Genomic DNA, 576,716 nt, shown 5'->3' with positions numbered 1-576,716 from the left:
AGCCACTGCTGGTACCCACTACTCCCTGTGATGTGTGCCCCTGGGAGATAACGTGCATTTCATAAGGGGACCCCATAATGCATTTTTAAAAAGTCAGAAAAGGCTTTATATGTACCATTCTAAATCAGAGATACTGCAGCACTTGCTGATTAAATGGTTGTGCAGTCTGAAAGCATGTGCATCCCTGGCTCATGCTGCTCACGAGGTTTTGAAATTGTTGGCTTGTGTAAAAAGTGCCCTTGAGGAAGTACAGCATGTCCCACACAGCTGTAGTCCAATCTGATGGGATAAACTAGGGAATGCATATTGCCAAAGCACTTTGTGAAAGCTGGTGCCTCTTCTATCTGGGTTTCTAAGAAAAGTAAAGTGCAAATGTATTTTCAGTTTTATTAAGGTTAGCAATTAATGATGACACTCACAAACTGACGACGATGGCCAGAGTCCAGTGCAGGAAACCCTCCCACTGGCAGAGCACCTAGGGGAAGGAATTCAGGGTCACATCCTTTGAGCTGGTAGAGTTTCTGTCATGCTTTGATCAGAGCTTATAAAGGCAAAGCTTCCCTTGCTGTACAGCTCACAGCAAATTGCATCCTCCAAAAAAGCCCTTGGACCCTCCTAAAAAGCCGTAAATCTCAGTTCATTATTTTCTGAATTCACAGTGGATAGAACTACAACACATATCCATATCAGCCCCTGTAACTTGCACTGGTGAGGCCACATCTTAAATCCTGTGTCCAGTTCTGAACCCTTCAGAACAGACAATGAGGTGCTGGGGCAAGTCTAAGAGAAGGACAATGGAGCTGGCGAAGTGTCTGGAGCACAAGTTCAGTGAGGAGCAGTTAAGGGAGCTGAGGGTGTTTAACCTAAGAAAAGGAGGGTCAAAGGTTACCTTATCACTCTCTACAAGTGCCTGAAAAGAGGGTGTAGACAGGTGGGGTTCAGCCTCATCTCCCCAGTAACAAGTGACAGGCCTCAAGGTGTGCCAGGGGAGCAGAACAAACCAGCATGGTGTATTCAATAGCTGCATTTGTACTTCTCCTTTGAAGGCCACTTTCTGATGTCACCCAGACCCCTAACACTCCTGTTCTCTTAACCAGCTGTCCCACAACTTCTCCTTTTTCTGCTTTACTTTTTTGGATATCTGCACATCTCAGCTCAGCCACTTTAAGGCCAGCTGTAAAACACAGGGGCAGCATTTAAACTACACAGTAGATGCTCCTGCCTAAAACCAGATTTCTAGTTAGACAGAAATATTAGATTTTCTTTAAAAGTCAGTATCATTCCCCAAATATGCACAGATTTTTTTGAAAAATTAAGAGACTGCAGCCCCCATTTGCATTTCTGAGTTGACAGCAGTGTGACCTACAGTAGGTCCCAAGGCCCCTGTCTGGGGGACGGAGCTCAGAAAGCAATCATACACCAATACACCAGGAGAAGAAAAGAACCTACTGGAGCTCTTACATAAATCTGTTCCTGCAGCAGATTTATAAAATCAATTTACAAAATACAGTTTTAAAATAAATGTGTTTTTTCAGGCCCTGGTTTCTGAAAAGCACTTTCCAAAAGGGAATTTCAATGGATACTGAACAGCAACAATAACTTAGAGATGCCATTTTTTCACCTTATTCCACCTCAGTTTATGGAGTGTGCAGTTTATGTTCTGCAACAAACTGCAATGTTGTCATTGAGTGTGTCAGCAAAGCTGACCCATCCAACCTTATGAGAAGTCTGAAAGCTTCACCTCATATCTGCCATCTGTGTGCTGGCTGCTCAACTCTGCACTGTTTAAATCTTAATGGCCAGTCCTCTCCTGCAGGTGATCCCATTTCAGGGAAATCTGTAAGAAATAAAATATACACACAGTTTTTCTCCCAGTGGAATGTATGGGCCAGGACAGATCTTGCCCCACAAGTGTGATGCTCTGCAGAACTTAATGTTGCAATTTGTAGTGGATGGGGTTTGCAATCACTGCTTTAACCCAGCCTTTGGTAAATGGCAAAGTAAATAGTGGCAGATTCTGACAGTTTGTGTACAAAATACTCTCATTAAACATTGGGGAAATAAAATTCCTCTCCTGATCCACAGACAGGGGGAATTTTACAGATTTGCCAATTCATGAGATCTGAGAAAGAATAATCCAAAGGACTCAAAAGAAATAATGAGTGCAATAATAGATTACTATCTGAAAGTATATAGGAGACACTGACTGGGTAAATCTGCTCACTTCAGGTTAGGACCTGCTTTTCTAATTTGTTACCATTGTAGAAGCATCCGGGCTTGGAAGAATACAAAATCTAAATTCCAACTATGAAGGACATTTTCACACAGAACACACAGCATAATGGGTTTTGGGGGTTTCTTTAAGGGATGGACAAAATATTGAACCAAAAAATCCAGCAGGGAAGATTGAATACTGCAAAAAAGTCTGTAATAATTCACTGACACTAGTTCTGTAATAATTTCTATTACAAACTAAATTTATATTTGTGTCCCTTTTTTTTTTTTATGTGATCCATGAACATTGAAGTGAAGATGAAGTGGTTTAAACTTTCATCGAGAACAAAATATTGCATTAAATGTCCTAGTGCTGACAGCTGTTGGGTTTACAATCACAGAGCGCAATACTGTTTACAATAAATCATTTTTATACTTAACCTGTTTGAAAGTGACAATGAATCCATATGACATCTGACATTGACAATGAAATAACACACTGAAATAAATGCCAAATGCTCACATAAAAAGTAGAGTTCAATTGTATCACAGAATGTTTGAATACTTCCAAAAAACAATTGAGGAAGGTGGGATATGTTTTGGTTATCCTGTGAAGAGAAAAAGGACTAACATTCAAATTATTCAAAATGTATTATTAACTTAGGTGTAAATTCAAGACTAACAACCTGAACAGTATATTTGACCTGAAACCTCCAAGGAAATACTTTTAGCATACTTAATAGCTCTGTTCAAACTAATGGCATTTTTGATGAAACAAATAATCTTTCATCATTTTGATGAAACAGATCATATTGCACACCTACTGCCCACACAAACGTCTCACAAGGTTTATCCAAGCAATCAGTGCTCAGAACAAATAGCAACTTTGACTGAGAACATTTCAGATGATGTCATATACTGTCTAGCAGCTGCTGTACGACTAATACCACAAAATAAATGCCAACATCTTTTATAGTGATCTTCTTCCATGGATTTGAATGCATTTTGCAATGAAAGACAAGCACTAGCTGCCACATTTGCCCCCTGCTCATGTGCACATGTACTTCAGTGGTGGCTTATCTTGTCACTGCAGGAGACAATGCAAACAGCAGGTGGAGAGAGCCAGTGCTGCAAGCAACCAGGCTCTAGAATTCTGCTTAGCAATTTCAGGCATCAATATGAACTGAATGCCTGAACCACCCTCACCCAGCTACACTGTTGCAGCACTGACTGGGAAAGGCATGTGAACTGTAAAGCTTGTCTGTTTTTCTCAGCTATCCAAGGAAACTACGTGTCTTCCTGTATTAGCTTGGCCTCTCACATATCACTGCACCTTCATGGCCTCTGCAGTGCTGGTAGTATGACATCTTTGAGTCTAATAATAAAGAGCTTTAACTTTGCCTCTTTAGGTTTGCTAACCTAAAAATTCAGTGGGATAGGTGTCAGTAATTTCAAAGTAAATTGGTCAGAGTTGATGGTAGCAAAAGCAGCAAGTATTAAAATTTAGCTTGATTATCACATCTTCCTCTGAGACAGTTTTAGGGCAGCTTCGCTATTCTTGTTAAATCTAAATCTTCCTCAGATTTCAATATTAATTTTTATAATAAGTTGGGGTGTCTTTTTTTAAACACTCACCACTTTGTTATTCTTTTAGTCACCTGAAAGGTAGTCCTTCCTCTTTCTTGAAAAGTTATTCACATCTGCTTCTTGTATAGTAGGGAACCATCACGTAGTTCCTCCTATTCAACCATAATGTCTTTTATGCAGTGTCTTCCTGGGTTTGTTTCCTTAGACAGACTAGGGCTAGTCTCTGATGTATTCTGCCCCTTTACTGAAGAAGGCCTTATAATCTTCCCTTTCATCTTCCACTGCAGGCAGCTCTCCATTTTCCATTCCTTTTCCAACCCCTGTGGTTTATCTTTCCTCAAGGTTATAGCATTCTCCAGAGATTTAGTCAGGCAGTGGTAATGAAGACCAGTCTGATGAAATTAGGTCAGATATCTGTAACTTTTAGGATTAGCACAACAGATGCCATCAAGTGAGTTCATGCATAGGTACATGGCAGCTGATGATCTGCAAACCAGTATTGGGTTTCTTGATATTAATATTCTCTTCTTGTTCCCTAGTGCCCAGGGAATGCTAGTCCATGTATAGTCCTTCCCTGAACCCTTGTGTCCTTGAGCAACTTGATAACCAGGGAGATGGATAAGCAGCACGTCCCCAGCAACTTCCTCAAGTTTCTGGAGGGTGAGGGCTGGCATCAGATTAATTCTGAAACTGCCCTGAATTCAGAGACTTGATCACAGGGTATGATCACCAGCACGACATACTCAAAGTAGAACTTCCCCAAAGATTATGTGGTGACTCCCTTTATGAAAGAAATATTGCTTAGAAAGACCTTAAAAATGTAATGTATAAAGCCAGCTCATGGGTAGAACACATCCAGCTCTTGGACTTTTCAGATTTTTCCTGTATCTGCCTTTCAAAAGAGTGGGCTACTGTCAAACCCAATTTACAAAGCAATGAACTCTCTGAATACCTGCTACACTCTTCCTGCTCATCTAGCCCCTTTTACAGCCTTTTAAAGTACTTTCTAACTTCTCCAAAATGCTCCTATTAATGTTGTTATGTTCCCATAGCATTGTCATCAAACCTGCTGCTGTCCTAGGTCAACATCTCCTAACAGCTAATCTAATTCCAGTTGCTCTGAGTAAATAATTTTGCTACACTGTCTCTCTCTCTTGGCTCATTCCCTACCTCACTACGAAAGTTAAGAGCTGAATAAATTGAAGCCCGGTGGCTTTTAAATTGATGGATAAGCCTTTGTTCTCATTCCTAAATAAATCTCACTTCCAATTTGTGACCATGACTGAAGTAGAACCGCAAATTATAAAGAATGGCTCCTCAGGTGTCCAGGCTGTGGATTATGAATTTGCCAGGTAATATTAGCTGAAACATGGATAGACCCAGGAAAGTGCACTTGAGATGTGTGCAGCACATACTCAAGAGTGATAACTTAAACAGATGTGTCATAAACATTTTTCTATGTTAAAGTCCCAATATATACAGAACTTAGTTTTTGGGGGGCAGAGGACATAAAGGTAAGGAGTAAGATAAAGGAGGATGAACCTTTAAGATTTGGACTTGGGTACAGGTACATTGTTTTTCTGATAATAAAACTTTCTAATCTTAAGAGGTTATGTGCTGTTGTTATCCCAGATATGGTTTGGGCATTACTGTGGCAGTGCTGGGCTGGCAATTGAACATGATCATCTTACAGGTTTTTTCCTAACTCGATGCTTCTATGATTTGTTAATGTTCATAAACTTCATCATGAAAATGGTTAAAAATACCTTCGCCCACCTGTTGCCACTCTTAACCGGGTAGATCTTGCCTTGCCATTTACCTTAGGAGATATGGATTTGTTGGCAAAGTTTTGCAGTTCCTGTCAGCCAGCTCAGTTCCACTATCAGGAGCTAAATTGAAGAGATAGTATTTGGGGTTGTTGACCAGATTCTACCCTATCTCTGCTTCTACTAAACTATTTTGACATAATTCCCATCAGTACCCTCTTTGTTAATAAGAAAGGAAGAAAAATAATTTCCTTCTTTACGTACAGGCTCAGTAACAATCCAGTGCTGCACATATGATTCAGATGAAGCTGGCAAAATCAAAATGAAAAACACTGTATTAGTAATGCACATCTGGCCATTGGCATGACGTGCCAGCAACATAAGTGAAAAGTACAAAGGAAAGAGGTTTGCTAAATTAAGTCATCCTTAAACTACATGAACTAAGTATTCAGTTTGGCTAACCACAGGGAGACAAGAGCCTATTCTGAGAAAAGGCAGGAAAGATGCTCAGCATGTACTCAGCAAATAAATGTTTTCCTAGAATATATAAACTGAGAGATTTGCTTATCCTTCTGTATATAAAAAGAATTCCAACTGATACCACGTATGTTTACATCAAGCACAGACTAATTTTGTGCATTGGCCATATCAAACCTTCCTTGCTTTTAATAACACACACTATAAAAGAATTCTGAAAGCAACATAAATCTCTAATTATTTTTCTAGTTCTTTAGCTAATATGCTTGTTAGTATTTGTGGAAAAAAAAAACTTCAGCCAAAGAAAATCAGACTGCCCTTTCTTCCTTCCACTCCTTCCTCCAGATGAAAAATCAAATACTGAATTACGCAGGTGAAGGCTTTAGCCAACAGTTTCAACATCATGAAAACAAGAGTCATCACAGTTAGCATGGCTGTGAGGTATTCTATCCAAAATATCAAGGGTGGAACAAATAATCAGCATTTTCCCCTTAGAAGGAACCCTTCTGTTGTCAGATTTCAAATCCCTGAAACAATGGATAGCCCCGCGACTTCAAAAGGATTACATGAAAAACAGAGTATTTGTCAAGAAAAGGACAACAGATCCTAAGTAGACTGTAAGTATGTCATTATGAAACATTTTGATCTCTTGCTGCCCTTGACGCATTTGTGCTGGGAGTAAACCTCTTTAGTTCTCTGGAGATCAAACAGGCATATTTCCTGAATGCTGTACTAATACAAACATTTTTTGAGGAAAAATAAATAATTGAAACAAAAAAAACTCTATTAAATCTTGGTATTATTGATATAACTGAAAAAAATATACAGTGGTTTGACTCAGTATTCCATTCTCTTACTATATATTTAACCCAGCATTTGCCTCCCCCTAAATTCACTCTCCTCCTTCTATTGTCCAAACCTGTAAACTATTATTCTTGTTTGGAGGGAGTTGCCCACTATTAACATAGTTCTGAGTTGCTTTGAAGGTGAATTATCTGAGACTGTTTGAGTTGCAGCATCCCTTGGTTCTTTCCAAGAGCCTATATTGATTTTCCTTTGATGTAATTGTCTGCATTTCAGCAGTTAGTAACGCAAAACTGAAGAAGGGCAGAAACTCAGGCAGCACAAGGATGGGCTTTGCACTGGTGAGAGCTCAGTGGTCCCATCTCTGTCAGGACATTCATTCTTCCCTTTTGCTTTGAAGGTTGCTCTCTCTGTTTGAGAACCACTTATCTGGGATGCACTGGGTCAACATTATGTGGCCAGCTTTGTCTCCTGGTCCTTTCCTTGCCTCTCTGAAATACCTCAGGTGTACAAAGTGAGAATTCACACTTGCAGAGAGCATACCCTGGGTTGTACAACCAGGACAGGATACCTGCACTGCTGTGAACACATGGCCAACTAAATAGGAGACTGGTCCAAACACTGAAGCTCTACTCAGGCTTAGACTAATTAGTGAAGCTATGATGGCATTGCAACTGAAGATTTCAAAGCTACCAAAATAGAGGGGATTTCTACAATGTTGATAAATAAAAACCTTTCCTTTTAAATCAAGTGACATAAACCAAACATTAAATACAGCAATTTCACGACTATAAGGCGCACCCTTTTGACTAAAATTTTCCCTTGAACCCGGAAGTGTGGCTTATAGTCCAGTGCGCCTTATCTGATGGACAAAGTTGCAAAATTTGCCGAACCGGAAGTGTGAGCTGTGAGCCGTGGGGGGAGCTGGCAGTGCCACGGCAGCCGGCTGGAGGCGGGCCCAGGGGCCCGCGGCACCGCCTCTCTTGGGCCCAGGCAGTACCGGGGGCCCATGGCTGCCGGGTCCAGGGTGGCCCGATGGCTCGTGGCACCACCCCTGCCGGGTGAAGGTGGGCCCGGGGTCCAATGGTTGCCGGGTTGAGGCGGGGCCTCGACCAGCAACCACAAGGGGGGAACCGGGGTTGGAGCCTCGATGCAAAAAAAAAAAAGTGCGCCTTATAGTCTGGTGCACCTTATGGTTGTGAAATTACTGTACTTGCACTGCTAGTGCAAAACAAGCAACAATCTTTTACATCATAAAAACCCAAAAAAAAAGTGCAGCTTTGGCATACATAGCTAACTGCTTAACTTAAAGTTTACTTCCCAGTTGTGGTGTGGGGAATGGAATATGAATGAAACAATTAGCAAGAACATGCAATCAGTCTGGGACTCATGCCATGAAGTATGATTTAGGTCAAGAGTCCAGAAGAACTCAAAAAAATCTTGGACATGTGTGGGTAGGAAGAACATCCAAAATAAGCATTTCTAAATGCCCAAAGGAGTTTGTGGAGGGAGTGAGGCTTCGAGGCAGATCAACATCTAACAAACATGGGTCAAGAAGAACATTACTGTGGCCAGTTGATTCTGTAACATTTTCTGAGGCAGCTGATAGACGTCCCTGTCAGAAACAGCATGCTGAACTACAAGTTATTGGCATGATAGCCAAGATATGCCACTCTCAGATTTCTTGCTGCAGAAGGGAGATCTGTTCTCAAATGTGCCAAAATCCAAAGTCAACATTTCTGATGGTATTGAAGCTAGGAAAAGTATTTCTAAAGGGCCACTTGGTGCCTGTTTGTGTTTCTCTTTGAAAATTGACTGTTCTCTCGGTTTTCCTCTGTTATATCACGTGAAGAAAAATACTAAAATTCACGAGATCTTTCCCATGTAAAGAAATCATTCCTTCCAAAGGAATGTTGTATGATGACAGGGTATGTGAAATGGTCTTAGTGATCATGTGGTGAGATTGTGAGACGCTGTCTGCATTGGAGTTGAATGCAGTCTACTCAAATGCTTTTGGGATCCCCGTGACAGAACATTGGTGGAGGGCAAAACCACAGGCATTGGGCAAATCCGACCTCCTCCACCTCCTGATGTCTTCAGGGCCTACAGCTTTGGTATAAAAAGTATACAAAATTGTTGTGATTAAAACTAATTTATCAGATAATTAAATAGAGTTTAAATGGAATAAGAATGGCATAATTTTGGTAGTATGGTAGTTTTTCTACAGTTCTGAAATATTATCCTGGGATGAAAACAAATTCCCTACAGCTGTGAGGAATCTTAGCCACTATTTACACTCTTCAGGGATTGTTTCTGCCCGGTAGTTCATGGAGGGAGGTGACACAGGAAATGTCAATACTGAGCTATAGCAGCTGATTTTCCAACCATTTTTCACAGACAGAAAATGTTCCTACAGAGTTTAGAAAATCTTTTACTTGGGCTGTTTGTTTCATTAACAAATGAAGCAGACTGGTGTTTAAAATTCAGTATCTTTGTTTCGTTTATCAAAAAAAGTAATGTAACCACCATATCTACAGATGACCGTTCTACAAGAAAAAAAAGTCCCAAAAGGACAAAAAGAAACAAAAATTAATCCCATTCGGTACTTTTGAGGTATCAACTGTGCTAAGGCAAGACAAAAATGGTATGGTTCTCATCTTAAAGAGTGTGAATATCCTGTAAACTCTGAAGAAGCAATTCATTTACATTTGGATGCTCTTATTTAATTGCATTAGTACATGTTGTGAGCAAATTATAATTTCCCATATCCATGAGTTTCTCAAATAAAATAATTTTTAAAAGAAACTTAGACCAGAACCTGATTTTCTTTTTCTTGGAAATAATTGGTGGGGGGAGGGGGGAGGGGAGGATAATGACAGGGGGAATGCGTTAAAATTATTATTTTTTTAACTTTAGAATAAAAATTACAGTAATTTCACGATTACAAGCTGCACCATTTTGACTAAAATTTTACTCCCACACCAGAAATGCGGCTTACACTCAGGAGCGGCTAATATGTGAATAATTTTCTGACATTTCCAACCCCGGAAGTGGAAACCGAGCTGCTTCGTCGAGTACCTGGCAGTAAAACCCGGCATTGTACGATTGTTACACATTGGTTACTGTGTTGCACCGTGGGTGGAGCTGGCTCCCTGCAGGCAGCACGGGGCGGGGAGAGGCGGAGGAGCTCCCTCCTTCAGGCAGGGCAGCCCGGGGGAGAGACAGGGGGCCGCGTTCTGCCATCCCCACGGCCCGGGGGGAGGCGGTGGGTTCCGTCCCTGCCTGCCGCCACTGCCGCGGGTGCCAGCGGGCTCCGTACCTGCCTGTCGCTGTGGCGCAGTGCCGGGCCGGGGCGAGCGAGCCCAGCGGTGGCAGCGGCCGGCCCAAGCGGCCCTGCCGAGCGGCAGTGCTGGGCTGGGCCACCTGGCCCTGTCGGCAGCCCCGAGTGGGCTGAGCCCTCACAGCCTGAGCTGAGTCGGTAAACCCCGCCATGCCGCGATTCTGTTACTATTTGGCAACTTTGTTGCACGCGGGTACTCCCTGCGAACGACAGAGCGGCTTATACTCAGGTGCGGTTTATTTATGGACAAAGAACGAAATGTTTGCCAACACCCAGAGATGCGGCTTATAGTCAGTGCGACTTGTATTCGTGAAATTACTGTAGTCTTTTGGAGCTTTTGGAAAGAACCATTCAAAAGGTGTTCAAAGTCCGAGAAATCTGAAGTTAGGCAGCAGTAGCTGCAGAGCTGTGACTTTTAACATGGGCAATAGTAAGTTTAAACTTAGTAGTTTAAACAGCAGTGACCAGTTCCATTGATCTTACTGGCATTTAACCCTTCATGCCATGTCTTAGGCCAAAGGATGCCTGAAAACCCCAGTCCCACAGATATGAATCTGTTCAAGATAATTATCAGTGTGCATAGGATGTCTTCTCATTGGTGACCTTCGGTGACAGCAACAGCAGGCAATTTTCTCCGCCTATGCCCTTTACTTCATCACCTTAACACGCTAACTATGCACATGAACAGTAAAAGGTTCAGTTCACGTATACATTCAAGACATATCGATCCCATGGGTTATCAAAGCATAGGAATAGTGCTGGGCTTCTTACAGAGAGCCAGAAGACCAAAGCACAGGCTGTGTTTTAGCACCTATATTTAGTCACTATTACCTGTGATAGAGCTGCTGCCTAGGTTATTGTGTCTGCAGTCAATTGTGAAGGAAAATGGATGCATTTGATTAACACCTTGGGAACTGTAAAGTAATGGTTTTAATATATACTTCAAAGCCAAAGATAATAGTCAAACCTATTTCGATTACCCGACACCTCCCATTTAATGGCTCTTTTTTCCATGTACTGGTATCATTACCAAGCTTCAAAGATTTTAGATACAATTTTCCATCTTAGCTGTCTTCTTTGGATGAGGTTTAAATTTTTTGTTTGTTTATTTTGGGTATGTTACAGCAAAAATACCTTGACTGCTTTCAAGGACAAGGTTATGGAAAAATAAGTTTTGTCCATGTGAACTGATTCCAGTGACCTTAAACTGAGTGTTTCACATTTCATATTAAAACCTGGGACAGAGGGAGGAGCAAACACACTTCGTATCAAGGATGTGCCTTTTGGCATCCCTCTGAAATCTGACCCTAGTTGATTAAATGTCATACTGTTGGGGGGTGGGGTGCTTGTGTGTGTGTGTATCTGTGTGTGTGGAGAAGGAAGTTCACACCTGTTCAACAGAATAAGATTTTAACAATTTAGTCCCCCAGAGGGGCCATCTGTAAGGGACTGTGCATGATGTTATCACGACTTGTGCTCCAAGTACGAAGTCTGAGTACCTAAACTGAGGTCTGCAAACACTTCTTTAGGTCTCCCAGTAATAACTCTTCATTTAGGGAGTTAAAAGTAGAGGGAGAAAACACTTGTCAAGAGAGGGGAGTAAATTGTGATAGGAGTAAGTCATAGGGCACTACTGAATAGAGTGGAATGAGAGATGAGAGGCTATGAAAACAGGGTTCAGAGGACAAGAATAAGGATTGTCAATATAACTGCAATTGATGCAGTGAAGACTGTCTTGGACAAGAGGGCTAGGAAATTTAAGATAAGAATACCTACAATCTTCAATTTTAACATTTCATAGCCTCATGTCATAGTTTTATTTTTAAAAATATATCTTTGTTGTATGCAATTGCTTGTAGAGGTGCGAAAATATTTCACATCGCTCTGTTTCACCAACCTCAATTTATTTTTCTGCTGAAGCAAGTTTTGATAAGAAAACATGAATAGTTTTCAGTTAACATCTAAGAAAAACTTCTGTCTCTCAACAATGACAAGAAATGTTGTTTTACAAACAAATGTTCAAACACTCTGAATCATTGTAAATTACTTTATTTCAATCATTGAAAATGGGAAAGTGCTGCGAATGATATAAATAAGTTTTAAACTTGAGAATTTCAGGTTTAAGGAACAGAAATACTTCAATGCTTTGCAAGCAATTTCAGAACCAGAGGTCTAGGACAGCACAATTCAAATAGACTCAAGTTCAGACAGTGACTTTACCAAGAAATGCCCCATACTTCAAAAGAGAGAAAGTGCACGGCCCTGATATAAAATCTCGATTGCTGTTTGGCCCTCAGTTACTCACCATGGAGAAGTCTGTGCCAGAACTGGTTCAAGTGTTCAAATTGGCACCAGCACAAGGATAAAGTTACTTATAGGTCAGCCCAGTGTCAATCACCACTTCTGCTCCCAGAGTTATCTTTAAATATTATCTTTCTAAGAGTTTCTCTCTTCTGATCTTGATCTCAGGAAGATCAATTTTTGGACTCTGAGGGAGATGTGACAAGCAATTTGGACATGATTATACCTCCCCAGATACAGCTTCAGCAACTGCTATTGGACATGTTTGGTGTTTCATTAAATGATGGGCAGTATCATTTTTATCTTTCACAAGACTGTCCAAAAAACCACAATATCACTGAGTATTTTGATATTATTAAATGTCATTAATAAAGTGGCTGCTAGAACTCCAGAAGAACATAGATGCCGTTTTTCTTTTATTGATATCCCTGTTCTCTGAATATCTCATGGAGAACATGTCCTTTGAAGAACATCATATCATGATGCTAACTGAAGAGTTAAAGTAGTATTGGACCATATCTTCCCCTTTAAGACCCCCCTAAGGTGTAACAATTATCTGGTGTCTTATGCCGTTGGAATACTGCTCATCATCACCTATGCCTTACTGGTAGATGTTTCTGGGTTTTCTTTTCTCCTAAGTCACCCCACTGCCCGTATTGCAGAAATACAGAGCACTGCAACTGGAATTCATATTTCTTCCCCACTGCTTAAGTCTTATATTGTTAAATACTGCAGAGTAAAACATCTGTGTCAGATAAAATGCAACCAAATAAAATAGACACTACACTCAGATAAAGTGATTGTAATGGAAAATTAATGGCTATGAAAGTGTTTGTATAATCTAGATTTTTAAAAGGTTGACTGCTATGTTTTTGTCTGTGACCTGTTTTTTACAAGCAAGAGAGCAAAAACATTGAACACCGCAACTTCTAGTTTAAAAACTATTCATAGTACCAACTTATCTCTTTCCTTTTTTCCCTGGAAAAAGCTAAAAAGGGCTCCCCAATAGAAGCATTAGATAACTTGAAATTTGTAGCATTTTCTGTATGCTTTGTTGACCGTAGTGATGAAAAGAATAACAGTAAAGGCAAAGATAATGGTAAAAAATATCTTCAAATACAAAACACGAGAAGTCTACTGAAAGAAGAAAAGAACAAAAAACAAAACAAAACAAAAACCAAAATTAATAAACAAAAAAAACCCAAACCGAAATAACCCCAAATCAAACAAAAAACCCCAAACCCAAATCCCTAACTTTTAAAATGAATATATTGAAGTTAACAAGAAATGCAGAGCAATATAGTAAATTATCTACCTTAAGACTGCCAAAAATCAATGTAGTTCTACTGCTCTTTAAAAGTAAGTAAGTCAAGATGCATTGTTATGATGACTTACACCAACCAATATAGAGTCCAAGACTGGTCAGAAAATAAAGAAAAGGAGACAGATTTAAGATGCAGGAAATGACTTTCAAGCAGCCTCTGAAGGCACTGCATATAATTCAGAGGATAATCATTCCAGAAGAGGAAGGCTTTAAGGCTATCAACTTGTCTGGCGCTTTTCATAAGCATTAAATTACCTTAAACAATCAGTAAAATCCTTTTTTTTCCCTGAGGTGATATGTGAGTGATAAAACCCTGACTGATCCAAGTCCAGTAATACATCCTAAGATACATTTACGAAAGAAAACGGAAACAAGAATCAGGAATATCTAAACATTTAAACCCTCTAATCCTCTTTGTTTTGGGACCGTGGATATGGTTTTAGTCATGCAATTAATTATACTCAGGAACAACGATTGCCTTCCAGCAGGATGACACAAAGCCTCACTCTGAGAGGTCACCAAATCCTGTCTCACTTTGTACATTTGCTTTTATTGGCTCTCCACGCCACCTCCAGTACCAGGAAGCAGATGGGACTTCCTTTCCATCCGGCTGCCAAGCAGGAAACATTTGACTCTTGGGCAGCCATGAGCAGATAGCCAAGAGCCGTGGTGGAAGAGCACGGCAGGAACTGCCAGGCGCTCAGACGCCGCAGTCACTTCCGAGCGGCTGTCAGGACTGCGTGTGTGCTCTGCGTCCTACCCGGACCGAGCGTTCCTGGAGACTGGAGGTGTCAGCCTCAGGTACAAATGGTGGAAATGGGACTAATCAGTCTGGGAATGTATCTTGAGAAAAATCACTTGCTCGTAATATCCAGATACCTGCAGCGCCAAGATCATACATGCTCTAGACTACATCCTTCCTGTCTCCTTTGTTCTACTGCATTTTTTGATGCAAGTCCATACCACACTTTCATTGTGTAGCCCTCACTAGTTACATTTGAAATTTGATTTTGTTTTCTTGCTACATCAATACAAAAAAAATCCAAACAAACAACAACAAAAACCAAACCAAAACAAAAAACAAACAAACAAGCAAACAAACCCCCTGGCCCTCATAAATGAATAATTCTGCAAAGCATTCAAATTCAGAATGACCTATTGTGAGTACTGCAATAAAGGGTATTTCTGGAGTCTAACATGAAATTGCATGTTCATTCTTTTCTGCCCTTCTTACTATTAATTCTACACAGATCTATAAATACAAATACAAATCTCCCATAATATTAATATTAATATCAACTAAACATCAAAAGCATCTCTAGAGAACATAAAGTACGAGCCCCCTACTCAAGGCAAGGACAACTAGACCAAGTTGCTCAGAGGCATGTCCAGTTGGGATTTGAACAGTCTCTCTGGGTAACTTCTTTTAGTGTTTGATCACACTTACTGTAAAAAGGTTTTTTCTTAGGAGTAGATAGAATTTCTTGCCTTTTAATTTGTGCCCACTGCCATTTGTGCATTCACTGGATACCACTAAAATGACAATAATAAATATGCATAATGCTGATAAAAATACTTAAATATTAAGATTTAAAGGCCTAAAGAAACAAAACATGAGTCCAACAAAACAGGATATATTATACATAAAGGTATTACACTTTTAGATTTAGGATGGAAGAAATTATCAGATCAGTTAATGTGGTCCTAGAAATCACAGGCTAGGTAGTTTCATCTGGGGATTCCTTTATTCAGGCTTAATTTTATGTTGTTGAAAAGGATATCTGATCTTGATAGCACAGAACGCAAAAATAGTTGCATATTGAATTAATTAGTAATTAGAAAACATTTTGCGCTCCAAATTTCCTCCTCTTTACCCTATATTGATGGACAAAAGTTCACCTGGTTTAGATACATAATCTATTTATTCATGCATTTATTTGCTATTATATATTCTTTGTTTTAGGGTTTTTTTTTCAAATTCCCAGTCTCTGCACTGCATATTACAAATGAGAGAAAAGTCCTACATGAGCATCCACCTTGTCCAGTTCTTTGTTAGGGCATTTGGAAGTCTGAGCACTGTATACCTGATGAAATCCTGTTTGAAAACTGATTTTTCTACTTCTGGTTCTGTAACCTTTTTTTACATTCATATTGTCTCTTTACATTTCTTTGTGATGGATTCTTCCTTACTTTCAGCCTTCATGACTATTGGTGAGGTCATATAAAATCTGTTTTGCCTCAAGTAGCTGGTCTCTTAGCCTTGTGTAGGCTCACAAAAAAGTTGTTATCCATTCTCCTCTTATTTTGGGTGTATATTGAAGCAGTCTTTGCAAATGAAGCACTTAATTGTCTCTACAGTCAGGAAAGAAAGTGTTTTTCAGCATCAGTGGAAGCAATTCTGTTAGCCAAAGCCTGCATGTGATTTTAGCTAACTGGATCTCACCATGTGTCTTTTAGGGAAACTATGATTAGTTTGTGCCTCTGCATTATTTCTGCTCTATTTCCAGACCACTGATTTACACTTCTGTATTATGTAGCTTTGTGACAACATGGATTTTATGATAAAATTTTTTTGCCTGAAAGGTGCTCTGGGAACATTAAAATCAGTTATGTTGTACCACCACTCTACGTCTTTGCATGCACCTTCCTTTTAATTGCTGAAGACTAAACAGCAGAGACTCATCAACATAATGGAAACCATGGAAGAGCAAAAAATGAACTTTAGAGGGATTTTTTCCCCCCTTAATTAAAATAAAATACCTTAAATCAACTTACTGACCATATAAGAGTTGAAATGAAAGTACTGGGAAATAAATTTAGCCTCTATTTAGTCATATCACAGTTACTTTTTCTGTTCGTGTTGCTAAAATATTCTCAACAGAACTGACAGCCCTTAACAAAAACAGATCAGTGATTAGTGTCAATTAATTCCTTGGCATCTGGTAAAAATTAAATCATATCATGACTGCTAAGGAGTCAAGTAGTTACACCTGACATTTAGGTCTATCATTGAATGAAGCGCTCAGAAAGTATGGTTTACACAGATTCTCTAAGGTGACATATAACCAGGTTAACATATCAACAATTATAAGCCCTGAGGTGCTAACAAAGAGTAGCTATTGATTTTATGTGAATTATAGTTTCTCTCCTTATAAATCTCAGATAAATATCTGAGATGTTTCAAGCTGTCCACTACTAGAGAACAGAATAATGAGATATTAATTACCTATTAATATTTCAATTTCCCTTTACACTACATAAATATAGCTAGTTGCCAAATAAATGTCTTAACAGTGTGTGACAATAACTCTGTGGTTATTTGCAAAGAATGTGTAAAAGAATGTAATACTGCCCAGCAAGATAACAATTCTGAGGTCTTATGACTCCAGTTCTGCCATGTTTTTCTTGCTTTAAATGTGATAGCTCTTTGTAATGTGGACTCACACCTACCAATAATTCACTTGCAGAAAAGTGTTTGATCTGATTGCATAGCATTATTAGGTGTCCTGTAGTATTACTTTGAAGAAATCTTAGGGAGGTAATGATAGAAACCAGCAGGTAGAGTGAAGAGTTTACACATGTAAAATCTGTGCTACTGATTGGATTGGATTCTGGCAAGTTGAGATGAAAGAATTTTCTTGATGTAGTCATAGAAAAAAACAATTTAAGTATATTCCATCAAATTCCTTATCAAATGATAAGGACTATATCTAAGATATTTTTACCTGCATCTAATGTGATAGTAGAACACTAAGAGCACTTTGAATATCTCTGCTGCAAGAGTACCTAAATTAAAAGTACCTAAATTAAAAGGTATACTAACCAACTCGCAGAAACTCTACATTGAGCTAAATTCTTAATTTCTAGTGCTGCAAGATTCAGTCACATCTGAAGAAGCAGAGGTTCTCCCATGAAACCTAGACTGAAACTTCACCAGTCACTTACTGTCAACATTTTAATGTGTGAGGCAGATGTGCTTTACAGAAACAGAACATTAAGAAGCTCTTCAGTTTTTCAGTGAAAATGCTTCAGAAAACTGCAGTAGATTAGTTCTGTCTCAAAGGTGAAGAGAAGTGTCCAAATTAATAGCCTTTCCATACTTAATAAAAAGTAAAATCTTTCCAGATCATTTGGTCATTAATGAGTTGACGAAGATAAATTTTAACTCTTGCGGAGACTAATACTGGTAAGGAAGGGATACACAAGACTTTAAATGGTTTCATAGCTCAGTCTTCCTAAGGAAGTCATAAAATATAGAAAATTGTTGGGGTGTGGTTATATTTTCTCTATAGGGAAGGTAGAAAAGGATTTACAGTTTTCTTGCTTATGTGAGAATCCTTTCTGTTTCCATTGGCAATGGTTGATTATGAACAATTTATATTCCATTATATTCTAATGGAAGTACTTGTAACATTAGGAGATTGAAAAACAGACTTCAGGCCACTTAACTGTCTTTTAGTATTCACTATAATGAAGATTTCATTTTCCTTGAGTTAGTTCAAAATGCTGAACAGTTACAGTAGATCTCTATTTCTTCTCTCTGGTAAAGATATTTAATAATATGATTTTGTGATTTAAGTGACATTATTTCTAAAAAGTTTCCATTTTAATTACTTATTCTAAGTTGCCAACAGCTCACAAGAACATTAAGCATTCTGGAATTTCATCTTGTTTTTCTGTTATAGAAACACCATACAATCAAGTGTATATATATCAATAAAAAAGTGAAAGCCTCTTGAGTGATATAATTAGCTTGTCTCCTCATTCTTGGTCACAAATTAATTCAATTTACACTTAAAAATTAATTTAGTCTGTATATGTGCATAAAAATAATCCTCAGCATTCTGTGTTCCCTTTTCCCTGATGTAGTGCTGTCTCTCCTGATTGTTTATTCATCAGAAAGAAGGCATCATGAAGAATGAATAACAAAGTCAATATTTTTGGAACAAAATGTTATGTTATTATCCTACATCGATGAATTTTATGCTAATTTTAAAAGCCAACATTCAACAAATTAGAGAAATTTACACAATACTTAGGGCATAATGGAGGTAGTGGGCAGTGTGTGGTAGAGGGTGCTGAAGAAATACATTGAACTCATTGAACCACTGAACATAGCTCTAGCTACTGAAGTGTTACTGACAGATATAACTAAGGCAGAGAAAGTGTTTTCATTTAAAATTCATTCTGTCAGTCATTCTCTGAAGATCACTCTGAAAATTTCAGTTCTTTAGTTGAGATAATGCAAATGTGATTTCTCCTTGTAGGACAAATAGAAATATTCGCAAATGGTTCATCTTTTTCTTTTCTTGTAGGCAAGCATCTAGTTACATATAAAGCAATTATTTTAATTTTAAGAATTAAATCCCTGTGGTAGCAGACTGAAAAATTCCATTTTGCACACAGGTGTACCTTTAAATACTCAAGAGAACACTTCATCCATTTCATCTAGCTGAAAATTTTCGAAAATTGATGTGAGACTTCATGACAGATACTGCAGCAATAATTACACTCCTAACAAATTTGGGACACATTTTGAAGAAGAAAAAGTTAGATTGTTCAGTATGTACGTTCAGTATGTATGTTGGTAATATTTACTAAACTATTTAGGTTTATTCACAAACTTCAGTTGAGACACAAATCACTCCCTCTTGCTCAGAAATCAACATTTATTACAGTAAGGTGTCAGCTCACTGGAGAGCACTTCCTTGGGTCTCTGCAAACCATAGAATGATAGAATATTCTGGATTGGAGGGGATCCACCAGGATAATTGAGTGGCAACTTCTGTGTTTCATTTCAGGCAGTCTTTGGGTGTTACCCAAAGAAATCCCTACTCCATGTTTTTTAGTATTTACTGATAAGAAAAAATAATAAAGCATATAATGGTGGATATGCTGCATTACTTCTGCTTTTGGGCATATATTTATATTGCATAATCTGTTTTGTGATCATGTATCTGATTCTATACAACACAGCTAAGATCAGAAAAGGGTCCCTCCAGGGGTTCCTGAGTGCAGACTGTAAAACTCTGACCAGCAGCCACAGACCAAGCCCTGCATGATTCAGACAAACAAAGCCTTTCTCAAGGAGGGTTTGCAGAGCTACATCAAGTGGCATAAGGTACGGAGTGCTAAACATACCAGTGCCTAAGAGCTTTCTACAAACCCCTATGTCCAACCTGGTATATCTGACTTTGCATAAAATTTTGGAAATACTACATGATAGTATATTAGTTGCTGTGGACATCTTAATTTCAGAATTTTTTGCATGGTATGTTAACCATGACTTCATAAAGTTCTTTCTGGGCATTTTTTTCTGTGCTTCGTTGTGCACAAAAAAGTGATAAGATACTGAAAACTTTACAAGTTCTGTTGCAAAACATCTTGCCTTCTGCTTCTTGCCACATAAACATCATGTTCAAGGAAACATGAAACAATAATGCTGAAAAAACTTTCATCAAGTGTACTAGCAATTTGTTCCGATTAATAAGTGTGCATCTGAATGTAAAAGCTTGAGTTGTCTTTTATAGTTGGTATACACGTAGAAAAGGAAAAAAACAGACTAGAAGGTTTCAAAAATACTGATTTAGTGTCCAAATACTATTTTGGGCAGTATACAAAAACCTTTTGGAAATAACAAAAGTGGGACATGGCTTGTCTTTAATTCACTGCACCCATATACACCCTCAACTTGAAAACGAGAAACCTTGAATGGGTTACTGTGAACCTCTCCATCCTGCATAAGGTCACTAAAGTATAAACATGTCCAACTTTCATGTGTTCTGGCACTCTTCACTGTGAAGTTAAAGCCTCAGCCTCAGACAGATTCAAAATCAGATAAAAGCCTCAATACTACTGATCTCATGATCAGCTGTGAATTCTGCCACTGACAGGATACGGAAGTCTGTAGTTACAGGACACAGGAGCATATTTAATTATTTTTTCTCAATTATTTAGATGTAAGAGAACATCTTCAAAACTCTTGTGACATGGAAGGTCATCTACAGGTATTGCCCAACACAGAAGTACAAAGAAAATCACATAATATTTCCACAGATAGCAATAGATCCATTTTTTTCATAACATCCGCTTTTAGCATTATGTGATGACTATACAGCTTGGTATGGAAGTATAAAATAATGATTTTCATGCAATTGATTTTTAATAAACAAGGCAGTGTCTTTGAGCTCTTCTTTGATATTTCCAAGAATGAGTTTTTCTGAGCTTTGGCCAAATTATCTATAATAAATAGTTATTAAAATAAAAGACCAATTTCTTTAATTGCTGCAAATTGCAGTGTTGCATATATAACTACTCTGAGTTACTTATTATCCCAGCCTTATCTTGCTTCTATGACATCAATGGGAAGCCAGCTAACAGAGACTAAAATCTATTTAATGGGAGCCTTATTTAAGAATTTAAGAAAGTTTAACTATTGCCTGTGATCCATACCAGGTATACCTGTCAAAATTCAGCAGTCTTTTTCTTCAACGTGATTCTGTGAGAGGTGAATAACTTTGCTATTTTGGAAGGTGTATTTTTCATTCCTGCACCATTCTTTTAAGTAGGAAATAAGAACATACCTCAGTCTGTGAGGCTTTCTGGGTTGGTATCCTGAATGCCTTGAAGTAAAATCCTTGGGGAAATCAAGGTGACCTTTCAAGGTAGTGCACTTGGGTACAAGGAATAATCCTTGATCTGGCCAAATTAGGATTATTTATGTAAAAACACAGCTGTCTTGATAAAGGAAGCCGTATAGTTTTGTCAGACTACAATATTTAGAGCATGCTTGAGATATCTCATCCTGTTGCTTCAACCCTATCACCCTAGGAAAGGAAAAAAATCCAAATACAAAAGAATGGAGCTCAACATAAGCAAAGTAAAGTGTCTTTTGCATAATAATGCTGTTAAGAGAGTTGCCCAGCTACATAGGTGTGAACCCTTCCATTCTTGCATTAGAAACAGGTAAAAATACTCCCCTTACTGTCTTTGCAAAAGTTAAAAAGCTTTTGAGCCTGGGAAAGAATTTTGTAGTTCTTTTTGTGTTTGTTTTCTCTAACCAGTTTAACCACTTCTTGTCTGTGAGAACATGCAAAGCTTTTGAAGACTGATTCTCCTCAAAACTATTCTTAAATAAATAAACCACTAAACCACCTGTTAAAATGTTTTTCCTCTTCAATTGCATATCCGTAGGTGTTATCCAGGGTAAGGTTTGCTAAACTCAGACCCAAAATAAGTATTGTTTGTTCCTACAAAACTCTATATATGCACATGAACTTCACTGACATTCCAAACGGACAAAATCCTTATAACGGGCATTAAATGCTGCCATATAGAAATTCTCAGTATCGAGAGGAGTGGTTTCATATTTGTGGTAGCATTTTTTATCTTGCAATACCCTGTGGCAAATAATGAAATACCAAAAGTACTACTGAATAGGTATTTTGTGATTTTAGATACCAAAGTGTTTCTGAACATTGTACCTTGGTTATTCTATTTCAACCATTTGAAACAAGCTTAATTGATGATGTAGCAGTCTATACTCCACAAGTTCATGTTTACATTATCAACTAAAAGGCTAGCTCTAATCAGAAGCTGTAGTAACTTTTTGGTAGCCCGGCAGTTGCATGTCTGGAACACTCTGATAACACTTACCTATATTTTGGTAACAAACAATAATTACCTCTATCAGTAATGTTTTTTAATTGCTGTGGTATGAAATGACATAAAAATGCAGATTACCACTTTACATAAAGCACTTGATACTTAAATATGTATATATTTATGCGGGTTTAATCGACAATATTTAAAAGCAAACATGCTTCAAAATCAACCTGGGTAAGGTTCTAAAAAGCAACTTCCCATCAGTTTCCTGAAGCCATAATAAACCCCATATGATCTGTATTCCATTTACAGTATTGTGGCATAAATCCCCCAAAAGAGGACATTCTAACATGATGATGTATCGATGTATAGTAATGGCAAATCAAATTTAAGAAGGCCATAAGAGCAATATTAATTGCAAGTATGAAGAATGTGAAAATTGTGTAAAAACAACAATAGCCAATATCTCCACAAAAAAAAAAAAAAAAAAAAAAAAAAAAGAAGGAAATAAAATGAAATCTGAGAGAACTGATTACTGTAATAGATAGGCAAACAAGCCAAAAATTATCCAGGAGAACAATTCAACCTGACATAGTTGCAGCAAAATAGCTAAAATTTGCCAAGATGTTTTTGAAGAACTCAGTTCTCAGATATCCTGTATCTCAAACTGAATAAATTGACTGACCCAGAACATGATCTGCTTTCAATACTATTATCTCAGTAATGAATTCTGGAATATATATGTAATAGGGGTAGCAGTTAATGAATACATTGAATGCAATAGGAGTAGATGAAGATAATTTTAGTAGATAAGAACATGAAAATAAAGCTTCCTGTCTAGAGCAACAAACCTCCAAGATTAAAGTAATTTCACTATTATAAGCCGCACCTGAATATAAAGCTTCCTGTCTAGAGCAACAAACCTCCAAGATTAAAGTAATTTCACTATTATAAGCCGCACCTGATTATAAGACGCATGTCTGTGTGTTGGTAACTTTTGGGTTACAATACAGAGTGTGATAAAAGGTATCTATTCTATCACCATCTGTTAAGGGTGGGGGCAGTGATCCTTATCTCAACGGCAGATATTCTGCTAATGGGCCATCCATTGAAACCAGGTGGGGCATTGTTCTTTATCTTTTCACAACCCATCCTTCCTCCAGCCAGTCATTTTCTGCTAATGGCCCATTGAGTCCCACTGTGTGACTGATAAAATTACTTCATCCCATTGGAAGCTGCTCCAGCCAGGGGAAGAGCCCAGCATTTCTTACCAAGATAAAAACAGAGGTTTTGGGACACTAAGGTAGCCCCTTTCTCCACTGGACTCCAGAGGAAAACCGGATTTCTCCACATCACCACTGGACCTCCGGAGGCAAACTGCACCTTCTAGAGGAGCACTGCTCCAACTGAATCACATCTGTCACTGCAGGAGGATGCAGCCACCATTTAATGGGACTGCTACCAACACCCTGCCTGACAGGGTGTCTGGTTAGACTCTGACTTTGTCAGGGTTTGGAGTTTGTTTCCTTGTAGTACTGTATTTCTATTTTAATTTCCCTAGTAAAGAACTGTTATTCCTAATTCCCATATCTTTGCCTGAAAGCCCCTTGACTTCAAAATTGTAATAATTTGGAGGGAGGGGATTTACATTCTCCATTTCAAAGAGAAGCTCCTGCCTTTCTCAGCAGACACCTGTCCTCCAAACAAAAAGAGCAACTTTTTGTTCTTTGTCCATATATAAGGCGCACCTGATTATAAGCAGCACTTCCGGGTTCGGACCAAAATTTTAGTCAAAATGGTGCAGCTTATAATCGTGAAATTACTGTACTTGTCATTCCATGAAACAAACAAAGCCCAAATAGTGCAAGCTAAAGCACTAAAGATATTAGGTCTATTACATGCCTACAAGTGGCAAATATTAAAAATATGTTAAACATAGTATTTTCCAATAAAATGGAAAATAGAAGTGTATGAGAAAATCATTCCTCATCTCATATCAGGAGACAAAAGAGGATTCTAGAAATCTGCAGTGGAAGAATAGCACTATTGCTGTTATTATCTGTGACTGCTAATTTAGTGCTGTTAGCATCAAATAGTGTGGCTACTTGTTTCTGACAGTAAGACACATTCTGAAGGCATTTTCAGGTATACTTTCAATTTCTGGTATATGAGCACAAATATCTCCTTTGTGCCATTAAGAGGCGAGGAAATTAATCTTAGCTTTCCAAACCAAAGTAGTCTGTGTTTTGAAACTTGCAACCCCCTCAGAGAAAGCAGCAAGCAAAAGACAAAGGCATTTCAGTGTATGTACAGAACTGCAGCTACTAATTAATGAAGATACTATCAGAATTTTTAAACTCCCAGAGCCTTTCAGTAATAAAAAAAAAAACTAATATGCAACAGTGTTTGCATAAGTTAAATGCTTAAGCATTATGTTCAAGGAAAAAGAGATCATTAGTGATTCATGACCATTGAGATTACTGAGAGCTGCACACAAACTCTGAGGCACTCTGATCTTAATACCAAAACTACACAAATACAGTTTAAGCAAATCACTAGTGTGTGCACAGCTGCATTTTAGGCAAAGTCAGTCTTTAAGCATGAAAATATGTCAGAATAACAGGATTCTCAACTCATTTTGAAGCATCAGCCAAGTTACTTATGAACCCAAATTAAAAAAGACCTGGGAAGAACTGCAAAACAATTATACTCTGAAAGAAATTGACAGCTGCATAGTCCCAGTTGAGGCAGTCAGGAAACAGTAAAGGTATTGCACAGATGCCACAAGAATGCTGGAATTACTAAGATGAGATAAAAAAGCCAGAAGCAGAAAGACTGAACACCCAGAGCATTGCAAACAAGATTATCTCTGATGTAGAAGCCTGCAGTCAGAATACAAGGAGTGATAAAATGCCCCCAAATTATATCTGAGATGTCCAAGTAGATGAAAAACTGTTATATATACGCAGACATACATCTAGCTAGAAGGAGAGTGAAAATTTCCTACAAATTTTTTACAAATCTGTCAGCAAACTAAGAATGGACTTCTCAGTCTACAATTCAATTACAATTTCACTTCAGAGCACTTTCCACACTCGTGAACACTAGCCAACGTATAAAATACTGCTACAGTCCACATTCTAGCAAAAACAATTAAATATTTCAATAAACACAAACATTATCTAATTTCAGCTGATGAAATCTGAGAAAGACAGATCATTTTCTATTTTCTATTTTGCCAAAGAGCAAGTCACTACTGAACATAAATAAATTGGTTATTCAAGTGTGAGGTAATTTCATCTGGCTTTGACTCAATTCTTTTTAATCAAAATGGAGTCAGAATTGATCCATTCCTGCAAAGAGATGCAATCATAACTAAATAGTGTTTATGGTGAAACATCACCTAGTGGAAGTATTTTCAAATGATTCTGAAAAATGACTGTTGTGTATACATTCTGCCGTATAAGTACATCTTACTCTACAGTGGTAATAACTCAGAGAAAATAAGACAAACAAAGGTCAAAGCCTATTCTGGCAGCCAAGCTAATGACTGCCCAGACACTGGTTGTGTCAAGCCAGACACAACCAGACATTTCCTGAGCATAAACTAAACACCTGCCATCAGGCTTTATAACTCCTAGTGATAAGTACTGAAGTTGAGCTAGTTCCCAAAAAGAGAGGCTTCGCTTTTTCACATATTTTGATGGCATTGACTGATTTGGGCCCTTACAGTATCCTACAATGATATCTGATATAATGGTGCCCATCACAAATGCATTGTAGCTATCCAACTGGGGATGCATGGTGTGACATGACCCTGGAATGTGATGCACGTGTCCTGGATATTGAATAAGGATAAGCATGAAACAAAGGGGAGGAGAGATGGCCATTCAGATGGACTGGGCAATACTGAACTACTAAGCCACTGAGCTATGACTCATAATCTGCAGCATGTTGGGAGTGAGATATGTGGTGTTGGCAAAGATTGCAATGCCAGATCAGAACAATCAGGATTCACTCCTAAAACCCTCAGCTATTCCCTGAGTCTCAGAGGGCCATGCAGTTATGGGATTGCATCTCCTATAACTGATGAGATGGTGTCCCGCTGGGTTTGCAAAGAACCTCAGAGTTTTCCACTCCAGAGAGGCAGGTTAGTCTTTCATGTTTCTTATGCTACCTCTTGCTCTTCCTGGCACTCACTAATGTGTTACAACACACAGCTTCACACTACTGGCACACACAGGCTTTCCCTTCAGATGGTGATAGAGCTGAAAGAAGCAGATTTGTTTATACTCTCAAAAAGAAATGCCCAGAAATAGGTCTGAAATCGATTTGGAAACAGGCAATACTCTGTGTGGGAGTCTATAGAGAGGAGTAGCATCAAGCAGTATTGTTTAAATTAATTTACCTATTTTGGTTTCTAGATAATAAATGCTCCAGGGAAACAATCATGAGATGCTGTACTAAAAATGGCCCTAAGAAAAAGAGGAAAAGGGTATATCAGCAGAAAACATCCAAGAAAGTAGCTTAATGGAAGACTAAATACAGAGAGACTTATAGTTTAAAGAACTGTCACATTAATGAGGTTGCAAACTGTAGGGAATGGTGAAAGGCCAGCGGACTCCTAAGACATGGAAATTTTCCATTTTGAAGACTGTGATACAGAGAAGTTATTTAGAAATCCTGGCCCCTCACTCCTTCACACACCCTTCAAGGTCAAGTATTCCCTATGAGCCCCTCATAACATAAACACAAGTTAGAGAGCTGTATTTTGATTGAAACAGCTGCTTTAGAAGGATGAGTTAAAAATGTAAAGAGTCAGAAAGCTTTCTGTAATTTGAAAAGGAGGGGATGGGCCTCTAAAGGTGGAGGAAACATGGATTAAGTATATCTCATAACAGGGATAAACATGGATTCACCTTTCTTTCACCACAGCTTTGTGGTCCTTACAAATAAGATATGGATATAATATAGAAAAATACATCTCACAAAATCAAGATTATGTAAGACAGCAAGCTAAAGAAGATAAACAACTGTTTTTTCTGTTCAGATTCATGCTTAACTAACAGATGTAGCTTTTTTGAAGTCAGTGGAAGTGGTAGAAATGAATGATACTAGAGTCACAAAGAAATTTCAAACTAGTAATTCACTTATTACATACAACTTTATAAAAGATTTTAACAAAAATTACTGCCTCAGTATATTAAAGGCAATTAGCAATCCTAATAATTTTTAATAGAGTGGATGGTCAGTTTTCACTGCACTCTCTCATAATGAATTGCTTGTTTGAAATGTCCAGTAAGACTAATTAGTTAGAAAAGTTAGAAAGGGAGATGCTGAAAAAAACATGACACAAAAACATACACCTCCAATTACCATTAAGTATCAAAACAGAGAGCCTAAAAAAATTCACATTGCAAAAAAATATGTAGCTTTATAAAAACAAGTCACACATTTACACATTTTTATTCTTATCTCTCTTGCTCTAATAATTTATGCTTCAGTATAAAGCTATAAATGTGACACCTTAAAAAGACAGCATTAAAATCATTAAGGTTGGAAAAAACCTCCAAGATTATCAAGTCAAATAAGTAATAAAAGTAATAAAATTAGCCCAGAAGAAAGCTCAAATACAGAAGCACTTGTAGTAGTTTTTGCATAACTAGCAGTGAGTATCCTCATTCAAAAGTGTATATTAGTCTGGTGTTAGTTTTCAGATGTGTGACATAGAATTGGTACCCCTGTGTCAGTTGTTCATGGAAAAAAGGGGGATGTTATTTTGGCCTCTTGTCTCAATAGTGGCAGATATTTGATACAATACTGACAGTGCCCCTACAGAGACCCTGATATAGAATAAGTCCTTGAAAAATAATAACAGTTATTATCAATCCCTCCAGAGTTTTCTTGACTGTGTGGAAAAGCATACATCAGAAATTCACATGAAAAAATTATTCTGAGCATCATATACCCTAAGGATGTATCATTAAATTTGAACGAATTTTCATTTCATAGGCCAAAGAGGAAAATATTCTAATCACTTTGTTTCAGTGAATGATGTTACGGGTTGTCTGAACTATCAAATAAATATCTCAAAAAACACCCTAAAAAATTATCCAGGCTGGTCTAGTAGCTATTGGTTTGTTGGAAAAACAGATACAGAAATAAAGCATACATCAACACAGTACTTATGCCTCTGGATGACTGTGGAAATCAATTACTGTATGCAAAGAACCTACTGATATTTTTATTTCTTCTGCAATCATATGCAATATTAAAAATCACTTTAATCATTCTGCAGATTAAAGTATTTCCACAACTTATCTGCAGATCAGAAGAGGAAGCTGACACAGATAAGCAATGGATAAGGTAAGATGCTTCACCGTGTTTTAGGCTTGTATATTTTCTTTCTAATTCTAAAAAAAACCCAAGCAGATCCCAGCATATAAAGAAAAGCAAATTCCAAAAGAGAAATTTTCACATCACCATAATTATGTCCCATACAAATACATTTTTTTTCTTTCTAGAATATAGGAAAGAAAGCATTCACAGACTAATAATGCAAACAGTTGTTGAAAAGATCTCCAAGTCTAATCTCTAATTGAGACATAGAGATACGATCTTATCGACCATATTGCCCTTAGTCACCTGTAAATGATAATCCCCTTCAGGCCCTTGTTAGCCTATAAAACTTTTCAATCAACTTCCCTGAGATACACCATAGCAAGAGGACTTGGCTGAAAAACCAATAGCACTGAGTGACCTTAAAATAGGAGACCATCAGCTGCTGGCCAGATTATTCCACTGGTAACAGCCCAGCACCTGTTAGGATTTGTAACCATCCACTGGCCACGTGCATGTCTCTATTAACTCTGCCTTTTTTCCTGCTGCCTCACAGGGATGATATCATATAATACTCAGCAATTTTAACTCCAGCGGGGAGGGCATTTGGTGGTCAATACACTGTGATATAAAACAACTGTTATCAGTAGTACTGATGCTACCAGACTAATTATTTTCCTGGCCTTCAGGGTTTCCTTCAGATGATACATATTTCCCTATCAAAAGTATAAAAACTATCAATAGCATAAACTGTAGAAGCGACAACCACATGGAATATAAAGGGAATCCACTCATAAAAACCGTAACATAAAAACTATTGCTGTAGTCCATCAGGTAACCAATTATGAGGACTGATAACCGCTGTTAAGGCTTAAAGTTTCTCATGTAAGACCAGGCACTCTTACCATATTTTTTTAAATTTATACTATCATTTAAAGTAGTGTTTGCTATCATCCTATCAGCCTGTAACCACAGCAGTGCAGTTCAGTGTTTAAATACGATTGTTCAGTGCAAGGGAGTTTTGGTCATCCAGAGACATGTCAGATGCCTTCCAGGTTGAAAGGGACAGGACAGTAGAATCTGTATGTTACATAAGGTTTGCTCAGTGACACAGCAATTGCAAAAGGATTAAAAGTATATCTCCACCATGTGACAGCGCCCTTTCAACACCAGTGTAAGCCTGATCTAAATCATCCACATAACCTAGAGTCAGGCAGAGCTAAGGTCTTGAAACAATCTGGTACTGCTAAACTGTGTTCCAGAATCTGGGCATTCATGAGAAGGTAGAAGTATCTGTGCTGTGCTGCACTGTGCTGGAGAGATACACTCCCAAATCTGACAAGCACTCAGAATTAAATCGTCTCACTAAAATTCTTAACATTCAGTTTGGACAAAATTCATCTGCTAACAAAAGTCAAAGTCACACTCATCCTTAGAATGATGTATTTGAGGCCTATGTCCCCAAGATTATTTGTCCTTAATTTGCAAAGCAAAAATGCTCTTTATTAGCAAAAGAATCTCTGAATCCCACACTACAAATTCAGAAATAAGTTCTGCAGCTATTTCTACAATTGAATAGATTAAACCTTAGTTAGATAAACCTGAAGATGACAGTGATAAGTAAATTGGTTATGTGAAGACAGTGAATTTAGAAAGCCCTTCTGTTAAATGAGAGTGCATGTAAGTACATCCATTTATCATAATTACTAACTTCTACTAGGGGAAAGGATGTTCTCTGAAGTTGAGAGAAGCTACACTGTTTAAACTTTTTTGGGCAGAAGAAATGTGGGTGCATCAAAAATCTTGAAGTTAATGCTAACAGGGGCGAGAAAACTTTGCCTTCAGACTCAAGCAAAATTGTTAAGTGAACGTATCCTTAAGTTATGGCAAACAGTTTTATATTGTGGAGGTGATGAAGTCATATGCTGTCCTTGAATCCAGCTGCCACTAATAAAACAAAATACATTTTCTGCAAGCCAAACCATCACACATCATACATCACACATCAATAAAATTTCTGCTTGATCTTCAGATGAAGTATAAATTTTTTTCCAATAATAGGGAAGATCATGGCAAGATGGGGAAAAGTCTATGTCTAAAACAACAGATGGCAATTTATGAAGTGACTAAAAAAGACTAATAAAAACTATTAATTAAATTATTGGTTACTACATGCAGCTGGGTTACTTGAAAAGCAGAGAAAGTCCACGATGATTTAGATACAAAACCTACTGAGTAGTGTAGATAATAAAGTCCATTTCATCTCTGAGTACCAACTGACATGATGCTCTTGTGACACTGACTTTTATCATATTTATGGACATTGAAATAATTTCGGGAAGAGTGAGATATGGCTCCTATAGTAAATATAGTAAATACATATCAGATCTTCCTTCCTTCACACTCTCATAGTGTTAAGAGACACTACAGTGAACTGCAGCTAATGTAAATATTTAAATAACAAGGCATTTTCTTTTTCACTACTGACGTACAAAGCTCATTTGTCTCTATACAGGATGATGTAACACAGATGTGATCTCTGTTGTTACAGATCCTAAAAATTAAATTCTGTATTAACAAGATCTGACATGATATTATTCATTATTAAAAACAAAGACTATACATTACAGAAAGCTGAGCTTACTAAATACCAACAAAGCATTTATTTGTAAAACCGTTTAAAGAAAATAACAAGCTAAAAAAGCAAGACAAAACTTATTTACACATTTCCAGAGAGAGAACTCATTAAAACACTAGTTTGCTGCTTAAATGTTACTCTGATAAGTGTTTAGGAGAAACCCCACATCTAAACTCCCCTGTGCTTTTTAATTCTTTCCACATAAAAATTTATTTTATAATGTATAACTTCAAGTACTTTGAGGAAAGAGATTATGTTCAACTTAGTTTTACATTAGCATGGGTGTAGATATTAAAAGCAATTAGCAAGAAGGCACTGAGACTTCCTGGGTAAGACAAAGGTTTATTGCTTCAGAGATTAAGATTCTGTTCTCTTCTCTTTCTCTGACTTCTTTTGAAATGCTGAGACTCAGTTATTAACCTTTCAAACTTTTTACAAAGCTTCATTTCTTGAACAATTACATGCTCATTATGTGCAAAGAAAATATGTAACAATTAAACAGAGCTTTTCTCCTTAGGGCTTCTCCACCTTTAAGTTCAAATTCAGATTCTGTTAATTTAAAGTGGTTTTTCTTTTAGAAATAACTTTAGTGGCACACAACTGGTGGATTTTTTCATGTGATTGACTTCAGCCTTCAAAACACGAGAGTCCTTTTGAAACCAACATTTTACCAAGGTGTGACATTTACCTGGGTGGTTAGAAACCCGCATTTTGAAGATGTGAGATCAAGGAGTAGTCTTTGCCTGAGAATTTGTATGACTTATCATTACAGAGACATTACTTTGCTCTACACCCGTTTCTAATCCATGCTAATTAGAGTTTAAATCCTATTATAAATAAGAATAAGATAAATCCTATTGTAAAGTTGAAGTTTAATCTTGCCTTAAGACATCAATTTGACTATTCAATACTCAGAAGTTTGTGAAATTTTGAGAAAAGCTCATGAAAAAGATGATTTTCAAGGACAAGAACAGTAGGATTTTAAAGAATTAAACCTGTGAGAAAAGTTCAAGATCCAACTTTTTTATCAGTTAGGAATGAGAAGGGGGAAAAACTGGACCTGGTTCATGTTCATTGTTGATTTTCTTTACCTTCTTTCCCTACTAATACATCCCTTGAATAATTTCATACTATTTTCCAGATGTGGTATTATTTAACCGGAGACCTATAGGTACTGGAAAATTTTGGACCTGTTGCTAAAAATCAAAAATGTTTTTCAAGAACATGGTTTTCGTTCTTGCAGGAAATCCTGTAATTCAAACATAAATAAGCCCTAAGCATAATAACAGGATCAGTATTGTCAGATTTAAAATTACTTTAAAAATCAGATTTAATTGAAAGAAAAAAATAGTCTGAGTCAGAAAAATATGCACATTGCTTTTATTAACTGATCCATCCTGTGAAAAAATAACACACTGTATCCCAAACTACAATTTTAGGATTTGATATCTCTTTTTTTCAAAGTAAGTATACTCTATACAGTAGGAGACAGATGTTTCCATGTTTTTGTATAATTTAGTTTACTAATTTAGATCTCAGTTTATTATTCAGATATCTGATGTTGTAACTGTGCTATATTTAACTACTGATCATTAGAAGGAAGGAAAGAATGTAGTATATTTTAACAACTACATTGTTAAAAAACTGGTTTAAAAAATAGTTTTTAACAAACAGGCTTGAAGATGTTAATCTATTTATGACTTTGCATGAGACAGCTAAATTAATTAGAAATACATTCTGTTATGCACAGTATAAACCATGAATTAAAAAATTGAAAGTAAAATGTGTTAATACAGGATTGAAAAAGAAAACTCCCACAAAACTTTTGCAGTGAAACAGAAGGGGGTTCTGTTTCGTGCTATCTCCAAAATTTTGTTGATTGTACTTTTTATTCTTTTTTTACTAGAAATCTGTCAAACAATCAAAGTAATCTATTTTCTCATAATGCGGCCTACAACTAAAGCTCTAAGACTTCAGTTGATGGAACACAGAGGAATTATAGCTTATGATAAATCTTGGTGGTCATGGGAAATACTTTTTAGAGGAGGGAAGAGCTACTGCTCTTCAAGACTCTTTTTCCACATTTAGTAATTAATCTTCCAAAGATATCCAACCCTCATCTTCCAGCACTCTTCCTCAGATCCTTTTCTGCAAGATGATTGGGGAATCCTGGGTATTCAGGATTCCTCCTCAAATTCCCCAATGGACCCAGCCTCAGATTCTCCATAATAAATAAGCCAACCTCTTGGAATCGCTTCTAAAAAGGCTTTCAGGAGTTCATTACATAAGTTATCATCTAGCTCACATTACTCTAACCTCGTGATACAAATGTCAGCATGCTAATGAATAGGTCACGTCCAACCTTTTCCTTCATCATATGGCTGAGCAAGAGGGGGCTTACACAATCATTCACTGTAAATGTTTCTGCTACAGCTGAAGTAACCAGAAGACTAACATGTCTATTTATAGCATTTCTAATTATGTGTGTATTAAATAGCAGTGGCACTTAATATGTGTTTTAGAATAACTTCCTTTTCCACTGAGAGTTTTTTTTCCAAGCTGACTCCAATTATCTCAAGAAGTCAGGCTCAGCATACTAGCATACCACTCACACATTTGCTTGGGACAGTCTTGGAATAGTAATGTCACTCTGCCTAGAGACTGGCAGCTTTGGAAGAGATGTTCAGATACCACTTCAGGTAACCTAGAGAAGTCACGAACACAGGCAATGTAAATCCAGCATGACTGTCTTTCTGTTCCTCTTTTTTCCTACAGTGCTTTGCCTACTGTTACTACTTCTGTTAGCAGTCCTTCAATCATACAAAATACAATTTTGTATTTTGTAAATACAAAATACAAAAATTTAGCAATTTTTTTTTTTTTTTACATGGTTCCATTCAGAGTGCCACAAAATTCTGTGGTATTCTGTGGATCAGTTTTTGATAATTTAAACATCACCTTGCAGACTAATATGATTTTTTTTTTAACATAAAGATTAAAATCCAAACTGAGTTTTGGTAAGAGATCAAGGAAATGTGGGGAAAAAATGGAAGTAGGAGGAGATTAAAAACAAAAATCTCCTTTGCAGAGACAATATTTAAAAGAAATTACATGGCCAGAATAAACTGGTAATTGCACAAAGTGTGTCAAATTTTGTCATATTATGTAACAATTATATCCATTGATTTAAATTGGGTTATAAAACACCACTGATTAACAACTGAAAATTTAATCCTCTGAATGTAATATTCCTTTGTACATATTTTGAAAATCTTTCAGTATCAACAGTGGTGCTCTTGTTGCCATTTGACCTCTTCCAGAAAGAAGTTACAGGAAGATATTTTTGCTCTGAAAAACTGAGAATGTAAAGGGAAGAAAGCAGAGAAGGAAGGTGTAACCTTCCACTCACAGTCAGCACTAGCAAAAATAATTTAGTTCATATTTAACTACTTGGTAACTGTACCTTTAAACATCACCATCACCTTGTACAGAGAATTCCTTTCAGAGCACTGAAGTGGAAAAAGGTGCATTTACATTTTGAACCCTAAGGAAGAGTCTCAATGTTTTCCTAAGGAAACACTTTTTGATGGCATCCTTCTTCATGTTGTTCCACTATTTCAGATAGACTTGCTCACACTGTGCAAAAGACTCCGCAGCATCTGGTAAAGTTATTTTCCTATTTTTGTGGAAACAGGCCAAGATGTGCAGTAATAGCCAGTAATTCTGTAATAATGAAGTAACTCTTTCCTGGAAAGTTAGAAGTTTAAAATAATTTTAAAATAAATAAATATCTAAAAAGGAATATAACAATGTAGAAAACAGAGTTTGTTGCATTATTGCCTTAAAAGAAAATATTAGAAATGTGTGTACAGAAGGAAATGTTATTATGCAGCATACCATTATTTAGTAGATAGAAAGTCATACTAAACACTTATCCCTGTTCTGCTAGTCCATATGGCTGCACCACAAGTAAAGGTCTGGGTCCATGATCATATACAGGCCTGCCTTGCACATTTTTTTAGCATGAACAGCTGAGAAAACTTGCTGTTGTCTCAAGGATCACATCCAAAGAAGGCAAATCACGTTTATGCCACCCCTTCCTGAGGACCTTGGCTCACAATTTTAGGTGTGGATGGGGCCGTGCCATGCTATGCCCTGCCGCCTCTCTGGATTTCACAGGGACACCACACCATTGTAGGGTCTCTCCTGCGAAGCCCCTGTTGTGGGAGGCAAGCAGAGCCCCTGGTCAGCCTGAAGCAAGGCTGCTTGTGGGGCTGCACCCATCCCTGCAGCTGAGCAGGGTCAGGGCAGCACATGCTTGCTGGCCACTGTGGTTTATATCAGCAAGGAGATGCGACCAGAACACATGCAGGGAAAGTGGGAATATGGGAAAACCTCCTTACTTCTCCATCATAAGCTAACAGGAGACAGAGGACCAACAAAAATCAGGTCTCCCATATCTCTGCTCCATGCTAGACGTCCCCTCGTTTCTCTCTCTTGTATTTTCATCTCATTGAGGGCAGACTTGTTGACTTAGAAATATCTTTAGGACTACTGCACATAAGCTGAGGCTAACAGACAACACTCAAGTATTTTGCTTGAACTCTAGACCTTACTCAGGCACATCTTCCTTTTATTGTATTACTGTCTCCTCTCTTACCATAAAAAGAATGAAAATGTACACTAACCATTTTAATTAGTTTACAGGGTGCATGATGACTTTGACAACTGATGTATGTTTGATAACTACATGGCACTCTTTTATTAATGTTTTGGTCAACATTTCTCCACATTTCATTCCAGGAAATCCTTCTATTCAATCCCAGTCTCCAGAGGTGGATGAGCTGGGTGTGGGTACAGCTTGCTGATACTACCGAGATTTTGCTTATGCTGCAAACTGATACTATGGGAGAAAACTCTTCTAAGAATACTAAAAATAACACTTATTTCATTCTTTTTATTTTCTTGATATTCTTGTTTCTCTCTTTGCTTTGGTCTTTTCCCCTTATATCCCCTCTACATACAGACATAAATGAGCTAACATCACTACCTCCACCTGGAGCATTGTCTCATCTCATATCTGATCTCATCGCATCACATTTCTCCTTCCTTCTGCCTTCAGCAATCCAGTATTTTACTCCTGTAATCTTTTTTTTTGTTTTGTTTGGGGCTTTTTTTTCACCTATTCGCACTCACAGTTCTAGCCAGGAACAGAAAACTTGGTCTGAAAGAATAAAACAAACTAGGAAGTTTTAATTTTCCCATAGGTTATGGCTTGCTTTTTCACAACAAAGGAATCTCATTTCTCTCCCACTTCAGGAAATCACTGATTTACAAATGCTCACCATGGGACTGGTGGGAACACAGAGCACAGGGATCTGTACTTCCATAGAGAAAGCAGACCTCTTTTTGGACTCTACTGAGTAAGCAGTGTTCTGCTGACATAGCCAAACAACCTAACCTTCTGCCATACTCTGCCCTGGCTAAAAGTTCGTTCCAAGGCTCATGTCTATGTAACTCTTAGAGCTGGTTTAAGAATACTGGGGAAGGGGGGAATTGTTGTTTGGGGAGCAGCGGGGAGGGTGATAAAAGTATATACAATTCATAAACGTTTAAAGTCCTTTGTGTTGCTGAACAGTTGCCAGATATGAAATCTTTAATTCTGCTGAAAATTTCATGTGGCAACATCTTAAGAGTAATTAAGAACTATAAGAATCATGCATAACTGAGGGCAAAGAGAATTTTCTGCGAAAAGGTTGATATTTGCAAGATTCATTTTTATTGCCAAACTTTGAGTAAAGAATGACAATCTAACAGTTTAGTAAAGAAAGAAATCTTGAACCATATAGAGATTAATACAGATTGTCCTTACATATAGCTTACCTGTTGCATCTTCCTTCTGCACCACAATTGAGACACTTTGCTAAACTAGGTTATATTGTGCCTCTTAAAGAAGGCACCAAAGACAGCACTGCTGAGTTTAGAGCTAAAAGTCTGCAAAGGATTACCAGGTAAGCAGCAACCTATTATCTGGTTTGGAGTACCTTGAGTCACTCGAGAAAACTTAAAGAGAATTATGAACATTAGTTTGGTTAGATGTCTGGTTACGACTTCAACCTGCTGGGATTTCCCCCTCTAAAAGCCTCACATTCCTGTAATATTGCAACAAATGAAGCCATCTTAAAAACACTGAGCGTGAAAGTACTGTCCAGCAGTACACTCATGATAAAGCAATTTAAGCTACAGCACATGCACTCTGTCTAATAAATTTGAATTGAAGTGAAATCCATAGAATCCAGTGTAACGATGTTCTGCAGGAATGCACAATGACTTAATGGGTGCACATGTGTGCAGATCTGAGGATTTTCCTAAGTCCTTGCATTATTCCATCACAAGTGAAAGAAACAGACATATAGCAGAACAGACTGAAGAATAAAAAGAAACAAAGCAACAAGTAAAAACAGCTTTGTAGGTCAGGTGCAACAGACAACTTAGGTCCCTAGCATGGACCTAGAATTTAGATGGTGATTATGTATTTAAATCTAATTCCCAAACCCAGGCACACTCCGCTCTTCATGCTTTCCCTTAGAATCTTCTGCATTCTTCTAAGGATGATGAGAATTTTCCAAGTCACAATGAACTGGATAATTTGATGCCTAAATGAATTTCAGGATCCAGAAGGCATGTACTTCTGCTGAAATATGTGAGGTGACCAGTCTGGTTGGTATTCTTAAAGCATTCATTAAACTCTCCTGGAGTACTGGGGTCTCTATAAATGTGGTAGCAAAGTTGCATTCTGCTCAGAGAGGGCACCTGCAGAGGAGCTCCTGCCTGTGCTCTCTCTTCACATTATACCCTAAAGGTCAGCAGACTTACATGCTGTCTTCTATTCAGGACCACCCTAACCACCACCTGAGACTGCTGTAGTATTTTGTCAAATAATTCTTCCATGTGAAACACACAAGTGATACTCAGAACAGATCTTAGATACGAGCTTTTGCTCTTAGAGAAACACAAGTAGTAAACTACAAAATATTCCTGATTCCTCATAGATTTTCTTCCTGACTCAATGATTCTTGAATTTCTTCCTGCACACTTTCAATAAATGTGATTAAAAATATTCTGCTTTACTTTTCTTTAGTCTCTGAATCAAATTTTATTACAAGTAATGAAAGTATGTAATTGGTATAAAAGCCTTTAAGCAGAGCAAATCACTGACCAAAGCCTTTTTGTTCCCATACAAAGGCTCTAAGCAGTAACCTATAGTACAAAAGATGGGCATCACCAGGTGTGCCTCTGGCCATATTTTTAAAAATACCCACGTCCTGCCCACATGTTTTTTTAATGCATGTTTGGAGTTGTTCTCTGAGAATTGCACCTCCACAGAATAAGGAGATACTTCTGAAAGCCCAGAGCAGATTGTGTCTGGGCTCCAGAAAGGGGAAACAGTCAAAAAGCTGTCTACTCTTAGCAGTTCTTTTTCTAGCATTCCAACTGCTTTGCTAGTTTCAGGCAGCTGCCTCTTGATTTGAGGCAATCACATTCTTAAAATGAGGCAGGTTTTGAATTTTGTTTTGGTGCACTCCATTGCCAAAAACACCACAGAGGCAGACACGATGCCAGCTCAGTGTTCTGAATTCACCAAGAGAAATGGACTAAAAAATGACAAAGTAACAAACAGATCTAACTCTGGCCAGTGCAGATTCCAACCCCACCCGGGAAGCAGCTTCAAGCATGGGAGGGCCCACCTCCAGATGGTGAAGAACCTTCATCTTCTCTAGATTCACTAGTCATTTCCTGCAATTACTGAATTTAATTACCTTCTTCAAGCAAAATAAGTTTTATCATTGAGGCAAACAAAAGTAACTGCACAGTATAGCAAACATTTGCTATCTGAATTTTGATTAAGAACAATGTCTTTCACCCAAATTTAAAAGTCTTTCCAATATTAATTGTAGGAGGAAACTTTATTTCTGATCTTGTAAAACTAGTGAAAAAGAAAATCAAGAATCTGACTATGTATATATGATTAATGTTTTTAAGAAAATATCTTTCTAAAATGTCTCAATTTAGCAGTAGCAGAACAAATTTGCTTCTGTTACTGATTTATTCACAGGAAATGGCTTTAAAGCATAGCAACACACCACAGATAGGATAATTAGGTACCATATTTTGGACTCTCACAGTCGGTTTTCCTCTAATACACCAAAAGAAGAATTTTTTTTTTTTTAAAATTTCAGAAACCTTCTACATCTCTTAACATCCGGAATAATAAACTTGCTACCTTTGCACAATCTGTAGCTCCCCAGTATCTGCAGGAAACCCACAAGAAAAACCTCACTTACGCACATATTCACCGCAGAAAAAATCATGTGGTCGACAAGGTGAAAATAACAACTGAAGCCTGATGCAGCTGGAATACATTTGAAATATAAAAAGACAAAACAACCTACTCCTCAGCATTATTTTTTCTAGAAAAAAAAAAAAATCTTTTTTTTTGCATTTTGCTTTTTATATTTTATTGCATTTTATTATAAATATATCTGTACACACAAACATACCATTAAAAGAAATAACTGCTAAAAGGCCCAGAATTTTACAATTATTTTACTGTGAATTTTAAAAATCATTGTAATGTAAAATGTGTATGTTCTGGAAGTACTCAAATGTAATTTAGTCATTCTGTGATACTATAATCCTTTATGTCCACAGAAATCTTCTGTGCTTGTTCAAATTTGTCTCTCTCAAACTGCCTGAAATTGATGTTTGACCTTTTGGGTTTGAAATCTACACGTACATCAATTTATATCCGTAACTGCACATTTTATAAAAACATGGCTAGACAGCTATCATGAAAATAAATCACACCCTATTTTATTTCAATGCATAACTTATTAGGTGATATCTTTAGACAAATATTTTTAGTCATACAAGGAAATTTTACATTATGTCTAGTTTGTTGAGTGCCACTGTACAATACCTGTGTCTTTACAACATAAAATACTTCTGTCAGAGCTTTATAGCCACCATATGTACAAAACGCACAGTTAACTTCAGAAACAAACTTCAGGCACCTTAGTTCTTAAATGTGAACAAAAGAGTAGGGAGGGGTGAACCACTGCTGTCCAAACAATCCAAATAAGAATGTTTTGTCGGGTTTGAAAAGGTTACACTAAATTTGCTTGTTTGTTTTCTTTCAACATATGCACTATGGCACTTCCTAGATTCAGGCAGAAGCTCAAATACAGTGCTAAGAGAAGAGTTCTTCCTCTGCTACTGTATTTCTGCTCTGATGAGAAACAGGAAATACCAGCAGTCTCATGAGAGTTCCTGTTCTCTGCAGATCCCCAGCTCAAATGGGGAATATTACACAAACCCAGATGAGCCTGAAAACTTTTTGAAATTGTGGGACACAAAAAATCCCAGCAGAATTCAGTAGTTTACCATTTGAAGACATTCATAAATACATAGTGAAATAATACTATTTTTCTGACATGGCTACAACAAGCCTTAACTTATAACATTGAATTGGATTAATTCCAGGTCTATATACACATATTTAAAATATGCTTTAACAAATTAATAGAAATTAAAAATTTAAAACAGGAGTTCATGTCTAATCTTTGTAATAGCTTCAAAGGACTAAATTTTTCACAGGTGTCCTTTCGTCCCTTTTCTGGTAAGCAGAATCCTTCACATTTTACCATTAAGTATACGGAACCTTGGCCTCTGTGAACTCCAGTTTTCAAATCCTTGATTAAAAGTTTCAAAATTCAAAAGGTATTCAACTTCAATTAACAACAAGAGAATTCATGAGCAGAGTGGCCACACTGGTGCCAAAAGTAATGCTGGCAACAACCAAGAGCAGTTGCTTAGAGGATAAAAAAGACAAACAGAGTGATCCTTTCTCTAGAAAGGATTTTGGCAATCTAGTAAGGGACCTTCTGAGACAGAAGGAATATTTGGGTCATTATGTTTACTGGCAATATGAATCTTAAATTTCATTTTGAAAACAATCATATTTTTGGCCTCAGGATCTTGAGGCGATGAATCCAACAACTTAACTACGCATTGTGTGAAAGAGTGCTTCCTTTGTTTTGCTTTCAGAGTTCCTGTGTTACAAAGTGCATAACGATTCCTTACGCGCCTTCTCCGTGATTTTATTATGCTTTTTCCTCTCAACTCACCTCTGGTCTTTTTCCACACCCGAGGGATCTCTCCTAACCTATTAACTCCCTGTATTCCATACTCCTTACCATGCTTCATACCCCTTACTTTTCTACTTTATATCCTCAGATCTTTCTGAAATGCAGTACTGTGCAAGTAATGTTCAAGATGTGAGCATATCCTGGATTTATTTAGTGGTGTAATGACTCTGTTTATTTTATTCTCCACTGCTTTCCTCTTTCTTTACTTGGCTTTGGCTAGTAATAGGTGAGCTGATGTTTTCAGAGGCCTGCCCAAGGAGCCCAAGATGTCTTTCCTTCAAAGTATGCTCACTTACAATTGATTGATTTGCAAACATAACTGAGGTTTCTCCTCACCCTCATATATTACAGATATTAAGACTTACGAGTAATCTTTCTACCCACTGCTAAGGATCACAAAGTCCTCTGGCAACTAGTCCTAGTTCTGGCCATCCTGAACGATATTTGATTATTGGAAAATTTCTTCATATCCTTGTTCCTCCACTTTTTTGACTCTTCTTATGAATAGCTGGACAGTTTTCCAGCACATACTCTTGTGAAACTTCAATGGAAAGCTCCCAACACCATGAAAACTTGCTCATATTTTGACCATTATCCTTCAAAGGATCTATTTTGAGAAAGTTTTGCCTTTTCACAAACCATTGTGAAGGACTTTGTGAACACTTATTTTTACATACAAGTATGCTTGACTCATTAGACCACCACCATCCACATGTTCTTGATTCTTTCTAAGAAGTTCAACACATAGGCAGGAATAGCTTCCCTCTACAAAAGGGTTTTGGGTATTAGTTCTGTTCATTATCATGATTTATAAAGATTTGGCTGGTAATGCCAGTAATGAAGATAGAGTCTGTAAGTTGCCAGAGCACTCAAGGACTTCTAAAATGTGCTGTCGCATTTTCCACCTTAACCTTCTCAGATAGGGGTAACTGCTACAAGAGTCATGTTACACACAATTCTTGGCTGACTGTTTTTGATATCTGAGGTCTTTTAAAACTCCAGGATGGCTCTGCTAAGCTGATTACTCACACTTACAATTAAAAGAAAAATAATAATTTATTTTAAATACAGTGATAGACAGGCATTAAAAAAAACAAACCAAAATTAAAAAAACTCTAACCAACAAAACAACCCTACAGGTTTCCTATCCATGTAATCTAATAGACAGCTTTGCTATTCTCCTACAGAGTTGCATCTCCCCATGGTTTCTTGATGGCACCTGTACTAGAGACCAGATTTGTTATGGATAGCTTAGTAAAACCATTTCCTATGACTGTTAAAACATGAAGATGCAAACTCACACAAAAGCACTAGACTAGGTCTTAAGAGAATTTTATGCCTTTGAGAAAATGACTAATCTGGGCTTAGTCACTGACAGAAGAAGCTAACACAGTCTGTGGAGAGCTTCAGTGAAGCAGCAAGTACAGGGAAAACTTCCATCCTGTCCTCATCCCACTGAAAGAACCACTCAAGATAAACAGCACTGGCAGATCAATACATTTTTTTAAAGGAAGTTCCTAAAATTCTTAAGAGCTTTGTAATCACGACTGATGTTCAAATAATTTGATACAAAGATTTTCAGCCATAAAGAGGTTCTGGAGGAAGAACACAGGAACCTACTTACCAAATCAGAAGAGGTGGTCAGAGTATGAGCTGTGATTACTACTCTATTTGCAGTAGCACTCAGCGGATCCACTGCAGATGTAGAATAAAAGATTATAGAAAAGTGCAAAACTTGAATATCTTCTTAACTTTCTAAATCTCGTTTAGAAAGTTTTTGTACTCTTAGTTTAGACTATCTTGAATCCTCATTAATTCTAGACTATTCTGCCTTGCGGAAATCCATTCTACATAGTAAATTTCAAATCTGTTATTATTTTAAAATTTATTTAAAATGTACTACCTTAAAAAGCCATTAGTATACCCTGGGGTTTATATTCTGAGAGAAGATATACAAACATGCAACTATCTCACTTATCACTTTTATCTAAAATGTCTTAAATTTAATGAGTTTACATGCTAAATTTCAATCAATCATTATTTAATGATTTTAATTTCACTGCATTTAGTTTTTAGCTTGGTTTTTAGAACAAGATATATTAATACAACATGTTCTATGACAATTTGTATTCCCCAGAAATACTAATGAGTACGAGTTTGCATAGATTACAAAAAAGCCTCTGAACACTTCTGCCCCAGGGTTTTAAAGGTCCACTGCTTCAGATATTTTTGACCAGATTTAGAAAAACATAGAATCCGGATGATTGCTTCCAAATCAGACTTTGGAAATGTTCTGCTTTCTCTAAGTTTCTACAGAGCACCTTTCCCTGTTCTGTACTCTCCTATTGGTCCATTTCCTTCATTTTTCTCCTGTATATGTTCATGTTTGACACTGTTCCCACTCTACAAGCGCACAGAATTTTATAATGTACTGTTTTTCTGTCACTTTATATGAGCCCTGCACAAAAACACAACTCTAAAGATCCTCTTCTAAAGCTGTTACAGATTGTTATTTTAACAGCATCACTTGTCATCTGAATAAGGTCCCTGGTGCAGGACGGTGTTAGTGCATATCCCAGCCTGTAACTGATCCTGTCAGGCAGGGTTGATAAGGTCCTTGCAGCTGCAGACTGTTCAGGCTGTATTAGACACGGCCACAACAGGCCAGCAGACTGTCAGTATGCCTGATCCTTGCAGGCTGTGGAACTGTGCTCTGGCTTCACCCTGCCTGCCCTAGAATATTTCCTGTACTTAGTTTTTCTGCAGGTCCCCCAGGCCAGACCTCCAGGCAAGGGCTGCCAGTGTACATGTCCTCCCGTCAGCCTCTGGGGACTCTGCTGTTAGGATTCATCCTTCAAGAACATGTGAGGCTGAGCCATTATGTGCATGTGCTTCCTTGTTGGAGATGGTTTTCATATTAATATTGGGCATTTTTTCAGGTGAGATCATAGCACACTTGGGACACAAGAAATCCAGTCCAAACCCATCCCTAATACTGCCAAGAGTTTCTCCTCCGTATCATGGGATCTGCCTTCCATGCAGCATACTTTCCTCTTTCCTGGCTGACTCCACAGAGTCCTTATTACAATACAAATATTATCTCTGTTTTTCTGCCTTTCCTAAGCTTCCTGCCTGTGAGCTTCCCTGGATAAATCAACACAGGGTGTGACAGGTTTCTGCAATTCCGGCCCTGAGCACAGCACCCTGTGCAGCGCATCACCTACTTGCACAGCTGCTTGCAGGTGGCCTCTTGGCTTGGCCAGCTCACACAGGGAGTAGTCGACATCCTGCTGCACCTCTGCTGGCTCCAGTACTGCATTTGTGCTGGCCTAAATGACCAAACATTCTACACTGAGGGCAACTGCCAAAAGATTGCCCAGATGAAAGGTTTTAGCTGCCCCTCCACCCATCCACTGGAGCTTGCCAGCAGTTAAGTTTTTAAGACTCTGAATTAGATTGTCATTTCTTTGTCTTCCTTTCTGGGGGATTTCCACATTCAAACCACTGTCCCCAGCAGAGCTTTTGGAGAAGACTGACTTCATGAAGGATGTGGCTACCTCATTGTTGTAAGTCAGGACAATTCAAGTTTTTCATCACTGTAGGCAAAACTGAACACAGAGGAGGCAGGGTAACTGCCCTCAGATCCATAGCCCATCCTGCCACCCCTCTCTTAGTCCACTGCAACACAGTCTCTCCTTTAGCTGCAAGAGGTGGAGATGAGGACCATGCAGAATGGGGCTGAGCACCCACACTGCAGGGCTAGCAGTACCCGTTAATGTAGATTTTCTTTGGGCTGCTTGGTAAGAAATTTGTCTAGGAGAACTGCTGTGCTGCTGTTATGGTTGCAGAGTTGAACTGCAACAACTTCAGCTTAAGATCCCTCTCAGTCCTTTCTTTAAGGACATGATTTAGCCACTCCTCTGAGTCTGTCTCTGCAGACCCCAGCTCTAGTCTGACTGTGCTTGTACCCAGACACAGTTTCTGTGTCCTCCCTTCTGTATCTGAGGGACTGAAGCTCGATAATCCTGCACTGTCTCTGACAAAGGAGCCTGACAGCATCCAGCTGAGTCCACACATAAAAACATTCTTGACTCACAAGAAGCAGTTCCCTCCAAATTGCACGAGTACTTCGTACAATGGATAAAATGTAAAATCCAGAGCTAAAAGCAACAACACAGTGAGAATAATGTTACTATTTTATTCAATAAATAGATGAGACTGTACTGAGTATTACAATACGACAATGAACTGAGCAGTAGGGAAACAGGTGCTTAAGAAGAAAAGTGCAAATTTTGGAATTTAAATACATAATCTGTAAACCTGAATTTTACTCCCTGGAGCCCTTTCCCAAAGCGTAACAGAGCTAATGACAGTGTCTTGGTGTCTTCAAGTTTCTTGTCTTTTTGTTGTTGTTGTTGTTGTTGTTGTTGGGGATTTTTTTAAAATTGATAATAAAACCATAAAAGTTGGATGGCAAAGAAAAAAAAAATATCAGTTGTGGTCTACAGACCCTCTCAAGATTTCACATTTTTGCCTCTAAAGATACCTATTTATCATCATCTTCTGTGTTACATTATGATCAAGGGACAATAATGACAGAAGAGGAAAAAATGCAGGCACTATTATCTGTAATTTATTTAGTCATAAGATACAAGTCATAAGAAAGAAGACATATGAACTGCTATTTCTTTTCTTTTGTACATCAACCCACTTTCTGTCAGAAGCCTAAATTTTATGGGAAAGCATTAAAAGCAGTCTTGCAAAAGGTCATAATTCAACAACAGCCAGCATTTCCTAACTAACCTTGGGAACTCTTTAGTAAGATGTAATATCCAGTAGATGACATCTCTCTATTAATAGATACAAAAAATGTCCTGCTTTTCCTAACATGTGTGTGCCACACATGGAAGCAATTTCCTGTTACAACATTATCTAGACTATGAGAAAGAAGACATTCACTTCCAGGAAGCCTGACTGACAACTTTTCTTGTATTTTTCAGCAGGCCTGGATACATGATACAGAAGCTCTGAGTAACAGACCTTTTACATCCTATTTATTATCCCTTTAATAGGAACAGATCTGTAGCATGATGAGACACATTAGCAAGGTCATATATGCATTTCCCTAGCAGGAGACAAGCGCAGTTTTCCACCACAACTTATATGTTAACAGATATCATTTTCATACGTGAAAGGAAGTTTTGGTAATGAATGCTAACTATTTAATATATGCACAGTATTTAAGTTTTGTAAATGCAATTATTCCAGTTTGAAAACAAAGGCTAATCAATTAAACTGATGTCTTTTAAAACAAGAATTTCAGTCAGAAATAAATTGGGGAATTCTGATACATCTCATGCTGCCATGACTTTAAATATTGTCAGCCTGTAGGAACCGGTTGCATCTTCTGTTTTGTTTGCCCCATACTCTTTGAAAGAAACCAAAACTTGAAGATTAATAAAATAGGTTCAGAGTGTTGCACCTTCAGAAAAAAAAAAAAATATGTAGAATGAAACTTCAGCTTTCCAGGAGGAAATTTACGTATTGCAAGTCACAAAATGGTGGAAAACAGGGTTATAATCACATTTTAAAATGATTTATTTATACAGAATAAGATGTGTGGATGACTTTACAAAAACACAGCAGAATAAACAGTAATTATTCTGGGAAAAGAAAGGAGGTGGATAGTTCCCCTGTGCTCCTGCCAGCTTGGCTGTGGCTGCCAGGTGAGGTGCTTGCAGCTGCAGATGCAGTTACACAGACAAACCTGTACCTGGGCTGGACGACCCTTCTTGCCTGGATGGAGGAGGAAAGCAGGACAAGGTGCCTCATGGAACAAAGCACTTCTGCGACTCAAAGCTGTATTCACACATAATGCTACTAATACAACATGTAGCCACAATAAACACAGTGGCAAAGCATGCCTGGTGCAAATACAGATGAAATGATGCTTGTGCTTAGGAGCGAGAAGTAAAGAGTAACACTAAAGCACTAAATATAACCTTAAAGGAAAGATACACTTTGGAAAGAATGAGAGAGATGTTTCTAACTATGAAGAATGGGATTTTATGCACTTAATAGCTTACAATAAAGAGGTGAAAAACTTATAGGACTTGAATAAAGGACTATTGTCTCTTTTGTGAGTATTATTATGAATTACTAAATTGAATATAAATTGGAAAAGATTGAGGTGCTTTTAAAAATCACCAAACATACTAAGTCTAGGACACACAGTCTGTCTATAAACTAATTACAAGCAGGTTGCATCACATTCTTTCTCATAAACTTGCACATTACAGAGCCAAATTTAGGTTAGTTGTGAAGCTGGAGACAAACGCAAAAGGACTTCAGTTGCTGAGAAATGTTTCGCTTTACTAAAAAAAACTCAGAAAAAACAGAAGAAAAAAAAATAAAAGAAGAGAAGGGAAAAAAGAAGCATCTCCGGAGGTTTACTGCTAGCTTAGTTTCTGGTTTGTGTCAACTTGTTTATATCAGCTGCTGATTTGCGTCACTGGCTTGGCTTTGTGGTTGTATCTGGGGCCTGATGGACACCCTGGTGCATTAAGAAATTCACCACAACAGTACAGCATGTTAAGATCAGATAGCACAGCCTAATGTTGTTTTCTTAAGCACACACACCACACACAACACTACTAAGAAGTTACTGCAGGCAGCTAAGAGAGGTGAACTCTAGGTTTGATGCAAACCAGCTTTAAATTCAGATAATAGGAGGATGTCCGTGTAGCACTAAAAAATGTGCTACATTTTTAGCAGCACATTCGTAGCCCAAAAAATATGGGCCACATTGGTAGCTCTAAAAATAGGACTACATTGGTAGCCCTAAAAATATGGGCTACCAAAAGCTGTACATATATTTTTTAAAGGTTTGCATTTCCAGGAATCAAAGTGCCTTGTGTATCTTCATTTCCTCTAAGTTTTCAGTAGAGGCACCTTGAGCCTCTGCATGCTGACTGAATTGTGAAAGGAAAAATTGTATTTTGAGATGTAAAATAATATTTTAGCTGTGGCTTTAATTGGCTCATCAGAAATTTTAAAAAGTAAATCCTGAATATTTAAGCCTAAACTTCTGACCATTTGGAATACTGACCACAATATAACTCAGATGCTCTGCCAACACCACACAGGGTGCCCAGAAGTCAAAGTTACACCTTAAGCTTTATGCCCAGGATTAGATGGCACATGTTCACATATACAGAACTGCCTAATTAAAATACCTGTCTAACTGAAAGCTGCAGGAATGATACTTCCCTGCTATTCCAGATGCATAAAATTTAAAACACCAATCAAGGAGTACTGGAATTCAGAGGGCAGACTTCAATAAAGCTTTTACTTCAGCTCAGGTTCAGCTTTGCATTTTCTGTTTAAGCTTCCAGAAAAAAGCCTTACAATTCTTTCTATTTTTGTCATAGTTCATAGAAGATCTAGTGAACAAACAAAGAGAATATATCTTAACAGACACATTTCATAAAACAAAATAAAATTTTTCAAACCCATGTTTGCTTTATGCAAACTTCCTATAATAAACAGCAGCTCCGAGAGCCTCGAAATATTCCACAAGCATGCTCCTGAAATAAAACATGGGTTTTCTGTTTAAAAATTACAAATTTTATCAAATTTATGTTATTATATTAAAATTACTTCCAATAGAAATACTACCATTGAAATCTTTTAACCAATATGTTTTACTTCTCATTTTCTTTCTGAAAATTTCAAAATACTTGGCTTTTGCCCAATTTGAGATGAAGTCAGATTTTGAACTCTTGAGTTCTTGAGTGAAGCAGAATGATTATACCCTAGGCTGCACTGATAATATACCATATTTTAGATTGAGGACCTGCCATTCTAGACATTACCCAGTAAATCCAGGAGACTCACCAAAGCAAAAAAAACTTGTAAAGAACAATAGTCCAATTTTTAAGCAATGGGTCCAGGAACAATCCAGGAAAAAGCACATCCTAGTCTGTAGAGACTAGAGGTATTTTTCAGAAGCATATGGTTCACTACAGCAGAATGTGCACAGAAACGGTGCTGCTGCCTGCATGGAAATGGAAGTGGCTATCACAAGAGATGCTACAGCACCTCTACGCTCCCCAAAATATTCTACAATTCATGAGTAACTCATTTAGTAGTGAATATTATTTCCTGAAAGGATGTGCAGTATTGCCCCTATGAAGTAAGAAAGCTGACCTCCCTATCTGTCCAAGCACAAAAAGCCCATTCTCATCCCAAGGAATTTCTCCCTTCTCCCCCTCTCCTGTGTGTTGACACAAAGCACCATATTGCATCCTGACTGACAAGGTATTCACCTACAGTCACCACTTTTGATTGATACTTTTTTCAAGAGGAGCTGGAACATATGGTGTCAAAGAGAAATTCATCACTTGGCAGCTTGGTTTGCTGAGTTTGACCTGCATTTTGAAGTAAATAGCAGATTCTGTACAGAATTGCTATGATTTACTCTTACAGAAGTATAATAAAACAGCAAATACTACAGACAGTTTTCACTGATTTTTTATTTGTAATCCCTGTTAAAACATGGTTGAGAGAAGCAAGGGAGTTTTGATTTCATTCGACAGCTTTTATAAATATTTCCTCATCTTCCTCTATATCAGCACTCCTCTGTTCTGGAACTGGGAGCTTCCAGAAACACTGTGAAGTGTTAACAGAGCTGGAGAAATCTGCCGCACCAGCTGGAAGAGGCACACTGAGGATCTGGTGAGTAGGAATGAGCCAGAAATTTAGCCAGAATAGGTCTGTGGTTTCAGGGCTGTGCCACAGACTTTGGGCTTTAAGGAATTCTGGCCCTTCTGGCTCCAGCATAGGATGGAAGAACAACGAGGAACAATAAGGAGCAATTTTGCCATGGTTGGGTGTATGAAGACTGTGCTGAAGATAGCAGAACTCCCTGGATGCCCAGCTCCAGCACAGGGAGGATGGGAAGAACACAAAAGGGATGAGCAGTGGTCTGCAGAGGATTTGTGCACTAGAGCACTGACACCTCATCCACACGGGAGCTACTCCTTTGGGAGCCCTTCTGCTCTTTACCACTACAACAAATCAGGAGTTTTGCTTCCCCATGTTTTCAAGTCTCTTTTGATTCAGCCATCCCAGAGAGTTTTTGTTGTTCTCAAATTCCTTTCAGGCCTCCTTAAAAATAGCAGAAGGGCCCCAAAGTATGCCACTAAGACAGTCAGAGAAATTTGGAAATGAGGTTTTGCAAAAATATTTACTATGTGAACACCCTTCTGCTGGTCTTCATAGGAACTGAACTAAGTGACCAAGGGGGAAATCTGAAACCAAAGCTTCTAACTGAACCCGTAATTAAATTGAAAATCAACATGCCCTGCCTGTAATGACAACTGGAAAACTATGTCAAAAGCACAAGCCTTTAGTGTCTTTATAGCTTTACAATAATTTTTTCCAATTCGTTTATGTGTATACTAGTTGAATAAGATACACAGAAAGATGTGTCCTCTTTGGTGCTCTGCTTGCAGCTTAAACTACTTCTGTTTAGTTCAGAGGTTTTACTAACTGCTTATTTTCAATTCTGGCTATTAGTCATTTACTTTGATGTAGCAAAGTTGGAAAATAAGAAGTTAAGTCAGTTCTTTAGTCCAACAATTCTCTCTAGTTGAGAGCATAAGAAAATTAAAATTTGGCTGCAATACTTACACTTTATTTCTTCAGACATTTCAACATTGGGAAACAATTATTGTAGGAAAAAGGTGTGTATGTTTTACTTTTTGTTTTAATAGACAAGAAACAACTGTAAATTGCAGTGTGCATAATGTTGTCCGAGTCTTATCACTTAGTTTTTCACCCTCCTTGTTTTGTGTAACTGACATGGTAAGAACGAGTGAGGCAGAGTTAGCACAGTTACATAATGTGATAGAGAAGCTACTGTGGAGCTTCACTATACCATGACAGAGATAGCTACAGCAAAGTAGGGGAAAGTCATTCTTGGCCTGAGAAAGCCACTGCTTGTCACCAGTGAAAGCTGCTCTGATGGTAGGTGAAAACCCACTTCAGTGGTTGCAGGTACATGGACTGTCCATAAAAATACTGAATATTGATTTTGTTCCAAAGAGACCCCTGAGAATAACACTGCAAAGAGACTTTGAGAACTTCAAAAGGAACTAACAGAATTCATGAATGTCACAGATTTAAGTGTCCAGATTAAAAAAGGTGGAGGACAGTAAAAAATATGGAATATCCCCTGCTTCATTCCGAAGGATTGAAAGTGAGGGAGGGCTTGTGGACATGGCATATCTAACAAAAATTTTCCCCATGGGAAATGTCTAGCCATATGTACAGAGGCAGTATGACTGTAGATGAGTGAGAATATGAAAGAAAATACTGTTTTGCTAAACATCCTGTCAAAGACTTGGCATCCTTTGGGATATTTGTCCAAATTTTCAAGGTGTTAAGCTGTTTCAGAGAGAGTATTTTTGTGAGAAATATGTAAACAGGTCTGTATGGCACTCATCAGATGAATGGATAACTCATTTTAAGACAGTTTCAAATGCTGTAATGCAGTTATTGCTCAACTTCCATATTTAACTGGTGCCAGAATCACTGAATAAAAACACAATGTAATATATTACAATATCCAACTACTGGCTTGGTGACCACTTCAGGTCAAAGATTCAATCTGTTTTCTACTTACAGTTTAACAGAATGCAGGTTTGAGGTTCAGAAAATCCTGTGCCAAGACACCTTCAACAAATCACTTCAGTGTGCTACAATTTCTCTACAAATTAAACAAAGCACAATATTTTTAATTCTTAGCAAAGTGCTTTCAAATCAACTGATCAAACTTTAGAAACTGTACAAGTGCCATTACTTGTGTGTTTATTTGAATGCACCACTTGGCATGATAATATTAATGAGGCATATTAATATTTCACTGTAAACATATACATGTTTTTACCCAAATTCTTAATTTAATGAATACATTCATCTAAGTTATCACAGTTGTATTTCTGGCACCTTTATATAATTCATGAATGATGCAGAGTATGCTGCTCTCCTCCACTATTTTTCAAGCTGTCTCAATTTAATCTTCATTTAAACTAGTTTCCTGTACACGGGGGGAAGGGTTTCAGCAGAGAAATACTGATGCAGATACAACAGACATTTAAAATGCTAACCCTTTCACCCATCCCTCTCTCATCCCTGATGGAAGCCTCGCAGAGTTGGTAAGTTGGAAAACACATGCACTTTTCAACTATTGCTGTGCATAATCCATCAAATCAGAGTGAATTCCCCTTCCCTGCTGTTAAAGCCAAGCCTCCAGTCTGAATCTGAAAGCCAATACCTTCTTTTCCTGTGAACTCTGTGATGAGATGTTAAGGGAAAGCTAAGGCACAATGTGTAAATACTCTGGTGTTCATCAGTGAGTTTACTGGCTTATTATTTTTAATTTCCATTGGTTCATAGCATATTCATATTATGACAAGATAACCCAGGTTGGCATGGAGCTCAGGAGATTTCTACTCCAGTCTTCTGCTCAAAGCAGGATCAACCATAAGGTCAGACAAGGTTCCTCAGGGTTTTAACAATCCAGGCCATGGAGAAGACACAGCTCCACTGGGCAAATTATTCCAGTGTTTGATTGTCCTCATAGTAAAAAAGTTTTTTTCTTGTATCCATTCTGAACTTCTGTTGCTCCATCTAATACCTCATGACTTTGGTCACCCACCATGCAGTGCTGTGAAAGGATCAGTCTGCTTTTCCATAATAATTTGATCATGGCTAGTGGGAGGCTGTTTGGTCTCCACAGAGCTTTTTTATCTTGCTGACTTGAACAAGCCCAGCTTCTTCAGCCACTCTGCAAAGCAAGTGCTTCAGCCTCCTGACCACTTGGGTTGCCTTCTGCCTGAACTTGCTCAAGTTCATTAATATCTTTCCTAAAATGGACGGGCCTGAAACTGGACACAGCCTTACAAATTTCATTTCATGACTAGAGATGTCATGAGTACCGAGCAAAGAAGGCTACTTACTTCTCTTGATCCTGTTAGCATAGCTCAGGAGCTGCTTCTTTTCTTTATTGCTAGGGCATGCTGCTGGCTCATGTTCAGCTGACAATACTCTCATTGCCTTTTTTACTTTCACTATCTCTGTCTAATAGTTCCTACTGTCCAAAGCAGGTCTTATGCTCATAAAATCCAAATTCCTGTCAATGACATCAGCTTTTCAACCAGACATTGGCCCATGGGATGCATCTGCCCCTTCAAGCCTTTCCTCTGTGCTGGCAAGGCTCAAGATAACATCACCTAGGTCTCCATAACTTTGGCCCTCATTCCCATAGCTGTCTGATCACTCCTGATATGTTCAAGGTTCCTGCTCCAGATGTATCAGCACTACCAATGTACTTAAGCAGCAAGAGAAACAGCACATGGGTCAGACAAGCTTTGGCAGTTTCTTTGCATGCTGGATCTGAGATCCCAGCAAGTTTCAGACTTCTCAGACAGCAAGTTGGATGAAGATATCAAGCCTTCTGTATCCCTGGAGGTGAGTCCTACACTACTATCGATTGTGGCTTCCTCCTGGTGCTAATGCATGGCTCACCAGGAGGCTGTGTTTATTCCCCAGGGATGGCTGTCTCTAACCTAGCCTGCTACCAGAACATAGTCCTGCAACTGCAGATCCGCCTTCCTCTCCTCATTGGGAGTCACCAGATTCCTGCCTTTCCCAGGCTGGGGCTTTCCACTTGATGCTCACAGACTGTGTTCTCTGGCTGCCATCCCTCTGTGAAGGTTCAGGTTTGCATCTGCAGGATGTCTGTGAAGATGCCATTGATCCTCCCTGCTGCTGTGCAGTTTGATCCCTTGCTCCCCACAGCTCCTTGTCTTGGCAAAATATTTCCCTGTTTAGTACACACTTTGGGCAGGCAAGGACACTTTTCTCCTGCTCCAGCCTTGGGAAGACACACCAGCTGTGCTCTGCAGTCTGAGATCTGAAAAGCTTTATCCTCCCACTGGAGCTGTGACTCAAGAGGCTTCTGCTGTGTTGGGACAGTTACTCTGTTTGGTGCTGGGACCAGTGCTCTGTGGTGCAACACTGCTGCTGATGAGTCCCACATGGTTTTCTGCAGATTTCTGATCCCCTTCCAAAAGCAGTTTGCCTTTCTGAGTAAACTGCTTCTTCTGAGAGCTTTGCCCTGGGACCTGTGCTCTAGGACTGCTAACATGAGCTGAATGGATACTTGAATCTTTAACCAGGATCAGTCTTTCCCAGCAGTAGAGTCTGGAACTGATGACACCAGAAAAAACACCCAGAAGATCTAGAAGTGAAGTCCAAAGCAGCTCACCAAGTTGCAAGCACTGGAAGAGGCCAAGAAGTACCCCAGCTCCATGGCATGTTCCCAATCCCATGAACTGCCACTCTGAATGCCAAGTCTCTCTTTGCAGCTCCTAGTTACTGTGCTCCCAAAAGAACCTTGCTGTTACAGGATTAGCCTGGCTCCAGTGTGGAGTACCTCTTCATGAACATGTCCTGACAGCAGTGTGCTCATGACTTTAGTCCTCCCCTCTGCACTGCCCTCACAGCAGCTGGAAGCCAAGCACAGGCAATTGTCTGTCACACAATTAAACTGTGCCATCACCCTCACTGGTTTTGTCCCTTCTTGCAAAGCAAGCCTGGCAAAGCACCCCTGAAGCATTGATCAGTTGTGGAGGCGATCACCAGGCACCCACATCACATCCGCAGTAACTGGAAACCCACCACAGGTGTAGAAGCATAGAATCCTTGGTTTGGAAAGGACCTCTAAAATCATCAAGTCCAACCATTAACCCAACACTACCAATTCCATCACTAACCATGTCCCTAAACTTCTCATCTACAGGTGTCTTAAATACCTCTGGGGATTCCCCAGGCAACCTGCTCCAATGCTGGATAGTCCTTCTGGTGAAAAAATCTTCTGCACTTCACCAAGGTCCTACACCAAGAGCCTCTGCTAGTGAGACCACAAAACTGCTCAAACACCCTCTGAGAAGGTCTCACTTAGATCATGGCTGCAGCAGCCCTTGTAACATCCAAAAACCGACAGGATTTCTGTAGAAGTCATCACCTGATGTTTATGAGAGATTCATATTTTCTGCTTTCCAGCAGCAGTTGGTATTAAGGAGCCTATATGGTATTGTTCACACCTCAGGTGTGTCACTCTTAATTTCCTAATACGCCTTTGGTGGAGAGTATAAGGATCTAGATATTGCTAATTTTTAATAATTATCCTATTACTCTAAAGAAAAGTTTCATAAAGGCAGTAAGTTTCTTAAAATATCACTTTTCCTTTCTTTGGACTTAAAAATTATCTCAGTCACCTAAAAAAAGAAGCTATGTTATAAAATAAGATAGTTTATGAATATATGGTTATGCCATGTCCTTTCAATATGCATATACTTCTCCTACTGTAATTAAAAGGTTGCCTGCACACTGATGGGTAGACTTTGGCTTAAAATCCTGACACCCTGTTTGAACTAAGACAGATATCGTCAGAAGAGATAGGGTAAAAATGTGACCAAATATTTTTCTTGTATCTTTTTACAGTGTTCACGTAATTCTCCGGGCAAAAGGGTCAAAACAAAATAAAGCTCAACAGTTCAAAGCTCTGCTCATAAGATAAAATAAACTTCAAAACTCGTAGATTGTAACAAACTACTATGTGATGGAGAAAATATTGTAAGAAAAATATTTCTAATCCAGAATGCCAAATAGACTCTCACATATGATAAGGAGGAAAAAATACTTTAAATACAAGAAGAGTCTGGTTTAAAATGAAGTAGAATAATAAACTGAACATTCAATAATAAAGAAAGGTCTAAAATTAACTAAATTATGCCACGTGAAAGGTTATGAAAAGACAGCGAAAGAGAAACAATGTTTGACAGGGGAATGTGCAGTTCTCATTGCTATTGATAGAATTTGTACACATATCAGAGACAATGTGTTTAATTGTATATAACAGAATTCATAAATAACGAGACTAGATCCAGAAAAATGAGGAGCAAGGATTCACCATTACCATACTTTCAGCCTTCTGACTTCACAGGTAGGCATTGCCTTGTCTAGTTTACATGAGATTAAAAATCTGTGTGATGAGACTGACTAATATTCTTTGCTTACCATCAGGAAGCACATCTGAAGTCATGAATTGCCCATGACAGATAAAACCATTGCCACAACATCCTCTCAGATTTAATTTCAGAATTCAGAATAAACTGGAACTTCAATTTCCAAGAAAACTACTTTCCTAAAACAAGGGGATTGTCCCAGACAATAGAAGTAGTGAAGATCTGCTATCTGTGTTGCGTCACTGAAGATTTAAAAACTTGAATTTAAGCATCCAACAGTTTTGAATATAATATTCTTACATACGGTCTCAAAAGCAAAATATTTGGGGATTTTAGTGGGGTTTTAGTTCTTCACACATGAGTACCATCTAGATATTTTGTCACAATGTGGGATGAAAAATATTTCCAAATCTTGTAATTTTTCATGGAACTGAAATTAGGTTTGCCAGCATGTACTAGTTAGCACAAAAGCCATTTCAAAAGAAAATACAAGTATTTGATGTAAGTAGGGACAAGAACACATATTTTAGAACACAAAGGGCTAAAGTAAACTTCAGCTGTTGTTTTCAACAACAAACAAATATTTCCGTAGTCACAGAGAGTGAGCCCAAGAGGCCAGGACACTGCACGTACTGAGCTCAGAAGTGCATTGGGATGCAGTGCTTGAAATCACTTCTGTTATAGGTTCATTACATAGCAGAATGTAGGAAGGAAGAAGCTTTATGAAGGCCCATTCTACATCTCTTGCTCTCTTTCTCCAGGCAGCACTGACAGAACCAGAGGACACAGTCTCAAGCTGGGCCAAAGGAGATGCAGGTTGGATATTAGGAAAAAGTTTTTATGGAAAGAGTGATAAAGTACTGGAATGGTCTGCCCAGGGAGATGGTGGAGTCACCATCTCCAGATGTGTTTAAAAAAAGACTGGATGTGACACTTGGTGCCATGGTCTAGTCAAAATGTTAGGGCATGGGTTGGACTTGATGAGCTTGAAAGTCTCTCCCAAAGCAGTCATTCTGTGAATTCTGTGAATTCCAATGTCACCATTATATAAAGGGAAAAATATTGATGTTTCTCGAACTCTGGGTGTGTAAAAGATATTTACCTATGGAACCTGAGCCACTTGATGGATTTAAGGAGGTTCTTGAGGAAATGCTGCACACAACTGGGATGTTGGAAACACCTGTATTTAGCAAGAGCATTGGCTGCTAACCTGTGAGCACTACAGCAGCTTTACACTTTGTGTCTTCTGCAGCAACCTGAGCCAAACTCACATGCTAACACACAGCTTTGGCTCAGGAGAAGGAGATGATGCCTTTGCCAGCACCTTAAGGGCTCTGAGAGGGCCTAATAGCTGTAACTGGCCTCACCTGGGGACTTCTCACACATCCCCGTCCATTGGCTTGGGAGCTCTATCTAAGCTTAGGCTCTGCTGTGTGATCCGGACTGGCTCTGGCTGATCCTCCTCCCTGCCTGGAGCTGCCAGATGGCAAGTGGTTTTAACCACACAGCCCCCTTATATTTTGTATATACCTGAAAGAATTCACTGTAAAACTTGAAAATGGAAGTCTTGTAATGCATCACACCATGAGCCTATTAGGATGATTTTGTCAAGAAGTGACTTATTGACATTTTTATGTTCATACAGGTCAGTATGTAAAGAGCAACATTAATTGAATGACACAGCACCATGAGACTTCATTAAAACCTGACATGTTTTCTTAGTTTGAGGGCTATAAATTTTATCAGTAAGTCAGAGTATTAGCATCAATACTATCAAGGGTCAGTTGATATTGCTACTGTATGCGGTTATCAAAGCACATTACAAAATACTAATGATCAGCTTTTCCTTTCACCTAGTGAAACTGTAACTGCACATAGTGCTACTTAGAAGAAGACAAAAACTTTTTTTTTAAAAAAAGCAACCTTAGTTAATAGTTTAAAAGTTACTCTTGCTTTCTGAGCACCTGAGAATGGAACAAAACTGCTTATCTGCTGAAGAAAAAATATGAAGCAAAATACTTGATACTTTCATTTTCCTCCCCAATATCATTGAAAATGAGAACTACTAGTACAGTAATTTCATTATTATAAGCCGCACCATTTTGACTAAAATTTTGGTCCAAACCCGAAGTGCGGCTTATAATCACGTGCGGCTTATATATGGACAAAGAACAAAAAGTTGCTGTTTTAGTTTGGAGGACAGGTGTCTGCTGAGAAAGGCAGGAGCTTCTCTTTGAAATGCAGAATGTAAACCCCCTCCCTCCAAATTATTATAATTTTGAAATCAAGGGGCTTTCAGGCAAAAATATGGGAATTAGGAATAACAGTTCTTTTCTAGGGAAATTAAAATAGAAATACAGTACTACAAAGAAACAAACTCCAAACCCTGACAAAGTCAGAGTACAACCTGACACCCCATCAGGCAGGGTGTTGGTAGCAGTCCCATTAAATGGTGGCTGCATTCTCCTGCAGTGACAGATGTGATTCAGTTGGAGCAGTGCTCCTCTAGAAGGTGCAGTTTGCCTCCGGAGGTCCAGTGGTGATGTGGAGAAATCCGGTTTTCCTCTGGAGTCCAGTGAAGAAAGGGGCTACCTTAGTGTCCCAAAACCTCTGTTTTTATCTTGGTAAGAAATGTTGGGCTCTTCCCCCTGGCTGGAGCAACTTCCAATGTGATGCAGTAATTTTATCAGTCCCACAGTGGGACTCAATGGGCCATTAGCAGAAAATGACTCGCTGGAGGAAGGATGGGGTGTGAAAAGATAAAGTACAATGCCCTGCCTGGTTTCAATGGATGGCCCATTAGCAGAACATCTCCCATAGAGATAAGGATCACTGCCCCCACCCTCAACAGATGGTGATAGAATAGATACCTTTTATCACACTCTGTATTGTAACCCAAGACAGACGCTGACACCTGGAAGTGCGGTTTATAATCAGGTGCATCTTATAATCGTGAAATTAGTGCAATTTAAAATCACAATTGAAGCACTATTGTACCTGGTTATTTTTTAGTTCCTAGGTGCAATTGTATAATCACTACAAAGACATGACTAATCTTGTGGTTCTGAAACTATTTTCAGGTACCAGTGGGCATAAAGGATGATCTTCAATTTTTCTTCTGCACCAGTTATTCTGCCCATGAGCCTTATAGCTTCAAGCTATAACATCTAGTTCTAGATATCCATAGCCAAAATTTAGCATCTGCTTATCAAATTTGAGAATGAAATTTTGCAGAGAAGCAACTTGTTGACTTAAGACAATAAAATACGGGGTAAGTATTAACAAAATGTATCCTCTGCTGTTTCTGTTTACTTTTAATGAACAACACTGGAGTTCAGTTAGTACAAATATACTCCAGCTAACCCATGGTGGTAGGAAATAATTCTGCTTTACTGGCACTATTTAAAATGAGAGTTCAATTGCATTATGGAAATTTAGAGAGATAGTCTAACTTTGCTCAGCTAAATCCACATACAGTTCCTCGAGGACAAAGAACTCCAAACACTACATGAAATTTTCTCTGAAAGTCAGATTTAGGATGCAGCTGGAGACATTGTTCCCAGTGAAGCACAGGACTGAAAAGATTGTTGGGTTGTGGGCCTGTAGTTAAAGCCAAGATTCAGGTCTGATTGTGTCAGGTTTTGAATTAATGACAGCAAGGTTTGAAGACCTATGTTTATCCTGGGAATTGCAAGGAACCTGGTGCTGATGCAAGCAGAAACAAGGAGAGATTCATGGTAGATTATTTGGTATCTGGTGGTCACCAGGCTGTAAAGAGCTAATGTGAGTGTTATGCTTAGGATGTAGGGCAGAGAAGCTATAAGAGTTTGCTTTGCTTCTTTGTTCAAGGTATAAGTCTCTGTAGCAGTTTTCCCATTTCCTTTTAATAAAATACTTGGGAGTTGGTCTTTTTATTTCACCTAGTAGGACAGCAATGTTCTCCAAATATGAAGATCATGGGTACAAATGCATCACTACTGCACCTTAGGAAACAGATAAGAAAGCTTTATAAACCTGATTTACGAATCTTTTGCAAAATCAAATAATGGATGAATTTACACCTGTAACCCATTTTAAAAAAAGTTCAAGGTGACAAAACTAATACGAAAAATTTAACAAATAACTGCAGCAAGCAGATTAGTATTGGATTGATTCACCACTGCTCATTGGTCTTCAGTGTCAATGAAGTCCCACTTCATACTAAATATTTGCAGAAAAAAAAGTCATTATGACTATTTTTAAGCCGAAAATATTTCATCTCTGCATTAAATCTTCAACATTTTCCCCAAGGTGCTAGTATCCCTTGGTTTGTCCCAGAACAAGAAAGGAGGTGTAAAAAAAACAACACAAAACAAACCTAAACCAAGAGAAAACAAACAGGAAAATCAGACCACTTTCATCACCTTATAGAATATCTGCTAATTTCTCTCTACAGTATAGTATAGATGTCTGTCATAAGACACTATAAAAGAACAAAGTTTCACTTAAACTTTTTTCAACTTTTCCATTTAGTGCATTTTGAAAGTAATAAGTGAAAATTAATATGATAATCACAAGGAAACAGGACACAAATTTATTCAGGAACTTGATCAACACACTTTTGTTCAGAAAATAATGCAGCACTTGAGGAGAAGGTTTGGCATTTAAACAAAAGCTGGATGCATATGAAACAATGTTTTAAATTTGTAAAAAGGTGACAATCCTTTTTGCTTGACTGCCACACATAAAAGTTGGAAATAAATTGCTTCTTGAAACAAAAAGACATTGTCTTTTTTAATTATTGCTCATACAGAACTCTAGGTACACAAGAGCAACAATATTGTTTCCTTAACTTAGACCATTTCCTACTTCTTTTGAAAAGGATCATTGCTTTTATGATTTTTATCTTCCATTCAGAATATAACAGATTTTTTTTTTTTTTGCTTTAAAAGATGTATTAGCTTGCTTTTGGGTTTGATTCTTCTGGGGAGGGGAGTGAGTTTTTTGTTGTTTGTTTGTTGTTTGCTTGTTTGGGGGGGCTGTGAGGTTTTTTGTTTGTTGTTTTTGTTTGGTTGGTTTGTTTCCCATCATCCATTTTAGTGCTGGATAGAGCAGTACAAAATTGTCATAAAGTAAAAAAAATCCATGTCTCATTCCCTTGAGAAAAGGAATTTGTAGAGAACCCAAGATGACAATGCTCTACAAACAGTAAATTTAAGCATATTGTATTCAGTTTCTGTTAAAAACTTTGGCAATTCTGAACAGAAATCACATAAGAAATGCTGGCTTAGCATTCTTGCTCAAAGGAAAATTGGTTCTTTATGGATTTTTGTGACTTCAGTTTACATCCCCATGTATGTATTATGCACCACATGTGAAAGGCAAGACTGCTGCAAAACTGCTGAAAGGGACAGAGTTAAAAGCCTTTGTGTGATCCTCATATGAGAAGAGTGAACTAGGACCACCAAAATGTCCTCTCACTGCTCTGAAGGACATTTTTACTAAGGAGTTGTTATAACGGCTCAAGTCAGACCTCCCTTCATCTCCCCAGTGCCATGTGAACACCAAAACCAGGACCAACTGCAAATTACTCTTCCTCATGTTAGTCCATTCTTGGACCTTTTCACTCCTCAGGGAGTTCCTGAGGTTCTCATAAACAATTTTCACATAGTTAAAACACCCACCTGGGTCACTTCTAGACCTTTCCTAGCCTCAGAGAAACCTACATGAGTACTCTGATTTCTCTTTTCAGAAAACAATCACTCCTTTTCTGTTTTCTGAAGAAAGCTTGTGTTTTAGAGTCTCCACAATACCATTCTTCACAAAGTGAGAGAACATGTATGAGTATTTATGGACAATAGAAGTGGTCCAACTTTTTTTTTTTTTAATAGCCACTTTTCTTCAGCTTCCTTTCTCTGAAAAGATGTATTAACTTGTCAGTCTTATGCAGAGTATGAACAGGACAATCTAAGACAATGCCAGAATATCAGACCCTCTCTCCCCAGAGATAGACATTTACAGTAATTTCACCACAATACGGTGCACCCTTTTGACTAAAATTTTTACCTGAACCCAGACGTGCGCCTTATAGTCCGGTGCGCCTTATATATGGGCAAAAGTTCAGAAATTTGCCAACCCGGCAGTGTGAGCCGCGAGCCGTGGGGGGAGCCGGAAGGGCCACAGCTGCCGGGTGGAGGCGGGGCCGCGGGGTAACGGCAGCCGGATGGAGGCAGGGCCGTGGGGCCGGGGCTGCGGGGTGCAGGGGGGCCCAGGGGCCTGCAGCACCCCTTCTGCCAGGTACAGGCAGGCCTGGGGACCCGCGGCGCCCCGGCAGGCATGCCCCAGCCCCGGGGAGGCGGGGCTGAGCAGCGGTAGGCATAGCCTGGCCCCGCCGGGTACAGGCGGGCCCGGGGGCCAATGGCTGCCGGGTTGAGGTGGGGCCTCAGCCAGCAACCGCGGGGGGGGAGCTGAGGGCGGAGCCTCACTGCAAAAAAAGTACGCCTTATAGTCCAGTGCGCCTTATTTGATCTACAAAGTTGTGAAATTTGCCAACTCCCAGGGGGTGCGCCTTATAGTCTGGTGCGCCTTATGGTCGTGAAATTACTGTACCCATATTCATTAAGAAGCTTCTTTCTCCAAATCTGGCACTCAAGCTGCCAGTAGTGACAAAGCCATTTCAGTTCACTTGAGATGTTTCCACCAGATTCTCTATGACTTCCCAACCTCTATAACAGCTTGATGCTCTAAGAAGAGTCAAGATTTGCTAATGTTCCCACCCGTGGGGGAATGCAACATCTACTGTTTCTCACCAGGTAATCAAACCAGAGACCAGAAAAGATGTGAGAGAAAAGTAAGAATGAATTTATTTCAATACATTACAAAGATTATGTTATGAAGAATACATTAGTACATTTAGACAAAAACATAGAGAGAAATTACAGAAATACACCTAGTGACTTTTGGATGCTCTGGAATGTCTCTTCTCTGGTTAGTTAGCAGAACCAAGACTTAAAACTGATGGAATATTTTTGGCATGATAGAAATTTTGACCCAGTTCTTGAAAGAGCTGCACTCTCAGGAACAGCCTTCTTGAGTAAGAATTACTAAGTGAAGAAATAGTAAGAAAACCCACCTGAGTGTAAATACACCCTTGCATCTTTCCTGTAATCTTTAATCTCAGTAGTTATTTTAAAAGAGAAAAATTTCAACTTCTCTGCAAATGAAATATAGTTTGTTCCCTAAGAAGAAGCCTGTTGCTGAATTGTTCTAGAGAGGTTTAATACTTCAGTTATCAACAAAGAAACACATGATTACACTGGTTTTTCTATGTAAACTGAGCATGACAAGTAATCTTTTAGTATTTGTACACATAATTTTCATATTGCTCATAATTTTTCTGAGTTGTATACACTTGAGCTATTTATTCTACTTGAGCTATAGTATAATTACATAATATTTCTATTGGCTCTTTCTAACAATTACCTGTGATCATGAATTAGAAAATGATCGTGGTAAGGCACACCTTTATTAGCTGTATCTTAATCACAGCTAGTCTTACTCCAAATATGACCATAGCAAAAAAGAAAATTTTTGTTTTTGTAACAAGAGTTTGTTATTCTGTACCTGTCAAGTACATGGACTCAAACCAAACTTGCCCCCAAGTTCATTCTACTCTTAGTTTCACCTCTGCTTTCTCTAAGCCACCATATAGAACACTTCATCTTTTATACCATGTCGAAAAAGAAAGATGAAGAAAATCATTCCATCAGTCACAGGTTCAGAGAAAAACAACTCCCTCAGGCAGATGGGCTCCTTTACTTATCCCTTTCTGGCTTTGAGACCAATCCAGGCTCCCAAAGTGGTAAGCAGCAAGCATGGCCAGTCTCCTGAGACATTGTAAGCACCACAGAGATGAGCAGGGTAAGCCTGGTCTGAGGCTAAGGATGCTCCTTCAAGCGCTTGGGAAGACATTGGAACAGGCTGAAAACCAGTAATTCATTTAAAACATTGTGACAGTCAGCAGTGCAGAAAAGAGCAGGTTAAACTCCTATCCCTCTCTAGTCTTGGACCAGCATGAGATTTGTATGATTGAGCACAAAGCTGACAAAATGTCTGACTAAGTGTATTACCGATAAAACCAATCTGACACAAAGGCTCCATGCATCCATGCTTCTGTCATTCCAGCCCCATACCACAGCTGAGTAAAACAGGGCAGGAAAACATAAGAAAACCAGAAATTTTTTTAAGTCTCTTAAGCGCAAAGAGATAAATGTGGAAAGACACAACTAAAGCAAAGTTAAAAAGAGCAAGGTTTTTCCAGTGAACAATCCCCCCCTTCCCTTATTTCTAATATAATTTTACATCTCTGTGTTACTAAAAGAAAATAAGCAGTGCTTTTATTGAAAAAGTCTGGGGGGTTGGTTTCTGAAAAGACTATTTTTATCAGAGAGAGAAACTTAAGTCTGAAGTGAGCAAATGCTATCAGCTGCAAGCCACTTAAAAGATTATGAAGCTCCACAGCGTGTGTGAGTCACTGGAACAATGGTGCATACTAGGGGACAATTTAGTACTCTTCTGGCTAAGAAACAGTTATATTTTGAGTATACAGTAGTTTTGGGGGTTTTTAAGAGCAAAGAGGACCGTGAAATTTGAGTATCTTCTCTTTAGCCATTCCATGTCAGCAGCTAATTCACTAAAACTACAAAATTAGATACATTTTTCCATTTTTATGTATGCAATCTGACAAATTTTCCTTTTCAAGGTGCGTCTAAGAGATGAGGCCAACTCTCTTACTCCACAAAAAGGGCTTTGTGGAACTACTGTGCAGTGGTTACATGAAGGCAAAGTATGCCTTTGGAGTTCTTCTCCCAGAATTCTTTAGACTGTCTGTGAATTAGTAAAAAAGACAATAGTATTCAGCAACCTTAAAAATATCTCAGCATTCATACTTTTTTTTGCATAAAAGAAATATTAGCATTTAATATTACAATTAACTTAAGACTCTCTGATTCAGCTTTATGTTAAAATCCATGCTTTTAAAGAAGTTAACGTGTAAAAGACTAATTCTGTAAAGCAAGCAAGAAAGTTTCTCTGTTTACTTGAACCAGCAGAATTTGACCCAAATTATTATTTGCCTCTAACATGGATCTTGTGTTGCTGAAGTGTATGAAAAGAATTTCCAAATCAGCAACCCACAACTATAATTTGCCAGTATGTGGCTTCATATCAAGGGTAGCAAAGAAATGTTTATTTTACTCTGTGAAATATGGATGTCTCCCACAAAACTCATAACTGCACATTAATATAAACTTGGAGTAAAATAATTGAAAGGGCCATACTTGGTAGTACCAGGAAATGAAACAAAACAGAAAATCTGAAGAAATTTTCTAAGATATATTACTCTTAAATGTCATAATATTTAATAGCTGGAAGCCATTAAAATAGCATGAAATCACCTAATTTGATCTTACCATTAGATTTTACCCAGGTACCTGTACATAAATCTGCTCATAAAAATATTTCCATTCTCAGATAACTAAGCTGTATGTCCCAAGCACAGAGAAGGGTTTGGCTCTCAGTAATGACAGATGCTAGCTCAGCAGGCAAACTATACCAGTAACTGCTGAAGGAAGCAAAAGTTCTTGTCACCCAGAGACAAAACTCTTTCCCCGTTCTGAAAGTGTTAGTATGAGCCTAGTAAGCATCTCAGCCTTGAAAGCACCTCAGCACAAGTCCCTCAGCACAACTTTCCTTCTAAAAAAGAGAATTAGTCCTACCTTGTAACTTTTCTGCAGTTCTGCTTTTGTGATCCTCCTTTGAACCATCTCAAGGAACTTCAAGGCTGAGCAAGGACAAATATAGAAGCATAGGGGAAAGATTAAAAGTGCTGTTTTGAAATTACCTAACCATCAGTTTAGCAGCAACTCCTATTAAAAAAGAAAAACAAATCATGGAATGAATAATCAAACCACTGCATGACTGAAGTAGCACTCATCATAGTTGTGTTGAAAATAAATTGGGTCAGATCATAGTTTCTTTCTGTGGAAAGAGTAACATGCTTTGAAGGAGGAGGCAGCAGATGCTATATATCCATCTTTTGTAGAGTTTTTGACACTTTTTCACATATCCCTAGTTTGCCTATGCAAACATTACCTTCTAGAGGAAATATGCACATTAAAGATACAAAACTGGTAGAAAACCTATTTAGAAGTAGCTATCATTAATTCACTAACAATGTGACATCTGCAGGAGTCTGCCCTGGGGCTGATACAGTTTGATGCATGAGTTCTTGAAGTGGGTTGTAAAGAAAAGAGGAAGCTTTTTAAACTGGCAGTTACACCAGCCTGTGAGGAACTGCAAGCATTTTGGGCAGGAGGGCTATAATTCAAAGTGATCTTGACAAACAGGAAATAAACCTGAAAAAGGAAACTGCAGTTCAGTAAGGACATGTGCAAGATGTAGCTGCAGAGCAACAAGCATACATACAAGATGGGGAATGTTTATGTGCTGAAAAGGATCTGAAACTCCAGGACTGACATACTGTATGTGAGTCAACAGTATCATTGCCATTGGTTAAAAGCACACGACTATCATGCAGGAGATGGATGAAGTTGTTATTCTACCCTTTTCAACTCTAAGGGCTTACCTGCAATACTGTGCTTAATTCAGGTACTTTTTAAGAGAGATTTGGACCAATTCCAGAGCCTGACAAAAAGTGACAGGCATGGCAGAAATCTCTAATGCATCATCTCTAAGGATGGACCAAAAGCACCGAGATTGTTCAGGCTGAAGAGATCAAGGAGAAAAATCGTTTTAGTGTTAAAGTTCTGAAGAATACACCTCCTGACTGATGCATAGAGGAAGGCAATAATCTACTCTACTTGCAGGCAATAGGAGCACTATGCCTATGCATGGCAGCAAAAAAGGCATTATTAGCTGTTGCAATTGTCCCAATCTACTCAGCACTTGACAGGCCACAGGTGCAGGACAGTTCTGACCCCAACAAAGAAAGATGCAGACAGCCTAGAGAGGGTCCAAAGAAGGGACACAAAGATGATCAAAGACTGAAGGAGTGAGGTCTTTTCTCCCTGGAGAAAAGAGAGCTCAGAGATACTTCACCACAGTACTGTACTGTAGTACCTAAAGGGTATCTAAAGGAGACAAAGAGCCATAGGGAAAAAGACAAAGGGCAATTGGTACAGGTTGCACTGGGAGAGGTTTCATCTCTATGTAAAACAGAAATTGTGAAAGCAGTCAATCACTGGAACAGCTTCCCCAGGGACATGATAGAGGCCCCACTACTGGAGGTTTTCAAGATGTGATTAGACAGGCTGCTAGATAAGCCCACCTAGGTAGGCTCCCTTTCTCCTTTTCTCAGATTATCTTTTGAGGTCTTTTCCAACTCATGCTGTTCCATGAGCTTCTTCAGACCACAAATGAAAGCGCAGCAGTAAACAGTGGGTGAGGAGGATGTGTAAACTCCAACTCTGGAAGATTTTTAAGAACATCCTGTGATGATATGTACATTATTTGCCTTGCCTTAGAGAGGCCAAAGAGACTGAAGGTCCCTTTAGAGTCCTAGGTTCTTTGATTCTGGGGCGAGTGTATCAAATAGACTTTTCTCTCAACAGCTCATTTGACTAGTACCAACTACTGCAGCTACTAAAAGAGGTAAGTAGAATTAATACAGTGAGGCTGAGAAAGGCAGGCTCCACCAACTTATTAAAAAAAAAAGTTTGGATAGTGCAAACAAAAGATGAGAGCTATGAAACATAAAAATTACATAATAATTCCAAGTACAGTAAAAAGCATAGTGAGAACTATAAGTAATTTCATAACCATTCACTAGTAATTTCATAACCATTCACTAGTTTTATATAAGACATATATGTATATAAGAATGAAGATTCAAGTGTATTCCAGCTTTATCTAATAATACAGAAAAGTGAGCTACAGTGGGGAAATAGAAAACCAAAACCATTTAGAGAAGGTGATTCAATAAGCTATACATGAAAGCCTGGGAGAGTTAGGGTAATGCAAAAATAATCTTTAGTTCTTTGAGGATCTGCAGGCTTAAGTAACAGAAATGACCAAGAGACCAGAGACCTACCATGTAAAAGTAGAATAATTGAATCAAGAGCTGAAATTGAGAACGATAAAATATTACTGCATTTGATAGGTAGAACCAGACTACCTATGATCTTAGGAAAAGACAGCTAGTAATATGACCTTAGCCATGAAACAGTTTTCAAAATCATAAAAACACCTTGCAAGAAACCTTGCTCATCAAAATACCAAAAGTGTAAGTATCTACAAAGCATTTCAGGAGTAAATTAATTAAGCTTGATCCTGCTATTTTCTAATACATTCGTATTATGTAATAGGTTTACTGTTTGAGTGATTTATGTACCTGCACCTGAGATCTTTGTCCCTGATGTGGTCAGGTTGCTATGCCCTTGCTTTAAAAAACCTTTTTGCAGTGACAAGAAACCAGTAGCAAAACATATAGGTATTAAATTCTGCATCCTGAAGTGAAAAACTTAAGCAATGAGAAGGAGTAGCTGCCTTTTGAGATCCTGGCTAAACAGCAGGAAGACATAGAAAAGCTAAAAAAAGTTGTATCAGGAAAGAAAAAAATGTTACAAACACAGAAAAAAGAGGCAATACTATGTTAAATACAAATTATTTCTCTGTTCAAAGAGTAGACAGAGAATCCCGACAGAAAAACATCCCACAGAAGGACAAGAAGAAGAATCAAGGACAATTATTAGATTTCTGCTTTCAGAAACAAAATAACTGAGTTAATAAATGTACAATGAAACTAGAAACAGAGAAAAGAAAGGCTTTTTGCCAATAATTTTTTAATAAGTGAAGTCATGCCTGTACTCAGAAGGTAACAGAATCTAGACAGGCATGTAAGTAGGATTTAGAAAATGTACAGTTGATAAAATGTACATAGAAAAATAGCTAAAATAGATACTTATTATGAATCATGACAAGGTAAAGATATATTAAAACGTCTTGACAATATGGGATTCTTAAAGATCTCTAGGGATGGCAATAGAAGGTTGTAAGGTTATTCAACGCAGAAAACTGAATATTAGAAAAGTATCTCCAGTCAATTCCTCACCTTTTGCTCAATAGAACAGGCAGAAGAGTCTTAGATGTTGTCTATGTTGAGCATCTGAATTGCAGGAATTTTTTTTAAACGACAAGAATCTTTACAAGTAATTTATGTTCTTGCTGTGCACAGTAGTTAAGGAGAAACATTTTACGAAAAATAAGGCTCTGTTCATTTTGGTTTCAATCATCAAATCATTTAGATGTTTAATTAGTAATTCACTAAGTTTCATTTTGAGTTCGTATTATTCAGAAATTACTCTGAATGTCAACTTACACTGACTTCTAAAGCATCTTGATAAACCTCATATGTAACTTTGACAGAGCAGTACATTTGAGTAAGAGAAATTAAAGCTGAAGTTTTTACTTTTGTTAGGTAGATAGCAAAGCTGACTATAGCACAGCACCAGCACATCACCCGAGCAGAGGCAGAATTACCACATAACTCAGTGTCCATCACTGCAGAAATAAACTGCATGTTAGGTTGAATGCAGAATTTTAGTACAAAACTAAGATGAGATTTTTCAGGTTATTTGGTCCCACTCAAAACTTATTCCATCTTTCTTGGAGACTGAACAAATTTTAAAAGTTTCTGCAAGCTGTCTTTCCTTTGACTGCTATTTAGACATGCTCAAGCACAAAGTGCTCTCTACAAACACTCTACATAAGCCCTATCTTATGCATTGGAAAAGCGCAACACATTCAAGTGGATCACCTAGAGGTCACCTAGAAAGAACTTGGATTTCAGTACAAGTCCAAAATTGTGTTACCCCTTGGCTAATCACAAAAGGATGGAAAATTTTAATGGCTTTGATATAAAAACAAATTGCACAAAATAGTAATGCTTTTGATAAATATGGCTTGAAAAATTTGTCATGAGGGCAAACAAATTTATGTTGGTTCATTTACCTCTCAGATATCTTCACTGAAGGTCTAGCCAAACTCCACAACAGATTGATTAGAAACAGATAACAGCAAGGATTCACAACACTCTATTTGCAATAGAACTATTAAAGTATTAAAAAATGGCCACACTTTTGCTGACAATATTAATTCTTACTCAAGTAAGAGTAAGATTCCAAAGCAATTGAAGCATGGAAAGAACATTAATAAAATACTGAAGAGTGAAAAAACCCAGAGAGATAAGCAATAAGGTTTAAAAAGATAGGCTTAAAGACTGAAAAAGAAGAGCTATGAGAACCTACCAAAGGACTACAAACTAAAGTCTCCAAACTGATTTCATAAAAAAATCCAACCCTTCAAAAAAAAATCAACAAAAGATACCAGATGAACCACATCAACAATTACATTCTGAAACAAAACAAGTACATTTAAAAAAATAAATTACTTTTCTGAAAAAAAAAGATGGTGGGAAACAGTGTACGAATAAAATACTATTTACCATAGGATACAATAGGGATATTCAGGAGATTCATTACTCTTTATTAAAGCTTATTGTACAGCTAATAAACAGTGCAAAAGGAAAACAATTTAATTAAAACATACGCAAAGATGCACTAACCATACAAGGGGAACAATGGTATTTTGAAAAGTTAAAAAGCAACACTGCTGCACTTAGTTACGGGCAAATTCTATCTTCAATATCCAGTGTTTCGAGAACACTTCAGAAAAATTAAAATTAACATCATGTGCTGTTACACTGCCATCCTGTGGCAAAGTACCCAAAATTTTCTGTGAACATAAGAGTTTTCCAAATGACAACCTCTTTTCAAAAAGACTTAACATTGTACTCCTGAAGACAGGAAAACATCAGTAGAGATTTAGCTATACTTCAGGAAATGCTACTCAAGAAGCAATAACTTTAGTGAAAACACAATAAAATTTTTCTTCGGAGGGTTTAAGACCTCGTTGTCTTTGACACAAAATTTAAACCTATGGCTTCTGAAACCTAGTTTTCTGTCAGTGAAGTAAAATGAGTTTACCTTCTTTTCCTCATGTGGCAAAATAAATATGTATTCTAGTACATTGGTACACAATCTGAGATACAAGGGAGTGCCCATGTGACTCTCCTAATAACTTCAGCCCATTTAAAATTAAGAGTCTTACATTTCTTGTTAATATCAGATCCTAGAATTGTGCCACTTCATAGTTCCAGCCTTGCTTCAAGTTTCTGCATAAATAAAATGACTAAGACCTGATTTCCTTAAAACATTTTAAAACTTTAAACTGGAAATATGTTAAAATAGGGGGGAAAATAGTAGGTTTGTTTAAATGTTTGGCTGAATTTTAATATAAGAATTTTTTGCATTTGGCCTATAAGTAAAAACTGCAGTAGACTGTGAAATAAATTTCCTGCATTACAGAATTTGTTTTGTGAGAAAAATCATTCACAAGGTGGTGATAAAACACAAGAAAAAGAAGACCCATGGTCATAATTGGTCATGTACACACTCAGGGAAACACTTTGAGATGGTAACATAGCTCAACGAAGTCAATGGGGATAAAGACATTCCTAAACATAAGCAAAATTCATTTCTGAGGAAGGACTGCTTATGTGCCCGCTTGAACCGAGAACACTTGCTTCAGGACTAGGAAACAAGTCAAGGATTGAACTAACATGGAAATCTTCTCAGTTCAAAGACTTTCAAATCTCTGAGAAGCTGCTACAGACATTTAGATTTCAAAAAAACCCCATATATTTCTATTGCCAATATCCACATATTTGGGGCACACCAGCTTTCTAGCATAGTTAGTCCTTATGACTTGCTTTCAAAGCATAGAAATCTAGAACACAAGATGCAATAATCTCAGGATGCAGAATATCTTGCACAACTGGTCTCTCATTATTAAAGAAATTGGTGATTAACTTTTTGACACTTCTTTTTCTTATCAATATCATATATTTAAAATTCTTCTTAGGGTAGCCCCATGAATTACTCAAGTTTCAACTTATGTCAGACAATCAGATCGTTTGATCAGAATGCCAAATACCAGAAACTTGATTATATTTTGCTGTCATGAGAAAATAACCCACTAATCAGTTAAACAATTCACTTCTCCCAAAACAGCACTGTATCTTGAAAGCTCTTAGGCTATCCAATCCCAAACCTTGTTTCTACTTTGTATACTCAAGTGACCCCTAGAGGCTGCCCCTGCATGTGACAGATGAATGTTAGGCTATGACAAAAACCTTGCTCTGTTGTTCACCGTTTTAGAATTCCTGCAATATTTTCAGAATACATCTGAATTTACAAACTTTCTACATGTACACTACAATATGCCATCTTTGTTTGTGTCCCTTTCTACTTCCCATACATACCAAATGTAAGATTATGGGAAGCCCCTACAACTGAAAAATCAGGTGAACACAGTGAAAACTTACTTTTGAATCCATTGAAATACTCCATGCATCCATAATTACTGTTCTCTCTTTCAAAAATCTTGCTTATCTCCCTCTAGCAGAATAGGAACTGCAAACTCATTTCTGCTTTTGGGCAGGATGTGTTGTGTTTGGACTATGATTTCTTTTCTTTGGTCTATTTCACAGCCATCAAAGTACAGACAAAACTCATCCTATTATTTTGGGGCTGTACAGGTTCCCAGGCTGGATTCCTTAGCTGCTCCTGACTTCCATTGCCTTTGCAATAATGAGTAAAGTCCAAATATTGTAAAAAAAATTACTGTCAGGAAAAAGAAAAAAAATAGATTTGTGACACTGAGACTGGAATACATATTGCCACATCTTCAACTGTAATGAAAGTGTGATTATCAAACTCAGGAACAGCTTAATGTCAGCAGATCATATTATGCACTATGGGAAATGCATATTGCATCAGAAGAGCTGTAAGACCTAGGACCTCATAAGAAGTAACATGGGGCAAAAACGTCTTCTTTACATCAGCATATCAAAACTTGGCTTATAGCAGCTTTCTATATGGAATATTCTCAACTCCAGAATAGTGATTTTTAACTGTCCCTTTATCTGAGCAATTTCCATGATACACCTAAAGTATCATGCAATTGAAGGTTGGTACTTTTTGTAAACTATCTCTTAGTCCCGGGTGTCAGGCATGGCTGTTACTAAGAAAGTAGCGAATGCATCATATTAAAATCCAAAAAAATTGTCATCAGTAAAAGCAGGTAAAAGAGAAAGCATGATAAAGTTCATTGGCAAGGTTCGCTCTACTGGTTACCAGATGGTAAAAGCACATAGAGGAAAAGTAAACTGAAATCTGAATCTCCACAAAAGTGAACTCAACCCAAAAAGTATCTATGCAGAGACAGGAGGTAAGGTAAGGATAAGAAAGGGTGAGGATTAAAAGGAATAAGGAAAACCCTCCTCTTGACCCTCACAGGGTTCAAAATGGACTCTCTTGCCAAACTTTGCCCCAGACTCAACCAAAGATGTAAAAGGTATCTACATGTGAATGCAATGAAAAATAAATCAAAGCAAAGCAAAGCAAATTCCCTGTCCAAGCCCAGACTCCTGGGGGCTTGGCCTAGCCCAGTCCAGGCACAGGGGATTTTGGAATGGGATGGGTGGGGACAGGGCAGCTGTGCCCAGGACAGAGACCCTGAAGTCTCACTGCTCACCTGAGCAGGAGCGAGCCTCCCTCCTGGCCTCACCTGAGCTCTGCTTCCCTTGCATTGCCAGGCAGTGCTCAGGACTAAAGGCAAAAACAAACTCACTGGCCTGCTGTCCCTCAAAATTAGAAAAGCAAAAACTTAGGTGCTTGACTGTAGTGAAATAACACAACTCTAACAATCCCCAACATGACTGAGGACTGTCATGTATTATACAAATTAATAATGTCTTCAGTCCTAGGTCTTTGTCATGACTTTATTCTGAGAGCATAGAAAATGGATGCACAAATTTTCTGGCTGAACTAGGAACAAAATCTTTTTCTGAGGCAAAGGAGAACATGCATGTACTCAGGATGGGAGCTTGTGCTCCTATTCCTATATTTTAAAGGTACAAGTAAAGCAAACAAGTAATGAAGATCAGTTCCAGAAATCCACTGAGAGGAATTATATATAAAAAATCCAGCCTAGAGTTTACTCATTGCTGAACTATATTTGGGTGCAAAACCATCTTGACAGCTGAAGTAAAAGTTGGATGTTGTCTTTGCTATCCTAAGAGGGAAGCCCAGAAACCCTGAATGCTTTTCCTTCATGAATATGCTGTGTCCTGTCTTGTAAATACCTAAGTGCTAGGGTATTTCCAGAACAAAACTTGAGATTGTGCCATTTTCAAACTTCAGAGTAAAATTTTCTCCAACTGACTGAGCATACTTATATTTCATCCTCCTCAAGCACCTGAAACAGTTCTTCTATCTGGAATGTATGCATTTCCTATAAGGGGCAAAAGAACTTCTCTTACCATCATGTGATTTTGAGTTGGAGTTAACACATTAAAAGGAAGAAAGCTGTCCAGAAGATACAAGAGGTTTCCCTTGGCAGTAGATCTTTCCATTTAACCTTTTCAGTTTTACACAGTGCTTCTGTTTCCCTCAGATGCAGGGAGACCCACAGATGGTCACGGTGCTGTTGGAATACACCCTGCTGCCTTGGCTGCCATCCCCTGTGCTTTAGGACTCAGTCACAGGGCTCTGGTAAATTCCCTGCAGCCCTTTTCCCTTTGCAGTCTGTCGAGGCACTTCTTCCCTTCCACAAAAGAGACTGAGCCAGAGTTACTGCAACTGATTCCCTTAATGGCTCATGCCAACGGCATGGAAGTTACAGCCAAGGAACTCAGGGCTGGAACTTGCAGCACACTATTTACCTACTTTGGGGAAACTGCCTGAGGAATTTTTTTTCTGCCCTGTCTTTTGGCTTATAGTGCCTCAGTGATGCAAGGAAAGTTCCTCCAAGAAAGAGGCAGAAGATACCTTATTTGACCCTAAAGAAAGGATGTGCAATGGCCACCAGCTACAGGTGGCAGGTATACCCTCATTGTTAGTTTACCACAAGTAACTTGTTCTTGAGCCCTTCTCTTCATTTTAAGTTATCTTTATTGCAGGAAAAGAGCATCCCCACAGAGTGATAGCCAGGAATAGGCGTTTTACTTCCTCCCTTATTTTCTGTTTTTAGACAACACCTGAAGCTCCCTGCTCAGCTTTGCCAAGAAAAATGCTTTGTTCCTGATTCATGACATTAGCTTTTCTAGTAATGTCCTTGGAGAAGTAGGGAAGTAGATAAGCTTTCAGAAAAAGGCTTACAGCTAACTGCCATAAGGACAGCATGAAGGATAAAATCTCTTCCTCTAAGAATTATTAAGCACTGTGATCCCTCAACACTGCCGCCTCGTTTCCTAGAAAACATACATCATGTGCAACAGTTAACACAGTTCTTGTACTTCAGCCCACCTTTCTGCTGGCGCTGGCAGTGTCACCAGTGCATGTGTTAGGAATGTTGCTTCAATTTGTTTTCAGTGTTTTAAATTTGGCTTTTCACTGTTTCATCATCACCATGCTTCATATTCTGAGAGCCAAGCAGCAGCTGAGAGTGATACCCTTGGAAGGATGAGGCCTGTGCTCTGCAGCTCACAGCCACAAAACTTTAGTATGAGGTTCATGCAGCTAGAAGGAGATGTAACTGGACATTATCTCATCAGCTTCCCTAGGGATCCTCTTTTCCACTGGGCTTCACATACACATTTCTTCTGACTAGATTTCAGGCCCTAGAGGGTACAAGCCTTCATTGCCAGAGAAATCACCTAAAAGCCTGACCCAGAGAGACACCGAGTGGTTAAACACCATGATTCAATGAGAATCTCCAGATGAGATGGTGAAAGTTGGATAAGATCCAGGCCTGGGTGACAAACAGACTGAATGTTCAAGTGCCCTGCTCAGCAGGTTGGTAATTCCCAGCCTGCAGGGGAGCAAAGCCATAGGGTCAGCCCATGGGCCAGCACTGCCCTGCTAAGTCTTCACTTTCCACCCAGTCATCCTGCTGCTGAGATCCTATAGGACTGCTTGCTTCCTGTGACTTGTTTGATGAGCATATGGATAGTCTCTTTCCTTCAAAGCCACATCATAAACCAGCAATCAAAATGCTGGGAATAAAATCACAAAGTGGAGCATTGGGGGACGTGTTTGCCAAAGCCTTCACTCACTGCAACACCCCAGGCTCATCCCAGGCCAGCTGCAGTGCTCACAGATTGGTTTGCAAATAGCTGATCCAGAATCAGTGACTTAGAAGGGAAACATTTTGACAAGCAATGAAAAACAGGATATAGCTCTTTAAACAACACTTGTATGAAGCTTAGAGCACCTCCTGAGCAAAGTCCCGAAGCTCTGGTGTGGGCACAGGCCACTTTCCCAGCCTGTGGATGGGTCAGCCACTCTCTCAGGATAGCCCAAGGAAGCCCTGCTCAGCCAAGTCTGATCCAGGGATACCTTGCAGAGTCAGTCCCATAAGTAGAAAGTTGCCCCAAAAAGGCACTGGGGAGCAGTTGCAGGTGAAACAGTGAGTTTAGCTGTCCCAATTATTGCCACCACTTAAACCATCACAAACAGTGGTCTGATAATGACAAAGTCACTCTTAGGCTTTTCAGATATGAAGTACTGAATCTGCATGCCTGTCACTCAAGATGTCCAAGTGGGAAGTGAGTTATGCTAATCAACATTTATACCCTGTCATCAGTAAGCAGAAACACAAGCATTTATTATTCTCCATTCATCAGCATCATATATTTGTGGGTTTTTCAAATACTTATATAATGAAATACATTAAAATAAGTATTTAATATTTATTTACTTACGTCCAATATGACATAAAATACATAAAATACAAATGCTGCAAATTTCGGAAAATTGCTGCACCAGTCTCAGCTCAGCCTCATCTGTAATCATCAGTGTGTCAGAAAATCACAGTATCATGCTAACATAGTAGAAAAGAGCTTATTTTGGTTTTCACCAGACTGTTGCTTTACAGACATACCAGAAAGATTAAAGGAATTCAAAAGAAACATGTTTCCTTCGAGTTCTCATTAGGTTTGCTACTCCATAGATTGAACATGAACTTTCTGAGTCTTCTAATATGAAGATGCTCTCCACAAAAGAGGTAAGGAGGGGTAGGTGTCACATATTTCTTCATCCTCAGTCTTTTTTAACTTGTGTTATTAGTTTCACGCTATGGCTGTTCTGTGAAACGGACATCAGAGAAATAACAGCTAAAGGCCTGAATGTTTCGAATGCAATGTTGCCTTGACAGTGATCTAGTAGAAGGACATTTGAAAAAAAGCTGTACCCTTCAGCACAACGACATGAAAGCCTGTGGGTTTTACAGTTGAAAAGTAACATTGTCACATGCCCTGCAGTGGAAAGACATGAGAGAGCTACTGAGAGCACTTCCACAACCTTAGCAACAGCTTTGATCCTTTCCAGAGCAAAACAAAGTACTCTTTATTTTGCTCAGCTTGAAAGGTACTGACTATGACACTTTGATAGACAAGGTTTTTCCCACTCATACTAGAATCACAGAATCAAAAAGCGCTTTGGGTTGGAAGTGACCTTTAAAGGTCATCTAGTCCAACCCTCCTACAATGAGCAGGGAAATGTTCACCTGCACCCAGCAGCTCAGAGCCCAGCCTGGCCTGGAACCCTTCTAGGATGGAGCATTTACAATTCCTCTGAGAAACCTGGTCCAGTGTTTTGCCATTCTCATAGTAAAAAAATCCTTCCTTAAACCTGGTCTGAATCTACCTCCTTTCAGTTTAAAACCATTGTTCTATCACAACAGACCCTGATTTTCAGTCCATCCCTGTTTTTCTTATAAGTCCCCTTTAGTTTCTCTTTCCCCACCAATATGGACTGGCACAGGATGAAACAGGCTGCTTTATTTTCTTCTTGACTTTTCATTACAATGTTATTAGGATAGTAACTGTTCAACTCACCAGTTTCCTAATGTTTCTTGTTCCTCCAGGAAATCTTACCAGAACAGTAAGGTTAAGATGCGTTCTTGAACACTGGGGCCATTGGGGCCACCACTGGAAAGGACAGTAAGTGAAGAAATATGCTTCAAATTTACCTACAGTAAATTCACGAATACAAGCCGCACTGACTATAAGCCGCATCTCTGGGTGTTGGCAAATATTTCGGTTTTTGTCCATAGATAAGCCGCACCCGAATATAAGCCGCTCTGTCGTTCGCAGTGAGGACCCGCGTGCAATTAGTAACAGAACCGCGGGAGGGCGGGGTTTACTGGCTGAGCTAAGGCTGTGCAGGCTCGGCCCACTAGGGGCCGCTGACGGGGCCAGGTGGCCCAGCCCGGTGCTGCCGCTCGGGGCCGGCCGCCGCTGCCACTGGGCTCGGTCACCCCGGGTCGGCGCTGCCCCGCGGTGGCAGGCAGGGACGGAGCTTCCCCTGCTCCTACGGCAGCGGCGGCGGGCGGGGACGGAGCTTTCCTGCGCCCGTGGCGCCGGCGGCAGGCGCGGACAAAGCACCCTGCCTCTTCCCCGAGCCGCGGCAATGGCGGCGCGCACTTCCCCCCCCCCTCCCCGAGCCGCAGCAATGGCTGCGCAGGGCTCCCGTCAGCTCCCGGAGCCGCGGCAATGGCGGCGTAAGGCCCCCGTCGGCTTCCCGGGCCGCAGCAATGGCGGCGCGGCCCCCCTCCGTCCTCCCCGAACCGCGGCAATGGCGGCGCCCCCCCCCGTTGGCTCCCCGAGCCGCGGCAATGGCGGCGCCCCCCCCCGTCGGCTCCCCGGGCCGCGGCAATGGCGGCACCCCCCCCCCCCCCCTCCCCTGGTCAGTGGCAGAGGAGGGAAGAAGAGAGCTCTCCCGCCTCTCTCCCCGCCCCCCGTGCTGCCTGCAGGGAGCCAGGGCAACACAGTAACACTGTAACAATTGCGAAATGCCGGCTTTTAGTGGCCGGTGCTTGGCTCGGCACTCTGGCTGGCACGTCTGGGGTTGTAAATGTCAGAAAATTATTAATATATTAGCCGCACCCGACTATTAGCCGCACTTCCGGGTTTCCACCAAAATTTTTGTCAAATTGCTGCGGCTTGTATTCGTGAAATTACTGTAATTTTATCTTCATCTTGTACATGACATTGGAAGGTCACTGCTTGTTTTTGGAAAACTACATTTAACAAAAATGTTCTACCTCCTCTGAATATCCTTGGCTTCTCCATTAATTCTATAGCTCAGACAGCAATGAAAATTATAAATTTTCAGTCTGTGACGCATACTAAAAATCTGAGGATTGAGTGTAGCTGATGATACATGATGGGAAAATTGCTAGGCTAGTAACTATTAGAATTTCCCTTTTAAAAAAAACTAGAAAGCAGATTCAATTTCTTTTAATACTGCATGAAAAGAGCATTGCTTACATGCTACTCAAGCATGAGGAAATGCAAAACTTGTTCGCCTATGCCAGCTGATGTCTGCTCAGTTGTGCGCTGTGATCATGTTTAATTCCTACTCTGGGCTTTACACATGTGCTCAGCTGTGCAGGCAGCAAATCACGCAGCAGCCTGCAGGTTATTACCCCATAGTTTCTGCAGATTGTAATGACTTCTGACTCGGAATATAAAACATACAGGTTTCTGGGCAAAGGTAACTTAAGACATTTTCACATCCTGTTGTTTATTCCCAGTCTGTCCACAGCAGCTCACTGCTCAATTATGCCAGTGCCACCTACAGTCAAGCTATAGCTCGACCTGATAGGAGAAGAGAAACATTAAATGTCACCACGGGGCTTTGTAGGATGTTTAAAAACCTTGACTTTGCAAGTTTAATCTTAACTCCATTTCAGCAATGAGATTTACACTGCAGCCCTGCAAGCACCACTATCAGCATTACCTGTGAGGCACTGGACGCTCAGAGTTTCTAAGCCAGCTGTCGAGCAGAAAAAAACAATCATGCCTCTCTTCAATCTGTGTAAATGCTGCTGTTAGTTACCTGCTTAAGAATTCTAATTTCACATGTATCACCGCAAAACTGAGGGGTTTTTCGTTTTGGTTTGGTTTTTGCAACATATAAGAAGCCTGAACTGCTTTTCAGCTGTTGTCAATTATTTGGACTAAATTTCTTTTTCACAAAAACCACTGAGTCTAAGTAAAGGTATATGAGGTGGACTATTCCAGCCATTTGATGGAGATTTCAAAGTAAATTCCGGTTGTGAACTATTTGTGTGAGACACTATTCTGATATGTGTTAAAAGGGGAAGTCCAACATACTTTGTGATTTTTTGCAATAGAAAGTAATTACCAGTTTGGTATGAAAATGAGAATGAAAAATGATGAAGTTCTGAGCTCAGGAAAAAAATGTTATTCTAGTTCTATTTTTAGAGCAGTCAGAAGCTTACAGGTACGTCAGCATCCTTAGACATTTCTTCATGATAGCACAGAATTATGGCCCACTTTCTAAAGGCAACAAAGAATACACTGAACTGTATTACATTCCCAAGGGGTTTTCTTTCAAATGAAGTATGATTGAAATTAAGAGATGAATATAGAAGGAAAATGGCAAATAGACAAGGAATAAAGGAACATTAACAGGATTGTCAAACAAGATTATCTAACTTGCAGCAATGTGCCACAGTTTAATCCATTTTAAAAGTAATGAAGTTATTTGGGGCAACTAGCGCCAGGGCAGTAGGGCATGCATTTATGGATGCATTATAACAACAGTGCTAAAATGAAATAACACATGATTAAATTTTAATAACCAAGAAACAACCTCTTTGTGTACCACAAAACCAAATGGGTCTTTTGAGGAGAAGGATGATGTTCGTGGGTTTTTTATTTTATGACAAAAAAATCTATGGAGTTGGTAGTACAACATCACAGAACCAACAGATCTCCCGTGAAGATTCAGAAACCAGTTATGCTGGTTTTGCATTAATTGATTGTGGTGAAGAGAGAAAAAGTGTTGCTTAAAATAGCTCAGTTTTATAAAGGAATTATCTCACATGCTGAAGTAAAATCCTGATGCTAAAACAGACTACAAATGTTATCATCTATGGAAGTTTAATATATACAAATGAACAACACTAAAATGAAAAAATTGGCCCAAATTTTACAGTTTGCAGAAAACAGCTCACTAGTGCAATTGCTGCACTGTGCAAATGTTAACTACTGTACTATCATTCCGATAAATCAGAAAACAAAAAAAGATCAAGGTATTCTGAGCAACAGTGATGGTATTGTGCTAGGATTCCCAGTGTTCTAGTCACCCATTGTGAAAAGAAGGTGTAATACACACTTGGAACCTTAGAATTACCTCACCGAAAAAAGGTAATTACTTTTTTTTATTGGAAAGCTTTATCAGTGTTTTAAGTATCCACCTGTCTTTTCATTAAAAGCCATATTGCTTGGATGTAAAAAGAATATAATGCAAATATCAAGTCAATTTATAAACATTATTTGTCATCTTTCATTCAGGATAGATCAATCAGATGCATCCCAATATGGCATGTTATTAGCTCAGTTTTTTGTATGTTTTACCCTTTCCAGTAATAAAATGTAAAAGAATTCACTACCTTTGTTGGTTTTTAAAATGCTCTGGGATTTAGGAAAAATACCATAGTCCAGAAATACCATAGTTCAGTGTCCCCCAATTCAAGTTTACCTAGAATTCTTAGGAATCATAGCTTCTCTTTGGTCTTCTCAAGTTCTTAAGGAACTGTTTATAATGTTTCATAATCACTACTTAGTACAGATACTCTAAAAACATCTTCCAACCATGCTAAAACAGATGTATGTGCCTAACTGGGATCCAAGCAAGTATAGCCAGAAGAACCAGCAAGTTCATTCACCACGTGAAGCTTGACTTGTCCCTGAGGGTTGTCTGGCCTTCATAGTGAAGAGTTAACCTGCAAAGGAGCATTAATCTTTACTTATGTGTCACATATTTGTTGCTCACATTTTAAAATGTACTGATAATACCCACAGATAGAGCTAGTTATTAAGTTTATCCTAAGATAAATCTCCTGTGAGATAGTTTTAATTTATGTAAGAGTGATTAAATTGCATGGTTTCTGTTTATCCTTATTGTAGGAGATTCAAGACTTCACAAAAGGTTGCAAATTGAGCCTACAAGTTCAGCTTTACAAAAGCACCTGTTATCCTCAGTCTAGCTTTTCCAGTTGCCAAGGCTCAAGCCCTTGTGCCACCCTCTGTTGCACACACCAACTGCCTGCTGGCTGCCAGCAGAGGAGACACCTCATGGAAGGCAAATTTCTAAGGTTTGGTACTCGAGCAGACCTTTAGCAGGAACTGTTAAACTGAACAGGAAACCTGTTTTATTTAGATGCAAATTTTGCCCAATTTTTTGCAGGACTAATTTGCATACTTATGCTTAAGTGCTTGAACTCAACGTACGAAAAACTTTCAACCCTGTTCCCCAGTATGTGAGGAACAAATGTTCATCAAATTAGCTGCACCAGCTTGCAGGCAAACTGAAAACCGATTTTCTATACATTCCCCTTATTTATTGTAAATTGAAGTAGTTCCCCACAAGACTTGCAGGCAAAATGTCTTTCTGACCACTTCACCCATGCCCTGATCTTAACATGCGCAACAAAGTTTGAAAAATGCCATCTTTGAATTCTTCAGAAGATGGATGCACTGACTTGAGATCGCCGATTTTGGAAAATAATCATCGATAAGCTTGCATAGTGTCTTAATAGGACCACAAAACATTTCCCCTCAAATGCTAATACAAACAAACATGTCAGAAATGAGAGCACTTTATTTCCCCAAGCAATGTATCTCACTGTTTTGGTCTGAGGTCTTCCCACCTTTTAGAACTCAACATTTATTTGTACTGTATGTGAATAGAAAGCCTATTTTAAGCGACAAATCGGAATCAATCAGTATGCAGTGTGATCTAACAGTCTGTCACCTCGAAGCATTTTACTTCCAAGTAGTAGTGAGTAACCCTTATATTCTTATTCCACATCAACAGAGCTCAACCCAATATTAGTATGCTTGTTTGATGTAAGGTGGAAAACCCTGAATGCTAGGTTACTAGAAAGCGACTTTCCCAACCCCCCCACCTTAAGTCAATTCGTATCAGAAAGAATCGAGGTTTGAAAAAACTCAAAGGTACAGGAAAGAGAAAGATGAGGCAAGAAAATAGTGTTTAAAGAAAAACCACTTTGGAATTTTTCAGTATTAGAGGAACTGACTTATGCTATACCAAAAACCACCCCACATAATATTGCTACCAAGAAATCAAACCCTTTGAGTACCAACAAACTTCCACCCCCTCCCCCCAAAACTGAGTTTCGTAAGCAAGTATCAATGCGCCCGGTCGGGAAAACGCTGTCTGGGAGTATCCGAGACTTTCACCTCGGATGGTTGCACTGAAACGCTCAATACCGAGTACCAGCACTCCTCTGGGAACAAAAACCTCGTACTAGGAAACTACCAAACCAAACATCAGGAATGCCCAGGAAGCTTTATTATATTCCACTTGAAAAAAAAAAGACGAACGACTGCACAGTCAGAGTCCAGAAGCAGGCATTTCGCGAGGCTTCTCCCGGTCAGTCCTTCGCGGAACCACACAGGAGGGAGGGCCGGGACCAGGAGGCCGGAGGTTCAGGACTCGTCGGGCTTGTCGGCGGGCGGCCCGCAGGGCTGCAGCATCTTCTCCATCAGGTTGAAGCGGACGCGCGCCTTGCTCTCGTTCTCAGCGATGGCGAAGTAGTTGAGCAGGTCGAAGTGGCCCATGTAGGAGCAGTACGAGTCGCGGTGCTGGTTCACCAGCCACTCCCACTTGGTGGTGTCGGCGTGCCCTGTGCCGATGTACTTGGACTGCAGGTGCTCCAGCTGGCTGTGGATGGTGTAGCGGTCCGTCATGGCGCGGCGGGATGGCGGGCGGAGCGCGGGATGGCGGGCGGCGCGGACGGGCCGGGGCGGCGCGGAACCGAGCGGAAGGGCCCGAGCGGCGCGGACGAGTCTCGGCGCCGGGAGCTTTTCCGGCGGGCGCAGCAGCACTTCCCGCCGCTTTTCCTGCCGCAGTGCCCGACGGGAGCGCGCCGGGAAGCGCCTGCCGGGAGCTGTAGTTTCCTCTCCGCCTCGCCCAAGGGGCGAGCCCTCGCATAAATGAATATTGAGATAGTAATACAGTAGTTTACTCCCGGTCCGATCACATCGTTGGCTAATCCATAGTAAGGCAGATGGTATTACAAGGCCGGGCCGGCATCTGTCACACAGCGTTATTTTAAAGCGCGTTCGTGAGGGCTGATCTGGCTCCAGATCCGGTTTCGTACTCTGAGCACGGGTACTCTCACACCGAGGCAGATGCTCGACTGAGCCTCGGTGTAAAGCCTCGAGCCTCCCGTCAATCTGTAAAGCAAAGATGCGGCTTTGATACCGATCAATTCACCTGGAAGCCAAGGGGTGTGCGCTGTCAAACCCGGCTAGGAAATACCCACGTAGTGGATCATGGGGAACAACGTCAGATATCTCTTGTGCCAGGAGGTGTCAGAAAACAGGAAAGCAAAGCCCCGAGGCTCACGCTTCAGGCTCAGCTTAATCCCAGTTCCTGACACTGGCTCTGTATATCAGTCGTGCTCCCCAAATAAGCCTGGCTCTGGAGGAAAAAAAAGCTGCCAAAAATCATCCAGGAGGTGCCAAGAGCAGCACAACACCTTTTTCTTAACCTTTAGCTTGGTGAGAGAGCAATACAACACTTTCTGTGGTCACTCTCACGCAAGTCCACATAGAGAAGGGCTGAAGAGGGCACAGCATTTGCAGGTCCTCCCAAAAGAAGCAGTTTGATGAGGTTACTTCTGCTGCATACAGCTGAGGAAAGTCCTGTACGTCCCATCCCTGTTCCTTTCTAAGTTGAAAAGCTCTGAGTTACTCTTCCCCAGGCAGGCTGTGAGCAGGGTCAGGAGATTTAAGTCAAAATTAAATATTAATGTTGAAAACATTTTTTTTAACAGTGCAGCTAGTATATTTTCTGAATGTTAAACTCACAAACAGATATAAACTCACAGAAAATACAACTTCTGTTGCCTATCTTCTTTTGGTCAAAGTCAAGCTTGAAATAACTAATATCAGCCACCAAAACAGAAGTTTTTTCCAGTTCTGTTCGAGAGCTTACATAATGTTAAGTTTAAAATGCATTAGATGATTCATGCTTTCTTATGCTAGTAACGGTTTTAAGTATTTGTTTAAAAATAGGAAAGACACATTCCCAGAAATTTTTCAATAAGACACTGAATTATTTCTTCCTGTCCTTGTAAATGCCCTGTAGTCAAGAAGAAATCCACAGAGATGTTGTGTGAAAACACAGATGATTCTATGCCCCTTGTTGAAAAGCGAGCATCTTATAAAACCAAGGCCATATAAAGCAATGTAAAAACAACGTTCTGAAGTCTCCTTACCCTTCAGTGCAAAGAGCTAAATGAGGACTATAAATTTTTATTTTTGTTATTTTTATGAGGTTCTGTTGAGTCATTGCTACCAAGGCTTACTTAGCTGGAAGCAGATTACACAGCTGGATACAACAGTTGCATTCTGTGGTTGCTTGCAGGGAGACGAGAAGAGGAAAAATAAACAAACATGATACTTTAGGAGTTTCTATGTATGCTGGCATAGAGAAAGACAAAAAAAGACATACAGTAGTTTCACGAATACAAGCCGCACGGATTATAAGCCGCACCCCCGGTGCCTCGACAATGTTGCTGTCTTTGTCAATAGATAAGCCGCACCCCGAATATTAGCCGCACTTTCGTTCGTCGCGAGAATCCGTGCGCAGCTTTCACAAATTGGCCAATTAGTAAGAGGATCGCGGCATAGCGGGCTTTACTGGCTCGGGGCGGGGCCAGGCAGGCTCGGCCCGCTCATGGTTGCCGACGGGGCCGGGTGGCCCAGCTCAGCGCCACGGCTCGGCGGGGCTGGCCGGGTGGTGCTGCCGCCGCCGCCGGGCTCGCTGGCCCCCCTCTCCCGTCAGCACCGCCCCGCTGCCGTGTTCGCTCGCCCGGCTGGCAGGGCTGCCGCCGCCGGGCTCGCCGCCCGCCCCGCTGCCGCTTTCGCTCGCCCCGCGCCGCGCCTCGCGAGCGCCGCGCCCGCCCCGCGGCGCTTTCGCGGCTCGCGGTTCGCGGCTCGCGGTTCGCGGCTCGCGGCTTGCGGCTCGCGGCTTGCGGCTCGCGGCTCGCAGCGGCGCTTTCGCGGCTCGCGGCTCGCGGCGGCGCTTTCGCGGCTCGCGGTTCGCGGCTCGCGGCGGCGCTTTCGCGGCTCGCGGTTCGCGGCTCGCGGCGGCGCTTTCGCGAGCGCCGCTTTCGCTCGCCCCGCCGGCAGGGCTGCCGCCGCCGCCACCACGCTCGCCGGCCGCCCCCTCCCGTCTGCACCGCCGCCGCGTTTCCTCGCCCTGGCCGGCACTGCAGGCCCCCGCACCGCCGGGCTCCCCCACGCTGCTGGCCCCGATTATGCTGGGCTTCCCCCGCTGCCAGGCAGCCCCACCCGCCGGCCTTCCTGCTTCTGCCATGCTCCCCTGCACTGCTAGCCCCAGTTCTCCCGGGCTCCCCCGCCCTGCTGGCTCAGGCTCTGCCGCCCGCCCCCGACACTGCTGGCCCCTCCTCTGCCAGGCTTTCCCACCTCTGCCGGGGCCGGCCGGGCTCCAGCTTGGCTTGGGGCTGCCGCGGGCTCTCACTTCCGTGTTGGCAGCTTTTAGAATTTTGTTAATAGATTAGCCGCCCCGGAATATTAGCCGCACTTCCGGGTTTCCACCAAAATTTTGGTCAAATTGGTGCGGCTTGTATTCGTGAAATTACTGTATTCTCAACAAAAGAGAGCTTTAATTTCTTTTTAAATTACATCATTCTAAAAAGCAGGATGGCAAGAAGAATGCCAGTTTTTAATTGATGTTGTATGCCAACACAGTGCCACATAGGGCTGCCCTCACAGCTGTTTTGAAGTTATCCTCTTGGAAACTCTAAACCAGGAGATGTATTGATTAAAATACTCAAGTCTTTGGAGCAAAAAAGATTCCCAGAAGCTTATCCAGCTCTTGCAGATGTTGCAGTTTCTAGGAGTAATAACTGCATTAAATTAAACAGGCATAAGAGTTCTTCTTTAAAAGACAACAACAAACCAACAGGAAAAAACCAAACCAAACCAAAAAACAACAGCAACAAAAAACAAACTAAAAACAAAAACCCCCAACCAAACAAAAAATAAAACAACAGCAATAAAAACCCAACCAAAAACAAACAAACAAACCCAAACAAACAAAAAACCTCAAACCTGAACTGGAAGTATAGATCTGAAATTTTTGGCAAGCTTGTTAGTGGGCCAGATTAAAATTCTGCATTCAAGCATCCAGAGCTCTGGGAAAACACCCCAAAACGTCACTCTGGGACTGCCAGACAAGCTTACCAATACAAGGAAGAAAACATAGGTAGTAAAATTTCCAGCTGACAGGCAAGAAACAATTATTTACAAGTAATTACTTAAATTCAATTTTACTCTAAAAAGAAAAAGTTTCATCTGCTAGCTTTCAAGAATTATATTCAATTAGATTCATTTTCTCTTTCATTTCTTGTTCTGTAAAAAATAAAATGTGTTTTGGGCCTTCTTTTCCTTTCTAGGTCCATGCTGTACAAAACTAATGCCTGTACTAGGGCACTTCCATTTTAACTTTATGAATATTAAATGAGTGAGGGAAAGGAGATACAGATATATATTAGAGAGAATTATTGCTTAGTGGTAATATGCTTGTATGACTAGAATTCCCGAAAAAGTAGCATTTGGGGATATATCACGGTTTTTGTACTGAATACCGTTAAATATCATTATCAGAATATACAATAATGGATGCTACTTACGGAAATCACATAAATGTGTTGATTTTAGTGCTGGAATTATCTGTTTGGAGAGTAACACCGGTCCCTTCAAGCCAAGTTTCAAAAGGCGGAGACACCGGGAGGCTGTAAGGAGCTGCGGAGGCCACTGGGTGTCAGGGTTGGACCTGCAAAAATTGTTCTTCCATTATAAACGGAATGGTTGGTTGCTCCTCCGAAATGTAGAGAAAAATGGTAGAGAGCGCTGCTGGACCAAGAAAGACAGTGTCTGTGGCTGCCAAGTGCAAGATACAACCAAAATTTTGAATTCCCTACTGACTCTTTGGGTGGAAGTGTGAAGACATAAATACCCTGCAAACAAGAGGATGTGACAATCATAATAGATAAATCTAACATGTAGCCATAAAGAAATGGGGAGGCATGCTTCTTTTTTTTTTTTCCTAGAAATTCCTCTGTTCTTCACTATATTGATTTGATCCTGCAAATACAGTGAGGAAAAAATTTTGAGATTGCATTAGCCTGGCAAGAATGGTGCTGGAAATCAAATAATAATAAAAACCAATTGTCTATATGGCATGTGATTTTATTTTTTAAAGTATATATTTCTTTAAAAATATGTTGCTTCTGCTAAAACAGGGTTCTTAGATCATTATTTGCAGAAGTCACATTACCACTTAGCAATTTTAGGCTGGAAAAGTTACATTTTTCTATTTGCGTATTTTGAGTTTTATTTTTCAGATTTCTTATGCTATCAAATGAACTGTGATGCAGTTTCTCAAATGTTATTATAGCCTGTGAACATTATCAGCCTCAAAAAATCCTTATTTTGGCCCTAAGAGGTGGAAGACAATTTTGCTGCTTTTCTCAAAGATCCTGTAAAAAACATTTTTCACAAGCAAGCCTCTTTTTCCACCTTGTTTTATATAAACTCCGCTAATTTCTTTCTTTGCCTTGTAGTTAAAATCATGATTTTGCTACAGGGTACGAATATGCTTTCGCACTGCAGCCATCCACAGCCTTTGGGCTGCTTCTGGGACAGAGGGAACCCAGTCCTTGCAAGCATGGTTAAGTTTCCAACTCTCTTCCACTATTATAAACTTTGTTTTGTTATTGCTTTGATTTTATAGTGTGTGAATACTCCAACATCTAAAAGCTGTTTTAGGATTGTATGGCTGATTCTCTGCCAAAGCTATAGATTGGAAGAATGTGGAGTTAAAAAATCAGGAAAGAAGAAATACTGTGTATCTGCATTGAAGGCATATACTTTATGCTGCTCTGTATCAATGTAATCAATCATATTATCTTGAATCAGACTGCAGCTGGAGAAATTCACTTCTGAAGAGCTGTCAAGCTGAGGAGAACTGTGACCTGCACTAACAGTGTCTTGCCTAGGAGCAGCTTAGGGATGACAGACTGGGCCTTGTAGCTTCACACTCCATCAGTTGATTGTGAATATGACTGTAATGCTCCACGCCTTCTGTCTGGGTCTGAATGACAGCCGTGTGCCTTAGGGTGCACAACACAACTGAATTAGCTTAATTTAGGTGCCACTGAGAATTTCCTAGCAAGGTGCAGGAACACCCTAAAAGCAGAGAGGCGGTAGGGGTCACTAGCACAGTGCTTACAGATGAGACACTGAAATAATATGGTGAGTGATCTGAGGAATGTGGTGCAGAGGGAGATGGAGCAACACAGAGGCCTGGTAGAGGCAGCTCTCATTTGCTGCTTATAGGGAAGCTCTTTATTCCAAAGCCATCACTTTGAAAATAAAAGCCTGTCCATTAATGTGATTAGTTACCTCTTCAGACTAAAAATAGAGCCAGTAATGGTCTGCCAGGTGAATTGAAATTACTTGTGTCCACATACGTTTTTGTAATGGGAAAGGTTTGTTCTTGTCATGCATTTGGAAATAAAATGAAGTAATAAGAGTAAACACAACAGAACTGGGGAAGACTACAGGACTATCCAAGAAGCAGCTGTATTCTGCCCATTTTCCCTGCATGTCTTTTCTTCATTCACTCCAGATAAATTGCCACAGCTAATATAGCTATTAATTGTGTTCAAAAAGGTATAGAAAAGTAGCAGTGATAAAAGGTACATCTTTAAATAGGCCAATATTTTGAATATTAGAAATATACACGAATTTAAATTAGAATAAATTTATTTGGTTATTGAGTAGCTCTGTATCATATCACTGTATCACTGTGCAAGAAAGAGTAAGAACTAAGAGTAAGAGGAAGAGTAGGAGAGGTAAAAGGGAGTGCCTTTTCTTTTTTAAGCAGACTTGAAGATGCTTAATGCAGCTGTTTCTTTTTTATCTGCCACATAATGATCATGCTTTAAAAATACTGATTTGTTCAGAGCAATACTTAAAAGTGCTCTGTACAGAGAAGCCTATCTGTAGCCAGCCTTTTCTCTCTCAGCTTTCCCCATCACACATAATGCACAAGCATTCATCATTTTACCTCCTTCTCTGCAGTAAGCACAGAGGACATTGGTGTCATCACCCTTATCTAGACAAAGAAATCCATCATCTGTCTTGTGCACAAGGGCAGCTCATCTGTTACTGCACAGCAAGTCAGTTTATAAAAGTAAAAGATAAGAGCAGGAGAAGCATGGAGCCATTGGTGTTAGTGAGTCATCAGCTTGCCTATTTGGTGTGTGTTGTGCTAATTCATAGTGAGAAATTTCAGACAGTGGATTGCTTGTGGGACAAAGAGCAAAGGAGAGAGGGGTCAGCAATGGATATTTAGGATATTGGTATCACAGCAGGTGGAAGAAGTTAACTGTCCCTTCCATGCATCCCTAGGAAATGGCACACCAGTTACCACCAGTCACCACAGAATTAAAGAATCAAGTTTAAGTCTACCTTCCTTCAGTTTAAGACTTCTCCCCTTGTCCTATCACTACAGACCCTGATAAAAAGTCCCTCTCCAGCCTTCTTTTAAGTCCCCTTTAGGTACTGGAAGGCTGCTATATAAACTAGTTGTTTCTCAACCTGGGTTGGGCACTTCCTCATTTGAAACAAGAAATGTACATAAGCCTCTTGCATTTACTGGGAAAGCAAAGCTCTCACTAATAAGATGATGCAACATATCTCACCTTCAGCTTTGTCAAAGTATTGCTGTTTGCTACTTTTAAGGCAAATAGAACATATTTTTTCACCAAGCACTGTAGACAAATTAATATGTTCAAATCACAACTCCTAGTAACTCATAATAAATGTCTTCTTGATTGCTGGTTTCATTGTTGAAAATATCTTATTTATCTCAAACTGAAAATTGCTTAAATGACTAGTTCCTCAAAATAAAAAATAAAATCAGAGTGTAGAGACTTGGCATGGAATAAGCCACTGGAAGCAAGGTATTTATAGTCAGGATTGGGCAATGTTAGTAATGTATGACGATAACCAGCCCATCTGTACGTTTTGGAATGCGATTTGAGAGCTTGAAAGAGAATTGCTGATTTTGGGAAGCAAACATTCAAGGAGCACACCAAAAAGATGTTATCTCTTTAGACTAATATTTCTTCCCACCTCCTCAGCACCATGCAGAATAAGAAGTCTTGAAACCAACAAAAAACAAAAACTACTTGACAGAAAATCACCCAAACCTGGACATTTTAAAGTAAGCTTTCAAAGATGTGATTTCTTTTGCTGTTGTTTTTAAGTAGCATGTGATTTTTTCTCTCTTTTTTTCTTTTTGCATTTTGACCTTCTGTATTTCACATTGTATTTGCTCTTCTCCATAAATGTTTAAAAGTATTTATTTTTAAGATGTTTGAAAGTACTTAACTTTGGAAGATTAGAGCTGAAATGTTCACTTGATTTCAGGGAAAGAGGCTTTAAGAAAAGCACTGTGACAACTGCTGGCACCGGGGTTGTAATCTAGAGCCCCAACAGGATGTGCGTAGATCGTGTCGATGACGGCTGATGGGTCTCTCAGAATAGCTGCTGTGGAGCACAGATGATTTGGTATTCACATACAGCTGTGTATTGCAGCCCATTTGTGGAAAAATTTTCAGTATGAAATGCAAACATTTGAAAACCGTAACTGAATGTTCCCTTTTCTCTCTTTTTCAGCCTTTTGTAAGTTAGCAATGAGCTCCTCTTGGCTAAGGCATTCTCCTTCAGTGCTTGTACTCACCCAATGGGCCTTTATTCACAGCCTTGTGGTGCTACTGTTGCATCAATGATCATGGCTATTTGTGATATTCACCACTGGCCATAAAGACACCTGGTTTTGAACAGGATTAATGGGATATACTTTTAACAGGCAGAGAGAGAGAAGTGCAGTCTATCCAATGAGTTCTTCTCTTTAAGCTCCAAATGCAGTCTTGAGGTTCTGCCAGTAGACTTAAGAACTTAGATTGATGTTAGGTATTTCAAGTGCTAAGACCATTGGCAGCCGTCATTCATACCTGGCACCTCAAAAGGCTCAAGCCTGAAGGGTAAGAAAAGCTTCTTGCTGGTGCCAGCAAAACGTCAGCATTCAAGGAACAGGTTGGGGCAGAGATTCCCAAACCAATGTGTGCATGAATCTGTGACTGCCTGTAGCTGTCATGGCACCTTGTCACACTCAAACATGTGGGAAATCATTTGCAAGCCTTGAAAGAAAAGTCAAAGACAATTAAAGAAATTAATTCTCAACTACATTTGCAATTACAGCAAGTTGTCAGGTGGTTTTTATTAGTAAGGGATGAATACACACTATCAGAAAAAAATCAGATCTCTTTTAGTCAAAGGACCATGAACATTGGTCAGGTTAATCCCATGAGAGCTTTTCTCTCCCCTATTCAGTAAGTTCCTTGTGTGAAGATGAGCTGCAGATTATTCTCCTATAAAATATGTTTATTCTGTCTCGTATAGGTAATAAAGGCTCACCATCTTTTCCGTACCATGGCTGACTGCTGAATGTATCAGTATGAAAAGAGCTGTAGAAGAGATTTGCCTTGTCATTGGAGAGCAGAGTTGTATAGCTGCTGAGTCACAAACTGGCTTGCATAACTGGAAGGGTAGAACAAGCTTGTCAAGTGACTCAGTTTGTAATTTGATCCTCCTCTCATTCCCAAATGCACATGCACCTGTATTTTGAAACTGCTGGAATCGTTAATTACTGTTTGGATCATTTCAGTGGCACCCATGGAATGTCTCCTTCCGATACACTCTGCTATTCAGTTCTTCTCCCATAATCCCTGGGATGTGGCCAAGTGCTTCTTCATTCACAAAGGGGGGAAAAATGATCTGTGTTTTCCTTCTTGACTAAAACCCTTTACCATTATGATCCTAACAGATCCTCCAGTGGAGCTTAAATCAAAAAAACAGCACCTGTACTTTTCACCTTTTTTAAGGGAGTATTAATAATCCATTTAGAAGACTATTTTCAATAGTAAGTTAGGTTTAGGAAGTAAGGTAGATCTTTTATGTGTGTGTAAAATTCCAAAATGTTGGCAGAGAAATCATAAGCCAAAATCTTCCTGCACGTGTAATTACATTATTTTGACTTTGTGGAAGAGGGAAATGGCCTTTTAGCTAAAAATATTTTATGCTCAGGAGGAATTAGAAAAAACCTTTGCATTGAGAGTTTGTTTGTCTGATGCCCTATCAGCTATAGAAACAGAAGCATGTAATTGTGATTTAATAAAAAGCTAGCCTTAAATCTAGAGAGAAGAGAAAATAAAACATTGAGGGCAGCCTTCTACTTTATGGATGTCATTGTTTCCTTTATAAAACATATTAGAAAGTGCAGTAGCCTTTCTTCTGAGAACTGTATAGTATCCTTCAAGCACTAACTCCTGATGCCATACCAAAAAAGGGAAATACTGTCCTAATCAAATAGATGAGGATGTTGACACAGGCAATGAAATCCTGGGCCATAAGCCCCACACTGACCTGCTGTCAGAGCAGGCTCCTTGGCAGTACTGCACTGTGCCCATCACCCAGCTCTGCTCCAGCTCTCTGTGAAGGTTTTTCACTGACTCAGCTCAGCACAGCACAGCACCTCTAGATGAGACTTGTTTATGACTGTAATGGTTTGATTTAGGTAAATGAGCCCTTTGGAAAATTTTATTGTCAGTTAAGTTTCTGTTTCCTCCTACGAACTCAAGCTGAGTCTGAACTGAGCCCACACTCACGCTGACACATTTCTCGCCCTTCTCTGTGCTGAACAGCTCCTCTGAAAGCTGCATTTTGATTTGTATGCAGACACAGTCATATCATTAAATACAACAAGCTCTACCATTTTTGTAGCAAAGCTGAAAATTTCCACTTTTTTAACCAAATCAAAATGAAGTTCTGTTTGCCCAGGGTGAGCTGCAGGGAGGTGGGGATGTGTCTGAATACACTTTAAAATTGCTTTGACTGATATGTTCCATACAAACAGCTTGTGCATTGACCCTGAGGATACCTTTTCAGCTGTTTGAATGCAACCTTCATCTCAGAAATCCTACAGCTATTGGTTATTAGGGAGCTGTCTGAAGATACAGGTCACCTTCAACCTCTTCTTTAGTTTTCTCCTGAATGGTATTAATGGCTTGTAAAAGAAATAGCCTTTGGGTTTAGACAGACCTTTGGTAGTAGGTTTTTTCTAATAAAAGTACTCTAATAAAGGTGCACTAGCACAAAACGTTTCTTATAGATGTGAGGTACTGTCGAATTTGAATTACTCTGCCTGTATCTGGATGTGAATCCCTACTTTCCCAAAGTTTGGGCCATCAGAGATGGGTTTCTTGGATCAGCTCATTAGGAAGATGAGACACTAGCAAGTCTGGTTGTGATTTGCAGTTGTGTAAACATCTGAGTTCTGGGGGCTTGTTTGTGCCTGTCTGTAGGATCTGGGAAGCACTTCATTTAAAAAAATAAATGTTTTAACTGCCAAAGGCAGCTGCCAGAGCATTTATATAATTCATTTAATTTTGCTTTCTGGAACTTGTCTTAAGGGCATTGGCTAGAGGACACATTTGATCTATTCACTCACTTGGATACATGATCTTTATCATGGATTCATAGGATGGTTTGGGTTGGAAGGGACCTTAGAGATCATACAGTTCTAACCCACTAGCCATGGGGAGGGACAGCTTTCACTACACCAGGCTGCTCAAAACCCCATCCAGCTAGACCCAATCCATCCAACAGTTCCAGGGATGGGACATCCACAACTTCTCTGGGCAACCACCAAAAAAGTTCCAGTGCCCCACCACCCTCACAGCAAAGAATTTCTTCTTACTATCTTATCTAAACATACTGTCTCAGATTAAAGCCGTTTGCTCTTTTCCTGTCACTTCATATCCTTATAAAAAGTTTGATTCTCCTCTATACCAGAAACAAAACAAGCCAGTGTCTATCCTCCATGTTATGCTTCCTGTAGTTTATAATATTGTGTCTCATTTAATGCTACTTTCAAACTTCCACTGACTTCACTGAAAGCAGAATTTGGCAATTAATTTTAACTGGTATAGACTCATTAAATATCACACAGTTTTTTCCACATCATCTGAATAACATTCACACATAAGAAATTATTGGGAGAGAATTATTTAAGTAGAAAGATGGCTGTACAGAGGCATAAGCCTTTAGAGAAACAAAATATCTGCAAGAAAAAATGCAGAGACATGAAAAGACATGTAATCTTTTCATGAAAAGAGAACTAGCACTCAGGGGATTTGGATGCAACTTCTAGTTAGATCAAGACTTGCTGTACACCTCTAGGCATTTTGACACTTTCTGTGATTTCTTTCCCATCTATAATACATGGGTAGCAATACACACAGCAGTATTTTAAAGTAATTGCTTGCAAATTGGTTTAGAGAGCCTGAAGTGGAGCATAGTTTATAAATGTAATGCAATATTATTATTGTTGTCACATAAAAACCTAGCTTAGTCCATCAATTTAATTGTCACCAAATCCACATGGGTGGCAGGGCTTCTAATGTTACTTGGGAAATCATCTTTCAAGTCTCATGTTGTCCTTCAACAACTGGCACATCTATCTCCTTTCATCTTCACAGAATAAGATTCTGAAAATTCCCATGTAGTAGGTTTGAAGACTGATGAGCATATTACTGGGTGTGCAACAGAATTTGGAGTGTGCTTTTCAGTGTCTAATCAAGTCCTCTTATCACTTGACATATACTGCAAACAGCTGTTACACTGTGATGCTGCCTGCTACAGTTCTTTGTCCAAGTCACAGAGGGCCCGATACACCTCAGCACCGACTAATCCAGTAAGAGTTTGGCAATGCTCCAGTCAGGCCAGCAGCTGGTGCCAGGAGAGCTTTTGATGTCTTGCACTGACAGACAGTGTGGGGAGATTGCTCTACCCATACACCCGAATGAAGACTGAGTTGTTTCCAAAGCAAGCTGCAAATGCTATAACTGCAGATACATATCACTGGAAATAACAATTCTTGGGAAAATAAGTGCAGTGGATTGGTAGCCAAGAAATGTAGGTGTGTTGCTGTGAGAATGTTGCCTGTGATGAGCTGGCTTTGCTGCAGCAGCCAATGAGCCTCCCTTAGACACTGTTCATGCTCTAACAGGCACTGCACAGGCAGCCTGGCTGTTCTTGCACTGAGGTATGTAGGATGTGGGATTTAAGGACTTTTTATTTAGAGGGATCTTTCAGCACCAAGATCTGGCCTCTACAGCTGTGGATTTTGGATCACATTGGAATCACTGGTTAGCAGAGACTTCAGGTAGTAATTTTGTCTAATCTCCTGCTCCAATCTCTCAAAGTCAACATTGATCTCTGTGCTTTGGCCAGATGGATCTTGAAAATCTCCATGAATAGAGATTCCACAACTTCTTTGGGCAATCTCCTGTTCCAGTGCTTCACTGCCTTCATAAATGTGGATTTTACTTTTATTTCCTATTGGAACTTTATCCCAATTTATGAGCATTGTTTCTCATTCTCCTGCCATACACTTGGGTTGTATCAGCAATCTCTTCAGTGCATTTAAGACTGCTGTTAAATCCCCTAAATCTTTTCTTTTCTGGGCTAAACAAACCTGACTCTTTCAGTCTCTCTCTACAGATTACACACTCCAACCCTATGACCGTCTTGGTGACTCTTTGCTGGACTCACTCAAGTTAACCTACATCCGCCTCCTACAGGGAATCCCAGATCTGCTGACTTTCCTACAGAAATCAAGGAAAGGGAGAAAGAACTCTTCTTATAACATATTTTCAGACCATGCAGTTCTCTGTCAGTAGGGAGGGTCATTTATCTGCTTGCTCTCTCCTGAGAGTAAGGAAAGCGTAAGGCAGTAGAGAGAACATTACTCAGGTTTCCAAAGCTCACATCCATACATTCTCACTGGCCAGAGCAGCCCCACAGACTGGCTGTGATTTTGATCTTCTCTATGAACCATAAGGAGTTCCATAAATCCTATGGGAGAATCCAGTCAGAGAGAGACAGAGGAATGGTGCCATATGGGTAACAGAATAACCTTAAGAAAACTGTATATTCCAAGAGTGGGAATGAAAATGGAAATTTAGGGAATCAGCCATCCTAGTGTGTCTTTTACCCACTCCTCCTCCATGTTTCCTACAGTGTTTAAAGGACTACGTGACATCGGTTGAATGCTTGACCTGACTCCTTTGAGGAATGAAGGGGGAGAAAAAGTTTCTAAAGAAGGATTATTTTAGATGTAATTAATTTAACTGTCACTAAAGCTGCAGATATGGCAAGATTTCAAGCATCACTTGAAAAATTTTTTTGCCATGTCACAAAACAGCAACATTTTTCGTCATAAATTGATGTTTCTCTCTTCTGTCATCTTCAGATAGTGAGCATGTGGAAATTTGATATGCAGGTGTTCAGTGCTATTTGGAATTAAGTAAAGACTCACTTCTCTAGATGTATTCTAGATGTAGTACTGATTATTGGTGAATTTTAAATTTGCTGTTGTATACTAATCACAATTTTAAAATATTTTATATTAAATATTAAAATTGCTTCATATTAATTTCGTTTATCTGTTATTTGAATTATTTTGTTAAGTTATACTTCATTTTAAATTCATGCCAAATTTGTACTCACAGCAATTGTATATGCTGTAGTGAACATTAAATATGGACAGTATTTAAAATTATTATTATGTAGGATCTTTCCTTGCATAATTAAATGTTAGTTGGGTTTTCTTTCATTTATCTTGTTGTAAAAATTTTACCATCCTTGTAACATACAGGTGTAACAGTGCCAGTGTTGCCTACCAGGTTTGCAGTGAAACCAGTGGTTCCAAGTCATGTAGGGTAAGAAGTGTGGAGCATTCTTTTCTATGCTCATTCCCTGCCTGTGTGGTATTTCTGGGGGGACTGCCTGCTGACCTTGGCCAAGAAGCAAGGTTTATGTTGGCAGACATGGATATTTCCAGATGCAATTTTCTTCCAGTTAAAAAAAAAAAAAAAAAAAAAAAAATGAGAATTAACTTCGCAGGACTGAAAGAACAGTACCAGATTTACCTTACAGTATCTTTTAGTATGCTATAAATAGATTTTCTGTAATCTGTCAAAAATCTTACTATATCATTGCAATTGTTTATTATCTTAATAAAAAATACCAACTTCCAACCTTTGGCTTGAATTTTGGAGAACTGATTTACCCCTCTGAAGATGTAGTTTTATGTTTTAGTGTATTTCAATATTTGTATTTCTACAAATATATGGAATATATATAGAATAAGGAATATATAAATATTTTATAAATATCTTTTAACATGTGTCAATAGGATTTAGAAAATGAACTAAAATAAGTTTCAGGAAGTCGTCTAATCCACTCCCTACCTCAATTTGAAATTAACCACACGTGAATTATTCCTAGTAGATACTTATCCAGCTTAACAAGAGGCACAGCCATGCTAGTTTGCATTGCTGAAGCTGAGAGTACAAGAAGTAAGAACTGAGCCTGCGTGCACAGTGCAGTGCAGTGCTCCTTCTCTGCCATAGCAGTACACAACCTACACAGAGATGTAACTTGTAAAGTCTATATATATGTATGTATGTAGGTATGTATGTACAGTAATTTCACGAATACAAGCCGCACCAATTTGACTAAGATTTTGCTCCTAAACCGGAAATGCGGCTAATAATCAGGAGCGGCTAATACAACCTCAGAAGTGCCTGCCAGAGTGCTGAGCCGAGCAGCTGCAAAGTCGGCATTTTGCGATTGTTACAAATCGCTACTTTGTTGCACCGCGGGTGGAGCCTGGCTCCGTGTAGGCAGCACGGGGGGCGGGGAGAGAGGCGGGAGAGCTCCCTTTCCTCCTCTGCCACAGCCCGGGGGAGAGACGGGGGGGGGCCCGGCGCCGCCATTGCTGCGGCCCGGGGAGGGGGGGGGAAGCCGGCGCCGCCATTGCTGCGGCCCAGGGAGGGGGGGGGAAGCGCCCGCCGCCATTGCTGCGGCTCGGGGAGCCGACAGGAGCCCCGCGCAAGCCATTGCTGCGGCCCGGGGAGCTGACGGGAGCCCCGCGCAGCCATTGCCGCGGCTCGGGGAGCCGACGGGGTGCTTTGTCCCCTCCCGCCGCCGCCCCGGCAGGAGCGGGGAAACTCCGTCCCTGCCCGCCGCCGGCGCCACGGGCGCGGGAAAGCTCCCTCCCCGCCCGCCGCCGCTGCCGTAGGAGCAGGGGAAGCTCCGTCCCTGCCTGCCACCCACCGCAGGGCAGCGCCGACCCGGGGTGACCGAGCCCAGTGGCAGCGGCGGCGGGCCCCGAGCGGCAGCACCGGGCTGGGCCACCTGGCCCCGTCAGCGGCCCCTAGCGGGCCGAGCCTGCACAGCCTTAGCTCAGCCAGTAAACCCCGCCCTCCCGCGGTTCTGTTACTAATTGCACGCGGGTCCTCGCTGCGAACGACAAAGCGGCTTATATTCGGGTGCGGCTTATCTATGGACAAAAACCAAAATATTTGCCAACACCCAGAGATGCGGCTTATAGTCAGTGCGGCTTGTATTCGTGAATTTACTGTACCCATTTACAGACCAGATAATTCTCTAGATTGACAAACTGGAAGAGAGGCTATGTGCTCTGGCTTTGGCTCATTTGTTGGACTTCCACATCACTTTGCTTACACAGTTACGAACTTGGCAAATGCAAAGGCCAGAATGTGATGTTTTCAGATATCCAAAAGTTAAATGATATGTTTAACAGGGCCAGTGCCCAGCTCCATCCTAATGGATGCATGTTAAATTAATTGGAAGCTAACAGTTGTTGCTCATGGAAAGATGACCATACCCCTTGGCTGCCACAGAGCCTGTAATCTGTTGCTGCCTCTGAGCACAGGGTGAGCTGGGGAGAGCTGGAAGCACCTGGGACTCCCCCAGGTGCCCAGAAGATTTGGGCAGGTTTGATCTTTCGGTGAGTAACCACCAAGGCACCTGCATCCATCAAACACTGGCAGCTGTATAAAAGCAGTGCAGGTAGTCAGCTGCCCCCCTGCCTTACTCAGTTCTCATGCACAGAGGCTTCATGTGCTGAGATACTCCCTGGCTGGGGTAAGTGGGAGGAGACCCGTGGACCCCCATGGTGTTGCTGTGCAGCTGCTCAGTGCCCCAGTACTCCTGGCCTTGCATTTCTTAACTATGGGGCTTGAGGTGCAGCCAGGAGCAGCTGCATCTCAGAATCTTGGGATACCTGCCACAGCCATCAGACAGGTTTCAAAGATAAAATATGAGCCTTCACTTTTCTCAGATAAGTTTTGCAAGGTGACAAATACCTTTCTACTTTGACAAGTACCATTAATTTTATTGCCTTTTTTTTTTTTTTGTCACATACGATTTGCTTAGATGCCATGTGCCTTGCCATTCACAAAGGATTCCAGGCAGGAATTGGTCATTACTGGGCTGTGAAATGAATTGCTTTCTGGCTGTGTGTTCTCAGCTAAATAATCCCAAATAGTTCTTCCCTCACCTTCAACTAAACAAAAACCTTTTCTTTTTCTTCTCAGATCTGTAGCATGTCACTACCATGCTACCCTTGGGAAGATATTTAGATCTAGCCACAAAGCCACCTGAATGGTTTCCATATGTGCAGCATGCCTTCAGAAGAAGGTAGTCTGCTTGGTACAGGAACTCCCTGTGCACTTTGGGCAGGCTCCCCACCACTTTCTGGATGTTACATTGCTTGTTGAAAAGCACTGGCAGCATTAATAAGGTGATCCATCAACATGGCTGTATAAAATCTATGTTCACACAATTCTAGGATAGAATTGTTTTATTTCATCGAAACTTGGTGAGTTTTAGAAAACAACACCTTTTCTATGAACTACTAATATGAAAAGGATGCTCCAAAAAAGCTATGGAAATGTCCTCATTTTGCAAGAGCTCTCTTTGTGGAAGTCTATTTGCTCTTTGCTTCACCCTTCTAAGCCATCTCAGGCTTTTAGCCTCTTAACCTTTTAAGGGGGAAAAAGAAATCCCTTTTTATTGCTCCCCAGGTACTTCTGCCTTCATACCTCATATACAACCTAGCCATTTTCTGCATAGAGAGTGGTGATGAGGGAAAAATAAGGTATGTAGGTTTTGGCAATATGAACTTGCGCTCATATCTGCTGTTACTGGGACTATTCCCAAATCTGAGTGCCTGCTATGTGCCTTCCTCCCCTTGCTTTTTCATCCCCCTTGAATGACAAAGATGTCCTTGTCTGTGCTCTGACAGGTTGCAAAATGCTGCCTGTACTGCAGAAATTAATTGACCTCTGTCTATGGGCATGCAAATGTGCAGGAGAAACACCTCACTCTTGTCTGATAACAGGAGTTAGAATACACACTTCTACTGAGGAACAGGAACAGGGTTAGGTAAAGCTTCTCATTAAGCCAGCTGATGTGACAGGACCTTTGTCATGTTACAGGTAGAGGCTGTGCTCTTGCATTCAAAAGCTTTGACAGCAACAGAGAAATCCAGTGGCTTACTTGATGATCAACCAAGCCTTCAGTTCCCAGAAATCAATATTGTTCCATCGGCTCCAGTTAACCGTGCTTGTTTACATCCATCATGTGAAAACATTTTGAACTTGTTCATTTATTGGTTACCAGCTTAATAAAACGTGTTGACATCTGCCATCATCTCTAGAGAACAGAAGTCCCAGGGCTATTTCCTGTGCATCCAATCTGGCATTTGATACAGCCCTAACGAGATTAAGAATTCGTGTATGGGTAATGAACTTTCAGAGCCGTACATGAGTGCCAAGCTGTGGTTCACAAGGAATTCAAGGGCAATACACCCAGGGCTGGCTTCACATACCTTTGGAGCATAATTGGAGAAGAATGTTAAGCTCTCTCCTAAATAAGTAAGAGAGAGGGCCCTGGCACAGAGCATCCTCTGACTCCACAGCAATTACAGCTGCACAGCTTTCAGCACTCTATCCTTTTGTAGCAGTCTTCTTCCTTCCTAATGAAAGAGAGAAAAGGAAAGCAAAAAGAAAAATATCTGCAGGACTCAATACCTAGAGCACTGTGTTATCTCTGTGTGAATCCAAATATCTCCATGGCCTTCAACAAGGAATTAAGGTGGATTTAGCTACTCGTGGAGATACTTGGCTTCTGAATCCTTTTCAGCACTCTATTCCTCTTGGAAACACGGAGAATCTCTTTTCGTCAGCAACATTTATTGATGAAACTGTTCTGTAACATCAGTAGCTTTTGTGAGAGGTTACGATGAAATGTGAAAAGACAGAGCAGGACTGTTGGACCTTTCTCAAGCTGGAAGTATCACAGCTGAACACTGTTTCTCTGGTAAATGAATATGGTGAAAGAATTTTCTAGTTTCAATCTTTTGGTGTCTCCATTCAACTCACCTTGGCAATTGATAAATCATGTACTGTCAGAATGATTCCACCTATCCATGAGGTTAAAAGGAAAAAAGTTATTTGTCCAGGACCATGAATCATTACTTTGATTGAATCAATGTGAGCTAGATTACATCAGATCTGATTCTAGCTTAGAAGAGGCTCGTTCTGCACATCCAGAAAAGTGTATGTGAGTTTTATATGTGTCTGAGAACTGGATCTAGGATACACAACTAAACTGGTAGCAATTTGTTCTGTTTTTAGCTAAAAGTTTCACAAGTGTCAATTATTGTAGATTGACACTACTATAACTTTGTACTGAAACTAGTACAGATGTTACAAACAGCTTTTATAGAGATGGGTAAGCTCCAGAAAAACAGGGTCTGTATGTACCTGTATGTAAGTTGCCTGGTGAAACTGCTGTTCCCAAAAATTGACATTACCCAGGCTGAGATGTTGGTAAGTGGTAGCAAGGAGAAATCTACATATCTACATAATTTCTAATTTCTTGGACTTTGGAAGAAACTCACTTTCCTGGTTGGAAATGTCTTTAGAAGCATCACACACCAGAGCAGAAAGATGATGGGTGTCGCTCATGCAATGAATTGTCCTTGAATTATGACATATCCTCATGGTATTTTAATATATTTGAGAGTCCAATTTGTTTATATATTTTTTTTCACTACATATTTATAAGAACTGAGAGTAATTATGCCTGTCCTCTTTCTAGAGATGAGAAAACGGGAAGCAAAACCTGGCTTGTTCAAAGCAATCACTCAAGACCTAGGTAAGCATCAGAAGTCTTTAAGGAAAAAAAAAAATGCAATGGCTCTTCAGGAAAGAGAAAAAAGAACTGAAAGAGAGGCTTACTGTCTGCAGGTGTATCATACATTTATATTGCCAAAATCCTTTAGAAACTTATTGGCATCTGTGATCCCAGTACTAATGAGTTTTCTGCCTTTATCTGTGTAAATGGAGTATTTACTTTCACTGGTAAACTACAAAGCGTTTCTCTTATAATATGAGATAGCAGAAAGTTAAAAAAGATTGCAATGTTACTTTTGTAGCTTGGTATGTAATGCTGCTCAAGACTCACAGAAGAATAAAATTACAAAACTGAAAATTCTTTATCTCTTATTTTGGAAAATCATTTTCCTCCATCTAATCATTTCCATTATCATTCTGCAATGTTCATGTTATTTTAGAAGAGATTGAAACGAGCATAATAACCCAAAACAAGTGTCTTTGGTTCATATGATGACACAACAGTCTTTTCATATGAGTCATCTAGCTTTGTTTCTCATAGCACCATGCAAATGAGCACCTTTTGTAAGATCTAGCAACATAATACACTCAAGAACTTCAGGACACTTGTTTGACAATGGTAATTTTTTATTTTAGCTACCTGTTTGTGTAGCTTAATTAGTGAGCTTTTTATGAGAGTTTTGAACCTTCTCTAACCCTGTCTAATCTAGGTGGCAAAATCTGTAGAAATAATAAATTTCTCTCACTCTCCATTCATTTCTTAGAAGACTAGTGTTTTAACAACATTGCGACTTTGCCTGCTACTCAGTTACTGAAATTTTTACTGAAGTATCTTCCAAAGCAGGGGAAACTTGACACTTACCTCTTTCGTCTTCCATATCCTCCACATGAATTACAAGGAAGATACCAGATGTTTATAGATGACCATTTTCCTCTCGACAGGACCATCAGACGCATCAATCAGTGCACTCATAGCTTTGCCTGTGCTGCAACAGCAGCAGGTTAATTTGTTACTGTTCCATGCCACGCAAAGCAGCCCGTGCCTTTGATTACCCGTGACATTACATTAACACCCCGCTCTATTTTCAGCTCCGCTTGCATTAACATCACCAAACAGCACTAAAGGCCCATTTGCTTTCTTCGGTCCAGTGGCAAGGAGAAAACCTCCTGCCCACATGTGGGGATGCTGCAGCTGGTCTCACAAAGTAGCAGCCTGGACAAGAAAATCCACTCACAATTCAGTGCCTTCAGGTAGTTTTAGGGAACTGGTGAGACCCACGCACTTAAATTTGTCTCCAGCATCAAGGTCTGAGAGAAAAATTCCAGCAAAGTGCCCAGTGCAGTCCTGGATTTTTCAAGGTAAAAGAGCCTTTCTGTCAGATATAATTTTAACTGACTTTTAACCATAAAACCTAAAATATTTTCCTTTTACTTACATTTTTTTCCTGACACAGAAACAAGGAGGGAGGGAGCTTCCTGCATCTCTGCAATGGTCTCCATCATGACAGAATTTGTTCTCAGTCACCCGCAATCCCACAGGGTGGGATTGATGCAATGAAAGAAATTTTGGAAGCTTATAACTGATGACTGCTCAGGAAAGCACAGCTGCTCTTTCAGCTACTTCTTGGCACCAACAATAAAGTAACTTGCATATTTTAAAATTTTCAGATTATAGTCAAGTTTTGTGATGAAAAGGAGAAAAAAAGGATATGTCCTAGATTTTCAACAAAAGCAGAAACTTCCCATGTCAGAGAGACTTAAACTACCTCTATCACTACTTGTGCAGCTAATTAATGTGTGTGATTACAAACAAACATTGTGACACTAGAGTTCTGTTAGGTTTTTACTTCAGTTAGAAATTATGGGAAAGTTGTTGGGGTTTTTTCCTCAGGAAGTCACAACGCAAGAAAGGACTTTAATTTGACCCCTGCTCTGAAGCACGAAGAGCGCATCTTCCTCACACCAAGCAGCGGCAATTTGAATTACAGTCACAGAATCGGAAAGCCCCCGCTTGCCGGCGGGGAGGCGAGGACAAGAAAGGTCAAGGGACGTCCACGGGGACGATGGCGAAGAAACGGGACAGCTCACCGCGCCCACGCTTCCCGGCACCCACGGGGCGGACTTTCCCCGCGCCGGGCAGCGCCGGGAGCCGGGCACCTTCCAGCGGAGCCGGGCTGGGGGCGGGGCGCCGGTATGCAAATGAGCCCTGGCAGCCAATGGGCGGGCGAGCCGGCCGGAGGGGTGGGGCGCTCCGCGGGCAGGAGCGCTCGCCTCGACGGCGCGGGCGCTGCGGCGGCACCGGCACCTCGGGAGCGGCACCGACACCTCGGGAGCGGCACCGACACCTCGGGAGCGGCACCGGCACTCGGGAAAGGCACCAGCACTCGGGAAAGGCACCAGCACCTCAGGACCGGCACCGGGACCGGCACTTCGGGAGCGGCACCGGCACCTCGGGAAAGGCAACTCGGGAGCGGCACAGGCACCTCGGGAGCGGCACCGGGAGAGGCACCCGCATCTCGAGAAAGGCGTCGGCGCCTCGGGAGCGGCGCGGACGGAGCGACACGGGCCCGGCCGGACTGCGCTGCCCCGGGGTGAGTACCAGCCGAGGCAGCGCTTTCCTCGGGGGCTGGGCAGGGTTTGGTTTCTTCACCCCGGGCACAGCCGGTGCTGGTTCTCGGGAGGGGGCACAGGCGTATTCCCGAGCTCCCCTGTGCATCAGCTGGAGCTCCCGGCGCTGCTGCCGGAGGGAGGGCAGCGCTGGGCAGCGCCGGAGCCCGGGCTGGCCGCCCCTTCCCGGGGTGCCCGGGCGTGCCCGGTGCTCGGCACCCAGCCCAGCCGGAGGGGCCGCGGGGCGTGCGGGGCTCTCGGCACCTCGGCTTTGCCTAAGAGCAGACGAACTGCCCCCTTTGACTCGGGCGGAGAAGCCCGGAGGAGAGATGATAGGAAATGCGGATTGGGCTTTTGGGTCCAAAGGTGCCTTAGGGCACCCTACTCCTCATGGGATGCAAAAGAGATGGCTGGGTTTTCACAGGATGAGAGAAAAACAGGCACTTTCAAATACGTGTCTTCTCCAGTCTGCGTTTCCACTGCCTTGTTTGTCTGGCTCAACGAGTATTAACATTTTATTCATGCTGCTCATACATGATTATTAATAGCTCCACAGCAGATTTTATAGAAAATTTGGTTTATATGCAAAATATAATAGCTTTTCCTTTGTTCTTGAGTGTCATCACGGCCAGATCTGGAAGTGGATGCAAAAGCTAGCGTTCTTTGATTGCTTCCTATTATATTGATACTCATTTCCTTCCTACCGAGAAGAACTGGCCCACGTGTATGTCTGAGATAACTACATGTCACTCTGTGATACTGTGAAAGGAAATGACTAGAATAACAGCACTGGCCAAAAATGGACGCTTGCACTTCTTGTTCCTGTTCTTTAGTTGGTATTTCAGCAAGTGTCTTTTAAGCTGTCAGGTTTCAAAATAGAAATATATGACTTCTTGGGTTGAGAATACAATTTAAATGATGATGTTTTCTTACCAGTGCTGATAGTCACAATTTAAATAGTGGTGAGACTACAAGCTGATCATAATTTTTTTTAATTCAAAACAGACTAGAGGTCTACAGATTAACAGAATGAATGTCATCATTAGGAAAGGATGGTTTAGGTGTCCAACTCCTCCAATGACCTCCTCTCATACTTTTTTCTCTAACTGCCTTGTATGCCCACTGCTCTGAAAACTGAATTGCGTGTTCAGTCGTATGTTATCTGATGTTTTGGCTGAGGCTAAAGCAGTGAACTTAACTCTGTTGTTGAATGACATCTCCATGAAGAAAGTAAGCATGGTACAGAAGATCTCTTGAGACATTAAAATGAGTAAAATGTAGTACCTTCTGGGCACTGCAGATAAATGTGATGCTGTGGAATGCAACTGCATACTCTATCAGTCCTGGAGAATTTGGGTGCTGTGGGATTAGGCTCCATGCCTGATGTCTTTCACTATACCAAAGTATATTAACACTAAATGGTATTTGCCACTGGTGCATAAATAACAGAGAAGGAAGAGAATGAGCTGAGTGAAAAGAGTCACCTAAATTTCTCCCCAGCACGGGCAGCACTGTGTGAACAGACATGTTCTGGACACACAGTGACACTGGGGGTGAGGGCACTGAACAAATCCTGGAAATGCAGGGCCACTGTGGGACTGTAAGACATTGCTTTATCCATTTGGTGCACTGTAGCTGTGCACTTAAACCAGGCCTTAGAGGGGTTTCTGTATCTTCTCTCTTTCCATCAAGGAAGAAGGCCCCACAGTGCTTCCACAGAGAAATGGTCCAATTTTCAGCAAGTCACAGGCAGTTCAACATAGGCCTAGTGAAAGAAATGGATTACTTTGCATGTTTCCAATGTCAACACAGGGATCAAACTGACCATTTCCCTTTTCATAGAAAACTCCTTTTATGTGTTGGAGTACTGTGACTCTCTCCTTGGTCTTCTGAATTAAATGAAGAGAATTCCTTCAGCTCCTCTTTCTCCAGGATTGTATTTTCTAAACTGTTTGGAGACAATGCCAAATATGCTCCCTTTGACTTTTCTGATGTGATAACTGTTTCAGGATGTACTTTTCCAACTGAGGCCTTATCTATGCCAAGCAGAGTAAAACCAGTCCTTCCCAAGCCATCTCTCATATAAGACATAGGGGTTTGTTTTTTTTTACAATGACAGTATATTGTGAACTTGTTTTGTGGCTTGCAATCAGCTATAACCTCACCAATGCTTTCCTGCTGCCAAACGATGTGTTTCCTACTTTATATTTGTGTGAATAATTTTATCTAAATGTGCCAGGCTTGTCTATACTGAATTTCCTTTTTTTTTTTTTTTTTTTTGGTTAATTCTTCTCTTACTGTCAAGATCACCTTAAATTCTCATTATTTCTCCTCCCCTGCCCCCACCAAATGCTTGCTTCTACCCCCTTCCAGTTCAGTGTCACCTGGAGACTGTACAAGCTCATGTTTGGTTCCTTTCTCCAAGTCACTAATGGAAAATATGGATAACCTCTGAGTGTGACAGATACTCATCCTAATGCTGATATTTTCAAAACAGTTCTGATGGTGAGAAGACAACTGCTGTGTCAAATATGAAGGTGCTGGACCAGATACACTTTCTAGTATCTTTTATCTGGCCCATCAATTTTCTTTTACTCTGGTCATCCCTGTAGGTCAAGAATGACAAAGCATGGTGCAGAAATTACTGAGGCAATGTTAACTTGATCCAGTAAACCCATCTCTGCGCCAAGTCTGGGGTTACCACTTTTTGCAGTGGAGCTGTTTTTGGTTACACTTGCATTTTGGGTTATACCCTGAGATGTGGCCATGAACCAACTCTGGTGAGGAACATCATTCCCAAGGAGCGGTCTAGGGCTGGCTCCTGGGAATCCCCTCTTGGGTAGTGAGGGGGCTCCACATGAGGGGAGCAAAGCAATTTGGTTTTTATCTCTGCCTTGATAGGCTAGGTGAGATATCAAGACACTCTACACAATCAACAAGAGCTCTCACTCAGTGCTTGGCACTTATATCTAGGTCATATTTTTGTAGTTTTATCAGAGAGAATGATGTCACATATCTTGACTTCAGAAGGCTTATCATATGTGCAGCTTTTGTCTAATCTGCTATGGCAGTTAACCCATTAATCATCAGGATTATTCTCAACAAGCTCATGTTTGCAAAAGTCAAGGAATTACTCCAGCTCCAGCTTTTCCTGCTATGCCTTTTCTCTGTGCTGTTTGTGGTAGTAACAACTCAATTATTTTTGAAAGCAAGAATAAAACTTGCTTGAGCTTTTGATATGCCCAATCAGGTGTGTCCCTAATTACATATGTATCTTCTCTCAGCTTCACTGGCGTTTTGAATGGGCCTGTAAACAGCCATGGGCTGCTAAGTAGTGTAACTGCCATAAAGCCTGACACATCCTGGGGCAGAGGCTGTGGGCATGCATGTGTGGCTGTAGGGGTTATTTCCTGGCTGGAACTAGTCTGGTGCAGGTACAGTTGTGTAGATTTTGCAATAGGATCCCAAACTGAGCCTCATGTATACTGGCCCACATGACCAAATACCGAGGAAACACCCTGTATTTAACCTTAAAGGCATTTTTGTTGAAGTAAAGAGCGCTTGGTCTCAGATTGTAACACTTTATCACAAGCCTTAAATATATGCGATTTTCAAAAAGTAATGCAGTTGTGCTAATTTAAAAACGTCAATAGAACGTGTTGCTTCTGACTGACAATCACATGCAACCTCATGTTTCTATTTGCATACCAACACAATGTCTTAATCACTTATAAATACCACTGTGTGGTAGCAATAGTAGTTATATGAATGTGGTATGTACACAGCTATTTCGCTGAGCCAATGTGTTCCAGGGAAGCCAAGGTGATTAATTAGATAATGTATATACTCATGGTGCCCAGTGCCAGCACTGCCTGTGAGTGTGTTGGCTGATTGCCCTGCACAGTGACCTGTAATGATGCTGAGCTGTAGTAATTGCCAAGAAATGCATGGATGGCTGTCTCACTGTTTATGTTAGTGGTATGGATCTGTCTTAACCATTTGCCAAGGTACAGATCACATTAACCTTGTCTCCATCTAGGCCAATTTTACCTTGGTGTTGCAAACCAGTGAAGATGGAGAAATTTTTTTGTCTACAGCCCTGTTACAACTGCTCCCCACCCAACCAACACCAAATCTAGTTACAATTGCTCATTTGGGACTTGTAAGAAAAATGCCAAGAGGAGATACTGAGAATCCATTTTATCTATCCACTATTGAAAATTTGTCAGTGGTGATCCATAGCTCTCCAGTGAAAATTTAGACAGCCTACTAAATAGCAGCAGTCAAGCCATGTAAAACAAGCTGACCTCTCTTATGGTGGAATAATGTTTACTCTCATGGCTACTGAGTAATAACAAGTTAAAATATCAGATTTTTTTCTCAGTCATCATAAATACATGAAAAATGGCATATTATAGTGAATTTAATGCACATCCAGCAGTGTCTCCTAGTTCTGATACTAATGTCTGGGAAAGCTGATAACCAGTCTATAGAAAACACCAGGATGGATAACTGTATTCAATAAATGTGAGAAGTAAGAGATGCACCCTAGATGCTTCAACTTATGATATGTTGTCACGCAAAAACTGAGAGATTGAATACTGGTAAAGAAACTTGAGATAAGTCAGAGAACCTCCAAAGCTATCAGTATTCTAGCAATTATTGCCTCATTTCTTTGAGTTAGAGGCAACAATCTGAATTAATTTCCACCCCCACCCGCAGGTTTTTCCTAGCTTTTATGATAGAAAAGGAACCACTGGAGACTTGGAGATTCTGCCAGATATAGAAGAAACTTGCAAAGAATGGAGTCATCCCTACTTCTCTGAATATATCAGCTTGTAATAAATAACTTGTCCTGGCACAAACAGAGAAATTAACACTTCATGCAAGCTTTTGATAAAAAAATAATACCCTGAGACATTTGCAACTGCAGATATTTGTCTCTGGAGTGATGGAAAGTTTAAAGGTGGTGTTCTGCTGTACACAGGCTTTGATGAGCATATGAGCTGGGTAGTGTAGTCTTCAGATACACTAGAAACTTCTTGATGGATTTCTGTAGCTTTATAACTGGCATTCAGTGCTAACTGATGGACTTTAATTCGTGAATACATTTTGTCTATTTTTAAACATTGTGAAATCCAAGAAATTCCAGAGAGGACAACTTCCTTTCAGTGAGGCCACAAAAAGATTTTGAACTGCTGATCTCTGTCATAGCTGTCAATACTGCTATGTATTAGTACACACATGTGATCTTAGAACAGCTTGAGAATACAAACTGTCCTAACCACTAGATTATGTTTTTTTTTCAGGCTCTTACAGAGGAGAGGAGAGAAAAAAAGTTTACTAATTTGAAAAATTCAAGCCTGCTGTGCCACTTGTGATGGGCATGGTTGGGAAGACAGGGAATTTGGACAGAAAAGATGACTAGTACTCTGCTAATACTCTCAATAACTCTTCTGGAAAGAGGAAAACCTACTGTTTAAAAAAAAAGTCTTTTTCCCAAGTTAATTAATATTGTCAAATCTATTATTAGACAACAGATACCAAACAAGAATATTAATTCTGGTTTAAGACAATTGTTTATAAAACAGATGATTACTAGAAATTACTAAATCTGAACTCCAACTCTTAAACAAAAGGCTTCAGTTAAATTTAATTTTTTTTTTTTACCTATACATGACTTGCATTGTAGTGCAACAGCAGCACTTTATTTGCCTTGGAAAGCAGTGTGTTCAATTCAGCAAGTCCATCCGAGTAGATTCCCATCAATACTACATCCTCTACAAGCCATATGGGAAGTTGTTGAAATGTGCTGACACACACTTAGCTATGAAGTAATTTTGCCTAAGAGCAGGTTATTCCCTAATTGTTCACCACTTGTTTTTGGGGTCACATCTATTGTGTGTCATGCGATCACAATCACATGCCACTCAGAGCTAGGATGAGCCACCTGGGTTCCTTTTACCCTCCCAGGGCAAGAACTACTGACAGAAATAGTTTTCAACCAACTTGTTTTGAAATATCTGTTGTTCCTCAAACAACTGAAGTAAAAGCTTCATCTTGTGAGGCCCTACTCAAGACTGAAAAGATGACTGACTAGACCTTTGGTAAGCCATAAAATGGTATTATGTAGCAGCTGCCATTTCTGAATGGTTCAAGAAGAAGAACTGTACACTGCCTTCCTTCCCAGCAGGTGGCCATGAAATATGGATGCTGTGCTGAAACTGCTTCATCATTTCACCATTCATCCCCAAACTCTGATCACACAACCACAGAATATTCTGAGATGAAAGGAACACACAAGGATCATTGAGCCCATCTCTTAGGTGAATGGCCCATATGGGGACAGAGTGTGGATATACAAATGTTAAAGCTGAAGTAAACATAAGTGTGTAATTCACTTGTTTCTAAAGAAATAACTTTTTATCCTTAGATCATTTCTGCATAGTTAACAGGCTTCAGAACGTTAGTAATGTTAGGCCATGTTTGTAGGACTCCCTTTTGTATCTATATGGGGCTAACAGAAAGGGGGTGTATGCATATGCAAAGTTTTTGATTTTCAGAGTGGATTTTCTTTCTTATCTGAAATCCCATGTCATACACAGTTGTCTGGGTCTGCAGTCTTATTGCAACAGGACAATTTGCATATTTCTCATGCATCATGGGAAAGCTTGTCACTGTGGTGATTAATACCAGTAAGAAGCACAGTAACTTGAAAAGATGAGCACTGAATGTGTCCTCAGCTGACTGTCCTTGCTGGGTATCTGCCTTCAAAGTTGTAACTTCTGCAGTCATCACCTGGCCTGTATGTCCTGTGTGTGTGTTTGGGTGCACACATCATGATGGACTGCAGAAGGAGCTTCATATTAAAAGGACAGATTTACCTAGCCCAAAAATACAAACGTGGAAGTACATGTTCCAGTTTGAATATACATAGCGTTTTAAAATAAAATAAAACTGACAGCTAATCTGTTAAACCTCACACTCTCAGAATTAAGGCAGTTACACACCTGTTACTCCAGAGTAGTTCTTGTCTTGATGTTCTAATGTGTTAGATGTCTCTTATATAGACTTGTGCAAGTAGTTGAATATATTTAATGTGCATGGTTGAATTAGCAAACTTTTTGTCTAGGACTGAATACCAGAAGCTTTGGACATTGTCTAATCCAGACCTGCTCAAAAAGCACACAGGCAGTTTAGGTTGCTGAGGGCCATGTCAAGTAGAGTTTTAAATATCTTCAAGGGTGCTGATTCCAAAACTTTCTGGGCACATTTTCCATTGTTTCTAAATGTTTAGGGTTTTCTTCTTTTTTCTTCCAATCCCGCCATTTTGTATCTGGCTGGCTCTTCTATTGTTTCCACTTAGATCTGTTGCATCTTGTACTATTGCTGTACAATTCCATGAAGGGTCTAGCCTTGCATTAAGCAATTGGTGATGGCAACAAGATCTCCCTTGACTTTCCTGTTTCTCAGGCTGAACATTTCCAACTCTCTCAGCCTCTCTTCATATGTCAAGTGCTCCAGCACCTCTGACCACCTCTGTGGCCTCCCCTGAGCTCATCCCAGTGTATCTGGTGAGTAACACTGCAGATGTGGTCTCTCAAGGGTCAGACAGGAGGGGTCCCTTTCCTTCTTCACTTTTGCTGCTCCAACCTGGATGCATGACTTGTGTTCCTGTTCATGCCCTACCAGCACATCGAGATCCTGCAGAGCTGCTTCCATGTCAAAGAGCCCAAGTTCTACTTCTGCACCGGGCATTGTATGAAGGGAGAGACTGATGCTCATTTTACAGACTGAGATCTGAGGCTATCCCTAACTACCAGTAATGCACCATGTATTAATATATTGCTGTTCAAATTACAAGCAATGCAATCAACATATACATAGATGCAAACTGTGTTGAGTAACAGCAGCATCTGATAAAGGAGGCCAACTTTCCTAAACCATAATTTGTTAGGGTGAAATGTTTCAAATTTCTGTTCCCCCTTGCTCTCCCTGCTTATTTATTTCAGCTCTTTAGTGTCAGTTCTGTCCCTGACACCATCCAAGGAATGCTTGGAAGTTATTGTCTTCTCTTGCGAAGATCTGGTTCCCCCGTGTTTGAAATAAGAATTTGAAATAGGAAAAGACCTCTGTAGTGATGCTACATTCTAGCCTACTGTTTTTCTTTATGTAAAAAATCCTGAAATTCTGCCAAATTGTGAGTTTCTCAAAGCAACAGTTTCCAAATACCCCAAATAAATTTACTGTGTTCCTTGAGCAAAAGGTGCTCAAAAAAAGCTGAAATCTACACATTTTCTTGAACCTCACAAATCTCTTTGGCCAAATATTGCAAATGCTGACCTATGGAGTACTTCAGCATGTTCAGCATAAAGCTGAGCAAGTGTCCTCTGTAATTTGTGATGTTTGGGGTCTAAGACAATGCTGAAATACAGGCATAAAGTTACTGTCCTCCATCCTGTCCAGGTACTGTGCGTAGATAAGGAAGAACATCTTAAAAATGTGAAGATGAAGAGGGAAGCAGATTAGGTGAGGCACTTTAGAAACAGAGTGTAAGAGACAGGACTTTGGGGGAATTAAAGAAAGTGCCAAAAAGTCCCTGATTTTGCAGGACTCTGAAGTCAGGCTCAAATAGATGGCATCCATTTGTTAGGACAAAAGCGTGAACACTTTAGCTGTGGAGACATATCCCAGACAGATACAGGTCCTCAATGCAGAGTTAAAAGATACTAATGTTGAGCACCTTAAACATAGATTAGCTACAATTAATGTAGGCTTTTAGAACTAAGTATTGGGAAGCTGGGAAAACTCAGGGTGAAGATTGTAAGTGCAACTGCAACTTGATCCCTCTGTTCCACTTACAACTAGACTCTACGGGATCTGCTGGATCACGGAGATCGTGTGTGATGTCCATGTCACTGGAGAGGAGCTCTTCACAAGTGGCCTTGATCCATGTGTTCATTCACTGATGTCCAGCTTACTCCTTCGCGATCTTACTCGGCAAAGTGCTCGAGGCTTGCAGCAGTGACTGAAATCAGAAGGGCTGACTTCTGAACATTCCAGGTACAAAGAATTTTGCTTTAAGTGTCTCAAGTAGGCATCATAAATTATCAAGAGTCTGTCATTATTGTGCTTAATGACTCTGGGCTGAAACCTGACTGTGGAGCTGTTAGATCTGCCTTTCCCCAAACAACTGGTAGGAGTTTATGGAACTTTCCAAAGATTTTGCAGGGGAAATCCCCAAGGAAATTAACAATATCAACATAATCAATGTGATAGCATAAACTGAATGATTAATATTAAATTTTATGTTGTACAACTTATATTCAGCACATACAGACTGTAGGCAGAGGCTTGGTGGAAGTGATAGTGCACAGGCCAGTGTTTAATTGCGTGGTCTTCCTGTGTGCGGGCAACATTGTGGGGCAATCGAAAGCCACACTTGACAGCTCCTTACTCTTCTTTTAATGTTTGACTTTCTAACCTTTCCTGTTGTATTAAAAGAAAGAAAAAAGCAAAATTTTTAGAGATGCTGCAGAATTAGTATACGCATGAATTTACTACAGCATTAGTATTTTCATGTTGTGAATTACTATGTATTTGCTGCTCCATTTCTTCCTGGGGAAGGAAGGGTAGACTCACTCTTACAAAATTATGAACTTATTACACAGGAGCTTTACTCAGCGTTTGCTTGACAAAGAAAACACAAACAGAAAGTGAAATAAATCATTGTCAAACCAGTCGTTACTATGCTCTCTATAGAAGCTGATGAAATTTAATTTTTCTTAGGTTTAAGGAATGGTAAGCACAAAGTTCACAGAATAACAAAATTTGTAGGGTTGGAAGGGACCTTGGAGATCATTTAGTCCAAATCCCTGCCAAGACAGAGTTACCTAAATCAGGTGACAGAGGAATGTGTCCTGTGGGTTTTGAATGCCTCCAGTGAGGGAGACTCCATTACCTGCCTGGGCAGCCTCTGCCACCCTCAATGCAGAGAAGTTCTTCCTTGTGTTGAGATGAAACTTTTGTGGTTTAGTTTACAGACATTTTTCTTTGTCCTGTTGCTGCGTATCACTGAAAAGAATCTGGCACCATCCTCTTGGCACTTGTCTTTGACATATTTATATGTGTTGATCAGATCCTTTCTCAGTCTTCTCTTCTCTAGACTAAATAGGCCCAGCTCCTGCAGTGTGTCTTCATAAGAGAGATGCTCCACATCCCAAATTGTTGATGTCTGATACTCTAGGGTCAATGATAGCATCTAGAGACACTAAAGTGGCTTTTTATTTTTTTCTGTTTTTCTTTTTTCTTTTTTTTTTTTAATTTTTTCTTTTTTTCTTTTTTTTTATCTTTTTTTTCCCCCTTTTTTTTCTTCTTTCTTTTTTTCCGTTTTTCTTTATAATTTGTTTTTCCTTTTTTCCCCCTATCTTGATGCTTTCCACACCATTTTTTGAAACTTTTCTTTCCCATCTGTATTGGTAAATGCCATTTCTGTTTCTGAGAGGCTTCTTAGTGTTTTCCCAGGAAAAACAAACTTAGGATGAGGGAAGCCCTGCAATATTTTGGGCAGTTGATGTAAGGAAGGACCAGGATCTAGAGGAGATTTCTCTAGTAAGCAGTAGTGGAAGGTGTTTGGTTATTAACATGTCTACAGATACTGATAGCTGAAGGCTTCCTATCTGGTTTTCCCCTCCAAGTAAAAAACTGGCATTTTGTGGGGAGTTTGGGACTGTCCTACTATCCTTGATTTGTCTTGAGGATTTGTTGTCTTCCTTCCTGCAGTTTTTGTTTCTAACCTTAGTACTTTCTAGAACAGTCTTCTAGCAGACTTTTGGATATGCTATCCATCACTGTATAAAATACTGCAAACAAATTAAAAATCTGGTATTTTGGGTTATATTTGTTAAGTTACGTTTGTTATCTATGATTTAGTTATCACCATGATGTAGCTGTTAGTTACAAATTTTCAACTCTTTTAACCAATATTTTAGTAACTTTAAACTCATTCCTCCTGTTCCTGTTTTACAGGCAGGATGAAAGACCGTTTAAGTGAGCTGCGTGAATTTGCCAGGTTACACAACCAACAGTTTTCTGATAGTGATGATGATGAAAATTCACCCCAGGATATTCTCCTGTATGAGACGGACTATGCCTTGGAAATTCTTCATAAGGACATCCAGAGCATCCGGACAGAAAATGACCACCTAAAAGCAGATGTCAACCGCCTCAGAAAGCAAAACACCCGCTTCCTTACTTCCATGCGCCGTCTTAGTAGCATCAAACGAGATACTAATTGTATTGCCAGAGACATTAAGAGCCGTGGAGAAAGCATCCACAGGAAACTGCAGATAATGAGAGATTTCTGTGAAGATGCAATAACAAAATATGGAGCCATGTCTGTCATTGCCAGGGTGGCAAAGAACCACTATGTTGACCTCATGCACACATTTCAGGATGCTATGTTTGATTACAATGCAACGGAGATGAACCAGCGGGAGAACTGCAAGATTCGAATTCAGCGGCAGCTGGAGATCATGGGCAAAGATGTTTCTGGACACCAGATTGAGGAGATGATTGAGCAAGGCAAATGGGATGTCTTCTCCGAGAATCTCTTGTCGGATGTTAAGGGAGCTCGCGCAGCCCTGAATGAGATAGAGACGCGACACAAGGAGCTGGTGAAATTAGAAGGTCGCATCAAGGAAGTTCACGAGCTCTTTCTGCAGGTGGCCCTGCTGGTGGAGGAACAGGCAGACACTTTTGATGTTATTGAGATAAATATGCAAAATGTTGAGGACTATGTAGGAGATGCTAAAGACCAAGTGAAAAAAGCTTTGGAATACAGGAGAAAACATCCCCTCAGAACAATCCTCTGCTGCTGCTTATCATGTTGCAGAAGGTGATGGTCCCACTGGAGCTATCACAGACTGACTTGAATGCCTTCAAAATCAGGTGTTCTTTCCTGAGACTCTTCTGTAATGTCAAGCCCTAGAAACAGGGGGGATATTTTGGAGTTAGTTTTGTCCATTGCCTTTTTACTAAATGTGCTGAAGGCTGTTTCTATTCATGTTTTTTATTTCTATTTCCTAGAAATGTTGATAAAACTATTTTTAATCTGATTTTTATTGAAAGGTGCTGTTACTGTAACTAGAGGTGCAATATCTCTACAGTGATGCTTGTTTTATAGAGGCAAGAAAGAAGAATGAATAACTTGTCCTAGGGAAGATTAATACTTGCAAAAAGTAACTTTATTCTTATTTGTCAAAGTGAGGCTGCAGGCGGTGAAAGGTTATTGCCTGGGGTGACACAGTACACCACAGAATCAGGAGGTTTCAGTTTTAACTAGTTTGGAGCCTGCTTGATGCAAATTTGACAAAATACTGGGCCTGGAGCAGGAGCAGGACACAGAACTAGTTTTTCTTTTAAATTGATTTCCAGATGTCTGGAATCTTAACAGAAGTGGCTGCACCTTAAATGATAACATGCGCATTTTGCTCTATTTGCATGCAAGTGACTGCTTTTTTCCATTTTGAGTACCCAACCCTCTCAAGGTGGCTAAAAGCACTGCAACACTGAGACATCTCACTCACTTTTAACTTGAGCCACTATCTGGACTTTCAGGTTCAAACTTGCCATGCTTTCATGTTCTGACGCATTTTTCTGCCAGTTAACACTTCAGCCAGAGAAGAAACATGGAGTGGCCTTCTGCAGAAACACACATAAGAAGACAACAGCTGTGGGGTTGAGAAAGCATTTTAGGGTCTCCTGTACTGGATAGACATAGAAGCAGGTTTAGTGGAATGTCTGGCCGGTCAGCACACTTTTATTTTTTATAAGCATTGACGAAATATGTTGGTTTTTTATTAAAATATCTATTTTAAATAAGATGAAGGAATTTTTTTTTTGTTATGCAGTTTTACTGGTGTACAGAAATTTTGTTTTTTTCTCCAATTGTTGGGAAATCTCCACCTGAGAAAGCAAATAGAACTATTTCTTCCGTGCACATGAAGAAGAAAGAAAGGTTTCGTGTCATTTCAGTGCTCTTTTCAAGCTTAAAAGGAAAGTCTCCTTTTGTGTAAGAGGAGTCTGCCCTTACACAAGGGCAAACCAGTAGGTTTGGAGTATTGCAAGGAAATAAAAAATGGTAAGCACTGAGCACTGTCAGTGAAACATACTGACAAAATCTGGTGATTGATCACAGCTCCTGCTTCTGGAGGTTTTCCAACTATTTCTTGGTAGCTTCCTGATGCACTGTGATCTATTGCTATCCTTTGAAATAATGTAGGATAATTTTTCAGAATTTTTTTTTAAACTGATGGTCCTATTTGTACCTATTTTAATAAATATATTTCAACATTTCAAATATTTTGTATTTGGGAGTTTTCCTCAGATGTGCATAGATGTACATCTTCCTGCACCAGTCGCAGTGAAACTTCTCCCTTCTTACCTTTTGCACCCTGATTTTATATGTGGAAAAAAAAAAACAAACATTTCTTACTATTTGTATTAATATAACAAAATAGCAAAATAAATCCAGCTTCATACCTTTCATATCTTTCTAGGAAACAATTTTAGCCAGACAGGCTTTTTTACACAAATAAAAACTCTTCTCAGAAAAGGAGTGTCCCTTTTGCTGTAGGACCTTTCTCTGATAACATGGAAGAGTAAGGAACACCGATCTCCTAAACTATAAGATATTCTGATATGCAGTGGTGTACTGGTGATATCAGTGTTATGCTTGTCTCAGGACCTCTCCAGAGATGTGTTCAAACTTGAAGTGGGAGAAAGGAGGGTGGTGAGCTGGGACCACAGCCAGTGCCTTTGGTGCTACTCAAGAAGACAAAAATGTTTACTCTGTACGTACTGCCATTAAGTCAGTGGAACTGTGCATTCATAGAGAAATACCCTAAACCTCCAAGAGTCAGCATGTGGGAATGAACCAATGAAGAATGAAATAATGTATTTTGTTTCACACCTATATTCCTAGCACTTGCCAATGTTTTTGATAAAAAATATGTACATTATTTCTTTGTGCTGGTTCCTTTTTTGCATCTACAAATGGAATAAAAGATTTAATAAGAAAAACTGAAAGTGCAGAGTGTTGCACATTGAATCTGGAGCTCTGAAGAGTTTTTTGCATTGTCAAAGTTTAGTTCAAAAGTTGCTGGACTAAATTATGACTTCGTAAAAGGAGATTTAAAAAGGCCTAGAAAAAAAAGTTGTCCTAATATTTTTTGCCATGGTAAATGAAATATGTTGCATATTGAGACAGACTTGCTATTGTTTTTCCTAAGAAAAATTAGTTTCTTGCATTTCAAGATGATTCTCTAGTTTAAAAAAAAAAATCAAATTTATTCTGGCAGTTCTGAGAGACCTTGATGATTTCACTAGGAGATATGCAAAACCAGTAATCAAATCTTTAGTTTGATTTGAGGCACAGGGAAAGACAGCGGAAAGAAAGAGCAATTATAGACCTTCTCTCCTGACTTACAGCTGTTGCTCAGGGAAAAATATGAGAATTAGTCAAAAACCAACCTGATACCTTTTAAAACTATTTTTAAGATTAATTTTAAGTTAGGAGATACTTAAAAATTACTTCCAGTAACTGAAGCAATCATTCTATCATTCTATCATTCTCTTCCTTGCAAATACATTGCTTAATACTTTGGGGGTTTTTCTACCCTTCAGTTGTGTAAGAAGTCAAATTTAGCCAGCCCATGAACTTGCCTAATCACAGTAAAACAGACTTCTGAAAAGAAAACCTTGATCACACGATAGCTGCAAGGACTCATGCCACACAGGATGAGTGGAAGAAGATGATAAAAGTTGCTTGATAATATGTTAGCATACTAATAACAGAAGCTGCAGAATGGACATCTTCTGAGGAAGCTGCCTTTTCCTTCTGAAAGTCAGCAAAACTTCTATGCAGACATGTGTAGTAATTCTGTGGGTTGGTAGGGGTTTTTTCCCTGCTCTTTCCTCATATGGCAAACACTTAAACTGGATTTGAGGGCTGAAGAAGATAAAATCTGATGGGGATGTTTTAGCTTTTAGCTGTTACTTTGGTTTTGTTTCCTACTGAAGCTGAAGCTTCACAACCCACACCACCAACCATCCACCAACCATTTTTTTTCTGAGGAGGACAAAGAAGAGCTGGCAACCAGAGGCACTTTACTCCTAAAAAGTGTAAGACAGCACAGCATACATACAAGAGACAAAAAAATATCCCCTATTACAAAATGTAATGTTTAGTATGTAATGGATATGCATATGGGTCTCCATTTCATCTTGAAGGACTTTTTGGTTTGGCTTTTTTTTTTTTTTTTTTTTTCGAATCATGGGTTTCATTTCAGAGAAATGTCAGTGAGTTCCTGAAAATGAAGGACTAGACTGTGGGCACACTTGCACACATGAGCAGTTATCTCTGGCACATGTCTTGGGAGAAACTTCTTGAAGTAAAGGGATAGCTCTTAAGACACCTTTTTCCTGGAGGCTGAACTGAGTAGCTATGCTAAACTGCTGCTTTTCTAATGTTTTGAATACACAGCCCAAGCTGTATTGCTATTATTTTTTGAAAACAAAACATGTTCTCTACATTTTTGAAACATGGTAGCTATTTGAAATTGATTTGAAAAAAAGAAAGAGCAACATGGAGTTGTGCTTCTATCTCTAGGACAGTATCAACAGATATAATGAAAGCAGGAAACAGTGTAATTCAATAGATACTGTATGTGGTCATTCTGGTTAATAAATTTCCAATGCAATGGGAATTTCACATGGAGCCATGCTGTTTGTTTCTCTAATATGTAAGAAGGCAACAGCAGATCTATCTTCCTCCAAGTTTTTAGCATACTATGCAGTGTCTTCATAATGGCTGAGCCAAAGCAAGCAAGAGCCAGCAGAAGACAGCTTCACCATCACGCCTCACTGTGCACACATTGTTAGGGCACCAAGTCTGAACAAGAAAAAGTAACATTTTACTGTGTTTCTTAGAAATAATGTTAGATGTGAACAGAAAAGAAGAAAAACCTAACTGACAGTGTTTCTCTACTCAATACTTTGCTGAAAAGCACAACCCTACTGAAATGAGAACTATGGCATGCCATTCATTTAAAGGCAATGATACAGCTTGGCAAGTTCCATTGGGAGAACGGTTCTTTTATTCATGAGCTCTCGCGTGTGAATAACATGTATGTAAAACTTTAACAATCCATTTGTATGGTATGCGAGAAGTATCTTCCCTCACAAGCATGCCTGGTGTCCCGGGGGTCTCTGAGCACTAAGAGCTGAGGAAGTCAGGCACCACCTGCACCTGCAAATTGGAGCCCCAGACCCCTTGCAGAGGGGCAGGGACAGCCAGAGTGTGCAACACACACCCGATCGGGACTGTGCTCCTGCTCTGCTCGCTGGGAGCAGGCGGCCTCCGCCTCCTTCCCGTGTGCTGGAGGCTGGCACAGGCCCGTGTCCTCAGCCTGTGCTGGGCGGAGTGTGTTCCTCACACCTCAAAGGTGCCAAAGTTGGGTGCCGTGCAGGATGTCCATTTTCTCCACTGGTAAAAAACAGCGAGAGTGGGAGCCAGTGCCAGGGGTAAAGCCGGGAAGTGACACTTTCCCATTGCCCCTCAGATGCAGGAAAGGGGAGGTCCCAGGGCAGGCAGTAACCGGGAATATTGCCATAGGTGCTTCCGTAGACCCGGCATACAGTGACGACCAGCAAAGAAATCTTTCCCCCCGCGATATTCTTCCTCCCAGTTAAGCATAATTGATAGCTTTGCACTTTGTTGGTTTCGGTTTTCCTTCTACGAGCGAGAGAACCTACATTCCAGGAAACACTTGGACGGAAATAATAAAGTGTCGGCGCCTTATCGGCGCAACCTCTCCGCTGCCTCTCCCGGCCGAGGAGCCCGGGGGCAGCACGGCCCTGCCCGCACCGAGGGGGATGAGCCCGCACCGAGGGGGATGAGCCCGCAGTGCCCAGAGCCCGCCGAGCTCGCCGCCCTCGCACCCCACCGCCCCCGGCCCAGCGCCGCCCGCCCCGCTCTCCCCCAGGGGCGGGCCCGTGCCAGTGCCGCGCACCTCCCCCGCCTCCCCCTTCCGCTACGGGCCCGGCGCCCGGCGGCGGAAAGGCGGCGGCGGCGGCGGGCCCGACTCGGCCAGGCCCGGTCCGGTCTGGGTCCGTGTCAGCGCTCCCCGCCGGGCCCTGCCCGCCCGCTTCCCGCCGCCGGGAGAGGCCGCCCGCGCGCGCCGCCCGTGCGCTGCGCGGCCGCCGCGCTGGGAATAAAGGCGGGAGGGCGCGGCGGCGGCGGGGAGAGGGCGGTGTGAGGGGGCACCCCCGGGGTCGCGGGCGTTCCGGGGGGCGGGTGGGAGCCCGGCCGTGAATGTAGGAGCGGCTGCGAGCCGTCCCGGTATCTGCACCAGGATGGCCGAGTGGTTAAGGCGTTGGACTTAAGATCCAATGGACGCATGTCCGCGTGGGTTCGAACCCCACTCCTGGTAACTGACGTTTTTTTATCGGGAGCGCCGTCCCGACGCGGGGCCGGCCCGCTCGGTGTCCCGGCACTGGCGCGGCCGCACGGAGCCGGGGGCCGCCGGGACGCGGCGGGAGGCGGCCGAGGGGCGGGGAGCGGCGGCGCCCGGCAGCCCGTGCGGGTGTCCCGGCGCTGGGCGGCCGGCGGGGGCACTGCGAGCCCTGGGAAGCGGAGCGTTGCGGGGCCGCGGGAGGCTCCGGCAGCCGCCGTTACTTCTGCTTTAAAGTAGCTTTACACACAATATTTTGTAAAGGGTCTCTGTATGTATATATACATACTCATATATATGTATAACTGCATGTATAGGTGTGTATAATATATGTATAAATGCATATGTATCTATATACACATAAATACATAGACACATAAACAATATATGCACATTTAGACATTATATATAAACATATATATACACATGCGTATGTATATACATATACATACACATATACACACACATGTATATTATTGATGTACAGGTATATGCATATATATATATATATGTATATGTATATATATACACTCAACCACAGCCTTGGTCGTGGAGCCTTGGGCAAAGGCAACAGGCACCTCCAGCTTTGTCGCCCTCGGATGGTGATTTTCTTGTTTGTAATTTCAGGGGGGTTTTTGTGTAGGTTTGCTTTCCTTTTTTCCCCAGTTCCAAGCCCTTCGAAGGCTGCGTGTCAGCCCGTCAGAGTACTTTCCACACCGTGGAAGTCAGCGTGGTTCCGCGTGCACTGAGGTATGGAATGTCCTCAGAGATCCAGCCTGCCGAGGTGTCCCTGGCCAGCCCTGGAGGGCGGTGGGAAGGCCATCCCCACGCCTGAGAGAATGGTCCCTCGTGCTGGCTGTACGCTAAACTGTGTCGGGGCTTATGCTAGAGGTTAAGCAGAAGGAGCATAAAGGATTTTCAGACTGGTCTTGTGCTTTTGTTTCATTTGGCAGGACACGTGGAGCAGTTGTATGTGTTGAGGTGTTTAATTTGCAGGGGCATGGTTCTGTTGCTTGGGTTTTGGGGGTCTTTTGACAGAGTGGTATCATTATGTTTAATATATTTGAAGGCGTGGGAAGTATAACTCAAGCGCTGGCCAACACATTTTTAAATGGTAGTGTTTGTCAGAGCATGCTGGTCAAATTCTAACACAGGTAAATGTAGTTGTTCCCAGCCACCCTGTTCCAAATAATTTGACCTGAAAAATTATTCTAAACTTTCAGTCCGGATATATCCCGTGATGATACAGATGGATTAAAGAATAAACACTCAAGAAAGGGATAACAACTCATGGTGGGCCTTCAGTGTAATAAGAAATAGAAAGTGAAATACGTCAGGATATTTTATTATGTACCCACATAAGGTGATCTGGCATCACACGTGTGAGCATGGTAAAAACACAGGAATGTGACAGGTTGAGAGTTACAGAGGGAAGCCTGGTCTGTGGGGAATTTCTAGTATGTACATTGTGTTTTTTGAGTGTTACCACAATAAAATTATGAATGCAAAACATACCGCACTTTCTAGAACGGTTCATTAAGAAGTGGTACTGCCACGTTCAGATGTTTTATGAAGTAAACACTCATTGCTATTCTTCATTAAGGTACAAATTAGTGAAAAATGTGTGAATGTTTGAAGGTACCTGTAATGTTGTCGTGGTAAAATGCTGCCCTCAGAAACCCGCATCTTTGCATACAAATTGTGTAATTCTGCTTATGTGCTTATTTACAAGTATTTTTGGATGTATAGCAAGTGCTTGTGTAGATTTTGTGGATGTAGTGCTGATTTTGAGGAAAACTTGGCTCCAACTGTGTCCGTTACAAGGATGCATTAGTGGTGGCTATTCTGCACTATGAGAAGGAAAAAAATTAAAGTAAAAATAATAACAGTTTTTACAAAAAGAGTAATTGCTGAACAGAAAAAAAAAGGCAGTTTTTATGATAAAGCAGTAGAGAAAACTTAATTTCTTGGTTAGAAATGTTCCTGTTTCAGGTACAGCCTTCCTCTTTCCTGAAAAGACTTGCTTTGCAGAAAAGTTCCCTCAGTCCTTTGGTGAACCTGTGTTCCCTGCTTCTTAAAACAGCTTGTTCTAGAGCATGTACTGATCTGGAATGGAACAGAAGATTTTTTTTTAAAAACTGTTTGGCTCTCAAGAAATACCTACAGAAACTACTTGCAACAAGTATATCCCAATCCCTTCCCACATTTCTCCGTAAATGAAAGTATAATGTGCTGGGGTTATTGGTTTCTATTTTAGGTGGAGTGACAGGGTGATGTATTGTATTTCAGCTCTGGAACTAAGCATTATTGTAAGATTTTTATTTTATTGAGGAGATTCCTTTCCTTGTTAAACTCTCATGAATTCTTGGTGGTTGCCCTTGCAATTTGACATTCTTATATTCACTTTTTATATTCTGGCCTTTAGTTTAAACAATATTGCTTTCTGTTGGACTCCGTTCTGTGGATGAGTTGTTTTTCTAAAGACGTCACTATCTGAAGGAAACCTTGCCTTGTTTATTGAAGAAAGTGGAAAAAGTGTAATGACTACGGCTAGAAACTGTAATTTTAAAAAAGGAGATTCATATGCAGACAGTTGAATGCTACCCTGATGAACCAGGGGTGTTTTTCATGCCTCTGCATATTTCCTGTCTGATGAGATGCCAGTCATTTAAAATAGATTTTTCAAAAGCAACCATTCATTTTCATGTTCCTTATTTTGAGGTCTCTGTCTTGAGAACCTCAAACTGATTTGCAGAAATGCAGAGCTTTTGCAAAAACAGGCGAAAGCAATGTATCATCTATATTTTAAGCAGTCTTTGAAAAAAAACAAACATATTACTCTGAGTAGTCAAATTTATTGGAGATACTTGATATTAATCTTTCCATACCTCAATTTCCCATTGTATAAAGTGGAAGTAATAAAAATACATCATTTGCAAAATGGGCTGCTGAGAAGTAAATTCATTCTTGTTTGCAAAGAATTTCAGATGGACACTTAGGTAATCTGGTTGTGTTAGACAAACCCATGAGTAGACTATCAGTGAATTCAGAAAGAAACAAGCTACAGAGCCACACTTCGAACTGAGAAGACTTTGCAAAGTACTGAACAACTGCTTAGCCAGGGAGAACTTCATTGTGTATGCTGAACAAGGTGAGAGTCTTATGGGGAAACAGCAAGCCATAGCATAACCCAAAATTCTGCCTCACTTCAAAACAGAAGGGGCTCAAATCAGTAAGAAGGCAACCTGTTGGTGACATAATTAGGTGATATTTCAAAATAGTTTAATATTTTTAAAAAACTTTCAGCAACTTTTTTTTTGTTGTTGCATTTTAGCGTATAATGGAAGCATGTACTTTTTTACTTGAGTTGAAACATTGTTCTATCAATGACCATGATATCATGTTGAGATAAAAGGTGTAAAAAGGACTGTGAAGTTCTTGATCTATTGCATGATCTTGTATGTAGGATGATCAATAAACCCTCTTATTCATTTAGCAGACTAATTTAAAGCCTGTAAAGTAGCACTAGTCTCTTCTGTTAGCAGGAGTAACTGCTTGTAAAGTACTTGTTAATTTTTTCACCATTCTCATTTTGGGACTTTTGTGGTAAATAAGAGGGGTAGACTTTATTTTCTGGATTCCTGCCATTCTTAGGACGCTTTTTCAAAAATTACCACTATTTAATGCAAACAGTTGTGTCTCTTTTTATACATGTTCATTTTTAACAGCTACTGGGCTCTTCCTCTGCAGACTGCCTCCAGTCTTACCTGCAGGTTCTTAGAATCATTCCTGTTGGACTTGATAGCCACAACAACCAAGTGTCATTAGCAATGTTAGCTAATCCTGCCTCCTTCTCCAGGACATTACAACACACTCTCCCAAACAGATCCTTGCGACATTTTATTGCTGAACTATTTTTCTCTTTTGATAAGGAAAATGAAGGGATTTTCTGCTTGGTTAGTTCAGTCCAAGCAGCAAGCTCTGGGGATTGTACTCTGGTAGAACATTGATGGAAGGGAACGAGGGTCTGCATGTCACTTACTGGAATGCAAAGCCCTTCAATTTATTTACAGTCCAGGCAGAGGTGGATTCACTCTTCAGAGTTACAAATGAGCCCTGCAGGTCTTACCGTGGTCACTTAGAGCATCATCACCCCCAGCATAAGGATGGCCTAACACAGCCATCAGACAAGACCAGGTGCCACTGAGCTGTTCAGGTTGGTCTGGAATTTTAGCTCAAAGCCACTGCACTGGCAGAGTGAAGGGCAGTAGCTTTGCCCTGGGGTAAAGGGGTATGGGCACACGTTCCCCTTTGCCAGATTCCCTTATCAGGAGGAATACATGCAGGTGGTAACACTTTACAGCAGCACAGCATTATTTACCAAAGTATGTTGCTGAAAGTGTCAAAAGGCTGGACTGTGCACTAGAACACCTCCAGTCCGGGAACATTTTCCCTTGTGCTGGCTTTGCTATGGTGGCAGCAGCCTCTATGAGAACAACAGAGCAGACAAGTAATAATTTACACTACAGCTGCAAGGTTTGGCAGAGCACCTACTTAATGCGGGACCCTGAATGCCCTAAAATGAAGGCAACATAATGCAGAATGTTGAAGCTAAGGTTTCTGGGGTCTTAGACCACTGGGCTTAAAGCATGCTAGCATTCATTGTCTGATATATTTTTGGCTGCGTTAAACTTACCTAAATAAATAGATTCTTTCTTTCTTGCTGCCAGGGAAGAACTTTTGTCTGAAGACCATAGAAGATGTGCATACTCTTCTGAAGGTGGTCCTCTTAAAAGTGCAATAACAAAAAATGCCTTCCTTCCCCTAAGTATTTTGAGAGAAGAATGCACTTTCCAGATTCCTTCATTTCCCTGGATTGTTCCTTCTCTTTCGCCATCTGCTCAACTGTGACCTTCTTTCTGGCTTGGAAGTGCTGCAAGATCTTTCCTTCAGACCTCATCTGCCTCATTTCTAACTGCTAGCTGAAGTGGTTCATGCAATTCTTGGCAAGAGATCACTCACTGACCATGTGACTTGACAGATTTGTGACACCCGTCTCTTGCTATTTCATCATGTGTTGCAAAGTTTTTAATGAGAAAGTGGAATCGCTGTTGGGAAGTATAGACTGCATTAATGAGTACTGTTTTGCAGCTAATCCAAGTTTAATGATTGATGAGCATATGTATTTTAGTTTCACTTGTCCTTACATATCTGTAATTATTTTCTGTCAGACTCCCACCTTTTGCTTTTTGTGTGCATACCAAGAAGCAGATCTGGTTGGTCTAGCAGTTAGCTGCTGCTAAAAGAGGCACAGATATGGCCATTCCTCTGCCCTGGCTGTACTGCACATTCCTACTGCTTCCCTGTTGTGTGCCTCAGACTTGGATTGTCGAGTAATACATAACAAAAAGCCCAATTAATTTTGTGTTAATTGGATCTAAAATTAGTCTCTGATATTATCTCATAAGAAATTCTCTATGAAGAAATGAGGACTTGAAGATATTTTTTTACATGTTTTGAGTTCCCTGACATAGGCAATATATGTTTTTATTCATCACAGAATGGCAAAGGCTCCTCTGAGGCTTATCTAGTCCACCTCCTAGCTCAGAGGAAGGTCAGCTTGAGTCAGGTTTTGAATATCTTTGATGATAAAAACACTGCAGCCTCTCTAAACTACCCATGTCAGTGTTTGAACACCCTCACAGTAAGAAAAAAAGTTTTTTATTAATATCTTCAAATTAAGAGTTCTCTGCAAGTTAGTTGATCTGAGTTTTTCTTCAAAATGATCTGGTAGCTGTAGTGCAAACCAGTGACATCCATCTACTGAGTTGAGAGGAGGTAATGCAAGTGATAGCACTCACCTTCATCTAGTCCTGTGGCTCCTCATCCATCTCCAGAGGCTGTCTCTGAACAAGGACTTGGAAAGCATCAATATAGTTTAGAAATCTGATTTAAGTAAAGCTTTCTAAATCCTTTTGTTGCTAGATCCAGAATAGAAATAATGTATGTATTTAGTTATTGTGACTTCTATCCTTTATCATAGTATGTTGGATATTTTTATGTTTGTTTTGCAATATTCTTTGCTGTGAGAATAACTGTCTTTTTCAGCTAAATGTAGTTTTAATGTTTATGTAGTGAGCTTTATAGCCATGATTTCCTCAGTCTATATTTCGATGGCACTATGGTAGTGCAGTTTGTGTTTGTGCCACTTAACAAATCCTATAGTGTTCTGTGACTGAAAACAGACTGAGACATGTCCAACCTGTTGTGCTGCATTCATTTGGGTGACCTGCCCCTGAAGTTATTTGACACATCAGTAAAGAAGGAATACTGAAAGCAACTGAATCCAATGTTTGCGATGTCTTTGCATGCTCGATGTCTCTGAACAAAATATATTTCTACAAAAAAGAATTATTGAGTAGAATAATAATTGTATAATATGAATGCATAAGTTAAATTTCTTTAAGAGAAGGAAATAGTGAATTCCTCCCAACAGACAGTACAGAGAGATGTCATGGATGAGATAAGATTTCTGCTCTGTATGAAGTTGTTAGGGAGAGAGGTCAGCCATCAACATAAGAAAAGGGACCTGTATGACTGAGGAGGTAGTATGTCTGCATGCAGCTGAAATATTGACAAACTTGAGCATATTATGAAGTACATGAGTATATGAGATAGGAATGGGGTGGGATTGGGAACTGCCATTAAAATGCTGTAAAACCAGAAGTTGTTGTGGTTAGAGATTCTTTTTCTATGCCTGTTTCTGTTGCTTTTCTTGTCAAGTTGTCTCCAAGCGGGGTTTAGGTAGAGCTGTTTTAGGTTGAGCTCTGTTGAGAATGTGTCAAGAGATCTCCAAGAGCATGGTGGTACCCACAGCTCCCAAATGGAGCCTCTGGTGGTCCTTTATAGCCAGAGTTAAAGGCTAGGCCTCATATTCATCTGGAAGTTCGTAGCAAATTTTCCTCCATAGCCAGGAACGGGCCTAGATTGCAATGTTTACTATCTCGGAATGTTAAATGTTTTTAACAAAAGATATTATACCAAGGTAGTCTTAACTGTAAAACTGGGATGCATTAAGTTTGCATTCCACATTGTTTCCTTTTATGTAGTATTTGTCTTTAACAGACTTGGCCTGACTGCTTTCCAGGCAGTAAATGCATTCTGGTGTAATTAAAGCACTTCCACATCCTTTGCAGGTAAAACCTCAGAGATTGTATCTCTGGAGGGAGATGTTGGAACTGCCCCAGAAGTTGCCAGCTGCTGTTTATCTGTTAACCAGTACCTGAGCTGCTGTCTTTCTGAATCACCATCCCAGACCACATCTGTATTTACAGTGATCCCCTCTGATCCATAGGTCATTACCTGGGCAATTGTAAAAACTGATCCATGTATGTACAACTTTGTTAATTCTTAGCAGGGTAGATTTCTCTCAGCAATGTAGCTATATGGGATGCACTTCTGAGGATATACCAAATTAGTTCTGCTGCTGCAGCCAATGTTTATGGACATAAATTCATGGATCTTGATCCTGTTGCTACCCCTGTGTAAGCAGATTGTTTATCACTTTTTGTTTGGACAGGCACGGAAGCCTGCTTGTATAATTAAAGTTGTAGCATCTGCACAATAGTTACATACTTAAAATTACTATGCCTTGGTATCAACTTCCTCTATTGATCTTTAAACCAGCATTAAATGAAATCGAAAATACAAGCCATTCAGGCAAAAGTTCCATTAAGGGTAGTAAAGAGTACAGGGTACCATGGGGCTTCTAGTGCAAGGGCAGGACTACAGCATTTTTCCTATCTCACAAGAAAGTTGTAAGAGTCATCTTAATATTGATGTGATGGAAAAGGACATAAATCTATATGGATAAAGTGAATTTATGCATAAGCAATTAACTTCTGCAGAAGAAGAGACATAGGCTGTAAACTCTTTGAAAAGCCCTTCTCCCATGCCATTACGTAATTTAAACTACAGACTATTTTTGGGGGAATATTAGAGCTGAAAAAACTACCCTGGTCATAACTTTATGTAAGCGATAAATAAAATACAACTATTAACTCATGGCTGTTTGGAAAGTAAAGGCACAGTTTGCATTAACAAGGTTGAACTGGATTATTTCTTTTGGGAAAACTCTTGGACCCTTTTTTAATATGCTTTACAAAAAGATGTGTAATGTTTCAGGTGACCACTGCACTCTGTATTTAAGCTTTTATTTGAAAAAAGGTTCAGGGATAAAAAAAATTTCATACAAATATATGTGGAATTCCTTATGTATTTCCAGGACAAAAATTATTGAGTAGATTTAAAAGGGATCTCTCCAAAGATTAATTTTACTGATAACAGAAAAACTTTCTAAAATGAGTGCTTGTCTTCAAGCATAATCTTACAAAACAGTTGCTATTTAGTGAGATGACTGACCTTGAACCTAACCATAATGGGACCTTGTACTCCTCAATTACACAGATGGACTGTAGATTTAGTTTGACAACTTTATTTATGATAAACTTCATTGAGAGTGCAATAGTATTCCATGTTGTCTCCTTCTTCTGTGTTTTGCAAAGTGACAGTGTCCATTTTATAAGTGGCTTTTGCAAATCAAGTTTAGCTTGGAGGAGCCTGGTCTGTACCCAGCCTCAGTGTCCGGAGCGGACACTGAATTGTGGTGGGACAGCACTGAATTGTGGTGGAGGAAGGGTATTTTGGGGTGATGGCTGTGCAGGGGCAGTGAAACAACACTGCTGCCAGAGCTTGTGGAGGAGCAGCCAAGGCCCCCTTCTGTGACCATAGGGCCTGCAGGGGCCCCTCTGGACTACAGTGGCTGGGGTGCACCTCTGCAAGCCACTGATCTTGAACTGTGTCTTTTTAAATGACATCACAACACTCCACCTGTTCTTGTACACCTAGGAATTGCAGCAGGGAGTTTAATTCCTTGGGTACAGTAATGTGGGGTAAATACTCTCCCAGGGTTATATGGGGATTGGTGTGGGCTGTTTAAGGGTGGGAAAGGTCAGGCTCTGAGTGGGCAAATAAATCTGTGTTCTTCACCACTACTGAGAGGGAATCCTTCTCTTCCCTTTTGCTTACTTTGAGTTTCAAAGGCTTGATACATCCTTGTCAATACCTTGTAATAAACACCAGTTTTAGTCTATAGATACAGAGACAGCTTTAGGAAAGAATAAAGTGGCTTACTGTCAGGGATCCTACCTTCTTCACAGGTGCAACCAATTGTTATATAAGAAGCAAGGCAGAGCTAAGCAAAGAGCAGAACTGAGCAGGGGTGGGCAGGTCTGGACCTCTGGGTGATGAGACTGCGTGCTTTAGGACTTTCTATGACTCAATCACAGAATCATTCTCCTTGTTCTGTTGCAGAAGTGCAGTTCTGTCAGGGACTTGCATCTGGAGATAAATGTCATGGTTTAGCTACCATATGTGGGAAGAATCTTCTGGGCAGGCTGGTGGGATTGTTTCAATTAAAATCCTAGCTTTGTATTTGTTCTTCAGGTTTTTTTTGTATAACCCTGCTCTCACCAAAGTTGGTGAGACAATTCACCCATTTAAATAGTGTTTTCATTGGCATGGCTTGCATTCATTTTTGTCATGTTGATGCTCTCTTTTTTTTTTGCCCTGGCTGGTGGAAGCCCTCGTGTGCAAAAAGCAAATGAACAGCCCCAAAACTGAGGTTGGATGGAATGGACAGGCAAAACCAGCAGGAGTCTGGTTCATGAGCAGAAAGCAGTGTCTAGCTTCCAGCCTCACTGAACTGTTTGTTTCTTAGTTACTTTATGAGAGGAAGGAGCAGTGTGAGATGCTGATAACATCACCCGTGATTTAGGGTGTCAGGGGGTCTGAAGGCTGCCTGTATGTGAAAACTGTTGACACAAAGTCTGGGAATTGTGCAGAGCTTCAGGTATGTCCTGCCTTACACAGAGCCAGAGAACAGCCCTAAAAGTGGAACTATTTATGGGAGGTTGTTTCTTTTCTCTTGTGACTTGTGGGTGTTGTTTCTTGTTCACCCAGCCTCTGAGCCCTATCAGTTTACACTTAAATATAACTTCCCCAGATTTTCAAGTCTGTCGTTTTCCCAGAGGAATGTCTGTTCCTGGCATGTAGCCCTCCTTTTATTGTATTGAAGATCACCTCACTCACTGAGTGTTGGTAGCTTCTGGCAGAAGACCAACAGCCTAAATATTGCCAGCTACCAGATTCCTCCTCTCTGCCCTCAGATGGAGACACCATGGTTCACTTGATCCTGCCCTATATCAGTTCCTTCAGCACAGCCCTTGTCATGATCCTGAAATACCTTGCCAAGGAGAGAGCAATGCAGGAGGTTTGCCTTCCTTGCAGTCTGAGTCAGGTGGCACAGGGAATCACAGAAGTGCTTGCCGGAGGGGTTGTGGTGTTGTATGTGACTCTTCTTGCATCCAGTCCTCATGTGTCTAATTGCCACAGACAATGCCCAAGTGTATGTGCCAAAGCTGTTTTTGCATATACTCTCCAACTTAGCCAAATACTGTATTGCTGGGACTTCTCAAGAAAATCTAAAGAGTAAGACTAAGTAATATCCATGAGTGACAGTGTTTAAGTAGAGACACAGAACTGTGTTTAACCTCATAGTTACTAACCAATACATGTTCTATAAATCACAACTTTCTTGTGTTTTTAAAAATAGGAATTTAATTTGCCATCTTTGGTAAAAGACTTGACTCTGTATGATTCTGCTCTCAAACCAAGTCTCAACCTTGCTTTATTTTTTTAGTTATTCAGAACTGCAATACATTTATACTTTGGTTAATGTATATGTGCCATGGCTAGTGACTGCTAGTTTGGCTGTTCTTAAGTTCTCGTACTGTTGCTTCAGGTTAGAGAGAACAAAGGTCTGGTATTTTAAGGGATTTGGTGCTGCTAGATAAAAACATTTTGCATTCCATGCATGCTCAATCTCTACAGATAACTAGGGAGGAATACTGGAAAACCCTGATATGTCAATGGAAACTATAGTCAGAATGTAACTTACCTTGCATGGTAGTAGTTTGCATTCATCAACATACCTTTGTTTTTGTTTTCTATGTGTTGTAAAACCTTTTGCGCTTCTTTTTAGTACTCATATGAACATTTGATGACTGCTGCTGTGAAGATTCTATCATTGAAACGATTGTTTCCTGAGCACTTAATTTCTTCAGACAGTCCTATCAATGATTATAGCTTTGGGGGCTTTAAAACTGAAGTTACTTAAACATAGAGTAATGGACCTGATAGTTTCCTCTAGGAGCCCAACCACTGTGTTAGCTAAAACAGCTGTACGAAGAATGCGGTTCTCATGGCTCAACACATTTGTAATGCTGTCCCACCCAAATTAACCTCAGCATGAGGGTGACTTTTAATCCATGAATGAGATAAGCAATGGAAATATTTGTTACTGTCCCTCATATGTGAAGGTATTTCTTTCAACCAAGTTAGTATTTAACTGTCTTTATTTTACTGCTCACAAAAACAAAATCATATAATTACAAAAGAGACAGGAGTTTCAGTCTGTTGTACAGAAGAAAGGTGTCACTGATTGGCTCTGACCAGCTGGTGTAGAATTCTATTAGTGAATTAAAAGAATACCTTTTTCTAAGTGAAGGAGAAGATTGACTGACATTAGGTGAAAGACGTTAATGGCAGTTTCACTAGAATGAAATCTTAGTGCTGCAGTTCTTTCTGTCTGCACTGTATTTTTTTTTGCAAGAAACCATCCCAGGAATTCATCCTAGTATGATAGCAGGACTGTTTTAAAAAAGTTTCTATTTCATCATGTGTGTGCATGGATCATAAAATTATAAAGTATCCCAAGTTATCCCATCATGCTAATGCAGGATTTTTCTATTTTATGAGACTCTTTGGATAATTTCTTCCATGATGCTTTTTCACCTCATTTCCATACTGCTGCTGCTAGCATTTTGTACCAGATGCTCTTCTGTCATTAAAGCAACTGCTTCCTGACTCTTTTGTGCATGAAAACTTGTCTACTATGCATATCAGGTGACCCAATAAAAACTATTTCAAATCTTGCTCCATCCCAATTAAAAATACCTTGCTATGCTCTGTACCCCCAAATATTCCATTATTGTTTTAGCTTGAATACAGTCCTGTCCTTACATATTCCTGATATGGTTGATGAAGATGGGTGACATGTATTCAGTGCTATCTTACTTATTTGATGTCTCCACCTCCTGGGGAGTCTGACTGCCTGTACTTTTCTACAGAAAATCTATAAAAGTCGGGTCTGATAATACTACCTTGAGTGGCTGGCCCCATTGCCTACATATACATAAGCAGAGAGAGAGAAGGCCTATGCCAGATAAAGGAAATAATAGGTATCTGCCTTTTCTTCATAATTAGGGGGAAAACAGTACATGATAGCTAAGATAAATATGACCTTGTTCATCAGCTGATAATATTGCTGCTTCTCTCCCCTTGTATACAGCAGCAACCAGATGGACAGAGGCAATGGCCCTTCCCCCTGTTTGTAAAGGAACTTTGCTCAGTCCTGGACCATCCAGGTGTTTGACAGATCTAAGTTGATATCTGAAGCTTCAGGTGGAATTTTGCTCCCTCAGGAACTTACAAGTGTTTCATCAGTCCTATATGTAATCCTTCTTGGGTGGCTAAATAGGACTGAATACCAATGTGTGTGTTACTAAATCCTTTTCCTGTGTCTGTAAGCAATATGCTCAGATGAGCAGTTTGAGGTCACCATCAGTGTTACCTGGATCCATACACACATCTACTTTGGGCCCTCATTCTCATCATACTTCTGTGGTGCTGTTTATGCTGGAGTAGATAAATATAGTGGTGGGCAGAAGGGGCAATGTGTGTTTACTTTCTCTGCCTTGGCATCACTCTCCCAGTGCTCCTCTCAGTGCTGAAACAGCCTGTTTTGGAGTCAGCTGAACAGCAGTGCTGGAGATGCAGACCTGGAAGGAACATGGGAGTGAGAAGGGAAAGCCTGCCCTCTGGCCCAGCCTCATCACAGAACTTCCTGGTTAGGTACACATTTGGCCCTGCAAGTTGTCTTGTCTTCGGCTTTACAAATCCAAAGTAATTGAGCTGTTCAGGAAAAAGAGAAGATCATAAAGGTGTGAAAGGCAAATATAATCTGAAGATAAATCATGCATGATGGAGCTGGGGGTGTGAAGTTAATTTCCAGGGAAGTTTAAATGATTCAGAAAGCAGACCCTTTTGAGCATGCACTGCAATATACCTTCTTTGACAGAATTCTTCCCCTAGAGGCCCCTGGCAATCTGCAGACCTCCCCAGACTAAACCTAAGGGCCTTTCTATAAATAAGGAAGGGACAGGCTCTGGAGGCAATCTGGATCTCTGTGAAAAGCTTCTTTGTTCTAGTCTGCAAGGGCTGGAAAATTTTTGGGCAGCAGAACTATGGATGTTGACAGGAACAACTCCTCCTGCTGGTTTGGCTCTCTGATGGGAGAGCGAGTGGCTGGCTCTGCTGGTGGATCTGAGACCCCATCCCTGCAGCCAAGGGGGACTGGCAAACTTACTGGGGCATCTGGCAAATGTAAAACCTTAGGTAGTGTTTAGGGCTTGTTCTCCCTGACTGCTTTCTGCCTCTCCTGGTGCAGGATGGTGGATAGTTTCCAGCTGAAACAGTTGATGGAAAATTCCTGCTAAGGAAGAAAAACTAGAGGCTTAACTCTGGTAAAGACTGTAGTGATGGGCTGGGGCCAAACCTAGGAAGATCAGGGCATGGGCTGGTGCCATCCCACTGTGCCTGTTGCCTGTGGGGGATGCTGGGGTGCTTCTGCTGCTGTCAGGGTGGGGGTGGTGAGTCAGGGATGTGCTTTCTCTGGTTGTTCCTTTCTTTCTGCAGCCGGTGAAGCTCACAAAAATGTCATAGCTCAGCAATCAAACTGGCCATGGTTACTGTTTGGAGAGGACGCCCTGTGAGGAGAATGTGTAGAGCATCTGAATTACTTCACCACACATGGAAATACTCTACAAGTAAGGTTGTATTTATGTTTACGTTTAGTTATAAATTTCATGCTGGAATGGTTAATCTTGAATGTGTATAGGGGACAGATTTGGCAAAATTTAAAAGTGTATCCTAAAGCTGAAAATCAATCCTTGGATTAACAGAATTTCTGACCAGTCCTAGGAATTGTAGACTTCCTCAGGCATTGTTGAAAAGGTTTTGCTTTCCTTCATTTTTCATATTTGAATTTGGTAATGTTACTTTCCTGTTGCTAGTGTTCCTTCCTCTTCCTCTGTTTATTGGTTACTTATCTTAAAAAAATATCTAGGCTTTGGCTTTTGAGGGAAAAAGGACATGGAGCAGGGAAAGAGGGGAAGGTCCTTGTGGAATTTGATAATGTTACAAGTGGAGCCAATCACCATTTTAAAAATTGCTGTTCAAGCAAGTATTTATTTCTGACAGAAATAGAGGATTCTAAGGCTCAGGATGTTCTCCTTGTTGTGTTTCTCCCTCTGCTGAATGCTTTATCTTCTGCAGGTGTCAGTGGAGGGTTTCATAACACATTGCTTGGTTCACTCTCTTGCCCTGAGATCTTGGTGCAGCTTTGCACTTTGCATCTTTATAAATAAATCATTACCTTTCACAAATGCATCACCTATTGTTTGAGGTGGACAGAATATTTTAATGGCAGCTAAGTTAAGAATTGTGATTTTTAAATGTTTGGTATCTATTTTGACCTGCTGTAGTTAGAATTTATGTCCAAGGAGGTATAAAGAAAAAATAGGACAAAAAGGCTCACTGAGCTGCAGCTGTAACAGAGACCCATATCCTCAGTGTTATTATTATTCATGACTTGTGGTGTAACTGTAGGATGGAGGAGTCACATTCGTTGGCAGCTCAGGTCTGGCCATTGCTGAAACATAGGACTGAAATGGCCCAAAGCTTTTTCCTGATGAGAAATAACAAATAGAGCTGTGTAGTGGAGCACAGGGAAACAGCAAAATGTCAGGATGTGAAGAGGTGTTTGTGTGCACAGAACTCATCTGGTTTTCTACTGTACCAGCTGGACATCTCAAAGCTGTTCCTGCTTGCTGCAGATCTTGCCACAAAGACTCCTGGAGGCCAGACAGTCTCACTTGCAGCACATCTACCTCAATATTGGTCAGCATGGTGGGCTGCAGGCATCTCAGAGCCCACTGTAATACTTTTACATTTTAAGAGTTCTTTCTGTTGTATTAAGAACATTAATTTGCTCCTCTTTTTTGGAAGAGGTCCTTTTTGGCTCTTCTCTGAGCCCTTTGGGCTCAGCACTACACTGGGAGGGATCCAGGGTTTTGCTTTACTCTCCTTTTGGAAGTAGGACCTCCAGGAACAGTCATGCACCTCATTCCATGCTCAAAATAGCAAAGGTCTTTCTGTGGAAAAGTAAACTTCCATGGTTCCTGAGGAAATAAATGCTTCTGAATAGTTCTCAGTGGGCTTTACTGCATGCATATGACAGAGGACACACTTAAAAAAAAATAAAGGCTTGAAGATTGTTTAAGAACAAGGTGGTGAATGTAGCATGAAATAGGAGTAAAAGCATTTCTCCTGGCCTCTACCAACCACTTGGCTGAGGGCAGGTTGAGAGGTGGGACTGGATCCATTGAGAGGGCAGAAATGCACTGAGGTGCAGGACACCGGGGTGTCTGGGACTGCAGGGTCCCTGGCTCAAATGGGATGTCCATGTGCTCATTGAATCCCATGCAGAGACACCAAGGAACATGTCTTGGGGAGTTAAATACACACAGATGGTATGAGCAAAACAGCAGTAAAGGGAGGGGATGAGGGGTGAGCCTGTGGGGCTTTTTCCCAGGAGCTGTGCTCTTGTATTTAGTAACTTGAGCAAAACTGTGCTGCATCCCGAGATGAAATACACTTGCTTTGTTCTGCACTCTGCTTCTTCGCATCCCCATCAGGACTTTTTCTGGTTTGATGCTGACAGAATATTGCTAGATGACTGCCACTTGAGGGATAGTACAGATGAGTTTATATTTCATAACAAATCTATCACAGGATTTGCTAAAATGAAGTCTCATTCCCAGCTAGCTTTCTCAGTCATTCAATTATACAATTTTGTTTGCTGTTGTCTTTTTTTAAAAATGTTTATGGTATCATATTCCAGACTAGATTTAAACTCTGAACTTGCCAGAACTTAGATACATTTTTATTTTAAATATACATTGGTCTTTTAAACAGAAGTGACACCATTTGTCAGATCATATTCGGAGTTTTAAAATATACCTTCATTCCCGGTTCCAGATACAAGCTGTATGGTTGGGAGACTTTGTTGCTCTGTGTTTATATTCTGTCGACCTCGATGGCACCTGATCCTGACCGAGTGAGCTCTTTGTTATTTCTGTGCCAGAAATAATACCTATACCTGGTTCAGGTCATCCTGTTCCTGCTAAATGTTTTTAAGATGAGTCCGTAAGTGCTTGAAGTGTAAGAGTTTGGCTATTATGTAACAATTATGTTCTTATGGCGGAATATGGTGGATGCTCTTAAGAAGATTCTTGCATTCATATGGTTGGAAATTTCCCTTGAAATGCTACTAAAGCTTTATTTTGTGAAATGCAAAGCCCACATACATGCTGTCTCCCAGCAAGGACAAACTCCAGCATTGCTCCCATTACAAAGATTTGGCCTCTGCAAGTAACCTCCAGTTAGATACATCAGTGATGTATTAAGGGGTTTTGTTGCTCCCTTATTTTCTTATGACAGTAACTCCAAAAAAGGGGCTTTTTCAGCCTAGGAAAATTGTTTCAATCCTCTTTTCATTCAGTTTTGTGGTCTCTTCATTTCAATGATTAAGGACTTGGCAGGGCTGGACATCTTTTCTGGTTTGGACGATAACTTTGGTTTGGAACATCCCAAAATAAATTAAGTCCAAAAGTTTCCTCTTTGTCTACTGTGATTTCTAAGCAATTTTCATGGCTCAGTTCAGGGCTGCCTAATAGAAGAAAATGGAAGAATAATTACTGCCTGCAGAGCTTCTAGCACAGCAGTTGTTTAAGTAGCTGCAAAATAATTTAAGGTACAGGCAAATTTCTTGTTCCCTGAAGAACTGTGTGCTTTGAGCCAAACATTTTTCCTTGAACTAGGCACATATTTCCCGTGCCAGTCAGGCAGCAGGCACAGCCCCAGTGTGCCAGCAGTACCAGCAAGGGCACCACTGGCATTCCTGCCCATCTGAGGTCCAAAACTCTCCCCCATCAACACTGCCCTGTGTGCTGGATGATGTGGCTCCCCATCACTCCTGGAAACTTTATAATTTCAGACCCCAGCACTGAATAAAAAAAAAAAACAACAACAACAACAAAAAAGAAAACCAAACAAACAAAAAAAAAAATTAAATTAGAGTACGTACTCTTCCCTGTGGGAAATCCACAGCACTCACTAAGTTCAGACCTCAACCTTGGCCCTGGCTGTGCAAAGCAGACAGAGGGCTGTCCTAATGGAGCAGCCAAGATTTCCTGCTCATGTAGGGGAAATTTCACAATAGACATTCCAGCACAGGGACAGCCAAATGGTGGCATGTGGAGAAGGGAGGACGGTGTAGCAGCTGCTCTCTCTCCTGAGGCTCACTGAGGGCAGTCCCACTGCTGTCCAGTCAAGGAGGAACTTAGGGGAATGAGAGCTTCATCAAGATGATTTATACCGTTGGCTGAAATAGCTTTGACTGAATCATGTGGTAAGTGACCTCATTCAGGCTGACCTCTTGTAAAGTGCATGTGAAAATGCAAAGTGACCAAGGGAGAATTTACCTAGGTAGTGTGGAGATCTCCCAGTGGGCTTTGTCAGATGCCACAGCTTGCAGAGCATCTCCTGCTTTACAGGCAAAGCCACGGAACACCAGGCACCGAAAAACTCATAATTGAAGTCTTTGGTGGGTATAAAACTTCCTTTGCATAATTTATCTTGTTGACTAAAAAGGCTATTCATTTGCTTAAAATTACAGTAGTTCCACGAATACAAGCCGCATGGATTATAAGCCGCACTTCCGGTGCCTCGACAATGTTGCTGTCTTTGTCAATAGATAAGCCGCACCCCGAATATTAGCCGCACTTTCGTTCGTCGCGAGAATCCGTGCGCAGCTTTCACAAATTGGCCAATTAGTAACAGGATCGCGGCATAGCGGGCTTTACTGGCTCGGGGCGGGGCCAGGCAGGCTCGGCCCGCTCATGGTTGCCGACGGGGCCGGGTGGCCCAGCTCAGCGCCACGGCTCGGCGGGGCTGGCCGGGTGGTGCTGCCGCCGCCGCCGGGCTCGCTGGCCCCCCTCTCCCGTCAGCACCGCCCCGCTGCCGCGTTCCCTCGCCCGGCTGGCAGGGCTGCCGCCGCCGCCGCCGGGCTCGCCGGCCGCCCCGCGCCGTGTTCGCTCGCCCGGCCGGCAGGCTGCCGCCGCCGCCGCCGGGCTCGCCGGCCGCCCCGCGCCGCGTTCGCTCGCCCGGCCGGCAGGGCTGCCACCGCCACCAGGCTCGCCGGCCGCCCCCTCCCGTCTGCACCGCCGCCGCGTTTCCTCGCCCTGGCCGGCACTGCAGGCCCCCGCACCGCCGGGCTCCCCCACGCTGCTGGCCCCGATTCTGCTGGGCTTCCCCCGCTGCCAGGCAGCCCCACCCGCCGGCCTTCCTGCTTCTGCCATGCTCCCCTGCACTGCTAGCCCCAGTTCTCCCAGGTTCCCCCGCCCTGCTGGCCCGGGCTCTGCCGCCCCCCTGCCCCGCCCTGCTGGCCCAGGCTCTGCTGCCCGCCCCTCACACTGCTGGCCCCGCCTCTGCCAGGCTTTCCCACCTCTGCTGGGGCCGGCCGGGCTCCAGCTTGGCTTGGGGCTGCCGCGGGCTCTCACTTCCGTGTTGGCAGCTTTTAGAATTTTGTTAATGTATTAGCCGCCCCGGAATATTGGCCGCACTTCCGGGTTTCCACCAAAATTTTCGTCAAATTGGTGCGGCTTGTATTCGTGAAATTACTGTAAATTAATTTTTATACACACCTGTAAATTTGACCTGTTCAGATCTAGTGTTATCACAGTGACTTTATTTAACTTAGTTAAACGCCAAAATCCTTGTCATTTCAGGGAAATAAAAAGTCACTTAATGGTAGTAATTAAAAATCATTTAAGCTTTCAGCACATTAGCACCTACATGTTATGGAAATAGGAGGAAGGTGATAGTCTTGCTTGCCCATACAGAGTTAGTTAAGAGAGGGGCTTTCTAGAGGTCTTGCTCTAGAGGACACGCTCACAGTGGCAAATACGGCAAAAGTGGGCCAAGCCTTCTGGCCATAGGTTGTCCATCTGTGGTCAGAAAGCCAAATGTGCAAGAATTTGCTCAGAGCAATGGGAACACTGCTACACATCTTCTGGACTTCAGTGGTCTTGCAGCTGGAGGGATCAATGCTGAAGCATTTCAAACCTGGCTTCTCAGTCCCAGTAACCATCTGTGTCCTTATGTGAGGCAAAAACCACAGGATGTCAAGTCTAAGCTATGGGGGAATTAGCTTGGATGGGAAGTGTTTGGTGGGTGGGAAAATGTGACATCCATAGTACAGGTTTTTGCTGGTGCCTTTGGTGTCCCAGGGGGTGCCATTATCCCGCTAAAGACCTCAATGAGTTGTGTTTTCCAGCAGAAAGACATGTTGTTAACATGTTATTAGGCAATTTTCTATGTAAAACCTTAAATTCTAATTAGGGAATGTCTTAACGGGTCAAGTACAAAACATCCATGTGGATAATTTAACAGGAAACAGCAAAGAAAAGGTGACACTCCTAATTGATCTAAAGTGAGGGTAATAAATGTAAAAAATAATGAGAATGTCTGAAAACTTGTTTTGTTTCATTTCTTCAGATTTGGTGTGTAGTCATTATGTACGGGAGTACTCATGGAATACTAAGGAGCTACTATTTAATTTTGGTAAGAAAAAACTGTGTCTTCTCCCACTGTCTACCCTTAAAATAAAAAGACTTACAAAGAAACATCCTTTCCACTGATTATTTTTGCAAACTGGTAAGATCTTTCATTTTTAAAGTGTTTCCAAGTTGTCTTTGTCCAATTATCTTATTATTTCACTCAATAGATACTGTGGTCATGATGGAAGATACTATTTTTTCCCTACTACAAAGAATGAAACAGGTTACTGAAATGAAGCAAGTTACCCAAGTTTTTATGTTGTGTTAACACAGGAATTCTGTTTCTTTGCCTAATCTCTAATTGGTAAACTTGATGAAAAAGTGTCCATATTCTATAATTGTACAAGCATGAGGTATTTATGTGTCTAGCCACTGAACAAACCTATGGCAATATATTGCACAAGCTGTTCAAATGGGAATAGAACAGCACTGAAAAATAGCCATGAGTGAGAGAAATAAAGAGAAAAAAGAAATAAATAAACAGAAATCAGCTTGTGTTAGGATTGACTTTGACTAAGAACCCTTGCAGGGGATTGCTTCATGGTGTTGGTCAAAGGTTCCTGTCTTGCACAGGCATCTCCATTGATGTTCTTTTCTCAATCCTCTGCTGCAATTAAGAGGGTTGGGAGGATAAACTGATTATTATAATTGTTCATTAATGCACTCTTATTTAATGTACTTTGAGAGGTTATATTCTTCAGAATGATGATAAATTATGGTAACTCCAGTTAATATCACTGCAGCTAAAGGGATGTAAACATTTCTATTAATATGGAGCAGTTTTCTGGAGTTTTATGATGAAGCTATAAAAAATTGCTGAAACTTAAAGTAGAAGTTTCTGGTATATTTTATGCACACAGTATTCCCTTAAAACTGATCTAATTGATAGATATATCAAATCTAATAAGATATAAATAGAGTGGAAATAATCTATTGAAGATAGAGATTCCGACTTGTAGAAAGGGAAGGGTACAAGGGGAATACACTGCTTTCTCTTTAGGTTAAAGCAGATGATACATGTGACAGGTGTTTTGCTCAAAGGGCATCAGCCAGCAGCTTAGGCTGATGTCTTCATCAGGGTTCCTGCTGCCCTCTGCCTCAGTCCATTCTCTGCACCTAGTAGCTTCTCATGCGTGGTTAACTTGTAGCAAAACAGTGTTGAATTTATTAAGCTCTGTTTATGTTCTTGGAGGAGCTCACAAGGAGCTTGCACACAAAGGCAGCTGACCTTGGAAAAAAAATAAACAATTTAATATTAAAATCAGATCCCATCCTGAAAAGTTTGAGTTAGAAAATGCTGGCCCACATTTAAAAATTGTGCTGACTTGGGATATTTTAGTATGAGATGCTTGAACAACAAAGATAACTCAAAAATTTTTAAATTACAGGAAAAAAAAGGAAACCAACTAACTATGTTATCCTGATGTACTGAAGTTTTTCAAAGGTCCTGCCAAAGGAGTTGCAGATAAAACTGACCCAAACTTTTAGAAAACTTGGTCATTTTTCTTACAAGAGGAACATATAGAGAGAGGATGTTTATTTAATGGTTTTTAAAATATATTTTTCTCCTTAGATTAGAGATAATGAAAATATTAAGGTACTTGTACTAACTGGTTAGTGCACCAAAGTCAGCACCAAAGCAACAAGGAGCTATTAACATGAATTCTGATGTAAGTTCTGCAGGAGGAAAAAAAGTCTGCTGAGTAACAGCTTGCCTGATCTAATAACTGAGACTGACAACACGATGCAGAAAAAGGCAATAAAGATGCTCTACTTACAAAGCAATCCATTTGGTATCTCCTGTCTTCCTGAATATAGAATGGTTTTCTGAAATCATGACAAAACATTGATGAATGGGCACATGCATTATTATAGCAGTCAATCTCAAGGTAATGAGATACACAAAATTCCTAGTTATATTGTAATCCTGTCAATTATGAGTGTATTCTAAAAACAGAAATGCTAAGAACAAAGAAAAGAGAAAGAGACAAGGTAAGATGAGCTCAGAGACTCACAACAGCATTGTTTCCATGCACTGAGGAATAAAGTATTTATTTACTTTGGTCAAAGTTCAAGGGCCTAACATCTTTTCAGCCCCCTTTATTTTCTGTATTCCCCTGGTATTTTTAAACATTATCTAAGGGGTTAATGAACTTTTCCTTTATTTTCCTATTTTATTCTACATGTACAGAAAAGTAAGCTGTGCTACACAATCCATGATATTAATGTCAGTAGGTATTTGTAGGTGAATGCAGGTTTTAGAAATTCAACTGAGTGGAGACTTTGTTGTTTGACTTTAAAATTGTGCTAATCACCACTTTCTAATTCTGCCAATCACTGGAATAAAGAATTAGAGACCTAAGCATATATACGTACAGAATATTAAAGGTTAGGGTATTTTCATTTTTTTCCCTGATGGAGATGTGCCTAAAGACCCTATAAAATTATATATTATGTATATATAATTGTATATATAAAAATTATAGCTTTGCATAAGAAGCCTATAGTCTAAACAACTAGCTCAGAAAACTCAGGCTTTCATTAACAGTAGAGTGAGGATGGCTCTGGAGAGAGGCATGTTTGAAACACACCCGGCAGAAATTAACCTGCTTCCTTGGGTAGTGTGCAGTCTTCTTATTCTATTACCTTTCTGTTGGCACTTTGCAGTTCAAAGGAACATAATGATGCTACTTCTGTCTAAAACACGGGGGAAAAAAAGGAAAAATATGAAATGCTATAAGGTTAAACTGAAATGTGTCTCTTTCTGAGAAATAATTTGTAGGTGCTTTCAGAGCAAGATTGTAAAAATTGGGACCTTGGACTTCGACACAGACATTTGAAATGGGAAGCTCTCCCCTCTTGCTTATCAGTTTGACTGCAGCTTTTAGCAATCAAAGTTACGGCTACCTGATAGTGGTCTTGGGTAACATCTGTGAAAGGAGTAATCCCCTCAGTGCAGCCCATAAAAGAAAGGGCTTTTTTTCCACTTAGTATTTCCCTGTATTAGGTAAGGCAGTGCAGTGCTTTAGGATCCCTATCCCTGCACTGCTGCTAGATGCCCAGCAGTGGGAAGTAACCATCTCCATCTGTGCCAGCTCTTGAGTGGGCACTTGGTTACACGGGGTTTTATGTCTCTTGAACTGTATGAAAAGCAGCTAGGTCTGGATTGTGGGTTTCCAGTGTTTGGGTGTTTTTTTCGTTACTGGGCCTTGAAAATCCAGCAGAGGGAATGCATGGGATGGGGCAGAGAAGCCAGTCAAGAGCGGCTGGAAACAAGTGATTCTCCTCTAACCATAAACATTATGTTTGCAGTACAGGTTTTTCAGTGTAATGCAAATAAATACGCATAAACACAAACTATACCTTTCCAAAAAATCAATGCTGTCTTACAGTTAGGCACTGATAGTTATCAATGTCCATGTTTTTACAGTGTTTGTCATCCATGAGTGTAATTCTTAATAGATCCATAATTCCAGTCATCAAAAATTTTTAGACACATTATTATTATCCTTTTATAAGTAGGAACCCTTAATGACTTCATGCAGTGGTTTGAATTAAGCACATCAAGGATGAATTAACTAACTGGCACTGAATCACCAAGGAAATCTATGGAATGATCCAAACCAGGCATCTTTGTTTTTAGGCTTCTTTGAAATGCAAAAATATAGCACACTTTATGCAAGGCCTGCAATACAGGAGCTAAAGACACAGTCCCTGTTCCACATGTACTGCACCAATCAAAAGTTGAGGGGAAAAAATATTAAATGCAGTTAGAATTACGATAATAAAAATTTACAGGTACCAAGTTTTGTTTCTTTGAGGTGTCTCTTTCTTGGGGGAAATAGTAAAGTAAGGGTAAATATCAAAGTTAGGTTAGGCTAACATGCACATAGTCATTGTTTACGCTTGTTATCTGTAGTGCCTAGTAAACCCATGAGCTGTGTACTGCTAAGAAAAAAAGACTTTTGAAGACAAATCTTCCTTGTTTCACATTGCTATCAATTTCTGTTACCTGGAGATACAGACTAAATATGTTGCCAATCCTGGGCTTCCTCCTTTCTGCTGGCTAATAAATTCTGCACCTCCTTTCCGGCAAATTGCTGGCCTTTCTTATTTAGGAGCTGAAGTACTCGGTGTTGGGAATGCATCTAACCTTGAAAATATTTTTGGGCTGCATGGCCTGCCTGAGGCCTGGTAGGTAACACTGAGGAATTACTCAGCTACAGTTTCTCTCTGATACTGCTGAAACTTCAGACTAATGCTTATCGACATAAATACAGCCACGTGTTCTACACTCTCACAGTACAGGTGAGCATGGATTACTTGCCTGTGCAAACACGAGTAAATTCATTCCCAGATTGCCAATGCGGCAATAAATTAATTACTGTCAGCTAAATATTTCACTTGCATATATGTCTGTTCATACATCAAAAATGATTGCAGACACCCAGCATCAGCACATTTTTATCGATCTGTATCTGTTCCTTCCTTGCCCAGCCGAAAATCACCCGGGAGCTGTCACTGCCAAGCGACCGCGCGAGATGAGGCACGGACACCTGGCCAGAGCAGGCGGGTTTCGGGAGAGTTGTTTCCGGCTGTTCGTAAATTTCCTAAGTGCTTCTCAAATTTTGTCACACTTCCTGACTTGGTTGTTCACGGGACGCCGCGGGGCGCTTCACCTCCGTAGCGCTGCGCGGCTGCGCTTATCTGGGGAGGGAAAGGAGCAGCAGGAGAGGCGGGAGTGCACAGGTGCGGACGGGAAGGCCGCGGGGCAGGAGCCGAGCGGGACAACACTCGAGCACCACCTCGGGCGGGGCGCAGGGAGGAGCGGGGCCGCGCCGGCAGCGCCCGCGGGCGCGGGGCGGGGGCGCGGCCGGGACCCGCTCCGCTCCGCCCTTCTCTTCCCTTCGCTTCCCCTCTCCTCCGCTCCGGCCCGGCCCCTCCCCGCCCCTCGCTCAGAGAAGGGGCCGCGGCCGGGGCGGCTCTCCCGCACCCGCGGCGCTGGCCCGGCCAACAAAGGGGGCGCAGGGGCCGAGGGAGGGGCAGCCGCAGGGCCGGGCCGCGAGGGGCGGGGAAGAAAGGGGAGGAGAAGGGGAAGGGGGAGGACGGACGGCGGCTTGCACAGAAAGTTGTGGGTCCGCCAGCGCAGCGCCGCGGGAGTCACTGCCGGGGGACGGGGAGCGAGGAGGAGCTGGGCTGAGCCGTGGGGCAGCGCGGCCGCCTCCGCCGCCGTGCCCGAGGGGTGAGTGGCGGCCGAAGAGAGTCGCTATCGGCGGCTGCCCCGGCAGCTCCGGGAGCGGGGCAGCTCTGCGGCGCGGCGGCGGCACCGGGAGGGGCTCGGCGGGGAAAGTTTGTTCCCCGTCTCCAGTAACATCGCGGGGCGGGGGGCAGTGCCCGCGGCGGGCGCACCTGCGGGCGGGACGGAGCGGCCGCGGGGAGCCGGGGCGAGGAGCGGCCCCGCCGTAGGGGCGCCGGAGGGCGGCGGCACCGCTGCTGCGGCCGGGCACCCCGCGGGGAGGAGGTGCCGGCACGCCCGGCCGGCTGCCGGGTCAAAATCCCCGCCGGGGGAGCGGGGGCGGCGGCCGCGCTGCCGGGGCGGCCGGGCGGGGGCGGCCGTGCCCGGGGCCTGCCCCGCCGAGCTCCGCTCCCCCTGGCCGGGAGAGGGGCTGCGTGGCTTCTCCCACACGTGGCTGTCGCGCCCTGGTCCGGCCGGGGCAGCGCCTGCCCGTCCCCCTTTGCCGCTGGCACACGTAGCAGAGCTCCCCGGCTGCGCCCCCTCGAGCGGGCTGTCCCGCTCGGTGCCACCCGGTGGCGGGGGTGTCGCGGCAAGGGCCGTGTCCTGCCCCTCCGGGGGTCACGGCTGGGCACGGGGCGCCCTGTCGCCCAAGGGTGAGTGAAGCTTGGCTTTCGTGGCTGAGCATTCAGCTGTGCTGCTGCACCTTCAGGGCCATCGCACTTTTTAAATGCCACCGTGAGGTGTCCCGCGGCAGGGGCACGGCGAGTGGCTGCCCCGCGACTCGCCTGGGCATGGCCAGCCAGCCTCGGTCCCTCCCATCGCGCACGGAGTCGCACCTGGCGTAGCCCCTGGAGTTACCGTGCCTTTCTGCTCCTGTGCTGTAGGTGCTGAGCCCTGGCCCTCCATGGGAGCCTTCTCCCGAAGGATTTAGGCTCCGCCCGTGGCACAGGGCAGCCCGCGAGCATGGCCCGTGTCTCCGAGCCGGAGGAAGGACCTGGCGGAGGACACAGCGAGTTCAGCGACATCATCAAGTCCAGATCAGGTAAACTCGCGAGGAGAACGGTGTTTGCCTCCTTTCTCCTCTGCTCACAGCTTCTGACATAAGCTCACATTTTTAAACAGCACCTTTGTCCAGCTGTTTTTTTGGGCATGTGTTGGTGGTGCAGCGTGTGACTGAGGCTGTTCATGCAGCTCCCCTACTGTTACTAAGTAATAGTAACTGTAGGTCTCAGGGTTTGGTTTGTTTTGGATTTTTTTTTCTTTTTTTTTTTTCAGTATTAGTCAAGTCTGTTTGTTTGGGATCCACCTCTGGCATCATAATTACCTCTACTTTTGTAAATAACCGTGTGCTTAAAGTGCTCTTATGCAACCTAGTGTTGGTAGCTTTCGTGTTTATTCTCGGACGCTGAAAATGGCAACTGTGGCTGCAACACTGTAGCTCCTGAAAGTGCATCGTAGTATTCATGCAGTGAATTAATGTGCTTCCTCCTTAATGTAAAACAGTTGTTTAAGGCTACTCACTCAGGCATTTCCTCCAGCAAAACGTTCGTGTAACAGATCTGACGGTTATTGGGAAAATGTGGATTTTGTTTGGTTGTAGTGTGTTGGGGTCTCTTGGGGCTCTGGATATTGGGGTCGGTAATGAGGTACCATCACTTTAGCAGGGGGAGAACAGAGGTTTTGGAGGGAGAGCAGTGAGTTATTTAAACCTTGGTAGAAGTCTGTGCTCCACTCAGAGACTGGATGCTCAGTTCCTCAGCCTCACAGGCTTCTTTTTTTTTCTTACATGCAAAATGATCCTGATATCTTGAAAACCCAGCAGTGGGTTGTTTGTGGGTTTTTTGTTTTTTGGTTTTTTTTCTTTGTTTTTTTTTTAATTTTCCACATGTTAAAAACTGTAGGTCTTCAGTTGGTTGTGATTTGATATGTCAGATTACAGAGGATGTGGGTTTGATCTGAATCCCTTTAGTGTTTGAATAGTTTGTTTCTTAGACCTTTGAGTCTTCCTCTTCTGGAAGAGCAGTTTATGATACAGATGCTTGTGAATTTTTCATCTTGAATTCTGTAGTGTTGGTTTGATTTCTCTATTGTTTTTGCTATTACTCTGGAAGCTCTGGACATGACTTCATTTAGTTGTGTGTAGTCAGTATCTTTATGGGCTTTGAGTGTAGGGGTATAGCTTGCAGACAGTTTGTATGTATGAAGCACTATAGTTTTATAAGATGTGTGAGGAAACATGGATGTATTGGAGGTTTTTCATGAATGAACAAATTGTACAGTAAATTCTATTGTTTTGGTTAAGGCAGATGATTGTAAATTTCTTGTTAGAACCGCTTTAAATTTCTTCAGTGTGAATGACAAAATGCTGTAAATTCAAATACAAGGCTAAAAGACTTGTGCACTAAATTATAAATAGTGACCTTATATAATTTTTTCTAAATATTATGCTGGTTTGGATTTAGATGTGTAATTTCTTCAAAGAAGTTACTGTCCTACTGTAGCTCAGATCTGAACCATTCACCACAAGTAAATCTGTGAGAGGGTTTTCCTAATGAAAGGACTGAAGTTCCCTGAAGTACAGGTGACAGCAAGTTAAAGGCTGATTGTCAGGACTAAGGAGAAGTTATTTTAATTTTCCTAGGTATTTTGGAAAGAGAATGCTAATTTTGATACTTAGGAAAGCTGAGGGTTTTTTGCTGTGAAGATTTCTTCAGCATGAAATACTCTTCAGTCTATATGACTTGAAATACAGTAGAAGTGTTATAAATTATTAATATTTGGGGTAGCTAAGGCATCTCTATGGCTTTTGAGACTCAAGAGATCAGAAAAAGACAATAATTTGTTGTCACAGAAAATAGGCTGTTCTGTTTCTTGCTGCTCTGTAAGTTCTTAGTACTAGTGATGTGGGAAGTCAACACTGGTTAGGGAGCACTTGCAAATGTGCATTAAATATTTTCCTTGAATAAATAAAATACAAAAACACAGAGTGTGAAAAACTCTCCAAATAATGTAATATGTGACTGGGTGATTTAATATGTCATAATATTTTTTTAGTGTGTACTATTCCTATGCATTTTAAAATAAGCACACTAAAAACAGTTTACTCTATTATTGTAAATAAGAAGATAGATGTATAATGTTCTGTGTAAAGATCACTTTCTCTGTGCTGTCCTGGGCAATTGTCTATTTGAATGTTTGTCTTTTCTGACTAGATTACCAAGCTGTCAGGATATTGTGGTTATTTAAAATCATTCAAATTCTCAAAGTGATATTTAAGATCTGTGGCTAAGTCTTTTTTTTGTTGTTGTTGGTGGTGTTGTCGTCGTTTTTCTTGTAACAAGTTGGAAAAAAATTGTAATTTGAAACGCCAGAATCTCTCTGGGTCAGACCTTAAGGAAGAGTGGTACTAGTAAAAATGTTTCTAAATATTTGGATACAAATGTAAACTTTAGTCTTTAGGAGCCTGTCAACTGAATATATTGTCTTTTTTTGTAGTCATTGCTGCTTTAGTTATCTTGTTTTGTAAAACTGTGAAGCAGCTAGAAAGCAATAAAGGTGGCACTGTCAATACAGGCAGTGTGCTGGTTATTGAGCTTTGATCTAAAGTCACTCTTATGAGATTGTATTAAGACACAAAGTTTTTACACCTGCTTAGGGCTGTGTGGGACCCATCTATGCTTGTTTTTATCAGCAGAACAAGCTATATAATTTTTTCTTAGACTTGTAATTGGGAAGCTACCAGTGTGCTGCATGAAGGATTTAGTAGAACTACAGAAAATCATGATTTCTCTATAGACCAATCAAAATAAATTAGCAGGATTTCCATGTGTCGCTTTTGCAAAAAAAAAAGGTGTGGGGGGGAGGGTGTGCCGTAGGATTTCACAGATGGGAAAAAGTGATTTTGCAAGCATTTCATCTGTTGTTTCCTCTCAAACTAAGGGCGAATGATAAAATATTTTGAATGGGTGTCTCTGTATGCTATTGATTATATTGGAAACAGTTTTTCTTTCAATGGTGAGCAAAGAAACTTTAAACAAATGTGCTATAATCTATTACAAGTGATAAGTGCTTGATTTTTTTTTTTCCAGAGCAGATATTTTCTATGCCTTTATTATCACTTCTGTGACTTGTCATGAAAGAAAAAAGATCTTTCTGTTGTCCAAATAGTATTTATTATTTTCTGCTTTGGACATGGCTTGTCTTTGATTAAGTAGTCTGTTAGCACTGATGTGCGTGTAGCTATGAGTTATCTTTGAAGAGACCTCTTCTGCACCTAGAATAGTATTTGATGGTGACCAAAACTGCCTATGAAATAACTTCTAGTTATTGTGTTTATAAAGGAAGCTGCTTTTTGTTCTCAGACCAATTATCTGCTTGCCTCCCTTCTTTCTGCATCAGTGGTGGATGCTGATGGCTGAGTGGTGTTTAGTGGGTAGGATACTTGTTCCCGGATGGTTATGCTAGGTTTATATATTTATAATTGGTATTATTTGACATTATTAGCCTCTGCTATGTCTGGGTGCCTGTATATTGTCTTGCTATGGAAAAGCAGTTTTCCTTTTTATTAACTTACCTGTACTATTAAGTAATGTATGTGGAGCTGTTTTATATCTTTGAAAGGCATCTTGTGCAGATAGGTGAGCTTTTCTCATTGCAATAGCTTTTGGGAAGGAATGCTGTGGGATGATTACCTTACAGTGGTGAAAACAGTGCTGTCATCACAGGCTTGAAAAACAGATGAGTCTTTGCTATGATTAATTATGGAAAAAAGACAAACTCACTAAAAATCTGTCATGGTAGTTTGGAATGGTAATATATAATTAAACAGTAAGACACAGCAGGAAAAACATTTTTAGAAGATTGTGCCTCTGGTGCATTTTAAGATATGAGCTTTCTCTAAATTGATGGGAACTTAATTCTCCTCAAATGTCTCAAAGACTACTTTGGGAAATTGTAACATTGTTTTGGACTTTTGGGACAGGGCTTGTTCTGAGAACTGCTACTGTTTTGTCTGTCCTCTTGCCCACTGAAGCAGCACTTACTTGGCTGGCAACCCCTTTGCTCATGGGGAGCTCTTGGGACCTCCCTGCCCCGTGATGCCACAGGTTGCCTTTGGACCCAGTTCCTTTCGTTGTGTCTCTCGCTGCCAGATAACTGCAGGCCAAACGTACTGCTTCTCCTTTTCCATTTTGGCTCTATTCGTGTGAAACTGTCAGGGGTTGTCATAGTTGCAGGTGGACCCCTAGGATTCTGTCAAGTGGGTGCAGAGTTGGTGTAGCCAGATTTGCACTGTGTGAACTCTTCAGGGACACTTGTGCAGTGTGTGGATACGGTGTTAAAGATGAGTGACAAATTTCCTCTCTGTGTTTCTAGCCACTGAAATGACTTTAAGCCTTTGGGTTGCTGTAACCTGACTTCTTTCTGTCAACTCTATTGCTTCCTTTTCTTGGGCTGTCTAGTGGGGACAGATCAGATGCTGCAATGAAGACAGTTCTGGAGTATTGCCTAGCATTTACGAAATGACAGATATAGAAGTACCAGGCTGGCTGCTTCTAGCATCTTGATTGGTAGGTGGAAAAATAACATATGCTGCTCTGTGTGTTTGAAGCACGACTCTGCCTTGGAATAGAAACTGAGGCTCTTCAGGGAGGGGAAAAAAACCAACCTAAAACCCAAACCATAAAAGCAGCCCATTGATTTGCACGTGCTCTGCCAGGAAAGAAGGATGTAACCCTGAGCAAGAGCTGCTGTGTGAGGCGCTGTGTGTAGTGTGTTAAATGTTTCTAAAGAGGTCTAAAAGCTGGTGTGGTGAGGGGCTGCTGCTGTGGGAACCCCTCACTGACAAGGATTCTATGGAGGAGGGGTGTCTATGTGAGAGGCAAACTAAAGGCACTGTGGAGTTACTTTCTATGCCTTCCCCAGTGCCCTTTGGAGCTCTGTACCCCCTTCTACCTTCAGGTCTGGGGAAAGAAGGAAGACTTTCATACAGAAGCATGAAAATATTATCATATGCACAGAAATTTTTTAAAACTCACAGCACTGGGCAGCTTAGCAAAGAATTAGCTGGGCTGTGTTAATACCTCCCAGTAACTTCTGCTACTTTTGATTTTCCCCCAGACTGTTTCTCCTAGCATAATCACTTGTCCATGATGGTTTTTGGGGTTGACTCTTGTGAGCAGGAAGGAGTAGGGAAGTATTGTGTTTAAAATCTTTTGAATACAAGTGAGGAACACGTACATCGATGTAGGCATAGAAGGGGCAGGACACATGGGCTTGAGCTGAACTGATGTTGTTTCAGGACAGTGTAGCTGCTCTGCTGCCAGGTAGCAGGGTGGATTGGTGTGCTTAGAGCCTGCATGTTCTGCTTTTCAAGTGTTGCATGGTATTCCTCCTTCAATGGAAAATGCGCATTTAGAAAAGTACAGCTGATTCCAGTTATTTTGGGAACTGAGGCACTCCTAACATGAAGCTGTAGAGAACTGCATTTATTTGGATGCCTTAATAACAGTCTGAAGAATGAATAACAGGGTTTAAACCTTGCAAGGTGGGAGGGAGGAATTTCATTGTGTGACTCCTTATTGTGCTGATGAAAGAATAAGTTATAGTGCTCTGTACCTTGTCAGAAGTCTGTTTTATGTCTTTCTCCCCTCCCCCAATGTGTTCTGGGGATGCAGCTGAGCTGTAATTTCAGAAAGTGACAGTGTATTCTCAGAAGAAAGCTGGGAGTTTTAAAGGTAGCAACAAAAATGACAGCCTAAGGAAATAGAACAGCCTGTTGGAACCTGTGAGTTTAACAGAAGCAGTGGTAAAGCTCTGTTGCAAGTTTTAGTTTTGGGAATGAGGCAAGGAATTTCTGATTTGTAAATATACCCACGTGCAAAGTCAGTGAAACATGGGCCATTGAGAAGGAGGACTCAAACTCCCATTTATTTATTTGGATATGAGGTCTCTGAGCTTTTTCTTTGAAAAGACATCCACCTGATACTACCTTGGAGTGAATAAAAAGAGAAGTTTGATTATTGGGCCTAAGTTTGGCTCAGCCCTGAGTGAAGCTGAAAAAAAATGAAATGAAGTCCAAACACTTGTAGTTATATTTTGGTGTCACTTATCTGTGGGACCAGCAGGTACGGGATGCAACAGAATCACTGCTCCTGACTCCAGGTTCATATCCCAGGAGTTGAGAGACACTGACATGGCTGTGGATGGTACTTGCAGAGTCTGGGCCTGGGCTGGGAGCTGATTGTCAGTGGGGAGGCTGCTGGAAGATGGTCAGCTCTAACAGAGGGTGTGGGCTGTTCCAGGAGTTTGGGTGTGTTTTGGGCTGCATCTTCCCTCTGGATGAGAGCTGCAGCCATGTGGAGGAGGCTAGTTATCAGTGGGTGCACGTACTCATCTACAGCTGTGGCAGTGACTTTGTGAAGACTTCTTTCAGAAATATGTTTACTCTTTATCCAATTGCATTTCTAGGTATTTATGAATCTATTGAATGCATGAGACAGATGCATTATCAAACATGTTGAGATGCCATAGAGGAATAGTGTAAGAATAATGTAGCTTAATCGTAGTTCCTCTTGTAAGGAAGCAAATTCTGTGCTGAGGAAGCATTCTCTAGCAGCCTAGCATCTTTTCAGGTGTGTGGGTCTTCTGCTGGATATGGAAGTGGTGAAAAACCATTGCATCTCCATCTGTGGAAGATGGTGACTGTGTGTTTCAGTAGAAGACCAGCTCCTATCTCAAAAACACAGGACATATGATGGGAGGAAAGAGTTTACATGACAGATTAGATATATATATATATATTCTTAAGGTTATTTTGATGATCTATATAGGGAATGTACAGTAGTACTTTTCAGCCGTAAATTGATCATGAAGTTCTTTTCTAGACTTCAACATCACCTTGCTATAAACCAGGAGGACCTACCGTCCAAAAACTGAAAGATTTTGTAGTGGAATTAGACAAACATATGAGGACAGTCAATGGCTTATGCATTTAGATGTGGAGAAACATGCATTTAAACCATGAAAGAACATGCTTTGATGGGTCTATGTAATTAATTCCACGAATGACTTTTGTTAGTTCCCATGTACTCTGCTTTTATTTCCTAGCATTGAAATGTGTTTTCTTGCTGTGCCTGCCCTCCCTGCTGCCCCCTGCCTCCTCCCCCTGCCACCCCGCCCCATTTAGATCATGGCAGAAGACCAAGACCAAAGATGGAATACGCTCCTAAAATGTTGTTACAAATTATTGATCAGAGAAAAGTGAATGTTCTGAAATGTTTTGCTCGCTATTTTTGTTCTTAATTTACCACATTATCCTGGATGAGCGAAGGGCAGCAGTTTGTGCATGAATAACAAATGAGGATTTATTTGAACATTTTATGAGAGTGCACTGGGAATAGAGCAAAGCCTTTTGGTTTCTGTGTTGTTTTAATAGTTATATTATAAAATACGACTGTATTAACAGAAGAGAATAAATAAAGTAGTAGTTAAATGCCAACAGACCAAAGCCTTTCTATTGCTTCTTTCCAGGCTTTTACTTCTGTTATAGCTTTATAATGAACAACAGCTATGGTCAGCATAAATCGTTTCCAGAAAGAGTTCATCACCCTTATTTTCCTGGTTTCTACATGTACATCTTGTTCTTGGATGAGACTTCTTGTGGAAATTCACGGGAACATATTGTGTTAACACCGTGCATCTTTTAGCTTCCACAGTCTTTCGTCAGGAAAGTCTGGTGGTGTCCTTCTGTATATAGTTTTGTTCTCTCTGGAACAGTGATGTGTGATTTGCTCTGAGTGCTTTTCCTCTATTTGTGAATTTTTCTCTTGAAAAACAGACCTGGCTGTTATGCCCAATTTAGATCTTGGTTTGATTTACTGAGCTAAAAAAAATTCTTAACTTTAGTTAACACATTTTCCGTGCAATATAGAGTTTATTAAGTTTAATCAGAGAGTTATTAAAGTATTCACTCTGGTCTTTTTACTCAAAAAATACTTTACACACTTTATAATCTGTGTAGAGGAGTACTCTGACACTGTCACAGTGCACAGGTACTTGCTGGTGAGGATACTGTGTTTCACTGGACGCTGAAATTGGGAGAATTGAGCTAATTCAGAACAAAAGGACATTTTTGAAGAAGCATGCACCCCTATCCCTGCCAACTACTTTTCTGGTTTCACCAGACATTTGATGATTTATTAATATTGTGAAATATGCTTTTGGAAGTTTACATTGTTATCTTGAAGGACGAGTTAAATGTTGACAATTGTAATAATGTGGAAGTGGTTTTATACTTAAGTGCACCATCAGCATGTTCAAAATGGAAAAGGACAAAGGGAAGGGAGGAGTTCAAATGGAGTTTTGTCCATTGTCAGAAATCATACCATCCTGTGTTGGGATTATTTTTGTTTTGAAGGCCATTGAAACCCAGTTCAAGTTCATTATTTACCCTCTGAATGTTAACTGGAAGTTCCTTGGTTACAGGAGAATCAGTACTGAAAGAAAGAAGATTGAAAGAACTCTGCTATTCATAATTTTAGTGAAGTGCTTTACAGTGTCTGTGGATGTCAGGCTCCTAAAGTGACAATCTACCTGACTACCTCCAGATCATTGTTGCTCTCTTCTTTCCCTTCCCTGGTGAAGAGCAACATGTGAAACATAGAGGTATAAGTTGTTGCAAGTATACTCCAGTGCTTGCAAGAAATTTCCAATGTCTAGGTGCATCATACCACTACTTGGAAAACTTGTTTCTACTTATATGCTTTTCTTACACTTTCTTATCAAGCAAAAAAACCTAGATCAGTCAAGACTTAGAGAGCTGTTGAGACGCAGGGGATAGAGTGACTGCTGCATCAGCCACAGTGGGGTCTGTTACTTCTCAGTCCTCCTGCAGAGCCTCTCCTTGAATGACACTGCTGCAGAGTTTGGACAAAGGTCTTTTTACGCCAAAAGGATTAATGCACTGTCTTCATCTTTCTTACACATCGAGGTAGGAGGGAACACGAGAACCTGCTGTGAAGTCTCAGGATTGAATTCTTGGTGTATTTATATAGATACTTCTCTGGAGAGAAGTGAGACATGGACCTGAAAAACAAAATTTTAGATTTTTTTAAAAAATTTTATAATCTAAAGTAGCCTTTTAGAAGGGTTTTAATTTAGGCTGTAATGAAATAAGTGGTTGCAGTAAACTGTGTTTTGTTGCTCCTATTTTAGGAGGGGAAAATAATTTCTGTACTATATCATGAAGGTTGTCTTCCGAATATTTGAGCTAAGAATTTCCTGACTGAGACCTTCTCTACCTGTAATCTACTGGAGTGGGTTTTCTGTCACTACATGGTAAGTAACTTCCCCTTCTCAGCAGACAGTGTTAAATATTTCATCATTAGTAAAAGATAGTAGTTACTTTGCTTACATAGTGACTAACAGTATTGGGTGTGTTCATCTTCTTGAAGAAAACACAGAGACAGACTGTACCTTTTCTCACTTTGAAAAACAAAGTCTAATCAAAAACCTCCAAACTTTTACAAGATCAGTTATTTTTGAGCAAGGTGCTCAACAGGATTTGGTGTAACTGCTCTTTGTGTGTTGTAGGGTACCATATCTAAAGAAAGGAAGTGTGTTCACTCAAGCATTTTTGCTTCCCTTAGGTAAGAGTGTGTGCAATAGGATGAAAGAACAATGCCTAACCTTGCAAAATGGGTTGCTTTTGGAGGATGATTAACCCTTGCTAGTTTAAGGCTCATTCTCCCTCTTGGACAAACAAGGAAATTAATGCTAGGAAGTGCAGTGGTGAAGGTGTGATCCCATGGTCGGGCATGTCTGTGGGATGGTGTTTTGGTGGTAACATGCCTTTTTCACATGTCATACTGTATATATTGCAGTCCCCAAAATAGATGGAACAAACTGAAAACGTGTGTACTGGACTGAAGTTTGCTGTGCTCATCCATCTCCTGTTAGCACTAGGGGTGATCTGATATTACTTGTGAGACTGGGATATTTTACTTCTCAGATTGAGACTCCAGTTTATAAAGATTAAATATCTTAGCCTGTTCTCTATCTGAGTCTATAAACTTGCCTCAGTGTATATAGCTGGTTTGGCTGGCAGAATCTGGGTTTGAAAGAAGATGCTTTGGAGCATTTAACTGGATTTAAAATATGGGATCTTGAGTCTGATGACCGCCTATATTAGAAAGATTTTTTGGCATATACAGTCCAGAGGTGCATGTAAAATGTGAACATAGAATATAATGTAGAATGGCCAGCCAGGGTAATTTTCAACCAGGGTGACTCTGTGCTTGCTGGAGACTGATTTATTATTATTGTCTTGTCTCTGGGGATGACTTGTGACTGAATGAATAATATTTAAAAATAGATGTTCTGTTCAATTCCAAGTATAAGGATAATAATTTTTGAACATGATATGCAGTTAAAAATAATTATCCAAAATAAACTTAAAAGCCCTAAGCCTTTCTTTTTGAAAAACATACTTGCGTACTTTCCAGAAGTTGCTTTTTTTTGTGTGTGTGCATGTTCTGTTACTTTCTTTACCTTGTTCAACTTTTCATGGTTTTTTCCCCAGTTGAAGTAAGATTGCAGTGATTGATTCAGTGTGTGTTGCAGAGTGTATGGGGAAAAGAGCAAAAGAGCTGGAGATACTTTCCCGCCCCCCACCTCCCCCGCTTGCTGTCATCCTGGTATGAGGGAATGGTAGAGGGATGAATGTGGCAGTGCTGGTTCCCGCTGCCCTGGGGCATGTCCTGATGTGTGGCGGGGCTATGTGGGGCTATGTGCTGACACCCGAGGCCCTCTGTGCTTCTGTTTTTCAGGGAGCCTCTGTGCTGTGAACAGAAGGCAATTAGAGACAGTCTGAAAATCTAGTGAAACAGGTGGAAAATGTCATACATTTTTTTGTTGCTGGACTCTGTTGCCTCCTTGGCTTCACCTTCCTGTCCTGGCAGGTATTTGCAGGGAAAAAAGGAATCCTCAAGGATTTAGCTGCTGTTTTAGATCATTTTCACAGAAGATAACTCCAGTGAAGTCAGGATTGTTTGCAGAGCTATGTGAATATTTGTACAGTGAAGACTCAGTGGAAGATGATCTGAAGGCAGTAATTACTGAGGAGAGATTTGAGGACCTGGTGTTCCCAGAGCAGCTTGGTGGAGAGCCCTTAGCTATGGTAGTGGGAACTCAAAGGGCTGGGGGGTTTTAAGGCATCTTCCCTGTAGGTTATTGGAGCAGTTGGTTTGTCACTATGGTGGAGGCGTGTGCTGGCACAGACTGACTGCATGGCTGTCAGCATCTACCTGCTGTGCAAGCACCCGGTGCCTGGCCTGGCCCCCTGCCACTGAACACTGTCAAAAATGCACATTAAAAGGGGTCACCTCTTCCAAAAACTGACTGGGGGCACATTTGGAGTCTTTCCTGCCACTGCCTTGTAATTAGAGCCCTCATGCCAGCTTCTCACTGTTGGCAAGTTTCTGTCACTGTTCAAATTTGCAAAGGGTTCAAACCACTGAACACATTACTGAAGTGTAGGATGAGTTGGGGCCCATTCTTGATGTATTGCATAGAGAGACGGTGTACCTGGAAGTGAGGCAGGGACCAGAGAGCATTGAGGGCATTTTGTAATAAATTAGGGAAGTCCCAAAACCTTGTGGACTAGGGTGTTTGTATATGTTTTTGCACTGGATAGGTACTGCTCAGTGGTCATGTTCACAGCTGTAGGCAAAAAAGAGGAATTTAGTGGTGAACTCAGCAGTGCTAGTTTAGTGGTTGGACACTGTGATCTTGGAGGTCTCTTCCAACATAAATGATTCTGTAATTCTGGAAAACTGTTGCTAAAAGATGCTGGTCTAAGTGGAAGAGCAGACTTGCAGTAAGTCTTGATTCCCAACCTTCCTCCAGGAGAAAGACATTGTAAGGACATTAAGAGCTAGAGAAAAGTAGCATTGTTTTCCTCTTTCTTTTCCAAAATAAGAAAACCACAACAAACCCTTCCATTGCCCATATTGAGAACTATCCACCCCCAGTCCTGTCGATGGTTTAAAGGATGTAGTGTAATCATGGTAAGCAGACATTGTGTTGCAAGGAGGGCTGGCCAGCACGGAGGGACAGTTTTGATACATTCCTTTTAACAAAAACCCATTGCAGAAAAGAGGGATGTCACTGCTGTAGTTGATTACCTGAAACGAGACAATGGTTGTGATACTTATGCTTGTGTCAGAGTCCAAATAGATGAGATGCTTAGAAAGGAGGAGAGCTTAGGGGCTGTGTATGAAGGGAAATATGCACCACATAGATAATGATGGACCCTTTGACAATAGATGGAGTCCATGTTTGACTGGGGGAAATGTGGGGGATATGTATGGGGAGATATTTCCTTGGTTTGCCTGGTGCAAAAGTGGATGCTGTGATGCTGCGTATGAACGGTACAGAGTGTACTAGCTTGGGTGTAGTGGTGCTCTGGCATCTGACATTGAAGGAACAAATGTGTTTAGAGGGGCATTATGTAGGGTTATCCTGGTTAAATGTTTCTTAGCTTTATGATCTTGTGTTGTGTTTGTTCATATCCTGAAGTGAGCAATGTGGCATGCTGTGGTTGGCCCATTTGAGGTCTGGTTCTTGATTACTTCCTGGGTGAGGTTGCTATCCTTGGTGTTCCCAAACTACCACAGAAATCTCATGCTATGTGCATTGTGTCAGTAAGTGCAGCTCTGCTGTGAAGAGGAACTCAAGTGTGGTACTTCTGCTCGAGGGCACTTTCACATTGCAGGAGCTCTTGCATTTTGCAGCTACTTTAATGTTGCTCTTACTGCTTCACTTGGTGCTACACCTAAATTAGAGGTTACTGGGTCAGGTTAGGGATCGCTCTAACACATAATGCCCCCTTCTGAGGCAAATAAATTTTCTTCAGTAGGAATCAGGATAGAAGAGGTGTGTGTAGGTGGATCCCGTAGCTTGTGGCTTTATGTATTAAGAATATAATTAAATACTAATTTATTTTGTGTTCTGGGCAAAATATCACAGGTGGTGTAGAGGTTTCTTTGTCTATTAACTAGGCAGGGTGCTTTTAGCACTGAGAAAATTAGTGTGAAAACTGTGAGGGATCCTAAGGGCCCTGACCTGTTGTGGGCATGTCAAATTTGATTTTACTGTCTCTTTGCAATACACTGTTGAAAAGGTATTATGCTGCTGTATTCATCCTTAAAAGATTTAGTGTCCTTAGTGTGGTGCTGATTAAGTTTAGTTTCAGGATTGTCTGTGATTGGCAGTCTAGATCTGTTGAATGGCCTCTAGAGGAAACTTGGAGCTGGCTAGGAAAAATTAGTTTGAGTTGTGTAATGTATTCAGTGGAGAATTTGGTTCTAGTATGATTTAGGTAGAAAGAAAATGAAATCTCTAAATTTGCTGCTAGTTGTTGCCCTGGAAATCCTGATGCATTCTTTCTTCCACAGTGCTTCCATGCTGCTGTTGGGCAGAGGAAGCTGGGATGGAGCAAAAATCATTAGTCAGGTGGTAAAAACGGACTGTGTCTATATAATGTTCAAATAAAGTGCTAAGAAAAATGAAGACACTTAGAAATGTTTTCTGATTAATTTATATTCCATGCTAATTTTCACCCCCTTTTGTTATAACTTCTTATTGTGGCCCTACATTTTCTGGTTTTAGCTTATATTTGTCCCCAGTAAAAATTGTTGGAAGTTCAGTTGAACTCTGTTTTGCTGGCTGGGGAAAGGAGGGGTTAAAGAACATGAGTACAGTAATTTCTCGACTATAAGGCGCACCCTTTTGACTAAAATTTTCCCCGGAACCCGGAAGTGCGCCTTATAGTCCGGTGCACCTTATCTGATGGACAAAGTTCAAAAAGTTTGCCTACCCGGAAGTGAGAGCTGCGAGCCGTGGGGGGAGCCAGCAGGGCCATGGCTGCCAGGTGGAGGCGGGGCTGAGTAGCTGCAGGCACCCCCCGGCCCCATGGAGGCGGCATGGCCCCTACACAGGCACCCCCCCGGCCCTGTGGAGGTGGCACGGAGGGGCAGCGGCCACAGCCTGGCCCCAGTGAGGCGGCACGGAGGGGTGGCGGCCATGCCCTAGCCCTGCCGGATACAGGCAGACCTGGGGGCCTGCAGCACCGCCCCTGCCAGGTACAGGTGGGCCCAGGGGCCAATGGCTGCCGGGTTGAGGCGGGGCCTCGGCCAGCAACCGCACGGAGGGAGCTGGGGGCGGAACCTCACTGCAAAAAAAAAGTGTGCCCTATAGTCCGGTGCACCTTATATAATGCACAAAGTTGCGAATTTTGCCAACTCCCGGGGGGTGCGCCTTATAATCCGGTGCACCTTATGGTCATGAAATTACTGTACTTGGGATACACTGCAATGCTGAAAGATGGTAATGTACTGTAGTGATAATCTGAAACAAAAATTTATGTGGCCTAGAGAAGTGCAGTTGATTATGAAAATATTCTGCATAATTTGTGTGGGTGTGGTAAGGAGGAGAGAAATTGTGAAATGAATTGAGACTTTAAACTTGTTTCCTTCATTTGGAAAAGTCTGTTTTCTTATGGATTTGAGTCCTTATGCTCCCTAATTTGACAATTTTTTTTTCCTTCATACCAAAATGTACACAATTGTTTTTCTCCTAGTGATGGAGGGCAGAAAGCAGAAAAAGGGATTTTGTTCCTAAGATACTATGTGTGCCTGGTATTCTCATTTGTAATAAGGTTCCTTTCATATTCTTCCAGCACTCAGAAAGGACCCTAACTTGCTATCCTATTAAAAACCTCTTCTGCTGCCAAAAAACCATACAAATGTAGAAGTTGGAGACTTGAGTCTCATCTACAATACAATGGAAAAAAGGAAATGGTAGGTTCTTGGCACTCCCAAATTTAGCAGAGCCAAAAGGTTATCATCTGACAGAATAGATGGATGGTAATTAAGATAACTGGTGTTACTGGAAGTCTTTAAAAAGCAATTAAATTAATTATGTTTGATCTTGGTGAGAATCTGTGGCTGTGAGTTGGATTTTGGTCTGGATCTGTTATCTGGGATGCAGTGTGGTGTAAGTAGGGGAAAAGTAATGTGTGTCAATTGTGTGAGACTTTTTTTTTAAAACTGCTTTATGTTTGTATGGTGGTGTACTTAATAGAGGCTATATTTTTTTTCCCTTTCTTTTTATCCCTCTCCTTTTTGGATGAATAAACTAAACTCAGCTACAGTTTGGAACTTGCAAGATATCACAGAAGTGTTTTTGTAAAATCTAATTTCAGTGAAAATTGGTGTATGATACAGAGCTTGTACCTTCTGTGTAAGGTGGATATAGTTAAAAGTTATAAACCCTATTTTGTAGACAATTACTTTTAGACCAAAGTATTGAAATAATGTAAAAATAGGAAGAAAAGAGAATTTCTGGTTAAATTACTATTTTTAAACTAAGACATCCTTGAAGTATCCTAGTAAAGAAGAACTAGATACAGGTTTTACTACGTAAAGAATTCTTTCCTTAACAGTCTTTAGACATTTTCAGCACCCTCCTCCAGTCTTGCAGGGCTTGGAATGGTGAGAATACAGCCAAGGAATGGGTGAGTCGGAGCATGTCTTTCAGCATCATCCATCTTGTTATAAATAATAATCTGCTGTTTATTTAAATCTCTGTAGTGTAAATAGGTAACCTGTTGCTCTAAAATTCAAATGCAAAGATAGTGCCCTGCACTTTTTGCCAACTGGTCTGATTGTATCTCAGTAATGAAGGGTAGTGGCAGTGTATTGATACAAGGTGAGAGAATTTCTTTGGTAGAACCTTACCAAGAGTTGATTCAATAATAGTAATTTCTTTTTATAATAAGTAGAATTAGTTAAATGTGTTCTCTCAGGTTTAAATAATTTGGCAAGTCCTATTTCAAGTTTCCTTCTGCAGAGTAAACAACTAAAATATGAATAGCCACATGTTTAATTTTGAAGTTTATTTTAAATTCCTGTTCAAGTAAAAATATATGTGCATAAGAGACTACTTGTAAAATGACATCCTTAAGGAAAAGATACTTATTTAATGTAAAACTAGGTTAAATAAGGCCCCAAAATATCACCTTAGCCTTATTTGTCTCTTAAATGACAAATTAGCTTCTTGAAACAGGTGAAAAATGTGACAGAATCTAATCTTTCTTGGCTTTTTCCTCTTCATGCCTACTTCTGCCTCACAAACTGTTTCTATTTAGTGTAAAACAAGCCTGTTTGTTCCCAAACTCATTTTACCCTTGTATTTGGTCATCAGCTGTGGAAGGCAGGGTTGAATATCCTTAGGCCTGTTTAGCTTCCCTTCTTCACTGAGATGTGATGAGCTCTTGTGATAGTTTTTCAGTGGTTTTGCTGATATTTGAAGGATACGTGAAGTAGAGTGGTCACCTTTCTCTCTGTCCCTTTGCAACTATTAATACAGAAACTCATTCTGACATGAATTTTTCAGGCCTGTCTTGGACTGTTGGGTAAAAAATGTGGAAGCAGTAGGCAAAAGAAGCTTTATTCATTATGTACAAGGAAACTTTTGGAGTTCCTGCTTTGCTTTAGGCAAGTATAAAATGATAAAAGTGTCGTGGAGTGACCAATATGACTTGCTTTTTTCTTGGGATTTTTTCTTCCTGTCGTGGTAGAACTTTGTTGCCTGGCCTTGCATCTCCACCCCAAGGCAGAGCACGACTGTAATGAGCTAAGTAAGCGTGGATGTGGCTGTGTAGCTACAGAGGAGCATGTTCCCTTCTGATATTCAAGAATATCTTTGAATATTTATATGGTGAATTAACACTGTAGTGTAGAGGAGAAAATCTTTGAGGATCTTGCAAGTTGCTGCATGCAAAGTTAGTGGTTTCTTTGCATAAGCACACATTGAAAAAACCCAAATGGCACATCTAAAATGTGCTGAGTAAGGGAGCTGGGAGTTGAACTTGGGAATATGTGATTTTTGCATCTTGCTTTGGATTGTCATTTATTCAATGAAACCTTTATTTTTAAAATTGCTTATACAGGGGAAAAGCTTTGTACCTCTAATGGATATCTAAATTTTACTGAAATTCACATAATTGAATTTTGTAGACCTTATTAAAGGTTTTTCGTAAATGCATTTTGATAAACCTGCTGACCCTTCTCAGTTGTTATTGGCATTAATTTGCTGTAGAAGGAAGGGTTCTCATTGTACAGTTGAAGCAAAGCTCTTTATTTCATGGAGAGATGGAAGAGCGCTTGCTTCCTTTTTCAATTTTTCCAAGCAGGTTTTTCTTTTAAAATGGCCTTGTTCTTTGGTTGCAACCTGAAGAACAAGGAGGGGGACCCTGTGTAGGGGATGAGGAATAATTCCCTTTGAAGAAATTTGACAGATTTAGAAGAACAGTGGAGATTGTCAAAGTCAGAACAACCGGGCTGGGTTTGAAATTACTCTATTTACAGCAGCCATGACACTACCAGAGAGAATTCTTCAACTGGGTTTGGGCAGAGTAATTTCAGTTTAGCACCCACCTCACCTCCTCCATGCAGGGGTCACATCTGACCCTCTGCTCCACTTCACCCACTACAGGGTGTGTTACAGGTAATTCAGGGACACAGCTGTGGGCTCCATGAAGTGCCAGTGTGCTACATAAGGTGAGGGAGAAATTATCCATGTGAATCTTTTCATGTGGGAAGATAAGGCTGAACTTAACCATCTGCAGGCAATTAAAATTCATGACAGAAGGTCAGGATATTATACTCTCTGCTAGTCACTTCATTAACTAGACCTATGCAAATAAAATATGGTCTGTTAAAATGTAACCCCAAGAAATGACTTCTTGCAAGAGAATCAGTGTTGATGCATAAAAATGGAGAGTAGGTTGAAATGCTGAAATACTGTGAACACCTCTTTTAGCTTAGTATAAAAACACAGTGGCTGAGAAAAAGGCAGTTTGTACACATGATGCACACAGTATTTAGTAAGCAGTTGTGTCTAGTAGATATTGGTTGATGGAACTGTCTGATATTAACTGCATCCTTGTAGTGTGTTTTTCAATTCCTGCTGATGAATTTAGATCCCCTTTACTATTTAAGAATACCTATGATTTCTCTTGTAGCTAAATCTAATTGCTGTATTTCAGCATGGCTAGGTGTTATTTGGGTTTTTTGTTTTTTGCTGAAGTGTGGTATTCATCCCCCTCTACTACTTTGTCCTTCATTTTCCCTAATTATTTCTTATTATTTCTGTTGAGAGATGGTAAGAGTAAAGAAGCAGCTGTAACTTCCCATGTGTTTAGTTTTCCTGAACTTGGTTCCCAGTAGTGATTTCTTGGTGTGTTTCTTACACCAGTGGAGCCCTCTAAAAATCGTTGTTTTACTTGGGCACAATCTGTCTGTAGTGCCAACTACTTGTAATAGTTTGTCTTTGCTGTTACTCTGTTGAGTCCTCTCTTGGATTTGTTTAGTGAATGACTGTATTTCAAAGGCTTAACATTTTTCTTGATTTCCACCTTGTATTTAGTGTAACATCAGAGCCACATTATCAAAGATCTTTTATCCTGTTAGGGCAGGGTGTTCTTAAGGGTAGGAATCCAGATTAAGTTTGAAGTGGTAAAGGCCTCTTTATACTATAGTTTGGGGTCACCATGTTACAATAGCTATCAATTATTACGGTATCGACAGATGAGACCTATTTATACTGCAGAACAGTTTTTTTCTTCCTTTGCTCTTAATCAGAAGGCAAAACTGTAAAATTTGTCTTATCTTTGTCACTCTTCAGTGCTGTTGATCATCACAGACCTTAAACTTGACAAATGAATGTAACGTTTGGGGTATTCATAACTCAGTATTGTGATTTTTTTTTTTTTTTCAGGGGAACTATCAAAAACATCCAAGAAAGTCAACCTTGATCTTTAGCACTATAGCCTAGTCTTCTTTAAGAAAACAAACAAATCATAAAAGAAAACAAACAAAGCTTACCCTGACTTCCTTTTCCTTTCTGTTTTCTTACTGCAGATGTGGAGTAATGCCTTCAAAATTGAAAGAAGGTAGAGCTTTCAAAGATTAGTGTGTTCCCATACCTTGCTTTTTTTGTTGTAACTAGTCACTAGTTAGGTAGGTGTCACTTGTGACTGCTGTTGAGAGAAAGGTGACAAAATTTCTCCTGAGTGGCAGTAATGGCTCAAATATAAAAATACTGAATACTAAACATGCTTTTCGGGGAATAGCAAGGTGATTGATTATATGTACCCACTGAAGTTATTGTAAGGGTTAGGGAATGGAGATGGTGGAGTTCCAAGGGAAAAAAACCCCACTGTTTCTCAAAAAAACCCCATGTTTCATGAGGTTCAGCCCTCAGGGAAGGACATATTTTCAACTGCTCCTGTTTCTACCCCTCCCCCTCATAAAGTGAATGGTAAAGTAAATAGAAATGTAATTATGCACTTTCTGGCTTGGATGTTTCTTCCTGATATACAAAAGCACAACCGCAAGGTAAGGCAGTGGTTTCTAAGTGATGGAACAAGATGTGATGGGGATGGGTTTTTGTCATCTTTGTTGTGTATACTCCAAGGTAAGAGAGAAGGACTCTGTAGCTGCATATGCCTGTGCACACTTACGTATGCATAGACCCCTATCTACTTTCCCCTTCTAGGACTTGTGTTTACAGATTGTGATATTCTTGGGAGATTATGCAACCCTTTCAAGTTGAGGATAATTATACAGCAATGCGTGGATCTGAGATTTAGGAGTCTGTCTTTAATGAGGTGTTTCCAGTTAGTTGCTTGAGAATATGGTACATCCTCAGTTCATACTGAAGTGTGTATCCATCACATGCTGGGGTGGGAATTCTTGCAACCCACACTGAAGAGCCCTGAGTTGTCCCCAGCCAACAAGGGTGGCTTGGAGGCAGCTAGCAACAAGTGTGTGTGTGCATAGGTGAGAGAGCATCACTGACATGATTGGACCACTCTTAAAGGATGGGTTTATTTCCTTGTCACATCCAGACTGTGTGGGGGGCTTCTGGGCATTAGGAATGTAGAAGATAACTCTTAAAAATAGAGTGATAACAACTACTAGAAACATGGTGATTTGTAATTTTTTTAAAGCCATTTGAATTTGGTGTAAAAATTGGTGTATGTTGTCCTAAAGTCTTTGGATTTTATAAAATGGTAGTTCCCTAGGTTGTGACTGGAATAATTTTTTCCAGGATGAATGAATGCCATGTGAACTATATGTACTCTTCCATATTCAAATTAAAAAAAAAAATACTGTAATGGAACTAAAGATGAATCTTCTGACTTGACTAGTAAAAGGTTTTTGAGGGGCAGAGACATTCAGAACTGAAGTAGCACACAGAGGACATGCTTGCTGCTTCATGAGATCAGAGACTCCATGTTGTAGATACAGAAAAAGTGCATCTCAGGCAAACAACTGAGGGAATTCAGCCTATGTGTGATAAAATTTATTACTACTTCTTTTTTGTTTCCCTTCCACCCCCAACAAAAACCCCGTTTCCTGATCAGCTCTGTCTCCATTGAAAAGCAGTCTCAAACACTTCTCATTACTGTTTATGGATGTTGAGCTCAGCTACTCGGCATGTTTGACTCCCAAGATTTCTCATGGGCATCTTAATTTTCTGATATTTGTCAGTTTCTCCTATATATCTAGCATCTCAATATTGGCATTTGGACTTTGAAAATGCAGATAGATTCACTGATTCCTTCCAACTCTGCTGGAGAAAAGCTGGTACTTTTTTTTTTTTTACTTGGTCCATGGTACACTAAGGCTGTCCTGCTGGTCAGTGTCTGAATTTGGGCAGCTTGTAGCTATATTTTCCTGTCTTTCTGTATGCTTGTCTCCTTCCTTGGCTGGGTACTTGTATATGCAACTGTGAAAGTTGTGCTTGAGTAAGTTCACTGAATAAAGAGGGATAGTGGTGGTTTTGTGAACTTGCTGGAAAATTTTAGTTTCATTCTCAGTAAGAGGTCCCCACCCAACTGGGGAGGTTTCTGAAGTTTTGTGTTGGTGACTGCACTGGGCTTGTTCCTGTGGCCTTGCCTTTGTGGAAGTAAAAACTTGACTCGACCTTTAAGTGTCACATATATATTTTCCTTGTGGTTTTATACTGTGTTGGGATTTCACCACCATGTCCCCAGCTTTTTAGACTTTTTAGCTTTTTAGAGATAGATTTTTTGTTCCATTTCCTGCATGCATTGTTCATAAATCACAGTCAAAGGTCTGGCAACAACTTGTTAATGCAAACATGAGACACATGGTTCTACTCTGCCTAGCTTCACTTTCATAGTGGATTTTGTGCCCAGACACAGGGGTGTATATCATATGGGGTGATTCTTGAGGTGTGCTGTGCAGGGACAGGAGCTGGACTCAGTGATCCTGATGTGTCCCTTCCAACTTAGCATATTCTATGATATATCTTCCCACATCAAGTGTCATTTGCTACTTTTTGCACTGTTACAGTGCCAGAAAAGGAGATGGATTGTAGAGGGCTAAACTCTCTTCAGTGCTTAGCTGGAAGTTGCTTGGGGACTACAGTGGTGCCTCTAAGATTATTTGAGTACAGTAATTTCACAACCATAAGGCGCACTGGACTATGAGGCACACCCTCCAGGAGTCGGCAAATTTTGCAACTTTGTAGATCATATAAGGCGCACCGGACTATAAGGTGCACTTTTTTTTTTGCAGCGAGGCTCCGCCCCCAGCTCCCTCCGCGCGGTTGCTGGCTGAGGCCCCGCCTCAACCCGGCAATCATTGGCCCCGGGGCCCGCCTCACAGCTCACACTTCCAGGGTGGCAAATGTCGCAACTTTGTACATCATATAAGGCGCACCGGACTATAAGGTGCACTTCTGGGTTCAGGGGAAAATTTTAGTCAAAAGAGTGTGCCTTATAGCCTTGAAATTGCAGTAAGTGGATCTTGGCAATGACTGTTTTTGAACCTGGGTTGTGTTAAAATCCATGTGACTTATTCCAAAATAATTTTGGAAACTAATGTTCAGTTTCAGTGCTGAAACACTTCTACTGCATTTCTGTGAAGCTGTTGTAGATGAGAGCACTGATTTGTACTTGCAATGTTTACCAAACCTTTCTAACATTATCTGGATTTTTGGTAGCTTTTTTCTTCTTTTTCTATGCTGATACAGCACTCTTTAGAGTGCAATGTAATATATGTTAGGTTTTTTTTTTTTTTTTACAGATAATGAAAGAAATTTGCATTTCATAGTGGAACTTAAATATTAAATTTGTCCATTTTATCTTCAGAGAAAAACCTGACTGAAGCAGCAAAATTTCTGATGTCTTCAGGAGCCCTGTATGATTTCTGTAACCAGTGTGCTGGGCTGGAATATTTCACCTTCTCTATTTCTACTTCCCAAGCTCTGCACCGTTTTGGGATTGCTGCTGCTGTTCGAACCTTCTTGCTCCCCAGCAGCTGCAGAAACTGAACATGTCTTGTATGCTTCCAAATCATAACAAATCTCTTGACTCCTCTGTTTTGTTATAGATAGACAGGGTTTAGGGGAGGGGAAAAACCTACTAAAAGAATTCATGGATCTGCTCACTGTATCTGTCATCCATTCCTGCGTTTTGATGGACAGGTGGGCTGTAGGATTGGTTGTGGCCTGATGCCATAGCTAAGAAATGAAGCATGAGGAATTCCCTCCTGTTATCCCTGCTGTCCTGGCATGGCTTCTGGGTTTTAGTTAGGAAATAGGTTGTTGGTGAGACTGGTGTTCTGAAGCAGTGAAATGGCAAACCAGCTTGGTCATAGGAGTCCTCTTAGTGTTTTTGGCCAGAATGGGCTCTACAGTGTGTGGGGAGCTGGATGAACGGGTATGATGGGAACTGCTGTTCCCATGGTAGTCACAAAGTTCTTGCTGTCTGTATCCTTGTATGTCCTATTTCTTTGCCAGTTACTGAAATACAGAGGTTGAAAGCAATTGTTGGAGCAATTCCTCCCAATTCCTGGAGGAGGTAAGAAGGGCTGGGTCAGGCCCTGGGAGCTTCTCAGTCTGGTCAGATGGAGGCAAAAAGCTCCTTGTCTGAGCTGGGCTTAGTTGGAAGCCTGGTATTGGGGATCTGTGAGTCATGGTTCAGCTGGTAGCTCAAGTACCATCATAAGGACATCTGATGCAAGTTAGATTTCTTGTGATAATGTTTCTCCCCTTTCTCCCCATGTCTACTTGTTCCTGCTTCTGTGTGCTAGTGGGAGAATTTTGGTGGTAGCACCTGATGCTGACCAGGACTGTGTCCTATTCCCTGCTGCTTCTTTGTCCCAGCTGCCTGATGATGCAAGAGACAAAAAAGGGTACATGTGTGTTTTCTATGCAGTATTGGTAGGGATTTATACTCACTGCACTGGGATCGTACTGCATGGAATGCAATGAACTGGCTTGTCTCATTGATTTTGACCCTCCTGACAGAGCATCTAAAGACTGATGAACAGCTATGTACAGTAATTTTATGATTATATGCCGCACCATTTGGACTAAAATTTTGGTCCAACCCCGAGGAACGGCTTATAATCAGGTGCGGCTAATATATTGATGAGGTTCAGAAATTTGCTAACCCAGAAGTGCGGGCCCGCACAGCCCCGAGCCGATCCAAGCCTGCACGGCCCCGGCGGGGGAAAAGTGAGGCCAATCCAAGTCTGCACAGCCCCAGTGGAGGGGGCGGTGGGGCCAATCTGAGCCTACACAGCCCCGGCAGGGGAAAAGCTGGGCTGATCTGAGCCCGCCCGACCCCTGCAGGGGAAAAGTGGGACAGATCTGAGCCTGCACGGCTCTGAGCCGAGCCAGTAAACCCCATGATCCTGCGATTCTGTTACTAATTGGCAACTTTGTGAAAGTTGCATGCGGATCCTGGCTGCGAATGAAAGTACAGCTTACAATACAGTGCGGCTTATTTAGGGAGGAAAAATGAAATGTTGCTGACACCCTGTAAGTGCGGCTTATAATCAGGTGCGGCTTGTAATTGTGGAATTACAGTAATTTCAAGACCATAAGGTGCACCCCTGGGAGTTGGCAAATTTTACAGCTTTGTAGATCATGTAAGGCGCACCGGACTATAAGGCGCCCTATTTTTTTGCAGTGAGGAGCCGCACGGCATGCAACAAAGTAACGAATTACTGGCAGGTGCTCAATTTGCAAACATTTTTTCAAAGATCGGTGTAGCCTTTAAACGCAGCCCCAGGTGCCCTCCCTGTGCAGCAGGCCCCAGCACTCCCGCCTGCCCCCGGCGCCAGCTGGCATGGCTCATGGCTCCCAGCTTCCCCCTGGCCGGTGGCAGCGGCCCTTCTCACTGCTTTCCCGCGGTGGTGGCGGCGGCCGTGCTACTTCTCCCCGTTTCCCTGTGGCTGTGCCACTTGCCGCCGCTTTGCCGCGGCGGCCTGGGCCGCGCTGCCGCCGCTGCTCCGATGCGACTGCCAGGCGGGCTCTGCTCGGGCCTGTTGTGGGCTCACACTTCTCGTTCCCCCTCTGCCCAGGCCAGCACCACCCGGCTTCTTGTTCCCCCTGCCCCCACGGTGGCGCCACCCAGCTTCTTGTTCTGCCCGGGCCGGGGCCGGTGGCAGATCCCTCCCTCCCCACACAGCTCCTGCCGGCTGTGGGCACCCACTCCTGCCCCACCTCACGACTCGGCGCTCCCGCGGCACTGCCCCCCCATTGCGGCTCACACTTCCAGTTTGGCAAATTTCACAACTTTGTCCATTATATTAGGTGCACCAGACTATAAGGCGCACTTCCGGGTTCGGGTGAAAAATTTAGTCAAAAGGGTGCGCCTTATAGAGGTAAAATTGCTGTACTGTGGATCAGGGTAGAACAAGGGAAGGAAGATAAAGTTAGTTATGATGGGATGGTAAGTACAAAATTGTTAGTGTGACAACACCTGATGATCATGTGGAATGAGAAAACTGAATGAACTGTCCTGTGATTTGCTTTGAGAGCTGATCATCTTTTTTTCTTAACAGTAGTGGGGTTTTGAAAATTTACGGGAAGAGTAAATGAGTATTTGGAGGCAAGTAAGGGGAAAAGTGGTGGAAAACTACAGGGCTGGGGAAGTTAGAGTGTCTAGGTAAGTTTCTGAAACCGCCTGGGTAATGCAGCTTCTTGACTCTTTGTGGTCATATAGCTGCATTTACACTAGAGCTACTTTTCAGTGGCCCAGAGTTTCACATGCACTTAGTAGCACAAGTTCCCAGAATGGTAGGTTGTGGCAGGTTGTTTTTAGATAGATTCACAAACATTTTAATTGCATCTGTATGAAGTTCTGTTTCTGAACCTTGCCACCTATATCCTAAACTGCCTTACCTCACAGTGTAAACTGTAAAGATCTTTATTCTGTGAATCCCTTCTTTCAAACTATATTTATGAAGATGTGTAATAGGGGTTTATCTCTTTTTTCTGTGGCTGACCTGAAATACTTGTGCGAATTTTGTTATAGGGAAGAGAATGTGTCAGATTACTATAATTGAAAATGAAACAAAGTCATCTACAAGCAAATTAAAGGAAACAAACAAGTATCAACGCTGTGGTTATGCTACAAAGTAAAACAAAAAAGCCCCTCCGACTGAAACTAAGCAGCAGTGAAGTTTTATAATGCTTTGTTCATGGAACTGTCTTAAACCAGTCCGGTTAAAGTGAGGGAACGGCACATAAGTACAAGTTTATATGACACTGTTAACTGAGACTACTACAGTTAGATATTAAATTATTGGCAATGAAGGCATTGTAATGTTTGCTCGAATATAGGTATTACAGAGAAGTGCTCAAATCTAGGGCAAGTTGAAGGCCCTAGGAAAAGACCCTTGCACACTCATGTTTGAGTGAATTACAACTGCCATACAACTTGCTTTTTGTTGTCCATCTCCTTTATTTATATTGGAGTTTTACCAACCTATAAATTTCTTTTTTAAGGAGATCTGTGAACAAGTTTAATGCAACTTGCTTCAATATTAACCTTATGAAGTTTTAGTGGTTTTTGTCTGGATGTGTAGGCAGGCCTGCAGAGAGAAATAAGGCTTGCTTTTCAGCAACAACTTGTTGCTGCTCAAGCAGAAGTTAAACTAGTAAGAAAATAACCATATGATAAAACCTATGCAGTGTTTGGTAGTAGCAACAAAAGCAAGTAGGGTAGTAGGAGAGACAAGGCAACCTAGGGAACAGACTGGTAAATGCGTGCCATTTGGAACACTTTGCTTCCTGTCCTAGGGAGACTGGGGGGTTATAAAAGCTCATCTGCTAAATGAAATGAGAGTCTTGAACACACAGGGTGGTGTGGTGTTTCAATCTCAATCTGTCCACTTTTGTGTAAAAAATTTTGTTTAAGGGTGCTTATATTACATACTCACATTCTCATTGTGAGTATAGCCATGATATACATATTTTTGAAATACATGAAAACAGATTGTTTACTTAAACACTTAAATTCAAAGGGGAAAAAAGGGCAATTATTACAGGCTTCAGCTTTAAAATGTTTTTGTTAATGTGAAATTTTATTGAACTGGTTGTAATGAGCAGGCAATGTCAGATGGCTTCATAACCAGTAGTACAAAAGTGGGGTGTGAAATGAAGTAGCTGAAAAGCTGCTGTTCAGGCCATGGATGAGACTGTGCCTGCTCATACTTCAAAGTGCGATGCTTCAGTAAGGTGATGAATAATGTTATTACTGTAGTGTGTGCATCTGTTTTTAACCCAAGTAAAATTTGAAATAGTTTAAAAGTCAACTAGTAAACATGTATATTGTTGACATTCAATATTTATGGGGGAATTCTGTGCTGCATCTCTTGCATGACAGTAGTTGTAAAGGAGCTGTTGTGGTTTAGGGCTTGATTTGTGTGGCTTAGGAATGTGTATGATTTGCCAGTCAGAAAAGGACTTTTTAGGATATACTGTATGTGTGCCCTCTATCTTAATCTTCACATGATTTAGGCTTTAAATCCAACTAACACTTGGTGATGGACAAAAACTGTGATGGTGGTGGTAGCAAGGAGTAGAGTTGGTTGTTGTGCCACAGCACTCTGAAGGCACAGATGGAGTTTTTGAGATGGGTACAATGTGATGCAAGCTAACTTCTGCACAGTGTTTGCTGGGTTTGCTTACAAGATTTGAGAGTTTTATTATCATATCTTAGTGGGTGGTGGCATTTGAAGAATAAAAGAATGCAATCCTTCTGTCCAGTGGAGCTTTGGTAATTACTCCTCTGCACACTTGAGCTTAAATAACTGAGCCCAGTGTTTTCCATTTGACCTGGCAGAAGCCTGCAAAGTATACACACAGAAAGCTTGCTGAAAATTTCTTGAAAACAAGCGAGGGTGTAAGCATGCAATCTTTTGCTGGCTTGCAAAATTGAATCAGTTGCTGCCCCGCAGCTGCTTACCACTTCCTAGTCCTCTTTTCGCATCTCTGCTGATCCTGGCTTGTGTGGAGTTGAACGAGGTGCCTATGAACCCAGCTATTGCTTGGCCTCTTCAGGCTGGGCTGCTTCCCAGTCTCTACTTGGGAACATGGGCAGGTAGCTTGAGATAGATGCACATTCAGTCCCAAATAAAACGCACTGTCATTGTCACTGCTGTTGGATCCCCGCTTATGAGCGTGTGTAGCATGACTGACAGAGACACTTGAGACTTCTTGGTGTTCAGTTGTGTGAGTCTATTCTTCCTTTAGGTGATGGTTCATTTGTGGCAGTGTTTTGCTTCTTTTCCAGTCCTTCCCAAGTCCCCTGATACATGGAAGTGCTGTGCTAAACTGAAGAGCACTCCCTCCCTGATGAGCTTTAATTCTCACTTCTGTGGCCCTGAGAAAGCAGGTTGAGGCTGTTTGTTGCTTTGCTCTTTGTTCTTGTTTCTCTTTGCTAGTTGGCAGTGCAGTGTGGTGGTTCTGTGTTGCCATGGCTGCTGTGATGGCTCCCCTGTAAACTAACCTCAGCCTCAGAGTGATTTATTAATCTGTTATTTTTCAGGTTCCAGTAGGTTCAATATTTAACAAAGCACACGGTTTTACCTCATTCTTGCTCTTCTGTGCTAATTGGAGAGGGAGGAGAGAAAGACCATTAATTTTAACAACAGTTTTAATTATGCACTTCTAGTACATGATAATTGATGCAATGATTTTTTTAATTCAGTCTTTGTAGAATATTATAATAAAATTATACCTACCAAAATGTCTGAATGTTGGCTTATCTGTTGAAACATACTCTCTGAACTTGCTGAAGTCTTGATAAACTTAATCGCACAAAGATTTGCAGTTTGTAGCTGTCAAAAGGAGATCAGTGGCAAAAGGTTGTCAATGCTGCGTAAGCTTGTAGCAGTGAGTGTAAATTTAACTATTGGGACAAATTAACATGAGATCTATTAAGTTAATTGGAGAGTTTAAAGAGGATTGAACAGGAGTTTGTCTTGTGTGGGTTTTTTCACCCCCTTTTGGTAAAGAGGTCTTTCATGAAAGCAAAGGCTTATACAGTGGCAGCAGTGTAGGTAATTCTAAGAGGATTTTCTGTAGTTTAGAGAGTTGTGTTTTTGCTCTGGCATCGTGCAGAAGGAATGGTGTGATGCCTGCCCTCATCAAGCTGGCTGCTCTAGGACTGTGGGCTGGGTGCCTGCACCCAAGCTGGTTGCTGTGTCACTCTGCTAAGTCCTGAACATCCAGTGCAGCCTTCCTGCACTGAACTGAGTTGATATGTTTTGGGTTGATTTTTCTTTTTTTTTTTTTTTTTCCTTTTTTGACTCTGATGACAGCAATGCTATTTCAGAAAGAGGGATATTTGCCTTGGGTCCTTGGCAGGAGACAGGTTTATCCTCTGAGGAGTGGAGGAGTTGAACTGGAGATGTGTTTTTATTGGACTTGACCAAGGTCCATGGGGAAAAAACTTTGTTTTATTCTTCTTAGTTTTAGCATGCCTCTAATAGTTTCTTACTGATTTTTAGCTCTCTGAACTAGAAAAAGACAGCCTGTTAACTTAGAGAGCTCTCTTCACTATTCTTGTTCAAGGAAGGAATAGGGAAACTTGGGGCTTCTAATGCAGACTTTCTGCAGATCCCTGTTTTCTAGGTGAGCAAAACTTTCCATCCCCAGCATGGTGACTGGGAAGTCCAAAGAATTTTATTAATAGTTCCTGTAGAAAGCAGGGCAACTCTGCACAATGCTGTCCCTCTTCATCCTCTGTGTTTTTTTGTTGTGGGAAAGCATGAATAGAACACGTTCTTGCAAGCAGGAAGAGAAGTAGACTGTCTGGGTGGAAGAAATTGATCGCTAATTTTAACAAGACTGGTTATGTATTTATTTGTGACGCTCAGTGTCAGTTTAGAAATAGTGTGTTCTAAATTATACAACTGAAGAGTTAGTGTCTTAGAGGGTGCTGATCATACATACTTTGTTACAGGGCATTACAGAAAGGAAAAACAAACTTTCACATCTTTGGAGTTGCAGTGTTGGTAGAACCCTGCTGACCTTGAATGCGGTCATTAGCCAGGGTGTGCCACTCTTGAAATGTGCCTGTGTTTATGTTTAACTGTGATTGTCTCCTCACCATGGTAGGAGGTAAGAGTTTTTGCTTTTAGGATGAAGGTTGTGGTTACAGCCCTAGCTGGTAGAGATGAAGGCCTGAAGACTTGGACAAGTGGAGAGATGTGCTTGGTCCAGAACTCCTCTCCAGGATTCCTGATATGTTTTCCTTGCCTTCTGCCCAGCTTGAGGCAGACATCTGATGCACAGCCCTGCGGAGTCTGGATGGGAAAAATCAAAAGATTTTGAAAATAATCTATCACAAGATACTTTCTAAGGAAAACCCCTGTGGGATTTGTGAAGAAGCTTTGAGATCTTTATGTTCTAGGCGGTACAAACTGACACTTACAAAATGGGTGACAGGAAAGTGTACAAGTAAATTATTCATATGGTTGCCTAAACCATTGCTTCCAATGCCTTGGATTGTGTCCTGGCATATGAAGGACAGAGGAATGAGATGCTTTTTGGAAGCAGTACCTTTTTCTGCAGCAGTCCCTGGTGCTGTGATGAGGTATGCTGAGGGCAGTTGCCTGTCCTGGGTGGAGTTGCTCACCAGCAGCTCTTACAGCTGCTTGGCCACTGGCTTGAATCCAGTCTGTGCCACAGCAGCAGGGCAAGTGGTTTTGAAAACTGTGAACCACCAGGATTGCTTGTTGGAGCTGGGGTAGCTCAAGTGGTGGCCCCTCTCCTGTGCTTGGACCTGCATGCTGTCACTCAGGGCTCAGTGCCTGGGCTTCTGCTGAAATACACGTTACACCTCAGCACATGAGTACACGAGTGTTGAGCAGTACATCTCTCATGGATTCATTGGGATTTGTTTTATAAAGGTGCCTGTGAATGGGCAGAAGCCTTGCTTTGGAAGGTATGTATGTTCAGCATTTTAAAGGAGAAGCAAAATGCAGAAGTCTCCTACTTTCCCTGTGGACCTCTGTTGTTCCCCTGAGTTGCTGTAGCAGGTGTCCCAGGATGTTTTGTGAAAAGCAGATACTGTTTGGATGTGGTTGTGTTTTACAGGTGCAATTATAATGTAAACAATGCTTTCAGAAGATTAATGTGCTCCATGGATTTTCTGAGTATTTACATTCAAAATATTCCCTTTTATGAAAGGAAAAGGGAAGTTGTAAGAGGAATGTCAAAAAAGACTAAAATATGGTGATTCTTGAAAGGCATTGCAATTCATGTACAATTGCTACTATTATTTCCTTTGCAGGATGAGTCAGTTATTTGTGGCAGCCACAGACATGCTGTTTTATGAGACCTGTGTGTCAAGTGCCTGAAGCGCTGTGTGCTGGAAGAGTTTGTGTTGGAGCTGCTTGTGAGAGTGCTGAGAGGATATCTCTGTGTTTTATCTGTACTACAGTGCTCTACTTGCTGCCACACACTCTATTCCTCTTCCCACAGTAGTGAGGGCATTTACTGCATCAGAAATTTTCTTTTCAGTAGAAGGCTTTATGCTGACATGAACCTGACTGTGTGAAACAAGGGGTTTCAACAGAAATACTAAAAACTCATTGTTCTCCATCTGAAGTTGCTGGTGTTGTGGGTTTCGTAGAAGTAGGGGTTAAACTAATATCCAGTTTCCATCAAAATGGCAAATCAACAGGCATTTGAAACATTACTTTCTATTCAAGTTCCTGAGGTACCTCCACCATCCCTCTCCTTAGCATGTCCTCAGAAGCTCTTGTTTGCTTGCTGAAACAAGTGTTGTGCGGCCTTCTAATTCAAATCATGTTTGGCAGGCCAGCAAAAAAAGTTGTCAGGTTCTTGTGATGAAATAAAGCATCCTGAACAAAATTATGGGGTGTTAATCCCACAACATGAAAAGCTCTTGGCCAGATGCTCATTATAGCAGTATTATAAAGGGTAGGACTAGACAGGTATCACAGGAACCTTGAGGAAGGCTAAGCTTCCCCTCTAGGAAAACTTGGCTTGCTTGGCTCTCACCTTGGAGAAAGAAGCTGAAGGAGGAGCTCTGTACCTCTTTGTTCTGCTCCCATAAGAAGTCCTTTAGATTTGTTTTTTCCTCTGCCATAAACCCAAGCTTTTCTTGGACTTATATGGATGAGTGGAAGTTCAGAGCAGGGCTACCTAAGGCCTCCTTGGAACACAGCTGGAAGGAGGCAGACTGTGAAAAAGAAGCCAGTTTCCTTTTCTCAGAGTCAAGGCATTCAAGGCTCTTGGAAGGCTCCCAGAAGGCAAAGAAGAAATGGAAACCAATCTCATTATAGATTGTCTTGCATAGAGGCAAGTTTTATAATTAAAGGATGTTGCACTCTGCTCCCATTGTTGTTTGCCTCTGTGAACTTTAATTTTATTCTGAACCCAGAGCTGACTGTGTATGTGCTAGGGCTGTGATAGAAAAGTGATCTTAAGTATTTATGAGCTCACCTTCAAATGAATGGGTAGTTATCTGACTTTTCCCCCTCTTTTTCCTTTTGCCCCCACCTCTAGGTCCTTTTTTGCTTTCCCACTCCCTGGTGTGTGGACTGAGCTATAGATGAGTAGTGTTTGACATACGAAGGGTAGCATTCAGACCTACTCTTTAACAAGGGCTGAATTGTCTTCCAAGCTCCAGTCTTTATGAAAACTGTTAAAGCAAGCTTGTCATGTGTTGAGTGTAGCCTTGTTCTTCATGCTTTGTAATACATGGGCAAGCATAAAAAGACATGATTTCTACTTACTGGGCTTCTAGTTAGGCTTCCCTCTACTTCTGTCTTCCCACATAGTTTCAGCTGGTCTGTTCGGCTGGTCTTTTTATCATACATGATAAGAAGTCTAGGCAGCCAGCCAGCTGCTGTGGAACTATAATAGGGCCAGTGGCATGTACAAAATTTGATTACTGCTGTCAACACCAGAGAGAATAGAAGAGAGCACGTACTCCAGTCAGAGAGCTACTAAATAAATGGCCTGTTGAATTCAGTAGTAGTAGGAATAAGACCATCTTCCTCCTAATGAATGAAGTGATTTATTGGTAGAGAGTACACTAGTATGTTGGGTTCTGAAGTTAGGTTAAAAATATTTTTAAAAAGTCTTCCTTTGCCTTGTTCAAAGATTACTTTGACCAGAAATTTCTATTTCTCTTCTGTTTATCTGCTCTTTCAGTTAATGTATGGATTTCACACCCAATACTTCAGATATTCAGAGACCATGGTTTTGCTTTTAAAATTTAGCTTAAAAATATTCCTGCCATCCTAAAGGTAACTTCTTTGCAGATGGGTTCTAATACAATTACTAGCATGAAATAGTTTCCTATCTCGATTTAGGCAAGAGATGTTTGTTGTTTTATTGAAACACAGTGCAACAACCTCCTGCCCCCACTCTCCTTAAGTTAATAAATATTCTCAGTGAATATTCTTGTTGACATGTTGGATTTTTGAGGTAAAACCTGCTGTTAGATAAAAGTACAGTAATTTCACGACTATAAGGCGCACCCTTTTGACTAAAATTTTCCCTGGAACCCGGAAGTGCGCCTTATAGTCCGGTGCACCTTATCTGATGGACAAAGTTCAAAAAAATTGCCTACCCGGAAGTGCGAGCTGCGAGCCACGGGGGGAGCCGGCAGGGCCGTGGCTGCCAGGTGGAGGTGGGGCGGAGCAGGGGCAGGCATGCCCCGGCCCTGTGCAGGCGGAGCCGTCTCTACACAGGCACGCCCCAGCCCCGTGCAGGCGGAGCCGCCCCTCCAGAGGCACCCCCCGGCCCCGTGCAGGCGGAGCCGCCCCTCCACAGGCACCCCCCGGCCCCGTGCAGGCGGAGCCGCCCCTCCACAGGCACCCCCTGGCCCCGTGGAGGCGGCACGGCCCCTACAGAGGCACGCCTGGGCCTCGTGGAGGCAGAGCCGCCCCTCCACAGGCACCCACTGGCCCCGTGCAGGCAGCACGGAGGGGCGGCGGCCATAGCCTGGCCCCGGAGAGACAGCATGGAGGGGTGGCGGCCATAGCCCGGCCCTGGAGAGGCAGCACGGAGGGGCGGCAGCCATAGCCCGGCCCCGGAGAGGCAGCACGGAGGGGTGGCGGCCATAGCCCGGCCCTGGAGAGGCAGCACGGAGGGGCGGCAGCCATAGCCCGGCCCCGGAGAGGCAGCACGGAGGGGTGGCGGCCATAGCCCGGCCCCGCCGGATGCAGGCAGGCCTGGGGCCCCGCGGCACCGCCCCTGCCAGGTACAGGCGGGCCCGGGGGCCAATGACTGCCGGGTTGAGGTGGGGCCTTGGCCAGCAACCGCACGGAGGGAGCTGGGGGCGGAGCCTCGCTGCAAAAAAAAAAGTGCGCCCTATAGTCCGGTGCGCCTTATCTGATCTACAAAGTTGCGAATTTTGCCAACTCCTGGCGGGTGCGCCTTATAGTCCGCTGCGCCTTATGGTCGTGAAATTACTGTAGTTTCTCTGTTCATGTGGCAGCTGCTGATGGCAGGCAGAGCTTGAGATCTGAGCTTCTCTGGAAGCTCTGGTGCATGAATGATTTACTCAGCTTTGCTGATAGCTTCACATTGAATGAAGTTCAAGGGACTGCTCGAGTCAGACTGGTGTTTCTCCAACTGCTCTCACTGACTGCAATCATTTTGTCCTTTGAGAAGTGGTAAACCCAGAAGTGTTGTCGCAAACTAGCTGACTTGCTAAACTTGTGTTTATTCTTCAGTCTTGCTAAGTGTGGGTGGGCCTTATCTTGGAGTGGTGAGGACTAAGGTGAGGTAAGGTATTGGATACACGGAGAGCATTCTTAGGGAATTCAGACCAGTCTCATCAAAACTTCACGGAAGGAGCATGTAGTGCTGTTGGTGTGACTTCTGGCATATGTGCTGGTTTGTCTGCTAATTCTCATTGTTTGCTTGGTGGAGTTGGCAGTGTCTTTTTGTTGCTTGGGAATTGCTTGGCACAGTAAGGTTTGTATTTGTATTTACAAAATACATCCTTGCTTGTTTCTAAAACAGAAATCTTAGCTTTAAAACTTTTATTACCTTTCCACTTTGCTCTTGTTTGCATGGTTCACAGAAATGTTTGGATACAAATGTCTGATTTAACCCTCTGAATGTATGGTTGTCTTTATTCGTGGAAACAAAACTCCTTTTGTGTGAAGCCTTTCAGCCTTCAACAAATCAGTCACTGTCTTTCTGCTTTTGAAACTGATTTTCCTCTCTGGTCATAGTGCTCGTACTTATGTGTTGTGGTCAATCTCTTCTTGCGTTACATTGTCGTGACTACTGGAATTCTGTGTAGTTCAGTATCCGAAAGTGTGGAATATGGAGTGTCCTTCATAGCTACAATATTTGGAGACATCTTAATTTGGTTATAAAGTTGGCAACAGGCTTTTGAAGACAGAGGGATTTGATCTGGTTGTAAGCACAGTTTAAAGGCCCACTTGAAAATGACTCTGATCCTATCAATGGCCCTGCATCACCAACTTTGCTTTAGTGCTCCTTGCTCTGTCTTGTTTTGAATTACTGCACAGTGGAGAGGGCATGCCTAATCAGAGGTTTGTAATTTTGACTTGCAGATTTATTTGTGTAACTTCCTTTTTATGCTGTAATCCTATGTTTAAGATTTCTCGTGTGTTTTTGAAAGACCATTAAAAGATGTGGATCCTTACTTTGAAGAGTTCTTGTTTTATGTTGAATGTGTGAAAAAAGTGTTATAGTAATACTGCAAACTTTTCACAGAACGAATGCTGAAAATATTTAGGATTTTTAGGATTTTTAAAATGAGTATCATGTTTGACCAGAGAGTTTGATTTGAACAGAAAAGGAAAATTAACCACCAACTTTCCTATTTTTAGTGTGCAGAATTTAACTCGCCAGTTCTCTGAAAGCTGGAGTGCCCTCCTATTTTCATAGGGAGTAGCAAAGCAGACTATTTATCTGATTTTAAAGAAAAAAGAAATCTCAATTAGCTGGAAGTCTGTTACTTGCTAACATGTAACCTTTTTGAAAGTTTGTTTCCTGCCTAGTTTTGTCAGTCACTGTGTGGCTGAATGTGTCAAACCCTCTGAGGAAAACCAGTGCTTCCCTCCCCTTTGAATCCCAGCATGCAGTTCTTGCGTGGGTACTAACGTGTACTTCCTCTGCATCTTCACTTTCCTGTTATTCAAAGAGTGAGCTTGATCATGAGTTCTCAGACAGCCACAAAAGTTGTGTGGAAAAAGTGCAAGGTTGCTGCACCTCGGCACACGGACCGGCAGACCTGTTACGCTCCGCTGGGTGAGTGCTTCCCTGTGTTCTGAAGGCTGTGGCGGATGAATGGTCCAGCCATGTGGGTCTTTTTTTATCTTCTACACCTGATGAAAGCTGCTTTTCTTAACTTTGCAGAAGTTTATTTACTCTAACAGAGCAGGTCATGGAAGGCATGGCAGGAAACAGAGCGGGGCAAGGCTATTTTCTATGGCACTGCTCCATTGCAAGTGTTGTGTGAGCTCTGACTGCGTCACACCTGCAGCCGCAAGATCCTCTTGGTAATGCTGCTGTCGTGGGCTTCCCTTTCACCTAGAACAGTGACTTGTTCATGGCAGAAATTTTAACGTTGTTCTGTCTGATTGAAAGTCTTAATGTCCCCAGTTTTCTTAAATTATGCATTAGAGTGATTTCAGCATTTACTTGTTTTGGTTCTTTACAGTTCTGCCTAGCGTGCCTTCTGGTACTTCTGAATGTATAAACATACAGCAGCTCCTTGATGCCCCACAAGTTTTTTTCCTCATTTTGGTGGTATCTTAAGTGAGTATTATTTCCTGTAGTTTGAAAATAATGTTTTGTGGAGGGATTCTTTGGAAAAGAGGAAATTTCGAATATTATTCTTTCTTCTTCCTTTTGCCGTCTTTCATACCTATTCTGATTGAAATTTCATGGATTATCTCTTTTTTTGGCTAGGGCTGAATAACATAGATTGGCAAAGAAAAGACAATTTCATTACTAGTACCTGTGAATATGCTATGTAGATACAGTAATTGACTGATGGGAACTTTATTTTGTGAAATGGTGTCAGAACTTTGTGAAAGCAGAACCTGTTGATCAATAAAGAATTTGGTCCACTTGACTTATGATGGGGTTTTTTTGTTAGAAAGTGGGAGTCTGAGTATGGGTTTTTAGAAAGAGAAACTAAAATCCTCTGAAGATGTATCAGTGTAATGGCTAACTTTAGAATAAAATGATGGGCTGGGACGCTGATTTCATTTATGTTTACTTCTAGAACAATGAGGTGGATTTGGATATATGCCAGTTCAGCTGAGAGCAGAAACTTTTCCTTTGTGGCTCAGTCCAAACTTCCTTAAGAAGCTGACAAAAATGTCAAGAAAACTCAGTAATGTGAGTGGAGTTGCTTTTTACTGACTCTGGGGAGCTCTGTAAATTATAGGATGGAGAGATCTAGTGTTCTTCAAAATCTGCACGTATTCAGCCCTCAAGTGTGAGACAGTTGCAGTTGATCACTCTTGGAAGATTACCAGTAGGAGAAAATCAATCTGCTTGTTTTTGAACCTGGGCTGCTGTTCATGGAAGTTGTTTGTTCTGGCTCTGTGTGTATTGGTGTAGGCTTTTTGTTGACTATTCCTAGGGGGTTTTTTCCTTGCTTCTTTTTTTCTTATATTTTTAGAAGACCATAAACTTGGAACAGGAATTATAACCAGTCATATAGTTAACTGATGAACACTGCTGTTGTGAAACCTCTGAAATGTTCAACTGTGGTATAACAGGAGGGTCAATCTCTCTGAGGTTTTGTCTCAATACCTCAGGTCTTTTTAATGTGCAAGTGCCAGTATGTGCACACATTTAATATTTTGTGATGTTTGTGTGTCTACAAATGATTTCTTTGGCACATGCTCCAGGTGGCTAGGTTAAGATGTAAATCTCCTAGGTCAGTAGCAGTTACATGCTTGCTCAGGTACTTTATATGATTGTTTCTTAAAGCCTGTTTAAATCAGTGTTGAGCCCTCAGTTTTTAAAAGAATATAGATTGTGGCTGGTATCTTGCAGTTATAGTTTTTATTAATCAGGCAGTAGGACTTTTTTCAGGAAATTTGTTTCTGAACTGTTAAGGAAATTATAATTAAGGGTAGTATTATAGATTTGCTTTCCAAGCGAGTTGTAGACTCACACTCATCGTCATCCTCTCCCTTTTTTTTAAAAAACTCTGTTTGGGGGTTCTGAGGGAATTGTGGCTTTCAACACTTCTTAGTGTGTTGGAAATTGCACATAGGAGGGAAAAAATCTGAAAAAAGCTAGAAGGTAAGAGGTATGAAAGGGAAGATGAGGGAAAAAAACTGAAGGTAAAATAAACTGGTATGTGTGTGTGTGCAAGAGGACATTCTGAGAGGACAGGACTTTTAATGATGCGATACTGGAAATACTCAGGGAAAAATTGGGTGGAGAAGTTGGAAGGGGTGTGTATGTAATTGTTTCTTCACGTTCTTTGCGTTTCACAGGAATCTAGAATATAAATAACAGGGACACTTTTCAGTCAGCAGAGGTGTGACTTTGGCTTTTTTGGTTCTATACTTACTGTGAGAATTGGCAGGGACTGGAGGAAGGGAGATCAAAACTCAACCTGGTAAAGTATCTCATTGTAAGTGAATTCATTTGGATGAAACCAAAATGGGTAAGACTAACTTCTGTTCTCTGAAGCCTAAACAACACAACTAAATTTTGTCAGAGATTGATTTATGATCTAAAACATACTAAGTAATTTAGCTTATCTGGTGGGATGCCCTTCTTTATAACAGTCTAATTTCTCTTAATAACCTCTTAAACTCTCAAGCTGGTGATAGGCACTGAGAGTGTGGTGGCACTGGTAGGCTACTGGTACCCAACTGGAACCAAAGTTTATTCTTTATATAACAGGAAGGAAAAAAAAGGGATCTTGTTCTTTCTTTGCCTGTTTGAACAAAAGAGCTTTCTTCATTGCAGTTCCATCCAATGGGAGATAATTTATGTTCTTCTAGTAAAATTTCTGAAACTGCTCCAGGAAAATGATTGGGTTCTTTTTTGTTTATGTATACATACTCCAATGTTGAAGCATTATTTGATGTGATTATTTAATAAAATATTTTTTTCACCTCAATTGCCTCATTACCCAGATGGAAATCCCTCTGTCATTGGAGGGCAGGCTACTTAACCCATGTTACAGAGGCAGAAAAAGATGCCAGTTCTGTGAAACCTTCCAAAAGGGGTTGCCTTGTGGAACTTTTTCTATAAAATGTCAACTCCTGAAGCCAGTTAAACATTCTTCAGTAACTGAATAATCTATGTTAGCATCTTAGCATTATATGACTAGATATTGTTTTGTTATTTTATTCACAAAGTTGTCAACAGAAGCAAGAGATCAATTTGCATTTTGTTGTGTGAATTAATTGTGCAGCCACCATCCCAGTGATTGAAGTGAGTGTTACTTTGCAGTAGCAGTGACATGATTGAGGTATTTTGCAAACAGATAGTTTGAAAGCACATATTTTGAAATCCTGCATTTAGGTTCTGTTACTATTTGTCTCTCTGGAAATCTCAGAAGCACTAGGCTATAAATGATAAGCTTTCAGGTGGGAAGGTGTTTGTGTTCCCACAAGATATGTGTACTAATAGCAGCTTGAAATTATTTGAGACCACACACAAGCTGTTACAATAGTCAAAATAATATTTATGGTGTTGCTCATATTTCTGTAAACTCTGGTCTTATTAGTAGTTTAGTAGAGCTGTGTTGGACCTCAAATCTGTTTGATTTCAAACAACTCTAGCTTTTAAACACTTGAAAATTGTATATTTCCTTTTTGGCAGCAGGCAATGAAGTATGTGTTCTGAAATACATCATAGTTCTAAATAGAAACAGATTTACATAGTAATTACATCACATTGCCTTTTGGGCCTTCGAGGGAACTTATTTTCAAGATCTGAAAGACTTTAAAAAACCTCTTCTTATATGTATATATTGAACTATCCTAAATGCACATAGGCACTGAAAAAGTGGAGAATATTTTCTGTTGTGCTGCAGCAGAATCCCTTTTTCAAGCTGCAGCGGGGAGTGTTCGGCAGCCTGTGCCGCTGCCCGGGACAGAGCGGTGCCCGTGACTCAGCTCTGCCGTGCGGGGAAGCCGCGTTCCCTGCACCCGTGAATTGTCCACCGCCGGTTCACTTCTGTGTTCTCACTGAAACCTTGCGACCCTTAACTTGAGGGCTCCATCTGCTTCCTGCCCTCGTCCCTGGTGAATAGGGCAGGAATTGGCAGCAGCGCGGTCAGCTGTGTGACCTCATTTGTGTGGCGTCTGGGTGGAGCGCACCCTAATCTGCGCTAAGCGAGCAGCTGAGAAAGCGAATTGCGGTAATTCCCTGGCTGAGCCTTCCAGCGGGTGAAACCCGGCTTGTGCTGCAGGGCAAGGAGATGCCTTTGCTCGGACACTGGCTACGTGCGGAGATGGAGTTCTGTCCATGCGCTCAGAAAAGCAGCAAGTGATTCGAGGGTTCTCTGCAGAAAAGGGAAAATGCCATGTCCGAGTTCGTGCGGTGCAGGGCGGCAGTTCCAGCTTTGCCCTTGCGTCTGCCCGAATCAAAGCTGTCACACAAGTGTGTGAGTGGCAGCCCTTGCTAAGAGCTGACAGTCGGCAGAGCATTCCAGATGCCTTGTGAAGATGGAACCAGAACGGTTGTATCTTTCTCGCTGAATTTCACTGCATTGTGGATTTTGTACTCTGGCATATCTATGACATAGCTCCTCTTTATTGTTTCTCAGGGTTGACTGTCCTGGCTCTGATTAACGCGAAATTAAGGCCTGTGATATGATATGCCAACTTGGAGTACATAGGTCCTATCCCTGCCCATCCCCTCTTGTGCTGGTGACTGCTAACCCAGTGCTTTTGTGAGGTTGCCCCGAGCTGTCCCCAAAGATCATGGCTTCTCAGGACTGCCTGCCCTGGGTTGAAAGAAAGCATCCTGCTTGGTTTTATGGGCTGCTGAAATGCAACCTTTAATAATGTTTCTCTCAGCTGTACTTTTTACCCTGATAAAATTGTACAGCTCAATCATTTTAAGCTTCAGATTATTTTAAAAGGTTCTTAGCTGGTTTAATACCTTGTAATGCAGAATATTTTTAAAGCAATTTGTAAAACATTCTGTGCAGACCATTGAAATTAACTTCTGCTCCCAGCTCAGCTATAGTAAAATCAATATTTACTTGGCTTGTGTGACCAGAGTTACCTTATATATAAGGAAAACACTTCCACTGCTGCTTTTAAAGTAGCAAAGAGATAGATAGTAAAGTTGTTACTTTCTAGAAACAGAATAATAGACCCCCTCTAAAGCTACTCTTTCCCCTCCTAAAGTCCTTATACAGATTCTTTAGCCGGATTTGTCACGGGCACCCCTTTCTAAAAGGTTAGTTGCCATTTCTCCAGTTCAAATGAAGAAAGCAAATTAATAATGTTTGTTTAGTTACTGCAAATCAATGTAAGCTTGGAATTGAATATTTGAAAGCTAATCTGGATTTCTAAATAGCATCCAGATTGTTTTTCTGATTTTCTATAATGTAGGTTTTGCATTGTGTTCTTTTACCATTTTGCTACTAATTCGTGTAACTTTTCTTTCAGTGAATAAGCTTTAAGTTTTAGCTTACTGATGACAATTTGAAAGATAATACACTGTGATTCTTAGCATTGTGTACAATAAAGCCATAAAACTCTGTCACCTGATGTCTTACCATCATTTCCATATCTGTTGCCATAAAATCTCATGCAAGCATTCCTTATCTTATCTACAAGCAGTAACTGCAGTAGCTTGAAAAAAAGTTCCAAGTGTGGGTTACACAGATAACTTTCCTGTGGGAACATGCCTCGACCTTTTGTTTGCATGCAGGTAGAGTCTCCCACAGTGTTCAAGCTCATTTCTCAGTAATAAAAGTGAGAGAAAATGTAGTTGATCAACTTCAGTATGAAATGTTGATGGTGTACTGTGCTGTATCAAGCAAGTGCTAAATGTGCTGTACTGTTAAACGGAAGCAAGTATTTTATCCTTTCAGGTTTTGAGCTGTGAACAGATCTGATTATACAAAAATTGTTAGCAGAAAGAGTTGCAAGTGTTAATATCTAGACAGAATTAAACCAATCACAGTATGCCTCTTGTGTTTAGTTGATTTTGATGCAATTTCATTCCTGTCTCTAATATAGTTATGTGGTATATTCTTGATAACTGTCAGTTATTCCCACTTCAGTGCACAGTGCCAGCCTTCTGTTGGAGGTGCTTTTTGGTTTAAGTAATTTATCTGCCTGTCACTAAGGAGAAAAAAAAGTGCTTATTTTAACAAATGTTTTTTTTAGATTTGCATCTGAAACAGAAACCTAGGTATTGCTGATAATGCATGATGTTAACCTTCCAAGATATTTTGTTTTGCAATGAATTAAAATCAGAAAACAGTGCTATTTAACTCATTAGGATCAAATTTTAGTTATAATGAGCAGTACTGTACTAGACTTCATTGTATATAGAGCATTCACCTTGCTTTTCTGGGTTTTTTAATGTATTTGGTAGTTGGTTTGGTTTTTTTGTGCATCTTCTACTGTTTTTGTTAAAGTAATAAAAATAACTCTAAGAGTTTGTCCTCAGGAGTTGGGCTGGAATTATTTTATGGCCAGGTAAACTAACTTGCTGTCTTATTGGACATTCTTCTCTGAGCTAAGGGGAAAGATTTTTCTGTATAACTTGCTGTCAGTGTGCCTTGTTGCAGTTAATATTGTCTTTGCCTCTGCATAACAAGTTTGCTGTTCAACCGCTGTGGTGGGTTGACTTTGGCAGCTGCCATATGCCCACCCAACTACTCCCTCACTCTCCTCTCAATTGGACAGGGGGAGAAAAATAAGACTAAAAACTCATGGGTTGAAGTAGGGATAGGGATCTCACTTGCCAATTTGAACTGTGGACAAAGCAGAGTTGATTGAGGGGAATTTGTTTTAAACTTACTAACAATTAGAATACGATAGAGTGAAACAAGAAGGGAAAATAAAAACATCTATCTACCTGTCTCCATCTTCCCAGACTCAATTTCACTCTTTAACTCCCAAATCCTTACCACCGTCCCTCAATGGCAATGAAAAAGCCTCCTTATTTAAACTATATCTTCAGTTAGAATGTTTTTTGAGAGAGAAGCTGGATTTTCTCTGCAGACATGTGCAGTCAGCTCTCAGCAAGACTATGAGCTTAAAAACCCTATGGTCCAAAAATTTTCAGATGGTAAAAATAGACTCTTGGTCTAAAACAAACTTAAATATATCTGAAAATAATTCAAGGTTTGGTTTAGCAAATATGCTGATGTGGGAGCAGGGTTTGGCTGACAGTGTGTCCTTGTGCCTTTCTTTATCATGTGTGATTCTAAAACCTACACAAATGAAGCCCATGTTTGAGGCATGCAGATTTGCATTAGGTACTTGCATCATCTTAGAAATGGTCCTGACCAGCTGCTAAGCATGTGCAGTGTTTAGCTGCTTGTCTGTAAACGCAGCTCCTGCTTCTGAGGCATCAACTGAAGGAGCCTGCAGGAGCAGTGGGGCTGGTCACAGCAGCATCAGCAGGAGCAGTGGATGTTTCCTAGCCCCTTTTGCTCAAGTCCCAGCACAATGTTCTTTGTTCCTGCATGCTGCCCTGTCTCCAGTTCCCTCTGCATGCTTGGTAGCTGTCAGCCTCCAGAGGGATAGAGGATGAGTCAGATCTCAGTGACAATTCTATATTCTAACAACCTTGTCCTGCTCAATATCCTTGAACATTATGCACAGCAGTCATAGCAGGTAAATAATTAGCTACTGTTTTGACAGTGTGAATGTGCTCTTTTTTTTTTTTGTAAGATGGGAGGCTATTGGACTAGCCAAAAAAATTTACCCAGTGAATGTAACACCCCACATAAAACAGCCCTACCAAATCCAAACAGAATCAAACATGTATGTGTGTACAAATTATCAGTGGCTGAAGGAATTAGGAAAAATAAATGTTCTTCATCAGTTCAGTAGATTAGCATGCATCCCTACCAGGGCCATTACTACTTGTTCAACTCAAAATTGGATGTGACACTGTGAATAAATCTGTAGCCATCTTATCTTTCACAGTTTTGGCTGGGGGAGCTGAGCAAAGTTGATGCTAGAGTTGGTAGAAGTTCTTGCAAAATGACTCAAACAGCAACGGTTCTTGGGGAAATGCTCTACTGGCTTAGCACTTGCTCTTAAAGACTTTTGGGACAAATAGATAATCTCTGATTCTCTTGTTGTATTATTGACTGCTTTGCAGGGGAAGAATGCTCTCTCATGCTTAATAAATCAAGGAAGCTTTTTTCTTTGTTTCTGTCTTTGCATATTCATTCTCCTGTTGTGTTTTCATGACAGTATAAGTGAATTATTGAGCCTTCCTCTTTGCAAGAAACCAAATGTGCAGTTAAGAAAACTGCAAACTGAATGTGCAGTTAAGAAAATTATGTTGCCAAAGAAACTGGTTTGCTTGGGACATCTCCCTGATATAGGTAAGGGATAGTGTATCTTAACTTGCCACAGTTATGATTTTCCTGCTGCTCTAGTGGTTTGTTCTTTTGTGTGACCTTCAGCTTTTTTCCTTTTGTTATGCTTAAATACCGCTTTGAAGTTATTTGATAGATACATTTCATTTCTCAGGCTTGTTTTGGTTTTCCTAATCTTCTTATAATATGACACTTATGCATTTGTGCCTTAACTCTTAAGGTTGTCTTAGCTGGTACCTGCTTTCCGTCTGCATCTTGCTCCTCCCCAAATTCTTTTCTGCTGCCCTGTGGTTTGGTGAAGAACTTGTGTCATAATTGATACAATAAATACAAACACTCATGCTTCATTCTTGGGCATTCTTAGTCTTTCCTAATTCTTTCTTCTCTCCCAAGAATGAGTATCCTCACATACTCCTTTCTTACATGGCTTCTTCTAGTATGCTAAAATTAGAGAAAAAAGGTAGAAATTCAAACTTTTCTTGAAGATTTCAACTTTTTTTTTCTATAATGTTCAAGTCTAAGAGATGCAGTTATTACAACTGAGCAGCTGGAGTTCTGTGTCACCTTCTAATGCTCCCTTACTGAGCCCAAATTTCATTCTGCTTTTGAAGGATTAGAAGGTTGGTAGTCAGTATTAATTGCTTTTCCTTTTTGCAGCCATGTAAAGACTTGAGGAATAACATTGAAGCCTTGTGACATGAATAGAAAGAGTGGAACAATGTGACAAGACTAAAGTTTTTGAGCTTTTTGTTTGTTTAGTTTTTAGCAAGTTCTTGTTTTTATTGTATACTTATCTTTGCAGGGCTGCAGACAAGTCTTGCACATGTAGAAGGTTATAATTAAATGCACAGAAATTGAAATAAGCGTAAAAGGTTGCTAAGTAATGTTTTAATTATGCTAATTCTTTTGAGAGCAAAAATCTTCACATATATTGCTTTTTCCCCTGACCTCTTTAGAAGTCCACTCTGATTCTTCTTTTCCACTTTTCCCCTTTCACTCAGTTTTCACTTGCCATTTACAAAATTTGAGGCTTCTGTTTCTGAATAAACTGAAGTCTGCAAATGCCATTTTGTTAAGCCAGTCATGCCAGTCCATAGTTGGACTCCTGCAGGATAAAGCATGTCTGTATTGTCTTTTAAACACTCCCAGAGCGTTTCTTAGCTAGACTGTGTAACTTTGATGGGGGATCATAGCAGTATTTACTTAAAAGCATTCTATGAAGAAAAAGAAGACTGTATATCTTCTGGCTGCTTGAGTTACTCGTCAGTGTGTATTTTCATTTTCAAACCTGTTGGACAGTGATGATATCTCTTGTGCTGTTTGAGTAAGTAGCAGGTAGGTAGGTGACTGATATTTAGGATGCATTTGGCTCTGCTGCAGCAACTTGCAGATGTGTGTACAGCTGCAGGAATTCTTTCCTTTCTCCCTTTGTGGCAGGCTTCATGAATACGTGGGTTTTGTGAAGGGTCATTCTTCTGCCACAGGTTGCTTTTGTGTCGGTGGTGGACAGCCTGAAATGTGAACACTGTACTGCAGCTTATTCCATGATCTTCAGACAGCAGTGTGCATGAGTTGTATGTCCTCTGTGCATCCCTACTGCTGCTTCCCACTCTCTTGCTTCTTCGCAGCTTAAAAAACTTTCTCTTTTTTTTTTGGTGCTGCTACTCTGTTTTCTGGACAATAAAATATTGTAGCTTTTACAGAGTTGCCTTAATGTAGCAATGCTATGGAAAATTGAAAGTGGTAGTAAACATCAGTGAAATTAGAGATCTTCAGCTATGAAGATCTAATCTGTATTATATGAATTAAGCTTCTTATGTCATTGTGTGGGGGATAAAAATGGTGTTTGGGGTGTTTCTTAAAGTAGTTTTGTGACTTAGTTTTTAGGATTGTTGTCCAAATGAACAAACAGCTGTAGAAAAGTCTTCTAATAACTTTAATAATAAAAGCCGTTAAAGGTTTTCAACCGTATTTATATTACAGTGGTTTAAGATGATAGGTTAAAATGCAACAACTTAAAAGTTGTAGCAAATGTCATCAATCACATTGTTTTTGGTTTTACCTTGTGTGATGCAGGTAAAACTGTGAGAAATACTGAAGTTGTTTGTGATAGTGAGCAATGCGGAGTGTTGAAGGTAAACTTTTTTTGCTTTTTAATTTGTAGAAATTAATTTTTAAAAATTGAGTTAAAAGTACTTTCTGGATGCATTCCCCTCTTTTTCCCCACATCAAGTTTATAGTACGCAAAGCTAAACATTCGAAGGCAAGTCATATGATGACAGCGGCATCTTTTGGAGATGACCTTGTGATTTGTTCTGTTTATTTGACCCTGTTCATACTACCTGTTCTTTCTGTGAAGGTAATGTTATTGTTTCAGAAATAATAATCTCTCTTTTATTACCTTCATTTGGGTGTTACATTTATCTGCATAACCTGAAGAGTGTGGAATGCATTGTTGGGGATTTTTTGCCACTGAGCTTTATAGTTCGTGGTAAATTAAATGCATAATCTTATTGAGACTTTGACATTCTTATAAATGTATATGAAGTTAATTTGTTGTAGTAGCTTTCTCACTCAGAAGTGCAAAAACATGTTAAATAGAAAACATGCTTCTCTTAACTCTTTTGGGGAACCACATGTGTTTTTCTTTCTTTTGTAGGGGACCAATCTTTTTGTATGCTTCTGGGAGTACATCTTTGCCTTACCCCATTTCCTTTCTCCCCCTCATTTGACCTTTTACTCTGAGCAATAGCACATCAATGTAGACCCTTCACAAGCTGCTCAAATGTGTTGGAGCAGTTTGGCTTTGCTTCACCAGAGCTGTCTGATGCTTTGGAGTGTTTGTATGGGTAGGTCTGACAGAACTAATGTGTGCCTGGCGCTTTGGAGAGCTGGGCACATGCAATGAATGTGCTGAGAGGTAACTTCAGACTGGGATGTTGTACTGAATCCCAGCTTTAAGCACAGCTCTTGTTCTAGCTAGCTATGTTTATAGTATGCATTTTGGGAGACTGGGAAGTACTAGTTCAGTAAAACTGTTTGTGGCTAGAGATATTATTTGACACTACTTGCAAATAGCTTTTCTTTATGGGGTGGGGTGAGGGTGAGAGTGTCAAAGCCTTAGAAGAATTTCTCCCTTGTTTTATGTGACCCAGCAATGGTGATCTTCTCCTGGCTTTTTCTCAGGTGGCAGTTAAGGACTGATCCTAGTCTACTATGACACTGGAAAGTTATAAGTATTTTTATTAATTAAAAAGTATCAGACCAAGTGTTCTGAGGTCCAGGACAAATGATTGAATTGAGGAAATTATTATTTTGTATTTCATCCGACTATTTGCCATGCAATTGTCATCATTTTCTCATCATTGCCTGTAGCGGTGTCCACAGGTAGATACCATGTGCTTATACTTCTTCCACAAGCCCGTCTTTAATGGTGCTTCCTCAAAAATACCTTATTTTCACATTCTGGTTTGCAGTTCAGGGATCTCTTCAGGCATAAATTATATCTGTCTTTTTGTGGAATTAAGAGTCCACAAACTTGTCTCGGCTTTTTTAACCAATTTATACTAGTGTCCCCATTTTTCTTGTTTCACTGGTGGTTATCATCATTTTGGTCCTCAGGCTAGCAACATTCAGGCTGCAAGCTCCATCCTTGCTGAGGCACAGACACCACCTGTCTGCTGCAGGGACATTGACCTTTGGTGGAGGGCAAAACAAAGTGAATCCTGAGCCTGCTTATTGCCTGACTCATTAGCACTGGGAAGGCATGCAAAAGAACCCTCTCTGAAAAAGCACCCAGGACATGATTATACCTGTGAGTGTGACTGATCTACTGGAATAGTCATCAGAGGCAGCAGTACTAAAAAGACATGTTTTCATTAGGTGATCTTTTTTTGTTGTTTAGCCAGTTTCTACAAAAGTAAAGGTTATGTGTCTATTCCAAATTGTACACAAACCCACTTGATATGTTAGAGTGACAGAAATCAAACGCTACTTTTGCACAGGCTCTACCACAGTTTTCGTCAAGGCTTATCATTAAATAATAAAAACATCGGGAATGGGATGCAATCCTTTGCCTAAACAACAGGCAGCTGAAAACCTATGGCTCAGGTTCTGCCAAAGGCTTGGTAGGTTCGAACTTTGGTTGGTCTCCTTTTGACTGCTCTGTTGCTGTACTTTAATTGAGTTATGCAACAGTTTGGGTTGAAAGGGGCTGTAAAGACCTTCTAGTTCCAAACTCCCTGTCATGGACAGGGACATCTTCCACTAGATGAGGTTGCTGAAAGTCCCATCTGATCCGGCTTAGACCGCTTGTACTCTGGGCTACTTGTTCCAGTGCCTCACCACCCTCATAGCAAAGAATTGCTTCCTTGCATGTAATCTAAATATACTCTTTCCCTTTCAAACATTTACTCCTTACCCTGTCAATGCACTTCCTGATAGTCTCCCTCCCCATTTTTCTTGTAGCTCCCCTTTAAGTACTGGAAGGCTGTTCTTCTCCAACTGAAAAAACCTGACTCTCTCAGCCTGTCTTCATGGGAGAGAAGTTCCAACCCTCAGGTCATCTTTGTGGCTTCCTCTGGATCTGGTCCAACAGGTCCGTGTCTTCCCTGTGTTGAGGGCCCCAGAGCTGGAAGCAGTACTCCAGTGGTAGTCTTATGAGAGCAGACTATCTTCTCCAGTTTTTCTCACACTATTGGGAGTGGCATATCCTTAAGGTTATTTCTATATTGAAGTGCGAAATATTCAGTGGGCACATGCTGGTGGTCAGTGCTTGCTTGATTGCATAAATACCTAGTTTAATGTGTTCCAGATATTTGTCCTGCAGTTGCCAAACAGAACTTATGTACTTTCAGAGCAGTTAATCAGGAGGGGGTTCAGCTTTGGGGACTAATTAATGACTAAGCCAGGGAAGGAAATGAGAGTTTAATGAGGATATAGGATTAGCAGTGCTTCAACTTACTGCTGTTCTGATCAAATGATAAAAGAAAATCTTACGTTTGCCAAATGCCATAAGAAGGGATCATTCATAATACTTTACTCCAATTTCTCCTTTATTTTTTCTCCATTAAGATATCTCACTAAAAACACCAAGTGGCTAAGGCACCTTTATGACTGTTTCTTCTTAGCTCTAGAGGAAGAACAGTAATTTTTTTTGTGAGCAAAATGCTCAAAGGTCTACTCAACGTTTCAGTTTCTGCACAAAGGTGCAAAACCTTCCCCAGTGGTGCAATATTCCTTGGCCAGCAAAGGAATGTATCTGGGAAAGGAAATAATTTATCTCAAGAATGGGACTTTTATTGGTCCAAATTGTCTTTCACTTAATCTTCCTCACTAGGGCTGGATGGCTGTATAAGACATTTAGCCTTCTTTGGGTTGGTCATGTGAAGCTAAAAGCAGGCAAACTTATGGTTACCATTTCTGTAGTGAACTTTCTGGATTATTGTAGGGATAGAAATGAGAGTATTTGGTGTAGTTTGCATGAACTATTTTGGATTTAAATTGTTCAGTTATCCTGTTTATTCTTTTTGCTTCTCCATCTTTAGAGTACTACTATACTATGTGACTTTTAGGGGCTTCCTTTAAACCTTTTATGTTTCAGGTTTCATCTTAGTAATAACAAAAGTTAATAGGCTAAGGTAAATATTTTACAGGCATCAGTGACTGATCCTTGACAAAATAATGGAATAGCTAATGAAGCTCAGGCTTGACCCGTCTGGAAACAAAATAAACAATTTCTACTTTTTTAAACTTCCTTTGTCTATTTGATTTCTGCGAAGACTGATCTTAACTTTGCTGTCAAGATTAGTATGCAAGTTTCCCCCAGTTCTGTCTTTCAAGTGTTGCCTGCCCAGGAGCTGTAAGGGTGGCATCACTTGATATGAGTCTTAGTTGTGAAGAATTGAAATGTGCTAGTTAATTGTTATAAGCTGGACAGTAGTGTGTAGAATCTTTCTGTTACATAGTCTGTTAAGTAAAATTATTTTATTACTAAATGCTATGCTCTCGTGCCCTTTGAATGCTTCCAGGGATGGTGATTCCAGCACCTTTCTGGACAGCCTGTTCTAATGCTTGAGTTCCCTTCCAGTGAAGAAGCTTTTCCTAATATCTAGTCTAAATCTCCCCTGGTGCAACTGAAGGCCATTTCCTCTTGCCCTGTCACTTTTTACCTGGGAGGAGAGACTGAACCCTACCTGGCTGCAACCTCCTTTCAGGCAGTTGTAGAGAGTGATAAGTTCTCCCTGACCCTCCTTTTCTCCAGGCTAAACACCTTCAGCTCCCTCAACCGCTCCTTATAAGACTTGAGTACTGAACACTTCACTGTTGCCATTCACCAGGACTCAGTCCTGCACCTCAATGTCCTTCTCGTAGTGCTGGGGCCCAAAACTGGGCACGGCACTGATGACACCACACCTCAAATTCTAAGTACAGGGAGATGATCACTGCCCTGGACCTGCTGGCCACACTTTGACACAGACCAGGATGCCATTTGCCTTCTTGACTACCTGGGCATACTACTGCCAAGTTTGTGAAAAAGGAGCTCTCTTCCTTTCTCTGTAATTCCTTTGGGCATGAGCATATGCTGCATGTTCTTGGATGTGCTCTCATTTACTCAGTGCTGGTGATGCCGCATCTGGAGTACTTGGTCCAGTTCTGGGCTCCCCAGTGCAGGAGAGATGTGAATATATTGGAGTCAAAGCCATGATGATGATGGACTGGAGCATTTCTCCTGTGGGGAAAGACAGAGAGCTGGGAAAGTTCAACCAGAAGAAAAGGACCAGAATCCAAGGTATGCTACCTTGGCAGAGTTTATAAGTATCTGAAAGGACAGTGCAAAGAATGTTATTAGGCTCTTCCCAGGCCATTGAAAGGACAAGAAGCAAGGGGAGCAAACTGAAATGCAGGCAACTCCATTTATGGTAAAACCCTGTCCTGGGTTGCTCAGAGAGGTTTCGTCTGTCTCTGCAGATGTTAAAAATCTGACTGGACATGGCCTTGGGCAACTTGCTTAGACTGGGGGGTTGGATTAGACAAATGATCTCCAAAAACACCTTCTGACCTCTACAATGCTGTACTTTCTACAAAAACTCTTCAATCAAAATTTTACTAAACTTTTTGGGAACAGTGCAAAAAAATAGATTCATACAGGTGAATACTTGCTTAATCCTTGAGACATCCACATGAAATTGCCAGAAAATTTATATTGGTATTGCAGTGGTTATAAGAATCACGGAATTGCAATGTATAACTATACATGTTCATTGTTTTTGGTCTAGAAATCTTGTTCCAAGTGATAGTGTGTTAAGACTCTGTAAGGTCACATCTTTATTTTTTTTCTTAATTTCTGAGTTAATTATCATTGGAAGGTTTATTTTTTATTACCTTCCACAGATGGAATACAACTGTGAAAGCAAGTGTGATTTTTATTTTTTTAGGACACATATGCTTTTTTTTAGTCTTAAGGCTAGGTTTCTAAATACAGTCAGAGCTTTGCAGCAATCAAACCTAGAAAACGAACACCTTGTCTTTGCATAACTTAACTGCTCAAGGTGCTATGTTATGGTTGTCTTCTACACTGGCCTGCTAGGAAAGACTTTAATTCCATTGGGTTATAAATTCCATTTGTTTTTAAATAACTCTAGTCTGCACACTGCTGTTACTGAAATTGGTCCTACAGGGTCTGTATCCAGAAATGCTTGGTTAACTTCCTTTCAGAAACATCTATATAGCACTTGTGTAATTTTGAAAATGTTAACAGCATACAATTTTTTGAAATGTGTTGATTTAATCCATTTTTACAAGGAAAGTAGGATAATCTGATTAAATTTGTCTTCCCATTTTTCCGCCAGCACAACTAGTTCAACTTGTAGTAACTAGTGGAAGCTTAATCCAATATTCATAAACCTAATTGTGTGTTATAAAGCTAATTAAGCAGCTAGTGGTTATGTGACCATACCAGTCAAATATGTCAGTCAGCATGTGCATGTCAAAGACAGCCTGGTGCATACTCAACTAATTGTAGCCTATGCCGGTGGGGTGGGAGTTTGCAGTGAGAGGGCAGAGAAGAGGAGGGCAGGAGCTGGTGCTAATAGGGCATCCACTGATACGTAGGAGGCCAAGCGTTCTTAGCCTTCTATTTAGGAAATTGGAGCATGTAGTTACATGTAGGACCCAGGTATTACTATTTAAATCTCAGGAACTAGCTTCTGTTTGTACTCAGCTGTTGATCAAGAGAGTTTTAGACAGGAATGATGATAGAGTTTAGGAGCTTGGGTAAAAGAGAGGCAGCTCTGAGGGGGTCGATCTGGAAGGGTTTTAATATTTGGAGTGAGAAGACAGGATGAGGATTTCAACCTTTGGGTTGTTGAAAAAGAAAAAATAGGAAAATTTCTGATTGAAAGAGTTGGGATAGAAGAGACACTGGAATATGAGTGGGCAGGAAAATCTGGTGTTGTGAATCACTTTTCAGTACTGCTGTCTTCACGTGCCTGTCACAGAGAGCAAAATAACATTGTCTTTTGTACTGTGAACATTGTTTCCTGAATATGTTCAAACAAGGTTGATTGTGATGTCTGCCTGATTTGAAACTCTGCCATAACTAGAAGAGAAAGCTACTTGCATATATACAGTTTATGGCTTGGCTTCCTTCTCTGTCCAAGCAATCTTGTTTACTTGTGCCTGTGCAGGGTCTCTGACATCTGTTGTCTTTGCTTCCTTTCTGGTATGCAGATGGACATTTTGTGGAGATGGCTTTTTTGTTACCAGAAGATTATGTTAGTTGATCTCGGCAATCCCTCTGACCTTATATCCTGTGAATCACCTCCACAAGTGCAAGTGAGCCTAATAACAGTTCTAATTTGGGCAGAGAAAAATGAACAGATGGCTAACACCAACTTGTGGATTCCATTTTCTTTATAACCACTTAGAAATTCAGAGACCTAATCTGTGCTCATAACAAAACCAGCTGTAGTAAATCTAGTTTGTGATTTTATTTGTGTCCATAAATTTGTATTTTTTCTTTAGGTGCCTCCCTGTTTGTTGCTTAGGAACATTTTTGGTAGAGTTTGGGCAGGAGTTCTCTGCCTTTCTCTTCTCTTTCCATGTGCTGGGCAGTTTGTGAAATATGTGCTCAAATGTGTATTGTGTGAAAGCTTCACAGGGCTGTCTTGCACTGGAAGCTGACACTGCTTGGTTTGACCCAGTGTTAGGGACCCATTGCAAGCTGTTGGAGTGACATGTGGGGTTGCTGGCTCTGGTGACCCTCTGGAGCAGCCTTGTGTACTGCCTGCAATTCTAGAGCAGCCTCAGGACACTGCATACAGCTCTTGGTTTGCACTGTCATCCCATGAAAACAGCAGGGTCGCTGGCTGAACAACCTGTCAGGCTTTGTGTTGAGCATTATTTCTGTCTCCTGATTGCTTGGTTATCTATACCTCCCTTTTAATCATCATTCCAATGTACTGAGACCACAGCGTGGTGTGTTAGGTTGCTTTTGTTGGGAGGTATGGAAACAGCTATTTTAATATTCCTTCAGCTGTGAGGATGCCTTTCTCTAGGTTGTCAGTTGCTGGGGGATTTTTTGTTGTGAAGTAAACACGATTTTGCTTAAACTTACAGTACACTTTGGTGAGAACCAGAGGATGGTTCTCATTGCTTGTCTTTGGTGTCTTGTTTTTGGTGGTATCTGCTGTTGGGAAACACCAGATAGTGAGGTGACTTTTCTTTTTGCATGATTTTTTTTTTTTTTTTTTTTTGGCTAACGTTTATATTCCATAGTTTGGTCTCTACAGACAACTTACAATTTGGGTAACTGCGTTTTATATGTGAGTTGCTGTAGGCAGATGTTGTGACTTTTTTTTTTTTTTGTTAGATGCACTATTAATATAACTCTAGTTTTGCCTAAATGCTGAAGTTTGGGGAGACAAAGAAAAGGAATGAGGGAAAGCTTTGTGCATACCACTGATTGCAGAAATTAAAATTGCAGCACAAAGGGGAAAGTTTACAAGCAAATTATGTGTTGCTGAAGCTATTTTTTTTCTACCATGCTGTTGCAAGAGAGGAGAAAATCTGCAGAACAATCTCAACTTTTGGTTTTTGTTCCTTTAAAAAGACTATCTATCTTACTTTCCCCCCTTTCTCTCCCAGTCCTTAAAAAAGGTCCAACTCCAAACCTGGTGATAAAGATTTTTCTGTGTTAATAAAGTCAGGGCCAGTACTCCCAATGAGCTCAGGGGTGCTTCTGTGAACTTGGTGGTCACAAACTGGTGCTTCATGGCTTGTTTGGCTTTCTGCTTCTTGCACACAGGGATGAAAACTATGCTTTTTTTCGGCTCAAATTTTATTGTAGATGCTTATTTTGTGTGTTTTGCTATATGAATTAGTTTGAATTTGACAAAAAGATAGTTGCTTTCAAAAGGCTTTTTCTGTCCAGAAATACAGCCTTATCCCTCTTTTTGTTACTGTTGTTAGGGTTTCATAGGTGTGCTAGTCTTGGGTGGGGCGGTATCTGCAATAAATACTCCCGATTGCCTAAAGGCTTAGGCAAAGGGATGTTTCTAACTTCGTTACATTCCAAGTGTCTTAATTGAAACCCACAGGCTAATTCCTTCTTTTATTTCTAAATTCCTTTGCTGAGAACCTAAATAATGAGGTGGTGAAGGCAAATTTAGGTCTTCGAATGTGAGATGACCCTTGGTAACTGTGCTGGAGTGGTTGGGCAATTTCTGTACTTTATTTGCCAATCAAGTCTGTGCTTCTCCAGGGCATTTTCATTATAGCGCTGTTCTGCCAGCTGTTTTGGGTGCGATAACTTCTGTCTTTCAAAAGCTAAGTAATGCAATTCTGTCATGCAAGTATGTAATGTGTTTCGGGGAAATAAGAAAGCTCTCTTTCAGCATGAAACAGAGGTTGAGTAGAGGACATACTGCAATCCAGTGAGACTTTTGCTTTTTAGCTCTATTTTTAGATAATTTAGATTCCTTTTTGCTCTCCAACATTATATTCACCAGGCAATAGATTGGACTTGAACTGGACTTGAGCATCTAGTGTTTTCTAGATGCCCCAAATGAAATTCAAGGGCAGTGTTGTGGGTGGAGGAGGTATGTAAGGCTACAGAAGCAGCTGCTGGGGGCGACTGAGTGCCAGGACAAAGCCTGGGCATCTGATCACCCGAGCCGGTTGTTTCGAGCGCACTGCAGTTGGGTGGACATACATCATCTTGCCTAACAGAAGCAGGCTTCAGCAAACAGGCATCCGGGATAGGAAGCTTTTCTTCTCTCTTTTGTCATCACAAGAGTTTAATTTTGTATGCGTGTGTGTGTTTAGGTTTGTTTTTATTTCCTCTTAAAGGAACAAACTGTTCTGACTTTGTCCATTACTAGTCCATTAAGTGGCTGGAGGGCAGGCAGAGCCTCGTTGGCCAGAGGAAACAGTCAGTAGGTAATGAAGCACAATTTGGCCCTGGGTCAGTCCTTGGCTTTTATTGTCAGGCTGCAGCAGTGTGAAAGGAAACAAATGTTTTAGCAACTTGGTGAATTTGTTTCTCACTGGGCTGTAACTTGCTGACATTTTTAATGTCTTGTGTGAGAAGTTGACTGGCTGGATTACTGTGTGCTTTGCTGAATGGTGATACTGTGTTTTTTGACTGAACGTGGCTAATTTGTTATCCGAATCTTAATGTCAGCCTCCGGGGGTTACCCTTACGGACTTGTAGGAATCTAGAGAAAATTATTTTGAGTGATAAAATAACCTGTCAGTGTTGCTATCCAAGCACCACCATTTTTTTTTCTTCTTTTTTTCTTTTGTAGGGTTTAGAGGAGAAAGCTTGACAAACCTGGCTGTAATGTCCGGGTTCAAAAATCCTAGTTTCAGAAGTTTTTATAAAGCAAACATAGAAGCAGAGTCTGACTGGCAAGGTTGTCTATGGATTTTATAACTGAGTAGGATGTTTTAGGAAGATGTGAGTTGTGGGGGTTCTCATTCCTTTCTTAAGAAATAGAAAGGATGCTCTGCTCCTTAGAGGATAGTAAGGGTACATACATTCATATACTTTTGTTCAAATCTTTTATCAAGACTAAGTAGCTTGTGTTTATGAAAGATGTGGGTTTTAGTGGATTTTTTTTCCTTCACAGAAAACCCTCTTTTTGAAGAGAGAGTAAAGAGGCTGAATTTTTAGTAAGTGCTGTGTGTGCTACCACAGCACACCTAGCAGGAGCACTGCCACAAACTGGACTGAGGTGCTGGGGAGCCAGCTGTAGGAGCAAGGTCTGTTGAAGGAGTCCTGGCAGGCTGAAGCTGCAGAATGCTGAGCAGAGCTCACCTCCTGCCATGCCTGTGCTCGGGAAGGGCTCAACCCTCCAAGAGCAGGGTGTGCAGAGCTCCTGCTGCACAGGATTTATAAATCCAGAACCCTTTTCATAAGTGTTGCTGCTCTTTTACACAGTCTTACAACTGTTTTTGGCCTCTCTATTCTTTGCCTTTGTCATGCTAAGGAGTAATAATCTTAAAAGAACATGATACCTTAAACTGTGGTGTTACTCTTCATTGTCACAGATGCTTAAGGAAGGAAGAAGGCAAATGGACCCTTAGGAAAGACAACATCATGTAACACAGGGGTGTAGTTGGGGGTGTTGGTACAAAAGGGTCAGACTGGTTAATGAATTATATTTAAAAAAAGAAAATGTTTAAATCTCTCTATGTTCAATAAAAATAGTATTTGCAGCTAAAGCTAATGGAAAACATTGCTCCAACAGGGGCGGTTGGATCAATCTAGTCTATTCCTGAGTGTTAAAAGGAAAAAAAGATAACAGACTTGTAAGGGGAAAATGGGTTAAATTCATATATATATATTTTTTTTTTTTTTTTAATTTCATCTTGTCTGCCAGGCTCCTGTGAAATGGTACTTAGGATCTACTAGGAAGTTACTTGGTTCTGTCTGCCGTTGATGGCAAGGAGCTGTATGCCACTGAGGGGAAAAGACAGGGTTAACAAAGTGTCTTAGGTAATTATACTCCCCTGAAACAACACCTTGAATTTAAACATTCTGAGCATGGCATGTTGTGCACATGCTATAGCTATCTTGAAGTCTTGCTCAGAAAAATCGTTTCATTCATTGGGCTGTCTTTGTCTGATTGAGCTTGAGGTGTGACTCAGCAGGAGGGTTTGTTGGATCAGCTTTAACTGCCAAAGAGGAGAGGCATACAAGAGTGAAACATGGCTCCTGGCTGACATGCACTTTTGTGTCCTATGCAGGTTTTTCAGCTGTAGCCTAAAAGAAACCCAGAATGAATTTAAATGGATATGAACAATTTCATACAGTTTAAGTTTTTCAGCTGTCAGGACACTTCATCTCTTACTAATGTGACTTCTTGTATCTAGACTGAGCTGTAGCCACTATTCCTTGCTGTTAGGTAAAACATTCCTGATTGTTGGTTTCTGTCTGTAACAGCTTTTTGGCTAGCTCTATTAGATGTAAATACATGGGTAGTGTCAGCTTCAGATGTTAGACCAGAAATCAGAAATGTTGAGGTCATTGATATAGGGAATCTTATGGTTGTTTTCTGTGATTTTTAATTTTTTTAATATTTGGATTTTATAGATAACTTTATTGTACAACTCTCAGTTGCTGCTGAGGTATATGATCTTGTAAGTGGTGCTTTTAAATCATAATCTGATATTTCTTCAGATTGCATAAATTTTTGTGATTGCGTGAAGTAGAAAATTTGAGTTGCAATCAGGCTTTTTCTATGGCTTCATTCCAAGTGCAGAGACAGTTAGTCTGAAAACCATGGTGGTTTGCTGCTTTGTGGTATGGATTCTGGAAAAATTGATGCCAGCTGCCACCAAGAGGTTCTGCAAGAGATTATCAGACAGTAGCATGTTGTGGTTGCCTGAAGGATATCTCAAGACTGGTCTGCCAAGAAGCTGATGGAGTCTTGAAGGACTTTTTGAGACTCCTGATTTGGGCTGCAGTTGTCCCAGTTTGCCTGGTGTAAGGCACTGACTGCCCTGCTGTGATTTTTGCAAAGATTTGGAGGTTAAAGCCTTTGACAGGCTGCGCGTATATATTTTCTTGTCTGCAGCAGGCAGACCTGGAAATCCATACTGGGTAAACCTCCCTTGTCTAGTCTAGTTGTCAGCAGTTTACCCAAGATGTGTTCTGTGATACAGGCAGGAGTGTCTGTCCTGTGCTGGAGGTGACTCACCCTGGTTTAGTGGGACAGACTGTAAAACTGCAGATGACTCCTAAATGGCTTCCTTGGACATCCTGGGAAAGCTGCCTTCTCCCTGCACTGCTGGAGGCAACTGCTCCTCCCTCTGCTCTGACCTCCAGGTGCTTGCCTGCCGTTCCTCCTTCTCCAGCTGGGTCCTTCTGGCTGTCTCCCAGACCCCAGGTTGTACTTTAGTGCCACACCAGCAGGGCATCAGAAGGGAAGGGCTGCTGAGCCCTTCTACACCTCAGCTGAACTTGTCTGTGACTGATCACTAGCATGGTTCTGAACCCAGATGCAAAAGCAGGCTGAGGGTGGATAAGGCCAGTGCTTCAAGGGCTGTCCCAGCAGCTTTGCTACCACAGAGGCTATTATCTGCATCAGAAGCTTGAATAAGGGCCTCAGCACCTTTTGGAGTAATGCATTCAGGCAAAAAGGTGTTGACAAAGTCTGTTAATTAAAAGCCCATGGTTTCGTAGGTTGTTTTTCACCAGATGGGAAGCCTGTGAATTTTATGCATCAGAAACCCGCTTGGGGAGGTGCTGTGAGGCTGATTCTAATGCAAAGGAGCTGCTCTGGTTACTAGCAAAGGCAAAACATTTGTGTGACTCTGCAAGTACCAAAGTGTTGTGGATGGTTGAACAGCTTTATTGACAGATAAGGCAAAAAATTCTCCGGCTTCTCAGGACGGTCTTTAATGTGACCTGTATTGAACACTAGCAGTAAGAAGAATGCATTTTCACTCATTGTTTTCTTATTCTCTCTCTCCAGATGAACACAATGATGTACAGAAAAAAACCTTTACAAAATGGATAAATGCTCGATTTTCCAAGGTAATGTTGGTTTGGATGTACTACTTTTATTTTGTTTGCTTCACTATTTAGAGTAATTTTAGTTAAATATACTTTGCTCTTATTCCTCTTGAATACTCAGAGTAAAATGTCAGTGTGTAGTGAAAACAAATATAATATGGTAGTGTTTGTTCCTTCAATTTCCTCATGCACATAAACATTTGATACTATGTTTTAAGAAAAAAATGAAAGATTCTATTTGCTAATAAATCAGAGTATTTATTTGCATGAACATGTGTGTTTGGTTTTTAGTTTTGGTTTGGCTTAGTTTATTTCTACATGCAGTTTTCAGAGAACATTGAAGCAGATTTTGAACCTCCATCACTGTGTTTCCTCCATTGCTGAGTCAGGTTTATTCACTCTTCAAACCTCTAGTTGAAGCCGCCTGGTGTTGCTACTTGAGTCTTGACTGAAATTTTTTTATAATTACTTGCACATTCTGAATTTTCCTCAGCTCTCATGCTGTGCATTTCTCATTTTAATTCTCTCTCCTGGCTTGAAACTTACCGAGGATCTTTCATGGTTTGGGATGATAAAGGAAGTGAAGTTTGCTTTGGAATGCTATTTAAAGCCTGCTTTTTACACTGTTCTGCTGATAGAGAAAAATGACACTTTTCCACCGACGCTTGTGATTCTGGGCAAGTTTTCTTACTTCATGGTTTGAATGTGTGAAAGAACCTGGAATGTTGTCAGGGAAAGCTCATGTTTTTTTCTACCTAGTGTGGTGCTGCAAATGGGGTAATTACTATTTTGCGTACTCTTATTGAAGTGTGGCGTGTGAGTGAAATCCTGAAAGCAGATATAAATATAAAAAGGGGTGTGGGGGTTTTTTTTGTGGGTGTGTTTTTTTTTCTTTTTCTTGACTTGTTTTTGTTTTTCTTTGGTTTTTTGTTTTTTTTTTTTTTTCAAATAAAGCTGCAACAGTGCTTTAGCAATGAATAACTGCTTCTGGAGTGCAGCTCTTCTGAAGTTCTTGATCAGTAATGTAAGGAATTTTTACCTTCCTTTCCTTCCTGTGCAATAGGACACTGGGCAATGCAAGGCTTGTGGCCTTGGTTGAATCATTTTGGCTTAGGTTAGGCTTTGGTTGAAAGCTGATATCCAGCCCTCTTCATCCAATGATTTCTTGGCTAGTTTGCTCTTTAGAGGATGAGAGTATGTGCGTAGTTCATTGCTCTATGCTCAGCTTTTGACTGCTGTCCAGGAGTGGTAGTCCTGCAGGAGGAGTGTTAAGCAGGGCGCAGGATCAAAAGTAAGGAAAGAAAATGTGGTGAGAAAGAAAGGACTGACTGTGGTCCTGTAGCTGGCGTAAAGATGACATGAACATGGAAATGACAGTGATACTGGAAATGAATGACAGGCATACTGGGAATGTGCCAGGTGATTTATCTGTGAGCACTATGGGTACTGTATTGGAGAAGATAAAATTGATTTCAGTTGTTCTGCTTGTATTCACATAGATATATTCCATAAAGTGTATTTCCTTCTGTACTGTGGAATCATACAGATCCTACTGAGCTGCTGGGTTTCCGTGGCACAGGGTATGGTCAGATACTCACAGGATTTGAAGTAGCTGTAGCTTTGTAACTCTGTAACTTCATGGCCCATTAAATACCTGGAGCTATGAAAGCTTTGTTAATTATTAAAGAGACTCCTGTCAAAGGACATACTCCCAACTGCTGCATGTCCAATTCAAATTTGAGTGTGGCTATTTTGGCATGACAAGACACAGATTTATGAAGACTGGCATGTTCAAATTGCAAGGAAAATGATGGTGTTAAGTAGAAATCACCTCATGTAAGAAAGTCTAGTTTCAACTGTACCTTAAAAATAGGAAGCGACTTATTTCAGTCCTGTTGTGTCAAAGTTTTTTATGTACCAAGTCATTCAGGTTGTTTAAAATTCCTTTTCTGTGAACTAGATTGATTAACTGCTTAGTAGGGTAGAGAGATTTTACAGGTTAGTTAAATATAATCCAACTTACATTGCAAAAAACAAAATGGTAACTTAGGTATTTTGTGTGGAATTGCAAGTTTAATTCCAAGAATTTTGCTTGTCTTTCCACGCTAATTATATTGTGCTTGCCCTTCATTTAACCAAATAAAAAGTACAGCAATTTCACGATTATAAGGCGCACCATTTTGACTAAAAATTTGGTCCAAACCCGAAGTGCGGCTTATAATCAGGTGTGGTTTATATATGGACAAAGAACAAAAAGTTGCTGTTTTAGTTTGGAGGACAGGTGTCTGCTGAGAAAGGCAGGAACTTCTCTTTGAAATGCAGAATGTAAACCCCTTCCCTCCAAATTATTATCATTTTGAAATCAAGGGGCTTTCAGGTAAAAACATGGGAATTAGGAATAACAGTTCTTTACTAGGGAAATTAAAATAGAAATGCAGTACTACAAAGAAACAAACTCCAAACCCTGACAAAGTCAGAGTACAACCTGACACCCCATCAGGCAGGGTGTTGGTAGCAGTCCCATTAAATGATGGCTGCATCCTCCTGCAGTGACAGATGTGATTCAGTTGGAGCAGTGCTCCTGCAGAAGGTGGTTTCCCTCCGGAGGTCCAGTGGTGATGTGGAGAAATCCAGCTTCCCTCTGGAGTCCAGTGGAGAAAGGGACTCCCTTAGTGTCCCAAAACCTCTGTTTTTATCTTGGTAAGAACTGTTGGGCTCTTCCCCCTGGCTGGAGCAACTTCCAATGGGATGCAGTAATTTTATCAGTCACACAGTGGGACTCAATGGGCCATTAGCAGAAAATGACTGGCTGGAGGAAGGATGGGTTGTGAAAAGATAAAGAACAATGCCCCGCCTGGTTTCAATGGATGGTCCATTAGCAGAATATCTGCCATTGAGATAAGGATCACTGCCCCCACCCTCAACAGATAGTGATAGAATAGATACCTTTTGTACTGTAATGTGCGGTTTATAATCAGGTGGGTGCGGCTTATGTATGGACAAAGAATGAAATGTTGCTGACAGCCGGAGATGCGGCTTATAGTCAGTACATCTTATAATCATGAAATTACTGTAATCTGTTGAACCTTTATAAAGTAGCTTAGCATACAAAAATCGTATGCCTGCAATTGTATAATGCTGAGTTGAAGTCAGTTCAATAAGGTTTTACAAAGGATCTAGAAGGAGAGCAGTGTCTTTCCCTACTCTCATCAGAGATTAGGTGGGTGAGTAAAACACTTCAAGTGTCTCAAGTATGCTGTGAGGTGCCTGCTTTGGTACCATGATTGGTGAGATAAGAGTTCTTGGTGTAGTTCCCAGTAAGTAACTTGTTTTGTGCTCTTGGTTTAAACTGTGCTAGAACGATGCCTTTTATTTGTATATTGCTTGTGTTTAAATGTTTGTCTTGAGATCAAGGCACAAACATTTAAAGTGGTTCGAGTCTTAAGGTCAGTGAATGTACTCAGGAGAGCTATACACACTACAGCTCACAAGCCTATGAAGGCTGTGTAATAAGGATATTTTGTTAAAAACAAAGGGAATAAAAATTGTTGGAGAAATAGTCTGTTACCAAGCTTTAACCAATAGGGAAGTTTATACTCAAATATTGAGACAGATCATTTCAGCATACGTTTATAAAGCTGTGTGATTATTTTATTTTTTACCTGCTGTAGTTTTTTTTCCATTGCTTTTTCCTGTCTTATTTCAAGAGTAGGATTTAGCTGTTGTCCTGTGGTATAGCCTCTATTAAAGCATCTAGTTGTATGGATGGCTGATATATATTCTTTACACTATGTAGCATTGTTTTCTATCCCTTTATCCCTTTCTATATTAATGTTAATTAATACTTATCAGTTCATACCTATTATTTTCAGAACACCTTTCTGCAATTCAAAAGTGCTATCTTGCCACAGTGGTATTTAGCCACTGCAAACAATGGTAAACATCAGAACTGGGTACTAATTTTGAGTGCCCAATCTGGGAGTTGAGCTAAATTATCCCAGAGGATTTGACATTTCTTTGTTTCTTGATATAAAACAGAACTCTTGATCCTTTTGACAGATTTCAGAGGGTTTACCTCTTCTGCAAACTCAATCAAACCATCTAAAATATCTAGTTGGATTTTGCATGGAACTGGATCAGCATAGAATGGGGACTTGAAGATGATTATGCCAGTGTCAACAAACAGTCTCTTAATCTGGTACATAGTAATTACTTGTAAAATGGTGTTTTAAATGATTATTATGAGTTACAGGGGATCTTCTGGCTAACGGTGGAGTTTGAATTCAAATCTGCAGGATAATTAAGTGCTCCAGTACGCACATTTGTTATTTGTTTCACATAGATAAAGAGAAAGTGAACAAAGGTTTTGTAATAAACCCCAGTTTGTCCAAATATCTGAATAACTTCACTCTTTATCTACTTACATGTTTTATTAGCAGACCTGGTATTTTTAACTGCATCTTGCAGATCTCTGATGCTTCAGCTTATAATTACAGAGCAAAGTAGTGGATGAAAGCTTACACTTGTAACTCCAGAAGGTTTCTAGAAACTTGATAGGCCTGTTAAGGAGTTCAGGAGTCTTGTGTCCCACTTTAGAACCCTGCAACTACGATTCTTTCTGCCCTATTTTCTTTCTTTACTCCTGCTCTCTGCCCCTGTTTTTGGTTTGTTTGTTTTTTTCCCCCCTCACTTACTGTTACACCCTCTCATGTCAGAAGCCTTGCCTGCCTGCAAATCTTTGCAAATCTGGAGTTTGACTGTCCTGCCTATTTCATATCCACTTTTGCCTTTGTCACTATACTTTTTTTCCCATCAAGACCCAGTTTTTCCTTTTAAAGCTCCAGACCTGCTCCATCTGCCCTTCATTTCCCCTCTCCTGCCTTTACAGGATTTGATGCTTGTGTGGTCAGTCCTATTTTTTGCATCTCTCTTTGTCTCAGCAGTACTAACCTTGCCCTCCCTTTACCTTCTTGCAGGATTCAGTCTTTACTGGCTTTAGTTTTCCCGTTTTCCAAGGTGGTACTTTTCCAAGTTTGCTTTCAGATTGGTTGCTCTCCTCTGCTATTCCTGAACTTGGCAGGTGGAACACAGAGTCAGCACAAGAAACATGATTCCCTAACTTAATTTAGACCCATGGAGTCAGGTCTGTCACAGCCTGTCGGAACTTACTGCTGTCACTCACTAGAGGAAGTTTACAGATCCAGCATTGGCAAACTGAGGCTCTGTCTTTTTACCAAAAACTTGTTTCTTCACTGCATTTGGGGAATTTTCCCACAGGGGTGGAAAAAAAAAGCTTTATTGCTAGGAAAGTTGTGCTCTACAAAAAGGGCATAAAAGCCCAGAGATTTGCAGTATTCAGTGGAAATGACACTAGATTTCCCTGCCCCTCAGTTAGAAGTCTTGGGTATGGGAGGCTGTTGAATGGAACCAGCTGGGGCATTGTTCTAAGGCATCAGGAGCTGCATTCAACGACTTTGGATGCCTGAGTGCTGGGCCTCCCTTCCCTTTCCATCGTGTGTTCCCATTGCTTTCCAATCCAAGCTCAATTTCTTTTTTTATGTACAGCCTTATACAGTCTTACTTGTACATTTGTAGTGTTCTTGCTGCATGTATTTGTGACTCTGCTCCTTCAGGTCCTGTGCTAGTGCCCTGCATTGGCCAGCATTGACATGGCTTGGAGCCAGGCCAGGACCTGCCAGTGTGAATAGAGCCAGACATCCCACACTTTTATAGCGTCTTAAGCTCTTTTTCCTACTCTGTGGTCTTCCCCAAAAATATGTTTCACTTTAGGATTAGAGTAAAGAAGAGGTGGAAGTTCAGCTTGGGAGTGGAATGCATCCTCCAGGGCTGAGCTCCAAGCTAGCCTTTGAGAAGGCAAGGGCTCAGTGTGGGGCTCCTGTGCGTTTCCTTGCCTGGACTCTGATGTGTCCCCTCCCCTGGAAGGACACCAAAGAAAGATGAGAGAAGACAGACCAGTAAGAGAACTGATGAGTTGTACTTAGAGCACTTTAGGATGTTGCGGCTTTACGTGCATCTTAACATTGAAACAGTTAATTTTTCATTATACCAGCCATTAATTCATTTGTTAACTGCCAAGTCTTCTTTCAGCTTTTTGTGGGGTGTGCTGTGAATAGATGTTTTCCTCCATTTCCGCTCCTTAATTTTCTTTCCTCTAAGGGTTGTTTTGTTGCAATAGTAAATGTCAGGTCCTGTACTTCTGAAGACATTTTGCGGCTTCACTGCTGACCCTTGACAACTGTGATAAATCTTTTTAAAGGCAAAATTATACCTATTCATGGTGATTAATTTCACATGACCTAAGATACCTGAGGTCGAAGACATTTCAGAAGTGGTTTTTTTTGGGGGGGGAAGGAGAATTAAGGAGTTCAGTGTATTAGTCATGCAAGAAAAGAGATCAAAAAGATTGATTAGGCAATTTTGTCTGTCCAAGGTGATGTCACCTAAGATAGTGTCTAGGTCTTTTTGCAGTTCGGTTTTTGTGGCGCAAGCAAGGAAATACTTGATGACTGGTAAAATAGTCTACAGTCTAATTGCTTCTGATATTTTTCAATGTTGAATTAAACTGTAAAATATAACTACACTCAAAGATAGCCAAAGATTAAGAAACAATAGTCTTGGTGGAAAGGAATTAATGTTTGCATGAATTGACCTTGAAAAAGCCAATTTTTAGTCTACTTTTTCTCAGTCTCTTTTTATGAAAAAATCAACTAGACCATTTCTAGGCCTAAGATATGTATTAGCTAAGAAGCACAAAAATAAAATTTTCTCTAATAGGTTGAGTTATAGTAAGGATAACTACTTTCTAACATAAAAGCAGTAATATGTAGCAGTTTGTGATCTCTGCTTGATATATTCACAGCAAAAAAGGTCATTTTTCTGCTCTCCTTTCAACTTTTGCTGCTTTCTGCTCTAAGAACAAGGCGTGGGCAGCATCTCCCTTGCTGGACTTGAAAGCTTGGTATAGTAATATGGACTGTAAGTATTGTGGACTTGGTCAATGCTCTGGGTTTGTGATAGAACTTGTTTCTTGGGCTTGGTTATCATCCCAGTTGTTGGAGTGTTTGTGGAACCTTAAACACTAGAGCTGAACCTGGTAGAGGCACCAAAGCAAATCTCTACCTGTTAGCTACTAATGAGACTAGTCAGCCTGGTTAGCAGGAATTTTTTAATGGTCCAATTGAAGTTATCTGGCTTGAAAAACTATAAATAGAAGTATAACCTTTCAGTCTTAGAAGAGAAATAACTGACAGTGGTAAGCAGGGTCCCAACTGCCCCTGCTGGTATTGTTATGTAATGAGGCATAATTGCAAACTGAGGTTAGTACTGTTATATTAAGCATGTTATTATAACGTGGGCTTATGTAAATGCATTAATAAATACATTTCAGAGGGGAAGACCTGCAGAGTTATTGATGCCTTGCTGTGCTATTTGCACTGATAGATCTTCCCTCCTTCGGGTGTTCTGTGAACTGAACTATCTTTAGCTTTTCAGCTTTACTGCTCCTTAAATTCATGTCTGTCATCTAGTAGAATCAAAATTTCCAGCATATCTCAGCGATGAGTATTGCTTCCCACTGCCACCCCCTGTTAGTCTGGGGTTTAAACAGCTATTTAGCTGCTTGTAACTATTTTTGAGCACCAGTAGTTGAAAATAGTTTGGTCTATAAGGTGTCTTCCTCTTGTGATTGTAACTTATTTGTTTTACTTGGTATTTGAAGTCGTATTTTTGGTACTAGTGTCATGTTGAGATGCCACAACACCTTGGAAATATTCAGCATTGGGTAGAGTATACTCAGTAAAAATTTATCTGTCACAAGATAGCTAGTATTTATGTATGATGTCCTGTAACTCCTGCATGTTAGTGGAAGGAGAATGGAAAAATGTATCACATTTTAATAAAAATACTTCTGTAAACAATGTCAATGGTCTTAAATTAGAAATAGGCAAGATTTGTTGACATGGTTGTTTACTTTATGCAATGACCTTTTTGCTTTCTGATTTGTTTCCCACATTGAGTTCCCATGTGCTGGCCTTATGATGCAGTAGTACTTGACATGTTTCTTACTTGATCTTGGTCATGATAAAGTGTAGTTCTTGCTCCTGTGTTGTTTGAATTTAAACTGGTTACCATGAGCTCCCTGGGAATGTACTTGAACATTGAGTAGTTCATGTTCTCATTTAAGAGCCCAGCTCTCAAAGGAAGGGAGTCTTTGCAGTTCTACTACTTTGCCCTATGTATCGAGCATCTTATTAGATGTTAAAAATTGTCATATATTGGTTGAAAATAATTAACTAGAACAACTCAACTTCATAAAAGTGACATTTGAAGATATAAGAATCTGATGGGAAAGCAGTATGTACTGCTTTTTATGTCTTTTCAGGTTGTTTGGTGTTCCTGAAGTGGCAGATGATGTAAGTTGCCACCAGGGCTTTTCCCAGCACTACTCTGAGCAGCTGGAACTTGTCTGCCGCATTTCCTTAGCGACTGGTGAAGGTCATTTGTATGGTTTTATGAAATGTGTTATTTTCCTGGTGGCAACCAGTGTGCATTAACTGTGAAACTGAGAGGACCTTCCATCCTGGTTTTAATGCTGTGACTAGAAGGTCTGAATCAGTATCACCAAGAAGGATGTGAAATAGAGGTGGCTTATCTCTTATTCTCCAATGTCTTTGGCATTTATTGATTGGAAAAGTTAGGTTTAATAATGTAGCTTCAATAATTATTGATTTAAAGCACAGGTACAGATAATTGATATGAGAAAATTTCATGTTTCTACTTAAACAACTAGGTAAACGTTTAACCTTCTTCAATGATTACCTTCACATAATTTCATGTTCAAGATTAAAGAACACAAATAGTCTTGACAAAATCATAAATAATAGCTGGTGTTTGAAAAAGGAGGTTTTGTTCTACTGAGAATTTAAGACTCCCTTTTTCTCTCTGACTTGGCTCAGTTTGATACAGTTCCCCGTTGGTAATAAAGGGACAGTTAGGAATGTTCTACTGTAGAGCATACTCAAGACTGATCTTGTAGCTGTGATGGCTTTAGTAGAACAAACTGTAAGTGTTGATGGCTGGGCTTTTGACTGTCAGCAGCATTGGATGACTTAAAAAAATCTGATCTGGATTTTGTTTATATCTTCATCCATTTCCTGGGAATGCTTCCTGGCAAAGAGAAGGAATGATTTCTGCACAGTCATGTTGGCTGGCCTGGATGACCCTTCGTTGTGAGTAATTCTAGATGCACACAAGGAAGTGTGAGTCACCCTCTTAAACCTGATCCAGGTAGAGGGATTTGAGAGATGACCAAAGGGGTATATGAGGACTCATGGTGTGAGGAGATCACCATGTGTGGTATCCCCTTCCCCAATAGTGCTGATATCTCGCTGGAAAGATAGCTGCTGCTTCCTCATGAGGTAAATCAACAGAAAAAGTGGTTTCTCCTGTGCATGACTTGCAAAAGTTCTTTGTCTCTTCCCTCCCTTACTTGTGTTTGCACAAAGGCTGGCACCAAAATCTTTGTTGGAATAAATGTAACATGATGGATTGGATCTGGTTCTGATCCTTGTGTATGTGCCTGGTGGTGCATAACAAGTGTCACCGTGCAAAGTTCATGAGAACACAAGCAAACCTAGCCCACAGCTTTGTGTACAGTCTCTAGCTTTTACTTTCTTACTTTCCTTTCTCTTGCTCTGCCTTTCCCCTTCCTTTTTCCGCTTCCCCTTTCCCTTACACCAACCCTGTTAAGTGAATCAATTCCTTTCCTGCTATTGGTGCTTATTTAAAGCAGCATGGAACCAACACTGCCTCTTTCTAAGTCTGTTAATTATGTTCTTTCGTCTGTTTTATCAAGCCCTTGTGTCTATTACAGTAACTGTGTTTACAGCTCTGTTGGCAAAGCCTTTTTGAGCAGGCTGAGGGAAAGAGACTTCTGCCAGGATTTTTTTGGTTTGTTTTTTTTTCTGCTGTTGTGGTGAACATAAGCAAAGCTGAGGAAAACTACCTTCTGTTAACAGATAAATGTGTTCAGTGAGGGGGATGTGTATGCTTGACACCCTGAACTGGCACAGAACTTCTGTGGTACGAAGTGTGTCCCTGCCTGTCCTTTATACTGTCTTTGTGGTGTAAACCAGACTCTGTTTTGTCTTTGAGAAAGGACCCATTAGCTGCCTTGTATTTGCACAGTGCTTAGCATAATGTATGCTGCTCTTTAAGTACTTACCAACACAACCGTGACTAGCCATTTGCCCTTGTGAAGGACTCGCTATGGTTTGTCACTGTCACTCTTTCTTTTAAGACAAATAGTTAAATTTCTCAATCCATTATGCTCAGTGATGGACTGCTTCTCCTTACAGGATGCTACCCGGGCTGAACTACTTTGTACTTGTGTAGTCTTTAAGTATTTGGAAAGTGACTAAAATGTCAGTTCTGAAAAAGAGAAATTTAGATTGCCTTAGCATACTGTATGCCAGACAAGACTCTATGGAGAGAGAAATACATGTGCTTTTTGCATACTGCAGATGATGTCTTTATTTGTGTGTATCTGTGGGTGCAGGCTTTATTTTTCAGAATGCCCCAGATTATTTTCTAGGTGTTAGGAGTGAGCAGTATGGATGTGGGTAGGTACGGTGAAGGAAGCAAGCTGCAGAGCCTCGTGCCTTACCACCTTTCCTCCCACAGAGCCCAGGCTCTTGCAGCAGCACACTGGCCTGCCCCAGCATTATAGCTGGTCTCAGGGCTGCCTGTTTCACCCCAGTGCAGTCTGCATGGAACAGGTAGTCAAACTGCAGGGTCAGAGCCTAGGTCAAGTGTGCTCCTGGCCCCTGGACTAGTAGTACAGGTCCAGCCTTAGAGGCCATGTATCGCAGCTCCCCAACTTCCCTTGCACTGCCACAGCAGCCTGCCCCACTAGGCTCGGTGGTGGGCACTGCTTGTGGATTGATGGAGCTCATCATGGGTTTTATCACAGAGAGAGGGTGATGGCAGCAGCCTGGCACAGGAGGGCATACATAGCTGCTTTGTCAGCATTGCCCTGGAACTTTTCCTTGTCATCTCTAGGGAACTAAAGGTGTGGGCCTATCACTTGGGGCTGCCATTTAAAGAAATTATTTTCCTGCACCCTTCTGCGCTTAATAAACTTCATGAGACGTGTGTGATATGTTATGTAGTAATTCGTGTTAACTTAGGATTTGTGTGATATAAAATGGTCATATAAATAAACTTTTTAGCCACAGCCAGGAAAGGAGGGTTGCTTCCCAGAATTCCAGTGCCACAACAGTAGACAAAGCCCTGATTAACATGCTTATAGACCTGGTGCCAGCAGAGGTGGCTCCTTACCGAAGACAGTCCAGGAAACACCCAGCGATAAGTGCACGATAAGCATCGTCCATCAGGATAACCAGAGTCCTGGAGAAAAACTGCATTTCAATACAGGTTCCCAGAATTTCATCCACCGGGAAAAGTTACAGTAATTTCACAACTATAAGGCACACTTCTGGGTGTTGGCAAATTTCCAAACTTTGTACATTATATAAGGTGCACTGGACTATAAGGCGCACTTTTTTTTGCAGCGTGGATCTGCGCACAACAAAACAAGGAATTAGTAATGGAATCATGTGATCATGGGGTTTACTGGTAGGTGCTCAATTTGCAAACATTTTTCACAGATTGGCGCAGCCTTTAATCGCAGCCCCAGGCACCCTCCCTGTGCTGCGGGCCCCGGCACTCCTGGCTGGCGCGGCGCTCGCGGCTCACACTTCGGGTTGGCAAATTTCCGAACTTTGTCCATATATAAGGTGCAGCAGATTATGAGGTGCACTTCTGGGTTTCAATCAAAATTTTAGTCAAAAGGGTGCCCCTTATAGTTGTGAAATTACTGTACTTTTCAAAACCTGGTTCCCGTAAAGCAGAACCAACACTTAGCAAAATTCATCGTTTGCCCAGGAAGGGCTTTTGTGCAGCCCAACACAGAGAAAGAAGGCTATATGAATGAGAACTGGCACAGGAACGAAGGACTTCTTGCCCCAGGGCTAGAAAAACTGTATAAAACCAGGACTGACCAAGATGGCAATGTGAACACAGGGAGATCGGATGCGGTTGAGGTCAGATCATCAGTGGCGTGTTCATCCAGCACTGACCCTGGGCTTGGTGTTGCCCTTTTCGGTTGTGGCTTCCCAGGACCATGTTTTTGGCTGCAAAAATAAAAATTGCTGTTTCAATATTTAATTTGGTTTGATTTGTTTATTACCTCTAACAATGTGGCTGTCAGAAGCTGTGATCTGTAGTTGTTCTGTTTGCATGAAGAAAGTAGAAGACTTCCTGAAGCACAGTGGGTTGCTGTTGAACTGCATCCCAAGAAAACAGTCCCGTACCCAGCTGCACTGGAGGACAGAGCAGTGATGTTTCTAACTGCAGACCATATGGTTCACATAGCAGGATGCATTCACATCATCCCGCATGGAAATGTGCATTCAGGTATAAGGAAAATGCATAAGTGGGAGGAGGCAGTGTGAGCAGAGCAGGATGCAGGGCCTGTGCAGTCTCTGCTCCGTTGGGACATCAGCTGACTGTCAGGGCTGGCTTTGTGCCCTGATGGGACAGCTGAGGCTGCCTGGGTGGCAGCTGCCACCAGGTGTGTACATGTGATTCGGGTGGGTGTGGGAAGCTGGAGAAGCAGGTTTCCAGCTTTCCTGGTAGGTGTGCTTCTGTGGAGGTGGTGATAGGCTTGGTGGGGAGGTGGGTGTTGCAACCTTTTCTTAGGAAACTTGAATCACCTTGCATGTGGGAAAATATATCCTGGGAGCTGCTTCTTTCCCTCAGAGAGCATTTACAGACTTCAATAAATACAGAGGCTTTGTATATTGCCGTGTCTATTTTGAAGATAATGGATACTTGAGCAAACCAGGAATGAGTAGCTTAGATTGCAGAAATAATTTAATACTCTTCTGTTGACTCTTTAAAGTGACGGCAATGCATGGTGCACTGATGACCAGCAAAATGTAAAAGTCATTCTCCTGAGAAAGCAAATCTTAATTATTTCCACCGTCACGGCAGGGTGCATTGCTTGAACATACCATGACCTGTTGAAATGAATGACTGAAAGCAGGAAGTCATTCAGCTTATTTTCATGCATATGAAGTGAGTGGATGGAGGCAAAGAAAGAAGGCTGTATTTTCTTAATACCCTTGTTGCACTGTATTAAATGATGTATCTTTCTACTTTTTCAGTAATTCTGAATTCTTTTTTACTTCTGGACCTAAGGCAAAAACTTAATGGAGGCTATATGGCTACAACATTCTCAGTTTTGGTGTTATATATGTGTGTACTGTTCTAATTATATGTAATAAATTGTATAATTATAAAGGCTTTCCTTCTGTAGGGCTTTTGATGGTGTCTCCCACAACATCATTTTCCACTAAATTGAGAGGTAGGGGTTTGATGAAGGGACTGTTAAATAAATGAGGAATTACCTAGTGAACTGCATACAAAGATTTGCAGTCAACTGCTCCAAATGGAGATCAGAAATAAGTGCTGTCCCTCAGGGGTCCATAATGTGATCTGTAGGGTTCAGTATCACCAATGACATGCAGTGGGTTTGAGTATGCCCTCAGCAAGTTTGCAGATGATACCATGCTGAGCAAGTGCAGTTGATTTGCAAGTGGGAGTGGACAGCACCCAGAAAGGCTTCAAGGCTAGAGAAGTGGGCCTGTATGAATCTCATGAAGTTTGGCGAGGCCAGGTACATGGTCCTGGCACCTGCATCATGGCATTCCCCAATATCTGTACACATTGGGAAATTAATAGATTAGGAGCAGCCCTGTGGGGAAGGACTTGGGGGTACTGGTGGATGAAGAACTGAACATGAGACACTAATGTGCGCTTCAGCTCAGAAAGCCAACCTTACCTTGGGCTTCGTAAAAAGAAGTGTGGCTAGCAGGTCAGTGGAAGTGATTCTCCCCATCTACTCTGGAGAGGCCCACACTTCAATGACTAAGCAGTTTGTTTGAGTTTAGTTTTTTGCTGTTACCAGTGTTTGGATATTACTGCAGTCAGAGCCTTTTGCTAGCTCCTACTGCTGGCTTTTCTGGTCATATGAACAATTTCCTTGTGCCCTTAGCAGCCTGTTTTTACTGTCTTCAATGTGGTGATACGACCAAATGTAAAGTAAATTTTACTGGCATCTTGGTTGATTGCACTGTGACTGATCTCCTCCTGTTTTACACATTGACTGTAGAAGAGGCTTCTGTGTATCTCCATGTCTGTTATCCTGCTCTCTGGCCCATAAAATCACAGAATGGTTAAGGTTGGAAAGGACCACTGGAGTTCATCTAGTCCAACCTACCTGCTCAAGTAGGGAACCCTAAAGCGTGTTACTCGGGATTGCATCCAGATTTTTTTTTAATATCTCCAGTAAGGGAAATTCCACAACCTCTCTGGCTAATCTGTTCTGTTGTGCAGTCACCTGCACTGGGAAGGTGTTCCTTATGTTCATGTGAAACTTCTGTCGGTTTCTGTCCTGTTGCTCCACTAAGAGCTTGGCTCTATCCTCTTGAGACATTCCCTTCAGTCACCTACAGACACTGACCATGTCTCAGTTGTCTCTTCTTGAAACTGAACAAACCCAGTTCGCTGAGACTTCCCTTGTAAGAGATGCTCCAGTCCCTTGATCAACTTTGTTACCCTTTGCTGGAGCTACTCCAGGAGCTCCACATCTCTCTGGTACTGAGGAACCCAGAACTGGACACAGCACTTGAGTCTCACACACACCTACTAAGATGTGGCCTCACTTGGGATGAGGAGGGATCACCTCCCTTGGCCTCCTGACAGTGTTCTTCCCAATGGCCCCATTATACCATTAGCCTCCTTAGCCACTTAGACACACTGCTGGCTCATGGATCAGCCCAGTAGATTGGTCCAAGCCTGTGCCAGTGCATGGGATTGTTCCTCCCCAGGTTCAGGACTGAACATGCCTTTGTTGAATTTCACACTGAAATTCCCCTCTGCCCATCTCTCCCACCTGTTCAGGTCTCTCTGACTGGCTGCATAGCCCTCTCTCTGGGGTATCTGTCCCTCTTCCCAGCTTTCTGTCATCTATGAATCTGATGAGGAGGCATCTGTCCCTCCATCCAAGTCATTGAAGTTAAACAAGGCTGGGCTCAGTATTGAACCTTAGGGGACACCATAAGTGACAGGCCTTCAACCAGACCCTGTGCCAATGATAGTGACCCTCTGGGATTTGCCATTCAGCTGATTCTCAGTCCACCTCTGCTTTCACTTGTCCGGTTCACACACCTGCGTTTGCCTATGTGGATATGATGGGAGACAGTGTCAAAAGTCCAGGTAGACAACAGCCATTGGTCTCCCCTCATCTCTCCAGCTAGTTGTCCCACTGTAGGCTCCAGCATGCTTCAAAAACTTGGTTAAGTAGCTATGCAACTGTGAAGCATCTGAATTGTCTGTGAAAAGTATATTCTTTGAGAGGAAGATCATACTTACCACTGTTTAGCTGGTTGAAATTATGTTTAGTTATGTTTTTGTACAGGAAATGAAAACATTGCTTTGCGGCTGTTCAACTCTGACTTTTATTTTGTGTTGGTAGTATTACTACTATCATATCTGACTAAATGGGACACCTATGAAAACCTCATATGAATTTTGGGGAAAACCAGACATTTGCCAAAAAACAGGGTTCATTGAGCTGTTCAGTTCTCTTTTTCTGATTTGTTAGCCAGTATCAGGCAATTACAAGCAGCTGTAGAGCAGGAGGAGATAAGTAAAGACAGGAGAGATCTATGCCAGCTAATTCATGTTATGTGAGGCACATCTTTGACAACCTTCTTTCTGAAGAGCAATGTTTAAATGTTAACAAGTCAAGGTGATAGGAAAAAGCAGCATTGGAGCTTTTTGTGGTACTTGGAAAATAATTTTCTTCTGCTCAAATTCACACTTGAAAGGGGTGCTGGAAGCAGTAGTTTAATTGCTTTCTTGGCAGCCAGCAGGTAGCTATTACAAAGCAAATGCACTTAATTTCTGGCTGGCTGTGTCTTCTCCCCCTGCCCTGTAGAACTGTCCCACAGTTACTTTGTTATGGTCCAAGAAGAGGTAAGATAAAAAGGAAGCATAGAAAAGGTTAGCATGGTTCCACTCTCATCAGCCACAATTCTTGTATAGTCTCTCCACTCCCAAAGACAGCAAAAATCACAAATTTCACGTTATGCTTCTTTTCCATGGTAGAGAAAGTGATTAATTTGCTTCAATAAATATTATACCTTTTGGTCTACTGGTCTTTGTAGAACAGTGGCATCTTCTTGCACAGGGCTCAATTCCAAGTAATTTTTTGTCCTTTTTTTTAAATCAGAGAGAACTTGTCCCAATGGCTTCTTTCTGAAAAGCCTGTTTCTTCTTCCTTTATATGCAGCTAAACCAAAGCATTCCTTCTCAAATAACTCCTCAAACTTGCCAAGTTTTCTTTCTTTGCCGTCTTTGCGTGTTAATGCATCCACCCTAATCTGAGCCAGGCTGCACTGATTTGGTTCCTTAGTACAAGACTGCTGATTCACAGAACAGCAGTGATAGGGAGGAAAGAAAAAAAACACTTGAAAAGGGAAGAGTTCCTTCTTGATCACTGTAGCAGTCCCCTAGCTTTCATTTATTACTTTTAGTGTCAAATAAGAATAAATTAAATGATACAAAGGAAAAAGTATCTATTTCCGGGAAGTTGTGCTTAAACACTGTTTTTATTTCTCCTTTTCTTTCTTCTGCAGAGTGGGAAGGCCCCAGTAAAGGACATGTTCACAGATCTCAAAGATGGAAGGAAGCTTTTGGACCTCTTGGAGGGTCTGACGGGGAAGCCTCTGGTAAGAGAAACATCCGAGTCATATTTCCAGCTATTAAAAAACCCAAACCAATGAATAAACAAAACACAAAACTGAGGCATGTGATTTAAAAAAAAAATAAATTATTTAAAACCCTATTTTGCATGTAATGTGTACTTGTTTTCTACAGTTCTAGTGAAATTCCCATCAGCTCCACTCATGAGATATAGAGTCAGGCTGAAGCTTAGCTGTGTAATCCTCTCTGGAGGGTTTACATACATAGCAGAGCATGTAAAACCAGCGGTGTTGTTCACATAATGTATGTTTTTAATAGAGATCTTTAAGGTCTGTCTCTGGATTATCAGGCAGACCTGTGTCGAGTTGGATCCCTGTGGGCTTCTAGTAAGCTCATGAAACATCCTCAGAAGAAAAAAAAGTAAAAAGACAACAGCTAATAGGTAAAAATCTGCATCTCCATTGAAAAATTTTGTCTACGGATAGGAAAAGGCTGAAAACTGCTCAAAATATCTATGGGAAAGTGTGTGTGGCTGTAAACTCTTCCTCTGCTAACATTAATGGCTCTTAAAAAAGATGCATGAAGCATGGTAAAACATGTACCATTATGTGGAATTAAATTCTTGGTTTCGCTATTTATAATTAGTCTCAAATTTATTTATAGAACTTATGAGGAGCCTTCAGTCATATAATTTCACAGGGTTTTTTTTTTTAAGCAGATGTGTTTTCCTAGTACTTTTAATAATTTGTGGTGATTTGAAGTGTGCTGAAAAAAATATGAGGGTTTTTTTTGTTTCTGAGTTGATTATTGTGTTCCAAGTTCAGCTCCATGCTCTTGCAGTATGATCACTTTCTGCCACAGGAATTAAATTTCGGTGATTAAAAGTAAATTGGGTGGCAGGTATTGTCTAGAGTTAAAGGTTTGGGTCTTTTTGGTGGGTCTTTTTTTCTGGTTGTGGAGTTCTGTTTGCTTTTTTAATTTTTTTTTTTAATTTACCCTGATATTAGAAGGAAAGACAGGAAGTGTAACTTCTTCCCAGTATGCAAAGACTTAGTAGGCTTTTGGTGCCAGAAAAACAAATTGCTGCTTGTTCTCTCTTGGGAGCCAGAAAATTTCAAGTACTCTGGCAAATGTTCAAAAACCTCAGATTTTCCCCAAGAACTCTCCCTCTGCTTTTGCATTGCCAGTTTACAGTTTTGTAGATGCTGGGAATAAAAAATCTGGACTTCCTGAAGATGATCTGAAACACGTTTTGAATCCAAGGTCTACCCTGTGCCTTGAATTGGGGAATATTGTTCTGACCAGTTTTCATTTTGAATTTTTTGTGGATGATCTTGTTTGCTTTTTCTTGCTGATACTAAAAGAAAAAAAAAAAAAGTTAAAATCTGGATAGTTTTTCTCTAATTTTTTTTGGTATGTCCATTAATTCTGGTATTGAACATATTGGAACTTTTCATTTTCAGCCTAAAGAACGAGGTTCCACACGAGTACATGCCTTAAATAACGTCAACCGAGTACTGCAAGTCTTGCATCAGAACAACGTGAGCATGTTTTTCCACAACTTTTTGAGACATTCTTTCATTTATTTTTGTATGTGAATGAGTTCAGAATGCAGAGAATAAAGATTTTTCGTACCTAAAATGAGACCTCATTGAGATGGGCAAACCATTCATAGTATCTTACATGATGCAGAATTTGTGTCCAACAATTTTGTGAGATCTTAAAATGCAAACTTAATAATGGCATTAAACCACTACTGACAAGACTGCTTTGTTGAGATGTGTGCAGTTCCCAAGAAAAAGGTACCTTGAAGCTTTGCTATTGCATAGCTGATGAAGACAGGGAAAAAAAATAATTTCCAGTAATGCTGCATAAATTTTGTGGAAATCTGTAAGGGGGCGGCAGGTTTTTTGTGGCTCTGTCCTGCTCTCCATTTTCAGGAGGGTCTTTTAATTGACTTCTGTCATCTCTGAGTCAAACATATAGTGTTTAGAATTTGCAGCTTTGGTAACCGATCAAAAGAACAAACAAGGAAACAAAATCAAATCCTTCTTGAAGAAAAATATCAATAATATTTATTTGGTTTAATGTTTGTTTTTACTGCATGGAAGGCAGTAGTGCTGTAATAAAGTGATTTTAGTTTTTCTTCCTTTTTTGAAAAATGGTTCCTGATAAGTGTTCTCTCTATACTCAGAATTTCTATTTGTGAATGTCAGGTCACTAAAATAACTTACTACGAACATTTTGGCGATAAAATACATCAAATACAAGAAAGCACGGGGGTATTTATATGAACTGTTGATTGAAGAGTGATACCAACATGCTGTATTATGCTGCAATTTCCCCTCTGTGTTGGTGGACTAGTGTCATATTTCTTGGAAGCAGACAAAGCTGGCAGCGGGTTGTTTTTGTTCTTTGATGAACTGTAAATATTAACTTTTTACAGGATAAATGAGTTTTTCAGCTTGAAATTGATTTATTTTATTATAATAATAAATGAAACAATACTGAATTGCAATAATTAATTATTTCTTCCTTAAGCTGACAGCATCTGGATTTATGGAAGTAAACAGATGGTCTTAGTTAGCTGAAAGTTGTTAAGGTCATGTACTTGATTTATGCCCACTACTTAGCTTCATTAGAAAGTGTGTGTGTTATGATGGAGTGAAAAGGCATCCACTGAGAAGCAGTGGTGTTCTGTTGTTTGAGAGTTTGTGGGCTATGTAATATTCATAACTTGTGAAATAATTTATGGAAGTGCTTAAATATGTATTGCAAGGATCAGACAAACCTAGGGTGTTGGTGATCAAGTGATCCTGTGAACTTCATCCTTTAAGCAGAATGGTTTCAAGTAAGGAAAGTCAACCTTTTTAATTGGTCAATCAAATTAAAAAATCAAAATAACTGAGGACCAAAGTTGCTTAACTTTTATTTTCCTATCAGATTTTTCATGCTTGCATTTCTGTTGTTCAGTTTTGACTGCTGGTATGCACCTGTATATTTAGAGGAGAGAATAAAACTCTTCTAAATGGAATAACTTCTTTGGTGCCATCTTTTGTCATGCAAAAGTTTTAGGAGTTAACATTACATTTATTTAAGCAGTTGTCATGACAAATTCCGATGAACAGTTCATCAACTCTGCTTTTCTCTTCAACTACTTTATTTCAGAGCGCTTGGTAATACTTGGCTGCATAGCCAGGGATGTGGGGTGGGGTTGTAACTTGGAGCTGTGATAAGTGTTTAATAGAGAGTTGATTCAACCTCTCCAGGTGGAGTTGGTGAATATTGGAGGAACTGACATTGTTGATGGAAATCACAAGCTGACGCTGGGGCTGCTGTGGAGCATTATCTTGCACTGGCAGGTGAGAGGCTGCTGTGAGATCTCTTCCTTTCCAGGAATCATGTGCATTGTTCTGCTGTGATTTTCTCAGACCTTCCCAGGCTTTTGGTGGCAGAAAACACTGCTTCTATTTTGGGCTGGTAAATAAAGGCAGGCCAGTATTTGGTTTCTACTTGAAGTCTATTGGCTGCCTCCCATGATCCGTGTTCTTGTATGTGCCCAGCTGTGCTCACCCGCTCAGTTTAGTTCCTGCTGGTGTGAATTGCAGAGAGGCTTTTCGGGCTGAAGCATTCGTTCCTCAGGGGCTTGAGGCAGGTAGTGTTTTACTGTTTAGGTAACTGTGTCTTGCATCTTACAGCTGCTTTTTAGGTTTGTTAGTCTCATAGATTGAATTGCTCCTGGTTTATCCAAGTATCTGAGAAGATCATTGAATTAACTTAGAGGCACTTTGGTAGATGTGTATAACTTGGATGAGCAGATATCCTCTTCTTGCAGAAAACCTATACAAGCTGTATTTTTGGACTTTGTTTACTGGTGGAACCATAGCACAAGGCAATGAGGAGTATTATTCCTTATGCTTAGAGCAGACAGCACCAAGGAGAGTGGATCATAAATTAAGAGTAATGTGTCATTATTACACGAAGCATCACTGGTTCTTGTAATCAGTAGAGGGCAAAGATGGCCTGAAGACTGCTATTCACAAATTTTGTGTGAGGAATTGGAGTTTGATTCATAGCTTTTCATGGGGAAGCCCCTTCCATGATTTGTGAAGTAATTTGCTTTTGTGAGGAGGAAAAGTGGGACATGTGTTTGCAAGGTGTTGTTGCTGTCTTGCAGGTGAAGGATGTCATGAAGAACATCATGTCAGATTTGCAGCAGACCAACAGTGAGAAGATACTGCTGAGCTGGGTTCGGCAGTCCACCAGACCTTACAGTCAGGTCAACGTTTTGAACTTCACCACGAGTTGGGCTGATGGACTTGCCTTTAATGCTGTTATTCATAGGCACAAGTAAGTGGCAAACAGCTTATCTTTGACCTAGTGAAGTAAACAGCTTTTTTTTTCTGTGTCATTATGCATGAGTATTTGACAGCTTCTAGCTTATTTCTTCAGTGATTCATTGTCCAGGCTTTTTGTTTGTCTTTTTTGTGGTAACAATAACAATGATGGGACATTGCCAGAGCCTTGCAAAGGCTGGGGCCAAGGCAGGAGTGTAACACTGGGTTCCTGCACATGCACAAACACTTGCTAATCGGAGTGGATTTACATCCCACTTGGTATGCATTTTACAGTGACTATTTTGAAAGGGTCTCTGTGGGGGAAGGGGGAGCTGACCATCTCCTTCACCTGAACTTCCTTCCTTCTACCTGCCCTCCTCTGCAAATAGAAACATTTTTTCCACTGGAGATTGCCATATAATTTCAGTAAGAAGATACAGAAGCTTCAAAATGAAGGAATGAGAGACTCTGTTACTTTTCTGGTGGTTTGAAATATATCTTGCTTGAATGACAACATATGCAGTTCTTTCAGGAGAACTGTGGGGCAGAATATCAAACACTTCAGGTGTCTGTAGAGTATCCTCTGGTTCGTTCATTATGCTTTATAAGGAATAGCATTAAAGTTTCTTTGCACAGATCTTTTGTGTTCTTTCTGATTTTTGCAGAACTCTTCAGAAGTTTAAATAAATCATCATTACAGATTCTATTAAAGTTGCTTACTTTTTCTATTTTCTTTTTAAAAATCTCTTGAGATCTTCTGAGCATTCACTACCGTTCTAATCCAATGTCTCTTAAATAAAGTCAGCTCATTGCTTTGCAAAGTCTGACTGTTCTTTCCCATAAATAACTATTTTAATGTGGAAATGGCATAACAATTTCTAGAATTTAACAGATCTAGTCATCAGGTATTTGACACAGCACATGCCTTACAAACACTCATGTTTACAGCCAGCAGATGCAAAGTGTTTGCAGAACATACACTCACTTCCAGCCTGCTCTGAAGTGCCCATTTGGCATGTGGTAACTGCAATAGGCTCTGTCACAAGCTTGCTGGCTTTAGGACAGGTCTGCCGTATCATACCTCTGCAGACTTGTGTTCAGCCTGCATGGGTGTGTAAGGAGGGCCAGCACGATGCTGAGGGCTTCTGAAAGTTTGGAAGGACTGCTATGCAAGGGACAGAGCAATACTACCAGACATCTAGCTGGAATTTTTCACAAGTATTACTAAGTCCCTCCCCTGGATGGTGTGAGCAGTTGTGATGTAGTGGCCTTGCTCTGCTGCTGAATGTGTGAAGCTTTGTGATGGAGATTGTGCCAGCTTTAGACACAAACGAAACCTAGGTGACCTGAGAGAAGCAGAAAAATCAGTTTTAGGCTGTTTGTTGTCCTTTTTGTTATGACTATGTGCTTAGGCTTTGCAGGATCTGAAATCTGTAAGCTTTGCCCTTTTCAGAGCACTGTTAAGTTTCAGCAAAAGCCCCAGCTGAAAGCTTTGACTGAGTAACTGTGCTTTTCCATGACTTCCTAAAATCTGGGTCTGAGCCTTTTATTCCCTATTCCTTGGAGCTTGGCAGCTGCTGGCATGCCAGAATTCAGCTTTGTTGTCCTTGGGCACAAGTCTTTTAGTCAGAGAACCACCGTTTTTGCCATACTTTTAAGAAATCTTGAACTGGGTTTCTCTTTTCGGCTTTAAAGGAGAGGCTTTAAAAGCACTTGTAAGGAACATGGAGATTTGGGCAGGTTGCAGAAGTGATAGGACAACAAAGCTTTTTAACTTAGCCAGACAGTAGTGCTTCCCTATCTAAGGGGCATTTTCAGTACTGCTTTTTAATTTAAGTTTAATATGACACTTAGAAGAATTTTCATGGATTCCATTAAGAGATTTAATATCTTTCTTTTCTCTTTATGTATCTATCAACAATTGTTAGTTGTACTGCCTCTTGGCTAGAATATCTAATAACTTTGTAACCCTGCAGCGTGTAAGTAACCTATTACCTTATACCTCGTTTTATTGGCATTTTACTGTACTGGTCTCTTTTGTTTACTAACATTAGCTTAGTTCCTCTTTGAACTGAATTCTGCTTTTTGTTTTGATTTTCTCACTCTTAGAGTGAAACTGTGATTTATTAAAACCTTTGTTTTCAAAGTCAGTGTCTACTAAAGATATACATGAATCCGTGGTTATCCTTGTTGTTTTGCATGGATGTACAGTATTCCATGCACTTCTGTGTATATCTTTGTTCCTGCTCACTCTTCTTTCTTCTGGGTTTTTTCTTCTTAGGCTCTGTTGGCTTAGGGACTTCCTGTTTCACTAATGTAATGACTTGACAGATGATAAAGAGTACTCTTAAGTCAATATACAACAGAATCAAATATTAAAAGAATGAAAGGCAAGCCCATCTCTTCCTCCCTAAGCTTAATAAAGTACAGAATCAATAGTAGTGTTTTGATGAGAAGCCACTGTTGCAGGAGACTGGAAGGTGTTTTAAAGGCTCTGCAGCTGTGCTGCTGCAGCACTTGGCTGATCATGCCCCACAGGTGTAGGTACTGCTAGGAATGGGCCCTCTGCTTCCTGTTGTGTGCTCTGCTCCATCCCCTTGAGACCCACCAGCATGTTTTGGGTGCACAGCTGGACTGGAGGTGCCCTTGGGTTAACACTAATCTTAGATGAAGACTGCTGATTCTGCAAATTGGTCAGCTCCTTGTCCTGATTTGAACTGGGAATCATGACCACTTGGGATGGGGTGTTTTCTTGTAGGCTTTTTGTTATTGGGGAAAATAGACCATGGGGAAGAGTGAGTGAGTGGGGTGGAGACTGCTGTTTCTTCTGGCTGTGATGGCCTGGGGTGGTCACTAAGCCACATCACAACTTTGGAATTAAGTTTTCCATAAACAGAGTCACTCTTGATTACCCAGCAGTGCCTGGTGCAGAATGTGTAGTAACAGTAAAGCTGTAAAAGAAACAGTTGAGGAAAACTGGTTCTGGGATAAATTTTAAACAAAGCTTATGTGCTCTTGCTAGTGGCATTTGATGTCCTGTTGCAGTCAACGACTTTGTTTAGGACACAGAATGGAAGATGGATGTTGCTGTGGGCATGTAGTCAATTAGTTTGTGATCGTCAGATTCTCACTAATAAGTGAGAATTGTTCGTTTTTTTTTTTGCATTTGTGTATATGCACTTATGTTGGTGTTTGGTATATGAATGTATTATTTAGCTACTATCATATACATAACTTGATATTCTGCATGGCATGGAATTTTCTTATGGATAAAGTTTGCTTTCATCTTTGTTTTGCTTTCACTTTTAGACCTGAGCTGTTCAGCTGGGATAAAATTACAAAGATGTCCCCGGTTGAGAGACTGGAAAATGCTTTCAACATAGCCAAGAACCACTTAGGAATAGAGAAACTATTGGATCCTGAAGGTGGGATACAGTTATTTTACTCGACAGGAAGTGTTTTTTGAGCTCTCTGAAAAGAAATTTCTTCTTTTGATACTGAGTATGAATAACTATTCTGTCAACTTTGTGCAGTGCTATTTAATTTCAAGCCTATAAATTTGGATTTAAACATACCATTTGTTAGGGTAAGGGTATGGATGTACATCTGTAGGCTTTGGTGTTTTGAATATTAAGGTTTGGGTTGACTTTCCATCCAGAGACTATATAAGGAAGGTGAAGTGGTTATGCTGACTTTGTTTCCTTTTAGGTAGAAGTTGTGCTGCAAGGGTGTGTGCTTTTCAGGTGCAGTAGTGCATTCTGTAGAATGGGATGGTTTAAGAGCTCATAATTTATTCTTCTTTACATACACACTGAGTAGCAGTAGCTGCCCAGGAATGTTTACCAGGAAACCTTTATGGCTCCTTTTTAAAATACTGGCCTGTGGCTCTGCTTTGAAGTGAGCCTCCAAAGATTAATTCTGTAAGACAAGCTCTCAAACTTTAAGCACCACCTTCTTATGGAAAAAAAAAGAGTATTAACTGAATATGAATTGAATGTTCATAACCCAAGAGAAGTGAACCTGGCTGAGTGAAACTCTTTCCAGTGTGGAAAATGAGAAAATAACCTGAGTAACAATGGGAAGAGGGATAGAGCCTAAGTGGAAATGTTTGTTTAGTGTAGGATACTGTCCTTGAACTACATTTCTGCTTGGGAGATGCTTCAGAACAATATTTCCCAAACAGATTTTATTCCTTGACACAGCTTCATGTCTGGGTTCTTACTTCAAAAATATACTTTTAATGTGAATTCACTTCCAAATGTAGAAATTTTTTTCAATTTTTTTCCCTCCTTCATTCTACTTTTAATGTATGTCAAACCTGGTCTCTAAGTTAAAAGCTTATGAAAGGCTATTTGACAGGATAATATGTGAATTGTTGCCTGTGTTCTATGTAATGATTTGAAAAATTGTCTTCATTTATTTTTCCCCATGTTTTATCTTTTTGATGCAGATGTTGCTGTACAGCTTCCAGACAAAAAATCCATTATTATGTATTTAACTTCTTTGTTTGAGGTCCTTCCTAAGCAAGTTACAATGGAAGACATTCGGGAGGTAGAAACCCTTCCAAGGAGATACAAGCAGGAATGTGAGGATGGAGAATTCAGCATGCAGCAGGTGTGTTTGTCATCAAAAGCAGCCTTTCTTTTCTTGAGCTGTAATTTTAGCTGGCCTTCATGTTTGTCAGTTATCTCTGGAACATTCCATCTGTCCTGGGCAACACAACTGGGAAAAATCATAGCAACTTATTTGTCATTAACTTCAGTCTTTCTGTCTTTCTTTTCTGAAATATGTACAAAATCTTGTGTGTTGGGGTATAAAGTTCCATTTGTGTTATGCTGCCTTTTTGGGTTTTTTTTGCTTTTCTGTCTCATGCATCTTGATCAGCTGAAGAGGATGGTCCAGAATCTTTAATTAAATTTGCCATGGAATTTGTGGTGGTTAGTGGTAATGATGAGGTTTGGGTTCGTTTTATGATTCACTGTTGAAAGAGCAAGATTAAAGTTATATTTTCTATCCAGGTACTAATGAACTTGCATTTTAATATAGTGACTTTGGCCTTTCTCATTAAAATGTATCCAACAATTATTTTTAGCATGTTATGAGAGGTTGAAAGATATCTTAGTTGTTCTGTTTTTAATACCATTTGGGAGGGCATCTTCTGTGCATTTCTAAGACATTTCTTTCCTCTTGGCTGCCTAGACGGTAGCAGTTGAAGAAGACCAGGACAGTTCTAGAGCAGAGACTCCCAGCACAGTGACAGAGGTGGATATGGACTTGGATAGCTACCAAGTTGCTCTGGAAGAAGTTCTTACATGGTTGCTGTCAGCTGAGGATACATTTCGGGAACAGGAGGAAATATCTGGTGATGTTGAAGAAGTCAAAGAACAATTTTCCACCCATGAAGTAAGCTTTTCTCTTAAATTCTTTTGTGGTGGTTTGACTTCTTTTTTCTGTGTGCAAGTAAGCTACAGTACTTCCATTTCCTAGTCTTTATTCAAGGTGAAATTCTTTTTAGAAGAACCTAGAGTGAAGCATGCTTTGAAACCTTAATGTAATTTTTAAAATCAGCCTTTGGTGGCTGGTTTCCTGGTGTGCATAATACAAAGGCACTCTGATCCAGACTGAGCCATACCTCCCTGCTGCCAATTACTGAAAAACCTGGTCAACGTTATACCACTTGCTGTTAAATTAGGGTAATGTGGTAAATGATAATCATATAAATTTATGCAGTGGTCTTTCTGTGATGATTAGGATAGTTTGTTTCAGAAACGTGAGGTGATGCTTCCAAATGATTGTTTTATCCAAATTTAGGTTTGACTTTGTTCTAAATCTGAACAAATGTCCTAATGTTGCTAAAAGTTTATTGTCATGTTAGATGTTTTGGTTTTCTGCTGTGTCAGCTCACTGTATAAAATAGAATATAGAGTTTACTGATCACCAGGAGGAATTTTTTTACTTGTGCTACAATTTTAAAGCTATGAAGCAAAGGAAGAGGTGTCCTGGATTTACAGTAAATATATGTTGCTAACTCATAGGGTTCTCACTGCTTTCCTACAATATATTTCAGATGTTTAATGTTCTGTTTGCCATAGGTAAATTCTTGTTTCATATTCTTGGTGTATTTGTTTGAAGGCTCTCTTCTCTTGAAAAGGTCTTTCATTGAGGTGGTCAGCTTTTTTCTCTGTTTTACTGGATCTGGAAGTTTTGTAGCACATGGAAAATCTTGTGTTAAGGAAAGGAATAGGTCTGCTAATCCACATGCATTTGATTGTGCCAGCTCCTTCTACAGTACCGTTTCAAACACGATAATTTTTTAGGGTGTTTACCAAGTCATAAACTCTGATAGGACCTCAGAGTGATGTGTCTGCTTGTACCACTTCCAGAGTTTTATGATGGAACTGACTGCTCACCAAAGCAGTGTGGGCAATGTTCTGCAGGCTGGAAACCAACTGGTGGCCCAGGGAAATCTGTCACCTGAAGAGGAGTTTGAGATTCAGGAGCAAATGCTGCTACTGAACTCCCGCTGGGAGGAACTCAGGGTGGAGAGCATGGACAGGCAGTCCCGGTGAGTCCATGGCACATAAACTCTTTTAGAGGTTCAGGACTGGCCTCTATTGCTTACTGTGTTTTGGAGAATTTGGTTTGCATGTGTTTATAAGACTCTTTTTTAGAATTAACATTTCAGTTTATGACGCAAAATCCACCATCATACTTTCTAAGGTGAAACAAAATGAATGAGTATAACTGATGGTTTTTTGTTTTGGTCACTATGTGAAATATTTTGTGATTGTTACGTAGGTGTGCCAGACTAAATATGTGGTATTTAAACGCAGTGGTTGCATGAACTACTGAAACAATATTAGAAACACATTTAAGTTTCTCAATAAAGCATACAGTGGATGTGGATATCTGTGGGTATTTACATAACTAAAAAGCTTATAGAATAATTTTTCCTATGTATGAGTTAGCAAGGTAAGAGCTGCACATCAGGGTAGAAACTGTGTTTTGTTGTGACTTTCAGCAGTGGCTTTATTAGCAGCAAACCCCCATTGGAAGAAACAATCCATGATATAAATTGCATAATTCATTAACATTTTTTATTGAGAAAGAACCAAGGCTACTTATCTGTGTTTCTTAACTTAATGGTGAAAATTTTATTTGGTGATAGACAAAAGTTTTATGTATGGCCTGGCTTCTTTCCTGTATGAACTAGAATTTAGTTCCTTTCCTCAGGAAGCTGTGTCTGGAGTAACTCTGTGCTTCCCCCTGCAGCCTGCATGACATGCTGATGGAGCTCCAGAAGCAGCAGTTGCAGCAGCTGTCGGACTGGCTGACAGTCACGGAAGAGCGCATCCAGAAGATGGAATCTCAGCTCCTAGCGGATGATTTGGAGTCACTTCAAAAACAGCTGGAAGAACATAAGGTAGACTTTTTTGCCTGTTGTGTAATATTTATAGGAGAAGTATTTGGAAGATGTGTACTTTGGGGGATTCCTTGACTGAGAAACTTGATTGTGTCATATATATGACCGCATTTGGAGTTTGGAAAAGGATGATGATGTTGTAGAAAGGAATTAGAAGACTTAAGACCTGAACACTGCTGACTTGCAGGAACTATTATATTTACTTCATGCAGGAAATGAAATCTTTTGCAAAAATTGTTACCCTTACTTTGTGCAGAGGCTAAGGCATCTCCTGATAAACTGTTGGTATGAGGAACAGAATGAAAGGTACTGTGGACAGACTTGCCCTTAATGACTACCAGGCATTGCTAAAGCCTACTTGAGACTTGCATATCAAAATAATGTGGGAGCTAAAATGATCGGGGCCTTCCAAGTCATCGATTCCAGTCCCTGCTTTTACAGGGATTCCATCCCAAGAGAGTTCTTAGACACTGCTTTCTTATGTGTGCAATATTTTGGAAGTAGTTTTTCTCTCAATTGCATTTTCGGGTGCAAATTCAGCCTTTCTATCCTGAAATGTTTTTGTAAAGGAGAAAGATGTCCTTTTGATATTTGTCGTGGTGCAGCTTTAGTTTTCATGCTCAGCGCTGAGGTTTGACCTTCTCCCCAGCATGGGACATACCTCACAGTACAAGAACACTGGAGTATTTTTAGTCTATAGTTTCCTGTCCCACATTTATAGTCTTTCCTTTGTTTTCAAAGTCTGGGGAGTTTGAGGCATGTGTTTCATAGAGTAGCTTAGGATATGCGGTGATAAAATTGTTATTTATAGTACTGTAAAAGTGTGTTGATCTTGCAGAGATATTTTGTGTAGGCTTCAACCATTGAATCTGTTCTTTTAGAAGTTGCATGAATATTTAAATCTATGGATTATTTTAAACTAATCAGAACTGCATGTTTTTTAGGAGGATTATGGTTTGTTATTTCACTGTTGATACTTTTGAAATTAAATTGTCAACTCTTGAAAAATGAGTGCTCTTACTGATTTCTGTTTGGCATGCTCTATGTTGCTTGCTTTTTAACAATAACATCCCTGTGTAGAAACGCTTATGCTCTCCTACATTAAACATCAGACACATGGAAAGTCAATGCAGTTGTTGTGTGATTCTCCTGTTCTAGTATGGGGCATCCAAATTAAAGTACTCCATCTTTTACAGCATTTTTTAACAGAATGGATTTGGGCTCATTTCTAGCAACCTTTTGCTTACAGTTTTTACACTGTGCAGTGATTCCCAGTGGTAAAACCTGTGCTTAGCTGTTGAATCTGAAATACCAATGTTCCTTTGCCACAGCAGCTGTGATAGTCACTTATAGCAGATTAGCAAATGCATTTGGAGTTGGTAACCTCTGATCTGTTCTTGTAGAGCCTGCAGAATGACCTAGAGGCAGAACAGGTGAAGGTCAACTCCCTAACACACATGGTGGTCATTGTTGATGAAAGCAGTGGGGAAAGTGCAACAGCTATTCTGGAGGAACAATTGCAGGTAAAATCTTAGAACCCTCTTTTTAAAATTGTAGTATCAGACACATGAAACATTTGCATGTAATTTTTAATCAACGTTTTTGTGTTTAAAGACAATTTATTATAGAAAGTAATTTAAAATAACATTTTCTTTAGGAGCAGTAATAACTTAAAGAATTATTAAATCAGCTCAAGCTAAAACCTGCAAAAGTACTTTGCTGACTTTCAAGCTCAATTAATGATTAGTCAAGCTGTTTGCATTCCCAATGACTTAGATAATTTGGTAGTGTAGCCTTTCAGCAGTTTCATTGAATGGGAAGATGCATAGTACAGCGGTTATTTCAGGTAAGTTATTTTCCTTAGAAATTTAAAATCTGATAGGAGAAATACTGGAAGACATGAACACAATTTATCTAGGCAGTATCATATGAAGTGTTTCCCTGTAACCTGAAGTACAGTGAGTACATGAGATGGAATGTTTTCAAACATAATTCATGCTACTTTGTTTATTCCTTTTTAAATCAATCAAATAGCTCAAGACTTGAGCAAAACCAGAGTTAAGGCCATGTGTGAATGTATTTGAAAGTGTTAATTTCCAGCTCTGTGCAATACAGCAATATCAATAATGGACACGGAAGTAGATAAAATGTAAAAAAAGTTAATGTGAAGTAGAAATCACACTTTTGAATATCTGGTTTTGGAGTTTCTTTGTGAGGTGCATGATTGCTCATGAGTGTTTTGTGCTTTTGTAGAGGCTTGGTGAGCGGTGGACAGCAGTTTGTCGTTGGACTGAGGATCGGCGTGTCAGGCTGCAAGAAATTCAGATTTTGTGGCAGGAGTTGCTGGAAGAACAGGTGAGCAGCTGTTCAGTTTTTCAGAGTAACTGGTGGATTTGTGGAAGGGGTAGCGGGGGGAGCAAACCAAAAAAGCCCAAACAATCAAAACTCTGACTAGGAAGGAGCAACTCATGGAAAAGGAATCTTGAAAGCCTGGAATTTGTTATTGTTTGGGTTTGCAGTGTTTTTTGAGGACGGGAGTAGCTCTGAAGTGCAAGAAGAGTATTTTTCCAAAGTTTAAGAATAGAAGTTTATAGCTTCTTATAAAATAATTTCCAAGGTATCTTGTAAAATGGTCAAGAAGCGGGAATATCTGTGATGCTTAGAAAGTTTGTCATATCTAGTGGTTTTGTAATTCTGGAAATCTTCCTAATTAATGTGTATGTGCTTCCAGCATAAACATATATACACAATTGTGCAATACTAAAGTGTTTTCTTGCTTTGGTATCATATATTATATTTATATATACATATAAAATACTACTCAAACATAAGTAACTGATGGCATAAAGAAAACGTGCTGTTTGTACACCTAGAACTAGAGCTTGTTTCAATTTTCAGGTTAAAATATTTTGGTTTTTTTCTTTGAAGGTTCTACTGAAGTTGTTTTTTCTTAAATGATATTTATCACTGTAAGCTATTGTTTAAACAAGGCAGTACTCAGATTGTTTAGACATTAGAAAGAAGTAGAACAGTGCTGATATAGCTACTGGTATCAGCTGCAGCCTGGTTTCTTTGACAAGGATGTTTTGTCTGCATTCTTTATGGCTACATGTGTGTTTCTCCCTTACCCCTCCCATACCTGTTTGTGGTATACTGGTACGCTTTATTTGTAGCACATACAACCTTGTTGTTAGTATGGACCCAAGGTTAAGATTTTGGTTTATCCCATGTCAAGTATCTGTTTATATATATTTCTTTAAAATAATGCTTTGTCACCTGTTTACGTGCATCCAGAAAATTGTGTGCTAATGTTTTCTGGCGACTCCTGGGTATGGTAACTTGAATTTGAGAAATAAGAATTCCCCCAACATCCTTGCTGTGTAAGTTTGAGGTATGGACTTCAAGTGCTCTTAATTTTGATGACTCTGTCATCATGTCAACATGTTTCTGTGCTCTTCTACCCTTACATTTCTTTGGGGACCACTCATTGACTATACTGTGAAAAGTGCCATATTCTGTAGGAGTTGAAAAACTCAGCTTTTTGAAATTTGTGTGTAGCTATGTTGCTCTGTAAAAGTGAAGCAATCAGTGTGCTTAATGTAGAATGTCAGATATCAAATAAAGAGGAAGTAGAAGTTTGTTTTAGGTGGTTTAGATGAGCCTTTTTGTACTCATTGTTCACCTGAACAATGCATTTATTACTAACTGGTTTGAATTACAAATCCACAAGAATGATCAAGTGACTTACAAAAATAACAGTCTGAAACTACTAAAAATTGAATACAAACACTTTGATAGCACAAAAGTAACTAAAACAATGTTACAAGCATTTTCTATTTTGCCCTACCACATGAAGAGATGAGCAACAGTGATGCATCAGCCTTTTTGTGGCTCCCTAGAAAGCTTTTATAAACCACATTTTCAAGTCAACACAATCCTTACCACTCCGGAAACAAATTCCTCAGTCAGTGCCAGAGCCTTCTTAGCACTGTGGTAATTATGTTTCAGTTTTCTAGGGAGAATTATCTTTGCTGATTTAGCAGAAATTAACTGAATGCATGAAGGGTTTTTGAGCTCCTCTTATGCATAAAATATGTTGGCTGGGATGCCAGCATGATTTTTCCAGAGAGTGTGTGGTATTTTAATTTTTTTTCTCACAGCCTTATGGCATTTCAAACACCATAATCTTTTCTGTCTGTAGATTTTGCATATTGGTTTACATTGGAAATGTAAACTGCCTTAGCCCTGTGGCCCAAAGTTGCTGTGGTAAGTTCTGAGGCAATGCCAAAAATATACAGCTAGGATAGGAAACCTAGTGTGTTGTTCAAAGAACAAAATGCTCGGTCTTGCTGTGTGTTTTATTTTTAACAGAGAGGAACAGCAGTGCACCAATGGCTGGGCAACTGAGATTGATAGAGATGGGCATTCTAGTCCATGGAGATTGCTGTCCAGCAGCAGCATTATGTGGGAACATAATATAGAGTACATAAAATCCTTCCTGGTACTCGATGCCAGTTATTGCTGCTGTTATTGCAGGAGTGCTGTGTGACTGAAGAGAAGTGAGACCAAGGACAGATTTCCTAGGGAAAAAAAAAAGGAAAAATTAAAGGTCCCTGAGTTAGAACGATTCAGAGCAGACCACTCCAGCTTCCATTACTTAATAAAATAAGATTTTCTGAAATTATTTTGCAGTTTAAAGTAGGTACCATAAACACGGAGGTGACTAATTGGTGTCTGAGTCTTTGATCAACTGCCTGGACTGAAAGAAATAGGAATTACCAGTGGTGTCACTTCTGTGAGAAAATGTTTGTAACAGCTGTTTTTGAATCACAGAGGAAAAAGGGTAGGGAAAAAAAAAACCACATACATACCATTCTGATATATTCTAATATGGTTTATAAATCCTGCATTAGCTTTTTGGTGGATATCTGTTTGCTATATAAATAACTTCAGGGAACGTGTGCTCTGATATATTGAGATATGGTTTTGTTGAAATTGTTTTGCTGGAAGTATTTACTTGCTTCCCTAATCTGATATTTTTGTCCTCTTTTGTGTACTATTTATGTTAAAGTCAACTGAAATTCCAGCATATAAAGACTGCAGAATGGTGCTTTGAATGCAAAGATTTTAAAAAAGCAACTTTCAATAGCTGTTTGACAATCTTGGTATTTTCTTGCGCTATTTTTCTTATGATCTGCAGTGCTTATTGAAAGCTTGGTTAACTGAGAAAGAAGAGGCTTTGAGTAAGGTCCAGACGAGCAACTTTAAAGATCAAACAGACCTGAGCGTGAATGTTCGAAAACTAGCAGTGAGTATTGATATCCTGCTCTGTCCCATTAAATCTCATAGACGAGTGGCAAATTACTAGTTTGACCCTAGTAGGAGCTGTGAATGCCTGATACATTAGAAGCCTGGCCAACATTCTCTCCTTGCAAGATTCTTGCACTTGAATTTAAAAATACATGTACTACTTACTCCATGGCTATTCCATGTTGGTGTGCCAAACTCTGAAAAAGCTGTCCCAGATTTTTAAGAGGGTTTGGATGTTAATGCAGCCCACCAGTCAGCTGTGTTTTTCAAAGTACAGTTTGTGGTGTGGGTTTTTCTCTATTTCATTGGAGCAGCTTGTACCTGAATTAATGGTTTGTAACTGTAACTGAAGAGATACTGCTGGTTCCTCTAGGAGATATTTCAAGGATGTGTGCTTTAAAAATACTGTCTGTTAGTGCTTTTTTTACGCAAAAGAACTGTTCATCTGGCTCAGATGTAATAAATCTTTCACCCTGTCACTGCCTGTTCAACCCCCTTTGCCCCTTAGCCGTGGAATTAAAGCTTGGAGGAGGTAGAATACTTGATGTCGTGTTTTAATCCTTTCTTTTAACTACAGATTTTAAAAGAGGACATGGGTATGAAACGACAAACACTAGACCAGCTGAATGAACTAGGTCAGGATGTGGCCCAAATCCTTGGGAATGGCAAAGCATCCAGTAAAATTGATCAGGATCAAGAAGAACTAACTCAGAGGTGGGACAGTTTGGTTCAGAAGCTAGAGGATTACTCTAACCAGGTATTTACAAGGATTTATTATTACTTTTTACTTTTTAATATGAATGTATGTATTGTGCAAGCAAAATTGTCCAGGCATCGGGCTAGAGAGGTACGTGAGTGCTTTTTCCCATGGGGCTGACAAAACTCCCTGTATTTTTGGTCTCCAAAAGCCCAAGTTGTTAACCTGACTAGTACTATTACTCCTTTCTCACACAGATTAAGCTACATTTTTCTGGTGAGTAAAGCAGGCTTGCCATGTAATATCAGTCAATGCAAATGCCTTTAAATATTATAAGAGTACTGGGTCTGGAATAAATCTGATATGAAAAGAAAACAAAGGCAGAACCCAAACCCCAGAATAGATAAATAAGTGGGAGTCATACAAGTATTTATGCTCTGTGAGTATGATTTCTCATCTGTTGAAAATAGAGTAGTTGTTTGTTTGACACGTAATGATGATAGCCAAGCTGGATTGTTCAATGTTTATTTTAGTATTTTGAGTGCTTGGTAATGTGTTTATTTAGACAGAACTCCTACTGGATTCTGTAAGGGTTTTATTTGACAGCTTTATAGCTACAGTAATTTCACGATTATAAGCCGCACCATTTTGACTAAAATTTTGGTCCGAACACAAAGTGTGGCTTATAATCAGGTGTGGCTTATATATGAACAAAGAACAAAAAGTTGCTGTTTTAGTTTGGAGGACAGGTGTCTGCTGAGAAAGGCAGGAGCTTCTCTTTGAAATGGAGAATGTAAACCCCCCTCCCTCCAAATTATTATAATTTTGAAATCAAGGGGCTTTCAGGCAAAAATATGGGAATTAGGAATAGCAGTTCTTTTCTAGGGAAATTAAAATAGAAATACAGTACTACAAAGAAACAAACTCCAAACCCTGACAAAGTCAGAGTACAACCTGACACCCCGTCAGACAGGGTGTTGGTAGCAGTCCCATTAAATGGTGGCTGCATCCTCCTGCAGCGACAGATGTGATTCAGTTGGAGCAGTGCTCCTGTAGAAGGTGCAGTTTCCCTCCGGAGGTCCAGTGGTGATGTGGAGAAATCAGATTTTCCTCTGGAGTCCAGTGGAGAAAGGGGCTCCCTTAGTGTCCCAAAACCTCTGTTTTTATCTTGGTAAGAAATGTTGGGCTCTTCCCCCTGGCTGGAGCAACTTCCAATGGGATGCAGTAATTTATCAGTCACAGAGTGGGGCTCAATGGGCCATCAGCAGAAAATGACTGGCTGGAGGAAGGATGGGTTGTGAAAAGATAAAGAACAATGCCCTACCTGGTTTCAATGGATGGCCCATTAGCAGAATGTCTCCCGTGGAGATAAGGATCACTGCCCCCACCCTCAACAGATGGTGATAGAACAGAGACCTTTTATCACACTCTGTATTGTAACGTGCGGCTTATAATCAGGTGCGGCTTATGTATGGACATAGAATGAAAAGTTGCTGGCACCTGGAAGTGCGGCTTATACTCAGTGTGTCTTATAATCGTGAAATTACTGTAATTTGTGCTTTTTTTGATGCTATTAATACGTTATGGCAAAAACCATGGCACTAACTCATGATCTATTTAATGTATAGTGAATGAGTTGTGCAGTCTGAGTAGGGGTGTATTTCAGCCATATAGCTTTAAATTATTCATGTATTTGAATCAAAGCATGTGTTAGAGAATGCTAATTCCTGTCTCTATCCTTTCACTCTGGAAATATCAAGCACATACTTAGAACTTACAGGTTGAGTCTCCTGGGACTTACCTTACAACCCAATAAAGAACATGGGAGGTTTCTATTGACTTGAGTGAGGTTTTTAGGTCAAATTCACTATGCATCAGCTGTTTATGAGATCTAGGCTTTGTTCTGTGGAGTAAAAGTACAAAGTGTAGAATTGCTTTTAATAAACTCCAAATACTTTGGTTCTTTTTGTGAAGAAATTATGAAAGAAAATACATATAATGCTCCTTTTGTTAATCATGCCAGTCCAGGTGAACTAAAATTCTACTTGAACTGAGAATTTTGATGCTTGGTTCCCATCTGTAAATGACTAATGATCTTTTTCTCTGTATCTGTGATAAAGGTGCTTCATGGCAGCTTGGTGTGGTCATTTGTGGGAGTATATGAACAGGCTTTTATGACTGAATTAAAGAAAATAAGAAAAAGCAACTCAGCTTGTATAAAAACGGCACATAATTCTTGCCCTAAATTATTTTGTATAGGTAACTCAAGCTGTAGGAAGCGTAGGAATGTCACAGGTTTCACAGAAGACTGCTGCAGAAACACCATTGAAGGAACATGTTAAACAGTCCAAACAGGAGTTGCCTCCACCACCACTCCCAAAGAAAAGGCAAATTCCAGGGGACAGTGAAGCAAAAAGAAAGTAAGTATATGTCACTGCAATTTCCCCTTGCTCATTGGATGCTGCAGAGTCTGTCTTGACTTTTGATCCTTCTTTTATATAAGTGAGCAATACTTAAGTTTTGGTTGTGAGGTTAGGCTCGGGAGCTTGACTGGATTATCTCCAGTTGTCCCTTCCTACCCTAACAATTCAGTGATTCCTTGAATGGGAAGGGAATGTTATATAGAGCCTTGTTTTCAGAGCAGCAGAAAACCTGTAGCTTCCATTAATTTCAAAGGAAAACAGGGATGTTTTGTTTCTTATAGAAGCGGGTCTTCAGTCCTTTGTACCTTAGATCCTTTGCTGAAAATACAGAGTTATATTTACTTTCTTTAGGGAAAACATCTTCTCATCTTTTCTCAAGAGGTGGTATGAAAATGTCAAGCATTCTGATTGATTTATTATTTATTTCTAATCTTCATAAAATATATGAGGAAAATGGGAGGAACTGCACAAAAAAGAGGCTCAGAAACATTTTCCATCTTGTTTGTATTTAGTAATAAGAATACTATTACACTGATGTCTCCTTTGACAAGCATTTCTGGAGTGGCTGGCTCATTTGCATATACAGACTCATTTGGGCTGGAAGGGACCATAAAGATCATCTCATTCCAACCTCCTTGCTATAGACAGGGACACCTTCCACTAATCCAGGTTGCTTGGAGCCTTATTCAGCCTGGTCTTGTCGGCTTCCAGGGATGGAGCATCCACAGCCTGTTCCAGCATTCTACCATCCTCATACTGAAGAATTTCTTTCTTATATGTGATCTAAAATACACTCACTTTAAAAGTTACTCCTTGTCCTATCAATAAACTTCCCCATAGAATCCCTCTCCATTTTTCTTGTGGCCCGTCTTTCAGCACTGGAAGGCTGCTATCAAGTTTTCCTGGAACCTTCTCTCCTCTTAGGCTAAACAGTGTTAAATAACTTTTGTTGAATTCTCTTTATTAAATAGCATACCTAAAACTAAAGGAATTGTTTCAATATAGATTAAGAAATTAAATGCTGTATGCTCAATGTTTTGCTTTTTGTGCTTGTCTGAGGAAATGAGCATTTCCTTTAAGTGAGTCACTGGTTTAAATCTTTGTCAGGTCATTTAGAGATACTATAGAAACTGCATCAAGACTAGGGAGTTGCTATGCTAGGAGATATGCATTTGCACAATGAAGAAGACTTTTTAAATTCATTTTTTCTGGAGAAGGAATGGAAGTTTGAAGGGGTAAGGAACCTGCCCAAACCCTCTTGAGGACTCTGGTCAGACCCTTTGAGCTCTGGTGGGGATGGTGTGTGCAACTGGATGTGCCAGGCCAGTAAAGCAGTCTGTAACCATCTGTGCTTTCTGTGTCTCATGAGTTGAATAAGCTATTTTAGATTTTGAAAGCAAAAGTGATTTATGTCATCTGTTTTCCTGGAGTTCAAACGGTATTAAAACCAGGGGTAATAAAAATGGTTCATAAACTTTCTGATACTTTGTGTATTTCCATTTACTTCTGTTGAAACCAACAAATGACCAGTAAGTGGAATTTTCCAGTTTTCCCATGGAAACTTTGAGTGATTGACAATTGTGTTTATTGACAATTGATGTTATTCCATGTTAGGATTCCCACTGTTAAGCAATGTGATTGTAATACAACCTGACTTCTGGTTTGTGTATCTGTCCATCTCTCAAATTCTGTACAGTACTGGTTAATTTGAGAGTTGATTTGGGTATATTTGGTGGTGTTAGAGGTTGTAGCTTAGAGGTTGTGGGGTAAGGAAGTTGTTAGTATAGATATGTCCCCTTCAGACAAAAACAGTAAACTATAAGTTAATCTTTTGTCAGCGAAGTGTGCAAAAATGCTTGTCAGCTGTCACTGTCAATGTTAGCTTTCCTTTCAGAGAAAGTAGCGTTGCAGACTTTTGAAACTTAGAACTACAATTCTTATTTGTCTTGTTTCTGAGGTCTGTAGTTCATTACTTTCAAAATACTTGGCATTGAGACATCCGTTTTGTAACATATTAAAAGAAATTTTTATAGTTTGTGTAGAAGATATGTGTAAAAGAAGAAAGAAGGAATAAATGGTATATAGGAATGGTTTATAGGAATGAATGGTATTCTCAGTTTGTTCCTGAAGGTTGATTCTGTGGGTATAATTTTTATTATGGTAGGCTTTTGAAAGTCTGTCTCTACCCTATTTCCTGTGAGTAGTAATATGAGGAGCATGAATTTTGTGTACAGCCCCTAATAATGTGCTGAACGTTAAGACTTCTGATTTTTAAGACAGTGACTGAAACCAAAAAACAAATCTAAGTCTGACCTTTTAAACTAGGTTTGATGCTGAAAGTGCTGAGCTCTTGAACTGGATTTCAAAATCAAAATCTGCCATTCAGGCCGCAGACATCAAAGAATATAAGAAGATGAGAGAGACTTCAAGCATGAAAGAAAGATTGAAGGTAAAATGGGGAGATAGAGTATGTTTCAGTGAATACTCTACTTTGTATCTAAGCTGGCTGTCAGCTGGAGGTGTGAGCTGATCAGCATGCTTTGAGGGGATTAAGTCCCTCAGTTAAATAATTTCAGAACTGAGCATACATGGAAATCTCTGACCAGCTGGACACATTTTTTTTTGCTGGTGTTGTTGCATAATCCATAGGAAATTTTAAAAACATATATTACTGATGTCTCCCTTGGAGAGCTGAAAAACGTCTGTCTTCAGAATTATAATCTTTTACACTAAGTAGCATATTTTGGTTTAATGTTTCACAGTTGGAAATGGCCTTGATTGACACCACTTATAAAATTTTGGTACAGATAGGTCAGTGGGGTGCTCAGAGACCCCTTGAATCATGCTGTGACACTCTTCAAACACTGTGACACTCCTCAAACATTGTACCACCCAGGGTCCAAAGTGGTTTGTTGTTATAATGCTTGGACATGTTGTTTGCTCTGTTAATTTTGGAGAAAATGTGATTGTTACAGCTTGTGTACAGTAATGCTGACCTGCAAGACAGACTACATAATTTTACAGAATCTTGTGGGAGTTGTGAAGTAGCCATTTTATTTTGTATTCCTTCCTTGTCAGGAATGTGTTCTTGCCTTTTTCTGGTTTTTGAGCATTCTTTGTTAATGGAGACTTACTGGAGCTTTAGCAGGACCTGAATCTGCTTTTGAAGTAAAAAACAATCTCTATAGGGAGGCTCCTCCTTAGTGCACTCGTGGAAAATGGTGCCAATCGGAATGTTTGGAATGACAGTACTGTTGGAAATAAAAACCAAACCAACTATCCCAATATTTTATTTATAGATCTTTAAGAATGTTTATAGCTCTTTAAAAACGAGGCTCTGAGATGAATACCAGATTGCCATGAATAGTACTGTTTTTAAATGATTGGACTGTAAGTGGATAGGACAGAGTTTGTTCTTCCCAGCTGAGCAAATAAGTGCATGCTTCTGAATGCACTGTAGCAAGTCTAAACCAGAGTAATGACCTTTGACATGAAGTTCCAAAAGATTTCAGTTTGGAGATACTTTGTTGTAATCACAGAGGATATTGAAGTCGTGGTTTTGCATCCAAGGAACTAATTTTTCCTCTGCGGATGTATTCTACCTATTGACTCAAAAAGGAATATTCACCAATATGTATAACTCGTGTAAGGAGCATTTCCCTTGAAAATCTTGATAGTCACATAGAATTTCTCTCTCCAAATCTTTGTGACGAAGATTAAAGCACTAAAGCTTGTGAGAGTGGATTACTAGTGTGCTATAGTTCTTGTTTGGACTTCTCGGAACAGATCTGTTGTTCCCTTCTACTGAAAATCACAGCAGAAACTGTAGAAATGAAGGGACTATTATAGAAGGTCTCTCCACTGGTTCACATTAGAGAACTACAGCTGAATTTTTGATCACAAGTGACTTGTTTTAACTGGTGTCCCAATATCTTATTTTTCCTTGTGGGATTGGCAAGCCTTTAAATATTTCGTTCCTGGTGCTGTAGTACTAATCTCTCGCATGCCTGATATACTTGTGAGAGGTGACTCCTTTTAGTATTTATTTTTTGCACAAGCAGAACTAGCATGCACCTCAGAAGGTGTGTCTAAGACAATGACATATTTTGGGTAGAAGTGGGAAAATGGATATTGCTGGGTGAAAGAGGGAAGTCAGGGAAAATAACCCTTGCTGCCAACTGCATTCTTTTGGGATTCACTTTGAAGGTGATTGAAAAGGAAAGAGCTGAAAAAAGCCAGAAGTTAGAGCAACTGAAACGAGGTGGACACATTCTTTTGGATCAAATGGGAAAGGGTAAGCAACTTGGAGGGTTTTCTCTTTTGTGATTTCATCAGTTCAGTTGCTGGGAAATAATACTGAAATACATTATCGCCTTCATTCTCACCCCATTTTCTTTCCTTCATTGGTCATTGTTACTCTTTCTAGTTAGTTATGTGGTTTTTTTAATTAAATTTTTTAGAAAAGCAATATTATTATTCAGTAATGTGCATGTGTTAATTTCCAGTCTTTTAAGGGGTATTTTATGAAATTATTTCTATTTCAGTAACAATGCTTTAATGGAAGTAGTTTGATTTTAAGTAAAAGTTTTGAAATAACTGTTTTAGACAAGTGAAAATGTTGAAGCCAAATTTAAGTTTGATACATGTGTGTATATTTTTTTTATTGTTTTATCTATTTTTGTAAAAACTGTCAGTGTGTTTTTAATGATACAGCTACAATCTATGGCTCAAAGGCAAGAGAGAAATCTGTATGATTGGGAAAATGATTGATTGTCAATTAAAACCCTTATTCATGGGATCTTATAATTGACATCCATGAAAGCTGAATCTTTAAGCCGTGCCAAAATCTTGTTTCATACTGAAAAAAAACTCCATCAATGGAATAACAGCTCTATAAAAGAGATGTTCATGTAATCTAGAGGCAAACTTTTAGACGTGCTGTACACTTGACTTCTGGTGAAGTTATCACTGGTAGCATTCAGACACAGAGGACGGTATCACTGTCCTGCATAATGACAAGCATCCTTTTTGGAAAATGCTGAATTCCATTGGATTCTCAGCAATCACATTTTTCTGCTTTGCTCTTATGTCCCAATTTACTAAACATGTCCAGCCTCCCCTCCTTGCCTACTGTAACTGAAACTTTTTTTATAGTGGGTGCCATTGCCCTGAAGTTGATGTCTGAAAGCCACTGATTTGATCTGGAGTTTGGCTTATAAAAATTTTTAGGTGTTCCTTGTTTTCAAACCTAAACAGAAATCAATCCTCCCTTCCTGTTTCTTCTTGCTAGCCCTTTTAGCTGTGATAGGTCATGGTATGAACCAGCATCTGTTAACCATAACGAGAAATGCGTAGTTGAAAAGCTGTTTTGTGTCAGCAAAGAGTAAGGTCAAGAATTTTCTTTCTCACTGATTGTCATCTTAAAGGTTGGGATCTATAGAAAAAAGCCATTCTACAACCCCTGGTTTTGTCAGGGTCTGATAGTATGTTCTGCCCAGCTCAGGCTCACAGCCATTTTCCAGACCTAGGCCCAGCTACACCTGCGTGGAATAATGCACTTGTGCCTACATCCATTTCTGTCCTGGGACAGGTAGAGGCTGTGCCAAGTCTTTGTGTGCTCCTCCCCCATGGCTGCTGTGGTGTTGGTGTGCCAAGCTTTGGCCAGCATGTGAGCACAGTAGCATCTGTGAAGCAGAGTCATCAAGTGCTCTTGTAGAAGCTGGCTGGCTGGCTGCTCTGACCAGAGGTTTGGGCTCTACTTGTGCTTGAGTGATTCAGCAAAAAAATCCCTTCCCTCTGTCTTTACTCAAAATTAGAGTATCTCACTCTACATTTTACTAGAAATACAAAGCTGAAATGGTGCTAGTAATAAGTATAGATTTCTAGATATTAGACTTGGAATCAAAGCATTTTGTATATTAATGCAAAAGTGCACTGCTATTTGAAGAGAAGAAAGGTCAAATGCTTGTTAATGAATATGTGTTGTAGTTAATATAACAATAATTTGTATAATCTTTGTAGAAGGACTTTCTACAGTGGATATAAAATCTGTGATGGAGAAAATCTTTTCGGGGTGGAAAGATGTGGTGCAAAATCTAGAAGAAGTGACCAGAAAGATAAAGTACCAGGAAGATATAAATGCTTATTTAAAGGAAATGAATGAGCTTGAGAAAACTTTAAGTGAGAAGGATGACTGGCTTAAAAATGACTCTTCAGCATCCCAGTCCTCAGCAGTCCTGAAAGACTTATGTCAGGTAAGTCTGGCCAAACATGTTAAATTTGACTGGAAGTTGTCAGAAGCAGAGGATGCCCCAAAAGAGCTTGGCCTAGTCAGTAAGCAAACTCACTTTAAGGCATGCAGGGCACCTGATTTGACTGCAATACCTTGGAATCTCTGTCACATAAGTACTTTAGTGTTGTCTCCTTAGTAATGTGGCTGAGCTGTGCTGCAGTAGTGTACTAAAATCTTTGTGTTTGAAGGGCAAGTGTGAATTTTGGTTTGGTTTTTATCTTTTACAGCAGGAGTTAACTCACCTTGGAAGTCTGAGTCCACAGGTAGAACACCTGAAAGCCACCTGCAAGACACTCACCTCTCGGCCCATGCCTCCAAATTTCATTCAGGAGAGCTTGAGTGGTTTTCTTGATCACTTCAAATTGACTCGTCAGAAACTAGAGGAACGTCACCAGCAACTGAAAAAAGGTAAATCAATAAACATAAATGCTATGTTAGCATAAAGCTTTACTTGTGTTTCGATTTTTTTTTTTTTTGAGCTGACTGAAAACTCATTGAATTCTGTTAGTTTTTGTAATGTTTATGCTAGGCTTTGTGTCTAACTGACAAAATTATTTTATTCACCTGGAAGAATATGGCCTCCTCTGTGCACAATTCAAAAATCTATCATTCCATGGTGTTTAAAACGATTATACAAGGATGCAATGTTCCTGAACCCTCATTTAACTACCTAGCAAGACGTATTTAAGGTGGCTAATACAGCTCAAAAATCTGTCTCTCTCTGGCACTTACAGGTGTAAATATTCTGTAATGAAATTCTAGAAATGAAAAGTAGAAGATTAGGAGAACCTTGTAAAATGAAAGTGTGCATGTGAAATTTATTCTTTTTCATAGGTTTGAGCACAGTAGTCATATATAATTCCTTTTGGAAATTTCATCTTTGAAATGTTTTGGAATTTGGCTTGCTTTTCAGGCAGTTTCTACTTGGGTTGTTGTTGCATTAAAAATTTCATTATGAGCATTTAAACCAGCATGCGGGTTTCTAAAGCACTTTAAATACAGTGCATGAAATACGTAGTTCTGGTAATACTTTACAACTGAATAGCAACAGCACAGACCTGTAAGAGATATTTTTTTTCCTTAGTTTTTGTTTCAGAGGAACGTGAGGAAGTGTTTTACTAACAGCCCCAAATGGAAGAGCATTAACACACTATTCTGTGTGTAATAAAAATAAGCTCAATTACTAAATTGTTAGGCCATCTATACAATGTGTTGTACCAGACCAGGATACTTCAATTATATCCATGCAGAAAACTGTATGAATAAAGTATTTATCAACCATGTTCAAATACAAGGGTATGTTTCCATTCTTGCTGTGACAAGTTATTTTATAGCTGTTTTGAGTTCATGCATTTGTGAATAATGTTTTGGTATTTTGTATTTTGGTAACTATATATTATAAAAATACTTTTTTTTGGTCACTCATCACTTGAGGTGTTATTGGTATACTTGAACCAGTTATTTCTTGGTAGAAGCACCATATATATTCTAATACATTAAATTGTGTTTGTGTGTCTTTTGAATGAGACAACTTGCTGAGAAATTATATTGCTGGAGAACAGAGGGAAATGTCAGTTCAGGGTTTTAGCTGTTTATTTATAGCATAGTTTGAATTGCTGCAAGGTAAAAACTTCCAGAGCTATGTAACTGGTGGAAACAACTGGTGGTGTGACTTAGGCATTTTTGAGCTTGGCAGGCTTTGACTGACAAAAGGCCAGCTCCTCTTACAGCTCTTCTTGGAGCCTCTGGAAGTTTCCCCATGGAGTACTACTCACTCCCATCTCCATGGGCATTTTTTCAGATGGGAATTGACTCGATATTTTTGTCATTGGGAAACTATTGAACCTATTTTCTTCTCCTCCAGAATTTTCTGTAGTTTAGTGGCAGTGCACCTATATGCTTTTTATTAATTTTCCCCTTCTTTTAATTGACCTGGCTTTTTGAGAAAAGGAAGCTGGATAACTCTGATTTTCTCAAAAATATTGACTCATTTTTATAAGTTGTTGGACAGTTCTGACACTAAGCTGTTGAAAAGCTACCTGGTGATTCAGAACAAGGCTTAGATTAATTTTCATTTGTGGCAGTAACAAAATTGCTTAGGAATCCAGGGCCAGAGAATGTGCATACCACAGTAAAGGACTTACAGGCAAAATCCTGTTTGCTGCAGTTATTCCAGTTGGCTGTTTTCATTCTGAAATGCCAGTGAGGTGCTGCCTTCTGCCTGGGATTCCACACAGGGCTGGATCAAATTCCGAGATGTGGTTGAAGATGGCAAGCAGATATTCCATCCAAATTTTAATTTCCTTTTTACTCTTTCTAGATACTGTCTCTGTTCTGGGAACAGGCTGAAAGCTGCTATTTTTGTGTATTTATGTGGGTAAATATATTAAAAAACATAAAAAAGCAACCAAAACATAAGCCCACACTAATGTGTTTTATATATTTATATGCATACACACATATTTATAAATGCTATCTTATATAGTTCCTATATATAGTGTGTATATTTAGTATGTATATGGTTATTATATTTGCTATGCTATGTTTTCTATTTATGGTAGATATCTGTGTGCATGCTTTTGCAGATAAATAGTACATATGTCTAAAGCTTAGAAATGCAAAATGCTAAATTTGCGTGGTTTGTATATTTTAAATACTATGGTTTATTCTTGTATAATAATATAATTTAAACACTATGGGTTCTACCACCCCACCCACCCAAACAGATTTAGGTGCTGAAGTGTATAAAAAGAATTTCTGACAATGGAATTCGGTTTTTAAAAATTTTGGTAGCTTTTAGCTGCATATTAATTATTATATTCTATATGTTTGTATATTACATATTTCATATTGTTAGAGGGAAAACAAATGCTATCTGCTGAAGAGTTCTTTAGCTCTTGCAAAGTTGATTATGTTCACAACTGCCATGATTTGCATTCAAGTGCATTTCTTTGTACTTTGTTCCCTTACTCTTTTACACGGTACCAGAAGCAGAAAGCCAGCCGAGCCAAGAATACGTGGAGTGCCTGCAACAGCTGAAGGACGCGCTGAGCGAGCTGGAGGGCAAGCAGCACACCATTGCCAGTGGCCTGAGTGAACCCAGCAAGGTGGAGAACGCCCTGCAGCAGGCAAAGGTAACTCTCACCTCTGCACTGAAGTGAGGAAGTTGCTCCACTGCTGTGACCCTCTGTTCCCCTGCCTTGTTTTCAGTGGGGTAGCTAAAGGGGTGACCGGGACACGGCTGTGGAACTCACTTCTGGAGGTGGCTTGCTGGGTTTTTAGGTGAGGGATGGGTATCTCTGAGCCTGCAAGACTTCACAGCTTCACTTGCTGCCTGTGCCAGGAGATGAGGCTGAGATCTGGGACTGCTCACCAGGGGAAAAGGACCTCAGACAGCCTTGGTGGCTTCCCCAGGCACTCTCTGGAGTGCATACACCTCCTGTGCTCAGGAGTTGCCGAACGAATGTTAGGTGCCCAAGAGCATCCCGCTTCTAGAGGCTGGGTTGGATCAGGCTGGTGACCTGATCCAAGGTCTGCTCCTCTGTTGCTGAGTGCAGTTATAAGGAAAACCAGGAGCTGGGACCTGCCTTTCTCTCCTCTGGGAGCTGTCCCTGCCTGAGCAGCACCAGAGTGTTGTGTCTGTGCCTGGCCTGATCAGGCTCTCTGTCCTTGGGAAGCCATGGCTCTCCCTGGGGCAGGGTGGGCTCTCCAGCCCTGCCTCTGCCCTCCTGAAGGGACTGCAGTGTGCAGGCTTTCAACCCTCCCCTCCAAGATGGGGTAAAGCCCACCCAGGTGTGAGGGCTCTGCCTGCTTAAACTGTCCGAGGGTCAGCTGGGCAACAATCCCATCCTGCTTGGGTGTATGGAGAGACTAACTCTACTTCTCTGACCTCCAGACTGCCTATCAAAGGGAAACTGTGCTTGTGAGTCATAAAGGTAATCGATACAAAAATTCTGTCCAGTGGAAACAATATTTTGTTTCCTGTTGTGAGCTTATAAAGCAGACAAAAATTTATAAATGACAGCTGCTTTGCAAATAACCAGATACTGAGACAAGGATGGACCTCTCTCCAGGAAGAGAATTCTGCATCTCCAGTACTTCCCCCCCGCTCCTTTTTGTTTGTTTGAAAAAACCTCAATAAATACTTCCCTCCCTACTCCACCACCCGCCACATTCAGAGACATGTAATTTTCCCTGTGTGGTGGCCTAATAAGGCTGCAGGTGACTCTGGAAGAGCTCTTGAGATCTGGTTGCTGGGTGCAGAGGTTATTATAGCCTTCTCTATTTAGCAGAGTGATGATTTTTAGAAGTCCAGTAAACAGATGTTAATGCTTTGGGGGTGTTTTTGAACCAGGACATGAAAACAAACTTTGATTCTTTGGATTTCTCTTTAGTGTTGCTTCTGTATTGTTTAAAATTGGCAGAGATTTTCTGGTTCCGTATGCTACGTGAATTGCAATGGCATTTAGCCTTTGGAGGCTTGTCTTTTCCTGTCTGCCCAGTTTTCTTCAGAGACTAATTACCCAGAAAGGACATACTATGCTAGTGTAGGCGCTTTAACATTGCAGTGTGACAGAAGATGAGACCAAACTGTATATGAGGAGCTGCTTGTGTTCCTTGGGCTTGTTTAGTTTCCTCTGCACTGTAGCAGGCACTAGGAAGTGCTTCATCTGTGGTCTCCTGCACAGAAAACTCTGGTTTTCTGAAACATACATTCCTCTTCCCAGTCTCATTGCTACCTCTCTAAGCATCTTAGAGGAAATGGCACACTTTACAGGAAAAGAAACATGATAAATGTAAAGTAGATTTGAAAAAAATGAACATTTTAAAAAAGATTCTTCCTCAGTAATAATACAGCAAAATATGTATGCACAAGTCTTGCTTGTACATATTAAATATACATACAGATGTATGTAGAAGATTAAATCCATTAAATTAATAATAACTTCACGTGTTTGTTGTGAATTTCCCTTAAGCAAATTTGAAGCCCAATACTCAAAGTTATGAGTTCAATGAAATGGCAGATTTTTTCGTGTTTCGGCTTATTCCTTCAGCTGTTATTTTTTGTATTAGTAAATTATCTCTTTCAAATCAAGTGACTCTTTATATCAGCAATGTCATAGCGAGTATATTCAGAATATATCCTCCCTGTATCCCATCTGGGAAAGCAGTTTTCAAAACTTGAATATCCAGAGCTGTTTTTGTAACCAAGACAGTATATTTCACTTTACAAAACTTGGAAGAACATACTCAGCCCGTTTGTGTGTGTTTTTAAAAAACAAACAAACTTCTGGGGGAAATGTAAATACTGAGGTCCTGGTCTGTCTGTATTGTGGTTTCCTCTGTGAGTGCAGGGTGGCACAGCTTTGTTGACTTGAGTGCCGGTACTGCACGGCACACAAGAGGCGTAGGTGTTTGTGCCTGTGGAGCTACAAGGCCAAGCTTTGCTACCCCTTCTGTAGTCTCTGCTGCTGCACCAGTACAGCAGCTGAAGGTTTTTCTGCTTAAAAAAACCAAACCTGTTTGGACATCTTTGCTGCAATAACTACTGTAACTGGAGTGTCACTCTTCACTGAGTCTACTCTCTGCACAATGAAACTTTTGATGGACTTGCACTTTTGTATAGGTGTGTATGTATTGTGTGGCTAATACTGGAAGGAGTCTTTTTTTGATTTGTTAACAGAGAGTTTGTGAGACACTGGAAGCCCAGATGCCCAGGGTAGATAAACTTGCTGAAGAGACAAAGGCTTTGGAGAAGCATGCATCTTCAGACGTAAAAAACATCTACGTGCAAGAGTTCAAGGACGTACAGGGACGCTGGGACAAGTTAAAGCTCAAGATTTCCAAAGATGTTAAACTATTGGAGGAAATTATGCCCAAGCTGAGAATATTTGAGGTAAAATGAGAGATTTTTTTTTTTTTGAGTTGCATAACTCAGTTGCTTAGAGAACTTCTTCGTGTTCCTGTGGGAGTCCAGATGAAAGTGATTGAGAAGTGGAATGTTGATAATCCACTAGTCTGGCAGAGGCTGAAAGCATATATAGTATATTTATAGCAGTATAGAAGTGGAATTCTAATGTGCCCAGCATATTATTTTGTCTTCTAACAGAGATACTTTTCGCTTAAAATTAGTGTCCCTCTTTCCATAAGCAAAGGTTATGTTAAGGTCAAGGATATGTCAGCTGTGCTGTTGACCCCAGTAGGGGTTGATGATCTTCAGTGTGATTGGTGTCAGATGCCCACTAGTCTTAAAGCGTAATTTCATGTCTGCTACAGAAATCATGCTCCTTGAAGTGGGGTTTTGGTGAACAGTAATGGAAAATTAGCACAAGGAAGTTAGAAAAGGGAGTAAAGAAAATGCTTGGGTATAGTGACTTTTCTAGTTCCAACCATGGTGCCTGAAGTGACAGGAAGGACAGTTAAAAATGAGTTACTGAGCCCTCTTACCTATTTTATAAATATATACACATGCCTATGAAATCCTGTGAGACAGAAAATCCCACTGTTCTGAGAACATAATTAGGTCCTGAGCAAGATGTTAGAAACTTTCCTGGTACCTTAAAAGGAAGTACAGAAACCAAAAAGGAAATTATAGCAGAAGAAAGAATGGAAGCAATTATTAAATAGTTGCTTTATAAGTATTAAATTATTATTATAATTAACTGAAAATGTAAGAAATACCTAATGATGTTGAAATATAGGGCTTACATTGTATTTTCTTATGAACTGTATTTTTAAGTACACAATTCTTGTGTTTTCGAAATGTTTTGTAAAACTCTCAATGGATGGACAGTTGTGTTATAATCTCTGATTTTTCCTTTGGTACTTATCTCTACAGAGATTTTTGTAGTCTAATACTGTATAAATGAGAATGACAGTCTGGAGCAAGTTGAATACAAATGCTGTGGACAGCACACCAGGATGTAACTTGTACTGCAGGAAAGATTGGTATAGCAACCTTGGTGTGTGGTCCTGGTGCCAACATCAAACTAGAGACACAAGATTAGTTTGGAGAATGGCTGGGCAGGATCTTCTTGGCTAACAGAGGAATTGAAGTACCTGGCAATTGAAGGGAAAAAAAATTATGTGGGGGAAGAAAAAATTAAAAGTCAATATCAGTGCTTGGAGGACATGTGGTTTGTTTATGTTCAACCATATACAAGTATTAGTTTGTTTTTAATGTTACTTTTTTCCTAAATCACCTTTAAAAATTTACATTTCCCAAAACAGCATTTCTTACATTTAGGTTTTTGAAAAGAAACAATGTAAATATTTTTATTTTAACAGTGAGCAGGCAGGTGAACAATGACTAAGATGCCCTTGTTAGTCTGATGAGCATGTCAGTGGCAGATCTGCCTGTGAGTCCTGCTGCTTAGGTGACTCTTCTGTTATTTGTGATGTGACAGAGGCTCCCCCAAGCTGACAATGCATGCATTAATGACAAACTGGGAGTAATGTTTTACTGGGAGTAATAATGTGATGGGAAGAGTAGACAAGGCTCTTTTTATCAGTTTTGTATCTTTTTTTTCTAGAAGAAATTTTCTTTATCTTGTATTGTTATCATACCTCTAGTAATGTATGGCTTGCTGTGTCTTTGATTGTGTATCACTTTCAGATAATTTAAATCTACTGCATGGCTGTACATCATGTGGTTTTTCTGTGAGTGTACAAGTAAAGATTCTGCACATTAGATCTTTGCTCCTGCTTGGAATAAATGTCAAAAACTGATCCTGAAGAAGTGAAGCTTCAGAAGGAAGACTTTATAGCAGCATTCCAGCACCTAAAGTAGACCTTGAAGAGAGCCAAAGGAGAACTTTTTACTTGGGCTTGTAGGGACAGGACAAGGGATAACGGACTCTAAAGTGAGAGAAGTTTAGAAGTTTAGGTTTTGAATGAATATTAGGAAGAAATTCTTTACTGTGAGGGCAGTGAGATGCTGGAACATGTTGCCCAGAGAAACTGTGGATGCTTCATCCATGGAAGTGTTCAAGGCCCGTGTCTGGTGGGGAGGAATTGGATGATCTTAAGGTTCATTCCAATTCAAACCATTCTATGATGAGCATGTTCACGTCTAAAAATTATGACCTCTTGTACATTAACAGCCTACACTGGTTATTTGACCACTGATAATTATTTACCTCTGCACTGCAGGAACATTTACTTAACTAAACTTTTGTAGGCTTGACTTCTGATTCAGCTGGTTATTTAAATGTGTGTCTAATTTTGAGTAATCTCACTTAATTCCCTTCAGCTACTTATATAAATAGCTTATTGTAAGAAAACTAAATTAGTTGTGTGCTAAAGTGCCTTGTCAAAAAGCAACCTTGAAAAATACATGTGTTTTTACATTAAGCCATGGTTCACTGTTAAACATCCTAGTGTCTGTTTTTTGGAAATGATTTTCAGGCTAATCATCTGCAGGAAGTTCCCCCAAAATGGAAAAGGAATGAAGAAAATGTCATGACTTTGACCTCTACTGGTAGCATTGATGTAAAAATAAACACAAACTTAGTCTAACGGGTTTTCATTAATGCAGATATCTTTTCCAAAACAGTGTATAGCATATCGGTCTTGAAAAAACTGTTAGTGTAAGGTTTTTAAGAAAATGAAGTGTGTACTTTCCTCTTCTGTGACAAGCACAGTAGAAACTGAAGTTGATGAGCTGTTCTGTGATGATGATTGTGTCAGGATAAATAGATGCCATCTATTAGAAACTCCAACCAAGTAGTCCAAAAGTGTTGAGTGTTTTTTAATAAAAAATGTCAACCACATAAGTTGGTTGAACCAGGGGAAGGAAAATCTGTCTTTGTGCTCTGTGTAGGTTTTGTTTGTAAGGATGTTTCGGAACATCCACAACTGCAAGGGAAGTAGATGGCAGTGCTTCTATCTCCTTCCCTCCCTCCTTCCCTTCCTACCTCATTGCAGGGTATAAGACAACTGCCAATTGTTAGATCACATAATTCTGAATTTGGATGTGTGTTTGCTTTTTTCCCCAAGAGTTGCTCTAGTGAGTGCTGTGGCTGCTATTGACCTCAAACAGGTTCTTTTTTTAGTTTTAGTGGTTAGTCTGATCCTCTGTGGTTTTTTTTTCCATTTATGTGTATCTTGCTTATGCAAATGGCTTTCCCAGCATGGTTTCCACCTGAAAAGTATGTTTGCCATTATCCATTCTTCTTTTCCACATATATATTTTTATAGGGCCTTTTCTTTTCCTTTGGAATGCAGTTTTCAAACAAGTGTTTGAAACAGTCATGCATTTTTTTTACATAGTTTTTAGGCATTTTTCCAGCCTTCAGCTGGGTCCGTCATGTGAAGAGTAACCACATAATTCTTGAAGCCATGCTCTCTTCTGTACCTGATCCTCTGCTTTGGTGTGATAGAAAGCCTGGAACAGTGCATTGTCACTTAAACCATGCTCTGGTGGATGGAAGAATATCACTATTGTGAATTTATTATTCATATAAATTTGAGAACAGAGAAATTTGGGATACCCCCTCTTCCCCACAAAACACCCAGCAAAACAAACCCAGAAATTAAACAAAAGGTGTTCTGATTCAAAACCAAGACTGTGCCAGCAGCTTGTAGAATACCGTTTGCTAGCTGCTAGATGTTGAAATGCATCAGCCATACATTCTTCATCAACAACAATGTATGAACTGTTCCTTACTGTATTTGATCTAGACTGACTCGAAAGTTGTTCAGAAGTGGATGGATGGTGTGAAAGACTTCTTAATGGCAGAAAAGGCTGTTCAAGGGGATGCTGAAGGACTTCAAAGGCAACTTGATCAGTGCACAGTGAGTTTTCCTCTTATAAGGAGTCTTTTGAAATAACAAGTAGCATCACTTCTTTATTATTTTGCTTATAATGTTAAGTACTGTCCATAGTACACTAAGCCCACCAGAAAAATTGATTTATCTTTCTTCAGGGCACATTTGAGTTGGTTTATTTTTTTTGCCACTATAATATTTTGTGCTTTTCAGAGATCTTCACTGTAATTGCAAATACCTATTTACAAGTTGACATTATTTCCTCTATATAAGGTTTATATATTTTTTCCAATTTTTTGTGATTATGGAATTCAATCTGTGTGAAAAGTGCCTTCTGCATTAAATTTTCAAGGGTAGTAAAAGTAAGAAGCAAATAACTCTGATACAATGCTAAAGTTTAGAATTATATCTTACAAGGAAGATTTCTAGCTAGTCAGTGGCACATAATGATGGCAGTTGAATAGAATTTCATCTTATAGTAAGTAATTACAGTGTACCTTCAAATGTTTGTTTCCAGAAGAAGACTATAAATTGAGGTACACCAGAAATAGCAGAATGTTTAGTGCATGTAATCTTCACACTTGTGTTGTTTTGATGTTTGCAATTGGCATATGAAGATGTTTATGCTGTGTATGGCAAGCTGTACTTTGTTCTTTAGTTGCATAGTTCTGATGTTTTGAATCACTGAAGGATTATTTTAAGCAGTCTGGTATTGATCTGCTCAAAAAAGTTTTTCTGAAATAATTAAAAGTTGCAAAATTATTGATGCTGCTGTAAATTAATATAATGTCTTGCTGAAGAACAACATTAATTTTCTCTGATGTGTGTTCAGATGTTTATCAATGAAATGGAGACAATTGAACCATCACTGAAAGAGATGAAAGAACTAGAGGCTGCTTTAAGAACTCAGCCTATTGCAAGCATAAATACTTGGACAAAGTCTAAGCTAGTAGACTGCCAGACTCAGTGGGAGAAGCTTAGCAAACAGGTGAGTTCTCCACGTTTCCTAGAGTTTGATTGTTACTGCAACTGTCTGGATGTGTGGCATTGCGAGGATTGTGAGGAGGTGAGGCAGTGAAACAGTGGGATGAGAATGTTTTACTTGTTTCACTGGCAAAGTGGCTGAAGTCCAACTTGAATACACACATTTCTTGGTACCTGACTGGAAGGAGCATAAAGTCTTTAGTTGTTTGCAATTAAAAATTAATTTGTTCACTTTGCTTTACACTGCTCTTTCTGGAGAGTGTGGGAGGAAATTCTTTTTTTTTGTTGTTGTTTTTGAAGTATGGAATATTATACTGTCCCTGTATAATTTTTATCTGTTTTCAAGCAACTTTGAAAAATAAAAGGCTATAAATAGACTACCACTCCAATGTATTTGGTTGTTTCTTTTGGGTGGAAGTTTTCTGCTTTTGTTGCAATTGCTGATTGGAGAGCCTTGCTGTTGATATAGAATCCAGAGTGTCTGGGTTGTGGAACAAAGTGAGGCCTGAAGCGTGTGTTTCATTGCTCAGTATAATGATATATCTAACTATATGATACTTGTAATCAGAAGAGGGTTTTATTCTGTCTGACTTTTTCTAGGGATCATTACCAGTTCATGTTCAATGAATGGGAAAAAGAAAGGTCATTTCTCCTTCCCTCACTCTTAGGTTTTGTTGATCTGCTAAAAAGAGTTTATAAGTTTGTGTGCATATGTAAAAGTGTTTCATTAATTAAAAAGGCCTGAAAATGTTTTGGTAGTAAAATGTTTTAACAAAGACTTGTGGTTTTTCATATGTACAAGGACATTTAAGTAACAAAACTGCTATTTCTTTTCTCTACCTTGGATTCTAGATCATTAGTCAGAAAAATCGCCTGTCTGAAAGTCAGGAAAAAGCTGTAAATCTGAAGAAGGATTTGGCAGAGATGCAAGAATGGATGACCCAAGCTGAAGAAGAATATTTGGAGAAAGATTTTGAGTACAAGTCCCCTGAAGAGCTAGAGAATGCTGTAGAGGAAATGAAGGTCAGCAATTCCAGCTCATTGCAGAGGCCCGATTAAAGTGAAACAAAACTTTACAGCTTTGGGGGTTGACTTTTATGGAATTATATTTGTGGGAAGGAGCTCAGGTCATGACAAGATTAGTGGTATTTTTCATCTTTGTGGAATTTTTGATTTTTAAAACATAAACTATAAAAGCAGATGTTCTTTTTGGCCATGAGGGGTAGGGAGTTCATAATAAATAACAACTTGCTCAGCTGTTGAGTCAGACTTTTTATGTATAGCACATTAAACATTAGGAATATGGAAAAATTTTGCAGGAGACAAAACTTGATAAGGGTATAGTGTCATCTTTTATTTCTATCTAAATTAGTGGTTGTGAAAACATTCTGCTGCTTCTATCTCTTGGATCTTAGTTTCTCATCCCCTAAATATTGTAACTCCACATTTAGAAAATCACTTTAAAACAGATGTGTTGTAAGGTTGTCATGTGTTCATCACCTTTTGCAAGCATGATTTTTTTAACAGCGTGAGTTAGGAGAGATCCACAAGGATCAGTGAGTGATGCTTTCCCTGCTTCTCTAGTTTTGGATCTGGTGGCAAAATAAATGGATAGGAAGGATTTTTGTCTCATTATAATATTGTCAGTTAATTTTCTTGGATAGATGTACAGAGTAAAAAATTCTCTGCTTTTTAATCTAAGAATTCATTCATATCTTCATAAATGTTTTGACTTGTGTATACAATTTTAAATGAGTATCCACTATACTGTTACTTGATGGCCCATTAAAAAAATAAATCTCCCTTACAAGTGCTTTGACAAAGCCATTTGAAGTTTTGAATTGTCCTTTTTGAAGGGGTTTTCTGAAGCAGTCCTTAACAAGCGTTTTAATATATTCATGTCCTTTGAAGCCATTTGAGAGCACAGTGTGACAGCTGGCTGAACACAAGCCAAGGAAAGAACCTTTTTTTCATTGGCAAATCTGTGATACTTTTTGCACATTTACCTTTGTCAATTCTAGATTATATTATGTATATTATGACAGTTATGTCACTGAGCCTGTAAGCTTATTCTAACACTTACAATTCCCTTTCATTTGCAGCAACAATATTATCCTACTTTTATGGAATACTTTTAGGACTGAAAGAGCACTCTGGATTTTGCTCATTTTTGCATATGGTTTTAAGTTTGCCAGTTCTACTCTCATTTGAACAGAGTGGAACTCCTGCTGACATTTGGAGGAATAGGTTTAAGATAAGGCTGGGTGATTTTTGAAAATCCTGCCATAAAATATATTTCCGAAGTCTTCTGTTCTTTGCCCTTCTATTAACTGACTTTTTTTTACGTTGCCTTACATTCAGAAAACATCTTGAAATATATGTACAAAAATTATGCTTAATTCTACTATATAGTGCAATGCCTTATTTATCAGAGGTATTTCAACTTCATAAAACTGTTCTTGAAACCTGAAAAGAAAGATATGGAGCAGCCTCTATTTCTAGAGCCTTTTATTTTTCACAGCAGGGAGACTCAGACTGGTCTGTCTGATCTCTCTTCCATCTGTCCTCCTTCCTCAGTTCTGACTAAGGCAAATTTTGACAAGTGATAATACAGTTTCTCCAGACCTGTTGGGAGTTGTCCTGTACTTATCTTGCATATGCGTTGCCAGGCTCCTCTGAGTGTAGTTAGATTGAAGGAATTCTTCTAGCTGTCCTTTTTGTGTGCTCCTTGAGCACACCCAACAGCTGTGAGGGAGGTTCCAGCTTTATAGTTGCATGTGTACTGGGTAATTACATCATATTTCCTGCATAACTTTAGACAGTTACTGAGCACTGAAACTAATAATTTCTGTAAATTCACCCTACCTTTTTCTTCCTGGTATACTTGTTTTTAGCAAACACCTATTTTTTTTCCTTCTGGTTTATTATTTTTTCTTACCTGGCATGATAGCATAGAAATAGCACTGAGCTTCTTTTTTTTCTTTTTTTTTGCTTTGAGTCATGAGGTTTTTATTAATGAACAAACCATAAATGGTAAATATATCTGTATGCTTAATAAAACAGGATCTTTCAACACTTGCTAACATGAGTTGTATACAAGTTAGTGTTGTATTTTTGTGTATTCAGGCCCAAGAAATACATTAGCAGCAAGACCTCCAGTGTGAAACTGCTGATGTTTGAGTGATGAGTAGCTGAGTGTAAGGCAGTTGAAGGTTGATAGTGTAATATGTTTTTTTGACAGAGAGCGAAGGAGGATGTGTTGCAGAAGGAGGTGAGAGTGAAGATTCTCAAAGACAACATCAAGATGTTGGCTGCCAAAGTGCCATCCAGTGGTCAGGACCTGGCAACTGAGTTGAATGTTGTGCTGGAGAACTACCAGCTACTGTGCAATCGAATCCGGGGCAAGTGCCACACTTTGGAGGTAAGAATGATAGCTCACTGCTTAGAAATATCTGTTCAATTCCTTTATTGACTGGATGAGGATATCAAGTGTACCCTTAGTAAATTTGTGGATGACACCAAGTTGGGTGGAAGTATTGATCTGCTGGAAACTAGGAAGGCTCCACAGAGGAATCTGGACAGGCTGATTTGGTAAGCTGAAGCTAAAGGTATGAGGTTCAACAAGACCAAGTGCCAGATGCTGCACTTGGGTCACAACAACTCCATGTAGTGCTGCAGCCGGGGGAAAGAGTGGCTGGGAGATGTCCAGTGAAAAAAGGACCTTAGGGTGCTGATACACACCCAAGGAATGTGAACCAGCCCTGGTGGCTCTATATGTCATCTAGGCATGTGTTAGAAATAGTGTGGCCAGCAGGATTAGGGCAGTGATTGTCCCTCTGTATGTACTTGGTGCTGGTGGGGCCACATCTTGAGTGCATTGTCCAGTTCTGGGGGTGCTGAGCAGGGCAGCAAAGCCAGTTGGAAGGTCTGGAGTACAAGTGCTGTGAGGAGCTCCTGAGGAAGCTGGGAGTGTTTAATGTGGAGAAAAGGAGGCTGAGGAGTGACCTTGTTACTCTCTACAGCTGCTTGAAGGGAGAATGTAGCCAGGTGGGGTTTGGCCTTTTCTCTGAGCCCAATGACAGGATGTGAGGAAATGGCTTCAAGCTGTTCCAGAGGAGGTTTAGCGTGGGAATTGGGAAGAATTTTTTCACGGAAAGAATGATTAAACATTGGAACAGGGAGCTTGTGGAGTCACTGTCCCTGGAGGTGTTTAAGACAAAAGTGGATGTGGCATTTAGTGCTATGGTCTTGTTGACAAGGTGGTGTTTGGTCACAGGTTGGACTGGATGATCTCTCAGATCTTTTCCAACTTAAGTGATTCTGAAAAATGAAGGCAGGTGGCACAAGAGGGGAATGGAGAAGGACACTAAAAATGTCTGAATACTGCAGCTCCAGCATAAATGCGTTTTAGTCCTTTCCAAGATTACTTTCCCTGAGATGATGGCTTCAGAATCCATGAGATGCCATCTAACTTTGTTTTTATAATTGTATTCAATGCTTCTGCAAATAAACAAACTTGTCTCATAGTCCTGTTACTGATCTGTGTCTTCCAAAATGGCAAAAACGAACTTGCCAGAAATTAAAGGTTGAAATTCAATAATAATTAGAACACAAGATTACAGTCTGGGGTAAGGGTGTGTGTGTCCTGTCTTACAAAGAGGAGTGGATGCATTTTGTTACGTTCTTACATAGTTATATGAATATTTATATTAGTGATAATTTTGACATTAATTTAGATACTACTATACTCCTTTCTCTGTATCTCCCTGATAGAGCTGTGTGTTTTTCCATCTAGAACATACTGTACCGTGACACGTTTTTAAATATTTACTACTTGTTTCTGTTAGGTGATTTCTCAGACACATATCTTTAAGTTGTCCAGAGGGTATATGAGCTATGCCTGGCATTCTAGACTAATTTTTTTCTTTTCTTTTGCTTCTAGGAAGTATGGTCCTGTTGGATTGAACTGCTTCAGTATCTTGATTTAGAAACAACTTGGCTAAACAATCTGGAGGAAAGAGTGCAAATGACAGGAAATCTGCCTGATAAATTGGATGCTGTCAATGATGCTCTTGAGGTATAATGATTCTATCAGATGAGTAATTTTTCAGATAGCTCTGTTTAAAAAAAATAAAATTCTGCACTTCAGTAGCATACAGAAATGCGCTGAATATTCTGATTCTTCACATTAAATGAACATATTACTCTGAATTGGAAATGGGTATTTGTAAGATCCTCCACCAAAAGTGGACTTTTAATGTATAGCACTGTGATAGCACTGTACTTGGTACTGTGAAATTGTATGCTTTCTCCTGGCCTGTATAATTGGTGAATTCCTTCCAGGGCTATAGTAGTATGAAATTATGTGAGTAGGCAAAAAGTGCTGTGAAGTTTGATTATCTAAGGTGAAATCACCTCTGTGCCATAATGCCATGTGCCATTATGAATTAAACCATAACTAATTTATGCTTTTAGAGCACTCTCAAGGCAGTTGAAGTGTTCAACTTGTGTATACAATCAGATTTCCAGCTCTGAAAATACAGTAATATTCGGTGTCTTGACCTTTAAAACTTTTTCTAATTAGTCCCTGGAATCAGTCTTGCGTCACCCAGCTGATAATCGAACCCAGATTCGGGAACTCGGCCAGACCTTGATTGATGGAGGGATTCTCGATGACATCATCAGTGAAAAATTGGAAGCTTTCAATGCTCGATATGAGGAATTGAGTCACTTGGTAAGAACTTCGGGTGAAGGTTGAAGTAGACTGGATTTTTCAGCTGAAGTCTGAAATGATTCTTGTTACTTAGACTCAAAGATGACGGACTGCAATACAGGAAAAGAATAAATAGCGTCAGTGTTGTCAGCTGTTTTCAATTTGTAAAAGTGTCCAAAGAGCAAGATACTTTTCTATTTTTCATTACATGAGTCTCAGGTTTTGTTTTGCAAGTTGCACTGCAGGGATGCCCTGGTATTTTTCAGATAATTTTGACAAAAACGCAATTCCAAAATCAAGGAACAGCTCAATATTAACAACTTAATATGGTCTTACTACTGCTATAAATACTGGTCATTTTCTCATTAACTGTAAAAATTGGGAGTGTGACATTTTCAGTCTCAGAAATAGCTAGGAAGAAGTCATGCTGAAACAAAGAACAGAAAGAAAACATTCTCATTACAGTAATTTCATGATTATAAGCCGCACCATTTTCACTAAAATTTTGGTCCGAACCCAAAGTGCGGCTAATAGTCAGATGTGGCTTATATACGGGTAAAGAACAAGAAGTTGCTGTTTTAGTTTGGAGGACAGGTGTCTGCTGAGAAAGGCAGGAGCTTCTCTTTGAAATGGAGAATGTAAACCCCCTCCCTCCAAATTATTATAATTTTGAAATCAAGGGGCTTTCAGGCAAAGATATGGGAATTAGGAATAACAGTTCTTTTCCAGGGAAATTAAAATAGAAATACAGTACTACAAAGAAACAAACTCCAAACCCTGACAAAGTCAGAGTACAACCTGACACCCCATCAGGCAGGGTGTTGGTAGCAGTCCCATTAAATGGTGGCTGCATCCTCCTGCAGTGACAGATGTGGCTCAGTTGGAGCAGTGCTCCTGTACAAGGTGCAGTTTCCCTCTGAGGTCCAGTGGTGATGTGGAGAAATCCGGTTTTCCTCTGGAGTCCAGTGAAGAAAGGGGCTACCTTAGTGTCCCAAAACCTCTGTTTTTATTTTGGTAAGAAATGTTGGACTCTTTCCCCTGGCTGGAGCAACTTGCAATGGGATGCAGTAATTTTATCAGTCCCACAGTGGGACTCAATGGGCCATTAGCAGAAAATGACTCACTGGAGGAAGGATGGGTTGTGAAAAGATAAAGAACAATGCCCTGCCTGGTTTCAATGGATGGCCCATTAGCAGAATATCTCCCATGGAGATAAGGATCACTGCCCCCACCCTCAACAGATGGTGATAGAACAGATATCTTTTATCGCACTCTGTGTTGTAATGTGCGGCTTATAATCAGATGTGCCTTATGTATGGACAAAGAATGAAAAGTTGCAAACACCCGAAAGTGCAGCTTATAATCGTGAAATTACTGTACTCATCTATTAGGTTGTCCTCTTCCTTTTCTCCTACTTCAGTCTAGTCTTTTATAGATTTAATAAGTAGAGGAAGACTAGCTGTATTTCAGGTAACACGGGTTTCTAATTTGTGTTCTGTATCTTGGTAATACAGACTCCTGCCAAATTGTAGGATGGGAGTTGTTTTCTGTCACTAATGAAAAAAATGTAATCATAGAGGGAATTTCAGTTCATCCTCATTACAAGGAGCAACATGAATGCAGTGCCCTCAGCTGGGGGCTTTGTGCTAGCATTTAACTTAGCACTGACTACTGTTTTTCCTGTTAAAACTTTAGTGCCATATAAAAACCTGTTTGCCTTGGCAGCTGCAGTATTGACACCCTGGGCTTTTGGCAACTTTCCCCATCTGTGTGTGTGCACATGAACTGGTCTGAGATAGTGGGGAATTTGTGTTCCTGCGTAGGTTCCTGACACTTCAAATGCTGTTAAAGGAAGAGGCAAAAGGGATAAAACTAAACTTCCATTTTGACAGTACAAATGAGTTTATTGTTTTGAAAGGAAATGTGATTTTTAACATATCAAATAACATCGATCTGTGGCGTATTGTCAAGTTCCTATTGAATATTCCATTTAATAGCTACTTCTTGAAACTGGTGTGATTTTTAACATACTTTCTTCCTCAGGTAGTAGGAGAGGTGTGTTTTTGCTATCTCATATGTATGTAGCAGCAGAATTTTCCTTCTGTTCCTCTGTTTGTCAGTTACTGGTTCAGAAGCCACAGCAAACTTCAAAAATTGCTGTTTGCTAGGATGTTTTTAGCCAGTCCTCCAGGTGTAGGATTTTTTTGGTCTCTCCTACTTTGTTTTGAGGAAGTCTACTATAATTTGTATTGAATTACTGCTTCATCTTGTCTTACCTTTCTGTCCTGTTCAGGCGGTGAGCCGACAGATCACCTTGGAACAGCAACTTCAGACCATGAGAGAAACCGACCACATGCTGCAGGTCTTGCAGGAAAGTTTAGGAGATCTGGATAGACAGCTGACATCTTACCTGACTGATAGGATAGATGCCTTTCAAATGCCCCAGGAGGCACAGGTATTTCTGTTTAGCTCTTTGTTACAAAACTTTTGGAAATATTTGATGCTAGTGCTCAGTCTAGACTTATTTCCTGTGCTGATGCACTAGGTGTTATTTGTTGCCATCTGGAGTGCTTTCTTTTTTTAAGAAGCTTGTATTGAGTAACTGCAGCTTTCAATTTAGCAAGCTGTCACCAAAGCCAAAATATTTAAAATAAGCCTGGTGGTGTTTAAGTTTTGCAGTGTAGATTTGCTTCTGATAGGTGCTGAGAAAGCTTCCCTTTCTCTCTTTGCAAGCAATTTTGTAATGTATATTTTCGTGCTTTTGTGATATGGCAGAAAATTCAAGCTGAGATTGCAGCTCATGAATCCACCTTAGAGGAGCTGAAGAAAAGTGCTCGCTCCTTCCCTCCTGCTTCTCCCGAATGCAGATCTCCCCGTGGTGGAACTCAGCTGGATGCTTTGCAGGTAAAGACGTGAGTCACCCTTATGCACTGCTGTGTCCGCCTGTAAATTGTTTGACGCAGTCAGCTGAGCCTCAGAAGAAAATAGTATGTGCTTTTATGTGCTTTCATAAGGAAATAAACAGCCCTAGATGAATTGAGCAAGGAAGCTTAAATTTCACAAGTGTAGTGGAATAAATGCTAAAAGTCAGCAAGTCTCTGTATGTGAGTAGAATGGGTATTTTCAAAGCATGTGATACAAATTCTCTCGCACCTCAGACAGAGATTAGGAATAGGTGATGGCAACATTTTTTTTGCCAAACCAAAATTCCATATACATTGATTTGTGGTGGTATGATGGGTTATAATCTGTGGTGTGAGATGTTTTAAAGGTTATTTTTTGAAGTACAGGTACTAATTTAAAATAATCTTTCAATGTAATATTCATTAAAACAGAGAAAGTTCCGTGAGGTATGTACAAAGTATCAGCTTTTCCAGAAACCAGCCAATTTTGAGCAACGCATGTTAGATTGCAAGCGGGTGTTGGATGGTGTGAAAGCAGAACTTCATGTCTTGGATGTGAAGGATACTGACCCAGATGTAATCCAAGCTCACTTGGAGAAATGCATGGTATGTATACAGTGTTCATGATTCATGCTTGGGGGTGCTTCTTTTTCATGTAGTTCTTGTTTCTTAAACTCTCTCCTGAGGAAATTTTGCTTAAAGTCATCATGGAACATGGAAAGTGCTAACAGAGCACTTGGTAACTACAAACCTCATATTCTTGTAGGACATAAAAGTAGTGGGCTGTTGATCATAGATACGGTGGAACAGCTGAGTTTTTATAAACTCCCTTCCCTGGATCATCCTTATGTTCTGGAGAAGCATCACAGTCATTAGTTTTTGAGCAAAACAGATAGTATGCATAAGATGAAGTATAGATCACAATGTTAGCCTTGGAGTAAGCACTGTTAAATTATTTATCTTATTCATTTCTGGAAATAAAAAGTAGAATAAAATATAGAACATCAGGAGTTTGGAATCTTCTTGTCAGTTATTGCTATTAATAAATCAGAGTTTAAGTGCAATTTGAAGCTAAGGTCCTCAAAGGAAGCAGAGTCAGAAAACCTGCACTACAAATTGATCATCAATGTACATATTTGTGCTTTTAGAAACTCTATAAGACCCTCAGTGAAGTGAAATTAGAAGTTGAAACTGTCATCAAGACAGGAAGGCAAATTGTACAGAAACAACAGACGGATAATCCCAAAGGGATGGATGAACAACTGACAGCACTGAAATTTCTTTACAATGACTTGGGGGCACAGGTAAGAAAAATAAATAAATGTATGAATATTTGTCTGCATGTCATTTCTTTTCTCTGCTGTTAGATGGTGTTTCGAGATTGATTCTAAAGCTGATAGTATGTAGGCTAGTTGCTGCATCCAGGAGCAATTAGTGGAGAGGTAGCTTTGAAGAAAGGAATGTTCAGAGTTTTGATTGCCCTGGCAAAGCTGACCTACCTTTCATTAAAGTCCTTTAAGATAATTTATGGTCAGATTGTCATGTGAGAAATGTGAGTCAATCTGAGGTTTTTTGGATGCCATGATGATTTTGAATTGTAGTCCATCTAAATGGTTGCTTTCAATGTGAAATAGAAAATGCAGGCAAACCTGTATTTCCCACTTACTGCAATAAATTTTGCATAATTTTCTTAGTTGAATATTTACTTATCCAAGAGAAGTGTTTAAAAATGGTTAACCCCTACTGGGCAGGTAGGACTAAATTAAGATGGAATCCCAAATGGATTTATGTCTGTTCAGTGCTTCATGAAATAAGCTTGGGGGTAAAGGTTCAGGTTACAGTCTTAGAGTATCTCAGAATGGGTCTTAGGAAATATTTTGCAGTTGTAAAGTTAGAGAACATCCAGGAAGGCATGTAGAAAAGAGTTTAGGAAAGGATAGAAAGACAGAGTTACTTGCAGTTATGATTTTTCTTTCTGAGTGGAGAACAGTGCACAATTTTTTGAAATGTCAATTAGTTCAGACTATGGGGCTTGGAGTTCTTCTCAAGTCTGTGTTAAAATTTGACCAGACTAATTGTGTAACTGAAGTGAAATACAAATTATTTTACTTTGGCAAAGATAAAATTTCATATTAATTTTACTAAGAGGTTTTTAAAAGCAGACTAGGTTTTCAGTGAAATTTTTCTTTACGGCTTTCTACTGGCAGGCCTTACAAATTACTGGGAGGAATTGAGTTTTGTGTGTGAGTGACTGACTGGACTCTACAGTCCTTTGAGTTTCAACTAAAGGATCAAATTAAAGTGATAAACATCAGTTTGGTGATTGCTAGCTATAAATAAATTGGTTTGCAGGTTTCTTTCTCTCCTTTAGGTGTATCTCAGTTTAAAATTATTTGTATATTTTCTGTGTTGTATAGTAAGACACAGAAGCTTATTGACTTTTCTTTTAGGGTCCCTCCTTAAAGTGGGGCAGTTTTAAGATGCAAGGATTTTATGCATTTAGGTGGATATTTTAGCTGGCTAGCATTTTGTGTTTGCTATCTTTTAAAATCTAACTTTGTTTTCTTTCTAACCTCTTATTTTTTTGGTAGGTGACAGAAGGAAAACAAGACCTTGAAAAAGCAACCCAACTGGCACGCAGAATGAAGAAGGAGTCTACCTCTCTGTCAGAGTGGCTTGCTACCACTGAAGCTGACCTTGTGCAGAAGTCCACTTCAGAGAGCTTGCTTTCTGATCTAGATTCAGAAATTGCCTGGGCCAAAGTAAGCATGCTTACTAAATATTTGTAGAAAAAAAATCTGAGTTATAGCAATACTATGTAGAAGTGGCTACGAATTTAAATCCCTGTAACTTGTTCCAAAATCTCCCATGTTGTGAAATTTTAGTAGAGTCAGTATTTCATATTCAGTACCTTACTGAGTTTGACCTGTTCCATTGCAAACACCTTGTGTCAACCTTAAATGGCCAGTGAAGTATTTAAGATATTGCTACATATTTGGTACTAATAGGTATTTAAGACTTACTGTATCTCTTACACATTTAGCAAGTATAATATTCCTAAAATGATCAGCAAATATAATTGTGGACTGGATCAGATATTTTACTAGTAGAGCAAACTGAAAGTCTATTGAATGTAAAGAGCATTCAATGAAAAATTCAATTTGTAACTTTTTATTGAAACAGTTTTGTCTTCAAAACTGTGACTTTGCAGAATAAGAGACTTCTGTAATTCCTTATTTTTTTTCACCTACCAGTTGAAGCTTTTAATTGAAAGAGGCAAATGTGTTAGTTACTTTCTTCAGAGTAATTATATTTTCTCACACTGTAGAAATTTGTGTATTACTAGGAGTTAGCAACAAGTGTCAGTTGATACAGTTCAGCAATACTGACCTTCCCAGTTTTTGCTTTCTGTCACCTTGTACTTGTGGAATGGCTCTGTTTGCAATCTTAAAACTTGAAAACTCACCAAATTGCAAACTCATGTAACATAACCTGTTCTTACACATTTCAATCAGGATTAGCAATTATTAGTGCTAGGGTTTTGCAGTGGCAGTATCCCCAAAATTCTTCTCTAAACAAATCTTTGAATCCTCATTGGAAGTATATTTACCATACATTTGTAAGTCATGCGAATAATGATCTTATGCTGCACCACCAGGAGGATAATTCCTTTATGTTGCATACAAAGTTGTCCTTTCTGTTTTGAAGTTTTCTAGAGGCAAATTAAAATGTACTAACTTGAGTACTTGTTTCTGTTTCTAGGATAATAAGTTATTTTAAGTTACTTCATAGATAATGCATTCAAGGATCTCCAGACACTGGCTGTGGTTAAGTGTCTTCTTTACCACACTGTACACTGACATCATAGAGCTTACTAAGTAGGCAGATATCATTACTGATAATTGGTGATCTTATACGGCAAGAGGTCTGTTTTTCACGCGGAAACTGTGTGCTGATATTCAAGAGAAGACATATTGCTTAATTTGCATGTCAGTATGCATACTTTCAAAAAAGGTGGATTTTTTTAGATTAAAAGAACTATTTAAAAGCAGAGATGACTTGGAAAAAAGAGTAGAGCTAAAGATACATATATTTACGTACCTTTATATAGATTATATAACAATAGGGATTCTGTAATATGTAGCCACTGAATTGAGCATCTGTAGTAATGAGTTGTGATGGTTCTCAAGAAAATATTCAGCATTAGCCTACCACATTTCTCATTGCTACCAAAGTACTTTAATAGGAAAATATATGGAGGAATCCAGAGTGTCTCTTGAAATACTGTGCTTTACAGTGCAGAAAAGAACCTTTTAAAACTGAACTTGCAATGTAGCGTGATGCATTTGCTTTACCTACATAATGGAAAGAAATGGTGAAGATGATCTAAAACAACAGTCCAAAAGAGTCCTGAAGTTCAGGACATTTATGTGCATTGTACTCTCATTCTCTCTTAGAAAATGAGCTCACTATCTACAGAGAGTGACTGTAAACAGAAGGCAATTACACTTGGTTTAATTATTTCCACAAGTGAAGATCATCTACAATATACAGTAATCTCATGATTACAAGCCGCACTGACTATAAACCGCATCTCTGGGTGTTGGCAAACATTTCGTTCTTTGTCCATACACAAGCCGCACCCAATTATAAGCTGCTCTGTTGTTCGCAGCGGGGACCTGCGTGCAACAAAGTTGCCAAATAGTAACAGAATCGCGGGATGGCGGGGTTTACTGGCTCGGCTCAGGCCGTGAGGGCTCGGGGCTGCTGACGGGGCTGGGTGGCCCAGCTTGGCACTGCCGCTCAGCGGGACCGCTTGGGGCCGGCCGCCGCTGCCACTGGGCTCACTTGCCCTGACCTGGCGCTGCCCCATGGTGGCAGGGGGGCACGGAGCCTGCTGGCACCCGCGGCAGTGGTGGGAGGCAGGGATGGAGCCCGCTGGCACCCATGGCAGCGACGGCAGGCGGGGACGGGAGCCCCCTGCCTCCCCTCGGGCCACGGGGCCAGCAGGAGGGAGCCCTCCGCCTCCTCACCCCCTGTGCTGCCTGCATGGAGCCCAGCTCCACCCACCGCACAACACACTAACCAATTTGTAACAATTGCGCAAAGCCAGGTTTTACTGGCAGGTGCTCGGCTTGGCACCTCGGTTTGCATTTTCGGGGTTGGACATGTCAGAAAATTATTCACATATTAGCCACCCCTGAGTGTAAGCCGCATTTCTGGTGTGGGAGAAAAATTTTGGTCAAAACGGTGCGACTTGTAATCGTGAAATTACTGTATTTGTTTCCTCTGGAGGTAAAAATCTGCCTCCCTTGTGTTTGGGTGCAGTTCAGTATTAACGGCTGAACTTGTTTCAGAATGTGCTGAGAGAGCTGGAGAGGAGGAAGGCTGATCTGAAGAGCATCACAGAAAGTTGCACCGCGCTCCAGTCTCTGGTGGAAGGGAGTGAGACTGTCCTGGAAGAGAAGCTGTGTGTCCTTAATGCTGGCTGGAGCAGAGTTCGGACCTGGACCGAGGACTGGTGTGACACCTTGTTGGTAAGTTGCATGTGTGACAAATATTCAGGCTAGCTCTCCTTCCACCCCTTTGGAGCAGTTGGAGTTTTCACTTCTCGCTTCACTGTAAAGTAAAGTTTTCAGTCTGCCTTATGGATTTAAAAGAATATGGAATGGTTTATGCTGTAGATGGAGAGGTAAGTCATGAGGTGGTATACAACGAAGAAGATAGAAAATTGGGCTGCTTCATGTCCTGCTCTTTATTCAGCCTGAATATTCAGCCTCTGTGCCAGCTCCAGCATGAACAGAGTGGGTTTGTTTTCATAGATTTCCTTGAGACCCAGATGATGGCTATTTAATGGACAATGGATAACTTCGTAGTGGTGTTCAGCAAAGCCCTCGTGACTCTGTCAGCCTATCGCTCTTTTGGTCAGACCGTAACTGCAAGTGTTTGTGTATGGCAGCAGCATCTCTCTGGCTGCTTAAATGAAAGCCCAAGCATATTGTACACCTAAAGCTGCTAATTAAGCTTAATGGACATGGAACAGTCTACCAATGATACTAGTATGAGACTGATGCTTTTATATAAATAACATATTTTGGTGTTGTTTAACTACTTATGACAATCAACCCATATCAGGGACTTCTAAAAGTGGAAGTTGTTGAAACTTCAATGTATGCATGGATGGTGAGCCCTGTGCCTCCTGTCCAGTGCCTGTTGCAGGTGATAGTGTTTGTTTGTAATCCAGTTCTGTGTTAGGAGTGGTCAGGTACTTTTGTGTGTGAATGCTGTGTAAGGATGATCCATAATTAAATACTTCTAGATTATGTTCATATCTGGTGACAAGTGTTGTCTATGCGCTATGTCAACGTCAAGAAACTTATATCTCCATGTAGCAAAAAACTAATTTGACCTTACAAAGCACAATCATAGGCCTTCTCTCTTTTCTCTTCTCCCTTTGTTTTGTTATTCTAAAAGAGCAAATCTTGTCTACCTTTTAGTTTTGGTGAAAGGCTTAAATAGATTGTTATTTCTCTGAATCTGATACACAAAATAATGTGACATCTGTCTGCAGCACCTAATGTTGCAATTTCTGACTGCATGTGAAAGCAGACCTAATTAACATGTCTACAATTTTGCAACTTCTCTTAGGAGGATGAAATATTTAATGTAATCAGTAAAATATCAAAACTTGATTGCAATAATTTGTAAGTTTGGCATGATCCCTTTCCAATTAAAAAACTCCAAACAACCACACACAGTGCATACTGTTGTACCTGCTTGTGGTGATGGAAAAAATAGTTGGTTGACTGAGATATTATGATCTGACTGTAATGTTGTAATATATTGTCTATCTTTAGTTCTACAAACTACCTCAGCTACTTCTATTTCCCTTTCTGTGAGTTAGAAATTATATTACCAAAGGATCTAGAATGAACATTGAAATTTTTAAAATACTATTGAATATGAAATGTACAATCTAATTTTCAGTGGTTAATTCTGAAGTGTGTCCATAATGCTATGTTATTGATCTCCTTTCTACTTAAAAGATTTTGGCAGGGTTGATTTATTTGATGTTTTTTTTAGTTTGTGGGGTTTTTTTTGGTGTGCAGATTTTTTTGTTGTTGTTGTTTGTTTGTATTTGTTTTGGGTTTTTGGGGATTTTTTGGATGAATTTTAGAAGCTTCTCATTCATTAATTTTTCTTGTCTTTCTCCAGAATCATCAGGGCCAGCTGGAAATCTTTGATGAAAATGTTGCCCACATAAGTACTTGGTTGTATCAGGCTGAAGCCTTACTGGATGAAATTGAGAAAAAGTCAGCTAACCAAAAGGAGGAAACTGTGAAGGTGGGAAATGTTGTGTTCATGGATCCTGAATGATGTCAAATTTGCTTCCTGTTTATTTTTACATGTCTCTCTCCTTGCCTAGGAGATAACCACTTTCATTTTCCATCACTCCTTAGCGTTTAACATCGGAATTAGATGATGTCAGTCTCCGAGTGGATAATGTACGTGACCAGGCTGTCATCTTAATGAACGGTCGGGGCGTGTCGTGCCGGGAACTTGTTGAACCCAAACTGGCAGAACTCAACCGTAATTTTGAAAAGGTCTCTCAGCACATCAAAAGTGCCAAGGTGAGGATGAGCGAGCCCCAAAACTTGCTTGGGCGGTCTGTGCCAAGAAGATGGCAGCTGGCTGTAGGAGATAGATAATTGTTTATTAGAACAGCTTTGCTGCATTTGAGTTCTCTTTTAAGTGTAGGTTTTTATTTGTGAAAAATATGTGTTTTTTAGACCAGCTGCTTTTTTTACCTGAGTAGCAGGTGATGACTTGTGTCTCACAGGAAAATATTCAAACAGCTGTTTGTAAATTGTTTGAAAATTGTATATATTGCAGTACGTATTTGTGAGCTACAAAATAATACCAGAAGCTAATATGACTGGAGATTTTTCTTTTTTTTTTTTTTGAGAACAAAATACTCAGATTGAAATTTGAAGGTAGAAACCTGGTAATAACTACCAAGTGTGTTCAAACCATCTCTCAGATCAAACAACTCTTACAATTTTGATTTATACTGCTATCTCATGGTCCTGCAAACTGATATACCTGTTCATGGGGGATTGTATGGGACAGCTGAGACAAAATTTTCAGCTTGACCAAGGTTTTACTTTGCTTTGCAGATGCTTGTTGGACAAGAGCGACTTCCTGTCATGTCAGAGCCCCGTGAAGGTAGAGTGGCTTTTCTAGACCTGGACAAATTTGAGAGTGACATACAGAATATGCTAAAAACTGTGGAAAAGCATCTGGAGTTGAGTGGGGAAGATGATGACAAGGTTTGTGAGCAATGCAATAATTGAATAAATTACTTCCTATTTTGTCCCCATGTTGTGCTTCTCTAGACTTTGAAGAGTGATTCTGAGAAAATGTTAAGGGTTAAGGGTAGAAAAGGAAGGGAACTATGAGGTTGTTGGATACCCTGCACAATTTTCCAGTACTTTTCCCATAGCTGCTGTCTCTTGACTGTTGTGCTGAGAGTAACTAATCATACTTGAGTTGGTATTTTCATCACAATTTTATAGAATACAGGTAGTGAACTCTGACTTTTGTTCATCTATCTTCTATCTCCTATTCCTTCATAAGGAATCCTTCCTGCATTTGAATGATGTTTGAATGAGGTTCAAATTTAATGCGGTCAGATAAAATGAATCATAGTGCTTAGGCCAGGTCAGAGGATGCTTGTGAGGTAAGGTGCAAGTAAGTTTTGTAATGTGGCTCTATGTTGGAAGTTCAAATAAAAGCTTTAAACAAAATTTATCTTCTAGATTCTTATCTGGACTCTGCTATTCACCCATAAAAAACTGCCATAGTTGTGTTTGCATATTGTCCACTATAGCCTTTTTGCCTACAAAATCAGGTAAATTCCTGTCAGGCCACTCTATCTGCCTTTCTTTTTAGCAGCTCAAATACAATAAACTGTGTTGGAAAGCTGGATACAAGTCTATGGAAAGTGCCATGTATAATACAGAACACAAATTTTAAAAGATTTCTATAGAAGGGCCTATTGTTATAGGACACAGCCTTCCTTTTAGACTGACTTTTATATTTATTAAATTTTTGGTTTTGTGCTGTTCTGCTCTGAGTTTGCTTATCAAGGTATGTCTAGAATAGAAATGGAGCTGAAGTCATAATACCCTATTGATGTGACTGCATAGTGCTGGCTCATTAAGTTTCTTTCAGTACATCTCTTTATAAAGTTTATGGAATGAACTTTATGATTTGGTAGTTGTAGAGGAGAATCTCTGCTTGAATTTGTTTGGCTCCCATTTGGATAATAAAACAAAAGTTTGGTACAATTGGTATCAATATCTGAGCCGCTAACGTGTCTAAAATTAATTTATGTAGATAACAGAGATTTGTGTAATTTCAGCTGGATCAAGAAAGAGCTCAGATTGAAGAAGTTTTGCAGAGAGGAGGGGAGTTGCTCCAGCAGCCTATGGAGGACCACAAGAGAGAGAAGATTCGTCTACAGCTCTTGCTTCTGCAGAAAAAGTACAGCAGTGTGCAGGTACATTTATGATGGTTACTACAGCTCATTTATCAATTTTTCCCTTGGTATCCCACTTACAACCGTATTTTATAACTTATGACTCTTTTAGCATACATGATTCTCTGGGGGAGAGTTAAATGTATGTGCACCCAATCTGAGTCTCTGAATCCTTGCAGTTCCAAAATATGTATTTTCCCATTTCTGGCTTTTGGGGGAGTGATTTTAATTTTAAAAGTCCTTTTCAGTTTCACAGAGGGCCACCCTATGTATTTTCCCAGATAGATGCATTGAGTTGGGCATTTGCTTCACCTGTCTTTTCAGGCTCTTGAACAGAGGCTTATCTCCACCACCAGGCTGTGTGAAGGGTGACTGCATACACACATACATACACAAGCATACTGACCTCTCAGGATTAGCCCTTTCTGTGACCCAGCCTGCTCCCAAATTCCTCTTCCTCCCTATAGAGGGTATTAGCAGTAACTGCAGACTGCAGCATGTTGTGACACTTGCATACACATGATGTGTTTAAATGGTTCTGCCTGTAACAAATGTGCTCCTTTTAGCTCACCTGTTTGAACCACCCTAGAGTTGGCAAGCTGAGGTCTGGTTCAAAGTTGCAGGGCAAGACCATCAGGTTGGCTTTGATTACATGTCTATGCAGATAAAGGGAATACAGCTGTTGCAAAAACAAATTAGTAGCATTGCATATTTTGGAATTTGCTCCTTCAGATGAATCCTTCAAGTATTTTTGTTTTTCAAATAAGTAAGACCTATTCCGTTCAGTACTTCCCTCTTTTTACACCATGTTTTCCTGATACACTGGATTGTAGGAGTGCAGGTCATTGCAAAGGAGGCAGGCGGTGGAACTCTCTCCAGTGTTTTCCCAGTATAAGAAGGAACATGATAGTCTAATGAAGTGGCTGAATGAGGCTGAGGACCGTCTGTCAGGGCTGCAAGGTGTGGAGGATGAACAAAAACTAAAGGTAAATGAGGCTTCTGTTTCTTGGAGCAAACAGTAAATAGTGTGTATGAACTTTAGAGATTCATACACTGGAGTTTAATGTAGAGTAGTGATCTTTGGACACCTCTGTGGAAAGAAGCGTTTCAAAATGAGAGCATTCATTTTTTCTTAGGAAATTATCAGCATACTCTAGTTTGGGATTTCTACGAAATCATCATAGGTCCAAAAGATCTCATCCTTCAGGCCCAAATATTAGAATGTGATCTGGGCAGTGGGCCTGATTCTGGACAGTTTGTCTTGCCAGTCTTGCTCTGTTAGGATCACACTTAACCCTTTTTAAAAACTCTTAACTCAAACAGCCTGATTTAATATCCCTTTGGTGCAGGTATGATAAAAGCCTTGTCTGAGCCTTAAATCCTGTGCCTCTGCATCCTGTGGTCAGGGTATTGTAACTACTCTGCTGTCTTTTCCTGCCTCAAGTGCTTAGAGAGGGATAACTGCCCTCATGTAATGGATATTACTGTACACAATGAATATTAATAAAACAGACAAAAGTTGAAGTGTTTCTGGTAATGTGTGTGAGTCTTGACAGTTTTGCAACTGGTATGACATCAGGGTCTGATAAAACTTACTGCCCAGAAAGTTGTATGTCTTAATTGTTGAGGACACAGGTATTTTTTTGATTGCTTTTGTTGTGGCTTTGTGGATACTTTTTGTTGGTGTTTTTAAAATCTTTTATTTCTCCTCTCCATCCTTAAAAGCACTTTGTGTTTTTGTGGTAATTACGTTAATATTTTAGGCAATAATAGTGAAGAACCTTGTGAAGGAGTAAGTAATTTCTTGAACAAGCTTGAGGGCTATGTAATCTAAGACTTTTCAATTTCTGCATATAAAGCTTCGTAATTAACATCTATCAATCATTTTGGCTGCTCTATAACTTTTTAAACTTGGAGGCAGGGGTAACATACTCTGGCTCCCTGTTAGACTTGCACCACTTGTTCACAGCTAGTGCTGTGTGGCTTCAGCAGCTGGTGACAGATGATCTGCTGTCCTTTGTCACACAGGTCGTTCAGTATCAACTTTTAGACTTGCTGCTTTTTAGAAAGACTGTTTTCACATGTTTCACATGCAGAACTGGGCAGCAAAGAGGACCCAGGGTCTGTAGAGCAGTCTGACATCTGACTGCTCTGCTGGGTCTCCAGCAGTCTTTTCTGGTGACATAAGCTCCTTGGGAGCTGACTGATGGCATGGAATTTTTTTGAAAGGAATGGGGATCCATGTGTATTTAAAATGAAACATCATTATTCAGTTTTTTTGTTTGACCGTCAGATGCTTTGAATGAATCAATTACTGGACAGAAGTGGAAAAGTTGTGCACCTGCATGGTTCTTTGCTAATGGGGGCAGTCATGTCATGCCTCAGATGGGTCCTCCTTGTCACTGCACTTGGTCTCACTGCAGCTTGACTGATCCTCTCTAAGGAAGATACTGTGTTTCCTGTAAAGCCCTTTTCTTTAGGGGATACACTGCAGCTAATCCCTGCTACTGCTAGATCCCTTCCTGGATAAGTGAATCTGGTTGCTGAATGCTGAATGCCATGTCGCTATGGATTACTGTAGCAATTACAATAGACTGTTGATGGAGAAACATTTTCCTTGCTCAGGTCAGCTAGACTGTCAGAAAGGGACCACAGCAGTTTTCATTACTGGTGTGAAACTTGGAAATGCAAACTCCTGTTTTTGCTTCATGTGCCTGTGCCTCTGGATTTCTGATATTTGAGTGCTAAGGCAGCTTGTCTCAAGTGGCGTTATTTTACTTTTATGGCTTGTTCTTTTCACTGGCTCTAGTAATCAATCTTGAACACTGGAAATGGTGTGAGACTATAACATTGCTAACGGGAGAAATAGTCCTCCCAAATATCATAATCATTTTAGACAATCACTGTTGCTCCAGAATTTTCTTGTAGCCTTGAAAACTGCAGTGCTTGTTACTCACTGCAGCTTAGGGCTGAGAAGCACTAAATGAATTCTTGACCTGCTGGTGTGCAGGTGGCTTGGGCCCTCACCTTGACCTTCCTTCCTTTCCTTGATGTAAGCAAGCTGTAGTGAGCAGTGAAACCGCTGTTTGATGTGAACAAAGTTGGGAGGGAAAGGAAGATTTCAGCTGCCGAACTGGAGAGTAGATTTGAATTGAGCTTTTATGTAATACATTATTTATGCTTTTGTAAGCAAGTGTGGAGGAAAGGACTTATTTATGGTGCTTTTGAAGGTCATATCTATATATTGATTTGCTGGAAGTAGCTGGATCGTAAATATTCCTCATCATTTACGCTTCTAGGGATTATGGAGTTAAAATATCTCTGAAATATTGGTAACGTGTCTGCATAGTAGGTACTTTGGAGTAAGCCTTGTTTTGCCACAGATCCATTAGCAAGAAAAGCCTGCATTGAAAGTTTGCATCTCCTAGAGGTCCTTTTTTCCTAACAATGCTTTAGTATTTATTTAAATTGGTTTATTCTGCCTTTGTTCAAAATGAGGGAAAGGAAAAAATGAAACCATAAATTGCAAAGGTAATTAGTGGCGTGAATTCCTGAGAGATTTTTCCAGGTTTTAGGAAGCTGTTTTGAAGTGAAAATGGTAATTTTGCAGATGGTAAGTAAATATGCAGTTGTAGACACAGTGCATTTTTTTCTACAGCAGAAGCAGACAGAATGTTGAAGGCTCCTGAAGTATCATTTCTATAATAAAGAAAATTATTTGTTTTTTCTAGTATGCTTTTTATAGGAAAGGTTCTGGATTACCTCAATATGAACAATTGTTTGCTGATTGCATTAATTAAATGGACATGAGCTTTGGGAAATCTTTTTTAGAAAATTGGCTCTGAAGTAGCTTGAGATTTAAAAACTGGCTCACATAGTTAAACATCCAAGAAGGTAAATGTTTAATTTTATGTTAATGTCTAGGGCAGTATTTTCCAAAATCCACTTGGAAGCAAGTCAGAAGATATCCTTTAGTTGAATTGATAGATTTTGTTTCAAAATATATTTAAGTGTAAAAGGGGAGAAGGGGAAAAAAATCTGAAACTGAATTCTGAATTGCATGTTAAACTGTATGCCATGTATAGGAGGAAAGAAATTTTATTTGACTTCCCAATTAAAAATATTCTTAGCAGTTCTTATTGAGTGAGCTTATTCATAGAATGTTCAGTAACAACTGAGTATTTTCTTTATTCCCCCAATCCTTTGTTTTTGCTAGTATTTAAAGACAGCAAATTTATTAAGCATGCTCTAGCAACACTGAAATTAAAGTAGAAAAGGACTATTAAGTGATCCAGTCAGATTTCTTCTTTAGTAACCTTAGATTGACTTTTTATTTGTGTATGCTTTAGAAAAATTGTGGGAGGACTGAAGCACTGCTCCTATAAAGACAGACTGAGAGGAGTCTGGAGAACAGACTGGAGAAGAGAAGGCTCTGGGGAGATTCTTATAGCAGCCTCCCAGTACCTACAGGAAAACTGGAGAGGACTTTTTACAAAGGCATGGAGGAATAAGACAAGGGATAATGGCTTTAATCTGTAAGAGAGTAGGTTAAGATTAGACATTAGGAAGGAATTCTTCACTGTGAGGGTGGTGAGGCACTGGAACAGGTTGCCCAGAGAAGCTGTGGCTTCTGTATTGCTGGAAGTGTTCTAGTGAAGGATTGATGAGGCTTTGTGTAACCTGATGTAGTGGAAGTTGTCCCTGCACATGGCAGGAGGGTTGGAATGAGATAATCTTTAAGGTCCCTTTCCAACCTAAACAATTCTGATTCTGTGAAAAGAAGTTGCTTACATGAGGGTTTTTTTCCTTAATTAAAAAAACAAAAACAAAGGAAAAAAACCACCCCAAAAAAACCCACAAAACCACAGCGAAGCAACCAAAACCAACTTCTGTGATATTTAGGTACTTGTCAGTTAACTGTGAGAGAGTTAGCATATTGTGCTGCATTTTAGAAGATTCCAGTGTGTAACACAAGGTAGAGAACAGCTGAACAATTAAAACTCTGCTGTACTAAGGCACTAACGTGTTTATAGCACTTACATATGTTCCCCTTTAAGAATGAGAGTTGTGAGAGGAGGAAGCATTATCTCAGTGATGGGAGGCAGCTGGAGGGGGTTATCAAGGAGACATACTCTGGAGGAGCGGCATCAGGTGGAATTCACTGCCTAGCAGAAGAGAATAATCTGGCCCAGGATGGTGTTACTGGGAAAGCAGAAAGTTTCAGAATATGTCAATGCACAAGTACAAAACAAATTTTCTGCATGACAACATGTGCTGTTCTAAATCGTGTGCACATTTTTTCTAATGAGACAAAGCACTGTGTGGGAAGTGGAAACATAGTAAAAAACCCAGTGACCTATTCATGTGGGTGAAATCTTGAAGTCTTGTCACCTGTGTGAGAATGGGACTTTTGGAATAATTGGGAGTTAGAGAAAACACCTTGTAAGAGGTTGCAGATGGCTGTGCTGTAGAAGGCATCCTCGTGTTTGTTCTTACTTCAATGTCTTTCATATTCTTAGGGAAAACACACTTTGAATTGCACAGACTGTCCACTTTCTTAGGAACTGGGGCCCTCTCCTTCCACAGGAAATTGTACCACTCTCTAAGCCTTGGACTTTTGCTCAAAATTCATTGATGGAAGCTGATAAAATATATGCAGAGCCTCAAGAAAATGCATTTGGGGAACATAAGGGATCAAGATGCTGGATTTGTAGCTAAAGCATATGGAGTAAGCCTTGTTTTCAACAGTGTTATTTGCTTGCTCTACTGAATCAAAAGCAGCATTGAGTAGTTTGTGATGCTTTTCTGTAATTCTTGTTTTTAGTAGACTAACACAGCTATGCTCTTGCATCCCGTTTCTTTGGTGTGTAATGAATGAGAACAAATCATATTTAGTGGCAAAGGTCTTGTGGAAGCAAAGCTGTGCTGCCAGTTTCAGAACAGAATGACTGTCTACAAAACAAAAAAAAATACAAACCAAGACAAACTAAAGAAAATTCTTAGGACATTTAGTGCATGCAAAGTCCTGAATGGTGAATATATATTTTCTGCTGCAGTCCTTGCTTGATTTGCACTACATGTGCTGGTTATGTTAGGTTCCAGTTAATCCGAGTGATATATTTAAAGTTCTCAGAAATATGTGAAGGAGGAAGATAGACAGGTTAGCGGGCCTTTAATATTTTAGTGGGGCTTTAATATTTTAATATTATATTGGTTGTCATCTGTGCTAGACATTTTCATGCATGCACCCATGTGTGCAAAGTAAAATTCACTGGCTGAAATTGCTATGAACATACATTTATTCTTCACACTTAAGGGTGTTCTTAGCTGTTAGTAAATTCCACAGTCCTGTGCCTGTCTTGCTTGACTCATTCACCAAGTGCAACATGGTGATTTAAAATTGCTTGAGTTCTTCAGTATTTGGAAGTGGGCTTTCTTCTTATTTGATGATTTCAAACAGCTAGGCTGTTTACAGAGATGGGAACAGAGTCCTGTTTGATAAGAAATGTTTTCTGCTAAAAACTGCCGTCAGTCTGCTTTACCTGCCTCTGCTCATTTTTTGCCAGGCATGGCAGAGGGAGAGCTTCCTGTAGCAGTCTTCCCAATGTTTTGGATCCAGCTCACATTTATGAACCAAGAAAAAGCTGCATTAAATTACTGTTCTTACTCTCCTATCTGCTAACATGGTACTTGGCTAGATAGCCTAGTCTTGCAGCCAGAGCAGAAAGCAATTGCCAAGCTCTGGAGGAGTTACTGTCTTTTATTGCTGCAAAATATTGGAGTACTGGTGGAGCACTAATTTATTTTTTAAAAATGGTTAGAAAATGTGGATGGAGTTGCTTATTGAAAAGAATATGGATGGGAAATAAATGTGTTTCAGTAAATTGGTGTCTTGGTGATGAAGGAGGCAGAGTGGCTTGTAACACTAGACACAGGGTCGAACAAGAAGTGTTATTTCTGGAAGTGATAAGGATCAAGTTAAGAGAAACAGTGGTACCCTCCCAATTGCTTGGAGTTGTAATCAAGAATAATACAAAGTCATTTTGAGGCGTGATATCTACTGTTTTCTAACTTTTAAAATAAAGAAACTGTCTTGTGCAGGGCTTTTAGCTTTCTGAATTTATGTAATCTTGCTGGAAAAGTCTTTGTTCTCTCTTCAAATATAGAAAAGTAATTATTCTGAATATATGTTATTGATTTCAGATTTCATAAAATTGATTGTTGTTTGAAATATAAAATGAATTTTCATGATTTTAGGCAATCCCTGTCCAGCAGAGGTTAAAAGGCCAATTTGCTACAGGAGTTAGGACCTTGCCTTTCTCAGCTGAATACTTGGTTGAAATCAACAAAGTTTTGCTGGCCATGGCTGATGTTGAACTGATGCTGAATGCACCAGAGCTGAATACTGGCATCTATGAGGATTTTTCAGCTCAGGAAGATGCACTAAAGGTACGGCATGCCTAAGCATTATATTCAGAGTGGAGAAGGGAAACAGCAGAAGAAAGGCCACCACCTTTGCGACTCTATTGCTGTACTTATGGCATTGCTTGGTATATACAGGATTAATATGCACTGAAAACTAAAAAATGACAGTTCTGTTGGCTAATTTTTTTCTATGCATAATCTGGATACAAAATGTAGCAGCATGAAAATTGGGTGGGAGGTTGAGGGAGCAAGGTTTAATTTGTTGTAGACACTTGTATTTTTCATCATAGTCTACTTAACACTTCTAGAACTGCTAAAGCCAATCTCCTTACATTCCTGCTTGATAGCCTTAATACAGCTGCTGTTCTTAAGTCATGTGAAAATAATTGCTCAAATAGGGACAGGAGAAAGGATGATTCTTGACTTTTTATGAAGCTGTGTATGAGGCTTCAAGATGATGGTACCTGTTCTGATGAGCAAAACAGCAATATTCTTTCAGTTTTAAGCTGCCCCTTCTTATTTTCAGCCAGTGGATTTACCTGTGTGATTAATTGTGAGGAAATAGTTAAGGACCTGGTCCTTTCCAAAAGGAGATGAAGAAATTATGGTGGAAGATACTGAATCCTGTTGTCAAATATGAGCTGAATATGGAGAAGTCTGAGTCTCGGTTAATTCTTAGCATGCAAAAGAGTGTGAAACAGATTCCCTCAGAAAACATCCATTGGATTTGGGAATTACACATGGCATGGTGCAGTGCAGGTGTACCTCTCTGTGTCATATCTGAGGCGTAGTCAGACTTTACCTCTCACCAAGAGCTAGACTGGCTGTTTCTGCAGCTGCGATATAGGTCCTTTAAAAGCTTTTCAGAATTCCAGTCCACTTTTCTGACCTGCTTTTCTTTCAGCTGCGTACATGCTTCCGTTTCTCATGTTTGTTTTTTTGCATATTTTATAAAAGCAAATACAGGGATGGTCCTAACCTTTGCCTCGCTGCCCCCTTTGTTTTGCTGACGAAGTTCTCTTATTCCTGCTTACTCTACTTCTGTGCTGCCTTGAGTGCAGTTAGGAGTGCTTATGTTAAGATGGGTTTAAAAATTTATGCATTCTTTTTGGTGCAGGTATCTCATCTGATTTTGAAGTTTTGGTATATTCTAAGGATGTTTTCAGAAAAAGCAAATAGCAGAGCATAGAATTTTTAGAAGCATTACTGTTTTAAATTCAAAAAGATAAGTAAATTCCACTGTCTGCATGGACTGTTTGTCTTCCGAATACCAAGGCAGTCTTACAATGGTATCTGGTTTAAAGGAATTTTCACGTCATAGTTCAATGGCATTTGAAATTGATTACTTTAACTTTGTCATTTAAATCTAAAACCTTTATGCAGCCTAATGCTTTTGCAGTTCTGTGCATATGGGAAGTTACATGAAGCATGATGAAGTTGCATTTTGTGGTCCATTTTTTTACATGGGGAAAGAGTATTAGCAGTGTCATCATGACACATCATGGCAGATTTGTTTAATAATGAAGATATAATTGTTTAATAATTGAAGATATTGTTGTTTGGAGACATATGGTGTGCCCTTTACCTTAGGAACAAATTGGATATATATTAAATATTTAATCCTTTTTGTAAAATCCTGAAAAGTACACGTGGTTAAAGGGTATGATGAACTGTTCAATTGCTAAAACTGATTTAAACTGTAAACTACTGATACTGGTGGTCATGGTCTTACTGTAGGTGCAGATTTTTAAAAAATGATTTTGAAAATATTATTTTTTGGTATTTTTCTTTTATTTCCTACTGGTGTTGACTTTCCTAATGGCTTGTGACATTACTGTACTTGCAGAACATAAAAGATATTTTGGATAAACTTGGGGATCAAATTGCAGTAATTCATGAAAAGCAGCCTGATGTTATATTGGAAGCATCTGGACCTGAGGCAATACAAATAGGAGATGCACTAACACAGCTGAATGCAGAATGGGACAGAATTAATAGAATGTACAATGATCGTAAGTGGTAAGTCAAGCATGGTTGGTCTCTGTGGCCATGTGGTAAATACTTTTTGTACATGTTTATATAAGTGTTTTTCAAATATACCTTAATGATGAAGATGAGTTTGGGAGTTATCAGTTTAATATATTGTTATTACAAAATAATTTCCAGAATTATTGAATGTTGAAGTCATTAACATGGAAAGTGAAATTTGAGTGCTTTTATGAAGCTCATTGTTTTTACTTCATGAAATAGTAGGTTTTGTTTATAGAACATAAAATTTTGGTTTTGTAAAGGTATTGCACAGCAAAGTTCTAGAGGAATAATGCTGAATAATCTTTTGATGGAGAATTCAAGGCTAATTTCTTTGATTTTTTTGAAGGAAGGTTGCCGTTTGAAAGCACGGGGTCTTTAAAATGCAGCACCTATGACAGCTGTCAGTTGTCAACAGTTGTCAATAATATTTGTTGTAAGTACTTAAAGATGAGAGACCTGATTAGAAAATTTTCGTGTTAGGAAAACAAGAGAATATTAAATAAGTGCTTAAGAAATGCATATTTCTAATTTCTTTGCCATAAATTGGTGTAATTTCACTTGGGGCAAAAAGTTTGATTTTGCCCCACCCCTTAAAGAAAAGGCATTAAACTTTCTAGCTTAACTGAATCAGTTTTAAATCTTAGAAAACAAACTCAATACCACTTAGTCAATCTTGGAAAAGTGTATTAGGTGAGTATTTTAAGTTGGAATTTGCAAAAGTGTCAAAATACATGTTCAGAAAACCACCACTAAGCTGAAGGTGCTTACACTGCAAGCAACAGTGGGCACTGAGATTATTGTTAGGCAAAATACCCCTTGATGACTGAAAATTATTCTATGAAATTTAAAATTAAACACAAAAGCTTATACTGTAATTAATTTACTTTCACGACATTTCCTTATTAATGATGATGTAAGGTTTTAATGATGATGCAGAAGTTTTCTAGAGCATAAAGTATGCTTAACCATGTTTGCTTGTTTGTAGCACCAGAAATCTGCTATCAAACACATGTGATACTGTATTTTGTAGAGATGTTTTTAGGAAGTGTACATTACATAAGTAGATGTTTCCAACTCTTTCTTAGAGCACTGATATATCTGTAGAAATGTAAAAATCAGTTGGTGGTATAATCTAAATAGAGATTCTAGAAATTCCAGACCTGTGGATCAGTGAAGGATCAAGATTTCTAATAACTTGACAGGCAATGTTATTTCACTGTATGTTCTTTAATTAGAAAACAGTGATGCCAGCTATGTACAACATTCTGTGCTCTTGCTGGTTGCTCATGGTCACCTGCTGTATTTGGAGACAACTGCTCCAGAATCTGGTGCCCATCTGTATTTATATGCCTGTAGCTATTTTATTGTCCTCATAGATACTGTATGCACTAAGCTTTAGCGATGCCATTTTTCCCACTTGTAACTTACTTGAAAAGCTTTAACCAATGTTAACAACATTTTGTAAGTATGAGTACAGTTTAATTTACTACTCAAATTTGCTTTGCTGAAGGGCAACTAGAAACCTAGACTTCTTATTGAAAAATAAGTGTATGTGTGTCAAAGAGTAAGTTCAATGTTTATGAATAACTGGCGCAATGAAACAGATTGCCTCCGGTCACTTTGTTGATACACATTAATCTTGAACTTCATAAAGTTTGTAAAGCTCTGCATATTAATAAGAATAATATTGGGCTTCATTTTCATACAAGGTGAGATTACTGGACTACTAATTTAGATAAATGATATGTAATGTTTTGAATATATAAAATGCTGCAATTTTAATAGAAGCATGCACTTTGATCAATGAAGACATTATTAATTGCAATATTAAAATGGCATTAGTATTTTTATACCCTTCCTGTTACAAAGAAGAATTCTTAACCAAGTTTAATTTTGCTTTTCCTAGCGTGGCACTAAGTATAAGCTGGCCGACTATCTCCTTAATCATCTTTGGCCTTTTTCTATTTCTGGAGTGGGTGGAGATTGACAAAATGAGAAGAAACAGCATCTGAAGCCTCTGGCAAAAGATTGACTTAGTTTTCATGGGTAGTAAAGATTTTGTGATTGAATGTCAGCTAAGTAGTTAAACCTTTGGTAAATGCTCTGATGAAGCCAAGCACAAGTTGAATTAAACTTTACTTAGCAAAACTTCTAAGTAGTCAACTCAATCCAGCTGCCTACAGTTGGAGTTGAACATGTGTAGAGTAAAATGTGTGTTTTGCATGTATCTATGGCCTTAATTCTTTGAACTATTTGTAACAGTGCTGCTTTGCTAGGTCTGCTCCTTTTGCTGTGGGTTTTATCCCAGTGCTAAAAGTGTTGATGACGTGGGAATGAGATGTGATTTGGAAACAGTGGATTCCTGCAGAAGAGGCAAATGATAGCCAAGTTTTACTGAACTAGTCACAGGAATTTGATACTTTTAGCTTTCAGATGAGGCAGTTTGTAGGGAAACAGCATGTGATCTGACTCAAAACTGGAGTGATTTGATCATGGCTGAAAATACTGATGGAGCTGTAGTCTCACAACAGAAATGGCACAAATTAAAATTTGAATCTCAGTGTTCTCTTAAGTTTTAAAATTCTGAAAAAGTCATGTGGTCAAAACTCCCTCAAAAACTTTAATTTTTAAGGAAGCCTATAAAACCTTCTTTTAATCTATTTCAAGTGCTTAGAATGTATCTTCTCATTAAATGTGGAATGAGTTACTGTCATGAGACAATGTGCTTAGACTGAAATATATGTGAGAAATAAAGGGATATTGAGATTTGGGGTCAGTGTACAGGTTGGTCTAGGGTATTAAATCATGGTATGTATTGAAACTGAAATGGTAGAACTAGGAAAGAAGGTTAGAAAAATTGAAGTGGAGATTTTTAAGACTACTGGAATTGACTAATAATAATAACAACAAATAAGCCCTGTATATGTCAAGAAATATGGATCTTTTGTGAGATTTAATTTTGATGAAATTAATCTCACTAAGAACTCTGGGATTGTTGACTTTAATTAGTAAAAAAATAGTTGCAATGGTAGCTCTTTAAAGTTTGATTTTAGATATCTTTGTTATGCTGCTAATTTCAGATTGCATCTATACATATGCAATAACCCTTGAGTCTTTACTGTTGCAGTTATTTGCAATTATTTGCAATAATGGGCTGCAAATGACAGTTCCTCAGTCAAAATAGAGAGTCCTCTGATTAGCAGTAGTCTTACCTCTTGGTCTTTAAAGATGACTTTTTTTTATTAGTTTGGAATAGTTAACAATCAACAAATAGAAAGGAAGCAACTCTATTCCTTTCTGACATGCTTTTCTCATACTCTCACTTTGTAAGCTTGTTAACATAACAGAACTCTCATCTGATTAAAAAACAACTTTCTGACTGCAGTTATTCTGCCTATTTCATGCTGGAACATGTTGCCCTTCAAGTTTAACAACACATTAATTTGAGACTGCAAAGATGATGACAATGAAATATCTGGTAAATTATTGTGTGATTAAATTTTGTAAGACCTACTTATGTGTGCTCACTGGTAATACTATATAATCAAATATATAATCTATATAATCAAAATGACCTTCACTTAATAAATTCTGGGCATCAGCACCCCATTTTCTCCTAATGAAGGAGAAAAAGAAATATGAGCAATTAATCATATTTCATATTTCACACTGTCTGATAGCTGAATTGGTTCACGATAAAGGGGGAAAGGGTTTTTGACCAAAACCAATTTGATGTGGCTAATCAATCTTTATTTTTTAAGTGATAGAAACAAGTTTGCTTAAGAGTGCCCTTTCTTCCTTCAGCTGGAAGTTAATAACAGTCTGTGCTGTTGGCTTTCACCAGCTGCTGCTGTGCCAGGAAGCCTTCAGTACTAGGACTTGGTTAACCAGGCTGTGTGTCAGTCTTTCTGTTGTGCAAGGCAAATTTCCCCCCACTGGAGTGGGATTCCTAGCCCTCTAACTGAAATTTTGGATAACTTTCCAATCCTTTGTTTTCCCGCAGCTGCTTTGATAGAGAGATTGAGGTGTGGAGGCAGTTCCACTGCGATCTCAATGATCTCTCCCACTGGATAGCGGAGGCTGAAGTGTTGCTGGCTGATGCCCGTGGGCCAGATGGCAGCCTGGAGCTGCAGACAGCTGGGCTGCATCAGCAGGTACGTGGGATTTGGGCAGAAAATGAGCAAGCTGCAAAAAGCCTAGATTTCTGTCTAAAATAGATAGACATATGGATTTGCAGAGAGGCTGTGCAATTACACTTCAGAAAGCAGTGACTCTTAACACTTCTATTTTGGCTGCAGTTTAAAATTTATTCTTGGGGAAGAGCTCAACTCCTACTTATAGTATGGGGTTTTATGATTACTCTTAGTATGGATTGGTTTGAGATAATTTGATAATTCAAATGTTGGCATAATTTGTCAGTTTATAAGTTTTGTTACAGCTTCACAAAGATGTTATTCAGATAAAAAAACTCCAGTACATTATTTCACTTATTTTTGATTCATAATCTAAAAAAATGGACATCAATGAAGGTCATTTATAACTCAGCAAATTATTTATTTAAACAAATGTGTTTTGAAAATACTACCTTGTATAAACAATCTAGAAAAAGAAGATTCCAATTACAGGGGTCTTACATTTGATTTTTTTTTTTCAGATTTTGGTTCTGAAATTTAGTTCCCTGATGTCTTTTTATTTTGCTTCCTTTTAAATAAGGAGAAGAAAGCTTAACTTTAAAGATCAGATTTTTTTTTTTTCTATTGAGAACACTAGTTTTCCAAGTGTCAGATGTGTGTTGTGAAAGAAAAGTAAGTTCTATCTAAGACACAGCTTCTGTTTTATCCTTGTTGCTGCTTGAAGTTTTCTTCTAGGGCATCTCACTTCTTTCTTGAATAATCTTATTCCTATTCTAGTTGTAAAGAAATTTTTGCTAACAGTGTAAGACTTTTGTAGTCATTAGGGGAGTTTGAAGATTTAATCCTGATATCTTCTGACTTTCTTTAGCTTCATGGATTTTTTTTTGGTGTCTGGGACCATGACAGCACTGCAATAATTATCATAGCTAAAATACTCTGAAGGTAAAGAAATATTTGGGGTATAGATTATGAAAAGACCTGCTTACAAGTCAAACTATAGCACTGGTGGCTTAAATAAATTCTTGTGATTCTTTGTAATATTCATAGCTTATTCTGTGCCACTATCTTCTTATGACACCTAGAAAATTGAATTAGATTCAATAACAGAACATTAATAACTTTATCAACAGCACCAATTTCTAAGAAAGATGGTTCTAAATGCCTCTTTTAGTAAAATAATGTGCACCCAGGTTTCATCCTGCATATCATGAGCCACATCAAAGTCACTTCAGGTCAGTAATAAAATTCTATGTGGCTTTTATGTTTCTGACAGGAACTTGAAGAGGGAGTCAGCAACCATCAGACCAGTGTTTCAGCATTGAACAGAACTGGGGAAGGGATCATACAGAAACTGTCTGCTACAGATGGGAGCTTCCTGCAGGAGAAACTGGCAGGACTGAATAGACGCTGGAAAGCAATCACAACAGAGGTCATGGATAGACAACGAAGGTAATAAGTTAATCAAAAATTTGGATGTCTGACCAGATGCAATAAGGAGAATTTCATTTAGTACATTCTGGGAGAGCGTGCCTTCTATTGCATGCTGTCATTGATCTGAATTGTACTAATGTTCAGAGCTCTGTTTTGAACTGTCTTCTAGAACAAATTTCTCATAAATCCTGCAATTGACTGCTTAGTAAATCTTTGTCATTCTGTGAGTTGTTCTAACCACAAAACTACTTTTCTTATGGTTTTCCTCTGTTTTAAAAAGGCAGACATTTTAGGAAGAATTGCTCAGCTGCTTTCTCTGTCTGAAGCTGATCTGTAGGTCCCTTACATTAAGCTTTGTTTTATCATTGACAGAGATATACTAATTGAAACAACTTGCATTATTCTTGAATTTCCACGATACTGTAAAGTAAGATGTTTATGTAATTACATGTTTTTAACATCTCCTGATACATATAGAAATAAAATAGGATCTTGCTTAATTATTTAGTTTGAGAAATTTTGTTAAAGTTTTATGAAATTTAGTGGAAGTATTATATATGTCCTTGAAACCTCAATGATTAGGCCTGAAGGTGTTGTCATTACTATCACTTACATTTAATGTTTTCTATAGTCTTTTAAAAGTCTGTTTTATGACTTTGGAATGAAAATTTTTCAGTTTTTAAGACAGTAGTATTTATTTGCAAATATCCTTTAAAATGCTTCAAGCACTGAAAAAAAAGTTGACTGTGGCATCAGAGGTAGTATAGGACTGATGTGCTGGATTTCTTGTTTCACTTTTTAAGGCTAAAAGGAGAGAATCAGCAGCTGATAGAGTACAGAAAGAAGCTTGATGAGCTACGTTGTTGGTTGGAAAATGTAGAAAATGCTCTGGACACAAGATTTACATTCAACCATGAAGAAAACTTGCAAGAATTACAGGCAAGACTGATTAGTGTGTGTATATATGTATACATCTGTCTTGTGTAAAGCATCAGGATATGGCTGTTGAGGGGAGTTTTCACATTGTAAATAACCAAAGAAATACTATAGTTGTGTGAAACAATTTTGTGAGACTACTGACACAGGCAAGATGCTACTCAAAATGAAGTTGGGTTGAGTTTGTAACAGGTAAGTATCCAGAAGATGGTGTCTGTGTATGAGACAGTGAGAGATAGATATACTACTGATAAAATTTAATTAATAGAATTTCACTGGAGATTATGTATGTGTCAACTTTATAATTGCTAAAACCTACAGAAAAAAGCTGATAAACTTAAATGGTAAGTAGCACAATTTTCCCATTTACTGGGCAGCTGTAATAATCTCTTTTGTTTAATAATCTTTTGTAATAATCTAATTTGGTTTTTAAACTTTAAAGGTGTTGGCCATTTTAAGTAAGTTGTGTGCACATGTATGTATTTTTCCTATTTATTTTGTATCTGGCTTTGACAACAAAATATCTTTGGTTTGTAGAATGTGTAAAAGAAAATGTATCTGAATCCTAAAAGAACAGTAGTAGAAAGAGTAGTCAGTCCAACTAACCTGCTTGCTCATTTTTAAAAAATTAGTAATTTTTAAAAAGGCAACAAAAAATCCCAACAAAACCCCAACCACCCTCTTTCAGACCAAACCTAAGTGGGAAGTCTTGGATAAGTGTTTATAAACAATGTAAAGTAGTTGTGTTTACCTAAACGAGTTGACTCATGTCAATTGAGGACTTCCTGCCTGTCATCAAAATGTAATTTTTCTTGTCATCTACCTTAATATAAATGCTAGAAGTGAAAGGCAATAAATGTTTCAATACTTTCTAGATCAAGCATAGAAACCAAAATAAAAGCTTTTCTCTTTATGTTCAGGAATATGCCTAATATTGGAATGAAAAGAAAATTTTCCTCCTTCTTTAATTAAGCATGTATGCATTTTATTTCAGTCTAAAACTCTTCTGTCCATTTTAGGTCTTAAGTGAAGAGATGGAAGTTCTGGGTGACAAACTGGAATGGCTGAACAGAACAGAACCTGAAGTGCTGTTGGATAAAAATACCGATCTTCAGGAAAAAAACAAACTTTCCGATATCCTGCAGTCCCTCAATGTGAGGTGGAATAAGGTATGAATTTCTTCAGCACTGGGTACCTGAGGCTGAAAATAGGGTGGTATACCTGGAATGGTTGTTTTCCTTTTCATGCATCTGGGACATGTGGCATGTACATAAAATGATATGGAAATACACACACGATCAGGAAATGTATCCCAAACCACTTAGACATTAAAATACGGATGGATTTTGTTCCATCAGATTGAGTTGATTTGGTTAGCTTAGAGTTTTTCGGCTTTTTTTGGCCTTTTTTTTTTTGTTGAAAAATAGATCAAAAGTATCTGTTAGATCAAAAATATTTTAATCAAACAGTAATGTATTAACTTGAAATTGAGAGTTAGAATAAATCTTTGCTGTGTAGGAAGACCGAATGCTTGTTAAAAGGAAAAGAAATGAAACTGTGGTAAAGCTTAGAAAATCTTACCAAGTGTGTCTGGGATTCTTCTTAAACATTACTGAAAGTTGGAAACTTGTGGTCAATCTCATTGGCAAGGCTGGTTGGAGTAAAGCAAGATTTTTTTCAAGCAAAACCTGGAGATCCAAATGAAAAAATTAAATTACTTTAGTTTATTTTATGGATGACAGAGGTAAGAATTTATTGAGGAAAGTGACTTTTGATAGTTCAGGGAAAGAAAAAGATGCTTTTTACCAACTCAGCTGCGGAAATAGAGATTACCCCACTGCTTTGAACATGACATTTTCATCACTGCCTTTTAAAAACTTTTAAAAAGCCAATAGGAAAATATGGTTTCACTTCAGTGAAGTTGTAACACTTTTTCTTGATTCAAGTAGTCACTTCAGTGGAGTTGTAACCCTTTTTCTTGATTCAAGTAGTTCCCTATTCCTCTACTTTTGAGACTGACAACAAATCATGCTTTGCATCATCTTTTCTTCAAAGTATATTCGAGTTATAGTTTTGGTGCTTAGACAGTAAAAATGTAAAAGACCTGTCTACAACAATTTATTTATTTATTTTCAATATTTAGGTGTGACACTGGGATGTATTGAAAAAAACACTTTAGCACCTCTTGAAGTCTTTATTGTTTTTTATAGAATATCTTCCGAAAAATAGTTGAAGTATATCTGAGGCATGGTGTAGAATGTTTTGTCTTCCAAAAAGAGATTACTTTTCTGCCCTTAATATAAGTTGTGTTATTGTTTTTGTTTCTCTCTGCTGTAGGTGTTCAGAGAAGTGCCTGACAAAGTGAGAGAATTGGAGACGTTTGTTGGGCAGTCCCGTCTTGTTGCAAAGACAAAGCCTCCTGGTGAGTGATTGATCCTTCTGTTCTGCTTATTTGTCTAGAGTGTAATCCTGTTTGCAGTCAAAAGTAATTAAAAAGAAAACACTCCATGAACTTAGACAAATATAATTAAGAAATATTGAAGCATTGTGCTGAACTTGAGGCTGCTTTATCATTACTATGGGAGAGAGAGAATATTTGGATAGGGATGAAGTCACTCTACTGTTCAGGACTAGGGGAGTCTTTTGGAGTTCCTCTAAGAGTTTTGGAATGGAGAAATTTTTATGATTTCTTCACAATAATCCTCATCAGGACTAGGTACAGAATAAAAACCAAAATAGCTGTGTTTGTGATAGCCTGTTTGCTGTGGTTTGTGTTCTGTGGATTTGTGGTCATGCCTTAGACTAATTAAGATCCACTAGAAGCTTTCCATACAGGTAATTATTTGTAAAGTATCTCTTGCATGCAGATTTTTTGAAGCCCTTATAAATAAAGGCCATTCTGCTTTCAGCTCTGTTAGGGGGACAGATGGGTCTCTCTTATCTGCTAGACACTTGCCTTCCTGAATCTCTTAGGGAAAGCTGTCTAAATATATGCTCTTGTATCAGACACTAAGACTGTCATATTTTTTAGTTGTTGGAGGCAGTTCAGCAAATACAGACTGTAAACAAAATGCCCAGGTCTCCCTTTTGGAAATTTAGGTAAAGACAACAACCCTTGCCTGAAAGAATTTGGAACTCAAACTTCAGTGAATTAACTCTTAATTGATTTTTTTTTTAGTTCAGCTCATTCCTCACTTCTTTGTTGTGTCAGGTTAAAAAGAGAGAAAAGTGTGACTGAACTAGTGGGCATCTGTCCCTTCCTCAGTTGTGTAATTCCAAGTCCATGAAGCATCTGTTGCAGAAGCTTTATTTGTGCTTAAGTGAATTCTGAGCTGAGAGCAAAGACCTCTTTGCTGTATAGTAGAAAAGTGAGGAAGACAGTTTTAGACATATATCTTAAACAAAAGTGTTGTGTTTTATTCTTAGTAAGTGTCAATGTGTGTTTAGCTTTGTTCCATTAGGTCTAATGTAATTTTGTTTTTGCAAGTTTTCATCTTGCATATATTGAATTTAGGCTGAATCATTTGGGTGAGTCTTTTTGGCATGCAGTACAAAAAAGCTGCATTAAAGGTGCAAAAGGAATTTCTCATTATTTAACTTCTGGTTATTAAAATACAATTTTTGCTATGCTTTCTCTGTAGATGCTGATACATATTTATATGAGTTACCAAAAAACCCCTTAATTCTGAGAACTGCTTGTGTGGCCATGACGACTTTTTCTTTAACAGAACCCCCACACTCTGTTTCAGATATCCAAAAGGTGGTGCTAGCATCTTCTTCATTGGAAATTCCTGTTCAGACTCAGCAGGCTTTGGAACTTTCTGCACCTGCTGATCTGGACAAAACTAGAACTGAGCTGGCTGACTGGTTGGTATTGATTGACCAGATGCTCAAGTCAAACATAGTCACTGTGGGAAATACTGAAGAGATCAATCGGACTATCGCACGAATGAAAGTATGTGTTTTGTGAAGGCTAGTAGAAAATTCTCACATTTTAATAGTTCTTACAGTCACTGAAGAAACTGAAAGCAATAACGTGTTTAAGGGGGGAAAAACCCTGACTGCAACTAAATGCGTAACTTGAGAGTTACACTTGAAATGCTGTTATTGCACTCCTTTCTCCTTCAGAGCCATTTCCTGTTTATTCTTGTGTCCCTATGTGAGCTAAGTACTGTTATTTTTTTTGAAACAAAGAAAATGAAAAATACCTCCTGACATCTTTTGGGGTTTGTAATAGTTAACTTACACGGAAGACTTTAGAGCAGCTTCATGTTTGCTTAATGAGTGACCTTCGATTCCCTTTTTAGTGCTTTCTAATCAATTTTGTTTGCTGTAGTTACACTAAACTGATTTTCAGAGACATGCTAAGAGGATTAAAAGTTGTAACAGAAATGCTTGTGATGTAAATGTTTATTTCTGTTGGTAGCTCATGCTATGTTGATCTGTGACTAAGGGCAGCATTAGTGAGATGTGTGTGGCTGTAAAGTTAATTTTATTTTACTTAATATGAATTAACTAAGTATAGAGTAAAAGCTGTAGGCTAAACAAGTGCTAAACTGTTTCTGTGAGTATCTCACATAGTCTGGAAGAATAATGTGATGTAGCTTTGGAAACACTTTATTTGAAATGTATAATACTTGTAAATATGGGCTTCTGGTACATTGCCGTGGAGAGAACAATGGTTTGCAGAACAACATTATACAGTCTGATTGTTCCTTCCAGTTGTTCTTTACTTTCCCCTGTGCCCACTGATGCTTCTGATATATATAAATGATGCCAGCTTGGTTAGGAGAAAAATAAGTTATGGAAAAGTGAAAAATAGATATTAGAAAACATTGTGCAACAGCTGTGGTAACTATGCGGTTTGTACAGATTAACCTTCACCTCTGGGTTTTCAGTAACTGCAATTTACAGTATTTTAGCTTTTTAAAGCAGTTCTATAACACTGTGATAGTTCAAGGGTTACAGTAATAATGTGGCCAGCTGTATACTTGTGGAGACACATGCATTTTTTTACCTAAGTAATACAGATGAATAAAACTATTTTCTACTTTTGGGACTTAAAAATCATATCCTAATTCTCAACAGATAACCAAAGCAGATATGGACCACAGGCACCCTCAACTTGATTCTGTTTTCACACTGGCTCAGAATTTGAAAAACAAAACTTCGAGTTCAGACATTAGGACAGAGATAACAGAAAAAAGTAAGTTTCTCCATCCTGTGTTTGCAAATACATTGTTTCCATGGGAGTAAAAAAATCTTCACATCTTTTTCTAAAATTCTTTGTTGAGCATAGCTGAAGTTGCCTTCCTTGAAAAGGAAAACTTGGAAATTAAGTGGCTTTCACTTAAAAAACCTAATGAAAATTCCTGGAACAAGAATTGCCGCTTGATTTTTGACTGGCTGTTTTTCCATGTATGATGGTCAATAGTTTTACTGGGATTTCACAATATTTTGTGAAGAATTTGGGTTGCTTCACAGCCACAGACCCAGGCATGAGGATTTTATTTATTGAGAAAAGGAGCTAATCTTGTTTCTTTTTTGGAGCTCTTAGGCACTGGACAGTTAAAAACATGCATGTATTGACTTTAGGACAATGACTGAGTGTGTACTTTGAAAATGGTTGACTGAGAGTAGAGATTTTTAAGTTACTGACATATACTTGAAACTTTAATTTCTGATTTTAAAGGTCCCAACTCCCTTTGAAAATTTTTTTATTGGTACTTAAGAAAAGTACAATTGTCACAATTTGAAACTAATGGACAGTCTGTGTTTTGAAGTCTTAAGCTTCATCGGTTGCTAAGATTAGAAAATTCATGCAGCAGGGAATACCATATTTAGAAGTAAAAATGGAAACATATATTTTCTTATGTTCTCCTCTGTAATGTAGTTTTCCTTTACTCCATTCACATGAATTTATTTAGTGTCCATAAGACTTGGTGGAGATTATGTGGTCAGATAGAAAGCCCACAGATGGATGGTTTTTGTGGGGGCCTGATGAGATGGTGTCTGCTGTCTGAGTTTCACAGACTATGGGTTGGTAGTAAGGTTCAAAGAAGCAGCTTAGTTTTGCAGTCACTCAGAACTAGGAGAGGTGAGGTGGAAGCTTGGGGCCGGATAATAACCGTGTAGTCCATGGGAGTCAGTCAACAAGGGCATATGTGGTCAGTCACAACACATTCTGGATTCTTCAGAAAAGCTGAACAAGAAGTAAAGGAGTGTGTGTTGCAAGTTTGAGATCCCCTATAGTCATGTGCATCCAGGGTGGGGAAAAGTTGTATATGGTGCCATGGATTAAGCTTTCAGTCAATACTTTAGATGCATATGAAGATTTTCTGCCTGTCATGAAACATGAAATGATGAAGGTTTTGTTACCACTGACATTAAGAAAAGTTTGGTCTTTGAAGCGAAGTGAAGCTCCGGACGGCTTATGCACCCTGTTTAAACACTGAGTATGTATAGACACAGAATATATATGAGAATATACTTTATATTTTATGATTCTTCTGTGTATTGTCAAATGAAGCATAATTTGTCAAATAGGTAGGAACTGAGAAACAGAGAAAAGCTTCCTTCTCTGGAACTTCCTTCCCAATTACTTTATGGATGCTGGGAATTGAAAAAAGTCTCTTTTTAAAAATTCTTTCTTGTCCTTCTGCCTGTGATATGACACTGGTGCCCTGTGCTTGAAAGTTAATCTGCAAGCTGCCTGTGGGTTGAAATGGATGAATCTACATTACGCAAATTATTAGGTTTGTCCACCAGCATGGTAGAGTGATATTTACTCTGACAGGTGGGTTTTGCTACCATAGTCTTTGAGAGCTTTGTGGAACTAAACAGAATATTGTTGAATGTATTAAAGTTAAGAGATTTTCTCAAACAGATGAAGCACAATGGCTTTCTATAATTGCAAAAGGTTAAAAGAAAAGTAAACCACTTAAATTTTTTCAATTTAAGCATAACCTTTGGCGTTTTTGCTTCATGAAAAACTTAAGTGACTTGAGCATCAAGTGTGTTAATTTTCTAATAAATTTGTGTACATACTGTTGAAATAAATATATTGGATGCCTTGCATATTGTGCGCCTCTTTCTGATCAGAGTAGTGAGATGCTCAAGAAATCCAGGTTAGTCTTTTTTGGTTTTGCTTTTTTCCTTTAGCTTTTTTACAGCATTCTTTTTTTATCACATTCTTTAGTGGTCTGGAATGCTCAGTTTGCTGTGTACAAGCTGTTTGAACAGTATTTATTTGTACTGGTTTAAGTTGCAGATGCACAAAGATGAGTTGCTGGTCCTATCACCCTAAAATTGTGCTCCTTGGAGCCCTGCTGCTTGCATATCTCTGCAGTGGAGTTTCCTACGTGTGTGTGCATTAAAAGTTAATAATGACTTTGAAATATTCCAGAAATAGTTGTTACTTGTATGCTGACCTGCTTAAACAAGAGGAAGCCAAACACTTGATTTTTTTCATTTGCTTCTGTGAATACGTCAACTGCACAGGAACTAAAATACTGAATATAGAGACAATTGTATTTGAGAATGTGTTACATTATTGCCTTTTGCTCTGAAAACAAAGAGGTAGTTATGGCTACTTTTTCATTTTTCCTGGTATTTTTCATGTTCTGTGTTTTCTTCCACAGTGGAGAAGCTGAAGAACCAGTGGGACCACACCCAGCACAGCGTGGAGGTGCGGCAGCAGCAGCTCAAGTACATGCTGGCAGACAGCCTGCAGTGGCACGAGCAGAGGCAGGAGATGGAGCATCTCATGGAGCAGTGCGAGATCCGTCTGCGAATGCTCCTGCAGACCCCAAAAGAGATGCTTGGCAAGCAGATTGCAGAGAGCAAAGTAAGACCACTTATGCTTCCTTTTTTTCATACCAGATTCCTAAGTCTGTGTAGTGCTACTGGATTCAAATGATGAGTGAATGCGCAATTTAGTCGTTGTATTTTCTGTCTCTTTTTGGACATTGTTTTCTTAATTGTCTATGGTTTTCAATATATTGGACATCCCAAGAATCCCATTTCAGGAGGTAAGCAGGTGGCATATGTGCATGTGTGTCTTTGAAAGCTCAGCTGAAATGAGTATAATGTAGCATCAAAGAAATGATATTAAGCAAAGTGCTTGAACCCCAGACCAATTATAATGTAATGATACTACCACAGAATTGACTTCCTAGAAATATTTAACAGTAGCTTAGTAAGTCAAGGAATGGACTAAGGTATTTAATATTGTCCTGAATGTCACTACTTCTGGTGAGTGCCAAGCATATAATTTTTTTTTTTCTTTCGAATTCCATGCAATCTTTGATGCTTTTTATATCATGTCAAGTGTGTTGTGATAAATGTGTAAGTCTAGTGTCCTTTGTCCTGGTGGCTGTCAGAAAAAGACCAGGCTGTAGGTGGCACAGCATGAGAACTACAGACACAGAGCAGTGAGGAGAGACTCTTACCAGTGCAATATTTAGAATGGGGATATAATAGAGTTTAAAAAAAAAAAAACATATATTCATGGAGGGGCATTGTAGGGGTGCAACTGGGTATGGAAAGAAGCAGGGAGTATAATTGTGAGAGTTGCTTATCAATCCATAGATATTTAAGTACACAGTAAAGTTCTGTGCTTTGCACAACTATCTGACTAGTGTCTATGTCTGCATGAGCAGGGAAATAGAAATGGACTATTAGGTTTACTTTGTTTTCTTAAGTGAAAGCGGGCCCATGCCCAAACAGCAAGTTTGAGGCCATAACATATATATACGTATGTATGTGTGCAAATATTATTTTTCATTTAGAAATAATCTTGAGTTCAGATTCTCTAAACTCAAGGCACTTTGTAAATATCTTGCCACAATAAACAAATGTTTCTAAGGTATTTTCTCAATTTTAAACAAACAAAAAACCAAAACCAAAACAAAAAATCCCCAAAGAATGAAATCAAATTCTCATACTGCACCTTTCATTTATGCTGCTTAAATTGCTGTTATAATAATTCCAACTTATTCATGCTACTCAAAATAGAGAAGTGTTTTTATTTCTGTTGCCAGTAGACTATAAAACAGGATTTCTCTAACCTTTGGTGGTTCTGGCAAATACAGCTTTTTCTCACTTATTTATGTTTTGACTAGTTCATTATCAGGACACTTAATATCTACAGATTTTCTCTTTAAGGTTTTACTCCTAGATGAAAAATATGCACATTTAGCTTTTTAGAAAAGAGGAAAAAATGAGGGGTTTATAATATGTGATAAAAATGCATAATACGAGAAAGAGTCTGATTTTAATCTGTCTCATTTGGCATTGCTTTTTAGCTGTTAGTACAGGATTTGCATAGAGGCGACATCACAGTAGCAGCATTCAATGATCTTTCTAATAAGCTACTTCGAGAGTATCGTGATGATGACTCAAGGAAGGTGAAGGAAACCACTGACCAAATGAACACTTGCTGGGTTAATCTGAACCAAAGGTAAATACAAGGTTTTACTCTATCCAGCTGGTAGCAGCTGGTGTCTTATGCATTCTCTGTATACATGTGTATTGTAGTCTCTTCTCTGTGTGTTTTAGTGCAAAATTTAGGGCTTCTGGGGATAATTAGTCAATTGCAGTCAAGCTCTTTTGATGACTGAAAATTCCTACAGCTCACAATGGAAAGTTTCTGTGTGTCTCCTCATTTATGCAGTATATTTTTGAGCACAAAATGAAGGGACTTCTCATGTTTGGTTTCTGGTCTTCCTGTGGCTATTATGCTCTAAGTGTATTTGAAGGTTCTTCTATTTTTCTTTATTCCTGGTACAATTTATGTATTTGCAGTTTGTTATTGTCCTTCCTTTTCGTAAGGCTGTGAGTGTTCAGCTTCATCTTCCCATGCATTAATTCCTTATGGCCTTTCATCTAATGGAAACTTCCCCTGAATGGGGCTGTGCTTTGGGTTCTCAAGTGCAATTCTTCCAGTCCTCCCATCTAGAAAATACTCATGCTGTAGGAACTGAGGCTTAATTGAAACTTCTTTCTATTCATCCTCTATTTAAGATGTATCTGCAGATATATCTCAATGAAAATGTGGTATTTTACTATACAGAATCTTTTTCCTGCAGGGTAATCTAATTTCTGTGGAAATGCTTTTGAGTATTTGGTATTGATAGACAATTAACATTTAGAATAGTGTCTGACTCTGAAATCTAAAAGTCTATGTGCATTGTGGTTAGAGGGAGAGAAGACAAAATCGATCCTCTTTATGTGGGAGTGGGGAAGATGACAACTGAAGTCTATATATGTGCATATGGAAGAAGCAGCTGCTTTTGGAATGGAATGTCAGTTAAAGGAATGAAAAGCCTACTTAGTAAAGCTTAAGGAGATGTCATCTCTTGAGGAGTGAGAGGAGAACATGATAGAAATTGTGGAATTATAGAATGGTTTGAATTGGAAGGGACCTTTAAAGATCATCCAGTTCCAGCCCCCCTGCCATGAGCAGACCATAGTCCACTAGATCAGATTGCTCAAAGCTCCCTTCAGTCTGACCTTGGGCACTTCCAGGGATGGAGCATTCACAGCTTCTGATCCAGTGCTTCACCACCCTCACAGCGAAGAATTTTTTCCTAATCACTAATTTAAATATGCCCTCCTTCAGTTTAGAGCCATTATTCTTGTCCTGTCCTTAGATGCCTTGTAGAAGGTCTCTCTCCATGTTTCATATGGGTCCCCTGCAGGCTCTGCAAGGCTGCTGTAAGGTCACCTGGGAGCCTTTGCTTCTCCAGGCTGAACAACTCTGACTCTCAGCCTTTCCTCACAGGAGAGATAATCTAGCCCTCAGAATATTTAATGGCTCTCCTCTGGACATGCATCAAGAGGTCCACATCCTTATGTTGGGGCCCCAGAGCTGGATGTACCAGATCTCACCAGAGTGTAGTAGAGGTGCAGAATCCCCTCCCTTGCCCTGCTGCCCACACTGCTTTGGATGCAGCCCAGGACACGATTGGCTTTCTGGACTGCAAGCACACATTACTGGATCATGTCCAGCCTCTCACCCACCAGCACCCCCAAATCCTTCTCAGCAGGACTATTCTCAGTAAGCAGGTAATGAAGGAAGCAGAGTAGAATGTCATCTTATCCTTCCTTGGAGGAAAATAGCTCTTCTGTCATTTTATGCTTTGGATGTGGCAGCCTGTTTCTTAGTTAATTAGAGGATGAAGGGAAACAGCTACTTGTTGGATTAGCATTGACAGTAGACTAAAATTCTGCAGTACACTCATTCACATTCAGACTTTGCAGTATTATGGCTAGAACTGGCATAAAACTGCCCACTACTCAGAGAAGGTGACCAGAAAGAAGAGTTCCTGCCTGGGAGCCTCTAATTAGTTTTGAATCTGCTTAAAGTCTAAAATAATAAGCTACTGCATTTTGTTGTGTATAACTGAAGCTCCTTAATTGTCACTGGGGCTACTGTTTGAAGTCTGCAGCCTAAGGAAGGTGAAATATCTGCTTTGTTTATTAACTAGTGGCAGAATGTAAAGGACAACTCTGAGAGCCAGTGGGTAGCCAGTGTGGAGCTGCTCAGTGGAACCCCATCTGAGCAGCACGGTAGAATTAAAAGGGGACAATGTACACGAAAGCACCTTTTCAACAGGATGAAGGTTTTTTTATACCTGCTTTAAATGCACGAAATAGAAATACCGGTGATGAGGCTTTTTGTGACAGATATTGGGATGTGTAGGGCTTTTACATAGTGGACATGTTGCCCTATGGCTTCTATAAGAATAAATCTCATAATGCTTTAAAATACCACTTTGCTGCCCTACTTGGAGGTGGTGGAAAGGGTCCTTAGTAACATCACCCGGAAGGACTGTGGTCCTGGTCACCATAAGAGCGCTACCAGGAAGACTGTAGCCATGGCATGTGAAGTGCAGGTGCTTATTTTAAAACTGTTGGCATTAAGAGATTGAAGTTCCCCAGCTTGACATTGTGTAAATTGGATACTTTGCCCAGTGGCTATTTATGGTCTATTTTTATACCTTAGGGTGAAACTATAGTCATTCTATGTCTTTGTGCTGCCTTGGTAATGGATTATAGTTGCTTTCTGTACTGTCTCAGATGTTAGTTTCTGAATTTCTTTTGATCACATGTATTTATGCATTGCAGATTGTTAGTATAAATCTGAAAAAAATAATTGGATGGAACAGAAAGCTGAAACAGAGCCATGAAAACTTAAATAATATAATAGCATTTTTTTTTCTTGGGTGTATGTTTGCCAATAGAATCTGTGTAGACTTTCTCCACTATCACTGTATTAAGTTAGTTGCATTTGAAAATAATTCTCCAGTTTGTCCTCACATTTAGTTCTTGCAGCCTGGAAGGTGTTCAGATCCTGTGTCATTTGAGGCTGCTCTAATTATGTCTGAATTATTTGAAAATCCGAGTTATGTTTTTATGGGGTAGTTTTTAATCTGCAGTACAGAATTCTCCATTTTCTATTTTATGTTTGAGGCCTTTACCTAGTAGGGGAGGAAAATATTTCCATCTGCTCTCTAAAAGCATTGCTCACTAGTGCTATACATGTCCTCTTTAAAAACACCCATGTAATCTTAGGACGTTAGTTGTAAATTTGTATGTATTTATTGACAGGATTATTTTGCATCTTTAATTCAAATATATGGCAGCGCTGGATCAGTAGTAAGATTTCATTCCTTTCTTGAAGTTCAACCAAGCCGAAAGCTTGAGAAATTAAAACTTTAGGATGAAGAAATATTCTTCAATGAATGTTGTTAACTTCAAAGTTCAGGTTGTCTCAATTCCTATCTAATACATCAGTACTTAGACTTAGAGATCTGGGTCACTTAGTGTTTCATCCTTTGGGGCTGTTCTTTTTCTTTGAAGGTCACCTTTATTACCAGTCTGTTCTTCCTGCTGTCACTCCTGTTCTTCCACCTTTGGCCTTAATCCCCTGCTAGGGAAGAAAATCCCTGCAGAGGGAGAGAGTTTTGAAGTTGGAGCTCATAACTGCTTTTACTTTACGTTTTTCTCACAGTTCCTTGGTGTGCTCTAATTTTTTAGCTGGTGCTTGTTATCTTTTCTGAATGATATCTATCAAACTACTTGTTATCCCTAGCATGCTACTTATTTTTTCTCAAGACTGGGTGAAGCATTCCAGCTGCAAGTGAGAAGCAAGAATAAAAGCTGCTTGCTCCCCTAGTCATTTGCTAGTAGCCAAAACTTGGGCAAGCACAAAGTCAGGAATGATTCTTAGACTCTTATTTTGGAAAAAGCAATTATTAACAAGTGATGCAAGACCTAAGCTCCTGAAGTAGAGGTTGCAACACTATCTTTGTCCAAATTGTCTCTAAAAAATTCAGATGGTTATGCTAAAACTTAGGAATGTGAGCCTGGCAGAATTCGTGTTGCATGAGATTTCCTCACAGTCCTTGAAAGAAAACAGCTTTTGCTTGTATCTGTCTCCTGGTGATGTGCTAGTAAACCAGGGTACTTTGAAATGTCTTCCTGAATGGTACTGAACACCCACTGCTTCTTTTCTAAAAGGAATATTTTAACTAGTTCTGAAATTCACAATCCCAAACATAATTATTCCTTCATACTCCTGAGCAGTACTTTTGCCACAGCATGATAAGAAGGAAAGAAAGCTGAAGTAGATGAGAGGATGCAGGAGACACAAGTTTGTGCCTGTCTGGAGAAACGTGGAAATACCAAATACTGAGTTTTTTGGCCTTGTCTGTCTTGAAATTAAATATCACTTTACACCTAAAATCTTACCATATAGCTAGTGCTTGATGTGAAAATAAAAATGGACTTTCTGCTTACTCAGCAGAAGCATTCTAGCTGTTAGTTCTGTTAGAGGTTTCTCTACAGTGTGCTGGTGTGGGACAGCTTGTTTCTTTTGTCCTGATTTTGAGAGAAGGAATGCTGCAGAATAACAGCCTCAAATGGATGAAATTTAGTTTGTCATGCTTTATTAATGTTGCTAATCAGAGCTTTTAAAATTGCAGGCTGTAACAGTTTCTCATCTGAGTTTAATTTCAGTCATTAGGAGACAGTACTATTATGCAGAACTACAAGGTGATTTTTTTTCCTAGGAAATCGTTTGAATTTGCTGATAGCTTAAAATGTTTAGATTATATTGTTATAACGTGAAATCTCCTTACAGACACAAACTTTAGAGTTTACATCAGTCATAAATCTTTTGGATGATTGAAAATTTGGACCATATTCTGCCAGTCTTTTTTTAGGTGTAAGTTGGTTGAGCATTGCTTGACTGTTATGATGGCAGTGTATTATCCTGTTTGCTTGAGTGATAGTGTCAAAAAGTCTTGTCTTCTACCAGAGAGAACCAGGTATCTGACTTTTTATCCCTTAGCACTTTAAGTCTTAAGAATTTATGACAGTGTTTCTACTCACTGTAAAAAAATGAACAAAAATACCCCAAGCACTCAGTGCTTCTACTCAATGTGGGTTTTGTTGATGGGGAAAAGCCCATTTTTCACACATGGAAATAACACTTCTACCATTTGGGGTAGCATAAGTTGATGACAGTAACATTCTAAAATGAAAATCTAACTTTTTAATTAATAACTGAGTTTTTTACTGGATAGATTTTTAAAAACATCTATAAAATGTGTAACCAGTTCAGGACATCTGTGGGTAGCTATAGGTACAATAAAAACAGTGAGATAAATAATGACAAAACAATCTGTACAGATGTATAATTTCTTACTAGAGATATCTTTCAGATTTCCCTTTAGTAGTTTCATTATGATGCATATAATGCTGTATGTTATTCTGACACTCATCTTGTTTTCAGAGCTGTCGACAGGCAGAATTTCTTGGAGACAGAGATGAAGACAGTACAGGCCTCACACAAGGATCTGGAGAGCTTCCTCAAATGGCTTCAAGAGGCAGAGACCACAGTTAATGTTCTGGCAGATGCATCCGAGCGTGAGAACACTGCTCAGGACAGTGTCTGCATTAGAGAACTCAGGAAGCAAATGCAGGTGAGAAACTAATATTGCCATTAGTCAGGTCTTCTCTCAATGCAAATGTTATAAAGAGAAACTATCTACTTATATGGGGAAAGCTGCAGTCTATTAAAAGGTGTTTCCTAAAACAATGTTTTAGAAATCAGGTGTACGAAGGCATCAGACTTGTCTTCCTAAGGTTTGAAGTACATATTTTTGTGTATGTCTTGGGCACTGAAGGCTCTTAAACATCCTTGGAGGGTGGCTGCATTCAGGAAGTGTACACTTCATTAAACCAAGTCATATTGTGTGATTGTCCAACCAAACAATTTAATCTACTTCCCTCCAAGTAAAGCCCTCCTGGGCTGTACTCTCTCCTGTTTCTGTCTGCCACCTTCCTTCTGCTTTTTCAGCCACCCAAAAAAGTTGTGCTTGGATTACTACTTCTCCCTCTCCCACTGCCCAGCAGCTCCCCAGCTGGCCTTCCTTCTTGTTCAGGTCCCAGACTGGAAACCTTAGAAATGACTGAGGGGTTTAACTGACACCACTTATTAAATCCTGCATTCTATGTTTGAATTAATGTCATCTGTGATCTAAGTGGGTTTGAGCAGTTTATAATGAAAAAAAATACGTTGCTTTTAGTAGTGCTCTTAATCGGAACATATCTCCGCTGAATTGAAATGAAACAAGACTGTTAAAAGTATCTGATAGCAAGTTATTCTAGTTAATCATATTGAAGAGCACAATTTTTTGTGGAAGCTTGTATCTGTTGGAAATGACGTCACTCACCCATGTTCAAATGATTCTAGTCGGTTAGGTAACTTATCTCTAGAGATATGGCTTTCTGTGAAATGCTGAGACTAGTCTGTAGTGGTGACTCCTAGAACTCAATGTTATGCTTTCTATTGGCACCACTCCCAAATACTGTAATGTAGTGGAGGTGGAAGAGCTATAACAGGGCACTAACAACAGAAGGCAGTGCTATGTGTAAATAGACTTATTTCTGCATTGTCTTGCATTCTGTGTAGTCAGTCACACCAAGATGTGGCTGTTATTTCATTGTTCATTGGCTCTATGTGGCTGTGAAGCACCGTGAGTGTGGAAGGTCGTTTGCCATTTTTTGTTGTGCTGCAATCTATTAAAATTGAGTTGTGTTGTGTGAGGGGAAAACTGTTGGGCAAGACTGCCTGCTGTGAGAGAAGGAGAAGGTCTATAACCAACTCCTGACTGTGCACATTGTCCTGTCTTGTAACAACTGAAAAGGCAGGTGGAGGTGCTGGGGCATGACCTCCTCTCATTCAGCATCCCAGTACCTGATATTGTCCATCTCTTTCTGAAACTGTATGTTTCTACACACTGTGCACATGAAGTATCATCACTTAACTCACCCATGACCTTACATAATATTGGAAGCCTTTTCTGGCTACCCTAGGAAGTGAAGTAGAACATGTCAAAGACTGTCATAGCATAATGACTTCCAGAATAAGCTTTGTCCCCTACCATCTTACAGTCTTACTTTAAATATAAATGAAGATGACACATAATGTCATTCATATCATGACACTGGCAAACACTCCAAAATCACTGTTTGTTTTCAAATTTGTTGCACTTCTGAAAACAAAATGAAGCTCTAACATCTTGCTGCACCCCAAGAGATCAAGCCCACTCCCTTGCAAGTTCTTAAACTTATTATCTGATTAAAAAAGATAATTTCCTGTTCTTTCCCCATTATGTGGTATAAAACAAGTGTTGTTCTCTTGGTGCATTGTTGAATATGTAAAGAAGTATTGGTTTGAAGGTTAGTGGTTAAATGGTTTTAAGAAAAATGCAGGGATTATAACCTCTGTTCTGTATGAAGGTGCCTCTTCCCTCAAGGCCTGTGCATTAACTAAAACTTTACTATGAGTTTAAGGTGTGATAGATTCTATGTGAGATGACCTGAACCTACACAAAATATGATGAATTTATTGTTGCTGCTGTTGTTACATGTCATGCATTTTGAAAATAGGATCATCTGTGAAACTGGCATCTGTGCATGCATGGGAGGACTATCCTCCATTACATTTTGGGCCTAACTTGTTTGGCTGCAGCTCAAGCTACTCTACAGTGGAATCAATGATCTGAGCACTGAAGCCTTGTTTTGCCTTTCATTCTGATACCTGAGGCCAGCAACAATACTGTGCAAGTAATGCAGACTTCAAGTGTGTTAGCAATGTCTTTTCAAAAAGGAGAAATCTACAATTATATCATCAGTCAGTTCAATTAATTCTCTCACTATCTAAATATTGTAGAAGGCTTTCCATTCAGGTTAGTGCCAAAACACTACAGTCTGTGTTGAAAAATGTTTAGCAGTGACTTGGAAAAGATTAAAACCTAATTTGAAAAAAGATGCAGAAAATAAGCTAGGAAATAGTAAGAAGTAGTGCAATGTATGTGAAGTCCTGTGCCTACAGATGTGAAGGTCTTCAAAATAATTCAAAGATTTTGTTGTGTTGTAAAAAAAAATCACCATAAGTAGTGGCCAGATATTTGTCTCACTGCTTGAGTCAAACTTGTACATTGGAAGATCTAGGATGATAAAAAGCAGAACTGAAGTAAGGAGGGTGTGGGCTGTGAGGTCCCTTACACAGTATAGGTTTGAGCTTTTGCACCTTCATTTCTGAATGCTTCCATGGTTTCAGAATTCTGCTGCTTCATAGGTTTCCTTAAAAGGCATTTGGTAAGAGCATGTCAGCTAATCATGGTAGGCTCAATCTGGAAGGTTAAAGAAGCAGACTTCTGGTGGGAATGGATGTAAGCCAGAAGCAATGGCATGCAGAGGAACAGTTCAAATAAATGGTGAAGATGAGAAAAGACAGCAGGTCTGGCAAGGTGAATACAGATGGCAAGATTTCTATATACAGGGTGGAATCTGTATATCTGTTTACTCAAAATGATGATGTTATTGTTGTGGACAGATCAAGAAGAAAGCAGAGTACAGGGAAATGGGGTTTATGTGAGGAGTGGTAGAACCACTGATTCAGTCCTAAAAATAAAGATGAAAAGGTTTTATTCACAGAATTGATGGATGGGAAGAGTTTTTAAATGTCCTGTATTAAGAACCTGAACCTTGCATTCATCTCATTTGTTGGAAACTGCCTTAGAAGAGGCAAAGCAGCGTATATGCACTGACATCTAAGCCATGCATTATTTTGGATCATTCCAACTTGTCAGGATAGCTGTTGCCTGCTTATTGTACTGATTGATGTGCTTGAAGCGTGTAGGTACCTTTCCGTGTGGAAATATGCACTTTAGATTATATGATCAGTGCTCTACCTACTGTGTTCAGGCCCCCTTGAACCTTTGCTACAGCAGCTCTCTGATACAGGCTTAAGTAGATTTGTCAAAGCACCTTTGGATGCAATGAGTAGCTGGCTCTGCCTGTGCTGCAGTTGTGCCACACTTAAGGGTATGTTGGCCGTATTGCATTGGGAATGCCTTGCTGGTAACAGCACACCTCCATGCTCTTGAACATCCTACTGTCGTCCCTACTGTCGTCCTTAGATGGCTTAAATAATTCTGCTTTGTCATGGGAAATACATCAAAATTATGTTAGCTCTTTGGATTCAAGGATGACTTAGAGAATGGGGTTGATGATGCAACTGTATGCTTTTTCTTTGTCAAAACCCTGGTTTTTTTTCTTGTCTAAAGTCATTCCAGAAAATATTTAATTGGAAATGGCTCGTGAAAAACATTGTTACTTTCTGGTGCAAGTGAGAATCCTTTGAGATCCCTTTGACTAAATTAGCTTTAAGAGAGTTTTTACAGAAAGAGGTTTACCCCCTGCAGTTTTCCCTTTTGTGTTGGGTAATCTAGTTTTGAGAAACGCCTATGTGATTTATTAGCCTTTAACGTATGGCTGATATAATTAGGGCAGGTATCCCTGTGCTCCTCTCTCAAGATTTATAACACAATCTGTTATTCACTCACTCTACAGCTCTGCCAGAGCTGCGTTCAGTCTGAGAATGAGAGCATCCTTTCCCAGAGTGAGGGAGCAAGTGCTCAGCCTGCCGATAGAAAGCAGCTACTAGGGAAGAACAACTGTTGTGATACACTGGAACCGTCTTCCTGAAGGAATTCTTTTTTTGCTCTTGCAGCTTTCAGGCTTAAATTAATAATCTTTTTCTGGCTATTTAGTGCACTCCTGAACGGTGGCAGACGATCGGCTGCTCAACTTCATTTGCCCTCTGCAAAAGCAGAGCTGAGCAATACTGATTAGAAGAATCTGTGAAGGCTGTTATTTTTTTGCATTTGTTTTGTGGGGTTATTTTGGGAGAAAAACTTATGCTATATCAATCTTCTTTGCCTTTGAAACGTATAAAGCCTGTAGCTTGCAAAAGCAGTCCTGGAAGAGAGCATGCTCAGAAAGCTGGCAAATCATTGTCCAGTGACCGGGAGGAAATGATAGTTGCTCTTCATTTATAATGCAAATTCTGAGGTATCTTCAGAAGTGTGGCAAACTTAAAATGATGGCTGTGGTGAGAACCTCTCTTCAGAAAGTTGTGGTGTTGTTGCATCGTTTGCAGAGGATGGCAGTTTCTTCTCCCCGTTACCAGAAGCTTTGTAAGGTAAGAAATGTAAGCCCTGAATGTCGAGTGTGTGTATTGCTAACTCTGTCTTTCTGAGATAAAAAGAAAAGAAAGTGAGCATGGGATGAGTGTCAAAATCTTCTAAGCTTTCTGGTGTTTTTAAGCCTGTAATACTCTCCATGTGTGTTTTGTTAAAGAATGCAATACAAAAAAATACCAAAACAACCCTGTCCTTGTCAGAGTGATAAATTTTGTTTAAAAAAGTGCTCTCTTGCCCACCATTTAGGTCTCTGGAGGGAAACTGTTATGTTCAGTGATTTCTTTTATTATTTTTTTTTCTTTTGTAAAATACTACCAGTTCTTTTCACAAGGAGTTAGTTGCTTCTTGATAAATATGACTCTTTAACTCCTATCTACCCATTATGTAGAATAAATGTATTTTTCTGTGCCCCATGTTATTTTTCTTTTGAGCTTTATGAAACTTTTAATTAGGAATGAGTTCAGCAGACTTAATACACAGCCATTAATTTCTGGCTTCACCAACCTAGCTCTTTCAGTTAAAAAAATAAGGAAAAGTTGGAGAAAAAGCATGTTGACATAGGCTACCACTTATTTCTATTTTTGATGGCACCTGTTTTGGTGGCCGTTTTTATTCCAGAGATGGTGTTTACATTTTGGGCTTTTTTCCACAGGCTCAGTAGTTCTGAACCTTAATACTATGGTGATGATCTAGGATACCTAGTAAAATTCACTTCTAAAAGTAGTTTGATCACTCACCAGATTAAAATAAGTAAATAAAATTAATAAACTTCTAACTGATCTGTAAAATCCATGAATTAATACTGCTGCAGTGTTGATGCCTGTGTGAGGTGGTCATACTGTGCTAATATTATTGAACTTTTAATACAAGGATTCTGTCTTGAAACTTTGCAAAGTTATAAAATTCGATAGGTCTTCAGCTGTATATATACTAACATAACATTACATAAACTCTATTTGGCTGCCTTTGAAATAGTTTTTCTCTTCTAGCTGCTTATGATACTTTAAAAGTGACTGTCTATGTTTTTTGATGAAAATATGTTTGTGTTTTGCATGCAAGGAGTTGGAGAACCAAAGTCTTGTTCTGGTGATAAAGCAAAGCCACCTTAACTCATCCTACCTGCTTTAATCTGTAATGTGCTTTCTGTTGTGGGGAAGTAAAAAATTGCAGCAAGTGAGAGAGATCCCATCCTTAGAGTAGGGTTTGAAAGTAAGGCAAAAGTATCATGCAGGATGTTGTTCATAACAGTGAAGCTTATGCATCAAGTTCTGGCGTATGGGAAAAAACATTTTTTTCCAATGGCTGTTTTGGCATGCTTCAGTTTACCAAAGCTGTACAATAGATGCATCTTGATTATGAAGAATGAGAGACAGTAATTTGTGTACATACAAGCAGTTTTAACAAGCATTCCTCAGTTGTTCTTGTCTAGCAGTTGTCACTAAACAGCCTGTTTGCATTTGTGAATAAAGCAGATTTTTTTTAGTAATGTAAAGATTGAGTTATAATTGCCTGTTTAGTCACATTTTTGTATTAACTTGTTTGCAAAATGTTTGTCAAGCCACTGTTTAGTGATTCTTACAGTAATAATTATTTGCTAATTAGCCTGAGAGCCCAGTAAATGGTTGCATACTTAATTTGTTGAATTTAGTTCTACCCAAGGGGTAGTGAAAAAGTCTTCTAAAAGGCTGTTATTAAAATACATTTTCTGATTGAGAACCCATGCAGTAATAGGTTTGGGAATTATACAGTGCTTAAAATTACACAGTGTATGTGTTTTTGCTTGTTAAAAAGTCATGTGGCTTAGTTTTTCAGATGTCTGTGCTTAGTTTAATGAAGGTAGAATTGTTGGTCTTCTTGTAGAATTAAATCAGACACTAATTGAGGAGGGGAAAAAAATAGTTTACAATTCCAGTCACTTCCAGCAGGTGTCAATGTAAGGCAATGATAGATGGAAGTCTGGTGATGGAAATGTTAATGCTTAGATGAGAAAATGTATGGAAATTACTAAAAGCAACCATGACAGCATGTCAGGAAGGATTTCTTGTAGTGCCCTGTATACTCCTGTCTTTAGAATGTCAGATGTTTGTACGTGTCTTGAGCATTCTGTGGATACACTGGTATAATTCAAATCTGTGGAAGAGAAGCTATTTACTATAGTGTATAAATTATTGCACTGTATCCAGGGTATATGCTTCATGAACTACTTCTAAATGTTTCATGTCAAGTGTCCTCTGAAGCATAACAGAGGACCAATAAAATATTTAAGACAAATTCTTGAAGTTTAGTGGTTTTTTTAAACTGCACTGTTTATGAAGGAAGAAGTAAGGCTTTATTATTTTTCTTCATACCAAGGTGAAATTTGCCAGATAGACCTTTTCACTTGTTGCTATTTGAGTCTTTTAACTTAAAATTAGTGGCACACCAGGGCAAAAGGTCTGCACTTGGCATTGTGTTGTCAGTATGTAATAAGTTTTGCTTTATTTTTGTTAGCAGCTTTGTTTCAAAACTCTAGTGTAAGACTTTGATGCTGATAATGAACAATCAGAAAACTGTTGTATAGACTGTCATCTGCTCTGTGTTCTTGATAATATGTTTGCTCCTTAAAGAAAAACTTTTACTAGTTGTATCCAACTAGCTCAGATTAGAATGAATTTATAACAGAAGAAGTCATTTTAAGGTACAAATTGATCTTTTCTGAGAGATCCAAACTACAACATTAGTTATAAAAATAAAGTTGAGAATTGGGAAACTTTAACTTCCCTGACAGAAGGTAAAGAATAGTGCATCTCTGGCAAACAGCTAAATGATTACCTTGAATATGTATCCTGCTTCTGGAATTTGACTGTGGTATTTTTGAAACACACTGCTAGCATTCAGGGGCTGGAGCATTCATTCACTGGAAAACAGGCTGAGGAACATACCTAGTTGCAGAGAGGGTTTCTCCTCCTATTTATCTCTCACTTTTTTGATAAATTCTTGAGAAGGACCTGCTTTAAAAATTAATAAATATTCAACTCCCTTTATATAAAATACTCATGTCTCAAACCTGATCCAACATGAGTCTTCATGTGGTAACTTAGGTGAATTCCTGACTTTCTCAGCTATGAAACACATCTGACACACATCTCCTGAGATTTTTTTAAAAATACGTAATTTAAAATGCAGTGCTCTCATTTTATACCAGGTTTTTAATGGCTAATTTATAAAATTGTAGGAAGTTAGAAGCACAGCAAATGCTAGGGTCAGCCAAAACCTTTTTTTGCTTGATACTGGGGATGCATTTCAAAAGACATTTGCATCACATTGAATTTTGAGAGCAGCAGCAAAGGCTCTGTTACTATGAAATTTTGAAAAAAAAAAAATAAAGGTCATGGGGCAGGCAAAAAAGAAAAAAGGCCTGGAAGGCTGTGTTGAGAAATGTGTAGGTTAATTCCAGTTCCAATTAATTCAACAAAGATATAAGCTTTTTAATGTTTGCATGACTTTGAGTTGATTTAGAAAATAAATCATTGGCACTTGACATGTTCAGGTATAAAATACAGTTAAGCAAGTGTGGATGAGGAGAAGCAGCAATGTAGTATGTTCATTGGACAGCAGAAGTGAGAACAAAAGTTAATTTTGGAAATGTGTTCTGAAGTAGGCTACTGTATTAAACAGGTTGTTGATTGGAAAATGAAACAGTGTCGTCAAAAGCATTGCTAAATTATGCAGACAGTTTCTTTTTTTAGATGAGAAAGTCCAGACTACTTGATATGGTTCTAGTTGTATAAAGGATATTCTAATTAGATTTAGATCTACAAAAAAGCCTTATTGAAGGGAGGAGGCCAGAATTAAAGGGAACCTTGGATAATAAAGAGTATTAACTAAAAAAATACAATGAAGCTAGAAGTGGACTGATAAAAATAAAATGGCTATTTTGAAAAAGATGTATTAAATAATATCTAATTATCAGCCTCTCAGGAGTTTTAGGAGGAAAATGAAGGTTGGAAATGGCTATCGAGTGAGTCAAAAGATATGAAAACTAGAAATATGGACAAGAAATTAAATTCCAGTCAGAAATATAATAACTATAATGGAATTCAGTTCTCCATTGGTATCAAATTGCACCTTTGTATATACTGTCATTGATGGACAAGCACAATTAGGGGCTTTGGTGTTGTAAACTGTTAGCATGTTATTTACTGATTGATTTCCTTTGGACTTTTGGAGGGATCTGGTTAAAAAAAATAAGTGGGATATTGGAGGGATATTTTCATGTTTTGATAGGTCAGAGAGACATGAGATCCTCAGAACTCCCATATGCATCCTAGGGTAGTATAAGTCGGTTCATAAAGAAAGATGTGGATTCTGGTTGTGATTGGAGTGGGAGTGTAGAAGAAGAGCAGAATTTCAAAGAGAAACTTGTAGGTAAAGTTACTGGGAAGACCTTTTAATAGTGAGACTTAGGAGGACTTAGTGTCTTTCCCCAAAGACTTTTGTCTCCTCAGTCCATAATAACATAAATAAACATTTCCCAATGCAATGGCTTACTTCAGTAAGGCAGTTCCAAGCACAAAAGACAAGATGGTGATTGTGAAGAGCCATTATGGATTTTGAGAAGGGTGCCCAAGCTGTTTTCTTTCTGAAAGTTGCTGCTGCATCTGGGTGTAGGGAAGCAGTACTGTTCCCTGGTCATGATTTTAGAAAGATTTTGGATGCAGTCTTCACAGCTGAATCAGAGATATGGGCAAGACAGATGAGCCAAAAGGTGGGAAGACAACTGTCTGGACCACTTGTGTTCCTTAAGGGATGGAACAGAGACTGGTACAGTTTAGCATTGGTATAAATCCAGAGAGGAACAGAGGGCACTCTCAGCAGATTTGTGACTGATACTAGACTGTGGAGGAACAGTTCTGTTCCCTTTCCTTGGGGCCTCAAGAGGGAGGGATGGGCTGACAGGAACCCCATGAATTTTTTTAAAAAAGCCCCCAAAAAACCCAAAGCCAATTCTTGCACATGAGGAGGAATAACCTAATGCATTGGTACAAATGTGAGAAGGATAGTAGCCAGACAGGAAGAAGTGTTTATGTTTTTCTACTTAGCACTCATGAGGTCATGTCTGGAATACCATGGTTGGCTTCAGGCCCCCAGTTTGACAGATAGTGAGAGACTGGGGAGAGTGCAGTGCTTGGAGCACATGACGTAGAAGTAGAGCAGCAGGGGAGCTGACTACATTTAATTTGGAAGAGAGAAGGCTCCAGGAATTTCCAGCTGCTCTCATTGCATACCTGGTGAGTTGTTACTATAGAAGATGGAGCCAGGCTCTTCTTGGAGGGGGCCTGTGGAAGGAAAAGAGACAGTGGGAATAAGCTGCAGCAAGGGAGTTGGGTGTAAGGGCAATGATTGTTCACAGGAGGTGTACTTGTGCACTGGAGTGGGTTGCCCAAAAAAAGAGGCTGTTATATTTCCATTTCTAGTGGTGTTAACACTTGTAGTGGATAAGGCCCTTAGCAGCAGACCCAGCTTTGAAATTGGTTCTTGGAATTGGCAGGAGGTTTGACCTCCAAAGGTCTTCTAGCTTGGGATTTCTATGATTCTCTGTGCTAGTGCCCTATTAGCTTATAAGTGAAGATTAAAATAGTCAAAATGATAGTGCAGCAGTTCTCAGCTGTGGGTTCCTCACTTCTTATGAAAAGGAGCTTCATGATTTTACTCCATGTGAAAAAATACTTCTCTGCTGAATTTTGATGTAAATTTGGGCTTGCTATGAGTCTGCTGAACAGCCACAGCATGTACTCATTTGCAAATCCTTTTGCTGTAGTCTGACCTCAATGGTGGTAATGCAGTACAGTCAGGCACTTGGTGCATATCTGAATTATGTGCCTATGATTAGAAGGCATTTTAATATAGCATAAAACTTTGTCATCTAACCTTCCCCCCACTTCTGCATTTTCAGATAATGTTTTCAGAACTAAAGTAGAAGACAGGTTTTGCACATCTTGAACGATGGGGCTGACCTAAATGAAACCATTTTGTTTTGCCATTTGTCTAATTAGGATCAGTGCCAAATAAAACTGTATAATAAATGGGTACATTATTGTAAACCCTTGTACTCTCTAGTCCTCTATGTATCAGGTGGCTTCTCTAGAAATAGAATAGTTTCTTTAAGGTGAAATAGCAAGGAAAAAAAAAAGGGAGATGACATAAAGCTTCAGAATTTCATTATTCTTAAGTGCTGCACCAGTCATACCTATTTGCAAACATAATGCAGCTTAACAAAAGTTAAGATAGGTTTTAGGATATAACACTTTTTTTAAAAATAGCATTTTGTAGTAATGTGCAAGGGAGGAAAGGAGAGAGGAGATGAGAGAAATATTTCAGAACATGCTTTTAGAATCCTCTTACATTTATTTAAAGGTACCTGTGATTTTTAAGCTGAAAATATTTTGCTATTGCAGCTAAAATGAATCTAAAATATGAGGTAGTTCTATTAAAGCATGAATGTAGCATTAATGGAAAAACTTGACTTCCATGAACTTCACATGTTTACAGGAGCTGGATCAATATTTGATATGAGACCCTCTTGCCATAGTATTTCGCCACAGTTCTTTTTGATTTCTGCTATTTTTCAGGAAGCAATTTCCCCCCTCTCTTTCCCTTAGGGCTTAATTACCCATCCCAAATTCATGAAGTTGTGAAGCAGTGGTTGCCTAGAACAGCATAGTGCTTCACCAGTTTGTGTGTAGAGAACTGACATTTTTTTCTTGTCTTCTTCAGACAGATCATTTGAGCTTTTTAAAAAAAGCTGCACTCACTAGGTAGCTGGGAAAATAATGCTGTTTGAAGATGTCCTGTCACTGTTAGTCATCAGGGACTCTGGAAGAGTTCTGGCCTCCTTTTTGCCTTCCCCTCTGTTTTTAATCACGACAAACTGTAAGAGACATCATGTTCCAAAGTTGCCCTGAGAGTTTTCTATTTCATATCCACTGCTTGCAGACCTATGTTGTGTTCTGGCTGCTCTGTGATGTTTTCATGCTGGGCACTCTTGATACAATTTGGTGCAAAGGATTTTACTTCAAAGTAAAAGTAACTTGCTCAGCCTTGCATAGTTGGGTAATTGAATGCAGGTGGTAGATGTCAGTAGTGTTTTTGATAATTGATATCCTGTGTTGTGCTACAGAAAGCAATTCTTCAGTCAGTAATTTCACGATTATAAGCCGCACCTGATTATAAGCCGCAAATTACAATACAGAGTGTGATAAAAGGTATCTATTGTATCACCATCTGTTGAGGGTGGGGGCAGTGATCCTTATCTCAAGGGCAGATATTCTGCTAATGGGCCATCCACTGAAACCAGGCGGGGCATTGTTCTTTATCTTTTCACAACCCATCCTTCCTCCAGCGAGTCATTTTCTGCTAATGGCCATTGAGTCCCACTGTGTGACTGATAAAATTACTGCATCCCACTGGAAGTTGCTCCAGCCAGGGGGAAGAGCCCAACATTTCTTACCAAGATAAAAACAGAGGTTTTGGGACACTAAGGGAGTCCCTTTCTCCACTGGACTCCAGAGGAAAACCGGATTTCTCTACATCACCACTGGACCTCCAGAGGGAAACTGCACCTTCTACAGGAGCACTGCTCCAACTGAACCACATCTGTCACTGCAGGAGGATGCAGCCACCATTTAATGGGACTGCTACCAACACCCTGCCTGACGGGGTGTCAGGTTGTGCTCTGACTTTGTCAGGGTTTGGAGTTTGTTTCCTTGTAGTACTGTATTTCTATTTTAATTTCCCTAGAAAGGAACTGTCATTCCTAATTCCCATATTTTTGCCTGAAAGCCCCTTGATTTCAAAATTATAATAATTTGGAGGGAGGGGTTTTACATTCTCCATTTCAAAGAGAAGTTCCTGCCTTTCTCAGCAGACACCTGTCCTCCAAACTAAAACAGCAACTTTTTGTTCTTTGTTCATATATAAGCTGCACCTGATTATAAGCCGCACTTTGGGTTCGGACCAAAATTTTAGTCAAAATGGTGAGGCTCATAACGTGGAATTACTGTAATTATATTTACTGGTGGTTTATCGTATATGGTAAATATGGTAGGGGCTCCAAGTGAGGTAACAAAGTGAAATGCTGCTCAACTCAAGTTTTACCAGGGAGGTTTGAATGGGATATTAGGAAAAAAATTCTTCACTGAAAGAGTGGTCAGGCTTTGGAAAAACCTTCTCAGAGAAATGGTGGAATTAGAATTCCTGGAAGTGTTGAAATACATGTGTAGATGGGTTGTGTAGGGGCATGGGTTAGTGCTGGACTTGGCATTACTGAGTGAATGATTAGAACTGAAGATCTTAGACGTCTTTTCCAATCTTAATGATTCTATGAATCTGTAGATGCTCCTCAGTTGCCGATGAACCCTGTATTTATGAGCACAGTGTTGTGCCAGTAGGGAAAATGCTGGTTTCTCTGCACTGGTGTTCCAGATTTCTGACTTGGAGAAAGCAGCCTTTCTGGGGAGAGGTGGAGACTTTGGTTTTCAATGCCTGCTCAATTCTTGGCATTTCTGCTGAGACTGCTGATCAATTAGTGCTAATTGTGCTGGCTTTTGGGATATGGTCCTAGAACAGTCATCTGAGGTCGCCGCTTTCTGTCACCTGCCATCTTTGGACTCAGTTTGTGAACTACGATTTTTACTTTCCTATTTTTTCTTTCTTGTAAGAGGGGATGCATTATTAACCCTGAAATAATCACTCACCCTTCACATTCAATTTTGCATGTTCCATATCAAATACTGGAAGTCTCTTGGTGCCTATTCTCTCTTATTTTTTGCTACAAAGAAGAGTATTCTTTTGCTGCAAGTTCCAACACAGCAAGATATTTGAAGCAAATGTTTTTCTCCTCTTTCTGTTACTGAAATTAAACTTTAAATTTCAGAGGTTAAATGAAAGTTATTCAATATTTGGCATTCTTGAGCGTCTCTGAGAAGGATGGAAGTATAATAAAAGTCACAGATTACACAAAATCTCATTTTCCTGCTTTTTTCTTTATTTATAAGTATGACAATTTCTTGTTTTGGAAGAGGGGGAAGTGGGTCCAGAAAGGAAAGAGAGAAGCCTGACAATGTTTTACTTGTTTGCCATGTGCTTGCATGAGGAGTTAAAAGCAGTCCCTCAGCTATTTCAGTGAAATAGCTATATATCAATTTGTAGACCATTATCTTTCACTTCATATAGCCCAGCAGTGTAATGATAAATTAACTCGGAATTTCTTTCCATATTTCTCAGTCAGAAGAGTACAGCCTTATACGATTCAGCTGTTATCTGAAAGCAGATAATTTAGCATGGTTGTGGAAGACTTTAATCCTGACATTGTTTCCTCTATATTAAAGGTACTTCTAAATGAAAATAAAGGAGATAATTAAGAAGGTTCAGTTGAAGAATTTAGATCTGGACATGACCTTCCATGAGCACTGTCTCTAAGTGAGCTGATGTGATAAGGCACTAACATAGGATTAGTAATTACATTACAATTTTTTAGATTCAGAAAACAAGTAGATTCTAGAATTTTTGAACTAGGCTAAAATTCTGATTAATACTCATTTTGTCTAAATTTCCTTTTTATCAGATGTCTGAGTTTGCCTTACTATCACCTGAAATTTTGAAATTTATCCTTGCATCTCAGAGTCCATGGGATGAGGAGAGCAGCTTTGTTTTCGTTAAAAACAAGTGTATTTCCTCTCCTTTTTTTCAGTGGCAGAGGTGTAGTAATGTCCTCCTCCATAAGGAGAAACAGTCACTCTGCCAGCAGGACCTGAATATACTTTTTGCACTGTTAATCACTATTTTGCAAGTATTTGGTTGTGACTGAAATGGGGGATGGAGGTGAGGGATGTTCATTCTAAAAGCAATGAAAATATGGGTTGTCTTTTAATACTAGTGTCAACAGTTGTTTTAATTGGAAAAAGTGCAAAACAACCCCAAACTAGGCCATGGATTTTGTGATTGTGGAGGAATCTCTGGATGTTGTGACCAGGTTCTAAGGACTACAGCAGGCCATTGGAAAAACCTCTTGTTTAAACTATCACTCAATAGCAGTCTAAAGTATAGCCTAGCTTTCTGTACTTCAGGAGTGCTTTTTGTTGTCTAAAGCAGCCTCATGGATTGATGACACCAGGTAAAAGTTTCCTGCTATGGATTAAAGTCAATTTAAGGAAGGAAAAGTGTCAGAGAGAATAGCATTGCTGGACTGGGAACATGGTTTTATTTTGACATTGGTAAGTGACTGCAAGAGGAGGGTAGCTCCTATTGCCTGCTTGGGTAAAATAACCAGTTGAGATTGTCTAAAGCTACTCACCTGTTCCTGTGGCACAGAAGGTGATACTCATTTGGGAACACAGGTAGATGTTGGTACAGCTGCTGATGGCAACAGTGATCAGAAGGCTGTTTCAGTGGCATGATCTGTGTGGCTGAAGAGCAACTGATTTTTCCCATGCATTTATAATGAACCTTTGGTTTAGGTTAACAGTTAATCTTCATACGAGAAGAAACAGGAAAGAACAGTTGTGTGCAGTAAAAGTAAAGAATAGAAAATATGAAAACCAAAGGAAATAGAGCTAATGTGTGTTAGGTAGAATGGTGTGGACTGGAAAGGACCTTAAAGATCATCCAGTTCTACCCCCACTTGTCATGGGCGGGGACACCTTCCACTAGACCAGGCTGCTCACCATCCAGCCTTGGCAATTTTCAGGGATAGGGCATCTGAAACTTCTGTGGGCAGCCTGTTCCAGTGCCTCACCACCCTCACAGTGAAATTTTTTTTCTAACAACTAATCTGAGTGTCTCCTCTTTCACTTTAAAACCATTTCTCTTTGTTCTATCACTATCTGCCCATGTAAAATGTCACTTTCTCCCTTTTTTATAATTTTCCTTTAATTGCTGGAAGGCTGCAATGAGCTCTCCCTGGACTCTTCTCCAGGCTGAACAACCTTGGTTTCTTAGTCTGTCTTCAAAGGAGAGATGGTCCAGCCCCTTGATTCTTTTTGTTCCTCCTCCTCTGGACCTGCTCTAACAGGAGCGTAGACTTCGGGCTTCAGAGCTGGATTCAGAACTCGAGGTGGAGTTTCATGGGGGCAGAGAAGAAGGGGAGGATCCTTCCTTGACCCACTGGCCACACCTTTTTTGATGCAGCCCAGGATGTTATTGGGGCCTGCAAGCTGACATTGCCAGGTCCTGTCCAGCTTTTCATCCACCAGATCCTCTAAGCTCCACAGGACTGGTCTCAGTCAGCTCTTTTCCCAGTCTGTATTCATGTCTGGAGTTGCCCTGACCCAGGGGCAGCACCTTGCACTTGGAATTTTTGATCTTTGTAAGGTTCTTGTGGTCCCACGTCTCAAGTTTGTTCCAGTCCTGCTGGATACAGGATTTAGGAATAAGCCAAGGGTATGTTTTGGTCCGAGGCTCTTTGAGTCACTGGGTTAAAGGTATGTTACTCTTTAAAACTCAATGTTTCAAATCACAGTTTGAGGAGACAATGAAGATTTTGTTAGTGAGAAAATAGAGGCTTTAATATCGTGTTGATTGTGTTGGAATGTAATGAGCATGATTTTAGAAAAAGAGAGACTATATACGCTGAGCAAAAAATTAACAGCTGTAAGGGAGAAGAAATTAAGTGATCTAATGGTGTTACTTTTGCATATTTTATTAACTTGACTGTCAGCATGCCCACTGTAAGTTTCTTGTGCCAGGTGAGTGCTGCTAGAAGTTATGTCAGTCTGTGTATAAACAACCTATACCATTTTTAAATCAAGGACAAAGAAACCATATATGCATTGAGTATACCTATTTTTTCGTGTAGGAAATCAAGGGAAATTAAACTCACCTGGTAGTTGTTTTGATACTCTCTGAATGGCAGATCTATACCAGCATGCAATAAATTTTAAAATAGAAATGAGAAGGTGTAGGAGAGCTCTACACTTTGTCTTTTCTAGGCTTTAGTCCAATTGCATAGGGCATGTTGAAAGGGAACTGTGATTTAGATCATCTTAGAAAGCTTAGGGCATAAAGCTAAGTATAATAATTTGTCTTGTTTGGCATTGTTTAATTTGATTATAAAATATGTTTAGATTTTATGACTGTTTTGGTATTGTCCCAGCATCTTTCCAAGAGATAAGTCTTTGGCAGTGGCATTTGTGTAGGGACTTAGAGAAAAATAAAATGAGATTAAAGACACTTTAGAAAGAGAAACAGCTGGCTTACAGTTTATAATGATGGTATGAATTTTGTGGTCTTGTTGTTTCACCTAATGGTGATTTACTAGGATGGTTTTTGAAGTCAGAGTCAACACACTGAAATGGAGAGCTGGCAGTTGGTCATTATTGCACTTGAGTATTGTGGCTTCGGTTTGTAAGGGAGCCTGGAACTCTTAACAGGCAAGGTGGCTGGAGTAAATGAGCCTGTTGGAATGACAGAAAGATATAAAATGGCACAACTAGGCACTGAGCTACAGAAAACACCCATCTCCCCAGTTGTTGCAGCACTGTTTGGTTTGCTCTTCTGATGGAATGTTTTAGTAGATGCTCTAAGGTAAAAGCAGAATAAATTCCTGTTGCTGTAGGAGAAGAGTGAGAGACTGGGTGACATGAAATAACTGGTCTGGAGAATTTCTCAGTACAGGAAATAAATGAGCCATGATCCCTAGGCAAATGCTGACACTTGTGGGTTTTTTTTTTTTTTTTAACCTTTCCCCCCTTCCCCAGACGCCTAAATGTTTCACCAACAGAAAATGAATGCTTCTTACTTCTGATACAACCCCTTCTCAGACTTCGCATTATTTCTGTGATTTGACTGCTTCAAGCAGCAGGACTGTCAGGGTTTGCACAAAGTACTAAGAGATAAAAGGAACTACACTTTCTTTCTGTTCGCTCTTGTGCTGTATATCTATGCAGATGCACAGGCCATCACTGCCTGTGGCCTTCTTTTTGTAAAAGAAAGTACATTTTAATTTTTCTCAGTGGGAGAAAGCAGAACAAAGCAAAGTAAATAAAGTGCTGTTGCTTTTGATATCTTGTGGCTAATTTTATTCTTTATAATTTGATCACAGCCATGGGAATTCTGTATGCTGATATCCCCTGTTACTGCAGCTGGTTCTGGCAACTTCCTTTGCATGATCATTTGACAATAATTTTCATACATGCTTCTGAGGAAAATGATTACTCCCTCTTCCCCTCTTTTTCATTTTTGTGAAGGTTTGCAAAATGGTCATCTGTCAGACAAAAGTCAGTTCATTGAAACGCCACCTACTCATTCCTCTGCAGGAAGCACCACAAATGCTTGATGTTCACTTTTTAAGAGAGGAGGAAGCCCTCTTTCCTCCTCTCTGTGAGCACTTTCCCAGCTGATGCAATGTAGGTGGAGATGTAATTCTAAACAATTGTAATGTAAAATACAATAGAATGAAACATTTGTCACTGTGTGTTTTGGAGAAACCTATGTCTGGTTTTTGTAATGAAGAAAATGGCTTCAAAGTAGTGTTATCCTTTATTTTGTCCACTCGTTATATTTGCTACTGCCATCTGGTTTCACTAATAATAGTTCTGATATTTGGCAAAGTGAATTCTGCAGAAGGTTTTCCTGTGGCACTGTTGGTATGTCAGTTCTTTCAGGGTGAGAGTGTCTAGAAAGTATTAAATTGCACTGTGCCTGTGATTGCAGTGAAGCTGTGCATGGAAAGGAAAGCTGCTCCCTTATTCAGTCTTGTCTGTCATGGTATTTTTATAGATGTGTGAATGAGGTGAGCTATGTAATTCAGCCTGAGTGATAAAATAGATTTGATTTAAAATGAGAGGCAGTGCTATGGAGGTATATGATAGGACTACACCCGAAAAGCCCTTTGAAATTGCAAATAGAATTTAGCAAGCCAGCTTCCTGAGAACATCTGTTCCTGATGATAGGCAAATATGTACTAAATTTGCTACTGGAGTTTAGAGAGAATTATAAGTTGGATACAGATGGTTCTGCCCCAGCGTTTCCTTTTGAATTTTTAAGGTGTCAGTAATATTTTTTCTTGTGGTAGAAACCCCAAGTTTTTTGGCTGGCACATGGAAAATGAGCTATGTACACATACAAGGGTTGTGTGATGCTATAGATAGCATTGGAGATGGACAAACATTGTTTCAGATAAGTGAGTGATTCTGGAAGATGCTTCCCTTGTACTTGAAGACACTTACCTTGTATGTGGGGAATTCAGAGATGTACGTATGAATTCAGTACAGAAAGATCAAGTAGGCATTTGAGGTGACATTATCTTAATGTTTCTAATACATAAAGAAATAATCTCAGTGATAGTCTCAGTGCAGATAAAAGCACAGAGACTTGATTTTCACCTAGTCTTAGCCCAGTGCTGAGATCATCTCTTCCTGTGTTACTTAAGAATATTTGTCTGGTCTGGTTAGGAAAGTTTATGTCTCCTTTTCAGACAAATGGAGTCATCTTTTTCAAGCAATTAAAGCATTTTTTTTGTATTTTATTCTGTTGTGCAAATTTCATTCCTTATAATTGAGAGAAGTATATTATAATGTCCTTCAACTCACCACAAAGCAGAATTTACAGTTCAAGTATGTATTCCCATTGTACTTTGTACACATTTCAATATATATTGAAAGACCATTGTGCTTTCACCTTATTTACTTCTTGTGCAGTTCATTTAACTGTTTCTGAAAACTAGTGAAGTTAAGGTAAATGACACTTTAGCATTCCCGTATTCCCAAGGTTTGTTATCCTGTCACTGAAGTTTATTAAGTTAACCTGACATGAATGATAGCCTGACATGATTGATTTTTGACAAATAATGTGGGCTGGTGCTAATTTTCTTCTTGTGTGTGATGTGCATGCTACTTTTTTTCACAGGAATTGAAGTAAAAGCTATGGACAGTAAATTTCTTAGCGCCTTCTTTTAATCCCTAATTTAAAGAGAAGAGTTACAGCTGCATTTTTTGGCCATCTTCTGTTGGCGCTCAGCGATAACTGCTAATAGCTCTTAGACACTAATGGCCTATTATTTAAGTATTATTTCTCAGATTTAATAAGTTATGTATAATTTGAGAAAACCACACTTATTAATTTTTGGCCTTTTCTCTCCTGTTGAGGCTCAGATTTTTGCTGCTTCATCTCTGTGGTTAAATAATTATCTGAAACACAATATTCCTCATTAGTGAGATTGGAAGCAGAGGAAAGTATTGAACATTCCTTCCTTCTCAGCATAATTACTTAATAGCTTCCCTTTGTGGTCTTGTTACTGACTTGAATAAAAACCTGCTGTTTTCAAAAAGTAACATCATAGATAAATGCAGGAATTAAGGTATCATTCATTGAATTTGTTTCTCTATAAAGGAAATTATAGCTTTAAAATAGTATAGTAATTTTGTTGTTGTTGTTGATAAAAATAACAGCTCATCTTTGTATTAAGAAGGTAGATCTGCAGGCAGTGAAGCAAACTTTGGTAGGGTGGTATAGAAGTGAGTCTAGAAATAACTGTGCAAACAGTCTGATCCAAACCTTAAACCTCAGCATGTGTGTTACTACATGAACGCTTGAATTAGTGTGTATATCAGACACCTTTGCCAGTTTTTGAGTACCCAGTCAAAAAAATAACTGATTTTATGATACTAGAAAGCAGGGGCCTATTTTGAAAAAATTACCTTCTATATCTTAGTCAAGGATTTGGCAATGTCTTCATACTTAAAGGCAAATATGGAAATGAATGATTCCTAGTAGTAATGAGTCCTACCTGTCAATCTTCCAAGGAAGGTTGATTACATAAGGGTGTCTGTGAAGATCTTGCTGAAACAATAACATGTCCAGTTGGCACTGAAGAGAAGGCAGGGATTTTACCTCAATTGCATTCACAATGGGAAAGATGGTATTTTTGGAGCCTTTTTTGCTAATTGGAAACTGAGCATATAATGGAACGTGTTTTACAGTGAATTGTATGTGGAAAACAGGCATAAAGAAGAATAAAACTACAAAAACCCTCTCTTCTGATCACTTTAAGCATGGAAAATTTAAGTGGAGGGAATTAAAAAGGATTATGAAATTGTGCATTTTTACCTTTAGAGACTGTGAAAGGCTTAGTAGTAAGTAGCAAGTTTTTTAAGCAGATGATAAATGTTTGATGGCAGTGTATCATCTTTTAGGTCTGCTTAGAGAAATTCCAAAAAGCTCCATGGTGGCCCACAAACTGAATTTTTCTGGAATGCACAGTACAAATTAGACATGCACGGCTATTTAAGAAATTATAATATGAAAAACTAAGGCAAATGATACTTCAATAAAGAAACCTAATAATAATGAAGAAAATTGAAGGTTAGTTTAATGAGTTTTTTGATAAGCAGAATCATAGTATATGCACAGAGAAAATACTTGCTTCTTCTGGGGTTGGCAATGTATCTTTGTTTTGGAACTTGTTAACTCTAATGGAATCTTTGTTTAAATTAGGTTCAGCAGTGAATATAAGGGGAAGTAAATGGATAATATATTTATAAACAATGAACAACAAGAAGATCCAAAAGAATTGATTAACCTGACTGTGCAAACACAGTGTAGAAATGCTATCTTATACCTTCCTGTTAGGTGTTTTTGGGTCATATGTTTTCTGCTTTACAAGCTGGAAGATAAATTTTGGTAAGTCTCAGAGCGGGGTAGTCTTTGGTTTTGTTTCCAACATGTTTCCATTTTATAAAGAATTAAAATGCCTCAGAAAAGGTTGTTCTGCTAAAAGAAGCTTGCTGCTTGTTACGGCTGCCTCTCATGCTGACTTGTACTGACAGTCTCTCTTTAGCCTCCAGTTGTTCACTTTCAGCTTGGGCTACAGACTGCCTCCAACCTCTCCACAGCCTGTGCTTGTTCAGTGCTCTGCTTGTTGGTATCCTTGGCTCCAAGCTCCTGGGTGTCAGGATAACACAAGTAATTAACCATAGAATGGTGATCATGCTTTGCTAAAGTCTTAGGCTTAAACCATGAGGTGGTACCCATGGGAAAAACTGTCAAAGCCCACCCTTCAGTTGGAATTCCTGGCTCATGTCTCTGGTTTTTTTGGGGGTTTTTTTGTTTTTTTTGTCTTCTAAAAGTGGATGGATGCTTTAAGGCAGTGGTGTTGTGGCTTTATTTTCTGTGCTTTTCCTCCCACGTATTCATGTATCCATTTATAGGATGCTCATTTGTGTTTTCTGTATTCTCAGCAGGAGATGACATTTTGCAGGCTTGAAATAAATGCCATCTTTTTCCAGCTTAGGGTGGTCATCATTTTCTGCCTATCTTATTAATTTGCCGTGTTGAATTTTTGGTATCTCTTGATTTAGTTTTAAAATTTTGGTCTGTGAATGCATGATTAAAAAGCTCTGCATGCAGCAGTAAGGTTCCACTATGGACAGCTAAAGAACTATATAGCTTTCCTCTCACTTTTTAGGCTCCTCAGTTTATGTACTAAGAATTATTAATTACTGTTCTGCTGTTTCGAAATAACAGTATGTTTAGTTGGTAATTGTCTGAATTTATTGAAAATAAAAATAATAAAAACAAAGCTTAAACTTATCTATCTTAAAGTAACTCTATGATGAATGCATGGAGTGTTTGCCATTTAAAAATATGTAGGTTACTTCCGTGTGAGGCGTCACTGGAGGTCACTGTTTAGCATCTGGTAAATAAAATTTACCTTTTTTTATATTCATTCTGACTCACTTGGGAATTGCGATTAATATTTTTACAGCTTCAATAAAGAATAATAAATTGTTTCAGAATTTTGGGCAGAGGTGTTCTGTATATGAAAAGCATTTTCAAAACAAATAAGCTAGTTACTTAGCATCATTAATCTAAACTAACTTTTTGCCTCCATTTTGCTCTGTATAAATTTTCAGTATAATAAATCAAAACTTTTTATGAAGATGGATTGGCTACTGGTTGCCAAACATCTGTGACAGCTGCATAGGTTAGGGTTCTCCTCCCTACTGTGCCATGAAAGATGGTGATTAAATGCACAGAGTTGTGATACTACGGTGGAAAAAAAATTCAAAAAGCAGAACCACCCCCAAAGGTATTGATAATGTTTAAATAGTGGAAATTTTCCACATTTTAAGTATAAAAATCACTGTTTTCTCATTTAGAACTATAGCTGTACAATGCCTGTCAAAGTAAATATATGTGGTCTTAAAGGGTATGAATTGTTGATACATCCACTTTCAGTTTCTCAATTTTCCATGTTTTTTTATGACTCCTGGCTTATGTAGGCAGATTTCTCCTTTTTAAAGATCATTCTTTTAACGATTCAGCATCCTTAGAATTTCCAAGTGAGAAAACTCATTCCTTGGTCTTTTCTATGGGTTTGATGTGTGACAGGTCCGCTGCAGAAAAGTAGGAGTTAGTTTGTGGTCATTCCGTAGTGGGTGATGTCTCAGCCCACATGGAGTTCATGTTCAACCACTTAGCAAAAGTGTGCAGGCAGCTTAATGTAAAACACCAGTTTCTGCCTAGAGGTCTTTATTAAGTGAATTATACCTTTGGAAATAAAAAGGAATAGATTTTTTTTTCTTCTTTCACCCCTGTTGAAAATCAAATTAATAAATAAGTCCAATAATAATTTGAATCACAATATTTAGTTTAAGGAAGATAATAGAGGAAGTACCCTCCATCAGTATGGATTAATGAAGATTGGTGAGATTCTACCACCTTCCAGAGGAAGCTATATCACTCCCTGCTTTAATCATAAGTTTAATCACTAACTAAATAGTAAGATTTGACTTCTTTGTTTCTTAGGTTCAGCAGAATACTAGTGTTACTTGTATTTTTAATACAGAGCTGTTCAAGAAATATTTTTGTTACTGTGACCCAAGTTAAACAGTAGTTTGTCTGATTGGTCATCACTGTGTCTTCCTTGGGAGAAATGTCAGGTCTTGATGCTTGTGCTCACTTCAGGTTGAAGGTCTGTAGCCTGCTGTCAGTTAAACAAGTTTGAGATTTGACCCTTTTTTGCATAGTGTTGTTGGAAGTTGAAAACAACATGCAAAATTAAATGCTGTCTGTTCTGAGGCAGGAGAGCACAGAGAGAGTCATTAAGGGGAAGAGCTGTATCTAAATAACAGAATGTGCATTGTGATGGTGCCCAAAATGTTCAGCACCAGATTAAGTCCTTCCATCTGCAAGGTAGAGTAGATCATGGTGTTACCAGGCAGGTAGCATCAGTTCACATATCCTGTTCTCTTCCAAGGCAGTAAGAATAACTTGTCATCTTTTCATGTTTGTACTTTGTCTATTATATGTTAGTGTTTTAAAAAGAAAAAAAATAGAAATCTCTCTCAGCCAATGAGCTTGTTTTTGTTTAAAGTCTCCATAAAGCTTTACTGTATTCCCTTTTCCTAGAAGTTTTCAGTAGGAGAGGTGTCTTCAAAATGATGTTCACTTTCAATGTGTTGGTATTACATTTTTTAAAAGGAAGAGTTGCTAAATCTGTTTTTCCTGTTGCCTACTGCCCAATATTTAAATTGCGACCATGGATTCTAGATTTGTATAGCAACTATTTTAACTGAAATTACTACTCCTAAGAGTGCCTGGGGGTAAGAAGTTGTTAGCATTCAGGTGATTTTTTTTAACCTATTTTATTACTGTATTGGAAAAGCGTACTCCTGAGTGTTCTTCTTCCTACCTACTTAGCACCTCAATTTACTGAGTCCTTTTGTTTCTTGATTCTTTACTGTGCTGCTACTTCAGCTTGCTTTGGAGGGTGACTGGCATAAGGATTCTGTGTGTCTTTCACAGCATCCTGGTGACCTGGATTGTGAAGTGGTTGTAGACACCCTCTTTCTTGAAACTTTCTCTTTCAGTACAGGCTGCTTGAGTTTCTTGCTGTGCCATTACAGATCAACTGACAAAAAGGTCACTAACAAACTACAGCATTAGAGTTTCTGCAGTAAGTTCACGTGCAACAGGCATTCATAGGATGTTCTCCAGGGTCCTGATCTCCGTGGGCAGAAGATATACAAAAGAAATTACACCCTTCAAGAAAATTTGAATTGCCTTACAAAAATAAAATGGCTGTTTTAAATTAGTGTGCTTATCTAAAGGCAAAACAGCTTTTGATTAGATGTGTGTGTGAGCATATATTTTTCTGAAGTGTGGGGGAAATCAACTTCGCACGCAAGGCACTCTCACCTGCTCTAGCCCAGTGCTTTGATACAATCTCTCTCACTGATATAACACCTTCTCAAGAGTTTGCTGTGCCATAGCCTCAGACAGATGTTTGTCCTGCTGAGTGCTCCTGGCCAGGAGGCAGGAAGGCTTAAGCAGTCTCCAATGAGCAGTGTGCTGCCTAGCAGTGAGTGAGTGCTATGAATTCTTGCATCAAGTTTTGCTGTTCCTGGGGTGGAGGGAGACACATTTTGTGCCACCACAGCCAGCCGTCTGTGGCATGACCTTGGTCAGGAGGTCATCTGTGCTGAGATTCCAGAGGCTGGGAGATCTGATTACGGTGAGCAATTGAATGACTATAAGCAGTATAATTATTTTTTTACTGTTAAATAATACTACAGAATCAGTGAGCTTATTTTACTGACAAGTCTCTTATTTCAGGCCTTGGTGACAAGTTCAAGTAAAAATCTGAATACAGATCTGTATGTACTGTTCTGTGCATGTCTCTTTTAGACAAGATTGCAAACCTGGGGTTTGTGCTGGAAAAAAGACAATGTCAAGGTTTCTCAAGCACACTTGAGAACTATGAAATTTAGTACTCAAGCTGTCCAGCTGGTTATTAAAATCCTTCTCTGCCTAATTAGTCTTTGATAGCTTGTCACTTAATAGCCTGAAAGAATTATTTACAAAAAGTGATAAAGGAAAACTGGAGAGGTCTGGAGACTACCTTGAAGATGGATGTAAGAGGTATAATAAGCTGGCAGCAGCAATGTCTGTGTGTGGATTTGACTGCTGATTTACTTTTTCCTGAGGTTTAGCAGAGGAACTTCCGTGTGCTTTGGTGCCTTCCATGCTGACACCAGTGTGGGCTGTGACTTTGTCAGCATTTTCAACCTGAACACGACCTGATTTAAAATCAGGTTAGAGGCATGTTGTGTTGTTTCATCACTATTGTAATGATGCTTTTGAAACAGGCATTTGCAAAAATATTTCTCTGCTCAAGAATGTTAATGACGTTGTAGATGCAGATTTGTGAATAATATGCACGTGGGGATGTGTAAATGCTGGGCAGCTGTATCAAAAAATCCTTGTATATTTTGGCTTATTCCACCATATGTCAGTGGAAAGTGACACAGTTCAGTATTGCTTAAGATGTAGTGCTTAATCTGCTGAAAGAGCTAATTTATCATAAAATTGAGTTCTTGTAAATGTTGATTCTTTACAGGAAAAAGCTAAGTATTACTATGGGAGCTAATCTGTAGAATAAGGAGAAAACAAACCAGAAAGACAGCAGCCATCCTAGATACAATTTTCCACCAAATCAGACTGATGTTTAGAACAAATTAATCTACTTTAATCCAGTTGCATTTTCTATTGACAGTAGATTAATGGTTTTAATCACTGTGTAACATTTATGGTGCATGATAAGAATGGCACTGTACAGAAATAGAAGTTAAAACCTGAAGAACTTGCAGTCTTAAAGCAAGTGATAAATATTGTAAAAGATGATTAGAGAGAATCTGTTCTGAACAAGCAGTGTCTGTTTCTACACTTGGTTGTAAGCATTGTTGGCAGACTTCTTTAATTATGCTCTTAGCAAGAGAACCAAAATAGGTGATGGTAGCAGCAGAAAGCAAGAAGTTGTAAATAGGAGAGCTTAGCGTGCTGAAAGGAAGGATTCCCACGTATCCATGTAGGAAGTAGGTGTAAGGTATAAACTGGGGATTGAAGGGAGTCTCCAAACAGTGTGTGAAAGTGCTTTGAAAAGAAAATTGAGGCAATCAATGGTCATGCTACTTGGAGCAGTAGAAGAAACTATTTTATCAGATATATTTAAATTCAATCGAATCAATAGGATGGTCAGAAAGGAAGAGTAGCTGACAGGAAAGAAAGATAATGCAGGATTTTTTCCGAGAAGCTGATGAGAAATATATTCACTTCATAAATATCCTAGAGGGATGGAACAATACTGATTTAAAACAAGTCATAATATAGTCACAGATAACTGAGAGGATAATGAGGTTGTTGTTTATGGAGCTGCTGGATGGAAATAAGGCAGCTTGTCTGTGCAGTATTACTGAAATAGCCTTTAGCCACAACCTCTGGTAACTCAAAAATACAAAAGTAGTAACTGTTTGAACTTTAGCACTTACTAAGAGTATCAACACAAGTCTTGGCAAATACTGTGTGTTGTGGAATATAGTTCTCAAGGCGTTTTTGCTTCTGAAAAGAAATTCAACTTATTGGTACCCTGCTTTCTTAGTCCTATAGCAAGTATTCTACATCTTGCAACCTCATGTTGCTACTTTTCACTCATTCTATATGAAGACTAAATTATATGCTATTATCTGTTACCCAAATAATTCCAAATGCTCCATGTACAAAGGAACTGTGCTGTGCTATAATGAAAGCATTTTATTTATCTCCCTCAAAGTGTCTAGAAGTAATTACTTCCAGTCCTGGTCAGCTAAATATCGAATTCAGATCTGCTCTGGGAGTAACTATCTTCTTAAAATTTAAGATAGTATAATTGCTGTAGAAGTAAAATCTTTGCCTTTAAAATATACCCACAAAGTTAATATCTCAATTTTTGTTGCACTGAAATAGGGTGGTTCTTTTTTGTTTCAGCTCATGCCAGTTTTTAGCTCGTGCAGGTAAACCCAGAACTCTTTCAACATTCTCTGGTTGTGTTTCCCTTTCTTTATAGTAAAGTGCCTTTTGTTCTGTTGACAAAAAAAATATGGAGGATTGCATGTTAACATCCATGAAGAAATTTGGGATATAGGCAGATATAAAGATAGTAAGATCTATTATTACTGCAGTTTTATTTATTATTAACTCAATACATTTTTTCCCCATACAAAAATGACTCTGGCATTCAAATGGCTAATTTTACAAGTACTGCAAATTCCACATGGAAATTAATCAGTTGTATACAACCACTGCATATGCAAAGAATGAGTGTTCAGCTCCATGTGTTTTTGTTTTTTTTTCTGATTGTACAACATTTAAATTTAGCAATAGAAGTTTAATGAGCTTCATATTCTGTTCGAAGGACTTCACACTTTACCTGCTTTATCAGCAGAGCAGCAGAATCTGAAAAGTTTCTAAAGGGAAACTTTAGAAAGAAGGGAATGATCCTTCCACCAAAGAAAGGAATGGTCTTGAAAACTGTAGGAAGTTGGAGCTGTGCAAACAGATTAAAAATATTTCCTGCATTGATTAATCCCAAGTGCAAAGTAGGAGATGGGTAGATAGACCTAGTATGTAATCAGAGTGGTAGGGGACAGGGCCACTCTCATCCTTGTCTATGTAGTTGAGTATGAGAAATACCATTTAATGATGTCATTGTCATAGAATGGGACTTTTCCTAGTACTACTGTGGTACAGATCTGTTCCTTGGATTTGAACGTGAAGTGTGCTTCTTGATCACTTGGGGGAACTCAGAAATCAGCTGAGAACATCTGTCTGTGTATTCTCTGTAGAAATACTAGTGCTCCCTGACCTGCCATCTCTCCTGTTGTGTGCCCCTTTGTTCAAGCTTTGTGTTAATGAAGCAGAATAAGTTTGGGAGTTAAAGTCTGAGCATCAGCTTCACTTCTTTTGGCCTTGTGTTTGAAAGGTGAGCCAGAGGATTGTAGAGGACAGAGGATTGACTAATTTTTTTCTTTCTGATTATGAATTTCTAGTGCACACAGAATTTTAGGAAAACATTTTTAATATTGTCTTGTTAAATTATAAATTTAGGAGATGCTAGTTAAGGTCAATCATGTAAATTTAATTTGCCTCCCTTGTATGCGTGCATTAGGGTTCAGTCCTTAATTACATGTTTTTGCTATCTTTCTAATCTCCTCTTATTTTAAGTGTGCAAAAGCTAGTACCTGCTTACTGAACACCTGCTCAGTTTTTTTTTTCTCTCTCTTCCTTATGGTTTAATATGGGGTTCAATTCCTTCATAGATCATGCTGTTTGAAATCTTTTGTGGACAGTATTTTTTGTTAGATATGTTTTTTACCATGCTGTAGATCATTATTTGTGGCTCTATAGTACCCAGGTGTTTCAAATATAGTGAAGTTGTCTGCTAAGCTGAGCAGTGTACCCTTTACTCAGTTTTGCAGTCAGAAGCAAAGTAGATAAACCATGCAACATCTTCTGGATCCTTGAAGTGTTCATGATGCTTTTTCTTGCTTATCTATGTTGTAAGTGATTGCACTTCTTAAACCTTTTGTTGCTCATGGAACACCTTTCACTGACTTTATCTGAGACTGCAGGCTCTTGGCAGAGCCTTCAGACTGGTGCCTGGGGTCTGAAGTCTGGCATCTGAGCACAATGAATGTGGTTTTGCTTCTTTTGGCAAGTATGGGAATTGGTATACGGTGGTTTTGACAAACATCCTGCAGGATTTTTGTGACAGAGGTGAAACTAGGTATAGACAAGGAATCCTATTATTAAATATCTAGTCTAGCTGTTTCAGAATAACCTTCCTCTCTTTTGCTGACAAGGTGAGTTAAGGATAGGTTCCCATACTGGTCTTTTGCTGCAGGCTTTGCACAGCATTTCTTTTTCAGTTGCTTCTGAAAATGTTGATCCTTCCAACTGCACCCTCCCAGACCCATTTTCTTCCTTCTATCTTCTCTCCATGGTGGCTTGTTCCCATCCTGGTTATGTTCCTCAGCATGTCCAAGTGCTACTGCTGTGGCTTCCTAATTTAGTCTGGTTTTCTGCCAGTCATGCTTTCCTCCTCTCTTTCTCTTTACCCTCTGTGTTTAGGTCCCAGGTTCTTTCCAGGTTCCTTATCCAGTTTCCATTCTCTCCACCCGATGTTTCTGGTTTTTCTGTCACAGATGTTTCCACAGCCTGGTCCAGCTTATATTCTTGTTATTCCTTTCTTTACCAGTTCATTTCAACTCCATGTAGTAAGCTGGTGTAAACTGTGTGCCCAGGTTTGAAACTCATGCAGACTGGGCATGAATTTGGGGCATTGATGCTCCTAAAGCTTTATTTTCCCTGTCTATGGACATGCTGGCTTTTACTCATTCATTTGTATATGCATCTATTATTTATTTAAATCCTCAGAGAAATAGTCAAATTTTGGTGTATTTTGATGTTGATTTATATTTTAATTTGGTGATAGAGGAGCCAACTGCTGCTTCTGAAGTATGCTGCTATAGTTATTTTAAATATTGTTTTTTTCTTGTTTCTTTATTAGGATAAAAGGAAAAAAAAACACCTATAAAAATGGATAATTCTAGGCTGAATGTTGAAATTTTGCTGAAATGATGAGCAAAAGTAAAAAGTTAGTGCAGGTAATGTTGAGGACTGTTACGGCTTTATGGCCACTTCTGTTGCATTAAAATAGTATGTAACTCCTCAGAGAACATAAATGGATGGAAATCTGGCATCAACTGTTCTGTGTCAGGTTTCTAGAGCTGAGGGCTTTATTCCAAAATCTGTACGAGATGAGAATATGCCATCTTAAGAAGAAAGATAGTATGGTTATTTCACTAATAATTTTGTATGATATTTATTTTTATCACTAATATGTAGCTTGTTATTTAGTTGCCATGGTATGTACGACACCCAGATACAGACTGAGACTCTGGTACATATTTTTTGAAGGAAGATGGAGTCTGACGCTGTGCATTTTTTGCTCAGATAACAGATCTGGGAAATAATTAAAAAAATAATTATTCCATAAGTTAATTAAGCAAAAGTTAGACCTCTGAACAAAAGCAACATAAAACCAAAAAGCCAGTCTATATGTGTGTTTGAATTTTATTTTGGAGCAAGTAAATTGTATGTGTAAAGAACGAGAGGTGGGCATGACTGGGGATAGGTTATGTCTTCCATTCTGAGCAAGCCTGAGGGCCTCTCCCTAACAGAATTCCAGTAGAAACCGTTCTAGTAAACTGGTGCTGTATTCATTAAAATGAGTAATAACCAGACTACTATGCTGAGGTATTTTCATGCAAGCCTTGTAGAGCATTGCTGAACTGATGTTTCTGGTGCACAACATTTGTCCTTCACTGGTCTGCAAATACATTTGTGGAAAGGTGGCAAATGTTATGGTAACTTTAAAAAAAACTAAAAACTTCAGTCCTGGAAATTACAGACCAACAAATCTGTTTTTCATACCAATAGTACAGCTAAAAATCATAGAAATAGAATTGGTAGCTATTAAATAACTGTTACATATTCAGAAACAGGTACCAGCTTCTGAGGAGATGCTACATCACAAAAAAATATTTGAGAATTCTTTGCATTTAGAGTAAAAAGGCCATCTCTTACTACAGTCAGCACAGTATAGTTATATTACCAAAACCTATTGGTGGATCCCTATATGTATATTTTAAAGGGATGGGAAGGTACTGTGGTTGATGTTTCTGTGGTTAAAAAAACCCAAATCCCCTTGTGCTGTCATGGTGTAAGAAGGAGTCTTCTTTTGGATTAGGTTTCTTGATGAACTTGTATGGTTCAATGTCTTAGTGAATGATTTGTGAAAAAATGATGGATAATGGGATGCTGATGTGTACTGCCTGCACATACGTATTAAAGACAGCAAAACTAAAATGTACCATGAAGAGCTACAGTGCTTTCTAAGGTGATTAAAATGGCGTATGAAAGATTGTGCCAGAAGAAACAGTCCTAATTACACATGAACAGTAATTGGTTCTTAATTGGCTACACTTCAAAAAAGGATCTTCAGGGTAATTCTGGGTTTGAGTTTAGTGTTGCTTTAGACAGAATTTTCTAAACAAAAAACAAGCAAAGACAGTTTCAGGCATTGAAAGTAATTAATAGTTTCTAATAAAAGAAGAGAGAATAGAATGCAAGAATCATTTATACTACAGCATGCCCTTGGTAAATGGTGTTACTGAACACTATGATTTTTTGGGTTTGCCTTATCCTCAGAAGTTCAGTACAGTATAGTACAGTTCAACTACAAAAGGTACTGAGAAAAGTAAGCAGAGCAATTGTATGTCCTGGAAGCCTTAGAATGGGATGAAAGTAAGTAAATTATGATTCTTCATATGGAAAGCCATGGGCCCATACTCATCTCATTGAAGTCTATAAACTCTTTGAATAGAAAGCAGAAGATGAAGAGGGAATTATTTGTTCCTTACGTCTCCTGACATGAGAATGAGGAGGTATTTAATGAGTCAGTAAGTTATTAAATAAAAGGAAATACCTTGTCATATGACAAATAATTAAATTGTAGGACTTATTTCTGAGAGATTATGTAGTGGCCAGATGTAAAAATGAACTTAGTGTTTGGACAAAATCATGGCAAAAATTAGTCCATCAGGGTTAATTAAACATTATGTTTAGATTGTGTCTGATTCATTAAGTCCCCTGGCTTAGTGATAGTTGAAGACAAGGAGAGCGTGTCGAAAGAGGGATGCCTGCTATTGTATAATGCTGTACTCTTTAGTCTGACTTCTACAGCCGCTTTCAGCTTACATTCATGACTGTATCCTGTTCTTTGTTTTAAACTAGAAAGCAATCTGCTCACCTGTTGTGCCTTCATTTAGAAGCAGAAGTAAAATGTAGATTCCTTCCTTACAAAGAGGCTGAAGACCTTTTCAGGTTTCACATTGTATCAAGTAGTTTTATTTGATAGAGTAGCACTATTGTCACTTGTCGTGTCTTAATCCTCTGAAATGCAAGCTATGCAAGCTATGGTTTTGGTTCAAATTCTGTCTTGAAATAGTAATTGGTCAAGTTGAAGTCTTTTAATCTTTGAGGATTTTTTATTTTGCCGTACTTTAGGCTAAGGAGCGATTTTTGTCCTCTGCAGATAAAAGGTGTTTTGATTGACATCAGTGAGCCAACTACTGAGAAACAGTTTGTGACAGAAGAAAAGGAGAAAAAGGATTCACAGTGATCTAGACATGCATTTGCAGGATAGGTGTATAAAATGCTGGCAGAGGCTCTCACAGATACATGAATTGTTCACTTGCTAGCGCTACCCCATTTGCTTTTCCTTACACACTGACTTTACTCTTAAACAGAAAAGCCATCAAAAACTGTTCAAACTCATTCGTTTGTTTTAGCTTGAGTGTTGTTTATTTCTATCTCTTTCTATCCCCTCTGCACCATATCAAGGAAAGAATTTTCTAAGCCCTCAGTTGCTGGGTAGAAGTCAGCCTGGTGTCTGTACATCTCAGAGGACTACTCAGCACAGAAGGGAGGAAGAAAGTGTGGATGCATCCATGTACAGATATTTTCAGTTAATCCCTTTCTAATTGGGTTACTGCTGAGCTCAGTAACTGCCAGCACCATTGCGAGTTTTGGAACATTTGCACTTTTCCTCTGGGAGCTTGTTATTAGAGATGGTAATCTCACTTCTTCTTTGTATTTAAAAAGTGTTTAAAAAAATTGTAAAGGGAGCAAAGTATATCGTAGCAGACAACTCTTGAGCTTTTATGTTTGACTCCTGGATTTTGAATCTTTAGCATTACTTGACATTTGTAACCTGATAGAATAACCTCTTCCATTGATTTCCTGAAAATCAAAACTGAAACTGTGACTCGTAGAAGGGGTATTTAAGACTCAGTTCTAGAAGTCTAGGAGAGCCAGTACTCTTCTGCATAACTCAGCCTTACAAAGACTGCATTCCCTATCTTCCATGTTTTCAGTAAGGTATCTACTGGGTTATGTGTAAAAGGTAAAGCATTGATTAGCAGTGTGGGAATTTTGTAGCTATCGTTTTCTTTGTCTCTGTGGTTCAGACCCAGGACTCACTTTTAATGAACAAAATTTTTTCTGATAATCCTATTACAATTCACTGAATGGAGAATGTAGATTTTCAATCTCCTCATTTTTCTAAATGACAGCAGTTTAGTATTTGGCTAAGATACTGCTTAGGAAAGGAATAATGCAAATTAAGTAATAATCTAAACAGAAATTTTCCCCTGGAAAGTGTTTGCATTTAAATGAAAACAAAGTCAATTTTGTTTTGACTTTCTGATGAAACACAGCAACAGTTTTAATGTTTCCTCAACTGTAAACTGAATTTAGAGTCTGCATCACAAAAGTTTGCCAAGTTTGGAAACTTGATTTAAATATTGACTTTTTTTGAGTTTTGTTCCTATTTTGTTGAGATTTGAGCTACTAAGAAAACAAGTATACTGACATCTCTTCTATAGTAGAGCATTTCTTTGTGCTTGCTCGAATAGGTCTTGGTGAAATAGTATCACTTTTTTTTTAACAGTTTGCTTGGTTGTTTGTTCCTGTCACTCACATCAGAAAATCATGCTAGAATCTTATTATTCTGATGTGTAGAATCCCTTGTCTCTCCTATGTAGTTAATGGAAAGGAGCAAGCTCCATGAGAATATAATTCATATTCAGTACAGGAGTGTTACTGAGTGAATGAAAAGGTAAATGGCCTTACGAACCACTGTTTGTATGGAATGTTGTAAACAGGAACAAATTGACATAATATTAGGGATATTAATGAGGGTGAGTTGTTGAGGGGCCTTGGGGGCTTTTTGTTTGTTCTTCAAGCTATCAAACAAAAAACCCAAACAAAAATTTAATTAATAAATAAAGGTGATCAATCTGCCTCAAGAGATCTAAACCCAAGACTAACCAAAGGAATGCATGTGATGTTGAAGTTCTAATGGATGTTTCAGGTGAAGGGTGTTCTCTTATTTCACATGTTGAAGATCAAATTCTGACTTTGAGTGTGAGCATGGACTCAAAGTGAGACGCAGGCTTATATTTACTTATTTATTGCAGAATCACGTCCTTTCATTGCTGTCAGCTTTCTCAGGAGCAGTGGTGGGACAAATGTTCTGAAAAACATTTCAAAGTTTTGAACTATGAACAGAAAAGAGATTGCAAACCAATAAGACCTATATTAATTTGAAAATACTATGAAAATTTATTTTTTGACTACAGTGATTTAATGTGGTTGAAATGTCTCTTTAGACAACCTCCTCTAAGATGACAGTCCATCATAAGATGTTTTTTAAGTCTGGATTCTGTGCTGATGTGAAACCAAATATGAAACTACAAAATTCTGTTGCATTAGCCTTAGAGAAACTGAGATACATCTCATGTTCTTCTACAGTATGAATGTGTGAAATGCATCAAACAATAATATGAAATACTCAAATGTTAATGTAATGGCCACATTTTGTCAATAAATATATAATCATCATAAAGGTTGTGAAATTAAATTAAACAGGGGAATTTATTAAAAGCTTGATTTCATATTAACTTCAAAATATAAGTATGCAGATTTTAATTATACATATACACACTATTCTCTTTTCTTCCCTGAAGACATATGTGCTTTATAAACTACAAATACCTCTATTAGAAAATTGCCAGAAATGTTGTAAGTAGTGTTTTACTGGAGTACTTACTAGTCTAAATTTATTAGCATTTTTTTTCTCTAATTTCATTGCTGACTGTACATAGGACCAATGAGGAAATTAGGCCGCCCTAGTTTTACACATTGGCTTGAATTCTATGCAAATATTTTACATCTAGATGGGATATGTATAACTTACTTTCTTCCAATTTTTATTTTGAATAGTATTTTTAAAACGTTCGTTTCAAATCCTGACATATGGAAACTGAGTGTTCACAAAGAATTGGTTCACAACATGCTGTTTCATGTTGGAATGGTTTCATGTGATTCCAGTAAGGTCATCCTCTGTTGGGATTGGATTATGTGTCTTTCACAAAAATCTTCTTCTAATGTAAGGTTATTTGAAAGTATATCAAGGGTTGGTGTGTGTATATACAAGTGTGCTATGGTTGACTAACTGACTGGGTTTAAAAATAAAGCCTTACAAGAGCATGAATTTCTCTTCCTATTTCCTTTTCTATTGCCTTGTATGTAATGGAGTCCACCCTTGTTGCCCTACTTATGGAAGAAGTACTCAATGGAAATACTTTGATTACTGTCTTCTGCTTTACTTCCTTAGTATTGATAATATTTAGATGTATCTTTGAAGTTGATAAATGGAATGAAATTTCACTTATTACTAATAGTGATTTTGAAACCTCTTGACTGGGGTAATGATTCTTTTTTTTTTTTTCCATGTGAAACTATGGACTGTAGAAGATCAGTTATTGACTGCAAAGGAGAAAGAGATGCATATCTTTGTGCTGACTTACTGACACAGCAATGTGATAGTGAAAAACAAATGTGCAATTGCTCTTTGAACAAGAGGTATAATTTCTACCAGCTAGGTTTTTGTTATAATTCTAGTTTATCTCTGGCAAAACTATGGTCGAGTTTCTCAAGATCATAAGAAGTTAACTTTGAATCAAAGACTATATAAGCACTGATTAAGTGCAGTTGTAGGTATTGCAGGTGAAGATCTGTTAACTCCAGTCCTTTCCTGCAGTAGTTCCTGCCGTAGACAGGAGCTACTCATCTCTCTTCAGAGGAGAACAGTGTTTATATTTGTTTGAAGCTATAACATGTGTTCTGGGTTTATTTTCAGCAAGGAGTTCCATTGGGAATGAACTTCTCATCAAGAGTAGTTGATCTAGTAATCTCACTAGAAATCAGATGACTGTGCAGTCCCTTTATGCCCCTCACAAGCCAGATTATTCTCCTGTCACATGTGTGAACTTTGCTGCAGGACTGGGGACTGTGAGTGAGCCCTTCATCAGTCACTGCCACTCCCCAGCCAGCAGGATGTAGAGGAAAGCAGCAGGCATGGCAGGTTTTCTTGCACAAACACACTGTGATGTACCTTCTGTGCTGAGGTTTTTCTGCGCCACTTCTCAGGGTCCCATTCTCTGCTGGAGTGAGAGGATTGGGAGCGCAAGCATGTGGCAACTGGTGCCAATCTGGTCAGCAAGTCCTGATGACCCGAAAGTACTCAAGTGGTTTCTGAATAAGACCTTTTAACTACCTTTTAATATCCTAATTTTTACTTTTAAATTTAATTTTTTAAAGTAAAAAAACTCATTAATTTCCCAATGAAAGCAAAGAAAGCATTAGCTGCCTGTGAGTAGTTATTGGTAAAAGCAGAATTTTGACAGAGTACCCAATCCTGTATTACTTTCAATGATCTAAATTGAAATAATACTGAGTGGAAAGTGCCAAGGATTTTAAATCATCAGTTGTAGATTGGGATCTTTCCCAGATTGAATTACTTTAATATGATGGTAAAGGCCAAATATATCACTGAGTGTTGCACTGTGCATTGTGGTTTCAGTATAGAAACTCATGTAAATGTCTCGGGCTGTGGACAGTTATTAATACTGCTCTAATCTAGAGGTCTGCATCATGTAACGAAACAGATACTAATGGATTGTGTATTCATCAAAACTCTCCAAGGGCTAGTTTGGATCTTAATCTTGTTTGTTTTAATTTTCATTAGGAAGCTGATTGTATGCATGTGTGTCAGGATTGTGAAACAATGTTATGAATCTCGTGTAGGGAAAGCAGCAAATACATTTTTCTAGAAAAGTAACATGCAAGGACAGGAATTTTCCATGTCATAGAGTATTTTACATCTTCTGTTGCCTGATTTTTGAGGGCAACGTTAATCAGTGTAATTAAGGAAAATAAAATCCTGACACGACAGAAATGAGTTCATGTCTGTAAATCTTTATAACTAAACTAATTCTGGTATTTGATTTAGATTTTTTTCTTTAATGTCTTTTGGTATAGCAAACAATATATCTATTAATCATTAAAGGAGACCTATGTGACTTACTTTATTGGAACTACTCACTGGCTATATATTTTTTTTTTAATAAAAATGTCTACACTTCTTTATCTGAAATACAAAATTAATAATTGGTGAAGACCTTGAAGTTAATTAATTTTTCCCTCTGAAGTGTATAACCATTCTATATATGAACAGAGAGAAAATAAGCACTTGGGTGGAATCTCTTCTAAACAACTGAGATGCTATTTTAATAATTGTAATACTGTAATTTTTGTAGTCTTGCAATTACTGGAGTTTGGAATGGATAGAAAATACTGCTGGACTGCATGAGGTTCAAGTAGGAACAGGTAGTGAGTAGATGCAGGGAAATGCCTTCTCTTTTGCTTGTTTTAAGGCTCTGGCCTTAACTTGAATGATGATGGTCTCCTTCATTGCTGTTTCAAAAGGAGGGAATAGGTTTATATTTTTCAAGAAGAAACTTTTAAGCACAGGTCGTGTATTCCACATGGCAGTGCTTTTGAGATAATTGAGAACTTTCATAGCAGTGAAATACACCAGAAATCTCCTGTTGAAGGAAGGTGTAAGAAGCTTGTAGCACATTGTTTGCCTCCTTCTAGTCTTGTGTGTATTTTTTATTTTACAATTAATTCAGGAACTCATTTCTGGTGCTGCATTTATGATGTGTGTAGATATATATATATATTATAAATGTTTATACCTCAGCAAGTTTCAGTGTTCTGAAGGCTCTCCTTCTAACGGTGTCTGTTCTTAGCATGATACAGAGCCAGATCACAGTCTTATTTTCTTGTGGAGTAGATTAGATAATTTCATAAGAATAAACTTTTATTTAAAACTTTTATTTCTTTCGACAAATTTCCTGGGGAAATATAGTTAAACTTTTTTGCATGAGTAAAAAATGTAAAAATTTTTACATTACAGTTTACCTTTGATTTTGTTTCCAAAGAACCAATAAAGATTTACAGTAATTTTACAATTATAAAGCCACACCTGATTATAAGTCGCACTTCTGGGTTCGGACCAAAATTTTAGTCAAAATGGTGCGGGTTATAATTGTGAAATCACTGTAATTTATAGGATTTTTAAATCAGTATAAGTCTTTCAGGTATATTCAGAGCATAGATGTGTTAATTACTACTAGTTTTGATTTCTACTTGCATTGTCTAATAAGCTAGTTTGTAAAGAAAGATTGTGTAAAATAGTTCCTCTTCAGGTTTATTCAAAATGTTTTTGAAGTGACAAAATCCTATATGTGCATACTACATACTTCTGCAGAAGTCAGATTTTCCATTTTAGGGTTACTGCATAATTTTCTTCAAAATTAAAGCATAAATATGTTTTTGTGTAATTTTCATAATGCTAGATTGTTGCAAATACAAATTGTTTTCAAAATGAATGGCTGAAGTGGAAAGGCAGCTAATTTACAGTTAAATAAGCTGTTAAACTATTTTTGCAAAGATAATTTTCTATAGCTTGAAATTTTACACATTCATATTCAACACATTCATTTCACAAAATGAACGATTTCCCTTCTTTGTCATCAAAAGAATGGTATTCTTAGTGCAGATTTGCTATGATTTTGGTAGTGTTCCTTTTAATTGCCTTACAGGATACTGCTTTGCAAAAGATCATATTTTTGAAGTAGAATTTTCCATAGCATTTCATTTGTTTTTTCTTCCAAGTGCATACTCATAGACTTTAAAGTAATAAGTGTTTCTACAGCAGTTCATGTGACTATATTGCAAGAAGCAGAAAGATGACAAGAAATGAAAACTGCTGCCTTAATTTTTTTATCTAGGTTTTTTTTCAACGTGGTGTATTAAATGTGCATTGATAAAAGTGCATAGCATGTAGAATACAAAAATGGTGTGGGACAACACCTCATATTTTGAATCATTATGAATTGCAAATGAGAAGAAGGGCATGGACAGGAGCCACTGGGCTGCACGATGGTTTGGGCAGTGTAACCCTGGCTTTACCATCTGCCTTGCATTGTCCTTCTGAGCTGTAGAGCTTTTTCCACCTTAGATGGTTGGGCCATCCTGTGAAAGTGGCATTGCAAGTGCTGTCTGTATTGCAATTCTGCAAATGAAACTGCTTGATAAAACTGTTTCAAATTGATTAGGACTTGAATGGTCATGATCACTCATTCTTCAGGGGAGTCTTACCAGCTTTGCACATGGATTTTTCTTTAGTCATGTGCTGTCTTGGCAAAGAGGAGACTTGCTCTTTTTAGTATAACTTCCATGCAATTTGAAGTTATACTTCCTAGCAGGCAATTGATGAAAACTGAACACAGCAGGTGGAATGAGGTACATGAACAACTTGTTTGGGAGGTTTTGCTTCAAAATAAAGATACAGCAGAAAATTACTTGCACTATAATTTTTAATCTGGGCTCACTACTTCTGTTTTTACCATCCTGCTTGTGGATGGATTACCATTCTTCTTGTGGAAAGTGAGTGTTATTTCCAAAGGTTTGTCCACATATTTTCAAGAACACTTTCAGAGATATTTCTAGAAATTGAAGGGTGGTCAATTAGAAATCACTGTGATGGTACACCACCTGTGGATTTAGATCGTACAGTTATAAAATTTTCATGATGGTTTGCTTTTTTTTCCCCAACTGCTTTCCTTCTCTCTCTCCCAGTGTACGTGATGCTATCACTATCTCTTTGGATGTATATAGGTAAACTTAGTAAAAATAGTCTTTAAACTCTGTTACATAGAGAAGGGTCTTCAGAATGGAGAGAACTGTGGATACTGCTATTACTTGTAAAATAATGACTTGGACAAGATGACATTTTAAACTGTTCTTTCTAGTCTAAAAGCTAAATGAAATATGGGAATAGCTACCTCTTGCTGCCCATTAATAGGAAAATTCACAAGTGTGGATTTTTTTGAAACATTCTTGATGAATGGAGGGAAAGCATATTTATGATGAGAAGGTGATTTTTCAACCATAACCCTCTTTTGCTTATCATGCAAGTGCCCATTTGAACTTCGGTTTTATTTATAGTGGCAATAAAAACAAAGCTGGTCTTGCTTCATGTCTGGGGTATGTCTCTTACCCAGTAGTTAGCTGCTTGCCGCGAAGTAGACTAGAGTGGTGCACTAGTTTGACTTTAGTCCCAATGCCTGAGAACTTATTTTCATATTCTCCTGCTTGGAGACTGATTTGTGTGTGTATTTTGATGTTGCTTGTTTGCAAACAACATGTGCCTTCTAATTAGATGTATTTAAAAGAAATAATCCTTCAGACAACTATTGATGTCTCCTAAACAGTTATGAACAACTGATAGTCTGCTGATCAAATGTCAGCCTACAGGCATATAAAATAGCAGTCAAAGACAACACCAGCAAGAAAAACACGGGTGCACAAATAGATTTTGCATAAATATGTGTATATACATACACACACACGTATATATTTATGATCAGATTTAAGGCTTTGCCTTACTGTCTCTTAAGTGATTGTAAGTTTTATGTTGTCTAACCCCAGAAGTGGTCTTCCCAGATTTATGGGCTTGTTTTTTCCCCCTAGAAATTTAACAGATACCTTTTGTTTCCTTCTAAGTCTGAAAAGGTAAGAAATAACCATAGATCTATTCAAGTACTCTTGAATATTGCAGCTTAAAGAGAAGTCAAAAGCTGAGGAAGCACGTAGTTACACCCTATCTTGTCGATGAAAGAAATTTAAAAATAAAATACTGAAGTAAATAACTTTCTGTACCTCCACAATGCACATTCTGTGAGTGTTCTCAGTGTAATAGATAAATATATGTGTGTGTACATATAAAAACAAATGTGTGACCCCCCCACCTCACCCCCCAATGAAATCCTTTGCTGATGTCGCTACTAGGCTTAATATCAGCCAGATTTCAAGTACTTTATGGTACTTTAAACTAATGAAGGCTATGTAGAGATAGTTGTGGATCTTGGCTGGGAGCCATCGACTACACGTGTGAAATAACCATAAGAACACTGTACAATGTTAACTTTTATGAAGATGACTTCCATGAAAACGTATTGTGTCTATACTTTCATACCTGAGCCTGACTGTAAGATTTTTTTATGCTTGTATTTTGATTCTTTGATATCAAATCCATTTCTGTGATGTCTCAGGGTATTAAATTTTGTCTTTTGTGATTGAGATGAAATTTTAAGTAGAATGACTAATTCTATTTTGTTTTTAAAGAACCTCCTCATTTAAATTGCCACAGAAATGATGAGGTATACTAGCTGCAGATGTGTGTTTCATTTCTTAAACAGGGCTGAATTTATGTTTTCAACAGGAGAGAATCTTCTCTCTCCAAGGGCTAGGCTGATGTACTGGGCCCAGTCTCCCTCCTGTCACAGCACTGTGGTTGCTTGTAACGTGGGGAAAGCTGAGCCCAGAAAGTGCTCTGAAAGCTGTAGTTTGCCCTTCTCTCTTGGCAGTGCTGTCATTAGGAAGGGCCCTGCTATAAAGAGCAAAGCTGACTGTCTTGCGTGATGCAACCATGGACCTTACCAACCTGGGGTTGTTTCCAGCCCAAGGTGAGGGACAAATTTTGTTCATTCCTATTGGAATAGTCAGCTTTTGAGCTTTTGCACTTCCACCCACCATGCCTCACTACCTCATCTTTGATGGCATGGGGTGTGTGGCATTTCAGAAACATTGTTACATGCCAATGCTAATTGTTAGAAAGACAATGAGGAATGAAAGCCCAAGCTTATGCTATTTTGACTTATTAATTCTGTAGAACAGACTGCTTCCCTCTGTCTCCTCTCACCTTTAAAATATGGTTTATTGAAGTACTGGTTGAAACGATGTTTCTAGGCAGATGCTAAGAGCAGTGAAAGGTTGGATCTGTTAATGAAAGTTTTTTTGAGGTCCAGTCTCCTCTGTAGAACTTTTCTGTCCAGCCGAGGAGCAGTTTTCTAGTGGGGCGATCAGAGCTGCCACACAAGGCATGGCAGTCGCAGTGTGAGTTCTGGTCCTTCTGAAGGAGACAAAAGATATGTGGCCAAAATAATACTTTACTCCTCTCTAAGACGGCTGCTTATGGGTAAACCAATAACCCATCACACTTTAAAGAATGTATGATCCATAGATTTTTGTTGTTTCTTTGTAATATATAATACAGAAGCAAATCTCACTTCAGAAGAGTGGAATAAGTCTCTGTAGTAATAGAATCAGATGCAGGACCACCCCATGGGTAAAAAGAACCTTTTCCTTAGGTGGCAACCAAATATTAGAAAATATTGAATGCTCACAGAGAAGGCTTGAACAAAAAAGCAAATATATAGCCTAGCCTATCCTGTTTGCAGCTTCTTTTTGGTAATTCTCTATAGTGAACTTATTTTCTGGAGAAAAGAATCAGGAAGTGCTTATTAGACAGATGTGTTTACTAGTTCAGAAAAAAGTGCATTGACCTGTCCAGATATGTGTAAGGCATTCTTTCATTCACATGATATGCATAAATTATTTTTAAATTTTAAGAAGAAAAGAAGATTAAAGTATTGTAATTATTGAAACATACTTTCATACATACATCTCTGATGTAATGGATGCATTTTTTTCAGCCTCTGCCCTGCTTGTGAGGTGTGTGTACACTAACATTTTTAAAGCATACAAAATGCCACAGACACCTACCTGTCTGGCACTGATGGCACTACACTGATCAGAAAGAGTATCAGATACCTGATGCACTAAGGACAGTGTTTCAGATTTGCAAGCCTCATATTGGCATTTTGGGAATTACATGGATTAAGATGATTTAATAATCAAAATGTGTGGCTGTAGTAATACAGTAATGTCTACCCCTCATCGGTATATATGTAATGATGTAAAATAAGAGAGAAATTTTTTTTATAGAAAGAAGGTTGTAGGAGAAGCAGCAAAACCATGAAACTTTAATACATAAAATATGTATTTCATAAATGGACAAAAACATGAACAGTTTAAATATTCTGTTGATTTCGCTACATGCTCACATCTGGAAGGTGAGTTTTGGAGATGGTACACTGCACAAGTAGCTTATTAGTTTCAGAAGATATGATTGCATTTCAAACAATGCTTTTTTTGTGGAATAATCTTGAAAAGCAGAGAATTTTTTTACGTATTGCTGGTCGTGAAGACTGTATTTTATATTCTAAACCAGGTTATTCATAAGCTCATGCATGGCATTTCCTCAGTGACAAGTAACAATTGTTTCTATTCAGTTCTTACAGATTTATTTTAAATGCATTGTGAGGGTTCAAAAGACTCTTTTTTTACCTTCTCATCTGCAATGCAAACTTTGTTTTGCAAGTGTTGTCTTTTGCTCCGGCTCTTGACTTTGCTTGATTCCTGGTATGACTCTCTGGGCTGCTTTCACAGATGCTTGTTCCTCCCCTCTACATCTCACATTAGCAATAATGTTTTTCTCTCTTGATTGAACAAACTACTTGTAGCTCCAAATGGCATTTCCTCAATGATATATAAAGATGCAAGATATTCACTCTTAACAATTTGGTTGTGCTTTGATTGTTGGCAACCTTTCCACTATAGAAATCACTCAATAGGGGTCGTTCAACTCCTTGCAAATGTTGACTTTTCTGCGCTCCTCCAGCCTTTACTGAGGGCAGCAGACGGGAAGGAAAGATTGTCTGCAGTGGTGCCAGTGTGTTCCCAGGCTGACAGTGCCCCTAGCATGGAAGTACCCAAGTGTTGGTGGCAAGGAAGTGGCCAAAACAGACTTCACCTCTGGGCACATTAAGTTTGATAATTTCCAAAATAAAGTGGTGTTGGAAGGCTATTTTTTTTTTCAAGCTACTGTAATTAATGTTGCTCCTCTCAACACAAAACCTATAGCTGTTTCTTTGTGATGGTGCTTTGCTGTTGTTGAAAGTGCTTATTTCAGCAAGCACCTAATGTGTGCAGAGTATAAAAATTACTTAATACGTGAGCTTGTCTTGCTGCAGTGAATCACATTTGTAGATCTGTTGTAAATTCATCCATTTCTTATAAGTGCTGATACATGATCAGTTGATTTGACAGTAGGCTTATGGCATAGGTAAATTCACTGCTTCTTGCCAGGCTATGTAGCAAAATTTTTCAGTAATAAGTGCAGTAATAAAACATACTGGAGCAGGAATATACTTTTTCTTTGTGTCTTCAATAATTTCTGTAATTCATTTTTATAACCTCCTGCAGCAGAATAACTTGTTTTATAATGCTTTGCAGTGCAGCATTTTATATAGGCTTGAATTTTTTAAAAAATTTAACCCAGTAGAAGACAATAAAAAAAACTTACTTCGTCCACTACTTCTTGCTTTTTCTCTTTTTTCCTTCTTTGCCCTTTGTCTTTAATCCATAAAGACACATGCTGTTTTTACTGCTTCATAGTTTTCAGCATCTTTCTTTTGTATTTTTTCAATTTTGCTTCTTTGTCTTTTTTACTTGTCAGGGTGCAGTACTGGTACTTCAGGAAATAGATTGTTGATATATGAAAAGGGTAGTTTGCTCTCTATCTGTGACACACAGGTCCCTGAGATGTCAGTGCCCTGTGTAGCCCAGATTTCATGCCAATAGCTTTCTAGTAGCACGTAGCAGTGAGAAAGAGACTCCTATGTCTAAGGTCTGTATATCTCAAATCTGCAGCAATTGAAAGAGTAGCCAAATATCTCTGTTATATTGTGATTGGAGGAGTAACCTGCCTGTCTAAACTCCTTTGAAAAATTGGTTACTTTATTACATGAGTAATTCTTTCTCCTCTTTTCAGTGCTACAGGATTTCTTTGCTTAATTTCCACCTGGAGCTGTTGGCTGAGCCTTGGGCTCCTGCCATCTGGTAATTTTCCTTTCCCGTTGTAGCTGCTCCTTAAATATCAGATCACAACTGCTTTTTCTGGATATAAGTGGAACAAGATTCTCCAGAAATAGTTTTTCTTTCAGTGATCCCAGGCCCTTGGCATGAACTCAGCTGCATCTTCTTATTAATTGATCTCACTTCATCTCCATTGTCTTGCTCCCATCAGCTCTTAAGTGCTGAAGCTTTTAGGGGCTCTCTTAGCCCACACTTGCTAGATGGCATTGCAAGGGATCACTGTAGGTGTGTTCAGTGCAGGCTTCCCAGCTTCAATCTAATCATGTTGTACATCATCAGTTTTTAAAGAGGCATTTGTATTCCAGTCTGAGGTCAATAATTCTGCATCATCCCAAATGCTGCAGGGTCTGTCTTATGGGTCATTCATCACTGTGGCTAAGCAAGGAAAAGGACAGCCAAGAAAACTTTGCTTGACATAACTATTATGAGGGGCAATTGAGGCTCTGAAGAAGCTTAAGCAGTATCTGGTAAAAGAGATATTTCTCATTTCATTAGTAATTCAGAACTTAAGTGCACTAATTTGTATATACCATTTAGTTATCTCTGTGTTCTTCTGTCAACATCCACTCTGTTGTCAGGCGAGCATACTTCCTGAACTTTTTCTCACTTGCTTCATCTCAGATTGAGCTCAGATTTGATGTGCTGCGTGGCCTACAGTGTCCTCACTATACTAAAAACACCAAAGATTTGCCCATTACTCGAAGAGATTGCATCTTGCAGTTTGTATAAATATTTTCTTATTTTTTCAATTGGAATATGTTTTAGAGATGAGTATTTTCCAATATTCACTTACAAAAAGTAAGACTAATAAATGAAAGACTGCAGGAAAAACCTACAGTACCTTAAAAACTGCCATAAAATGAAACCACTTCTAGTAAGTACATTTGCAATAACAATACTGTTTGCATGCTAGAGTAGATCTCAAATACAACTTTTTCCTAAAAATAGCTATAAATTTCTTCTCCCTAAAAGCACATTTTTGTGTTGTTTTAGAGCTTTGAATGCCCATGTGTTGAGTTAATACTTCAGGTTAGGAAATAAATATTTGAAAAGCAAGTAAAATACAGCATCTGTCATGACCTTAAAAATTATATTCCAAATAATTTTGATCTACTAATACAGTTACTGAATTTGAAAGAGCTTTTTTAAATTAGGTTTCATGTTTCCTATACTACTCCTGTAATTTTTCACTCTAGGGGATTTCTACAGATATTTCCAGTAAGGACTTTCTTTTTCCAGTGTGTCTGGCAGCTTCTGTTTTCTCAGAGGGGAATGTTTACAGGAGGCTGCTCTAAGTGATCACTGTAAAAAGAGCATTTTTTCCACCTCTACTGGGATTCACCTGTCATTTGTGCTTTGCGATAGCACGAGTCAGCTTTGTCCTTCCTTCTCTGTTAGAAATGATGGGAATTGGAATCTTCAGACATTTCTCTGAGATTAAGTGAATGGAATTGGATTGGGTATGTTTTGGCAATTAAAGTATTGAAAGGAAAATTTTGCATATCTCAGAAAAATAAAATTTAAACTGTGTTGTAAGGTATAGTTGATCCAAAACAGGTTGATTTGATCCAAATGCACAGAAAAGGGCACCTGAGACAAGTGTGGTGACACTGGAGGAAAAAGGAGATGAATAAAAAAGAACATACTTTAATTTGGGTTGGTTTTAGCATCCCTAATGTGTATTTCATATGGATTTTCAAGATTTTTTTTCTCAATAAGATCAAATGGGGAGCTTCTGTTGAAAAGTTGCAGCCTTCTAGTATTCAGCATGTTACTGGCATGAGCCCTATAGTGCAGGTACCTCTATGTGATTTGTTAAGTCTGTAAATTACTGAAAATAGTCTCATTAACAGGTGCTATGGGGAGAGAGAACATTGTGAAGCCTGCTGCAAGTAATTTAGGAGGCACAATTTGTATTCTTTAATTTCTTGGTTTCATTTATTATGAAACCTTAGTATATCCAGATGGAAATGCTACATTTGCCAAAAATAGAAAAGCAGTTGTTAAAGTGTCCTCTGTGTTTGAGGTTTATGAAGTAAAGTATCAAACAACTTAGAGCAATGAAGAATGGTGTATTCAAAATGCATCTTTCCTGCAAGTGTAATTACATTTCAATAAGACCAGTAAGCATCTATTGTGACTATACTAAAATGTCTCCAAATGTAGTAATGATTATTTGTATTTCTAAACAGAAGCAAATAATCTAGAGAAGTTCAGAGAGACCACTTGTATCATCCACTAAAGCTGCTCAATGTCAGTAGATGCCACTTTTCTTTGATTGCTGATATTGCTTAAAGGATATCTCATTTTAATAGAAGACAGTTATGGTACAGACTGATCACAGGAAGTTTCTGCATCGTATATTAGATTATTTCATTTTTCAAAATGAACATTAATACTTCTTAGAGACACAGTAGTTTTAAAAGTTCAATTGTTAGTTTCTGTGGCAAAATGATGCTACAATTTTTTTTCATTATCTGTCTTGAAAAAGGCACTGTTTGCACTTGTAATTTTTAAGTACATTTAATTGAGAAATGTATAATAATTTAAAATATTTTTAAAATAGTTAAGCTAAGATTAATCTGGTTAGGCTGTTAATTATCAGCAGAATTAACTTCAGCTAAAATAAGTAATTTTAAGTAGAGACATGAAGAATGAAAACAGAACTGAGAAAGTCTCAGGGGTGATTGAAAGGATTTTGCATAAACAGGATGGTAATTTAACCTCAAATAAGTTTTTGATATGTAGCATTTGAAATATATAAAGGACTTTGTAAGAGCTATCCATTTAATCCTCTTCAGAATCTGTATTTTGTTACAATAGACTGAAAGTGTGCATCTTATTTTTGAAAAGCAATAATTACTTGATATTTTGCATATTCAAGAGTATAGCATATAAATGAATCCTAAGAATTTGTGCTAGTCACATGTCAAATAATATGGTCATTGGTTTCTGCCTTTGATTCACTGCAGAAATTTGCTAGATTGAGATACTCGTGAACAAGAATTAGCTTTTCAATTTGAAATAATGAAAGTCAGTCAAGTTAGCGTGCAGACGATGCCCAGCAGAGGTGGATTGGGCACTCTTGTTCTGGAGATAGAAGCTATCAACACAATGATTTTTTTTATAGGTTGAGGGTCTGCCAGCTGAATTTTGGTGTTTTATTTTCTAACTGATAGTGGATCTGATCTGCATTTCCAGTCCTTGTGTTCTGTACTCATCTTTGATACCTTAAAATCACAAATTTGAATTTTTTTGAGGATTCAATGTAGCTTTCTTTTAGTTATTAATTTACAGTATCTCAGTTCCTGTAATGCAGTGGTAAATGAGAATTTTCTTCTTGCATTTGTTTCAACGGCTTTTTCCACACAGAACCTCAATTTCTGTTAAAGCTGCCATGCTGTATTTAGGTGAATCTGTTGAAGATGAAGAATAGTGTGGTGAATTTTTGGTGTTTCTGGGTATTTTTTGGTGTTTCTAAGCATGTTCATGTCTGCATGGGCTTTCATTTAGAAAGCAGTACCAATGTTTTCAAAATTTTTGTGCATTTTTGAAGGATTTTCTTTTGGTGTTGCTGTTGTTTCTATGGAGCTTTTTGGAAATAGGTATTTTGAGAGCTGTTAAAAATAAAAATAAAAAAAAAATACTAGTGGGGTTTTAAACAACGCCAGGTGCTTATCTAGGCATTCAGAGAACATCAGCAGATGGTAGCATGAGAAACACTGACTGAGGTTTATGCAGCATGGGTGTGATGTTTGGATGCTTTATTTTGATTGTCGCAGAACAGCTGCCTATCAGCATAACTATCTTTTCTGTCCTGGAAAAAAGAAACCAACAGTGAAAAGGGTCATGTGCCTTCAGTGGATATCGACTTTTAGCAAATTAACAGTCAATGCAATGTCATGCAATACTTGCAAAAGTATCACAATGTAAATTAAATGCAAGAGGAAATAGCTGAAAACTCTTTAAATTTTCTTTTTTTCTAGGGGGCAGGGTACCAAGTTTTTGTTCCATTTTTTTTTTCAGAATGTTGTTGTTGAAATATATTAAATTTATTTACATTGGTTTTTTTTGTTAGGTGGTCTCTTCCTTTGTTCTTCATATTACAAAAATCTGTTGGGACTAATTTTACTTTCTTTTGTAAGTGTTCTACCATAACAGCAGCCTCTTCAGACATACTGAAAACATTGCAAATAAACCTAAATTTGGTACCTGAGTCTTCATGAGTGTCTTATTCCCTAATGTCCTTACTTAATAAAAGTAGCAATTAATAGTAATTCTTCTATCCACAGATACCATTGTACGTGTTTTTCAGGCACTATTGCTTTCTAACATAAAGACTGATGTAAACAGTGTTTCTTTTCCTGACAACTTAAAGTGCTTTTTTTATTATTACTACTTGAGCTTTTCTGAGATCAGTGCAGTTTTTCTCCACTTTTTTGTTCTTCTTTTGAGAGATACCGAAGCAACAGCTTAAATGGGCATAAAATTCTCTGAAATCACCTAACATTCCTAAATGTGCTTCATGTGCTTAATGAAATAATGATGGCTTTTATTTTTTTCTGGTTCTCTTTTCTTTCCCTTCAGAAATTTCACCAATACTGTTCTATTATTTAAGAACAAATCCAAACTGATTATAGGTGTATATGTCTTGCCATTTTCTTCACTAGCAAAATGATACATTTAATGAGGGAAAACAACCATTTTGTAACCTCTTTATGATGCAATGACCCATACAGGTTTATTAATAATTCCCATACTTAGACTCATAGGAAATGCAAGTGCCAATTTCCAATTATTTTTGCAGCAACTGTTTTAAGCAAATTTAAATACTAGTTTATCATTGTACAAAACTTGAGGTACCAGATTTTGTTGAACAGGTGATTGCAAGTCTGTAAGTGCCTGAAATAACAAAGGTAATTAGTATACTCCCTTTATTTGGGTATGCCTTCCTGATTCTTGTTTGCATGAAATAGGAAGGTAACACCCACACTTTGTGCAAGGCCGCTCTGTCAACTTTTCCAAAGCTGGAAGAATTTCATAGCAGCCTCTGAAGCCAAAGTTATTTCTGTGTTGTGATAGTGAGAGTCTCTGTCCAGAGAAGATGTATTTACTTTCTACGCTACCGTGGATATCAGCTCAAAATGACTAGTGAGTCCTTTTGGTCTTAGGGAATGCCTGCGGCACATCACTTGGGAGAAAGGTGTTTTGCTGCCTTAGCATGGAACAACTGTGTCTTGATAAAGAAAAGTCCTGTTGAGACACTGCAATGTAATTGGAGTACTGGCTGAAGTGGAGATGACTGCTGGAAAAATTCCTGTGCATATAGGTCAAGAGGTGAAAGAAAATCAGTATCGAAAATCAGGTGAAAGAAATCTTGTGTCAAGGCTGCAAGAACATGAGCTGAACTTCCATTAAGACTAAGGGGAGCCTTGTAGAATTTTACCTGGAGAAAAATTTATTGGGAGCCATGCATCACTGGGTCCACTGTTCGCAGTTCACCTTTGCTTCAAGTGAGTTGGTCTGCAGGGTAAATGAAACTTCATAAATTCCTTTTTCAGCAGAATTAAGAGCCCATTGACCCTGTCAGATCATGGAATTTCAAACCTCCTGTTTAGATCACTTTCTACACTTTCACTGAAAGATGATTGTTTTGTTGCAGGTGACATTGTAGAATAGAGCTTAATGAAGGAGAAGAACTGTCCAAGCTCAGCTTTCCTTTCTCCTTTTCCCTCTGCTCAAGTTGATTTTAAATGTCTTTTTGAGTTCATTGTGTAATGGACAAAGCAGCAATTATTCCTTGCCAAATTTATGGTTACTTGGTTATTTACATCAGCTGAAAGAGGCCAAAATCAATGGGAGCTCTTTTGTGCTTACAGTGGAACTTCATTTTATCCCTGTCAGAGACCTAATTTGCCTCAGCAACTGGTATTGTTAAAGTAGGGGAGAGACTCTTTCCCTGAAGACCTTAGGCCAAATTGCTAATGCTGCTGTCTTCTCTGCTGTTCTAGACAGGCAGTAAACAGAGAGAGAAAACTAAGTTTAAAACTTTACTATTTGTGAATGTCTTTTGTGATTTCCAGGTCCTCCGTAAGATAGCTCCATCTCTGCACAAGTATGAAGCATTTTAAATTCATTGTCCTTCTTGAGTCCCCATTCTGAGAAATGCCTGCTGTGTGTGTTTCCATCACTGATCTTTTCTGCTACTCTGTAGAAGCCTGATGCACATTTTAAACATTATAGGCAAAAGGGCTTTAAAGTGTTTTGCTGTTATTGAGGAAGCTGTTGTATATTTAGTTTCATGAATGTTGTACATGAAAGCTGCAGTTCACTGTCAGTATATGATGCAGCTCTGAATGAAAGAATATTTGTGATCATGTCTGATAGCATGGCCTAGGTGCTACTTCAAGTTATGTTTAAAAATGGCTGAGCACAGTGCTAGCTACCTTTTCTATGTAGCTATGTTACTATGTAGGGTTTAAACTACCCCATATTGTAATTTCAGTTGCATCCTGAAATATGAGCTCCAAGCTACTTCATTCAGTTTCAAATTCATGTGTTCCTTATGTGAGGTGGCCAAAGATACCACAATGCTCCCTTCTCAAGGGGGATGAGATTTCAGAAAATATGGCTTTTATCAAGTGCTGGAGGAAAATGCACAAGGTAGTTACAGGTGAGAGATTCCTTTAGCAGGTGTTAAGATGAAGTAAAAACAGTTGAGGATTCTTTGTTTTTGAAAGTGTCTGACACAATAAAAAGAAGTATTTGTCATTTACAGTGACTTTTTGGAGCTATAGAATGCTATTCCTTTGATGGGCTTCATTTCGTTGCAGGCAAGCTTTCGCTCATGTTTGCTTTAGCTTCAGTTGTGTGAATACTTGGCTTTACTGAGAAGCATATTGCCTTTAAGGTTCCACAGTCTCAAGGGTTGCTGCAAGTACTTGACATCCTTGAGAGATGATCCGATGTTGTTTTTTAACAAATCTGCTCTTTTACAAATCCATTTGCTTCTTGCATGCCCTCTTACAATGTATGAATGAAAAGCACAGAGGGAAGAGGAAACCATGCATGCACAAACATGGATATTTTTTATTCCTTGTAGTTATTAAGAAGTCCCAGGGTAGTTTAGAGTTGGTCTGCAATGACAGTGCCAATGGGAAATGCCAGTGACCTGAGAATCCATTTAAGGCTGGTATCTCAGGACAGCCCTTGTTTGCTCATCAAGGAAACAATGGCTAAGAGTGAAAGGGCATAGATTTCATCTTGAAGTAGTGTACAGTCAGTTTGAGGTTTTTTTTTTTTCCTGCTGTTCTTCTTAAAGTGGTTCTGGAATAGTAATATTGCTATATATGTTGAACAAGTCACATTTAACAGAGTGTTTTTGCAAGACAAGAAACGTGATGAAGAAGGGTTTTGGAGAGAGGCAGCTTGCACATTTCCTTGTTCCTTTCTGCCCTGATGTTTTTATCACTTGAATTGACTAAATATACTGAAGACACAGGACTTTTTAGCCGAATAGGCTTTAGGTATGCTTTAATTATTTTTTTCCTATTTTACTTTATTTCTTTTTCAAATTTATTTTGTATTATTTTCTCCTTTCTGTGTTTCTTCATTTTGCATATTTTCCAGTGAGTTACCTTCTGCCATGTTGAACTTTTTTACATCATCAGTAAATGGCTGACTAGGCATAAACTTCTCAAACAGAAAATGTAGCAGCAGGAGGGACTTGTTCTGAGAATACATATTGCTCTGGACTAGTCAGTTTTTAGCCTTCATCCAGCTGCACTCCACAGATGGGGTGAATGCAAGGGGCCAGTGCCTCTGCCCTTCACAGCTGTTTGAATCAGTGTGTTTAAAATGGGTGTGCTCACCTGCCGTGCCTTACCAGGGCACTTACTCCTACTCTTCTGTGCTGGTCCTCTGAAAGTCCATTTTAGTAATTATTTATTCAACACAGACGTGAATATGCCTTGGCATTTCCCACCCTCACAACTTACTATGAATTCTTGTTCTGTTACGTTTTATTGTATGTGCTTCGTCTCCTCCTTCTCCCCTTGTTGGGACTTTAAGCATGCAGAAAGGCCAACAGAATTTGATCATACATGGACTCAACATGGATGAAGTGCTAGTACACATATAATGAACTGTTATGTTTCTTCAGCAGTATGACTGCCAGGTGTACTTTTTGTCTCTTGTGCCTAGAGTTAAACAGTTTTTTATCTGAATCCTCAGGAATTGCTAATCTTTCTCTAAGTTTTCAATGTTACAAATTTTTTAAAGAACTCGGTATGAATGAATGTAAAGCAATGGGTGCTTTTAAAATTAATTTCCTCAAATTTTCCTTTATGCTGACCAGACTTTTTCAGTGCTAGTCATTTTTATGTGGCACAAAAATACCAAGCAAACCCAAAGACTCCTTTCAAGAATTTACTACCTAATGAAAAGTCAAGAATCATTGAGTTGCAAATGCTGTAAGGTGATCCCATGCTCTTGTGTCCTTGTGAAGCTGACTTTAACCTTCATTTTAGGCTTCTGTGTGCAGATGTTCAACTTCCTTCCTCCAGCACAAATTTGGGTGCTTCTTAAAAAGTAGGTGTAGTCTTTGGTTTTAAATGAGAGTTAAATGAGAATAAAAGCATTTAATAATTCAGTGGAAAAGGAGCTTCTGACTAACATTAGACAATGAAAACTCTGTCTGAATAAATTTGGAAAACCTATTTGTTTCCTGTATAGTAGTCTGTAATAAAGTAGAAACCTTAGGCACGTTTTATTTAAATAAGCTTCTTGTTCAAACCAGAGCAAAAGCTGCAGTTATGGATAATGCAGCTTACATTTTATTTGAAGAATAAATACTATATTATCATAATTTCAATTGTAAATGCTCTTTACTTTTGTCAACAGGCCAGTGATAAGATCTCTATGAGAGCTTTCGGTTAGCAAAATGACACAGAATGCACAAAGATTATAAATATGTGTGGAAATTCAGTTTAGTGCTCAGTAACTTAAATCAGATGGGGTATTTTGAAAGAAAAGCATGCTCACAGCAGTAGCACTGGGAACAAGTTCAAAGTCTCTCTGCCTGAGTGTGGGGACAGCCTCCTGTCTGCAGTGTCTGTTCCCCCTGTTTTCTGAGCTTTGCTTACCTCCTGCTAAGGTACAGTACGTAAGTACACAAGAAAGGACTTCCCCCTAATTATCTTAAAAGAAACAAAATAGGACCTGCAGTGGTGTGGTTTTGGGAGGTGCACCTAAGTGTGTACTTCTTACTGAGACTACATTAATTTCTTACTCTGGTAAATGCTAGGAATAATTTCACAGACTGAATTTAGGAGAAAAAAAAATGAGGGAGGTAAGAGACCAAAACAATCTGTGTGAAAGAAAGGCTGTAGGTCAATTATTTAGGCATTGCAGTGGAGAGCATTTCTTGCTGTGGGAGATGCTAGAAAGATCAGCAGCATGAAAACTGCTCTCCGCCATCCTGTTACTTAAGAGCACATTGTATTCCCTTGGAAGTCCTTAGATAATGGTTGTTGGAAGCTTTAATGTTAATTAATTTAATATTAATTAAATTAATATAATTACAATAATTTCATGATTATAAGCCACACCATTTTGACTAAAATTTTGGTCCAAACCCAAAGTGCGGCTTATAATCAGATGTGGCTTATATACGGACAAAGAACAAAAAGTTGCTGTATTAGTTTGGAGGACAGGTGTCTGCTGAGAAAGGCAGGAGTTTCTCTTTGAAATGGAGAATGTAAACCCCCTCCCTCCAAATTATTATAATTTTGAAATCAAGGGGCTTTCAGGCAAAAATATGGGAATTAGGAATAACAGTTCTTTACTAGGGAAATTAAAATAGAAATACAGTACTACAAAGAAACAAACTCCAAACCCTGACAAAGTCAGAGTACAACCTGACACCCTGTCAGGCAGGGTGTTGGCAGCAGTCCCATTAAATGGTGGCTGCATCCTCCTGCAGTGACAGATGTGATTCAGTTGGAGCAGTGCTCCTGTAGAAGGTGCAGTTTCCCTCTAAAGGTCCAGTGGTGATGTGGAGAAATCCGGTTTTCCTCTAGAGTCCAGTGGAGAAAGGGGCTACCTTAGTGTCCCAAAACCTCTGTTTTCATTGTGGTAAGAGATGTTGGGCTCTTCCCCCTGGCTGGAGCCACTTCCAATGGGATGCAGTAATTTTATCAGTCACACAGTGGAACTCAATGGGCCGTTAGCAGAAAATGCCTCACTGGAGTAAGGATGGGTTGTAAAAAGATAAAGAACAATTCCCCGCCTGGTTTCAATGGATGGCCCTTTAGCAGAATATCTGCCGTTGAGATAAGGATCACTGCCCCCACCGTCAACAGATGGTGATAGAATGGATACCTTTTATCACACTCTGTATTGTAATGTGCAGCTTATAATCAGATGCGGCTTATGTATGGACATAGAATGAAAAGTTGCAGACACACGGAAGTGCGGCTTATAATCAGGTGCGGCTTATAATCGTGAAATTACTGTAGTTTAGAAAACATATGATTGCTTCCTTGATGCCTTCAGTAGGTCAAGTGTTTAATTTACTATTCTTAAATTCTGAAGGTCTTCAGAGGAGGCTTGTCCCCTCTTCCTGTAGTGCTTTCTAATTGCCTTGGAAACTCTTTTTTAGTCAGAAACAAAGGTGTTTTTAAACTAATCTCTGCAATTTCTACTTTACCTTTAAACTAAACTTTACCTTGCAGTGTTGCATTACAGTTTTTTTATTTTGCCTCACTGATTAAAGTAATATTAATTATTTTCTGGTTGCACGTGCAAATAAAAATATATGAATAGCAGAACTGTCACTCCTGCACATGGATATCTCTCATATGTTCTTTGCATGTGCTTGACTTCTAGATAAAGAATGTGAGTATCATTTTTGCCAATTGTGTTGGCTACAAAATAGAATAATTTCATCTCTTAATAGCATTGAGTATTTGTTGACCTTGATCAGAACTTAGACTTTTAGGGACACTTACTGATTTAATAAGAACTAACTTGTTCAGAAAAAAAAATAAAAATTAAAAACCCTGTTCTCTTTGTATGTTCCATGGAGATACAGGAATATAATTTATTCATTTAATTTATTTAACTGCAGAGTTGGAGGATCATTACACAGTTAATGAGAAGAATGAATACTCTTTCTGCATTACAGCACTTAGACCCTGATCTTAAAACCAGTTTTTAAGGTTAAATTCCATGGTTTGAAAATTAATTTAGATGAAGACAAGGTTGTCCTGTGGTATCAGTCATAAGACCTATAAAATAAGCCCCCCCATCAGATATTCTTCTTTCTCCAGTCACAGCAAAAGCTCAATTTGATGAAGCATTGTGGGTTGCTGCTTTGATGCAGTTTCAACAGCATAAAAAGATTTAAAATAGATGCTAGTAGAATATCCCTGTAGTCCAGGGTCATTGACTGGTTTTAGTGTACTTTGAAAACAAACAAAACCTTCACCTTTTTGGTAAATTGCAATGGTATACTTTGGTATTTCTTGCTTGATTAGGAAATAGAGCTTCCGTGGTTTGATAGAACCTCTTAGTAGATGGCCACTTGCTAAACTCCCAGGAGTAACTTTCTTACTATTCTTCTGTTGTGTGATGTTAAAGTTGGTACTGAAGCGCATTTCTTGGTAAATGTTTTAAGGGTATTCACTTCTTAGACAAGAAGTGACCTGAAATCATGCCAATTACATTGATTTTAGCTCCTAAAATGCCTAGCTAATATTCAAATACAGAAAAGTTGATTGTTGAAAAGCTTAGAGCTGAAGCACATTTTTATTGCTGTGAATAGTTTTCATTGGATAGGGAGAGTCCTGTTTCCAGTGGCTTTCAAAAAGACCATAAAATCCTCAAATCAACTAGATCCTTCTCCTTCCTGCAAGATTATGTCACTTAGTTACCTGACAATATAAGACAAGTTAGGGCATAATATATGGGCAGACTGAGTCAGAAGGTACTTGACCTTGGAGTGTGGCAAAATGATGAATTACACAGGATAACTGAAATGGCACTGAATCCATGTTAGACATTTGAGTTTCATGCCATTGCTAAGAAGTGAAGTAGGAGGAATCTGCAATATATTATTTGAATGAGGTTTTAATCCACAGACACTGAATTAGTGCTGTAGAATTTAAGATGCTCTATCAATTATTTATTATAAATGAAATGAAAATATAATTTTTGTGTTATTTTCACTACTTGGATTGAGTACTTGTCTAAAAACTAATAAAATAATCATCTTTTCATTGATCAGTTTTAGTGACTCGAGAGATGGGTACCTTTTACTAACTAATAAATATATAAATTAGCCCTTATTGTGGAAAATTATTTTAAAAATTTATAATATGCATGGATTTAATGAGGTTTTATTGTGCTAATCTATCAGAAAGCTATAAAACTGTTTTCATTACAGTCAAGAAAATTTTTAAGGCAAACATTTTTCAGGTTGGGCCAAAATACTGAAGTCCCATTTCTCAAACTTGAGAAAATGGATATTTACTCTGGGTGTGGGTTAATGTAGGGTTTAGAATATTTTTTGGTTGTGTTTCTTTGGCAGTCTGTTATGTTTTGTCACCACTAGGCAGTCACCCTCTTTTTAATTTTACCCTTTTAAATAAAAATGTGAATAAGTACGTCTAAGATAATGTGTTTATTTCATTTTTGTGCAAAGAGAACAGCATTAAAAAGGCTATTTAAGACAGACTACAAGGTGCCCTGACCCTTTCTGATTTCCAATGTGATTAGTGCAAGCAAGCACTAGTATCTTATACCTGAAGATGGGAAACACGGAGGAAAGGCAACTTAAAATTTTACAAGGAGGCTTCCCCAGTGAAGTCTTTATAGACAACTGATAAATAGGAACATTTTATTTAGTCACCAGTACTAACTAGAAAGTAACACCCAGTGATGAAGTTTCTGCTTGGCATAAAAGCCAGATTTCATCCATACTCTGCTGCCTCCTTCATTTTGTCACTCAAGGTCAGGATTAAAATCTTCATGTTCTGGTCAATCCCATAAATTAAATTTAAACCTCAGTCTCTTGTTCAGTAAATGTTGTAATGCTCTATGCATTAAATAGATGCCATGGTGGTACTTTTTCTTCATACTTCCCTTTTGACATCTATTTTCTTTTTGGTGTACTTCAAGTATGAGATACTTCCTTCTTTTTTTGAGTATATTTGAAATATTCTGCTTTTATGGCTGAGTTCTTCTGGGAAGTTCAAAGAACACAACAGTTTATATTTCAGCCTAAACAGTTATAAAATCATGGTTGGTTTGTAAAGCTGAAAGTCATGTCCAAACAAGTTAAGAGAGCATAAAAGCCCACCACCAAACTACCCAGTCCTCCCCAAATATTTCATGGCAGTATAGCACTGCCTATCATGAAGACTACATCTGGAATTTTACCAATCTTTATTCTTGAGATTTAAAGTCTTGTCTCATTTGTTTCAGGAAGGCCACAGTCTATTTGCTTCCTAATGCAGAACTCTGTCATTGAATATGGCAGATATTGCACAGGCCAAACCACTGAACATGATTGGTTGATGCTTGTAAAAATATCTTCCAATGCAAACCGATACCTTTAGTCACAGAGAAAAAAATAGACAAATCCAATGGTTGCAGTGCTTTGCTCTAAGCTCTAGGAACTTTCACGTAATGCATGATCTGCTTTGCAATCACCCCTGTAACAGATACCTAACTGGTAATTTTTGGCAATTGTATTTATGTTACTTTTGTCTATCCTGCCTCTTTTAGCTTTTTATTGTAAGAATTTGACCTGTCCGTTTGTTCTGATAAATTTCTAGTCCTTGGGATACTATGTTGCTTGAGTGATTTGACTTTTGGCAGAGGTTATCAGTGAGCCTCTGCTTAATTGAAACTTTTACATTGGGTTTAATTGATAATAAGCCTCAGTGAGGAGTGACCTTGCTGGAGCAGTGTATTAACTCTGTATTGTAAATGCTGAGCAGTGAGAGGGCATCTCCTCCTCTTGGTCTGATCAGATTGACATCAGATATTTTTCAAGGCAGGTGAATATAGCACTGTGCTTTTGAACTTCTGTTTTTTTCATGTTCCTGCCTGAAGCTGTAAGTCTGGAGTGAAAACAGGATGTATTGACTTGCTGTAACCACCCAGTGACCTCTGTGCCCTTTACATCTGAGTCACACAAGGCAACACTATTCTTTTTATCTTTCTGTTGTCTTTACTTGCTGTTATGAGTCACATAAGATGTATGTATGCTCCTAACATAAACAACCTCATTTATTTACTCTCAAGGTTCTTGCTGGTCTTAATTTTTCCATTTCTCTTCTAGGAAAAGGAAAAAAAGCCTTTTCCCTTCCTTTAGTTTGCATTCCAGAATCACTTGTGTTTAGCATGACAGTGTTCTTGCATATTTTGCACATCATCCAAGTGTGAAGCAAATTCTTTATTGTATACATATGAATATGTATACAATGCATATTGTATACACAGTGAAGTCTGAGAGACTTTCATCTTTCCTGAAACTGAACTTTCGAGGTGTGTATAAGATAATCTCCGAGTTGATCAGGTATTTTTATTTCAAGTAGAAATGGAGTAACTTTTTTTCTTCATATCTAGTTTTGATTTCATTTTCAGTATCTTAACATTTAGTTGCTTCTGGATTTATACTTGATAGAAGTAGGGGGTTTTAGTTAATTCTTTGCAATAATAAAATTTTTGATGTAAAATTCTGCTATTAGCTTTATAATCTCTGGATTGTGCCTTGCTAAATGATGAGGCTCTTAAACCTGGGTTTGTGGGGTGTTCACTGCAGAACCCATGCCTAAACACAGTTTCCAGTAGATGAGATTATAGCTGTGTCACAGGGTGCTGTGCTGACCATCATTTTTCTGTCATAGATAGAAATGCTTTTCTTTTCATGGCCCTTGCATTTTGCAGGCTACCATTAGTAACATTACCAATGGCTATAAAAGGCTGTTTGAGGGTTGTTTTATTTTTATCCAGTTTTATGTTCTTATTTAAGACACATGAGAAAGTGCAGCAAACTAGTTACCAAAAGTAACAAAAAGCTTCACTGCACCAAATCTGCAGCTCTACGTTGTTTCCAGTGTCTTAAATTCCCAGTTGTGAGTCTTGGTACCTACAGAGCACTTTGGAAGGATGCTTTGTTACAGTTGGTGGTGTGCTTGTTTTCAGCTGTAGATTATGTATTTCCGCAAGAGCATAAACTCTCAGAATGTGCATTTCTTTGGCCTCTAGGATTCAAATATTTAATCTGTATAATAACTGTAGTTTCCAGTATAAAATTTGCATTTTTGTTGCCAAGAGTATATGCAGAGCTATTTTTAAAGAAAATCATGATGAAGCTGATCAAGAAAACTTGAAATTTAATAGCGATATGTAAAACTGTCTTAAAATGTATGTTGTATTTTTGGAGTTTACAATCTAGCATTGCCATATCTACAGAACTGCTATTTGTGCAGAGGCTACATTAAATGTGTGTCGATGTAGAACTTATTTCAGTTATTTTACCTTCTACGTATTCTCAAATACTGCAGTGTGCTTTCATGTGAGAAAGCAAGTGAAAAAGTCATTATTCAGTGTAATTTTCAAAGCTGTTTTGCTGGAAGCCTTGGTCCAAGATCGTGTATATACGTAAATATTTGATAATCTTTTATAGAATTATGCAAAATGGTACCTGTTTACCTTAGACGATATTTCATTTGCATCTAATAGTGCTGAAAGATCTAGGATGCATGATTTGTTTAATGACAAATGAAAATTGGAAACCAAGTTATCTAAGTATGAAGCCTGAGACCAAACATAAAATTAATGTTGAGTATTTGGATTCAGTTCTGGAGTTATGAAGCTTCATTATAATCCAGTCTGACACTGATTTTTATTTATATGCACTAACATCTCTGAAGTCTCTCCGTTTCTGGATTGCAAGGTTTTTTTTCTTCAAGAGCAACAGAAAGCTTTAGTATGCAGGGGAATAGGATCCAAATATTGTCTTGAGAAGAAAGAACATTCTCAAACAGTGCTTCTAGTTATATCTCTTGCAGAATGGCTTTACTTTTTCACTCTAATGTGTAATTTTTCCTTCTGTAAGTAGTTAATTTGGAAGTGAATAGTATGTGAACATGATAAATAGGCTTTTTGCTTGCAGAAGCAGTGAAATAAATTTAGACTGTTTAAGCTGATCTGTTATATCGACTATAAAGCTGTTTTAGTTCTGTCACCTTTGGAAAACTTTCCTGAGTTTATTTTGCAAGCACTTTTGCAATTTGTGTAATATGCCCACATAAAACATACAGACAGGAGGCAAAGTACAAATAAACCAAGTAAAAAGCCTGCTAATGCCAATATTTTTTTCCCCCCTTCAGAGTTATTTTTAAAATCCCAACCTATGCCAGATGCACCAGTATGATCCACTAGCTCAGAATAATTTTAGAGACAGTTTTGCTACTGGTGAATTCATTGGTACTTCATATGATGGTTGGGCTAAATAAAACAAAAGCAACATGTGATACCCAATGTGTTCATAGGAGAATTAGTTGTAACGGGTTTTGTAAGTGATGGGTTGCTGGTTTGTTTTTAATTATACATTTGCTGACTTGCTGGCAACTATTACTGAATCTGGTTTTGGTGGTTGAGTAATGTGTGTTTGTGCGGAAGGCATTAATAGCAGCTTAAACAGGCCTTCACATGCACGCGGGGTTTCCAGTGGGAATGGTTGGAAATGGAATGATTTCCTTACAGCCACCCATGGGGTGTCAGGTTTCCCGCGGGTGAGCAAAGGCTCATATGGAAAACAATCTGGCTGGCGGAGCATGCCCTCCTGGGCAGCCCCAGCCCGTGGTGGCTTTGTGCAGCACTGGTTGCTTTTACAGCTCCAAGGCTTGCTCAGTGACTGAACAGCCACCTTTCCATGCAAGGGGACGGAAAAGGGGCGAGCGAGGTGTTTTGGTCTGGGTTTCTGCAGCCTCGGGGGTGGAGGTGGTTTTCCAGCAGGGAGGCCTCCAGGAAGGGGGAGTGTGCTTGGCTTCGTAGCAGCACCAGGGCTGCTGGAAGGGAGGATGCTGATTACAATAATAAACAAATGCTGGGGATAGATTACCACACGGCTGTCAGAGCAGGCAGCACCAAAGGAGATCCCCAGCAAAGGCTTTGGATGTTGCAGCAGGATCCTTTGCTGGACTTTTATTTTGACTACACAAAGGAAGTAACTTTTTAGAGGACTTCTAATGGGCCTTGGCTTTTCTGTGGTGCAGCATCTGCTGGGAGAAGCGAAGAGGGCTGGAGGTGCCTGATCACTGCCATTGCAGCACCAGCCCATGGTGCTGGCTCTGAGGAAGCAGAGGAGAGATGGCCTCCTGTCTGATCACACCACCGTGTTTCCTATGATGAAGTGTGCCTCATTCTATTTTAACTTGTCTGAGAAGTTGTTTTTTGATGCTTTCTGTAGACAGAAATTTCTCTGAGGATCTTTTTTCCCCCTTGAATGGAGCAACATGGAAGGATGTGTTTCTCCTGTCCACCTGTCACATACCAGCAGGTTATAGCTTCTCTCACTCAGGGTCACTGAGACCAAACACTGAGCCTGTGGCCTGCAAGAAGCACTTGGATCCTGCAGGCCATTGCTGAGGTGAGCTGGAGGCAGTCCTGGGGAGGTGTGGAGCCAAGGAGATCCCCCCAGTGCCATGAGGTCAGGTCAGCCCTGCAAGGAGCAGCAGCCAGTGCCAGCGGCTCACCCCTGGGTGCCCTGCCCATGGGAAGGAGCAGGGACACGGAGGCTGTGACGATGGTGCTGTGTGAACTGTTCCCAGGGGAACACAGCCCGGGAGGGGGACACGCACTGGAGCGCTTGGAGTATTTTGAGACTGCATAGGTGGAAAAAGAGAGAAACTTTATCAAGGCTATAGACTTGGCTTGGAGGACGTACCAGGAAAATGTAGGCTTTGGGAGACAATGATGATTGGCCTGAACTTCAGCTTACGTGAGTTGCTGACAAAATTCGAAAAGGTATGATAGGAACTTGCACACGTGCCTTTGAAAAAGGCTGTGTATGCCTTTGAAAATTACACAGTAAATAAAAAAGGCAGGTTGATGTTTAACTTAGGTTTTCTGTGTTGCTGTTTATATTCTCATGTGTACTCTGTTTATGAAAATCTAATGTTGCTTATCTTCATCATTTCAGGTCCGACAAGATTACTTTTAGAGCATGTCCTCTGATTGTGGTCATATTTATTTACTTATTTATTTAATTTTGAATTCCAAAGCAAATGAAGAAGAATGAAGGGCTTTGCTAAGTCAAGGGTATAAGGGGACATTACAGGCTGCCTGTGACCTTGTTTCACTATTGACATAAACCAAGTGCTCTGGAGTTTGCTGTTAAATTTAGTTGAGTGTTATTTTAGTTAAATTGGAAGATCTCATTATGGTATTTATAAGTAGAATTGTTTCCAATGAATATACAACTTTCCCACCTTTTCATCTGTTCTTTTATTCCACCTAGTTACTCTTTCTCTAACCAGATTATTTGGTAGCAGTAATGCTTAGAGGCAAGAGGTTTGACTTTGCAGTGGTTGTGCTGATGAGCAAGAGACATGAGAATGTTAAAGAACAGATTGTTTTCATCACTTTCTCAGTGCTTCTAGTGAAACCTCATTTGCATGTTTGTAACCACTGTTAGATTTGCTTTTTCTTTTTTTTTTTTTACCACACGAACTTCATGTATCCTGCAAGACCACAGTAACAAAATGCAAAGTAGTTTATTTACAAATGAAGATAAAGCACCTTAAAAAATGTGGTCCCACAGTAGGAGAGCAGTTTGTAAAGCCTGATTCCGTGTTTTCTAAACTTCAGGAAGTTTTTAAAATGTAAACCAGTGTTGTTCTCCTCAGTAGTTACTAGTTTACCAGTTTTGTTTATCAAGAAGAAGTGTACTTGAGACAGGCACTATTCAAGATCTGACCAGCATGACTCTTCCAAAAGTAGCTAAGAGTAACAGTAAAAGCATTTGTGATGTGATTTCTTCGCTATATAGGTTGCTGGCATCTCTGTTGAAGCCCAGATGACAGACTGAGAACACTCTTATAGCTGCTGCTGTGGTAGCCTGTAAAGATAAGGACACATTCCAGACAATGCGATGCTTCATAACTTCATTAAGAGAGAAGTTTTTAACCAGTATTTCTAATATTTTATGAATCATACATGCCCTGGCATTTGCAAACTCCAGGCCCTCCTCTGTGACTTTGAATATTCCAGTGTTTATCTTGAAGAAATTTATCATAGCTATTGTCACCAAACTCAAAACTTAAAGGTCTCACAGCTCTGTTGTACTTTTTAACTTGAAGCTTGCTGTGAAATGTTGTTGTCTACTGTGCTGAAATTTGTAATGCAGCATAAAATGGTAGTAGGGTGGTGGAGAAGGTTAACATTTTATTTGGTGGACTCTGATCACAAATTCTAAAATATTAGCCAGTATGTGGATTTTGTTTTTTTTTTTTTTTTTCCTGCTTTTTAAATTTTTCTTTTAATTTTTTTAAGGCAACCTCCCCTCCTCCCCTGCTTCATCAGTCCCTCTTATGATTCCCCACACACCCATCCTGTCCTTCCTGAGGTGTTGGCTGCCAGGAGAAACAGCACTATGACAGTGATCCTGGCTTGTAAGCTACTTTCAGCTCTCTGGATTCATTAATATATGTTCTACAGAGAGAATTATGAGTGCTGTTACTGTGGTCGTAATGCAAAAGCCAGATGGCATTTGCAGAAGCTTGCACGGCACTCCCTTCCTATGCAAAAGCAGAGTCACATTACACTGCAGTAGGCAGGGCTGCTTTGGCTTTGTTCAGTCATAATTATGTGCCTGCTGGAATTAGTATTAACACATTTATGGTGCCCCTCAGATGTTGAGTCTATGCCATGCAATGGAGCCACAGAGGTTGTTGAAGGCAGTGTGGTGTTCTCAGCCTTCCTGTAAGTGCATCATCTTTCTTGTGATAAAATGAATCTTTAACTACACCATATGTTACCTCTTATGGTACTATCCAAGAGGCTCAAGTGTAAGTCAAGTCAGCTTTTTAGAAACTTGATGTGTTGGTACAAGGCTCTTGCTAATTATAGCCTTTGAAAATTAGAAGTGAAATATGTTCCAAAGTGGGTTTTTCCCTCCAAAAAAGTTGTTTTTTCTTCATAAAATATCTGAAAGTTTAAATAGTAAATACATTTCTGTCATATCTACAGCAAATTGCTTTGTGAATCACATTGATCTTATTCTATAGTCACAGTGGCTGTAGTGATATCCAGTTTGGCCTGTGTTTGACACTTGAAAGAGGTTTAATATCCATCTTTATACACCTCTGGCACTGGTGGATTTAAGATAATGGCAATTCTACCTAAAAGTTTTCAGTGTGTACTGCTACTTCTGAATGTGAGTTCATTGTAAATGGATTGCTTAACAGCAACTGCTACTGCAGGCCTCTGAAACAGCACAGGGGATGGGCCTTTCTGAAGGCATGACTGTGCTCTGACATCAGAGAAGAGACTTCCTGGATGAGATGAGATATTTTTAGCCATCTTTTTGCATGAGCATGTCTTTTTCCCAGCTATCCCCAGCATTTTAAGGCTGAGACCAATAAAAGTCCAATTTCCCTTTCACAATGACTACTTACATAGACCTCTATCATGCCCTAATTCTTACTCCTTCCTTAAGAGTCATCAGAAAGTGAAAAGCTCCAGGTAAAGCAGAGGCTAAAAGGAATATCTGCCACAGCAGTTCCCAGAGGCAGTTGGCAGCAGGAAAAATGCGCCTGGTTCAAGATAAACTAAACAATCTGCTATTAAAAAAAAAAGTGCATTTCTTTGTTACCTGCTGTGAGACCTCAATGAACAATGTTCTGGCTGTTGTCTGTGGCGTGCAGTTATGTCCTTTGGTTGGCACTGACATTTTTCTTCCAGCTGTTCCAGCTGGAAGATTTTTCTGCAGGTACTTTGTTGAGCAGTCATCACATTTATTCCTGACCTTTGAAAGAGACAAGTGCAGCATTTCTGTAATTGTGTCTTTGCTGACTTGGATGTTGTCAGTGAAGGCAAGGGGCAATCATTTTCATGGGACTTGCAGTTCTGTGCACCTGTTCCACTCACAGGCATCATCTGTATTGGATGCAAAAAGTAAAAACTGTTCTGGCAAAATAGCCTGGGAGTAACTTTTGCTAGGGAAAATACAAATTTTCAAGCTGATTTTCATTTTTGAAGAGTCAGCTTCAACCCCACTAATTCCTTTTAAGATAAACATGTGTTTTGAAAGCCACAACAAATGACTTGTACCAAAAGGTGTAACACTCTGTGTGCCAACACAAAATGCTGCCAGGCTTGTTGCACAGCATCAGCGTTGTACCTGTATGTCCATTTCTTGCAAGCCATAGGTGGTTTGTGCAGCATAACTTGCTATCCCTGATATGTAGTCAGATGATTACAAAAGTTCACTGGAATTCTGTTTCCAAATAAACATAAAAATAATTGGAGTGCAATGCAGAATTTTGCTCTATGCAGTGGGTTCAAAAAACTTTGTAGTAAAATGTTGATGACTCCTGCCTTTAAACCCTCTGTGAAGCTATGATTTGGCACAGAATGCTGTTGACTTCTTTTCTTTTTTTTTTTTTTTTTGAGAGACTAAGTTGAGTTTTGTGTCCTGTAAGAAAACTTTGATTAAGGTTTCTTGATAATAGGATCTTTAATGCTATGGGAACATACTTATTCCCCTTACAAAAGAAAATAACTTCCCTGTTTTAGATCCTTGTATTATTATCCCAGCATTTTTACTGGTGAGAATTCAATACAGTAATATTTTGTATATTTTAAAATGCATTGTTTCTTCCATGGAGTTTTCTCCAGATTGGAGTATAACTAATTGTGTCCATTTCTTGCCATTTTTCAAATCCTACTTTCCCACGCTATTTCTTCCATGTGCACACTGATGTGGGGTATGTTATTTGAATTTCTCTCCATCTTTTCTTTGAGGACTGTGACAAACTCACATTCATTAACTTTATCGATCCTGTTGGGTTATCTACCAGCTGGCAGTGGTCTATTGGGTTTTTGGTTTTTTGTTTTTTTTTTCGGAAAATGGAGATCAGAAATGAGAGACAAATTAATTAAGAAACTTTTTTCTTTGAGCTGAGTTTTCTCAACACAGTTATTACAGATGGGACTCAAGAGTATGAACAGCAGATTTACCTCAATGATGACTGGAAAATGTAAGAATCAAACCCATTGTAAATGAAACATTTTTGAGCATGCAGAATTGTCCTCTCAAGTAAAATCAAAGAATGCTTTAAGAGGGTTCCAGAATGAGTGGGTTTACAATTTAATGTTGTGATTGTAGAATGGAAAATTAGAGATCAGCTTGTTTTCAATGAAGTTGTCATTTGTGTCTTTGAAGAGTCAAAGAGAATTTTTTTGCATGACCCGGCTTTTGTAGCACAGATTCATTGCAGTTAGAATTGTAACTTCTGTACAGTGGTTGTATCTCCTGCTGTGTGGGATTGAGTTGGGTTTCACTGCGCCTGCATGCATGTTGGAGTTGTAAGGATAGGAACTGCGAATATTTTCAGATAAGCATCTAATTCAGCTGATGACTCTGGCATCTTATTTGGATTGGCTGATCATCAGACAATTCCATTTTGTCTTTTCATTTTAAATGTAATTTTTGTTTCTGTGTTTAGAATGGCGATTTTTATTGGGTTGTTTTAAAGACAGCAAAAGTGCATTTTACCTGATTTAAAGGAGTGACTCTCAGGGCAAAGAAAAGAGTTGTCCAAAGTCGCACAGTAGCTCTTCTGACCAGACAGATCTTCACCCGTCTCACCTCCTTCCCTCCCTGTCTCACCTCCTTCCCCACTGCCCCATCTCTCCTCCCCCCACTTCTTCACCTGTATCCTGACTTTTTTGTTTTCTTCACTAACTCAAGAAGGCTTTCATATTATCTCAAACTTGTGGCTACTTTTCCACTTCAATTTGTATATGTGCCAGGAAGAGTACATCTTTAGGATGGTGAGGTACAAAAGCCCCCCTCCTTTTCTGCTTCTGAGAACAGATGGTGATTACTGAGGAGTTGATTGGAAGAATAAAAACCTTTACGGAATTTCAGTTATTTGATTTCCTCCTTTGCAAAAGAAGTTTATTTACATCTGCATCAAGTTCCTGTCATAATCTTCATTGATTAATCCTATTGAGACAGCCAGTACACCTCCTGGCTTTCCACACATTTACATTGCTTTATTGGAGTATGTATGGATGCTAGAAACCATTGGCAGTGGTGCTGGAAGTTTTGCTAGCTCTTATTATGTGTTTTAAAAATAATACTGTGCTCAATTAGATGAGGACAACATCTGTAATGTGTTTCTTGAGGCAGATGGTAGATGAGAGAATAAAATGTGTTTAATTTCTAATGGGAGGAGAAATGAATCAACTGAATGGAAATCACAAGCTTTTCTTTTTCTTTTTAGTATTTACTATGAAATTCAGATTATAATACATCCTGCTATTTTATGTCTACTTCTCCATATATTCAGGCCATACTGTAATGTAGTTTAATTGTAAAATTGGACTTTTGGTTTCTGTAACCATTTAGCTGCAGTTTAAGGGGACAGATTTCAGTTAAATGCTTTCATTATGTGTGACCTAAAATACTAGATAAAAGCTGCATTTCACTAGACCATAAAGTTTCTGGAATGTTTTGTTTCAAAGAAGATGACATAGCTAATCTATGTCATTTCTGGAGAGGAAATGAGTTCTAGTGCATTTGCAAATGCCACACTGTGTGAAATACGTGGGTGGACAGGAGACAGTTAGTTACCTCCAGTGCTACAAAACACAACATCACAGAACTTGGTGTTTATAATTCTATTTCCTTTTTCATAGCTTTGGACAACTTTCAGAGTCCTTTTCTCACACTTAAGAAAGCTAGACCTTTTGTAGTGACGTTAATAGGATTGCAGGTTTTCCCCTGTGCATCTTTTGTCAGAGCCACCCAAGGAAGCTGAAATACATGCCCTGTCCTAGTGTTCAGGAGTACTCAGAGTCAGCTCTCTCCCCCTCTACTTGCAGAACTATGTTTGAACTTTTCTTGCTGGTATTGCAGGACATCCAAGCTGAGATTGATGCCCACAATGACATCTTTAAAAGCATTGATGGAAACAGACAGAAAATGGTGAAAGCCTTGGGAAACTCTGAGGAAGCTGCTTTGCTCCAGCACCGACTTGATGACATGAACCAGCGCTGGAATGACCTGAAGGCAAAGTCAGCTAACATCAGGTGAGTAATGAAAATATCAAGGTGTGGTGGGGCACAATTCCTGTCTTCTAAGAGGCTTGACAAATATGACAGCATTGAAATGAAATAGCTAATATCTTTTATGAAGGACCCCCGAGTGCAAATATAAAAACTTGGTGAACTTGTTCACCAGGTAGGCTTAACTATTTGTTTTCTCTCCAGAGCTTCAGTCCTAACTTACTGGCCTTGTACAAAAATTTCCAGAAATTGAGTCATTCCTTATTGTAAATTAGTGGCAGTGTCAGTGAAATAATTCTGCCCTTACTTTAAGGAGAAATGAGGAGTTTGGTGATGGTTTTGTTTTTACAAAATTTTGGTTTTGAAATTACTAGATTACTAGAACTTGCATCTTAAGTATCTTGATCCATTGAATTGTTTTTTAATTATTAATTGCTGCTATTAAATTGAAAAAAATTAAGTACTTATTAATCAAGGAATGCATTTTACAGTTTTTTTACTGTATCTGTGCCAAGCTCAAGTGTGGTAATTGTTAAATCTTTGTGATACCATTTTTAAAATAGATACTGCCATATTCATTATTGAATTAAATTCTACACGAAAATTAATTATATTGAAAATAATTTCTAGAGCTTCTAATTGCGACCACTTGCTTGTTGGCTTGAGGAAACTGTTCTTTTAAAAGAAAAGGATAATGTTAAACATTCATATGGACATTGCAAAGGCCAGGAAAATGACTCAACCTTGAATTTCAGACACAAGGGTTTGAGTGAGTGAAATAGGGGAGGAACAGTGATATTTACTTTTCATATCCACTTATCCCATCACCAACCTGCTAAACAGTTAAATGAAATGGGTAAATCAGCTCCTTGAAAGCCTACAGGCAGAACTTGAACCCAAAGAACCAAGCAGTTTGGTGGGAGGGCTTGCAGAGACTGGCTCTACCACATACACAATTTAATGCAAGAGCTGTTGGACTTGAGTTGTTATGAGCTCTATTCACAAGTCTGTGTGAGAGAAAGACAAAAGCATACTCTTAAAATAACAGCTTATCAATTGTGGAGTCCTAGCAAGAACCATTGGGTGGCTTGGCCATTCCTGGAGTTGGTCATAATTTGGGAGAAGTGGATGGCCATGAAAAGGTACAGCTATGAGTTCCAAGGCTGTAGTACAGAAAGACCGATTGCTCAGAAATTGGGAGTACATTTTTTGAATACAGGCCTGTCTTTTCTGTTCTTCATAGATATGGCATGTGGATCCCACTGGGCAGCATTGCTGTTGCTCTGCTGGTACCTGCAGTGCTGCAGAGCCACATGTCACTGGAGATCAAAGTGGAAGATAGGCAAGAAAGAGAATACCCGTGCAAATCTAAGACAAGTGAATTAACCTTTCAAATCTCAGTCAGTACCGAAGACTGTAGTATTTGAGTTCCTGTATTTTTCTCTGTTCTTTGATTGCAATTCGCTTTTCTAACTTGAGCAAGATTCCTGAAAGCCTTCAGAGGGAAGTAACAGAACTGATATGAAGTCTGTTTGCCTTCAGTTTTTGCTTTCTTGGTGTATCTTTTTATAAGGATGAATTGGAAAGCAAAACTGGATGGATGACTCTAGTGAGAACTACATGTAACTCTTAGATGCTGGGAATGAAGAATGAAAAAGCTGATTGTTTCATTATGGATTTTAGCTTAGGATAGTGCTTCTAAATTAAAGTTTCCTTAAGCTTTTTAGAATATTTTCAGGTATGTGTACATTCTGATTATGCTGATTTTTATTTGTTGAAAGTACTGCTCTCCCAGACAGAGATATAGTACGAGTTTTTCCTCATCACTTCAGTCCTCAGAGCTGGTGTTGCTAGTCTCTGTTTTGAGTTTACTTCTTTGCTACTGTAACTGAAGGGAGCTCCAAACTGGAAAAGCAGTGGTGGTCTGACATATTTTTAAATGCATGGAAACTGCTTAAACATGTACTTGTGGTGTCTATGATGCACCTCTCTTCTTGAAAGTGTAGATTTACGCTTCTTTCTTTTTCTCTCTTTATATTATTCCCAGGAAGAAAACAAAGCTGCAGACTCGTGGGGGTGTGCTTTATAAAGCCAAATGTTTAGGGGAGAGTCTTTTCTCCTGGAGCAGGAGATGTGAGCATGTTAGTGTTTGGGGGAGGGTAGAGGTGAGAGTGTGGGAGAAACGGAAAAGGAATTTCTCTCTGTTTCTCTATATTTAGACCACCCACCAATCTTTTTTTATTCCATGTGTTCCCTTGTCACTCAGCAGGAAAAGTGCTACCTCCATAGCAGAATCAAAAGCTGAGGAGGTCTCCAGCTGTGAAGAGAGCCTCTCAGGGTCAACAGAAGGGGAGTTGTGTCAGAGTTGCCGTTTTCTGGATGATTTTTTTCAGCGTGGGGAGGGGGAGGGAGGGCTCCTCTCAGTCTGGTCAGTTGGATGGGAACATCTGTGTTCTTCAGATTCATCCAGGATTCCCTTAGGAGTGCTTTTGCATACCAGGTGGTTGCTACTGATGAATATTTGTGCTCCAACTCATGCTCAAAAACAATCCTTTATAACTGACCTCTGTTTTGATCAGAGCAGTTCCTTAAGCCACCACTTGACCTGGTAAATCCCCAAGTTTGCCAACTCATTTGTCACATAAGCACAAACACCTGAAGCTTGTTTGCAGGCTGTTTATCAGTAGAAGTACCAATTCCAAAACAAAGGCCAGAAATCCTGACTCAGAGAAGAAAAAAGCCCAAGAAACATCTCAGAACTTCTGCATAATTTATCTTCTGTCTGTGATAATGTCTGTATGACAAATGTAAATGTGACGCTAAAGCTTTACACTGAAATGCAATTTAAAGCATATCTTGACTCTCTTGCTTCTGTGCAGTATTTGCTTTCAATGGAGTTTACTGAATGTGTGTTTCTTTGCTCCCCAGGACAATTGAATGCTTGTGTCTGCTCTTGAGCTCCTGCATCTTGCTTTAATTTTCAGTATTTCTTTTGATAAGAATAAAAGGATTGTATTCTGGAAAAATCCAGGCTGAAGTGATGAGGTTTTCCCTATGTATTTTTTCCCTTTTTAATGTCTGTTTTTGGGAGGTGAGGTCACTTTTTGCTCAGTGAAAAATGTTGAAGTCCCTGCTGCTGTATTCCATTTCCTCTCCACCCCTTACTGCTCTACCTCTGCAGGATTAACTTGGACTGAACTTTGAAACCATGTGCTTGCTAGTGTTATTTTTTGGTATTGAAATTAATTTGGCATGCACACAAGTACTAAGTAGTAAATTACAATGCATTTAATCCTGTAGCTTATGCTATATGATTCACATTAATATCAGGTTAGTTTTTTCACAATTAATATTATTGCACTGTATGTTAAATAGTGGTGAATCACCCTTAAATTTTCCTTTATCTAGTTTCAGGAGTTTTTCTCCTCCTTACAAAGCTCCAATTTATTTTGCGTACAAGAATTCCACTAAATAATTAGAGCAGAATCTTGAAGCCTCAGAGAGTGCCAGCTTTTAGAGGTGAGAGCTGCTTATATATGCTAGAAACAGTAATAAGTAATAATGATGAATAGAGATTTCACTATTGAATGTACAGAAAGCTATAAATCTGAACATTTTCACTGTAGTTGCTACTAGAAATTCTCAAAGATATATATATATATATATTTTTAGCAATCTGACTCTAATGGCAAAACTGTAAATACAAATGTGGGCTGCCTTGGCTTAGATTAAAGGGCAATGTCTCTCCTCTGCCTGATTAATAAGTATAACTCTGTTTTCACTTCAAGATAGAAGGGCTACTTCTGAGTACCTGAAAAAATATCAAGAGAGTGCAGACAATACATTCCACTCCTCAGAAGCTGCTGGCCTGCACACTAAGACCAACACACAGCTTGCTTGTGCTTCAGGGCAGGATGGGATGCTGAGGCTGCTCTTTAAGCCTGAGCTACAAGCAGCTCAGGGTTAAGATAAAGGTATCAGTGAAAGCAATAAGGGGCAATAGAAATCATAACACACAAAATTGTAAGCAGTAAAACGTCACTTCTAGCAAGTACTTAAATTTTATATTTTAAGTAGTTACCTAAGTGCTTTCCCTCACGGGAGTGAAGGAGAAGATTCCTCTTCCTAAAGGTACTTAGTTTATCCTTTTCAGAAACGTGGATTTATTTTTTTTTTTCTTTGTATTTCCCTCCTTATATACTCTTACTTGTCTGCTTTATTGATTCATCTATCCTAGTATTGCTGGGACATGTCAGTATGGCCAAACCTAAACTTGTGTTGAAGTTAACCTTGCAGCACATCACCCCTTCAATCCAAATTTGTTGCATCAGTCCCAAACATTCACTGTAATGCCATCTGAAATGATAATACAAGACAACCAGGGGAAAGTTTCTAGGTGTGAGTCACAGTGAATCAGAGGGAAAAAAAAAGATAACCAACAATGTGCAAAATAGGAAAGGGAATAGAGTCTAGTTCATTCATCCTTCCAAAGCAGGGGAGAAACTTGCAGAACTGGTGTCAGACTACACTGAAAATCATTCACCTCTACTCCCCCATATGTGGGAAGAAAGAAACTGTTTTTTGCTGATCTAACTTAGGTACATGCTGGTCTTGGATAATACCATGACATAGAATGACTGCAGTAAAAGAAGGGTAGCTGGTCCCTGTTGAAGATTTCTATGCATCTTTTAGGCACTGCAGGGGGAAGAGATCAAGTCAAGGTATTTCTGGAAATTATAGAAAAAGATATTGTGAAGTTTGACTTTTTTTTGGGTCAATTTAAGTGAGGAACAGATTCACTGTATTAATTGTCTAGTAACTCCACATCAATGAAAGGTGATTTATTAAGTAACCCGTGTCACTGATTGATATGTTCTGCAGTACAGGCAATTTGCTGTTGATAACTGCTGGTAGAACAGGCTGGATTTTGCTTCTGGAGAGTCAAGATCCTGGTGTGAAATAGTTCAGTTTTGCAGCGGTTTAGCTCAGAAAATGATGCTTGTACTTTTTGCACAACGGTGGTGGAGTCACAGCAAAACACAGGATTTTGTTCTGTTGCTTAGACATGCAATGTTCAAGGTTTTAGATGAGTTAAAGTGTCAGGGACATACTTGTCTTTGTTCCCCTCTTTCTCATTTGTTTATTTTGATTTACTGTGCAAAGTGTTCTGAAATAGAGATTTTATTTTAACACAAAGTTGCTTTGCAGTTAAACGCTTGAAACAGTCTCATCTTGCTGATGGAGTAATTTTGTTTACTGTTTTCCCATGCCAGTTTTGCCATTCAGGTCTTTAAAGATGCTGTTATGGTCTCTCACAGGGCTCACTTGGAGGTCAGTGCAGAGAAATGGAACAGATTGCTGACATCCCTGGAAGAGTTAATCAAATGGCTGAATGCAAAAGATGAAGAACTGAAGAAACAAATGCCTGTTGGAGGGGATGTTCCAACCTTACAGCAGCAGTATGACCACTGCAAAGTAAGTTGTTTAAGTTTTGTGGATATGCTACTGAGAATTATAGAATGAAGCAAATTGTTGTACAGGAGAAATGATGAATGCTTCCTAGTGACTAATTTCTGTAAAAAAGCTCTAGGTCTCCACCCATTTTGCTTACCCGCCTTGCCCAGTAAAGCACAACTAAGATATGCTATAAAATTTCACCAAAAGGATTTTTGAGACATATGTTCAGTCTAAACACTCCTTTTCTTTACTGTTCCTTGATATTTTTAGAATTCTGATGGGTGAAATTGTTATTTTACTCTAAAAGTTAAAGAAGGCATGCAAAAGTAGAAAGTGACCAAGAAACAAGAAAGCCAAGATGAATGTAAATTCAGTAAAATCATGAACAGTGCCTTTCTACATGTTACTAAACTCACCAGTGATAGCAGCCCCCTACCCATGCACACTGCAAAGATGACTCAAAGCTATTTTAGAAAACTAAAATTTTTCTGTGCCTTGTACTGTTGTAACTATAGCATGCTGTTCTTGTTTTCTGGTTTTGCTTGTCTTGTGCTGGTTTGTACATGATAGACTATTAATTCCTAAACACTTCTTGACCGTATAAAATTCATTTGTGTCTACATTTCTTCATTCATGTAGCATGTAGAGTCTATCTTGCCAACTCAGATCAGTAATCAAGTAAAGATGGTTTTGCCATTGGAAAAATTCAGTCCAGTAAAGCTGGTTCTATCTCATGATCTGTATGGTGTAAACAGGGAAAGAGAACAATGAAGCTTTATATAGTTAATTGTATGATAAATATGTTCCCCTCTACCAACTATACTGGTGCCTTTTCTGCTGTGGTGTTTGGTGAGGGCAAAATTTGAGTTTGGAGAAACATACTAATACAGAAATACTTGGAATACTATGGGATAGTACAGAAAATGTAGTCTGTCATGAACAGCACTTTTGTGTCTTTATTCCAAAATAGAAGTGCTTAAGGAATCTGCATACATTTCTTCTTAATTTAGTCTTTTAAAGTAAATGTATTAGCATAAACTCAGGAACTTTGTTTCTTGAGAGTTCATCTCTTCCTAATCCACTTAAGGCACCATGCTCTGTTTGTAGGAACATCTGCTGTGAATTTTTTTTATAATGATCAAATGGTGGCTTACTAGTGCCAGAGCAATAAAAGGCTGAAACAGAGCCAAATATCACTTTGAAGGTCAGTGGAAGGTGGTAGACCTCTACAGGTCATTTTCTAAAGGCTTGTTTATGTCTTGTGTAGATTACAGTATGTGCATGATAGTAGTGAAATAATACTAGTAAGTGCCTCTTATCTGAAGAACTCAAATTGATTAAACTGGTGCTTTATTCTGAAGAAGAAAAATTTAGTAGTAATGGTGCTGGATGGCTCATTTGGACCACCAGTGAACTGCAGCAGTATGAAGGAGGAAGCACATCTGGGTTGTTTAATCCTTGCCCTCATGTTTAAAGAATAACTGCTGTTTTCTTATGTGTCAAGGTTAAGACTCTAGCAAGTGCATTTGGGAATTTTTGGAGATTATTCTTTCATTTTTCAAAAAGGCAATGTTCTTGCAGTGTCACAGTGAATATTGGATATAGTTGCCTGAGTCCCGTATTTAATGCAAGCTGCATTAATGGTCTGCAACACCATGAAGTAAAAGCAGCTCTGAGTATCACTTTATTTTTTATATACCTATGCCAGTAAAACCACTGTATACACTTGCAGATATTTCTTCGATGATGTCTGGATGACTATTTCCAACCAGTTATTTTGTTAGGGGGAATCAAGAGATTCCCATGTATCTGGTAATGATACTGTGCCAAAGGATGGGAGCTGTACCACAGCTGTCTATTGGTTTGATTCTCATGGCAATGCTTCACTGCTGTTTCTTAGCAGGAGCTGTTCATTCCTTGCTGAAGCTGCAGTTTGCTAATAAAGTTGATCAAGCTGAAAAATTGCAGTTTTTTTCAGATAGAAAGTGAACTGAAGGGGAAAAAAAAAACCTAAAAGCAACAAAAAGCCAACAAAACAAAACTCCAAACCTGATAGAAGTCCTTCTGCTTTCTCAGCAAGGTTAAGTGATGGGTTGGTGTTTCCTTGGTGGAGGAGCATAAGTTTTATTCCTGTGATTTATTTATTTATTTATTTATTTTCACAACATTATGCCAAAACTGCCTTTTCCGTGGATTTTTGTTAAACTTTAAGTAATTCCATATTGTCAGTTACTCTGTGCCTTGCAGTGGATATTGGTGGCTGGTCATTTGTTTTTGCCTTTAAGGTGTTCCATTTAGAATATATATCCTGTGTTTAGCTGGGAGTTTTCAGTGTTTCAGATTTGAGGTGTAACTGTATCAGATGAATGCTGAAGAGATGTGATATGATATGATATGATTGATATGATATGATTTCTCTTGCTGCAAAGGATACTCCCTTTAGTCCAGCTCTCATCGCTGGCTACCCTGGTACTTTTAAAAATGTTTCTTTGCCCATGCTTCTTCAAGCATTAAACCTCCTGAACATTTCATTTGTAAGACAGTAATTTCACGATTATAAGCCGCACCATTTTCACTAAAATTTTGGTCTGAACCCGGAAGTGCGGCTTGTAATCAGATGCATCTTATATATGGACAAAGAACGAAAAGTTGCTGTATTAGTTTGGAGGACAGGTGTCTGCTGAGAAAGGCAAGAGCTTCTCTTTGAAATGGAGAATGTAAAACCCTCCCTCCAAATTATTATAATTTTGAAATCAAGGGGCTTTCAGGCAAAATACGGGAATTAGGAATAACAGTTCTTTACTAGGGAAATTAAAATAGAAATACAGTACTACAAAGAAATAAACCCCAAACCCTGACACAGTCAGAGTACAACCTGACACCCTGTCAGGCAGGGTGTTGGTAGCAGTCCCATTAAATGGTGGCTGCATCCTCCTGCAGTGACAGATGTGATTCAGTTGGAGCAGTGCTCCTGTAGAAGGTGCAGTTTCCCTCTGGAGGTCCAGTGGTGATGTGGAGAAATCCGGTTTTCTTCTGGAGTACAGTGGAGAAAGGGACTCCCTTAGTGTCCCAAAATCTCTGTTTTTATCTTGGTAAAAAATGTTGGGCTCTTCCCCCTGGCTGGAGCAACTTCCAGTGGGATGAAGCAACTTTATCAGTGACACAGTGGGACTCAATGGGCCATTAGCAGAAAATGACTCGCTGGAGGAAGGATGGGTTGTGAAAAGATAAAGAACAATGCCTCACCTGGTTTCAATGGATGGCCTATTAGCAGAATATCTCCCATAGAGATAAGGATCACTGCCCCCACCCTCAACAGATGGTGATAGAATAGATACCTTTTATCACACTATATTGTAACCCAAGACAGTTGCCGACACCCAGACGTGCGGCTTATAATCAGGTGCGGCTTGTAATCATGAAATTACTTACTTTTGATCAAAGTTGGTTTTTTTATGATCCCTTATTGCATTTCTGCAGCACCACATCAGCTGACCTTGAAGAGTTTCTCCTAGGTCTGTGTGCCTCTGCTCTCCTCTTTCCTTTAGTTTCATACCTGAGTGTAGATTTAAAGTTGTCTTCATGCAAATTGAACAGTTCCGTACTTCACTTTGTCTCCACTACTCTGTGACCCGTTTTCTCCTATTTTGACTTTCTTGCCTGATCTTTTCCTTGCTGGCACTTAAAAATGTAAGTGGTAAAATAGTGGCTCAGCTCTGTAAGATATGCCCTCATGATAGTCCCATCTCCTTCCCTTCATTTTTCTGATTTCTGGTATATTAGCATTATTTTTTTGCCTCCAGTTGCTCAATAATTGTTGTTTTTATTAAGCTACTTTTTTCCCCCCTCAGGTACAGGAGATTACTTGTTTGCTTCAACTTAATGGCACTAATTCTATTGCCCTTTCCCTCTGTTAGTATCTCCCTTACTCAGTGCTTGGCTTCAGCAGTGCTAGATAGATAAGTACAGTATTATGTGACAGTTTGGGTTGGCTCACATTGGTTGGGTGCTACTGAGATCTGTTTGGACAGGAGGAAACAAATGGTTTGTTGTTTGATTTTAAACTTGTTTTTGTTTTAAATATCACTCATTCTTCTGTGCTTTAAAAGCAAACATTACCCACAGCATGGTTAATAAGTTGAATTAGGCCTATATTTCCCAGGTTAACAGAAATCTTTCAGGATGTGGCAAATATTTATAATTTTTGACTCTTTTTTTGTATTGTTCAGCCAAACTTCCATCATATGGAAATTTATCACATACTAAATGCTAATGAATGAGTACATCCAGTCTGGGTGCTTAGTGTTGCTCTGTGTGTTGCAGGGGGCAGGACAAGAGGAGGTTTCAACAATGGTGTATGAATTTCCAATTTTGATTATTCTCAAAATTTGTCTTTAAAAGAGGGATTGTGGAGCAAGAAGTTCAAAGAATACTGGAAAATCTGGGACACTTAGAGGAAGTTTGAAATTACATGAGCTGAAAAGTTGTTCATATGGAGTGTGCCTACAGCTGAGTTGACATTCACATTCCAGAAGTGTGGGACATAGGGGAACGGTTTATAGGGAAAAGAAACTGAAGGCACTTACCTTTTCAGAGTTTATTGCCAGTAATTTTTTTTCCATAATTTCAGTTTCTTACTGTTGCTATTCTTAGCAGCTTATGTTCCCCTTTCATTCTGTTCTTTGCCAGTCTTTCTTATGAATATTTATTTAGGATTTTAATGTGTGTGATGCAAATTTTGATCAGCTGCGTAGACCAGGAACAAAACCCTCATCAACTCACCAAAGCTCAAAAACCAAAACCACCAACCTTTTTTCCTCCCAGCCTCTATCCCTCAAAAATCCACCCCTATGTGCATATTTTAGTGTGCCAGAAAAGAAAATCTGAAAAAATACCATGAAAAATCAGTGGGCTGGTTTTGTGCATGTGGAAGTATTTGGAGTCATACATGTGTACAAGAGGAGGCAGAACAGATGCTGACACCTTGTTCTTTGGAGATGGACTGAAACATTTATATATCTCACTTTTCCACTGGAAGAGTTTCTGACTGCAGCTTTTGCAACGTGTGATTTTGCTAAAATACAAAGACTCCCTAAAAGCTATAAATCACTGCGGTTTAGATTCCAGAGAGAGAACCAGGACGTTTCAAATTAAGCAGAAATGGGTACCCTTTTGCATAAATCCTGTTGGCATGTGTCTGCATAAATGAACAAATGTCTAGCTAATGCTAAATAATGCATGCATCTTGGATCAAAGAGATGCTTAACTTAGCTTCATTTGAGCTCAGAATGAATTGGCAAAGGACCTGTGAAAGTTTGATTGATAATTTTATATCTATGGATAGGTCATTAATATTTTAGATACTCTTCAAACTTTTTGGGGTTGCTGTCTATGTATTTCATGTTTCAGACTTGTTTTGTTAAAGTAATCAAATAATGAAACTTGTAGTATTTCAATCTGTTTTACTTAGCTGTTTTCACTTAATCAAAAGTGTTAGCATAGCCAACTGGAAACTACTTTCTATGTGTTGTTATCTCTTCAGGGTGCCTGTAATTCTGTTATTCTCTTTAACAGTGGGAAAAGTCTGTGAGGAAAAAGATCTATTTCTAGCCTTAAACTTTTCTTCACTCTTTGTTTGCCTGTCTGACTTTGGGCCATGGGTTTATTCTGAAATTAATTCCTACTTAACTATTCTAGATTAGTTTTCTGGGATATTTTTTGTATTAAAATCTGCTACCACGTTAGGAATTACTAAATCTAAGAATGAGAAGAGAAGCATTTAAGTATTGGTGCTGCTTTAGGCTATGCTGTTAATTATAGTCTAGAAACAACTTTCATTAATTTATTACTCATCACATAAGACACAAAGCACACAAAATCTCTGCTACTTAGAAGTGGTCAACTAAATTAGTTGATCAGTTAATGGGTGGTTGCTAAAACATTAGTTTTGACAACAGTGTGAGCTGTGAGGGGGTAAGAAAAGAGAATTATGTGGTCCATGTTGGAATATGAAAATCATGCAGTTATGTTGGAAATTGAAAATCATAGAGGAAGAGCTGCAACTTGGTCTGGTGGACAAGGATGTGATGGAAGCAGGAGCAATATGTACCACGCTGCTCTGAAGGGGCTCTTTATAGTCAGGATGTGGTTTCAAAAACTACATGGTCTATCAAGAGGGGGAATAGCCTTCCCAATAGTCAATCAGCATTACTGAGGGGTATGAGAGCTCCTTAAGTAAACCTGTAAGGGATAAGAGTTTTTTAAGAACTCTTGAAATTTTGCATATTTGAGAGTCCTGAATGCTGATTATTGGTGAAAATATCTGCTATTGTACTACACTGAAAATTTGCACTGTTCAAGGACAGTACAACTCATTAGTCTTTAACTGAGACTTTTCTTTGTGGAGTGTATAGGAGGAAGAAGAGGAAATTGTGGGTGGGAATATTTTGTTACAGGAGAGGAAGAGTGTAGTTAATGCCTGAAGTTAAATGGGGGTTCTCAAGTGGACAGACTTAAATCCATTGCTCAGTAAGGATTTACTTAAACTGATTTGTGTGTTACATGAATGATTCAGGTGTGTCACTGCTCTCCTGGGCTTTTTCTCCAGAAGAATGATGTGTAAACAAAAGCATGGCACAAAGAAGTGTTAAATTAGGATGCCAGTGCAGTGTATTTTTAACTTTGACAAAAAAAATTGTTTCTCCTGGCTGTATTTCATCTTGTTCCCAGAAGTGTGGTTGTCTTGTGATAAGTCAGGAAAGTTGCAATGGATCAGTACTTAAAATAATAAATAACCTGGATAATGAAAGAAAAAATATTCTGTCACTAATGCAGAGTAAAGCAGGTTGCCTTACTGTGGGGAAAAAAGCAATTCATACAGTTTTCCAGTACAATAAATGAAACATTTCGGTGGGGTTGCCTTTTTAATAATATCATTTTGATGTATACAGTTCATGCTGCTCTTTCCTAAGGAACCAGTCTCATTTATTTTAATCAAAGACTCCCATATAGATTTTTAGGATCTCACTGGGTCTTTTTCAAACCACTGAATAAAGGAAGATTTGTAGATATTCTCAAATATCTAAGAGGTCATTCTGACATTGGAGGAGTACGCTTGTGTCATAAATTAGGCTTACGTGTCAGAAACAGCACAGCAATCAGCCTTTCTCTTTGTCCTTAAAAGGCTGTGATGAGTTGAGTGCCTGTTTCTGTGGTATCTTTTTACTTCACCTCACAAAAGAGCAGTCTTGTTACATCACTGTTAGTAGTAGCATATCTACAACTAATGACATCTTGTAACATCTTGGTGTGATGGAATGTACCAGACATCTGTTTCACTCCTGAGTCTGGAGCTGCAGTACCGTGACTGGCTGTGGTCTGACCTTCAGGGGTGAGCCCTGAGCACAGCCAGGGATGCTGATGGAGCACAAGCACATTAGTGACTGATTTTTAATCTCCACCCATAGGACAGCCACTCTATTCTCTTAGCTACCTGTGTTGTTTATCTTGCTGTGTTCTTCAGACTCTGCTATATCCTTAGGGAACTAAAGTGACTCCTATTGCATTTGATACTTAGGATGAAAATGCATCAATGCGATCTTTGATACTGTAGTACAATAGTGGCTTTTTCTTTTTGAAATTTCTGGGGATGCTCAATATTTTATTGGCTATTTTTTGGTTGTTGTGGCATATTAAGCAAATTATTTCAGGGACCTGGCAATGAAACTCCCAAGACCTTTTGTAACTGCCTAGAAAAATGCTCATGGATTTCAATTTGTGCATGCTTTTTTTTTTTTAAGATTAATTGGTGTTTCAATTGCATTTAAAAATGCTGGGTACCACCAGAAACCTAAGGACAATATGTCAACAGATGAGCTGCCTCACTGAATCCCAATGATGGGCTGGTATAAGGAAATGAGACAGGACATTTCTCTGAATGCAAATATTGTTTTTTGCTGAGATCTGTTTTTCCAAAGGCAGAGAGCCAGGAAAAAACACTGGCACAGTCACAGTGAATCTTTTTTCAACTGGGGAGTGCTGCAAGAGAGCCACAATAATACAGGGTCCACTGTCATATTTTTTTCAGATGATTTCATAGCCTGTGTTAAAGATGAAAACTGTTTGTCCTGCTCATACATGTCTCATTTTGACACCAATTTGAGGTTCTTTCTGTATATTCAATAAAACCAGCTCAGGTTTCCTTGATTACTCTGTGATCTGTTTTGATAAACTGGACCACTAAGAAGAAACTTACTGTATTTAACAGGGTTGTTCACTTGTCACTCAAGGTGTGGGCTTGAGTTTGTAGGGATTAATGCAAATCTTAAGAACCTTTTTATATAACTGACACTTTTCCATATGAATTTTGTGCCAACTAGAGAGTTTTATTTTCTTTCGTCTTGTGTTCTCAGTGGGCAGAGTCCCCTATGCATCACTGTTTTGGAGAAACTGAACAGAAGCTTTAGTTTATGATGCACTTCTTAAATATGCAGTGAGAGAGGCTGTTACCACTTTAAAATCCTCCTGAAACTTACTGCATTTGCAGACAGGGACTGGTGAAGAATCTTTTTTATTTTCTGTTAAGAACATCTTAATGTAGATCCTGCTTCTTGATGCTGCAGGCAGAATCTTTAGGGAAGAAGAATATTTATTCCAGTTAACTCCTGAACTGGAGGAGGAGGATTCAAGGATCCTCAATCCCTTGTTATTAGAGTCAGTAATCCACCTTAGGAAGATCAGCAATAAACAGGAAAAATTGTGTTTCCATGGCAGCCACCCTGCTACCACCACTCCTGTTTTCATGCAGATTCTAGAGATTGAAGGCTAAGTTTCAAAATGTATATACAAAATAGGGGAGGGAATGGGATTCTGCCTTTTCTTACACTTTTCTGTTAGTTTTCCCATTTTTGTTTCGTTGCACTTTTAGAATGCAAGGGTAGATATTGGATAATGGGCAAGGTAATCTCACAGGAGGTATTTTCTTCTGTTTTGTTTTCTTTCCAAGATATCTTAACCATAGCTAATAGTTGTTCCTAGACAGTTACCACACATCTGTATCTTTTGACCTGGGTTTCAGTGACTTTTCTCCCCCAGGGTGGTTAGTCAGTGGGGCTGGGAAATTGCTAGGAATGTTACTAAAAGCAGTTTTCTTCTCTGAAGTTTTGGTCTTTGAACTTTGGATGCCAAAGGGTGCTAAACCTAAAATGATGCTTAAAGATTTGAATCTTTCTTTTTAGGGAAGCTTCTGGACATTATGTTTTTGCTGACATTCACCTCCTGCAAAGTGAATTCAGTGTTGTGCTTCAGAAAGGCGTTTTACTGGGTCTAGGGTTCTCACTCCTGTACCTTGAGCTGCTGGAGGTCCTTAACACTTACAAATTCATCCAGGGTTAGCTGTTTTGGGGGAAAAGATGGGTTGGGCTTTTTTTTTTTTTTTCTTTTAATCAGATTTGGAACCTGAATGCTCATCTTGTGAGGCTTGTGACATGATTCCTTGTGTCATTTAAAATATCATCAGTAGTTGTCCACATCAGAAGACTTGGGATACCCTGAGCTTCAATACTGAGGTACAATTCCTCCGTATAGTGCTGTGCCTGATAAGTCTGCAGTTGTCTGCAGTCGTCTGCAGTCATTCCTTAGAGTTACTGAGATTACTTTGTTTTAATCAGTAGGTTACTGCATTTTATGGGCATGCTGTAATTAAGATAGAAAATATTTGCTTGCCAAAGCGGCTTTTGGTTGTGGGGGTTGGATTTCTTTTGGTTTGTGTCTTGGTTTTAGGGTAGTTCTTTAGGCACCTCTTTCTGGAAGGAGTGCAATGTTGTCCTCACACATTTACTACTACTGAGTTATTTTACATGCTTGGTTGGTCATCTTATAATTTATTCCCCTGTAATGTGTGAGGACACTTTAAAAGCATCCTGTAAAAAACCTAAGTTTTCTCCAGGGGCCTTTCTATCTTGTTGCTTTATGATAATGTAGCATTATGTCAGTGCTAGTAGTGAAGCTACTGTGTCCTAAATTGGTTTCAAGCACTGTATATTAACTGGATGTGGAACTTTGTAGCTCGCTCAGCCAAATGGACAACACAAATGCAGTAACTTCTGTGCCATGAGCAGCCTTTTCTGGTTCTGCAGTGGATGAAGATCAGCCTTAACTCTAGTTTTTGATAGTCTGAGATGCCATGCTAATACTGACACATGACTATGCTGTTAGGTGGTTGCTGTTGATTATCCCTATATCCTGTTTCCCTGTAGGACAGATTTTGAGGGGATATGGGAAGCTGAACAGTTCTTCTGTACTTCTAGCCATGGGGGCCTGTTCCTTAAATGAACAGGTGTAGTCTGTGGTGAGAGAGAACATTTCAAATATGTTCTCAAACAACTTAATTGCTGCTGCTAGTGGTAATTCATGTATTTTATGATAGGATTTTAATCTTTTAGACCTTTCTTGTTAAATGAATGTGTAAATGGAGAGAAAAATATCTCTATGCCAATGTTTGATGGTATAACAGAATACACCTATGAAATTTCCTAGTCAGTTTTATAATATTGTTGTCAGCAATTTTGTGTTTGCAAACAATATTTAGAAACTTGAGAGAGTAAACCAAAGCTGTAAATCATTAAAATGTTCTGATACATTTATTTCCTCTTTTGTTTGAAGTTGGTCTGAAATTTCTGTCTATGTTACTAAGGAATTTTTAGTCTAAATGTCCTCATATAGGTAATAGAAAAAATTTTTTAAAAAACCCACAGACTTCCTCTCTCTTGAAATAGCTGGTTTGAAGCTTACATGCTTGAAGAATTTTTAATATGTAAAGTAAAATACTGTGATTAATAAAAGGACTATGCTTATCATTTTATAAACAATCATTTAAAAATGCATACTTTATAACTGTGTGATTTACTTGGGTCTAAATTAAAGTTTTCAGTACCAATAGAGGCTTAAATGATTGAATCCAATCATTACTTTTATTAGTATATTTTTCATTAAGTCAGTGTAACAGGTCAGCAAGAATTTAATATTAGCAGTAATAGAAGAGAGAATAGTAAATGAGATCGTTTTAAAGAAATTACTGGAACAAATACATAATTTTTTCAGTTATATATTACTGCAGGTCACCTAAAATATCTTTTCACCTTATTCTAGATTTTATACAGCCTATGTTTATTTACCTTGAAATCAATCTGATATGAAGTCTTTCTTATTTCTTTCTATTTTTTAAATAACAGCTATTTGTACATTTTCTCTTTTGTGGTTCCATCTTCTTTTTGAGTGATGGATCTGCCTCAGAAGAGAGAGGCTAGAAGTTTATGTAAGGATAAGATTCAAGCCAGGGAAGAAACCTTCCAACAGAGCAAAATGCTGAGAGGCGAGGGAAGACTAATTGTGAAAATATTTTTATCATCAAATAAATGCAAGGAAGGGGAAGAGTGTAATTTTTGGGTAAACGTCAATGGTATCTGATGATTTTATCCTGTGCATGTGATTTTTCAATCTCAGGTTTTGTAGCAGAGAGATACTGAGCAATTCTAGGAGCTGACATCAGTGCTGTGGTCAGTGCCTGCCATCACACTGGGTAGGGATGCTTTCAGGAGCCTCAGTCTTTGATATAGAAACAAGTCCCCAGGCTTTGACTAAAACAGAGACTGGTACAAAGCAGTCATGCTTGGTTGAAATTAGTCATTTTCAATAGGTCAGCCTCATTTGCAATGAATTTCTGATGATCTTGTATTCTTCTGTATGATCATGCAGATAATGCCTTCTGACATTTCTGGCTGCTACAAGATTCTTCGTCCAGTGAGCATAGGGGCTTGGCTGCAGTTTCTCAAATCCTTTTTTCACCTGTGTCTTCCTCCTTATGCTTTACATGGTGCTGGTGCAGCAACACTGAAAGAGAAGGAAGAAGTTATTGTCTTAATGCTAGATCCATGAAGGAGTGGCTAGTGGCAAGCACAGCACGGTATCTAAAACAAATAAACAAAACCTGATGGTCTTGTAAAAACAAAGCTTCTTTTATTGCTAGAGAGAAAAGTAAACAGACACAGGTCAGATGTGAATCACATTATTAATGCTGTTCTTGAAAAACAGCTTGGGTACCTTGATGATGTTATGTGACCTAAAAAATTACTACATAACTGCAAGTAAGCATGCTTGCTGCATTTTGGTTATACTTGCAGAAAAATGTGAAGAGATTTCTAAGAAAGCAATGGCTTCGGAGTTAAAAGCACTGAAGCTAGTGCACACTATTGCTAAATACAGTATAAATGAATTAAATACAAGGAACAAGTGACTTTACTTTTCAAAAAATCCGTATTTATGGTGAACACTTTTCATTAAGGTTTCTGGGGAAAGGGATCAGTATGTAGGTGTCTTGCTGCATTAGCATGTTTTCACATTTTTTTAAGTTGGCTTTAAGTTGACAATTTACATTTCTGCAAAATTGTTGCAGGCATGTGGAAGTATTCTTTGGCATCCATTCACTACAACCAATTCTATTTTTTTTTGTTTTGAGAAATTCCCTGTGTTCTTAGTGTTATTGTTTATACCTTCAGTATTTTAATTATTGCTTTTACTTTTCTCCATATCTTTACTAGGCAACTTTGACATGGCATAGAGCTTGTTCTAAGTATTGAAGACTAAAAATAAGAATATATGAAGTATTACACTTGGGGCTTGCCTTTTTCACCATTTTTTTTTCCCTTCCTAAATGCCATTGGCTTTTACAGATATGGCATAGGTGCCAGGTTCTGTGTTTTCATGTTCCTCTAACTTCTGATGGTTACTTGAATGAGCTGAAGGAGGTTACTTAAGCAGAAGGGAAAGTCATGTTGCCCTTAGGGTATTGCTTCCTCATGACTCTCTCATAAATGCCTGGAAAATTGTCTGAAGTTGAGTATTTCCTCTTTCCTTTACTTATTCATTTTTCAGTAATGGTTTTACAGTAATCTTTCTCTACTGAGCAGATATTGGATATACTAGCACACAATCCGGAGACAGAAAATTTTTGAGAAGTGACCCAAAACAGAGATCCAGCATAATCTGTCATGTCACAATAACAACTGTGTGGTAATAGCTTTACAAAGACACTGTCATTTTAGATAGTTTTGAAAATGAGAAGCCACAGTGGAAGAGTTGAGAGCAGAAAGCTACGAGGGAAATTGAAGTAGACTGTGGTGAGGAAGACAGTTTGTTGACTGTTTGGTGATTATTCCGTTGTCTGTCTGGACCATTTGCTTCCAAAGAGAAACCAAAGTGACTGTTTATAAGAAAGGGGAGTAATTAACATTGACAGGGTTTCTGCTTCTGAAACGATTTCTAGTAGCAATCCTCTCTCATGTATGCATGCGTGCATTCAGAACAGGAACACTAGAGCTAGCCTCAAATTGCAACTGGACTCTAGCATTTTTTCTGCTTCAATATTCAGCTGGGTTTTCTTGCCTGTGCGTCCCCTAAAGGGAATATTCCTCCCCTTACACAATTGTCATACAGGAGATGCTCCCTTGAGACTTTTTGCAGTGATAATTTATAATTTATACATAATGCTACATTTACACATGCTATAATTTATACGGGATGGTACATTCACTATTTTTCTTGGTGATCACAATTCATTGTCAAGGATGCTGATGTACTAAGGAGGGTGACGTAGGGAAAACCTCTCATGAGACATGGCCATGCTCAAAAAAGTGCATGCTATCTTTATATATTGAATGCATTCATACTGCTGCATATCGGAGAGTTTCTCTTAAGTGTATTGAGTTTGAACTGTAATTACTAAAAGTCTTTCTCAAGACCTCTGCATTAATATGGTAGGCAGCATTTAACAGTGAAGTATCTTATGATGCCAAACATATTTGACTTGTCCCATTGGTGGTTGTTTTGAAGACATGCCGAGGAATTTTCATCACACAAAAAGAGCAAAAGGTGACCGGAGTTTAACGAGTCTTAACAGCAATGCAGCACCCAACTTGTTAATGGTGGCATCATTTCAGTTTGAAGTAGGAAACTAATGGCAGTTCATCAGTGCCCAGCAATCACACAGCCTAAGCAAATCCAAGCCAGTCTGTTGCCAGCAAACAAAGAGGAATATGTCTCTCTTATGTTGAAGAGATAGATGCTTACTGCTGAGGGTGCAGGGAAATAGGCAGTGCTAACAGGATATTTGAGGGCTCTTGCTCAATTAAGTAATAAACCATTTAATAAGCAGCAGATGTTTTGTGTGTCTTGTATCAGGCTGGAGGCGGTACATGTTTTGGATGCATAAACAGAACAGTGCTTTTTTGTGTGTTCTTTATCCCTCCCCCTTTTTCTGTGAGTATTTTCTGACATAAAAAACAGAAGTTAAACCAGTTGCTACACATAAAGAAAAGATGGAGTTTGATGCTCTGACAGTATTTCCACCATGAACTCATTTGTTGGGTTTTATGTAACTGAGTGTTATGTGTTATCCAAAGCTACCCAGTTATACACTGTGCAGTGCACAGTTACACAGTTTGAAGCTAATTAGAGTTAGCATTGAGGATAGAAATTTCCTTTGCTTCTTCAAAGGAGGTACAACTTTGAAGAGTGTGGAAGAAATGTAACTTCTGTTCTACAGACAGCTTTACAAAACAGTTTTATCTAAAATGGAAGGGTCCTTATTTTGATGGTATATTGCCTTGTCTTTAAGGTTACTTTTTAAAGGATATAATCTTTTTAAATGTCTTTGAAATAGACTCAGTGCAATACTTTACTTGTACAGTGATCTTTTCCTATGGGCATTTTCAGGGCTATTTGGCAGACAATTTAAAATGTTATTTTATCTTTGCTGATTTCTTACTGTCAGTCCCCTGTGTCTGGACACCAGTTCTCATTTACCTTGGATTAAAGGTTCTGGTTTGTCCCTAAGTTACATATAAGTAGTTGTCCCGTTTCTGACAGGAGCAGAGTCTGGGGACACAGGCAAAAGAAAAATAGAGCAATAGAGAGAGTTCTCTTCCTGCCTTCTGTCAATCAGAGATGCAGGAAAAGGCCTGTGATGACACTACTGCTTTACTACAAAATAAATAAAAACAGAAATAAAGAGGTCAAGTTCTCCAAGGTTGTTGATATCACATAGCTGTCATGCTTTCTTAGTAGGGTTTGGTGAGATTCGTTTTCCTTCACCAAAAGCACACTGTAGTCCTTTTGATGTAAAACTGAATGTGTTTTTACTGCCAGTTTGGCATTTGAAAATTGGTTCCACTGCTAGCAGGGTGATTATTGCTGTTGTGTAAAAGTAAATACATTTTCTCTACCACACAAAGAGTAGAAAGCTGCAACAATTTCCCTCTCTCTTCCTATTACAGTCTGCACACTGATTCAGGCATTATTGCTGTCTCTGGGGTGCAATCTGTAGGAATTCTTGTATTAAATCCTGATTAGGTATGTTAAACAGATTTTTTTCTAAATGCTCCATTAAAAAATACTCCATTTTTTCCTATGCATAGCATTTTAAACCAAGCCTGTTTCAATCTACTGCTTTTGTGTAGCTTATGTATGTCATCAAGTTTAATGATTCTCATACCCTTTTTTAGCTGTCATATTACAATGGATTTAAACCTAAATATGCTCACTTATATTAGAAACTTGCTGGATGAGCAAAATAGACATATTCTATCAGATTTAGTTTTGTTGTTTATATGATACTTTTGTAGTACTCATGGTACAGTGAAATGCTTACTAAGGATTGAATATAAAACTTGCTTTCTTGAAGAAGAGAAAAAGAACCAGCGAAGCAAATTCAGTGGATATGCCCTGTGTAGCAAATCCATTACAAAAGGATTGCACTGGCCAGTGTGGCTATATTTCTGGGGATTTCAGTAGTTGATTTAGTAGATAATTCACATTAGCACATTGAAGCCTGTCTTTTTACTTCTGTTAAGAAAATAATTATATATATTTTAAAAAAAGATTTTTGATGATAATATTCCATGGGCAAAAAAATTCCATGTTTTCCAGTCCCTGAAGACTGTGTTCTTTTGCACTTCCAAAGTTCACTGGGCAACCAAGTCTTGGTTACCATTGACCTAGAAACACAAAGTCCATTTCAGTGGACTAGGAAATAGAAAATCAAGTTACATAAGATTATTGGTGCTGGAAGACATATTAATGAACATCATTATGCCTCATTTTTTGTAACCTTTGCTCAATTAAGCAGTTTCTCCCTTCGTCTCTAGTTGCATTTAGATCCTGTAGCATCTCTAGGGAATACAGGACTTGCAGTTTTTGCTTCAGAAAAGACTAAAGAAGTTCTTTCTTTGAAAATTAACTGTGCAAAAAAAATAGTTTCATTTTTAAGAAAAAGTGTAGTCCTATGATCTTTAATTTAAGAATAGCTTTTTAATTTTTTTTATGCAATCTGTGTGACAATGAAGCTTACTTCTGCCTTCGTGCTTAGTACTGGATTCTTCTCTAGTGAACAAAGGAGGCCTTTCAAAGTTTTTGCGAGGTTATTTTAGATGTGGCTTTTCCAATCAGGCTTCAAGACATCTTCCCCTTCCCTCATTTTAAAATGCTGTTAGATGAAAATGGAGGAAAGAACCTTACTAATTTGGAACTGTAACAAGTTCAGAAGTAAGTCCGTTACCCTTCCTTACAATAAAGTGCCTCACAGGAATGTACAGACACAGTTTGAGATTGTCAGTTTATTGTTTTTTAGAATGTAACAGCTTTGTGTTTCTTGTCTCTAAGTCTGAGCAGAGTGATATAGCATGCTTTTCTCCCTCTATATCTTAGGCTGCACTACTGCAAAGCACTTTGTGTGAGATGTTTTAGATGTTATTTTATGAAATGTATGTCTATGAATGCATATTTGGAGGCGGGTGGTGTTTTCAGTGAGTAGCCATGAGCACATGCACTCCTCCAGAGAGAGAAGGGAAATTACCAAGGGACAAGAAAGTCTCGGTGAAAAAGTACCCCTATTTCTGGCCTGAAGCATGTATTTTGATAAATCAAAGAGAAAGTCTTAAGTAAGCTAACATTTAATTTGCCTCTGGTAAAAGATAACCAGCATGCATAGTCTAATTCTCTTTTGACCACATCTGAGCTTTTAAATTCCTGTCAGTTTAATATCTGTGTGCATGCAGGCAAAAATGAGGAATTTGCTATAGATGTGACTTCTGAGTCTATACTCACGTTGAACCCTTGTAGTTGAAACCCTATTTGCACCCTCTTTATTGACGCTACAGCAAAAGAGAGAACAAGTGGTAAATGATAAACTGAGAAACAATCTAGAAAAATGCAGCCTTTGCCATTTCTCTTTGGTCCTTTTTGAGATGTCTACTTAGATTCCTTTGTGAAAAAATAAATCTAAAATACTCAGTATATATTTATTATGAAGGCAAACAGCTTCTTTTTTTTAAATTTTTTTTTCCTTTTTTAAAATTTTTGTCCCCACACCCATATTTCCTTTCCTTTCTCTGTTCTGATGTTGGTCACTGTTTGTCACTGATTTATCAGAACATGTAGGATTTGGTCTCTTTAAAGTCCCATGTGCTACATGTGTCTTTGTATCTCTAGGTATTAATGGTTGTATATTAGACACCATTTTTCTCCTTCATTATTTCTGTTGCCACATAGATTTTGTATGAAGTAGTAAAAGGCAAATGCATGGTGGGCTGCACGATCTCAAGTTAAATATTGATCTTTATTTGATTATTTTCTTTATCAGATAGGGTAGACACATAAAATTGACTTTTGCAGAGAGATGTGTACAGAGACCAAAACACTTTTGAAATGCTATGTGTACGTAGTATCTGACAGGAAGAAACAGCTTTTAAACATGCTATGCTTGTTTTCTTTCTAGTTTATTCTTTAGTGATGGAGACAGCTGGCAGAGACTCAGTCACAACCTTTATCTCTGTATGATCTTTATGAACAATTCCTCATCTCACTCTGAGTTTGCTCAATCATCCTGCTTATTCTTCCCATCCCATTAAACACCACAGATTATTTTTTTCCATTTCATTTTAGTGTATAAAAGTAACAGGAGTTTTTCAAGCACCGGGTGCAGAATAAAGATGAATAAGTAATTAAATACTACAGGAGCTGCTGATTGGCACATAAGGCTGCAGTGTGCTGAACTGATATGAGTTACAATAACATGCATCTTTACTTCCTTGAAAGAGTGCATAATGAGACCTGATTTAAATATGTTCTGTTTTTAAGAAACATCCCAAGTGTTTTCTTTGAAATTAGCTTTGCCTTCATCTGTTGGAACTATTAAGCAGATCTGCTCCTTGAATTATTCTGTACAAGCCTGTACAATTCAAAAGAGAAAAAGAAACAGCAAATTAACAGTAAGTTTAGAAGTCCACTTATTATGCTCAAAAAGCAGTTTTAAGGTGCAGCTGAAAGAAATAGGTGTTTTCAGGATATACTAAACACTGTAAAAATCACAATAGCAAAAGTTTTGTAGTTTTTAAATTTTTCAAGAGTGAAAAATACTTCAGCTGCAAAGCATTCCTGACAGAAGTTTTGTAAAGCCCTGGTTTAGGCAACTTCCTTTAAAAATCTTAGCTTGCAAGAAGAGTTGGGTTTTGTGTTAGAAATCAAATGTGTCTTTAATGAAGAGGGGGCAGATGGGTTCAATTATCTTGGTGTAACAGAGCAAATGGTCTGTCTGCATTTCCAGAGTTATAAAGGCAGTGACATATGTTTCACAGTCACTGAAAGAGGAACAAATCAAAATGGATAGTAAATCACTAGCTCATGGTTGAAAATCATGGAGGCACTTTTGTGCCTCCTCTCCTCTGAGAGGAGAATTATGTTACTGGAGTCCTGGGTTACCCCACCGTAGTTGGCTAACTTGAGATCTCATACCTGCAAAATGAATGCTGCAGTGCTGTTGGTAGTTATTGCTTTGTTTCATGCTGCATAAAATATTTCAAGAGTGTAGTTTTGTAAGCACATGTCCATCTACCAGTGGAAGACTTTTTTCAAAGGAGGTTTTTTGAAAGTATTTTTGGCTAGTATTGTTTAAGGTCAGCTAAGAAAACAGTTTGTACCGACGCTGCATCAACACACCAGATTTTACATTTTCAGGGCTTTTTCCCCCTCTTTTATAAGAATCAAGAATGTCTAAAATAAGTGTTGGACTCTTGAATGTCCTGGTTTATATAGGAAGTAATAATGGATTTGCAAATGCAACAGAACTGCGTAAACCATAGATGTTGGATTTAATAGTCTGTCACCTGCCAGATTACTGAGGGAAGTGCAGCTCTCATTTTAAACCATTACCTAAACTATACATTAATTTTGCATTTTATAATTTTTGTATGAAATACAGTGGTATGGATTACTGCCCAAGTTGTATGCACCTCCTTTTTGTATGACTGATATAGCTTTAATATATTATTGTGCTTTTATAAACATAAAAAGCATAGTGTGGGCAAAATAAATGTGTTATCTCTGTGTTTAGTGTTCACTTTTTCATTTTGTATTCACATCTGCATGCTTAACAGGACTCAAAAAACATTGCATCCATGTGTTTAGCTTATTGTTGGACAATTTTCAGTGACAAGTTTTGAGATACTTCTCAAGTTTGTTCTTTTTTACCATACCTTCACCTATTTAATCTATACCAAAACTCTAGTATCAGTTTTCTCCTAATTTTCTCCCCGAAAAGCATAGCCAGCAACAGGAGGGAAATTCTCCCTCTACTTAAACATGTGCTCCACCCAAAAGCTTATGAATGCTGCAACTGTTTTAGTTCTTAATCACCAAAGGAGAATGAAGCAATATCCTTGTCTACTGAAGGAGGCACATCTATTCTGAGTAGCCACTGGAGGGGTATCTCTTGAAAAACTAAATAAACCACCAAAATATATGATTGCACTTCTTATTATATAAAAACCTTTAAAATAATCCAATTCAGGATAGCAGGGTTTATCTTCCTTGCTGGGTTTTTATGATTTACTTTTACTCTGTAGTGTTCCTCTAGATACAATTTTTCCAATGAAACCTTTATTTTGTCCATTCAAGACAGATGGTATTTCAGTTCAAGATCAGATTTATAAGTGGGTTTCTTTTTTTGTTCTATTGCAGAGGGGTTTGCTGGCATAAGAGATAGTATTATTGGTGTGCATGGTTATCCTTGCGCTGGCTACTCTCATTGCTTTTCTTGTTTACTGGCAGATACACGCAGAGAAATATATTGAGTATTGCTAAGAAAAATTTATGCAAGTCTGAGTGCATTAATTTTGCACCTGTGGTATAAGAAAAAAACAAAACATAATCCAAGAGGTCTGTGGTGTGCTCAAGGTGCTCTACTGCTAAATGATTTTAGTAGTAATATTCCAGTATATGGTTTATTTCATATTAAGAGAGTTCTCTATGAAAAATATTGATAAGAATTGCCATGGAAGACTTACAGCTGATGAGCTGTATGGGCCAAACTTAAAATCTTTGTGTTGTCAACCTCAATTTGAACAACTTCAATGGCAGGGACGTTGGAGAATTAAATTCAAGGTCTCTTAGGTCAAACTTGATTGACGTTTTATTGAGGGTCAGGAGAAATTGATGAAACACGCTTTGTGAGGGTAAACAGGAGAGAGAGAGTAAAAGAGATCCATCTCTAGATTGTTTCTAACTGCTGGAGTTTCTTAGCATACTGAAAATGAGACAGCCTCCCTTTCCTTGTATGTTTTGGAAATATTTTGGAAATTATATAGAGGGGAGAAAAGCAATTCTAGAAATATTTCCTACTAGAAAGTGTTGTAATCAGCCCTCTGTTTCTGACCAATGTTTTTGAAATTAAAATACATTATATTTTACTGATGCATCCACACAGGTTCTACTAGCCAAAAGTCTTTTTTAAGAGGAGAATTTTTTGAGCCGTAATACCGCTTTCCTTCTTTCTTGAAAAAAATTCCAGCATAGGGAATGCTTTAATGATTAGTAAAATATGGATGATTCAAAGTGTCTTATTCTAGTGTGTGTAATGTGAAATTAAAATATTGATACATACTATGATGAGCTGAAGAGATTCTTCAGGAATGTTGCTTTTACAATGCTTCTATTTCTGTATTTTATTTTTTTTTAGTAAGGAGGGCTTGTTTTTTAAATGGAAAGTTTTGTTACTAAATGTAGTATGTACTGAATCCTACGAAGAATATTATTGCTACTCAGAAGCATACAGAGATAACTCTCTTCTGCGGAGTGTTTGTATAAATACAACAGTTAATGGTTACTGAAAGTTGTGCAGTATAATGCAGGCTCCTAAATGTAATGGAGATTAGTGTGTTTTCAGTGATTAGTTTTAGTTGGGGTTGTTTATTTATTTTTTTATTTGAAGTAGTAGAATGGAAGGATTTGGAAAGATGAGGAAGATAAAGGAATGAAGTGGGGGAGGAGGGAGGAAAAATAACACCTTGCCTCCTGCTAAGCTAAAGTTGAGATGAGGGTGTTTTTTGTGATTGTGGCATCAAGAGGCTAATGAATGAAAATTATAAGACAACATTTGTGATGCTTTTATGGTATCTGCTTTTCAAACTTTCCTGTAGTAGAACAGGAATTTTATTATATAATGTTGTCAATACTGACTAACTGCTTTCTCCATCTGGAATGAGGCCTTAGCAAACTGTGACTGCAAAACAAGCCTTGACTTTTAAAATACAACTAAAAAATATATTGTGAAAATAAACATAGTATTCTAATAATGTTTAAAGTATCTTTTGTGTTTCTGTGTGTAGAAAATAATACAAATAAAACAGGCAAAGCAGTTTCCTTCTAGACAGGACAGATTTATGCTTTATGCTGGATGAAAATGCTTCATAAGAAACATAACAGCTGATTACTTATAACTTTTTCTTTTTTAAAGTTGGTTACACTGAACTCTTTAATAAAGTCATAAATGCTGGAGAGCAAAATACCCTGAAATTAATTTCCACCACCATGAAAAAATCCTCCATAAAATTGATTTTTTTTCTGTATGTAAGTTTCAAGGGATTTTTGCATAATAAAGATCAAAATATTATTTGAGTAATTTAAAAATGGCTTTTTCAGAATGTGTTATCACAATAAAATTTCTGATACGTTGTCTAATTTTAAAAAATATTAATATATAGTAGACAGAAACAAGATGTTTCATTTTCTAAGGAATGCAATTCCTTACAAAAAGTATTGCAATTTTTGCACTTCTTCGTAGCATTTGTAAAATAATTTTCTGAAGTCTCAGTAATTGCAGTTAACTGTTATTCCAGCTATCAGAAAAGTAAACAGTCTGTTGTAACAATCTGCTGCATATTTGCAATCCTGTTGTAAGCAATAAACCCATTAAATTTACTTTTTAAATAGCATTTTAATGTAGTAGTTTCAGTTTATTAGGCTTTTTTAAAACTCACATCACTTTTCTTGTGTTCCTTTCTTCAAGTCAATTTCCTAAAAATTACCCTTCCAGCCTCAATTTCTTGCTGCTTCTGCTTTGTAGAATTTGCATTTTATCTTGCAGTCTGAGTAACGTTGGCTATTACTCACTCACTAGCCAGGTCTGGTTGGAGAGATGAAAACAGAGAAAACAATATTGTTCACAAGGTCAAGTTACAAATGCATTCTTCTTTCCCTTTCCAAAAGGCACTGAGACGTGAACTGAAGGATAAGGAACAAACGATTCTCAATGCTGTGGACCAGGCACGAGTTTTCCTTGCTGACCAACCAATTGAGGGGCCTGAGGAGCCAAGGAGAAGCTTGCATTCAAAAACAGGTCAGAAAATAGTCACTTCTGGGGAGGGTCAAAAAAAGAGAGAAAGGACTTGCATGCCTCTAGTGCATATTTTATATCCCAGTTACTGGCTCAGACCTTAGAATTTTCTGAGTTGCATACTGATGGCTTTTATTTCAATGTTTAATCTCAAGGGTTACTTCTCTGCTTTGTCAGTACTTACATTTTAATAGAAGTAGAAACATCTCTTCCGTCTTTTCCAATTTTTAGTTCAAAACATGATAGTTCTGTTCTTTTTTTCTTAACACAATAACATACACACCTTAAATGTAGTCAGAACAGTACTTCAAGGATTCCCATTCAAACATCCATTATGTCTATTGCGGAGTTTTACTCCACAAATAGAAATACACATATTTAGTGGTGTATCTCATTAGAAGTAAGATAAATCAGCTTTAGGAAAACGATCATTACAGAATTCTAAAGATTTGAGTATTAGATGAATCATTGCTAAGGAATGGAACCACAGCTATCCTAGAAACTGTTTTTGCATAGTATTTGTTGAGATATTACTCCAAATATCAGAGACTACAGGAAGGTAATAATTTTTCTGCATTCCCCCCCCCCCCCCAAAATAGGAAATTATCTCTGTAAGTTCTGCAGTTATATCTCTGATAAAAGTCTTACCCTTAGTTACACAAGAACTGCTCTCAGAAAATGTAATAATCTGCTTTTGCAGGACTATCAGTTGCTGTAAGATGTGAACTATTTACTGTTCTGTATAATTTACAAAATAACAGCTTTATCAGGAGTTAGTTTTTTTTCTTTCCATGCATCACCTTATACATCTATGTTTCAAACTTCTTAAGTTTGTTCACTGGAAACAACTAATCTTTCCTGCATCCATACTTTGTGTTATTTCTGTATAAATTCTTAAGTAGTTTCATATTCCCTAGTTCAGCTTTGTGATGTAATTTGAATAGCTGGTGGTTAAAGCCAATAAGCCATTTATTTCATTGATTAGTGCTGCTGGTACCTCAACTTTACTTCTGTTTTGAACTCCTGACTCCTGAAAATATTCAGTTTCTCTTTACTCTCAAATGCATTTGCTATGTAGCATCTCTAATGTTTTAGTTCGTCTAAATCACAAGCAAGTTGAAAAGTAAAGATGCTCTCTGTATATTTGTTCATTCTTTCATACCAAGTTTGAAACTGAAGGTTCTCTTCTCAAAAACATAGAACCTCTCAGCACAAATGATGCCAGTACATAAAACCTTACCATTGCAATATGTTCATTTTCTAATAGGATTTGATGACAATGATCTAGTCAGTGTTGATTGATGGGATGTAAACTTCAGATGATAAGATGCATCATAAATTCTTGCTATGCAGTCTATTATGATGAAAATTATTATTATTTTGTGGTGTACCAATGTCAGTGAGAACAGTATAACAGGAAATTTGATGACCATGGTGAACTACACAGTAATAACAGCCATGGCCTGTGTGCATGTCTCTGGTCTAGTCATCATATATGAAAACCAATCATATGTTCAAACTGGGAAGCCTCAGACATGTGCACTGAACTTCTTTTACTCATTCTTCTTCACACTTAGTACTTCCATGGACTTTCTTTTGTGAGCATGTGATACGTTAGTCTTGACTACCAGCCGAACTCCCACCCATCCACTTATGTCTTGCACTGCAGTGGGATAGTGGCAGGAGATGGGAAGGACATGAGTGAAGAAAGCTGATGGCTCAGGATGAGGATTAGATGGGTCACAGATGCAGATTCCATACAAACTACTGTTGTGGACCAAACAGGTTTAACTTGGGGAAAACAAACTATTGCTATCTAAAAGAATTAAATACTAAGTTGGTTCGTAGTGAGTGGGAAAAAACCTCAGAACCATTAAAACCATGGCTTTCCTCCTGCCTTTCACAGACTTAGCTTGACTCCCTCACCTGTCGTGTGACACCGGTCATGCTCAGAGGGACAACCAGTGGCACAAGAGGGTGGGAAGGTGATGGCTCCATGGTTCACCTAGCAGTTTCTTGCTCCTGCTTCTTTCCTTTCACGCCTTTCCTCTGTGTGCTATCTCCACGGGGAATATCTGCCTTACATGGGGTTGCTCCTCCTCCTCTGGCTTTGGTGTTCCCTCTGCTGTTTCTCCAATTGGTTCCCTCCTCCTCTCTGGTTTCCTGTTTCTTAAATACGCTGTCCCTGAGGTGCCAGCAGCACCTGAGGGCCTCAGGTGTGCCCATGGTGGGCTGACTGGATCTGCTGCCCCTGGCACAGGGTAACCCCAACCTCTTCTCCCTGAGACCCCTGTGAAGCTCCTGGTGCCGGCAGTGGGCACTCGCACCCTGTTCACAACAGGACTGCACTTTCTGTAGATTAATAGACCCTTAGGCCCAAAGCCATCTTTAAATCATTCTGTCTGAGCTCATATATATATAATAAGCTGTTAATTTTCACCTAGGAGTGAGTCTAGTAAATTTTTTCTGACAACTGATGCCACCAATCTCCAGAAAATTTAATCTCTGAACTAGAAGACTGCCAGACACACACTTTTTTTTTTTTTTTTTTTTTTTTTCAGATTAACCATTTTCAATGAAGGGTGTGGGCTTTAGTTTGCTTTTAAGATGTTAATTTTTTTAAAATTTTCTGTCATCCTCTTGGTCACTGGTTTTCTCTGTAACTGATTAAAGTTAACTTGTTAACTTCAGTGAAGTCCACTTCATGTTGATCAAGGTGGTGTGTGGTTATGGATTCTAAGCTGACAGTCTGTTTTCTAAAAATATTGACAAACAGTCAACACTGTACAGTCTTGATTTGAAAATTGCTTTGGCTGGTTCTATAATAGAAATAGCAAAACTAACTCAAACCTCAAACTTGGATTAATTGGAAATCACAGTTTCTTGAGGTTATTTCTTAACTTGTGTAAAGGAAGCAGTCATTATGGGGGAACGGTTAGCTAATCTGAAGATGTTAAAAGTTGTAAAATTGTTTTCAATTTTCTTCAACCTCTCAATCTAATTTCCTTTTTTTAATTGGTTTTTTTCAGTCTTATTTTTTTATTATTTTCTCCTTCACCATAGGTCTTTTCATGCCAAGAAGGGCATTGTTGCAAGGGCAAGGAATGAGATAGATTTAGGAGAAAACTGATAAGAATCAGTTTTGAACTTGTCTGACACCTGGTTGAAGGACTTGTGCATATATACATTTGTTGTTCCATCCAAAAGAACATTTGTTATGAGATGCCTTATGATAACCCTTTATTGTCTGTAATGGTCTTGTTAATTGCACACCTAAGACAAGAATGTAGATTTAGGTTATGAGTAAGCCCTGGTTTCTTTCTTCTTTCCCATCTTTACCTTATGCTTCTTGTGTTGTTGGCCTTCTACTGTACCAGAGAGTAACTGGCACATTCAGACAGAATTCTCTATCTTCCAGAAAACTACTTTCTTAATTATATTTCCCATCTGTCTTTTCTTCTACTTTTGTTTTGCCATGTTTCTGTAGAGAGGCCACATGATAAAAAAGCAAGCTTCACAGTCTTCCTGTATTTGAGCTACCTCAGAATCTTAGTGGAGCTGATTGATAAGCCAGCAGGCCAGCGCTGAATTTCATGGATGGACAGGTTAAAGAAACTGAAAATCTTCGTGTTTTTAGCATTTTTGTCACTTATCCACAGTATAGGAGAAAATTTTGATCTAAAAATGTTAATTATAATTCTCTATGGCATAGATTACAGCTAGCTTCTTAAATCCATGTACTGTAAGGTTACAGACAGTCAGAAAGGAGGAAAGCAGATTTCATATTTTATGTCCCCAGGGTTCTATGAACTGATGATAAAGCTTTGCTAAAATTCTGTCCTTACATTTTCCCTGAAGCAATGGAACATCCTAGCAGATTATCACAGGTCACTACACTGATTCTCATTGTAATAGTGGATGTTTCTGGGAGTCTGCAGTGTTTTCCAACTACTTTAATAACTTAGTTTTCTTGGGACAGTTAGATTCCTAGCTTTGAAAGCTGCTATTTGGTGGCAAAGGTTGTTGTGATAAACACAGAGTTTAAAAGTAAGTATTTACCATCTATTATCTCCTATTAATTCAATAGAAAACCCCATAAATTACATGTAAAAGAAATATATTAATAAGTATCAGTGAATTGTATGTAGATACTTTATTTAAACTTATAGGGGTACAATATCTTTACCTGTTTCAGGCATAAATAAAAGCTGAAATTTTTTGCTTACCACCACTGACCACATTTAGGTAAATTTCTCTGCCATAATTTTTCCTTTTGCAAGGAAAATCTCACTGAAAATAGGCAATTTACTCTTTTCTAATATACAAGAGATATATAGCAGGCAGCATTTCTATTCCCAATCACTTGCGTTTGTTTTCTACACACAACTGGATTGGGTTTTTTTTTTTCCTCTGCTGTGCAGTTGGACTGAGTATGAAGTCCTGACTGTAAATTAGAAGTGCTTAGGAGATTGTTAGGAGAATGAAGAGGATGTAGCCCCCTGGAAGTCAGTGGAATCATATCCAGAAACTACTTACACTATTTTCAATATTGCTGCTTTTGTTTTTGTTGGAACTCATTTACTTGTGATTTTTAAGGGTTTCTTCCTATGGTAAGAAAAATGCGCAGTTAGCTATGAGAGAATTACAGAATACTTACCTCTCTTATTTTCAAAATTAGATCTTTTAGTCACCCTACAAGTACAGTTCACTTTGGTAAAGCTTTGAAATTCTTCATGTGGGGTATACATTGTTGTCTACTTGGAGCCATATTAGTAAACTTCAAGGAAATTGTTTTCACTTGCTGAGTGGTGTGGAGTGCAAACTTAGAGGCTTTTAATGGAAACAGGCTGGCCTGAGTTAAAAATGGTTAATTTTATTATTGGTTGGTTGTTTTGGGTTTTTTTATTTATGAGGACCTTGGGATATAAACCTAGTCATATTCATTCTTGACCTGTAGGCTCTGTTGTGTCCCAGTTTTGCTTGAAATAGGGGATGTTTAGATTTAAACTTTAACCAACTGCTGCTTATTCTTAAACTTCCTGTTCCCATCACATCAGGACTAAGTTTTCTGTCAAGGTTGTTAGAAACTCAGACAATGCTTTCTCTGCAGCAATTCTAAAGACTTCATGAGGCAATGATAGCACTGCTTTTGGATCTTCTGTGTAGGAGTTTGATAATTGGCCATTGTGCCTATCCAAATACTCTGAAAGTTTTCTAATGAGTGCTGTGTTGTCCATTGTTTTTTTGCTGCAAAGATTGATTGAACCAGGGAAGAGACAATGTTTGACCTCATGTGAGAAGAAGGCAACATGAAATCATCTCTGGTTCCAGTACATTAGGTTATGAATTTAGCAGAAGTGAAAAGAAATTAATATAATTTTGGCAAGATGGAAAGAGATAACTAGTTCAAGACTGCATAAGGATTAATCAGTTCCTTAGAATGAAAACTGCTATAGCCAAATAGTTTAAGAAGTCTAAAATAATTCTTAAACAGGAAGAATTTTCTTCACTGGTATTATCCATATATGTAAGCATGCAAGGAAACTATATGCTAAAAATGCAGGCCTGAAAGTTTTACTTCTAAGGAAGTCAGTCTTCGCTAGAGACAGAGAAAAGCTGTTGAAGCTTTCAGTGCTTTGTTTGTGACAAAAAATGTACATTAAAATAAATTTATTTTTTTTCACTACAGAAGAGGACGTTTTTTACCCTGACTGCAAGGTCAGTTAATATCTGTCCTCTCTGGTAAACAGATGGTCCAGTGAATATAGGCTGTTCTTACTCTCCGAGCAGCTGCTGAAGTGAAGATAATGTAATAAGTACCATTAAAAAAAAGGGATGGGAAGACACTGATGAAACTGATGATTGAGAATACTTTATATAAAGTAGGACCAAAAGAGCAACGATTACTATGTAAATTTTTTTCACAGAAAAAAGGAATCCTGTCTGCTGGTTTGTGTAATGACAGACTGGTTAAATGAATTCGAAACTAACAGAAGAAAAATCTTACTGTTAAGACACTTTCTTTGAGATTTACAATTTTATGCTATGCAACCAGTATCTTGAGGAATGTGATTACCGCTTGAAAGAAAATAATGTGTTGCTCATTAGTAAGTTGGGCTCTTGTGATGGAATACAAGAAGTTATACAAGGTGTCTCTCTCTTAAATTAATATATGCTGAATGGTTCATAGCTCATAAAAGCACATTTTGCTCTATTTCCCTAGTAAATGTCTTTTTATTGCAAGGTTTACAAGTACTTTCAAAGCTTTTATAAAATAAAACAGTCTTGCAATGAATTAATATTTTTCAAATAAATTATGTGGTAGATATCCTTATGCAATAACACTGATTTGACAAACGGTCTTCAAACATGTTTTGGGTTTCAGTTCTGTTGGGATATTTGTATCACCCCAATCATTCTGGAATCTTTTTCCCATCCCCAATATATAAATAAGTGAATAGTTATTTTGTGAGAAAGCTGCCTTGTTTTAGCTAAGTCAGGCTATTGTTTCCCTCTTCTAATCACTGAATCATCAAGCTTGGATGAGACTTTCAGGATCATCTAATCCAGTTGTTAACCCAACACCACCATAACCACCCCTGAACCTATCCCCTAGTGCTACATCTGGTCCATTTATTGCTACAGCCGCTTTTCTTCTTATTGCCTCTGTTAGACTCACTGGATCTGCTGTGTCAATACCTTTAAGGAAAGCCAAAGTATTTTGCAAGATTTTCAGCTCTTACTATAAAGCTTTCCACATGTTCTTTGTCAAGTGACTGATCTTTTTAACTGGCTAATAATCTGTCTTAGACCTGCTCATGTCTGGCAACATTCTACTCTTTTATGCAGAATAGGTTTTGGCTCTGACGACAAATGAAGCATGATGTTTGATCAAAATGATAGATAACAGCTTTGCATATAGGGAACATCTCCTTACTCCAGTTTCTGGGTATAGTGTCCCCTGTATTCACATGTTCAAGATACCAACAGAGAAGGCTTCATCCAATGAGTCATCCAATTTTCTGTCACCTTTAAATGAATCTCAGTATTGCCTTACCTTGAGTAAAGTATTCCTCCTCTGGGTGCTCCCTTAATCCTCATTTAGAAGTCTTGCAGCTTTCACTCCTGAGGTTTGGTTGCCCACAACCTGTACCTGTATCATAGGAAACCTCAGACTGCGAGAGAACCTGTAACACTAAACTTTGGTCCTTAGGTGGAGCTTGACTTCTAGATTGTTCACAGTCCCTTTGTCCCTGGACTGTACTGAATTCCCATTCATCCATCATTACTATTATTCTTAAAGGTGAATTATTCCAAAAGTACAGTAGTTTCACGAATACAAGCCGCACGGATTATAAGCCGCACCCCCGGTGCCTCGACAATGTTGCTGTCTTTCTCAATAGATAAGCCGCACCCCGAATATTAGCCGCACTTTCGTTCGTCGCGAGAATCCGTGCGCAGCTTTCACAAATTGGCCAATTAGTAACAGGATCGCGGCATAGCGGGCTTTACTGGCTCGGGGCGGGGCCAGGCAGGCTCGGCCCGCTCATGGTTGCCGACGGGGCCGGGTGGCCCAGCTCAGCGCCACGGCTCGGCGGGGCTGGCCGGCTGGTGCTGCCGCCGCCGCCGGGCTCGCTGGCCCCCCTCTCCCGTCAGCACCGCCCCGCTGCCGCGTTCGCTAGCCCTGCCGCCGCCGGGCTGCCGCCGCCGCCGCCGGGCTCGCCGGCCGCCCCCTCCCGTCTGCACCGCCGCCGCGTTTCCTCGCCCTGGCCGGCACTGCAGGCCCCCGCACCGCCGGGCTCCCCCACGCTGCTGGCCCCGATTCTGCTGGGCTTCCCCCACTGCCAGGCAGCCCCACCCGTCGGCCTTCCTGCTTCTGCCATGCTCCCCTGCACTGCTAGCCCCAGTTCTCCCGGGCTCCCCCGCCCTGCTGGCCCGGGCTCTGCCGCCCCCCCTGCCCCGCCCTGCTGGCTCAGGCTCAGCCGCCCGCCCCCCGCCTCTGCCAGGCTTTCCCACCTCTGCCGGGGCCGGCCGGGCTCCAGCTTGGCTTGGGGCTGCCGCGGGCTCTCACTTCCGTGTTGGCAGCTTTTAGAATTTTGTTAATGTATTAGCCGCCCCGGAATATTGGCCGCACTTCCGGGTTTCCACCAAAATTTTGGTCAAATTGGTGCGGCTTGTATTCGTGAAATTACTGTACTTGTGGTAACAACTTCTTTGCTGTCTTTACTTAAGTAATTTGTAGCAGTTCTTTTCTGTGTAAAAGAATTCTTTTCCTGAAAGAGGGTTTTACTTAGAGCATGAACTTTATTTCTTTTCAAAACAATTAAATATTTTCTTTGCAGAACATGGGGTAAAGATCATCCCAAAACTGTGTTGTGCTATGATGCAGTTTATTTTGCTGTGAAATGCTATAAATCCAGAGACAAGATGCAATTTATCACAGCATAGCTTTCGTCTTCAACTTTGTTCTGGTATGTCAGTACTGCAAATTGTAGGTGACTGCCACATTTCTGTGTCCCAAAGCTACATATGTATTTCATATCTCTTTGCATCTAGTTAAGCACTTCAGGGTGTTTTCATGGCCATTTCATTCCAAATTTCTCTTCTGCAATGCCTTCTTGCCGCTGCAGTGTCCCTAAGTCTGGGTATAATCTGTTTTACAGGCAGAGTGCACGTAGGCAGTGCTCTCATGTGATAGCTTATAACAGTGACCCAACAAGTCACTGAAATATTGACCTAAGACACTTGGTAAGTTCAAAATGTCTTTTGTACCACCCAGCTTCACTCTTTCGTCAAATGGCTCTCTCTTTTGAGGTCAAAACATGCATCACAACCCATGGACTGGGTGTCTTTCTTCCCTTGATGCTGTTGGCTCTTGTTGATTACTCTAACCTTCCACTGTGCTCTGGTTACCATTCCTCATTTGTTGTTTCTCCTACATAGCCACTTCCCCAGCAAGGCTCTTGTGCTTTTGGGCAACGCCCTCTCCTCCCTATATCAACAATTGTAATACAAATTATAGTTGCTTTGTGGGTTGATTTTAGTTTGGTTGGGGATTTTTTGTTTTGTTTTGGTTTCCCACATGACATCTGGATTGTCTTGTTGAATACTCTTCTAGTATTCTTAGTGTAGTATATATCAAGTCTAATAAGGGCTAAAAAGATTTGAAAAAAACTTTAAAAGAGAAAAGCAGAACAAATACATAGAACTAGTAGGCAGAAACACTGGTTGTGATCCTAACAACTCCCTGTTATTTTTTTATCTGGAATAAGTGACTTCTGAACAAGAAATTGGAGTGTATGTCAATGTTTTATTTTGTGTTAATTACTTACAGTATGCTTTTTGGTATTGGGTGCTTTGGGACGATAGTTGCGTACAAGAGGCATAGTAGGGTAACTTTTGCAACCATAACAGTGCATTTACTTTGACATTCATCTGGCCTTTGTAAAGCAAAAACTTTCCTCCCACACCATTTTTTGTCTGTTGCCCCCTCGCCTTCCTCCACCACATTAACAGCTCCTAGCTCAGCCAGTTATAATGATTTTAAAGACAGTCTATCAGTAAATGGAAGATTGTATGTCTCATCTGACTTCTGACAAAAGCGGTACTTTCATCTTTGCATGATTGTGTATAATTTATTCATAGGCAACACTTGAATTTTAATCACAAGAGTACTGTGATAAATCTTTTCCGGGGCTTTTATATAGGACTGAATAGAAGGCCAATTGGCTTGGTTTCAGTGCATGTCACGTCTGTGCTCCTTTTGTTCTCTGGTTTTTTGCATTATAGTTTCCTCTGCTTGCTTGTATATAGAAGGGGAATCCTCTGAGACTGGCTATGTTTGTTTGTCATTGCTAAAGCAACTCTTCCCTGATGAAGGAAGCTTTTTCCCCATGAGTTTTTTTCAGCAAGGACCCTGGGCTGTAGACAGGAGGACCTGCTGGTGCTGTTTTAGGATTTTCTTTTTAGCTTTCTGGTTGTCTGGTTCTTGCTGTCTCAAACTGAAGGTTTTCCATGGTTGCTGGCTTGTGTGGGATCTAGACACATAAGCCTGAAATTTGTGAGACCATAAACTTGATTCTTTCCCAGTCAATAGCTTCATAGAATATCAGTAGGTTTGGAAAAGCTATTTAAACCAGCCTTTTTGGACTTTGGTGTTAACAAAGAAAAACCGATGTAGTGCTGCAGACCCATGCTCCTCGTGGTACGTAGTATATCTGGGGTTTTGGTACTGAATATGAAGAGATATCCTGGTGGCACAGTGAAAGGGGGCGGTAAGAGATCCAGGAACAAAGCATTGTCCTTGCCCTTTCTATGTGAAGTGATCCAAACACTACCTACTGAAGTTTCCAGGAAGGAAGGAACATCTTGTATTTCCTTTCCCTGTGCCTCCAAAAGTAACAAATCAGCAGCAAGCTACTTTTACTTTGTGGGCATCATAATATATGGAAATCAGGAATAGTTTACTTTCTTCTGATCAAGGTCTGTGCTGTCAGTAGGAGAGATTGAGGTTTATTTCAGTTATGGCAAGGTGGACTTTCTTCTACCCTGTACCTGCTGAAATAAGTTATCAGTTGACACTGGACTTACTGACTGTTCTGAGTTTGTATTTCAGGAGGACTATGTGTTTAACTAGACAAAAATAAGAAATAAATAGTGTAACTGTTCTTTCCCTCTGCAGAATTGACCCCTGAGGAGAAGGCCTTGAAGATTGCCAAAGCTATGCGTAAGCAGTCATCAGAGGTAAAAGAGAAATGGGAGAACCTAAATACCAGTGCCAGTATCTGGCAGAAGCAAGTGGACAAAGCATTAGAAAAACTGAAAGACCTTCAGTGTGCCATGGATGATCTTGATGCTGATTTGAAGGAGGCTGAAAATGTGAGGAATGGCTGGAAACCTGTAGGAGACTTGCTCATAGATTCATTACCAGATCATATTGAGAAAACTACAGTAAGTGTGGAACTCCAGGAAAATATTTGGTTTATTTGCATGTCAGACCTCTTCATTCTAGTCCCTTTAGTCATATTAGTTATTTATATGCTGTATGCTGAAATTGTCATGTGCAGTATAAGGTCTTTAAAGATGGTATCTGAAGTCTCAAGTCATGCTGGCCCACATTCCTTGTGTTCGCTGGAATTATATAAGCACATAGATCTGTTTGGCCATCAAATGTTACTTTCTTGTTAGAGCTTTTTTTAATAATACAGAAATATATACATAGTTTTAATTTCTGTTCCTTAACTTTCACAAACTTAAATGTCTATTGTTTGTATGAGTGAATATTTGCATTTGCTTTTACTTTAGCCTGGTTTCTCACCAGGATTATTTCAAGCTGAAGAACATATACTACTCCATCATGTTGTGGGCAAACCAGTTCTTGCTGCCTGGATTCCATGCAGGGCTCAGCATCCCAAGCTCAGCTCTTGATGGGTAGTAGCCATCCCCTTCATGGATTGGGTAGGGACCTAGTAATGTAGAGCTCCCCAGGAAGGGAGGTAACATCTTCTGATAATTAGCATTGTCCAGAAAAGCTGACTGGAAAGAGTACAGCACAGTGAATATCATGGATTCCAGGAGAATGTGTGGGTATGCACATGTAGGTAGAGAAGATTGCTGTTTCAGGCAAATTCAGCATTTACTGCTAAGCTTCTGTTTCACGAGCACAGACTTAAGAATGAATATGGCAAAGCATTAGAAGACCCTGTGTACCAGACCATTCATGTCTTCAGTATAGGATGCTGGTGTTAGAAGAATAAAATGGGCAACAACCACATTTCTGTAGATATTCTCTCTATGTGTACAGTGTCTTTGAATTCATAGAGCTACATTATTTCACATACAGCAATGTCAGCGTCCTCATTCTCCAAATTATATTGTTACTTTCAAGGTTAATGGAACTGAAATCTTTAAAACAAAGGCAGTCAAAGCTGAGTTAATATCCAGACTGCTGTTGATTTGAAAAGAGTAATGAATCTCTTCCTCCTTCTCTTCTATTTTAATATAGATACTGAAGCAAGAAATAAGATGCTAATGCTGAATAACTCCTTGTTCTCATGCTAAGAAGTGATTTGTCATATCTTAATGGATTTTTCTGTAAAGTACATGAAAGTAAAGTCTTTCAGCTTTTCGCTGCTGTGGGAAAACTGTAACATCTGCTGAAGCAGTAGGGGCCTACTGACTGTCCAGAAGCCCAGTGTTTCTTTCTTGACATTATGTTCCTTCTTTTCCTTGGCCTGATGAGAGTGATTTTTGAAGGGAGGTAAATAATTGAATTGTCCAAAGAAAATACTTTATTTATAGCTGTTTTGGGCTTGTTTCCTGATATTTAATCAATCTGTTTATAGGATTGAACACTTAACTGCTCACAGCAAGAAAGACATTTGATGCATCTTTTTAACTGTAACTAAAACTTGCATCAATTTTGTCTTAATACTGTATTTAGTTCAATTTGGTTCAATAAACCTTTTACTATTTTTAGTCATTGTAATAACTTTACTGTCTGGTTCTAATCAGGTAAAACATTTTACTCCTTTTCCTTAGAAGATACATTCCTTCATGCTTTGCTAGTTCAATAATAGTTTTTAAATTGCTTTTTTGTCAGCGGCTTAATACTTGAAAACTATAGCTACTGAACAAATTTTTTCTTAAGAACTATTGGCAGGCTGCATGCTGCTATGGCTCCTAATATAGCATTAGGTATTTCCTTTTGGTAAGAAAAGCTCTAAAGCCATACAGCACCACCAAAAAAAAAACCATTTTAGGGCTACAGTTTGTTTATGGGAATTTCAGTAAGTTTCATACTGTTTTTCCTTAAAGGTGGATATAAGTGATGCAATAAGAATATTGAAGTGAGTGAACTTTCTTTGCTGAGAACTGACTTGTGTGCAGTTGTTGTTGTTTAGCATAAACTGCCACACTGGGCAGGTCAGCACCATGCGGAGTTTGCAGTGGCTTTTGTGCTGCTCACATGTCAATTGAACATAAGTCTATGTTTCTTACCCTTTTAGGCTTTTAGAGAAGAAATTGCGCCCATCAACTTAAAAGTTAAAACAGTGAATGATTTGTCCAGCCAGCTGTCTCCACTTGACCTTTATCCATCTTTAAAGATGTCTCGTCAACTGGATGATCTTAATATGCGTTGGAAACTTTTACAGGTATTCTCCTGAATATGTACAGTAGGTGTGTAGGGAGGGATATTTCTTGCTCTCTATTTTCTTAAAAGATTCATTTATTACCATTTGTTCGTTACTTCTGTCACTAAGGTGTTATTCTGTTAGTACCAATACAACAAAATGAGCTGCCTTTCCTGCTGTAACTTGGCAAAAATCTTTTCCTTTAATTTATTTCATCAATTTCTTCAAACACGAAACTGCATTAAAGTCTGGGGAATAGTGAGAACTATTGCTGCATGGTTTTTTTGTATGTCTTGTAGCAGTAGATTTTACCACATAAATCTGTGTCACCAAAAACTGCTATAAAAATTTCTGTTGTATTTCCAGCTGGTGTGAAAGCTGTTTTATTTTGTCTTTGAGTGTTTAGATTCTGTAGGAAATTTCACTTTAAGTGATTTGAGTATTAGAAAAGCTATAACAAAATATAAGTTATAGCAATTTAGCATAAAAAGCTAAAAAAGAGGATATGCTGAGAGATTCATATTTCTTAGTTATGATTATTGTGCTTAAATGGTCTGAGAAAGGTAAATCAATGTGCCTAATGCCAGCTGAAACTCATATATAGTTTCACAGTGAATGATTTAGTGAAGTTTCTTACATAAGTTAAAAGTTAATTTTTGAATTTTTGAAATTTCTCCTTTTTTGTGTGGTGGTATTTTTGTTTGTTTGTTTGTTTGGATTTGGGTTTTTTTGTAGGAAATACTTACCACATCTCTAGTGAGGGTGGTGGGAATGAATTTTCAAAATCTGGGCACCAGTTTCTTGGCCAGTAGTTCTGAATGAGTCACTCCTGGGAGTCAAAGCTGTTATTGTGTCATATACACCTTTGCTTTTCTGATATCATTTCGTAATGGGGTTTCTTTTTTTTTTTTTTTTTTTTTTTTTGGATTGTTTTTTTGGGGGGAGGGATTGGTGTTGCATGTGTCCTCTCAAATTTAGTTAATCAAGCAGCTAAAGTTCTGCTGGGTGTGCCACTGCATTTTCAATTAAACTAAGGGGACTCATGCCAACCAGTGAAGCACTATCTTCCAAAATGGTTTTGTGCTGGAAAGGCAGCTGAGATCAATGCAATCAAATGGAGACCTGCTGACTATGGGAATTTGGGCAACAGAAGGGTTGGGAGGAGGTCAGAAACTTCAGCAGCTGGCTGTAGTCACCATGAAACTTTTGTAGTTTGTTATTGAACTACAGTTCTCTCACAAGAACAGTCCAAGATAGAAACATGGTTCTCATTAGGCAGATGAACGAAAAATATGTAGCTTTGAATAGGTGGACGTCAAAAAATTGCTGTGACAGGCAAACAAATTGTTTTCACTAGAAGAAAAGTAAACAAGTGATCTTATCATGACCTTGGTGTTGCAAAGTACATGCAATGTAGATTTTGAGTGTGTGTGTTTATGTGTAGGTGTCTGTAGAGGATCGTCTTAAACAGTTACAGGAGGCACACCAAGATTTTGGACCTGCATCACAGCATTTTCTTTCCAGTAAGTTCCTTGAATTAATAGATACATGTAAGATACGATGACTTTCTCAAACCCTGACTGTTCTTTACTCCAGGTTTCCCTGTGGCTTGAGGAAGTTCCTCTTCATGATATTATCTATCTCCTTGTTTTTGTAGGGGTGTTTCATGTTTATAACTTCATTGACATTTTGACTAGTGTGCTTCCCACTCTTATCTTTCTTAGATGGTTTGTGCCCTCATTGCTTTATTCTTTGTCTTCTGCTGCAATGCCTGACCAGTGACTGTTTCAGAATCTTTGCATGTTCACGACCACACTGTTTCATCCTTTGCCAACTCTTTCTTCTATTTCCTTTTGCTTCCACACTTGCTGGGATGGCACAAAGGAAGAGCTCCCTGGATTTTTCTTTTTTCTTTAAAGACTCCATGTCATACATTCCTGGAACTTCAAGTAAAGGGCTAGGGAAAACAAACATGCATCGCTTCCTCTGGACCTGTCCTTCCATCTTTTTAATAAATATTTTAGAGGTGTAAGCCTAGAATCTCACATCTATTAAGAAGGCAAAAGCAGAGTTGATATAATTGTTACACATAGATAAGTTGTGGTATCAAGATCCATGTTGCTTTCCTGATGTCCAGCCTACCTGCCGTCATCAGAGCTAATGAGACAGAATTTTAACCCAATCTCCTCTTCAATTTTTAACTGGGAGCTTCTATAAAAAAGGTCACATTATTGCAGGAGTTGAGAAGTCAGCATAAAAATAAGCAGCTCTTTCCCACAGATTCTGAAGTAGTGTATGTCACTGTGTAGCTAAACTGCTAATATAATAAAAATCACTAAATAAATCTTGATTTTTTTCCTTATGCTACAACTGTGTTCTTATTTTGAACTGACAGTTTTTCATTAAATCAGATGTAGTGTATATAAAATATTACAGCTGTTATGCAAACCAGCAATTCATGGAGCTACTTTGTCCTTTTTTTAAATTTACAGAACAAGCAAACAACTTTTTTTTATAACTATATGATTTATTTCTTTTTTGAAGCCCTATTAGAAATAATACATACTGTTACCACAGTGCAGCTCTTGTGGTCTCAAACTTGTAACCTGGTCAGTACACCTATGTAATAATTTGTTAAAAAGATTACAGATAGAGTGCTACCTTTGGCACTGCTGAAGAATGCCAGATGAACTGTTTGTAAAACTAGTCAGTCTATTTTTGTACATAAAACAGATTAGAAAGCAATGTAGAAGTTGTTTCTCAGAATCTAGCTCTCTTTTCCTAGTTGAGGGAGAATCAATGGAAGAGGCCGCATATGAAACCTGCCAGGAAAGGTTGGCTGGTTTTGTTTGTCTTGGCCTGGATTGCTTCCTTGAATTGGCTAACAACATGCCACAATAAAACACCGTGCTCACAACTCTGAGTGGTAAACTGGCTTTGTTACTGGTTAAAACATTCATAGAATTATATCCACAGAGACTATGCATTGCCTTATCAGCATTGCTCAGCTGTGTTTAGGGAATACTCTTCAGCCTTAAGGAGACATTCATTTTATGTTGCATACCAAAGTAAAAAAGGGGAAGTTTCCAGGATAGTTTCCATGTTGGTAGATACCACAAAGAATTACAGCTAAGTAACACAGTTTTGGAAAAACAAGTAATATGTAGTTATTCATTTAAGCCGTTTGTTAAGAGCAACCTCTTTTCCCACACAAACTACATCTAAAGCATCTTTAAAAAAGCCAACAACAACAAAAAAGCCCAACAACCAAACATTTTCTAGAACTTTAAGAAGACAGAGTTATAGCTTATACCTACACCTTTATTTTAGTGTCTGGCAAATGTAAGTCAGGGACAGTTACTTCAGAAGTAAAATAATAATAGGAAAAAAATCATAAATAGGAATAATCTGGAATAAATCTGTAAAGTTGAAGGCTTTATCCTGTCAGGTTGAAAGACTGTGTATTCTAAATCAAAATTTTCAAACCTTTTAAGCAGCAATAAGTGACTTCTAGCTCTGACGAATAAGTAGAGTAGTAGTCTGAATAAAACAATCTCAAACTCCTAAGACTGAGATTGATTATGTATGTATGTCTTCTGAAAATCTTAATTTCCAAAGTTGCACTTCTGAATTATAGAGGGCAGGCTTTTATCTGTGCTTACTTGACAGCAGCTATTTTCAGTTTATCTCACCTACCTGTTACTCTTCCTCCAAATGCTAGGAAGGAACCGTAACTTGCCATCACACCATTTTCAACTGGCTAGTTCCCAGTTATCATTTAATCAGGAATTTTTGCTAACAAGACACCTATTTCTGCAAGTTCATCAGATTCATGATGGATGAATGATGGAATAGCTCTGTTTGAAAGCAACTGACCTCAAAAGATCATGTAGTCCAACCTTTTATGGAAAAGGGAGCCTAGATGAGATTATCCAGCACCTTGGTTCCAGCCCTGTTAGTCCAGTGATTTCATCTCTGCAGTGGCTAGGAATGTTTCTTTATTAAAATGACCCAGTGCAGCATTTGATACTACTTTGACCTCTTTGAACATCAATTGCATGGATTCATGCATACCATCACAATGAAAGGGCTTCAAAATATTTTTGAAGACTACCAAATATTGTATTAGCCCTTCATAAAATGTTCCATGTTAGGAATCTGAGGTAAAACTGTATTAGCAGGCTACAGCAATTTTGAATCCCTCTTTTTGCTGAGCTATTCGTTCCCTCCCTTCATTGGGAGACAGAATTTGGTTGATTTGTTTTTCAGTGCTTTTGAGATGGAAAGGAAGCACTTTTCCAGTTAGTTACTCATCAGTAAATTTTATGCATCCCTAACACAGATAGAAGTGAAGAATCCTTATAATCCATTATTCTTTGCAAAATGTTTGCTTTTTGCTGCCTCCTGCCTTTAGAAATCGTAAGTTGATTTTTCTGCAATTAATTTATTTTCCAAGGCTGATGATCCACTCTCTGTTTCTTGTGTGCTTTCTAAGATGAATCCATGAACAACCACAGAGAACTGATGCTACATGTTTCCTAACAAACGGCTTATGTCTCCAGTGGCCTGCTCAAGGCATCTCTCAGCCATACTAATATCTGCAGGCCTGCTAGTGAATGCCAAGTTTATAACTATGCTCAGTTTTCATCAGTGATTTTTAAAAGGGAATGGTAATCTCATTTTCCAGACATTCATACAGAAGAGAGCTGGCAATGTTTTACAAAGTTGTTCCCAAATAAATAAAATATTACTTGTTCTATAATAATTAGTAATTTAATTGATTACATTGCTTAGTTTATGTCAGTGCAGAATATCTATATCTGTCATAGCAAATAAATTGTAGTTAAGCAAATTCTTACTTAGCTGATATAATTCATGTACCAGAACAGGAGGCACCATAGATGCCAAATTGCAACACTAATGAATGACATTCTAAAGCTGATGGCCACCTTCACCCATCAGGTTGATTTTACTTTTGTTTTTTCAGATTTATGAAGGCCTAAAGATTACTTTTTAGCAAGCTATGTCTGTTTGAGCATTTAACTTTTATCATGTTTTTTCTGAGTGTCTGAGTGTGTCTTTATTGCAGATGTTATCTTTTTCTTCAAATAAAGATAGAATTTTCTCTGTTTTCAGTAAAGAAAGTGATTTACTTTATTCCGGTAATTTCCCATCCTTCCCAATTAATCTGTCTTTCAGTACATGAATATTTCTTAAATTATAAACCATGATATTTTGTGTGGTTTAGGAAGAGGTCACAGCCATGAAACCCATGGGCACCACTAGCTGGTAGCAGGTCAAGACCTATCTCTGCCTGTAGCTACAACAGCCTATGGGACTTACACAGCTTGTAAGACTTCACTGCAATTTTGAGAGGTCTTTAGGGAAGAGGAGAGAGTTACTTTCAAGGGGAATTTTTTTTTCCACAGAGAAGAATGAATCCTAAAGTGGGCCAAGCTTGCAGTAAATTACATTAATGGAGAGTTTATTACTTGGGATCCAGAGTGGATCAAAGCTATGTCACATTTTACCAAGGTTCTAAATGGGGGCTGTTAGGCGCCGACAGCACGTGCTCTGTCAGAAGCACTGACGTGTGCAATGCAAATTCATCTCATGGTGATGATCACTTGTTCCTGCCTGTTCTTTCACTCTCTGCTTCCACAGGGAATCCAGTGCAAAGAGTTTTTTCCATACTAAAACCCTAATTACCCAGACAAGAGTCTGGTAATTTTTGATATGTGTACCTATGGTTTTTCAGTAAACAGCTATTTTTAAGTTGAGCACCAACAGTCCTGTTGGCCTGAATGCTTTTTACCTTTTATCCCCTGAGATCTTTAGATCAACACAGCTGCAGTGTCATATATGACTTCATGCCTTTTTCAACTCAGTGTGCAGAAGCCTTCCTGATATTGTGGATGATACCTAATCTGCATAAATTCTGCAAAGATTACAGTTCTTTAGCTAGGAGTGCAAAGACAGGTTTTAATTGTTGTTTTCTTGGCCATATACTGTTAATCAATACTGATTTGAGTTGCAAATAGGAACTAAGAGTTGTAATTAATAAAAAACTAGGTTGATATTTCTTCTTCTCGTTTGTTGCAGAGCATTATTTACTAGTATAATACTAGATACTAGTGAAATAATTTATTTTAAAAGCAAAAACTGATAATAATCCTATAGAGTAGGAAAACAAGTGTCTGCAGTTTCCCTAAATGGGTAGCTTGCTTGCTCAGAATTTATCATCCTTCTTTGAAGTAGAATCATCACATTTGTTTTATTTTCAGCATGGCATCAAATAGATGCCTGTAATCATCCTGATAGATTGCCACAATTTTCTTCTGCTGCTTTTCTAATTACTGAAAGTAGTCTGGGAAATATTGTTTCCATTTAATGTATTATAACCATATTAATTGTAAAATAAATGAAATAGAGTTAGTTTTTTTTAGTATGACAGGTGCTTTTTAATAACAATCTTCTCTTTATTTCCTCAGCCTCAGTACAGTTTCCATGGCAGAGATCTGTTTCACATAACAAAGTTCCCTATTATATCAAGTAAGTTTGCCTTGATTCTTTTTTTCTGAAGTATAACAGGTTATCAACGTAACCTAGCAAAAATACATAGGTACTAAGTAGGTACCAGAAATGCTATCAAGAGTTTCTCTATGTAGTGTTATGCTGCCTATACTATAAAGTCATGCTTTTTGTTCTGCATGCTGCATAATTTAGAAACATGCAAAAACAAGTCACTGAAAAACCCTAATTAAAAACTTCATTAGATAAGAAACAGTAGCAATGTATTACCAGTGTAATACATTGTCAGTGTTCAAACTGGACTTTTATGTATGGCTCATTCAGAATATAAACTATAGAGGGAAAAAAATGATGTATTTAAAATTACACAGTTCATAACCTAGAGCAGAACAGTGGTGACTAATATCTACTGAGCCCATTCATCATTTTGTGTAAAATTCCTTTGGAAACCATCACGCCTTGACTGTCCTGTTGTCATCTTCTTTTCTTTATTTAAGTTTTTATAGTGATTGATGTTAAGGTAAATTTTACTCTGATAGAAATATTTATAAAAATTTTGCATATACCTTGATTACTAAGAGAAGTGGTTGAGATACTTATTTTGAAAACAGTAAGGGATACCTAAGTTACAGAGGTGTGGAGATCTTGATGTGTTCTACAAAGAACAATCCCTAACTTTGCTTTTCTTTACCATTATTTATTTTGTTTGCCTGTACTTTTAAGGTCAAAGATTGCAGCTTTGAGAGGAGGATAGGTCTTTGCTAGAGAGGTAAAAGAAATTTTTAGAAGGTACAGTGCATAATGAAGGAAATCTGTATTAACATGTTATCAGTCTGGGTTTGGGAAAATAGCAGGGTTTTAAAGTCTGTAGGATGGCTGTGAATTGGACCTGAAGATAGTTCATTTTAAAAGAACGTAAGTGAGAATCTTTTACTCCTGCATATTGCTCAGAACTCTGAAAGGCACATTTTGTGCTTCAAACAATTTACAAGTACTTGAGAGCTCTGAAAAGCAGGTAGCAGTAAATCTACGTCAATCAAACTTGGTAGCATTCTTGAGATGTGACAGTTGTTTTTAAACTGTCATATGTAGATTAATTTCTTTAAAGTGTCTGAGTGGGTAACCAGAGAAAGCAAAGCAACCTGCTATGAACATCCTTGAATTCTCTATAAAAGCATTTGTGCTTCTGCTCAAAAGTTTTGCAAGAGGCAGCAAAAACTGTGACATGTTGGAGAAGAGGTTACTGCCTCCCTCCCAAGTGGAAGAAGGGAGGGCAGAAGTTGGATGTGGAGGCACACTCACTGCTCAGACTCAGGCAGAAGTGCTGTTTAAATGATCACACCTGCAGCAGTAATTCAAGGAAAATGCTGAAGTGGCAAACTAAAGAAAGTGAGGGGAAAACTGCCCTAAACCTGTAGTTTTTTTCTTGTGGGTATGTCCTTAGTGGATGTTGAAAGATTCACATTCCTGTTCTACCTTATCAGGGTCAATAACTGGAGCTGGGGACATGAGCTGGCCTCAGAGGCTTCTGTGGAGCTCACCAGTTCATTCAGAGTTGTGGAACAGAGATAGGAACAGATGGAATAAACTAAGATATACCTTCTGATCTGTGCTGAGCCAAGCAAAGATTTTAAACTTGAATATTTCATATATGTATTTTTTTTCTTATCTAATACACTCTTCTGAGTTTCTGAGGCTCTCTTACCCTATCTCAGCAAAAGTTCAGTTTTTGAGAAATCTTTTTTTTTTCTCATTTATTTCATTATGGTTCAGAAGAAAATCTTTCCAGTATGTGTACTAGGTGCACTCCTTCGAAAACACCAGTTGGTGGCAAAGGATCCCCTGGTACAGTGGCCTTGATCCCATAGTAGTGTGTCGGTGGCCCTAGAGCTAGATTGTGGAATGGAGTCAGTTGGGGCTCAGAAACAAACCCCAGCATCTCTTAGAAATTGTTTTAATTGGTCTTTCTGTGAAAGTTTGGTAGGGGGGCAGAAGTGTAGGGCCAGTTCTTTTAGGGTTGAGGTCTTTATATTAGCAGAGACCACTGTTTTCTTTTCAGGATGGCTTTAATGAAGTCAACAAAATTAACTACTGCATCTCAAATAAGACACTTTCAGTAATCTTTCCCTACTTACAACATGATATATGCTGCTAAAGCAATGTCTTGATTCCTGTGTCTTGAAAAAGAGTGATGGTACATGTAACTAGTAGATTTTTTTTTTTTTTAAAAATTGACGTTTCAGTAGCTTAACAGTCTGGAAAGCAGACTGACCTTGGCAGTTTCCTACATTTTTTTATTTCTTACTGAGCCAAACATCATTGTTTTCAGCAGCATCTAGATAAATCAGAGAGTTGTGGAAGATAAAGCAGGAAATAGCTGATTCTGAACTTCATTTGCTTTGTTGCAATGATGCTGGCGAGCACTTTTGTCTTTAAATACTCTTTTAAATCTTTGTCTGTTACTTAATTTCAGACACAGTTTAAAGAAGAGAGAAAATACTGACATGAAAAACTTACTAGTTTGGAATGATTACGTGATTATATGAGTAAGACAATTCAAGAGAACAGTCAATAAGATTTAATGATTTTTTTTTATATAGAAATAAAAACTAGGAAAGAGGGAGAAACTGATTTAATTTTCTTTTTTTAAAAAAAGATTATACTAATGTCTTTCAATGAGTTGTCTTTGATGTAAAGCACAGCATGAGTAGAAGGAACAGCTGCAATAAGCCTCAACAACTTTATCATTTGAGAGCAACTGACTGTATTTACAAGAAGACTTCTGTATTCAGAGGGAAGATTTAAGATGCCAGTTGTTCATTTTATGGTATAGCACAACAAGGATAATAAAAGTATGATCCAATGATTGGTGGCTGAGAAATGCGAAGATTTAAAAATTAATTTTCAAAGGGAAATAAATGCTAATTGAAATCAGGTTGCTTAAATTCTGAGTAAGGGCACTTTTTTTAGACAACCATGAAGTTATAACTTCATTTTGATAGCTTTTTGTCTGTGCCCTTGAATGAGGAATGTTGAATATTCAAAAACTGACATAGCTGCAGGTGATGAGGAAGTTGTACCTCTGAGTATTTGGGAAAAATAAGAAAAAAGAACCAACTGCACTCTGTAGTTTTACTGCACATAGAATGCAGCTTAAAAAAAAATTAGGGAACTGCACCTGAGAAGGCAAGAGAAAGTACTTCAGATAGCAATTAATCTCTAAGGAGAGTGTCAAAATGTTGCAAGATACCTATACTTTCAGATAAGAAGCACTTTATTTGGTTCCTGACACCAGAGGTAGCTTGTATTTACATGAGTAGAGAGAAGTGGCTCAGTGGAAAGTCTTTGATGTGGTAACTTTGGAGTCTAGTTTGTTCTCCCCACCCCATTTAATAACAGTTGGCAAATGGGGTTCTATTTAATCAGGTAATGAGGCACAGGAATGATCAAAAAGCCAGTGTACAACCTCCTCTGCCCTATAAGTTCAGACAGAGGGAGGCTGGTTTGGGGCATTTTGGAAAGGGTAACTATCCTGCTTAGCTGGAAGAAGGATTTATAATTCATTTGGCCCAGGTTTGTCAAGGTGTGTGTTTCCTGGACTATGATAGATATTTGGTTGAACTTAGATTATTTTCCCTGTCATTTTTCTTCTCTTGAGTTGTCTTACTATTTAAGTCAGATCTGTGAAATGCTGCTGCCTCTGTTAATGTGATTTTATTTAATCCTTTTTGCCTCCTGTTTGATTTTTTTTCTTAATGCCAGTTATTCAATATTTTGTATTTCTGTAGACTGTAGACACAGTAGAATTCAATGAAAACCCTAACCTGTAAAATCTTGGGGCTGCTGGAAAAAAACACAGCGTTTCATACTTTTAAAGTTGGACTAATGAGCATATGGAAGGGAATGCGACACAGAAGACAGTATTTATCAGTGCATTTTAGGTAATAAAAGTGTGAGATTTGGGCAAAAAGTTTGGCAAAGTTGCTGTTGAATAAATTTTTCATAGGTTGGTTTGATTTGAGATTTAATAGGAAAAAATTCTGTTGTTGTACGTTTATAACATCTATTTAATAAGATGTTAAATAAAACATCCTTGGCCTCCATGACAGTAAATGAAAAAAAAAAATAAAGCCTATATTACATAGCATTTCAATAAAAATATTTTAAAAAGAAACAGAATAATGAAACGCAATGATCATTAAACATCCATAAGGGAAACATGATGAATATGCAGAAAGCATAATTACCCTAGCATTTCTCACTGTTTTTCTTTTAGCTATAATTTAAGTGTTCTTTGGCCATGTACCTTTCATTGCCATAAATTATTAGGTATTTATGCAGTGCAGAAGAAACAGAAAGATAATACACAAGAGGTCACAGTGAGTTTAATCTCATGCAAGGCATTACATAGGGAGAGCAATTTCTTGTAGCAACCATTAAATTGATCAATATAAAACTCCATAGTTGCCCTGCCTTTTCTGTAAATACTGCAAAGTGACTGGCATCACCAGCATCTCACACATACTGTTTTATCACCTCCTATATTTTTTCAACTTTATGGGGACAGGAATAAAATGTTTTCTGCTTCTCCATTTTTCAAGACTCTTCAGAAAGCCTTTTCTGATGTTTGTTTTGTGACTGTATGGGGAAGAGAGGGAAAAGTAATGGAAGAGAGGAAAAAAATATTTTTTCTTATTATACTTATACCCATAATCTCATTCTTATAAGTATTAGGTGTTTTCCTTAGAAGGGAAAACAAAATCTAATTTACAGAAAGAGGTAATACAGGTTTGAAGGTTTGAGAGTTTCTTCAATTACCAGTTCCTGTGCTCATTTTCATTTTCAATTAAAGCAATGCAGTAGCACATTTCTCTGAAGTAATTTCAAAATATCTGCATATAAATTGTTTTACCAACCTCTAAGGTGCAATACCCTTGTGATGCATTATGCCAACTCTTTTCACCACAAAATAGTATTTTCTAATGGGCTTAAAAGAAAAGAAAATAGAAAAGAAAATATGCAGTATCTAGATAAAACACCGTGACAAAGTGGGGATGTTATGTCATTTGAAATTTGGCAAGGGTAGCAAAGTCAGAGTTCTGAGTGCTTTTGATTCATTAGTATTCTGATTTTGGGTAATGTTTTGTGCCGATGACTGCAGGAACAGAAAGGTACTTAATATCATGCCAGAGTGCTGTTTCTTGTGGTGTTCACCAGTGATTATCAGAGGCCTTGCCCATGAGAAGAAGTTATAAAAAATACCTACAACCTGTTTTTAGTTTTCTTTCTTGTAAAAAATAAAGCTGAAAATGAGCAAATTTTTTTTTGTTTGTTTGTTTGTTTTTTGGTTTTGTTTTGTTTTGTTTTACAACTCTGTGAGCATCTTGAAACACCTGGAGATGTTGAACTTAATCCATTCATTTCTTTAGGACTTTCTAGAGCATAAATTAAACCACATACTAACTGTTTCTCAGCTTTTTATTTACAATCAGGAAGTATTTTAAAAACGGATTTTTTTTGCCAATTCAGCAAACACGATGGATAAGAAACAGATTATAAGGGCAAATGTTTGTCATGTAGGCTTTGTAGTTTGGAGTATTTTGTGGTTATCATGTTTTTTTGTTAGTGAAATTTACACAAATGCATTCTGACTTGTTAAATTCCGCTGTTTTGTCAGGTAATATATTCATGGATGCATGTTTTGCTGGGTGGCTCATATTGGGTCTATAAGTTTGGCAGGAAAGATTTAGAAGACACTGCTCTGAATAACTCATTCTTTTGATAGGAACAACAAAAAAAATTGCTTCTTAGTGAAATGCTTTTAATTCTTCCCTGACAAACCATGAGGAAAGATGTAAAATGGTCATACAACTTGTGTTACTGCCCTGTAGATCAGCTCACTTCTGTAAGAGCAGAAATCCCTCCTTATGCCAGCCCCTGAACTGAATGAAATCCTGTACCCTGGACTCCTGTAAACCTTGAAATTCTTTTTTTTTGTGCCATTTACAAGTGAGATGAATAACAGGCCCAATAGTTGTTCACAATTCAATCAAAGTTAGTATCACCTCAGTCTATGAGTAGTTCTTGACATTAGCAGGGTGCTTTTAAAAGAAGCTGCTCCTTGCACAGTCGCTATGACCTGGGACAGAAGTGCTATGGTAGTTGAACAGAGAGAGAAGACTGCAGGTTTCTCTGCTCTTGCTTAAGTGCTTGGTTTGAATCTTTTTGAAAGCTCAATGAGAAATTTTTTTATAGCTCTTATTAAACTTACAGTCATGTGTTTTTTTCCATGGCTCTGTCCAGAGAAGTCTGGCTTTGTTGCCTAAATGGCACCTACCCATGGAATATATTTGGTGGTAGTAGCAGCACTGCCTGTGACAGTGAAGCTGCTGCCTCTCTTGCCCTGAACAGACTGTTGAGCTGGTGATTCATTCATTCTGAGCCCATTCCTCTTCCCTGGGGGATCCTTGTACAGATTTGGGTGGCTGGTACCAATGGTTTCTTGCTGGGTGTTTTGGGGTTAGATTGGCACAGTCATGTTCACCCTCTGTAACTTAGCAGCTGTCAGGTAGTACTGATTTTAAGATAATTTTGGAAGAGATTCTCTCTTGCCTTTTTTCAGTTTCACCAGATGATGTTCACTTGGCCTCCTTTCTCACAAATTCACTGTGGCATAGGAAGAAATGGAATAAGTTTCAAAAACCCATTGGTCTTTACACAGTCTGGCACAAATATATTACTTTTGAAAATAAAATAGAAGCAGAAAAATTTTTATGGTTATTTTATTAGGCATAAATTTAATGTTCTGTGTTTTTCTATAAGGAGAAAATCTAGCTGTTCCGGTATTTACTGCATCAAATGGAGAAACAAGACTACAGTGCAGGATACAGAAGTTTTTGATATCTTGTTCACTTTTTTCTGCTTCATGTTAAGTAAACACAAAATAGAAAAAAGCATATTTTTTTTGTGTGGCATGTTGTCACTATTAAAGTGATTTTAGTCTTTCAGATAAAACTACTGAAACTATTTAAAGTATGCAATTTCAATAATTAACCTGTTTACTCTTAATTCTTGGAAACTTGATTTAAGGGATAAAGTTTGAGTAGTAAAATCAGCTCTTATTCATTGCATGTGGGTATATAAATTACTTACAAGCTGGAATCTAAATTGCAATTAACTATACCCACATCCTAATTAAGTATTGCAAATCCATAATGGAGTATATTTCCAGAGGGGGCAATAGAAAAAAAGGCAAAGATTTATCCAACTATTTAAGCATTTTTTTCTTCTATATTTTTAAATAATTAAAAAAAAAAAAAAAAGAAAGAAAAAAGAAAATATCTCTTGACCTAGCTAAATAAATTTTGCCCTTCTGCTGCAGCTCTCAGGAGTATCCTCACAGCACCCCACTAGTCAGAAATATATTTGTTCATAGAACCGTATGTTTAATGCCAGAAAACAGGAAGCTGGGAAATAATGGCTGCAGTTCAACAAAGTCCCTATGATCACAGCTAGTTTTGACATCATAGTTTCAAAGGCAATAAACAGGACTTGGTTCAGCTAAATTGCATGGAGTTTACATGCAGTGTTTGAATTGATATTTCAACATTTAAAATAGAAGAAAATGTATTTCTGTGTATACATGTATTTACAGCTTCTGTCATAGTACTTCCACCTACCTGTACTTTCTACATAAAAGTTTGGAGGTGTTTTAATAAAAGCTTTATTTTTCTCAGAATATCCTGAGAAATCCTTTTCACTTAGAATGTTGACAGTAAAATCACCAATTGTTTTGGGATTTTTTTTTGTTTGTTTGTTTTGGGGCTTGACTTTTGGAAGTGTCTTCTTAGGGAGTTAAAGCCCTGTCCTTAAAAAAGCTTTATTAAACTGGTCACATATTGTATTAATTTCTGTGGGCAGCTGTAGTGGGTGTTGTCATCAATTCTAAATGGGCAACATGGTATTTATGGCATCCTGTAAACATAATAGTGCAGACATTTGGCAGCTTCCAGAGTAGTTTTGAGATTATTTAAAAAGTTGAGCAGTGTGAACTATTATATTGTATTTCCTGTTCAATATTTACTGAAGCTGTATATGTTCTTTTTTTCTGATATACTTGTAGTGTTTTGATACCAAAGTGAGAATTCTGGACAGTCACTGGCCTTTACCTTGGCAAAGCATAAAATTAAAATATATTCTTTCTTGTTGCTAGCTTCATGATGATCTATTGATGTGCCTTTTACAGGAAAATGATTGTCAATCTACTTGGTTTTGAAATTACTTTTCTTGACAAAGATAAGTGTAGTGCTGTAAGTGTTTTTCTAAAAAGTGCAAACCCAATGATTTACTGGTGTGCGTTAGCTTTGGAGTTTAGTATTATTGTTAGTAGTATTACTTTATTGGAAGTTTGAAACATGAATGGAGTTCATGTGATAATGATATGAAAATGAAATCAAATAAAAGCTTCTATTCAGCAAGATGTGTTCAGATGTAAAGATGTATTTAAGTATTTTCTTCTGAATTGAGGAGAGTTTGCTTTAGTACTTTAGAGTCAATCAAGTGCTGATAGAAGTTGATTATTTTATAACTCTCTCTTGTTTAAGTGGTCATGTTCAGTCAGCGACTAGGGAGTAATTGCAAAGAGGAAAAAGAAGATTTTTACCTACTGTATTAATAGGAAATACATATTTTGCCTATGAACTTCCATGAAAAACACCTCACAGAGTTGTGATGGTGCCAGATAGACAAATTACATCAGTAGCAGAGTGTGAAGCATGATGGGGAGAAGCTGTCTCTGAATAGGTTAGACTCAAAGCTCGATGGGTTATTCTGGTGGATGGACTGTAAAATGAGGATTGTGTCCCATGTGGGACATGATGGGACCCATTAAATGCACTTTCCACTGGTAAATGTTTGAGGCTAATGCATACACAAAAGGATCCTCAGCACTTACTTTGTTAGCAGCTTGCCTTCCCTTACGGTAAATGTCCTGTTTCTGAAGTTCTTTGGAGCAAGAACTTTCTATACAATTTTTTGTACCACCTAGCATAAAAGAGTTCATTATTGGTTGGTTTCTCGATTAAAAAATAAATGTTGATGATAAATTACTGTGCACTCATTGAGGTACAGCCATTTATATATAGCAAATGATGACACAGTTCACTACCTTTAATGCCGAAGTGGCCTTTTAAAAGTCATCGTTTACAACCAAGTATCCCTCTATGCAGGAAAAAAAATGGGTATATTAGCAATTTTTAAATAGAAACAAAGGTGAAATAATGTTCTCTGAGCATTATTGTTAAATTTGCTAATATAATTTCATTTTCATTTATTTTTAAAGGGAATCCTATGATCCTTTTAACATGAGTTCTCTGATTAATTACCTGAAAATCTAATTCAAATGTAAATATTTTTTAAGACAAGAGTGTGCAACTGTTCCAGCAGTTAATATTGATAAATACTAGTGTGGCTTGTAGAAGGAAATTGGAGATTTCAGTGGACCTGACATAATACATGTTTTGACCCCTATGGCTGCCTATTTGAAACTCTGATAAATTGAAACAGCAACACTAAACAGTAGGTTAAGAGATGCTGCCTATTGAATCTGTTCTGTGAACAGTAGTGTAGAGCATATCCCCTAAATCAAGATATTTATTGATTGGTTGTGATCAGGCTTCCCATTGAACTCCATGATTATTATTTCCAATCTAAATGACCGTGTTACATGTTAAATAAATGTTACAGGTAAAGCTTAACATCATCTGTGTGCTGATACATATGGTCAGATATGCAATGAGGTATGAAATAAAATCTCAGATTTTTATTTTTGAATTGTTTTTACAACTATATTTATTGTTTTACAGCACAGGAGATTTTGTGTTTTACCTTGTTAGTGTACCTCTTAGCTGCAGGGTCACAGTCCAGCTCTTGCCATCACAGTTAGAATCAAAAGTAAATATTGTTATATATGAGTAGGCTATTTTCTGACTAACTTCGTGTTTATAAAATCAAGGAGCTGGATGGTACAGATCCTACATCTTAATTAAAGCTGCGTGATTTCTTGCCACTTAAATGCAAAGAATCAGGATGTTTTAAAGATTTCATTCTTTGGAAGTGCATATGTGTGTTTACTGAAACTTTGATTACTTTGTTGCTTTGTAGTCATGAGACACAGACAACTTGTTGGGATCATCCTAAAATGACCGACCTCTTCCAGTCCTTAGGTGAGTGCATTCATTAAAACATTGTGATTTTTATTCCATGAGTAAAAGCTGCATTTGAATACTGGCCATGTTTGAGTTCTCATGAACTGAGTTTAACAGCATTTCTCACTTTGTGATGAGGCACACTTTGCCCAAAACCTACTGCCTCAGTCATGTCATGTGTTGTCTTTTGGGAGTATTAATTCTGAACCATGTACTCTAACTGTATGCTTTAATGCCGTACCTTGGGATTTTTTCTTTTAACTTCACAAGAAATTGTCCAATGATACAGGCTCTCTGCATGTTTAAACCAGGGTGCTCATCCGCGAGGAACTAATTTTGGTAATAAAATAGAGCAGCTACCTTTTCAGTAAAAGCTAAACTGTATTATGGTACAACTAGTTCAATATGCCCTGATAGCATCAACATTTACTGTGAAATCTCCCATTCTAAGGAGACGAAGGTTAAAAATACTATTAAGTGATGAAAAAAATGTTATGGTACCAATCAGTTTCTAAAACAGAGCTTCCAGCTATGTGATTGTCTCTTTTAAAGCACAATTTGCAGAGTCGTGGCATATAAATTATAGCTTAAGCCATTTTTTCTGTTACTGTGACATTTGCTGCCCTCTGTTTCCTTTATGTTATGTAACGGAGTTGTAAATTATTTGAGAAACTGTATCTGAGCAATTGTCTGGGAGCTATGTACCAGTGCATAGTATGTATGTAAAACATTCCTGTATATATATCTGTATTACATGTGCCAAGATAGGGCAAACATTTCTGGAGGGCCATTCTCTTTACGGTTCTGGACTGTCAGAGTCAGGAGGCTGTCCCTGAAGGTGAATTGGACTGAGGTCCCAACTGGTCAGGTTTTTAAATGTCTTCCATTTATCCTATTAATTCATTGCAGAGAAGAGAAGGGATATCAGACTTCTTTCAAACTACAAGGATTTATATGTAAAGGAAAGTTATGGGCTCTACTTCTAGGGCCACTCATGTTTGTGTTCTGCTGTTTCAGCTGACTTGAACAACGTGCGCTTCTCCGCCTACCGCACGGCCATCAAAATCCGCAGACTGCAGAAGGCACTGTGTTGTGAGTTGGGCCTTTGAGGGAAATTGTTTCTCTACAGTACTTGGGGAAGGGAGGGTCAGCTTCAGTCTAACAACATTAATAGTGGACCAAAGTCGTCCTTGACACACTGTCAACCCACAAAATGGCAAGAATTTCTGGCAGTAGATGTCAATACTGCAAATAAACAAATTAATTTAAAAAGAGGTGCAGCAGGTAAGTTGAAATGGTAATAATAATTTGTATCTCAAATTTTCTGTTCTATAGGTAAATTTATTTACTTATAAATTTATTTATTTATATTGGCGTTTAAAAAGCATTTCCTATTATATCACAGCTATGGTTTAATTTAGCAGCAAGTTACTTGATTACCATGTTCGTTCAAAGTTTAGCAGCCTCAGAAGTAATAGATCAGGAGATCTTGTTCTCCGGACTTGGGACTTCTCCACCTTACACAGCAAGTGCCACACTGGGGATTTGTGTTCTTTTTGAGTCTCCTGTGCAAAGCAAACTGAATTTTAAAAGCTATGAAAAATGAAACACACAAGAACAGAAAAAAACAAGGTGAAGTCGAAAAAGCTAAAGGAAACTAGTAGATTTTGGAAGGAGATATGGGATGTGAATGAGAGTAAAGGCTGCAGATTTTAGGCCTTTTGAAGCATTTTGGCAACAGATGGTAAAAAGATGTATTATATTACCAAATTTTCTTCTTAGAGATTAGGAGTCCTTGGCATGGAAGGACTTTTCAGCCCTGAAGGGTGCACAATACTTTAGGCTGAGTAGTTCTTTGAACACAAGGCAAAGCCCTCCTAGGGGTGCCAGCACGAAAGGGGTTGCACAAAGACGGATCCCTTCCCTTCAGGTGGTTAGTTTTCTTTCCAGCCTAGGAGACAGCAGTCTGATCTTAGCTGGACTTCAGATACACATCATGCTAAAAGAAGCTGTGCCTGAGATACTAGCTAGCTGCTCCAGAAAGCTGGACTGTATCTGTGCATAGCATAGGCTCTTATCAGTACCAGTTCTTCATAAAATGTGGTTCCACTAAGGACTACAGCTTCATCTTCCAGCAAGACTAAAGAGCATTATGAGCTTTTGGCTTATCAGTGGGCAGGGTGTAAAGTACTCTTCAACACATACCTAAAAACAAAATGCAAGGCAAAGTTCAGAAATCACCTTGTGTGAGCTGCTCCTCTGGGAAGAGTGGGAAAAAACAGACTGTGTATGACAGATGCTAATGATGCTGCACATTTCTGACAGACCTGCAGCTTTTCTAGTGACCTCTATAAATCAAGGTTCACTTTTATTACTTATAATAAGCTTTGAAGAGGGACATACTTGTCTGCTTTTGCTTTTACTGCAAAATATATCAATTTCTGTAAAAACTGCCATGGTTAGCTGTTCTCATTCACAGATTTCAGAAGAGCCCTCCTATTGTCTCCAGTTTAAGGGAAGGGTGTTGGAAGGGAGGACAGAAATAAATAGTAAAAAGTAAAGAGAGTGCTCCACTTTTCTAGGACCTAGGAGTAAAACTTTCATCTCTACAGGTCCAATCTGCCTTATTACCTATGAAGCTGTTTGCTCCACCTCTGTACTGTGTGGGAAGAGAAAACAGCCAAAAAAAAACACCAAAAACTTTGTTATGCATGATAAAGAGCTGGGCTTTTTTTTTTTTTTTTAGGTGGGGAAAGAGTAATCTTCTGTGCTACTGTCATTCATTTTTTGGTCTGAGTTACTTTAGTCTTCCATTATATTTCCTGTAATTTTAACTGCAGATGCATTTTAAATGTGTTTGGATGCAGAATGCTTTAGAAAGGCTTATGTGCTAAAGGCAAAGAAAACGTCAAATCACCAAAAATGGTGATCAGTGTAAAATGTGTCACATTGCTGTCACGGGCATGGTGTGTGTATAATGTCAAAGGCATTTTTGGTGGGAACTCCCAAGAGCACAGCTGGAGCTGAATGCACAGTTCCACTTGCACCTGACAGATTTTTACTTTGCAGTGTAAATGCTTTACAAGCAGATTCAGGACCAGTTGCACTTTAGAATGTTCATTTGAGAACTGTCCTTTAGAAACCTTTGCTGTTGCCATATCTCTTCTTGGTAAGTGTCAAAAACCCTCAGCTCTAGGGAAGTTACTCCATTTTCCTCATTCTCCTTTTAAAAGAGAAAGTAGAGTTGTGTTTCTTCTTTTAATTTTTGACAGGTAGATACCTGCAGAGACATACATTTTCATGTATATGTGTATGTGTTTTGCAGGAATGTGAGAAAGGTTGCAAGCTGGAAATAACAAATTCTTACCCCTCTGTCTCAAATTATGTGGGGCAGATGTAGAGAGAGTGTTTTCCCACTGTCGCAGAAGAATGAGGCCAGATAGAGTATCCTGTGTTGCAGATGTACTGGGCAATTGTGCAGCACCAGATCCTGATGATATTTTATCTTGTGCAGCATTCTTTAGCTCATTTTCAAAAAATTATAAAGCTCCAGACACTGAAATATAGTACTGAAAGGCAAAAAGGGAACAAAATCACCATGTATATTCAGAATTCTCTTGCTAAGTTCCTCTAAGTGATTTAAAATTTAAGAATGTTAATAGTAATATCAACCACACAAGGGGAAAAAAATGAAACATTTAGACATCAGGGACTAAGAGAGCTATGAGCACTGTGAGCAGCCTCTTTGCCTGCTATCATTTGCAAGATCTTTTTAATAAAAAACTCCACAGTAATGCCTGACTATTTTCCATGGGGTTAGAGCAGCCTCAAATTTGCCATTAGCAGCTTCATGTAGTTATTTGCTCCTGAGTCAGTCAGTCACACCTGCTTTAACTGTGCTGAATGATCTGGTTTCTCTTTTTTTGGGGGGGAAAGTCTCCTTGCTGCAGAAAGGGAATAAATGGGTCTTGTGTCCATTGGTTGGTTAAAAGCAGGATTGGTCATTCAGCATGTTTAAGCAGATGCAGAATGGTACTGCAAAAATGCACTGAAGCCTCTGTAGGCATCGTGCCAGAAATGGCATGACAGAATAGCTGCATGTCCCAAATTTTATTCAGCCAGGTAAGTGCTGAAGTAAGCAGGATTGGAAGTAATTTCTTCTGGTTGTTTTCCATGGATAGTGCCATCCAAAAATGTAAGTTTAGCTTAATTTGCATTAGTATAGCATCAGAGTTGTTTTCTTTTTTAGTACAAAAATACTGGCAGGTCCTTCTGGAATGCTCAGGCAGAAATGTGAATGAGAGATCTTAATGCAAGCAGATCAAGATGTGAAGTTAGCAGACTGAGTGTCTGTTGAATTGCTTCTTTTCAGTCCAAGGATGGTAATGTTAAGCCAAACCCAAAGGCATTTTGGTTCCTGGCATTCCAAAGCTTTTGGAATTTTCGCAAGCTTTAAAAAGGGCAAGTTTTGTGTGCTGTCAGTCTTGTTTTATGAATGTAATTACCTGCTTTTAGCCAGCCATTGAGTACCTTACAGAAACAGGTTGCAAAATAACCAGAAAACATAAAAATCCCCAGACAAACAAACAAAAAACTCCCACAACCCAAACATAAAATAATAGCTAACACCAAAACAAAACCAGCAAACTGGTTGTATTAATTTTTGTCATGAAGGGAAAGTGTGAAAAGTGACCATCTCCTAAATTCAGTATGTATGTCATCAGATAGCTGCTTGCCCTCACTTGGCTTCACTCCACTCCCTCCACAGCTCAAAAAGTAGTCAGGGTTACACTGTGAACTGTTTGTGGGTTCATATTGTTTTTTAATGTATCTGTGAGCCTTTTCCAGTGTATCACATCCTTTCTAGCTACTGTAGATGATTATCCTGCAGCTACTGTATTGCCAAACACTTTGGCTGCCTCAGGTCAAACTAGTGGCAAAGTGTTTTGCTGCAATTACCAGTCTGCCTCCTTGATGAATACATGGCTGGCATTTGTTTGCAAGCCCAAGAGAAGGGCTTAAAATATCCCTAAAGAAACAAAAAAGAAAATGAAAAACAAACAAAAGCAAACCCCTGCAAATCTGATTCTGTGAGGTCAGAACAGAATGTCCTGATTTTAGTGCACGAGAGGCAAGGGCTGTGAGGTACTGTTTCTCACTTTACGAAGATGTGAAGAAGGGTAGATGAAGAAAAGGGGTTGGGAATGTAACCTTCTTTTGGTAGATTATCATTGAGTTTGTTATAAATTACTCAACAAAATCGGGTAGGTTAATCAATAAGGCAATTTATTAGTTTATTAAGGAACAGGCAAGCAGCACTGGGGACGTGGGGAGTCTGTGCTCTGCCAACACGTCTGTCCTACCCCTGGTCCCTGCCCCTTTTATAAGCAGTTTCTTGGTGGGCTGTGGCATGCCCACTGTGCTGGGGTACAAGTCTGAGCAAACCCTAACATGTTAGCCAGCACTCAAGCAGCAGTGGCCACAAGCCCCCACCAGGTCTGGACAAGGCTTGGACATGTTGTCAGGTTACATTCCTACCAAGCAGTTAACAGCAGGGACAAGCCTGCTCATGTCCAAACAAGCTCACATTTACTTTATACATAAAAGTGGATACAATTCATGGTTATGATTACAAAATAATTAAAAATACATTAAAACAAAATAAAAAAAAATCAACCATTTACAACAAAGTGATTTTAACAAATATAATGAAATAATTAGATTTTCCTGTGTCTCATGTCTATGCTTTACTTTGGAGTCAGTATTCTTGTCTATATTGATTCCATAGTGTATTTTCATAATGACATGGATCACTATGTAACATCTCACTAGTTCTTGGCAGAATTGCTCATAGTGGTTAATGTTATCTTGCTCTTACTTCTTTTTCTGTTGTACTTGTTTTCCAGCCCAGATAGAATTATCCAATTTGCACAGGCTGCAAATCTGGGGTCCTAATTTAACACTGTTATTCTCCCCCTCTCCTCTTGTAAGACCTCAGCAGGAGCAGTGAATCCAGATCTGGGATCCTCAGCACAGGAAAGATGTGGACCTGTTGGAGCAGGTCAAGAGGCAAGCAATAAGGATGGTTGGGGATGGAGCACCTCTCCTATGAGGAAAGGCTGAGAGAGCTAAAGTTGTTCATCCTGGAGAAGAGAAGGCTCCAGGGAGATCTTAAAGCAGCCTTTCAGTACCTGAGGGAGGCTTATAAAAAATGGAGAGAATAACTCTTGTGAAAGGAAAGATTGTGATAAGACAAAGAGAAACAGTTCTACACTAAAAGAGTAGACATTTAGATTAGGCATTAGGAAGAAATTATTTACTGTAAGGATGGTGAGACAGTGGCACAGGTTGCCCAGAGAAGTTGTGGATGCTTCATCCCTGAACGTGTTCAAAGCCAGGCTGGATGGGGATTGAGGAACCTGATCTAGTGGGAGGTGTCCCTGCCCATGGGAGAGAGGCTGAAACTAGAAAATCTGTAAGGTCCCTTCCAACAAAAATAATTTTTTGATTCTATTATTTGTTGTGATGATTGGTGAAGAGTAGTTCACAGCATGTCAGAGATTGTTACGTGGATTTTTTTCATTTGAGAGATGACATTTATGGTGCAAATATGTTACTGACTCATCACAAACAGCTCAGTATGAGCTTTTCATGTACTTCAACTGCATGTTATGTGTATTGTAGCAAGCATACTATACATTGCAACTATTTTTTTTACTTGAAGTCCTTGCTTATGTAAAAAAGAAACCACAGAGGATTATACCGTTTATGTTGCATCTTTTCCACTTCCTTTTGCAAAAGGAGTTAGAAGAGCTCATTGATGGACTTTGATTTTCACCATACAAACCCCAGATTTTCACAATCATGTTTGAATGGTTTTGAAAGCAAAACTCTTTTTCCCCTGTAAAATATCCATTGCATCACCAACTGCTAATAGAAAGAATTCTGTAATAAAGGAGATAAAAGTATTTTTCAAGAATGCGTAGTATTTAGTGTTCTGGAAAACTACAATAAATAACCTTCCTGTGTCCCTCTCCCTGCTTTCTTTTAAGCCTTAATTCAGCAACAACTGTTCAATAGCACTGTTCAGTTCATCAGGCCTCAGTACATTTTTACTGCCTTTAAGAAAGAATTCTTACCTAAGTGTTTACTTTGCTTTCCATTTGATCAAAAGTTATGGTCATTTTCTAGTATTCTGCATTATGGTAAATATGAAGAATCCTGTAAGCCTAGTGAATTCTGTGTGTGCATCCAAAGTTAGGTTCCTCTAATTACACAGACTACTTTAGCAGCTATTTTAATGTTGTTCTGAGCTGCTCAGTGTCATTATGATGTTTGTATTCTAGTTTTTTTAAATAAATCACACCAAAATGCTGTTGACTTGTCTCAGAAAATGGTATGTCACTATAATGTTGCCAGATGAAAGCTACTGGGCTAGTTGTTTGCAGTGTTTGCTGCGATTTACACATGAACAATTATTTTCAACATAATGCTCAGGCATCTGTATTCATACTTTTCTTTTTTTTTTTAATCCTATTATTTTTTAAAATCTATTTTTAGTGGACCTGTTGGACCTGAACATGACAAGTGAAGTTTTCAAACAGCACAAGTTGAGTCAAAACGATCAACTGATTGGTGTCCAGGATGTGATCAGCTGTCTCAGTACCATCTACAGTGGACTTGAAGAGAAACACAAAGGCATGGTGAATGTTCCTCTCTGTGTAGACATGTGTCTTAACTGGCTACTCAACGTGTATGATAGGTAAGAAAAATCGTGGGTTTTTTTGTCACAGTGTGTACCCCTAGGAATTATAAATTATAAAAATTCCTTTATTAAAAAGTTATTCTCTGATGTTTTTGGCTCCATAATGAAAGTGCAGTTGCATGCAATGAGATATTTCTTATGCTGTTCTGCTCAGCACTGAACTAAGATTACCCTGATTTTATACTACTACTGAAGAAACATTGAAAGGATTTCAAGATATGCATATGTGACTAGAGAGCTAGTAGAGAGCTAGGACACTGCTTTAGTTGTGTTCCTACTGTGAATATTCCAAATTTCCCATATTGATTGCCATTGATATCAGATTCTATTTCTACCATTGGTGGGAACAGTTTTTTCATGCATTTTACACTTAGTTACTTGCACTCATAATCCTGACTGAACTCCCTGTCCTGAGTCCTCTGTGGAGGTTGTTGTGATCTCAGCCTAAAGCCTGTCTCATTGTGGAGGGTCAGCAGTGTCCTAGTCCTGGCTCCGTTCCAGCACGTACAGCTCCTGCCATGGATCAGTTCTGAGGGCTGCTGTTACGTGGTCCACCTGCCCTTGTCCTGGCAGCAAGGCTGTATTTCCCAAGGGCATTGAGTTTGCCTGAAGAATATTTTGGGATGCTTGCACTAAGAACTTGTGGGTTTATTTAAATACACATTTGGTGTTACCACAGAGACAACTAAGTCTCAAAAAACATGAAAACATCCACTCCTGCAACCCCTTGTCGTTTTGGCCAGTTCTTTGTGAGCCCTTCCTCCCTTCTTTCTCATGCTGGAAATTGAACTCTGCCCTCTCTACTCTGCCCTATGTCAGCCTGCATGATCTGCAAGCAAACTGCTATTATTTATCTGTGCTTTTGAGTCATGAGTTTGCTGCTTATTTTTCTTAGTGGCATTCACTATTTTTATGTTCCTTGTGTAGTAAAAACTGGGGAAAGACTTGGTTTCCATCAGCTCCTCCATACCCTAAAATGTGTCTCCTTAGCTTGCTTCAGCAAAGGCATTTCAGGACTCTTTCAGAACTGATTAAAGACTCAGTAGTGCAGTACAGTTGTGGTTGCTTGGGTGTGTCTGATTGAATATGTGCTTTAGTTTAGAGCTGTAAACAGAATTACAAATCAGAATTTCTAAGCTTCATGAGAATGGTTACAAAATTTATTTTCTTTCTCCCCCTTGAAGTTGAAAAGAGCAAAAGTATTTCTTGAATAGAGATAAAAGTTCTTATACCTGCTTTGCAAATGGGAGTTTTTACTTGTAGATGTATGCGTTATCTTCAGTATGTTCACTCGGTGCCAATTTCTAACAGTTCATAGCTTTTTGCTTTTTTCCCTCAGAGGATTGGATGCCAGTTCTTCTATACTTCACAGATATTTTACTTTATTTTGATTTTAGGGCAAGGGAAGGAGGGAACAGAGCACATAGAACCATTTGTCATTTATGTGGTGGCTACTAGCATTCAAACATTGCTGTTAAATATTATGACATTTCTATTAGTTGGACTTCTCCCCATTACTGCTGAAAAATTAGAGGCTCCATCAAATATTGACTGGGATTTCTTTCTGCATTTATTTTTATTTTGGAGAGTTCTACATTGTGAGTAAATAAGCATATCACTTGCAAATAGAGCAGTAGATCAAGTGAGTTGCTGGACTTAAATGTTATTGACAATTTAGAATAAGAGACAATGTCAGAAAAATTTTTGTAGTTACTCGCTGAGTTTTGTTTTCTCTCAGACTGAACACAGATTTCCTACACTTTCTTCAGCTTACCTTTGCTTCTTAACGTCAGTTAGAAGTCAGTTGTTTAATCTGTTAATATTTAAAATGCCCTTAGTAAGCAGCAAACCTTTCTTTCAATAATGTTTCCAGTTTCTCCCATTTTCCCTTGACTATTTTGTTGAAAACTTAGTGCAGATAATTCTTCAAGCCCGTTAAATACTTGAGTCTTTATTCAAACTTTGAAAAATTGAGGATGAAGGTTTAATGAGAGAAAATTATATTTTACAGTGTGTTTCCTTGTTCCCCTTTCAAATTCACTCCAGGAAGAAAAAGAAATGCTAAAAGACCAGGCACCAATTCTAAACTGGAATTTTTGATTTTTTTTTTTCTAAACTGGCCTTTAAAAAAGAGCTGATTTGTGTCTTGGCATTTCTATTGTATATATTGCATTGGTGTTAACACATATAAAATATGTCAAGTTGTTAAACTGCCAACAAAAAGCATCTGTTAGTCACATGCTGCTAACCTGAGATTTAATTACAGATTCACAGATTAATGGCAAACTGAATAGTTATGCAGACTTAGCCTGCAGATGTCTTTGGCCCTTAAAAAGAACCAATTTGTTTTTAGAAAAGGTCTATTATGTTCTGGTATTTTCTGCACATTAGGAATGATTCATTCTGACCGGGGGAGAAAAACACCAAAATTACACAGTGATTTTTACATCAAGGATTTAAAGGTTGTTCCAGACATCAACAGCTGCCCGTTTAAACATTTTCCGAACTTAAAGTTCTTTGTTTTGGCTAGTCCAAAGATTTACTTTTTTTTTTTTTTTAATGAAATTAGAGATAAATATCTTGATATTTACAATGAGAAGTGTGAAGGAACTTTTTTGCTCTATAAAAATACTTTGTCTAGGCCTGTGTTTAAAGCATCCAAAAGCAATAGCTGGTGATTTTTCTTTTCAACTATATGCTGTCAAATTTGCTGAAATCTCCAGACATCATTTATATAAAAAGGACTGATAGCTTTCAGTACTAATGGAATAACTTAACACCCCTTGAAATGAGTTGTTTCTATATGTACTGATTCAGAGCACTGACTCATTTCAATTAGAATTATCCATAAAGAAACTTTTATGTGCACTGTTTAAATATTTTGCAATGTTTATCTGACTTCCTGTAATTTCAACTTTTAAATTTTCTTTTCTTTTTTTTTTTTTTTTTAATGCTAGGATACTTTTGATAATGTGTTCTTTTAAATTGAATTTCTTTGGTACATTAGTCTGAGAAGAGTATCTGTGATATCTGTGCTGACATTTTCCATATGATCAAAGCTATATTTTCGTGATCATTCTCTGCAGCCCAATCTTCCCCTGAAGAATCACAGCTTTGTTATTTATTGTTGCATTCATACACCTGGCAGCTTCTAACACCAGGCTGAGTTAACGTCCCAGGCCTTACCAGCATGTTCATTTCAGTAAAATCTGAACTTCTGAGGAATGAGGATGAGACACCTGCTCGGTCAGCCTTAGCTTTATGCCCTGGTTTTGACAGTAGCTGATGGAAGTTTTCTGCGTGCACTCGGATTGCATCCCCTGTGTTTATGATGGCTCTAGGGATTCATAGAGCACTCAGTGAGAGCAGCTTAGCAGGCTGTGATAGCAGTAAGAAGACTTTGGGAAGGTTCTGGCCCTCAATAAGGCAGGGAAATGAGCTCCTCTGACTTGTCTGTGGGTGCTCAAGGGGAGGTGTCTGTGCTGACCATCATTGTTCTAGCAGGCTGCCTCGTGTTGCTGGGCTATGCAGATGAGTGATAGCTGCAGTCCCTGGCAGTGCTCAGCTGCAGTGCCAGTGCTCTCTAGGCTTGAGAGCTCTTTGATGAGAGAAGGCTGAATGGCTCCAGACTCATCTTCATTCTCTAGTTTTTCTTGCTATTACCTGATATTTTAATGCTATTATCCCTCCTCTCCCAGGGACATAGGGCTCATCTAGACTTCATGTTATAATTTTGTTTTCCAAGATTCTTTGCTGGGTATTCCTGCTTGTAATCTCTCATATATCTGACAACTTTTTCTTGATCTGACTAGCTCCTGTATGCAGCTGTGCACATCACTGGTTGTCCTTTTGGCAGTCACATACTTAGATAAGATGCTTGTATGTACTATGTCTGTGCCATCACAATGCAACAAAATATTTGCATGCCACTGTTGGTAAATGGTAGTTTTTACACTTACATTCAACAAGGTAGTGTTAATTATATCATGATTAGTACATTTATAATTTGCTGGTTACACAGGCCTCTATTTTGACTATGGTATAGACTGTTTGTCAGGAGGTTTTGGATCCTAATTCTATGTTAGGAAGTTATTTAGAGAAAGGAATAGATTCAGGCTTCCCTTCATCAGGATCAGAGCAAAAAAATATCTGAGCTGCTTAAAGTGGCCTTATCAATTGATTTTATAATGACAAGCACGTTTGTATTGCTTTAATGAGTCTGAGTAGTGTGCTGACATTTTGGCATATATGACCTATAAATTTTTATGAATTCAGAAATTAAAAACTTTCTTGAACCTTCCCACTATAAGGCCTTGATTCTTAGGTGTTTGTACACGTAGGACAATTAGATGGTTGTGCTGCCATTCAGAGGCACCTTGAAAGACAGGCTTGTGGCAAAGCAGCCTAATAATCTCCCAACAGGTCGAGGGAGGTGATCCTGCACTTGTACTCAGCATTGGTGAGACACATGTGGAGTCCTGGGTCCAGTTCTGGACTCCCCCAGGACAAAAGAGATATGGACAAACTGGCATGAGTTCAGTGAAGTACCATGAAGACAATTAAGGACTTGGAGTAACTGTATCAGTCAATATAGTATAAGTAGAGGCTGAGAGAGATGGGACTTTTCAACCTGGGGAAGCTGCAGGGGGGGATCTTATGTGTGCATAAATACCCAACAGGAGCAGAGAAGAAGATGGAGCCGGGCTTTTCTCAGTGGTGTGCAGTGACAGGGCAAGAGGCAGCAGGTGCAACCTGAAACACAGGAAATTTTGCTTAAACATATGGAAAAAAAGATGTTTCTAATGTAAGAGTGATCGAACAGTGCCACAGATTATTCAGAGAAGCTGTTCAGTCTCCATCCTTGAAGATACTGAGGTGGTGGGATATGATCTAGGAAAACTTGCTCTACCTGACTGAGCAGGAGCATTCGTCTCTGAAGGCCCTTCCTGATGTCTGTGGTTTTGTGACTCACTAAGCTGGGAAAACTTAAACCATTGGCTTGGAAATGTCAGGACTATGGATTTGAGGGGAGAGAAGGAGTGTGTGTGGCATTTAGTTTTGGTGTGTTGTTTTTTCTTTGTACTGTATATATGTCATTACAGTGCTAATATTTGTTTCCAAGAAAGAGACTTGGGTGAATATGTTACTCTTTCAAAAATATAATATTACAGGCTTTGTAATTATTTATGTAATTAATTGAGAAAATGTTTTTTTGCATGAAGGCAGATTTTCAAAGACTCTACAGAAATCTCCTGAAATCAGGAGAAGCTTAAAGCCTTGACATTTGTGCCTTGATCTTTCAGCTGCAAAGTCTCACTTTCTGTCTTTAATAAACAAATTATATGGTCAGTTGTGAGTTAAATCAAATCCAAATGAATGTTCACTTTTTTTTTTCTGATGAATGTAAATTTAAAGCACAAACAGCCATACACAGAAGGAATAGGAAAATAACTTTATCAGAGTGTAAAATGAGCCATTTAGATGGCAAGGTATGCCAGAATGATGTAGTGTCTGTGATTGAAAGAGGTAATTTGAAGCTAAGCTTGAATATATAAAAAGGTGGCACTTTTATAGCATTCTGGAAAATTGGGTCCTGATTTTCCAACTAGGCAGTAAAAGTAATAGATGTTTTTGATTAATTTGGCAATAATTTCTCTGTACCTCTGTTCCGTCTTATGGAATGAAGATACTGCTGTCTAGTGTTACTAGATTAGATGATGTTGTGAAGACAAATGCATTAATATTTGTAAGTTGCTTATCTATTTTATCAAGAAGCCAGGAGTAAATTACTAATTTTGTATTCAGCACAACATTTGTAAAGTAAATCAGACAGCAGACCATATGCTGAATGGATAGGACAGAAAGAGATACGTAATAACCACTTCAGAAGTAATTAAAGTATATATAACTTCTGTGCACAAGTAAGGTTTGAGGTGATACTGCATTTAGTGTTATGTTACTTGTTGGTGAAAGACCCAGCTAACCTTATGTGTGTATTATATACAGTTTAACTATTCTGAATTTTTTTTTTTTGCCACATGTCATCTAAAGACAAACTGTGTCATGTTTCTTCCATGTTTGAAAGAAGAATTTTTAAGAAAATGTTTCAGCATTGATGTTCTGAACTTTAAAATTGTCCTTTTCCATGTAAGCTGGGTTTGTTGTTTTAGTATCTTTGTGAACAGCATTTGCCCTGCAGGCTTAACATTACTTATCTGTTCTCAAGTTGCTTTTTCGGTTTGGACATACTTTTTTCATGCTGGGCAAGATAAGCCTGAAGTGACATTGCTTAAAAAGAGTGACAGGTCCAAATCATTGAATTACTGCATGTGATTGTCTATTTATGTCTTAGTATTGTGTATGTCCAAACATTCTAAACAAAAAAAAAAAAAAAAAAAAAAAAAAAACATTAAAAGAAAGAAAGAAAGAAAAAGATACTTAATTACCGTGCTACAAAAACTTGGTTTTATTTTACAGTCTTTGTGTTTCACACTGAGTAATAGGCCTTCCTGGTGTGTGTATTTTTTTCTGTGTATATCACATTAATAAATCACTTTCAGAACTTTGCAAAGCTAACTGTCTGTTCTTTTGTAGTAATGCAAGCTGTTTTGACACGTAAAATTACTTGGAAGGCAAGCTGAGCTTTTGTAAGGGAAGAATTCTTAAAGTGATCTTTAGTGTAAATGGTTTTTTTTGAGATGTGAAGTGTATTTGAAATATAACTCTCCAGTGTCTTTGTATTATTTAATAGACTTGAGTTGGAACAAAATAAAATGAAACTGTATTATATTGTCTTGTCTTTATCATTTCAGTGGTCGAACTGGAAAAATTCGAGTGCAGTCCCTGAAAATTGGCTTGATGTCTCTTTCTAAGGGCCTTCTGGAAGAGAAGTACAGATGTAAGGAACAATTTATTTTACAAAATACTCTGGATAATTAAGTAATGTACAATGACAAAGCACCTAGCAAAATAAGTAGTAAAACATTTCTCATGCCTGTTGCAAAGTTTTCTTTTGAGTAATTAAAAGAGAATTCTCTTCATTATCACCAATGACTATGGTTAAACTAGGATTTATATCTTCATTGGAAAGTATTGTCCATTCTGAATTACCAGAAGTAACAGTACTGCAGTCCCCAGAAGAAAAGGAGAATATAGCTGTGTGGAAGATAGAGAAGTATTATATTTGATTCTGTTCTCTTTTGTGTGTGTATATGTTTTGTTTAGAGAAAAGCCAAGCAAGTTAGGGCTGATTGCATCGGATTGATATGGCTGATAAAGCAAGGAAATACATCAAAATCCTGCAATTGTGTTTAGTGGTCTACAAGAAAGACTATCTCAACTCTGAAAATGGTTTTCCACTATTCGTGCCTTCTGCCAGAATTGCACAATGAAAGTTTAAATTATGTTGAATTTAGTAATCTCACAAGCTTGAGAAATACCAAGTAATATAAAAAATACTTCACCAAAATAAATGCAGGACCAGAAGAGAATTGTGTAACTTTGTGTGGAAAAAAGCCCTGACAAATACAGAAAAAAAAGATGAAGCACTGTATTAGAGCATTCTAAATGTTGGGCATTTATATATTATGCACATAATTTTAAATTTGCTGTTCTTTACAGTAGTTCCTTTTCTCATTTTGGAAATACATGAAAAAATTATAGGGAGACTGAATTTGCTCGATGTACCTTTGGAGCTCTGCAAAAATTTCTGCTTTCCTTAAGAGCATTTATAGGTAATCTTGCAAACTTAGTTATTAACATTGAGCGAAAGTAGAGGAGTTTTGTGCATTGGGACATATTTTGACATCTGAATTGCATGCTTAGACTTTGGGGTGTTTAGTTTCCTTCTGTCATTTGACATATATAAAAAGTATATGTGAAGTATTCCACAACTGAAAAAGAACTTGACGGACATACCTTTGTTCCATAATGACAATTCAGAAGGAAATCTGCTGTTCTGTGTGAAATCAAAAGATTTTGTAAAGTGCGGGAATTAGGCTGTGGATGATAAACTGATAACCCTAGGAAAAGATGGTTTTTAAAAACCTCTGAAACCTGAGAATGCTCCCATTAAATTGCCATCGGTAATACATTATTAATATGTAGTTGCCAAATGCAGGCACTGAAGCAGAATAAGGGTATTACTAGGTCAGCTTCATACTTATGTTGTTGCTTTGTGTTAAGTAGTAAAATTAAAATGGCAGCTGATGGTGGCTACAGATTTTACAACATTCATGTCAAAAAGATGGACTTTGAAAGATGCTGTGAGAAATCTTAAAAAAATAAGTAGACAATAAGTCTCAGAAGACTTTTGTACCAAGTGATCATAACTTCAACCTGAAATACATCTGAAATTAAAGTAGTTGCTCACATTCTCGAAGCAGAGCATTAAGAGTCAGATAAGACATCCTTTTTGTTGTAACTCCTGCTCTGATCAATGTGCCAGGCTTTGATATCTTTGTTAGCTTTGTTGTCCTTATGAACATTAAAATTGTCACAGAAGAATTCTTCAATCCAAAAGAAATTTTGCCAACAAAGGAAGTGTGTGTCAGGTACTGTTCTTGGCTTGCAATAGCTTTGAAGTCAGTGTTTTGGGGTCCTCTGGCACGAGCTGTCACAGACTCATCTTTGATACTATGTCTTTTGGCTCTTTTAATTTTTTCATATCCTACTAATCATCTCTTGTTGAAAGAAATGTTGTCATATCTACTGAGTTTTCAGTCCTAGAGTGAAAATTGTAATGCAATTCCTAAGAATTTTCAAGAAAGTCAGTCACTTGGAAAAAGAACAAGACCCACAAACATGGGTGCCTAATTACCCACCTTTTGATTTTTCCCTTTATCGGACCAGTTCTTGGCATTTGCTTCTCCTTTTGGCTGGTTCTTGCAAGCATTTCTGAGGCATTGGCAGTCGCAGGCTGCTCTGAGAGTGTCAGTCATCAACTGGTTGTGGTTAGAGCCCTCAGCAGAGCACAGGCTGTGCCTTAAATGCACTAGGCTTGGAGAGGCAAATTCTTTTTAGAGCAGTCGATGGTAAAATAAGCAAGTTTTCTTGTTTTAAAAACTTTTGGATGAAACCCTAATTATTTTATAAAACTCTTGACCGGAATGTTTGCTACTCAAGTCTTCAGCCTTACTAGAGACTGTATCTTCATTTCCAATATAGTATAGGTAGGATCTTTTCACTTGACACACTTTTAAAAAATGTTTTGACAAAGAAATTTGTGATTTTTTTTAAAATTGAAATTTAATTAAACTTCTTTTTAAGGTTCTAGACTTCAGGGTTGACATGAGAATGATCTTTATTAAAAATCTCAATTGCTTTAGAGGAAACATAGAAGCCTCAATTACAGAATACCTATTCTTGAAAATGCTTAAGACATGCTTAACTTCCAGCACATGCCTGAGTGCTCCTGAGAATAAAAATGGACCTCCAAATAATTTCACGATTACAAGCCGCACCATTTTGACTAAAATTTTGCTCCCACCCCGGAAATGCGACTTACACTCAGGAGCGGCCAATATGTGAATAATTTTCTGACATTTACAACCCTGGAAGTGCCAGCCAGGGTGCTGAGCCGAGCACCTGCCAGTAAAACCCGGGATTGCGCGATTGTTACGAATTGGTTGCTGTGTTGCGTGGCAGGTGGAGGCGGGCTGCCTTTCTACTATCTTATTGTCCTTTTGATAAGAATTCAATAAACTTTTCAGTATTTTCAAGTATCCCTTTCTTCATCAACCATTAAGTACGTTTTTTTCGGGTTGTCCAACTAAGTTGCAGTTTGAGTCCCACTGGCTGTAATCCTCAAAATACTAGTATGAGGCTGAATTTATTTAACTGATTTCTCTTTTCCTTGTTTCTGTTTTTTTTTCACATGACTCAGGTCTGAATAATCTTTTCTCTCCTTCCTCAGTCATTCTTTTTGTCCTTTGGTAGAGTCCCTTAAAAGTTTAACCTTTGTATCAATGTATTTTATGTTGAAACTCCTTTAGTGTGTATGTACGTGCTAACAAACTCTGTTTAAAAGAGGTTATGCCTTTTGAGATTCCTGGTGGAGGATGAATGGAGTCCCCTTTCCCACTCATGGTGAGTAGGGTGCCTGAGTGTTCCCTGTCAGAGCTGAAACATGCTCTCTTCCATCTCCCACTTGAGAGATACTCTTGCCATGCCTCCTTTGCCAGGGAATGGCTCATGGGTTACTTGGAGCAGTTAGGCCAGATAACAAGAGCATTCTCACTTTCCATGCCTTCAGTTTAGGAGCTTATCCTCCTGTGTGCCACGTTGAAGGCACTGAGGGCTTTGGGAAAAGAGGATACTATCGTGAACTCCTTGCACCCAGACAGTCTTTGGCTGCGCACAGTTGCCAGTGTTAAGAAACAAATAATTTGGAGGAATTAGAACTCTTCAAAGGTATATGCTATTTTCCTCCTAGCTAATCACTATTCCCTCTCCTGTCACATTGTTTTCCTCTATTTACCAGCTCTGCAAGCAACTGAAGTTTTAGGGCTTCATCTGCCTCCCAGCTCCAGCAGCTAATGAATTGTTCTTTTTTTACGGCCTGTTTCCATTGCAGACTGATACAAACAGAAAGAATTAGACAATTTATTTTTTCCTTTTTTTTTATACTATCAGTTGGGTTTTTTTAAAAAATTACTCTTAGGAATTGAAAAACTGTCCCATCTGCAGGTGAAGAAGATAGCCAAGATCTGGGATTGCTGAGAGGAGCCTGAAGCTGTACAGTATTAATTCTGTCCTCTCTATAGTTGTGTTGGGCTTTTTTTTTTTTTTTTCCTCAACACTGAGTGGACAAGATGCTGTAGCTGTTTGACTAGGCAAGAAAGGATGAGAAAAATACAATAAAATCTAATAATTAGTTCAGTCTTCTGTTTTTTTATTTTGTGAAGATCCTTTATTTTGCTTCCACCTTCTTTAAGAAAAAAAAAGTATGTCAGATTCTGTGAAGCGCACTGTCAAAGCTTGCCAGTTGCTCCAAATGAAGGCCAAAACAATTTACACCATGCAATAAGAGTTACTCATGAATGTTTCTGAACAAAGGCTGTCTTTTTTCTTGAGCAGAAGTGCAGTCAGACTGAATTTTCAAATTTCATTTATTCCTGATTTATTGGTGGTTGTTCTGATGGGAAACATGAAAAAGTAAGGTCATAATATAAATGGATTCTTTTTATTTTAAGATTACTTGGAGCTTTAATCCAAGCCAGCCACTGAGTGCAAAAGGAGATTGTAAAAAACAGATGGAATGAACATAAGAGTTTGATTCTACTTCTTCTGTAATTTGTAGAAATCACAGAATTAAAAAATATTATTAACTCAGCATTTAAGATGTTTTCAGAAAAGAGTAATCTTGTGACTAAATATTAATGTACACAGCTACAGAGTTCATAAATCAAAATTATTGGCAGAAACATTAACATTTTTAGCTGAGCGTTTTAACAATTAAAATTGTCCAATCAAAAGAAAGCACTTGAGAAATAATAACTGTACTTGTGACAGGCCTATTAACTCAGTGCTTTGCTGTGAGTGTAGGTACAAGCAGTATCTTCCTTCCCAGTGCCTGTATCTTGAAAAATTTTCTTGATCTCTTTCAGCATCATTTTTTTCTCTTGTTACAGTCATCCTGGTTCATCCATTTGTACTGCAGGGCTTGACACCTACCTTAGGAAAATGGAATCAGTGAAGAAAAAATACATGGAAACAGACAAGGTTATCCAGAAAGAAAACATGATTATTGTTAAGCTCAAGTTGTCTTTCTGGCTGCTGCTCTTGCTTTAAGCTATTTCACATGGCTAGTTGTGACTTGTGGTAACTTCCAGTCTAGTTCGGAGTGATTGTGCTTCTGTCCCCAGCCAACTGAAGCATGACATATATTTTTAGCATAAGATGTGGATATCTGAAATATTACTTCATTCTTCATGGAATCATAGAATAATTTACTTTGGAAGGGGCTTTAAAAGGTCATCTAGACCGACTGCCTTGGAATTAGCAGGATCATCTTCCAAGCCCTGTCCAATCTGTCCTTTAATGTTTTCAGGGATAGAACATCACCACCTCTCTGGGCAACTTGTTCTAGTGTTTTGCTACCCTCATTGTAAAAAATTTCTTTCTTAATAACTAGTCTAAATCTACCTTCTTTTAGTTTAGAACCACTACTACTTGTCCTATTGCAACAGGCCCTGCTAAAACTTTGTTCCTAGCTTTCTTATAAGTCCCCTTTGAGTACTGAAAAGCCACAGTAAGGTGTCCCTGGAGTCTTCAGGCTGAACAACCCCAACTTTCTCAACCTTTCTTCTGAGTGATGGAACATCTCTCCTATGATGAGTTTTTTGGTCTTCCTCTGGCTGTGCTCTTACAACTCCATGTCTTTTCTGTGCTGGAGACCTCAGAGCTGGACTCAGTACTGCAGGTGGGGTCTCACAGGAGCAGGGGTGCAGAATCTCCCCCCTCAGTCTGTTTGCCATACTGCTTCTGATGCAGCCCAGGATACAGTTGACTTTCTGGGCTGTCCAGCCTTTTCATGTACCAGCACCCTGAAGTGCTTTTCCTACGGGCTGCCCTCATCCTTCATCCCCCAGCCTGAACTGATTCTGGGGATTGCCCTGACTCAGGTTCTTGCACTTGGCCTTGTTGAACCCCATGAGGTTCCCAGGAGCCCACTTCCCATGCTTGTCCAGGTGTAGATGGCATCCCATCCTCCAGGTGTGTCAGCCCCACCACTTGGCTTAGTGCCATTTGCAGACCTGCTGAGAGTGCTCTCAATCCCTTCATCTGTTTTATTAATGAAGCTATTAAATAACACTGGTCCTAGTATGGACCCTTGAGGGACATCACTTGTCATTGCTGTCCATCAGGACTGTGAACTGTTGACCACTGCCCTCTTGTTGGCCGCATCCAACCAATTCCTTATCTATCTTACAGTCTGCCCATTGAATCCTTCTCTCTTCAATTTAGAAACAATGATGTCATGGAGGACTGTGTCAAAATCCTTACAGAAGTCCAGAGAGATGACATCTGTAGTCACGCCCTGTCCACTAATGTAGTCACTCTACCATAGGAGGTCATTAGGTTTGTCAGGCAGGAATTTTTGCTGGTGAAGCTGAGCTGCCTCAAATCACCTTCCTGTCCACCACATGCCATAAGAAGCCACATAGTTTCATTTCTTTTGGCCTTATTTTTCTCATTTATATGGTTACAAGTCAAGATTAGATGAAGGTAAACTCTTGTAAATGGGACAGAGGCCATTTGTAACCAGACAATAACATAGAAATTAAAAGCTTGAGCTGCAGCGTTACTGAATGAAAGGAAGTGTACATGGAAACAGAACGAGATGGTGTCTTTTTTTGGTGTTGCAGACCTCTTCAATGAGGTGGCAGGCCCTACTGAAATGTGTGACCAGAGGCAGCTGGGCCTGCTGCTTCATGATGCTATCCAGATCCCACGACAGCTTGGGGAAGTGGCAGCCTTCGGTGGCAGCAACATTGAACCCAGTGTGCGCAGCTGCTTCCAGCAGGTAAGATAAAGACCTTCATGTGAAAAACAAAACAAAACCAAACTCTCTTAAGTTTACAGATTCACTTATACCTGCTGATGTAAAAAGAAGAGAGGAATGTAAAAACATCCACTGAGTTTTGAACAGAAATGAATATTCTCCTGCAACCAAGTATGGGAAATTCATGTGAAAATACAGCTGTAAAAGATGGTTTATGGTTTACAAGAGGATCAAACAGATTGTAATTAGCCAGAAGAATATATAAATCTTCATGATTCTGACAGTGTTTGCCACTCTAAAAGCTGTTAAAAATTTTTGTAGCAGCCAATTATCCTGTTTTGCATTGTTCAAAGCAACCTAGTGCTGTGAGAACAACATTCTTTTTCCAGCTGGAATAAGGCATGATCTCAACAGAATAAGAAAATGGTGTTGATAGTAATTTTTGACCTTGTGCACCAGGAAATTATTTAGCATTATGTTACTGACAAAAGACCTTGCCATTGCATGAAACTTTAAATGCAGTCGTTTTTATACTGTGAAGCTTTATGCAGCAGATCAGAACATGGAATAAAGCGCTTGCAGCCTGCTGTGCAGCTCCACACTACATGCAGGGGGTTAATGAGGCTGCAAGGAGTGTCTGTCTGTTTAAAGAAGATGAGAATTAAAAACAGGATGTTGTAATGAAACACAACTAACTCTGACTTTTTCAAGGATGCCTAAGGCTCCAACTGTTAACTATTGATAGCTATACTGCTTCAGTGCATCATTTTTGTGAAAGCAGCTGATTTGAGCATTATCAGAAATTGTATATGGATTAAAAATACACCATAGCTTATATAAAATTACTGACTTGGATATTTCTGATTTTATTGAATTGAACGTTAAAGATTTTAGTGAACTTTCAGAGGATTTTACTTTGCCATTTTTTTCTTAGAGATTTGTACATTTTTGTCCAGTTCTTTAAAAAAATGCAGTTATGCTAGGTTTTTTCCCAGATCTATTAGATTCATTTCTGGATTCAGGCAATTAGCATTGGAAGAAGGATTGGAGGATTGTTTGTGCAGGTCAGGAATAATTCAGTAGATACTTACAGAAGTTGTTTTGACCAATTAACCATGTAAAGCTTCCCCTGATGTTTTAACATTGCTGCTTCAGACAATAAAGGATGGTGCTTGACATATCTATCACTGGCCTTGAGTGGTTTGAGTCATGCTGAAACAAATTGTTCATTAGTATTTGCAGACTTCCTGTGTGACAGAGGATTGACCTTTATGTCCCTCAAGTATCTGCCCCATCTCCCATGCTATTCAATTATGGGTGGGGGGTACTAGCAGGACAGTATTTAAATACTTGATGTGTTACTACAATTATAGTGATAATGAGGTTGTATCCCTCATCTTGCATGAGTAGTTCAAGTTCAGTCCCTGGTCATTAGGAGAATGTAGAGAAAATGTGCAGCTGCATGTCGGTTGTTTGAGCCCAGTGAAAACAAGTATTTTCTTGGTGAGGAAGAAACACTTTCTTTTTTCATGCTTCTCCCTCTTTCTGCCAAAACATGAATAGGTTAAGAAGCCTAGCATTGCTTTCCATCATGTGTTACCATTTAAGAATAACTTTCATTTTAAGCTTTATTTTATTGCTTCCATTGAGCTCAGAAATATGACCTCTGTTGTTATTGCTCACAAAGTTGATGAATACAATACTTTATAGCTAGGCTCCTCTGGTAGTTACAACTTAAAGAAAATGTTGAAGTGTGTTTGCTTGCTTCTTAAAACAATCCTGTTAATACCTTAGCTCTGCTATATTCTTGTAGTGACTGGCTATAAATGGCAGATTCCTTTCTCATTCTTTGCCTGTTTAAAATGGATGAGTCTCGGGGCAATCATTACACACATGCAAACACTACTGACTTGAGCGTTTTGTCATCAGTCTTAACTCAGAAGACAACCATGTCTTCAGTGTGTCTGAACTGCAGTGTGCTTCCCTTTCATGCTCATACTTACATTTCAGGTCCTTTCAGTTGAAGCATAGCTTTACTGTGCAGTCTATAACTTCTTTACTATGTCCTCCATCTTTGTTACCATCTACTTTATCACAGCTGTTTAGTCTTCTAAAGTCTTACTGACTTGTTTACTTTATTTTCATTTTCATTGGGGCTATTTCTTGTATCCTGTGAATGGTTTTGGATTAAACTGTCATGGAAAGATTGGCATCTTTTTTCCATAAAATACTAAGGAAAATCTACTTGTGGGTGTCTGTTGTTTTGGTTGTTGTTTTTTTTTGTTTGTTTGTTTGTTTTTTTAATTCGGATGTGGGTTTTTTTCTCTCCACAGAACCACAATAAGCCAGAAATAACTGTAAAGGAATTTATAGATTGGATGCGCTTAGAACCACAGTCTATGGTGTGGTTACCAGTTATACACCGTGTGGCAGCTGCAGAAACAGCAAAACACCAGGCCAAGTGCAACATCTGTAAAGAGTGTCCAATTGTTGGATTTAGGTAAGAGGAGAGGTGTTAGGTGCAATGGTTCTCTAAAAATATCCACAGCTTTAAGTCTTCCAACAAGTGAAGCTCTTTCTGTCTGTTTTCCCACTGTTTTCCTTCTTTAAGATGGGATCTGTCACCCCTGGTGAGGCCACAGTGTGGCCTGAGCTGGTGCAGTTCTGGCTCATGCAGTGCCAGTGTTAGACACACAGTGGTTCTGCAGCTCACAGAGGTCAGGGTGGGCTGTCGTCAGATGTTTTTGGATTGGTGGATCCAAGAGATAGCAAATGAAGTATAAATGCACCCCATGTGTTCTCTAAGCACAAGATCAAAAGGAGGTGATATGTAAGAAAAAATGTGGACTGTCTGCCTGCTCTCCTGCATAAGGATTGGGAAACTAACTTAGCCAGGCAGTGTAAAACACCTTTAACCATCAATCTTTCCTTGCTTAAAACAAAAAATGATACGTTGCTATGATGAGACTTGCTGAGTTCCTATGTGCCTGAACATACTCTAACATGTCTTTTCAAATAAAGGTGTGAATTCTAAAAGAAAAGGTTACATGGAGAGCATTCTCCGTGTAATTCTCCTAAACTGTAGTTGGTACCCTTAGCAAGTATTGCTATGGCTAACATTCATTTGTGAATTGATTACTCCAGTGTATAAAGTGATGCAGTCCCCACCTCCAAAATCTGCAGTAAAGGCGACAGCTAAAGTTAAGCATCACTGGCTTTTTCCTCTACTGCGGTCGTGGTCTAATGTATTATACAGGAAAAATATAAAGCAGTCTGTCATGTAAGTGCTTCTAAGATTTTTCTTTAGGTATCTAGGCAGATGAGTAAATTTCAATCATCATGCTTTCCGTTCTCCATCTTTCCATTATTTTAGAGGATAATAATATGAATCCTGAGGTCGGATTCATCTTGCCTAGTTTTAGGAGTGCTGGCTTTTGTCAACCTTACAGGACTGAGCTAGCACCCCTCTTTTTTAAAAAATAAATATAGGTATGTATTTGCAAAAGTAATAAATCTGATTAAACTTTGTTGTATGTCTTAAGAGGAGATTAAATTCTCCAAGTGTTCTTGTTTTTATTATTGTTGGAGGAAGTGTAGAGAGACAAAGCTCTAGCTCTGCTAAGTTATGGTTATTGAAGTTGTATTATGGGTAGGAGGGCAGAGAGATAGAAAAGAAGAAAAAGACCAATTTAGAATGGGTCATTCTAAATAATTTCTACAATTAAGTTGGAGATCTGCAACAACAAAAGCATCTAGCATCTTAGCAGAAGGTAAATGCAGCCATTTAATGCACAGGCTCAGAGAAAAGATCATAAACAAGTTGGATCAGCATCTTCTAAAGTAAACCTTTACATTTATAGACACATATTCTCTTGCAAAACAAAACATAAAACTCAACAGGGGAAAATGTGGATGGGTACTGAAAACTGCTCTCAGGAAGCAATTTAATTTAAACTTTAACTATTCAGTAGCTATTCAGTTTGGTTCAGTTAGTTCATTTTAGTTTCATACAAATTATATAACCTCATTCAGTCAGAACAACCACAGCATAGAAACAGTGGGTGAAATCTGGAATTGAATTGTTGCTTTGGTCTAAATAAATAGATAAACCATACTTCCAGTGATTACATTTAGTGGAAGGGATACTGTAGAACTTTGTTACCCTATTTATAAATATGCTTTCTTAAAAAAACCCACTAGAGATAAACAAATTATTGTGTTTTTAACAGAATTTTAAATTATTCTTAAAATTCATTAATTCTCGAGAACTTAATTTTGTGAAATTTGTGTAGAATTTCTGAGTATCACAATGATTTACAAGCCTTTAACTGTTGAGTGTAAAAACTGAAATAAACCAGTCTGGTTTATAAAAGTTTTTTTGAGATGACACAGGAATAGTAAATAGAGGAAAACCACAGCAATGTAGTTTAAAGTCATTGAAAACTTTAAAATTAGAAATTCTTCCCAGTCTATCAATGAAGCTGATGCCTGTAAGATTTTCTGCATCAAAGCTACTTGGGCAGCAGGTGATTGACAATGGCTCTCTATACTGATATGAAGATAGGAACTTTTAAATACTCAGTGAGGTGTGTAGTGTAGGAAGGTTCTGTGGACTGAGGGCTGCAGGTTTCCTGTGTCCCCTGCAGCTGCTGCAGTGACACTGATGTCCCTGGGCCTGCAGCCATCATGAGTGTTGGCTCTGCCACATTCTGGTTGTGCCCACCCACACATTTCAAAGTTCACTCTGAGCTAATCCAAACAAACTCACTGTGACCTTGTGTTGCTGCTGCTGAAAAGCAGGTGACACCATTTCAGGGTAATTTGCTTTGTGAGGCTTAATTAGAAGTAAACCTCTAATCACTTTGTTTAATGTCCCCACAGGTACCGGAGCTTAAAACATTTCAACTATGATGTCTGTCAGAGCTGTTTCTTTTCTGGCCGTACAGCAAAGGGGCATAAATTGCATTATCCAATGGTGGAGTATTGTACACCTGTGAGTACCAATTTTCTCAGTGTTTCTAATGGATAAGAACCCATATTGGGGGTCCAATTTCTTTTTCATCCTCTTTGTTACCTAGCCAGGATTTCTTTTGCATATGTTTAATAGGGCTTATCTTCCTACCTTTCTCTTCCGAAGGCATCAGGAGCTTTTCAGGTTTCACTGATTTTATAAGGGGAGTGTTTGGATTCTATAGAAATGGGTAGCAGTATCCACCTCTGAGAGAACTTCACTTCTGATTGGTAATACAAAGCTTGAATATTAAATGTAACTTGTATACTCACATATATACGCACTTAATAAGGGTAAGAATGTGTCAGAGGAAAAGGTTTGCTATTGCTATGCCATGGCAAAGTGTATTTAATATTCAGGTAATGCACATTAATATTTTTAAGGGGGGTGTGATCTCTTTGTTGGGTCCAGCATTTCCTTGTTTCATGAAAATGTGGTTAGAAATAGGTTGTATTTCATTCTGTTGTGTAATTGCTATTTACTGGGATATATAAAAGTTGATGTGTAGCTGGAAATAAATCGACAGAATTGATAGTTTATAACCAGAAATGGTGTGAGATGTTTACCAGAAGTAGCTAACAAAAATTAATGTTATAACACTGTGTTTTTCTAATGATGTTTCAAACACGTTTTTTTAAGGAGATTTCTAGGAGTCTTTCTTGACTGAAGGAGTGGCTGGGTTGCTACATGCAAATACCACTCACACTTTCTTTATCAGAAAATTGTTTACATTCAAGAATTTTAACTCAGTCAGAAATAAAGTAATAGGATAATTGGTATGTGCCCTATACAACAGTAGTGAAATAGGTCTGCATGCTCAGAATTCAGACCAGAATGTAACTAGAGCTGATTCAACAGAGCCAATTTTCAATAGTGTTACAAGATTCTGTGGGTTCTTATAGTAGCAAAAATCCATTGAGTTATTTGACTCTTTTTCTGTAGTTGTTGGACTTAATTAATACCTGTGTTTTCCCTCTATTTTTTGTCTGGCATGTCTTCTGTAATGAAATTCAAATTCTACTAAGTAGTATTTTTACTTAATTATGTCAGAAAAAAACCATAAGTAATATTAATGTATTTTCATTAATTCTAAAACAAAATCTTAGGATTTTATTGATTAATTGGCATGATAGGGTATACTCTGAAGAATATTTTTAAAGTAAATTTGTGGTTTTTTCAGCTGGTTTTAATGTTTATTAAATTTTATCACATGACTATTCTAACCTCATTATTTGGAGGTCTATGATTAGACATCATTAAAAATTCACTTTTTTTTCTCCTTGTAGAGCTCATCTTTAGTGGAACAGAAATGTTTTTTGTTACTGCCTGTAATATGCAGAAAATTCAGAAATTGAGGTGTAAGAGGTGTTGAAATAGATAATGCTGCTGTTCTGCAGGATAAGATATCCTTCCTGTTGAGTTAGTCAAATACAGATTACATCTGGTATGGGGTATTGTACTTTGCCTGGAACATGATGGTATATTTCTGATTAATTCTAGGTTTTGTCCAAAGCAACAGATTTGATATCTAAGATGAATTTTCAGTTCTTGTTAAACAAGTTCACATTATGTAACTGTGAGCCATCTCATTTACAAGTAAAGTCTGACAAACTGAAAAATATATTCTGGAAATGACTGGAATCCTCTCTGTCCCGGGGAACAGGGATGGCTTGTATTATAATGAAGATTTCTGTTTCTGCTGCAGAAAGAATGTATTTTTAAAGCAATATTGGGTGTAAAATAAGGTAACATAAGGCAAAAGTCCCTTCCATGAAATGTGGGAGGAATTAGGTGAATCCACTATGGGATAATAAGGGGAGCAAAATGACATTCTTGATTAGAGTGAATGAAGGAAGGCCAATGTAAAAAGGGGAAAAGGAAGGAACTTGGGGAAGTTTTAAGTGGAGCAGAATGAAAGAAATGGCATATAATTCAGGTGATGCATAAAATTAGAGATCCAGAACTGACCTGGTTAATTTGGAGGTTGAATAAGAGAGCTGGAATTTTATTTGGGTCCTGATGTAAGTACATTCTCTACCTCCATTTCTGTAAAAAGAAGTGACCCGTTATATGAACAGACCTAGATGTCTATTAGACTTCCATAATCAGTGTCCACATGCAAACTATTTTAACTAGCTTTATCCAGTCTAGGCCTGAAATAAAGATTTGATTTCACAAAAGGAATTCTGTACGATTTATTCTTCTATTTGTAACAATGCCTTGCAGTTGCAGTATGGTATACTAATTTGTTGCTAAGTCTCTCTACATATTGAACTCATTAAATGCAATACAGTTGTCAAGAACTGAAAATTTTTTTGCAATTAGTAGAATAGCTTATATGTTTAAATGGAACGATGCCTGAAAAATAGCATAGACCTGGGTTTGTGAAATAAAATAAAAGTACCAAAGGCCACTGAATTGTTCCTTAGAATCCATTATATTATAGTACAAATAGCCTGTGCAGGAAGAGTGCATCTACTCTGCCTTTTCAAATGAATTCAAAGACTGTTGATGTTAAAATGTTGCTTTCTTGGCCAGTGTTGAAAAGCAGGGTACATATGCGTGTATTCATCAAACTATATTAATAAAATCTAGCTTCAGTTTCTTACTGCTAATGCATATTAATACTTTTTTTTTTCAAGAATACTGGCAATAAATAGGAAAAAAACGCTTCCATTACTTAAGCTGATGTTTAAAACTGAAGCTTAGTCACAGATGGAGGGAAGACCATTTAATTGTCTTCAGATGAGCAGTTTGGTGTAGAGTGTAAAAGGATTTCTCAAAGCATAGTAAGTTCTTATTAAATGTAAAATAATTTAGGGAATGGGTTAAGGAATATGTTCTCCATTTTAATGTGTTTTGTGATATTTGTATTAGGTAAGATTTGTATCATAATTTCAGATTAGGATCATTTACTCTACATAGCCATGTGTAGTTACTGCATTCTAATCCATAATGCCATTTTGCATTTTCTTAGTTTGCAATTTAGTTTTCTTGATTCTGGAAAATAATAATAAAAGAAAAGGGCATTATAATGAATTATGTCTTTTCTTTCATCTGGGCTTCAAAGATCTTTAGACAGTAGAAATGCAAAGTTTTTCTGGTTTATTTTTCACCTTTACATATTCTTTCTCTGAAAAGATGGAGAAATAAGATTTTTAATGTAAAATTTTACACAGGTGTGTAAAAATACTGTTAGATTTTTCTAGCATCTGATTTAGGAATAGTCCTACATAACTACCTATACAGTTTATTTTTAGATTTTTGAATGGAAATCCTCTCAATAGTGGGACTTGTATTATATTAATGACAGCATACATTAGTGAGGTTCACATCTCTTCTGAGAATCAGTTTCTCTGTGTATATTAAAACAACTAATTGATTTTGTGTTAGCTATAATAAACGTAATTAAGAGAATGATGACTTAGGTGCAGACTAGTTCTTTTACACAGGTTGGTGCAGCAAAAGGAGTAAGAACATGGGCTTCCATTATTACTCTTTCTTTGAAAAAGAGAATAGTGAGAAATAAATCAAATTGAATATATATGTATTATAAGTATTCTGATTTATTTATTAATGTTGCATATCTTTATTGTAATTTTTATATTATATGTTACCTAATTTAGAGGTCTATAATTAGTTTATTACAATCTTGATATTGCTTTTTTACCAATGAAGACTTATTCTATTTTCAATATACTGAAATAATATACCAACTGGGTTTTTAAGATATGTATGGAAAACATATTTCACCATGCTCATTTTTTTCCACTGCTTTCCATGAAATCCTGGTTTCTTAAATTTTTATTAGATTACAAGTAATTGTATCTTAGTTTGATGCTTATAAGTCTTTTTGTGCCTGGTGGTGTATTGAAGAGTGCTGATGCCAGTTTGTCAATTGTTACAGATTGTAGCTACTTGACATCTTGAGACTTTTTGCTAAGCATGGTTTTTTAGTTGTGTGTTGTAGCTGTGGATATTAAATGTTTCTTCCTGAACTTTGTCTTGCTCTAAGAACTGAGATTTTAAATTGAGTTTGAAGGCATGGTCTTAAGACTGAATTTTCGGTGAAGGAAAGTAATTTTTCTTTGCTTTTGAAGTAGTTCTGTAGCAATGGTGCTATTTGTACTATTGATTTGTGTGGAAATAGCCAAGATGTCACGACGCAAGGAAGTGCACAAGGTACCTGCTAGTTTTAATTTAGAAGATAGATTTTACACAGCAGTTTTTTTTAACCAAAAATGTTATAGTACATCTCCCTTGGCATTGGATTGTATTTTGTGGTTATATGCCCAAAAAGAAAAAAAAACCAGAAGACATTTTTCAGAGTTGCACCTTAATTGCATGCAAATTAAAATGTGTCTTTTGAATCTGCTCAAATTTCACTGGTTAGTATTTATGGTGCTCAATCAGTACAGAGTCATATTAGTCCTCTTTCTGAGAATCAAGTTGCCATACCAAATAAAGGATACACCAGAGGAAGAGTTTGGCATCTCAGTAAACATTCATTTCTGCAATGTACAGGTATTAAAATTTTCATTCCTTGGCCTTGGGGCAGAGTTCCATCTGTTGGAGTTACTTTCACATGAGAGTAAGCAGCCCTTTGCATTGCCTCATGTTCCTTCTTTGGATGGTGCAGTGGTTGGAGAGATGCTTTTTGAGAATGATTTTGTGAACCCTCCCTGGATTCACTTTCATTAAAATTCAGGGGTTCAAACCACCCTTGGTCACAAATTTGCTTTGTTTGTCTGCTTTTTAAAGCCACATATGAGAAACTGCTACCAACACCACTTTGTTTTACAATTTTTATTGCTCGTCTGAAGTGCATTACAGAGTTTGTAACTGCATATATTATACATACATTAAAATATATTCATTAATATTGGAAGTATTTTTATGCTTTGACAGCAGAGAATAGTTTGTCTGACCTGCTCCTATGCCTCTTTGTAGTACATTGGGAAATAAATTACAAAACTGAAGTCTTCCTCTCAATTTTCCACATGGTTGTCCGTTGGCTTTGGCATCCTTTAATGCTAACAGGCTTCTCCTGAGGCAGAGGGTGCAGTAATGCAGTTTGTAGTTTGTTACTAAGCCTGAACTGGTAGTCTGTAAAAACTGTTGCAAATCTTCAGGTAGTTCTGGAGGTTAATAGCCATGTTTTCTTTACTGCAGTTGCAAGAGAAAATGCTCAATAGTACTGGCTGGGATGCTCTCTTGAAATATTCCGCACAGTCTGAGCACATGCACTTTAAAGGCAGACTGTGTACTATTGTTTCTTCCTGCAGATCTCTTTATTGTATTTTTGCCTTGTACTTTATGTATGTATCCCTGCTTTTGTAGCATAAGTTAGCTGAATAGTATTACCAAAGCAGTGTTGCCCTTATTGTTGTGATTATCACTGGTTAAAAGGATTTTTTAAAGCAGTTGAATAAATTTCATAAATAAATAAATAAAATTAAATTAATAATTTTGTCCTCAGGATCGGGTGAGCAGGGAGGGAGCAGAGAGGGATGGGGTTAAGCACTTGCCAGTTTTGGAGGAAGCTGCATCAATCAAGAGCTGCTGGGAGGGATGGAAGATGTTGATTGTAACTTGTAAATTTTGACTTCTAGAATCTTGTGGCTAATCTATGTTCTAATCTTACTCTGTGGTAGTAAGGAGAAGACTAAATCAGTCTATTTCAGGCACTAATTGATCTTATCAGGCCTGCCTGTGCTTTGGAACAGTGCCTGTACACTGGCCACTGCTTCAACTGTGCATTTTTTTGACTCTGGAATGTTATAGGTAGTGGCAGAATCCTATAGGAGGAAATTTGGTAACTTGAGAAAATGCATTTGAAAATCTTGACCAATCTCTGGCAGTAGAAAATAGTTTAGCACATGCCATTCCCATCTTGTGATAACATTTTCTATTGTAGGTGTAGAATGAGAGGGAGCGAGGGCTGTATGTTACCAATTGCTTTTTGCCCTTCCAAATTTTTTCTCAAAAATTAAATTTTTGTTGTTTTTAAGACTGGATATAGATGTTTAGCTTAGGACTTGAATCTTTGTCAATTTTTCTCTAATTTGTAAAGTAATTGGTAAATGTATTTATTGCTGGGAATTAGAAGCTTTGCTATTATTTTCCAGTAGAAAGAATTTTAGGTGCATTATTATTATTATTGTACCATATCTCAGGACACTAAAAAGGCAATTTTAGCATCATTGAAATTTTAAAGTTCTTCCTTGTATTCTTTTTCAGGACAGTACCAACGGTATTAATCAATATTACTGACATTAAATCATTACTATTTAACAATGTTGAACTTTATTTCTTTTTTATTTTTAAGACAACATCTGGGGAAGATGTACGGGACTTCACAAAGGTGCTGAAGAATAAATTCCGGTCAAAGAAGTATTTTGCAAAGCATCCCAGACTTGGCTACTTACCTGTGCAAACAGTATTGGAGGGTGACAACCTGGAGACGTAAGCTTGGTTTATATAGCCTGACCCTGGAGCCACTGGCTATTCTATCAGAAACAAAACCTCAAAAGATAGCCAATAGCAGTTGCAGAGCCTTGTGCTATATTATTCTGTATTGTTTCACATTATTTGCAAAACTTCTCTATTTTTTTTAAAGTAACATATTTTATGCTTTGATTTTTATCTGTATTGTATTATAAAGCCATGGACTTTACAAGCAGGTAATTTTGGCAGGGGCTAAATAGCTGTTTTACAGAGAATACTTTTGAGGGGATTGGGTTTTTGGAACTGCAGTACTTATTTTATTATGTCAATATTCCTGGAATTAGAAATGTCTGAGTTAATTAGGGTCTTACAGGCTTCAGAAATATTGGTGGCCTAATCAGAGAGGACTCTCAGTGTCTCCACGGTATTATTTATGGTGCTGACAGAAGTGCTCCGCTTTATTTACTCACTTGGCAGTTGTCAGCAAAAGACACTCTTACAAGAGCAAAAATTAAGATGTGTTGACAGAGTGCTAGAATTAGTTTCATGGCTTGACTGTCCCTCACATCCTGGAGTCTGTGGCACTGCTGGGCTGTCTGAACACAGCAGCACTTAGCAACAGCCCAACTGCACACACAGCAGCCCAGTGCCAGTGCCACGCTCTGAGGGCTTTCATGACTGTAGGGCTGTGCCTTTCATTTGCAGTAAGTCAACAAAACCTCCTCATTAGCAGTTGAAGATACAGGAGGAAGTGATTGATAGCCTGGCTTCTAAGGAAGCAGTGCACATTCAAATGTTACCCACCAGGGCAGTCTTCAGCTGCCACCAACACGGGAAAGCAAAAGTACTTTAAAGTGGTGAAAGTTTGCAAATGCTGCCAGAAATTGGAATGATAAAACTATAATCACAGGTCAGGATAAAATTCTGTCAGTCCAGTCAAATGGTAAATATACAGATAAATTGTCAGCACCATGCTGAGAAAATTCTTGGTATTGATTCTCTGCCCTGTGGGTAGATATAATACAGTAATATATTCCTTTTAATTAAAAAAAAAATAAAGAAAATAAGAAAATGTTTTATAGTTATTCAAGTGTGAGAATGTAGTAGAATATGTATTTACCTCATTTTTATATGTAAGAAGAAGCAAAAGCATTGATAACTGTGACTATGGGGGGGCTAGTCTATTGGTGGGGTTTTTGCACCCCACTTTTTTTAAAATACAGTTTATTAGTTACTTTAAATTGAAAGTTCCAGTGCTTGAGCAGAATTTAAATGAATTGACTATGGTTTATGAACTGCAGTTCAACCAATAACACTAATTTGGATTTTTCTTTAAATTTATTTTTATGTAACAAAATTAAGTATGTAGGTCAGTCTTCTGTCTCTCCATGACACGTGGCAGTATTTGTTGCTTTCTCTTTTCTACATCAATTGTTACTGGTTCAGAGTGGGCTGCTATTTAAAATATTCTGTGTTTCTCCAGCTTTCTCTTGCTTTAATGATACTAAAGTTTTTGTTTCATAGTTTCATTCTTTCTCTCTCTCTCTTTTTTCTTTTTTTTATGTCTTCCTTACAGTCCTATCACTCTCATCAGTATGTGGCCAGAGCAATATGAGTGAGTATGCAGAACCCCTTTATCTGGAAGCTTTATTTGCCAGTTGTTTTTTTATTAGCTCAGTTGCAGCTAATCTGATGTCCCTGAGCTGTAGGGTATAGCTGACCCAAAGCAGTAACACCCTCAGGAATATTGTGCATGTATTTTTTTGATTTAAAAATAATGTTGTCTATATAATGAATTGCTTTAAACACCACTAATTTTTTGTTATTATTTTTAAAATAGTCCTTCCCAGTCTCCACAGCTGTTTCATGATGACACACACTCCAGGATAGAACAGTATGCTACTAGGTAAGAGAGACATGGTTTCTCACTAGCCCATTGCATTTTGTGGTTGATTCCTGCAGTTTTTTATACACACTGTTGGATGGATATTATTTATTAAAAAGATATTGTTCTCTGTACTTAGAAGAAAGTCAAATGTTTTTAAATCATTAGCTTCTTATTATGGTCATATTAAATGTAAAATACATGTGTTAAATCTATCATCTCTCATATAGAATTCGAGCTGTTGCAAAATTGCATTATTTCTAAAATGTGCCATTATTGGTTTCTTTCTTCATTTTTAACCTTTGAAATAAACTGAACATTTTCTATATAGAGGTTTTCTCAGTAGGATATTAGATCCAGAGTTTTGTTTTCTCCTGTGATAGGCTGACACTCTGCATTACTGTTGGCTTTTGGCAGAGTAGATTGTAATTACAGATATTTTATGTTGTGGGTTTTGTGGGGTCACCCTCGTCCTGTTGTGATAAAATGTCTGTTATACCAAATCCATCTCAATGTTTCTGTGTTTCATTAACTCTCTTCTGTACATTCAGAGCTGGTGATCACAGAATCATTAAGGCTGGAAAAGACCTCTAAAATCATCAAGTCCAGCCATTAACTCAGCATGACTGTGTTCACCACTAAACCATGTCCCCAAGTGCCATCCCTGCATGCCTTTTGAACACCTCCAGGGAAGGCAGTTCCAGCTCTTCCTTGGGCAACCTGTTCCAATACCAGACCACCTTTTCACAGAGGAAACTTTTTGTAATATCTAACCTCCCCTGGTGCAACTCAAGGCCGTTTCCTCTCATCTGGAGTTAGGGGTGTGATGATGGTGAAACATTAACCAGAGACAACCTCTGAAAAATAAGTACCATGGGAACTGACTAGGTTTTTCTTTGGGTGGTTTTATTGTTGTAGCTGATCTCCACAACTTAAAAACAATTTTAACTTTTTCATTTTTTTAAAATAAAAATTCCAAGTGCATGTTTAAATTAATAGCATTCTTATTTATGGGCACCTTAAAAATCTTCAGACCAGTTTTTAAAATGTCTGCACATGATCTTTGCAGCAAGAGAAAATAGGGCAGGAAATAAAGCTGAAGGGCTACCCACAGTCAGCCTATTTTTTTTTTTTTGTCCCCCAATAGCAAATGTTTTCATCCTTCATTAGTAGTAGAGCACAATGACATACAAAGTCATTACAGAGCTTTTCAGTCATTTGAAACATGTCATTCATATAAATCACCCAGCATTTCTTTGAATCTATAACTTAGGCCATGTTGTAACAAATTAAATTTCACTAGAGATATGGAAGAATTTTCTGTCTAGCTATATCCATTATTCAGCATGTGGTATCACAATACTGTGGCTTTTTGTGCCCAGATGAAGCTCAAACTCTGGACTCACATTAAGGATCAGTGGAGATCCTAGGTGCAATAGCTGTTTTCCCTCTCCTCCCCCTCACCTCTTGCCAGTTCTGCTTGGGTTGAGATTAGCTAAAGGTGGACCGTGCACTGCTCAATTATCATTCAGGATACAAACCTGAATCTGTACCTGCTATGTGCAAACATTGCTTAGTAAAATTGAAAACTTCCTACTAACTGCCTCATAGGTAATCTGTCTAAACCTACTCAGGATTGGTTTCCTTCTAACAATAAAATCTAAAAAAAGAAGATATAATTCTGTGTTTTTAATATAATTTTTATTGTGTTCTTTCTAGTTGAATCTGTTATGCATTTGATGCATATAAAATAGTTTGGGTTTTTTTTTTTTTGTTCCAGTCTTTTCAGCTAAGCATCTTTAAAAAAATATTATCAGGGCTCCCCTGATAAGACAGTGCCCAACAGAAACAGTAAATTAGGGCTTAAAGCCTTCACTGTCACTGGTTGGAGAACATTCAACTCTCACTGTTCTGTTTACAAAATCCCCTGCCTGGAATCAAGTACCTTCTCTCTGTTCTGTCATGCTGTGTCACCTCTGAGTTACTTCCAATTTCCTTCCTGAAAAAGCTTTTGGTTTTTATCCTACCTTGAAGGCTTTTTGCACTCTAGGGTCCCTTCCCTGTCTCTCTGTGTTCCCTGATTAGGGCCATCTGCTGGTTCCATAAAATATCTCAAGCAAATCCTCAGAAATGATGGCAATCCTAAATTGATTATATTGGTGTAATCTGCATTAGTGAGTTGGAATATCTATTACTCACTAAGGAATTCAGGGCAGGTTCTTCTCTGTTAAAAGTAATGGGGGTTGTACTACTTCCCTTTGTGACAAAGGGACTGTTAAGATTAATTTCTAAACTCATGTTTCATCAAAAGATTTAAAGATGCCGAGCTTATCAGCTTTATAAAGGTGAATTGTAAGCATGTGGCTTACTGTGAACTAGATTTGTTTGAGATGCTCTAGAGCAGAGTTAATCTGATTTGTCCTGAGTCACTTCAGAAATTCTCTTCCCTTCAGTTGGAGCACAATGTCCCAGCCATGGTGGGACAGTCAAGAAAACATCCAGTGTGTGCCTTCATTTATTCTTCTTCTTCGACCCTCAGGAATAGTAACAAATGTACAGAAGGGCAAACTTGCTCCATTCTCAAAGAAGTCACCAGAGTTCCATGTTCTTTAGGGCCTTGCACACTCCCTTCAAAAGGAAGTTTGAAGATGTCTATAGTAATGCATGATGCACTTGCAAAAATATATGTGAAATTAAGATATCTTTGCAGTAAAGGAAATAGCCGTATTTAGTGCTGTTGAATATGTGTGTAGAGCATTAAGTATTGCTCAGTTTTTATGTACATCTCTTATGTACATAAGGTACATCTTCCCTGGAAACTTGAGTAGATAGAAAATTTCTGCTTTGATTTTAAAGAGCTGTATGACCCTGTATATACTGTCTAGTAATCTGGTTTTTAGATTAATTGCTTCCAAAATGAAGAACTGTAGTCAATGATTCTCTGTAATTATACTGCTTTTTGTGATGTTTTACAGAACTTGTCTGTCCACAGTGTGGTATTATTTGCCAAGCATCATTTCAGATGTTGCATGTGCTATACTTAAAAAAGATTCATCCTCTTTTGTTAGTCCAGCTTTAGAAAATTCAAAAAGAAAACCATCTGTGAAAACATCTCTTTAACTAATTTTGCCATGCGAGTTGTGGTGATGCTAATGATAATTATGATAGAGGGAGAAAATGCACTTTTTTGTTGCTGTTTGGCAAGTAGAATTAATTAATCATAGCACAAGTTTCTCATAAAAGTCCTCTGGATTATAGGTTTTCATCACAAAATCCAGGAGTTTATTCCTAATCATGTATACAAAGATTGCTGTATCCAAGCTGTTTCTAAGTAGAATTGTTTTCCCCACTGCCTCTGTTTAAATTGTGCAGCATGTTGTCTGAAAGTCGTGGTCTTTCCCTGCCTTTCAGGCTTGCACAGATGGAGAGGACCAATGGCTCCTTCCTCATGGACAGCAGCTCCACCACAGGAAGCGTGTAAGTAACTCATTGCAGCTATCAGGAACTTGGCTTGTAGGTTCATGGTAAAACCTGCAGCAGTTTTAACCAGGACTTAGTCCCCAGTGAGAGCAGTTAATAACTATGAGCCCAAGGATGCCTCCATAAGCTTAATTGTTCCAAGCACCAGTTGTAGAAATTGGTGATGTTCCCTTGACAGTGTGTGGGAACTCTATGTTTGTCAGCAATTCTACTTCAAAAGGGAGAATGTTTCATGTGACTTGTAAAAGGTCACAGCTCTGTATACATTCTACTTTGTATTCCTTTTCTGCTTTTATCATGTATAAATGAAAAGAATCATTTTCTAGGCTTTTACTCAGCCCTAGACAACTTTCTTATTAAAATAAAAAAATCATCTGTACTTTGAAGATTCTTCTGAGTCAGAACAGTGTTGTTACTTCTTGTTTATATTTCAGTTTTCTGGCTACTGATCCATCAGTTTGTAACTGGAATTGTCCTATGTAATAAATAGCGTCCTACTTTAATTTTACCAATTTTATTTTTTTTTTTTTTTAATTATGTGTCACTATTATTGTAAAAACCCTAATCAAAATACATTGGTTCTATGCTTGGAAAACATAGAACCCCTTGAATTGCTGATGGATTAAATACTTTTTTTTTTGATGTAGAAACGAATGTTTTAACCTCACTATATCATCAGTTCAGTTAATTTAATCAGCATTGTAAGACTCTGCTGTTACTCTAAGTTATTGACAAATACCATCAGCATTTTTTAAGAGGAAAACTGAAATTGTCCTTGTTCAGCTTTAGTTAAAAAATACTCTTGGTCTCAGTAATACTTTTACTTACTGTTTTAAAATCTAATAATGAAATTATTCTATCTGTAGATAGGTAGTTCACTCGCTATTAGTGTACTCACAGTTTGAGATTTAAAATATTTTTCTTGAAAGAACAACATGACCCCCTTTAAATGTTGCCTCTTTCCTGGTTAATTAACTCTATTTACGTTCCAAATAATTTTTTTTTCATGCAAATTGCTTTAATGTGTTTCTGTCATTGGCACACTCACCAGTGAGAGAAATGCAGCCAGAATTATTCCCTTTTGATTTCCCTTCCACAAAAGAAGAGCAAACATACTGTCATTTGGCAGGAAAGCTGGAAACTTGAAGGCAGCTAAATGCTCATGCACTTGAGTTGTGTATTTTGAAATTAATGAGCCTACTCATATACAAAGACAAAACAACCATCCTTCCCAATGCAATTTCTCTGCAGTCCTTTTCCTTAGAAAAAGAATTAATATAGAAAGTTTGTGTACCAACAAGTGAAAGGTAGTTCTGAATTTGTGTCTCAGTCAGGGGACTGTTACACAAAGTATGGACAAGAAAGTAACCATGTACACAATGGCACCTTCTGTTTTATTTACAGATTACAATGCATGCTCTCATTAAGGCATAAGTACTGACTTAAAATTCTGTAGGCCTGTGGTTTAAAGTTTGAACTACATGAATAGAATCATTTAGGTTGGAAAAGACCTTTAAGGTCATTAATCGAACTATGCAAGTCCACACCACATGTTCTCAAGTGCCACATCTACGCCCCTTAAATGCCTCCAGTGGTGGTGACTCAGCCACTGCCTAGGGCTACCTGTTCCTGTGCTTGACAGGATGATGATGAAGAGATTTTTTCAGAGAACTACAGAGCTGTGAAGTTTGTATCCCAGTTTGGATCAGAAATTGCTGAAACATTAGGAATTTATGATTATAGTTCAAATATATTCTTGTTTTTAAAATACTGTTTAACATAGAAATGGGGATGGTGAAACTATTCGTATATGGATGGAATTCAAAGGAGCAATTTGAAATGTGAATACATGTTTTTTCAGTTCAGATGTAAGCTCTGAGGCAAGCTTCTTTTTTTTTTTTACAGTACTATTTCAAACATTCAGGAAACAATTGCTAATTTGGAAATCAAATTCTTTGCTTCTCATAATTTGATTTCTGCTTCATGATCTTATTTTTATTGGTGCTAAAGAGTCCTTCAGTTTACTGGGGATATAGAACAGAGACAGTGTTGCACTTCATTTAGAAAGTAACTACTTTGGTCTTCTCAAGTTCACAGTACTTTTAACATCCTTCATGCTTCAGAGATTATATGTGAGAAGTCATCTGCATTTGAATAAGAGAACTTATTTTCTTAGTTAAAAATAATGAGTTTATTTTCAGGAATGTTTTGTAATATGCCATTTAATTAAGAAAGCACTCATCAAAGATAATTCTTGGGTTTTAACTAACCTGTTTTCTTGAATGTCACTGTGACTTTTATGTCTCTAAGACTAACTCTCCCCTTTTCAAAAGGTATGTGAATTCCTATGAGTATTTTAAAATGCATTTTCCTTAATCAGAAAAATAGTTGTAGATAGCAAAAAAAAAAGGCACAGTCTCTACTGTTGTATGTCCAACTTTAAAAAAAAAACAAAACATTCTAATGCTCTCATGCATGAATTTTCTGGTACAAATACATTGAATAGAAATGTTTTCGCTTCATGTCATCTTCTCCTTACGTTAGAAAGTTCTAAATGTTTAGGCTAGAATGTTGTGATGGATTTTATTTGGCTTTAATTCATGCAGAAGCATCTCTGTCTTTAAAGCAGACTTACCTATTTACAAATGAAGACGAGCATAAGGAAAAAACTGGTTCGTTACAACAAAATTATAAATAGTGTTCCTATCAGAAAGCTATGCCTCACAATTTGATAAATCATGATGTCATAGAATGAAAATAAAAGTTGTTAGAGAAATTAAGACGAGAGTGTAGCTTTCCTATTCCTGTTAGGTGTGAACTATCCTAACCAGCCCATACTGAAGTGAATTGCACTGAGCATAGCATAAATACTTTCAGAATAAATATAGGTGCTTAATAGCCATTTTCTGCTTAGTGCCTTTACTTTCAGTTATCTTCATGTCTGCATAATTGTTGATGCTATTTCACACTCATCTTAAGGCAGAGTTGGAACATATCTGAAATTTTATTTGTTAAAGAACTCTGCACTTAGGTTCAGAAGTAGGAACAGAAGTGAAGGTCATTGATAGTTTTACTTGGCACTGCTACTTAACGTGATGTAAGTCAAACTGGAGCCCCAGTATGTAGTAACTGAATACTGTGACATGATGTAAGGGGTTAAAAGGTATCTTGTCACAAGGAGAAATTTGTTTCAAGGGATGGTAAAATTAGGAGAAGAACAAGTCAATTAGATAAAGTATTTTTGAGTACCTTTTGCATCCTTATTCTAGTATGTCTTATAGCATCAGTAGCTCAAGGTACACTTTATTTGGACTAGAATGCATGGTGCTTAGTATGAGAGCTACAGCAAAAATGAAAATTGTCATTGAAGTAAGTTCACAAACAGCCACATCTTCCTATCTTAAATACAATTTAACAATCAGTTTTCTTAATCAGATAAAGCAATGAACTGATGAAAAGTGATGGTCAGGAAATCTGAATTTTCTTTCTATGATATAGTCAAATAAAAGAGAGGTTATATGCAGCTTTATTTGCCTCTTGCTTCCTCTATGCACAATGCATGTTTTAGAATAGACGTCTTGAAAATATATGTCCACAAAGAGAATAGGATACTTCAAAGGCTGTTTTCCCTGGACTTCTTTGTTGGGGTGTTCTTTTCCTCTGGGATGTACTCCTTTCAAGTCTGACCTTCTGGAATGTCTTGTTTGCTGCCTTTTACTATGGTGAAATGCAGAATAGGAACTGCGGCCTCTGCTGTTGAAGGACTTTGTGTGCTTCTAGTTGTTTCTCAGAGCACACGGGGTATTCGATGAAATAACCACCAAGAAAGAATGAGCAATTAAATTTTACATGCTGCTTTTATTTTGATTGCTGATCAACATCTCCTACCACTTCTACAGAGCAATGTCCCAGATTCTCAAAATGAAAGTATTTGCCTGGCATGGAACAATGACCTTATGTTGTAGGTCATTTGAAGCCCTGTCCTGAGACTTCTGTGCTACTAATGAATCTATCCTAATTACGGTCATGAGGTTTGTTGGTGCAGGTTCAAGGCTGTGTTTTTTCAAACTAGTAATTTTGCAAGACAGACCAAAGGTAGAACACATGGTAAAAGTATATTTCTGTTTCAGAAGACTTCCTTTATCAAGTCCCTGTGAAAAAAGCGTGCTGTCAGTTGCAACGTGTGATGCCTAAAAAAAAAGCAATCAATATTCACAGCCTCTCCAGTAGGCTTTCTGAGGCTACCAGTGGGAAAGGAAATGAAGTGTTTTCTAGATTGAATAACTTTGAGACCAAAATATAAAATTACCTGTATTTTGCGGTGTTGATCTCATCTACTAGACCACAAAACAGTCAAAAGTATGTAAGCATTTACTGTGTAAACTCTTTTTTAAAAGCCTTTATAGGTTTCGTTTAAAATTGAGGTGACACCTAGTGCAAAATCTTGACAATCTCAAATTTAACAAATTCCAATAAATATAATAAATCCAGCTTTAAAGAGATTGATTTTTAAAAATATCCGGTTTAGGTATCCTAAATTTTGTTTATATACTATTTCACCATTTCAAAATGTAGACAGCAGCTTTTTAATGCCCAATTAAAATAACCAGACTAAACTAGATCAAGTGAACATTTCCTGACATCATCAACATCCTTGTACAGAAGGAGACTGTATGTGTAGTCACAGAGTGTCACTTAAATTCACATGTAAACAGTGTTTTGAAGCCTGGGTGATAAAGCTGTGTTCTCTCACCTGCCTGCTTTAACTCTGTTTTTGTGCTCAGCCAAGTTGTGACATTGAATTGCTGTCACTATTGGCTTGCTGTGGCATTTCAGTTTCAGGGTATTCTGCACGTTTTGCAGGGCTGTTGAAACCCCCAGAGGGGTTACATCACTTTGGCAAAAAATTTGCTAAAAAAGTTAGGGTATTATTATCAGGATGACTAAAGGGTATAGAAGTACAATGATGTTTTAATTATCACGTTGGGACCTGATCCAAACTCCATTAACTACACTAGCCTTTGTTTTCATTTTAAGTAGACATGAAGTATTACTGAAAAACAATAGTGACTACGAATTTCCCTGGGATCACTCAAGTAGTGAAGAAGATAAAAGCAGTTAAAGGCTTTTTATTTGTTTTGTTTTGTAGATAAGGGGGGAAAAGGAACACTGGTCTGTTTCTTTCTGTTTCTTTTGCAGCTAGCACTCTTGGATGTCATTTTTTTTTTTTTTAAGGGCATAAATGCACATGCAACCCCAAATTCATTTAACTCATTCTCACTCTGTATATATAAGTATTAATGAAAAATTCATTAAATTTATTCATTTGCATGGAAGATCCATTGTCATTTCTTCTCATAAATGTAGTACTGACAAGTAGTACAGCCAAGACAGCTAAGAAATAAGTGAATGTATATTATTTTCTTTAAACTTTCTACTCATTTTTAAAAGCAAAACTTATTAAATAAGTAGGCAGAACTGGCACAGGCTATATTTTTGCTTGTCTGGATTTTTTCCAGCAGGCACAGCATTACTTGATGTACATTTCTTTGCACAAGTCCAAATTTTCAAGTCTTGATGACTGGAAAGTGGAAGCCACTTGATAGCTTTGGGTAGATAGTGAGTAGTTATCCTTGGGAAGAAATAATTTGGTGCTGTTCTACCATGAGATTAGTCTTCAGTACAAATTTTGTCTTAGGCAGTACTACAACAAAGCAAAGCATTTTGCTAAATGATAGAAGTACTTTTCCAAGAGAGACACGCCAGGAATCAGGATTTATTAAATCTTTGGCTATTTTATCTTGCTTCTAATACTGATGATGCTTTTAAATTGATATACTGAGCTAACAAAAAAATCTTAGCTTAACAGGATAAAGTAATATTTTTCTTTACACAGTTTAGGCAACTCTTGTGTGTCCCTGTCACGTGCATTTTCTCCTTTTGTCCCAAGAGTTTGAACTTATTTATGAGGAACCCCCCAATACATATGCATGGCCTGCAAGACATCTAATGGGTTTTATACTTGTACATGCATTTATTTATACTCTTTCTCACCACAGAAATACCTGCTGTTTCTTACAGGGAATACTTTTCTAAATAACTGGTTTTACTGTTCATTCAAATGAGAAGGTACATTTGGAAATTCTGTGATGCAAGATATTAAATTGCCTGACAGGAAATTTTTAAAAGCCTCCTGAAAATCTCCATTACACTTTTATTTTGAAAAGAAATACTTTTCATGCATGCAATGAACTTCTGATTTTTTTGCATATGCTTTCAAAGGCAGTCCTTGAGGATATTTTTCATTCTATAACTGGTGGATAACAGAATTCACAGCTCCCAAATTTTCCCCAACAATAGGAGGAAAAAAGTTAGCACACAAAATATTTTTAATGTGGAAAAGTCTCTTTTCTAAATAATATCTGCATATGTGTGTATATACTGCCTATGTGTGTGTCACTCTACTCTGACGATGATGCTTTAACTGTAGGAGATCCTTAGGGTAAAATTTGTACCAGTACTTCATGGTGTTATAAGATGTGCAGTGTCTGGTTTGTAGTCAATTAAAGGAGATCATTTAAGGAAAGTTTTCTTCAGCATTTATACTGCTGCAGCAATTTCTCTCTTAAATAATGAGCAGTATATGTTTTTCAGTTGTTGATTTATCCTTCTTGAGTAACCAAGCAAGCAAACTAGTTTTAAGATGTGGTATCTTTCACTTTCTATCCATCTGACTTTATTTATGGAGAAAAGCCAGCAACTTGGAAAGTAAGGCACATCTATACAAAACCAAATTCTCTTGGGTATTAAAGCATAATTGAAAGTGTCAGGACTTCTGTATCTCCTTACCAGAAAGTAATTTCATGTGAGTCAGGAGGAGGACAGTGTTATAGTTATTTTCTGTCCCTGAATCTCTAAGAAGGAAATCTATTACCAATGCAGAATTTCAAGGTAATGTATGTGTGTATCAAAATAGGGGGAGAAAAATGCAACTTTTTTCTCTAATTTTATTAGGTAAATTGAGCAAACCAAAATTATCTCTTAAAAATTAAAAAAATGTCATTATTGTTAAAAAATGGATCTAGAAGATGCTTCTTTATTTATTTTTAACGCATTTCAAATCAGTCATCTTTGATTGCTGATTTGACTGATTGCTGTTTCTTTTCAAACCACTGATTCTTGTTTTCACTCTTTCTTTTTGAACCACTAGCAGCATTTGTTCTTTATGCATAGATTAAACTAAACTAATCCTTTACTACAGATGAATGTGTTTTTTTCCTGTGCGTTGTATGTTTATATGGTTTTCTTTAAGTATGTTTTTTAGGCTAAATTTCATCTCCCTTAGTCCTTTTCCATAAACAAACAAAATCCCTCAGCTTGATAGAGATGTTTGCTCACATAATAAATGTTTTACTGCTCTGTCTTTATGTGTGTTGTTTTGTTGTTTCAGAGAGGATGAGCATGCCCTTATCCAGCAGTATTGTCAGACACTGGGAGGAGAGTCACCTGTGAGTCAGCCACAGAGTCCTGCTCAGATACTCAAATCAGTGGAGAAGGAAGAACGGGGAGAGTTGGAGCGTATAATTGCTGACCTTGAGGAAGAGCAAAGGTCTCATTATCATCCTACTGGTGTCTGAATTGCCGTTTTGTTGTTGTTTGAGCCATAGTGCATGCACTCTGTTGAAGATGAGAAAGACCTAGAAGTCATGATTTTGGCAAAAAACCCCAAACAATCCACAATCAAGGCATATGTTATGCATAGCCTGGCTCTGTTAGATAGAAGAGGGAGGTGTCTGTGAAGAAATAAATTACTTTCACTTTGACTTCACTGCTATTTTTTCTACCCCCAATAAAACGCAAGTCAAGACATTGAGCTATTTATGTTGTTAGTTGGATATGCTAACACTGCTTGAAGAAGTCTTTTATTTTCATTTACTTGATTAAGTCATCATTCTCCTCCACTTTTCAATATCGCAGGTGTCTGCAGATAGAATATGAGCAACTAAAGGAGCAACATCTTCGGAGAGGAATAAACCCTCTTGCATCACCCCCTGACTCTGTTGTGTCCCCTCAGCATGCTTCTGAAGATGCTGAACTCATTGCTGAAGCTAAACTCCTGAGGCAGCATAAAGGCCGCCTGGAAGCAAGGATGCAAATATTGGAAGATCACAATAAACAGTTGGAGTCTCAGCTTCACCGGCTACGGCAGCTGCTCGAGCAGGTACTTGTACACTTTGCCCCACACTGTTTCTGCAGGGTGGATTTCTTGGTGGAGCTAAGGCATTGACATTTCACTGCAGATATTTTCACCATGCATCGTTGGTCTGTTGCAATCAATCATTTCTAATGAGATATTTTTTCTTACCCTTCAGTATAACCCATAGTTAATGTCAAATGAGCAGAAAATGATTGCAAGTGCTGGAGTAATCATGGGAACTTAGGAAACACTGAGAATAACACAAACAAGAGCAATAGGTTTTCATTAATTAAAAAGCATGAGAAGAAAATATATACCCTACTCCAATTAATGATGCCAGCCATATCCCATGTTTGACTTCAGTTTTACAAGATGCTTTCCTTAAATGTTTATTTGTTGTCACAGTTAGTCACTCAGACATCTCTTAGCATGCCAGAGACAGATGGCCAAAGATACATGTCTGAAATACAAAGAAGCAAGTAATTACATTAAACTCCAGTTCCTCTTGAGTATTTAGACCAATAAGCTACAGCCAAGTGGTCTTTCACAGAAGTAAATGCTGGAGGTAAGAGCCTTTTAGCAAGTGCTGGTAGCTGGAGATCATAGGGTTTCCTTGTTGGCAGAAGGAATGCAGATTGCTTTGGAAGTCAGCATGTGCACCCCTGCCTTTGAAATAACAGGAGCAGCATATACCAGGTGTTGTTAGAGATGGTAGTTTGTACTATATCATGTGGGGAAGCTTGAGTAATGAAGATAAATTTGTGTGAATGTTTCCTTGTAACTAATCATTACATTTGGGTCACAGTGCAATGAGACAAGTGTTTCCTGCCTTCTATGAGTCAGATGACTGGCTGTATGTAGTAGAGGATTTAACTAAGTCAAGAAATAGGCTACATAAACCAGGTATTAAAATGGCCTAAGTTCTTGCTGTAGATGATACTCTTATTACAGAGATTAAGGTATTGGTTGTTTGTTTCACTGGCTGACTGTCATTTTTTCTAGGCAGTTTTGTCTGAATAGGATTAAGATGCATCTGTTCCAATTACTTCCCTACTCCTCTAGCAGAGTAAATTTTGTTGCCACTGTTATTCTAGCATTTTAATCAGTATTTGAGTAACTGTAATGTTTCACAGGGAAGATAGCAACTGGTGCACTGTTAATAATAATTTATAAAGTAAGGATCTTGGGGTATTTGGCCAATACTTGGTCTTTTAGAGAAGGGTTTAAAATCTGCAGAGAAACCTGACTGAATAGAACACAGAAGTTCTGCCAAACCCATGGTCACTTGCACCTTAGTGCTTAGAGCAGAAACCTATTCACCCCTTAAAAACATTTTTGTCCTCTAATGATCTTAGGATGATATCACAATTTTGTAATATTTTTGGAATCCTTATGCCACTGCTAGTAAGACCTTTGGAGTATATGTTTTTCTTGTGATAAAGTGGGTGGGAGAAGGGACAGTAATTCTTTCTTATCAATTCTGCCTTTGGGCAGAATTTTCTAGGCATTCTGCAGCTTTTGAGTTCAGATGGGGTAAAGTAGAATAGAGGTGACCTTTTTTTTAATATTTCTGTCTGTTTATACCTCTTTTACTGTATACTGTTGCTCTTTTGCTTTCTGTCCACATTGTCCTGTCTCTGTGGGAGTCATGCCATGCTTCTGATTGTTCCAAGTATTATTTCCTAAGGTCTTTGTTTCTCCTCTGTCATTTAATAAAGTGGCTTGTACAAAGTCAAGTATATGAGAAGGTCTGCATTATTTCTTTTATAACATATCTGTGGCTTTTCAATATGCCTTTCTATACATATCATTACATAATTTACTGGATGTTTTGCAAGTTGCTTCCAGAATGTTGAAACTACTCCCTTGATGGAGATTCAGAAATTTTTAATAATTTGAATTTTTTTAGTAATGTTCTTTGAAATTTATGTTGACATTAATAGAATTATGAAGCAACACTGATTTCCATTACTGCCCCCTTTCTGAAAAAATGACCACTTTTCAGCATGTTTGTTGTTCTATCAGCTTGGCCACTACCTTTTAGGAATGCTTTTATCTCTTTCACTACTTGGGGAAGGCATTTATTGAAAGCCTTTTCACATTTATTTGTTTCTTTGGCTTTTACTGGCTGTCCCAGTTAATTTTAGTGGATAACAGGAATACCTTTTCTTATTAATGAGATGGATGATTTGCAAGAAAGATGCTCATAAGTCCCAATCTCAAAATATATAACAACAGTATAATTCCTAGTATTAAAGGACAACTGTCTTGCAGCAGTGTCTTTGCCATGGCTGGCATTTCATACCATCTCTGTTTGTCTATTCTATCAACAGCAAGTCTCCCCATTTCTCTTCTCCACTAGCCTCCTGACTGGTGTTTTCTACCACTGAGTATAAAATAGGGGCTGAGGGCTTTTTTATTCTCTAAAAAATTGGAGTAAGTCTGTCTATACACCAATATTAGGGCAGAGAGTTAATGAAATTTGGAAACTTTCATGTAGTAACTGCTTAATCTAGATGAGAGCATTCTAGGACATTCTTTAGAGAGCATCTTTAGCAGAAAATTGCATGCATCCTCACTGCACATTTGTCTACTTCAGGTTACAATTCTGAGGTTACCATACTATTTTTATTTTAGCAAGCCCAAAGGATTGGTAGCTGTCACAGAATGTTGTCATTTTTGTCTGCCTGATTGATTAGGGTGCCAAAGAGGAAGGTGAAAAAGAACTGGCATGTGACAGCTTTGATACCAACATGTTAATCAGACAGAGAAAAAACAAAGAATCCATTCTCATTTTTCTTTCTTCAGCCTTTACAGATACTGCATTTGCAAAGTCAAAGTGAGAGCTATTATGAAGGGCATTTAAAGTCTGTTTGGATTTTTCTCGGTTTTCTCTGAGCTGCTGAAAAGAGGTTTCATATTGGATTTGATATTGAAGTTAGTGGGAGCTAAAATCATCTGTCAACAGCTCTATGATCAGACAGAGTAAATAGGGGCTGCAACTCCCTCTCCAGCTGAAAGCAGAGGAGCTTTATCAGAAGAGTGCATGAGAGTTTGTTTCTTTTGTAGCTGGGAAAAAAATTCTGGAGCAAGAAGAAACATTTGTAATGAATGTTGTGGTAAAATTGGCATTTTTGAGGTTTCTTGTGATTCAGATTGGGGACACTGAGGTTTAGTTTGTTTTTTACCAAAAGCAGCAGAAGTCAAGAACAGAACAGGTATGTCTTAGCTATCCATTAGCCACAGATCACTTCAGGCTCTTCTTTGGAAAAGACACCAGCAGGAGGCACAGTGAAATAAGGTGCTGTAGATTAAAATTGGTTGAAACAAATATCTTCTTTGAAGTACATTAAAAACTGCTGTAATACAGAAGCAAAACCACAATTTCAGAGTTGTCTGGAGAAGGACATATTTGTCCCTTCATATTTTTTGCTAGATTTTACCTAAAAAGTAGTCTGAAAACTCCCTGAGACTGGAGTTGGAAACCTGTCCCTCATCCCTACAGGGGTATGCTCAGTATCCCTGCTTTTATTTCTTTCAAGAAGAAGCAGCAGGTGTATAATAACATCTAGAGCTATTTGCTTTTAGTTTCTGGCTTAAGGGTTGTCTGCTGAGTTGTATTGAATAAGAATACATTAACTTCATGATATTGGAAGTGGGTTAGGATGGAAGTCCTCATATTTTGTAGGTGTTACATAGTTGGAGTCAGAATGTGATTTTCTACTGTTATTTTTCTCAAGTTGTCTAACAATAATATTGTTAAATCATGTAAATGCATGCTGATATATCTATATCCTCAACTGGTTTGCATTTAACATTTTCCAGTATCTGATTATTATATTAAGGCAATTATAACACTGCCACAAACCTTCACTTTCTGCTCCAAACCCCACTCTTCAGCTGCTTAACAATATTGTCCTTAATTTGAAAGAAGAGTTTGGTTTGTTTAAGCTTTTCTTTTTATTGCAGTCACTGGAACTATGCAGTGTAACATTTATCAGTATATTTAAATGAAAATGAAGTAATCAGGCACTGCTATCTGATAAGATGGTTTTTTGACTTGTTTTTAAATCCAGCTGCAATGTTTCATTCTGACTGCTGCAACAGTAGATGGTACATCCATGTAAGGTATTTCAAGTATGTTTTGTTTTCTCTCAGTTTATCCACTGAGGGTCCTTGTGCTCTGCAGTGCTCTTTTATCACATACAATAGAGCTACTAAGTGGTACCTTGACTAACTCATTACCTGAGTTTGTAGGCATTTAATTTCTGTCTATCAACACGAACTGTTGACTTTGCAGTGCCTTGCTATCCTTGACTGAGCCTATGTCTGTGCTGCAGTTTTTAATGTCCAACACAGATCTTCTCATTCACCCTCATTCATGTGTGCACAATTTATTCATAGTTGCTACTTGAACAGGACCAGAGGCAGAGATTTACTCCAGGTGCAAATTTGCATTTTGAATGATTCATATTCTCTCTGTTCATCTGTTTGTGGGGTGGGCAAGCAATGACTCCACTGCTGGAGTTAGTTTTGTTCTTCTGTATTGAAGGGAGAATTTGCTTCCTCTCTTTGCCATTACAGCTCTAACATTTCAGACGGTGGTTCCTGGCAATACAGAATTGCCTGGGTTAAGTTATCCCAGGCTTCTGTGATTTAAAATCACCACCCTCATTTTACTTAGACTCTTTAGCTGGATTGAAGCCTGGTACTGAGCAGCAAATTACTTAACTACCTGATAGTAATTCACTGTTCATAGAAGTGTCTTGACAGTAAAATCCTTCTCTGGCTTGAAAACATTTCCATTTTTCTTTGTCTCCTATGCAGACTAATATTTCTTGGTTTATTCTTTTAGTCAAAGCTGGCCTTTAGTACTGTCATGCTGAAAGAGATGAGATTTAGAGGAGTTTTATTGAAGATTGTTTTTGTTAAGTTGGAAGCTATCTCAAGAAACTGACTATTTTAGTTAAGGCTGTGAAGCACAAAGGAGTAAACTTTTGCATAAATTAACAGCCGTTCTGTATTCTAACTCTACATCAAGTCTCACAGATATTCTAGGTACTTGCTCAGTTTCAGAAAGACCTTAAAAGCAATGATCTTCTGTATTATTTCACTATCTGCCTTTGATGGATTTACTTAAATAACCTGCTCCTTAAGCTGTTCAGAAGTAATTTCATAATTTGCAATCGAAAAGATAAGTGATAGCAGCAACAATTTCAGCTATATCTGCATCAGAGGCAAATATTTTACTTTTTTTTTTTTTTTCCCCCAGAACAATCACTTCTGGAGCTCAAATACTGTATTGCTAGTATCTACCTGGAAAGAATTTTTAAAAGAAGGAAAAGAAGGGGAAAATGTGTGAATAAGGTCCCTTCCAATATTTCTGAGCTGCTCTGGCCTTTTCTTATATTCTGTCCATATATGTATACTTAAATGTAATCTCACACACATGGTTAAAGTTAAATGTAATATTGATTTCAGTGATTCTTCAAGTGATTTTAATAGTTCAGAAAAGCTTCTTTTCAAAGTATATAAGTTATTTCTCAGAATTTTCAGAAGTTTACGTAACACAAATTTTTACATAGTACAAATTCTTGCAAATTTGGTGTCTTTCACATGGTTGAGAATCAGCAGCAGCAGGAGTGATGGCTGGGTACCACTTTTTAGATTTAATGAAGTTGTTTTGGATCTATCTTGAGTGTTCACTTGATTCTGGAGTTCTGCAAATCTGTTCATGATTGAACAGTTGTTTCGAAGAATGCATAGTCATCCTTGTAAAGCTTTTTATGGGCCCCTAGCTGAATGTTCTGTTTGTGTGTGTATTTGTGTATATATACCCATGCAGATAAATACAATCTAAATAATCCCACTCTGTAGTCTTTTTGCAGAGCTGGGCTGGGAACCTTGGCATACTGTGTGTATTGTACATTTTTGTGATGCAGCAGAACATTGTTTTCAACAAGACCATCAACTGGAGTCTGTAAGAACTGTTCTTAAGTCTAAATTTTCTTTTAACAAGTTCTTGGTTTGATGTTTTGTTTTTTTTTTTACTCCTCATCAGTTGTATGGACCTAAACCAGCTTTGGAGAGCAAACAAGAAAGAGCACACACACAAAAAAAGAAAGGAACAAGATGGCTGCATACCAGCTTACAATGAAATTATGTGGATACAAGTAACATGAATTTATGTCTTCTTGTGTTTAATGTAGCCTGAGTCAGACTCCCGGGTCAACGGCACCTTCCCCTGTGCATCCCCCCAGCACTCTGCCCTTGGCTTCCCACTGGAGCAGGACAGCAGCTCACAGTTCCATCAGACAGGTGGGTGTTCTGATCAGATATGTGCTCATGAGGCCAGAGGTGATTACTAGATAGGTTTGTTGGTGCTTCTGGAAAGATTTGTAAATCAAAAGGAGTGGATCTTTGCGGTGCTTCTGGCTCAGTGCAGCTGGAGCTGTTGCTTCCTCACGCTTGGGAAGAGCTGCAGTATCCTAAGAACCCATGTGATTACAGACTTTTGTTGATAGACTCCTTGGTTCCATCTATACTGACCAAAGGAATTTACTAGGCAAATCCATCCTCACTGAAAGGGGAACCAGACTTCTTTGGGCTGAAGTGGCCAAGAGCTGTTTGTCCTACAGTACACACCTGGACCCAAGTATTCTGTCAGATACAGGACTAAATGTCCAAATCACGTAATCTACACTTGCTGCTTTAAAAATTCTTGTGTAACCTCTGCTTATCCTGGTATTTTGATGTTCCCACTCCCAAAAGGTTCACATCTTTAGCAGTAATTAAATATTTATGGGTATAGGCTCTGCACATAAAGGGATTTCTCTCTTGAAAGATTATTTTAAATTCTCTGGTATCAGAACTCATTAATTTCACTGGGAGTTAGCAGAAATAACTACAGACCATTGCACAGTCAAAAGCAGGGGAAGAGGGAAAATATTTTTCTCAAATTATTTTAGGTAAAATTTCCTCCTGTTTTTGTTTTTAAGCCTTGTATTATAGATTAAATATTATTTTGTTTCTGTAAAAACAGGAAAAATATTCTCTTACATACTGAAATTTTTCATTTAACATTAACATATGTTTTCATTTTATCTGGAAAAACATGAAACTTCTTGGAGTCTGATTTCATGCAGTGAAAAGATGCAGTATGAAAGATGCTGTCCAATAACACTGCCAACAACATAGCCAGTTATATTCCCTAACCATTCTCTTGGCTAATTTTAAGCATCATTTTTCAAAAAGATGGCAATGAGGATTTTAGCTGGTATATATTGAACAAAGACCATCTAGAAGATAAATGTTGGGATTTTTTCAGAGAAAGAATGTTTATTCACTCTGAAATTTACATGACAAATCATCTGCAATTGGAACAGAATTTTAAGAGAGTAGCTACCAAGTTTCATTCCCTCATCTTGTAATTTTATTTATTTTAACCATACATTTTTGTATACTGTTCCTTGCTGGCAACTATTAGCTAAATCCTGGATGCAATGTTTAAGTTTTAATAAAAGATAAATGAGTTTGACTGAAAAATCAATAATGTAACTTTCACGTCCTCTCCCAAGGCTGGCAATTACTAATGATAGTTCGTACACATTACAAAGGCTTCAGGTACTGTTTTCCCTTGAAATATAAAGGAGTAATTAACTAGAAGGTTGGCTAAGAATGCCTTTTAGAATGTTGCTGTCCTTTTTTGGTTTTTTCTCCTCTTGTTACAAAATTCGTTTGTTGTATCCACAGATGACTTGTTAGTTCCACCTCATGATACGAACACAGATCTAACAGATGTTATGGAGCAAATCAACAACACATTTCCAGCTTGCTGCTGTAAGTTTAGCAAAATATATCTCTGGAATGTTGAAATTGGGGTGGTCTTTTGAAGAAAAAGAATCATTCCTGTGATATTGACTAGGAAAATAAATATCTCTGGGGGGATTTCTTGTGTAGATATGCAAGCTCTATAATTCCATCCCTTATAATTCCTCAATAGACACTATTTGTGAAGGTAGATAAATGTTCTTGTTTTAAGTGGAAATGAGCCTGTAGCTCAATGTGGAATTTTCAGCAGTGCCCACAGGAGGGGAAAGACATCTAGAATCTCATTAGCTGCTGATAAAAACCTTTTGTAGAACTTAGGTGAATGTAGACTCAGAATTTGTGAATGCAGTTTTTATAAAAAACCTTGAAAAAAAAATTCCTTATACAATTAGTCCTTAGACTAATGACTGAACTAGTTGTTAAATAGACCAGAGGAAATCTGTGAATGTAGCACGTAACAACTTTCCATGCTTAAATGTATTGGAAGTTGATGTTTTATTCAGTGTCTATTAAAGAGAGATCAAAAAGAAAACCAGCTTGTTCCTATGCATGTCTTGTATCAGCTAACTTACATTTCCACTGATCCTCCTCCTTCCAGTGTCACTGCACTTGCAAAAGTGAGGAGCTGTCTCCTGTATTTTGGTGTGGTTTATAAAATACATTTATACATATACACATCTCTACATATATATTTCTGCTCTTCTGGCTTAGAAAAACAGTAGTGCAAATTTTGATATATTTTCAAATCAGTTGAGAGTTTCAAAAGAAATGTAATAATGATGGTCAGTTTTAAAAGGCAGAAGTCAGACAGTGGCTGTTTATGCCCAGTCTTTTTTGGAAGCATCAAGACTCAACTCTATGCTATTTCATAAACTTTGTGAACCCTGTTAAAATATCCCTTTTATCTCTTGAACATACATTGTTTGGGTGTGACAAGCTGCATCACAGAAGAAGCAACTTGCATGTTTTGAAAAAGAAAATTAGGTTCTAGCAAAAAAGGTCTTGTTTCAGCTGTCCTTTTTGATTTTTGATGAGTTCAACAATTCAGAGCCCCTTGTTCTGCAAATTAAAGATGTAATTCTAAGGAGCATCTCATTTAAAGTCAACAGCTAGTGGAGCTGCTCAGCATACTTTGAGGGTGTGTGTGTATACAAATCAGTATAAAATGCAACTGAAACATTTGTTCTTGGTTTTTCAAATTACTGTCTTGCTATGTGACTATGGCCCAAATGAACTTAAAAGCAGGTTGCATTATCTCAGGACAAGCTTGGTAATGATGGCTGTTTTCCAGGACTGGAAAACAGAAAAAAATTCTTTTGATTCCATGAACAAACACCTTGAACAAGACAGGAAAATACTACAAGTGAAAACCATGGCTCCTTCATATTGTGAAGTCTATCTGAGCATTTAAGATTAAAAGAAAGTACAGTTCCAAATTTCACGAGATTTTTCCCCATTGTCAGGCTAAACCAATTTTTCCCTAACTAGTAGGTACTACTTATGTTTGCTGTCATTCAGTCATTCAATAGCATCTTTTACTTGGGAGTAAATCTTTTTGACTGTCAGATTAATATCTTAAATGCTTTAGAAGCCTAGAATGAGGATTATTAGTCTGGCCGTCCCAACAAAGTACATTAGACTCTGAGTTTTGCTAAGAAAGACCATCTAAGTCCATCATCTTTTCTTGTGGCCATTTGAGAGGGATCTGTCTTCCTGGCCAGACATTTGTCAAATCTGTTCTGTAAAACTTTAAATTATGTAGATCCCTTGAACTCTCTAGGAATCACAGTATTCCTTAAAGAATAACCTTAACGAGTAATATCCTTAGCCTGTTTGTTATACCCAAGCTCAATTTTATCAAAATAGTCTTCATGTGTAACATCTCATTTCCTATTATTAATTAAAAAAAAAAACAGTAAAAAACTTCCTTCACAACCTCTGCTTTACTTGTCTCTTCTGCCATGGCCACAGTCTCCATCAAGGAGTTACTAGCATCTGAGCATTATGCTAACAGAGATCGTTGTCTTACTTGCTTTCTTTGTTTTCATGGGTTTCAGGTTATAATTCATCTTGAAATCATATGTCAAATATCTTTTATGAAGCAATTATTCATGTTGCAAAGCCAGCAATGCTTTTAATGGCAGATTTTGTTGTTTTGTTGTTTTTTGGGGTTTTTTTTTGTTCTTGAGATCCACTGATCATGGATATAATGCCTCTTTTTCTTTCCTTATTTATGTCATTGATCCTCAGAAGGCAGATGTACAACACTGTGCAGAAGCCTTGTCTATGCATCTGAGTGATGTCCAGAACAGAGCATTTTAAACAAATGATACTGTAATACATTACTCAGCAGTTTCTATGGCTACAAATAATGAAAATTAAACAATTCATATTAATTATATCATTATAATGCTGTAAGTTTGTGAAGAATTAAACCATCACAACACATTTCTAATTAAATGTTTAGTTGTTTAAAAATAGGTATTTTTGTTCTTTTGTAGTATGTATTTTCATGATAATAGCTTTGTTTTTAAACTGTCAAGATGCAGACTCATGTAATTTTCTAACCTTTTCTGTCTCTATTTGCAGCAAGTTTCACTGGCAGACCACAGGTATGAAACGTTTACATATTTGCATAGGCATTGGGAACAAAGCAAGTGAAAAGTTCCATTAAAGCAAATGGGCTGGGGGTGGTTTTGGGCTACATTTTTACCTAGAGGTCTCTTTGGAAGCTAGATTGATACATCAGAAAGGCCAGATTTCAGAATATCACAGGTAAAAAAATTTCTACTAGGTCAGGCACTGCCACAGTGCTGCAGGTCTGCACTGCTATCCAGATGGAACCAGCTTGCATTTATTTGGGCCAATTAGTTTCAAGCCAGGATGTGCTTGCAAGATCAGAGCTGGTTCTTGCAAAGACATCCATATGTCCTTGTGCCCTGGTGCCCACAACTCCACTTTCAGGAGTGTGGGCACCACTGCACAAGGATCAGGAGCCACACAGCACCTTAGGCATTAGATTAAGCTGTCGGCACTTAATAGGCAACCACTTGAACAAGGGCTTAAAACACTGCAATATTGTAAACTTAGATTTCTTTTAACTACATGTCTCAAGCACGTAAATTTCTAAAATAGGGGGGTTTTGTAAGATGATGTGACAGTCCTGAGCTGACTGAGCCCAGAGCAGTTGGAGGTTTCTGTGAGTGCTAACACGTGGTTCTGATGTTTCTCATCAGGCGATGTGAGGTGTTCATCGGGATGTCAGCCAGTGCTTCCTGGCGTGCAGCACAGCCCCGTTCTGCAGCCTGCCGGCCGCACATTCCGCCTCATCAGAAACCTGCACGGGACCCCAGGACACGCTGTGCGCTCCGACCGCGTGTTCTACTTGAAACAGTACCACACTGAATACCCAAAGACAAGGATGTTGTTTTATAGTATCTTTTGGTTTTTCCTTCTTCCCTTTCTATGCAACTGTAAATTAACGAGCAGTGGAATATTTGACACTGATTTGTATAAATATACAGCCAGGGGAAAAGGGGCAGGGGCTTTATATACGTTCTTTTTGATAATCGTAAAGAGAACTGCATAAGGAGTTTGGAGCAAAATGTTACATTTATACATTCCTTTCAGCTCTTTGCTTTTGCATTGTAAACTACCCTTAGTTATATTCTCACACATGTAATATTCTGTACTGATTATTTGTATACTAACCATCTGACCACACAGATTTCAGAATATCCTTGCATCGTTTTCAGCACTGGCACGTGAAGTTCCCATAATCTGCATTATTGTTGCTGGTTAACAACAATTATCATTAGGTGCAAGATACAGTATTTTAATTCAATTAAGCAAACTCTCATTTCAAGTCATAATTAGCATCCTCATGTACCTAAGTGGTATTTTTAACTTCCTTTTTGTTACTTACAGCCAACACTCCATTTGGAGGATTATTTTTTTAAGCTTTACTTTACATTGAATCAGGAGATGGCTAAAAAGAGGACTTAGATGATAGCTTAAGTTGGTTTTAGTAAGAACTAAGTTAGTGCAATCCTTCCCAATTTTGTTCAGAGACAAAGCTTTGCTGTTCCCTGCTGGGCCAAACTTGCTTCAAGTTTTGGAATTTACAGTCTATGAAGTAAAGCTCATTTCTATGAGATCCCTTTCTTTTGTCTGCCTCTTGGAAATGAAGAGACAATTAGAAAGCCCTTTCCAATACTGTCAGCAACAGAACTTTCCCAGAACTGCAATGCACTTGAATATTATCATTTGGCATTGTAATATTGTAGATCATCCTTATCTTTAAAATAATTTATTTATTTTATTACTTTTGATAAGGATAATTGTGGGAAAGTATGTCACTGATCATCTGATCTCTAGTTTAAAGATTATCATAAGAGATATTAATGCCTTCACAGAGTTTACAATGCTGCATGGACACTTGCTTTAATTCTAGGGCATACCTTTAATTGGTAAAACTGCATGCAATATCTTTTTTGTAAAGTAAAGAGAAACAAAGCTGTGTTGCTCTTAATTATTACTGAAGGAAAAAAACCCCTTAAAATAGTATTGAAAGAGTTGTAAAATTCTCAACTGCTACTAAAAATATGCTAGGGGACATTAAAAGAGCAGGTCAGGAATTTCTAGTGGCTTTTTGAAGTTTTGCCAACCAGACTGTCCTGCATCCACAGTATTTACTCCTGAGCTGCTGCTGCTCAAGGATTCAGGCACAGTGTTGACCACCTTCTACTGTTGACACCAGTGCCAGTTCTTTCCAAACCCTTTAGCAAATTATTTAACCACTCTGCCTCTGTTTTCCCATCTGTAAAATGGGGATGATAGTGCTTACCTCTCAAGGTGATGTAGGACTTAGCATTTCTACAGAGCTTTGCAGGCGCTAAGTATTAGTCTTGAGCAAGTGGAGCAACATTGCCAAGGTGAGAAGAGGAGACGCTGGCTCCTATTAAAATGTAATGTAGTTATTCTGAGAAGGAAAAACCCCACATTTTACAGAAGAGGAAAGCCATGACCACCTTTCTACCTCAGACCTATCTTCCTAAGTAGTATTGGAAATAGCTTTATATTCTGTTCTCTGCAAAGTACTTGGCTTTTATCAAGCTACATAACTCTCTAGGCAAAGAATCTTTTAGAATACTCCCAACATAAGTATAAAAACAAATCAGTAGTGAATTTGGTGGGTTTTATTTTTGTTCTGAATATGAGGTTATGTATAAAGTTGTTTTTCTGCCTGTGTTTGTATGCATCCTTTGTCCTCTGCTGCCAAGTAAATGCTGCTTCAAACACTACATTGTAACATTCTTCCTATGAGACAATAATAAATAAAAGGAATATATTGCAGTAACATGAGAAAAAGTATGAAGTTCTTCCAAATTTTGTGAGCTTCAGGGATGGCACATCTCATTGCTAAATGCTGAAAATTTCATCCTGAAGATTAATATACAGTAATTTCACGAATACAAGCTGCACGGAGTATAAACCGCATTTCTGGTGTGTCACCAACGTTGATGTCTTTGTCAATAAAAAAGCCGCACCCAAATATTAGCCACACTTTCGTTCGCGGCAAACTTTCAAAGTCGTCATTTAGTAACACAATAGCGGATCGCCAGGGCTTACTGCTGACTTTGGAAACACTATTTCCAAGCGAAAAAAGACACAGACAATAGCTGCGACAGCGTTCCCTGCAAGTTTTATTTACAAGCCGAAAAAGACACGAACAATAGTGCGGTCATTTTGCGAGCATTCCCAACGGACCCGCGTTGCCTTTAAACAGCAGCTCAGCCGCGCAGGCGAGCGGCCAAGCTCTGTGCCGACACAGGCACCCTGCTCATCCACGTGAGCCGAGCGCCCCCCTCACCCCTCTCCGTGTGAGCCAAGTGCCCCCCACCCCTCTCCATGCGAGCCGAGCGCCCCCCTCACCCCTCTCCGTGTGAGCCAAGCGCCCCCCACCCCTCTCCATGCGAGCCGAGCGCCCCCCACCCCTCTCCATGCGAGCCGAGCGCCCCCCCCCCCCACCGCTTTCCACGTGAGTCCAGCCAGCCGCACAAGACTGAAAACACTTTAAAAAGTACAGAGAAATATCACACACTTTTATCAAATTGCCGAGGGAACTTGCCGAGGTAACTCACCCCAATAACACCCCCTGCCCCTCAGTAAAGCCGTCATCCACAGGCAGGCAATAACCTGTTCTCTGATTCATCGTCAGAACACCGGGAAACCATGGATTTCAAACCGTTTTGGCTCGGGACAGGACTGGCACAGTACCAGGCAAGGGCAGATACCACATTTTTGTTAACAAATTAGCCACCCCGGACTATTAGCCGCACTTCTGGGTTTCCACCAAAATTTTGGTCAAAACGGTGCGGCTTGTGTTCATGAAATTACTGTACATGAGCAAGCTGTGATAGGCAATTTATATGACCTAGCTTTTTCACTGTGTGGTTTGAGTTTACATAAATGAAATGAAGCAGTGTTTTTTTCTTCATAAATCTTATGTATTTTCTCTAGTTTTCCATCTTTGGTCTGGAATCCTTCTCAGTTTCATGACAGATAGTAAATCTGATCACTGAGAGGCAGACTTCTCTTTTTTATGTATACATATTCTTTTTCTGTATATGTATTACAGAGCAGCAATAATGCATGAAGCCCTGTCAAATAGGAGAACTGTAAATTAGTGTTCAGGTTTTGGTGGCTTTCAGTCAACATGCTCAGCTGAACCACAGCATTAGTATTCTTCAGAAAGTATGTTTTCTACCTTGTGCTGCTTTCAAGTATTTACATTAATGCAAATTATGTTAATGACTGTGTTAGAATTGCTACACTTAAAGGAGAAAAAAATCCAAAGCCCTAACAATTCTGTGTCTTTGTCATAACAGTGGGCACTGATTTCATGTTTAGTTGTTGGCATTTGTTTGGTTTTTTTTTTTCATAAATGCTAACAAATGTCAAACATAAGTGTAAAAGTGATGACCTTTTCCCTCAGTTTGTGAAAGGATGGTTAACAAATAAGTTGTAGAGAAATACCATTATTTAAGTGATCTAGCAGTTAGCAAGGAATTTAACTACAGAAATCGCAATACATCAAGTCAAAATAAGTTCTGTATTGAGAATAATAAATGTGTCTTAAGAGGAAGAGACTATTAGATTAAGACGTGTATTAAACCACACAACCTGTCATTTTTTAAATAGTAAACATTTTAGTTATATATTTGTAGAGGCAGCAGAAGAGAGAGGAATGGATCAGTATCAGGAAATAATTTAGGAATAATTTATGAAGGTGCTCCCATCTACAAGTTGCACCCTCTGTACCTCGCTTGCCAAGGTAGCAGGCACCAAAATTCAGTGATCCTGCTACCAGCCAGGAAGGTACTCAGTTTTTAAAAAATCACCCTCCAGTGCTGTGCCACAAAGGTCCTGGCCCTAGACAAGGGAAACAGAATGGCACCCTCTTCTCACCAGCCACAGGGCTTTTTCTCAAGGGTGTGTTGAGGACAGTGTGTGGCCACCTCTGGTCCTCCATGCACAATGCAATGGTGAGTGCTCCACCCAACTATTACCTAAGTACTAACCAGCCTCTAGTGCTGTTATTTGTCAGGCCCAATAAAGCCTGGTACTTTTCATGAGAAGGATTGTTTCTCAGTCCAAAATACACATTTATGCTAAGCGTCAGGAGGAGAAGCCTCCTGCACAGCCCAGAATGGATGGCATTGGTTGATAACATATCAGTTTAAATTCTCTTTGGAATACACCCTTAAGCTGTATTGTCAACAGGTCAGTTCATTTTCTCAGAGAAGATGCAAGATTGATGAATCTAATTAAAATCAGAAAGTCAGGGGAACTTTCACCACAAGTGAAACAATCATCTTAGTATGGGTGGCATTATTTATTCTCAAACCAAGAGAAGGCTCTTCACATGTCCAAAGCCAAGATAGTTAGGCTATGAGACACCAGCCCTGCTAGGTCAAAAATACTGGACACAGACCATCAGTATGCACATGACAATTTGTGGCACCTGCCTGTCCTGGGTCAGGGGTTCCATCCTCTCTTCTGTTATTTCAACAGTTGGAAAAAAACCACCAACAACACAACTAACCAAGAAACAACCCCAAAAAGCCCACCAAATGACAAATGAAAACACCTAAGTTCAGCCAAATTAAAAATGTATTATTGTAATGGGCAAGTTTTGGATTTATGCAGAAGACCAAGATATTATTTTAAATATTTCCAGTACAAATTAGCCCTTGGTAAAGAATTTGTTCATTATGTATATATTTTGTTCTCTACTTAGCATGAAGTTTCCCTATGAAAAACCTTCATGAAGGCACTTTTTGCAGCACAGCAAAACTGAAAAATGGATCCTGTCTCCTGTCATGCAGAAATGAAGATGTTATGCCATATGGCTGAGAATTCTGTTCCCACAACAACAGCAATAAAATCAGTCTTACAGATCCTGGCAAGGTGTAAATTGATAACAGTAGGGTATGAAAAAAAAACAAAAAAACCCCAAACAACTTTTAGAGGGGAAAAGAATACTTGAGCAGGAAGAAATCTCTTGCATCTTAGAAGCAAAAAAGCTCTCAGTAGTCACCAGCTGCTGTGTTCCTCAAACAGTATTCTTGAGGCAGGAAAAGGTGAAGTCATTCTTGGCTCACATAACTTTGGGAACATATCTTCTTTTATTTAGTGCCACTTTCATGATGTGCTAGCAAAAATTGCAGTCCTTACAACTTAAATTTATACATAAGAAAGAGCTGCATGCAAGTGCAGCAGCCACATTCAGCAGGGGTAGGTAGTGTTTTCATCAGCTGCTTTTCTAAACACCTCTGAGGCACCAGGAGTGGGCTGGCTCAGCTCATTTTCCCAGGCATCTCGTCACCACAGCAAACTGGTGCAGCCAACACAAAAGTATCATTTAAATTGAAACCTGCTCTAGTTAGTATGCTTATTAAAAGTGAGAATCCAGGAGAGCTGCATAGAATTACTCGCTGTGATAGTCTTGAGTACATTGGACAGGAGAAACAAATGAAAAAAACCCCCCACACCACTTTAGCGTCTATGATTTGCTATCTGTCCTCTCTTGTCATCTCTGAATCTCTATTCCTCATTTATTTACACAACTATTCATGCTCTTGTTAGTCACTATCTTTGTGCAATCAGATAAACACTGAAAATGTCTGGTTTTCTGACTGAGGTGGCTTGACCCTGACTGGATGCCTGGTGCCCACCAAAGCCTTTCTACTCCCTTCCTCAGCTGGGCCTAGGGAGACAAAATATAATGAAAGCTCGTGAGTTGAGATAGGACAGGAGAGATCACTCACCTAACCCACAAATGAAGTTGTATACATTAATAAATAAGAGAACAGACAGAAGATACAATAGCAACTGCCACTGACAGTCCACATCACTGATTTAAATGCAAACATAAGTAAGGAAAGTTAAGGGTTACCTTGACCCTATTCTTGAAGATCAGCGTGACATTTGCTTTCTTTCAATCCTCAGGACCCTCCTCTGTTTCCTATGACCTTCCAAAGGTAATTAAGAGCAGTCTTGCAATGATATCAGCACTTCTCACAGCACTCCTGGGTATGCCCCAACACATCCCATGGGCAGTTTGTTCAGTACTTCCAGTTGGCTTGAGAGTTCTCTAACCTTATTCTTCTCCACCAAAAAGGACATCTCCCTTGCTCCGGACTTTGGATTCTACTGCCAAAGACTGAGATAAAGATGGGATTCAGTACCTCAGACATTGCTGTGCTCTTTGTCACCAGGTCCTCTTCACCAGTGGGCTCATGTTTTCCCTAGCCTGCTTTTTTGCTGCTGTACTCCTTTTGTATTCCATGTCAGGCCTTGGCTTTCCTAACCCTATCCCTGCAGAACATCACTGCTTTTCTTGGTCCCCAAACAGACTGAAGCCTACTCTCCTGAGGCCCAGGAATGCGATCCTATTTTTTTTGCCTTAATTCCTTTGGAAACCTGAGCACTGTCATCCCATGGTCACTGTAGCTAGAGCAATCCTTAACCTTCACATCCCTTACCCATTCCTCCTTGTGAATAGGAGGTCCAGCAAGATCTCTCCTCCCACTAGATTCTCAGTTATTTACATGAGGAAATTGTCACCAGTAGACTCTAAGAAATTTTCCCTCAACAGTTAGTACAATTTTAGCATGATGGCCTGAAAAAAATCTTTTGCCAGAGAATTGCAATACATGAGTACAGGACCTTTTAAACACTGATTCTATGGTTGATTTTGTTTAGTATCTCTGAATGTATTTTGGTGAGCAGTTGTGAGAAGTCTAATGAACGGCAGCAGCACCCAGGCAAGTAAAAACATCCAGCTGTATTTCTGCCTCTCCAGTGCCAGCAGCCTCTCTGGAATGGAAAGTGTAGCTCTGACCTACTTGCTTTCAGCAGACTATAATTACAGCACTTATCAATTTTCCATAAAAATACAGATGTGAACAAATAGAAAACCCAATTGGCTGAAACATGAGCAGAATAACAATGTTATTTCATCCCTAAATCCCAGTTCCTTCTTGCAGGCTGAAAAGTAAAATGAAGGTATACTATCAGAAAAACAGTTGAGTTTGTTATGACGTGCAAGCCAGACTTTATACACAAAGAAAGAGATACAAATACCCTCAAATGTCACCTCTTCTTGACACTGATGATTTTAGGGCTCTTGAAGGTTAATATAAACTGATCAAAAAAAAAAAAAATCCATCACACCTTTCAAGGATCTTTGAACAAAAATCCACTGCACATAGAGAAGCTTAAGCCTTTCAGTCTTGTCTGCAGTCACTGTGTTTATTAGCTTTTAACCCAGTTGCAAAGGAAAGAGAAGTTTACAGCATTTTTGTTTCCACAGAGATTGGATAAAATATGGCAATTTAGCTCATGAGAGCATTTTTTCTTAATCTGTTTTTTCTTGGATAGCTGGTATAAATAGATGCTTAAGAAAAAGAAGGTTTTTTTCCTAGTTTCTAATAGTCACATTATGCTCTTCTCAAACCAAATGTACCTTGCAAAAAGTTAGACTACATGATGTGATTAAAACCAAGATATTCCACATCCATCTACCTTCCTTCCTAGACTGACATAAATGACAAGACAAAAATAAAAAATATTAATACTGTAATGAAGCAGATGTAAAAAACTCAGTCCTGAGGACTGCCCTTGCAATAAGAAGTGCCTCAAGCAGTAGCACCGAAGATAACATGGAATTATTTGAGTAATATATATATATATATATACACACAGCACATATATAGTATATTACACTTTTATATACACACACACACTGGAGACAAGTGTGTATGAAAGGACAGGATCATACCAGTGAAAGTTTAATAAACATTTATGAAAAATAAAACAAAATGTAAAAAAAAAAAAAGGAAGCCACAGCTGTCTCCCGCATCATCTCCCTTGGCATCTCTCTGGGGCTCGCCCCTCCCCATCCAGGGCAGTCTCCCCTCTCAGGAGAGGGGCACTGCTGGCCCCTGGGGGCTCCCACCCCATCAGCCACCCCAAGACCTTGTCCTCCCCACCAAGGAGCAAGACAGGAACCTGGGACCACTTTATATTCTAGTTCAGCAACACTCAAAAAGGAAAGCTGTGTTTATCTGGTGGGTATTAGCAGCATAATGGCAGTAATTAAGTAATAATCACCTTAAAAATGTGCTCTTATCTTAGAGCTTGAGACAGAATAGAGACTGAAGGCTGGAGCAATTATCTCCTGCTTTAGCTCCAGGGAAGCAAGCACCGAATAAACATTCATATCAAAGTCAGTAAATAATTTGGCCAATTACCTATTCCCACATCACCATTGAAGTTTCTTGATTGACGATTTCAAACATTTATGTTTAGCCTTCAGCTTAGTACTTAGAGTGCCATATAGAAACTGCATCTGCATTAAAAATTTGTCCCCGAGTAACTGCAATACAAATACAAAATTGCCAATACAATCAGTATTTATGTCTCTGTGAGCTCGGACTTTTAAATGAGATTTTTGCATTATCACAAACCATAATTTATACATATAAGCAGAGGGTCTGCCATGAAATTAAGCACCCTTTTAGTTCCCCAAACGCCTTGATTTGGCAGAGTGGAGGCAAATTTAACATAAATGCTAGTATAGCTGATAAACTACTCATTTTAGAATTATAGCAGGGAGTTTGACCATGCACTGAAAGAGTGAGTTTTTCTAGAAGTTTCCTTACTGCTATCCTTCTTCCCCAGGAAGCCCAAAAAAATGTTTTGGGACTAGATGGGCATCTCCTTCTACTTTTATCTCTCCTGCAGTGCACAAAGGGCAGAACACACTCACTCTGTGCCAGTCTGAGCGTGTGCCTTGGAATGACTCCCCCTCCTTCCCTCTGGTATTTCACCAGCACTGTATGAAACTGCACCTGCCTTTAGTCAGAGCCAAGGAATAGATTTGCCAACCCACTGTCTCCCTATGACATTTGCAATAGGCTTAAGCAGATTTAAAATAAACGTATCTGCAAAGGTGTCAGCAAAAGCCAAATTTCAAGAAACTAGATTGCCAGTGAGTAGTTAAAAACATTCTAGGTCAGAAATTTCCCTTTGCTGTCAGCAAAGGAAAAAAAAAAAACAAAAACAGGATCTGTGAGAAAAAAGAAAAAAAAAATCAAGTTGAATTTAAGGAAAACCAATGGCTCTGATATGGCATTAGAGGGACAGACTTCCCAGAGATGCTCTTTCTGCAAGGGCTCTAAAAGCAGATTTACAGCGTAGCTGTGGGCCCTGGCTACTTAGGTATTAAGAACTTGCCATCTGTAGCTGCAGATTTCCTGTAAGGGCACTGGAGTTCTTAATGGTAAATCAATTTCTGAAGTATTGAATTTCTCTTCTTAAAACATTTGCATGGAAATAATTTTTTAAAAAAACCCCAAACATACAAAAAGCCCACACCAAGAACTATACTGACAAGATTAAATAATCAGCAACGTAGGGCCTAGACTCTAAAACTGTGGTTTTCAAACACTCTACCTTTTCCAGAAGGCAGCCACCATCTAGAAATTAAGATTCATATCACAGTATAGACATGTGCATGTCAGGGAAAAAATAAAGCTTGTACCAAGAACAGTCCAAACACCACAATGCTATTCTCCTGCTTTGTAATGTGCTGTAGCCCTCAGCTTTTTACATACCTTTCCCTATCTTTTCTAAAAGCCTTGTGAGTGTTTAGACCTGTTAATAATCCCCATCTCATTGGTAGTGCATTCATACTCCTGGTGTTCTCTCCAAAATTAGCGGCACTTAAAAGATTTTCTTAAGGAATTAATCTCAGAAACTTTATATCAGCAGGTTTTTTTCTTATGCTTCAACTGCAGATGGATGTTTGACAGTAATTATGACCTCTATCTTTCAGAGAGATTTTTTTATTCTTATCACAATGCCATACTGCTGTCCAGGGCTGGCAATCTGTGTCAAAGCATTTACAGGATATCTCATGGGTAAGCACTTAATCATACAGTGAGCAACTAGGTAAAGGCTGAACCAAACAACTTAAAGAAATGAATTATAATAATTTAATACTTTGTTAAATTTAGCAAAATTTTCTACTAGCTATTTTCCTACAGACCATTTCCGTGAATTCCCTTATGCCATTAAAATATATAAATGACATTTAAATGACAAAACAGTCATCACTTTAAACATCAACAACCATCAGGCATTCTTTCCTAATAGAAAGAACTACTGGGAAAAGTCACTTCGTTCAAAAAACAAGATCTAAACCGAATATCCATAAAATGCATAGACTGAAGAGTTCAAACATTCCATAAAAAAAAATTAATCCCGATGCAGCCAAGATTCTACTACTATCCAACAATCTCTTCTTGTCTGCATTGATTTAAAGCTCTCTTTACTGCTCCTTTTTTAAATTAACTGCTCCCTAGTTTGTGTCATGTACACAAACTGACTCAGATGTTGGGGTTGCTATCCATGGTGCCTTTTCCAACTCTCTACTACCAAGGAACACCAAGATAATTAAAGGACTGGAGCACCTCTCCTACAAGGAAACACGGAAAACTGGGATTGTTCAGCCTTGAGAAGGAGGGCACCAATGTATAAAAATACCTGATGGGAGAGTCCAAAAGGTCAGAGCCAGATTGTTTTCACTGATGCTCAATGACAATACAAAGATCAACAGGCACAAGCTGAAAGACAAGAGATTCCCTCAGAACTTTAGGAAAAATTTCCTTATTATGAGAGTCTCCAAGGGCTGGCAGAAGATGTCCAAAAGGGTTGCGAAGTTTCCATTCCTGGAGATACTAAAAGCTGTACAAGTAACTACTTCTGGGTGGCACTGCTTGAGTGGGGAGGGGATGTTGGATAAGATGATCTCCAGAAGTCCAACCCCAACCACTCCAAGGAGTCTGTGAAAGTGCCTTAAGATTAAAGACTTTTTAGACTATTTGAAGGCTTTATACTACAAACAAGCCTTTGTATACAGTTTAAAAATAGTGAAGCATGAGAAAATCACAATGGTCAATGAAGTGCTTCCTAGAAAGAGGCAGGCAGCCCTTTCTTCAGCTATTTGTATTACTGCACCAGCTTTCTAATAAATCTCCTTCACATTACTTCCTGACTTCATAGAGCAGGAAACAACAGCTGTTCAGCCCTTGTCTTTTTTTACCCATGGAAAGTCTTTGCCTTCCTTTCCACTAGATAAGATTCTGAACATCAGCATATGTTGGGAAGGAGGCAGTATCCGAGAGTGCCAGTTGCCAAAGTTACAAATCTGCTGGTATAATTTTCATATGCCCATTTGTATTTGAGAGCTTAACTCAGATTTATCTTTCCCTTTGTACACTAAAGCTGCACAGCCACCCAGCTGGTGGCTCACTGTATCACATACATGTATTTCATCACGAGGGACAGTGAGGCACACCCTTCCAGCAGCCTCTCCCACAGCCATTCCAGGTGCACTCAGAGCTCCCAGACCCAGCCACTCCTCTGGAAATTATTCAGGACTATATACGAGGGATGGCAATACAAAAACAAACTAAAATGCTTTCAGCTTTTGAGACAGTCTCTATAAGCAAGATAATGAAAGTATAAAATCTGAATAAAAGTCTCAATTCCTACTCCAACCTCTACATTGTCAGTTTTGTGTTTCAATATCAAGTTGATAGACATACACTGTGCCAATGCAGAATAGAACTAAGATTACTTTTCAGTCAAGTTCCTGCCTGCAGGAGTTTCTCTTCCAGGAAGATGGATCACTGCCATATGGACACTCCTAGGAGGGAGGGAGGCATCTCAAGGCAGTATCACACCAAAGCCTGGGGAAGTCAGCAGCCTTGTGCAATGCCCAGCTCAGCTGCACTAAACCAAGCAGTTAGAGGGTCTTCTTTTCACCTGGGCCCCACAGCATCAGACAACTCTTCAGCAGAAAGTTTTCCTTTGCAAAAGCCCAGCTGGGCCTTGTCTTGCACCCTGCCTCCAGCTTATGACCCAGATGCAGCTCACTATGAATTCTGTTGAAATGGCAAGGGGGAAATAATAGCACCATGCACACAGAGCTGTTGCTTTCCAAAGGTGTTATCAGTTAAATGTTTCCATTTTAAGTCACAGGCACCCCTTCAGCTCCTCCTACTCTTTTCCCTGGTTGCCCAAAAACAAGCCAAACCCTGGAAGACCACTCAGTAAAAAACTGTGAGAAAAGGTTCTTCAGATTGCACTTCTGCTGTGCTCTTGGGAAAATCAATATCAGTTTAACCCTCAGGCATTGCCATATTTGCTGGCTGTGAGCTGCAGCTCTTTTAAATAAAGATAACCACAAAAGAGTTCGCTACCCAGCCTCTTCAGTGCAAACTGAGAGCTCTCTCTGAAGTACCTGTGCTGCAAATATCCACATTCAAAATGGAAAGGAGCTAAAAGCCAGCACTCTTTGACTGTCATGGGAGTTTTAAGAGGGTTCAGACTTGATTGCTGTAATACTGTAAATGAGACACAGTCTCTTGGCTTTCACACCATTAAAAGTTCACAGCTAGGAGTGCTCTCTGGTGGCTTTGGTTTCAAGAATGTCAGACTCAGTGCAGTAGTTCTTACCACCTCTTTATTTCAAGCCAGAGGGGTTTTGAGTTGGGTTTATTTGGATGTTTTTGAAAAAAATACAGTATTCCTAAAACACTTGATGTGTTATCAAATCCCAACTCCTACCTATAAATCCAACATGATTTGATCTGAGTACAGTCTATTTATTCTCTCTCTATTGCTAGTAAAGCCTGAAAGGAACCAGTTTTTGCCCTGCAGCAGCAGAAAATCTCTGGATCCCCCAACTGTTTATCATCTACTTTTGTAACTTCATCCTCGGAGGGATCAAACAGCTACCAAAAACAGAGAATTTTTTAATACGTTTATTGAACCTTGCAAATCATTAGTGCTGGCATCTAAAACTACAAAATACCAACAACCATAGTGACAAACAACATGAATTTACTACAGCTAGAGAAAATTATTTTCAGCTTTGAATTGAGTGTTTTAAAAAAGGGCCATAGCAACAGGCAGTACTTACCTTCTCTCTCTTGAAGAATAAAGGGGAGAATCTCTGCCACAGGGACCCAACTTCTCTTTCAGCCACTGAATCCCTCCTGATCCCATTCCAGACTGGTCTGCTCCCCTCTGTCTTTCTTAATCCTTCAAACTCCATCCCCCTCCCCATCCCACAGTACAGCAGAGGCCTGTCCAACCCCCAGAGGGGATGCTTCTGTAGGAGTCAGAGCAAAAAAAGAGCAAAACGAGCCAGTGAAGCCTAATTGCTGCTCCACCAGGCACAGCTGGGAAAGAGTTGAGCCATCCCAGCTGGGCTCAGGTCAGCTGCCCTCACTCAGAGCTCGTTTGAACCTCAGTAGCTCTTGTCTGCTTGAATACGGGTCCTGTCTTTGCTCTTCTTAACAAAATTTTTGTTTCCTGTTGTCCTGGTTTCAGCCAGGACAGGATTATTTTACTTTTTTTCAGTAGCCAGGAGAGGACCAGGCTGTGTCAGTGTGGCCATGACCCAGATTTTTTTTTTTGGGTATGACCTCATCAATTGCCATGGCAGACAAGGAGACTCACTGTAACTTCCAGGGAGAAGGGTGTTCCTTCTCCTTTTAATATTGATACTGTTCATTTTCTTATCTCATTGGTGATCCCAGGACATTGTTCTTATCTCAACCCATGACCTTTACCTTTTGTGCTTCCAACTGGAAAAAGAAGTGGGCCTGGTTTTTGTGGGGGTACTGAATTGGAGAATACCATTCCTAAACCATGACACCTGTGTGTTCCTGGCACAGCTTCATTGTTTTCTGAGGGAAGGAAGCTGAGTAAAGCTGAATCCCTGCAGTGACTAAGGCAGAGGAGAGATGTGTAATGCTGCCCAGTTGTAATATCTGGGAAAGCACATCTTTCCTCAGAGAAGGTGCCTGCCTTCTGCCTTTCTCAGCAAATGTCAGATGATTTTTCCACCATGCTGGCACTGCAGTGCCCCTGAGTTGTGTGCCAAGAGTTCCTGACCAGCAATGCTCACCATAACAGTGCTTCAACTGCTCAAAGCTGAACCTTAATTTTGAGAAGTTTGGTGCTGGATTTGATTATCTTTTATTTTAACTCTGATGGTTGTACTCCTGAGGGTTGCTTAAACATGCATATGAGGATGAGGTTAAAGGACAGCACTGAAGGTAAAGACCCTCGTGGATTATAACTTTAATTTGGCAAGTCTAAATTCCACTGATCTAAACTCATTGAATATAGCCTAATCAAGTAAAATGTGTTACCTGGGAGGTATGAATGACACATTTATAACACAAAGATACCATTTAATTTCTCACTTGACATCTATAAATGTGAAGTGCATATTTCTGTTGATGAAGAGATTAATAAAAATTACAGAGTTAATCTGTAAAAAGTTCCAAGAAAATGTGTCACTCCAATCATCATGTAAACTACATCTGACATACACTGCAGAAAAATAATTGCATTATAATATTTTCATGTTCATGGGGATGTGAAGCGTCCCAGGGGCTGTTTAGTGTTTCTTCCCTCTTCCTTGCATGACACCAGGCCAGCAAAGCCTCAGATGTGTCAAAGATTCTGCAGAAATGTTCTGAACAGGGAAAGGCTGATCCAATGAGCTATTCTAAGGCTGGAATAAAGTGCTGGTTTAATATTTTCAAAAGCTCTGGGATGAGTTGGTTTGCTGTGTTAGTTTCGTGCTGTGCAGGAGCTCAGGAGCCAGAAGTACCTGCAGGGAACCAGACGAGACCCAGCAGACTCCATTGGTCTGAGAACTTGAAGCACACTATTCCAGTAAGTCCAGAGCTGGAATTACATACTAGAGCTTGGGAAAAAAACAACCCAGTCTTTTCCAATGCAACAGATCCCCCTACTAGGTATAACCAGCTGTTCCATGCTGCTCCAACTAGCTGCCCTGCAGGATTAATGGATAGTAATGCACTTTGTAAATGTTTTTTTCAAAACCAATGAACTTTGGAAAGGAGTACCACTCTGTGCTCCACTGTGTAAGTAAAGGCTTCTCATTTTCTGTGAATTATTTTCTCCTTAGCTTAAAAAACCTCCCCAGTTCAAAATTAAGGGCTGGAATTGTAGTTCTGCATTAATGAGATGCTCTTGTAGGACAGATACAGATAATTCTCATTCAAGGATTTCTCACATAGATATAGTAGATATTTATGCTAGATATTGTATTAGATATGTGCTGAAATTTGAGTAGAAGAAATTTTTGTATTAGCTAAAAGAACAAAGAGAAAGAACAGCTGAACTGTCAGGTTGTATTTGGTAAACATTCATTATCTTCTTTTCTCTTGGTTTTTTACTGTGTTCGATCAATGTGTTCTTACCTGTGTTTCATCCTAGACTCTTAAAACTTGGAGCCTGCCGATGCCTAAAATGCTCCAGTCTAGAAATACTACATGTTGCAAGTAAGTTGGTCAAAGAATTACATGTTGGTTTTGTAGTTAAAATGGGAAATTCCTGAGTGATGAATGTGGACGAGTACACAAGAGCAGACAGCAAGGAGACCAGCTGTGTGCTTGAGATGAGTTTACTGCTTCCTTGCTGAGAGCAAGGCAGTGCTTGGTGCTTCAGCATTCAGCATGGCTCTGGGGACATGCAGGTGGTCGTGCCACAAAGTCTGTGTGCCCAGGTCTGTACCCAGCAGGGCAGAGCAGGGTTGGTCTGTGGAAAGCAGAGATCCAGGGTTCCAACATGTTAGCCTGGCAGGTAGTGACATCTCAGGGGTCAAACCCCAAAGAGCCAAACTGCAGCAGAGGCTGTGCAAGGGAGGATCTCAAACGGGGCCTTGCTGCAGCCAGACCTGCAGTGCCGATATTGCCAATGACAGCAGCTTGCCAGTCTCATTCTGATTACATGATCCCAGCACTGCTGCTCCTTGCTTACTCAATGCCTGCCCTGCACAGACAGATGCACCACTTCTCTGAAACCTCACAGAGGGAAGTGTGAAGAAAGTCACCTCTTGTATTCCCTTGACTCAGCAGTGCAAAACTGCCAGAGAATGGCAATTAGTCACACTACCAGTAGAAGTCATATGTGTTTCAATACATAATGCATTGCATTTTTAATCTTTAAAGAGATTTTTGTACCATTATAAGTATAGACAAGAATCCCATGTGATTTTTAAAAACTTTGAAGTCTGCAAATCTCATGCACCCCCTTCAGCATAGTTTTATCCTGCTAGCAGGTGTCAGAAAATATCACAAAACCAAATTAAAGTACCAGGAAAAGCAACAGCTGCAGGTTACCTGGATTCCTCAGGTGCTCCCGTTGGATTGTTCACAGTGCCTTCACCAGGAAGCCAGATGTGATACTTTCTGGTAAAACCCAAACTAGATGTCCAGGATTTTCATATAGTTTCATCATACACATATATCATCTTCACAAGTGAAGAAACAGTCTGGAGCAAAGTTCTAGTTTTGACTGTCTGATTAGTGCTGGCTCTACTTAGAAGAGTCATAGGATCATTGGTAAAGTTTATGATATAAATCCTGCTTGCTCAGTGAGCATCAGAGTTAAGCCATATCCTTCTTGGAGAAACTGTGTTTGTTTGGCTCCCTGCTGATGCATCACACATACTCTGCTCCCTCGAGATGCTTGATGATCCCTGTCAATAAGCTTTTGTAAATAGGATAAGGGTATCACTCCCTCTGCATTCAAAGAGCTAGCACAGGAACCACTTTTGTAACCACCATTTGTATGCAATGACTACAGAAAGAGGACTCTCATTACTCCTGGTTTTTAGTTTAAGGATGATATGTTTGGATAGCTGAGAATTTTCATCTCTGATTTGTACAACATTTTGCCATTTCCCAGGAACTCTCTGCTGTAAAACTTTGTAATACTTACAAATCAGCAGTGACAGCTGTGCTAATGTTGACAGGACTGTTAGAGAGCTGCAGTACATGTCAGTCACTTCCCTCTCCTATGTATTTTCATACTGATTGCAGGACAAAATGTAATACAATAAATGATGCCTCTCTTTGGCTGGCCCAGCTACTGACACTGCCTATACAGAAGCAGTTGTGAGCAAACACGTTTAAAATCAGATATAGTTGAAGGTTTTACTGACTGCCAATTACTTAATTTAAGTATCTGCAGGAATCACTGCTGCATGTAAGAGTAATAACCATGGGGAGGGAGGTGAATTAACAGAACATGAGCTATAAAAATTAGTAGGCTGTTCCTGCCACTGTTGTTGCTGTGTCTGGTGAACTGAAGTGTTAAAGAGTCTGATGACCCACAGGGTTAATGCAAATTACCACTTGCATGTGATAAGGCTCTACTTTCCAGGTTTCCTAAAGCAGAGACTGCAAATTAGATTTGAAGGTTAATATAACTATAAATGTTTCTTCTTTAAAGAGTGTTCATGTAGAGATTATTTTGACTGAAATGATCGCTACAGAAGAGTTGTCTAATTACCATAAAAATTAAAAAAAAAAGGTAATTTTTCTCAAAGCAAGTCAAACTTGTGAAGAATATCCAACATAAACTTAATTTCAGGCAATTTTGTTCCAATTACTGGTATGTATTTAGAAAATATCTCCTCAAATTAGAATTGCTTTAGCCTCTCAGTTCAACTCCAAAACATATTCCGTGATAGCTTCACTTCATATTTTAATTGATTGGCAAATTAATGCAAGCTGTAACTGAGATAATGTTGCAAAGCAATGAAATCAGGGGAAATGAACATTTAGAGCAAAGATGCTAAGTTTACTGAATTTTGAAGCTTGACTTGTCTTTCTTATTCTCTTGTAATTTCTTCTATCATTAACATTCATATGGACTGGTACAGTTTTCTATTAATTCTTTTTACAGTACCTCACATTGCTGAATATTTCTGTGGCTTAGAGACAATTGCACTTCCTACCATACAATGATTGCTTTCAGCCAGTAAATACATTGGATATGAAACTTCTAACAGTTGTTTTTAATTTTTATTTACTTGACATTACATTTGTCAGAGGTGTCCAGGAAACAGCTCCCAGCTTTTGCTCCATGTAGGAACGTGGTTGCTGCCATGGCACTGTGGGGGAAGTCCAAGCTCAGTCTTGTCCTGGCTTCACCAGTTTAATAAAACTAGTCCTAGTTGAAAATCTCCCTTTGTAAATGGCATGTAGGCAACAGTGAGACTTAAGCTGTAGAACCTCTTCCCAGGCAGAGAGTAAATTGGGAAGGTTCCTTTCTACAGAGGTGATCAGTCACTGATGTGGGTTGGGATGCTCTGGCTTTTGCAGGGGGACTGAGCAGATGGTGATCATTAAACACTAAATGTCAGTGCTGCAAGTTGTGTCCCTTGAAATCTAGTTACAGCTGTGCATCAAAAGCACAGTGAGCTGTGTCTCACCTGTAGAGCTGGTCTGTAACTTGCTTGACTGTGGAAGTACCATTAAAAGTGTCTGTGCATGTTTTGGTGTCAGCAGCAGGGTTTTGTTTACTACAGACAAGACAGTCATCAGAGTTAGGTCTGGAGAAAGAGTTGAGGTTGGATTGTGTTCCTAGAGACTGGGTATTAATAATTATTTTAGCAGCTAAAGGTATTCCAAGTCTTACATCCAAACCCTCCTTTTACTTTCTTTTCTTATTTTTCTCCTTAAAGAATGATAAACAAAGGCCTGCCCACTTGCTGGTTTGCCTCTGACAGGACTTTGACAATCTTGCACACAACAGATTACTCCTGTGTCTCAAGGTATAGTCCACCTACCCAATTTCAGAAAGCCAGTCATGGAGTAGGGTAAAAAATACAACTAGAGGAATCCAGAGGGGAAAAAACAAACCAAAACTATTAGTTCAGTGTGTAATTGCTTATTGCAACATGCAGAGAGGTGGCTCCTCTGTCAGCCAGCTGTCTTTGTGTAAGGGAAGAGGAGGGGATGGAGTTCTGGGTCAAGGGAACTGGTGGTCTCTATGAAAAAGGCAACTGGAAGAGGCCTTCAGGTCCAGGTCTGCTGCTGGTGAATGTGCTTAGTAAACCCCAGTGCTGCTCTTCAGTATTTGGATGTCAAGCATGCTGTGAAATGCAGGGGCACTTGTCCAGGACACCCAGTGACTTGCAGGTGCTTATCTGCGAGCAAAGAATGCACTTCTACTCCAGGACATTTTCAAAATAAAATAATAGAATCCTTTTTTGTTTTCCAATGGCACATTTGGTGCAATGGAGGAGGGAACTGCCTTGCGTGTATTCAGGGTGTTAATGCAGGCATCCATTCAAGAGAAACAATAATCTTTAATTCCAAACAGTGAGTAGTGCCAATCTCCAGTGAGACAGGGAGATTGAGGTATGATTCTGTGTGTCCTACTTTGCAATGCAGCCAGGTTCTTTTCAAACAACCACCTCAGTGCACTGCCAGCACACAGGACATCTGAAACATCACAGTCAACTCTCACAAGCCTAAAAGGATCATTAATAATGCAAAACATTCCTACAACAGACCTAATCTGCTGCAATGATGGGAAGGAACCAGATGTGGGAATGCAGATCTAAGGAAATAAAGTGTCTTTGAATCTTTACAACAGGGATACTGTGATGGGGGGGAGGGGAGAATTAAAATTTGTTTTAATCTAAAGAGGCATTGCAAGTATTTAAAGTGAAATCACATGTCTCTGCATGATCTTGCAACAGATTTGCAAGCAGGAATCTTCTCCCATTGCTCTGTTAATGGAGAGATTTCCAGAAGGCTGAAGTTTCAAATTGCTTAGAATTACCTGAAGTGATAGTTCTTTCCTTTGCTTATGAATTAATTCTGGTCACCAACTCAATTTATAACCCTTAACTTCTGAAATACCTTCTGCAATTAATTCCCCACAGTGTTCATCTGTAAGCCCGCTTGATAAGTCTATATGTAAGGAATATATATAATTTAAGGATGAATTTTGTGTTGCTTAACAGCCGCCATAAAATAAAAAGTTTTTTCTCTATTATGTGAAGTGTTATTTTCTACTAGCATAACAAGTCTTTAATAAGTACAGTAAAAATGTATTCCTGAATCCAATAATATTACAACAGTCGACAGCTGTATTTTCAGTGATTACCTAGAAAAACAAAGATTTTGATCACCACATGCTGACCTGGCTACTGTTAGTGACTCTGCCACATGCAAAGTCTCACTGGAGATTTATCTTGATGTTTTTCAAATTAACCTGAATTTTCATATCTATAAATAACTGCAAGCACACGAGTATTAACATGAAGGAGTTGGAGTGCATTTTATTCAGTTCACATCTTACAACAAAGACTTCTATTGATGGGAATACCCTTATGAGTTGTATAGGATATGTTCAGTAAACAGTTGTTTGTTCCAGAAAGTTGGTGCAAAATTTTTGCACTGCCTTAAAAATCCCTCAAACCCGAGACCTGATTTTGTTTCTCTGCTTACTCTGAAGATCTTTCTAAACAATGGCAACACTTGTCATCGATTTAAAGGTTGCAGTTAAATTATTTTGTAGCTATCCAGTTTGCTATATCTACTCCATCTGTTAAACAAGAGTTTTATTTTTCTCTTAAAATGTTCTATAACTCTTGGAATTTTAAGGATTTCATTACTTTTAGTGTATTACTCTGTATAACAGTCTCTTAACAATGTTGGACCCTATCAAAATGCTTTCACAAATGTGTACCACAAAGCAGTGGCTCTCTGTGACCTGGGTTGAGCCTAGGAAGGACTGATATTTTTCCCAGAAGATATGATTGATCACCAAAATAAACTACAGCAGAATATTCTCTGTTTCCTGAAGTCCTCAAATGGAAACTCCTGATATACATGGAACTGGGTTAGGTGATCCTTCCTAATGTTAAACTGAGTAGCAGCCTCTGTGAGATGGCCCTGTCCTGTTAATTCATCGGGTTATCCCAAAACAAAATTCAATCTCCCAGTAGACTTTTGTTTCACCGAGGAGATTAAGCAGCCAGTAAACACTGACTTATGTGCTGAGAAAACTACCAAAAAATCCAGGTGCAGACACACAAGTTCTGTGTAATACCTGACTTCAAATTAAACATGCAGACATGCTGGGGAAGCATAAGATTAACTCAGGCTCAGAGTACAAGTGGAGAAATTTCAGGTGAGTTTAAAAAATCATTTGAACTGATGCTGTTAGCAATTGATCTAAATTACCTCTAATGATTTACTGTTAATTTATTCTGGACAAAACCAATGTTTGCCACCAAAGGTTATGGAAGGAACAAGTGCTTTTTTTTTTCCTGTTTCTTTGCTGAAGGATGCTTTCTACAGGACAGATGGAGACTCTCTTAGACCCCTCTTCTCTGCCTTTTCCAGTTCACTCCTCAAAATATTGAAGAATTCTGGATTTTGCTTTTTGCTAATGGGGCCTCTAGTGAGCCTGATATGATAGCAATATGAAGCTTCTGACTGTTAATTAAGAAATCATTAACACAGGGATTCAGGGAATCTCAAGTATTTTAACGAGACCCCCTGTTGATTCTGGGCACATACTGCCTCTTGGTTTGCTTTTTGGAAGACTGTAGGAAAATTCCTACACAGTTATAACTGAACTTTTATTTTGCCCTGGTGTCTGGGATGTTAATATTTGATCATGGGCGTGCTACCAATAAATGCAAAGGAAAATTGTTGATGGAAAAGCTGACAGCTGTTTACAGCAAATCCTAATGCTGTGTCCTAGATTAGCAGAAAAGCTTGACACATTGATGTTTAAGTCTTTTTTCATGAATGTTTCATCACTAGCAGTAATAAGTCTTTGTACGTCAATAGTTTTCTACTTGATCCCTCTGATTTTCTTCCAAATTAAGTCATATTCTCACTTGCACTATCACCTAAATGCCAGATGCTCAAAGCCATTTAGGCATAGCTGTGTTGACTGTCACACTGCGTGGGTTTTGCAGCAGAGCTCATGAGTAAGAGTTCTGGATTGGATTGGCTGCTGTGGATATGGGTAGGCACTCAGGGAAGGAATACATGACATGCAGGGAAGGAATACATGGCAGCTGATGTGGGGGACACAATGTGTGCCCAAGCAACCCTACAGAGCAGATGTAGAAGAGACACATGTGGTTGAAACCTTGCTGGGCTGCTTGGCTCAGAGATGAGTACCCCTGTGAGCCTGGCACCAGAGCCCTAGAAGCCAACATCCCCCATTTGCTTGTGATGAGCCACCTCAGGCTTTTTGTTGTACTGCTGAGCTGTGTACAAGGAGAGCTGGCTGCTCCCCAAATGCAGGTGAGATGGGAATGTAAGTGTCTGATACTTTTAAGTGCCCCAAGCAGTGTAAAAAGGAGTAAAGCCCTTGCCTTGACATTCAGCTGGAGGCATCCTCTGCATCCCTCCTGGGTGAGAGCTTACACTTCATAGTGGAGGATACAGGACAGATTCCAGACTGAGACTCTGCTCCAGTGAACTCCTGGTTGTTCACTGATAAAACACGTGGTGGTTGGGAGAGTGGAGCTCCACTTGCCTTAAAACCATTTACAAGGTTTTTTTCTACCTTTAAAATAGTGCTCCTTTTCCTGTGTAGCAGGGGAGAAGAGCCTTGCTCCATGCAGTTACTGGGCTGTTTTCCATGGCAGTGCATGCATTTCAAGGTATCACACCTGTGGACAGAAGAACTGCAGTTAGGTCTGTAACCATAATGCCACCTAGAATGAGATTTTTTTCTGGTTATTTTACTTCAGATTGTTCAATTTACCCCTTAAATTTTCAGATTAGGTGTATTTGCTAGGAAGGAACCTTCCCAGTCTCAAAATTCAGAATAAAAAACCTGAAACTTCAAATACCAACTCTTACTTTCTTTGCTACAAAAATATGTAATACATTATTTTTAGACATTTCTTACGACCTTGTACAGGATAGTAGGTGCAGAAAGTGGCTTCTGAATATTTAAAGTACCATTAATTACTTGCATGTCACATACTTGTGAATGTGGAAGTCCAGCTGGTAAAACAAGAGACAATAAATGAGAAAGTGTTTAGCCTGAAGACTGAAACTCATCATGGGACTTACTGTGTGAACCAAAGCTGCAGCAAATAGGTCAGCATACTTTCAACACAATTGGGCTTTGTGAGTCAAGTTTAAAGGAAACTTTTCAAACAAGTGGGTATAAATAGCACATAGAACTTTAATTGTAAGCTCCTGTTGCCCAAGTATGTTAATTAATCTTTTTTTCAGTATCATATTTTCTTCATCTCGCCCTCAGTTTCTGATAAGGAACCTTATTTTTCAGATAGCCTTCACTCTCAGGTAAATAAGCTGTCTTGTAGCTACAGGTCACCTTGTGGGTTTATTAGAGATGAATCAATTAATTGTATCTTTAGGGAGAAAACTGGCATAGAAATGAGGTAAGAGAATAGATGGATACAGTGGTTAATAACCACAAGAAAAATTTGTTCTCTCTTCTCCTTCACAGAGTTGCTATGTAAGCTGGCAAGGCACATGTCAAACTGCCCACAGATAAGTACACCTGGAACCCTTGAGCTGATATATAAAGTGAAAAATACTATGAAAAAGTTTCAGTAACTTCCATCTGTGACAAAGACAGTGAATGAAAAGTATAAATTAGCCCATCCATGCAGCCCTGCTCACTTTGCCTCAAGTGGTCCCTGGCAGTGCACAACCATTTATTTGTTTCAACCCTTTGTGCGGGACAAGCACCCTTGTCAGTCTGCCCTGACCTGTCAGGCTACAGCCCATCTCTGTGAAGTGAGGGACACATTCTGGCTCAGGTTTTCAGCAGGTCAGCACTGAGTGTTCTTGCTGTCCTCTGCCTCCTGGCTGTTACTGCTGCAGGTAAGAAAATACCCTTTAATGTCTGCAGGGCATCGTGTAGCCAACCAGTCCATAGGGTTGGGAGGAAGAAGCTGCCATTTAGAGTGATTTTAAAATAGAGGGAAACCCAGGAAGGACCTGAGCAGTCTGAAAGGAATGCATGGCAGGTTCTTGCCATAAGAACAGTAGGTAATGTGAGTCAGATGAGGAAAACAGAAAGTGGGAAGAAGCACAGTGACCCACTCAGGGATTGCCACTGCTGCTCAAACTGCACCAGCTGTATGTAAAAAGCAGTGTACAATTGTGTTTTCTTGGCTTATACAAAGGTCACTGTACAGCTCTGTTGAGGATACTTATCAGCTCATGAGGGCCTGATCATCATAACCTAGCTTCAAGATTCCATGAAAATTGAACTCATTATTTACTGTAATATGCATAACAAACACAGGTATGCGTTTTTCTCACAGGTAATGCTTGGCCCAGTAACAGCTCCGTCCAGCTGGGATACTGAGTGGTTCCTTCATGTAACATCACAATGGCACACTGGGGATGAAAGGAATCTTGTATAATTGCAGGCACAAGTAAGAGTTGTGATTTCACCTTCCCTTCTGGGCCCCACTGATACATGAGCTGTTCCCACAGACCTGTTTAAGTCAAAGTGACCCACTTACCTTTAAACATCTCTGCCCAAAATGACTCAGATAAAATGAGAGTGGATTTCCTTACAGACCTAAAACAATTTTTAAGTGAAATTTGTTGAACTCTAAAAAAAAGAAAATTTTAATATGATTCTGTAGTTTTGGGCTTCTTTAAGAAAATAGTTCAATGGCAGGAAGATTATTTTTCTGTAGTATTCTGGATCCAAATTGAATAAAGATGCATAAGCAATTTTTATCATAAGTCTGTTTGTCTAATTTTACCGAGCAAAAATCATCAGGGATAAGCTTTGGAGATATTATCTCCAAAAAAGGGGGGGAAATATAACTACTTTGAATAAAAAATGTAGAAATGTTTAATTTCTGAAAGATTAATTCCATGAGTTATAACATTCCATACTTTTTATACTAAAGTTTTGGAAAAGATTTTGTTAACACTTGTTAGCATTTTCTGGTTAATAATTTTTTGTGGGTGAAATAGTCTTCATTTAAAAAAAATATAAGTTAATTTTGCTTTCCATTTAAGGTTTTTTTTTGGTCACAAATATGTGTGATATCCCGGGTCACTGTTTGTGTGACAAGATGCTTGTGCTACTTTGAGATGCACCTAATTCCACTTTGGTATTTCAAAGAGCCCAGAAGCAATATTCTTCACAAAAAAGAATAGCAAATGGAGAGAAGCACTGAGGATAGATAGACTACCTGCTCTGGTTGGGAAAGCTTACACAAACTAGTCCTGGTGCCACTTGGACATGTTTTTCACTGGCACGATTTCTTCCCTCTAGGGGTATTTTTCCAATTTGTCTTAGCTCATGCAAAACCAGAGTGAACCTTGCTAATGGTGAGGGACTTGAAGCTTCCCAATAATTTAGATTTCTTATGGTGCCCAGGAATTGCCTCTAAATGGTTTCTCTGGGATTGGAACTGGGGGAAAAAAATTAAATGTCAAAAGAGAGAGTATACAGTCAGTTGCCTTGGTGAGCAAACATTACTGCAACAGAAGCACTCCTGGATGGCTCAGGAGTGATGTTCATTTCATCAGGTGAGGCTTTGCCATTTCCCTTAAGGTCAGGGCTCTGCCAATGCCTGCAGTCTGTGCTAGGTCTACAGGAACCAGAGGGGGGTCTTTCCATTTTCTGTAGTGGTAATGGTTTAAGGCTTCATCTCTCAAATAATTTGTGTCAAAATATGTAAAACTATCCTCACCTATAAAATATTATCTATATAAAATACTCTCACCACCCATGATTCTGCATGCTGTTTTGGTTTTACAGAACTGTGCTACTGCAGAACCAACACTTACAAGTAAGTGAAAAAAGCGGTTCTGTAGGCTTTTGTCTCTTCCAAGCTGAAAACTCATTAATATTTATTACTGAACAGGTGTAACTGAAATTATGAGGAACTCACTTGTATGGTGCCACAATTTTAAGCTACTTAATTTTAAATTTGTAATTAGATTTTCTCCAGCAATTTAATTACTGAAGCCAAGAGAGTACTGATATTGCAAGACAAAGATGAAGCAAAAGTCATTTTATTGCACAACTTACTCTCAAATTCTAAGAATCAATGGAAAAACTCCTCCACCAGTTTAGCTGATTCTGCCCAATATACAGGATTCAGTCCTCCACTGCATGGCTGGTGAGGTAACAACTCTCTGCATTAATTGAAAATTAAATCTGTCCCATGGAATTCAGAGCAAGCACTAGACTGACCTATTCAGATGATGAAAGAATGATCCTGTAAACTTGTTTATGAATAAAAATTCCTTTGCTACTGTTAGAAAGTTTTCTTTTGCAATAAATGGAGTTTCTTTATCTGTAAAACCTGGATTATTTGAAATATTCTTTTTCTACTCCAACTACCAGCACTTAATTCCCAGTCTACCACCTGAGTGTTTTGTATGGGAACCAGGAGTCCTTTGACATTAGAACTATATTCAAAGTGGGGGTAGTGACTGATCCAATCAGAGGCAATTATTGACAATGATTTATTTTGTAAAAATAACAGTAAGTGTGAACACCTACTTTATAGCCTCCAGAGCTCTCTTTTCGAAATAAATTTTTGTAATAGCTGCTCTCTCCTCTCTCCTCTCTCCTCTCTCCTCTCCTCTCCTCTCCTCCTTTCCCTCACACACCCATTGGGATCTAGTACAGTCTCCCCTCTCTCTCTGCCAGGGATGCAGCTGTAGATGCTGCCCCCTCTCACAGCAGCCCAGGTGCTGGTACAGATTCCCCATGGCTGAGCAGATGTGTGCTGGTAGGTTTGTTGGATGATCCCATGTGCTGTGCTACTGACACATTGATCCATGTCTGGGTTCTAGCCTTGGGATAAGGAGGTACTTCTTCATCACAGGAAATCTGAGTGATGACCAGCACATAAGGCATGCTGGGCTCCAGAACACAAATACAATATAGATTCAACTTCTGCCAGGTCTGACTGTGCCCTGCTGTTCCCAGTCCTTCAAAGGTGTCCAGGTAGGTCTCCTGTGTCCCACACAATGCCCCAGCTGTCTCTGTGCCTCAGCCTTGACCTCACACCACAGAAAGCAGGACCTGCTGGGTTTAGATTGGTGCTGTCTCTAGCAGGATGCTGTAAGGAGACGCGATGTGTGTAGAGAGAGTTAATGGCTCTGATGAGGCCAATGCCTTCTCTATGGACTATAATGTCATATCTTCCCTCTGTTCCATCTGAACAAAGTCCAAGAAGCATCAGCTACACATCATCTGGCAATCAGAAATCCAGTTTTAGCAAATGTGTTGAAACAGGTAGCTGTGCTGATCTCAGTATAGACAGAGGGAATAAAGGACATGTAGACTGCACCAAGGGATTGTAAACTGTCTGCTACAGCCAGCAGCCTTGAAGTAGTCAGGAAACAGGACACCCAAATGTGGAGAGGGATTCCTAAACACTACATGGCTGTCTACCTTAATGCACTGTCCAAGACAGACAATTATGGGCCCTGTACAGACCATGGTTCCCTTTGTAGCTGCTTTACAGAGGAGCAGTGGCCAAGAGCTGTTTTTGCACAGCCATAAGTTGGAGCCCAGCTAGGTTTGCTGAGAGTCTGTGGGGAGAGCTGCCCTGCATCAGGTAACGCGCTCTCTCCCCTCCGGACACACTGAACACACCATCCTCCCCCAGCTGCTGCTGTCTCACAGACACCCAGCAGGGAAACAGGGTCAGCTGGAGCTTGAAGAAAAGGCTGGGGCTTCCTCTCACCTTGCTCTGCTTTCCCATGTTTGTTGGATCCCCAGCTCCAGCAGTGTCTCTGCCAGCAGGTTCCGTGCCACCCAACACATCCTGGGAGCGGGAAGCAGAGCCTGAGCAGGGCTACCTAGGACCAGGGGCAGGCAGCCACCATGCTGAAGCCTGACACCTAGGAACACAGGGATATGATCAGCGTCTTCCTGAACTTACTGGGGCAGAATGTCTGGAAAAGGGAGCTGGTAATGACAGCCTCCCAGGGAACCATTTCAGAAGCAGCGACTTCCAAGTCAATCCCGTACTCCCAGTGCTATTTTCTTGGCTGTACTCACCCTATCCCTGTGTTGTGCTGATCAACACTGAGAGGTGAGAGTGTCACAGGTTTTACTAAGGGAGACTCAAACCCTGTTCTACCTGCTAGACACAGCAAAATGTAACCTACAAACATAGTCCATGTCTAGGTCTAAGATCCTGAAATCACCACCTCACTCTGAGTGCCAGGTAAGAGTGAACTGACACTCTTGTGTCCTGTGGTCTCATAAAACCCCTGGGAGACCTAAGACCTTAAGAGCTGCCCATTGTTCCATGATCTGTGCTGACAATTTTTTTAATGTCTAAGTACTCCCAGTGTGAGCTGTGGTTTCTAGAGATGTATATTTGGAGTAAAGTGATCTGATACTTAAGTCAAATATTGTGTGTTGCAGTAATAGATCTTGCAAAGAGATGCACTTATTGTCTTGAAATGTCAGAAGTGATTGTCTCATCATTACCCAGATGAGTAAGGAGAGACTAGGATGCTTTTCTTTTGATCCTAAAACTAGTAAGTGTAATTATAAAAACATGCTGCCCCTGAATGCTATGAAGTTTTTTTATCATTTTTCCACAGATACCTGCATACCCAAGGGCAGAACCTCACTGTTATTCTTTAGGCGTATTTGCTACTCTGTGTATGGGCAGGTTGTGTAGAGCTAGTCAGGATTTTTTATAAAATAAATTTCAGGAAAAGCCAATTCCTTGTTGCAAAAAATCTTCTGCGCAAATCTGTTTTGACAAATCTTTTAATGGCAATGGCCTTCAGAATTTGATCCAGATGGGATTCTAGGTGTCTAAACCCTATGTTCAAAAGAAAGTCCTGCATCTCAGAGTGAAACATAAAAACTGCTTGGTCTTGCTCTTTTGCTTCTCTTCTGGTTTAATGAAAGCACAGAAAAATGTGTCCATTTCATTTATATGTCAGACTTTTTCAAAAAATCCAACATTGCCTTAATAGTCAGAACATAATGGCCTTAATATCTCATTCATTTGAGAAGCCTTCATTTTCACACTCCTCACAGTTACTATGATGGAATTACACGATCTCTTTAACATTTTGGGACAGATCAGAGCTGCTGTGGGTTGTGCTGCATCTGAAGAAGTACAGTGTTAGCTTGTAGATCCCACGAGAGACAACACTTAGGAATATATATTGTATTGACATATTTTTGTAGAGATTTGAGTCTTGTGTCAGTACTGCAACATCTTAATGTTTGATCCCTTAGGAATGTTCTGATTGCCTTTCTATGAAGGTAATTTTGAGATGCCTTGGGCTAGAGGAAAGGCTTAACCCTATGATTGAAGAGCTCCAATAACATCATTAAAATTAAAAAGATTTAGTCATGGGTTTTGAGACAAAAGAAAATAAAAATCTAATTATCATATCATGACTTGAGGGGAAAAAAGAAAAAAGACAGAAGAAAAAAGAAAAAATTAAACTAGGAGGGAAGTCTAGGTGTTTCAATATTAAGGTGTCAGGAAACTTATTGATACATTGCATGCTTCACAGCCCTCTGGGTGGGAAGCCATTCAGCTAGAGACATATTTTTGATCAAGTGTGCATATGTTTACAGTGATTCACTCTTCCTCTAGACTTTTTTTATCTTTCTAGGAAAGATATGACAAGTTTGCAGCAGAAATATATGATAAATTTGAAGTGTCCTGCTCGCATGAGGTGATGAGGAGCTCCCCAAAGCAGTGTGGGAGTGGCAGCCCTTTTCTGGGGCTCAGGGATGTGGGGAAGGTGCACCCAGCTCTGTAACATCATCTAATTAATATGTATAGAATATTAAACCCAAGGTGAAATCCTAGCTCTTTGGAGCCCAGTGGCAGAACGTCATTGGTGAGAACTGAGCTGTGTAGCCACACTTCTCAGCTTTCCTCCGTGTAGGAAGACTCTTTTTGAAGACCAGGTCTAGAAAAGACAGGTACCAGGGCATGGTGAGGGCCAGCTGCTGGGCTAGGGCAGGCCAGCTAAGATGGCCCCAGCACAGGCCACCATCCCCTCGCTACTGGACAAGGGGCAGAGCATGTGGAGACCCCCAAGGAAGCTGGATCAGACCCAGGCAGCATCCTCAAGACTCTGACAAGCAGTGTGAAGTCAATTCATGGATAGGAAAAACCAGGAAAAATAATTTAAGTCATGCATCCTGATGGCCTCTCACCCAGTACTATGCAGGATCAAGCCTCTAAAACAGTATTTTAAATCCCAAATGATTTGTATTCTGCATATGAAATGATGTATTTTCCATCTGTGTCTCCTTCTCCTTCCTTCTTCACCTGGGAATAATTATTTTTCTGTTGCTATGTAAACTCAGAGGAGATGCTAGTCTGTGATATTCCCTCCTGAATGGTTTATCTAATTATTTAGATCTACCTCCTTTCCTCTTTGCTCTTGTGTTTAACCTGATGGGAAATGATTTCCTGAACTTTCCATTCTATGTAATTTTTAATATATTTCTTAAATTACCAAGCTTGAATTTGCCTGCAGAAGTCACAAATGTGGCTAAGGATAAAGAACCTCCTACTGCTCAGGACAGTTTTGAAATTTCTCTATTATGTAGGATTTGAAAAAATCAAGAAAGAAATCCTAAAAGACTTTTTACCAATGTGTTTAAAACGGTTCTCCTGTGGAAGTGCTATGAGGACAACCTTGTTTGTTCTGGCTGTATCAATTTCATTACATTGTCAAATGTTTCTTTTCCCAGAATTATGTAGTGCTCAGGTGTTGGATTGCGTTTTGCTCAGATGCTGGCTTCATTGGAGTTAAAATATTACTCTTAATCTTTGAACTTTCACATAGATTTATTTCTTGTTTTTAACTCCAAAATCTATTCCCATATTTACATTTATGCACTGGAAATGTTGGGTTCTGCAGCAGTTATCAGTGCTAGAGGTATGAGAATCTAATATTGTATGACTGTCTCTCTATAAAAGTAGTTCTGTTTGTAAGTGAAAACATGGTCCCCTGCGTTAATGGAGGAAAGGCAGAAGCAGAAAGTTAAACACAGAGATCATCCCTAAACCTTGTAGAGACAGAAGTGCAGCAGAAGTTACTTCTATGCAGAGTATCAAATATAGTCTGCTCTTATGACAGTGTACTGGAAAACTTGAAAAAGAAAGCCACTTGAGGCTTTGATATTTTTTCCTACTTTATCAGGTTTCATAAATGCTCAGAAAATCTGTACCAGGTTACCTGGCAGGTTGGAGAGCAGGCTGTTGTTGAAGCATAGATGTTATCCACTCAAAAGATTTAGGGCATTTTCTTGGGACTCTCTGAAGGATGGCTTCCTTTATTTCTGAGGAAAAAAGGCACAACCAGGTGATATAAGTTTAAAACTAATTACAACTAATTCATTTTTAAACCTACAAAGTTCATGAATTTGAAACTTTTTTTCAGCCGGTTTTGTGTTGCAAACCTATATGAATTTCATAGGCCAAAGCAAATTATTATAAATATTAATTTATATTATCGATCTATTAGGGTGACCTGTCTGGAGGATATATTTCAAGTAAGCAAAAGATCTATTTTAAGATCTTTTACTAACTTTATCAAGATTTTTATATAACATTTTTAAAAGACCTCTGTACTACCAAATGAATATTCAGTGTTTCTTTTTACTTCAAAGAATGTCTTCACAATATCTAGGAAAACCTAACTAAATTCCCTAGCATTTTTTTTGAAAGACATAATAATATAAAAAAAAACTTAGAAAACTTATCTGCCAAATATTTCATCTAATTGCTGGTCATAGAAGTCTATTAATTCTTAATATAATGTTGTTATTTTATTTAATAAATGAAAAAGTATCCAATTAGAAAATGTGTGGACATGTAGGAATGTTATATTATTCACTGGATAATTTAATTATAGGAAAGTTCTTATATTGTTCCCTAATGCAGTAAGAATTGTGAGAACAATACAAATCTGTGAACAAGAAGGCCATAGAACTGGGTTTATTATCTTTTTATATCTGTGGAGACTTAATAAAAAATTTGAATGGAAATTTATATGATTCGTATTCCTTGTGTGTGCTGGAAAAATAAACCATATAGCAATCAATTTAGAAGGCATAAGATTTTTATTTAATATTAAAAATATAAATTGGAGAGGCACAGAGAATCCTAAGCAAGCTTAGCATTTAAAATTGCAGTAGCTACCTTGTGTTTCCATTCTTAGAGAATGGAAATGCTTTCTCTGAAGCAAATTATTCATCACTCTATATTTTAGAAATTAGTTAAATAACTATTCCATCAATTTTAACTTTGTCATCTGCATCATATGCTTTCTGTACTGCACATTTAAAAATATGAAATAGTAGATGCAGATGAATCTTTGATTTTGAACCTGATTATGGTCATTTGGCTCTCAAATATTGTTTTGCCTGCTTTATCCACAAGCGATTGTTAGTATTCTGAGCTCCTGCTCTCATGGAAATCTTCCTTTTCACTAACCATTATTTCTCTTTAACCTTTTCTGTGAATTTGGTTATCAGTAGGGTCTCACTCTAAATAACTTGGATCTGAAGCTGTCAAAAAATTGACTGTTGCCTTTTCTATTGGATACTATGATGAATATGACCATGCAAAGACCTCTTGAAGCATCAACATCTCATGGTATTGTTTAGTTCTTAGCACTTGCTTGCCATTCATCTTAGTCTTGGGTAGACTGTGGAGTTGGACTTCAGTTGGCTTAAACCTGAATTCTAAGGCTAAAGGAGAAAACCAGTGCTCTTACAACTTCATATTTCTTATGTCCCCTGTACTAATGTCCTCAGGCAATTGAATTGCTCTTTCTTAAAGTCACTGAGAAGGAAATTTTCCCTGCGAGACTGACAGTGATTTCTTACCATGTGAAACTCAGCTCAGCTTGCTCTGGTGGCTGACCTTAGGACAAGTCCGCAGCTCAGCAGGAACAAATCATAGCACGATTCTCTTGACAGTTGCTTTTGTACTTTACACGTGTACATACCTTCGAACAAACAGGAGGAAATGCATTTGAAAACACAAAGTAATTCATAGTTAAAGCTATCTTTCTTCTACACTACTGTGATTGGGGAAAATGCATTTAAGTTACTGCTCATTCTGCTTGAACTGACTTTCTGACTGTGGAAAGGTCCAACTTGGATTCTTGCTTTTTTTCTGTGTGGTTTTCTATTCACATACTCATTAACAAGGCTAATACCCAATTGGGTCTTTTCATTCAGGAGGACGTCCTTTAAAGAAGCAATTCAAGACATGATTGCAGCAGAGACTTCTTCCATGATATCTACCTGAAATCCCTTTCTCTACCTGACTAGTGTCTACACCTAAAGTGTGGTCCACTCCTGTGTATTTCTGGTTACATTCAACTCAAAGACCTTTCTTTTTTGACTTTTTCCCATCCTCTAAGAATTATTCATGCATCCCAAGTAGTTTAAATGTATCATTGGACATAAATACATACACATGAAATCATTATGGAAATGCTTTCTACAACTTCAGACTAAAGGATGCCTTCGTTCTTAAAGCAATAGGAATGTTTTCAAATTAATTTACTGAATGATGAGAAAATAAATAGTCTGTTTTATTCACTTTATCTGCAGTATTTTTTCTGACCTTTTGCATTATAAAATACACATATTTTAAATTAGATTAGTGTACTAGATATCCTGGTTAATACATTATGTAACAACTGGAAGCAACAAATCATTGTAGGATAATGTTTTCTTGTAGACTTTCTAATCTTTTCCTTTCTCAGACAGGCACAGAATTGTCTTGTCCTTGTAACCTGGGTTGTTATTGCAAGAATTTTTGAAATCTGATTGTACTAAAGAAATTGAAAAACTTAATTTCTGATTTTCAATGAATAAAACAGAAGAGGTGATACAGAAGGATTTGCCATTTCTACAGTAATTTCAACTCTTTGCTTCTTCAAATCCAATTTTACAAACTAGTGATTATCCCACTTGTCACTGATTGTCCTGTGACCTTGCTAGCATGTATGTTTTTGGAAATCTTTGTCCTTCTTGGCCTAGAGATAAGGAAAATAAGACAGTGAGGTGAATGGGACCTCTGGTGAGCAGTTCTGTGTATTATCAGCTTGAATGATAATTGGCAAGGTATAATCTTGGAGCATACTCAGACATTTAATTGCACTCCTTACAGTGTGGCTGGGTTTTCTTTCCACTTAACACTACTTTTGTGTTTGTTAACCTTTTCTTTTCCCTTTCAGAGAAGCAAAAATTACTCTCAAGAACCTTTCTTTACCTAGGTGTGTCTATTTAATCACTTTCAACCCTCTGATTATTCCTCCACTGGACCATGTCAGAAGATTCCCAGAGGCCTTTAGGGAGGCCTTTTTTTACAAACAAAGGGAGTTTTATGTGATGCTACAATAAAAACAAGTCGAGGAATGGCTTGTAAGTTGTTTTTCCAGACATTCAGGCAAAACAAAAAAGAAAAACTATAAAATTTCTTAATTGTTAAATATTATGGGAAATTTATTTAGGACCTGTTGAAAGCTGGAGTCTGACATCTCTGAAAAGAGAAATAATTGCTAGAGAAGGCATAATATATTTCAAGGACTGCCAACCAATCCCACCAACAGAACAACAGAAAAATTACTTAATGAACCAGGATTTTGGAGAGTCTACTTCTCACAGTAAAGGCTAGTGAAGTCTGTGATATTTCTACTGAGTATAAAACTGTACCCCTCAGCTAAAGTGGGAGATTTCTGTTTATGCTAAGCAAATATATAAAAAAAATTTATATAAATAACTACTTTCCACAGAACACAAAGCATATGGGGAGATACTCAATGTCAACATATATTAATATTGTAACCATAACCTTTGTCTGGGTTGGAAAAAAGAGACTGCCCAGCCTACTGGAACATTATCTTTGTTGTTCAATCAAAATTAAAAAACCACTTTTGAATTTTTTATCTACAGTCTGTCACTTAAAATACAGGAAATACAAAGGCGTGCAGGGATAGGACAAGGGGCAATGGCTTTAAACAGAAAGACGGCTGGTTTAGATCAGGTATTAGGAAGAAATTCTTTATTGTGAGGCTGATGAGGCTCTGGATCAGTTTGCCCAGAGGACTAGTGGATGCCACATCCCTAGACATGTTCCAGCTGAGGTTGCATGGGCCCTTGAGCAGCCTGGTGAGTGGAAGGCATCCCTGCCCATGCAGAGAGGCTGAAACTAGATGGAAAGGTCCCTTCCAACTCAAACCATTCCATGATTCTATGATTCTGTGAAATACTGCACTTCTAAATTGGTTGGTATTTGCTAAATTGGATGATTGGTCCAAATATGACTCTAGTTATATCCTGCTTAGACATGAAAATTAATTCAATTGATAAAGTCAATTATGAAAACAATTTAGCTGTAGTCCAAGTGCAGACATCTTGCTGCTCTTGATGTTCAACTAAGGTCCACTAGGACAGGCTTCTTATCTCACTTGTAATAATATCGAATAACTTCTCTCAATGAGTTCCTCTGATGTAAAATCAACTAAACATGTTAGACCAAGACATGTTGCATGTTAGCTCATCTGCAAATGATAAATGCCAAAGGAACAGTGCAGGAAATTTCTAGAACTTGGTTTGCCAAACTGAAGTTTAAAATATTTCCTAGCCTTTTGTCTTTTTGTTTTCACTCTAGCTTCCACAGTGAAAGGACAGCATTGCAAGAGGCATGCTAGAAAACTAGGAGAAATTCAACACTCATTAAAATTCACACCATATTTACCAATAGTGTGATCTGTTGGAAACTGTGAAACTATCACTCTGCTCTCTTATTGTCATGCCTGTCAGCCATCTGATAGATCATGATTAGAACAGGTTTGATTTATATCTGTTACTTTTATTAGGTTCAAAACTAAGCAGGTATAGTAAGGTTATACCAAGAAGTCACATACTTATTTAAGAAGAAATGAAAAGTCACAGTTAATTCAAAGAAGAAATCCAAACAGAAAATCTTCCCAGGAATTTTTTATCCTTTTTATGTTTGTATATTATTTTTTTGGCAGAAGATGGCCAACAGATGTAAAATGTACTGCTATTTTGGAAATTGTGCTGGAGAATGTGGCCTTAGTTATGCTTGTAGAACCCAGTTATCAGATTAACCCAATTATCAGATGAACAAATTTATCCACAAATATTTTGCATGACATTTGGAATACTTAACTATCAGTTAAACTCAAATTCTTTAATAATTAACTTGACTCATGTAACAACCTTAGGGCACAATAACCATGCATGTCTCCTGTCTGAAATCAATTTGTCACTGATAAAAATCACTGCATTGAAGTCAAGAAATCATGATAACCTACATGGCACAGTTGCTTTGCTCTGAAAATTCCTTTTTGCTCTGCAACAGGGATTCTCACTGAGAGGACAGTTCCATGCCTTTTCAGGCACATATCCATTTCCCTTAAAAATTCTTCTGATAAACTGTTAAAATCTTCTGGGATGTATTTGATTTCGGTTATTTAGGGATTCTGTTTCCCCTCCTGCCTGCCACAGGTTTTTTGTTTGGTACTTTTTCCTTTTTGTCTTTCTATTACTATTCATTTTATTCATTGTTTTATGCCATGTAAAAATAAAAATAGATTAAAATAGATTAAAATAGATTAAAAAAGCAGCATGCAGGTGGCTGAGCATACCTTCCGCAGTGTATCTTGGGATAACTCAGTTCAAATTCAGCCCTACTATACAAGGTAATGAATCAAACTTGTGCAACTGATGAGAAAGAAACTCCCTACATTTTTGACAGCTACTGACTGTGCTGTTACCACACAGCACTGGAAACATTTCTGTTCTGAATTACAAATCGGTATTATAACACACCCCCAGCAACCAAGTGATGTAAAGTCTTTCCAAGCAGTGTTTCCATAAGTTTGGTGTATTTGCTGCAGTGACACTTAGCAGTGAAGATGAACTTTGGATTTTAAACATCAGTCGCTCCTTCAATGACAGTAGCTGTGGATCTTCCAGGATATTTACTGCTGATGCACAGAAGCATAAATGGGTTCTTGTTAAGATCAAAGAAGGGAAAGTCTTTTAAGTTGTCCCTGAGTTGATAAGCTCCAACTCTTATCTCCTCTCTGAGTGAAGCATCAATTTTAAATAGTAGCAGAGGGGCTCTGATAGTTCCCTGGCCTGTTCTATTTTAGAGGCTAGGAATATTTTTCTTCTTCATTTTGGAACTTTGCTAGTTATTTTCCAGCGAAAGAGAGGAGTTTTGAGAGCGGTGAGGGGCATGATCCTATCAAAAGGAAGGTGAGTAGAGCATGAAGGTTGTCTTTGCACGTCACTCACAGTAATGTGCTACAAACTTGTAAGCATCCACATTTTCTGTGGTTCAGCTCACTGGAGAGTCATTACCTACAGACACTATCTACAAAATGGGAAGATGCAGTACGTTCTCCTTTTACTTTTGCAAACAAATGGCTTGAGTCTTGGGAGAAGTTACTGATCTCCCATATAGAGTTTGCTTTTAAGCTTTTTCATCTTGTCTCAATTCTCTTACATGTAAGACATTCAAAACATGTGATCTAAACCTAAAAGCAAAAAGTAAAAGATTTTAAGGCTTCCCATATTAAGTATTTATACCCAATTAGAATCTGCTAATGAAAGGCAGATTAATTTTGGTTAACCAAGTAGAAAGACGCAATCTGTAAAACTACAGAATATCCTATTCCAATTTTTCCAAAGATTACAGTATTCTAATTTTTAGCAACTCCACTGAGGGGACAGTGTCAGAGTCATCCAGAAAAAAAATCAAAACTTTTTATGTGTTATTCAACTCTGTATCTTTTGAGACTAATTCTAATTTTGAATTATTTATAAGGTATTTCTTTGGTAAACATTCCCTCCTACGTTAGGTACAAAAAGAAGAAAGTACAATAAATTTCTGACCTCCTTTAATATTTTCTTCAGAAACACATTCACTTCTGTGCATGAATACATGTAAGTGTTTGTTCTGAATAAAATTGATAACTTTATGAGTGAAGCAAAAGGGAAAATTTAATACAATGACTGATCAGTTCAAAGATGATATTTTCTGATATCTTTGTTTTTCTGTAAGAGGATGAGCTTGAGAAGGGCTTGCAAATGGCAACTATCTATTTCAGAGAACATATTGCTGTCACCTGAGCGCCATGAATGCAGATCCCAGTAGCTTGTTCAGAATCATCATCTCCTCCCTGGAAGACCATCTGAGAAGGGAAACTATAAAAATAAGTTGTCAGCAAACAAAAGCCAATAACAATATATAAGAATGACAGGAAATGCTTTATTGAATGATTAGAAGATTAAAGCAAACTTGTGCTGGTGAGTTTCTACTTAAAATCCTGAAAAGCAATTCAGGACTTTATTCAAGGCTTGAGCTCTTAACACAGCATTAGTTTTAACCCTTATGCAATCAGTTTCTTCTGGAGATTTGAATGATCTTATCTGGATCTGTAAGGAGTGAGTCCCTTTGAGGGTGATTCTGGAGCCAGGTCAGGACTCTAAAAGAGAGCAAATACTGGTTTCTCTCTGGGGCTGTGTTTTGGATGAATGGTTATGAGAATATATTTTGCCCAGCAGAGCATTCCAGATGTGTAACTCCTTGAATATGTATGCCTGAAAAACAGAACCAAAGGAACAACCGATACAAAACAATTGATGCACAACCACAACTGGCAGAACCTTCTGGACAGTCATGAAACTTGTTCTGGTATTTACATTTTTTGAAACACTCTGTGTAATTTTCCACATTGTCAGTGTAGCCTACAAAAATATCTTAATTGTCAGTCCAGTCTACAAAACAAACCAGGCTGGCCAGAACAGTCTCAGTAAATTGTCAGGAATATGCAATTTGAAGGTATATATTTTCAAAAAAATAAGATTAAATTATGTAATAGAAATTATATTTTTAATGACTGCAAAATGTGGTCCTAGATTTATAAAAAGAATTGAATGTTCCACTGCTCAGGGAATAAACTTGTCTAGAGTAAATCCTAAAGTATTTGAAAATATTACTGGAAGGTGAAAACCTGTGTTAACTTTGGCTGCCACTATTATTTGTGTTGAAATGGAAACACAGCCACTTACTGGAGCATATACTAATGTGAACCCCTGCTCACACAGTTAAAACACTGATTGTTTCTGTAGAAAAGATAATAAAAGGAAGAATAAGCAGCTTATTTAATTAAAGTAATGCCTGTGAGTTTGTACACTCTCATATGCAGTCTGTTTGTTTCTTTAGTTGCCTTTAACCCAAAGAATCAGTAAAGAAGAGCTAGTGGAAATGAAAGGTTCTAATATTCCCACAGAAGGACTTTGTGCAATGCATTGAGGGAGTTAAAAGTATAGGCTAAGCAGATTAAGTATTCAATGAAAAATACTCTGATAAAGTGCACCTTTGATCTGCAGCAGTGCCAGTGGTGGCAGCTCCAACCAGAGCAGGCTCCAGGAGGAAGCGGGAGCTCTCATGGGAGTATGAGATCTTAGAAACTGCTATCTCAGATAATTTTATCAATGGATTGGAACAGCTCCTTGGCTATATCTTGAAATACTCTAGTGATTTGAAGTTCTAAGTTCTGAAGAATAAATTAAAGAATAATAAATTAAAGCTGGAGACACACAGAATCACTAGACAAAAAGGCAAGTGGGCAAGTGACACCCACAGGTTCTTCATAGGGAATGATGGGCAAGATGTGCAAACAGACTTGTGTCCAAAGTGATCACATTTTTTGCTTAGAACTTGCTTAGGCATTAGGAATGGCCAAATACTCTGTGAGGTTGCCTAAAGCAAATAAATTTAGGCAATTAAATTTTTCAACTTTGACTGAAACGGCTGAACAATATCTTGTTCATTAGAGTGATTTTTTTTTAAGGCTCCTAGGAGTTACTAAGCTTAATATCTTTGGAAAGGTCTGATTGAAACCCACCCAAGAAAACTTTTTAATGGATTACGATCCAATATTGTATTTTCCTTATGGGATTTTTGCTCATTACTTCTGCAACATAAATTTTGGATCTGTGTGTAAAAGCAAGTGCAAATAAACTGGTGCAATTCACAAAGCTAAGATTTACTTTTCCAGTATCTGCTTTTTTTTTCTCACTCACTCCTTAACTTTTTCACTGTCTCACCCTTTCCTTCTTCATGGCTGCCTTGTTGATGTGGCCTTTTGTTACTCATTAAACTTGAAGACAAAACAAGAAATGGCATCAAACAGACTGCTAGTGTCATGCATGCTAGAAATGGTGAGCTTATTCAGGCACTTCACAAACAACAGTTTAAGTCTTGATTGTTAATGGCTTAAAGGTAAATATAACAGCTTACTGGGGAAAAACAAAACCCAAACCTACAGAAACTTCATTTTGCAGCTAAGTATACTTGTTTTTTTTGTTAATTCTTTTGCCAAAGGCAGGAAGTCTGAACATCAACAGACATAGAACGTGTAGTCTGAGTAATTTGACATCTCAATACTTCCCAATAGAACATTTAATTCCTATTGTCTTATGGTTCTTGACTTATGTTCTGATGTTTAATGTGGTTTGCATTGTCATCTTCATTTCTGTAAAGTGCAGGGATGGATAACAGCACTAGCAGCATCCAAAAATTGGCACTACCACAGCCCCCTTCTTCCCTCTTCTCCATGAGATACATCAGGCACAAAGGTAGGGAAATCGCTACCAATGATAATTCATTCCCTCATGGTATTTTTAGTATTTTCCAGCCAGGCTGCACAGACATAAATGGTCATTGAAGTACAGGGCAGCATGAATTAAACAGGGGCTGTGCGGTAGAAGAGAGGATCACAGCAGAAACCACCCAAGGATGACTGCTCAGGGATGCAGGTGCTGCCTATTATGACAGCATTTGTGTGCTACTGTGAAAAATGACCATGGAAAATAGATAATAGAAACTGGAAAATAATTTCTTAGTAGAATTGTGGACTTTCTGTCTTTTCACATCCTCTTTTTTTTAAAGAATTTCTTTGACAGTGCTCTGAATTCACCGAAATTCAAGGAAACACATCTGGCCTTATTTGCAATTAGAAGTTTCAGACTTACAACTAAGTTAATGTAGTTAAAACATTCTACGGCACAACAGATGACCTATGCCTTAAGCAGTTGTTCTTTTTCTGACTTTGATTTCTTATCCTCTAACCATTTTATGTGGAGAGAGTCTTTGTTATTGCTTTGCAATTTCCAATAATGGTATTATGCTGCAGGGGAAAAAATCAATTAGTCACTCAACAATAAGGAACATGCTTTTGCTGGAAAATGATATTTCTTTTGGTATTTTTTCTCATATTTTTGGCATGCAGTTATTTGCGTGCAGAGGTAGATAAAACACAGTTCCTGAATGCAAATGTCATTTCCTCCTTTCAGTCGGTAGAACTTTGATTATCTGATTATGTTTATATCAAAACCATGAGTGAATCTGAGGTATAATTTCTCATCAGCACAAGTCATGTCTGTGCACACAGATTCTTGATTTAAGCTTTGGTCAGCTGGAGGCTGGGGTTGCTTCATGTTATGGTTGGCTCCAGCACCTTCCATTGGGGCACTTACCAGCTGTGAGTGGCCCATACAGTGAATTTCACTTTCCTCAGGGGCACAGCTGCCTCTTTATCTGCTGATGGGACTGAGTGAAGAACTGGAGCTGACTCCGTCCACCAGTCACAGCACATTCTTCACCATTGCTTTAAACTACCACTACCAGTTTCTGTTAGTGCCTGACATGAAAAGGTCATTTGAAAACTGCTTCACACATCTTCTAACAGCAACTTTCCTCAGATGATACATTCTTCTAAACTGAACTTTATTTACTTCTGTGGCCATTAGAAAGACAGGAAAGATAAGAACTGGCATTAGACTCAATAACTTACAAAGAATTTGAGGGAACTCAAAATCTAACATTTATTTACAAATGTAACTTCAGATTTGTATGATGGCTACTTCTCTATAGATCTATTTTTAGGGTGGCACTGTGGGATGACATCACCCATTGGCTGGAAATGAACTCTTATTATTTCCTCATAAGGCAATTATGTTTCTCCAAACTTTTTTTCTTATAAGTCAATTATTTAATGGGGAAGAAAGTTTATATGAAGTTTATACAGGAAAAAGTTTATATGAACCTGCTAAATAGACATGACTCATGCTCTTTCATTGTTACCATTAACTGAAGTCCCTGGCCATCCCTAAGTGTTTGGTCTTCTCCCTGCTTTCAAGCTTCCTAGTGAGAACAAGAGAAGTGCCCCAGTAGAGCTGTTCAAAAAAACCAACATGCTTCGTTAGATTTCTGCCATGTGCTTTGACAAGCACTATGTTACATTTTCCTAGGGGGAAGAAGACGCTTTACAAGTCATCACTCTTGAGTGCTTGCAGTGTACTCCAGGTGTGAAGGGGCAGTTTCTGCAATGAGATGCTTCCCAGGATCTGGACATTGTTTTGGGTTTGATAGCAGTCAGAGAGGCATTGGCTGTGTGCAGTCTGCAGCGTGCATACGACCTCCATTTAAGTGGGAACCTAAATGTGGGGTGGGTTTGGTCACAGATTTCTCCTTTCTGCTACGAATTCTGGCATGTAGTTAAAGGAGCAGCACTTGTGCATGCAGCAATGAGAGACAAATCTGTTTAGGAAGTCTCAACTTGTGGAACTGTAGAGCCATCTATATGAGTACAAGTGATCACAAGTGATCTCAGACCTGACCTGAAAAACCTGCCAAGTAAGTGTTCTTAAGTGATAATACCAATATTTCTGTGTGCTTTCTTGCCTCCTGACAACAAGCTGTGGCAATACCATACAAATATTTCCTCTAGAAAGTCTCCCTAATGTTATGCTTGCTTTCCCTACATGGGGAGTTTCTGAGTTGACAGGGGCCATAAATACAGTCTCCTGAGGTTTGGACTTATTCATGTTGATTTGCACAAAATCCAGGATGCCACTCAGAGAAAAAAATGCTGATTTGATTGATTTTTTAAAATTTCTTATTCAGGACTTGAAATCAGACTAAATATTTGCACTCAGTGGGAGAGATTTAATGTATCAGCTTTAATTTCTGATGGGTTTTGGCTATTACTGCTTATTTTCAGCTGACTTTAAAACAAATTATTTTCATTGCAATGTTTAGTGGCAAGTTTGTCCTTTAACTGTCCATTTTTTACTTTACCTTCTTCTCACTATTTTAATGGTCCCTGACAAATGTATTGGGAGAATGATATTTTCTTTAAAAAAGCAGATATTCATCCAAGATCATTTTGTTGAAAACAGGAAATTTTAAAGTTCTTAACAGAAAAGTAATTTTAAAATCTTTACATTCATTTTTTAAGTCAGCCTTTTTAAGCTAAAGCCATGGAGCTTGAATGATCTTACAGAAACTGAATGGAACAATCTAATGGCAAAACTGTAAAGACATTTTCTTGAGAATAATTTGTTTTTGAATTAAAGATGAAAACTTCTTTTTTAATAGTAATATATTCATTCTATATAGTCAGCTGAAAAAGCCAGCTGAAAATGCAAGAACAGCTAATCAAGACAAAAACTCGAGAAATACATTCTCCCTTTGAGAGATATTTCTGAAAGAAAGGTTTCTGAAAAGATTCCTTTTTCTGTGCTTGCTGAGATGAGATGAGAAAAGTTGCTTTGTTACAATTGTGTATCAGAAGAATTATGAAGCTGCGGTATCTCATGGCCTTGGAGGTTTACAAGATTCTCATTCTCCAGTCTTTCATTTTTGCAAAAACATCCACATTTGTAAATTTATCAGTTCAGGAGGGCTGTGTCTTATACTGCTTATGCACAGCAGCAAGCAACATCCCAAAATTCTGTGGGTGGAAATTTTACCAACTACATGCTATTGGTATTTTCTTAGGGAAATTGGATGTAAGTAAAAATTCTTTATTCATTGATATCTCCTGGTGTACACTGGGTGGTAAAGCTGAAGAGCTTTCTGTTTCAAAGAGAACAGAATTATTGTGCTGTTTTTAAATTGGATCTGACTCCCAATTTCAGATCAATCTCTTGTGTACTAAATCTTAAACAATTATATGAGTTCGAGGCATTGATTGCATTATATTGGCTATTATTAAGTGACTAAGTGAAAACTAAGAATTCCCCTTAAAAAGACGGAAGTCCTCTTTAATTCATACAATATCTCCAGACCAATGTGAATGATATGATGACTGGAAAATACAATGGGTGTGATATGTTAACTGCATTGTGTAAGGTGAGGCTGTGACTTGGGTGATTGTCAACACCACAGGATCAAGCATAAAGCTGAAGGATGAGCCTCATAAAAGGACAGTGGTTTGCATATGAGACCTTCTGATTCTGGTTGCAACCAATAAAAGTTAAACTGGTGATGCACCGGTAGGCCAAGTCAGTGGTGCATGACAGAACCAGTTGTTCTTAAACCGTTACATTAAGGTGTCATAACTCTTGAGGTGATGAGTCAAAAATGATTACAAGTGAAAGGAAGAGATTTGTTGTATACAATCCCTCATTTCCCCTACTTGGAACTATACTAACAAAAGGGTAGGGTTATATAAAAATATTAAACATATATGAAATTTTCACCTAACTGTTCTTATGACAGTTGCTCATAGGCTGGCCTTTGCTATTTTCTGAAAAACTTTGGATGTTCCTGGATCCTTTAGAGAATGGAAGGGAACCAGGAATTGAAAAGGCTGAGCAGGGCATACTTCAAAAGTGATTTATACTTTGATACAAGAAGTAATTCCTCCAACACTTCTCTGCTGGAGGGAAAGTGATTGTAGAGTAAATTACCACCTAGTTTTTTTTGTTTGTTCTAATTTATACTGCTATTGTTGTTTTTGACCATTGACATTTCTTGATCTAGTTGTGGGATACAAATATTTCTGTATGCTTGAATCCAGAATTCGGTTTGCTGTCTTACTCACAGGATTTCTTGAGGTAAGCAGCACCCTTTTGTGACAGATCCCAGAAGACATCTCAGTAACACAACTTTAAAAGACTTTATTCCTTCACACATCTTGTTTAGTCACTTAGAAACAACATGATGTGGCATTTCAGTATCTATAGCTTTCATCTTTCCCTTTGCATCCCTGTGTATTAATTAAAGGTACATAAACTCAAAGAGATTTTTTTTTTCATACTGCTATAGCAATGTACTTCCTTGAACCAACTCCAAGCAGTAAAAAATAAGAACTTGAAAAACTTTTTTTGAGGTCTAACAGTTTCTGTACAGTAATTTCACGATCACAAGCCGCACCTGATTATAAGCCGCATGTTACAATACAGAGTGTGATAAAAGGTATCTATTCTATCACCATCTGTTGAGGGTGGGGCAGTGATCCTTATCTCAATGGCAGATATTCTGCTAATGGGCCATCCATTGAAACCAGGCGGGGCATTGTTCTTTATCTTTTCACAACCCATCCTTCCTCCAGCGAGTCATTTTCTGCTAATGGCCATTGAGTCCCACTGTGTGACTGATAAAATTACTGCATCCCATTGGAAGTTGCTCCAGCCAAGGAGAAGAGCCCAACATTTCTTACCAAGATAAAAACAGAGGTTTTGGGACACTAAGGTAGCCCCTTTTTCCACTGGACTCCAGAGGAAAACCGGATTTCTCCACTCGACCTTTAGAGGGAAACTGCACCTTCTACAGGAGCACTGCTTCAACTGAATCACATCTGTCACTGCAGGAGGATGCAGCCACCATTTAATGGGACTGCTACCAACACCCTGCCTGATGGGGTGTCAGGTTGTACTCTGACTTTGTCAGGGTTTGGAGGTTGTTTCTTTGTAGTACCGTATTTCTATTTTAATTTCCTAGAAAAGAACTGTTATTCCTAATTCCCATATCTTTGCCTGAAAGCCCCTTGATTTCAAAATTATAATGATTTGGAGAGAGGGGGTTTACATTCTCCATTTCAAAGAGAAGTTCCTGCCTTTCTCAGCAGACACCTGCCCTCCAAACTAAAACAGAAACTTTTTGTTCTTTGTCCATATATAAGCCGCACCTGATTATAAGCTGCACTTTGGGTTCAGACCAAAATTTTAGTCAAAATGGTGCGGCTTATAATCGTGAAATTACTTTAATTATCTATGGTGCTCAAGCTGAGTGGAAAAATCACTAAGAGAATATCAGGAAAACGACACACTGTAGAAGGAGAAGCATGGCTCTCTTTAGGTAGGTGAAATCTGTTATCTTCTTCAATTGCTTTCTGAGTGATAAAGAACTTGCTTAAATTCGCAAATATTCTCTCAGTTTCTATAAGAGATCCTCCCCACTACTTCTCCCTACAAACCTCACCTGTTGGATAAGTCAGAATAGCATTGTTACAAGTACAAAATTCAAGGTTTGATTTGGCATCATTAGCTAAAATGATAATTAACTTTTACTTGGGATATTCTGGAGAAGAAAGGCCAGATATTTTGGACTAGGTTTGCAGGTTATTACAAACATTTTAATATTCCGATTCCTTTCTGGTTTCAATTGACAAATTACCTTTTCATAAACAGCTTCTTCCTTTCTTTTGCCCCTATGTCTTTTGAAAGATTTTTTTTGTGCAGTTCTTATCTAATCGTTAGGATATACTGGATATGATGGAAAGTCAGCTTCAGGATCTACTGTAATCAAACCAAAGACTTTTAAGTGCTATGTCATTGAGGACATATCTCTGGTTATATATTAAGCATTATGAACAAACCCTTTTTAAGTCTTGTAGTGGCTACAGAAACACAGAGAAGGTAATGTTGGACAGTTTTATATTTTTTAATTAGAAAATAAATCTCTCCTGAGAGAAACTACCTACAAGTGTTTGATTTTTTGTAGATGTCTAAAAGGAGAATGACACACTGGTGAGTTACAAGAATAGTCTTGATGGTCAGAGTGTGCCAAATTATTTAAATTCTTAAAAAATAGCACAATGATAGAGACAAGAATATTCATGTGGTCTGTATTTGAAAATAGAACTCTATGATTTTATGATAACTCATCCCATTTCTATAAATAGGAGTCTCTTAAATGAAGTGTGCCTCATCAATGCCAAATTAAATGGTATTATCTTCTAACATCTGGGGTTGGCGGAATTCCCTTTTTTTCTATTTGCAAATAGTTCATGCAGCATTTTTCATTCTGCCCATGTTTTTATTTCTAGGCATCCATTGGATAGCATGGGTAAGTCATTTATCAAATGTTTATTTTAACAGTTTTATAAACATTATATATGATGCTTTTTCTCTTCCATAATTTGACTGAAACCTTGAATAAAATAAAATAAAACAAAAATAAAATAAAATAAACAAAAAAATTAAAAATATGACCAAAACAATATGTTAACTAACCACAGCCCTTGTCTGAACTGTAAAAAATGCAGTAACTGTAATATTTTGTTCGTAAAGGCATTTAGCACAACTCGGAGGGAAAATAACTAATGGGAACAATTTAAAGTACACACTATTAAATTCCTTGGGACTTACCACTCTTCATGTAGGGAAATACAGAGAAATGCTCGGATGTATAACATGAATTATACTCATTCCAAACCTGTTTCTTAATTAGTTCAGTTCCATTGGTGGATTTCCAAAGTTAAGCTCTCTGCTTTACTTTTCCATTTTTAGTTGGTTTGTACAAGAGGAACTTTGTTCAAATGATAACTCTGCCACTAGATATTGTTTCCTTTCCCTGAATGTGTGATACAGAAGGAGCAGAACTCAAGATTTTTGAAATGAGACTGATATGAAAGTAATGTCATCCTGAGAGAAACAGAAGTACAAAGAATGAAAATGATGATGAAGGAAGTAAGGGTTTATAGGAAGAAGCTGAAAACTTGCTAGCAATACTGTGTTTTCCTACAGTAGGGAAGAGACCAGCTGACCAACTGCCCTAGAGCACTGCTATCCTGTGATTATCTTAGGTACTAGACATGCTTGTTGTACCGTCATCTGCCTGATGATGCTCCATCTGTTAAACCCTAACCTGTGTGCTCCCGGAGTGCTTAGTGCAACATCAAACAGAACTGCGCAGCTGCTTAACAATTCTAAACCATCCTAAACTGAAATTTGAAGTGGATTGAGATGGATGGGATTGGTGACTGTAAGGTTGGAAGAGTCATTGATACAGCATCATACTAAAAACCTGTTTCCCTATTATTCAAGAAAAAAAAATAGCCAAGAAGGGTGAGAAATCCACAAAGAAAACCTCTGTAGTGTACCTGAAGTCTTGATATTTCATCTGAATAGTGTAAGACACATGAACTCTTACTGAGATGGCAGGTCAGGTAGATCTTCACTGTAGAGGGCTGCAGTAACCGGCACTGGATAAGGGTACTTAGGGCACTGAAGGCTCTGCTAACAGCTGTCATAGAAAAGAGGCTCCCACAAACCGTCCTTAGGTATTTGTGTTATCATTTGTTGCTGGATATAAGATATTTTTTGCAGCTGTCTTGTTAATGCTATGGTTGATGTTAGCACTGTGCAAGCCAGAATTATTGCCTGAGGTACGTTTATTCTCATATGCTCTGTGACCTTTTCGTGCTGTAAGCTTCATCTTCACCAATGCCAACCCTTTTCAGGGAATTTACAATGTTTCTATTTGTCATTGTTTGAAAATTTCCAGTCACTTAAGAGGAAGAGGGCAAAGAGCAGAATGAGTGAGACTGTTGCTTGGACACAAATGGCTGTTGTCTGGACACTGATAAGTCTTCTAAGGACAGATTTGCTTACTGCAGAAGAGGAAACCCCAGGGTTCTCATAATTTTTATATACTAGAAAAAAAAAAAAAAGCACCAAGACATACTTCAGTTAATCTATTCCAGAAATCATGCAAAGGTTAAGTTTGAGAGATGCCCGGTGAATAAGTCAGCAAAAAAACCCAAAACCACTTTTAGCTTAACTGAAAAATAGTGCCGAGAACACCGCTTACCAACTCTTTTGTCTTCCAGATAACAAGGCAAGAGGAAAAACAGGAAACCAAATTTGAGCAAGTTTGACCACACCACCAGTAGTGTGCTTGAGGAGCCTTCGGCTTAAGTGAGTTAAGGATTTTTCCACTCACATCTTCAAAAGATGGGAACCTGTTTGTGACTATGACTCCTAAAAAAGGTCTCTTTTATTTGGGGGTCTACATGCAAAGGAGCTATCTATGCTCCCACTGTAGTTGATGGAGGTCTTGCACTCAAGACATTCACATAGTCAGATATGATGCAAGAACTATGAAAGACCAGAGTCTCTCTGCAAAGCTGACTGAAGGCTGGGAGGGGTAACCTGGGTCTTCTGCAATGGCACTTTGTGTGTCCTTGTCTAAACAACTAATCTAAGTCTTAGTTGTGAGCTTTAGAGAAACATTAATTGCTTGCTAAATTCCATTAACTCTATTCACAAGTGCATCCTTGGAGTGGGTATTTTGGATATCACAACATAACTCAAAGAGTACTAGAGGTCTACATTTAGGCGTGTGAACTGACCCTACACCTGTATGAACTGTAATGGGAGCTTGAACGTGAGCATGAATTTCAGTGCCCTGCTCTTGAAAAAAGTGCTGTCCGAAGTGCCTAGCCATTTCCATTTGCCGAGCTTTAATCATCAGGAGCCAAATGCTTTTCTATAAAAGAAGGAAAAAGCACAAAAGCTCTGATTCACTGCTCTGTTTTCCATGGAAAATATCAAGCAGATAAAATCTAAAGGACATAACTTGGCACTAGTTGTAGATTAATTTGGTTAACTTTTAAAAGTGATATTACTGCACTGGTCAAGGCCTCTCATTAGAAAGTTCTAGTACTAAGAAAATAATCTCCATATACATCCTCTGCACACATCATAACTGTACTCTACAGATTTTACTGAGATGTGGATAAATATCCCATTCCACAATTATATTAAGAAAGGGAATTTCTATAGAGTACTTTGGCAGTAGCTGCTTTGCCTGTATGTCAAAGTGTTTGGCAGTACCTCACAGAACAAGTATGGAATTTTGGGTTTATGATTCACTCTTTTTCCTTCAGTCATTGTCAATAGTTTTCAAGTTACTTAATCGATCTCTTATGTTTTTCTGCCTCTCTTCTCTGAGACTTTGTCTTTCTCCATAACTTTGCTTCACCAATAAATACCTGAAATGTATGGTGGGAAACTTGAAGTGGAAAAATTTTAAGAAATGAGCAAATCTGACTCTCTTCTCTTTGCCCTGATGTTATTTTATGTTCTGGTGATTATGGGAATCCATTACTAGGCATCTGATTTTGTCTCCATCTTGAACTTGAAACAGCAGAAAAAAAAATGGTTCCTTTGTTTCCATCCACAGGATGTTTGTTTAATTCTAACTTTGACACTGAGCAAGTCAGATGTTTGTGGTACTAGTGTTTTCAAAGAAGTATGGTGGTACTTCTTGCTGTCTCTACATGAAAGTTAGCAGCTTTGCCTGCTGAAGGGCCTTTTGGGAAGACATAATATTTCATAATATGGGGGTAGCAGGCAGCCACCTACACAACTGCGTGTCAAAGAGCTGTACAAGTCTAAAAAGGAAGAGCAAAACACAAAATTTTTTGCCTTATTGATTATTTTACTCTTCAGTGTATTTCTTCATTACCTCTTAATGTTTCAAAAGATCTAGAAACTTTGTCTTTGACCTTCACTGGAATTTGCTTTTTCATCTTAGACATTCTTAGCCAACAGCTCATCAGCTTGAAGGATTGGGCTTGGTGAAAAGGATGCTTTTAAAATTTTTTTTGGAAAGCACTAAGATCCAAGTTATTTTTTTTTCATTTTGCTCTAGTGCTGAAGCAATCTGCTGAAAGTTATATGTACAAAATGTCCTGAGACAATGGCTGCCTTGCTAGATCAGATGAGATTTTTATGGCAGACTGCTCCAGTACCAACAAAGGAAGTGCTCCAGAATTAACAAAGGGAGTGTGTCATTACTGTTGTCACTGTTCCACTACCTGAGCAGAAAGGGTCACTGTGCTGTTCCCCAAGGCTGTAGAATAATTACAATATTTTGAGGGTTTTTTTGCTATCCCAGTATATGACTGGAAGAGAGAGAGGTGACGGTGTTTTAAGTCTGCTCCTTCTTTCTTGTTCACTTTTGGAGTAAATATATTGACAAAAAATTCTGCATACATGGCTGGCAGAAATCTGAAACAGTTTTTTGCTAAAGAGACTGTGTTGTACAAGGGAAATTGCTGTTTCAGAAACCTCTCAACTTTTGTAATTTGTGTTTTAGGATAATGGAGTACACAATGTAGCCATATGTAACATAGCTTATATAAGAGGGTATGAAAAAATGTAGTTCTTTTTAGCCCAGGATGTTATGATAGGAAATAGAAAAAACTTCACATATAAGAGTAACTCAGATGCCTCCCACAAGGCTGTAAGAGCTCACAGTCATCAAGCAGTATTGCCTCTATTACTTTATGTAAATAAACATACATTATCCTAGTTACTTCTGTAGGTAGGCAATGTTAGCAACTGGCATTCTTTTAGATTTGAATAATTTTTGAGGATTGAAAGAAAATTCTTATGAGGACAGATAACTCCACAGTCTCTTCATTTTGTCTTTATCTTCATTGCACAGTGACCATCTGAGAGTGCTGTATTCCAAGCAAGCAATTGTGTGTTTACACAGAGCTTTCTTTCATGTTCACATTTAATTTCCTTCCCCTCCACCAAGCCTCAGGAAAGGCTCTCTTCTTTTTTTGCCACAATAGTGTACACCATAATGAAGTGTAGCTATTCATGGGACACAATATAATAATCAGAAGTAAATTACACCCTTTAAAATTACCATCCTTAATCACAATACCTAAAACAATGTGATAATTGCTGTCATGGGGACATGGGAAAAAATAGACTAGTCATTAAACAAATGCTATAATCATTAATAACAAGTGGTATGTGAAATAACAATTTTCTACTAATCACTAACCTAGAACTGTAGCAAACTGAAGATTCTCTTTCATAAAGTAGACTGGATGCTTACAACTAGAAATACATAAACTTGCAAAAATATTTTGCCCATTATCAGGTTTTGTACTGTTTTGTGCAACTATACATTTCCCCATATATATGCATTTCTATATGCAGCAGTTATAACTCTGCTCTTGAATTTCTCCTTTGCCCTTTTGACCTCAAGTAAGCTTATCAAACTCAAATTTTGAGGAGAAAACACACATTCAGATGTTGCTCACTAGCACTGTCAAACCTTCCAATTTAAAAAAAGAAAACTCACATAGGGAAACAATTCTCACATTAGAAACAAAAGGTGCTGGGGCCGCCTTTTTCATATTCACTCACTGTTTAGTGTAAGAGGGGGAGAGCGTTGGACAGAGAAGAAAAGAAGTACAAAGAGCTATACCAGCAAATTTGGCATGAGCTTTAAAGGGCTTCCTTTAATGGATAAGGGCAAGCTAAAAAGAAACCTGGGAGCATTGGTTTCTCCAAGGGGAAACCTGGTGCCTTTTTTTTTTTTTTTCCATGTTAGAGATGCCCAACAGCAATATCACTAAGCTGAATACCTCAAGTCTTGTTAGTGCAGGTAGGGAGAGAATGAGGCAGAGCTGGGCAGCTATGTGCAGCTTCTAGCTGTCAACAGATGTTTGAAGTCTTAAATCCCATAATTACCAGAAAATGTTCTTTCTTTCTATAGGTAGTGAGGAAACTTGTCTTGTCAGTCGAGCTGTCTACATTTTCTGAAGGAAATCTGATTTTTCATTGACATTAGAGCACAAGCTTACATAACACTCATGACGACCACTGCTGTGATTAAAATTCTGTGACTTTTAATTCTATTAGACTATGAGTCTAAGCATCACTTCATGCTTCAAAAAATAGAAAATTACCTTCAAATCTTCTATTTGTGTTTGTTTTCCCATTGAGAAAGAAGGTTTACACCAGAAAAGTAGTCAGCAAAAGTAATAGGAGCCATGGACAGCCAGAAAATTAATTCTTCCTGAAACCACTTAAATACAAAATCGAGAAAAAAATGGGACTATACCAGTTTCTTTATTTACCTAACTCACCAACTACCTCCTAGGCAGGAATTTGTTTGAAAATTTAGAAGCAACAATTCTGTTTAGAAAAATTAAATTTAAGATACCTGAAGACAAGCTGATTTTAGCATTAGGACTGACAATTGACACAAGACCAACAAACAATAACAAATATTTAGAACAAATATCTAATCAGGTGTACCCAGGACTATGGGATACTGATATTCCAGGAAAATATAAATGAGAAGACTTTATTAAAATTGAATTACAGACAAGAGTTAGGCCAGTAGTCAGAAAGCAATACCCTTTAAGATTAGAAAATAGGAAAGAATAATTAAATAATCTATAATCAATAAATTCCTGACATTAAGATTATTGGAAGAATGGGAGTCAAAATTTAATACTCCTACATTACCAATAAAGAAACCTAATGGAACTTACAGACTAGTTCAAGATTTATGGGCAATTAATTGAATTGCTAAAAATATTCACCACGTAGTTGCAAATTGCTATACCTTACTAGCTAAACTTTGAGATCATTTTATTTGGTTTTCAATTACAGATTTTTAAGATGCTTTATTCTGTCTGCCATGTGCAGAAGAAAGTCAAAATATATTTGCTTTCAAATGGCAGAGCCCTAGCACAGGCAAGAAAAAACAACTTACCTAGACAGTATTACCTCAAGGGTTCTAAAAAATTCCCACAGTTTTTGTCTAAAGAATTAGAGCAGTAGTAATCTCTGCCTGGGGAAAGAGCACTCCTAAAGTACGTAGATGGTTTGTTAATTGTTACTGAAGCTACCAAAGAATGTTTTGAATGGGGAGGGAGCCTTTAGAATTTTCTGGGTCTGAATGATTATCGAGTATCTAAAGAGAAAGCCCAGCTGGAACAGCAACAATGACCTACCTTGGATTTTTGGATTTGAAGGTCAAAAGTTGAAGATACAGGGCTGAATTTGGTGGGAAACACTGGGAAACCATGGAGAAATACCATTTAAGTTATTGGAAATTTAGAATCCTCCATTTCCCCTCCCAAATTCCCATGGAATAATGCCATTCCAGGATCTGGGGACTTTTAATCCTCCAGCTCATCTCCCAAATTCCCATGGAACAATGACGTTCCAGGCATGGGGAGCTTAGAAACCTCCAGTTCCCCTCACGAATTACCATTAAAACCATGGAATAATGGCATACCTGGTGGCAGGTATTTCAAATCCTCCTTTTCCCTTCCCAAATTCCCATGGAATAATGGTATTCTGGGTGTCAGGAATTTGGAATACTCCTTTTCCCTTCCCAAATTCCCAAAAAACCATGGAATAATGACAGTCCAAGAGTCAGGGACTTTTAATCCTTCAGCTCCTTTCCCAGATTCCCATGGAATAATGGTATTATGGGTGTTGGGAATTTAGAATCCATCATTTAGAATGATGGAATAGCATGATTCTGTGTGTTGGGAAATTAGAAACCTCCATTCCCCTTTTCCTCCTTTCTGTCTTTTTTCATAGTTGTAATACATATATTGCAAAAGACTAAATGTAAAACTAAATGCCCTGGGACCATTTTACTCATTTAACTACTGCTTCTTAATATTCTTCTATCCAGCTTCTTTAGTGTTATCTAATTCTACTTTCTGAAGTTTTCTGGTCCCATGGTGGATATGTTTGTTGTAGCTGTTCTTTTCAGGACACTTGCTGTGGGTACCTTCAGCACCGTGTCATTGCCAGCAGGTTTTGGAAAGGCTTGATCTCTCACATCATGTCAGTACATTTGCACAAAAACATGATGTTGCCAAGAGCAGGGGACCAACAGCAGTATGAACTTCCCTGTGATGTAGAAGACAGTCAGAGCCTAGAGTAAATATACTTCCAGATTGCTTTAGACATGCAGGAAAAAATAGACTGCATGATAGTAGCATAATGGGACATTTGCTGGTCATATGTCAGTGTCCCATACTTGCATATGAAAAATGTGCTTTTTTGCAAAGTTATCTGTTGCATCATGCAAATACTGCATGTAAAGATAACCTGCAGTTCCATTTCACATCAGGATGTTAATGTTTACCAAACATAATAAAAGACTACATAATTCCATCATAATAATTAATCACTGAATAGTCATACAAATTTAAAAGCTTATCATACCAAAACAGACATTGTCTTAAATGGGATAGTTGCTTCAAGAAATTGCAAAATTTAGCATGCATTACTTGCATAGCCAAAGAGGATTTAAGTGGCAACAAACCATTTTATCAGAGAATAAAAATTTCACAGAAGTGATTTTAACATGAGCCTCAGGTACTTCAGTATCCATGTGGAAGGCACCTAAGGCTGTGTGACATGAGGACAGCTGATCCAGCTGGCATCCAGCTGTGGTCCTGAGCAGCTGTGAGCAATTGCATGCATGAGAGTGACAGGAAGTTAATGATAAAGAAATCTCGTGGGTTTCATCTTCAATAGTGCTTACAGGTGAAAATATGTGTAATTATCTATTTTCCCTCTCTGGGGCTAATTCTGAGAACATTGTAATGCTACACATGGCATATGTGTATGAGGTTTTAAGTTGTGTTAGCACTAATATGAAAATTACATTAGTTTCAAAATTTATATCACGGGGTTCCTTTCACTGAGAAAAATTATAGAAAACAGTAACTCTTCATGGGAGCTTTTATTTCATAGAAGTGACTTCAGATCGCATTTTCCTAGGAGGCAATACAGTCCTCACCTTAAAAACATGAGTGATCCCTCTTGAGAAAAATACAGTAAGAAGACAACTCACTCTGCAAGTGAAGGCTTTGAGGACCCAGGCTAGACCTCTACAGAGGATAATGATCCAGGGTTTTGAGCATATATTTTGTCATTTCTATTTTTTTGATACTTCCCTGATTGCAAGTGCAGTTCATCTATTTATGTTGTCTCTGTAGAAAGTTGTACCATATTCCTGCTTCAGTTCTCTGTCATATTTCCATCTGATTTGAAAAACTGGGCCCCTCTGCTCAATAGCTAAAACGTACTAAATTAAGAGAGAACTGCCTCTTGTTTACTGACCTCTGTAAGCAAGAATGTGCTTGTGTTGCCATCCACCTGCTCTGACTGAATAGCAAACAAGTACTCTAAGACATTTGGAAAAATGTGATCAGTTTTTGTTCTTTCTAGTTGTTTCCTTTCTGCAGAATTCTCTAGGCTGCTGGGGACATAGGACACACATGAGTGAACATCAGGAGGGTAGCTATTTCTGTTTGAGAAGGAAGTTTAAAATTATTAGAAAATAGTCTTTTCATCTGAGTCTTCTAGGCCTGTTTTTCAGACACAGAAGATTTAGAAATCTTGTGTGCTAAACAAAATTTTTCACTTAGACTTCCCAAGGTTTTAGAGTGAGAATGTTTCAGTTATTTTGTAGTTAATTAGGAGTGCTTTAGTGATCATGGTGATAAAAGGTAATTAAATAATTTTGAAGTCAGGTACTCAGTTAAAGTATGCAGAATGTGAAGAATGATAAATGCTATTTGCTAGGTAGGATTAAAGACATAACTAAGTTTGTGACAATGACCCCTAAGGCTTGAGATACGTCCAACCTATTTATAACCTTTTCTTCTCCTCTTAAGAAGCAAATCTTTACTGGAAAAATAATGTAATGAAATTCAGACTGGTGTGGACAGGTTAGTTTGAGGGACTCTTGTCCCTGCTGGCAAGTGACTCAGATGATAAATTGCCAGTACAAATCATCAGACTGATGCCTGGCAAGAACTGAAGCTAACCTTGTTCAGTACTTTTTAATTAAAAGAAAAAAAAATGTTTCTTTATTTCTAAGGAAGAGTGTTGCAGAAAAAAAACAGGTAGAGGAAAGGAAGAAAATGGTCTAAAAGACTCCTTTGCATCTCAGCCAAAACCAAGTCCTAATGGTAATGATGCTGGGAATGGGAGAGAAGAGAATAAAATGACCCTGATCATTGTAACACAGCTCCCAGGCAGCTTGCAGATAGCATTCCCCAGATTTTTATGCACTTGTTAAAATGACAAGGACTGACTCCACTGCCTCCTATTACAGCAGGATGATGGGCACAATTTACTAAAACTTGAGAAAAGAATATTTTTAGTTTAAAGATCTGAATTTAATTCAGACTAGTAGGTGGATGAATTTATTGGGCACAAATCAAGGGTTTCCATCCAGCAAAATGGTGGCATCCATATCAAAGGAAACTGAAAACTCTCCAGAGCTACAGGGAAATCCTATAGTCTCTTGAAACACAAATGTTTAGTAAATATCTCAGCTTTGAGAAACTCTGGTGGTGACACAGCCAAAGATGTCTGCCAGAATTTCCAGAGGTCTGCTCTGCTGAGTGAGCCTTCAAGGTCTATAGCAACAGGTCTTCTCACACAGAAGCACAAACCTGAAGATGCTAGAGACTCCAGGAATTAAAAGTTTAAAAAAAAATGTATTCTCTGAAAGTATGGAAAATTTTGCAGTCAGGTTGCACTTTGCTTTTGGGGATATCTTTTGTTTGTAAGTGGAGTAAATTGTCTGTCTCCAAATCAGTATTTACACATACAGAAAGTATTGTCTTAGTCAATAAAAACCTAGATGAAGAGCTATAGCTGGCCAGAAGAGTTGCAAAGAGGGTCCTGACTCTGTTGCTAATTGATAAATAAAGTCCTAAACGGTTATCATAAGGACAATGGTCCTACTGGGGTTCTGTGAAACTCTAAAAAAAAAAGCTTAAAAAACTATCTAGATGTAATATGTAGTTCAGGCAGGTCACCCGAGACAGCAAAACAACAAATATTCAGTAAGGTTAAATTTTCAGCAAAGTTCATATTCCGTTCCAGTGCTTCCCTGTTTATGCAGGCTGTCTAACATTCTGCAGTACATAACCCATTGCATACCAGGACAAACCATTAATGTGTCAAGCTACAACAGCTCAACAGCTTGACAGCGTCTTTTCATAGCTAAAAAAAAAAAAAAAAGAAAAGAAAAACAATCCTTTGGTAGTGTTTCAGCAAATTTCTTCAGGCACTGGATGATTAAAAACAGTTCTGGGTGAGATGGGTGCTTCTCTTTGCTGCTGTCTTTTTTCTTTTTTTTCTATTTCTGCTGTTGTGTGCAGAGATGAGCAGAAAGAGCTGTAATGAATGTTGTCTGATCAAGGGAATGGGTTGAGTATGCTTTTGCTTTCTCTGATTAGGTTGAGTCAATTCATTTTTTCATGAATTTATTATTAGAAGGTGTGATTAGATTTGAATCTGGTTAGAATAATTAATTTCATGTTATCAACTTATTTCAATTAATTATTTTGTTTTATTATATTATTTAGGCTTATATACAGAAAGATAGTATTTCTCTCTGACTTTGTTAAGTGTATTGCTTGATTTTTTTTCCTGAAGAGTCTCAAAATACCATTAATGTTATATTTTTCTTTTCTTCTGTCCATTTTCTAATCAGTCCTTTTACTCAATCAGTGCTTAAAAGGAGTGAGAATTTGCCTCAAATGTGTGCATCAAGAAAGGCTTTAATCTCTAATATGATTTATTGAAAATATATATAATTAATTCTCAAAGAGGACTTTCAACCTTTCTTTGTCACTGTTCTTTTTAAAATATTGTGAAGATCAATTTTGCATCCTTTCAAAGTCAGAACTTAAAAGTCATAGGAAAGATATCAGTATGTTTTTAAAGTAAAAGATCATATCCACACCAAATTGGTATTTCATCCTACAATGAATTCAAGCCTTTGTCAAGACCAAAATGGGAGATATTTCTGAATGGGGAAGATTATACCTAGACTAAGAGTGGAGGATTGACTGAAAGAAGAAATATCAACCTTCAGGACAGCTTCCTACTGCTAGTAAGAAGATTATATCTGAAAACAAAAGCCAGAAGCCATCAGAGAGACCTTTGGGAGATGTCAGGAGTAAGAGACCTCTCACCAGCCTTGAGAAGACTCTGACTTGACCATGAAGATTGTAATGTGATGCTTAGAGATTCATAACATCCGTCCTCTTTAAGGATCTTCAAAGTGTTCACTTTTAGAGACCCTATGTGGCAATTGATGTAACAGCACTGGCTGACAACTTCTGTCAGCTTTCACTATTTAATAATATCCAAGTGAGAATCAGCAATGGAGACCAGAGAATAAAGAACATGAAGAAATGAATTTAAAATGATTAGATAAAAAATTCCTGTGGTGCCAGAGATATATAAACCCCCATGAGTGTATTGAAGAATTAAATTGTGTCTCTGTACAAACAACTATGCAAATGTGTCATTTACCTCTCTTCCTCTGAAAGGTTTCAGGATTTTCATCCAATCTATACTGACTGTTGGAGGAAATTCTTTGGGAATGAGCCAATACAGTCTCCTCTTCCATAGATCTTGCTGTTCTTGTTTCCAGCAGCAATGCTGTTTCATGGTAGGTCCAGGTTTGGCCACTTCTGCTCATGTCTGTGCAACCCCACCTGGGTTTTGCTAGGATGAAAGGCAGCATCTTACTGGAGCTTAGTGTCAGGTACCCTAAGATCTCTTTGAGGAGATTGGAGTCTGTGGGTTCTCTATATCTTCCATAACCTCCTAACTAAAGGAAGTCCCTGCCTAGTCTGAGAGGGAGGGGGTGGGATCCCCTTCTCCAGGTAGAGGACCTGACTGGAATATACTGTGGTACATTTCTGTCTGCAGCACATTTTTATCTTTTCAAAGGAAGACACAGTACAAATTAGACAGTGGGTGCTAATGTGGGGGCACTCCTGTCTCAGTTTGTGTCCAGTGAAACTAATGTTCAGAAGGGCAGAAGTGCTCCCAGACCAAACATTTCAAATAATTTGTTGAGTATCAAGGAGAGATTCCTATTGTCACTGATTGGTGTAGGGGTGGAACAAATGTCTGTGAGAGATGCACATCTTTGTAGAAAATAAGATACTTCCTAATGACTAAAGATGCCAGATGTCACACCATAGAACTGGTCTCTCTCATGTCCTTGGCCATGGACTTTGTATGTGACATCTATAGCATAAGTAATTTCTGGTGAGTTGCCCCACAATTTTACAAGTGCCCTAAGAGACTTTTCTGAGAGCAGATCAAGTGGACATGCTGACTTCAGTGTGAGTATCTTTCATACCAAGAAAGAATGGGGAAAAAAAAAAGAAAAAGAAAAAGTTAAGTGCTCTGAAAAATTAAGGCTAGGCTTGCAAACTTAAGGGCACTTTCAATAATTTGGGGAGTTTAAAATCCATGTCTATGCATTTCAGTTACTTGGCTACAGAATGGGGTGATTCATACTGCCTAATTTCACAAGAGAAACTCATCCATATTTATAAAGCACTTCAGACAGTTTCATGTTGAAAGCCCTGATGATGAAGTTTGCCAGTCTCCTCTAATGTAGGCCCATGCAGAAAAAGATAACTTTCTGTTCCCACAGGGTACTCTGCTAGGTGCAGAGGCACAGGTCTGGGAAGGAAATCCCACGTGTCCAACTTTCTGGTGACATACACAGGCAATGAAATAAGTTCTGTTTTTCTCACAATTTTAATCTGGAAAATTGTGTACAAGAAATGCATTGTTAATGGGTTTTTAATATTCCAAAAAGAAATATTTGCAAGCTATGTAAAATTAGAATTAAATTTTCTGATACAAGAAGATAAAATAATTTGAAACTGTCATTTGAATGGATTAAAATTAAATAGAATGAGTGTTAATTTCTTTATGTCTCCTTTACCCACCTGTAAAATGGATGTGATACCTACTCTCACAAACATAATATTTATCAATAATTGTGATACATTTCAAATAGCCCGTTTAAACTGCAAAAGGTGTCCATACAGAAATTAATCATTTCTCCAGGTAGTCTAGATTTAACTGATATGTGGAGAATAAGACCAGAGGCTATACCATGAATAACAATGATACGTACAGACTGAGTAACTCCTTATTCATTGAATGAGACAAGAAACAATAAAATATGATAATTTAATTAAAGCTACATCACAGTGCAAATGCACAAGGGATGAAGAGTCTTACATAGTCCAGCTTAACTCCTAAAACTTCCTCCTAATGTTTTTGCAAGCTGAATACTCTTCTAACATTTATGGGAATTTCATTGTGCTGTTTTTGTTTGGTTGGTTTTTTTTTTTTTTCTTTTTTTTTTTTTTTCACTTCATTACTTACTGAACCTCAGCTTGTGTTTTGGGCTTGTCTGATGGTCCTGAACAGCAATCTGTGTTACTTGCAGTTCCATTTGTTTACCATATAAAGTGGTGAATGCAAAGAAAGAAGAGATATGACACTGCCCACAGCGTCCCAACTCTTCCTGGGCCTGAGAAATGTGGTAAACGCTCCTGTAGATAATTCAACACTGGGAAATACAAGATAGTTAATATAGTTGTACTCAACACACTGTAACAACAGAACTGGAGAACTCCCAATTGTGTGAATACATCTTACCTGACCATAGATTTCTTTTTAAAATAAACTATCTACAAAAGCTAGTGATTACACTCTTCAGTGCCATTTAGTCTTGACTACATTAGTGAATTGATGGGCATGATTACTCACTGTAAAAAAGCAAAGCAGAAAACTCAAAATCCAACTCCAAAAACACGAGCTAGATCATCATGATAGTTGAAGGTCAAAGAGATTTCCTGGGAAGCCTCATCTCTGAGATTTTAAGTAACATATTTGTGTTAAAAGGCTATTTCTGGAAGAGGCAGCATTTATTGTTGTTAAGATATTTGACAAATTATAGGTCACACGGGACCCTATATGTCTCCTTGCCTTCTCCTGATTTAAATAAAAACCCAGATTTTTTTTTTTAGAACTTAAGATGAAGAATTTCTGTTTATTTGCAGAGTCCATGGTATATGACTTTGGCACTGTTAATCACCTGTCACTTAATATGCTTGTTAAAAAAAATTTTAAAATCTGCTTGTGATTGACTGAATGGGATTTACCCATTTATCCATAGGTATTAAAAACAATTAATTATTTTTACCACCTAAATATGTGAAATATTAAGTTACTTTCTTGGAATAAAAATTGACACTTAAAATCCCAGTAGGTCCTACAAACACCTGATAAGACTTGAGGTAAGATTACCAATATTAATCCTATAGAACTTGTTCTCAAACACCATAAGGGGACAGAGAAAAGGAAAATTCAAGAGTATTTGAATATCTCTCAGAAAGCAAGGCTCCCTAAGAATAGCTCACAGCTCTCTGCCTTGACAACCTGCCCAACACAGAATCCAATCACTAGTTTTGCTCCTATCTCTCAGTGGGACATGCTCTAGCAACCCAGGGAATCAGGCTATAACATAGGCAAAGAAATGTGGTTTAACATGACTGTCACAGCCTCCCCTAAGCTCCCACCTACCTCAGGGACTCAGGCTTCACTGAAAAGAAATGATTCTTGTCAGGAAACTCGCTCATTTTAGCATTTGTGTCTAACTCATGGCATATTGATTCCAAATTGTGTTTTCTGGTGAGACCACCCAGAGGTGTCTATTTGTTTCTTGTCAGACGTTTGCAGGGAGCTGAGGGACTGTTGCAGCAGCAAAGGATGTCTCTTTTGGCCAGGTCTTGGTTATTGCAAACTGTCTCATTCCAATGTATCAGCCTTTAGTCTTCATTTTGGTTTTACTTGAAATCTAATCCCTGTTCATACTCAGACTGTGGTTTATCACATCAAAGCCCAGTGACAGTGGAGAGCTGATTGAATAATTTTTTATAGTAATCATTCATAGGCACAAAACTGCTGTTAAATTCCCCAAGCATAGCAATTCTGACAGTAGCCCTATCAGACTTGCACTTGTTCCTAGGTCTGATAAGCAACTGATTACATTATTTAGAATTTCCCCCTGATTAGGCATCCTACTGTAAGCAGACTGCAATCCTGCTGGCAGGAATCGTGTCTGTCTTGAGCTCATGTCTCACTTTATCATGCTGTTTATCTGTATCAACATCCTGTAAAATAGAAGACAGCTGGGATGTTCAATATTTAATCTTCAGATTTTGGGAAACTCCAGCCCACCTGTGGCCAAAATGAATCCTCAAAGGCCCTTCAAACATCCCAGTATGATTTTGATTGATATGAACTGGGGGGGGGGGGGGGGGGGGGGGGCGGGGTAATCTAATGAAGAACATTGGCAAACTGCGAATTTTCCAGAATGTCTTCCTGATGTGTATTCCACAGTCTGCATGCAGATCCAAGCTTTATCTGGTGTTGAAAGGTATACCTAAAAATGGGTTCTTTTATACTGAAAGTTTTTTGGTTTTTTTCCCCCTGGAAATAAGACTCTTCTTCAGATTGATGGAATTTTTGTCTTTGTGTTTGGTTGGGTTTTTTATCAACATAATATGAAGGGGAAGAAGTAACCATGGATAAAGTCTCCTATAAGGCCACTTTCAAAACTTAAAAATTTGTAATTTTTAAAAACCTGTGTCACTTTTAGGTTATCCTGCACAAAAATCTGAAATTAAATCCGAAGTCCATTTACATCACTACCTTAACCTAGCAATTCACTACTTACTGCTGAATGCCTTAGAAATTATCTTTTTATCCATTCACATTTGCAAATATTTGTACCCCAGTACCAAGACCATGTGCCAGGATGTTACTGCCCAAAGGGAACTGTGGAGCTCCACTGGAAGGGTTGCAGTGCATGCAGCTAAAATGGGTACAGCAAGTCTCTACCAAGGCACAAACTCAAGCTGCTCTGTGCTAGACTCTAGAGAAAAGATTTGCAATGGAGTAGAAAGAAGTGAGAAATGTGGCACTTTTCTTTCTCTCAGGTTCTTTTGGTGGCTTTTAGGTTAGCTTTTAAGAAAACTTCTCTGTTATGCTTTTAGTTTATCCTTTTTTAAATATCTGAATTTATGTATATTGACCCAACAGTCTTTGGCATTTGCAAGGAGGGTGAGTGGATAAAGCGCATACCTTAGTGAAGGGAGAATTTCCAGTAGCAAAAGTTTCAGTAGCAATTAAAAACATTTCTGTGATTACAGTAATAATGGAGCTACTGCAAGCATGAACAATGGCAGGTACAGTCCTTAGAAATCATAGGTTGTTAGCAAGTACTTAGAATTACAGTAGTGGGACACAGGGGTACAATTCTGAATTCAGTCCCTGAATTTTGGGCTTTAAATGTGTAACTGAGAAACTCAAACTCTTCAATTACAACATCACTCCCCTAGCATCAGCTAGCACTTTACTCCTTGTAACACCAGTAACAGGTTGAAATGCTTGGATACAGGTTACTAACCCTATCCAAGCCTGTGGAAAGATAGAAATTCATGTATTGTCTGCATTATAGGATATAAATATCCTTTGTCTCTGAAATAATTCTCCTTATCACAAAACTTCCCATGTGTCCCAGTTTCTTCAGGATGACTTTTGGCAAAGTTTTATCCACATCTGTCTCTTTCAGTGATATTATCCAGCTCTATGCACACAGAAGGTCATGCTTCCATCCTTGTTTCAGCACACAAGTTATTAGAGCATTTCTTATCATATAAAATAAGTCACCTGAAAAGAGCACTAAGTTTCACAAGTGCTGCTGAAAAAGTCCAGTGCTTTCAGAGTACATATTTCAATGTTCAGTGCAACACAGTGTCCACAGAGCTTCCCTTTCACTGACTTTTAGCTATTGCTTTCTGGTTTTATTTACCTTTATGGCAATTTTTTGATTCAGGTTGCTTCATAACATATAAGCTGTACTAATGGGACAGCTTCCATGGATTTTGGCCTCCTGTACTGAAAGCAGCGGAAAGCAAAAGCAGAGTGCATAAGCAGTCATTGAAACAAAATCCAGCAATTCTGTATTTACTTGTACAAGACACCTAGTAGTTCTGTAGAAGTCATCTTTGTGAAAGGTGAATAATTACTTCCTCTAGCTGATTCTTTGTTATTTTGCAGTTAATACCTTTTCATTTTCTTTCCCTCTTTTTTAATATGCAAAGTTTCTTTTCTTACCATATAAATTGTGATTAAGGACTAGTTGGCAAATTTTGGATACGTTTTAGATGACTGATAACTTTCCTATTCCATTTCAGAGCTTTCTAATTGACACTCACCTTTTCATTTTCAGCCGTGCAGCCATAAATTCTCTCTACAGATGTGCTATTGATCTCCCAGTAGTTCAATGTGGCTTTGAAAAAAAAATTATATGAGCAGAGTTGTGTTGTGTCAAGAATACTTGGAATCGTAGAATTACAGAATATTCTGAGCAGAAGGCACCCATCAGGATAATTGAAGTCCGACTCCTGGACCTGAACCTATACAGGAGCCCCAAGAGCAAATACCTGGGAGCGTTGTCCAAACACTTCTTAAATTCTGTCAGGCTTGGTGCTGTGACCACTTCCCTGGGGAGCTGTTCCTGTGCCCAGCCAGCCTCTGGGTGAAGAACCTTTTCCTGATATCCAACCTAAACCTCCCCTGACACAACTTCAGGCCATTCCCTCAGGTCCTGTCGCTGGTCACCAAAGGGAAGAAATCTGTATCTGCCCTGCTCTCCCCCTCACAAGGAGGCTGCAGACTGCAGTGAGCTCTCCCCTGTCTCCTCCTGAACAGACCAAGTGACCTCAGCTGCTCCTCACATGGCTTCACCTCCTACCCTTCACCATTTTCACTGACCTCCTTTGGACACTCTCTAATAGCTTTATATCCTTCTTACATTGTGGTGCCCAAAACTGCCCCCAGGACTCAAGGGAAGGCCACATGGGTGCAGAGCAGAGTGGGACAATCAACTTCCTTGACTGGCTTAAACAATTCCAGTCTTTTGAGAAATGTGTAATTCATGAAGTGCTGAAATGACAAAATAAACCTGTACCCCAAGATGCATTTATATATCACAGTAGGTTGGGATTATGTGTATAAAATCTAAGTTATATGCAAAATGTTTGCAGAATTATCCAGCTAATCCAAGTAAAAAATATTCAAATCTAAATCTTCCATTGAAAAGTCATTGTTGGTCTAACGTTCTTATTTTCAGAACATTCCTAATGCCTAATAGCAATTAGAAGAGTGGACTTCAGTACTCCCAGTAATTAATCTTTAGTTGAAAATCCTTCTCCTGGAAGTTAATTGCATGTCCTGCCTCATGTCCCAAATGAGCAGAGTTGTGTGAAAATGAGGTAACATCCATCCCAGACTGCACAGATAAATTTCCACTCTTAGGGCTACTCATTTATTTCTTCCATTTCATACATAACTGTCTTTTATTAAAGTTATTTTCTAATTTCAAATTAATGCTATGGTCCATAAGAAAACAACTGAACCTGATATCTTTTTTCTCTGTCTCCTGTCGTTGTACGAGAAGGAGCAATGTGAAACTATTTCTGCAGAATATGGAAAAACTTTGGGAAGTGTTTTCATCACAACAGGACATTCACTCACCCCTCTATTCCAAAGACAATGAGACATAAAATGTTAAACCCTGAAAAGTTTGGCCCCAAAAGTGTGTTACTATGAGACACTTCAATATGTCCCTTAGAGATTTCATCATTGATTTTGAGGCTCTGGGAAATTTACTTCCATGTGGATGGGATGTTGGAGGTTTTTTGGGGAAAAAAAAGAAACGAGGAAAATTTGCAGAGAGGCACTAGATAATATACTCTTTAGTGTTTAATAAACTCCTTAGATAAGAAAGGTCTCATTCTTATCTGTCTTTTTTTGCTGCTTATTATCAATTTGCCTAAAGAAAAGATACTTTCTCTCTACAAATCCTGTTTCATTACTTCAATAGGAAGCAGTATGAAATCCTCACATAGTTGCACCAGTGCTTCTAATCTGCCTTTTGTCTTAAATCCCATACTGATAAAATTTCTTTGTAGCCCTGAAGAGTGAAAGATTTTTCTTATCAGGGAGAAGCAGTTTATCCTCCTGTGTACAAAAGGAGTATCCTTAGCTGGACAGAACAGTAAGACGGTTCTGAGGTCACTTCCAAGAAAAGCCATTTCTCCTACTGGGAACACCTGTGCACTGGGGGCTAAGTAGGAGGAATAGTTCAGTTCTTAACAGCTTCATGGCAGAATTTTCCTTTTGCTCAGACAACCCTGGTTCTTTGATTGAACCTTTCCTATCCAGGCTTTATTTGTGGGTTTTGTTAAAAAATGGTTGCAGGTAGCACAGGCTTCAAGTGTTCATGTAAATTATGCATAATAATTGATTGCCTTTCTGAGCTTTACTGTAAGACTAACAAAACCATTGCAAAATCCCATAAAAATCCTACTTTCAGTGACTTAGATTATTTTACATAACATTTAGACACAGGTTTGCCTTTTAAAAAGCTTCCATGTATAGAAATTAAGACCACCAAAAGAGCTTTTAATCAGGTAATGTCTACTTAGAAGGAGTCCTATAAACCTGCATAATAATTAATAAGCTGGATCATTAAGAAACATCAGTTTTTATAGACTGGTGTGGGGAAGAAATGAAAAACAAACCCAATAAAAAGCCAAATCATAAACTCTAGAGATATATAAGTACCTTGATTTAAAAGTATTTTAATACTAATTAAAAGAGGAACAGTTGTCATTTCTTATGCAATGACACTGTTCTTCTTGTTTCATTTCATTTGCTGTGGAAGTGGAGCATGAAGCAGTCACTTTGGTTTCTTCATCAGGTTTTTGAATGCCTGATATAACAGAAGAGGGAGGAAACACTGCCTTTTTTCTCCACCCTAGCTGCTCTGGTGGTGCTGTGCTGGTCTGTAAGCCTTCTTGGCAGTTTCTTTCCAAGTCTGTCTACAAAAATTGTACTCTGCATTTCTAAAAATGCAGCATGTACAGTTTCAAGGATGGTATGGATATTTCCTGTGAAAATATTATCTACAGGCTGCTTTCCACATGCAGTGGGGAAAATTCGTCATTCAAACACATGAGAAACAGTTTTCAAAAAGGTGAGAAGCAATAAAATGTGAGGAGAAAGAAATATTTTTCATATTCACATGTGATTCAGTGATTTCTTCACAAAAGAAACCGAGCTTTCTATTACATTTAATTTTCCATTTCTGCACATGAAAATGATCAAAGGAAAGATGAAATATTTAAATATATATATCCAGACATGAACTTATTCCCTATGTCAATTGTATTAAACAACATCTGTGAGAGTGGGACTAATATTTGTACATGTGCACACTTATGAAATCATGCTATATGAGAATTATGAACATACATAGGAGATGTGCTCAACTTTTGTAAGTAATTTAGGATGTCATTGCTGGAGGGAATTGTATCTTGGAAGACAGGTAACCTTGCAAACCATTTAAACATTACAATGCGAAAACTATTCCACCTGAGTCCTTGTCCAGTACTGTGGAAAAGGTGAATGAGAACTGTGGCCATGTAAAGAGGAAAAACATGAATATGAGAATAATGAAAACAAGTTGGCAGGTGGTTTTGCTTTGGCAAGTTCCACTAGAAGGATTGATACTCTTAGATGACCTTTACCTCCTGAGCCCATAATGGAAGAGTGATTTTGAAATATCTGACATGAGAAATTTGAAAAAAAACCCCAAAAATACAAACAAAAAAACCCCCTGAAAGACTGCTGAGCTGAACAGAGTGCTTTATCTCACCACTGCACAAATACATGAAGCTGGCATAAACCAGAGCACTGCCTAAAAAGGGCAAGCCTACTCTTTTCAGATCTGCATTTTCTCCCTTGATTCTTTTCTTCTATTTTGGACCAGGTTCACCACCCAGGTGCATAAATACCATGCAGGCAGAAAAGAAAAAGCAGCTGGGGGACAGAAGGTGATCAGAAGAGTTGGTCTGGTTGCTTGCACTGGCTTTGCAGTCTTGGGAAGGGGGTGTGAAGGGCTAAGGCAGGAGCAGGAAAGGACTGGACCATGTGAATTCGCTTAGTTTATCAACAAAGACAAAGTAATTTGATTAAGTGGACACTGAGTATCAAAAGGTTCTTCAATGTCTACAAAGAAACAGCATAACTAACAGCTGCTCCTTGGCTCCTGTTCAGAAATAAAGGAAGGAGAAAATAATTTGTTGGTGAGGATGCTTAAGAATTAGAAAAAAATCCTCACTGGATATCTCTTTTATGTCTTAAAATCAACAGTAATTGCCTTTCTGAAATACATAAAATGCACACTTAAAGGCACAAAGTGACAGGTTCAGTGGAGGAAAAAATGGATGAAATGTAGTGGCCTAGAAGAAGCAATAGTTGATATAAGACCTGTTCTGGCCTTAACCTCAGTGAAATAAGACTCTGGCAAGCTATGAAAATACACTGAAAATTATATGGAGAGTTGCAAAAATCTTTTACTTTCTTATTGTACCAAGAGTTGAGCATTGATTGAAAAAAAAAATCCTATTTAAAATTGTTTTTGAGCTTTTTCTGAGCAAAACCAAAAGGAAAAAAGTGTAAGTAGAGCTACATAAGTACTCTGTATTATGTAGTAAGTAAATACTACATAAGCAGCATGTAAAAATGCTAAAAAGTTGGTGGACGTTGGAGAGTGATGGGAAGGCCTTTCTGTGTATCCCACATTTTAAAAAATTTATTAGTGCTCAGTACTCTGATGATGATACTCTGGTCTTCTCTTTGAATTCACCCAAATTTTCAAATTTATTTTGTTGTCCCTTAGGCAGAAGACTATACCAGCACAGCCCAGAATTAGAAGGAATTTATTCATGGAAAAGAGGCAGATGACAGATGTATCCACTCCCTTAATTTTCATTAAGCTGTGTCAGTATTGATTATTTTACTGTAAAAATACTGACTTGAGTAGCACTGCTCCGCACAGCACAGCAAACTGGGTTGTACTCAGTGTTCAGTGTTAGGACCATTGAGCCCAGGGTCAGAAGTCATTGCAATCACTTGAAGCTTTAAACTTCTGCATTTGCAGCACTGTCTGAAGTGATGTGGTTTAATTTACAGCTGTCAATATATTTCCATTAGATTTATGGAATGATGTGCAGAAACCATATGGTTCTTGGGAAAGAAGGTCATGAAGTTCCCTGGGGTCCCTAGAGTGTAGATTGAAATCCACCAGTCTATGTGATGATGCAGCCAAGTGTAAATCAATAAAATTAACTTTGTTACAGTTTTCCTCTCTTCACTATGGGGTACCTAAGCATTTGACTATTTGACATGTAAAAAGTCTTACTAATAAAAGGATTGTCTTAAAATAATTGACAGTTCGATTGTCTCTTTAATAGAAAAAAAAAAGCAAAAAACTTGCCAATGGTAATGATAGATTTTCTAATATGCACTGCAGTAGCAAAAAAGTAATGGCACCACATTTAAATGTGAATCTCTTATCATGGGTTTTATAGACTTTTTACAAAATGAACTGAAAAATTTGAATGGGCAGATTTTAGAATCCACTTTAGAAGTCCCTCTGTACTTTATGTGAGCGCTGGCTCTCTGTGCCTTCAGTGAATGGTGGGGGCAGTTGTGAGGAATGCATCAGTCAAATTCTCCCACTGGCATCCATCTGGGAAAATGTCTGTGCCTCCATTTGCCATTTGTTCATAAGACAAAGGTGAAGGTCTTGCTCCCAGTCATTGTACCTTTCTGTTTTCTTGACTGGATAGGAAGTTTTGCAACAGGGAGATGGGAACACACATCCTGCAAAATAAGAAAATGCCTTTTCTGTAACTAAACATTTGTACCTCACATTGAGAACATTATCATTTTTGTCATTTGGGCTCAGCAGCTTTTTGCCACTCATTCATGTGGAGTCAACATGTAAACATAAATTAGAATATGTACCCACCTGGATGCTAATTCAGTGTATTTTAGAGGTCTAAGCAGTCATAGTGTACTTAAGAGGTGTCATCAGTGAAGAGAGGAACAGCTCCAGGGGTCTGTTTATCCTTCACACATGCAAAAGATACACAAGTCAGCTCCTAGACATGCTTTTCTGGTCTCTCTCACCTCTTAAGACAGCCTGGCAACATCACCTACATTTTGCATGTATGGCACAGTAGAGTCAGGGTAGTGCAGAGGATCCCATCAAACCCTCATGTGCCACTCAATTGTAGCTTCACAGTAACAGCGTGGCTTTGCACTGGCTTCTGAGGTCCTGGACCACAGGAAAGAAGGTAGATACTGGTGTCCACTAAGGTTACAGTGATGTGCTCACTCATTCATATGCATTCTCTACCAGTTACAAGCTTATGATACTCTCTAGGGTTGCACTTGCTTTTCCAATAGGAAGAAATACCTTTGCTATCTGAACACTATCCCAATATTAGATTAGGCTGCTGATAATGAAAACTCTTCTATTAATGGGAAATAAGATAAGTTTAAATAAAAATTGATTTTAACTGAAAATGTATATTAGAATTTCACAGCTTCTTTTTTTTTCCTTTTTTTTTTTACATTTAGTGAATCAATTTTTCCAATTATATTTCCATTTCTCTATTTTATGGTCTTTGTACCTAATTCAAACTTTGCTTCTGAGAGTTTATTTTGAATTCATTCTATCCAAAATGGATAAGAATAAAGCTCATATTCTAAATTAAAATGAAGCTCTGGAAAATACTGGAAATTAAGAAGTTAAATGAATCAAAGCAGAAGGTATGCCTACGTTTGGAGAGATTTGGTAAAATCCTAGTTAAGCACCCAAACATTTGGCCTTATTCAAAAGAAATTAAACACATTCTTTGAACTGACTATCTACATAATTTACAAGTCTTGGTATTACATGTTTTTCTGAATTGTGAGTGGATTTGAGCCACGAGTCTCAGAACTAACATAAGGGAATATGTGGGACATGTGCTTGACATTCCCAGCATGCTGTTATATTTTCAGGCATTATCACTCCCATTGGATCATGACCATTCCGACATACCAAAACAGATGAACATGGGTGGTGGTTGTGCATCAGCCCTACTGCACATGTCCCAGCTGTGAGGAGATATGTGAACATTGAACTGACAACTGGGAACTGCTACTGAAACATTGGGAAAAAGGTCACATGATGAATGGACACACCTCTCAGGAGCCTGGACATAAGCTCAAGTCTTGGCATGCTGGTGAAACCTCTATATATAGCACTGACCTAACGCACAGGAATTGTGTAACTGCATGCTGTCACAGGAGCAGGGGGGCTAAGTGCAGTGAGAGCTTAGAGGGATGGTTGTCTGGGACATCTGGGATGCACACTTTAAGCTGGTGGAATCTACAGCTAATAAAAGGTGTGTGGCTGCCATCTGATTTTGTGCTTCAGTAGCTTGATTTATTGTAATAAGGAGTGCTAGTATTCAAGCAATCAGAAGCTGAGATAGAAGGGAGATGAGTCACTTGGGGGACTTGTATCTGAGGACTGGGAGTTCAACACATCAGAGGATTTGCTTGTGCATAGAGAATTACCCATAAAGCTATATTGAGCCTTGTAGCAGCACTACAAAACAGAGAAGTCTTGGTCCAAAATAAGTAGCAGCTTCTAACTGCTTTCTGTGTGCTCATCTTCTTGTTGTGCTCACTGCTGAGGGCATTCAAGGCAAAAGGTAGCCTTGTCAATTTTTATTTCCCTCAATTTTCAACTCAGAAAAAAAATCCCTCTGTTTCTCTTTTGTTGTGCTAGGTGAGCATCTGGCAAGAAAAATCCCGGGGTTTAGCACATGTAGTTAATGCCAAGGAGGATAGGAAGACTTTGAGTAGCAGAGAGCCTCTGGTACCTGTACATTCAGAGAAGCCCAGCTGCGGCCAACTGTGGTCATGTGCTGATACAGAGAGCGAAGGGAACCACAAAGGGCTGCCTAACAATACATAGCCAGTGACAAATGTGCCCTTCAATTAACATTACAAACACTTTAAATTAAAATGTTTTCATTCCCCCTTCATTGATTTGTAATCTCTCTGTGAAATCACTGGTTCCCCTAATTGGCTTATGAAATAATTAGTTGACTCTGACATTCACTTGGACTTCTTCTAATTAGAAACTCTATCCCACCAGATGTCATGTCAAAACAGGTTTCTGTCTGAGAATTTACAGCAGTCATCTTTTCCTGTCTAACTTTTTGAGCATTGCCTTTCTGTATTGAGAAAGGATCATCTAACTTTTTCAACTTTTTAAACGGCAATTAACTGCTGAAGATTTGGGTTTAATTGAATACAGTGCAACAATATTTTATTTTGATTTGTGCCTAAAATATTACAAATCAACACTTAAAATAAGTTAATCTTGTCCCAAAATAGACAAACCAGCATTTAAAATTAACATCTAGATAGTTTTACAGGAACTAAGACTGGTCTGTTTTAAAACGATAACTCCCTTATTAAAAACACCCTTTAAACTTTTTTAAAAAGCTCATCCTATTAATAGTAATTTAAGCATTACTTTGTCAATGCAAATGCCAATAGCAACCTTCAGAAATATTCCTTGATTAAAAAAACCCAACCTTTTGAAGATCATCACCATTAGTGTCTGGAAAATTTGTAATGTATCTAGTAATACTTTTGTACATGAACACAAAATGTAATCCACCAATCCCAATTTACTGATGTAAATGAGCTGCATTCATTTTAGTCCTGCATAAATCTGTATAATTCTTCTTGTGATTCAGGACAAAAATGTCACAAAAAAGTTTTATTTAAGTTGTTCATGTGAATAAAGTTACGTGTACATGAGTGGAAAGCATAACATCCCTGAAATAATTCTAATGCAAGCAATCTGCTTCCCAACTGGAGCCCAGGGAGAGATGCAATGCATTTTACTGTTTTACTGCTCGTGGGATGTTGTTTCTCAGAAGGACTCTGGAGGCAATACTGGCTGTTCATGAAGCATGGAGAGTGATAAATTAAATGTATCACTAAAAATATGGGAGTCTAGGCTCTTCAGAGCTTTGCAATTCTTATCTGGCTGAAGTTATGCTCCTAAACTAATTTTATCACTCAATATAACACTCTTTGCTTTTAATAATGCAGCAGTGAAAGAAAATTACTTCAGGTAGCCTGGCTAATGCATTTGGTTAATGATCATAACCAAGCAGTAAAAGATGACTATCTGTATATTTCAGCATATTTTGCCAAGGTGTGTGGAGTAGGTAAGAATACCTTGAGAAGTATGAACAATACTAGAAAAATATATGTAGGAATTATATGTATGTCATTTTCTATATTTTACGACTTGAAGCTGCAAAGAAATAAAAATGTGATAACATAGGAAGATCCCATCGGGGCACACAGTCTTCTAAAAAGCTACTCTTGTGATACTACTTGTTTTCAAACCCATTTCATGCATGAGAAAATCCCTCATGGATATTGTTTTTGTCCTCTAAGAAACAGAACTCTATGACAGTGGGGTGGAAATGAAAATCCTATCCCTTTGATGGCCTTCTGCTCCTCCTACCTGATGCAAGAAGAATGGGGAGAAAGAAATGTCACTTGAAATGTAGCTACTGTAGAAAGTCTAAACCATACTTTATGATACTATTTTGCCTGTTTTTCTGTGCTCTGTTTCTAGCTCTTTTGCATTCAGCTCCTGCACTTCTGCTCAATCTGTCTTCTAAATCCTGGCTTTTTCAGACAGTGGTTATGTCTTGATTTTGGGTTTATGATCCATGAATGGTGTGAAATATTGCCTGGTTTATTTGCTTATATTTTGGCTTTGTCTGTCCATGAAAGAGCCAAATCTCACTGCTGTGGTGGAAGTTTGCTCAGCAGTGTGTTGCAGAATAGCTCCTCTGCTCTCTCTGAAGCTCTGGGATGAAGCACTCTGAGCCAGGGAGTTCTATTCTAGACAGAGTCTGAACCTGTAGCTGATCTATTGTTAGCTTTTAGCTCTGCTATTTTCATGCCTGTTTCCCACAGCTGTTGAGTCACAGTTTTGGGAGGGGGAAGTGGTGTGCTTGTTTGTTTGTTTGTTTGTTTGTTTGTTGTAATATTACCCTAGCCTGTCAGTGTACTCACAGCACTTTTACAAATATTACTTTTTCCCCTAGCCCTCCAGTAGGTAACCAAATAAGTTTGCACTGTATACCTTGCACGTGCTGGGAAAAGGCTCAAATTGTTTTTGCATGATTGAAAGTTTGCATAGATGGAGCACTGTTACCTCTTTCTTGCTCTTGGGATATATCCAACATGTGCTTTCTTCTTTTGTGTTCGTGCACTTATCGTTATTATCATCACTTATTCATTATCATTTTTCCCCTTCTGGCTCAATCATGCAATTGTCTGATGTTTAAGATACTTAGATTCCTCCTACAATTTGTGTCTTTATTTTAGGTACCTGCAGTCATGACATGGTTTTTATTTTCATTAGAGAGTACTGTGTGTGATAACACTCTCTCACTTGACCAGACAAGTTAAGCACTCCTGGCATTTTTTCTTTAATGTCTCTGCCTCAAGGATTACTTTGAAGCAGTTGATCTTCCTTTATTCATATCTCTCTTTTCAGTGTTCATCACATGAATATCTTAATTTACTGGACTAAACATTTTTTTTAAATTTAGCTTGGGCACAGGTGTCATCTCCCGGACCCAGCTGGATTGAACCAGAACATCTGAAAATGTGACAATTTCAACTTGTCCAACCTGACCTCCTGGAAGCTGCACCATACAAGACACAGGTTCTGTACCATTGCTCTCTGCAGCCTGACATGCGAAGGCGCCTCCAAACAAGGCCTGGATTGGCTTGGGTATATCTGACAAAAATGCTTCGATGATTCCAGATTCATCCTCTGTGCCACTCATCTCTCCTTGCTGTAAGGACAGAAACTGGGAGTAGACATAGAGGGATAGAAGTCATTCCAGCTGTTTCTGTTCAATTCATGTGTGCTAGTCTGCTGTCAGTTTCCTTTTGAACATCGTTTATTTGAAATTATTTTTTTAAAACTGATCATACCATCTTCGATGCTACTACTACTTGCTTGACCATGATACAGCTGAGTGGACAGTAGTATTATTAATAAATTTCCAGAATAAGTGTACTGGGAACAAAGTCTAATGGGGACAATATCATATTTTGCTTTTAAGGGCTTATTTAGAAGTGTATCTATATAATTATTTCTATTTCTAAGTTGGAAAGAGTGGAGTGTGCTAGTAGCACTAATAACATTTGCATTGATTACATTCTTTTAGAAACGGATGAGACAAACATAGGTTGATTAAATCTGACCAGAAAATCAACCATTTAACAACTGTGTATAAATCCCTTTAATGCAATAGTCACCTCTTTGCACAGAAGTGCTAGCTCCATAAAATCTGTTGCAGAGCTTGAATTGGTAGTGGAAGATGTTTACAGTGGTCTTTAATGAAAAACCCAGTAGTTGCACAACACACCTTGGTAGAACAGCAGCAATTAACACCAACACTTTTCAGGGTTCTGAGGCATTTCTTTTGGTCAGGATTACACCCTAATTATGGTATCTATTTCTGAGATGTCACTGGGAATGGTAACTCAGACAGTACACTGGCAAGTACTGTCAAAACTTACAAAACCTATTTGTAAGCTATGGTTATTGGGAGTTATAAATGAACTGTACCTGAAAAATCTTCTTCTGGTTTTAGGATTCACTTAAATACTTGCAAACCATCATAATGATCTTCTTCCTTTCAAACTAAAGGTTTGTGTTGTTAGTGGATTTACATAGTTAAAAATGTGCAAATTGCAACCTACTGCTTGTGGATTTGATATTTCATGCTCTGGGTCTCCAGGTGTGCTCTTCCACAGTAATGTTAGTGACAGTCACATGTAACCCTGTAATTTAATAACATAGCGTCTGACTGTAGATTGAAAAAATAACTAGAGGAATATTACATAAACCCCAAACAATAAGTGGTGCAGCTATGACATGTAGCTAAATGAGTTTAAATAAAACTTCCCTTTATGATCTGCTGCAGAATAGAATATGATATGGTGGATAAACCTGTAGAATTCCCTTGTCTTCATATTGGTCCTTAGGACATTGGCCATAATTATTTGCTTCTTTATCTCATGCATTGCTTGCCACAATTCACCTGAAAATCAAGTGTGTTTCAGTCTTGTTGGAGAGAATTGAATAAAAGCTCTGTAGCTGCTTTGTAGGTAATTGCATGAGGAATCGCTCAAAGTCCTGCAGACATGTTTCCCAAGCACTCAGCCTGCTACATCAGCAAGCTGCTCTATAAACTTGGGTGGTTGACTGTATCCCCAAAGCAATTTTGAAACTCCTGGGAAGTCTTCAGGTAAATCTTCCATCTTATTTTAAGTGTGTGTCAAAGGACACAACAAATTCAATGCAAAGCAGTACCACTGTAGTTGACAGGGGGTTTCTGAAAGCAGCTGCCTGTGGAGGCAGGAACATCTCCTCTTCCCCTTCTAGAGAGCTGAGGCCAGGAGGAATGCAAATAAGGAGCACATGGAGCGATGATTGGAGGAGAAAGCATTGTTCCATGGGTGATTAGCCTCCAGGCTGTCCAGACAAACAAGACCCAAGAGAATTTCCCCAAAAAAGTATATTTTGGAAGGAGTGGATTAAAGGAACATTCATACCTTAAAATAATTTCTTGCTTTGCTGTTGGAGGATTTCAATTCCCTTTCCATCTTACCTGTAACTCATGGTCTTACCAAAGAGTGACAGCACAGCATAGAGAGATGCTATTTTCATTCTTCCCCTGCAGTCTTTAGGTTCCGGAGTAGAATGCTTCCCATGGATATGATAATATCCAACAAAAACAAAAGCATTTAGAATGAATCTGAGATACGTGTATTAGCCCCATGGTACATGCTTTGATGTAAGAAAACCTGTTATTTTTCACAGAAGGGCTTGATGGAATTTCCCCACACCGGAAAGATGTTGTAATTCAGGTTTTCACAAGGGTAAATATTTGTAAGCAATTTCAAATTTCCAGCAGGAATAGTAGAATTCATACAGAGAGCTAAGTCCAGGAAATTTTCTTGCCTCTTAGCTTATAAAAACAATCATAGGTGCATTCCAAATGTTTTGGCTGCTTTACCATATCTTACTGGCTTAGTCCTTTGCTGCTCATTAGAAATATTATTTCACAGTGAAACAGAAAATATCTGGGAAGGAGGCTCTGGGATGTGTCTTGGTGTGCTTTTAAGTGTTTAAGTGCTTCTGGATGAACAAGTGTAGCTTTTCCATTTCCACACTTTGGCAAACCTAAGGGCTCCCCTTGTTTCCAGGTATAAAAACACACTGAAATTACTACTGAAGTATTTGACTTACAAAGGATTTTGCTGCGAAGGTTATTTCTTCTGCTAATCTTTTGTTATTTCTTTGGTGGTATTATAGGTGCTAAAAAAATCAATGTGACTTTTGGGGAGGAAAGAAAAGGAAAATATTCCTGCTAGAATTCCATGTTTTCCCACAGCTAATAATATCAAACATTGTTCTGAAATTTTTATGGTGCAATTTTATGGTATAGTGTATAATTGCAGTCTGAAAGCAGTTGGTGGCAATTTATGGAAATTTGGTATAGAATTATAATGAAGACTGTTTTTTTGTGGCATTAGTCATATTCTGATTACATGCAAGTGAAAAAATACTGGAGTCCTGATGCTGGGAGTGCAACAGCAGTGCTTTTTTTACTAATGGTTCTCTCTGAATTAGAAAAGGATGTCACTATTTCACTATTCTTTTTATTTGTCACTGTTACTTAGATAACATGTTTTCCCATATGCCCCTCTCATCATCTTTTTGGGAGGAAAGTGAGCTAATTATGGTGTCAAAGTTGCAATCAAGAGGAATTCTCATTTGCATTATCCTTGTTCTCTCAAAAGGCTTTCTCTTCACTATCTTTAAAATACTTAGTAGATACACAATAGATATCTACATGAGACAAATGACTTTTTGAGGGGGGAATAATTAATCATAATTTCCCACATATTCTAATAAGATATTGGATTATGAATTTTTTATGTATTTAAATGAGGATTAAAGTCATTACAGCCTGAAAAACAAACAACATAATTGAAATGGACTAATAAAAACACTGCTATAAAAAACACTGGGTTTATATGTGCCTGTAATAAATGATAATAGGCTGAGAGGGAAACAATGCATTGGAAAATCAGATTAGGGTGACTGCCAAAAAATAAAGGTTTAAAATCATCAAGCATTAGGCAAGAAGTTGCTCTTGCAACTTATTATTCTTTTCATGGAGAATTTTTTATAAATTGAAATTGAATAGTTTTAATTTTAACCCAGTGAAACTTTTCATT

General features: G+C 38.8%; 3 protein-coding genes and 1 non-coding gene across 7 annotated transcripts; 3 read left to right on the top strand and 1 right to left on the bottom strand.

The window, feature by feature from the left end:
* Window positions 1–83,432: 83,432 nt before the first annotated feature.
* On the bottom strand, window positions 83,433–84,649 carry SF3B5 (splicing factor 3b subunit 5). Its single transcript, XM_033056307.1, has one exon. The coding sequence runs from the start codon at window positions 84,560–84,562 to the stop codon at window positions 84,302–84,304; it is 261 nt and encodes an 86-aa protein (XP_032912198.1). The 5' UTR covers window positions 84,563–84,649; the 3' UTR covers window positions 83,433–84,301.
* A 30,705-nt stretch (window positions 84,650–115,354) lies between these two features.
* Window positions 115,355–119,495, top strand: STX11 (syntaxin 11). Its single transcript, XM_033055686.1, has 2 exons — window positions 115,355–115,722; window positions 117,688–119,495. The coding sequence occupies exon 2, from the start codon at window positions 117,693–117,695 to the stop codon at window positions 118,557–118,559; it is 867 nt and encodes a 288-aa protein (XP_032911577.1). The 5' UTR covers window positions 115,355–115,722; window positions 117,688–117,692; the 3' UTR covers window positions 118,560–119,495.
* A 4,573-nt stretch (window positions 119,496–124,068) lies between these two features.
* Window positions 124,069–124,151, top strand: TRNAL-UAA. The gene has a single exon. It is a non-coding gene; the product is annotated as a tRNA-Leu (tRNA).
* Window positions 124,152–149,292: 25,141 nt separating this feature from the next.
* On the top strand, window positions 149,293–499,539 carry UTRN (utrophin). 4 transcript variants are annotated; one of them, XM_033054305.2, is made up of 76 exons: window positions 149,293–149,333; window positions 150,212–150,369; window positions 209,235–209,296; window positions 226,060–226,152; window positions 227,590–227,667; window positions 229,396–229,488; window positions 230,304–230,476; window positions 233,773–233,888; window positions 234,914–235,077; window positions 235,663–235,866; window positions 236,847–237,028; window positions 237,736–237,886; window positions 239,290–239,409; window positions 240,140–240,241; window positions 243,087–243,194; window positions 243,774–243,953; window positions 246,153–246,313; window positions 248,642–248,765; window positions 250,523–250,610; window positions 252,338–252,570; window positions 252,836–253,016; window positions 255,597–255,742; window positions 258,292–258,504; window positions 262,290–262,403; window positions 263,209–263,364; window positions 264,213–264,383; window positions 266,602–266,781; window positions 268,303–268,437; window positions 268,945–269,094; window positions 271,367–271,528; window positions 271,849–271,977; window positions 272,409–272,582; window positions 273,125–273,280; window positions 274,568–274,738; window positions 277,334–277,513; window positions 279,192–279,320; window positions 279,437–279,607; window positions 280,154–280,306; window positions 281,401–281,538; window positions 282,351–282,503; window positions 288,775–288,966; window positions 290,789–290,961; window positions 294,977–295,127; window positions 296,380–296,555; window positions 297,341–297,476; window positions 298,493–298,642; window positions 299,811–299,895; window positions 301,223–301,428; window positions 302,562–302,679; window positions 305,114–305,319; window positions 306,779–306,933; window positions 312,274–312,463; window positions 381,867–382,039; window positions 387,334–387,490; window positions 410,066–410,195; window positions 420,874–421,142; window positions 423,200–423,346; window positions 424,770–424,848; window positions 429,817–429,877; window positions 440,018–440,079; window positions 441,079–441,153; window positions 447,622–447,823; window positions 454,639–454,724; window positions 461,194–461,351; window positions 463,664–463,830; window positions 466,212–466,323; window positions 472,670–472,806; window positions 474,365–474,403; window positions 474,629–474,694; window positions 478,085–478,150; window positions 485,604–485,762; window positions 486,131–486,374; window positions 492,560–492,668; window positions 494,103–494,189; window positions 496,770–496,792; window positions 497,417–499,539. In XM_033054305.2, the coding sequence occupies exons 2-76, from the start codon at window positions 150,291–150,293 to the stop codon at window positions 497,423–497,425; spliced, it is 10,428 nt and encodes a 3,475-aa protein (XP_032910196.1). In that variant the 5' UTR covers window positions 149,293–149,333; window positions 150,212–150,290; the 3' UTR covers window positions 497,426–499,539. The 4 variants fall into 4 exon arrangements, with proteins under 4 accessions (XP_032910196.1, XP_032910195.1, XP_032910197.1 ...); XM_033054304.2 differs by lacking the exons at window positions 149,293–149,333; window positions 150,212–150,369 and adding an exon at window positions 185,900–185,993; XM_033054306.2 differs by lacking the exons at window positions 149,293–149,333; window positions 150,212–150,369; window positions 282,351–282,503 and adding an exon at window positions 185,900–185,993.
* Window positions 499,540–576,716: the final 77,177 nt, after the last annotated feature.

Source organism: Catharus ustulatus, chromosome 3 (genome assembly GCF_009819885.2).
Source record: "Catharus ustulatus isolate bCatUst1 chromosome 3, bCatUst1.pri.v2, whole genome shotgun sequence".
NCBI lineage: Eukaryota > Metazoa > Chordata > Aves > Passeriformes > Turdidae > Catharus > Catharus ustulatus.
The sequence above is the reverse complement of the archived record's forward strand: the minus strand, read 5'-3'. Positions and strand labels throughout refer to the sequence as shown.

Excerpts from the sequence above, each read along its gene's own strand:
- SF3B5 (XM_033056307.1), bottom strand. The coding sequence starts at position 84,562 with ATGACGGACCGCTACACCATCCACAGCCAGCTGGAGCACCTGCAGTCC.
- STX11 (XM_033055686.1), top strand. The coding sequence starts at position 117,693 with ATGAAAGACCGTTTAAGTGAGCTGCGTGAATTTGCCAGGTTACACAAC.
- UTRN (XM_033054304.2), top strand. The coding sequence starts at position 185,900 with ATGAGTTCTCAGACAGCCACAAAAGTTGTGTGGAAAAAGTGCAAGGTT. Across the intron at positions 240,242-243,086 it reads AGGAGTTGCTGGAAGAACAG|TGCTTATTGAAAGCTTGGTT; the intron begins GTGAGCAGCTGT and ends TATGATCTGCAG. Across the intron at positions 301,429-302,561 it reads GGACTATCGCACGAATGAAA|ATAACCAAAGCAGATATGGA; the intron begins GTATGTGTTTTG and ends AATTCTCAACAG.